We start from the raw sequence: 575,522 nt of genomic DNA, 5'->3' as shown, positions 1-575,522 counted from the left end.
GAGCACCCATTAGCTTTATGCTGTCAAATTGCAGCAGACGATGTTTTACACACGGGTGCGTTGGGATGTGCTGCATACGCTGCCCTGGACCCCTGTTACAGAAAGAGCTGGGGGACAAAAAAAACCTCAGAGACAATTTCTCAATTAATAAATAGAACAGATGCCTGGTGACTGGAAACATATAGCAAGAGAGAGGCTGTTGTGGCAGAAAGCAGATGTTGGGTATTTAGGGAAATTTTTGCAATTTGTAATCCAACGAGGTATTAATTTATATAGGCATTTTGTGGCCCCAGCCTCAGCTGCCCTGGGGGATAAATCAAAGGGACGTCACCGCGCGTTTATCTTGGCTGCACAAATGTTTCGGAGTAACTTTGGGGGTTTTATTTTAATTTCTGATACCGAAGAGCCACAGCAAGGGAAGGCAAAGAGGCTCCGGGGCTCCCTGGCGGCTGCAGAGCAGGGGACAGCAGCGCTGGGGGTCACTATAAAAACATCTAAAATGTCACCTCTGGCTTCGGCGTGACTCACTTGCTCATCTGCTGCATCGGGCTGGGAGTATTTTTGGCTCTGACGAAGATGATAAGCAAAAGATTGGGCACTCGCGGTGCAAATAGCGCAGCCCTGACCCGTGGATCCAGGCCCGCTTCTCTCCACAGTCGGCACTGATTTTTGCACAGCCTTTTCCTGAAGCTCTGTGGTATTTAAAGCTGCTTTTTTCTCCACCTTTGCCTCGCTCTAACTCCTCCATCTATTTTAAATTTCACCCATAATAGTATCGTCCCTCTGCTTCCTCCATGTGCTACCAGATGCCTTTCTCTCAGCACTTTTTCTTTTTTTTTTTTAGTTTAACACTCCAACTTTTATTTCTGTATGTGTTTTGGATAGACATGAAGTGAAGCTTATGTCCAAGACTAAAACGTGCTGTAGAATGAAATATGTAAATATGTAAATAGGACACCTTGCAATAGATATAGATATAGATACAACATTTTCTCATTGCAGTTGACCAAGAAACTGCTAAAAATTAGCTGAGGAAGTGTCTTCAGCAAGTGGGCTGCTTTTGTGGATGCCTCAGATGGCCAAAAAATGGCTATGGGGAGAATATTCTGTGAAACTTCCTCTGGACTTCTATTAATTCCATTTGTTTTCCAGGGTGTAGAGCTCAAACGGGCTATGCGGTTAAAATAAATAATAAAAAAAAAAAGAAAAAAAAAAAAGAGAAAACCCAAAGGCCAGATGATAAAATGGTGTTTCCGGAGCGTGTCCAAGGAGCACGGGGCAGGGGAAGCGCTACACGAGAAGCATCTTCCTCTCGGTGTTGCAATCCAGGAACCGCCCCACATGCAGCAAAAATAGGAGCCGTGTCCCGCGGCCAGGACAAGGTTCTGACCTTAACTCACTTTTTTTCTTCCCTTTTTTTTTTAATAGGAAGTCGTTGTGAGGATCCGAGCGCGGCGCAGCTGGAGCGCGGCTTGGCAAGGCTCCGAAATGCAGATGTTGGCGCCGCCACGAGCTGCTGCTCGGGCCGGGTGGGAATTCCCAGGGGCTGCGGAGCAGAGCCCGGCTCTTGGGGGAGGCTTCAGGGATTTTCATTTCTGTTTTTCCGCTGTGAGTGAACTTTTAACCAGCTGGCTTTGGCCCCGTGTGTTGGAGACAAGAAACTTAATGTGGGAAAGGGAGAAGCAGGAGAGCCAGATGCTCAGGAGAGCATCCAAGCAGCCGTATTGGGTTGGTGTGGGGGGTCTGCATGCTCCAGCCTCTGTCCCCAATGACAACCAGGCCAAAATAAGTGTGGGAAAATACCAGAAATGTCATTTCAGGAGCTGGGGACCTCCTCCAGCAACAGTGGTACCTGTGACCTTATCTTCTCAACCTTAGCAATAGAAAATACAAGCCAGTGTGGAGCAGAGGAATCAAGACTGCAAATTGCTAAATGTGAATTTATTATAGGTATGTCTATTACAACTGCAGAATCAGAAAAAAAAAAAAACGGTGTAGAATATACTGCCTTTCAGTCCCATTTTACAGTCTGAAAGGACAGAACATAGCCTTGAGGATGGCTGATAGCTCTTCCAAATGGATAAGCTTGGGCAGAAGTCCAGGGGTTGGGAAGAACAAATGTCTCTGGACAAGGAAGCACTAAAAGGAACGATTTTTGGAAACCTGGGCAGCAAACGGAGCAGATTTAGGGGCCGAGGGGCTCGGATGCTCCTGTGTTGAGTGCAGGGCTATGGTTTGTCCCCGGGCAAGGAGGACAAGTGCTGGGTGGCCACAGAGGCTGCAGTTTCAGCCAGCGCCAAGGTGACCTCGGAGGAGAGGCATGAGGAAGCAGATCTGGGCCATGCACATCCTCGAGGATAAGCTGGATAACGGGCAGGATTCCTTGGAGACCCCTCTGCGCCGTGCCCGCAAAACGCGGGGTATTAATAGCTCCGGGGCAGCGCGGACGGGGCCGGTGTTTCTCCGGAGAGGAGCAGGATGCAGCGGCTGCTCCCGGCGCACCGAGGAGCCCTGTCCTTGCGTCACCGCTGCCACGGCCGGCATCGCAACGGGCACCGCGGGGAGGCGTCCGCGCATCCCGGCACGGGAAAGCGCGCTGGCCACGGGAGCGCCGTGGGGTGCAAGGGGAGAAAAGCATCGCCCCGCACCTCCCCGCTCCTCTGGGGCTGTGGTTTTGGAGGCCAGACGTTGCAAGTCCCATGCAAACCCTTTGTAAGCCCTTTGCAAGCTCCATGCAAGCCCCACGCAAGCCCTTTGCACCCCCATGCAAGCCCTTTGCACCCCCATGCAAGCCCTTTGCAAGCCCCATGCAAGCCCTTTGCAAGCCCTTTGCAAGCCCTTTGCAAGCCCCATGCAAGCCCTATGCAAGCCCTTTGCAAGCCCTTTGCAAGCCCCATGCAAGCCCTATGCAAGCTCCACGCAAGCCCCAAGCAAGCCTCATGCAAGCCCTTTGCAAGCTCCATGCAAGCCCCAAGCAAGCCCTTTGCAAGCCCTTTGCAAGCTCCATGCAAGCCCTTTGCAAGCCCCATGCAAGCCCCACGCAAGCCCTTTGCAAGCCCCATTCCAGCCCTTTGCACATCCCTTACAAACAGCCTGTCCATGTCAGGAACCTCTTCCCTTGCTGCTCGGCTCTCTGCATCTGTCTCCTTTTAATGGCAACTTGGTTTTCTCAAGCCCGGCCACTTCTTAGTAATTATTCCAATTCTAATTATACAGGTGGGAACAGGGGTCCCGGCTCAGCGTTGCAGGCATCTGAGGCAGTGCCTGCCTCTCTGTGCATTGCCCAAAAGCTCCATCACAGCCCTAAAAGTGCCATAGGGGGATTAGGGACGGTGAGCAAGGACAGTGTGACCGGAGCAAGTGCCTCCCTCGCAGGCACCTGCAGAGCAGCCCTCTCTCCTGATACTTGTGCTATTTCATTGAGCCTATAATAAGGATTTAATTAAGGTGCATTTAATGCACCCCCTGCTCCGTGCATGGTGCTTCCCAGGGCTCTGCCCCAGCTGCTTCTCCCAGCCCCAGCACCCATTAGAGCAGCAAAGGTGCAGCCAGGGGGTTTCCGCAAGTATTTTTATTTAAAGCAGATGCCAAACCATAACCCCCGTCAGTCTCGTGGCTGAAGGGAGTGAGCAGGGAAAATGTGCTGCCTTTAAAGAACATTTCCAGCACAGCTAAAAATAACGTTTATATAACCACATCGTCCGAGCGTGCGCGGCAGTGCAGCCAGGAGCTCCTTGCTCAGCTCGCTCAGAACATGCAAACACAACAGGAATTCAGCACATCTGGCTTCCTGGAAAAAGCAGCACTCAACGCTGGGATGCAGCAGCGCAGCCTGAGCTGTTCCCTCGTCCCATTGAAACAGTCACTGGTTCCACAAGTGCCACGGGACGTCCCCATGGCGCACGCGCGGCTCTGCCGGCGGGCGACGCTCCTGCACGAGAGCAGCCTGAGAAACCCACCAAAAATAAAATAAACACAGGGAAAATTCAGTTTCAGACACCAAAACACAATGTTTTTGCAGCACTGAACCCCATTCCCACTTGATTTGTGAATCCACCTTAGCCTACACTCCTATATCGTTAAGTGCACGTGCCTTAATTAGATAAGCAGTGGCCTTTGCAGCAATGTTTCATCACGGGAATCCAAATATCTTGATCTGACCTCACTCAACTCCTCCTTTCTTCTTCTCCTTCTTCTTGTCAAAATAGTTACCAGAGCCAGCACCTTTTTACATGGTATGTAGAGTCTGCAAATACTTCTACAACCTATCTGCATTTTTATGGAAAACTCTTCCCCCTCTTTTTTTCTTTCTTTCTTTCCCAACAGCACCAAGACTCGAAAAGCCCCGGGCTTGTGGCAGTGCCACAGAGCATCGTGTTTGCCCAGCTCCGGGTCCCGCCGCCCCTGGCCACGCGCTGCTTTTGGGGCCAAGAAAAGCCCTTTCTGGGGGTGTCTCTCAGCTTTTCTGCCAGTTCCCACCGTGCCCGTTTCCACCATCCAGCACCACGTGGGCTTTGCTGGGGTGTTCAGGCTTCCTCCAGGCTTACACATACCTGGAGGGCAATGGCGAGTTAGTATAAAGTGGCAAGAAACCATGCAATTCTATATAGTTATTTATTTATGTATTGCTGCCATTGTTCCTTCTTTCCCAAAAGAAATTTCCCAGCCCTTATTGCGAGGGCGCATGGAAAGTCACAGCACAGCACGTGCAAGATTCCTGAGCAACGTCTGCACACCTGCATGCAGCTCAGCAGAGACCGAGCTTCCCAAAAGCATGCCCAGATCCATTTTATTATTTTATTTTATTTTATTTTATTTTATTTTATTTTATTTTATTTTATTTTATTTTATTTTATTTTATTTTATTTCTTTCCAGAATAGCGCTGCCCTACAGAGAGCAGAACAAATCATGCACTGCTGAAGTCTGGAAGTTCAGTTTCTAGTGCAGAAATTCCCTCGAGCTGGAGCTGCAATGTGACTTTTCTCCTAGCTCCACTATATTAAAATGTTGTAAATCATGGCTTATAATAGCGAGAATAGAGTTTCTGAAAGAAACGGTAACATAAATCATAGATTTGCAGGTCTTAAAGGCCATCGAGAGGTTGACTAGACCCTGTGCAGAATTAGGGATACAAATGGGTATTAGATACGAAGGGCACGTACGAGTAGGTATTAGGCAAATGTTTTTCAGCATTTCTGGCATCCTGTTAATGCACATGGGACACACGGATGGAGACCCTCAGTGTCTTCCATCTCATGTCCTTCTCCATCACAGGCTAATGTGAATGCTTTGAGCATCCCAGTTTGGAATCCTTAAACCCAAATGGTTTTCGGGGCCGGCAGCACGGCGGAGCCGAGCGCCGAGCACGCACACATGCCTCTCCAGCAGGAAATCCTCGGAGAAGCTCTCGTGTGCTTTGTCATTAGAGTTAATTAACACATTTGCAAATTGGTCTTTATTTAAGACCAGCTGCAGAGGAAAAAAAAAGAAATCTATAAGCCCATAAAGTATTAATTAGCACGAGGCTGATAGCAGCCGCTTCTGTGCACATCCTGGGCTCTCTAATATCCGTGTCTTGGCACGCCAGCCGGAGCTGTGCATCCCGCTGTGCCATCACCGAGCAGAGCGTGTCCCCTTGTGCAGGCTCAAAAAGCTCCAGAAAAGCCAAAAAGACTCCAAGAAGGTGCAAGGAGGCTTCAGGTCAAGCCTCGAGCACTGTCTCATTTGGTTCATATATTGGCAGGAGCTCTGGGCTCTTTGCACGTCTGGCCCCACATGAAGAGTTTGGGCTTCTGCGGGGGCAGCACCAACTGCCACAAAAGCCACCACGCATCTGCTCGGAAACCACTGTTTTAAGACACCAAATAATTCAAATAATTGTGTGCATGAGGTTTGTTTGTGCTTTTCCCCCATTCTCAGCCTTGCAATGTGGCTAATGGCGCTCGGGAGGATGCGCCTCAGAGGATGTGTCGGCTGCGGAAACGAGAAGCAGATGTGACTCACAGAGGGCAAAGGAGGACCCGGACGCGGGTCCTGCTCCAGGTTTGACATCCAGCTCCCCCCGGCTTCCCCCCTACGGCTGGAGCTGCAGATGGGCTGGGATTGAGGCGCCTGGGGACGCTGTCCAAGAAGGCACTGGCGTGATGGAGGTGAAGCCTTCATGCACGTCATCCTCCTCCTTGCCAGATCCACACCAGCCTCGGTGCTGCAGCATCTCAGAGATGTGTGTCTGACATTCCTCCGGGTGGAAATGTGCCATAGCAGTGACACACATTCCCCGAATTCCTGCCCAGGAATCGTCTTTCCTTCCAATCCCTGAAAATCTGCCTGGGCAGGGAATGGATGTCACTGTCCCAAGGCAGCGAAGGGTTAACACAACGAGTAACCAATGGAAGATATATTTAATGATCTCTGAAATTGCTTCTGTGAAACATCCACATAAATGCCACAACTCAATTTACTACAGATCCTGCAAATAACAAATGTAATTACTCGGGAATCAGAATAATGTTAGGTCAGACTGACTGATAGCCCCCTGCTCGCGAGGAACTGGGTAGAAACCGGAGCCAGGGGCTCGTGGGAGCACATGGAGGAAGACGCCCGGCTCCGGCCACCACTCCCAGGGCTGCGCTGAAACCTGCCTAGTCAGGCAAAACGCAGGCTGAAATTGCTCAGAAGAGGATTAAAATCAAAGACTCGATTCCGGTACCACCTTCCTGATACCGACCTCAGCACGAGGAGTCTCCTCTCCCTCTTCCCTCTCCCTGCAGTTTTGCCGTTCTTCCTTCGGCAGCTCCGAATGGCTCGAGCTGCACATTAGGATCCTCCTGCATCCCCGGCAGGGCTTAGCTGGGATCCCTGCAGCTGGAGGCACTTTGCACAATAATCCCGGCACCGTATGTCAAAAAAGGAGTTATCAGTGAAATTTGGCTTCGCTTGTTTTCTTCTCATCCTTATCATCAGATTACAGCCGGTGAGACCCAAAAAGATTAGAGGCGACCGAAAGCTCATAGAGCAACAGCAGATTAGGTCAGGAGGGCAGCGGGGTGGCATTTCCTTGTCACGCGGGACGGGGGACACTGCGTTTTGCAGGAGGCAGCGGCATCATGATGGAAAATGCATGGAGCTGTCGGAATGGAGATCCCGTCTTCAATCACCCCACGTCCCGTGGGCCTGCACGTTTAATACTGCATCGAGGCATTTCCTGAACAGCGGGAAAAAATACGGAAAGGAAGAAATAAAAAGCAAAAAGCACCTTCCCCCCGGCCAAGGTGAGGGAGGACCGGTGGGAAGGTGAGTGCCACCAAGGACTGCAAGCCCTTCTTGGCTAATACAATATTTGTACTTGCTTGAAAAGCCCATGCTTATGGTATCAGGGTTTAATGAGAGTCGGAGCCACACGGATTAGAGAATAATGTCACAGAAGAAGCTGGTGACATTGAAAAGATCTATCAGATTAATTACCAGGCTTAAAGGAGCTTGTCCGTTTATGAGAAACAAAAGCCTTGGGCCACAAGGTATGGAAATAACGATATCTTCCCTCCTCTGATGTGAGGCCAGCCGGGATTGTCGGAGTCCCAGCCTGCCCGTTATCATCAGGATTCATCTTTGCCCTTTGTAGCACACATGGATTTTATTGAAGTATCGTAAAGCAGTCCCGGCTGCTTTCGGGTCCTCGGAGGGACCTGCTTGTGCACATACGATTTGAAACACTGCATCAATATTTATCATAGCTGCTGAAAGTAAGGAATATTTTAATCTTAAAACACCTGCCGCAGTGGGGCAAGATTAAATAAATGCATAAATAAAAGATCTAGGCAGCAGAACTTATAATCCTGGAAGGCTGCGGATGCAGGCAGGTAAAGCAGGGACGGAGGCAGCACTCCCAGCGCAATAGTACTCCAGCGCAAGGAGCATCGCGCTCAAGATTGAGTCCATGAAACCTCCCTGGGCTGCTCCTTCTCGTGGCAGCTTTTGGCCACCGCTGTTTGGAGCCCTGGCCAGGGGTCTTCACGTCGTTATTTTCCCCCCATGCAGTAAAGGAAGCGGGTTCCCTGCTCCTAGGATAACACACACCGCGTACAAAGCCACGCTTGTAATTAGCAGGTGAAATAAAGGGTCTGGCGATACGTCTAGTTCAGCTATATAGGGTATATATGTATAGGTGATATATAGGAGACCATGCCAGAGAGGCTCCCAGTGACCAGGAGGCCCCTCAAAGCAAACTGGATAAACTGGCCTGAAATGGGCTCCTGAGATGAAGAGTACGGTGCCTTCTGCGGGCTCCGTGTTATTTGGAGGGGGGAATCCCACAGCGGGGACTGAGTGTTTGCACACACATATCACAAGGTATCATTGTCATAGCTTCAGGTGCTGGCTGGAGACAGGAACATTTGCTAGCACTTTGGGAAAGATCAGGATGAAAAGCTTGGAGCGTGTTCCTTGACGAGGCGGAGGTGTTCTGGATTTAATTATCTTCCTGTACTAATGCCTGTCACACCAAAACCACGCGGAAACAGTCAAAGCAAAGGAGGTGCTGACATCCGAGTCAGCAGTTAACTTGCACCTCGAGAGTCCAGGACAGCAGAGCCCGGCAGAAAAACGCTGGGGCTGGAGGAGCTCCGAGTTCACAGCCACGTTTTGGGAAAAGTCTGCTTTAAAGAAATGCTCACGAGCTATAGGAGAAAGGACATCTCACCTCCCCAGCAGCCGTGGGCAGCATGCGGCAGGGCAGGATACCTGGATTTGATGAGCTGGATGATAAGTGCTGGTTCCCTTAGGTCTGAGAGCAGAAACCAGGGATTTGGGCACACCTTGGCTTAGTCCGTGCAATGGCTTTGGCCTTGGTCAGTGAATGCTTGGAGACCCTCAACAGCTTTGGCCTTGTCCAATGAAGCCTTGGAGACCCTCAACGGCTTTGGCCTTGTCCAGTGAAGCCTTGGAGACCCTCAATGGCTTTGACCTTGGTCAGTGGATCCTTGGAGACCTTCAGTGGCTTTGGCTTTGCCCAGTGAAGCCCTGGAAGCCTCTTCAGAACAAGAGTGATGTCATCAGTGATTCCCTGCAGCTTTTCCTGAAATCGATGCCTTTTCGGTTTTGCAGCCACTTTAAGGCAACAACAGGATTAGGGATCTTGGAGCTGTGCTGTAAACAAGGGCACAACTCCTGGTACTTCTGCTCTCGGCCACCAACGAGCTCCATGGAGAAGCCTGGGCAAAAGTGGACGGCAACTGCCTGATGTCTGTCTGGGTCTGTCTGGGCTTCGAGATCTCCTGAACACTGAGAATCTCCTCACTGTTTTTTTTTTTTTTTTTTTTTTGCAAGTTTTTGACAATCAGTGAAATGCTCACGATAGCTTTTCTGATTTACTGATTTATTTGTTTTGTGCCATATGTTACGAACCTGTTTCCACAGACGTTTTAGACTTTTTTCCTACCATCACCACAAAACATTTCTGACCATTCGGGAAGACAATTTTAATACAAGTTTGTTTTCTCATACAGTCTGAATTGCATCCCCAAGAAACATGACATAAAGCTTATTAGCATCAGATGGAGACAGCTTACAGTTCTGTTCATAGAAATGAATCAAAAGGTTAATATGTAAAATTTATTCAGCACAATATCGTTTTATACTTAGCAATATGATGAAGGCATTCCAGATAACCATTTTCTATATATTCCCCAATATAAAAATATTGGTTTCAGCATAAAAAATGGAGCTAGTAAATCAGACAATTAATCATTTCAGTCTAGCGAAGGTCCAGTAAATCACCCCAGTTTTATGTCTCTGCATTTTGAACTTATGCCCAAGAGCCCGGAGATTGAGTACATGTGCTATTAATTTGAAAATAGGCAGTTCGCATATTTGTTTAATGACCTCAGCAGCAATCCCAGACCCGCAGCCCCAGGTGCGCCGTGTAAAGCACCGAGGACGCGGCTGCACGAGGAGATGATGTGTCAAAACAAATGTCGAGATGGGGGATTAACTTCGCCGGGGCCGAGAAATGCCCGGGTTTGATTTACGCTCGGCCCAGGGCGTGCGGCCGCGGGGACTTCACCCGGCCGAGGCTGAAGCCGCCGCTCCATCATCTTCGACTAGATGCTCCCTTGCTTAATAGCGGAGTTTATTTGTTGTTATCGAGCGTATTTACAAAACAGTAAAGCCAACCACATGTTTCAGGCCCGCGTTGGGTGGCCGATGGCGCAGGCCACCCTCTTCTCCGCACTGCTCGGATGCTCAGCACACACAGCTGAGCTGCAGAGCTGCAGAAGAAGGGGGTGATGAACAGAATCGGGAGGTTTGGGTTTTATTTCCAGCAGCATCACGACAAGTTTAATGCTCTTCCAGTCCTCGGTTCGGTAATTTTAAGCTGGCAAGCTTGCCTTGCCTTTGAATGATCTGTTCACACAGAGAGCCTGCTAAAGTGAGGCTTCGGCTGAGATATCTGGTTCCCATAGGATGCGCTTCCCACCGCCTCCTGGTCTGACGCTCTTGGGAAATCCTGTGGGCACAAAAGCGAAAGGGCTGCCGTGTAAAACCCACGTTATTTTGGCTTCGCTTGGAATCTTGAAATGACTTCACTTGAAATGACTTTTTCCCCACAGTTTCCTCCCCCATAAAGAAAATACTAGTGTTGACCCAAACACAGTTATAAAAATGCAGTCAGACAGCGCTTAAGAGACAACGTTTAGGGCACTTTGGCTCTGTTTCGAATAGCAAAATTTATTCCATATTAAAGCATCTTTTTCACTGTATCTTGCCCTTGAAGAAAAAAATGCAAATGACTAGTGAAGGACTTTGGCTTCCACGTTATAAAAATAACTTTTGCTGGCATCGTAGGGAGGACGCGTGGGGCTCCGCGCCGGTGCCAGGCGAGGAGCGGCGTTTCTGCTGCACGGCCGCGGACGGATCAGACGCGCCGAGGCCTCCGGAGATGTCACGCAGATTCCTGCTTGAAAATTGGATTTGGCAGCGGAGCTAAAATTGGAGCAGCTGCAGACGCTGCGAACACCTAGATCTTCTGAGCGAGCAGCGCCGTTCCCGCGAGAAGCGGAGCACGGATGGGGATTTGGGGATCCACTAGCACTTAAATTATTTCTGTCGCAGCTTCGTCGGTGTCGGGTCGGGATTAAAGGGGCTAATGACACGAGAGAGAGCAGCGTTTAGCAAGCCTGGAAGACTTTGTTGGTCTGTGGCTGGTCAGTGTCTGCCAGAACCTCAAGAGTAGGGAGGATTGGCCCAGTGGGTGATTAGACATCGCTGGGGCAGGAGATCCTAATGAGGGATCCTGGTCACATTGGGCAGCAGAGGGAGTAAGCAGAGACCCAACATCAGTGGGATCTGGAGCTCTACAGTACGTCAAGGGTCTCCATGGGGTTTCGGGAAGGCCTCTCCAAGAGGAGAAGGTTCTTGGTTTCGCTCACTTTCTTTCCCAGCATGGACGAACCAGCCACCTCTGCACTTTTGGTGGCCACTTGGGCAGGTGTTCTCACCCTGGAGCCCAAAAAGCGTTTTTGCACTTCATACCTCTTCATCTGTGGGAGTTCCTTCAGTTGGGTCTCCAGAACTGGATACCAAGGAGGACTGAGTAAAATAACTAGCATTATTAAGAGATTAATTTAGGAAAATACCTTGCTAAAATATTTTCTCATAATTCAAAGCCAAACACATCTTGCAAGATCATTATGTAATATTCACTACTATATATTTTCATGACGTGCTTTCCATTGAGCACTCCTGACCAATTTCCAGTGGATTTGCATGGCATGTCAAAGCCGGGATACCTTCCCAACTATCTTCTGAGCTACAATTTATAGGGAAAGATGCACCCAAACTTTCAAAAAATGGGAAACGGCTTTTTTCCTGAGAAACCTTCTAACAAAGCCAAATGCCAGCTGCACACTGCAGCCCTAGGCCCCATAGCCCTTTTCTGGGACACATCCTGCTTTCCCCATGCAAGTCCAGGCCTTGTCTGCTCCCGAAAGGCCACATTTACACACCCTGACACACTGGCGTTTTCTTGCTGCAAAGGAAGGAAGTTACTTTAAGCTTTAAAAAAAAAAAGCAAAAAACAGAGCCATCTGGCAGTGCACAGCTGTGGAAATATTATACGTCTAATTATTTATAGAGGTACCTGCACGAGGGGTTCAACTCCTCAGCGGTCCATAACTACAGCAGGAAATAAAAGAGAAAAGCTTTTTTTCATATATAAGCCCAACTCTGCAGTTCTTCCCACCACTGGACACAGTAGGTTTCTGGGGGAAGGGGCTCGCTTTGCTTTGGCATATGTAACTTTAAGGAAGCAGCTGCCACCTTGGTCCCCACAGGTGCTCCTTGCATTGGGCACAAGCTTCTAGCAAACCCTCCGGCCTCTGAAACCCCAAAATTGTACGGACACGGCAGCAAGAGCCGACGGCAGCGACAAAACGGAGGTAGATGAGAATCAGCCCGCTCCGACTCCTTGAATCAATAGCAAGGACATCACGGGGACAAAGGGCCCCAATGTCCCCAAAGGGCCTGATTGGGAAAGGCAGCCGTGCTCCAGAGCGGATCTCCAGTGTCCGGGGGGTTATTAGATCCCTGTGCTTGCTTCTTGGGGGCTGTTTTCACTTCAATCCACAGAAAAGGCCTTTAACCCACGGGTATGTTGCTGGTCACAGCTCGGAAATGTCTGAATTTCTCCAACCACCTCATCCCTGCTGTGTGCACGGGCCTCTGTGGCATGGGAAACACTTCATTCAGCTCAGATTTCCCCTCGAAACTGATTTTTTTGTGGGATTTTGTTCTATCATCACTAAAAACTGCCCCCAAAGACCAGTTAACCCCAGCAGCACCATTAACCCCACGTGTGCACGTGCTGGGGAAGGAGGCGCTCCCTTCCCTGGCACACACAGGTAGAGGAGCTCAATTTCTATCAGCAAGAGCAAAGCTCTGATTATATCAGAAGGAGAAAAGCTCTGTTTCTATGAGGAAGAGCAAGCGCCGGCCGCGGCGGTGCCCGAGGCCGGGCAGGCGGCGCCGGCGCGTGCCGCAGATGGGGCTCCCTGTCACCCGTCCAACAGTTTAAAGGCATTAACTGCTCCATCTGCTCCCGCAGCTTGCAGCGAGCCGCTGCTCGACGCACCAGCGAGCCCCTTTATTTATTTATTTTTCTAATAAATGAATGGAAAGTTGCTTCGCAAATCCGCGGCCAGTGCTGATTCATAATCTCTGCTGACAAATTCCTGTCAATATTTAGTGGCATATCCAGACATCTGCAATGCTCCTAATATTGGTTTTTATGAGAAAGCTGTTTTCAAAAAGTGCCTGGAAGAGCAGAACACACTTTCTCACGTTCTCTCGTTCATTCCTGCTTTATCCCAATAATAAATATATATATTATAAATGTGGAACATACTCGCTAGCGCCATGGGAAGGGAGCATTGGGGGAAGCTTTCCTGCTACAAAACGCATCTTTTTTCATGCAATGTCAAGAAAAACAAAGTCAAGTTTCACTTCCAAGGGCTTGGGCACATCCCATGGCCCTGAGCACGCGGCTTTTCAGCTCTGTCCACGTGGGCTGTGAGCGCGCGAGGTTTCCTCAGATTTATTGCCATCAAATACGCCGGAATTTAGCATACATTAACAACGCAGGCTTTAAATCGAAGCAGCATTTCTTAATGCATTATTTATAATGAATCAATTATTAATGGCGATCACTTTTTTCTCCCCTTCTAAATTATTATCAATTCTGCTATAACATGTGCTAGCAGTATGTACTATATAAATAAGTCGCATCGTTGGACCTGCTTTGCCCCATCTGCCTTGCGCCTCCCGGGCGATGCAGCACATAGCAAGGCATGGTTGAACAACATGATTTCTAAGGAGAACACACAAAAATCCACATTCCTGGGGCTGGGAGAAAGGAAGCTGCAAGGTTTTGGTGGGAAACGGGTGTTTTGTGGCTGGTTGCTGCTGGGTGAACCCCAGCCCAGTGCAGCTCCTGCGAGGATGCAGGATTTACCCTCTCAAGCGTCCTCATTAATTATCCTGTGTAAATAAAAAGGCCCCATCTTGATTTGGCCCAATTCCACACAGCCCGAATGTGCCGGGGAGCTGCACCAAAGGCTTGGAAGTCCCCCGGGTTTCTCTGTGTCAGCAGCAATTACCACTGGGAGAAAAGAAGCGCCATCAAAATGCAGCCGGGATCATAACATCAAAGCCAAGTCGAAAGGCTTCATTTCAATTCTAATGCAGCTCGTCCTTTATTTTTAGTCACTTTTGTTTCTAAATAATCCCATCTGCATTTTAAATCACGAGCGACTTTACTGCTTTCAGGTTTCCTCTAGCGTGAACCGCAGTAATTGCGGGGCCGGTGCTCCTACAATATATACATTATCCGCCTCCTTAGAGCCCGCAATTACAGAGTCTCTATGACAACAGCGTGAGCTTGGCCAGCACTGGGCTTCCCTACCCGCTCCCATCGGAATAATCCTCCTCCAGGACTGCTGCAAGGCGGGAAGCTGTCGAGGACCCAGGCGCTCTGGGAGCATCCACCCATGGCTCTTTTGCAGGCCGGGAATTTCAAGCTGAAATCAAAGAAAAAACAATTTTGAAGCTGTCTTGGCTGTCTTATTGGCCTTGCTCTTGCAATTGCATTTATCCCAAGGAACTGCAAGTGGCGGGGCCACTGGGGACACCTGGGTATGGGTAGGACTGCAAGACTCCGGGAACCTTGAACTCCTGGGTTTCTACGTGACCGTCTTCTTTTTTCCTTCTCAGTCTTGTTTTTAACAAAACTGAGTATCTTTCGGAGAGCTCTAAACCCTTCTTCCCTGGGTTTATTTTGCAAGCCTGCTAATGCTCCCTGGAAAGCTGCCATTTTCCTAAATCCTCCCAAAGCCGCAGCCTGGAGCCCTGCAGCCCCGCTCCAAGGGAGAGCGGCGTGAGCTGAGCGCGGCAGTCGCAGGGAGCTGCTGGGTCTCCACGAGGCCGCCCCGTTGCTCCCTAGGATACACCCGGACCCCGCAGCGCGCTCCCGCTTTCGCTCAGTCCCTGGCTCGCTGCGGTCCCATCGCCTCTGCGCTGGCCGGTACCCAACACCACAATCATAGAATCATAGAATCACAGAATGCTGAAGGTTGGCAGGGACCTCTAGAGATCACCTAGTCCAACCCCTGCACACGCAGGGTCACCTAGAGCACGTGGCACAGGGCTGCGTCCAAGAGGGTTTGAAGATCTCCAGAGAAGGAGACTCCACAACCTCTCTGGGCAGCCTGTTCCAGTGCTCCGTCACCCTCACTGGTAAGAAATTTTTCCTTAAGTTCCTGTGGATCTTTTGGTGCTTCAGTTTCTGGCCTTTTCCTCTAGTTCTGTCAGTGGCCACCAGGGAAGAGAGGCCGGCCCCATCCTCCTCACGGCCTCCCTTGAGGTACTTCTAGACACTGCTCAGGTCACCTCTCATCCTTCTCTTCTCCAGGCTGAACAGGCCCAGCTCCCTCAGCCTCTCCTCGTAGGGCAGATGTTCCAGGCCCCTGATCATCCTTGTGGCCCTGCGGTGGCCTCTCTCCAGCAGCTCCACATCCCTCTTGTACTGTAGAGCCCAGAACTGAGGTCAGGGAAACGGGGAGATTTGTGCAGATCTTCCCAGAACATCCCTGGTGTCCCCTGCCACCCATGGGAAGCACCCTGTCCCCCCCATCACCCATAGAAACACACTTGTGCAAAACAGCTATTTCCTTAGGTCAGGGACCGGTTTCCTACTCAGCCTTGCAATAAAACTTGCCTGGATGACGGTGTTTAAACAACAGTATTTGACCCCAAATCTTCATGTGTTTACACAGGGAAGAAAAAAATCTCTCCACTCCAGAACGACAGGAAGATGTAGTTTGTGTTAATGGCAGATGTCCAAGAGTTGGGTGCCCATGTCATGCTTTGAGGTGGGAAGGGTTAAATTGGGTTGTCTTGGGGAAGATCCCTGGGGACAACGGGAGGGACCTCGCGGGGAAAGACACAGGGACCTCGACTTGCTCTCCTTAACCACACGGACCGTTCAGGCCCCAGGAACGCGGCAGATGAAAGGGGACGCAGCCGGCGCCTGCACAAGGCCAGTGCTGATTTAAGGATGGAGCCCGTTTATAGCGGTGCAGGTTGTTAACCCCCGAAACAACCACTGAGAAACCTCCAGCCCCTTGATCTGAAGACAGTTTTATACTTTAAACTTCTCAACCCAAAGCTTTAGTTCAAACAGAGCAGATGTGCTGTGCACAGAAGTTCAGACGGGATCATCCTGGTGGCTTTTTCCAACCTTACAATGCACGAATGTGCTGAGGTTCCTGTGCTCAGGTTTCCATCAGAAATGTGACTCTGGCTACACAGATGAACAGGGAATTCTAGCTTAACTGATAGATATAACATGCAAATCATAACATTCAGCTATTTCTCAGACTACTAGATTTCACTTTTCGCTAGGCACCTTCTTTTGTCATTTTTGCTTCCTAGTTCACCTCATTCTCTCTTGTGCATGAAAAAAAAGAGATCTGAGATTTGCTTTGCCAGTTTTCAGCCTCTTAATAACATTTACAATACCACCTGTTACCAGAATATGTAAAATCCAACCAGCCCAATACATGTCATAAACCCATTCCTACATAATTGTATATATATTAATTGCATATATGTATTAATTGCATACATATACAACTGCATATATGCATAATTGCATATATATATAATTGCCTATTTATGTGCATATTTGTTTTTCCTGTGATGCAACAGGGGGAGGCAATGACAGGGAAGTGCAGCACCTTGGTACAAGCCACTTGCATGAGATTTTCACCACCAAAGGACTGAGGAATTTTTCTACTTTGGGAAGAACTGCACAGAAACAACACTTTGAGCAGAGACCCCATGCCATAAAAGCCACCACTTACTTCTATGCATAGCACTGGGGCTAGGAGCAGCCTCCCCAAAGCTCCTCCACCCGCTGCCCTGGGGCATCCTCTGGGGCAAAGCAAGACAAAAGGCTGCAGAGCCGGTGAGATTCCCGATTCCCGTGCTCTGGCCCAGGCACCGGCAACGCTGGGAAGGAGGAGCAGCCTGGACCACCAGGCTGCTTCTCCTGCTCCACTTTCCCCTACCCACAACTCAGTTTTTTCCTTTCTACAGTTCTACTCATTTTCTTTTCATTAATTTTCTGCACACTTCTTGTGCCTTTTATGTACATTTAATTACCGCTTTCATCAAAGAACTCAAAGGAAGTTCCTATGCAAATGAAATTCCAAATTTGGGATTTGGGGAAAATGTAAAGACTACTCATTCTATTTATATTGAAATACACTAATGCCTTTTCAATAGCTTGGCCTTGACAAAATGCATTTTCATTCAAGCAAATAATATATTGAACAAATATTACTTCCCCAGACTTACTTATTGTCAAGTAATTGACTTTTTTGCCCAAAATCTCTCCTGTGCTGTAGATCACATTATAGAAATTGCAGCAGGGACTTGTCGCCAAGGGAAGGGCCGGTTCCTTCCACGAGAAGCATCCTTGGCTCTGCTCTCACAGCACAGCAGATACGTAGGCAGGACACATTGCACACGTTTTCCTGGGCAAAATTTCCATGCTATTCAAGGATAGATGCTGCTGTGCACCAATGGGACAACCTGGGAGCCCTGATTCACCAAAAATGTTCTGCATTGCCCAGGCAGAGCCTTGCAGGTTAAGCACTTAGAGAGTAGATATTTCTAATAAGAAGCAACAGGATATGCTGAGAGCTGCCTATTTTTAACCCAAGGCAAGGATAGCATCTTTGCCGGGTCATTTTCTTCACCTCTTCATGCTCTTGTTTTTGGTTTTCCGCTTACATTTAGTCACCAAAACGGATGGGAACCTGCGTGAAGGCTCTCGGCACATCCCGGGCTGTTCCTCTGCTCTTACCTCCCTGGGCAATTTCCTCGCTAAGCCGTTTAAAAATCCTCCTTCATATTGTGTTTTCTAACTTCCTGCGCGTTTTCTCTGTGGACAAAAGTGGAGAGCGCTGCCAAAACCAAATGCTCAAGGAACTCTATCGCACATAAAGTCAACGGTTACCATGTGACATCTGCAAACATCTGGAATTCATCTCTCCCTGCGAGGGGCTCCCTGCACGAGGGACCCCGGCGCACTCAAATATCAGCCCGGGGGAGAGGTTACGCGGCTCTTGCAAAGCTGACACAACTCCTGCAGGAAAGGTCTTGCAGATAATTGAAATTTCAATTTCCTACAGTTCGGAAAAAAAACTGCAAAAAAATTAACGTTGTCAAAACTGACGGGGAACAGGCAGATTTTAAAAATATTTAATGATATGCCTTTTAACCTAAGGAATGCATTTTGCTTCCAAGATTTACGAGAGCTTTTTTCTCCTCTGCTCCTCAAAGTCAGATGTGAGATGTTTTTCGTCTGGTGCTTCGACGAAAATGCTTGAACCAAAACGCTCTTCCCTGCCGCGCTATGAATTAGCCCGTGCTCCAGACGGCTCCCCTGGGCCGGGCACGGCCAAGCAGGAAACTCGCTGCTCCGGGCGTCTGGTGTCCTTGTCCCCACGCAGCGGAGCTTGTCCCTGGAATGCCGTGGACCCCCACATCTCCATCCCTTCCTAGAGACCCCCGGGAAGCTCCGCATGCCGGACCTGCCCGCAGTGCCGCTGTTTCCCGGCCTTTCCAAAACTGCCTTCCGCTCTGGCTGACCAAATTCCTGTTTTTTTCCACTCAGTTATAATCTTTCCAATCCATTTCCGGCCATTTTACTGCTTGCGTTTCTTGTGGTTTCTGGGAAGTGATGTTCAGTGATGGCAACCGCTGGGCAAGCAATGGTGGATTTACTACACCACGCAAGAAGCACTCCTGATACGGTGTTTTCTTTCCTCTTAAAAGGTACTTTTCAAAGTCATAATATTTCAAAGTGCATTTATAATATGTTTCCAATATGGGTAAAAAGATTACATTAGTCTCCTGGAAAATGTAATTTCCCAGTAATTGGTGTTCTCCTACAATATCTCATGTACATGCATTAATCCCACTCCTCCAGCCTTGCACATATTCCTTATCCTACGTTATATTAATAGGCTGCTAAATTTCCTTACCGGCTCTGATTTGAAACTCTGATTTTTTAGGAGTTAACCAGTAGCTCCTTGTAAAATGGGATTTGCACGGGGCAGTTTCCGATTATCGATCCCACGCTTGGATGTTCAACCCTGCGCTTGCAGCCCAGTTCATGGGTTTCCTGCTCTTCCCAAATCTGCAAGTTGCTCAAGAGCATCACATCTTCTGCAAACCATCTCTTGCTTTTCCAAAAGGTTTCAGGAATAACATTCCTGGAGTTACTAGTACATATTCTTAGACTGTCATACTCTTCAAAGGGAAAAAAAATCTATTGTAATCACTGTATATCTCTTGTTGATAAGAATAACATTTTAAGAGCTGATAGGGCTTTGCTTGTACTACTGGCTTGGACATTAGTGACTAATGCATCTCAGCCACCAGCAGAGCAAGGAGGAGACCTTTTTGCACCTCTCAGGCCAGTAGATCAGCCCGTGGCTTTTGCTTGATTCTACATCCAAACTTCAGTCCTTTTTCTCCCGCTTCTACCTGTTCCAGGTCTGTGGCAGGAAATGGCAAGTATCTGCCGAGAATTTAATCAGGTCCTCAAAACCTTTTGGATGTTCTATTAATAGTTAATTCAACATGAATCAACATAATTCACCATAATCACGTTTCATGGAATAATAAAATCCAGAGACAGCAAAATCTATTAATACATCTGCATCCTCCTGCTGTTTGTGCAGGATTGCTCTGCACAGGGTACATTTTTCTCCACTGTAATGTTTAATACTCACTTCCAAGGTTATGGCTGATTACTACCCCTTTTAACCGCTACTTTTTCACAAATGGGCAGCTTAATTTCTCTTGCATAATTCAGTCTTGGAGCTCTTACATTGTCATATCAGTTCATTCACCAGTAGTCAAAAGCTTAATGCAAGGAGGCCTGGGAGATCATAGAAACCTTCAGTTCATGTTTCTCTTACAATTAAACTACTTGTGCTGTCTTCCCTTTGCTGGAATATTTTGAAATCTGGCTGTAAGTCCAAATGCTGCCTGTAAATCAAAACAGCATTGGCAAATCTAGATGCCCTAAAGATGAGAGGTGAGATCACTGTTCCACCATTAATATGCTCAGGCTGTTTATTAAACTGAATTTATTCTTTTCTGAGCACCCTCACCCATCAGGGTACCCAGAAGTGAGAGAACCTTTACATGTGAGTCTGGGTTGCAAGGAACTTGAGGGAAAAGAAGGACAAAAGAAACATGGAACTAGAGAGCTTCTGCATTCTATTAGGGTGGAAAATTGCATCTGAAAATGTTCCAGAATGAGGGGTGCTCCCATGTATCAGCTGTCCATCCATCGAGATATTTTAATTTCATACATCAGCAGTTCCTAAGTGAACAAACAGCAGGGCTTCCTGGAGCCCATGCAGCCGGGTATACGCTCTGCCCACCCCGCTCTGACATCTCTGCAACGCACAGCCACGAGGAAAGGCTTTTTGTTTAAAAACCAAACGTTTGAGCACTCTCGATCCGCGTGCTGAATCAGATGACCCTGCAGGTCGTGGCTCGGGGTGCGCGGTCGGGGCCGCAGCCGCCCCAGGCAAACCCCGAGCATCTCTTATCACTTGGGTGCCAGCACCTTCCTTATGGATCCGCCCGGCCGCCGCTCGGAAGCAGAGCTTCCCCAGGCAATTACCTCCTTATCATTCCTTTCGCCATCCAGCGGCCTCCGTTCAAAGGTCAGCCTGCAATAAATGAGATTTCTGGCCCCGTTGCCTAATCGCTGTTAATCTCGTTGGTGCGATCCTCCGCTCCATCTGCTCTCCGGGATCGCTGCTTAGCGCTTCCCTCCTTCCTTCCTCCGCGCTTTCTCCCTCGTTTCCCAGGACTTCTCTAAGCACCCCCCTTATTTTGGCATGGCCAAAACATTGCAGCGTCTTCCTCTGAATTGTGTTGACATATCTTGTCATCTTAGCACTTCCCCGTGAGCACTCATTGATTTATTCTTTTTTTCCTTTGCTATATTTGGAATTCTCCACATTCTTTATTCCAAAGCTGCATTTCAAACGCTTCCAGACTCTGAATCTCGCTTATTTGAAGTCCAACAAAATTGTCTTGAAAATTCTATGTGTTTTCAAGCTTAATTTTCCATACTTTTTAAGTCTTTGCTCAATTATCAAGATCTGTTTTTCATTATCAAGAGCTAGTTTTCCTGTGTTCTTTGCAAAACTGAATTTTTATCTTAACTGTGACTGAGCCCAGATTCAGAAGCCCTCACAAGATCCTTCGGTTCTTTACTTTTCCATTAGACTTCTCAAGACTCATCCAGCTTTTGTTTTGTTGAGCATTTTCATCTGAGATATATTAGCCAAGAGCTCTCTTTTTCACCTGATTTTAGGCTGGTTTGTGATCTTCTCCTGATTAAAAATAGCAAACTGTCTGCCTGAAGAAAGGAAGCATAATTATGCTCTGTATGATCTTAATATTTCAATACTTTCGAGTCAATCGGTAATCTAGTGGGATTTTCTTAATTGCAGGAGAAAGAGATACTTAAAAGTTAAAAAGAAAAGATTTTTTAAAGCATTTTGTAGAACAGAACTGGAAGTTATGAATCTTCAAATATGTCATTTTGTGTCAATTTAACAAATCCCAAGAATTATCCATGTGACAGTGTATTCGCCTACGTTCCTATATTTAGCAGTGCAGAGGTAAATGCAGTACCTGGCTTGCCTTCACCATCAATAGGCCATGCAGCAGGCAAACACACGGCACAAGGTTCTGCTTCTACACACCTAACCTCTATTGCAATATTTCACTCGCTTTAAAGGAGCAAAGAAATCATATCACAGGTCTTAATTCACTTCTTAGTCTGCTTTTCCTACAAATGTTTGAATTAGGAATATTAGCGTTTCCTGATGGCAGCTCCAGGCCTATTCTGTAGGAGGGAGGCGGGAGAAACAGCCTTAGCCACCCTGCAACCACGTATAAAATATTAACAGCTAGCAATATCTTTCTAGCACAAAGACACTGGTACCCGGTTCCTTTATTATTACATCAATTCAGAAGGATTGCTGGTGAGATCAAAACTGAAATCCCTGTAATATCTTTTTGCCCTCCCCCAGCTTTTCATCCCAGCAGCGGTAGCAGCCTTGGTCTCAGCATGACTTTCTCCCCATGTCAGGTGCTTCCGAGCTGCTCTTCCATTACCTCTTCCATTATTCAGGAAGGACACTTGATTGGATATGTGGCGTAATAAACCATAATCTTGAAGAAATTTATTTTTCTTCCCATTTTTTTTCTTGCTTGAATACTTATTTTTCTCATATCCTTGCACTTTGATATGGCATTTGTTCCGTCTTAGCCTCCTTACATAGCTATTTTCCTTGGAAAAAAAATTGAGTGAATAAGAAGCAAAGCCTAAATTGAACCCCCCTGAGATGCACTTACCTGACCTCTCGGCAAAGATAAAATGCCCTATTTCTGCATTGCTTCAGTTCTCACCCAGCCTTTTCCTACACGGTGCAATAATTACACGTGACACTGCGCAGGCCGGGCTCAGGGAACGGTGAGGTGACAAAAAGCCCCGGGGAGATGCTAAGGCTGCTGCAGACATCAGCCCTGCCTGCGTCCAAGCCATTCCAGCACCAGGGCAAAGCACGCGGGGACAGTAGAAATCTCTGCTCTTCCTCCCTCTTCCATCCTCTTTCCCCTCTCACAGTCCTTGGTAGGAAGAGACAGAGAAGCAGAAAAGCTGCTACCATCCTTGTTAGCAAAATAACGTTATGTATTCAAGATATATCACCCTGCATTACACAGATGTGCTGGCTGGCTGGTTGCTCTTATTAGGAAGAGCATTGGCACATCATTAATACCCTCTGGGTGCCTCAGAACTGGGAAGGCCCAGATTTCACCAGAAACGTTCTGTATGTTGAAGCCGAACAGATTTTCAGAGGTATTCACTAACTTGCAGTATAAATTCCATTGCATTAACCAGGAAGTGGAACAAAGCCTAAATTAGGATATCGAATTTCAGGAAAATGCAGTAAAGGCCACTCAGCTTTGAGGTTTGGATCTCTCTATATCCAAATGCTAACTGCTAAAAGCAAATAGGCTCAAGCATTCTGGATGACATACACAAAAGGTTATAACCAGCATGGTATTTACAAGATGAAAAGTGATTACGGGACAGTCCTTGGGCAATCACTTCTATACCAGTAGACGCCTTCCTTTTCTGCAGTACTTCTATTATTTTACTATGCTTTTCAGGTCAGACAGTCTACAAGTCTTTCTTACTGAAAAAAAAAAATCTTTTCAGCTCTGATTCTTTAAAGTTGTTATTCTTGGTTCACAGCCATTTCAAGAAAAGCCAGCTTTATCTCCTCGTGACAGACAAATAAATGTGGAATGAAGAAATCACCAGCAAGTTCCACTTCTTTAACTGCACAGCTCACATAGTCTGCAGCTTTCTTGAGAAAATGCAAGACTTTTGAATACAGAAAAACACTTGGTTCATCAAAAAGATACAAGAAATACTGGCCAGTGGCTAACTGATCTCCAAACTCCATTTTTTGATGTTGGAGGACAGCGGTTTTCACTGGCATGAGGTGTGTCATTTAGTTCATCTAAATGAAAAGAAATTCCCTGGGAATCCAGCAAAGCTGTAGATGTTTCCATCATGAGAAAACACCATGAGGACTTGCACAAGGATCCTCCTTCTCCCAAGGATTTTTGGCAGCTGTGGAGCAGCCTGTCCCATGACTTGGTCTGCTCCAAGCACACGAGCTTTCTCTCTGCAGGCTCCATTCCCATTTCACAGCCCACAGAAGGGGTGAATGATGTGACAGGGTGGCGTGTTCTTCCTCCTGATCTTGTTTTTCCTTTGCTCGTACAGTTTGTTTCAGAAACTGTGTGTTTTCCCCTTAGGCACATGCAATCGTTTAGCGAGGTCGAGCAGGGCTCAGAGCTCCAGCCTCCACCACTGAGTCATTCTGTGGGCTTCTCTCCAAAGACCCTGAAGTCAATGAAGGTTCCTCTATTTTGGATCCGATCCATGGCCCAACCTCCAACAACTTTTCTTATCTTTATGATGAGATTGTAATGTATTTACTATATTAACAGAGTGGTAGGAATTTATTTTGGGATCCTAATTAGCAATTTTGGTCAGAGTTTTGAAGACATACGCATGTCTTCACACGTAGACACGTGGTATTGCAATGTATTTCATCCCCATTTTAGCCAGTTCATCTAACTCTTGCATGACTTGGATCCCACTCCAGAGAGCTCTGACTCCAACACTCGCATCCTTTTGCCTCCCGTTCATTCTTCTCTATCTCTGCCATGTCCCCCATGTCCCTCTCAGCTCATCCTCCTACTGTATTGCACACAGTAAACCTAATGAGGTCTCTCCTGTGTTGTATAAATTGCTGTAGTTTCAGCAGATATCCTCTAATCCCCAAAGACATTTCAAGACATAATCCATCTTTTTCTTTTCTTTCCTTTTCTTTTTTTTGGTACTGCTAGTCAGATATCTGCAGACTGCTTAAGGATGTTGTTAAACAAGCACCACTTGCACAGTTCTCTTCTGATTTGTGTTCTTTGCTACAGCTCTAGCCATTGGCACATTCTATTCCCAGTGGCGCTCATGCCTTACATTTCATGTATTGACTTTTCTAAAGTAAACCCACAAGGGATATTGCAAAGGTTGATGAGCAGTTACTGGGTATTGTTATCAAAACGAGACTTGTGCGATGCTGAGAGCTGGCTACTCCTTTTAAATAGATCAAACACGAGCTGAAGTGCAGCTAGTTACAGCTAGGTTACAGTCTCGGTCTTCTGCAATTTCTGTTTTCTGGCTGTGTGCGAGAGCTAGAAGTCGAAAGCAATAAAGAAGAGAAGACAAATGTCATGGAAGAATTACCTTCATTATATAAGTGAGGTAGCTAGGTAATAAAATTATGTGGAGAGCCAGGGAAATGCTGACCTTAGGCTATGCAGCATGCCGAGCCGGGATACGCGTCTGAAGGAGTCTTCCTTATGAAAGTCCAAGGGAAGAGCTTGCCCTCGGCACAGTGACATCCATACAATTTTTCTGTCTCCTGCAAATGTTATTTTTGCAGGTGTGATTTATAAACCAGATTTAACAAAACCTTATCAAATGCCCCTCTGCTCTCCATCAAGTTAACACCAAGCATAACTCCGTGGGTATTAAAGTCTAGAAGGTTCTCAAGCCAGAGATGGACCATTTCTTTTCTACCTCGAAGGGGGCAAAGACATTGCTTTTCTTTCCCAGGACGCTCTTAGGAGGAGAGGGCAGCACGGCAGGCATCAAAGGAGGTTTCGCCCTCCATGGAGTCCACCCCATATCACACCCAGCAGGAGGTTTTCAGGGCCCATCCTCTAAGCAACCTGGTCTAACCCCACACGTGTCCCTACCTGGGCAGAAGGCTGGACCTCCAGGAGCCCCTTCCCCCTGAATCAGCCTTGACCCTACCAGTGATGTTCAAGAAGTTTGGGGCAGACTCTGCTCCAGGAAAAAGGTAAATTTCCGCTACCGAGTTCCTCTTCTGAACTTTTCCTCTGGGCATGCTTCTAGCTGCTCCAAAATGTCTCACACCAACAAAACTGAGTGTTATGGTCATTAACTTCCCACTGTACTTTGGCTGTTTGGGAATAAAGCTTTCCCTTCACAGTCTAGGAAAGGTATTTCAATTCTTATCTGAAAAGAAAACATTTTCTGCAGCCACTCATATTCCACTAATATTGCCAGCTGGAGAGAGCATTTGATGGTTGCTTTCATGAGCAAGGGCACTGTGTCCTGGTCTGGATTGAGACCATTAACCATTAACTCACTTCTCCCAGGGCACATTAGAGCCTTCGCAGCACTGATCAGGTCTTGCAGCTCTGTTTCGGGTGGTCCCCAAAGCCACCCTGCTGTCCCTGTTCAGAGAGCTCCAAACTTCTTGGCCTTTGCTGTCACTTCCTGGGGTTGAACTACAACAGATCCATCCTGCACGGGGACATGTGTCCCAGCACAAGCACACAGCAGGTCCAGGACAATGCCATAAATTGGGCTTCATCACTCCCTTCCTTGACAGGATGTATTTACAAGCAGCAGAGTCTCTCATGTTGCTTCTATCAGCCTTAGTGTTTCGTGGGACATTTAACATGTTCACGTTGTCACTGAGGCCTGTGCAGAGGGAAACACTGGTCAAAGTCCTGGAGAGAACAGGACACGGAGCAGCCCTTCCCCTTTCCTTGGCAGCTCCAATGGAGCCTGGTGCTGCGGGAAGGGGCTGGGGGCTGCTGCAAGCTGAAGGAGAGCACTCACCAAAGCTGAAACCAGGCTCCTAGACCCGCTTTCTGCTAGAAATCCAAGGAAAACCTGCATGCAAGGCCATGTGGGTACTTGTGCACTTGGAATTGGAAGCACACTGGAGCCCTCAGATGGCAGGAAACCAGGATAACCGGGATCAGGCAGCAAAGCCCAGCTAGCACACCTGGATGCACTTATGCATGTCTTGCATTAAGCCATAATGGACCATACTGTTTACTATGATTAATTTTTTCTTCCTCTTTCCCCTCTCCCCCTAAACTGTAGGTCAGGGCATACGCAGCTTTTTACTTTCTTGCTCCCAATGGTGCACAAACATTGCATTTTGAATAGATTTTTGCATTACCTTTTCTGTTGAGGGGTCTCATAAAGGAAATAACATGCAGCTCTGGGGCACGAGCTCTCTTACAGTGTGCAGAAAGGCATGGGCTTGTGCATTTTTGTCTCGCTTTCAATATGCATTCTGTGAATGTTTACAATTATTTAGAGAGAAATATCTACTCATATGAGTAGATACGAGCTAGACATTTGTCTAAGAGCTCAATATGGGCTTGTAATGATGAAATAAAAAGCAGAATGATTTCATCCTGGCTATTGGCGATGGGCTCAGACAGCCTGTAAAAAGGTCCCTGCAGCGCACACGGGTCTTGTTCAGCTACAAGCACATAATGTGTCTGCTCTACTAGTAGACACTACAGTTAAGGAGTCTGCAAAGAGAAATTAATCCTTTATATGAGGAATAGATGCACACACTTTTGGAGCTGAGAACCTCTCCTGACATCCCCGCTCAGGTCAAGGATTTAAAACCTGGTGTGTCCAGCCCTGGGGAGGAAATCCAGGCCTGGTGGGAGGAGCAGTGAATGACTTCACTTGTGCACGGCTGAAAAAAGGCAGTTCTCATCCCTGCCAGCGCGGAGCAGGGAGGAGGGAAAATGAGATACAATCTGATGAAAGACATGGTCACAGAGATTGCCGAGTTCCTCGACAAATTGAGAAAACCACATGGCCTGATTATCGTTTGGAAAAAAAAAAAAAGAAGAAGAAAAAGAAAAGAAGAAAAGGACGAACGTGAGGATCAGCGCTTAGGAAGGGATATGCAGACATGTGGATGAAGCACCATGGCTGGCTGTGCACAGAGACACGATCCTCTTCCTTACCCTCCTCCTCGGCTTCCAGTTGTGCTGTGCTTGGAGAGGCAGGAGCCTCGGAGAGGCAGCTCCAGGCTACCTACGGGCTGGGGGTTCGAGCCCCCCGAGGAGCCCCAGAGGGTGCCAGCTCTTTCCTGCACACCCCATCCCGCTCCTGTCTCACCGCTCCTTTGGGATCCCCAGTCCTGCTTTCCTTGAGGAAGGCTCTACCCTGCTGCAAGCAGAAAAGCAAATTCGCTGCAGTCAAAACTACAGGGGGTGGGAAAGAAGTTTAATCTAATTCCTTCCTCAGAACAATGGAAAAATATCTGAAATTGTTGAAACAGCTATTGCTGTTTTCTAAATAAAGCAGTTCCAGTTTGGGGAACCAAAGGGCTCTTGCATAGTCTGCAAAACTCAACAGTGGATTTAGAAAGACCACAGCTTCTCAAAAGCTATTCAAAAGAAAGGCTTTTCTGAGGCCATAACGGCAGCTGAAGAGCTCTCAGATTGGTCTTACTATTTAGTTTAAAAGTCAATCCTGCTAAGGTGCCAATCCAGCAAATACTTAAGCATGCACTTAGCGTTAAGCATCTGTTTTGGTAGCGCTGAGCGAACATCCCGGGTTCAGCTGCAGCCTCATTAGCATGGAAATGAGTAACTCGCTTTTCAGTTATTTCAAACTGAGCACTAATAACTTTTTTTCCCTCCATCTGACTTTGCAAGCCACAAGAACAGAGGGCTGGAAGTGCTGAAACGCGAATTTTTCTTTGTGTCTGAGGTGCAAAGGGGCTCAGGCCATGCTGATGCTCCAGGGTAGGGTTAGATGTCCCTGCATGTGACTGCTCTGTGCTGGAAGCAGCTATTGCCAGGGCTCCAAGGTGCCTCCCTGGACATCAGCCCTAGCGCTGACACAGTGACCGCCTTCAGCATCCCAAGAAATACCTTTCTGCTCAGCAAAATGTCACGCTTCACCTCTCCCCCATAACACCTGCACGCAAAGAAATTACATCAGAAATGACTTCCCCTCCATCTCGGTAAAAGCACATTAGGAAAAACTTCCATTTCTAGGAACAGACTTGACAGCTGTGTTGAAATTACCACTGGTAATTTTAACTGAGTGGAAGCTTTTATATTCGATTGCACCAAAAATGTAAAGCATGCCACTTATTAAGCTTTTATATCTGACATTCAGTCTGGTACCTGACGACATCCTCCTAGCAATCTGGAGATCACGCAGCTAATGCACTTGAAAATGGTAGAATTAGATATGGTAGAAAGTCATTAAACTTAAAATTAAACAGGCTTTCTTGGTTCTTGAAGGAAATGTTAAAAAAAAAAAAAAGAAGAAGAAGAAAAAAAGCAGAAGTCAGAAAACAGCTCCCAGATTAGCTGTCTGAGCTTCCCTCCTCCTTTAATAGTGAGGATTAGTTAACCATGGCACCAGCTTTGCAAGCAGGGAGCGATTTGCATTAGGATGAAGGGTGGGAAGCTGCAGGGTCCCGCTGAAATGAAGCCTCATCCTGGTCCATTTTACTATTGGCACCAGCCAGGGTCCCTGTCTTAGTCCAAGTGGTTTTAGCCTGATTTCAAAGACTAAACGCCATGCAAGTACTCTGAAGCTCTGGCACATCATAAGCTATTTTCTACCCAAGGTTTTTAGTAAGAAAATGAAGTCTAGAGGTGCGTCACAGGGCTTCGTTTGGGGATGGCGCAGAGAGAGACAAAAACTTACTTCTATGCAGTAAAGTCTCTATAAAAACAAGTATACAAAAATAGCTGCATGAACAATGCCTATAAAATGTCTAGGCCAAATTAAATGGGCTACAAATACTTAAAACACGGTGTTGCCATGGAATCGTGCACCAGCAAGATGCTGCACAAGCAAAGCACTCACTGAGTCAGAACCAGCCGCAACGCAGGGAAAGGAGCTGCTGCCATTTGGCTCCGGTGACAACGGCGGTGACGAGTGTCTGCACCCCACACGGGGAGGCAGCCCGTGCAGCATCTGCATCAGCTCAGCGGGGCTTTCCCGCTGTTTGCATCCAGGCAACTGATCCGGGTCAAAAAAGAGCCAATTTTGCACCACGTGCAGCAAGGACCCAGGCAGGGAGATGGGCACAGATGGGCACAAGCCAGGCTGGTGTCTACACCCCGTGTTGTCCTGTGTAACATCCCTCCATGCACAGCTAAAATCACTTGGATTATTTCATTTGTCAAGTATTCTGAGTCATATTCGGCACAGGCAATCAGAGCCAATGATTTGCAGAGCTCCCTGGAAAACTGTGGTTTTAACCTTATAACTGTACCGCGACCTTGCTTACCTACATGTATGGACTCCCTGATTCATTAAAGTGGCAAAAATCTCTGGACAGGCATTAATGGTCTTTGTGGGGGTATAAAACGGCACATCATTGCCAAATAATCCGGCTGCACTTAACAGCTTCAGCTCTAAAGGTAAGCACACAGAGGAAAATATAAATGCACTGTTAAAAAAGAAAAAAAAAACTCTCAAAGTAAACATAAAGAACAGTAAAAACAAAACAGCTACAATATAAACACACCCTTCTGCGCCTCTGTTGCCCACAACACCTTATACTGTGCACATATTGTAGAACATATGGTGTATAAGATCACCCACGGACCGCTGCTGCCCGCATAGGCGAAAGGTAATTTGAGACAGAGTAGAACAAAACATGCTTGATTTTACTGCTGTTACCAGGGGACATTTCTGAGATTTTTGTGCCCGTTCCCACTGGGTGCTGGCCAGGTACCTCGCTGCTGCCTGAGATGCCACTTGGATGCAAAACAGGCTTTGAACTTTTGTGCTTCATTATCTGCTCTGCCTATATCTTCATGCATGCCTGTGGCTACAGGGGCAATGTAAATGCTATATGTCTGAAGCGTAGTTCACATCAAGTATCAGAAGGTAGTAAAATACTTCTAATTATTCCCATGTCCCTAGGTTTTCGCACCTCCATTACTCACACTGAAATTCCCTATTTCCTATTTTACAATGTTGATACTCTTAAAAAAAAAAAAAAAAAAGAAGTAACAAGAGCACAAATATGGTTTGTTGCACACAATAAACTGCCATGCTTCATGGTGCAAGCTATGGGAATGACACACGCTGCACACAGCATAAAAACATATTTCACATGGGAACATGTCAGACCTAGCAATTTCTTTCTCTAAACAAAAACAAGTTTTATCTGCTATGGCAGGTTTCTGTCTTTGGCCAAGCAGCATTTTCCTAAATTCTTAATTTCTGCTCAGTTTATATAACTTCTGCAAAGCATTTTGCAGTTCCTTGAACTGCCCAAAGCACAGGCAGTGCTGACCGCAGCAGGAATGCTGAGGAATGCTAAAGCTGGGGACAGCCTGCGTTCAAGCACGCAGTTTTAGTGCTTGGTGAGTTTGTCACCAAATATCCTTTCTAAATCAGCTAAGCTTTTGAAGGAGACACACCACAGAATGATTTCTTAGGAATTTCCACATCGTCTGAAGGTGTAATGTCTGTAGGAATAACTTACACATCATCTCCATGGGTCTGCAGGCAACAGCCTCATCCAAGGCAAGGAGGTGGCTGCAAACTGGTGGCCAGGGTCTTCTCTCAACACGGGTGCAATTGTCACCAGGCTGGTTTGAGCCTCAGCTCTAATCCTGCAAGGAGAAATTCTGTCCTCGTTTTTACATTTAGTGCCCGTCATTCCTAAATGACTCCCTGCTGTCCTATGAGATGGAGGGATTTCCAGCCTCTGCAGCATGATTTAAGCTGGGGAGGTGGCCGGGTCCTACGCGCAGGAACATCTACGGAGCTAGAATATTTAAAACTTAATTTAATTAAAACTTAATAAGCTTAAATACTGGTGTATAATACGGATTTGCAGCTCTCAGAGTGTTATCACTAGCCACAATATATCCCGTTTACATCCTGTTTATATCCCCTTTTTTTTTTCCTTAAGATACCAGCTTAGATTCCTGCAAACACAAGACATTTTCAGCCATCATTATTTTTAATGCTACTCTCATTTTTAGCCTTTTAATCTGCTTTTCAGTTAAAGGGTTGAAAATGCGCACCTGCAAAATTCAAAGGCAAAGCACTCTACATGATGGTTTTTAATACCATGATCTTAGCAATATACACATGACATGGGGTCTCACGTCCTGTGCTTTCTGAACACTTTAAGTTGACAAAGTGTTAATATTTCAGTGGTCTGAGTGGATTATTGCTGGTTTTTATTCTGTTATTGAACCAGTGTGTAGCCTCGGGCAAGCATTTGCCCTCTTTGCCTCATTTTTTTCAATCTATAAAATAATAAAAAAAATTACAGTGCTTTGACAGTTACAAAAACAAATGACATTTACACTCACTTTACACAATGCTTTGTTTTCAAAAAATGGGTGCATTACCTTAAATTTCATGTTAATGTGCTGAATTATCATGGAAAACATCTCCAGCAGCAAACAGAAGTTCACGACAGGTGGGACCAAAACTCCACAGCATGAGGCTCTAACATAATCCATGCATCTAAGGAAGAGCAAATCTGATCATAAGAGGAGTCCCAATGAACTGAAGAATGCTATTGCCTCATCTATTCAAAATTTCCCAAGCCTAGCGTGCCACAAATACATTTACATGAGTGATTTTAGACTAGATAGATGTCTTAATATTTAAAATGTCAGATGAAGTAATATGCAAGTAATTACGTTTTGCCTTTCATTCAGTCTTTGTCAGTGGTGCAGACTGATGGCCCTGGAGATTGAAGGCTTCTGTCTAGATAGGGAAAATACTAATTTTTAACGTGAGTGCGAGCTTTCCCTGCCGCGCTCTTCAGAAGGCACCAGGAGCAAGACTGAACTATCGAGCTGTGGGTGAGTCATAATCACGTTATCTAGTCACTTCTAGCTGTTGCCAGCCTCGTACAGCTGTGAAGAACCTGCAGAGACTATTTAGCATCAATATTTGACAATTCTGCTTTATTTTGGCCAGCCTTCCAATTAGACAACACCGACTACTTGCAATGTAATTTCTCTGTGAAAGCATGGAGGTGCCACACGGAGGGAACACGACCATTCCTCACTAGGTCACACACCTGCTCCAGACCCGCGCAAGCTAATTCAGCCTCTGAAAATAGGTATTTCCGTAAACTAGATGATATAAAGCATTTTTCTTTCAGAAACTGAGAAACCCACCGGCCGGTGCTTCCCTCTTCCATTTTGCCTGGTTTGCCCCGATTTGTCCTCTCCTGCCAGAGCACTTGCATGTGTCACTGTTACCTAATGGGATTATAGTGACTGCCCACAGTAAATGTTTTAAAAGGAAAAATTTCACAGCACAATGGGCAGATTTTTGCAAGCTGACACAGGGACAGTAGGAGGAACAAAAACCTCGACATAACACTCGTAAGAGTTGTCAAAGAGCCTTTGCCTCTCCTGGGCCAGATCTGTACCTACCACGGCAAGCGCTCGGTGCGTTTTGCTGATCTTGAGCCTCATTAGTGGAAACACAGCTGTTTTCTCCAGGAAATTATCCGCCTCTTGATGTAATACTCGGTTGGTGGGGATGACTGTTTTAATTACTGCATGGAAATAGATAGCAAGTGTTTACAAGCTGCAATAGGCTCACCCCTGGGGGACAACACAGAGGTTTCTTAACACTTTAGTGCTATGACCTAGGTATTTATTTACTTATCCTTGTCTGAGTACACAGCCTGGTAGTGGCAGGGGATCTGCTTTAGGACTGGCTGATACAGAAGAAGCAAAAATGTCAGTTGACATGAACGTAAAAATGCAAAATTTGATCAGCTCAGATGAAGTGTCGAGCAAACACAGCGCGTTGCAAAGCCCATGGCATGCTCGGGTTTAATGTCTTAGGACAGCAGCGCTCTCGGCAGGCAGGATATTCCTCCCGGAGCACAAGAGGATGTCGGGATGGACCTGGAAGGGTCCTTCTCGGGCAGGAGGGCAATCCCAGGCCCCGGGCCCCTGCGAGGCTGAGGACACTAAGCCACGTTCCGGCTGTGGCTGTACCACCGAGGTGCATCCAAGAGCTGGAGCTGATCCGCAGGAATGCCGAGCACGAGCTAGAGGATTTTGTTTCACCTCTCTGTGTACCAGGAGACTGTGTTTCCAATGGCAGAACCAAAACAGGCAAAGAAGAAGTAGAGGCAAAATGCTCAGCTCATAATAAGTAGCAAGAATTCCGAACTATCTCACATTTCTCATCTGTGCTGGTCATCCAAATGTCCTCTACAGCAAAGAAGATGTAGACGGTGTCTGCAGAGAGCAATCCACATCACCAGGTCAAAGATGGCATCGATTATCCTTCAGAGGAGTCTGTCCATCCCCATCAACCATGAAAGAGGTTGAGGTGACTGATTTAAACTAGACATCAAAACTTTGTAAGACAAGCATCACTCCTAGGGCTCTTCTAGATTTCATTAGGCATTCAATATGCAATTCTTATGGTTGTACTAAGAGTCTGCTGGCTCTTCAAGGTTACCCACATTAAAAAAATGAGAACACAACCTAAAAAACTGAAAACATAACACAAGCCTGAGCTTGCAGGAGTTCACTGCTGAAATACCTTTTAGGGTTCCTGAGGCTGATGACCTTATGTGCTAAGCTCACCACTGCGCCTCCCTCCTATCCAAACAACTACAACCCACAAACAGGCACTGCAGTGTGAAAGCTAACCTTATTTATGCAGTATCACTACCATATGCTCCCTCTTAAAAAAAAAAAAAAAAAAAAAAAAAACGAAAAACCCGAAGCAAAGCTCTGCAGCCAGGCATGTGCTACAATATAAATGCAAAGTGGTCTGTGGGAAGGAGGGGAGGGAGCCAAGCAGCTGGCTTCAATTAATCATCAGTTCTGGAGGCTGCTGGGCTGACTCTGGGGCCTCTGTGAACCAGAGCCCATTCACGAGCAGGGAGGAGGAGGAGGGTGGGTAGTTTGGGGGAAGCTGCAGCGTGGTGTAAGCAACCACAAAATGTGTTGTAAGCAACCACAAAGCATGTTGGAGGGGTATCGGCAAGGAAGGTAGCTCTGCCAACAGCATCCAACCAGCAATATTAGCCATTATTTGACATTGTTTAAGTGAAACCGTTTATTTGGGTTTTAACTTCAGGAGGCTGACGCAGGGGAGTTTAAGCTGGGCATTTTAAAAAAAGTAATTCAGGTTATAGCAAAAATTGCTAACTTGTTTTTATTTAATTTTCGATCCGTTTATCTTCAAGCTCGCCCCTGTGTTTCTTCCCTTTGCCAGCAGCAGATGTGTGTGCAGGGGCACGGGCTACACTCCTGCACCCAGCAGCAACCCTGCATGCATGGGGACAGCGCCCAGATGCCACTAAGGCCAGGTATTCCAGCCTGGCTTTGGAAGCAGAGGTTAAGCTGTGTTTATGTAAGAGAATGCTCCTGTTTCCTGTCCCTTTTGCATCTAAATGAGGCTGCCCCCCTGAAGGGACATCTCTATGTAAATAATATTGCACTTCCCTAAAGGCCTGTCTCTGCTCTATGTAAATAAAATCACAGCCCCTCCAGGCCTGTCAATGCTATACGTTAATGAGACTGCAAAATTGTTTCTTCTTTCATTTGGTTTGGCAGTGCAGATGCTTAAGTCTCTCAATATGTTATTCAGAAAGTTTGGAAAATGTAAAGTATGCCTGAGAGAAATGCCAAATCCCTTAACTCATGGGGAAAACGTTCACATAACTTACAGGGAAAAAGCTCTCCGCAGTGTTTACTATGTTCATGAAAACTTCCCATTGTAAAGAATGGGATGCATCTGCACAAGAGCTATCTCCTAATAAACAGAAGCAACTGCATGGTGGTAAAAATGGCTAGTTGCTGAGGTATGCTGGGCTGTAAATCCCCTGTGCCTGCCAGGCCGGGCACTTCCATTTGCACTGCCAAGGAGATGGCTGCTTTTACTGTAGCACTAGGAAAGATTTGCCAAAATCCATGAAAAAGTGGAAGTGAAGGTTTTTTCGTTTGTTTGCTTTTTGCTTTTTCCCTAGATATGTCTTATCTCAAAGGCAGGCTCATGCCCGATGTGCACCAGCAATGCCCACCGACCTCGGTGCCAGTCGTGCCAACAGGAGATGGGGCTAAATGAGTTACAGCTTCCCACTGCTCCTCAGTTCCGATGGGCCAAAACCACCAGGAAAGATCATGCAGGAAGGCCACCTTATCCATTCCTAGCCTAAGTGAGTATCAGCGAGTGCCTGACTTGCTTCCTTTGCTTCCCCGTTTTTATATAATCTGGAGAGAATCTTTTCCAGGTGGGTATTTGATGCAAGAGCACTTCATGTGAGTTTGTAAAACTCCTCCCGAACATCTGTTCCAAACAAATACAATGTGAGCTCCGTTTACGGGGGCTGTGTAACCGAGGACAACTTTATTTCTCGCCGCTCTCCCTTCGGGCGCTGACGGCAGCTGCTCGAGCGCTGCCTGGGGAGGCTGCGGATGCAGCTGCGCAGCATCTGGCTCCCTCTTGCGCTCCCCAGATTTATGGCACTGCGGTTGAGCATTCCTGTCCTTGCTTCGCTGCTTCCCCTCCCAGCAGCCATGAGAAAAACTTGGTTTTGGACCAAATCCCACCAATACAACCTGCTGGGGGAGATGGCACCTGTGCCTGGGGGTGAATGCCCAGGAGGCAGGTAACACCAGTAGATTAGTCAAGACCTCACCTGACACAGCGCGTCTCCCCTTTCCACTCTTGAACTTGCCAGGAAATCTCAAGCTGTTTCTGGAGCACGTCTAAGGAATATGCAGCTCCATATGCACTATGTACATCCTGCTGCTTACGGCTCGACTAGGGGTGAGTTGTGACTGTCAGCTCCAGCTTTTACCTTGGAGAAGATGCCTGGTGGTTCCTCAAAGTGTTTCAGTCTAAGCGATCGCTTCGCCATCTGTACATACCGCTCTCGAGACGGGGTGCGTTTCCTACTCCGCAGTGCAAGGAATCACAGAGCATGAAATGCAAGTCGTTGCCTTCACACACTCCCTTCCTCACCCCTCAGTCTTATTTGCTGCAGCACATCTCAGAGAAAACGACTTTCTGGGCGTCAGTTCTTTTGGGTTTGAACCAAATCCTCCTGTCTTCTAAAACAAAACAAAACAGGATATCTGGGTATCTGACCTGTATAAAACATCAGAAATTTGCTTTTATTTTCCCCAGTATTTTATACTTTTTTTTTGTTTTTAGGTAATGTACTTAACATAGCTGATCCTGACCTGTCCTGCTGCTGCTACACGGGCAGTAGCAATAGGGAGGGGAGAATCCTCCTGGAAAAAAATGGCTTGGAAGAAATGTCCCAACAGCAGTGGGTTTCTGCCATTAGAGGTAGCATTTCATCTTAACTGCATTAATTTCAGATCTTTTATTTTAAAGCTCATTACCGGGTATCAGGAGACAAAGGAAAGCTGTGTTAAGCAGAAGAAGGGACTTGTTTTCTGGCAGGCATTCTGCAGTTCTTTGTAACTAAGGAAAAAATAAGTACAACCAGACTGGACTGTATCATTGTGCAGTTTGGACTTAATTTTTCTGTGCTTTTAATCAAGTTTTAATTACAAAAAAAAAGAAAAAAGGACCCTGCCAAGCTGTCTGGTTATCTTCATGCAGCCTGTCCCAGAAGTCAGGAAAGACTCTTGCCCCCTAAAGCTAAGTGAAAATGGTTTAAATATATATGCACACACACACACACAGTTGACTTCATTATTCATCTCTCAGTTTAAAAGAGGTGATGGAAAAGGTCGCTTCCTCTCACCAGTAAGCAATGAAGGGTTGAAGTCCCCTCAAATAAGGAGGAATTAGTTATTTTCAAGGAAACCGTGCCGTTCCCCTAAACGTTTTCCCGCACGCAGCTGAAGAGGCACCAGCGATAATTTGGAGAGAAGCCCCAGGCCCCACAAACACCCCGCGGCCTCCCCAAAGGCAGCCGGCACCACGGAAAGGCTCTGCCGTGCAGGAATCTCCCCGGTGCGAGCTCGGCCCTGCCGCACAGCTGCGCCTCTCCCTTGCACAACATGTCCAACACAACGGGAACGCGTGCGTTTGTTTATGGAAGCTTCCCGAGGCCTGGAGCGGAGCCAAGCGAAGGCGTCAGCCCCTCCGGATGCACAAACTGCTAAGCTCATCTCCTGCTCTCCTGGTGGGAGAGCTGCGTCAGCCCCAGCACGTCCTGAATCACTCGCCGTCCCCAGCTAACTCCCAGCTGATGAGTTTGGGGGTGTCCAGCCCGGGTTTTAGCCTTCAAAGTCTCCAGCGTGGCCAGATGGAGAGAGAAGCCTAGCAGTTGTCCTGCAGAATGAGTTATTTGGTAGTAGCGCTATTTATGTTTCCAAATCCTTAGGGTTTTTTTTTTTTAAATAAAACAGATGGTTTCCCAAAATAGTAAGATTCCCCTTTTTCCTGACGGAAACGGCATCCTGGCCGTGGAGCTTTCGGGAGGCCTGACAGGTCCTCGTAGGACGTGTTTGTTAACAAACGCACAGAGCGCTGCAGCGATGGGGTTGATGCCAGCAAACCTGCAGGAAGGGCCTTTTCCACACGTAGCGACCTCCTTCCCATAGGAACTGAACAAGCATTGGAATAAGCATAGGAACAACAAGCACTGTATGGTTAGATGCACAGGTATGACGGAGAATAAAGGAGGTTTTGGCCTCCCTTTGCCATGCTGGAACATGTGTCTTGTGTCACTGAACAAACCCAGTGCTGCCAGGAACTGAGACCATGAGCGTTGCTCGAATTTGTGACATTGAGGGGAAAAAAGGAAAAAAAAAAAGTTTTATCAATGGGAATTTTGCCTTAAGTCAAAATTAGACCTTCTTTTTTCACAGCACAAACTGTTACGTGTCCCCTTCTGGTGAAGGGCAGCAGATGTCAGCACAGCAATAAGGAGAAATATTTGGTTGAGGTCTCATAGGCAAATTTCCTATTCAAATTAAAAGCACAAACCTGGTGCTGAGAACATTGAGTCAGCCCCAATGGTTTAGATCTAGGAATAGAATCTAACATACCTTCCCAGGCATTTTTCAATATACGCCAGTATTAAATGCCTATGCCAAGTGGAGCTTTACAGATAACACAGTGCTTTGCTTGCCATAGAAAATAGCAATGAGGATGAGAGCTGGCGGGTGTTAGCAGACCTAATACCGATTCTTTTTGTTGCGTTTGTTTAAGTATTCACAATAAGGTTGAAATAGGGCTATCTTTTTTTGCTAAACATCTATAGCTTTCCATGGTATCTGCATCCTGAATGCAGGTTAAGAAATAGCAGCTGCACTCGCAATGCTATTTTTCTGCTGAAATGTGGTTAAGCATCCGACAGCAAACACGAGTCTATCCCAGTGGATCACAGCTGACATTTTCTTTCTGCTGCAGAAAGCAGTTTCCTCTGTGGGGTTAAGCCTCAAAGAGCAGCTCAGTCGGAGTCACAGGCTCATTACCCTGCCCTTGCACAGCTACAGCAGATCATCAAAGACGACAAGTGCGAGGCTTCCCCTTATGATGCTGCTGCAAATCTGAGATGAAAACGCACGCCCGCAAAGCCTGCAACACAACAGTAGATAATATTGACTAATGCAACGTGGACTAAGATCCCAATTTATGAGCCCCTCCATAAACACAAAGGAATAAGCAATGCTCTTTTTGTTCAAAGAAATCACACAAAATGAGACCAAAGATAGCAGATGGGAGAGCAACAGGAATCTATGAGACAACGCTGGTCAGTAGGATAAACACCCAACTGGAGCATCGAGCAGCCAAGGACACTGGGGCAACGGGGAGCATTAAAAGTGGCCATCAAGAGGAATTGTTACAAAGCACGGTTGTGACATTATTTAAGTATCTCTGTTTAAAGGAGATCTCGTGTAAGTGAAGCAGCACTTCAGCTTGGCACTTACCTGTAATTATTTAAATTCATTATTTTATTTAAGCGTGATCTTTTCAAGATTTCCAGGTCTGACCCAATACCCAGGGAGCGGGAACTGATGCCAGTGCAGCTCTGTTGTCCAGCTCGGTTCAAAAAGCACCGTAACTCACTGTCACTACTAACCTGTGTGTCACCACTCACGAGGACGGCAGCGCCACCCGCTCACCGCTCCAGCCTTAAACATTCACTGAAGTGAACAGCAAGTGCTGACACCGTCCATCAGAAAAATGTCGAGAACCTGGAAAAAGACCAATCTAGACACAAGAAAGGAGCACTAATTTCATTAGAGGATTATCCCTCATAGAGGATTTTCTCTTTACTAAGATTGAAAAACTTCCTGTCTTTAAGCTCTGGGGGGAGTATCCAGAAAAGCAAACTCTTGGAGAACTGTCCACACGGTCACAGGAGAGGTTTTCCAGGGCCTGATTCTGGGCTCCTGGGTTCAGCTGCTCCTGGTAGATCTACTGGAATAAACTACACCTTTAAAGACCTCCCCCCACACACATTCCCAATTCAGCAAATTCCTTAAGCTCATCATCTACCCACTCTGACAGCAAATTTTAATACATAGAATTGGCAGTAGTTTAACAACTTGATCTTCCACTGGCATAATTGCAATGGATGTTTAGCCATTGCAAGAAAATGCCTAAAAGCATAACGGGCTTGCAAACAAAAAACAGCAGTGAGTTTAAGGAAAAAAAAAAGGGAAAACACATACAGTATTTTGGATAGCTTGTTTCTTTAATGATTTAAAAATATAAAAGCTTTGCCTGTATATAAGAAAAAAGCCCAAGTGTTCTGTAGGTTTTGACAAAGTATCCTAAACATTCTTATGTCACACACACACACACACACACACACACAAAAGCAATTTAGAAATAAAGTTTTTAAAACAAAATTGGGAGGGAGGAAATAGTGGAACCTAATAAAACAGGCATTCAGGTTTAACAGTTATCATTTAACCCACGAAATGAAAGTCAAGACAGATACCATGCTGATAGCTCTGTTAAGTCAAAGTAACACATGTAATAATTATTTTTAAACTATATATATATATATATATACACACACAGACACACACACACACACATCCATACATAGAGACTATCTAATGATCTCTGTGTATTGCATAATACCTCACAAAAGGAAAATCAGGGCTCCAAGGCATTCAGCCTAAGAAGGAATCAGTGTTAACTAACTCCTCATTAGATTGTGAGGCTCTTATGAAGGCAGCAGGAACCCACTGCTTGGAACCTCTAACATTGGTCCCGAAAACACAACTGGAAAGTATTAGTAAGACATAAGGGAGTTTTTGTTCTCTATTAGTTATTATATTGACTGGCCAGCTGCACGCATTAAAAAAAAATGTTCCTCTACAGGGTATCTAAAACTGAAGATGACTTGGACTCTGTATTGGGCATAAGAATTGTATAAGTGAAACCCGATTTGGAAGTCTAAATGCCCCACGATTTTCACATCAAACTTTGGATATACCCCATGTCTAAATAACACGTTGCCAAGGGACACTGCTGGTGCTGCTTTGCTGCCAATGAAGAACACATACCACTCCTATGAAAACAACCTCGCTGGTTTTCTTGTGTCAAGAACTGGTGCCAATTCCTAAGGTCTCTCTCAGAATGCGAGAAACCTGTAAAATCCATGTGCTCCCTCTTCTCGAGTGCCAAAGCTCTGTCTTCTTCATGCATCTCAAAGGCCTTTCTCCTGCGGATGAAGAAGGCTACTGAAAAAGGCCACTGTTCCTGTCTAGAGCGGTCATCACCTTGCACAAAGATACCCTAACTTTGTATTATTTAGTATCAGATCAGCTTATCCAGCTTTGTAGGTCTAAGTATGCTAAAAACTCTGAAGATTCCTCCTTTCTCATCATGACACAAGAGACACAAAGATGATTTGCTTCCTGTTCTGAATCTAATTTGATATTTGGGGAAGATGAAATTTATATGGAATAAGAAACTGCCCAAGGCAATTATTTGGTGCAAACAAGCCTGGTATCTAGAGATCCAGGCAATACTGCCCTGCTGCCCTTCACTGCGGATCACACATGACTTGTTTCACTTGCGGCGGCCACACGAGTACGACCTTTCCAGCTTACTCTTTTGGACCCGAATCTTTCTCCTTACTTCCCTTGTGAATTCAAAAACCGAAGAAGAACTTCCTATAATATCAATGTGAGTATCATAAGGAATAATCAAAACAGCTGGGTAATCGGATTTTACAGTTTCACACGCCTGTTTATATTTCTGCTTTTCATCTCCCCTGTGCCCCTCAAACCAGATCCTTTCTTTGCGTAAACTGTTATGAAGTTTTACAGACTGATTTTCAATTTCCTCTTTGACTCTTAAAACCTGTCCAGCGCCAGACCTACTTCTGGCATTACTAAGATATACTGTAGTTATTTCACCATCAATAATGTCAGAAATTACAACATCATAATTTACTAGTAGTTTCTTGAAAAAGAAGTGTTTCATGTAGTGGTATATATCGGTGTCAAGAACCACCACCTGTTTTCCTCCATCTGCATCAGGAATTGAATTACTCGTCTCCATGGAAAGTCTTTGCTGCTGGAGCCTCCTCTTTGGTCTCTGCTGGGGTTTATTTTCTTTTCTTTTGTCCTTCTGTGAAAGGGATTTTGCTTTTAATAAGAGAAAGTCTTTTAGCAATTGGATTGCTGGAAATGGCCCTTCAACCAAAATATGCCCATTGGACTGCAAGGGACCAAAGCTCAAAGCTGTGATGTTCCTTTTAAGTTCCCGTATCAGATCTTCTAAATCAAACTGATCTTTGAACACAGACATGTTGAGGAGAGATGAGACAGAGCCGAAGACCTACAATATTCAAGTACAGAAGTTAAGTAGCAGTTAATGTAGCATTGCATGTAGGAATAGATAAATAATGAATGGGCTTACAAGCTCACAGCAGCGGGTGACTTTCAGAGGATAGCAGCTGGGCAGCCTCTTGTCTTTTAGTTGATGTTCAGCCTTTAGAACGTTCTCTACAACTACAGAGAAAGTCAGATTCACTTGCTCAGCAGTAAGATAATGTGCTATAGCTGGGCTAATGGCTGGAGCACTCCTTGGGTGTTTTTCTCCTGATGTTTTCCCTAACAATTTTCCACACATATACGCAGGCAATTTAATGCTCTTGCCTAATATTTCATGCATCAGTCAAAATTTTTCAGAGGAGAGAGGGAAGCCTGTCTTGTTATAATATTAATTGGCAGAGATTTATTCCCAAAGGCCTGACTAAAAAATTCATGTCTGTCTTGCGGGGTATAAATTTATTCCTAAAACCAACAAACACTTTGCACGAAGTCTGTTCAAAGTTATGACTATTAATGAATGGAAATAAAATCCTAAAATTTGTCTGACTAAAAAAGAGGGGTTAGTCTTCTACATATATAAAATCCTAGCATCAGCACACAATTTGAAGTGGTTTATCCTATGGTTAACATTCTACGGCTAATTCTTCAGGTGATGACTTCTACGGTTTATTAATTTAAATACCTTCCAGATCTTCAAAAGTTATATATGCGACTCCTTTTTCCGTGGTGGGATACACTACTTGCTCCACATCCCCACCGTTGTTCTTGGGCATCTGGAAATGGATCTGCAGTATGTCGGCCACCACATCTTCGCCCAGCAGGCCGGCCGGAACACCGGAGACGGCGACGGTCCGTGCGGATTTAGCAGCCCGTCCTGTTCCCTGTGCACACAGACATGTCACACTGCAAACACGGGCAGCACTAGGGTTTCGTTAGCCGAGTCTCTCCCTCCTATTCACCCAAATCCACCCTGACAGCTTTAGCACAGAAAACACCCGCAGTCAGCACATAAATTAGGACGATTGCTGAATCAGGATTTTATTCCAGAGAATGCCAGGCTTCCCTCAGGCTCCTTTACATTACTATGAAGAAAAAAATGTCCTGTATCTGTAAGTAATTTACACCCTTTCAGTATCTTCTTTTGTTACAGCAGTAAAAATTATAACTAAATTTAACAGCTTCCCAAATGAAGTGTTCAGCGTCACATTGTTAGGAGTCTTTTCTCCACTTTGTTTCTAATATTCAGAATTTTAAGAGAATTAAAATTGTTAATTGCATGTTCGTTTGAATAAGGGTTGTCATTTCGGACCGGCAGGGTCAGATTCAGAGATGCCTTCCTTGTTAGATTCATGAGAGCTGGGATCTAGCGTTGTGCTCTGACTCATCCCTTTCCACTTATTAAATGCATAACCTTGTTAAATTGGGAGAACATAATCCCAGCCATCTGAGATTTGCTGTGCATAAAATAACTAAATACACACATGATTTTCATCAGAACCAAACCTCCCAATGCTGCAAACATGAAACCCATCCTAAATGGGATTTTCATCTATGTCTTGTAAAGAAAAGCATATTTTCCTTCCACTCTTATAACACAGAAATAAACAGTAATATTTCACTGGGAATATCATGGCAAAAATACTGAACATTGAGTAAATTTTGTAACGGTTCATTGACTTTTTGGAAGAAAGTGAATAATTTAGTATGTCTGCATAGAAGCATTTGTGGGAACAAACTGTCAGTAACTTCTGAGTGACTGTACTTGAGGTTATTTTTCTTCTAAACTCTTTAGACTTCTCCCAGAGTTTCTTCTGGGCCCATGCTGCATAAAATATTAGCGCCAGCGCAGCAGTTAGAAAGCCTGCAAAATGTGCCATAGGAGACTAATTTTTAACTGACACGAATCCAAAGCCTTGCAAACCACCACTATAGTATTTCTGACCGGAGTGAGGAGACAGATTCAATGAGACACTGTAACCCGCACTGCTTTTAAATCAGAAAGACATGAAGTCTACTTTTAGCATCCTGAAATTTAAAGAGCTAAGAGCTAAAATCACAATAGATGCTTTTTCTTTCTTTCTTTCTTTTTTTCCTTAACGCTTATCTGAGCAGGAAGTTTCTGTCCCAAAGTAGCAGAAAGAAAAAAAACAAACTGGGTGATTCCAAGAAGACTTTTATGTAGCGTTTTCTGCAAAAAGGCCAAAAGCGCTGCTGGGGCACTGCAAAGCAAACCAGAGAGGGGGCATTTACACATATATGCAGGGCGCCAGCCTTGCGCAGTCTTGCCCAGCACTTTCCATCTTCCTGGCATACTGTTTCAATGGAAAAGTCTTTGGAAGGCAGCTTTTTGCATCTCCTCACCAGGTTAATGCAATGGTGGGAACTTGCAATTCCCTGTCCCGTGTCCGCTCGTGTCCCCAAGGGCCTGTGGGGCCCAAACCCATCGCACATCAGTGCAGGAGGCCACCCAAAGGTAATGTAAGAGCTTGGTATTTTCTTAAGTTGTCTAAAAATTAAAAAAAGAATTTCACTTTTTTCCAAAAAAGCTTCGGAGGGAACCGATTTTGACTTTTTTTTAGTCATTTCTTGTTGTTGCCAGGGTAGTGACATGCCACATGAATGCTGAAGGGGTGATTCACACCAGGAAGACACAGATGCCTTCACATGGCTACCAAAAAAAAAAAAAAAAAAAAAACTAAAACATCAGCACCAAAGGGGTGGCACAATCAGAGCTGCAATTAGCGCTAAAAAACCCGAAAGCCTGACAGAAAAGCTGCTATAAAGCACTACCGAGGTGGGGACTCGAGGGAGTGATGGCGCCGCTTCCGCCATGGCGGCGCCGCCGCCCTCCACGCGCCGGGGCGCCGCGACGGCCGCGCGGGAAGGAGGCGGCCGCGGCCTCCGCGCCTCGCCCCGCTCACCTGCGCCCCGGCAGCCGCCGCCGCGCCGCGCTCCGCGCCCCGGGCCGCGGCCGGCGGAGCCGCCATGGCCGCCGGCTCCTCCCGCGCTGGGCGGGCGCTTCGCTTCGCCTCGGGAGACGCCGCGGGGCGCCCGCCCGCGCCGCGGCCGCGCCTCAGGGCCCCGCTCCGCCCCCGCCGTCCCTCCCTTTTCCTCCACATCGGTATAACCGCGCGCTCGGCCTTGCGAAACACACCCGGAAAACACGCCTGGAGAGACCCAAACGCTTCACGGAGCTGGGTTTTATGGCCACAGCGGCATCCAAGCACCTCAGGTCCACAGGCCGCTTCAAGTGTTCCAGAAAACTCTTCTTCCAACTCCCAGGCAAAAAACTAAATTCACTTAAGGATGTCGAAAAAAGATAGTCCTGTTTATAGAAAACTGACAGCGCCCGAGGTGAGCGCTTGTTCTTCCCTCACAAAATGATTTCCTGCTGCCTTTTTATGCCGCTGCTACAGCTTTACAATGTAAGCAGAATAATCAATTCACAAGACAGAAAATTCAGATAATCAGCATTTGTGAAACTCTCCATTTGTTATCAAAAATCCCATCTTAATTTTAAGTACTTGAATGTTAAGTACTTAAGAACTTACATTTTTCCCCTCTGTCAGGCATTTGATCTTTACTACTTTGTTTTTTAAGACAAAACCCAAGAAAGCAGCAGGCACAAGTACATGCTCCCCGCGAGTATCCCACGACTTATCTCTACTTTTTTCTTCCATTTGCCAGATAATCACCCATGCTTTTGCATGCACTAAACAGTAAGAGGAGCTACAACCACGTATCATCTTCCAGTAACATCAAAATCAACTGCAGTAGTATTGGCCTTCTAGGTTTCTTCTAGGTTTCCATACTCAATTTTATTTATTAATTGAAAAAATACAACTTCTCTAGGTTAATATCATCTGAAGTATCTTTGTAGTGCTTTTCTTCACACTACAGTTAGAAGCATATTCCTTTTTTTTTGCATATCAAGATTTTAAATATTATGAATAATATGAATATTGTTTCAAATATTGTTGAAATATTTTCAATATTGTATCCATACTACTTCAAGGATTACTGTTGCCAAAAAGTTTCAGACCCCAAGGTAGCAAATAAAAAAGATTACAGCAGAAAGCCAGTCTCCATGCTTATACAAGCGCTTCTCTGAAAAAAAAAAAAAAAAAAAAAAGCAGAAAACAGTCTTCTATCCAGTTTCAAGTGCTGGTAAAGGCCTCTTCTATGACTTTCATGAGGAATTTCTGGAACCAAAAGGCACGATTTTCAACTACTTTATACGCTTAATTGAATAGAAAAGGCAAGCAGTTCCTCTTTTCAAATAACAGATTTCAGAACACTAAAGCATAGTTATACAACAACTATCTGCATAATTTCACATGTCTCTGAAGAAGCAAAGAACTCTCCAAGTTCAGAGTTTATCTATAACACTTCACATAATCATTAAGCATCCTCCTCAAAACAAGCCCATGTAACCCCTTTTGATACATATTTGATGTTCACTATTTCTCCACCACCGTTACTCGGCTTTTGAAAATGAATTTCAATCATGTCCTGTACACTATCCTCTTCGTCATCAGTCTTTTGAATTCCTTTCAACAGAATAGTCTTCTTAGAAATCCCAGAATAGATCTGTTGAGGAAAGAAAACAAACAAGATCTTGCATTACATATCAGTTGCCATATGTACATGTTAAGAAGCTGATAGTTATTGGAAATAAGCATATCCTTGAGAAGCTAAGGTTATGATTTTTGATTACATTTTAACACTTTGGACACCGTGGTGTATTTTAAATCACTGAAACTAATGCAAGCTCTGAACTTCGCAGGCTGCCGAGTCTGCCTGGTAATGCATCTGACCTCACACTTGTGTCTCCTACATTCCTTAATGCACACACTGGATTCCTGAATCTCTGATGATTCTAGTGGGTACCGCTCAATCATCATCAATGCCAACACGCTGATACACACCTGCAAAGGATGCTGTCAGACCTCACAAATGCACATCTTTAGCTAAAGGCCTGATTATATACAGTACACTATACTGACCTGATTACAATCTCTTTGTACAAAGTAAAAAAAGAATTTTAGTGAAACAGATGAGCAAGTAGAGCAGTTACTGAAAAAAGGCATTATTTTGGTTGAACAATTGAATGAAAAAAGTGATTGAGCAAGTATTTCCTAAAACAACAAGAGTCTCTGCTGACACAATCAGCCAGGCATCTGATTAGGGCTGATTGGGGTATGATTTTATCTTGTGATCTGAAAATATGTTGTTGTGTCTACTATTAAGCAACTTCACAAACAATTCAATATCTGGCTCCCACCTAGCAGAGACATTATGGTAAACAGCGATGCAATCTGATCAAGGAAAATCAGGCGCATCCTTTTAGAATGAATTACAGCTTTCACATTGCAAAGCATAAAATTATTAAGAGCACATTGCAGGCTCTCACTTGCTATGAAGTTTCACAGCCTGAGTGACAAAAAAGCTTCTGCATTCCTTAGAACAGAAAATTGTGTCCATATCTCTATTTATGTGGTAATGTGAGTTAGATTCTTTTACCTGAAGTTTTTCCAAGTGTTTTACCATGCTTGGTGACACACACACCAAATATGTTTTTCCATTTGCAAAGAAAGGACATTCCATCCGTCTCACTAAGCCACTAGCTGCTGTAATGAAGAATGAGAAAATGGGGAATAACATTAATACAATCTAAAATGTATTTTTATAATCACATCAAAAACAGACTAATCCCTTTTTAACACGGACTTAGAAATTAATATATGATAGCACATTTGTTGATTTCTTATATGTAATAGAAAAAAAATGAAAATTGGAATTGGCATATTCAACAAAGGAAAATAATTAAATATCCACAAAAGCTTCTGAGATAAATCTAAAGCAGCTGCCCTAAATGGATGTGGCTTCACTGATCTTGATAGAATTTCACACACGTAAACCAGAATGTCTCAAGTTAGGCAATCTGAATGCCTTTCTTAACTTCATTGTCTTGACTGAGTGCTAAAAATCAAACATATTTTCCTAATTTTCCTCTCTCCAGTATAAGTGTCCAGCAATGCAAAGGAAAATACATTTTTGACAAAATTAAAGAAGAAACAAAGCCCACAAGCTACATAAAGGCATCTTTCTGATCAGAAAGGAATGTAACGAAATACTATTTTATTTATGGATACACAAGTGAAACCACAGCTCTTCACATGGAAAGCAGAACAGGAATAACTTGCGATATCCAGCAGTGGAGTTTACATAGAAAGAAGGTGAGGAAATGGCCAATATGGCCTGTAACAAAATGGCTAAAAAAACCTTGCATGAAGTACCTTCAGGTCTGAGGAATGTAATAACAGCTCTTCTAGACGTCTTGTCATATTCTACATGCTCTATTTCTCCTCCTCCACGTTCAGGTTTGCAGAAATGTAGCTCTAATTTGTCTCTCACCCAGTCATCAGGAATTGATTGCTCCGGTATTTCAGAAACGTTGATCGTCTTTCCAGAAATGGTGACATGGAGCTAAAAGAAACATTTTTTGTGCATTTTGTGACTAAAAGCCACCCACACAAATGAGTCTAAGTACTTCAAGTTTGTATTTTTCTAGTTCTATATATTTCAGTGAATTACCTCAAATTTGATTCCCGTTCCAAGTGCAAAAGGCTCCACTCTCATATCTGTTGTTTGGCTGTCCAGGTTCACAGTATGCTTACGCATTTTTGTCAGTCTCTGGGCAACTGAGAGGAAAAATCACAAGTTATCAGATATTAAAAGCCTTGTGTAACCATTATGAAAATTAGACTATTCCCAAAGTTGTAAGCAAAATATATTTTGACAACAACAAAGAAGAAATAAGTAACAGGTATTAAAATATGCATCATACCTTCCTCTTCTTCAAAAGTAAGGAGAGCTTCATTTTTTTTCAGTTTGAATGGGATTTTTGTATTTACGTGAAAAACACAGTGAGTATCTGTATCTGGATAATCATCCTTCATTTCCTTCATCTCAGTGAACTTCATTTTCGTTTCTGGTACCTTTTTTTTAATCTAGTATTTTAGATTCAATACAGAAAAAAAATCTGTCATTTACTATATAATAGAAAAATGAAGAGAACAGTCTCACCTTGAAGTTTAACAATCAAGTAGATTGAAGTTACTGCTTGTAGAACAAGCCCAGCTCTTAACTATAGTTGTGCATGTCTAATTCTGAGATTTTGTCTATGAAAAAAAAAAAAAAGTCTCTCTCTCTTTTTTCTCTTTCAAAAGAAAACGCTTTTGGGGATAAGATAGCCCATGCGCTGAAAGCATTCCTGCCATCTCTGTCCAAAATTCAGCCTCCTAGGAGCCTGTTAATCTTCTGTTCGCTGTACTGCCAATGGGCAGACATTCTTCCTAAAGGTAATTCAGACTCAATCTCCCTCCAAAAGAGTCTTGCCCTGTCCAAAGGTGTTGAAAATTGACAACTCTTCAATTTAGAAATGTATTTTAGGAAGCTGCAGTTAGTACTCTAAAGCACTTCAAAATCTGAAGCAAGAGTCTATATAAAGACACTCATATGATCACAGTCTTCACTTTGTTGTAAATTCTCAAAATATTTAGTTGTATTCCAATTCAGAATGAAACCAGATTTAAAAGCTGAAATTTCCAAAGGGAAAGTTCTATCTCTGAGCAGCTCAGTGTCTGCAGAGGTATGACTAAAAACAGAGAATCCTTGGATTCTGAACATAAACTCATTTAGTATCAGCGATACTTAGGTAGCTGAAAACTTAGTTAATTATCATTTGATGTCATTTGATATCATTTAAACTGATCAAGTCAAATTCAATATAGGCTATAGTAAATGCTATATTTGTCTTATAATGGGCATATTCCCTTTCTTAAATCCTCTTAACTCGAGAAATAGTAAAGAAAAATACTTGAAAATTACTAATGTTATGCATATGTTTTATTCTAGTTTTCCATAATCGTTTTTTCTAATATTCTTCATGCTTCTCATGTCCCTTTTATCTCACACTTCTGTGTTTGCTTCCATATTCCTAGTTCTCTTCACATTATCTTGCCGGATAAAATAAGTAAAGAAAACTTAGAGCTACATTTTCTATTGAAATCAATAGAGGCCAAAATGCTGAGTAACTGGCCCAAGGAATCTAGAAGTGACAAAATAAAAATGTAGCCTCTTAAAAGACTAAATGTAAAGTATTTCAGACATTACCTGACCATCCCACAGACGCACTGAGTCACAATTTGAAAGATCTTCTTTGAGCTTTTCAATCTCTCTCTTCAGCTCAGCATTTTCTTTATTTATCAGAGAGAGTTCTGTCTACAAATGAAAACCATTAAATGCAAAACTGAATGTATAGAAGATAAAATTATTTCAGCAAAATTCCTACACATTATAAACTATATTTCTACTTTTAATAATTTTTCTAGATTAGTCACACACAAAATTTTTTGCACAGCTTCAACTTTACACAGAGTTAATTTACTCAGTAAGGAACAGTTTCATTTGAAGTTAGTTACAGAAAGAACATTTTCAGAAATGAGGCATTAGCGTTTTCACTATATACAATATACCATAAATTACACTCTGCTTTGCATAGTTGTGTTAATTCCTTCTAAATGCAAGATCAGAACCTATGTTAACACAGATATTTTATTTTCTACCATACATACATGACATCTGGAGGAAAAAAAGGCGAAAAAAAAGACCATGTTTTCTAGAACTCCAAAAAGGCCAAAGTTACATTACAGTCAGAAGACCAGCATGAGCACAAGGAATAAGCAGTGAAAGAGGCACTAAGAACAGATGAACCAGCAGCAGCAGAACCAAAGTTAGATAGAACTCTGTGTGTGAGGGCAAAAGGTTTGAATTTCATAGCTATGTTTTCCTCAGCTTGAGTTCATCCCCACAAATAGCTTCTGTATTCCTTTTTGTACCAGACCTATATTATAAAAGCTTGCAATATCAAAACTGCAACTTCTCACCAGTGGCTCACAGACCAGACTAAAAATCCCTGAGACACCTTCTTGACAGTCCATGAAAAGTTCTCTTATTACAGAATCAACAAGTGCACAATAACACATTGAGGCAATTACCGCTTAGTCCTAGAAAGAAAAGCCATCTGGCCCTGGCTCTTGCCAAATTAGCTCCAAGCTTTCCTAGCTCATAGTGACTTAAGAAATGCTAGTTCTCTTGCACATTGTAACCTTTAGTGAAACATGCTGGGATTTAGGGAAGCTGGGGAGCAAATGAGGTAACCAATTCAATATTATCTGTGTCACAGTAGTCAAACTTTTCTTTAGAGTGGATCATCTTGAAAGAGGACAAATAATTCTGTCAGTCATCACTTTCTACACAAGATGAGTCTAAGTTTTGCCTTTACAAACATTACTGCAAGTTTTGGGTTTTTAATTGTCGCAATTCTTAATTTGCCATAAAAAAAATGCATAAAACATTTTAGTTATACAGACTGCAAACTGACGAAGCTGTTTAAACTGAAAAGCAAATATTCCTCTCGTTTTGTCTAATAAATCCTTCTCTCACCATTCTGCAAATACTGACAGCCTTCTCCTTACCTCATAGCTTTCCCAAGTTATAGCCCTTTCCCTGTTCTGTTTCTCTCGCAAGTATGCTAGCTTTGTCATCATCTCATTCCGTGCCTTACCACGCTCTTCATCAGCATTACATTTACAAAGGAGAAGATCACCTTTTGCTTTCTCAAGTTGTTCAAGCCTTTCCTAGAAAAGAAAAGGAGTTTTAGATAGTAGGCCCTGCTTATTAAATTCCTCTAAGGGATAATATTTCACTGAGACATACAAGTATAGTTGACTGAGATCAACACAAACCAATGAAGAAGAAAAACTTCTCTGCTCCCTGCTGTAACAGGGGTAGAGTTGATTTTTTTTATAGAAATGGACTAGTGGGCTTGCAAGGCATAATTCAGCCCATTTCTATTATTCTATGCACTTCATACAACTTGCCTTCCATTTCTCCAATTCCTTTTTAAGACTTTCCAGCTCATCTGTTGATGGGCGAGAAGGATCAGTGGTTTCCATAATCTGGATAGGAGAGACACACAGAGTTTTTGATTGTTTGCTTGTAAATAGGAATTAAATGAGACACACCAGTGTTCAAGTTATTCTATAAAACTTAAAAAAAAAATAAGCATCAATTTAAGAAAATAAGAATAAAGATGAAAATAAGAATAAACAAGAAAATAAGAATAAACAAAACGTTGGATGAATTGTTTTGCCATGGTATCTTTCAATGTATCAGCATTACTAACAGTCCAGTGTATTTTGCCTGTGTGGCCATTTATGGTTTCTCTTCAACTCGTGCATGCAAGATACGTGGCAAGTTTAACATTTTGAGGGGCCTATCTAACATCATAATTACATCTTTCTCTTATCTCTTTTAACACATTCTGACAGGTAAATCAATTCATTCAACCATGCTTTATGGTTGAATGGGACAAAAAACTAAGAAACTCAGTACTAACCATAATTATAATTATTACCTGTTAATTATTCATCTGAAAATCTTCACAGACTAATATTTTAAGAAATCACTGAAGCAAATTATGCCTGAAGGGAACTCTACTTGAAGGGAATTAAGATACCAAGCCAGAAGGGTTTATCTGTACAAATCTAAGCAGAAAATTTTCCAATTTTTTTTACAAGCTCTTCCAGATTGGACAATAAAAGGTAACATCAAATGGGAGAAAGGTGATGAAAGTGGTATAACAGGATTAAATACGTATGGGTAGAAGTTCACAAACACAGGAAAACTACAACTGGATAGAGCCCAAGAAAAGGGAAAGTCTTCTCTGGACTGTTTTGTTTCTATGACTGCAATATTCTGCAGAATAAAAAAAAAAAAACCCAAAGAGACCTGCTGAAACCATCCCTCCCTTTTACGTAAGATTACGTAAAACTTGAACGTGAATCATGAAATTTAGGCATGGAAAGGGCCTGTAAGATAATCTAGTCAATTCTCTTGATAATGCTGTTTCTTTTTTTTTTTCTCCAAATAAATAAATAAATAAACAAAACAAAACTTTTCCACTACTTTGTCCAGTTTCAAATGCCTGTTAAGCAATGAGGAAATCCACATCTGCATACAACTTAAAAATGGAAAAAAATTCCCACACCCAAGGGACCAAAGTCAGGAAAATAGGCAGATGCATGAGCTACCACTGGAAGCTCCTTGTTACTTCAAAATAGTCTAGGGCAAGAGTTTTCAATCTGAAAAAAAAAAAAAAAAAAGGAAAACACAAGAAGTCCCAAGTCCCATCAACACTATTTGGCATGCTACAGGAATCAAAGGAAGGGAGGCATTGGGAAAGGGAATTTCCTTTATGAAATCCCTACAGCGATATCAGCAAGTGAGCTAGGGAAGGAGTGCTCCCCTAATATCTGTCATGGGACTCTCCCTACAGAAACAGAAGCCAGTTGCATGGGAAAAGATGCAGGAAAACCCTGCTAGAAACCAAGGTAAAAGATTTGGGCAACGAGTTTTATATTGGTAATGGCATCAGGAACTTAAAATGTGTTGGGACACAGCAGAGGGCAGAAATGGGAAATGTGCAACGTATTAAAGGGTGAAAGGAGATTACACAGTACAAAAAGTTTCAGAACCACCACCCTTGCTGCCCAAACATGCATTTTCATTGAGGGATCCTACTGTCCAATCCAGCTCCTTTCCAGTAGGAAATACTTCAGAAAATACTTACAGAAGCACTGTTTTGTATATAAGATCATAGACTTGTTAAATTCACCGAAGCCTGGAGGAACACGGAAAAAAAAACCAAACAAAAACAACAAAACATTTATTACTTTTTGTGTTTTCCTTCTATTTGTAGCACAACACTCCAGAATGAAATACCAGAAGCTTCATTTGTCTATTTTTTATTGTATCATTTTATAAACATATAAAAAGGTGTTCCCGAAACCTCCTTCTTTACAAAGTGTGAGAGACACGTGAAGAATCCTACATTTGTGCTGCTTTCATCTTTCTGGACCTGAAACTTGGGCACACACCTGCCTTTACGTGCTGTCACCAACACGCACCACCTCCCGCCTACTCTGTGCACACAGAAACCTCTTAAATCACCTTAAAACACACGAGTGAAAATGCTGCCTCCCACAGACGTGGACGCAATTACCTGCTTCGGATGGTTATCCTCCAAGCCCTTCCCGTTCTCGAGAAAGGCTGGAAGCCCTGTAGCCTGAGGCGACCCGGGAAGACAGAGGGGCTGCCGAGGAGCAGGACGACGCCTTCCTCCTCCACGCTGGCTGGAAAACCCTGGGGGCAAAAGGCAGGACGGTTTACAACGGGGAGAAAAACAAACATAAACAGCGGTCAAACGAGCGGAATGGCGCCGGGTTCGGCTTTCGGTTTCTCTTTCCCGCCGCCGGGAAGCCCGGGAGAGCTCACGGGGTCCCGGGGCGGATCCCCGCGGGCGGCAGCGCGGCCCTTCCTCGAAATCACGTGAGGGGAAGATGGAGCTCGTCTCCCTCGGCGCCTCCCTCGCGGCCCACCGGGGCGGACGGCGCCTTCCCGGCACCTGCGGCGCTTCCCGCTCCCCTCACACCCCGGGCCCCGCGGAAACGCGGCCGCCTCCCGATCAGTGACCCCGCGGGCAGCGCCTCTGAACGGCGCAGGAAAGCAGAGGCACCGGGGGTGGCTTGTGGGTGTTGAGCTGGCCCTCATTTCCTGCCGTATTTTTTTTAACCCCAGTTTTATCCTGGGTGGAAACTTGGGGTTTGGCCTCCAGAATTTTATAGGTAGTAAAACGACTAAAGCTGTGGCTCAATTTCCTTGGATTTGTTTGGCACCATGTTACATCTTCTCCGCATAAACGACTAGGTCACCGGACCGGGGCAAAGGGCAGATGCTCTGTGGCGGTACTACCTAGTGCTGATGCAGGAGCCATGTTCAAATTACCACTTCCAGAAAGCACAGACCTCTGAAGATGGGGCAGGCAGAGCAGCTGGAGGCCCACATATATTCCCTGCGGGTGGAGGTGCCCGCCACTAGTGGTCCTGCCATCTTGGAGGTGTCCGCCATTTTGGGGGCACCCGCCATCTTAGAGGTACCTGCTGTCCTGGGCCGTGAGGGTGAGCTGGGGCCCTGCGGCCGAGTGTTGGTGGCAATAGGGTGGGCGCAGCCCCATCCCTAAAGGAGTGTGGTGCCTTTTTGACCTTTCAGTATATAAATCATCCCATCTCATAAAAATATTGGTGGCAGATGTGCCTAGAATTGGACAACAGAGTCACAGACAGCCTATGGGCAATGGCAGCTTTGTTCTGCAGGGACTATTTAAGGCCGCAAACTCATAGCTGCCTCAAGTTTATCTGCTGTGCTCTGCTACATGGCCCTGCTGCACTTGGCAGACCACAGTGCTCATTTGGTGGTTGGATTATAGCACCAGTCGGACTGAAAACTACTTGCTGCCTCCCTCAAAAAAAATCATTCTTTGGCCAGATTGGTTCCCAGATCTGTGTCTGCCCAACAGCTAGAGCCAGTGCAGGGAAAGGGGGAGATGGGCAGCGTGGTGCTTTCAGCCTCAGCCTGCCTCCAAATCACATTAAAGCAGTCACGGAAGGTGGCCTGAGATGAGGTGACTTTGCAAACAAGGGACACTCCTTTTCTAAAAACATCTCAGGGAACAGCTTCTTAAAGGGAAAAAAAGAGGCTTACATTTCCATGGTGACTGGTTTGAGGAAGAGGAAGCGCTGGCTCCCCTTTAAAGAGGAGGGTGATGGCTTTGGATATCGAATGATTCTTCATGCAGGTAACCAGAGAGTTGCCCATGAAACCTGAGAAGAGGGTATGATGCACTTGTTTGTGCAGGTCCTGCCAAGAACTGGATATACTGGATGCCTTGCTGTGGGAGTCATCAAAAGGGAGATGCAGCATGAAGGAGCTCCAAGGTAGGTGAGCGTAAGAGTAGCACCACAAGCATCATCCAGGAAGAGCTGTTGGATTCAGGAGCGCACAATGCATCCAGGATTGTAGCCAGCCAGTCTGGCACAGCTCATTGAATCTGACACTAAATATCCATTTAGAGATGCACCCTAGATGTGTTGGAGTCATGAACAAATTCGAGCAATGTCTATATCCGTGAAAAAGTAAAGGCATACTGCTTGCAGAAATATATGAGCAGGTGTCCTTTAAATTTAATTTAAATACATTTAAATTGTTTAATCTTTTAGATGTTACTCTCAAAATTGTGCGCATGGACCATAGCATTTTTATACATAACAGGCAATCTGCACTGACAGTTAGAAAAAAAAATCCTCAGAAGTTTAAAATATGCCAAATGAGTTGATCAAAAAATAGAGCTGACTGTCACTTAGAGAACATGGATATCTGTTTTCAGGGAAAAGCAGAAAGAGCTAGGGATCAGTGTAACCTTGTAGCCTGGAATTGCTTGGACTCTGCACATATACCTGAGGAAATCTGCACAACAGCCAGGTCAGGATCCTCAGCACTTCTGCTTTCGTGGGCTCTACAAGGGAAATCTTGAACTATACCCTGCCTGGATACCCATCACCTTCTACAGCTGAATTCAGTGAGAGTTTTACTTGTGACATAAGTATTATTTGGATAGTTTTAGATTTCTTTCTGTTTTTGTTTTTAAGATAAGTGCATGAAAATATGACGCTGTATTCATGAGGTTTTCTAAAATTATTTTTCAGATTTCTTTTTTTCTGTCATGACAATGGATAACAATGTTTACTATTGCTTTGTAAACATAAAACTGGTTTCTAATGAGATGAGTAAAAGGGAGAGGTTTAGCTGGGGTAGCCAGGGAGGAGGAGGTGATTATGTTATGACCTAAGTACATCAGATTTCGGATTTAAATGTCAGAGTGGTATTGGCAGGCTGTTCTCCATGAACAGTGGACATGTTGGGAAGTCACTGCTGATCTGAAAGAGCTTTATTTTATTAAACTCCAGGGATTGCAGTAAAGTCAATCTGTTTACAAGGCCTTCTGCTCTGGGATTTAAGCAGAACAATGTGTTTGTGCTTGTTTTGGGAAGGATATTTACTGGAGATCCTAAACTGGACCAAGTCCCTTAGCTGTGGTGGAGTTGGCTTGGAGTTAATTTGTTAATTGATTTCTATGTGTTGTGAATTTATAGTGTTGACCACATATGAATCAGAGAAACTGGAGAAGTACTGTTTTCATAACTCTGAAAAGTCTAGCTAAAGGGGAAGATCGAGGAATAAAATTTAGCATAGAGTCCAGAAAGTTTTAAAACTCTTAGCATTTCCCTGAGCAGTTGGAATTGATACCCAACTTGTTCTTTAAGAAACAAGTTCTTAGTCTGAAATACTCTCAGTAAACCTAGGAATCAGAACTGGACACTTAAAAAAAAGTGTAAAAACTTCTTACAGGAGATAAAGACTTGTAGGATTAAGACTCATCTACACACAAAAGTACTCAAATTAAGAAGGAAGAAAGTTTTATAGCAAAACCAATCTGACCATACCTCGGTATCTGGACAGTTGTCCCTAAGAATCTTTTAGCATAATTTTCAGAGGTAGAGTGTTTTTTTTTTTTAATTTAATTCTATTTTTTTAGGTTAGATTAGATCCAAAGAGAGATGTAAGTGGAATTTAAGAGTCTGAATTGTAGTTGTGATCGTGAAGACCCTTTTCAGTGCCTATCTAATTCCTGCACTATCCCGACAACAGAGGAGCGTAGTTCTTCAGCCAGGACTCATAGCATATTAATGGTGGCAGCTTTGAGTGTCTTCACTTGATAACACAGAAGCCAAATTCAGTCATTAAAGTGTTCAAAGGGCACATAGAGCCCTTGGATAATTTGATAAAACAGTGTTTTACAGTTCTGATGGACCTTGTGTTTCTTTTAAAACCTGGCCAGCAAAGGCTTAGTGATGCCTTCCCTGCTTAAGCTCAAGTTTTACAATGTCTGGAAAAGGGCACAGTCTTTTATAGATCATTAGTCCTGGAAAGAGACAATCAAATCTCCTTCCTCCTTAAGGAACTGCTTGTGCATTCTGTGCACCTGCTACTTCACAAATACATTCCTTAATAAGCAGAGTACACAGTCATAATTTCAAAGCTTTATTTTTTTTTTTCTGGGCTCTTGGAAGAGTTTCCACAGCCCCTTGTACTTTTTCCAACAGCTGGGCTGTCTGATGGGAATGATGGTTCCTGTTCAGCTTCCTGCATGGTGATCCCTACTTAGTTTTAAAACAAAAGAACAAACCCTACAGAACCTGAGCAAACAGATGACTCATTTCCATCCTTGGTACAACACCAGACCGTGGAGAGCAGCAGATCTCAGATTTTTTTGTGGTTTTGACAGCTGCAGGTTTTACCTTACGCAGTGTGCTGACTTCTAAGTGGCATCAAAAATCACCATGCTGATTGTTCTGAGTCTCATTGCTGAGATAGCAACGTCTGTACTTCTTCAAACTTTGATATCAGAGACACCAAGGACACACAGGTGGTCGTGTCTGTAAAGAAACTGCCCCATCTACTTCTGCCATTCATTTCTCCTCTCTGTCATCCCGAGTATTTCTGCAGCTATTGTAACTGCTTCGGTTGGGAAATGAGCCAAGTGAAAATTAAGCAGGAAAAAAAAAATTATTTTTTAGCTGACTTATTTCTTCAAGATAGTTCATCTTGTGGTCAAAAAAGGGTATGCTGTCCCAGGAGGAAGGTGACATGGAGCAAGGTCAGTGGGCTTGCAGTGGGGTGTTGCACAACAGCTTATTTCAGTGGTGGTGCCAGCATAGCATGACTTAAAACACTCATCACAGCCTCATTCTCTGTAGTACAGTGTAAAAAGCTGCAGTGCCAGAAAGAAGGCTGCAGATTTAATTTCAATGGAGCTAAACATACAGCCCCCCTTTTTTTTCAGGTCTACCATGGCAACAGACAGAATTGTTCCTGAGAATAAAAATTCAGCACTTTTTGAGGTCAAGTATGTGCCTGTTGTAGAAGTACAAGTCCATTTCCAACACAGTTATGAAATAGTCTATACCAATCTACATTCTTCACAGGAAATATTCTGAAATGCATTTGAAAAGCTTTGGGAATGTTTCAGCTTTCCTAAAATGAGACAACATAAATGAGATCACAAGTCAGAGGAAAAGAAGAGTAGGAGGGGGCTAGCAGGGATGGTCCTCTCAGTACTATTAGTCCATGCCTTTTTTATTTTATTTTATTTTATTTTATTTTATTTTATTTTATTTTATTTTATTTTATTTTATTTTATTTTATTTTATTTTATTTTATTTTATTTTATTTTATTTTATTTTATTTTTTTGTGAATGAATTGAGATTGTTTGTTTATATTCCTTAGGAATAAAAAACACTCTTCGTGGAAATCCCAAGTGTGGCTTGGGGTGGATGTAGCGTAGAATCAACCGCAGGGTGCAATGTTTCACGGATGTGTTCTGTCCTGGGTGACAGATTCTGAAACTATCCATATGAAAAACAGATCTTTTTTGTTTCTTGCCAGACTTTGCAGTCAGCAGGATTTATTCATGCCTCCACTGAATATTTTACAAAGGTAATCTTTAGGGGGACGTTTAAATAAGCGTCTTAGTCTCTGAAAAGCTTTTTGGAAGAGTTTTTTTTTTTTTTTTTCCTTTTTAATTTCCAAAAAATATTTAATGCACACCACACTTCATTAAGAAACACTGAGTGTAAGGAAAACCATATCTTAAGTAGAAACCTATGGTGCAGCTGAGATAAATTAGAAAATCAATGTGTTTAAATTGAAGCATGACAACTGCTTATGTGGAGGATATCTCTGGGAAGTAAAGCAGTCTCAATATTATGCAGTTCTGGCCTTGAAAGATAACTGGAGAGAACGCAAAACTCTTAGTGAAGGAAGTTCACTTTACTTGAAAAACTATTCACAGGAATTTAATGTATTACTTCTTTGTTATTATTATGAAAAATAATAAGATAATTATATAATAATAATATAATTTATTAACATCTCTGTTTTGGTCAGTTCATTTCAATCCTCAGTTCAGACAAGCCCAAAGGTGCTTGGTCAACCACTGTTCCAAGTGTTGTCTTCTGTAAGTTTTAACCAACCTAACCAAATCAGGTCGATTATTAAGTTTGTAAAAATGAAAAGCGCAGATTTTTAGAGAATGCAACTTCTCTTTCCAACGTCTGCCTCCATCCTTAACTCTTTTGGCAGAGCCCAAGTTACTGAATGCTGACTAGACTGCCAGCAGCTATTTCCATGTATTTCATTTTCTTCTGCCATTTTATTGAAACCCCCAGTGTGAAGCCAAGGATCGAGTAATGCCCGTCTCAGATTATTTTATCCTCTTGGGGAAATTGCACTTACCTTCTCTGTAAAGATATCACCACAGGCAGGCCCTCCAGGGATTAGATGGGAGATTTCATGTGCTGTTTTTTCAAATTACCTAGGATTTAATTATTTTGGATGAATTTGGATTTCAATTTTTCCCTGTTTTATTATGCGCATATGGAGCTCTTTTGAAGATTCAGACAGGCACAACAGCTGCTAACCCAGCTCATTTCCAAAGTGTTACTAAGGCATCTCTGTCTAGTTTTTTTGGAGGGCTTTTTTTGGAACTATTATTTTGTATGTCTTCTGGCTAAAGATGTTTTGCTGTGTCCAGTTTTTAGATAGATGGCTCTTGTTTTCTCTTACATTGTTTCATATCTGCCAAATGATTATGATTACATGTTAAATCAACATTAAAATGTATAGTTCAGTGTAATTCACAGCTGAAGATAGAACTAGTATACAGTGTACATGTATACTTTTATTGTTATTTACATGCAGAAAATTGCAGTTTTATGGAGGAGAAAACTATCAATACATTTGGGTAAAAAGCTGTTGTGGCAAGTAAGAAAAATATATTGAAGGAATTGACATATTTTGTTTGATTACTTTCAAAATTAAGCCCTTTTTTTTTTTTTTTTTAATTTCAGACATTTTGGAAAATAGCCATATTTCATAATAAAAATGTTTGAAACATAAAATGAAAATTATTTAAATAAAAAAAATCGAGTAACTTTGGGTCAAAGTTACTTGGTTGTTTCACTAAAAAAAACCCATGTTTTACTTTGAAATAACAGATATCTTCTTTTTTTTTGTGCTTAGCCAGCAAATCGAAAATGCATCTGTTTCATTACTCTAGTGGGATATTTGAACAAATATGTCTCGATAATTACCTTTCCCAGCACCAGTGTGTAGGCAATATTTGTTTTGCATCAGCGGAGGTTATTCGACATACGGTAAAGTTCGGGTAAGTTTTATATCATCCCAGCTTTTTGGGAAAGATGATTCATTCAGCAGTATGGCTTCATCAGAGTGCTCTGAATTTGGCATATTGATTTTTGATTAAATGCAGCTGTTAATATTGAGCGAGGACAGAGCAGACAGTTTCTAGAAAGACAACCAGCCGTTGTCCTCCCACTTGCCTGCTTGTGAGCTTTTGAAAACTGCCACAATCACTCTGGGATTTGTATATGTGGAGCTGTTCTGCAAACAACTGAATATCAAGACCCAAACATATTGTTGGCAGAATAGGGTTTTGTCACTTGAATCGACAGTACAATTTGTGATAGTTCAAAGCTTTTTTTTTTAAGTGTATAGCCAGGTATATCCATCTTAAAAGTACAGAAATTAATGTAGCAGTAAAGCCCTTTCTTTAGCACTGTTTAAAGATCCCTTACACTGAGGGGAAAAAATCTTTATGACTTTTTTGTTAGATGTAAAAGAATTCACTTTTAACCTCTCCAAGTATCAAGAAGTTCTTATTTTCCATTTAGATTCACAGAATCACAGAATGGTTGAGGTTGGAAGGGACCTCCAGAGATCATCTAGTCCAACCCCCCTGCTCAAGCAGGGACACCTAATATTCCCATTTTGATATTTGCTGTGGTGGCTCACAGTGGTATTTAGTAATATTTATTGTTAGCCATTTTTTACTGGCTGAGATGAAAATTGAACAAATCGGTCAATTAATTGCAAATAACGGGCAGGCACAGCAGTAGCTGTAAGGCTGCTAAAGGTCCCAGAATGACTGAGAATATCTAAGAGCAATTAGATAGGTTTTATTTATCCATTTTTTACCCAGTGTCTATGATGCTGGTGTGCAAAGCTAGCTCCTAGATGTATATGTGTAATTGAACTAAGGAAGCCTTTGGAAGCCTACTGAAAGGGATTGCTTTGCCTATTTGAATTTGTTATTTAGGAGGAAAATACTCTGGCGGCCCAAAACTGAGAGCTGGCAAAGGAAGAGAACAGTCAGAGCATAAAAAAACAAGGAAAAATAAATACTGTAAAAATAGAATTTGATAAGACGCATTCTGCCAAATATATGAACGAAGCCAAAGAGCACTTTCATAAACATAGAAGGAGACTGAGACTGCAATTCTGTTAAAAAGGCTTTATGGAGAGATGTTACTATGATGTAAGATAGTCCATTTTTCTTTCATATGGGGAGAAAATATATGCTAAAAGCAAGATGTAGAGCAAGGAGAATACCAACTCCATAAAAACACACATTCATCAGAATAGCCTTGGAGGGATACAGTGGCCCATAGCCACAGGAAATAATGAAATAGATAAAGTGCAGAAAAATTAGAAGAGAAATATGGCACTGTCCACAGGAAATAACCTCTATACATGGGCTTGCAAAATCTGGGAATTGCAGTTTTGACGAGTGTGGAGTGCTAATAGGCCATTTGTTTGATGAAGATGCTGCTCTGCTTTTCAGTGGTGGTAGGAAAAAGTGTTGTAATTTCAGATGCAGTGGGATTAATCTGTGCCACTGTAATGCCATTTCAGTTGTGCAACTGGCATTCCCAGGGATGACAGGATTCCCACAATGACACAAATGTGTTTTTCCACCATAGTGAATGCTGTAGCCGTGGTATTGCACGCAGTCATCGAGGCCAGCTTGCTTCTCTTGAGCTCCTAGGTTGTAAATTGTACCCACACACATAAGCAAATCCATAACCCAGCTCTTTATAGAATAGAGAATAAAATGAGTGACCAAGATTGATCAACTACATGATACTAAATGGGTTAAAATCAGTCACAGAAAGAGCTGGTAAAAATATTGAGTCCCTGTGGCAATAGGAAAAGACGGAAATTCGATTTCCTCAGAAGCCAAAGCAGACAGCAGGAGGGAGGAGGAGCAAATGAATACGCAATGGGGTAGGAAATAAGTGTTGCAGACATGAAGAGACATCTTAAGCAATGACTGCTGAGACTAATTCACTGAGTATGTTATCACTGTTTTCATCTCTTTGGGTTTCAGGAAAGAATTCAGCATAATACTGCAAAGCAGATTATTGCCTAAGATTAGTATTTATGGGACTAGAGGTAGTGCCCTTGAACGAACAAGGCGACAAGAAGACCAGGGACAGATTCTGCCACAACCATGACAGCACCTCTGATGAGTAATTAATGTTTGGCTTATCCAAAGGACACTCCTTTGAAACATCCCTCTATTGAATTGCAGAATGTAACAGAAAGTGATGAGAACAAGATAAAAAGGAAAGGAAGAAAGGAAGAAATCAGAAGAGAAGGCAAATAATGGCTGGTAGCCATAGTTCGAACTGTTGGGTTTTCATAGGTGCTGGGCTTAAGGAGGAGATGCCACTGGCCAGTTCCACTGCTAAATTCCTGTTCAAATCTCTTAGGAATATCAAACACCAACAATGCATTAAGGACACAGAGCAGAAGACATGCGGATGAGAACCTATAAAGCCATTTTTTTCAAAGTGCTCAGCTGCCAGATAAGATTTTCAAAATCCTCTGTGCACAAGCTCATGGGGGTATTTTGCTTCTGAAAATTTGCTATGTGCATCCTTGGGCATGTAAATAACTTTTAAGATCTGATCGGTTTTTGAAGATGTTATGAGATGGACAAACCCAACTGGACTTAAAATTGCACAGGTAAAAAAATAGCAGTCAGATATCAATGTTCATGTGCTCTGAATGGAGGTTCATTGACTAGAAAAGCTCCTAATTTGTACGTTTTCATTAGATGCTTAGAGTCAGACAGTGTGGCTACCCATGCTGTGTTATATACCAGTGAAATAGCCATAAACAGAGAAGATTAAAACAAGCCATTATGAATGTTTAGTTACTACAGCTATAAAGGAAAAAAAAATCATTTAAATAGTAAGGATAACGATTTTGTAAGTAGACAATTTTGCAGTGAATTATGCAATATTTCACTGAAAATGTAATGAATTTTTAATGTGGTCTTTAATTTAGTTATTAGTGGCATTCTATTAATTTTCTGTGTTTCAACCCTTGGCAGGACAACATCATTTTTCTGCCACAGTGCCGTAAAAATGAACAGTCAGCTAATTAGTGGAGATATTTAAATTGTGAGGGATGGAAAATGTTTCTTCATTTCTGCAGAAGTGATTATTCACTACAGCTTATTAATTGTCCTTTCTGGGCATGAGTACTAATCTCTATCACGCCACGCATAAAAGAATTCTTAAAACTGCGTACTTTTTAAGTGCCTAAGTTGTAGTCAATCTTGCAAAACTGTTTGTTTCCCATAAGACTGTTGCAGGAATTGTCTCCATGTGGCTGAAAGGACACCAGTGATTAGGCTCTTGTTTTCACCAGTTTTCACTACATATTATCAATAGATATGTTTTTCTAATAATATAAACTGTTGTAAACATGTGTTTTATGTAAGTTTGCCAGACAGTAATACGTTTGTAAGAATGTTTGCTAAAAGCAGCGCACCATCTTTTAAACCTCCAGTTAATATGCCTTGTATGAATATATTACAGGCATATATATATATATTTATTTATGGCAATTTGAGAGAAATGTTAATTTGCAAGTTTTGAGAGGCCTTATTAAGTTGAGGTGACCTCCCTAATGCTGTTTTTGTTTAGGCCTTAGGAAAACCAACAGGAATCTGGAAAATACTTCCCAAGTGGTGGCCAGCGGCAGAACAAGGGGTAACGGGTGTAAGTTGGAACATGGGAAGTTTAATCTCCATGTGAGGAAGAGCTTCTTTGCTGTGAGGGTGCCAGAGCCCTGGCACAGGCTGCCCAGAGAGGCTGTGGAGGCTCCTCTGGAGATCTTCAACCTGCCTGGATGCCGCCCTGTGCCCCTGCTCTGGGTGTCCCTGCTGGAGCAGGGGTTGGACTAGGTGATCTCCAGCCAACCTGAACCACTCTGGGATTCTGGGATTCTGTGACTTGTGACACATGGAGGGCACGAGCCGTGCAATGCCCCACAGCCTGGAGAGCCGCACCAGGAGCCAGCACTGGCTCTTAAGATCATTTCATGGTACTCAGTAGCCGTTTCTAGTTATCACTGCTCTTTTGCAGGCATCTGCTGCTCAGCGTACCCTACACGTTCAGCTGATCTGGTGAAACCCATAGCATTTTACTGGGCAGGTTTTCATGTGAACGAAGCTCCTTGTTTTTGAAGTCTGAAGCGACTTCAGTGTTACCAGCTGAGGCAGCACGTTGCTCTATATCCATACCTGTGATTCCTGCCATGAACCCTCTCCAGGAGCTTTCTCTTAGAACGGCAGCAAGTTCAGTTTCTCCAAAGGCCGGAGAACTTTTCTCTAGTGGAATCACCGGATAACAGCTTGTGAAATGTAAGTTCACTCTTTTTGTCTGCTTGGGAATATTTGGCCCCACACTGCTTAGTCATGACGGACGTGTGCCCATCATTGCTCTGTAGATACTCGGGGTTACTCCCGGTTGGAGCTGCTCTGCTTTGCCTGGGAAACTTGCATCCAAGAGGAGAAGAAACATATTGCTTCCAGAGCACTGGAAGAACCAGACCAAGCTCATGGTTTTTACCACACTGGCTATCAATGCTTCCTTCATATTCACTGGAAAACTGGGAAGTGACGTAACAAGGTTGTAAAGGACTAAATTTCTTTCTCTATGATTCCTTGACTCTCTCTGTGCATTAACTTTGCAATTGAATATCAATATATTCACACACACACATTCAGTGTGTTGTAGTTACATTTGAATGGCTGGAGTTGTGAGTTATTTTTTCTTTGAGGACTTTTTTGGCAGTCTTTGGAGTCTGTTTATCTTGGAGTACCCCTACTGTGTTACTCATTCTTCAGCATTATATTGTAAAAAATGGATTAACAATGTTTTGGGATTTTTTTAAATATGTATTTATGTATCTTTAAAAATTAAAGGTAGAAGAACATCCATAAAACTCTTGTAAATTGTAGGTCTATTTTTTTTTAACTGTGATAGGCCCGAATTATTTTATTTGGAATTACTGTTAATATAGGACTTCAACTAACAAATATTTTAACTTGGCAAATGTTCAGATATTCTTAGTAAGTGAATCTATTATACTCTCCTAACATCTGCTCTTAATTATCACAAATGCTTTTGGTGCTTTCACATGAAGTTTTCCATTTGCTTTTCTTTTTTTTTTAAACTAAAGTACCATTATGCAGACTGATTCTTATCTCATTGAAATCACTGATAAAATGGGCATTGAGTTCAATAAGAATTAGGCTGGAAGACAAAAGAGAATAAGTTTAAAAAACAAAGTTATGAGACAAAATACTCTGTTAAAAATAAAATTAACGATGTGACAATAAATAGTAAAATAATTGGCCAAGTACATTCTCATTTTATAGAATTCTTCGAAATTGGTATCATGTGAAGCATATAGAGGGCAGAAAGAGTTAAGAGTTTTTGCTTAGAAATTGTTTTTTTCTGTCCCTCTAGTGCAATAAATGTGTGACAACTTAGGAAACCTGTTTTATAAATTCTTCAGGGAGTAAGTTCTTACTAGCCCAAAACATGGAGTCTCATCAGCTCTTTTTCAGAACACACATTTCTACAACTCTTGTCAGCTTGACCTAAAACCAGAAAATATATTTAAAAAAAGCAGACTGGAAAAGCAAGTTAATATATTCATGTAGGCCTATCGAATCTCATTGAGTTCTTTTATTTTGAATTCATTTTCATTTACATGCTTTAGGCATGTTGTTTGAAAAGGTAGTTTAGAGGAAATAGATACTCGAAAATATTGCTGGTTATTTTTTAAAGGCAATCTCATTAACAGCAAACAGCAAACTGGGATTTTGTGTAAAAAAAGATGTCATATGGAAAATATATGCTACAGTTCAGCACTATTTGATACTGCAAAAAGTGTTTTGTTAGAGTTCTGTGTTTGGTTTTGTTATGGCACTTCAAGAAGGATGCAGCCTAAATGGAAAGAATACAGGAGAAAGGAACAAAACTGATCAGGGGTCTAGAAAATATGACCTAGGGGAAGGATGGAAAAGGGCCTGTTTGTTTTTAGAATGTTCCTGCTACGAAGAGGTCCCTTAGTCTGCTGTAGCAGAGAGAAGCAGTGGGCTAAAACTGCCAGAGGGAAGATTTTGGCTAGTGGAAAATGTTTTGTTTTAGAAGATGTTTAAAATATCGGGAAGAGTTAAGCACCAAGAGGCTGTGGAATATCCATTACTAGAAGTTCTGAGGAATAGGCTAGATAAGTAACTATAAATAATGTTGATGTAATTATTCCTGCCATGTGGAAGAAGGTTGGGGTATGATAAATCTTAAGGTCTCCTTGCAGTTCCTTGAGTCTGGGATAATCCTTTGTCTTTTACCTTGACAAATCAGTTAATGAAAAATAGGAAGAATTATTAAATCAAATCAAATCAAATAAAATAATAAAGTATTTTTAAAAAGCTTAGGTTTTTTTCCCCCCACTTTTCACTGCACTTCTCTTTGTTATATTTTTCACCATGTAGTTTTTTTTTTTCCGCAAAGGGATTGTGGATTCTTGCTGGAAGATCTTTTAATGAAAGGCTTTTCTCTGCTTGCCTTTCCATTTAAATACACTACCATGATGTCACTCTCAAAACTATCAACAGTATAATTGTAATGTATTCTATACTACCTATAGTAAAATACATCTTAGTATGCAAAAGCTGTAGATACTTTCATTTTCATTTGCTAACAAAATAGAAGAGAGCTGAGAAAGTTTAGGTGCTTAGTATTTAAATCAACGTGGAAGAGCCTTGTCTCCCAGCACACACTACTGGTATCCTTTAAAATCCTTCATCCCCAGTAGTTCATCCACTAAGCCCCTGGATTGCTTTTCTTGGCTGTTGTTGTGATCAATTTCCAGAGTAGTTCTACTTTATTTTTTACACTGTTTTCCCCAATACTTCCCTGTTCTCCTGCCATTTTTTCCCCTCGAAGCAGTCATGGTTTCTGCCTGGAAGACTGACAGCTAACAAAATTCATAGACGTTGTAGCCCAGCAGGTAGCAGACCAGCAGTCCTCGTATTTTTCATATAATCACAGTCAAATTGATAGATTCTTTCTGGCTCTTCTCATCATTAAACCAGAGTGGAAAAGCCACTGTTTTCATTATGTAATAGTTGCCATGCGTCCCCATTGCTGTGGCATCAGGGATTGCCAGGGGGCTTCAGACCACCTCGAGAACTAATGAGTTAGGTATTGGCTTCACACACTAGGCAAGCAGGGTTGTTAGCATACCTAAGTGTGGAAAGAGTTAAGAAAAGGCCACTGAAAATCTGCATGTTTCATTTAAGATATGTCTGGGATATATTTAAATGTAGAAAACTTGGAAGAAAACTTAAGAAAATACTGTCAGATTAATGTCTCAGCGTGCCCACGTCCAGCTGTGGAATCTCTTCTCTTGGTGAGGTCTGCTACAATTTGCAGATGACAATTTTCCTTTCCAACTCACTTGGGAGCCAGATGTATAGACTGAATGTATCACTTTATTGACACTGAGAGCTACGCAGATTTATGTCTAGGTTGAGTCTGGGCAATATGCTTAATGCAAAACACTAGCAAATATTAGGTTTTTTCCTCAGATGTCAGCATATTCAGCATACCAAATTACTCTTCACTAAAAAACATATACTGAACCCTGTAAAACTGTTATTAACTTCTAATAAAGGATGAAATTCATTCATTTGAGGGGCTGTTCGGAGGATATTATGACAGACATCAGTATCCTAACCTCAAGACTGGATGACCTCCAGAGGTCCATTCTAACTTTAGATATTCTATAATTCCTAAGCCATTGTATTTATTTGGAAATAGTAACAGATAGCATAGATTCTCCGGAAAGAAATACATGAATACTAGGGAATGAATTATCTTTCCAGAGAGATACACTTTATTACATATAATTAATATTAGAATTTGCGTATACCAAAAGAGATACCATCAAATACAGTTATTATCAGAACTGTTTGTCATATGTCCCTTATTAAATGTTACTTTTCCAAACTGAGTCCTTTGACAGTAATAGTCAAAAAAACACCCCAGCTTTTTATTTGTTATTTGTTACTGCATGTGTGTCTGCCTCCAGCCTTTCACCGCTGTTGTCCATTACAAATCACCTCGGGAGGGGATGCACTCCTTGCTTTCATGAGTTAGTTGCTATTAACACATTTTTGTGGTGTTATGGGGTTGGCTCCTGCCCACCGGAACAGAACAACTCCCTGTGGTGTAGACATCTACTTCTGATATAAAATCACTGAGATACCAACTCATGTTCAAATTCAGAGGCATTTGAAAGGGTAGGGAGAAAAAGTGACCTGTGCAAAGGACATTCACAACACAATTCTCTTTTCTGAAAGAAAAAAAAAAAAATAGTGTCAGTCTATGTTAGTGTCAATCTAAGGAGATTCTATTCATCTGAAGAAGTTCTTTATCTTTTAGCTTATTGATACATGATATTACTGTCAGATTTTCATTTTCTCTTTCTATTCGTACTTTCATTCACCTTTATTATTTCTAGGTCCCTGGAACACACCATGAATATATACAGAGGAAAGCTCTCCGCACTGTCTTCTTCATTTGTCACCCCTCTAAAATGCTACTGCCACCTTCACAACTCATACCCCAGGTGAGCTCATATACCTGTCTTGGACACCAGCGTGTGGAAAGCAATGGATTTCTACCAGCTGTTTTGGCAGAATAATGTTGAGCTAAATCTTTTTCAAAAAATGGGACTCATCATATCTTAGCATTAAAATAACGCCAGTGCACGTGTCCACTGGGCCCCTCCATCCCGCTGCCAGGCCTGGGAATCCCAGGGCACGTCGGTGTCATCGGGAGCTGTGGGACGTACGGCTATCGTGCAGCTGCTGCTGCGCACCCGGGGTTCAAGCCTGTATGTGTGAAGCACTCACATGTCCCCCAGGAACGGACAGGTAGGTGAACCTCACCACAAGAACCGGCTTGCTGTCACCAGTGGGTACTGAAGAAGATAGGTCAAGATGCTGGCATTTTTGTGCAGGTTGCCTTCTTTTCTGTCTGATACAACAGAAGGGTTCTTGACTCCACTTCCTCACAGCTTTCCCTTCTCAGTTAGCGTCTGCCTGTAGTGGAGGTGAGAGGAATAAATGTGTGTGTGTGCTATAGGTTCATTACATTACATTAAACCTGGTGTGGGGAGGATTCTCTTCCTCCGTGACACACTAATGTTAATGTTTTGAGTCCTCCATCCTTCCCGTTCCATTTTTTGCTTTTCATTTATTTTAACTAGACTGTGCTCTTTATCATGCTCATGGTCATAAGGGTATCTTTCTCCAGAACTTGGAAATTACAGATGTTATCAGAACCGGGCAGCAGAGTCTTCCAATGATTGCTCAGGAATGTGGAGCAGCAGACAGTTTTCCATACTCTCATTCTTCCCCCTTTCTCTTTTCCCACTCATCCCACCCATACCAAGGAATAGCTGCAGGATTTACTTTCAGCCAGAAGGGAAGACAGGCAGACAGCTGTCATGCTATGAATCAGATCCTAAAGTGGGTTTGGAGGGAAAGATTTTAGCTTTAGTTCCCACTCACATAACAAAGAGCATCTGTTTTTGGCACTTGAAGTTTTATGCTGTTCTTGAAAAACTTAGGAGTTTCAACTTGCAATTACAGATTTTATGTGAGGAAATTGAATTCAAATACCCAAGGCAAAGCATTATCGTGACACTTTTTAACTGGTTGGGTCACTATGAAATTAAATTCAAATTACATATGAAAGAACAGAATGTTTAAATGAGACTGCAAAGTGGTATGCGTGATTCTCTTCATTTCTGTAAATCGTGCGAGTAGAAGCATCACATGCAGCTAGACTGGTTATTAGTCTTACTGTTCTGTGGAATTTGAAGACAGTGACTGCTGAAGAATGAACAGATTTGGCTCAAAAAGTTTTCGTGTGTGCTCCAGTAGTTAGGGATAGAATGATTCCTTGGACACACTGGGAATCAAGAAAGCCAAAAGTGAGTCACATGGACGAATCCAGACCTCACAGTTAATTGTGTAATACTACTAGAGCAAACACAATTGGAGCAGCCTCGCTGACCTCACAGCTGAAAGCGCTATTTAAGATCTGGCTACCAGATGTTCCAGCAGAATCTAGCCAGCTGCTAGCAGAGGTTACCCTGAGTGTTTTAACAGAGAATATTTACGGCTAATCAGAAGAGATGATTGCACTAATTTTCTTTTCTGTCCTGCTGTGGGACAAGGCTGAAGCATGGGGATTCAAGGACGGAGTGCTGCATAATTCTATTTGGTTAGGTAAGAAAGAATTTCATTGTGAATCTTTTTCTGCAAAAATCACTGTGTTTCTCTAACAATATAAAGATGAACCGCCAGTAATATAAAAGCATGCATTAAAAGAAGCAAAATCCTGCATTGAAATTGGTTTTCATTTATCTGATTTATGCCTGCAAGTTTTATCCTTACAATCTTACTGTTTTTTACTGTTAATCTGATGTGCAAGCAAACATAGTAATGGAGTATTTTGTCTAAGTGGATTTGCTGAAGCATGAAGTTAAGTGAAAGCAGCATTGAATATTAGTTCTTTCTAATGAAGGAAAGAAGGGTATGAAAGGAAACATTTGCCAAAGGAATGAATTAGTTTCTGCATGAACATGCTTCAGATGCCTGGAGTCCTACATATGAAACTAAATGATCTGGAAATAATAGCAGTAATATTTCCTAGGTTTCTAGGAAAATACGGAAATGTGTATGTTTTGCCCATTCATTTGTTCACATCATTAAATAGTGGAGAAAAAATCCAAAGGGACTATACAAATGCCGTGGCAATAGTTTCTTATACCCTAAGTGGGTTTAAATAGCTCCTAGAATTCTTTCAGAGTTCTTTATTATTATTATTAAATCCAACTAAAACAAAAAATCAAAACATTCCCATGCAATACGTCAAAATAAATATATGCAATGAGTGGTCTGTTTTGTGGACAAATATTTATAAGTTCCTTTATTGTTTTTGGAATATTGGACATTTCTCTGTGAATTTTAAGGAGTTGCCATAGCCATTACTGCAGTGCTCAGATGCCTCAGGAATCGAGACCATGCTCTATTAGCTGGTATAACAACCACGTGAATCCAGGCTCTCCTCAGAGGACTCTGTCAGCTGAAAGGAATGTGAATGAGAAGGAAACTGATCTGTAGTATTTTCCAGCTAATTGCACTTTTTTAATTACTTCCCTTTCCCTCTCAGCTTGGAGCACGCCTGCTGCGTCCTGCAGTTACTGAAGGTGTTGGATAGGAGAGGGCTCTGAGCGAGGGCAGCTTGGCACCGTCCTGCCCCGCCACGAGGAGGAAGTGCTCGCACAGGGATGGCAGAGGGTGACAAACACAGAGCCCCTGCTCTTGGCTGGAGGCACAGAAGATAAATAGGACTGAAGCTGTGTTAAGATAATAGGGACAGAGAAGCTGAATTTGGTAGTTTGTGACGGGTATTCTCAGACAGAAAGGATGTGGTCAGGGCAGTGGGGGAAGGGAGATGCCAGGCCTCCCGTTCCTCTCTGTTTGGTACAGGCTGTGTCTGCACAGCAAAGAGCGGTTTGCATCTCCACCAGCCAAGCAGAGCAGGGCCAGGGACCCTGGGGAAAGGGACCCGAGCCACTCACACACACGGCCAGGCCACGGGCACGGGGCATTTTATGGCAAACACTGGCATGTGCACGTAGCCACTCATGCCAGAGCTGCCCTGGCCGCTGCAGCATGAACGTGGTGTGATGATGAGGATACCAGCCACCAAAGCAGTTGCACTTTGCAGGAAGGACAAGGGTAAAAATTACACTTGCTGCAAATAAACAAATGCATGCAAAATTTGGAAGCGCAGTGTATAACTTAAAATAATCACTCTGCTTTCACAGCTCTAGGACTCCATTGGAACGCCTTTAAAAATGTACTCTCTATACAAAGTACCTCAATAAAACTACTGTAACAAAATGTTGCAGTTAATTAACGGAATTCAGTGCAGTTATGTATAAATGAAGAAAAAATGGCAAAATCACTGCCATCCATTTTATGCATCTCTGGATTAAAATTATATATATATATATAATTTGAACAATAAAAGGAGTAAACCCAATCTCAAAGTAACTATGCACAAGCAAGATCTCCCAGGATAAAGCCTAGGAATGCGCAGTGACATTTGAGCTTTCCTTATCTTCTCTTCTGCTGATAAAGCACTATCAAGACCAGCCTGCAAATGAAGGGAGTTTCCATTTTACCTTTTTTCCTCAACAACCATTCAAACAAATATCAAGTCTTCAATGAAGGTCAGGCTAGGAATGTCCATGCCATTAACCTTATTTCTGTGATACAAAACATCTTTTGTTTTCTCACAGAATACAAAATCCTGCTGCAGCTGAATAGATACTATTTCCCTTAATGTCTCTCTTGTTTGAATGGAATACTATTGGGGCTCATTTTTGAAACAAGCATGTGGTAACGCTCCTGGGTTCCCAAATCTGTGTCCATTCACACACCAAGTGCCAGGGAGGGGTAGGGACCCTGTGTGCGCGTTGGGCCACGTCCACACTGTTCAGTGAAGTACTCTGAGAGGGACCATGAGTTATCCAAAAACTGTACATGACAGTCCCTCACCTTGAAGTTAAGTACTTCTATTTGTCCTTTATTATATAACTGTGTGTCATGCATATTGATGGCACTTTATTAGGCCATATCTCATATTTTTTTGTCTTTGTGCAGAAGAGCTTGGCTCCGTTTTCATCTCACCTACTGCTGTGGGTGACTGGAGGGTCACTCTTGCAGAATCCTGCTGTCTCTGGACTTCAAGGAGAAATTTTAGGAAGTGGGAGCTGGGAGGAGCATGTCCTTTCAGGCCTGTAAGCCATGTTCTTTTGTGTAAGAACCAGAGGAAAAACTGGGGGGAGAAGTCCCTCTTAATTCAGTTACAGATACAGATGAGCGATTGCTCTCAGCAGGGTAACACCACCAGCAGAACACCCAGACTGCAGACTCAGTGGTGCTGCTACCAGTGTAAAAGCCTTCATAGAAACTACAACAGGCAAATCTGCCTAGCAAAACTTTGGAAAACGGAGCAGTGATGTCCTGACATTTTAGCATCAGTAAATAGGGATAGACACCTCTTGAGGGAGAAGACTTCAAAACACTATTACCAGAAGAAAAAGTCAATGAGAGACAACTGCAAATGCAAAGTTTTTACTGTGGGTTGCAAGTCCGAACTGTTGGTGATTCACCCTGAAGGTTGGGTGCTACATCCAGGTCTTGCTGCCTGAACTATAAGAGCTTTTATCAGCAACTATCACTTAGAATAATTTTCAAGACTGTTTTTACTTCAGCAGTTACTGATCGCCTCTGCCACTCAAGAAAGCTCGGAGTGAAGGGCCTTCTCCTGTGACTCAGTGTAGATGGGACAGTTTAGCTAATCCCAACAGAGCTGCAGATCAGTAATCTCATTTCCAGGTTCTTCCCTGAGTGTGCAGTGAGGCAAAATTGTGCGCTTTTTTAATATTTAGATCTTCAGTTCATGCATACTGAATTTAATGACATTTTACTGAAAGGAAAGTGACTGGATTTATTGGGCTAACAATGGTAGATCACTATGTGAGTGAACAATATACTTTCTACAAAAGAAATTTTGAATTTAAAAGATATATTTTGAACATACCATACAATTATTCTATAGCTGTTTGCTATTGTGACAGTTTTTTGCACTGGAACTACCTTGGCTTCTTAGAAAGATCTTTCCGCAGAATATATGTTATTCTTTGCCCATGCCAATGGCATTTTTGGCTGTGTTACAACAAGAACTCTCTGTCTTCTGAGACTACTGTCAACAATATTATTTACTTGATTGGGAGCAAGTCCAATGGCTGTGGGTCCAAAAACTACATTGGCAGACGTCATTCTGTATCTAATAAGGATCTCGTCGTAGTTAACCACAATTCAGTGGTTAACGTTTTTTAAAGTATCCTAACATGGCCAAAAGTACTGATTCTAAGTAGATTCAGTAGAATAAAGAGTCACTAGAAGAGACATTCTTTCTTTCCCATGGTGCAAATAAGTACTGTAAAAAAATGCTTCCTATTTTGCTTCTTTTTACAGTTATGTTGCTTAATGGTAGCTGCAGACAGACATTTTTCTCAGATTATACTGAATATATAAAAAAATCAGATTAGCTTTGCACATTGGTATTGAGACAGATTTCCGTGCATATGGCATCAGACAAGTGAAACATGGAAAAAAATACAAAACCTGTGATATTACTGACAGTTTCTAGTTTCTTCCTGTAAAGATGCTATATCTTGGACCTTAAACGGCAAAAAAAAAGATAAATGAAAAAAGTGTATTAAATTTCTGTGTAGCAAAAATGTCAGCCAACAATTGTTCTGGTCTTTGAGAGGCAAGAACAGATATTTTTATTTCACATTTTTATTCCCTTTAATTTCTGCTTCTCTTCTATCCAAGTAACTCTCATTTAACTTCTCTGGAGATTCAAAACAAAGCTCTGATTCATCTTACAAAAGCACTTTAAGTTATATCCAAAAGTATGCTGTAATAGCGATCCAAAAAGAGTTTCCCTGGAGTTTGATACGGTCCCACAGATGTAGAGATACTGAACCACTGGTGGTTCCCATAATTGCTCCTTTATGAGTATTCTTATGGGACTCCTTCCCTGTGGTTGCTGATTTTCTGTTTTTCAAAAGCGTGCCCCAAATCTCTGACCAGCTCTTGCTCAGAAACTTCTCCCAACCAGAAACACATCTTCGTCTTGCATATTTTCCTGACACTTCTGTGTAATTCAGCTACTAGGAGAACATCTTGTTTCTATTCTCACCTGGATGGTAGCCCAAGGTGAAGGTCTTGGGAAACTGCTGAAGCTGTGAGACTTGACATCCTGCAGGAAGGTAGGTCAGCTGGGATCCCATAGTTGCATTCCAGAAATAAAACGCTCCTGAGCTGATTTCTCCCTTTGCTCCCCAGAACGAGCAGCTGGAGTGTACCACAGGGAGTCCCGCACTGGGAAGTACCAGCTCACCTATGCAGAAGCAAAAGCCGTCTGCGAGTACGAAGGAGGACATCTAGCCACCTACCAGCAGCTGGAGGCAGCGAGAAAAATAGGTTTGAAAAAAACAGCCATTTGCATTTCACATTGCTCACTGTGTTACCAGTCAGTCATTTGCATGAACGTTATGAATCCTGTGAGACTTATAAACTCCCTGGATTTTTGCCTGAGCTGCACGCGGTGTCTCCCTGCAGTAACGGAGCATGTCTGTGCTACCGACAGAGCTGTCAGGGCTAACAGCGCTCAGCACGCCTGAGCTCTGCATGTGGCACTCCTGGAAAAGCAGGAATACGGAGCGGAGATCCATCTTCTGCAGCTGGGAAGGAGTGGGAGCTGCCCAGCGCTCCCCCTGCCCTGCGGCAGGGCAGGGCATTTGTCCCCAGGGAGCTTTCCTAGACAAGGAGAGTTGTTCTTTTCTCATCTAAGCAGCCAGGGTGTTTTCCTAAGGTTTGTTTGAGCCTGTTTGCTCCAAGGCTGGGTGGTTGGTGTGCTGGGAGAGGAAAGCCTGTCTCAGAGAGGACACTACTGTCCTTCTGTTCGATTCCCTTTGAAGAATGATTAACTCACTCAGAGCATTAGGAAAACAATGGAAAATATCCTCTGCTCTGGAAATATGCAGGCCTGAGTCACAAGCTGGCACTCAGCAGCAGCACACATGTAGAAAGGGTGCTTGTGTCTCCTCCGAGGAGCTCGCAGTCCTGGCACGCCACAACTATGCGCGAGTTTGTCTCGGTGAAACCATGGAGTCGGTCCCTACCAGACAGTGAATAACAGTGCATTCCTTGGATATTGTTTCCAAGTCCTCAGCCACACAATGCACTAACAGCATCTTTTTTTGTTTTGCAAGGAAGTGCATATTTCAGGCATTTACATTTAAACTGTAAGTATTTTAAGGAAGTATATAGTTTCCCTAGCTGTCCCCTGTATATAGCATTTTGCTCCTCCTCAGAACTTAATACAGCAGACTCTTAGACAAGATATGAATGAATGAACGTATATGACTTCAAAAGAGAAACAAACACAATTTATTCACTTATATAATTAATCCAATGTATAATTTGATCACAAACGTTGGTGAAGTACTTAAAATTCACTGCCCTAGAGGCTGTGTAGTCCATCTGCATCTGATTTTCCTTTTCAAATGACTACCCAATAATCATGCAGTGCAGAACATAATACCTCCTGTGTTTAAAATCATCCATTCAAAAAACTGTTTCTCTCTTGTAGTACAATTTCTATTAGACCAATTCCATCCAAGTCATTGATCAGTGAGCCATTATTTATTTGAATATAAAGCACAGTGTGTTGCTTAGGATTAATCTGTGGCATCCATACCTCATTTTCTCTCCATCTCAGGTTTCCACGTGTGTGCGGCTGGCTGGATGGCGAAGGGCAGAGTTGGTTATCCCATAGTAAAAGCTGGAGCCAACTGTGGCTTTGGGAGGACCGGTATTGTAGATTACGGGATCCGCCTCAACAGGAGCGAGAGATGGGATGCCTACTGCTACAACCCCAACGGTGCGTTTAAACAGAACCCCTGGCCTCTTAGTTGTGATGGCACCATGTCCGGGCTGTGCCAAGGCCCCCAGATTCGCAGTGATAACAACCCTTTTGCTGGCCTTTTTGTTTTTCTCATTTCGGAAACACAAAAAATACATATTTTTTGCAGTTCTCAGTCTTCTAGTTGCAAACGCTGCAGATAAAAACTAGGAAGGAAGAAACAAAAAGCTGTGTGAGTTCAGCAAATAATATCTAGAGTTCTCCAGATTGTTTTGCGTTTGATGAAGTTCTAAAAAAAATCTTTAAAAAAAATAGAATTTGCTCAAATTGGGTTTGGAGGATTTCCTTTTACTAGCCTGACATTAGCAGAGGAATGTTATCTATAATTAAATGCAGCCAAGGTAAGTAGGAGTGTTTTCACTTGCATGGAAAACCGTAAAGAGCTGGCAGATGTTGCAGGAACAGAATCACCTTGCTGGTGAAATGCCCCTAGGGGCGTCTATTGAAGTGAAAGCATCATCTGAGAATTTGGCATCAGAGGTTAGATGGGGCTCTCCAGATGATCCGTATGAGTTCTTGCCAAAAGAGAGAGGCTATAGGCAAATAAAGCATTATGACATGGGAGTTACTTTCCAGGTATTTTGCCTATAAAGACATTTAATGTTTACCCATCTTCCTACTCCTTCCTTCTTTCTTGTGTCTGTGGTAGAAAACTCTTGAAATTGAGCACTCTGGGACTGAAACAGGCACAGCTATAGCTCCCAGCAGTGCTCGTGAACAACGAGATGGAGAACAGCAGGTCTCTGAAGCAGATCCAGAGAAGTGATTCAGAAATGAGTGACTAGACCTCATGAACATGGGACATGTCCCTTCTCCTGGGAGGGTGAAACAGGTCACCTGGGTCCTGTGCAGCCACATTCGGGCTGTTGCTGCTGACTGAGCTAGTTGGTTAAGTCAAGCCGGAGAAGCCCCACACAAATATTAACGTGGCCATTGCTCAGTTTGTCTTGGGATCCTCCATGTGGATGCAGAAGTGGGCACCATCAAGAAGAAAGAAGCTTTGCCTTGTGCTCTGCCTGGCCCTCCTGCTCCGCTGGGTGTTTCACCCTGCACGGGAGAGCCAGGAGCTGGAGTTGTCCATGACGTCTGTACAGCTGTGCACAATTTGTTTGTGCTCACAGGGTCTGAGCTTGTTTATGTTAGCTGGGCAGTTGTTAACCAAATAGCTCTGTGGGGTGGGGGACTCTCACAGATGTTCAGCACACAAAGAAAACTGAGAGAGGCTACTGCGCTCATCACCACCGCTGCATGGCCCGCCTCAATTCCTCCTTTGTGAGCCCTGCTTCTGGCATGGAAGGTGATTACTTTGCAAATGGCTTGGCTAGAGGACAAAAGGAAAGCAGAACTGCCAGCACTCAGAAGGTGGCTTGAGCCTCTGCCACTATAGGGATATGTATTCCAGCTCCATGACAGCCTGCCTCCAAAGCTGGCAGAGCCTGAGTGCAGGTGGGAGGCTGTAGCCTGGGGAGGCAGAGTTGAATGGATTGAGTGGTTCTTGTGCCCTTAGGGATGCTCAAGGGTCCGACAAAGTGTGGAACTGCCTACAGGTTTGAAATCACAGCCATCCTCCGTGCGTCCTGGTGCTGAAAAATGCACGACTTGTACACAGTGTGCGAACGAAAAGGGTTATTCCCATTATCCAACTTAAGCCTCCTAACGAAAGTGCTTCAAATCTCCCTTGGGAAGTACCTTCTTTCCCATAAATTCCCATCCTGGATTTAGGGAACAATGGCAAGGTTGAAGTCAGACAGTGTGGGGCCCCCAAATGAATTGGTCCTGCCAACGAGGTAAGACTCAAATGGACACAGAGTCTGGCAGGGATGCATGCTGTTCTTCCCAAGGGAGACCTTGCCAAGGGGGAAGAGCTGCAGCAATAAAAGCAGTAAAGCAAAATAGATGTAGTCATTAACCTTTATTGGCTTTTTGGAGGGACACATTTTAAAGAGGTATTTGGAGGAACAACAAAAAAAAGGGTTAAAGTGAAGGTGAGGGTAATTTACAAGAACAGCTGTAAATTTACAGTGTAGCAGAGTTAGAAACACCAGATGTCTTAATATAAAACTCTTAGTTCTGGCCCAAAGTCCACTTAAGTCAATGGAAGTTTTCTCTCTTTTTTCCTCTGAGTTAGTGAGTTTTTTATGTGCCTCATTTCCAAAGCATCTGCTCCCACAAGTGAGGAATAATTGACATTTCTTCTGAATGCTGAGTGCTTAAATATATGAACAGTGATATTTCTGTGGGTATTCCTGTGTGATTTTCTACAAAGAGATCTACTGAGTCAAAGCGCACAAAGAATTGAATCACAGCCATATCCAGAATGAATACTTGAACTCTGATGTTTTTATTTTTCTCTTAGGAAAAGAGTGTGGTGGAGTCTTCACAGATTCAAAACATGTTTTTAAGTCACCAGGCTACCCAAATGAGTACGAAAATGATCAAATTTGCTACTGGCATATTAGAGTAAAGTATGGACAGCGGATTCATCTGCAGTTTCTGGAGTTTGATGTTGAAGATGACACTGCTTGTATGGCTGATTTTTTGGAAGTCTATGATAGCTATGACGATATCAATGGCTTTGTGGGCAGGTAAAGTAATTCCAGCTTAATAACAAAGCTTTAAAATCCAAAAAAAAAAATCAAAATTATTCTTTGCCCTTTTCTGTTTTGTCAAATTACATGAAAAAAAGACATGCGGGACTTTTTAGTTTTAAATAAGCCTGCTAATAATTTTCAGGAAGAACTATCAGTCTCAAATAACCTTCTGTATTTACTTTAAAGAAAGGAAGGAAGAAGAGGTGTTAAATTATTAGTAAAGTTGTAGTTATTATCAGCTACAGAAGTCAAATATTTTGTAAGAAAATAGAACAGAGCAAATGTTATGTTCTTCTAACATTTAAAGTAGTTTCCCTCTGCTTAATTCTTACCTTCTTCTCTTTAATATAATCTTTTTCATGTTTTTAGCAATCAGTTTTTAGTAGAAAGTATCTCCATTTTCTAGTACAACAAATAAACTAGAAAAAGAGATAAAAATGCTTCTCTATTCCTGCCACTTTTCATGTCCTCTCTACAAATCATGTGGAGCAAAACAAGGATATATTACATTTGTTTCTCCTTAGAGATCATTTTTAATATTTTTCGTGATGAAGTTCTTGCTTTCTCAGTTTTGGGCCATTGTTCCTTGCCTTAATGCTGTGTAAAATAGTTTTTTCTTTCTTTACAACATTGACTTCCTTCCTATATTGAAAAATGTGTTTCATGCAGCCTTCTCTCCCCTGAATTTTACTGTAATGAGAAAGATCTTTGAGTGAATTACTTTAACATGTAGAAAATCAGATAGACTGAACGCCTACAACCAATTTAACCTCATGACTCAGAGCTCTCTCAAAGGAGAGTACAGACTGAGAGTCACCATCATCACTAGAGGTCAGGGATGTGGCATGTTTGCTGTGTCACTCACTCATAACCATTTATATTTTTTTTCAGGTTCTGTGGAGATGAGTTGCCAGATGATATCATTAGCACAGGTAACATTATTTGCACTTTTTATGGCAAAAAGTCAGCCCAGATCATCTCTTCTCCCTGCTTTCTAAGTTGTAGCCAGCATATCATAAGCTGCTATTCAAAACTGCTGGTGTACTCTTTCATCAACACAGTTACTTTTAAATAAGTGGAGGAGGAATCACTGGCATCAGAAGAAATACTTCCTAGAATGAGGCATCATATAAATCATCTGGGAACTATGAGCATTTGCTTACAAATTCTGTTTTCAGTCTCTCTAGTGCCCAGTAATAAACCATCCTAAGTAATTCTAAAGAAGTGGAACTGACAATAAAGCCTTTTTCCATTCCTTAAATAGTTAAAAGAGACAAGGAAAATACATTACAATGGAGAGAGACCATTGATAAAAATCAACAGGAATGAGAATGGGAATGAAATCATGGTGAAAGAAACAGAATGCAAACAGAACAGCATGGTTTTTGTGAGGCCAGATTATGCCACTCTTTTCCATAATGGATTGTTGGAAATCAGTTGGATTAGTCCATGCAAATAAAGAAGGCAGAACCTGAAAAATAATTGTGGGGCTGTTAATACATGGAAAATGGGATTTTACTGAGCTCCAATGCAGTTTTTTGTTCATCTTCCAGTGAATTCTGAGCTGAAGCTAATCTGAACTTGAGCCTTTGCTTTGCTTGCTGTGCTCATAGCCCTCAGCTGTAAGAGAAGAGGAAAGGAGCCTTGTCCCATCCCTGCTCTCCCAGCCCATGCTGGCCTGGCAGGAGAACAGGGGACAGTCACCAGGAGCTGCCTGAGGCTCCAGGCCTGTTTCACATGTCCAGGTGTTCTCTCAAATTGGGTGACTGAGTTGAGCGGGTCCAAAACGGGCCTGGTTTTCTACAGGCCTGAAAGACTGTTCTCAGCCCAGAGCTAGCCCGAGCAGGTGGATTCCTCTGCAGACCTCAGTGTTTCACATTCTCCAGGATGCCCATCCATGCCACAGCATGGAGACTCCCTCCTGGAAACACAGTTGCCTCAGGAATGCAAGAGAGAAATTTAAGAATAACTGAAATACCATGTTTTTATGCCACCCAAAAATGTAATCCTTGCTTTTCTTTTTCTTGTCCTAGGAAATGTTATGACCTTGAAGTTTTTAACAGATGCCTCAGTGACAGCTGGTGGTTTTCAGATTAGATATGTTACTATGGACATGCCTTCAAAAGCAGGTGACGGAAAGAATACAACTTCCCAAGGAAAAACAAACTTCTTATCCGGAAAATTTGGTATTATGTGAGCAGATTAGCAAGGTATAATTATTAAGAAGTGTATTTTAGAACACAGTTCTAATACTTGTTTCTTCAAATAAGAGAGATACACTCATTTTCTTCATATCTTTCTGACTTCTTATTTTCTGCCCTATATAAGCTTTTTTTTTAATGAAGTAGATTAGGAAATAAATTATAAAAGTTACATAAATAATAGAAGACTATTTTTAGATTTCAAGGATTGTATAAAACGGAAGAATTCATTGTTACCAAAGATTTTTAAATTATTTTTCTATATGAACTACATGTACCTTTTCCTCGTTTCTTGCTCTACTTGAACAATTTTTTATTTTGTGTCACAAATGTTTCTTTTTGATTTTAATTTAATTTAGTCTTCTATCCTTATCTTTCTTGATTTCAACATATTTATTTTTGGATTCTTGCTTTATTTCTTTTTGTTCTCTATTTTTTTATAATAATAATTATTATTATTTTAATTAACTGATTTCCCTGAACCCGAAAGGCCATTTGAGTAAACTCCTTTTTAAGATACATAAATTCATCTTGCGAGTGGCCTAATAGCCACCTGTGTGGCTGAAGTCAGAAGATGTAAAGCAGCATGAAAAGCACCGAAACAATTATATTATCATCATTATTTTGTTGCGAGATAAATTAAAAACTACTCAGCCAATTTTGTCAGGGTTTCTTTATCCAGAGAAGAGGAGCTCAAACATTTAACTTATCTGATTTCACTTAGTAAACAATCAAATGAAAGACTCTGTAATACTAAGAATATTGGTGAGATGAAGCATCAGGAGAAGGTATTTACTGACTACCATCAGTTTCTAAGATACTGTCAAGATGCTATATGTTTACACAAGTTTTAAGACTGTATTATTTTGAACTGGTAAGCATAAATCATTCTCCGTATGTTTTTTACTTCAGTCTGAAGTGTCATTAAAGCTACCTCTGTTTTAACCTTGTCCGGAGTTTCCAGTGAATTCTCTTTTATTTTTGCAAGAATTTTCAGATGTTCAATCACTTTTCTTAATTTAAAAAAATAAATACATTTTGAGAGGCCTTTTTTTTTAATACTGACGGTTTTCCTGACCCCAAACCAGTGGGAATCTAATGCCCATTGAGCATCTTGCTGTGATTTTTTTTGGTCTGGCACTTTGTGATTTCCCCAGTGCGAGCTTTGAACAAGAGGAGATTCTTAACCTAATCAATCCTGCCTTTGCTTTGCGATATTCTCAGTCATAGCACTTTACATTGACTTCAGCTTTCAGCTTTTATTGTTTTAATTTCTCTTGGAATATGATTTTGTTTTCTGGTTCAAGCAGCAGCGTAGACAGCCCGTGGCAGGATCAGCATGAGCTCACACACCGTTTCTCTTGCATAGCTGCTGGTGACACTGCTCTTTCTTGGCTGCTAAGTGAGTGTATGCACGCAGTGAGGACACCTCACCACTGCAGAGAAGACAGGTTTCATTCTGTTAACGCGGCACCGTATTCTGTTGTAAATGTACTGCCTTTTTTTTTTTTTTTGGTTTAGCTTGATATTCTGCTAATAAGCCCATGGCATCTAATATCTTCTACTTTAACATCTCCCTCACGTTATACTTACTGAAGATTCCTGCTTATATTCCTTATATTGCTTCTATAATCTTGACACTTGCCTAATGCATCTGACATCTCTTCAAGACTTATGCAAAAAACTGAGCACACTTTGTCCCTTCCCTTAATATCCTCGTTACTTCCAGGAAATGTCCGTTGTTTCCTGCTCTTGCCGTGGCCAACCCTGCGTTTCTGTGCGAGGGCAGCCCTGAGGCTGGGCTCCAGACCAGCTTTCGCTGGGTAACCCAGGAGCACCGGAGCTGCCTGCTGGGATTCAGCCTGAAATTTGTGCTGGAGGCCTCTCTCAGCCGGGCTTTGAGCTCCCCAGGGCTCGCACAGCTCTACCTGCCCACAGGAAATTTGGGGTAAAAGTGCTGCCTTTCAGCAACGCCCTGCTTCCAAGCCAGGTTTCTGTATGAACACGGTTACATTGTTGCCAGTAAACGTCACTGTATTTTTTTCACAAACAAATAATATGTATTTTTAAATAAATGAAATATTTCTTCTGGTCTTTGGTATATAGTTGGAAAGGATGAATCCTGCCAAGAGACGTTGTTGACATTTTTCACAACTTTGTGACATATAAGGAGCAGTGGTAATGACAGGAAAATGGAGAACCACAGAAAATCTGACATCTGGAATTTCCTTAAAGTAGGTGCAATATTATTGGTAAAATGCTAAATGACTTAAAAGCTTCCCAGTTGTGTTGGAGAACAGTGTCACAGCTAGAACTGCAGCTACTTTCATATACTTTCATTTCATTTCGTATACTCCATTCATGCTTCATCTTAATGCCAGGAAGCAAAGTTCACATTTCAGTGTTTAATGAAATCAAGCTGCACCTAAAATGGACTGGTATTTCCTAGATTTTTTACTCCTGCCACCTGGTGGACTTAAATTTAAGTAAATTAATAAATAAAAGCTATTTACATGTTCCTGTGAATGTATCCCATTAAAGCCAGCACAAGTATTTAGCAACAAGAAGCAAAGAGCCTGGATTTTATTTATGGCCTAGGGTTCCTCTAGATGCAGAAGCAACAGGTCTTAAATTGTTGCGAAAACTATGCAGGAAACATTGTGTCTAGAAACCCTTGGCGTGACAGAGAGTTTAGTGGCATCCTTGAGGAGTTACTTTGCAGAACATGGACTGCAGATAAGAGTATCTAAAGCCACTACAAAGCCCCGCAGGTGAGGAAGGCAGAAAACCCAACAGTTGCTGTAACTGCCGGGGCCTATTTTTATCCCTGAGAAACCACGTTTCTCCGCCCATCAATTTGCTACTACTAGCATGAAGTAACTTGAGTTACTCCATGTTGCATCCACAAACACGCTTGACATAAATTATTTCACACCGTTATCGATAACTTGATGTTTTTCCACAAATTTACCATGATGTGGAATAAATAGTCCCTAGCAGGTGCTCCAGGGCTCTGCGGACTCCTGGCCCGCGCTGCCCGTCTCCTTTCCGTGAGGCCGGGGCTGCTTCTGAAGCTGCCCTGGCTCTAGTTGGTGCTAAAACCCAGGATTTGTGCAATTCATCACAGCGGAGGCAGTTCCAGAGACCGACGGAGCTCCAGGAGTCTCCACCACAGGGACCACAGGCGAAAAAGTGGCTTTGAGCCCCTTTCGTGCGACACTTCATTGCACGAGCCCTGCGGGGGAGCTCAACAGCCTCCGAGGAAACGCGCCGGGGCACTGCTGATTAAAGCGGCTCCCTTCTGCTTTCGAGACGCCCAGGCGCTGCCGCAGGGGGAGCTCGGCCTCTGCAATGGCGTCCCCAGCACCGCGGGGCCCACGCATGGCCCCGAGAGGCTCCGTTGAAAGCCGCAATCGCAGCGCGGAAGCGGCGGGACCTCGCGCGGAGCGCGGCGACCCACGCAACCCCCGCGCGCGCGGAGTCAGGGCAGCGCCGGGGCGGGGCCTCGCATGTCCCCGCCCCCCTGGGGGCGCTGGGACCAATGAGCGGAGGGGGCGTGGCCCGGCCAGGCGCGGGAAGCGATCCGTGGCTCCGCGCTCCGCTCGATGACCTCGTGGCTCGGCCGCGCGCGCCGCCCCCCGCTCGTCTCCCGCGCGCCGCCATCTTAGCCCGGGAGACGGCGCGGGGCGCGTGGTGGCGGCGGGGCGGCCCCGCCACCCCCGCGTCCCTCCGCCGCCATCATGAGCGCGCCCGCCGCCGCCGCCAGCCTCCTACCCCTGCTCGAGACCCTGGAGGAGCCGGCCGCGCCGCCGGGGGACTGCACCGACGCGCTCCTCACCGTCGCCAAGTGAGCGCGGGGGGGCGGGGGGGCGGCCGCCTGAGGCGGCGGCGGCAGCGCCGCGTGCGCCCGCGCCACCGCGTCCTGCTACAACGGAAAACTCCAGAGCTTTGCGATCGGAACGTTTTAATTTGTAATGTGCTTTCCGTGTGTTGTATCGCTGCGTAAAGTTTATTTGATATTTTTACGGCAGTCACGGGAAGTTTGCCCAAAACATTTGCCCGGTAGTGGTTTTTATCAAAGGTGACAGGTGAAAATCCTAGTGTGTTTTATGCTCCATACCCCAAACAGTGAAATTCTTAATGACCTTTCTGCTAATATATTAGGATGCACGTGCTTAAAAAAACAGGGTTTTACCGTTATGGTAGGTTAATTATGTGGTAATTAGTAACGTTGCTCTTTCCCTTATAGACATATTTTTAATGTTCTGAGGAAAACGGTTACTGTATAACCCCCAGATTTAGACAAACTCATGGGTTGTGTGTATGAAAAGCAGTGAGCCCCAGTGCCACATTTAACACTTGTGAATGTCGCTTGTCTTCTCTCTGCTCCTTCAAGTCGCTTGACTGGTGAAGAGGCCAAAGAATTCAGTGTGGAGGTCAAAAGACACTTCTCTCGACTGTGCAGAGTGCTGAAGGTATGTGTCGTCTTTCATTTCTTTTTTTTCCACAATTTATTTTAATGAAGAAACCCAAAGGGATGTTTAGGTACCCAAAGGGATACCCTGTTACCTGCTCAGACTAAGGCTTGGACTGAGCTCCAGCAATGCTGGCTTGAGCTAGTGACATGGTAGTAAGGGTTTGTTGGTAAATTTTCCTTCATGTTATAGAAATTACTGTGGAGAAATAAATTTGAGCCTTGGATGAGTTCATGCTGTGTTGTGCAGTCAAATCTAATATTCCTGAAAAGGTGCACTGTGTTCTGCCTATCCTTAGAAACACTTGGGAGAATTGGAATATGAAGCAAATCTCAAGGGATTTGGAATATGCAGGTTGCTGTTCTAGATGCCTTTTTAATATCCTGTTGTAGACATTTGATAACAGTTGGGAAGTTAGGTAGTAGTACATGCACAGAAAAGAATTAAAGAATTTCTGATATTTAGCACATTTTAGTAAAGCTGTTGAAATTGGTTCTAATGTTTTGAACCTCAAATTCTTTCAGTAATTTGGGTTATATACAAACAGAATGTCTTAACTGTTGGCATATTTTCTATCAAGTGTTCTGTTTTGATAGCTCTTTTCATTAAGCAGAAGTCTTGGAATTAAGGCAGTTAAAACTTCATAGCTGCTTCTGTGGCTTAAGACTTTAATAACTTATTTTTTTCAGGAGTACATTTTGAGTCAAAACTTGGAGCTGAGTAATGCAGCATTACAGGCCTTGGGATTTTGTGTTTTTAATTCCAAGATTACATCTGAATTATCTGGTAAGCAATCTAAAGCTTTCACTTATTTGATAATTTTTAAAAAGCATAGCAGGACTCTTTCTTTGTTACTAAATGCTTTAGTTTTGACTAAGTTACTGTTCCAAGTGGTATAGTAGTTTTGTCTCTAACACAAGCAGTGCGAGCAGTTCCCTACTGTCATTTTATGTAAGAAATTATAGTGTGTTTCCATACTAATTTCCAGTTTCAATAAACACTTCAATAGCATTCAGTCCTGTAATTTGTTTTTGTGGAATTGCTAATGAAAAAAGATGCCTACTTCCAAGTAGGAAGTAGTTGCATTTTCCTTCCTAGTTGCATCTGAGTGCATTGTTTATTTTGTTCTTTCTGTAATGTAAACACTTGCTGTTTGATCTTTACTTTTTTGTGCATTCTAATTATTTTGAAAGCTACAAAAATTGCTGAAGAGTAATGTTTAAGACATTAAATTGTGGCTTTGGGGAGCTTTAGCTACATGCATCTTCTTGCATTAGTGTTTACTAACTGAGCAAAATGACCTGAATGAAACTTGCTAAGATGTTGGTTTGATTGCACAAGCAGAATGTGAGTGCTCTGCTTTCTGCTTTCAGCAACAGAAGTAAAAGAGCTGCTTTCAGCAGTGAACAACCTCGCTGTAAAAACTTCAGACAAAAACACTCGCACTCGAGCACTTTGGGTGATCTCTAAGCAGACGTTTCCTTCTGAAATTGTTGGAAAGGAGGTAAGTTCCTTAGCTTTTTTTTCCTTTTTTTTCCTCTTTCTCTTCCACACATGATTGCCAAAGGAAATGGAGCTTCATGCAATTTTTGGTCACTTTTCACCTAGTAACTTTTGAGTTTGAAGGTGATTTTCTGTCAAAATTGACAGGTGGGTAAAGGGCCTATTTATATGAAGTTCTTGGAAGCTTTTTTTTAAACAGGGATACCTACAGAGAAGAAACAGTTCAAATAGATTTGGTGCATTTGAGGGAAAACCCGCAACGTGATCCTAGCAATTGCATTAGATCCCAGCGAAGCTGCATGGGAGAGAAACATTACGATGCTCGTTTTTTTCAGATTTCTGATCTTAACTGGACCCAGGGTAATCCAATGACTGGGCACACTCGGAGCAAACCAGATTTCAGAATTCCTGCTGCTTATAGAAATACTCATATTTGGTACGGTGCTTACTCTCCTATTTCTTCCTCAGGTGTCCAGCATCATTTCTACGCTGGAAGCGATCCTTACCAAAGGAGATGTACCTTCTATGATCGTTGAATATGAAGCACTGAATGTTGTGATACGGTATGTGCACTGCAGTATTTGGAATTTTTAGTCTTTTGAAAAACTATTGAAACAATATTAGTGAATTTAAATATTCTGGTAATATTTCGAATGATTTTTGAACTGTTACAAAGTATTGCAGAATATTGTATTTATTACCGTCAGTGCAATAGAGAAATTGTGTGAATTATTGTTCCAATTTCTGGCCTTTTCCAAGACTCCTGAATTGCTGCATCTGCAAAGTATTCCATTAGTGATAATATGACATAACTGATACTGACACAGAAAGTAATCAGTGTTCAGATGAACTTCAGTTGCTTTAATTTTTAAAGCCTTATTAGGAATGCTAAGTTATTGCCAGTGTCTCATTTACTCTTGTGTGAGTCAGAACACAACTCACCAGTCATGTTTTTTTTGTGTTCTGATTTTTCAAAGTGAAGCTGGTTGAGAAATTTTCGTTCTCATGTGGAAGGATTTGCATTTAAAACTCTTTTCTCATTGGTGCCTTACAGATTTAGCACTACTCCACATAGTGCTATTGATACACCATTTAATTCCAAAGTCAATGTTTTAGACTATTCCTGAAGGGTATTAGTGAAGAGATTTTTATTTTTATTTGGAATTCTTTTTTTTTTAATAGGAAATATTTTTAAGCTTAAATCCCAAATACAGCTATATTAAGTCTTCTTATGGTTTGTTATAGTTCTGTAAGGGGGAAATAAATTCTTCAATTGTGTGCATTCGTCTAGGAGAAACAATTACCAGTTACTGTGGTAATTTGCTTATTTTCTCCCCTTCATTTTAATGCATCAGATTTTTGTAGCAGAGAATTTGGGTATTACATTTTCTATTTACTTTGTATTTAGCAGCCTTTTGCATCTGAATAATTACACTATATACTTTTTTTGCATATCTGAGGTGCAATACAGAAATACTTTTGATACATTTTGCACTCTTTATTAATAGTTTTGTATTCTTCTATAGGATTACAAAAAGGATTCAGTTACTCTCCAAGGCAAGAGTTGTACTTGAAAATAAACTTTAAACGGGTACTGGCTCTCAAGTTCAGTGAAACCCGTATTAAGAGGATGCTGTGCTTCAAAAGTCCCTTAGGCTGATGGCAAATTTAATTGAATGGTCCTTCAGCCTTCACCTTAAAGACAGGAAACCTTCTCTTGAACAAAATTGTTGAGAGGCAGCAATTTTCCTTAACATGGTGAGACTTTTGTTAGCCATAATGATTTGATATGCCTGGGCCACACAGAATAACTGGGAAATTCTGTCTCTCCCAGAGAGACAACCTTCTTCCTACAGGCGAGTTTGAGTACACATCAGGTACTCCTGGCTCTGAAAGCCTCATCAGCTTCAGTGTGGGGTTGTGTAAACATAATTATTTTTGTCTTGCTGTGCTCAGGCAATGAAGCAGTAAGGATACATGACGAATCTAGTTGGGGTCTGTGCAAATCTATGCTGCTTCTAGGTTCAAGCTGTCTTTCAAAAACCAGTGTATATGGCTTTGTAGCCTGTTGGACCTGAGCTGGTCTGTGTGAAACCTCTAAGGAATGGTTCAATTTGCAAACTGTACTTGGTTATTAATGACAAAGAAGTGATTGTATGTTTCCTTCAGGCTTTCAATTATTGCGCTGAGAACGACAGTGGTAAATGTCAGTTTGTTGCCCTCTTGGAGAGGGACATCTGAATTACCTTTCAATTCTGTGTTTTGAATCCAGCTTAGTGGAGCAAGCACCAGCCCAGATGGGAGAGGAGGCCGTGCGGTGGGCAAAGCTCATCATCCCTCTGGTCGTGCATTCCGCTCACAAGGTGCAGCTCCGCGGTGCCACCGCGCTGGAGATGGGCATGCCCCTGCTGCTGCAGAAACAGCAGGAGGTGGCGGCCCTCACCGAGCACCTCATGACCACGGTGAGTGCAGATGGGAGGCCTTTCTCTGCTCTAAAGGCAATGCCTCCAGTTGTTTTATTTGTTTTTATATGTAATATAAAATCTAGATAGAGATTTTTCATGTAGCTCTTTGCTGTCACTGTGCTGATGGCAGCAGTTTTGACAGAAGTATGAAGGTAATGGCAGTGTAGTTACAGCACCACTGCAAAAAAAAAAAAAAATTCTGTTATGAATCATTGATCAGGATAATAACCTGTGGTTTTTAAATGACCTTTATCTGTTGATAGCCTTAACTCAGGGGTAGCATCATTAAACTTTATTGCCTCTTAAAATGATTTTATTTTACCAAACTATAATAATAGCATAATATAGAGTGGGAGTGACCCACATTATCTATCCCAGCTTCCTGCCCAAAGTAAGGATTGGGTTGCTCAGAGCCTTGTCCAGTTGGCTTTTTGACATCTGAAAGGATAGAAATCCTACGTCTTGTATCTGGGCAACCTGTTCAGTGCTAACCACTGCTGTTTAACAAAAAGAAGATGTATAGGTTTGGGTGGCAGCTTGTTGTTTTTTCCCCTTTTGCCCGAGTGGAATTTGCCTTGTTGAAACTTGTGACTATTTCCTCTAATCTCCTCGGATGCCTCTGAAAAGTGTCTCGTGTTTTCCTTACATCCCTGCTATAGGTAGCAGAGGAGTTTCCATTTGCCTTTGAGTTTCTGAGGTTCCTGCCAGCCTTTTTCTCAGGCCCGTTGAGGTCCCTCTGAGTGGCAGCCCTGCTTGCCAGTGCTCCAACCTGCCCAGCTTGGTGCCAATGACAAGCTCGCTGGGATGCCTTCCATCCCGCCCTGCAGGTCATTGCTAATGCTAAATCACGTTGAGCCCATGGCACCAAAGCTGGGGTGGTTAGCTTCTAACTCCCCACATCTTCCTCTTGCTCTCCTTTTTATTTATTTATTTATTTATTTTCTCCGGTGTTTCTGTGGTTTCCTAAGGGATCTTGTTGTTGCTAGCATACCTGTAGAAGCCCTTTGTGTTACCCTTAACATCACCACTAACTGCTAGCTTCATTCTATATAACAATAATCAAATGTTAGGAAATGTTTAACTGATCTACTGGTAAATGCGGCATGGTGCAGAATGGTATCTGTCTGATCCAGGTTTTCCAAGAATGATGAACAAAAGCACATGCTTTTTAGAATATATTCCTTGCCAAAATATTTCTTTTTTTTTTTTTCCAGAAGTTAATTTCAGAACTCCAGAAACTGTTCGCTACAAAAAATGAGACTTATGTCTTGAAATTATGGCCGCTGTTTGTGAAACTGCTGGGAAAGGTGAGTAGAAGAGTAGTAAGTTAGTTTCCCCAAGGATTAATGATTATAGATTTTTGACAGCATAAATATCTTAACTCTGTGAACATCTTTATCTTTAGACTCTGCATCGTAGTGGAAGTTTTATTAACTCATTGCTGCAACTGGAGGAACTTGGATTTCGTAGTGGCTCACCAGTGGTAAAGAAAATAGCCTTCATTGCATGGAAGAGTCTAATAGATAACTTTGCTCTAAATCCAGGTAGATTTAAAAACAAAAAGCTAACAGCTGAACCGTTCTATCTATCATCATTTTGCCTAAATGGAAGAGAATGGTGTTTTTTTTTTTTTTTTTTTTTTTTTTTTCCCCTTCAGTTTGGTAGTGATCAACTGTATATGCATAAATAAAAGTGAAATATGTTGGGTTTTTTGGTCGAGAACTAACTTTGTTTGGCCACTTCTATTTTAATTTTGTTATTAGGAGACATAGTAAAAATTAAGACTTTATAACAGTTTGAGCCAAACAATAATGAAATAGAGAGGAAAAATATTATTTTGTAGATTTTATTTTGCTTTGTATTGTCTACTTGAATAAGAGCAGTGGTTCAAATCTTCAGTAATTTAAGGTGTTGGCATTTGTGGTATGTGTACTAATCTGAATAACAAGCACTGCAAAAGCAGTATGAGCAGTTTCGTGTTAATTGCGAAGGAATGTGTTCTGCTGCTGCTGAGTTTACTGAAAGTTTCTGATCTTTGAGCATTTGGATAAAGTTGAGCAAACTTCTGTCCAGACTTGCTTTGCTATTCCTACATGCTAGGAAGAGTAATTTAAGTAATCTGTAAGTCATATAAATGCTTCAATGATAAATTATCATTTGTGGCTCCAGTATTCTTTTAAAGTCACTGTCTCATTCAGTAGCTAGTGCACATATGCACTATTATTAATTATTGATGCATATTATTGATTTTTTTCCTTTTCTTTTTTCTTTAAATTACTAAGGATGAGTGAATATAATTTTACCATGTTTATATTAGTATTCAGCAAACTTCATTTCAGTCCTAATATTCAAAATAAGTAACTGCTATTTCTGGAGTCATTCCTTAAAACTTTTTTAAAGGGCCAGAAAGATTGGTGTCTACATAATGTATTTTATTTTCACAAGTTATTACTCATTGTACTTAAGATAAACTACATTAGGAAGAGACATTTAGTTTGGAAAGTGTCTTTTTTTGCTATCCTTGTTCTGCAAATCATTTCTTAATTACTTTGCATAAAAATACTTTTTTTTTCTCCTTCCCTCTCCCCTCAAGATATATTGTGCAGTGCTAAGAGGCTGAAGTTGCTAATGCAGCCCCTGAGCTCCATCCACGTGAGAACGGAGGCTTTGGCACTGACGAAACTGGAGGTCTGGTGGTATTTACTTATGAGGCTGGGACCACAGTTGCCTGCAAACTTTGAACAGGTAAAAAACTGAAAACAGTCATGGCATAGTCATTCAGCCTGTGTTGAGTGTGTGAAGCTAAATCTCTCTCATAACACATTTTTTTATATCTGTTCCCTTCAGTATTAAAATGAAATTGTTATAAAGGACTACATTAGACTTACCCTTATGAATATCATATTTTAATATATCCTATGTAGGAGTACTTGGGGCAATGCTTGCAATCCGTTTAAAGTTCTGAAAGAGTTGAAAGCATATTTGCATGTCCTGTGAGCATCTGAATGAAAATCTGTGCTCAGGACACAGTTGTAAACCTAAGCGAATTGTGTAAGAACTGCTTTGTCTTTTCACTGGGGAAGTAATGTACTTTGCAAAGTCTGCAGTAGGAAAACATACTGAAAAGAGTGCAAAATATTTAGAAAGCGACATAGAGCAGTGACCCAGGTGTACTTTTCTGTACGATTTGCCATCAGTTGGGCATTGCTTTGCCCTTCCAAAGGAACATCCAGTGAACAAGAGGAAAAAGAAACTATTAGGATAGCCTGTTCGCAGAGATGCTGTGAAAACCTTCGACGTTTCTACATGGCAGCAGATATGTGGGATACTAAAAAGGGAGTCTATGTCTGTTTGAGCAGGTGTATTACAATTACTTAAGGAACCAGGAGGATTAACTTTTATATTTTTGTCTTCCTGAAACACTGTTTTTTGGCTTGTGCTGACTCGAAATAATATTCGGATAATCCTTTAGGATTCAAACAGGACAGGCCTGAGTGGAGGTTTCTGTTCACAATGGATTTTTGAAGACTTAGACTTTTAAGCAATGCTTAGGTAGTTGCCTTTAGTAGTAGTCCCACTTGTTCTGGAAATGTGTTTTGATAGAAAATGTGATAATGTTGTTAGTACTTGCATTATAGTTGGAATGAATAAAGTATTACTATTAGGTTTTTGAATTTCGTTAAATTAAATTTCACAAAGTTAGAGGAGGAGGAGTTCATTTACCTTTTTAATTAGGGTGCAATTAAATCACTTCTACAGTGAGCTTGGCTTAATCTAGCCTTTGAATCCAGCAAAGGGCTACTAAAGTGACTGAGGGATTAGAGCATCTCTTATGAGGAAAGGCTGAGAAGGCTGGGACTTATTCCTGTTTTCATTGAGGTTTGGTATCTTTGCAGGTTTGTGTACCGTTAATCCAGAGTACTCTAAGTCTAGATTCTTCTGCTGTGTTGCAAGGAACGCCTTCACGTGGCCCAGCCAGCCAGAGCGTGGCCTCAGCAAACCCTGCACAGAAATCAGGTATCAAAACACAAGCCCCTTTCCAACTATATTTCAGCAACTGATCTGTTACGTTACCTACTCTTGGATTGAGTATTTCAGGATTTAGAATATTGCATGCTTATCTGAGAACTTAGAGGTCGTGGCTTAGGTTAGTTAATAGAGACTGTGGAGTTGTAAGTTTACAAAATCTCACTAATCAAACAGCTGAAATCTGGCTTTTAACGTCCAGGGTTGTGTTGCCTTTGGTGAGGGAACTTTGAGACTCTGTTTCTCAGTATTTGTTGGTATAGGCACTATTTATGTGGCCATTTTCAGTTCTAGAGTGTTTACACATTTTGTTTCAGCAGGGTCACAATACGGCTGTAATATTGGTTCTTTGGTTCTTTAAATATTGGCTGTAATATTGGTTCTTTATGTTAAATACTGTCAAGTTGAGCTACGTATCAAAATGAGTTACAGAACTGCCTTTCTTCGCTGTCTAGAGCACCCAGGAATCTAGGCCTTAGGTAACTGTAATAACCTGGAGGTTATTACAGGCTGGAGTTGTTAGAAACTGCAAGGACATTCTGTGAGTCTCCTAGATATATAAATCTTCCTGTTATTCCTTTTAACAGGAAAATCAGTTAATTATAATTTTGTGACATCCTCTTTGAAATCCACCAGTGTTCTGTGCATCTGGGGCTCTCCCACTTTAGCATTTCTGCTAGAAACTTTTATACTCATAGAGCGATTAGTAGTTACTGTATAAAGGCAGCTTTCATGGGGACACTTCTTTCTAAAGAAGCTGAGAGCCTGAAACTGTTGGTAGGGGTCTTTGGAAGATAGGTGTGTTTTCAAAATACATGTTTATTACTGATTTTAATCTAACTTGGGATAGGAGTTTGTACTAGATGTCTGTCAGAAGTCCCTTTCAGCCACTGATAATTTTTTTTTCATGTTAACTTTGTTTTGGTCAGTGAACTTTCCTTTCACTTACTTCTAGATGAAATACTGGGTAATGCAATTTTTCAACCCCCCCACCTAGGTCCATACCCATTTGGAAGTCCAGCCACGCCAAGGATGAACTTAAGTTCTGGTACAGCAGGAACGGTGATGATTCCTTCCATTCAACTTTTGGGAATTGAGATGCTGCTTCACTTTTTGAGAGGCCCAGAAGTTTTGAATTTTGCCAAGCAAAATAAGCTCGTACTGAGTTTAGGTAAATGAGTTCTGTTTTTTCAAAGTACTTTTGTGTAATCTGAAAATTACTACTTTTATGAGATTTGAAGATGTCCATTAGTATCATGAAATTCTTGAAATATTTAAAAGTGTTAATTGCCATTTTTATATTGGAAGATGTTTTCTGTTGTATCACATGCTTAGGGTGTGTGTTCATACTTGTTTTTTTTTTTTTTTTTTGAGATTTACCTTAAAAATATGCCACAAAATAAAACACATTCTGTAAATCTGTTCTTGCAGAGCCTCTCCAGTACCCGCTAATCAGTAGCCCATCTTTCTTTTGTAAGCATGCCAGCACACTTATAAATGCTGTTCAGGATGGCTTCATTGCAGTTGGAAAAGAGGTGCCTGGTAAGAACTTAATGGTGAATTTTTATTTATTTATTTATTTTTCCTGTGGGGAATGGAGAGTTATTTATTTTATTTTTTTTTTTAAAGCCACTATTCAATAATATTCTTGTGCTAATATTGTTCAATGGAACTGACCTGGCTAGGTTTGAAGGATTGAGTTGTGACTTAAGTCAAAGTCTGTAGTTTAACACAACTTATACTTTAACTTCAGTGTCTGTTCAATGTTTTTATTATAAACTGAATAGAAATGTTATCTTGCAGATTCTATGCTGAATGTTATATGGCAGGACATTAATGGATATGTAAAAACAGCTATCGAATCAGGTAAAAAAAAAAAGTATATTTTTATTGGTTATTGCTGACTAATTTTTCATTGAGATTCTGAGAAATTTTGTTTCATTACCTGTAACTGCTGATTTTTCAGTGTCTTAATCGAGTTAGTATATTTTTTTTCTTGTGTGACTACAGCTACTTGAAAAGAAAATTTTGTCTCTTAGTAAACCTAATCTCTTCATAGTTGTAACAAAAAAGGCCATTGCTCAATGTAGGCCTTAAAAGTGCAGGATATTATTAATACCAAAGTTGTCTTGCACCGAACGGTCTAACTGAAAAGCATAGTAAGAACCCAGTACTGCACATATTACTTGGATGAAGTAATACTTGACAGCATTTTTGAACATATTAAAGTTAAGGGTGTACAGCAGTCCATGTTGAAGGTAGGAAGGTTTTTCAGCTTTAATAAAATTACATTTTATTTCTGTAAACTTTTTACACTGTTCTTTGGAGCAAAGACTTAGTATCTGATTCTGCAAAGTATCTGGCATATGTTTATAGCCAGATATGTTAATAGGATTTGTTTCAGCTTGAAGTATTATATTTAATGATGGTGAGTGTGGCCATTTGTTTGTTCTGCTGTAACTGTAAATGTACATTGTTTTAGGAAATAAGAAAGAAAAGCAAGGTTCCGAAGTACTGACCATGTTGCTCCAGGCCTTAAAAAACATTGTTAGATCAAATTCTCTTCCTATGCAAAAAATACTGGTAAGTCAGACGTGTGGTTTTTATCCCATATCTTTCCGTTTTTCTGAATTCTGCTTGGTGGCATTCTTGTGTTTTATGCATCAGGACTGGCTCTTTATAAGAGCCAACTTAGGTAACTGTAATCAGCTTACACAGTGCTGCTTACGGATTTCCTAAAATGTGGAGGTTTTTTCTCTTTATCAACAGTGTTTACTGTAATAGGTATGTGATTCCACTTGCAGAGCTTTTGCTTTAAAGAACTTTTATGATGGATTTCTTTTTTTGACCTTTTACTACGGAGGACTGTTACAGTTTTGCTAGTATTTTGTACTGCCAAAAATATATTTCCTAAGCTTCTAAATGTTTAAACGTTTCCTTCTTTTCTTGTCCTTAGTCTCTCATTGACATTACTATTAAGGAGTTGCCCCCAAAAGTCTTGGGATCACCAGCTTATCAGATTGCTGATATGGATCTCTTAAATGTAAGTGTGACTTTATTCCAAATCTCTGCCTTCATTAATGCCTGAAGGCATTAGGACGTTTGTGCGCACAAATGTACAGAGTACAAAGCACTATAACTCTTAACCTTTTAAAAAGAAACTTTTTTAGCTTCAGCTATAGAATAACTGGTGTTCTGCTAAAGAGCCAGGATTTTTCACTACAAGTTTTTATTTTGAACTCTCATGGCTGGCAGTTTCCTATGGTTTGCTTTTAGTGATTACAGGTTGCTACCATGTAGTCATGTTAAAGATCACAATCCCAGAATCACAGAAGTGTTAAGCTTGGAAGGGACCTCTAGAGATCACCTAGTCCAACCCCTGCTCCAGCAGGGACACCCAGAGCAGGGGCACAGGGTGGCATCCAGGCAGGTTTGAAGATCTCCAGAGAAGGAGCCTCTACAGCCTCTCTGGGCAGCCTGTGCCAGGGCTCTGGCACCCTCACAGCAAAGAAGTTCTTCTTCACATGGTGTTTTAATTTCTACCCATTACTCCTTGATCTGTCACTGGCCACCACGTAGAAGAGTTTGGCCCCATCCTCCCCTCAGGTATTTATACATATTGATCAAGCATTCTCTCAGCCTTCTCTTCTCCAGGCTAAACAGGCCCAGCTCGCTTAGTCTTTCCTCATACGAGAGGAATCCTGTCCCTTAAGATAGCCAATTCACTTAAACATGTAACTATTTCATTTGTTCAAAGTATAGACTCTTTTGACCTCTTAAATTTCTTTTAAAAGGGAACACCAGCTTTGTTCTTAATTCAGCTGCCTTTCCATAATGACCTCTTGGAGCAGTGTGTAACAGATGAGAGGTATGTGCATTGCAGTAAAGACTACTGTGGTTTTTGTTTCCTTTTTAAGCATGTTTCCCATGGTCTAAGACTTTATGGAAGCTTCTATCTGACTTCAGCTTAAAAAATAAAACAAAAAAAACCCTTACCTATGTAACTTTTCTCCTCTAGGTTCTTTGTAATCTTGGAAACCCTTGTGGGCTGTGTTTTATCTGGTCCTGCATCCCCACTGGCTTTCAGTGAATCGGTGTTCTCTATTATTAATCGGAGTGCAAAGCAGGTGGAGAACAAGGAGCATCTCTGGAGAATGTGGAGTATTGTGGTTAATCCGCTCACCGAATGGATTAATCGGGTACAGTGTTGGTGTTTTGTCCCCAGCCCTTGTTCCTCTGTCATCCCCAGCCTTCCCAAAGGAAAAACACAGGGAAAGATAAAAAGTTATTGTATTAAAGTTATTGTAGTCAGAAGAGTAATCATTATTCTGTACAGTGTGCATTGAGCATTGGGATTTTTTCCTTTTTAAAGATTTCAGATGTGCCTATGCATAAGATTTGAGCTTCCAGTGTAGGCTGGTTGTTGTGAAGGATGGCGACTAGCCCTTCAGGACCTCTTAACCTTTTAATAATAAGCTTGCTTGCTCTTTGCATGCTGAGTTGCAAGATTTAAGTTATTATTAGGACAGCCTTTTCTAGTAATGAAAACCCTAATAAAAGCCATGTAAACTGCAATATTCAACCAGTTTTACAGGCTGCTTGCAAGGAATATGCTGACTTTAATCTAGGAATTGTCAAGCTTATCACCATGTAGTCATTGGACCTAAAAAAAATCTTTGGAGATTTGAAAGATGTTATTTTTAGGTGCTTTAAATATATTGCTAGCATCACTTACTGTAACTGAACTAAGTAAAAAGTAATTCTAAATTCTAACTCCATTTTTTTCTTTGGGGTTAGGGAGCTGTTTTGGAATTAAAAAATCCTTCTCCCCTGTTTAATAATGGCTTCTACTAATGGCTAATCTGGAAACACCATAAGTTAAATAAAACTTATGCCAAGTTTATGTACAAAATAACTCATTTAGAACAGTCTTATCTAAGTTTTGCAGCTTGCTAATGCAGAGTAAACTTCTTATTGCAGACTAATGAAGTAAACCAGGGAGATGCACTGGAACACAACTTCAGTGCTGTCTATAGTGCGTTGTTGCTACCTGTATTCCATATCTTCCCAGTTCCAGAATTTCCACAGGTAAGAGAATTGCTGGCACTGATTGGAAACAATGGGCTTCATGGAAATAATGAAGTGCTATCTAATAATATCAGGGTAGAGTTTTGTTTATTCATAAGTGTGCGTGCATATCATATATATATTCATATATACACGCATGCACAGGATATATGTATATAGTTTTAAGGTTGGAATTCTGGAGTTGTATAGATTTTACAGAAGAAAACCTAAAAAAAATGTATATTTTTATGCACAGACATCGATATTTATAAACCTTTTCTTTCTGTTTTAAAGCCAACGATGAAGTCCTTGTTGCTCGCTTGGTCAGAGCTGTATCGAGCCTTTGCTCGCTGTGCTGCTTTAGTTGCAACAGCAGAAGAAAATGTGTGTTGTGAAGAACTCTGTGCAAAAATAATATCTGGGCTAGAAGGTGAAATTCCAGTAGTGAGTATAAACCAATGATACTGAATTATATAAACGTTTCAGCAAATATATTTTGAACTAGGTACCTGTACAAGAATGTATGGAAAGTTTTTATGTAGCTTTTTCTGTAACTTAAAAATTGGTGGTGGGAGAAACTGAAATAAAGCAGTAAGATAATTCTTTTAACTAGTCAGAATTAGTGAGTTGATCCAAAAACGGATTGACAGAAGCGAATAAAGGTAATTATAGTGCTTTATTATTAAAATAAGCCAAGCAGATCTTGTATTTGGCTTCTAAATATTTAAGTAATACTTGTTTAGTGAGTGCCGTTATCATAATAAATATAATTTGATCAGTTGAAGTGAATATGATGCAACTTAAGGTCAAATTAATCAATACAAAAAAAAGATGCCTCTATTAGGAAGGAGAGTGGGTTAGCATCGTAGCATTCAAAGAACAGTTTGCCCTGTTCCTTAAGGGGAGAAGGAGGGAGGGAAGAGGAAGCATACTGTAAAAAGAAAAATTAAGAAATAACCAAGAAAAGTGGAATCTGAAAACATACTATTTAGAGGATTACATCATTACAGCTGCTTTTAGATACTGCTGTATGCAGTATACTAATCGTGATGATAAAGTTCAATTTTCAGAAATAAATAATTATTCATTAAGGTAAACTAGAATTTAAGAGCTTCAGTATGCAAGTGACATTGAAACTAGACTTTTTTGGCCTTTCTTTTAAAAGCAAGCAAAAGTACTTGTTTAATATAAAAAAAAAAATCCTTGGCATTAGTCTCTTCATCTATACTAGAAACTGTAGCTCATAATGAAATCTTGCTGTTAATGCTAAGGCCATCAATGTTTTTTTTAAACAAAATTTTGGTTTTAGTAGATGAAATCAAACACTCACTGAAATTTGATGACGTGTTCTGCTAGACAGCTAGTACTTCTAACCTTTATATTTTTGATGCATCTTCTGAAATCTAATGTCTGCCTGTTACTCTTACCTCTTTAGAATGATGTATTTTTGCATCTAATTTGTCTAGAGAGGGAAGACTGAATCTTATCAAATGTGCTTATTTTAAATCATAAACATGATTATGCAGTCAAATTTCATCCATTTCCCTACATATGAAGTATGAAACATACGAAGTTTTTGCATTGCTGTTCTCAATGGCCAACACATCTTGGTGTTTTTTGTTTATTTTTGTTTTATATATATGTCTCTGTTTTTTCTTTCTTTTTGTCACTGTAACTGTTTTAAAGGTTTGCTAGTGACTTCTGTTTGTTACTCAGGTCTCTTTAGTGACGGAGGGTCTCACCCATGTTATGTCAGTTGTGGTGGACTGCATCAACTTTGCACCGTATGGCACTAAATATCAGCCAAAAATTAGATGTAAGAGGATATTTCAATATCGTGCTTTTGTCTTTTTTGTTTTATTTTATTTTATTAGGTTCGTTGAAAGTTGGAATTTTCGTGTGTTCAAAAGTGATGACAATAAAATATCAGCTGCCCATACAGTTGAAAAGCTACTGTTCATGAAGCTTCATGTAGGGGGGAAAAAAGTTCTAATGTATTTAGTTGTAATAGATGTAACTTAGAAATCTTAAAGCATGGAAAAGAGTGAAAAATAAACATTTAAAATGTCTTTTCCTTTAGCTCCACAGACACCTACGGACTGGTCGAAGAAGAAGAAGGAGCCTCTTGGAAAGCTTGCCCCTCTGTTCAAGATCCTGGTGATGCTGGCAAACTCTTTCCATGCGTTCAGTTCCAAAGAAACCTGTTCAGAAACGCTGGTCTCTGTTGGTCCTTCAATTATTGCTATTCTTCACAATATCATCAGCCACGTTTCGTTACCTTCAGTGATTGGGACTATGTTTGCAATGTTTTCAAAACCTCTGGCAATTTTTTATGAAAAAACAAAGTGAGTATTTTAGGACTGGAAAACTGAGTTCATTGTATTGCTGTTTAGTGATGTAATTTTGTGTGGTCTGTAGTACTAGAAACTTTCAGCTCCAGCTAGATTTCTTTTAGAGCACAGAGTATTTTGCTTAGTTTGAACCTAGCTGGGAGGCACCTTTCTTGTAGTGCACCCAAACACTGCAAACAGAGCATATCTGCCTGGGAGGGTCGCTGCTAACCTGCTGCTTTCTGTAATGGCCCTGTATAAACCAGGGTGCTGGGTTGTGTGCACAGTAGGACCCAAATTTGATATTTCAAATTGCCATCTCTTTGGAGTTAATAACATTAGCTCCACTTCATTATTTGTAAATTGAAAGTTTCAGTTGTGATATCTCATTTCATTAGAAATGGCCACTGGAAATAATAATTAAAAATTGCCCATAGGTAAATATAATCTGAAAATCGCTGTAAAAATCATCCAGCTTGAATAAATTCCCCTATCAAGGTAGAGTTTAACTACACCACTCTCTCCACCTCCCTCCTCTGCATCCGAGCAAAGTTTGTCTTGGAATTATTTGTTAAAAGGGCAATGTTTGTGCTGGGTGTATGTCTTTAAAGGGAGCAAATATGTAAGCAAATGTAAGTTTGGAAACATCTGTGCTCAGGATGGAAGTCACAGGTTTGAAAGAAATTACAAAACACATTTTTCAGGATTGTGTGTGTAGGACTGTGTTTGCATGAAATCAGCTTAGGTGCTGCTTCAGGTTTATGTGCAGATGTTTATGGGACCTGGGAAACCTGGCTGGAAAAGAGAAGTGAAGGTAGAAGTTACTTTATCAGAAATCTTTTTTTTTTTTTTTTTTTTTTTCTTTTATAAAGTTGAACTAAGTGCTCATTTTTGCCATTAAGTTGTTTAAAGGCATATTTAGGGCATGCGGGTGTCTGGTGCTAAAGGGATAGGCTCAGCTCAAAGTCTTTGAGCCAGGAGGTTTATAACCCTCCAGGGAAGAGGGTTGTTACCCAACATTTGTCAAGTTGTGTATTCAGTGTTGTGTGCAGTGTTTGAGTGTGTGTTTTTAATACCTGTGTGCGGATAGATGAGAAAGCAGAATATTTCATAGTTTCTTTTTGTTTTGACAGGCTTGCTGATGTCCCTAGAGCCTATAATAATCTTAACAACAAGGTAAATTTCTTGGAGAAACAGCTGGAGGGAGGGGGAATGTGGCAGTCCAGAGGGAATTTTTCTTGCCTTTCATCCTGTATTCTAAACAAAAATGTAGCAAAGGTAGAGAATTAATTTTTAAACTATATTTTCCTGAAAAGATGGCTAATATGATTAGCTTAGATATTAAAACACAGTTATATCCAGTTTATTTGAAGTGAGATTCTTTCTGTGACATGGTGTTCAGACTTGTTTATGCAAGCCATGATGTCCTATAGGGTAACAATTCTTTCTGTATTTAGAAAGCTTTTTTTTTTTTTTTTTTTTTTTTTTTTTTTTAAGTAGTAAACATGTGCAACATCAGAATGAAAGACTAAAAATACTGCTTCTCCCCTCCCTCAGCTTGAAAAATTGCTGGCCGAGATCATCCTGTGTTTACAGTCTCACTGCACTGGCTCTTTTGACAGTGAGCTGCTGAAGCAGCTTTCCCCATTGCTGTGCACACTGTTTCAGCACAGGAGCAAACAGATCCGCAGCCAGTGTGCCCACTTCTGGAACGCCACGTTTGCCAAGGCTGCATCGTTAACATACCCTGAAGAACTAAAGTAAGATTTCCTTTTTGTATGTTGTGTGTGGCTGGGGCTGTAAAAAATACAGTCAATGCAATTTAAAGCAGATTCTGATTGTAAGAACTAGACTTGGTCAAGTACATATGTCCAGAAGTACCTGGTGGTATATTTGAATTGTACAAGTATCTTCATTCCTGAAGTTGACTATGCAGTGACTTAAATATACAATTTTATCCTCAGATGTTTAGGAGAATGTCTTATAAATATTTAAAATATGCCTGGAAGTCCATGTACAGGGTTACCTGACTGTTAAAGCCATGAATTGTAGCACAAGCGAGGGAGATCTGAACTTACAGATGAGTGAATTGGCGTTATCCTGTTCGCCACGTGCATTCTTGTTACTGTGAGGGCTGCTGTGTCGTGTCTGCTGCTTCTGCTGTGTGATTCTCCCCCCTGAGTCTAAAATCTTGTGTCCTGCAGAGCTGTGCTGACTCAGGCCAAGCAGAAGACGCCGCTGCTGCTGCCCGGCTTTGAGAGCATTGAGCTAGCAGAGGAAAACAGCGGCCCCTTCTCTGATGCTGTGAGTATTTTATTGATCCCAGTGAGTGCTCCACTGTGTATAATAAGGGGAAATGTTCAGACGGTTTCCTGGGGTGCCAGGAATTCTGTTTTGGGGCGTTTGGGATTTTTTTTTTTTTCTCCCCACAATTGGCTTGCACCTGCTTTGTGTTTGAAGTGCAAAGCTGAGTGAACAAGCCCTGGCAAGAGGCTGAGCCGACTCTTAATAGTTTTTGCAGTTCAAACTTTGACTACTACCAGCTCGTTAATAATTAGAGAAAATAAGGGAGTGGGAAAGATGAACACATCTTGGGATGGGTTCATGAAACCAAATTCAGTTTCTTCATAGTAACACTTTTAGTGTGTTTTTATTTTAATAGACGGAAAATTCACAGTGGGATGCAAAGATAAGTGGAATGGAAGTAAAGTCAGCTCGAAAACGAGATTCTCTGTTGGCACAGACAAGTGAATTAAAAAATGAAGTAAAAGACAAGACCAGTAATGTTCAAGTAACATCTGCAAAGGTAAGGTATTTATGAATAACTACTCAGATCCATATTTTTTTCTGCAGTTGAATATTTAATACTGTTTTGAATTCTTAAAGTTATTGAATCATCTAATTACTTCAGTATTCAATCTTTTCTTTCAAATTTAAGCTCTCTAGAATGTTCATGTAAATTCAGTTCAAATTCTGTAATAACTTTGCAGATTGCTGAGGTTTGAGGGGCTGTGGAAGGCTGCAATGGGATGCACAGTTCATGACGAGCTCTAGTGCTGGGGTGGATCTTCAGTGGGGTGGAAGACCAGTGCCACATGCTCAGAGTTTGGTTTGAGTAACACTGCCGACTCTGCAACTCTGACACTAGTCAGAGAGAAGAAAGGCAGAGTTTCTTCTCTCTTGTTATCCATAAGATAACAAAACGTGGAATCTAAGTTTTTAGAAGCAGTTCAATTGAAAAAGGATTTTTTTCTGTCAGTTGTGATTGGCCTTGAGACTGTCAGCACCAGTTTAGCTTACAGTGCACTTGCCTGTCTTGATGCTGCTCCTGCTCTGCGTTGGTGTTGGAGCGGTGCATCCCCATCCTGCTTGTGCTGAGCCCTTCCTTCCAGGAGGGTCCCACATGGGCCCGTTAGGTCCTGGGGGTGGCCCTGGGGTCGGTGCTCCCTGCTCTTCACCCCCACGTGGTGCCACTGCAGAGGTGACCTTAGAGCCAGGCACTGCAGCCCTGTGCTGGGGCTGATCTGCTGCCTGCCCGTGCTCAGCCGCATGTCTGCTGTCAGGTGCAGGAAGCAGCAGGGATCGTGGTCCTCAAACAGCCACAGCTGCTGCGTTCCCTCCTAAATCTGGACCTCAGAGCCTTTGGAACAGATAAACCTGCCCAGGAACAGGAAACCTGAGAGATCTGTTGGGGGATATTAGCACTTTCTGTCCTTTGAGTGGGATGGAGACAGGTAAAGATGGTGACACTAAATACTAGTCATCCTGAGTACCAAGGTGACCTCACCTGTTAAAGGCTTTGCATTTCAAGAAACTGAAGGAAGTGCAGAAGCTTATCCCTTCACATGAGGGCAGAGAGGAAGGGTTGCAGAACCTCTCCCTCAGGTGGTGGGGGCAAGAAACAGGCGTAGGGTAAACCAGGGCCTAGAGGGGGATTGCTGCTGGCTAAAGCTGCAAGATTCTCAGTCGTTTATTTCAGAGCTCTTTAGGATGGATGCCCCTGAACTGGGGAAGCTCTGTTACCTGCACCTGAACCTGTCTCATTTCTAATCCAGCCTTTTTGCTTTCCACAGCTGAAACTAGAATTTTCACCTATGAAGGTTAGAAGCGAGATAGTTTTGGAAGAGGAGAAATCTGCTGATTTTGTATTTATTCCTCCAGAAACTAAAGCAAGAATATTGACAGAACATCAGAAAGAAGTGCTTAGGTCAAAGAGGTCTGTAATCTATTCTGTTTAAACTTACTATGGAATGCCCTTGTATCATGAGTATATCAAATGGACATAACTTTAATTCCTGTATCTCAAACTACTGTAAAAAACTGTGTTTCACTCTTAAAAACTTAATGCTAACAAAGTTCCCTATTTCACTACACTACAAGTAACCAAATTGGTGTCTCATCTGCCTGCCTTATTTTGATCACTTAGATATGATGTATGTGTGATCTGCCCTTAATTTGATACTGTAGGCTTTGCACTTTTATTCCATGACTCTTTTTTGGAAAATAAAATAGAAGCTGTCACTTTTCTTTTTTAAAATAACTGAAATAAAAGGGTGTTCTATTTTTTTCCCCCTCTCTTCAGATCTGATATTCCTGCAATGTACAACAATTTGGACGCTTCACAAGATACTACTTTATTTTCTCAGTATACTCAGAGTCAGGAAGAGTCTTTGTAAGTAAAGGTGGCCAATGTATGCATGAAAGTGTCCCTCCCCTCCTCTTTTTTTTTCTTTCTCTCTCTTTTTTTTTTTTTTTTTTTTTTCTCCCAGGACTTCTAATTTAATTAACTTTTATTTTAGAGAAAAGCCTTCTTTAAGAGACAACACAAAAGAAGATACGGAAAAGAAACCTCAGGTAATTTCTTACTGTCAAGTGTTAGAACATCAGAAGCATAACCACGAGTGATATTTTCCTCATATTAGCACTTCTGATAATGGGTAGGAAAACCCTTAACTGGCTGGGATAAGTCTGTGCTTTTTTAAATTGGATTGGTAGCTCTTCCAGCAAAAAATGTAGCACACAAATAGAGCAACTCACAGGAAGGTTTTTTCCTTCCTGTGGAGGAACCTGTGAGATGCTCTTTGCAGGTTCAGCACTAAGCAGTGTTATCCTGAAGTTTTGAGTTCATCTCCTTTCTCTTGCACCTCCCTTCTTTTTTCCATATCTAAATAGTATTGATATGGGCGACATCAGCCAAAGAAGCACTGTCTGTACTCGAGTGCCAAAAAAGTGGAGTAAAATATGGCAACTTTTTAATTAAAAGTATTTCAGTTGTAAGTTTGTTGAAACCTCTTGTACATGTTTTATTGAAGTATTTTGCAATTCTTCTTTTATATCACAATTACAGTTCTCTGCTGTCCTTCCTTTTGGACAGGAAGAAAATGCAAAGAGCGAGGGCTGCAGGGCTGACACAGATGAGATCGTGGAGGACTGTGAGGCCGATAACACCCCTGGCAGTGCTGCCTGTGTGGAAAACAGCTCCCTTCCCCACGCAGAGGAGAGCTCCGCTTCCAAAAGTGAGGGGGAGCTCAAGGACACAGCTGACACGGTTCTGATGGAGCCGTCGTCTGGAGAGGAACTGGAAAAAAGCGCCATAGAAGCAGCCTCAAATGAGGCCTTGGTGTCGGGAGGAGGAAACACCTCCAACATCAGTAGCAGTTCGACGTCGAGCGACGTGATCTCCGGGACGCCGCAGCCCGCGAGCCGGCGGCAGTCGTTCATCACGCTGGAGAAGTTTGATAGTTCAGAGCACAGACCCTTCAGCGTCTCGGCCTTGCACAGCTTGCTGGAAGCTCCTGGAAATGCTTCTGCGTCAGAGAAACAAGAAAATACAAAAAAATCCAAGGTTGATGCTAAAGTAGAAAAGCGTGGTGAAAAGAGTAAGAATGCTTCAAAACCTGAATCTGAAGAAATAGTTACTGCAATACGAAGGCTGACTCGCAGGCAGAGCAAAATTGAGCAACAAGGAAATAAGCAGCCCAAGGTTTCAACTAAAGCAGACAAAGAGAAGAGCACACAAGAGTCTCTTGTTCCCAGCAATACGGAAAATAATCCCATGGAAGAAACAGAGCGTGTTCTGCTCAATCAGTCTCAAGCTCTCCGTTCTACTGATGCAGAAATTAGAAAAACTGAAGACAGCCTAGCAGAAGTGGAAAAGATCAGGGCACTGGATGCAGACTCTAAAGAAAATAAACCCCCGGAGCCCACTGCACCATCTGACCAGCTCACAAGTGCTGATAATCAGGTTCCACATGTGTCTCCTAGCCCAAAGGCACTCAGACGGTCTTCGAGACGACGGTCAGAACCCGCAGAAAGTGCGACAGGGAGTCAAGATAAGGAAAACAGCCACCAAAAGAAAGACAAGCGTAAAGACGACGAGAAGTCTGCGCAAAGGAAGGTGCCACAGATTAAAGAGGATGCGTCCCAAAAGCAAAAAGCAGCGGAAACTGGAAATAGAACAGAAAACCACCCACCTGAGAGAGCTGCTGCAGAAGACTCTGGCTCTAGGGAGTCTCGTGCTCCAAGGGCCCCTGATGAGGAAGAGAACAGAAGTGCCAGGAGGCCAGAAGAGGGTTCGAAGGCTGATGCGGAGAGTCAGGACTCCAGTTCGGATGCAGCGGGTCAGAAGGTGAAGGAGCGGCCACGGTACCACACCAGGAGAGCTTCACAGGGGCTGCTCTCCAGCATAGAAAACTCCGAGTCTGAAGGCTCGGAGGCCAAGGAAGAAAACACCAGGAAGAAGAGATCAGGAAGAGTGAAAAATGACTCTCCTGAAGTTAGATTGAAAGAACAGGTGCCAGAAGGGCACAGCCATGAGGTGTCTTCTCAAGAAACTGAAACTAAGGATGTGCTGGAAGTGAAGGCGAGCGAGGGGAGCTGCGAAGCCAGCGCAGAGGCTGTGCCCCCGTGTGAGCCCGACCAGCCCAAAAATCAGGCAACTCCCCCGGGAGCTGCCAGCTCGGAGGGCTCCCCTGGTGCACAGAGCGCAGCGGGGGAACAGGACAAAACCGAGGTGCTCGCGGAGTCCGGCAGCAACCCGGGCCTGGCTGAGCAAACCTTGAAAGCAGAGGAGGAAAATAAATGTGGTGAAAAGCGAAAAAACACAGAAGACGCAAGCTCAAGTGTTCTGAGCGAACTTGTAGCAGGAGCAAATGCTTCAGGTAGTGGTTTCTCCTCTTCGCCAGTACTTGAGTGTCAGCACAAGAGAAGCAAGAGGACGAGAAGAGCAAAGAGCTGTGATTGCTGTGTAAAGGTAAAACGGCAACTGAAGTCATTAACTGAAATAAAAATGGAGACTGATCACAAGCTGAGCGAGCCCCAAACAACCCCTACTCGGGCAGCCGTAAACACGTCGGAGGTGTCTGAGGCTTCTAACCTGGAGGAGAGCTTGTCCATGGCGCCGTGTGCCATGAGCACCCCCCTGCTTCCCACTAAGGAGCCTGGCGCACTTGGCTCGCAAGGAGAGCCCGAATCCAGGGAGAGCCTGCAGGGAAATCGTGCCGTGGTGGAAGAGGATCTGGAGAAGGACGCAGCGCACGCGGCTGGTGGGAGCAGCGACTCGGTGGCGGGAGCAGAAGAGCCCGTTGATCAGAGGGACCCAACGGAGCCGTGTCCCCCGGCCGAGCCCACGCACAGCGCGGGGGCTGCAGAGGAGGAAGAGCAAGGGCCAAATGCACAACTGGAGGAGGCGCCTGCGGCGCTGGCTGCTGCCGGCCAAGCTGAGGAGACAGACACCAACGAGCAGGAAGCTGATCGGGATCATAAGGATGAAATTCTCCTGGGAGAGCCTTACAGTTTTCAGGATAGGGAGATGAAAGAGGAATTGATAGAAACTGAAATTGAAGTGCCTGAAAATGAAGCCTTAGATAAAGAAGGTGCAGAAGGAAGCAACAGCGTGGACTCACCTGAAAAGCCAAGAGATCTTGATGCTTTAGTTCTAATCAATGAAAGCCCTACCAGTGTGCAGGCACGCTGTGTGTGGTCGCCTTCAGCTTCTCCATCCACCAGTATTTTAAAGAGAGGTGTAAAAAGAAACCAAGATGACGACTCCTTGTCACCTGCTAATAAGGTATTGGAGTGTCTTTGAGTAGTAACTGGCATGTGTGATCTGGAATGTAACGTGTGTGCTGAATTACTGACCCTTTCATCTTCCATTTTAATTGATCTCACGCTAAAGGTGGAGCCCTGCACAATGCACAAGGCCTGGCAGGCTGGTACTACTGGAGAGGGAGGGAGGAGGGACGGACACGAGTGCTGGGTCCTGCCGCTGCCTTTGGGGCTCTTGCGAACGCGCCGCGGTTTCCTTCAGCACTAACCGAGTCCGAGCTGCCCTGGGGTGCAGTGTGTTCAGTGCCATTGGAGGACTTTGACTGCAGCAACTTCAAGCAGAGTTTTTGGATTCATTTCACCCGAGGACGATGGTTTGAGTTTGTGCTGTAACTTAACCTTAAAAATCACTTCTCTCTAAAAACAGATTCGTCGAGTTTCTTTTGCAAATCCAATTTATCAAGAAGGTCTGGCAGATGACATAGATCGGAGAAGTCCCGTCGTTAGATCCCATTCTTCAAATGGTTCCCCGTCTTCACGAAGTCTTAAAATTTTATCTAACATCCAGGCTAAGGTAAACTCTCTCAGTGTGTTCTGCGTGTCGCAGCTCCTCGGGTTCCCATTTATGATGGGTATAAAACGGTGTGTACCCCACTGCGTGTCTGTAGTAATAGAGAATAAGTTTAAGAAATACTGTTACAGGCTCTTTCTGTTGAGTGAGATATCTATGAAAAGAAAAATATTTTGAGATGAGGGTAGCTAGAATCTTACAATCAACTGAATTCCTACGATCCTGAGAGATTTCTTTTTTTCCTCTTTTTCTACCCAGCGTATTACCACTCCAACCAAAGGATTTCTGTCCCCAGGATCTCGTAACCCTAAATTTAAGAGCTCAAAGAAGTGTTTAGTAAGAAGTGCTTTGGTTCATGTATATGTTCTATTTTTTTCTGTATTTGGCTGTGTGATAGTTAATTTAATAATTTTTCTGTATTTTTCAAGATCACTGAAATGTCCAAAGAATTGCTACCTTGCTCGACTGATCGTGTGTATCCTGCCCTAGTTGGCTGTAAAGCACCAGTTGATATAATTTTACCTCAGATTACATCGAATATATGGTGAGTGGGTTATTGCTGCTGAAGATAGAATTTAATTTCTGTTAAAATATACTTATTGAAGCTACAAAAAGATTTTTTCTGATATAAGATGTGATGACTTACGGAGGTGTTTTTTTAAAAGAGGGGAATGGAGGGACTTAACTGTTGTTACTAGATGCTTCTTGTCAGGCTGAGCGGTGCGTTCCTGGGATCACAGGGAGCATCTCCCGGTAGGTAGGAGGGAGAGGCTGATCCTTAATGGTCTGTGGCGGTAGCGGTTGGAGTTCCTGGGTATTCCTGCTGACGGGAATACAGACACCGTCCCCCGGCGCTGCCGGGAGCTCTGCGCAGGAGGAGGGATGCTCAGGCAACGGCTCTTTCGGATTCACAAAGGGTTGTGTGAAGCTGTGCTGGGTACCGCTGAGCATCAACACGTGCCTGACCGTACACACGCTCGGGACGCACCTTCCCTGAGCATCCCGTTCCCTGCAGCACCCCCAGCACGAGCAGTTAACTGGTTTCTGCTAACAAATTTAGAATCCTGATAACGAATGCGGAGCCAAACTGCAGCTTTCCAGCGGGGCTGTTGGAGGTGGCGGCCTTGGCGCGTTCAGCTCTGTCTCATCAGCCGTGTCGGAGTTTCAGGGCACTGTCCTTGGGATGCAGGGCGAGCCTGTGCACAGAGAAGAACGTCATTGCTCTTGCGGCGTTCCCCTCATTTGTCTGTGTATTAATTGGTCTGTATGTTAATTCATGTAAGACCTCTTCTGGCCCCCTCATCTCTGGGAGAAGGGACATGGATTCTAGCACAATAAACAGGATAACTTTTGATAACATAATTTTTTTCCCCCTCTTCTGCAGTGCAAGAGGTTTGGGGCAGCTCATTCGAGCGAAGAATATTAAGACTGTGGGTGATCTGAGTACTCTGACGGCATCGGAAATCAAAACTCTTCCTATCCGCTCTCCTAAAGTTTCCAATGTTAGAAAAGCTCTAAAAGGATATCACGAGCAACAGGTAAAGTTCAGTGTTAGGCCTCAAAAAGCCAACGTGATGGCCTGGTAACTGCTGTATCTGTCAGCAGTAAAATATTTAACTTTTTGATCAATCTCATCTGTCAAAGTAACCTTGTAATTAAGTGATCTGTACCTTGAATGCCAGTATTACTAGTGGGACATAAGGACTGTATTAAGAGTTTAAACGTGACCCACCGTGCAATTTCAGTGTGGTTTGGGGGGATTTTTTTTTTGTCTGCTTAAAATGTCTCTCTTGCTCCCTGCCAAATAAACCTTCAGGTGAAGTCTCGAGGGTTTGAGGAAATAGCAGCACTTGAAGACACCGAAAAGCCAGTAAACAACGTGGAGGATAAATCATTTTCTGTGGATGAAGAAAAACTTGCAACAGGTAATTGTTGAGCAAGAAGCCTAAGCCGGGCTGACGGGTGGTGGTGCCGGTGTCTGAAGGGGATCCACCACTTTGTTGTCCTCGATCGTGGTCGTGCCGCAGGACCCAGCGCGGTGCAGGTCCCTCGTGGGGAAGGGGAGCCTCGGTGCGGAGGTGCCTGTGTCAGACGCGCCCTCGTGGTGCGTCCACAGCTCCAGCACGTGGTCGTGCATGGGAGAACCCTGTAACCTTCCAGCAGCGGCTCCCGTGGGAAGCCGCCCTGACCTGTTGCACTGTCCTCCTTGCTCTGCTTCCCAGATCTGATGGACCCGGTTGTGCTGAGCGCGAAGGGCCCCGGCGCAGCGGATCTCCCGCGGCAGGTGGAGGCGCTCGCGGCTCAGCTGGGCGCCGCCGATCTCCACAGCTACCCAGGAAGCCAACTCTTCGAGATGCACGAGAAGCTCGTGGCCATGACAAACTGTATCATGAAAAACCTGCAGGCTCGCTGGAAATCGCCACCCCATGAAAGTTTTGAGTAGCTGTTGATAATTTCTAGGCAAGGGGGACTTTGTTACACTGTTGATTTTTTTCCTGAAAACCTGCTTTTCATATTTGAATTGCTCCATGAGCTGTGCATTTGTACTATACAAATTTTTTTAAGAACTATATGAGCAAATGTATCATGTGTTTGTTGTTTTGTGGGATTACTTATTCCATCTTAGAGGTATTTGTATCTTATTGCTATGCATATTTCTTTCAGGTGGTGAAAGAAAACTTACGGGGTGCAATAGCAAAGACTGTGAAACCAAACCAACAGAGTAGTTAAATTATTTTTTTCAAATCCTAAGTGTTCTTACTGCTGCAGCCTCCGACCTCCGTGGTTAGATGGGAGCTGCAGCTCCCCTGCTCTCCCCCTGTCCTGCTGCTGCACGTCCCGTTTTTTATTGCGCTGAGCGGTGCTTCCTGCCTTACCATGGCAGCCCTTGGAGCACCTGGTATTTGACAGCTGGGCAGCATCTTTTTTGTGTGCATTTTATGAGTAAGAGTCACACTAAGAAGCTGATGGTAAAGGGGGGACCCTTACAGGCACAAAATTCCTCAGGCTCTTTCCCGTGTCCTAACAGTTTTGTTTGCAGCAGTGTTCTCCTCCTGGGGAGAAGACGTTTTTCCTATAGGGAAAATGGATTTGACATGAGCTCTTTGTATATTATGTACAGACTTACAATTGCAAATGTTGGTTAATAATTTATGACATTAAATTTTAATTGCATGGAATGCATTGCTGCTTCTCAGAGACCTTCAGAGAGAGATCTTGATTTTATTGGGGAAAACTAATTTGTATATATTGTACTGTAGCTATCAAAATGCACATTTATTGAAAGGAATTGCTGCAGCTGTTTTTAGAACTTATACATGTGCAAATAAAAGAGTAAATAGTTCCCTAAAAGAATAAAGAGCTCCCTAACTTGTTAATGTCAGTATTTCTTCCTTTCATTTAAGCTTTCAGGTACCTGCAGGTGTTGGGTGAGGGGGTTGTGCTGGATGTGCAGGAGGGGAAGGGACCTTGGGCCAGCAGGAGCTTCCCCTGTGTTTATTCAGAGCTCCTCAGCCTTTGACTTCTGCTGCTGGGGCTCTTGCCCCCTCCTCTCTACCATTTTGTGGCTTTTTCCCATTTTCAATTCAAAGTTTTCTGGACAAAGGCCCTGTGCAACTGTTTCCTGCGCTTGAACAGGAGTTAATACATTCAAGATGCTGCAGAAACATTAGCTTTATTTACTCACTAATTTACAAGAAGTAACAGCTTTTGACCTCAGAACACGTGGATAAAAAAACACATGCATGAGTACTCAGCAAGCAGAGGAGAGGCTCTGGCTGTGGACTCTTTTTATTTTACTTTTTTTTCCCCAGATAAATATTGTCTATTTTGAGATAATCAACTTAAATATTGCTTACATAGAAAAGAAAAAAATGCATTTAGCCATTTTAGAATAGCTCAGCAATGCACTATTTCTCTTCATGAGAAAGTAACAGTGGGTAATGTTAAATAGAAGTTTTATGATATTCACCTGGACTGCAATTCCAGCATAGCTGAACAAGAAGGTGGTAATTCAGGCCATAAATATTTTATATGCAAGTCCAGGTCCTGTGAAAATATTTCGGACAAGGAAAAAAGAATTACAATTCTCCCAGGAGTAAGAATGAGGAGCGTTTCTAGAGGCTGTTTTCAAAAATGTTTTAGAAAGACAGTTTTAAGAGTATGGGATTCTGCAGTTACTGTAGGATGTTGGGAAGGGTTCTTTTTATTCTGTCCTTCACCACCTCTCCCATGAGGATGGTTCATGAAGCACTGTCAGCATGGAAAAACACTGAGGCGCACGGAGCAGACCAGGTAGTAGTTATTTCTGCCAAAACCCGCTCTTGTGAGCGGTGCAAACCCGTTTTTGCCATGCAGACAGGCTGCGGGCAGCGCCGTTGGCTTCAGAGGGCTTCGACGTAGTTGGCGGGCAGCATTCCCGTCTTGCCCGTCCTCTGGACCGTCCCGTACATCCAGCCCTCGTCGATGGCCTGCACGTTCACGATGGTGTCGCCGTCCTTGAAGGAAACCTCATCCGCGTCGGCCGCCATGTAGTCGTACATGGCCCTGTAGGTCTTCTGCTCGTTTTGGGAGAAGAGCCGGGGAGAAAAAAAAAAAAAAAAACAGAGGCAGGTTTACCCCAAAGCTGTTGGTAGCAGGGACTGACAGAACCACAATGTAAGGAGCAGGAGTGGGGACAAGTTCTGTTTTGATTTAGTTTACTACTCTAGAAGTAGCACTGCTGCTATCTTTGGCAGCACTTCTAAGTAGCTTGGTAACAAAATTGCTTTTCACTGTGGCCTCAGTCATCACCTCCCGAAACGTTTGCAGGGCTTTTTTCTGTGAGGCTGCTGCCCTGTCTGACGCTCGGAGCAGGAGAGCGAGGCTTGACCCGATACCCAACTACCTGCAGCTGGGAAAGGCAGCCCTGGGGGCTGGACGGGCACCGGGTTCATGGGCACTGCTCGAGCCCCGTTACTTACACCAGCTGTGGAGGGGTGCGAAGGCACCGAGGAGACCGTTGTCTGCTGGGTGGCAACTGACGACGAGCGTTGCTGGGGCAGCTCTATAGTTTTAGCGTGTTTGTAGGCCACTGCAAAAGGAAAGAAATCCTTTCTGTAATTTCTACTGTGCACTTATTTACTTACTGCTTTTATATTTTGTGAAACTGTCAATAGAGTTAAGAGTCTGAGATGGGCTGAATAAAGATAGGAGGATAGAGGGTTATTTGCAACACATCTACCCCCTTCCAGTTTGCTTAGGTTGGTTATGTCCACATGTCAAGATTTTAGAGCTGTCCCTTTGTGCTTCTTTCATGGCTAAAACCAGGACCATGAGCAAGGACTGACAGAACGACACGCGCTGCTCTGCAGGCTGCATAGGTGCGTGGGGCTGTTTGTTAGTTTGCTTTTTGTCCCCTGTATCATATGTGAGCAAACACCCCCTACCTGTTGCAGTTGTAGTAAAGAAGCCCCCGTTGTTGCTGTAGTAGGAGAGATGTTGGTCCACCCCATCCGAGGGCTCGGATTTCTCCTCCCCACCGCTGAGGCTCAAGGCGCTGGCGGAGCGGGAATGTTCCCGGTTGCGGCGCTGGGCTTGGACTGCAAGGAGAGCGGATGGAGTCACTTTGCAAGTAACAGTATGAACAGGAGTGTCTGCTGTACAAAACCCTAAAGCCCTGTGCCACCAGTGCACGCCTACCTAATCCATAGAAGTCTATTTTTCTGGTTAGTCAACATTATTTTCCAATGATATTAAAAGCAGTCTAATGATGCCATAACGAAGTTCTAGTTTTAAAGACACAGTTGTGATGCCCTCATTGTTAATAGTTACATTTATGTTTTCTTTTTCTTACTTTTTTTTTGTTCCTGCCATTTCAGATTTTTTTTTTTATTAAAATTATTCTTTACTTCCCTTATCCAGAGCTGAGGCAAGTCTAACACAGGGTTCGCTATCATTTAGGATGGATTTCTTCTCAATTAGCAGGAAAGGAGTAAAAGAGGACACTGAGGAACAGTATTTGTGCCCTTAGTTTATAAAGGAAACATGTTTAATATTAGAGGCAAACAACTCTATCATGACATAAGCTATGGACTATATAAACAATCCAGGGTAGCCCTATGTCAAGGGCTAATTTGTATATTAGTTCAATCAGCTTTATGGTTTTTGAGAAATATCTATATTTATTAGATATCCAGCTATTTTTATGAAAAAAGATAACATAATTATGTTGGTGCGGAGGAGCTATCGACAATTTCTCCTCAACTCTCCATTAACTTTTCACAAGAGCTGGGTCCCCGTGCAACCTCTGCTGTGTGCATGTGAAGGCAGCGCCGAGGACTGCACCTGTGTCCAGGCCGGGTGGAGTGCTGAGCTGTGCCTCAGTGTCCCCAGCCTGTGAGCGTTACATATGTGTAACTCCTCTTTTCCATTAATGCTACAAACTGAGAAACAAACCCGAGATCATGTGTAAGCTTCTGGACTGGATGTTGTCTTCTGCTGGGTCATAGTCGAAGACGGAGCCAGGATTAGTGCGCCACACACGAAGATCTGCAAGAGAAAGAGGCGTTTCTGAGGGAAGCCTGGGGCACGAGCAGCTCTGCAGAGCTGGCTGCTGCTCGGCAACAGATGCAGCATTTAATTCAATTTATCTCCAGGTACTAAGTTTGAATTGATATTGAGTCAGAACTGAAAGTCTTTAAGACAAAGCATCAAGGTCAGCTTGTGTTTTGCGTAAGGGAACGACTCCAGTCCTTACAAGACCTGCCTGCTGCTTACCTGTGAGATTCTCGTGATCCTGGTCCACACGTTTCCGCTCCATTTCTACTACTCGTCTTTGAATGCCTCGATAGCTGATGTCACTGAAGTCCTGCATGTTCTTTTTCACACGTTCTGTAATGGGGTCAGTAACTACAGGCGTGAAACTACCTTTGTTTTTCTCAAAATCTTCATGGTATTTCACCTGAAAATTAAAATGAAATTTCTGTTCTACCCCTAGCTTAGATAAGTAGTTGTTTTTATTGCTTACCACAAGTGAATTTCTAGTAGAGATGTGAACTGCAGTTCTCAACTTCTGCTTCCTCTGACCCGAGGAACAATGAGAGGCAGAGAGTGCCTCATCCCAAACATGCCTTTCCTGCAAAGTCTCTTTTACCTTTTTCATTTGAAAAATTGGGTATCCAAACTTGCTGAACGTGCACCATCTCTGAGCTGGAATTCCTGGCACGTCTCAGGACTAAGGTTACATTTTTATGCAACATTTTTGTACGTTAAAAATACATGTATCTATTCTTACTGTGGAGATGTGTTTCTGGGTCTCTCGTACGCGCCGCATCTCGGGTGTATCCAGGACATAGGCAGCTTTGCCTTGTACTTGTTTTCGGAAACTATCAGAATAAAGAACCTGCCATGGAAGAAAGGTTAGTGAATAATGTTAGTGAATAATGTTAGAATGTAAAGCAGTATTTTTCATAATTACGACCCATGGACTGCATAAGACTTGATTCCAAACCTTCCTTTTTCTTAACTAAAAGAAGGATCTTTACTTTTTCAGCCTTGTAATAGCAGGGCGAAGTAATGCAGTAGGGGTAAAATTTTCATACATTTGACATGCAACTCACTGACTTCAGTGAAGTTATCAGTGTGAAACAAAAAGTTATCACAAACAAAACAAAACAAACAAAAATTATTACAATTTTTGCTGGTTTTGCAGGGCTTTTCTTCTCAATAGCATCTCTGGAATGCTACTGTAACCACTTGTTTGCAAATGCAGCCTGCATTAACCACGGGAGTCATGAACTATGTTATGGACATGAACATTGACAAGAAGGGGCACGACAGAACTTTTACATCTGGAGCAAAAGGTTAGCAAAGACTTGGTGTCAAAGGAGGAAGCTCCCAGGTTTGGCATTGTTTACATAAACTGAAGGATATTGTCAGCACCTAAAAGAAAATATACTGTTATTGAAGAATGCACATTTTACAACTCGCATAGTCCACTAATCACAGAAATTACTTTCAATTTGAAATTCATTTTTTACCATTAAAAAAAATAGAGCAACTAATTACACAGGAATAGCCAACTGCGATAGGATTTTAAAAAGCAACTGTTAAAGGAGTTTATACTTCAAACTAATATGTGGGACTAATGTCAATATTTGCACAGTTATTTCAAACCGAGTAAGGAAGATAATCCACATTTTAGCAGGACGTACCGAGCTAATGTTCTCTTGATTGCGTTTGGCCCTCTCCATCTCTGGAGTCATTGGTGTTGGAGTCCCTTTTGCCAGATGTTCTTTGTACAATACCTGGAGTGCACAAAAAGAGTCCACAGATGAAGGCTGGACCTGCTCAGAGCTCGCGCTGTCCATGGCGTTACTGTTACCCATCACTGCAAGGGATGGAAAAGATCTTGGAAACAAAGCAGTTAGTTAAAGAGAAGTTATTTGCTAGAGGAAAAGGTAAAAATCAAAAGGAAAAATAAGCAGAAATAAGGGAAACTGATAAAGTAAGGCTAAATTAGAAGGGTGTGTTTTTTCCAAGTGATTATTTTTTTTAATATAAGGTGGTTGTCTTTCCTCTTTCAGTACCGAGCTAATGTTCTCTTGATTGCGTTTGACTCTCTCCATCTCTGGAGTTGGAGTGACCGGAGTGGGGGTTGCGTTCCCTAGGCCTTCCTTGTACACAACCTACAGACCACAAAGTAACCCACAGTCACAAACAGGTACACTGACTGCTCGAGTGTTACTGGGTTTAGAGTAAACAGCATTCATTAGGAGAGAAAACAAAGAAAGAAAAAAAAACAGAGGAAAAACAGTATTAAAAAAGTTAATTATCAAAAAAGTTAATTATCAACAAAGTAAAAGATTCCTTTGAGTAGTAGAATTTTAAATAATGAATTTTTAAATTTCAGGGGAAAAAATAAAAGGGTTAAGAAAAAACAGGCAGATGTTCTTCAAAAAAAAAGAAAGAAAGAAAGAAGAAAAGAAGGAAAGAAAGAAAAAAAGCTCTATCATATCTCTATGAAATCCCATTTTATGTCCTCCAGACAATACCGAGCTAATGTGTTCTTGATTGCGTTTGACTCTCTCCATCTCTGGAGTGATAGGGGTGGGGGTTGCTCGCCCCAAGTTTTCTTTGTACAACACCTGTGGGATACAAAAGATGTATCCAGTTTCTTTAAAAATACATATATCAGAAGTATTTGAACATAAATTATTTCTTAGTTATCAAGTTCCAAAAAAAGACCATGAGGGATTACAGTATGCAGCACTGCACAAAAGGCAAGCGGCTAATGGTATAAGGAAGGGTAAGAAAAATAAACTGCAAAAGAAAAGCCTGTTAAAAGGATTTTTTTTTTTCAATTAACAAAGAAGGGCTCTATCCAGCTACAGGCTCCATAAAGCCCTGGGAAGTGGCCGGTGACCCTGGAGAGCTATTTCAGAAGTGCTTGTTTTGCCTTGCTGAGAAACTGCCCCCCCCCAGGTATAATTTGAAACAGGGCAGGAGGAGGCTGAGAAACTGCTGCTCAGCATCTGCATCCCAAGGGCAGGGCCAGGGACAGCCCCGGAGCTGCTGCTGTGAGAGGCCGGCACAGCTTATCGCACCCTCACGACACCATCCGCCCCCATCCACGTGGCCTCCTGCCTCTGCTTTGGTTTGGATGGGTTGTGTTTGAGGGCTTTTTTTTTTTTTTTTTTAAGCTATACCCTGTTTGCTGAAAAGCCAATGAAAACTGCAACTCTGCCCAGCGAGGTCCAGACCTGCGTTGTGGCCTGCAGGGAGCTTGGCTGTCCCAGCTGGATAGAGCCGTGCGCTGAAGGAAGGGGGCTGCAGAACAGGCTTTCATCTCCAGAGCAGGAGGTTAACACCTAAACTAGCTATATTTTAGAGGAGGAGATATTAATTTCCAAAAAAAAAAAAAAAAAAAAAGAAAGAACAGGTGTATCTATTTTAGAAATCATTTTTCAGTAATTTGTTAGAATGTTACTTCATTAAAACATAGGATTAAAGGTGAGGGGGAAAACAACTATTTTTAAGATACCGAGCTAATGATTTCTTGATTCCGTTTGACTCTCTCCATCTCTGGAGTGACTGGTGTTGGGGTCACTTTCCCCACATTTTCTTTGTACAAAACCTAAAGGATACAAAGGAGTATCCAAATATCATTAAAAAGGCATCACCACCAAAAAAAAACAAAAAGCAAAAAACAAGAACCAAAACCAAAAGCAAAACCAAAAACACACACACAAGAAAGGTTCTGAATTCTGCCATTTAGAAAAGGTTAGATTTGGGCCCAGTGCAGCAACAGGGGCACTGCCAGGGTTATACTAAGATGCAGAAATGGACTCAATACTACTGCAAAATAGTAGTGAGAAAGAGTTAAAAAAAAAAAGTGCAAAGAAAAGATGTCTACTGAAGAAAAAGATCAAAACCAGCTCTAAGAAAATAGTGTTAAAATACAAGATACTACAATTTCTGTGTAAGCACAAAAAAGTAGGGGGTTATGCTAGGTAGTCATTTTGTTTTCTGAAGTTAGAAAGCAAGAGATTATAAAAAACTGCTATGTTTTAAATGATTATTATGATTATTAGAACAGTTATGTTGAACACTTCAGCTTTGAAGACCTGGTTTTCTGTTCAATATACCGAGCTAATGATTTCTTGATTGCGTTTGACTCTTTCCATCTCGGGAGTGACAGGTGTTGGGGTTGCTTGCCCTATGTTTTCTTTGTATAACACCTAAGAACATAAGAAATGAGCCAAAGAGAGCAGGAATAAATTAAAAGGCAGTTGTAGACAAATCTGAAGCCTTAGACATTTTTTTCTTGTATTTAATTTCACAGGGCCTAAGTATTATATATATATATATACTTTTTTAAATACCTAGCAATATTTTACTAGTGATGTAAGGTTTAGCTGTCCTTTTAACTATAAGATCACTCTTTTAATAGTGTAAGTGCTACATACACAAAAACCACAAAAGAAAACGATATACAAGATTTGAGGATGCTATGAGTGTGAAGTCTATAATAATAAAAAGTCAGCATTTGAAAGAAAATTAAGGGTATTCATTAAAACTTTTTAGGATTAGAATAGAGCATTAGAAGAAGTTTCCAAAAAGACAGTTAAACTACAAAAAGTTAAAGAAATCGTGTAAAACATGGGTAAGAAAGAGTCATTTATTTAAGCTGCCTTAGACCTACAGTGGGCATTATTCTGGAAAAGTGTTAAAGCATTCATATATAAAAACTGTTAAAATATTCATTTAAAGAGTTAAAGGGAACTTTTTTCCTTGGTAAAGTACCGAACTACAGATTTCTTGATTGTGTTTGACCCTCTCCATCTCTGGAGTGACTGGAATGGGGGTGCCAGTCCCCACGTTCTCTTTGTACAACACCTGCATAGTAACAAGGAAGCATCAAGAGTAAAAGAAAATCAGAATTCAGTAATAATTACATCCAACATGAAGTCTCCTGGGTCTTACAGTACTGGGTCTCCTGCATCTCAGCCTGCTCTACTGTGTGCTAAAAGCAAAGCAGACGGGATGGCACCAATTGGGTTCTGAAGGCAAACAGGTCTATGGTTCTGTTTAGAAGGTCAGAATAAGGCAAACAAATATCTTATATTTTCATGCTGGATGGGAGACCACCATGGCAGCCTGCTGGAAACTCAGACCCACACTGTTCTATAACAGCATTAGAACAGAAAATAATAGGATTTAAAAAAAATACAGGAAAAGGGAGTCAGAACACAGAGCAAAATGGTTAAAGATATATAGGATTAAATAAATAATCATGAAGAAGAGGTAGGGGTATTTATGAAGAAGGGGAGTACGGTGAAGGAAAAAAGGATGTTTTTATAAGTTGATTACATGGAGTAAGGACCGGAGTAAGGTAAGGACCGGACCACTTTTTTTTTTTTAATAAAGGTTAAAAAAATTCAATTTAAGTGGAGTTAAACAGGATTTTGTTGTCCTCCACAAATACCGAGCTAATGTGTTCTTGATTGCGTTTGACTCTCTCAAGCTCAGGAGTGACAGGTATTGGGGTTCCTGTCCCCAGATCCTCTTTGTACAACACCTGCGGGGTAACACGGTGATGTTAGAGAAGGAACAAGCAAAGGAAAGTGCCCCTCGGCTTGCTGAGAAGCACAGAATGCGCCCTCTGCTCTGAACCAACCAACCGAGCAAGGAAAAATCAAATAAAGTTAACCTGGGACACTGCAACAACTTCTGGAAGAAATCTAGAATAGCTTCTCTACTTTACTAAATGCTTCTCAAGTTACACATAACACACTGTCTTTGTGCATCAATATATAGCTAAAGAACTCCTAAAGAAAGGAGTTATCAGATACAAAGCAAGAGGAAGAAACAATTAGGCTCTGTTTCTCCATTCCATAAATACCACAGCCGGTTACACTGGCGCATATTAGAGCACAGCATTTCCACAGATTGGTATCAGTCCATTTATAGTTTAGTTTTCTAACACACTAAAAATCAGAATAAGAAAAAAAAAAGAGGGCTGATTGTATTAACAACAGGAAAAAGCGGATATTATTTAAAAACTAAGAAAAAAATTATAAAGAGAGTCAAAAGAGGGTGAATCTAAAAGTTATTATTGTAAAGGTGACATAATCAAAACAGTGGAGCAAGAATGATGTAAGTAATAATTATGGAGAAAAAATGACAAAATAAAGGGAATAGGAATATTCCTTTGTGTGAGTTGATTATAAGAAAATGCAAGAGTAATTTCAGGGTGTTAAAATTATTTCCAAATAGATCAAAAGGGGAAATCGGTGTTTTTCAAGTAAAAACAATACCGAGCTAAAGTTTTCTTGATTGCGTTTGACTCTCTCAATCTCAGGAGTGACCGGTGTTGGGGTCCCTGTCCCCAGACCCTCCTTGTATAATACCTGTGGGGCAATGCAGCTATGTTAAAAATGATAAAGGAACCAGGAAACAGCAGTATCTCAGTTTGCTGAACTGAACAAACTGAACATAAGAGATTTTTTTCAGAGCTGCCCTGAACAGAAACAGCAGGGGAAAAATCCCTAGATCTATGAAGATAATATTAAACACTGACACTGCAATGACTTCCACCCAAACACTAGAACATCTTCTCTAATTAATAATTATGTGCTCCTGGAGATACACATTAAAAACTGCTTACTCCTATGATTAAAGTGTTACATAAAATACAACAAAGTATAGGATTATTTTTTCACCAATAGTGAAAAGTGGGGTGATCTTTTCTTGACACTACCTGAGTCCTACTGCTCCTTCCTGAAAGATTTTCTGTATATTCCTTCATTAAGAGAGTCACCCATTCCCTGAGTAAAATGTTGCTTATGGTTCAGACTTTAATATTACAGAATCCTACTTGTTTATTGCAGAAAGGACACGCAGATGAGCTCATAATAAAGGTGAATGTATGAAAATGACCAATTGACCTGACAAATTACAATTATTACTGTTCTTATACTTTCTGTAAAAGCTTCCTCTCATTGAGGAAAACACTGTTTTTGCTCAATTCAATGCCCTGTAAGCCTGGGCTCCCACTGAATCCAGACCAGTTCAGCCTAGCTAGGAATTTGGGACACCTTCTTTGTACAATAAAATATAGTTAAAGAATTCCTAAAGGAAGGAGGTATCAAATACATAACAAAAGCAACAAATAGACTCCATTTTTTTCATCTATTCCATAAGATTACACTGAAATATATTAAAGAATTATTATGCTGAAAGCATTTCCACAGATTGATATGAGGTCACTTACAGTTAAATTTCCATATGGACTAAAAGTAAGGGAAAAAAACAAAAAACAAGGAAAAAAAAAACAACAAAAAAGGAAACAAAACCAAGGACTGATGTGATTAGCACAAGGAAAAATAGATATTATTCAATAACAAAAAAAAAATTAAAAAGAGTCAAAAGGGAGGGAGATCTAGAAGTTATTATTATAAAGGTGATATAATCAAAACAATGGAGGAAGAATGATATAAGTAGCAATTATGGAGGAAAAATATCAAAACAAAAGGAATAGGAATATTTTTTGAGTTGATTATAAGGAAACACAGGAATACATTTTTTGCTGTTAAAATTATTTTCAAATAGATCAAAAAGGGAATTTGCACTTGTCAAATTAAAAGATACCGAGCTAAAGTGTTCTTGATTGCGTTTGACTCTTTCAATCTCAGGAGTGACCGGTGTTGGGGTCCCTGTCCCCAGACTCTCCTTGTATAATACCTGTGGGGCAATGCAGCTATGTTAAAAATGATAAAGGAACCAGGAAACAGCAGTATCTCAGTTTGCTGAACTGAACAAACTGAACATAAGAGATTTTTTTCAGAGCTGCCCTGAACAGAAACAGCAGGGGAAAAATCCCTAGATCTATGAAGATAATATTAAACACTGACACTGCAATGACTTCCACCCAAACACTAGAACATCTTCTCTAGTTAATAATTATGTGCTCCTGGAGATACACATTAAAAACTGCTTACTCCTATGATTAAAGTGTTACATAAAATACAACAAAGTATAGGATTATTTTTTCACCAATAGTGAAAAGTGGGGTGATCTTTTCTTGACACTACCTGAGTCCTACTGCTCCTTCCTGAAAGATTTTCTGTATATTCCTTCATTAAGAGAGTCACCCATTCCCTGAGTAAAATGCTGCTTATGGTTCAGACTTTAATATTACAGAATCCTACTTGTTTATTGCAGAATGGACACGCAGATGAGCTCATAATAAAGGTGAATGTATGAAAATGACCAATTGACCTGACAAATTACAATTATTACTGTTCTTATACTTTCTGTAAAAGCTTCCTCTCATTGAGGAAAACACTGTCTTTGCTCAATTCGATGCCCTGCAAGTCTGGGCTCCCAGTGAATCCGGACCAGTTCAGCCTAGCTAGGAATTTGGGACACCTTTTTGTGCAATAAAATATAGTTAAAGTATTCCTAAAGGAAGGAGGTATCAAATACATAACAAAGGCAACAAATAGACTCCATTTTTTTCATCTATTCCATAAGATTACACTGAAATATATTAAAGCATTGTTATGCTGAAAGCATTTCCACAGATTGGTATGAGGTCACTTACAGTTAAATTTCCATATGGACTAAAAGTAAGGGAAAAAAACAAAAAACAAGGAAAAAAAAAACAACAAAAAAGGAAACAAAACCAAGGACTGATGTGATTAACACAAGGAAAAATAGATATTATTGAATAACAAAAAAAATTAAAAAGAGTCAAAAGGGAGGGAGATCTAGAAGTTATTATTATAAAGGTGATATAATCAAAACAATGGAGGAAGAATGATATAAGTAGCAATTATGGAGGAAAAATGTCAAAACAAAGGGAATAGGAATATTTTTTGAGTTGATTATAAGGAAACACAGGAGTATATTTTTTGCTGTTAAAAATATTTTCAAATAGATCAAAAAGGGAATTTGCACTTGTCAAATTAAAAGATACCGAGCTAAAGTTCTCTTGATTGCGTTTGACTCTTTCAATCTCAGGAGTGACCGGTGTTGGGGTCCCTGTCCCCAGACCCTCCTTGTATAATACCTGTGGGGCAATGCAGCTATGTTAAAAATGACAAAGGAACCAGGAAACAGGAGTATCTCAGTTTGCTGAACTGAACAAACTGAACATAAGAGATTTTTTTCAGAGCTGCCCTGAACAGAAACAGCAGGGGAAAAGTCCCTAGATCTATGAAGATAATATTAAACACTGACACTGCAATGACTTCCACCCAAACACTAGAACATCTTCTCTAGTTAATAATTATGTGCTCCTGGAGATACACATTAAAAACTGCTTACTCCTATGATTAAAGTGTTACATAAAATACAACAAAGTATAGGATTATTTTTTCACCAATAGTGAAAAGTGGGGTGATCTTTTCTTGACACTACCTGAGTCCTACTGCTCCTTCCTGAAAGATTTTCTGTATATTCCTTCATTAAGAGAGTCACCCATTCCCTGAGTAAAATGTTGCTTATGGTTCAGACTTTAATATTACAGAATCCTACCTGTTTATTGCAGAAAGGACATGCAGATGAGCTCATAATAAAGGTGAATGTATGAAAATGGTACCTGACAAATTACAATTATTACTGTTCTTATACTTTCTGTAAAAGCTTCCTCTCACTGAGGAAAACACTGTCTTTGCTCAATTCGATTCCCTGCAAGCCTGGCCTCCCACTGAATCCAGACCAGTTCAGCCCAGCTAGGAATTTGGGACACTTTCTTTGTGCAATAAAATATAGTTAGAGAATTCCTAAAGGAAGGAGTTATCAAATACATAACAAAAGCAACAAATAGACTCCATTTTTGTCATCTATTCCATAAGATTACACTGAAATATATTAAAGCATTGTTATGCTGAAAGCATTTCCACAGATTGGTATGAGGTCACTTACAGTTAAATTTCCATATGGATTAAAACTAGGGGAAAAAAACCCAAAAAACAAGCAAATAGAAAAAAAACAACGAAAAAGGAAACAAAACCAAGGACTGATGTGATTAGCACAAGGAAAAATAGATATCATTCAATAATAAAAAAAAAATTAAAAAGAGTCAAAAGGGAGGGAGATCTAGAAGTTATTATAAAGATGATATAATCAAAACAATGGAGGAAGAATGATATAAGTAGCAATTATGGAGGAAAAATGTCAAAACAAAGGGAATAGGAATATTTTTTGAGTTGATTATAAGGAAACACAGGAGTACATTTTTTGCTGTTAAAATTATTTTCAAATAGATCAAAAAGGGAATTTGCACTTGTCAAATTAAAAAATACCGAGCTAAAGTGTTCTTGATTGCGTTTGACTCTTTCAATCTCAGGAGTGACAGGTGTTGGGGTCCCTGTCCCCACATCCTCTTTGTACAACACCTATGTAGCAAATGGGAGGGTTAAAATTAAGAAGGAAAAAAAAACATTTGAGAGAGGCAACTTGTATATAACTATAATGCCTATGAAATCCACTGGAAAGCAGGAAAAATTAGGAAATACAAAACAGTTAACAGTGGTCATTAATCCAGGGGAGGCCTTATGAGATGTTTATATACTATAACTCAATTATTAGATATGCCCCAATGGAATAACAAAGCACCAGAGGAGTGAAGTAAAGCAAATTTTAAGTGGTGTTAATTTGAAAATGTACAATAAGATTTAAGCTTTACAAAAGCGAAAGTAACTTTAGGAATTAGGGGATATGAAGTTTTAAGTGTTATGATTATGATAAAGACTTTAAAACGTAACCATATAACTAAAAAAATTACTGAAAAATCCAACAGTGGAAGAGGAATGCTTGTATGTTTGCAGGTTAATTAGAAAGCACAGAACATGTACAAATGTTAAAAAGCTCATCTGAAATGAAGTTACAGGGAACTTCTTTTCTTAGATTACAAAAATGTACCGAGCTAAAGTTTTCTTGATTGCGTTTGACTCTCTCCATCTCGGGGGTTACAGGTACGGGGGTGCCAATCCCCAGTCCCTCCTTGTATAACACCTGTGTGGCAGCAGGAGGTTTTAAAAAAAGAAAAAAAAAAGGAAAAAGAAAAAGGAAAAAGGAAAAAAAAAAGGAGGATGGGAGAGAAGGAAAGAGACAGAGGGAAAGTAACTTAATACTGTGAAACTTTCAAGTAGGAACAATACAATTCTGTCAGCCCTGTTCCAAGGCTCTTCAAAATAAAGACTCTGCTAACTGGTTTTATCATCTCATCTGGGTGCACACAAGTAACATCAACAAGAATTTTAGGAGTGTTTTCTCTGAAAGCATATTTTGAGTTACCTGGAAACTCTTTTGTATTTGTCCTTTCCCCGAAAGGAGTCCAAAAAAGCTCCTTGAATAAGCACCTTTCCCTCTAAGGTTTCTAAATAGTCTCACCAACGCTAGAGAGAGCTGTGATCCTCTTGTGAACAACTAACTATAGCAAACAGGGTAACAACAGTGCCTTTTCTGCACTGGAAGAACCTTAAATCAACCTTAAATCAAGATTGGATTTCACATCAGTTATGTCACTTGGTGAATCAAAACTGGTCCTAGGCTGCTCAATTAAACTAGAAATAAACAATTAAGTTATGTCTTAAAACACTTGAAACTGTGCATGGTAATTTAAATGGAAGGTGTCTGGAGCAGCAACAAGTCTGGAGAGAAACTCATTACTACAGGAATTTCCTTAACTATGAACTTTTCATGTTTGGTATTACAGAGATCTGGGGGCATTGCCCACATTTTCTTTACAAACACCTGTAGGATAGAAGCATCCAACACAACAAAAACAAGAAAAGAGACAGCACGCCAGTGGCATTAAATTGCTTTGCTCCAAGAAGTGTTAGGAGTTCACGATTATGTTTGCACTGCATCAGAGTGGCGAGTCTGAAGACTGTTAGAAGGACCAACTGTGTTACTGAGGAAGACAGTGAGATTCACTCGCAGTATTACTGGTTCAGTGGGGGAGAAAAAGGAACCACTTAACTGCTTTAAGTAAAAGAAGTTAAAATTTCACAGCTAGAGCAATTAAATTAGACTTAGGTGAAAAATTAAAATATAAGGATACTAACAAGCTTTTAGTGATTTGATTAAGAAAGGACTGCTTAAAGTTCAACAAATAATTAAAAAAATTATTATCAAAAAGTTAAACGGCAGTGATTTGAGGAGCTAATTTTTGTTTGATTTAGCAGTACCGAGCTAATGTTCTCTTGATTGCGTTTGACTCGCTCCATCTCTGGAGTGACCGGTGTGGGGGTGCCAGTCCCTAAGCCCTCTTTGTATAACACCTGTGAGGTACAAGAAATGTTCCAGAAAAAAAAAAATAAAAAGCTCAACACAGGCAAAATCATTAAATCTGACTGTTTTGTAAATTATGTTTAGTGTTAGGATCACTTTTTTTTTATTATTAATTTCACACTTGTTCTAGAACTGAATATTAAGGAAGTGGCTTGTGGTTGATTATTCTGTAAAAATAGGTAAGAGAGAATGGGTTAAGATAAACGAACATGGAACACCATGTTAATTTGATAGCTTACCTCCAGTTTGGGTTCTCAAAAGAAATGCACATAAAGTTGTAAATCACTCCAAAAAATTAAAGCACAAAAAGGCAAAATAAATGAGTTAAAAATACTGCCAGGGAGAAAAAAGGTGCAGTGTGAGATTCTAAACCACTGAAGAAAACCAGAAAATATGTTAGGATGTTACTATGCAAAAATAAGTTTGTTTGTTTGTTTGTAATACCGAGCTAATGTGTTCTTGATTGCGTTTGACTCTCTCTATTTCTGGAGTGACTGGTGTTGGGATACCTGTCCCTAGGTCCTCTTTGTACAATACCTGTAGAATACAAGCACCCAGAAAGGTGAGGTGATAATAATCCTTCCACAATAACTCAGTTACAGTACTTTTGGATAGGTCCTTCACCTGGTTTACAGGTAAATATAATCTTTAATATAATTTAATTTTTATATTTATTCATATTTAATATAATTTTTATATTTATTCATATTTAATATAATTTAATTATATTAAATATGTGCACTATGTATTTGACTCAGCATTTTTTAAGTGCAGTCATCAACTTATCAAATTCCTGATAGGTCTTTTTAACCTGCTCAATTCAATGGATCATTTCATTACAGCACGTCATAAACTTCAATATTATGCTGTGTGGAGTGAAAGTTTGTATCTTCTGCTCTTCGCTTTAGTTTAGAAAACTTAACTGTATTACTCCTCTGGTAGTTAACATTTCCAGGGCTTTGTTGTACTGTTAACAACCAAACCATTACGAAAACACCGTTCATTCATGTATTTGAACTACCTCCTGCTAAATCTAGATATTTAAGAGCTCTGTTCTCTGTTCACAGTAGCCATCAACACCAGCTGAGATTAAACCTTAAGTTCTGCAAGAATATTCTCTCTCTAAGTCCTGGATAAAAACGACAGCACTATTAAAAAAACATAAGGGATTTTCTAGAATGGAAGCAAGAAGATATAGCTGAGCAATTCAAACAGGTAAGTAAAAAAAGATATGCCACTACCGAGCTGATGTGCTTCTGGGTCTCCTTGACACGCTTCACTTCTGGGAGATCAGGAATTGGAGTTCCTTTTCCAATACTCTCCTTGTACTTAATCTACAAACGCAAAGATATTGGAAAAAATAAAAGGGTTAAATTAAAGCACAGTTGACAAATACATGGGTATCAAGTCACATGAATAAAGAAGCATAAGTCATTTACATGATACAAACTCATTGAAATCTGGGGTACTAAAGCAGGTCCTCTGATGGAAGGAAACCCATAAAGAAGCTACAAGAAGTATTGATATTATCACAGCACCTTTGGCTATCTTACAGTGTACTTGCTAGACATTTTTCCTACTGAATCTCATCCTCCAGCCTTTGGAAACTACCTCCTTCTAGCCCTGGACTCCCGAGATACCAGCTGGACAGTTAGCCAGGAATGTTCATCTAAAGCAGCAAGGAAGAGTTTCTTTGCTTTCTTGGTTTTAAAAAAGGAATATTACCCCATTTTTACAAAGCAATTTAACAATAACTGAGCTCAGAGTAAAAGAGCAGAGAATCTTGGTTGAGTCAGAATTTTTCAGCTGAAGCTCCAAATTTGGGTATCTAACCTCTCCCAGGATCATCACTTCAGCAAGCACAACTCCTGATCTCTAACAGCTGAGTTTCTTTGAGATATCTCACATTGTGATACCAACGATGAAAAATTATTCCTAAAAAACTTGGCCTAATGGCATAAAAAAGGCACCTTGATTCATATGTAGATACATAAAGATCATTATTGTCACTTCAAGGAGGCTGAAAAGATCTCACTAGCTTCAACACGAGCACACAGCTTCTATTAAAGTATTCCCATCATCTTTACAAGCAATCTGCTAATGAAACATGGTGTATATCACCATCCAACATAACAATAAAAACATTCAGTATCAGCACTATTTAAATTTCTACTTCTGCATAACACAAAAATAGCATTTCCCAAGAACATATTTAACAAACTGTGCATGAAACAACAATCTGAAATGTTAGTATCTTTTATGCTAAAATGATGTGAGCATTCAAAAAAAGCATGACAAAGATTTACAATTTTCAAACAAAAAATAATTCATACTTATCTCCTTATTCCAATTTTAGGGTATTAAAAGTTTCCTATAACATAAAGGTTTTACAAGAAATGTGCTAACTAAACTACATTTGGGATTAGAATTATGACAAAAACTTTAATGGTTTAGAAATGGATTAAGTAACAAATTCATTGTTAATCATTAGAAATAATATTTAATAATAATAATAATAGGAAAACTTAGAAAGTAACTCTTAGCTGGACAGATTATTGCCAAACCACAGTTAGCAACATGTGAGAAAAAAAAGAAAGAGGGGAAAGAGTACATTATTTTAAGTTGAATTAGCATTGGTAAGAGTATTAAAAACCAGTGGTTTTGTACCGAGCTAATTGCATCCTGGGTTCGTTTAACTCTCTGCATCTCTGGTGTCTTTTCAATAGTAGTTCCAGTTCCAATATCTTCTTTATATAAAATCTTAATATTTAGAATCAAGACAACAATGTTAAGCACAAAACAGCATTATGTCTTCTAGAAAGTGAATACAGGCTCAAGACAGTGACATGTGCACAGTGGTATATTCTGAAAGCCGGCAAAGGAGATCACCTCTACTCCCTGCTTAGTAAGGCCAGTCAAGCTTATTTTGCCTACCTGAAGATTATCCTGCTACATAAGTGTCATTTGTGCAAAAAAGGGACTGATTGTATATTCTAGTAATAACAATACATTTGCAGACTAATTTTAAGATCGAAAAAACTAGCATTTGCTGTAGTTTTACTTTGTTCTTTTTCTAATTTGTTTGATAATTTACAAAAATTTCTTGTACTTACTGTGCTGAAGACACTAGTTGCAAAACAAAATAGCAAAACAAACATGAAATGCGAAACAAATCAGGACAGACAGTTTACTTCTCACTGAAATACGACATTTGCAGCACAGCAAGACTGCACTACCTGCAAAGCCACATGACAAAAGAAAGGTGGATATCAGCAAAGCTCCTGTAAACACAGGACTGACTGTTTAACTGCCTCAAAGCTGTGTACATGTGAAAGAAGTCAATCTGGGCTCTCAGAGGGGGAGAAAAAAAGATAAAAAGATAAAAACAGGCAGGAAAAGTCAGGTATATCTCAATCTCCTTAGAATAAAATCAGCTTTGCTTGAAAAGTTCTTATACTCATTTAAGCAGGTGAAGAACCTAGTCACTAACAACATAAGAGCCTAAAATAATTATTTTATAAAACTTACTATTTTTTTTGAAATAAGCATTGAAAACAAAAAATAACAATACCGAGCTGAAATTCTTCTGATTTTCTTTCACACGCAGTATTTCCGGTGTGTCTTGGACCACTGTAACTTTTCCTTTACTGTTCTGCAGGTCCCACTGATACTGAAGCTGTTAAAAAAAAATAAAATACCAAATGTTGATTCTAGGCCATAAAATCTTACTCTTGGTGTTTTTTGTTTGTTTGTTTGAAGAAAAGCAAACAATTTACATATGTGAACAGATCATTTCAATATTTCTAATAGTGATGCAGCACAGTTGCAAGTATTCTCACTTAAACTAGCAATAGAAGATCCTTTATTAAATTCACTGAGAAATCCTGAAAGATGCCAGATGGTACCTAAAAGAATTAAGTGTCAGCACTGAAAGCTAAAGATCTCAAGGACTGTGGTGTAATTGTAATTGTTCATACTGACAATACGGTCTTGTAGGTAATCCCCCTGGCATCACTGGACAACCACTGTGAGTAGAATTTCTATTGTTAGCACAGGAATTGCCAAAGCACTGCAGCCAAAAAGAATGTTTTTTCAAAAACTCTCCTTATCTTTTTGTTTGCCTGTGTAACACATAATTAGGCTGCTGCATACATAGCAGATCTCTTGACTGAGAATCCCTGAGAATATAAAGCCTATCAAGTGTAATACTGGGATCTTATTAAATTAAAAAAAAAAGCTGCAGATTTTTGCTATTTAATAGTGTTTATTATATTTATACGTACTGTGCTAAAGTTCTTTTGATTCTCACGGACTCTCTGCATTTCTGGTGTGTCTACAACAGGCACATAGTATGGCATGGTCCTTTCTGCATCTTCCTTATACTTTTTCTGATACAAAAAAAAATCATTACATTAATAAAAACAGTAATAAGAAACCTGGCATTACTCCCATCTCTATAGAAATGTGAGACTTCTGTGTTTGATATGAACTCAGGTTATATATCTTAAGCAACTGTTTATTTTAAATAGTTAATGTTATTAAGAGATAGGAAAATTCAGCTATATCTACTTAGAGCTAAATCAGCTTCAGTACTGTAAAATCAATGGGAATTATTATGCCATTTTATGCATATTAGAATGAATTAATAACACATCAAAGTTAATGTAAGAGACGCCCCACCACCGCTATAGGAAATTTGGTTTGCCACTATATGTTGTGACAGGTAGTCATTCAGATTTATTGAAGAAAAAAATGTGCCAAACTATTATCTGCAAATTTGTTCCCATGTGACCAATGATTAACTCTCATCACTCAGGTTACCTGGCTTGAAAGGTTCTTGACCTGCTGGGCATGAATAATCTCTGGAGTATCAACAACACTGGTGTAATTGGCTTTCTCCATTTCTGCCAATTGTTTGTATTTGATCTGTTGGAGAAAGCTCACATTTAGCTGCCTTACCCACATATATGACAACAATTTTTGTTTACACAGAAAAAATGTTAATGAATTTTCTTAAAAATAAATTAAGACAACAGATACAACATAAGAGATATTTGCACGTACCTGGCTGGCAATGTCAGTGGCATTCTTTGCTCTCACAAAATCTGGTGTCTCTAAAGCCAGTTCTGTCAGACCTCTTCCTTTGATTTCCATTTCCAGTGCTTTTTTGTACTCTTTCTGCAAATGAAGAGAGCAAATAGATACTTTAAAAATATCAATAGAATGCAATCCCTTTGGCAACTTCAGATAGTCTCACAACACCATAAAACAGGAGTAATACTAATATAAACTCACAGTTAAGAACACATATAATGTCATTAAAGTGTCTATTTTAATACGGAATTTTTTTCCTCCTATATACTAAAGAGTATGAAATGCATATTAAAAAGTGTGTCCCTTAAGTCTCAAGAACAAACTGCACTCCTGTAGCAGTAAATGGAGACACTGCAGTAGTCTCTCTCCCAAAGGTGGGAATGATACCCACTAAGGTGTAAAAGACTTGTTTTGTATAAACTCGTGTAATTTATATCTCTCTAAGTAAGCTCTGCTGAACTAAGCTGAATATGTCTCCTTGTGGTAATAAAATTTCTGTGGTAATAAAAGCTCTTTGAATAATTCTAAAACACTCACAGCATTAGTAACTATAAAATGTTGTCAATCAGCATACTTCTCTTGAAGAGTATGTTGTTAACAGGCCATAATATCAGTAAGATTTAAAAAGTTATTTCAGTTTTTGGCTTGATGAAGTTTGGCAAAAATATGAGCTAAGCTTAATCTCCAAAAACAGTCACTATGAAATATTTACTACACCAGTCCACTACACAAATAAAGCCCCTGCCAGGCTGCTACAGCAGCTTGGCACTTGTCAGTCCTGGGAGGGGAAGGGCCGCAAGCACGGCTGTGTTTCTGGCACAGCCGTTTATGCTCAAAGCTCCTGAGAAGAGCTCGCTGCACCCAGCCTATCTCCCACTCGCTGAAGCAACCCGACTGGCTCCCTCATTCTGGTCTCTATCTGACCTCTCATTTCCTTCTTGTCTCCTCAACTTTGGTTACCAATTATTAGTAACTGCCATGACCTAGGACACTCAGCTTGCCAAACTGTCACCTTCAGTTCCTACCCTTAGCCTTGCTGCCGCGCTATCTTGATTTAGTTTATTCCTTGACTGATCTGGCTATTGATTACGGCACCTGATTTCTCTCTATATTCCTGACAGTGACATAAAATGTTACTGTACAGCCTGGAACTGTTCACTACAAGTTCAGGCTCCTTTTTTTAAGCTCAAGATTTTCTAGTGACCAGTTCATGTTAGTGTTATACTGTCATGTGCACTTATCGAGGGGAGGCTATTATATTCGTTCAGATATGTTTCAAGCAGCTTTTGATCTACCTCATTTAGGATTTGGGTTGCATTCTTTGCTCTCAGCATATCTGGAGTCTCTTCTAAAGCTGTGAGACCTTTGCCTTTGACACCTTCCTCCAGATCCTTCCTATATTCTTTCTGCAGAAGAACAAGGGGAAAAAAAATGCAAACCCACACTAGATAGATAGAGTACTGCACACCGCAATTAGCAATAAAGAGTATTATATGGGATTATACACAAACTACAGAAACAGAACACAAGATAGTAAGAATTGTACTATGTAAATTGAAAAGGCACACACACACACACACACACACACACCCCACAATGGAACAGTTAGACTCACGGATGTCAGGAAGGGATACAGTAAAGATGAGTACAGGTAACGAACAATGAAATAAATGTCCACAACAAATTAGATCACTAGACAAAAATGTGTCAACATGCTTGATGTGAATGGTTAGGGTAAAGAAAGTGTGAAGAAATGCTGCTGAGGATAATTAGTGAAATTATTTAATCTGACAGAGGAATTAAACACAGAGTAACTGCTACCTCGCTTGCTATTTTGGTTGCATATTTGACATGTAATAAGGATGGCGTAATCTCCAAGCCAGTAAGGTTTCTGCCCTTAATGGACTCTTCAAAGTCCCTCTTATATTCTTTCTAATGAGAGCAAGAAGAAGAAAAAAGCAAAATAGCAAATATTTATTACATTTTAACTTTTAGTTATGTGAAAAACTGTAGGGGGGATGAAAAAGAGAAGTAGTATTAATGTCGCAGTGACAATCTGCTACAGTCAGTGCTGCAGACAGCTGAAAGAATAAAGTCCATGAAACAGATCATTGGCTCCAGTGGAAATATGAGCCTGCATTTCTGTATTATTTTTGCTTCTTTATATACATAGAGAAAACATTCAATGGAATCACTCAAACATAATGACTAAGAGTCTTATACAAGTGTATACGTTGACACGTATAAGTCTTCATCTGTGACAGAACAAGATAAAACTTCAAACAAACAGAAGATAACTTCTTGAGGAAATAGAATTGACAGTTCAGTGAGAACACCATGACAGCAGAGACAAACAGGTAATAAATGGCTTTCTCAAAACTAGAGTTTCCCAATGAAAACAACAACCCAGGTACTTACACTGATATCTAAAAAAATTTTCCAGGGACTTTTCCATAATATATTCTGTTGCAAGAGCTTAAGTGAAATGCATTTCAAATCACATTTCTTCTAAAGACTCAAAATTTTGCTTTAGCTTCATTTACTTACAGCTTTTTCAGGAAAAATTACAGAATATACATACTTCAGGGTTGCACAGGAAAAATTCATGAATTTTAAAAGTAACATTGCATAACTAATGTAAGGAAATATATGATGTAACATAGCAGTATTTTTTTAAAGTCTACCATAGACTATACACAATAGTATAACTGCCTGTCTAAATCACTGTGAAAGTTTAAGCGTGATAAGTACCTTTCTAAAGTTTCTTCAGCCTAACAGTGGTTATTTTAATCTTACCTCACTCTGCATGAGCTGAGACTCTTTTGCAGTAAGGTATGTCGGAGTTTCAAAGTCCAACATAGGTTTTCCTTTTTCCTTCTCATACTTTTCTTTGTATTTTATCTGAGAAGAAAAGAAAAAGTTACCTCCCTGAATAATCAAAGAACAAATTCCTCAACTAGTATGAGCCTACTTGGGCTTACAGACCTCAAGTGGAAAATGAACTGCTTGTACCAGTTGTCTTTCCAAGATTCATATCAATTATTGTCAAGTGAAAAATCAAAGGACAGGCCTAATAAAATGTGTGTGGCCTCGATTCTACAAATTTATTTCCTTTTGCAAAGGATTAACATTGTCAAATCAAATTTCAAAAAATAAGTGATCACAAGAAGGAAGACATGTAACCATAAAAATCTACCTCAAAGGCCCTCAGGCTGCTCGTGAGCCTGCCTGACCTCAGCCAGGTACACACCAGTGGATCACTAGAGTCTTAGCAGCAGATTCTGAAAAGATGCTTTTCACAGATTGTTACCTAATTCTGCACATTCGTGTCCAGGACATAAAATATCCACCAAAATGAAGATATTCTTGGTTCAATTTAGAGAGTACTGCCTCCAGGGAATGCATTTTAGATTGCTACATGTGGTAACACATTTGGTCTTCAGCTGAGGAGATGCAGATCTCAAAGCAGAGCAACAAGTGATGTCTTACACTACATACAAACTGATTAATGACCTTTTTCTGATTTTCCTTTACTATGCAACCTTTAGCTCTTCTGTGTCATACAGCAAAACAATAACTAGGGCACTTTGTGATCTACCAACATTTCTTCTCTTGCTGTATGGTCAAAAAATATCTGGAATAAAGAGACCAGTAGAGACCAAATCAAAGGATTGGTTTCTCTGGAATGGATTTGCTGTAATCCAGAGGAGAAAAATATTAGTAGACACATCTAACAGTAGGTAATGTTTTGGATTATTAGAGCAGTTAGAGCAATTTGGATTGTCATGGTAGCAGAAGAAAAGCAGCAGCAATGTTCTTTCTATCACTTGAGAACAAGATGAGTAAAACAATTGGAAATAGTCAACCACACTCCCGCTTTTTTCAGTCTCCATTTTCTGTGATTATTTTTCCTTTTTTTCTACAGATGAAATCATCGTGATAAATGTATTATACAATGCAAAGACATATAGGTACAGCAAAAACAAATAACTTCACAACCTACTTCAGAGTGTGGAATCATACAGACTTTTTGTATGTGATCTTTAATAGCAAATAAGCAAATGTTTCTCCCTGATTTCTGTTCTCTCAGTTCTGCAGGCATGGAGATGGTTATATATAGGATAATTTGATAGGATGACTTCTGGGTTGGACACTTTGGTACTGAATAAGTGATGTTAGTGAGGAATGTGACCAACTTACTTGGCTCTGTAGTTCTGTTGCCTCCCTTAGATGAACCTGTTCAAGATTATCTGGCACCACATGGTAGTGACCCTTACTCTTCTCATATTGCTTCTTGTACTGGTACTGAAGGGAAGGTGTCAAAAATCATCTCAATAAAAAAAAAAGCTCAGAAAATCTGCTCCTTAGGTCCAATCAATGCAACACTTCAATGGATTATTAAAGAGAAATTAGAAATGAAAAAAATACCAAAAAAGCAAAAACAACAACAAAAACCAAACCAAAATAAGATTAACTCCCAAAATGAGAAATTCTTGAGAAACTCTTTCGAAATATATGAATGAAAACTTTTTTTCTGATCATTTCAAATGCAGCAAAGATTTTTCAAAACCAGAATTAAAAAAAATAGTAAAAAAGAAAACTCAGTAGAAACATGAAGAAGTTTGTCAAACAATAATGACATTTGTCTTTTCTCAATAAAATTACCAAACATTTTGTTAGGCATAATTCTGTACTATTATAACAAGGGGGATGTTAAACATTAAAAAAATAATAAAAACAAGAAAAAAAAGTTTTAAATCATAGTAAGCAGTAAAGAAAAAAGGAAAAAAATGTGAAAACCACTACTTGTTAGTGAGATGCAATCAGTTAAAAGATAACAAAGAATGACTCTATTAAAAATGATTAGAGGATTTAAAATATTAGCAGTGCTACAACTAATAAAGTTTTCACTGCCCAGAGGATAAATGTGACAAAGTTGCTAGTTGACTAGGAAGTACTCATTAGAAAGTAGAGGAAGAGATCACTACCAGGTGATGTCCCAGGAACAGTAAGAGAGGGAGTAGTTGTTACAGAAATAGTTAGCAGAGATCTGAATCAGTAAGAATGGAGAAAGCAAATGGATCTAGGGTTAGCTGAGGAGCTTACAGCACTGGCGAGCTGGCTTGTGTTCAGGACGTGGTTCATGATCAGCGACTCGGACATGTCCGTGACAGGCTTGTGAAGTTTCTTTAAATCTGCCTTATATTTCACCTGCAGGTTGGAAAGGGCAAACAATATTAGCAAAGATTTTTAATAAATCCTGGGATATATAACATAAAGAAAGCCTTCAGTAATAAAATCTGAAGTTTTTAACTTCCCCATGGGAAATGTATAAATAGACATACCTCACTAGCCATGTTGTGAGCATCTTTCATGGTCTTGTAGATTTTAGCCTCTTTTAAATCATACTTTGGCTTTTTACCCTTCTCTTTGGAGAAATTCTCCTTGTATTTAACCTAAATTCAAAAACGAATCAAGTATTACAATCAAGCATTACTCTTGAGCATTAACTTGTTTGCTTGCAGAAGGCAAAGAAACCTTGTTTGCTTGCAGAAGGCATGCTGACAGTAAGCAGAAGAACAAAGAAGCAGTAACTTGAGGGCATCCATTGGAATAAAACTGATTTTAAAGATCTCCTGACATGGAAGGAAAATCCACACCAGTATTTACAAAATACCACTTGCAATTTTTCATTCCGTGAACAGATAGCATCTCTTCGTTGCAAATATAGCAGCAGGCACAGTGAAGAGAATTATTTGGGCAAAATATTCCGACACTGAACCATGAAGATTTTTCGTTTGATGGGAATTGTGAATATATAAGAGGTTATTGTATTTTGCAAAGAGACGAACTGACACAAACATAAAGAGTATTGAAAAGAAAATCCTACACATCTCTTACACAAAACTAGCTTAAGACATATAAACCTTAAAGACAGCAAACACACCAAATGCTTTTATACATATTGCTGCACATATATTGTATTCTGTATAAAGCAGAAATAAAGATGGTAATGTTCACACAGAATAATGATACAATTAATTATTAGGAATTAGGTTACACAAGAGGCTCAGTAATGCTTCCGAACCACATCAGACTGACATCATCAAGATAAACCACAAACACAATTGTAAGTCAGGAAATTCAGGAGACATGGATTGGAGGCACAGAAACATTCACAGGAATGGGAGTTTTGCTAGTGACTGATAACTGACGTCCCTCATCCAACATGCCTAATCCCACCACCCTGCTCCAGTGTTAGGGTTGCAGCTAAAGGTTCAGCTACAGCTAAAGGTTAATTCCTCAATGCTTCTTATAAACCTGCAGAAAGGACTATTCCACCAGGAACTTTCTTAACATTTTTTGTTTGTTTTGCAAACAGAGATTTGTGCAATTGTTTCAGAAGAGTGCAGGAGAAAAACAAAGAATTAAAGAAGATTTGGTCCTTGAAACTGTAGCCTTAAATTCTGGCTTGTCCAAATTTCTAAATTGAGCCCACAGCTAGTATGTAAACTCATCCCCATTAGAATTAGAGGGGACTTTTCAGGATAAAAATTCTGAAAGTGTTTTTTGGGTGTTTTTTTTTTTTTTTTTTTCCACATCTTCCCTGTAGTAGTATTCCAACTGTTATGGAACGAGGTGAGGCAATAACATCTCTTTCCACTTCCCAATAAACATTTCCTTGGAGAGGCTTTACCTAACAAAACTGGCAGTCTTCACCCCTGGCCTAAAGAACAAGAACCCAACAACTGTCATCAGTCTTTCTAAGACTCTGGTCTTGTTCAGAATCAAAATAATATTTTTAAAAAGCAAGCAAACAATATAAGACTGTGGCTGAAAAGAAAAGAATATGAATAGTTCTTCAGTAAAAATTATTTTCCCACACCATATTTACATTAAAATTGAAACAAAACACACCAAAGAACTAATAATTAAGTTGAGGAACAACAGAACCATGCTACCATGCTACAGATTTTTAAATCATAATAAATTATAGGAACAGAAACATAAACAGAGAGTTTTTAGTTTTTTAAATAATGCTTGGATGCAGAGTTAAATCATTCCAAAGATCCTACACTTTGGAATCCATTGGCACACTCTTGCCCATATAGCACCATATCCCTGTTCAACACTATCCTTCTTTTGTTTTGCAAAATATGCCAAGATACAGATAAAATAAAACATGTACTGAAGCAGTCAAGTCTAGAAATTATGTAACTGCTTTGTAAACAATTAATATTAAACATTTTTGACATAAAGAGAATCAGTACTGATGCTAAGCTCACAAAAAATAAAATTAAACACGCAATTAAAATTAGCTAGTATCTGTAAAGTTATGTGAGTGTAAGATCAAGATCAGATCATCATGCCAGAAGAAATATTATTGAAAGATCTGTACAAAATTAAAAGCAAGCATTGCAGACAGACAAGACACAACCAAAAATAGGTAAACAAATGAGACATAACGTTGCATAAAGACAAAAGATGTTGCTAGCCTGAGAAGAAATGTCAAGAAGAAAGAAGTTAAAGATTATATCATATTGTCTAACAACTAATTTTCTATCAAGACCTTCATAATCTTACCCAAACATGTTTAGAGTACTAAGAGGAGAACTGGCTAGCACCAGAACAAGAGAAGGCAGAGCTCATTATCACTGAATGAGAATGAACATCATTTTCTTCTTTTCTTGTACTTTATTTCTCTGGATGAAGTGCCAGTTTAGAAGTCCCTGCTTTCACTGAAAAAATATTTATTGACAAATATAGTAGCCTGCATTCAAACATGCAACAGTTGCATGCAGAAGTTGTGACTAGACACAGAGAAACAATAAAGTCCTTTTTTCATTTGGAAATACACGTGCAAGACAGAAATGGCACAAATCTGTCTATTGCTGCTTCATAAACTGCTATGTAGCCATAATTTCTCTCATTTGCGTAGCTTTTGGGATGGGAAGGGATAAAATAAAACATTGCCCTTAAATCACTATTGGACACACTGATGCTCTGGGACCGATGTACTCATACACTGTGCTTCCACTATGCCACTCCAGCACGATGTGAACAGAATAGCTTCAAATTCTAGTATGAGTATCTGGCATAAGGTATGAACGGTCCCTGAAAATGACCTGCACCCTTGTTTAAGGATTATCATACCAAAGCATATATTTCTAAAAGTCAAGCTTATTGGGTTGCTTTTGGTATCTTCATATGAAAGATGTGAGTTTTAATGCTGCATAGGGAACTTGGAATCAGAAACACTGCAAGCTCCAAGGCCACACTGAAGGCCAAAATAAAGTTTCAAGTTTCCTGGGCTGTTTTTGGAACAGAGTCCCACCCACAGAATTCCCATGCACTGTCTTTCCATAGGAAAAAAAGGTCATATAAAAACAAGCAGTCTCACAAATTTTGCTACATTCAACATCTTTGACACAAAAAGATCCAGTGCAACTGCTGCATCATAAAATCTTTTACGACTTGTAGTTATAAAGATAATATGCAAGAAAGAGAAAGATGCATGAAAATGGCATTGCCAGTTGTGTCACTTAATATATTTATCTTACATGACTACTTAGCATATTAGCTTTCTTAAAGGTTCTCATCCATGGTGTATCATAAGATGCAGCTCCATGCCCTCTCATGTGTCGTTTGAGGTATTCTGCCTATAATGTGCAGCAAGAAAGCAAGGTCAGAAATACAAACAAGTACAGGATTAAAGCATGAAGTGGTGAGAAAGAACCAAGCAGAACTGAGATCCTGGTGGAAAAACATAATCACAGGAAATAGCAACCATGTGCATCACACTAACTGCAGATCAAGACTATTGTATAAAAGTAAACAAGATTATATTAATACAGCATGTTAATATTGAAACAGATGCTTCTTTTAAAGGCCAAGAGTAGAAAGTAAATGGCAAAAAGAAACTGAATGTCCACTGCATAAAGATGGATAGTAAGAGGTAGGCAAAATGCCGCTTCTTTGAAAGCCAATAGCCAGAAAGGGAAACAAAAGTGAACATAACTAACACCTCACCTTAGTATTTGAAAGATCTTGTCACAGTCTCATTTTAAGGAAATTCTGTACTTCCATTGCTGATATTTAATAAGCCAGTAGAAGAGCTATTAAACACTTCTAATATAAGAATATTTTATGCTTATATGTGTAAGTGCTGATTTTTATTTTACTTTTCTAAAAAATGCCATAGAAGTGAATAAGGAACAAATTTGTATCCATTTCACTACTGGAGACTATTCAAGTACATATACTTTCTACATATTAGCTCTTGCAACTCCCTAAAAATGCTCATAGTGGACATTGCAGAAGATTACAAATGACTTCTTAAGAAGATGAAAACAAAAGAAGATTTTAGAGGGAGCCTCACAACAGGATTTTTTTTCAGTGTGTTTCCATTTAAAATATTTCCATAACCCTTAATCTAGAAATAATTCCAATTATAATACTAATATCCTTCTATAGATTGATATAATGTCTCAGCCAATCTGAATTGATTACTTCCACTGTTTGCAAGCAATTTTATCTTATTACCTGGCTAGTTAGCTTTGACACCTCCTTTGCAAGTTCAATATCAGGACGTCCCAGCATGGTTACCCCTATGCCAGCTCCTCCACGCTTCTTATATTCAATCTAATACAGAGAAAACATTAAAAGAATATGGCTTAGTAGTGACCACATGCCTTTCTAAGTTCTTTTACTATTTGTAATACTAAAACTACTGCTAAGTAGTTATAGAAAAGATCAAAAAAAATCACTCACATCACTAATTAACTTGGCAGCATGCGTTGCTTTTTTAATATCTGGCCGATCTGCTATGGGTGTGTAGTGGAGCTTGGATTTGGCATCTTTCTTGTATTCAACCTAAACCATGATGACAGAGGAAAGCAGATTATTGACGTCATGAGGAATGTAACTAAATAAGGACCAAACCGTGCTCACGGAAAAGTGCAATTTTTGCAAGTCGTCTACAAATGAATAAGCACGTGTAATTCTCTGCATTTGGAAGGATCTGAAAGGAATTTAAAAAATTCTTAAATTTGATTTGCAATACATTACGTTAAATCTTATCATGTCATTAAATAGATATGATTTTCAAATAAATTCTTGTCTGTGCAATTTTACATCTGTAAACATTCACATCTGAACATAAAGGCTGTGAGAAAATCCCGGAGTAGGTAAGCTTGTGTTTGTTTCAGCTGATTTGATTTCAATTTGCTTGTACAAACTACTTAGTTAAAGCACAAGAAAAACTTACAGTACTCTGTTTCTTAGCCACTTCCATGGCATGTTTCACATCAGGAGGCTCCAGCATCACAGAATAGTCAGATCTGCCCTTCTCCTTCACAAACTTCTTTTTGTAATTTGTCTGTTGAGAGCAAAAAGAGCCATGTGTGATTTTGTTATTTCAAATCATTGTTATTGTTATTTCAATATTTCAATAGCTTCCCACAAAAATGGGATTAGGTCTTTAATAAAGTCTCCTGGCAGGGATTCATCTTTGCTGACTCCTTGGGCATTTTCATGATGAGACTATGACACGTACTGTAAAGCACACAACAGTCTAAACAGACAGAGGCATCAGCTAATAATGTCATCAAAAATTATCACACTAGCCACTTACCTCACTGACATTCTTGGTCACCTCTTTCACATGAGCAGTGTCTCGTGTCTCAGGCAGGGTTGTATAAGATCCACGTGGAAGCTGTTTCTTGCTATGTTCTTTGTATTTGTTCTGAAAGCACAGAAGGAAAATAGGTTAAAAAGAAATAATCCACACAAAATATTAAAAGGCTCTATGAAAATATGAAAAGGAGCGGGAGAGAGAGAGAGCGGGAGAGAGAGAAGATTAATGTCAAATGTTTTACCTCAGACACAAGAGAGCTGACATTCTTAGCCAGGAGGATCTGAGGTGTATCTGGAACAACGTGGTATGTTCCTCGAGCCTTGTTATGCTTCTCTTTGTATTTTATCTAGCAGAGAGAAAAGATATGTTAAGTAATAAGTATCTTGTCTTATGATAATCTAAAAAGAAATGACTAAGCTCTGACCGCTTGATAGCGCAAAAGTTAGCAGGAGATCCCACAGTTTGATGTTTGTCAAGATTATTTTTAGACTATGTATTCCTATAGCTATCAAGCATAATTGCATTATATAATGAATATATGGCTAATAACTGTTAAACTTACAGAGATAAGATACTTACATCACTTGCCAAGATGGCATTATTTAAAGCCAATACTGTGTTTTTGTCATCCGTGACAGACAGTTTGCATCCTTTTAGGAATTCACGGTCCAGTTTGTATTCGTACTGCAAGAAGATAAAATAGGTCACAACAAAAATGACACCAAACCTTCTACAACCTTTTTTTTTTTTTCTCTTCCCTATTGTAAAAAGGGGAGAGGTTTCAGTTTGTTCTAATTTTCTTACATCACTCTGTTGCAGAGAGGACTTGGCTGCTTGCACAAAGTCAGGTCTATCAGCAATCCAGTGCCAATGAGCCTTGGCTGCTTCATATTTCTTCTTATAATCTAGCTGTTGATAGGGAAACAAGAAAAAATAAACTTACTTGAGGTTGTGTAATTTAAACACTTAATTTACACAGATGCAAATTTTCTTTTGGTCAGCACCAAATAAAGAGAAAAGAGGTGAAAAGAAGGAAAAAAAGGAAAAAAAAATCTATCAGATTAGTGTTTTCCTTTGATTTATGACCAGTCCATTGGGAGTCTATTTGCTGTACATTTTTCCACTGGAATATGAGGAATGGAGAGGTCGTGGCTTTGTGAAAAGTGGGTGTTTTCAGTTCCATGCCTTATCATAGTGGACAAAAGACCATAGACAATAGAAGTGAGAGCTTCCTAAAAAAAATTTGCTCTGTCTATAAGAACATTATAAGGAGAATTATATATAAGGTGGCAATTATATCTCTTGTTACAGAAACAGAAAGGAGCTAGAAGAAGGGCAGATGTCTACATGACATACAGGAAACTTCTAGCAGTGTAAGGATTAGAAGGAATATACGTTCACTGAATTTCAGCAGAAATGAAAAATAATTTTGGTTGTTGTCTTTTGCTAGTACCAATCCAACAATGACAGCATTAATAAAACAAAACTCACATTGCTGTTTAGCTTGTAAGCATGCCTTGGAGTCTTAATATGAACTGAATCAGCTATGACATTGCAGTGAGATTTATTCCTCTCATACAGCTCCTTGTATTTCAGCTAAAGAAAAAAAAACATTAAAAAGTTTACAAAAATAATACATTAAAGTTACCACTGTAAAAAAGAAAAGCAGCAGATTATGAAAAAAACAGTATTAACTAATTTGCTCTTAATTGTCAAGATAGCATCTTAACAGCAGAAAAAGAAATTCTAGCAACATATCTTGGTATCAATCATCTGCCTGAGAAAGTGGTCCTTTGCAGTGGTCTCTACCTAGTGGTGAGGTGAATCTCACCATGAAGTATAGACTAAAATTTACTAACATCTCCAAATGTGCAGTGATTTTATCTATTTTGGGCACCCAATAAAAATAATTTAAAGATCTTATTTTCTGAGATCCACAGTCAATGCTTTTTGAAAATTCCTTTACAGATTCTCAAATCCCGCACTGAAATTTGGAACCAGAAAATGTACTTCAATTCACAGGTCATTTGGGAGGATCTTTGTCTCTTAGGACCCACATTAGCATCTGGACAATTTTGTTACTTTTTCTTCCTAGACTTATTCTTTATACAGATAATCAGTGCAGCATCTGAAGGGCTCACACTTCAAGGTGCTTACTCTCACAGTAATACTCTGATTTATTAAAGTGTCAATATCCTTATTTTATTTATGGAGCTCTTAAGAACAATAATATTAATGTTACACAGAAAGTATAACTTCAAAAAAGGATTTAAGTCAAGAACTCGTAAGTCCCACAGCATTACTCTGTCTACTTCATTTTCCCTTTTTTTCCTCTTCTTACTGTTCCCTATTCCAGATACTTAATTATTCTGGAACACAGCACTTACCTTACATTTTCACAATGCCCACAGAAAAACTGAATGAACAGTAATCAATAAATTGTCTAAACCATGGCTCCACAAAAGCAATTAGTCAAAATAGGAGAGAAAACTCAGAGGCAGACCCCTCCAAAATCCTTGCTTTCATTAGATACCAGTTCTAGCTCACGGCTTTTATTGCTAGCAAAGTCTGCTCTCTTCCAGCAAAAATGTTCCAAAAGAAACAGCAGAACTTTACATAATAAAACTTCCTAAATACTTCCAGATTCTTCTGCATTATTTAAAATGCATTAAATACATACGGAATTTTACATTAAAACACATTCCAGTAAGAATATAATTTATATTACAGCATTACATATGGATTAGAAATATCACACATCAAAGTAAAAAGTAAATCATGTGCCTTTTTGACATCATAGCTAAGGGTGGTTTACTTACATCACTTATTCTGTCCTTGACCTTGCGCACGTGCAATAACATAGGTGTATCGTGGATCGTAGTATAGCCTTTAGGTTTTGCTTTGTTATATTCCAACTTGTAAATAATCTGAAGATACAAAATTATTAGATCAAATTATTACTTGTTAGTGTTGGTGTAAATTGAAAAAATCAGGATGAGAAATATTTTATAATTGACTATGGAAATGTCCTATTGTAAAGTGCTGTACTTGAAAGGTGAGAATTCCCCGAATTCGCGAGGCGCTGACCACACTTACATCACTGATCTGTTTGTTCACTTTCGTAGTCCGTAAGTGCTCTGGAGTGTCCACAACTGTAGTATATTTGTCTTTCTTCTTTTCATATTCCTTTTTATATTCAATCTGGTAATAAGCAATTAGAGTAAGTTAACCACACCAACCAAGACAAAGAGACGTGCTTTTGAAACACGACTTCATGAGATGTTTCTAATAAGACATCAAGTTGCAAAATACTTCCACCAAAGTTTCCAATGAAACCTGAACATGCACAACAAGCCAGACTTTGTAAATCCCCTATTTGCCTTAGAGGCTACCTATCTATTTGTGTGACTAGTTTTAGTGTCAGCTTCATTGAATGTAAAAACTTCACTTCTATTCTAAATTGCCAAGATTGAGCTGAAAAAGCAATCCTGGCATATCAAAGGCTTTTAAAATTTGTAACTGGACAAGTTCTCATTTTAAAATACCCATCATGATGAAGAGATATGTAAAGTATCTTACAGAAAAGAAATTCACTGAATTACGCCAAGCTATTTTAAGCAATTGATAAAAGCACTGTACTTTAACTATCTGCTTTTTAAGATCACCTTGTGTTACCTAGGATTCCAACGCTGTTTTCACAGAATTCAGTGAGAACAAAAATACAAGAACATACAAAGAATAATAATTTAGGTAGATAGCCTCAAAGCAGGTATAGGAGGTCACAACATATTTCTAAGAAAAAACTTGCATGCTAAGAAAAGTGCATAAGGAAAAAAAAAAGGCATGCTTTTGAAACACAACTAGACAGACAAAATATAGAAAATCATACATAAATAACACAAATAAAAACACAAAGTCAACTCAGACAAACATAGAGAGTGCTATTCTTTTCTTCAAGCACACTCAGAAAGCTTACCTGCAAATATTTTTAATGAGAAAATAAATAAAAATCCATTGACAAATTGAATACTGTCTACTGAAGATCTCTGTTACATTACTGTAGAGGATATGATTAGCTGTGCTGACAGCACAGTCTCATTCTCGTACAGATGGGTACCACCATTAGGCAGAGTGTTAGGTAAACATTGTAATCTTCTCCTCAAATTAGATCATTATGTTCATACTGACTTAGGAATGTACAGAGAGTCAATATCAGAAAATGTTTCAGAATGAGTATTTGATTGGGAAAATGAGAGGAACAGCTAACACACTTTCTTAAAGGTTTGGGAAAGGTTTGCATTTGGCTCTACCTGAGTATATGAATTATTGTAAATAAGTATATATATTATTATTTGTAGTGAAAGGAGGAAATGGAGGGTCAGATCAATGTGAGCTGGGTCAAGTCTTAACCACAGTAAACACCGTCTCAGATATTCTGTTATCAAGACTATTTTACAACATCCAGCGCTAAGCACACGTACAAGACTTTGGAGTCTGGTTTCTGTGGAAATTTAGAGAACTCACAAGCGTTATGCGTTAAAAATCCAAGCAGCTAAACCATATATGTAAGGCCTCCTAAAGCAGCAGCTCTTCGTTTTACCTGGCTCCACATGTATGTGTTGTAGAGTGCTCTCAGCATATCAGGCCTCAGAATTTCATTACAGCCTTGTTTCAGCAACATCTTGGCAAAGGACTTATATTTTTTCTGTGCGTGCAAATGGCAACGAAGCACAAAAGAGACTTATGAAGAACATGAACAACAGCACAGCTCTAGATCCCAGTCACTTTTAGAGTGGAGAGATTTAGGCAAGATACTGTATGTTTTCATTCAGATGTGCATACAACTTACATCTGTATAATTAAGAACAGCAAGTTCTTAAAAGTCTCATTAAGGAAATAGTGGAAATATTTGGGGGGATATTGGAGTAAATTACAGATTAAAGTAAAGGCATTCAAAAGCAATATATGCCACTGTTGCTTTATCTAAAAATGAGTAAGAAAATAATCTTTGTAAAAGTTGCTAACAGAGAGGCAATAAAAAAATGCATGATAAAACATCCATTTTTTAAAACCTCTCCATTGATTTCAAATAGGCATTAGATGAGAACCTACTTGAAGACTATGTCAGTTGATGCACAATATATGAAAGCACATACGGTATCCATTAGCTCACTCAAAAAGTAGTAACACTTTTTGGGTGGCAAAACAGAGACTATCTGATCAACTGAACTAAAATATCACAATATCACAGGTGAGACCTATGATACTGCCATTATAGACATCTTAGGCAGGCAAAGATAGTAGCTGTGAGTGAACCAGGCACTTTCTGGCAGAACTGGCCAGCGTTCCCACAGTACCTGACTGCTCAGGGTGGTTCCCCACTTGGCCAGGAGGTTCCTAGGATCATCCACAATAACGCTGTACCTATCTTTGAGCTTCTCATAGGCAGCTTTATATAATTTCTGCTCAGAATAGCATAATATATTGTAACAATGTAAAAGAAGAAAGTGAAGACACAAAGAGATCCCGAGATCATAGTTCTAACCACTGAAATATCAGTAAAAGCAACATTTCAATGCTGGGATTAAAGTCCACATCCAAAAGACAGAAATATAGGGGGGAAAAAAAACAGGAAAAAAGGGAGAGAAAATATGTCAAATCAATATATACATTTGTAAATCACTTCTGAAAGGCCTATTTTACAATTTAAGGATGCCTATATCTTATTCCTGCTGGTCTTCAACACACCAAACTTTTTCAAAAGGCTTTGCCCTGTAAAAGTACAGCATTACAACTAGAAACTTTCTTGGTGATTTATACCCAGAGGCATTTGTTACCCTTTTGCTAATACGTTGTCCTTATTTTCTCTTTAATCTACAGAAGAGAACAAGTAAGTTAAGAGTGAGAGAATTCAAGGCAGACTATATATAATGGAACAAAGTTATGATAATTTGGATAAAATATTACCTTCCTAACACTGATGAAATTTTGTTTGGTATTTCCAGAAATGAAATGTAATTCTCTCTATACCTTTGCAATCAACAGTCAGTTTTTTCTCAACAGTTTCACTAAGCGAGTAGTGTCTTTTCAAGTAACATTTGTTTACTGGTCAGCAAAGAAATTTCTTTGCAATTTCACATTTTAAGTACTGTAAATCTGTTCTGAGCAACTACTCAGGTAGAAACCTCATTTTAGTCTGACCTTAAGACATTCATCCTTTAGCTCTCCTTGGGTCAAATAAAAAGCCTTTAACTCAGTGTTAACACTACTGAAGTCTTCTAATACTGACCTGATCCATCAACTTAGTGGCATATTTAAAATGTTGGTTAATTGGAGAGTCAGCTACATACTTAAAATGAGATTTAGTCTTCTCAAACATCTCCTTGTACTTGCACTAGAAGAAAAAAAAGAGAGAAAGAATGACAGAAAAAGAGAGAGAAGGAGAGAGAGAGAAGGAGAGAGAGAGAAGGAGAGAGAGAGAAGGAGAGAGAGAGGAGAGAGAGAGAAGGAGAGAGAGAGAAGGAGAGAGAGAGAAGGGGCGAGAGAGAGGGGGCGAGAGAGAGGGGGCGAGAGAGAGGGGGCGAGAGAGAGGGGGCGAGAGAGAGGGGGCGAGAGAGAGGGAGAGGGAGATGTTACCAAATGTAAGGCAATGGAAATAGAGAGTTTGTAAAAACCATCTGAAGCAAAACTATAGTAGAATTAGTGCATGTATGTCTTTAGTATATTTATAAGCAAAAAATATTTTAGGTCAAAACAGCTGCAGAGAGATATAACTATCTTATTATGGAAGCAATGGAAGCTTCAAAGCTTCTTAACTATGAAGGTCAACTATGGAAATATTTACCATATCTTGCCAATGAACAGGGGGATAAGCAGATGATCATTTTGTCTCACATTTACAGCGAGCCGACTATTTTCAGATGTTATGTTCTATGTACTACCATTAGATATTCATATTCATTTCTTGATCAAAATTTGACTGGCTTTCTCTAAAGATGCAACTACAACATAAGCAAACTTTGAAGAAACACTTAGCAAGAACGCACACTGTCTTACTTACCCCACTGTAGAGCACCTTATTCTTCTCTGCCAGAGCAAAATCTGGAGTATCCCATGCGTAACAGCCAATGCCCCTGAGCCATGATAAGTCTTCCTTGTATTTAAACTTTAGAAAAGAAGTAAAAGGTTTCAGCCTTAAATGGCATTGAATGGTATCTGATCAGTACTAAAAAAAACATTTCAGCATATTTTGCAGCAAACAGCTGCGAAGTTATTATTACTGCATTATAAAATAAATTGTGAATACTTGATTTTTCTGATAGACTGGCACATATCTAATCCAGCATTAGTTATTTGAGCTCCTTCCTGAATTAAAAAACATCTATTTCTATACAATTAAGGGGTGCTTTATATCTCTTTAAAAAAAATCAACAGAATTACACTGGTTTAAATACAACCAAGCAAGGTCATCCAGAGTAAAACTCTTAATCTATGGCAATCAGCACTCCCATGATTTTACATGCCTCCCAGTGCACAGCCAGCAGTCTACACAAAACCAGAAATCTCAGGAAGAAACCTGTTGTTGTGTTTTTTTTTTTCTTTTTCTCCCAATGCTGCTAAGAATTTTACATATAACCCAAGTTTGTATTACAGCAAATACTGCTATTGAAATTAATGGAGCAGACTTAACTGGACTGCAATTTTAGCCATTTGATTTGCTCTGCCATTTCCCAGATCTGCCAGGCAAAAGTGTACATCACTTTCTCATTTCCACTGATAATGCATTGATTTTCTTAAGATCAATGGACTTTTTTTTAATTTTGGAAAACTCCACTTAGGTTTCAGCATCTCAGATTCAGGAACTATTTGAACTCACATCACTAATAGCATCTGTGACTGCACGATGATGGAAATGATCTGGCCGGTCTGGAATAGATCTCCAGATTCCCAACTGACTCATGTAGTTTTCCTTATATTTCACCTACAAAAAAAGATGTAAAAAAATGAAGTAAAGCAATCTGAGAACAGAACACATCAACCATACAATTTTAAGACATCCCTTTTTCTGAAAGGCCATAACTAAAAATATGAGACTGTGTATTACCTGCATCTGTATCTTCTGAAGAAGGACAACATTTAATATTAATAGTACTAATTATGTATTTCTGATTGTTTGAAATAATTAAACAGAATAATAGTATAAATGGCATATTTTCGAATATTAATTGACAAAGAGAAATTAGGAAAAGAAATGTTGTATACATACACTGCTGATATCATCGGTGACTTTTCGATGATAAACAATATCCAAAGCATCTTTCACAGTGTGGTATTTCCCCTTTGTGTTCTCGAAGGTTTCTTTGTAGCGCAACTGGTAAGAAACATAACATATGAAAAAGAGATTATATTTACCTATCAGGAAATGTTTTAGTTAAACATCCTGTCTCTTAAGAATGACATCAAGGCGTATTGCCTAAAATCAATTTGACTTAGACTCACAGTGAAAATTGCCCATCAAAAGTAAAACCTATTTACTTTCAGACTGAAGAAAAACACCCATGCTACTTTCCAAAAGAATAAAAGCGCTGCATTACACACACACACACACACACGTACAAAAAATGTTCTTTCCTCTATATCCCAGTCTAGAAGAAAACAGGAAGATCACAGGCTTAGACAAATCTCTGAGGAGAAATCCAAATGTGCAAAAGAACTGGGACATTAATTTACAGAACTTAAAATCAGTCTTAAGACAGCAATTGGACAAATCCACAGGCCAAAAACAGTGGCCCAGGACATGTCCATTCAGGCTTTTCTGGAGCTCCTGAGTAATATACAATATGAAATATACAGCAAAAGTCTCTTTAATGAGTAGTCTACTTTTAGCCATTGCCTTCAAGCATAAATCACTATTCCACACTCACAGGAGAAATTAATTTTGTCCTCAAATCCTTACCCGCTGCAAGTCAGATAAACTTTTTTCTCTAATCTACTTCTAGGTGAAAAATGAGTGAGTTGCCCCTGAGATACAAGTTTATTTCTCACACTTAACTGAGATAAAGATGTCTGACATGTTCTGAGGTATTCTATTCTGGCTCCAGTATCAATCATTTCTCTCTGATCTGCTCTACTTGAGGATTTTATTTGTAAACAATTTGTTCTGAACCTATTTTTCCTTTGTCCTAAGTCCACACTTCCTTGCAAAAGAAAATTAAAAGAAATTATAAAGAAAGAAAGCATTACATTACAGTATCCTCAATCTAAAATTTACTAATCTCAGTAATATCTAATTGAAATACACCCATAAATGGAGTGACCCAAGTGCAGGACCCACTTGGACCAAGATATTCTGCTGTTTGCATGAATTCTACCTATTGTTCCTTTTTCTTCAAAAACAAACAAAAACCCCACAAAAACGAAGAAAAAGAAATAAAAAAGCAAGCAAAAGTGTTCATGGGCTACATACATCACTAGCATTCAGGTATGCTCTCTTGGCTCTGATCAAGACTGGAGTGTCAGGGACAGGTGTGTATTTGTCTTTCATCTTCTCATACTGGGTTTTATATTTTTTCTAAGGAGAGACAACAAGATAGAGAAGTTAGTTTAGCCTCAAAAGTATTTGTTAAACTGTAAGTATGGTAAGGTGCTACACTGAATGCACAAAGATGGCACTCCTGCAAAGTGCTTTTATCAAAACACTGGGATATAAGATCAGCTTTTCAGCTACTTCTTCTGAGTCTCACAGCCCATATCCCTTCGACTCTGCAAAAAGCTCTTAAAAAGTCTTATAAAATACTGAAACATGTAAAAATGTGTATTGGTTTAGCAAGTTAGCATAGGAAACGTGGAATTTAAGCACAAGAGGCACAAAACCAAAAAGCAAAGAAGATTTGAGCCTTGAATCTATCACTAGAAATAGAAATAAAATTTCTAAACAGCATAATGGTATCAAATAAAAGAGCAGAAATCTTACCTCACTAATCAGATCCTTTACATGCCTAGCATGGGTAAAAGCTGGAGTCTGACCACCAGCATGGTGATGGGGTCTCTCTTTCGTGGCAAGCTCCACATACAAATACTGCAGTGAGAAGAGAAGAACACATTTCAAGTAAATTTTACTTTATCCCTTGAAAACTGATTTTGACAATGCATCCATAATCACATAATTTACCCCAGGAGAAAGTTGATGTGACCTTTCTCCATCTACATTCTCTCTGTTTATCTTTCTCTATCAGTCCGCTTGATATTTTCTAAATGACAACAACACACTCAAAAATCAAAATGTCATATGCATGTGGCATTAGTGACCTCTCTGCCCTGCATCCAGACCTAACTTTAGATAAAACTGTGCATGGTACGTGTTTCTCTCTGGCAGGTAACGAACAAAATTTGTAGACGCAAATCAGCTAAAAAGTCTTACATAAACAAAGAAGTGATGATGAGTAGAAAAAAATATGAATAAAAGTGTTTATTTCTCTGAGAAAGTCAAAATCTCAGAGTATTTGAATAAAACTGTGACAGGGCTCAGTGTTCTATTTCAGATAGATAAAGCTGGACAAGTCCATTATAGAGATGTGACCATTTGGAAATAAAGAACAGCCATTTTTAAAAGTACTTTTAGGAATTATATATTGTTTTGAAATGGCCTGGAAATTTTTTACTATACTTTAACAAAATGTTAAGAGAGACACCCCCCGCTCTCCACACCAGGATGTTTTCTCTCAGTAAAAATTTGTCACCTGGCTCTGTATTTTTTGTCCTTGCTTGGCTCTTAAGTTATCAGGTGTATCAAGGATGGAAGTATACTTTGTCTTCAGCTCCTTGCCTGCAGCTCTGTAAACCAGCTGGAAAAAAACAAGTCTATTAATTCTTTCTGTTACAGATGTTCATTTAGCTAAACAATCACACCTTTGCATCCCATACTTTTGAAGAAAGCCAGTGAGAGGATCTGAGCATTTAATTGTAACTTACAAAGATGGACAAAAATAATACAGAACTTACATCACTCAAATGTGTTTTTAACTCTTGAACTGTCCTGTATTCAGGAGTATCCAGCACCACACTGTATTTATCCCGCATCTTCTTTGCATTCTCAGTGTATACATAATTTGACTGAAAAATAAAAGCAGTATCATTTAGGGATCTGTCATTACTCTTGGACATAAAAGAATTATATTCTTCTTCTAGTACTTTGAAGCAACTATTTAGTTGCATGGCAAGAAATGTTGCTACAGGTCTTTACTTATTTGTAGGGATTTAATTTCTCCTAAGTACTTATCATGCACTTCAGTAAATCAATAATGTATTATATATGTTTTTCAGAAGAAAAATCTCACCCAAAGTTTGCGCAGCTCACGAGAACGGACCATATCAGGAGTATCATACAGGAAGCAACCTAAGCCCTTCAACCACATCAGATCCTCTTTGTATTTATTCTATATGGAAGGTAAAAGAAGAGAAATCAGAAGTTAACTGTTGGGATCACTAATTCCAGGTGTTGGGAATGATCAAATATCAGTCCCCAAACACAGTTACAAAGTCTTTATTAAAGAACAGAATGCAAATAAAGAGTCATATTCAGCTCCCACTGGCATGTGAACATATATGAGCAGAAAAGAATTAGACCTGTTCCAATCAGGTACTGGTATCTAAACAGAAGCTGCTTACATCACTTGTGATGTCCCCAACATAGCGGCAGTGCAGCAGCTGAGGTGTGTATGGTAGGGAAATCAAGTGTCCCTGCATCCTGAAGAAATCTGACTTGTAGATTTGCTGAAAGAGAAAGAAAAAAATAACATTTCACACATTTGATCATGATGCATATTCTAAATCTCTTCAATTTTAAAATGTTATAAAGACATACATCACTGACAGCTTCCTGTGTAGCTTTGACTTGCCGGATTTCAGGTGTGTCAGGAGTGGTATGAATCTTGTCCTTGTACTTGTGGTATGTCGCCCGATACAATCTCTGTACCAAAGGAGACAGCATTCTACATGTTAAAACATGAACACTTAAAACAACGAGTGGGTTGGCAAAATGAAAGTACTTTTCTCTTTAGTACTTAGCACTTCGTTCTGCAGGGCATTTTTTACAGTGGTATATCCAATATATATGAAATCTGAAATTCTGTCCCACAAACATTTAAACGCACATGTATAACTTCCACCCTGCTGAAGTCAATGACCAAGCAAATGAGTACACATCTATAGTTTATAGACCTAAAAGTATACAGACCCACTGGCATAAAGATACAATAATTTGTATGTAACTTTGATCAAATAGCAGCAGAATGGTTAGTTATGTTACTATTAATTTTATATTACAGTAATAGTTTTATAAGGAGTATAAACTTTTGAGCTTTTAAGAAGCTCAAAAAGGCGTGCAGATCAACTCCAAGTTTGGATCAGGCATCCCTTGCCATTCTTTACATATATATTTACTGTACCTCATTAACAACTTGATTCACTTTCTTTACATTTTCAAAGTTGACATCTTTAGGTCCCAGAGTATAGCCCTTAGCTTTCATGTGTTCATAGGCTTCTTTGTATTTCAGCTATAAAGTGGAAAAAGGAATTTTTAGATAAAAGAAAAACATAAAAAAGTTAAATTTGCTTGTGATTTTATTTACATTGTAGTTCTGGAAGTAATTTATGCAGTATAAAGAACAAATTTTTAGAGACACTCAAGTGAGATTTAGCTGTATCAGAGTCTTTAAAATACTCAGGCATCATCATTATTTTTACCCTTATAATGTAGTCCAAGGTAAATATTTTGATTTTTTTCTGTATCTAATATTAGCAGCTTAGGAAAATTATATTTTGAAAATAATTTATTCAGGTAACTGTGGAGTAACATTTAAATTCTGTTAAGACAAACATAACCAAAGGCAGGGCCTGGAGTGCACTAACAGGCCAGGCCTTAATTGCCTTGCTCAGTCTAACCAGGGACCTCAGTCCTTGCCTGCTCTATGTTGCAAATGTATCTACACCGCAGCCCTGTCTCTGGCCTCATTTCCTGGATGGGTGTTGGACCTGCATTTTAGCTAGTTTGCCTCTAATCATGGTTCTAACACCGTCCATATCTTGGACCTTGCATCCTTATTTCCCATTTTATCTCTGGCCCTATTTCCTGCAGCTCTGGATCCCCCTGGATGGCTCCTGGACCTGGTTCCTCACCTACTTTGCCTAGGACTATTGATGCAACCTGTTATCAGCGCCCTGCTCTGCCCAGTATCTGCTGGATGCACCCTGGTTGGTGAGGATACTGCCTGTGCCTTGGGCACCCTCAGCTCATCCACCAACGTGGAACTATCCTGCTTGTATTTCTCTCTGACACTCAGTCTCATACCTGAGAAATAACCACCTCAAACAATTGTACTCAATACAAAATCTCCCTTGCAAATATTCCTTGCAATATTCTCTTGCAAATCATGTTGTAGAAGGACATTACTTACATCACTGCCAATGTACTGGACATGTTTAGCATGCTGAAAGCTTGGGGTGTCTTTAGGAAGACTGTATCCAGTAGGCAGAGCTTTCAAACCAGCCCAGCGATACAAATTCTGCAAGGAGAGAGGGTTTATGACAATCACGTGAAATATTTGAAACTACTCAATAGCTGTATGGGAAATATTTACAATTGGCAAAATATTTCCCAAATGTCTACATTATTGTATATCCAATATCCAAATTGGAGAGTGGATTAGATTAAATGAAGACATCTTCCCACTTCAATTTTAAAGCTTTTGGCTTCTTTATCTGAAAAGCTACAAAAAGACATTAATTTTTAAATAATTTGCTTCTTGAATACAAGAGAAGTCTTCGCAAGTGGACTTGCAAAAATGGAGAGATCCAGAAAAACTAGGAACTAGCATCAATCACATAGGAGAAAAATGTGACTACTGCTTTTGGTGTCCTGTTAGGAATAGAACTTTTATACTTACTTCACTCTGTATTTGGTGTGCATGCTTTGCCCGATCCAAATCTACCGTTTTATTGGTAGGAGTCATTTTGCCTCTGATATTTTGCAAATATTCACCACGATAGATAGTCTGAGAAAGGGAAAAAAAATATGGGAGAGTCATAATAGCTGTTGTTTCTCACAGTATACATTATTTACACACCTATGGGAATCTCTTTCAAAAAAAAAAAAAAAGACAATTTTTCTTATTTGGGCAATTTACTGACTGTATTGGTTGTGTTCTGTATCATAATAATGGCACAGGCAATGAGTTGTAGGTTTCAGCAAGAAATAATTAAAAATATTAAATGTTACTTTTCTGGAACTTCTAAGGTAATGGCATACATAATACTGCAGATGAGATGTGATACAAACACTTACTTCACTCAAATTCATGCCACTGAGGATATTCTGGACATAGACAGGAGTGTCCATGACCACAGTGTAGTGATTCTTCATTTTCTCTGCATTAGATTTGTACTTAATCTGCAGAAAGAAATTCAAAAGCTCCTATTAGTAGGACTAGACATTGTTAAGTACTTCAGTAGAGAAATATATATAACATTTTTGCAAATTGTATTTGCAGCAGATAAAACATTCAGTATTTTCACATTATTCATCATTTTAATACAATAGATAAAAAAATTAAGAAGCAGAACCAGTGCAACCAGCTGTGACTCACATCACTGCGAAGGTCGTATGCGTGCTTGGCATGGAGAATTTCAGGAGTGTCCCAGACAAAGCAGCCAATGCCTTTCAGCCAGTTGAGATCATCCTTATACACCACCTACAATATAAGAACAAAGAAACAATCAGGAGAGAGACTTCCAGTATGAACAAATCCCTTATAGCTAAGGTGAGTCTAAACACAAGCAAGGTTTCTAGTGTGTTGACTTTCTTTTGGTTTGAAAAAAATCACAGCAATTACTTTGAAGTGACTTACCTCAGTGTTTCTTTAATGTTTCAGTTTGACTAATGAATAAAAATACCTCAATGATTTTTAAAAAATTATTGGCATATCTTACAGGCAACTCTTTACTGATAGATCAACAAGCTACTCTTGGGTCAACCTATGCTGGGGTGAGCATGTGGAAGTCTTGCATCAGCAGAATTTTGTCTTTAACTTCCAGATTGTCCCTGCTTGAGCAGGGGCTTTGGACTAGATGATCTCTAGAGGTCTCTTCCAACCTCAACCCTTCTGTGATTCTGTGAGTTTCCACAGCTTATGAAATCAAATGATAATGGACAATGTACACACAGAGATGGGTGAACTGTGATGTTACAGACCACTGCCTGTATAGGTAACTTTGAAATTATGCAGGCTTAGCCATATCTCAGCTGAATATTTATTGCCAAGTATTACAACTCATGCTAAAGGTGCAGTTTTGTGGTAGTGTTTGAGTATAATTTAATACCTACATGGGCCAATCTCAAAACACACTGAGTTTTTTCAAATTCATTTTCTCTAACAGAGCATAAATAAAAAAAAATGGTTTTAAAAGTGAGCCATAAATATATTATTTGTGTACTTACATCACTAAGCTGATCAGTGACTTTTCGAACATGGGCATTGATTTGAAGGTCTGGTAGACAAATCCACTCGTGAAGGTGTGTGCGGTAATCAACTTCACTGATTTTCTTCTGTGCATCTTTGGCAGAAATTATGTCTACCATGTCTGGAATAATGTGGATTTTGGTTTTATTCTTTTCATAGACTTCCTTGTACAGGCGCTGCAGAGTATAAACAATACATTAATGATACTGGAAAATACTCAAAGCACTCACTATTTACAAATACATGCTGACAAATTTTGCTGAAGCAAAAAATGCCATTTTCACGGAATGGTTGTTGAAAAGCAATCACTATGACTAAAATTCAATATTTGCTTGCTTAAAAAAAATCTAAAAGCAATTTGAAGATAGGGAACTTCACAGCCTCTCATACTTACTAATGATTGCTAAAATAAGATTTGTCAATTTTTCATGGGACTCATGTAAACTAAACAGTATCCTGTTTTACACATACTCATGTTACATTAAACATCTGCTTAGTGTGCAGATGATTTAACAGCTGAGTCAGAAACTTGAAAAAATACACTCAGAAGTGTAATACAGAATTTAACAAACACTGCCAAATACATATTGAAATATGCTATCTGGGTGAATAAATGTGGTTCTTTGAATATTCTCTTCTAAGATAAGTACAACTTTCTGAGGAAAATATACATGAGAAAATACTTACATCAATGTTAAGCTTTCCAACTCTCAGGCACCTTGCTGTGTTGGGATCATCCTCAACACTTTTGGGTAATGTGTACAGTGCTTTAAACTTGTCATATTCTTCCCGGTATTTTACCTATGCACATGCAAAGAAGGTCAACAAAGTAACTTACTCCAAATGAAATAACTGCATTTTTGAAACCAAATTCATCAGTGAGCAGTAAAGCTCAAATTATCTGAGAAAGGCAAAGAAAGCTCTTCAGAGCATGATTTTAGTTTCCTATTTTACTTTAAACTGCAAAGAAAACATGCCATAACTATGCTATAAAAATTGTAATAGATGCCTGGAGATGTTTAAATAAAAAAGCGGAAATAAACTACTTATTTATTGTTCCAGCTCCTTCATTTAAAGATATCCATGAAGACAGTGATCTCTTACAAGCCTCTGTTTATTAAAGCATATGTTTCATTAATCTGTACTCAGAAAAGCATCATTTAAGGAAATACATAAAATTTAATGCTTTCTGTGACCTGGATATTTGCGAAACTTAGACCTTAAAAAACACAACCAGTAATTTTCAAGAAATGATTTCTGTTACTATAGAATGTGGATTTTTCCACCATGTAAAGAGGAAGCAAAGGACTACTGTTATCCAAACAATTATCACAGAAAATCCTCTATCCACAGATACACATGATACTTAAATACAGAAGATAACTTGAAGAAACTTTTGGATACCTATGGTATATTCAAGGCACGAAGGATTTCTTTGCCAGAAATGATGATCTGATTAAAAATACCAAAGTACTTAATTCACTTACTGTACTAGCATTATGCTTCAGTTCTTTTGCACGTGCTAAGGAGACTGCATCAGAGGGCAAAATATAGCCAGTAGCTTTCACTTTATCCCAGGCTTCCTTGTAGAGATTCTACGGAGAAATAAAGTCTTTGTGAGTTTGAAAAATTCTTCTGAATACAATAGAAATCAAAAGTCCTCCTATTTTTATTTAGACGCCAACAAGAGACTAATTTACTTGTTTAGGATAATCTCCTACCAGACTTACAAGAATACATGAAGGGTGACAAAAGGCCACTTACATATTTTTATTCAATCTCATGAAAGAAGCGGCCTTGTTTCTGGTACAATTTTCTTCGGGGAATACATTTATTAATGCACGCATTTTGGCAAGGCTTGAACTATAGATAGGGAATCTGCCCTTTCTACGAAATGCAATACCAGCACCTTCACCACACCGAAGCAAAGCAGAAGGCTATCACTGGCTTTAATAAGCTCTGTGTCTGGCAGCTTATCTTCAAGCAAAATGAACAAATAAAATAAAAGCCCCCTACACTTACACACTGAAGAGAAACAAAGAAAAAGAAAAATTCAAAACACTTACATTGCTAAAAAGATGTTTCAAATTTTGGACCCTTTCAGAATCCGCTGTTTCAGTCACAGTTGTGTACTTGTCCTTAGTTTTGTGGTAATCTGCTTTGTATATCACCTGCGGAGTGAAAGACAGATTTAGTGAACTTGCTTTTTCCCTTGCTCCTTCTAAGAATGGAAACATGAGGAAGAAAATGAGGAGACTCACATCACTAGCATTCATACCACTCTGCACTGCAGTCACATAAACAGGTGTATCAGTAACAACACCAAAATTCCGAAAATTCTCTTTTCCTGCAGCTGTGTATTTTATCTAGGGAAACAAACAAACAGACAAAACATTAATGATAAAAAAGACAAAGAAATTATCTGTCATCTTCCTTGAAAACCAACCAGTTCTGAAGAACTGAAGTACCAGGATTACAACCCAGTCAAGACCATTCTTGAAGGTGATAGGCAATGTAGAAATATTGAATATATAACAAGTTTGGCCTGAAGCATCCTGAAAAATTACATGATATCACTATATAGCATGTAGCAGGCTAGAAAAAATATTGAAAAAATATTGAAAATATTGAAAAAACATTTCTGATGTAATAGGAATTAGATCATTCTGCTCCAGACTAGGAGAAACATCAGTCCCAGAAAATAATAAATGGAAAACAAATCTTACAGGTATTTACTTATTTGAGGAAAATATGCTTACTTGGCTCTGGAGGTCATATGATTTTTTAGCATGCAGGATTTGTGGAGTATCCCAGACATAGCATCCAATTCCCTTCAGCCAGTTTAAGTCATCTTTATATATCACCTGCATGAGGGAAACAGATTTATCAGTTCAGAAGATAATTCCTCTGTTTAAAGAAAGTAGAGTATATTTCTTCTCTCCTTGTAGTATTCTCTGGTGCAAAGGCAAAGCAGAAGATTACTACTGAATCTGATCCAAGCTCATTCGGTGACTACAAACCATTTGGACATTTACACGCAGGCACAAGAACACTAATCTCACAGTTAACCTGAGTGATTGTTTTTCCTACAAAATTTACAAGTGAAACTAAACCAAATAAGCAGAGCATTAAAATGCTCCAAAGAAAACTGTAAAAAAACTAATTTTGCTACTATGTCTGCTGTACACTCTAGGAACATGGTTAATAATTTCAAATACTTTGAAAATACTTGAAAGTATTTCATGTTTAAATACCTTCAGAAAACAACATAAAACAGTAGTAAAATGTTAAATGAAATTTCATACATACATCACTCAGAATCTCCTGGGCCCTTCTGGCTTGAATAACATCGTGTTCTTCGGGTGAACAATTCCAGTGATGAAAGTAGGTTCGGTATTCTAGATCACTGAGAATATATTGGCATTTTTTAGCTAGCACATGATTCATCATGTCACTTGGAATATGGACATTTTTTTTGGTATCTTCATAATTCTTTCTGTATGCCAACTAAAAAAGAATAGATTGGGGAGAAAGCAAGAACAAATAATGTTTTTTTCTCACAGGAATGTTTTTCTCTAACAGGATACAGGTTAATAGTCTGAGGCATTCTTTATGGAATTAATGGATGGACTCTCATAGGCTTCAGTAGAAGGAAATGTTAACTTAGAGGACTTAGTAATTAACCACCATTTATTCTAATGGGATGCTACAATGACAAGAATGATCTTCTTCACTTGCAGACTAGATAGCTGATGTGAAAATTTCTCAGACTTCAATATAAAAGAAGTCAAAACGTGGTTTTAGTGTAGTGAAATCTGAGTGAATAAAGATATCTTCTGGGATCAGAATAACTTTATGCCCAGCACGACATGCTAAATGGGCAGCAATGCAGTGATGGTAACAGAGCATCCAATGTGCATTTACACTTCTAGTTCTTTAAATTCTCTTTAAATACAAAGCTGAAACAAAACTGACAATATTTTCTTATGAAGCAAAAGTATCCCAAGGCATATGGTACTTCTTACTGCTCAGATTCTTACAATCAAATAGATGAAAGTAGTTTTTTCCTATCTTAATATGTCTAACCACTGAATAATTTCCTTCTTCACGTCCTAAAGCATTTCAAGTTCCATTATGCAACCTAGGCACAAAATAAGCATACTACTATAATTCTTAAGTATGACATTATTTATGTTTAATATGAGTAACAGTAAAACACTGAAAAGAGAAAATACTAGAGGAAGAATAATTCTCTCCTTACCGCACTCCTCATTTTCTGGAATGCTAGTGAGTGAATGACACTGGGGAAGTCACCAATATCCTTTCCAGCCAGGTAATGGCCCTTCAGCTTCTCATATATTTCCTTATATTTAAGCTGCAAAATATTTATGTGGCAATGGTTAAGTTCATTCTGACAACACATAGCAAAAGAGAGAAAGAAAGGAAAATTCATACTAACCTCACTATTAATGTAATTTGCATGCTTAGCTCCAACAAGAGGAATGTATTTCTCATCCAAAGTATATCCAATGGGTTTACTGATTTCCCAAGCATTTTTATAAAGTTTCTAAGTGAACAAAACACATACAGGTTTTGAGAAAAAATCATTATAGTTTCCAACAAATGTATTAATATTACAATCTTATTCAAACTAACAAAATATTTAAAGTCTGAATCTGCCATTTTTACTTGCATGGAATATGACTACTTTTATAGAGTAGTCTCTTGCTCCAAGAATGGCCCCAATAAAGTAAATGTAGAAAGTTCAGACTGTTTAGTGTCAGTAAGGGAACCAGAACTAGTGTGCCAACTCAGGAAAGGAATTTACTGTGAATGCTCTCCAAATTTGCTCTCTTTAATGATACCCTTGAATTTGACATTGCTCATCCAGAGTTTAACAAAAATATTCAAAATATAAATGCAAATTCTTTGTTTGAACAAATATGTTAAAAATTGTGAAAAATTCCTAATTACTTTCACTACTGCTTACTCTAACAGCATTTTCTATGTCACCGATTTCCTCAAAAATAATCATATATGCTAAATACTAAATATATTTACATGTAAATTAAACTATAAAGCCCCTATTCACAGTCATTACATTTTCAAAAACAGAGATTTCATAGTAAAATTAGTGAGACTACTCACAAGTAACTGCTTAATACTGTAAATAATCTACAATTTTATCTTACCCAATATAAATGGAAATTTCACCAGTACTGTAGGGGGACATTATTAAATGGAATTATAAAGCATTTTTGTCACACAAATACTATTACTACTATAACTTCACAATGCCAAAGAGCGCTGCTATAAGATCAGGTCAGTAAAGAAAGAAACTCTCATTATCCCCATTATCCAAACTGGAAAAACTTGGAGAACAAAATCATTAAACGACTTTTCCACTCTCACCCAGTAGATCAGTGACAGAACTAGAACACAGCTTTCTGCAGGCCAGTCCTGCAGTTCTTTTGTTTTCAAAAAACAAGCAAGCACACATAAAACTTAATCCAGATATTTAACAAATCTTACATCACTATACAGTAAGGACATGTCTCTGGCATGGTTCAGTTCAGGAGTATCATCAGATCCAATGTACTGGCCTTTCTCCAGATTAAATGTTTCTTTGTACTTTAGCTAAAAAATAAAAAAAATAAAAAATAAAAAAATCAGATACTGTGTTAATTCCATGAAGAAGAGAAATAAAGTAGCCCAATCAGTCTATGAGAAGCAGACATTTATTTTTGGTTACACTGTCATATCTTCAGTTGTATCTTCCAACCGCTACAGTATGTAGGCAAATGCCATGAGCACATCATACCAGAAAGTCCACACAGTATTCCAGTGAAATTAAACATCCTGATGAGCACACATTAGTAGCACTGTCTTAAACTTAGCTATTGTTATTATTACATGTAAAATATACTGCAATTCATTATGAAAAAGGTTCAATTTTAAATGACTATAAGCACAATCTATGCAAATTCTAAATAAGGGATATCCTATATTCTTCTACAGAAAAAAATACAAAGTTATTTTGAATAGTAGTATTGTTATTTATTTTTATTACTTTTACTGTGAATCTTAATTACCCTAATAAGTCTATTATTAATGAAGCTTGCACATGCAAACATACATATATAACACTGCTTAATATATAATCTAGCAAAGGAATCAAGTCATTTACTAATTCTACTAATACAACAGTTTTCTATTAAAAAAATAAAAGTACATACATCACTCTGATTGATAGAGTTAATCTGTGCCAAAACAATCTCTGGAGTGTCAACCACACTTGTGTATTTGGAGAAGTTGTCAAGGGCTTCTTTTGTATATGCTCTCTGCAAAGAGGCGAAGTATTTCCTTAAATATTTTGCACGTGAAATAAGAGCTGATCACCAACTGCTATAATATTTTTTCTCACCTTGTTGATCAATTTTTGTGCATGCTTAACTTTCTTGTGTTCCACCGAATCCAGGGGAATCCAACCACAGCCTCGGAGCCATTCCAAATCAGATTTGTAAATATTCTGAACAGCAAAAAGAAATTGAAAGAAATTACTTAATCTAGGTGACACTTTTCAGTCTTATGATGATATTATGTCTCATACATATCTTATGTATGATGGACAGTATGTTTAGTCTAAATAAAGTGTGTAGCACATAGCATGTACATAAAATCACTTACATCACTCTGCAGATCATAGGCCTTCCTTGCCTGAATACAGTCATTCTGGTCAGGATGACACGTCCATTGATGCAGGTATTGGCGGTAATCGACATCGCTGACCAAGGTCTGACATTCTTTGGCTGCCGTAACTGACATCATGTCCGCAGGAATGTGGATTTTGGATTTAGTTTTGTGATAATTTGATTTGTACAATCTGTCATTCTGGATCTCGCCAGCATGCTCAAACCACACCAGTTTGGGGTCGTCTCTCATAGTGGGAACTCCAACATAGTGACCTCTTTGTTTCACATAGTCAGCTTTGTATTTAAGCTGATGGAAGAGAGGAGAAATATGTAAAAATCAACACAATTATGTCTACTTTTTTTAAAAAAACAGTGAAAAGCTATGTTTTTGTCAACAGAAAGGGCAGACTGAGATCTTGTTAGTGAGATAGGAACTTGCCAACTGCCATCTTAAGTTTTCAGTACATGACCAAATAAAAATGTTATGATACAAAGAGTAACGTTAAGCCGCAATCTTCAGCTTAAAAATACATTATTTTCTAGATTAACATGCTACCATTTTTAGTAAGCAGTTTTTTTTAACACAAGAGGAAAGCCTTGATAGAAAAAATACACTTAACACTAACATCTGCAGCAAATTTTTCTAACAGATTACTTGAGATTGTCTAAAGACTGGCAGTTCATTGAAAGTACTGAATTTGCAAGGCTTTTAACCTTCCAAGGCTTCCAAGCATTCCCTTCCTATTGGGAGGAGAAAAAATTATTACCTCGCTTTGGACATCATTTGAGTGCTTGGCATGACATATCTGCACAGTGTCAGGAGGTAAGAGATAACCAGTGGCTTTTTCTTTTTCCCAACTTTCCTTGTACAAATGCTGTGGAAAACAAAAGTGAGAAGAAATTCACAACTACTATAATCATGGTTATTGCTGTGTATATGTGACTTATATTAATGTATATGAAAAATGAACTCTTCCATTAGGCTGTTCTTAGCAAGGCAAGTTTTGTAAGCTATCCTATAGAGCCACTACTGTGACTATAGATTGTCAGACTATTAAGGAAAGAACACACACCTGATTGAGATGTCTGGCTGCCTCTCGGGCCATATCTAGCTGTGGTGTATCGGTCAAAGTGTAGTTGGACTTGACCTGATTCCACTCTTTGTGGTATTTAATCTAGAACACAGAAAAGAATGATTGCAACATCATCATGACACTTGCAAAATATAGTATCAAGACCTAATAATGCAGAAAAATGAATTTTCAAGGCAATTAGATATGACATATCCAATATGCATCCAAATGGATATATTCATAAAAAGAAGTTATGCAAGAAAAGAAATTATAAAACTCGTCAGAGAAATGCTGAAAGCTTGTTCCAGTATGGCTGGATGGACAGGGACGAATGCCCAGAAACCAAAATTATGCTGTTTGGTCTACTAAGATCTACAGCTGATAGCCCAGCTACAGCAAAAAGTGTTTGAAGCAGGACAGCAGATTTTGGGCATTTGAATCTCCTGGTTCTCTACTCAGCATGATATCTAAGTAAATGCAGCATTTTAGCACCTCCCAGCCACATACACATGCATGCGCGCGCACACACACACACACTTCATGTCATATTTCCAAACACAGGACCAATGTTTGTGGGTGGTTGCACGGCAGCCTGCACTGTCTGTGTCATGCTTTTACCAGGATGTTTGACTTAATGTAAGTGTTCAGCTCGCCCTGTTCTCCAGTGGGAAGCATACTGAAAATAGGAAGCTGAGGGCAACTCATGTCATCTCATGATCACAGGCCAGCTACTCACAGGATAGTTCTCAAAAAGATATTAAGAAGGGCAAGATAATTGCACACCAGCTTTTCTCATGTTTACATAAGACAACACAATAACAGAATACAGTAACACAATAGTAAGCTAAAAAGTGGGCAAATTCATATTGGTGTGAGTGAATGTTGGTTGCCAGAGTAGAAGCAGCTATATACACGCAGTCTTCCCTTGACAACAACACTAGTAGACACATTCACTAGCAAAACTGAAAGACAATCATACTGACATTACTAAAATTCACCACATTCTCAATCACCATCCGTGATATCAGCCAAGACTGAAAGAGGGCACTGATTGCAGAACTAGCAATGGCTTTTCACATGTCTAAGAACGATGCACTAGAATGTTATTCTATTTGAGTTTCTTGCCTAATAAGCCATGGAGCTAATACTGTCCCATTCATCTTAACCTCATACAGTCATAGAATTCCTGGAAACTGTTTCTAAACTCCTTTGTATTAAGCTTTTTTTTTTTTTCCTTCATAACAATAAAATCTTACAATGTAAACATGAAGATCAAGTTAACAGCCTGAAAATATGCCAGCAGACTTACATCACTAAGAATTTCACCACTATTCTTTGCTGTGATATAATCAACTCTGTCAGCCACGGGAGTAAAACGAAGAGTTTCAGCTTTTGTACGATACTTTTTCTGTGTAAGAGAAAAAAAAGAAGAAATTACGATCAGATTAGAGTACTTAATAGCTAACACCGCAATTCTGAATATGGAGAGAAAAAAAGTAACACAAAAAACTACATGGAAAGAAAATCTCTACACTAAGACGCTGAACAGTAGAAATATTGCAGTTGTATTTTTATAATAAAAATAAATGAAATATTGATGTATTTAAGCATTAAAAACACTTAAAATTAAGAATATCCTTGAAAAAATGTTACTATTTTTTTTACCTCATTCAAGAGGTCTCCAGCATGTTTGACATGGTTGAGCCCAACGGAGTCATTTGGCAACCATCCAATTCCACGCAGCCATTCTAAATCAGATTTGTAAATAGCCTGAGAAGACAAAATAGAGTCCATGTTGTCAGCCACATTCCCCTGTATGATCCAGCAATTCTCATAAATAATGACACTTATTTCCACTGCTTAAAAGGAAAGCAACACTTCCAATATCAGCACTACATCTAAATTCATCACACTTCAAACTTTCCAATAAATAACAGTGGTATACACTACATGTTCTTAATAAAACGCAAAGCCAGCTCTTAAGAAACTCAACAAAAGATTTCCACTGACGTCAGTTAGAACTGAAGCAGACCAATAAGAGACAAGCAAGGAGTAAGATAAACTAAGAATTTGTGCTAACTTACATCACTCTGAAGATCATAGGCCTTCCTAGCATGCATGACATCATTTTGATCTGGGAGACAGATCCACTGATGCAAGTAATGACGGTAATCGACATCGCTGACTAAAGCCTGGCCATGCTTGGCTGACAGGATGGATAGCATGTCAGGTGGCAGGTGGCACTGTGTCTTCCATTTGGCAAAGTGCTTCTTGTACTCCAGTTCACTCTGAACCTTGCCTATACCAAGAGCAAACTTTATTTTTGTATCTGCTTTGGCGTTCGGAACTCCAACATAATGTCCTTTCTGTTTCTCGTGATCCAGTTTGTATTTATACTGGGGTAAAGAACAAAGATCACCATTACTAATACTTATCATGAAACAGCTCTTGGGAAGCTTGTGAAGAGCTAAATGCCTCTTTTTGCACTTACATCACTAGCGATTTCTCTGGAAGCTTTGGCTGCCTTGATTGGGATTGCATCTGCTCTCAAATCGTAACTCATCTTCATTTCATCCCAAGCTTCTTTGTACAGTTTCTGGAAAGACAGAAAAATGCCATGCTAAATAAATGACATTTGTTATAAATAAAATGCTTAACAAAATGATATTTGCTATTAAAGGAACACATAGGTTACTGCCATTTACTTGATGTGTTACACATGATTTTGTTTTCCTCTTGCCCCCTGTCAAAAATACTGCTATAAATCTTACTCCCTTTCAAACATGTCTAGTACCTGTAACGCAGGTTCTGCAAGGGGGAGTGCACAGAGGGTGCCTGTATAAGCTTAGTAAATATTTATATGCCTTAGGTTTTCGTACAGTTCAACAAAATACTATGTTCATGATGCATTATATTAATCATTTTTAAATATCTGAATGCAAGAATTTGCTTTAAAATGTCTAAATACTGTAGAAAAGCTCAGCACCTGGATGGGAATGCTGCAAGCCCTGTATGAGGACTGACTTCAATGAGATCCGTATAAGTTTATCCATGAGTTCGTAAATAATTTCTTAGCAAGCTAAAATTCACAGAATATCATTTCATAAAAATGAAAGAAAACAGAATGATACACATACCTGGCTATAATGAAGAGCATTAGTCTTGGCTAGGTTGATTTCAGGGGTGTCTGCCATCATACGTATCATAGTCTTGTCCTTTTCCCAGGCTTCTTTATATTTTGTCTGTTAAAATAGTTCATTACATTATGAATATATAACTATATTCACTTGTCAGTAACATAAAAATCCATACATCTGTCTTGAATTATTATCTCTAAAAAATAAAATACCTAGACAAACCCTAAAATTGTCTTAAAATACAACTATTTGTTTGTGTATTTCAGCAGTGAGCTTTCTCCTTAATTCCTTATAGCCCTGAAAAAAAATAAAAAAATGTTGCTACGTACAATGCTGAGTTGTTCAGCATTAATTTTAGCTTGAACAACATCTGGAGAATCAACAACACTGGTGAATTTCACGCTGTCTATAGGTGTACGGTAGACTTTGTCGCTCAGGAGATCATGGGCATGCTTCACTCTCTTTAGAACAGGAGAATCATTTGGCAACCAACCAATTCCACGGAGCCATTCCAGATCTGACTTATAGATAGCCTGTATCGGAGATGATAATAAATAAATAAATAAAATTTTTAAAGATAAATCCTTCGTCATTTCCAAGCCATGGCTTCCTAGGGCATACATACAGTAACACAGTAGATAATATTATCAAAGTTTTTCAGAATTCAGAAAAAAAATCCATAATATCCAAAGGACACAAAGTCATATTAAGATAAATCCTTTGGAATCAAACAATGTAATGGAAAATAAAATACTTTAAAGAGTGAAAATAGTAGAGCAAGCAGTATTTCCCACATCTCTAAATATACGCACATCGCTCTGCAGGTCATAGGCCTTCCTTGCATGGATCACGTCATTCTGGTCAGGCAGACACGTCCACTGGTGGAGGTAATGCCGGTAGTCGACATCACTGACTAGTGCCTGCCCTTCCTTGGCTGCCTGCAAGGACATCATGTCCACTGGGATGTGCACATGGGACTTGGAATCGTTGTAGGCCTTGCGGTAGATTCGGTCGTTCTGCAGCTGCATCACGCGTGCAGCCCACGACAGCTTGGGGTCCTCCTTTGCAGTGCGGCACCCAATGTAGTGCCCCTTCTGCTTCTCATGCGTTTCCTTGTACTTGTACTGAGAAATGTAAAAGAAAAAAAATAGTCACACGCTTCTCATCGTAACATGCGTGACAGATCAGTGATTCTGCAAAAGCATGGCTGGCTTTGCTTACGGCATTGAAGCAGACACCTGCACACATTACACACGCACACCTCTGCACCAGCCACACCTCACAGCCTCACAAAGGGATAATTACAAAATCATGTGTAATTATTGCTGCTGTCTGACAGATAACACTTTGTTACTGAGCACTCCTAGTACCTTCACAAAGACTTCACATAGAGCACTTGCCAGGAGGCCACTTCTAGCCTCTTTTGCAAGAGAAAGACGGACATGCTGAGCTCAGTTTCAAAATAACACAGGGACACAAAACACTGGACTGCTTCTAGCTCAGCTGAACACCTCTCAGTTCTGCTCAGTTTGACACACACACAGACACACAGAACGGAACTTGCAGCAAGACTGTACCTCACTGGCGATGTCTCTGGAAGCCTTGCATGCTTGATGGAAATGGCGTCAGCTCTTAGGTCATAGCCTTTCGCCTTGGCCTCATCCCAGTCCTTCTGATAGTGTTTCTGGAATCAAAATCAACCACCCAGTTTACATCTAGTAGACACACTGGAATAGTGACACTGGAATAGACACACAGGCAGGCTAAGGGGACAGCTCTGCACCCAATGCTGCTGCACCTGGACTTCAGCAGGACCTTGTAACTGTGACAGCTTCTCATCTCACACACCTGGATGCATGGCCTGTCCTACTGATGTAAAACAATTGTTCTACCTGAGAAAGAGCATCCAAAATGCTCTGAGCTATGAAGCTTCCTGACAGCCACTAGACAGATCCTCTTTCTTCACTGCTCCTTTTCTATCAAGAAATGGAGGGGAGGCTGGGGGGCTCAGGCAGCCTGTGAGACTGAGAGAAAAGAGGAGCCTTTACGTGGCCAGAGACACCCAGTGCACCTCGCACTTCACACCCAAGGACATAGGGGCTAACTCTTCTGTGGCATTTGCTCTCAGAAGCAGCCTGGACAACCTGGATGGAAGTCATCGTTAATACGTTTGCACAAATAACAAATAACCTCAGCACCTCTGTGACTATGAAAGAGAACAGAAGGCTACCACCTTGCAGGCTGTAAGGAACCTAATTTAATAATGCTTCATGTGGATAAGGTTATTTTCTTACGTTGCTGATGTTCTGAGCGTTGACTCTGGACTGCAGCATGTCAGGTGTGTCGGAAGGCAAGCAAATCTGCGTCTTGTCTTTGTCCCAGGCCTCACGATACAGGCGCTAAAGAGGAAGGAAGCATAAGGACATTTCACTGCACACTGAGCACTCACCAAACGCAAACAGAGGAACTCTGTGGTAATGCCAATTTGCCCTTCTTTCAACTTGGGCAATTTCACAGTAAAGACTTTATTCTTTCCACAGCTTGCTTTGAACAGAACTGTTGGGTCTACCACAGACACAAGGAAAGTAAAAAGGCACTGCATAAAATGGAAGGCACAGGAAAAATGAGCTTACGTGGCTGAGCTGCAGAGCATTGATCTTGGCCTGGACAACATCTGGCGAGTCCGTAACGCTGGTGAACTTCAACGCGTCTGGCCGTGTGCGATACAACCTGTCGTTCAGGAGCTCCTGGGCTCTCTTGGCTTTGAGCACGTCCACAGATCCTTCCGTCAGCCAGCCAATGCCACGCAACCACTCCAGGTCGGACTTGTACACGTTCTGCAAACAAACCAGGGGGTCACAGCCATTGCAGCGAGAACAGCAGGCACACGGAGGGCCTGGACAACATCTTCCCCACACTGCTTGTCCCAGTATTTAGGCTGGCATATCAAGCTCTCTGCATGCTCACCTATACCCCATGCTTGCATAGCAAGGAAATCAATGGCCTTTTGAATATATATGCTATATGCAAATAAATGTCAGAATTCTACAAGATATATATTTTATGAAAACCAAAAATAACATTGGAAACATAGATTTCTCTTTTATGAGAAGGGCTCAAAATACTTCTGGCCCCATGCTGTAAACACTATTGCTTTGGAAGGGACCATCCACACGGATTAAATAAACAAGAGCTGCTTATGGGGATATGAAGAAATGATTGAGAGGCTACCTGCCCCCTCACTAACCAGCAGGCACTCACATCCCTGCCCTACACCTTCCGCACACAGACTCTCACTCACATCGCTCTGCAGGTCGTAGGCCTTCCTTGCATGGATCACGTCATTCTGGTCAGGCAGACATATCCACTGGTGGAGGTAATGCCGGTAGTCGACATCACTGACCAGTGCCTGCCCTTCCTTGGCTGCCTGCAAGGACATCATGTCCACTGGGATGTGCACGTGGGACTTGGAATCGTTGTAGGCCTTGCGGTAGATTCGGTCGTTCTGCAGCTGCATCACGCGCGCAGCCCACGACAGCTTGGGGTCCTCCTTTGCAGTGCGGCACCCAATGTAGTGCCCCTTCTGCTTCTCATGCGTTTCCTTGTACTTGTACTGAGAAATGTAAAAGAAAAAAAATAGTCACATGCTTCTCATCGTAACATGGGGGACAAACAAAGGGCTCTTTCATTCTACCTCTGCCAGTCTTTTGAAAAACTTTCCCAGAGCTAATTCACCCAACACAGGCAAACCTCAGACCCCGAAAAGGTACTTCCCAAATCATCAGTGATTCTGGAAAAGCACAGCTAGCTTTTCTTATGACTTGCAAACATTGAAGAACAGCATTGAAGCAGACACCTGTCACATCACACACGCACACTCCTGCATTCTGAGCACCAGCCACACCTCACACCCTTACGCAGACTTTCTTCTACCGTGGGTATTATGAGCATCGCAAGTCGTTCAGCAGCACCCACAATCATGACCCCACTAAAAGCACTTGTAATTATTGCTGCTGTCTGACAGATAACGTTTTGCTACTGAGCACTCCTAGCAACTTCACAAAGACTCCACACAGAGCACTTGCCAGGAGGCCACTTCTAGCCTCTTTTGCAAGAGAAAGACGGACATGCTGAGCTCAGTTTCAAAATAACACAGGGACACAAAACACTGGACTGTTTCTAGCTCAGCTGAACACCTCTCAGTTCTGCTCAGTTTGACACACACACAGACACACAGAACGGAACTTTTCAGTAAGACTGTACCTCACTGGCGATATCTCTGGAAGCCTTGGCATGCTTGATGGAAATGGCGTCAGCTCTTAGGTCATAGCCTTTCGCCTTGGCCTCGTCCCAGTCCCTCTGATAGTGTTTCTGGAATCAACATTAACCACACGGTTTACATCTAGTAGACACACTGGAATAGGGATTTGTTCTTTTTTTTCTTAAAGCCCATGGACTTCTGTCTCTACTGCTTGGGTGGCTTGTTTGCCCCCCATAACTAAGAGGGTTACAGAAAGGAGTCTCACCAGGCTCTACCAAAAATTCAAGGGTTAATTTTAACACAGGCTCAAAACTCAAAACACGAAAAGGGGGCTTAAGCCTTCCTGAAGAAGGGTCACAGCACCCTGCTAAGCAGACCATGGGCACCAATTCACCATTTGCACCTCAAATGGGCAGGCTAAGGGGACAGCTCTGCACCCAATGCTGCTGCACCTGGACTTCAGCAGGACCTTGAGACAGCCTTTCATCTCACACACCTGGATGCATGGCCTGACCTACTGATGTAAAACAATTGTTCTACCTGAGAAATAACACCCAAAATGCACTTAGCTATGAAGCCTCCTGACAGCCACTAGACAGATCCTCTTTCTTCACTGCTCCTTTTCTACCAAGAAATGGAGGGGAGGCTGAGAGGCCCACTCAGTCTGTGAGACCAAGAGAAAACAGAGGAGCCTTTACGTGGCCAGAGACACCCAGTGCACCTCGCACTTCACACCCAAGGACATAGGGGCTAACTCTTCTGTGGCATTTGCTCTCAGAAGCAGCCTGGACAACCTGGATGGAAGTCATCGTTAATATGTTTGCACAAATAACAAATAACCTCAGCACCTCTGTGACTATGAAAGAGAACAGAAGGCTACCACCTCGCAGGCTGTAAGGAACATAATTTAATAATGCTTCATGTGGATAAGGTTATTTTCTTACGTTGCTGATGTTCTGAGCGTTGACTCTGGACTGCAGCATGTCAGGTGTGTCGGAAGGCAAGCAAATCTGCGTCTTGTCTTTGTCCCAGGCCTCACGATACAGGCGCTAAAGAGGAAGGAAGCATAAGGACATTTCACTGCACACTGAGCACTCACCAAACGCAAACAGAGGAACTCTGTGGTAATGCCAATTTGCCCTTCTTTCAACTTGGGCAATTTCACAGTAAAGACTTTATTCTTTCCACAGCTTGCTTTGAACAGAACTGTTGGGTCTACCACAGACACAAGGAAAGTAAAAAGGCACTGCATAAAATGGAAGGCACAGGAAAAATGAGCTTACGTTGCTGAGCTGCAGAGCATTGATCTTGGCCTGGACAACATCTGGCGAGTCCGTAACGCTGGTGAACTTCAACGCGTCCGGCCGTGTGCGATACAACCTGTCGTTCAGGAGCTCCTGGGCTCTCTTGGCTTTGAGCACGTCCACAGATCCTTCCGTCAGCCAGCCAATGCCACGCAACCACTCCAGGTCGGACTTGTACACATTCTGCAAACAAACCAGGGGTCACAGCCATTGCAGCGAGAACAGCAGGCGCAGGGAGGGCCTGGGCAACACTTTCCCCACGCTGCTTGTCCCAGTACTTTTGCTGGCATATCGGGCCCTCTGCATGCTCACATATACCCCATGCTTGCATAGCAAGGAAATCAATGGCCTTTTGAATATATATGCTATATGCAAATAAATGTCAGAATTCTACAAGATATATATTTTATAAAAACCAAAAATAACATTGGAAACATAGATTTCTCTTTTATGAGAAGGGCTCAAAAGAAGGGCTCAAAATACTTCTGCACAGAGACTCTCACTCACATCGCTCTGCAGGTCGTAGGCCTTCCTTGCATGGATCACGTCATTCTGGTCAGGCAGACACGTCCACTGGTGGAGGTAATGCCGGTAGTCGACATCACTGACCAGTGCCTGCCCTTCCTTGGCTGCCTGCAAGGACATCATGTCCACTGGGATGTGCACGTGGGACTTGGAATCGTTGTAGGCCTTGCGGTAGATTCGGTCGTTCTGCAGCTGCATCACGCGTGCAGCCCACGACAGCTTGGGGTCCTCCTTTGCAGTGCGGCACCCAATGTAGTGCCCCTTCTGCTTCTCATGCGTTTCCTTGTACTTGTACTGAGAAATGTAAAACATGGTATTACAGAAAATAGTGGATCTGCAATGACTTTTTTATTATTTCACATTCTCCTGATCACTAATGGAGTGAAATATAACTATAATATAACTAAACTGAAATATAACTAAAGTTATATTTATTGAGAAATATTTAATATATTCTTGCTCTTTAGTACCGTTAGATTGTATAGAACAGTATTACTCTCTAAATCCAGACTAACGGCAGTGATTGCATTGCAATGTTAGCTCTGGAAATTGTGCTTTATCATGAACCTCATTCTACTTAAAACCTTCTAAGAGAAATTTGATTTTTCATAGATATTTACGTAATGTAGCTTGTTACTTTATTTCCATTCCACATACTGACTAAAAATGAATGCAGAAGTACATACATCACTTGCAATATCTCTTGATGCCTTTGCACTTCGGATCGGAATTGCATCAGCTCTCATATCATAACCCTTCTTTTTGGCTTCATCCCAGGCTTGTGTATAATGTTTCTACAAAAAAAATAGGGAAAACACCTGCTTAACATTCAGAAAGATGCAATTTAGTTATTTTTTTCTTACAAATGTCCTTAGAAGATATTTTAAAAGGAGATCTCTATGGTTAAGGAAATGCTTACTTTTCTCTGAATTTCAATTATTTTGCTATATATTTAAATGCTCTTACATGGCTAATATTAGCTGCATTGGCCCTTGCCAACAGAAATTCTGGTGTATCAGGCGTGATGTGAATTGAGGTTTTGTCAGCATCCCAGGCTTCCGTGTATAATCGCTAGAAAAGAAGAAAACACATCGCTTTAAAAAGTTTCTTTAAGTGTAATATGATAAAATCAAATAATATATTATATAATAGTATATACATACAAAAACAAAAGAAAATTAAAGACAAAACTTACCTTGTTTATTATCTCAGCATTATGCTTAGCTAAGACCATAGCCAAAGAATCTGTCACACTAGTAAATTTAATCTGGTCCGGTGGCTGACGATACTTCCTTTCACTCAGGATTTCTCCAGCTTTCTTGACTTTCTCGATGTCCACGGAACCGATAGGAACCCATCCAATTCCCCTTAGCCATTCAAGGTCTGATTTGTAAACAGCCTGAAATTTTTTGAAAGTTCATCAGCTATGTACAGATGTGATCAAATATTAAAACAATTGTGAATACGCACAGAATGGCTGGCATACAATTTGCTATCTCTCTATACATTATTTCATATATTTCTAGTACAGTATTAATTTGATATATTTTATATTTTTTGTGTATCTTTTAAAATTACTTTGTACAAGACAATAAATTTCCTGATGTATTACAAGTTTAACAATTCACTCACATCACTCTGTAGATCATAGGCCTTCTTAGCATGGATAACATCATTCTGGTCTGGCAGACAGATCCACTGATGCAGATAGTGGCGGTAATCCACATCGCTGACCAGCTCCTGGCATTTCTTTGCCAACACAATTCCCAGCATGTCCACTGGGCTGCTGAAGTGGGTCTTGGTCTTCTCAAAGGCCTTCTTGTACTCCCGGTCACTCTGGACCTTGGCTACGTGCATGGACCACATCATCTTCGGGTCGTCCTGTATGTTGCGCGCTCCAATATGGTGGCCAAGCTGCTTCCGGTAACCTTCCTTGTACTTGTACTGCAATAAAGCACATTTACATTCCCTTAGTACAATTTTCAATCAAAAATAGTACATACAGTTTAGCATAATCAGCAATATTTTGTTATAGATTTTTCTATAATTGTTTCATACATTCAATTAATTAAATATTTAATGTCACATACTTCCCATTCCAAATCCCTTCAAATATTAAGATTAAAATATAAAAGTTAACATTTTTAAACGTTTATCACAAAACACATTCACAAAGCTAACCTTTACTGATCACTGAACAATCCCCAGGAATGCTATCCTCTAACTCTCGATGATGTATGCTCAGTTTGAAGTAAAACCTGGCACAATCACTGTGTATTTTTACTTCTGTGTTCAGCCACCATTAATTTCAGTAAGACATTGCATCAAAACTATTTTTCTTTAGAAAAGAGAACAGTTTAGAATTTCTAACACTAATTTACTAATGTATTTATTTTAGGGAGAGATTTTTAAAGCATTTATTTCCTCTTTTGAATCAGAAGTGAACTTAATTAACCCCAACATAGAATCATATGCCTGACTGAGCATCCTATTGAGCATCCCAAGGGCATCAGTTAAAACACCTGAATAGGCACAGAATTGATTATCAGGCTCTTTTTCTTATTTATTACTGCAATACACTTCATATATTTTGCAGGTTCCTTCATATATACTTCATACATAAAAAATAAAGGCTGCTTGTTCTTTTTGTACACTAAAGGCACACAGTAGAGTCAGTAGATTATCATGTATTCTATATTTGAATACATTATCATGTATTCTATAAATGCGAGATGTTACATTAGAAACAATGGAACTAAAATTTTGATCATCTTGCATTACTAAAACCACACAGACATGATAAAAACACTGCTTACATCACTGGCAATCTCTCTGGATGCTTTGGCAGCTTGGATAGGAATAGCATCAAAACGCAAGTCATGACCCTTCTTCTTTGATTCCTCCAAAGCCAGTCTGTACATTTTCTGTTAAAAGAAAATAATATTTTTATTTTAAAAATCAGAAAATATGCCCACTTCAGTTAAGTACAATTAAGTTAAAAAAGTCCCTGAATGATATTGTTAATGCTCAGATACCTTAGAAGCTTGAACATGGCTCTACCTTCTCTAAAACATTATGAAATACAGATTCCAAAGATCTTGTTATTATATGGTAGATGCTTAGAAAGTGGAAATAATTTGGATAAGGGAAAGAAAGGAATATTCTAATGTTTAAATTATTTATTTCCATGTCTCGCTGTGGGAAAAACTTCTAGTCTACTATAATTTATTAATATACTTTAAAACCCAAATTAGATTCCTAGGAGTTAATGTACAGCAAAACAACAACCTTGATTTTTGCAGCAGATTTACCTACTTGTGAAGCTAAACAGTTTGACAACATTATAATAGTATTTGAAAAGCCAGATATGACAATATTGTACTTCTCAGAGATCATTTAATCCTTTCAGGTCTTGAGATTACTCACCTGACTGTAGTGTATTTGGTTTTGCTTAGACAGTAGGATTTCTGGTGTGTCAGGCATAACATGAATCACAGTCTTATCTTTATTCCACGCTTCAGTGTATAAACGCTAGAAAACATACAGGAAGAGATTAATGCTGCTTTCCAGTATATGTTGAGTATTTGTAAAACAGGTAGAACACAGAGGAAAAATTACAGGACACACAGCTGCAATTAATGCTTATATATTTATTCAGGTAGACGTAACATTATAATAAAATAGAATGTATCTCAGAAAAGACCCCAACATCTAAAAAATTGATGCTTTATCTTAGAAGGAATAAACTAAAGCATTATTAGCGCACTGGTAATCTTTATATTTCTAGTCCTCTTTCTAGTCTCTAAGGTATAGCTGGAGAGTGAGAATATGTTTTTTAACAAACTAAGACTCACCTTATTCATTGTCTCTGCATTATGTTTGGCTAAGACCATCTCCAGGGAATCAGTGACACTAGTGAACTTGATGGTGTCGGGAGGCTGACGGTATACTTTGTCACTCAAGATCTCTGCTGCTTTCTTGGCTTTTACAACATCCAAGGAACCAATGGGCACCCAGCCAATGCCTCGCAACCATTCAAGGTCTGACTTGTAATAATTCTATTACAAAAAAAAAGTTATTATATTAGTAATTATCATTTCTCTTAACAAATTAGTCAGTGCCTCTTTTCACAACTATATTAGTTATCTCAATATTACTTACATAATTCAAATTATATTATATAATATTCAATAAATCCCAGAGAAAATCTCAGAAAAAATGCTGCCTTTTCCCTGGATTCACAGTGAAGCCTTATTTCTAAGTTGCGCACAATGGCAAATGATAAATAGACCAAATTTAGGAATTAGGTAACTTCATTTATATATTAACCAGTTAATAAATCCTACGGGAGTTCTAAGTGGCAAGTACCACCAGAAAATAAAAATAAGCCTTGAAAGTTTGGTTCGACTACATTTGTATGTGATGGCATATTCCACCAATGTGATATATTAAACGTGTTTCTCCCCCAGAATAACATCAGAAGGCACTCACATCACTCTGTAGATCATAGGCCTTCTTAGCATGGATAACATCATTCTGGTCTGGCAGACAAGTCCACTGATGCAGATAGTGGCGGTAATCCACATCGCTGACCAGCTCCTGGCATTTCTTTGCCAACACAATTCCCAGCATGTCCACTGGGCTGCTGAAGTGGGTCTTGGTCTTCTCAAAGGCCTTCTTGTACTCCCGGTCACTCTGGACCTTGGCTACGTGCATGGACCACATCATCTTCGGGTCATCCTGTATGTTGCGCGCTCCAATATGGTGGCCAAGCTGCTTGCGATAACCTTCCTTGTACTTGTACTGAAATATAAATCAAAATATTATATTACTTTCACTATATACATCTCACCACAGCTTTCTATAATCTAGTCATCAAAAAATTAAAACAATTTTTGAGCTAAAAACATGGATTCTTGTATCATATTCCTGGGATTTTAATAAGAGCCCTAACAATAAATTCTGAAAAAAGTCACTTCTTTCTAGTTTTAGTGAGAAATCATTCCAATTTACAGACTGTAATCCAGATTGCATTTTTAATGATTTTTTGTTAAAAAACAGATTTGCATGCTAAAACATTTAATTAAAACATTTAATATGCACTGTAATGTCCAAATAACTTCAACTCATTTATTTTTTACATTCATATAGTCAAATATGTATAGCAACTCACTTTTCAATACAAATATCTACTGAAATGACTTTTATAGAATCCATCTAATAGGTTTCAGATATCAAGATCAGATACCAATATACAAAGAAACAGTTACTTACATCACTGGCAATTTCTCTTGATGCTTTGGCAGCTTGAATGGGGATGGCATCTCCTCGCAAGTCATGGCCTTTCTTTTTTGCTTCTTCCATGGCATGTTTATAAAATTTCTATGTGAGGAATTAAACAATGTGATTCTTGGAACTAAACTCCATATATTGCATACTCTGCAAAACTGATTGCTGGTCAGCACAGTAGCTAGAAAACTGTTGAGATTTATTCTAACCTAATTTTACCTGTCTTTCTCAATGCAAAGGCCCAGATCATTAGTGGACATGAATTTATACCAAATTAAGATCTTTGCCAAATATTCTTGCTAACAACTTCTCTTTTTCCTTTTAATTCTGTAACTAAAACAAAATATAATTTAACAATAAATTATTTCTCTGATATAAGTGGATTAAAACTTGTTCTTAAAAATCACTTTAATTCATGAGAATTTATTTGCCTAAACTAACACTGAACACCAGGATCACTAGTCTTCAGAACTGTTATGGAAATAGATTTTTTGTTATTTCCAATGCTGGAATAAATTTTGCACCAACAAAATGCAGAATAGCAAAAAGGACTCAAAAATTCCCTGGAGATATACAACATCTCAGAGTGTGCTCTAAACACTTTTCACCAGCGTATGCATAGACTGCTGTATCAAAATGCAAACAACATCTTTAAAGCTAGTATTCCGAGGATCATTATTAGGGGCTAAATTAAAAAAAACCTATATCAGGTTTATCAAAATACTGATGATCCAGGACTGGTAAAAACTGGATATATTTGGAGAGCAAATACACTCACCTCACTGTAGTTTAGCATGTTCTGTTTGGCCAGCGTGATTTCAGGTGTGTCAGGCATTATGTGGATCTGTGTCTTGTCTTTATCCCAGGCCTCAGTGTATAAACGCTGTGAGAGAAATGACATATGTTAAAAAAAGAAAAGGAAAAAAATGATTAGCTGTAATTTATCTCTAGATTAAGATTCTTCAGTGAAGAAGGGCTTCTCTTAAACAAAAAAAAGGGGAGGGGGGGATTAGAATAAGGTTTTCCATGGAATGCTAATCAGATACGTATAGATCTAAGATCTAGTGACAAGGCCTGATCCAAAGAGAAAATAGTTTTATCAACATAAATAGGATTGAGAATAGGCCATAGATTCCAAAAAGTTCTTAAATATAAGTGATATCTTCCACTATTTTAAAACACAGATATTTCAAAGATGGCTCCAAAACAATTAGAGTATTAGTTGCTAGATTACTGGATAAATTTGATATATAGTAGATTACATTAGAGAAACAGCTAAATTCCTATATAAATTATTAGACAAAAATGATTACTACATAAATATTGGAATATGTGCAAAGGTTCACATTAATCGATAATTACAAATTAACTTGGTACCCTAGAACTGGTTATTAAATTAGCACAGGCTAGAAATAAGGTACCTACTGATTATCAAAAGTTTAATTTACACTTGAAAAGCTTTGCAGTCCTAAAATTTCATGCAGAAAAGAGGCTCATTTCTACTGCTGTGTCTCTAAGGTTTAACTAGAGAGTGAAATATGTTATTTAACAAACCAAGACTCACCTTATTCATTGTCTCTGCATTATGCTTGGCTAAGACCATCCCCAGGGAATCAGTGACACTAGTGAACTTAATGGTGTCGGGAGGCTGACGGTATACTTTGTCACTCAAGATCTCTGCTGCTTTCTTGGCTTTTACAACATCCAAGGAACCAATGGGCACCCAGCCAATGCCCCGCAACCATTCAAGGTCTGACTTGTAATAATTCTGTTACAAAAACACAGAGGCAATTGTCTCATTAACATTTCAAAAGTCTCATCTAATACATATAAACGGTTACTTACTGTAAATCGCTTCGATCCTAGCTCAATATGTGGGACACTAATTGTTAGCAAACTAGATTCAAATCACAGTCCTTATATTCAACAGGTTCTATTAACAGAACAAAACACTGGGGAACGGTTGAAAAGTAATGGTGGGATTAAAGGCTAAAATCTTAAAATCAGCAGAACCTGACACAGGAAGCTTTATTCCCAGCAAATACACAGGGTCCACTACAAAATGCATGTCCTCACACCATTTTTCTTGGCAGGGAATGAAGGATTTCTGCCCACTACAATTATGCAATTAAAAACGAAGAACTGCCTTCTCTACTTAATATGCAGTTACTCCATACATAAAACTTCATAACAAGCAACCATTATACTTAACAGGTCCACTCATTTCTAACAGTCTTTTAAAACTGCCTTTAAACAGGCAAAGAAAAACAACACCGTGGAGAAAAAATAATCATAAGACAAAATCCAAGGAGCTTCTATAGTTTATATTCCAAGGAAATTATGTATTCTTAGAAGTCAACATTTATTGCTGAGTACTCACATCACTCTGTAGATCATAGGCCTTCTTAGCATGGATAACATCATTCTGGTCTGGCAGACAAGTCCACTGATGCAGATAGTGGCGGTAATCCACATCGCTGACCAGCTCCTGGCATTTCTTTGCCAACACAATTCCCAGCATGTCCACTGGGCTGCTGAAGTGGGTCTTGGTCTTCTCAAAGGCCTTCTTGTACTCCCGGTCACTCTGGACCTTGGCTACGTGCATGGACCACATCATCTTCGGGTCGTCCTGTATGTTGCGCGCTCCAATATGGTGGCCAAGCTGCTTCCGGTAACCCTCCTTGTACTTGTACTGTGGGTAAAAGATGTTCAGTGAGATTCACACGGGGTTTCATCATTCATCATGTCCATTTTTAAGAACAGACCCTGTTGCACAATCTGCAAAAGACTTAGGGTCTAAACTCACACAGAATTTAGGGTGAAAAAGCATTCAGCTGATGAACAGCAGTCTGCAGCTAAACAAGAACCATAGTATCCTCTGTCTAATACCACCCTCCTATTTAAAAAGGCATTCCCTGACCTACAAATTAGAATGTAATTCTAAATAAAAATAAGTATGCATGAGTACACAAATTTCCAAATTCCGACATCAACAGAAAAGAATTAACAGTTCTACTAACCTACCCTATTCTAAACCACATAGAATCAATTAGAAACTCCAAACACTACAGCCAAAAAAGATGATTTCCTTTCTCTACTAACAAAAAGCAAAACAAGAAGATCTTAGGGGCACTAGTACAGAACCAAATACAAATATTAAATAAGTAGAAGTTTTAACATCAATACCTGATTACCAAAGACACCGATTCAGTAAATAAACAAAAATAAATATAATTGACAGAATAACAATGTATACATTTATAATGAAAGTCCATTAAAAACTAGCATTTACAGACAAGATATACTTCATTCCCTTGAAAAAAAATAAAAGAAACTAAAGTTCCTGAACACTGTATATGAAAAGAACATACAAAATATCAGCCCAGACTGCAAAAGCGAGCCACTAAGACAGTCCAGGAGAAGAAGAGGGTGTCCCTGCACTTACATCACTTGCTATATCTCTGGAAGCTTTTGCAGCCTTGATAGGAATGGAATCTGCTCGCAGGTCATGACCCTTCTTCTTCTCTTCTTCCATGGCAAGCTTGTACAGTTTCTGAAAGAAAGCAGGAGCATTGCCCACGTGTTTCAAACAACACAGCCCCCTGGGCCACCAAAGGCCACCACTGGCCGTTTAGACCCTGCTGAACCACCTACCTCACTGAGGTTCATTTGGTTATGATACGCTAGCGCAATTTCAGGCGTGTCTGGCATTATGTGGATGCTCGTTTTATCTTTCTCCCAAGCTGACGTGTAGAGGCGCTGGAAAAGAATGAGATCACCACGTGAAGGAAGATCCACAAGCACACGGAAACGCACTCAGAGGTTGAGCGGGATGAGGGAGCTGCAGCAGAGGGGACCCCTCCTTTCACGGCCTCGTGCACCCAGGCCGCGCTTGTGCTCCGCAGGTGCAGGCAGCAGGAGGCAGCAGCCAAGGGGCTGCCCTCCACGGAAGCCCACGCATCTGCTCCATGTCACCCTTGGCACAGAGGGGACCCAACACCATGGGCACCTCCTGAGGGCCCTTTCTGAACAACTGCTGTCTGCAGTGCCCTGTTGCACCAGCCAAGTCAAGAGGGACAGAGAGAGGATGCTGCAAGCCATAACAAATACATCCCCTAGTCCCTGCTGCCATCTACATGATGGCATCTCTACAGGAACATACAACCCCTGTCGCTGCACAACCAGCCTATACAACCTACCACCCAAAGCCGGCTGTGAGCCTCCCGGCACACCTTTCCTTTCCAGAGCCTGACTAATGCTTAGCACCTTTCTGTTCAGCAGGGCTCTTTCAAACCAGAACATTCCCCAGAGAACACCGGCCCCTCAGGCAGTAGGGTAGAAGACCCACCAGCAAAGACCACTCCCTGGCAGGACAGAGAGCCTGTGTCCTGCTAAGGACTTCATTTCCTCCCAGCTCCAGAGGGAAGCACAACTCACGTGGTTCATAATCTCAGAGTTGTGCTTCGCCAGAGCCATTGGTATCGAGTCCAGAGGGCTCGTGAATTTGATGGTGCCCGGGTGCTGCCGATACTTCTTCTCGCTCAGGATGAGGCCGGCTCTCTTATTCTTCTCGTCGTCCAACGAACCGCTCGGCGTCCAGCCAATGCCCCTCAGCCAGTGCAGGTCCGACTTGTACACGTTCTGAGAGGAGACACAAGCACACCAGGCAGCTCAGCCATCTCCTCCACCCACACAGAGCTCCTGCCTGCCAAGGCCAGCAGCACCAAATCAAGGAGAGCCCCTGCCTTCAGCCTGGCAGACAGAGGGATGGAATCCCCTTACGCTCAGCACACCAACAGAAAGGTGTCTGATGCAAACTGTCACCATCATGTATGACCCACACAATCTTTGCCCTCACGGGGCTTACTCAGAAACACCCACAAAGCCAAGATGGTCACCTTGGGAACAAGCCCCCACAATAACATTACGCTTATGCTCCTCCCCTCTACCTCCTCCACCTATGCACAACAGTCACATCCCATGGGAACACATCCAGGAAAGAACAGCTTACATCACTCTGCAGGTCGTACACTCTCCTGGCCTGTACAATATCGTTTTGGTCTGGCAGACAGGTCCACCGATGCAGGGGATGCTTGTAATCCACATCGCTGACCAGCTCCTGGCATTTCTTTGCCAACACAATTCCCAGCATGTCCACTGGGCTGCTGAAGTGGGTCTTGGTCTTCTCAAAGGCCTTCTTGTACTCCCGGTCACTCTGGACCTTGGCTACGTGCATGGACCACATCATCTTCGGGTCATCCTGTATATTGCGTGCTCCAATATGGTGGCCAAGCTGCTTGCGATAACCTTCCTTGTACTTGTACTGTGGGGTCAAAGAAGAACATCACAAGCTTCACGTTAGCTGTTCCCTCTCCAGCTGTAACCCTACTCGGTGCAAACGTTGGCAGACAAACTCTTTGCTCTCCCCACGTTCCTGGAACACCCGGTGACAGGCCAATGACGTGCAGCACTTCCACCCCACTCCATGGCTACTCAGGGTCATGGGAGCTCAACCCAGCGCACCCACCAACTCCAAACAAGCCACCTGAGCATCCAGGAGCACTACAGAATTCGGCAGAGAGGGTCAACAGCTTTCCTGAGCACCTCTGCTGGAGGCCAAATATACAGCTTCATGCAAAATGTCTGGATGAGTCGCACTGTTTCAACAGCCATACTGGAAATCCCACTTCTATTGCCCCATCTCCATCACCTACAGGGCCAAAGTGTCTGCCACACTGCACTGCACCAGGGTCTCTTCTGCCATGCCACAGGGAACTACCCTGCTAGGCCTGGGCTGCAGCTTCAGCTGCAGACCTCCAGCTACTGACTTTGGCAAGTGACAAGTGACAGCACTTTTCCCTTCAGCCCTGCAATTTCTGAAAGGTCCACTAGATTTCATCAGACACTGAGCTCATCTACTTACACTAAGGGAACAGTCCCCAAATACACAGTAAAGTACAAATTCCTTCGCAACACAGCTTGCCTGGGGCATCACGCACAATCACATACAGGTGCTACAAAAACAAGACCCTCACTCACTGGCTGAGGTGCTCTTGGGCCTCCACTACTCTAGGGCTACAGAGCAGCCACTTTATTGACAAGTGCTCAGACAGCCCCACAAGAAGAGGGGCCACCAAGCGTGTCCCTGTACTTACATCACTTGCTATATCTCTGGAAGCTTTTGCAGCCTTGATAGGAATGGAATCTGCTCGCAGGTCGTGACCCTTCTTCTTCTCTTCTTCCATGGCAAGCTTGTACAGTTTCTGAAAGAAAGCAGGAGCATTGCCCAAGTGCCTCCAACAACACAGCCCCCTGGGCCACCAAAGGCCACCACTGGCCATTTAGACCCTGCTGAACCACCTACCTCACTGAGGTTCATTTGGTTATGATACGCTAGTGCAATTTCAGGTGTGTCTGGCATTATGTGGATGCTCGTTTTATCTTTCTCCCAAGCTGACGTGTAGAGGCGCTGGAAAAGAAAGAGATCACCACGTGAAGGAAGATCCACAAGCACACGGAAACACACTCAGAGGTTGAGTGGAATGAGGGAGCTGCAGCAGGAGGGACCCCTCCTTTGCACGGCCTCGTGCACCCAGGCAGCGCTTGTGCTCCGCAGGAGGAGGCAGCAGGAGGCAGCAGCCAAGGGGCTGCCCTCCACTGAAGCCCAGTGGGGCAGTGGGGTACAGGACCCACCAGCAAAGACCATGCCATGGTAGGACAGAGAGCCTGTGTCCTGCTAAGGATCCCATTTCCTCCCAGCTCCAGAGGGAAGCACAACTCACGTGGTTCATAATCTCAGAGTTGTGCTTCGCCAGAGCCATTGGTATCGAGTCCAGAGGGCTCGTGAATTTGATGGTGCCCGGGTGCTGCCGATACTTCTTCTCGCTCAGGATGAGGCCGGCTCTCTTATTCTTTTCGTCGTCCAACGAACCGCTCGGCGTCCAGCCAATGCCCCTCAGCCAGTGCAGGTCCGACTTGTACACGTTCTGAGAGGAGACACAAGCACACCAGGCAGCTCAGCCATCTCCTCCACACACACAGAGCTCCTGCCTGCCAAGGCCAGCAGCACCAAGCAAGGAGAGCCCCTGCCTTCAGCCTGGCAGACAGTGGGATGGAATCCCCTTACGCTCAGCACACCAACAGAATGGTGTCTGATGCAAACTGTCACCATCATGTATGACCCACACAATCTTTGCCCTCATGGGGCTCACTCAAAAACTCCCACAAAGCCAAGATGGTCATCTCGGGAACAAGCCCCCACAATAACATTACACTTATGCTCCTCCCCTCTACCTCCTCCACCAATGGACTTAGCACAACAGTCACATCCCATGGGAGCACATCCAGAAAAGAACAGCTTACATCACTCTGCAGGTCGTACACTCTCCTGGCCTGTACAATATCGTTTTGGTCTGGCAGACAGGTCCACCGATGCAGGGGATGCTTGTAATCCACATCGCTGACCAGCTCCTGGCATTTCTTTGCCAACACAATTCCCAGCATGTCCACCGGGGTACTGAAGTGGGTCTTGGTCTTCTCAAAGGCCTTCTTGTACTCCCGGTCACTCTGAATCTTGGCTACGTGCATGGACCACATCATCTTCGGGTCGTCCTCTATGTTGCGTGCTCCAATATGGTGGCCAAGCTGCTTGCGATAACCTTCCTTGTACTTGTACTGTGGGGTCAAAGAAGAACATCACAAGCTTCACGTTAGCTGTTCCCTCTTCCCCTGTGACACTACCCGGTGCTAAGGTCTGCAGGCAACTGCTTTGCTGTCTCTGCTTTGAGGACCACCAGGTGAACAATCACTCTAGGACACCTTAGGCCTACAAGGTGCAGCACTTCCATCCCTCTCGATGTCCACACAGGGACAGGGGAGGTCCACCTGAAACTCCCACCAAGCTAGCCCTGGAACTGTGAGCAGTACATGGAATCCAGCACAGAGGGTCATCACGCTTCCTGAGCACCTCTGCTGGGAGAAAACAGCTGGCACGTACCATGTGGTGAAACCCCAGCACTGATTCAACAGGGGAACTGGAATTCTGCCTGCCCTGCCCCTCCTGCACTCACCCCCATGGCTCTCAGTCGCTGACACACTGCATGGCACCAGACTATCATACCTAATGGTGAAGGACCTTAACATCTGAGGCCTGGGGCACAGCCCAGCTGCAGTCCTCCAAATACTGAGTTTGGGAAGAGATAAGTGACAGTACTTTTCCTTCCAACCCAGCACTTTCTGGAGAGTCCAGTAAATGTCATCAGACACTCAGCTCATGTACTTATACTGAGGGAACAACCCTCAACTACACAGTATTGCATAAGATAGAAAACTCAGCTGCTGCACAGATGCCTCCTGAAAAGTACTTGGTAGTAACGGTATGGACATGGTAATGATGGCCCTATGTCAACTGAATCAGCAAACAGGCCAGACGGCAGAAAAAAAATATACCACTGGTCCATTTTAAAATGAAACAAGCCTCTTCATGAAAAACTGCATAGGTTCAAAGTCACAGTGGTGCAATCTGCTAGCTCTGAAGCCAGCACAAAACTCAAAAGTTGTTTTGGATGCTCTGAGAGAATAAGTCAAGAGAAAAAATGTTTTGGACTATTTTTATGATCCAGATTCACCTGTCACGCTGTCCTCACCACCTACAAATTTTTAGCCAACACAGCTTGCCCATACCGCGTACACACCCTCACAAGCAATTGCTACACAAAGAAGACCCTCACAGAACAGCTAAGGACTCCTGAAATGGTCTGTGCCCTCAGTTCTTTTAAGGCAGACACCTTTATAGCAAGCATTCAGTCCCAGAAGAAGAGGTGCCACCAAGGGTGTCCCTGTACTTACATCACTTGCTATATCTCTGGAAGCTTTTGCAGCCTTGATAGGAATGGAATCTGCTCGCAGGTCATGACCCTTCTTCTTCTCTTCTTCCATGGCAAGCTTGTACAGTTTCTGAAAGAAAGCAGGAGCATTGCCCACGTGCCTCCATCAATACAGCCTCCTGGGCCACCAAAGGCCACCACTGGCCATTTAGACCCTGCTGAACCACCTACCTCACTGAGGTTCATTTGGTTATGATACGCTAGTGCAATTTCAGGTGTGTCTGGCATTATGTGGATGCTCGTTTTATCTTTCTCCCAAGCTGACGTGTAGAGGCGCTGGAAAAGAAAGAGATCACCACGTGAAGGAAGATCCACAAGCGCATGGAAACACACTCAGAGGTTGAGCGGGATGAGGGAGCTGCAGCAGGAGGGACCCCTCCTTTGCACGGCCTCGTGCACCCAGGCAGCGCTTGTGCTCCGCAGGAGCAGGCAGCAGGAGGCAGCAGCCAAGAGGTTGCCCTCCACGGAAGCCCACGCATCTGCTCCATGTCGCCCTGGGCATGGATGGGACCCAACACCATGGGCACCTCCTGAGCGCCCTCCTGAACGACGGTGCTGTTCTACTGCTGTCTGCAGTGCCCTGCTGCCCCAGCCAAGGCAAGACGGACAGTCAGAGGATGCTGCAAGCCATAGGAAACAGCACAACACCTACACCCAGCAAAGGCAACACACCCTTTACTTTCTGCAACAAAGCGCAATTGGGAGGATAATATAAGAATTCCAACCAAGCATGCCCGGCTCACTTGAAGAGGCAAACTCAAGCAGAACTGTCCTGCAGCTCTCATGAACATAACACCCACCTACATGATGGCATCTCTACAGGAACATAAAACCCCTGTCCCTGCACAACCAGCCTATACAACCTACCACCCAAAGCCGGCTGTGAGTCTCCCGGCACACTTTTTCCTTTCTAGAGCCTGACTAATGGTTAGCTCCTTTCTGTTCAGCAGGGCTCTTTCAAACCAGAACATTCCCCAGAGAACATCAGCCCCTCAGGCAGTAGGGTACAGGACCCACCAGCAAAGACCACCCCCTGGCAGGACAGAGAGCCTGTGTCCTGCTAAGGACCCCATTTCCTCCCAGCTCCAGAGGGAAGCACAACTCACGTGGTTCATAATCTCAGAGTTGTGCTTCGCCAGAGCCATTGGTATCGAGTCCAGAGGGCTCGTGAATTTGATGGTGCCCGGGTGCTGCCGATACTTCTTCTCGCTCAGGATGAGGCCGGCTCTCTTATTCTTCTCGTCGTCCAACGAACCGCTCGGCGTCCAGCCAATGCCCCTCAGCCAGTGCAGGTCCGACTTGTACACGTTCTGAGAGGAGACACAAGCACACCAGGCAGCTCAGCCATCTCCTCCACCCACACAGAGCTCCTGCCTGCCAAGGCCAGCAGCACCAAGCAAGGAGAGCCCCTGCCTTCAGCCTGGCAGACAGAGGGATGGAATCCCCTTACGCTCAGCACACCAACAGAATGGTGTCTGATGCAAACTGTCACCATCATGTATGACCCACACAATCTTTGCCCTCATGGGGCTCACTCAAAAACTCCCACAAAGCCAAGATGGTCACCTCGGGAACAAGCCCCCACAATAACATTACACTTATGCTCCTCCCTTCTACCTCCTCCACAAATGGACCTAGCACAACAGTCACATCCCATGGGAACACATCCAGGAAAGAACAGCTTACATCACTCTGCAGGTCATACACTCTCCTGGCCTGTACAATATCGTTTTGGTCTGGCAGACAGGTCCACCGATGCAGGGGATGCTTGTAATCCACATCGCTGACCAGTTCCTGGCATTTCTTTGCCAACACAATTCCCAGCATGTCCACCGGGGTACTGAAGTGGGTCTTGGTCTTCTCAAAGGCCTTCTTGTACTCCCGGTCACTCTGAATCTTGGCTACGTGCATGGACCACATCATCTTGGGGTCGTCCTCTATGTTGCGTGCTCCAATATGGTGGCCAAGCTGCTTGCGATAACCTTCCTTGTACTTGTACTGTGGGGTCAAAGAACATCACAAGCTTCACGTTAGCTGTTCCCTCTCCAGCTGTAACCCTACTCGGTGCAAACGTTGGCAGACAAACTCTTTGCTCTCCCCACGTTCCTGGAACACCCGGTGACAGGCCAATGACGTGCAGCACTTCCACCCCACTCCATGGCTACTCAGGGTCATGGGAGCTCAACCCAGCGCACCCACCAACTCCAAACAAGCCACCTGAGCATCCAGGAGCACTACAGAATTCGGCAGAGAGGGTCAACAGCTTTCCTGAGCACCTCTGCTGGAGGCCAAATATACAGCTTCATGCAAAATGTCTGGATGAGTCGCACTGTTTCAACAGCCATACTGGAAATCCCACCTCTATTGCCCCATCTCCATCACCTACAGGGCCAAAGTAGCTGTCACACTGCACTGCACCAGGGTCTCTTCTGCCATGCCACAGGGAACTACCTGCTAGGCCTGGGCTGCAGCTTCAGCTGCAGACCTCCAACTACTGAGTTTGGGAAGTGACAAGTGACAGTACTTTTCCCTCCAAACCCGCAATTTCTGAAAGGTCCACTAGATTTCATCAGACACTGAGCTCATCTACTTACACTAAGGGAACAGTCCCCAAATACACAGTAAAGTACAAATTCCTTCGCAACACAGCTTGCCTGGGGCATCACGCACAATCACATACAGGTGCTACAAAAACAAGACCCTCACTCACCAGCTGAGGTGCTCTTGGGCCTCCATTACTCTAGGGCTACAGAGCAGCCACTTTATCGACAAGTGCTCAGACAGCCCCACAAGAAGAGGGGCCACCAAGCGTGTCCCTGTACTTACATCACTTGCTATATCTCTGGAAGCTTTTGCAGCCTTGATAGGAATGGAATCTGCTCGCAGGTCGTGACCCTTCTTCTTCTCTTCTTCCATGGCAAGCTTGTACAGTTTCTGAAAGAAAGCAGGAGCATTGCCCACGTGCCTCCAACAACACAGCCCCCTGGGCCACCAAAGGCCACCACTGGCCGTTTAGACCCTGCTGAACCACCTACCTCACTGAGGTTCATTTGGTTATGATACGCTAGAGCAATTTCAGGTGTATCTGGCATTATGTGGATGCTCGTTTTATCTTTCTCCCAAGCTGACGTGTAGAGGCGCTGGAAAAGAATGAGATCACCACGTGAAGGAAGATCCACAAGCACACGGAAACGCACTCAGAGGTTGAGCGGGATGAGGGAGCTGCAGCAGGAGGGACCCCTCCTTTGCACGGCCTCGTGCACCCAGGCAGCGCTTGTGCTCCGCAGGAGCAGGCAGCAGGAGGCAGCAGCCAAGAGGCTGCCCTCCACGGAAGCCCACGCATCTGCTCCACGCCACCCTGGGCGTGGAGGGGACCCAACACCATGAGCACCTCCTGAGGGCCCTCCTGAACAACGGTGCTGTCGTACTGCTGTCTGCAGTGCCCTGCTGCCCCAGCCAAGTCAAGAGGGACAGATAGAGGATGCTGCAAGACATAACAAATACGTCCTCTAGTCCCTGCTGCCATCTACATGATAGCATCTCTACAGGAACATACAACCCCTGTCGCTGCACAACCAGCCTATACAACCTACCACCCAAAGCTGGCTGTGAGCCTCCCGCCACACCTTTCCTTTCCAGAGCCTGACTAATGCTTAGCTCCTTTCTGTTCAGCAGGGCAGCCCACCCGTGCTCCAGCTCTTTGAAATCAGAACATTCTCCAGAGAACACCAGCCCCTCAGGTAGTGGGGCACAGGACCCACCAGCAATGATCACCCCCTGGCAGGGCAGCGTGCCTCTTTTTTCCTAAGGATCCCATTTCCTCCCAGCTCCAGAGGGAAGCACAACTCACGTGGTTCATAATCTCAGAGTTGTGCTTCGCCAGAGCCATTGGTATCGAGTCCAGAGGGCTCGTGAATTTGATGGTGCCCGGGTGCTGCCGATACTTCTTCTCGCTCAGGATGAGGCCGGCTCTCTTATTCTTCTCATCGTCCAACGAACCGCTCGGCGTCCAGCCAATGCCCCTCAGCCAGTGCAGGTCCGACTTGTACACGTTCTGAGAGGAGACACAAGCACACCAGGCAGCTCAGCCATCTCCTCCACACACACAGAGCTCCTGCCTGCCAAGGCCAGCAGCACCAAATCAAGGAGAGCCCCTGCCTTCAGCCTGGCAGACAGAGGGATGGAATCCCCTTATGCTCAGCACACCAACAGAATGGTGTCTGATGCAAACTGTCACCATCATGTATGACCCACACAATCTTTGCCCTCACGGGGCTTACTCAGAAACACCCACAAAGCCAAGATGGTCACCTTGGGAACAAGCCCCCACAATAACATTACACTTATGCTCCTCCCCTCTACCTCCTCCACCAATGGACTTAGCACAACAGTCACATCCCATGGAACACATCCAGGAAAGAACAGCTTACATCACTCTGCAGGTCGTACACTCTCCTGGCCTGTACAATATCGTTTTGGTCTGGCAGACAGGTCCACCGATGCAGGGGATGCTTGTAATCCACATCGCTGACCAGCTCCTGGCATTTCTTTGCCAACACAATTCCCAGCATGTCCACCGGGGTACTGAAGTGGGTCTTGGACTTCTCAAAGGCCTTCTTGTACTCCCGGTCACTCTGGATTTTGGCTACATGCATGGACCACATCATCTTGGGGTCGTCCTCTATGTTGCGTGCTCCAACATGGTGGCCAAGCTGCTTCCGGTAAGCTGTTTTATATTGATACTGGTGGAATGAAATCAGAAACATTAATTTTTACTTTTTAATTTTTCTTTTTATCTGCAATCTAAATTCACTTTTCTCTAAGCATATGAATATGAACATAAATTTCCATGTAATATATTTTTTGGACTTGCCATGATGGGAAGTCATATATTTTTAATATTTAGGGTAGTCCTCAATCATATTTTTAGCGGTTTTATTTAACCCCCACCATACTTTAGCTTTTTAAATTTATTTTATTTGTATATGTTGAATCTTCTATTTCTTTTATATTTTTTTAACAGCCCTAAGAATAATGTATCCACTTGGAAAGTGAGCTACATAAGGTTTGAATGCCACACTTGTTTCCCCTTTAAAAAAAAAAAATCTTACTGCAGAGATTTTTATCAGCTTAATGTCATATTATTTCCTTTCTTTCCAGTCAGTGAAACTCTTACCTCACTAGCTATTTCTCTGGATGCCTTTGCTGCCTTCAGCGGTAGGGCATCAGGAGGAAGATCATAGCCTTTTTTCTTCAGTTCTTCATATCCTAACTTGTAATGTTTCTGTTCAATAGAGATTCAAAGTAATATTGACAAAAATGTGAAATTATTGAGCCTTTAAGATAGACCTTTACTCCCCTGCTATCTTATGAGATTTCAAATACATTTTCATTCATATAATGATTTCCAACAGTTTAATTTATATTTTGTAACTAATGGCAGAAGATATTTGAAAATATCTATCAGTAAGTTGTCCAATTAACTCATTTGTGATTGATGTTGCTTTTTACTTGACATACTGCATAATAAGGCTTCCTAGGGAGATAGATGATACAATCTATCGACTTTCTTACAGTTTCAATGACAATTATCTCTTCTCTTGAATAGAAATGCAAACATTTCTTTACCTTTTGCATATATTTTATATCTGTTCCATTATAACAAATAATTTGATGTAATAGTACGTAATTCTAAAAATATAGTTCAATATAATCAGAAATTTTAACAAAACAAGAGTTGATAGACACATATTCAATGATATTTAGACATATGCTGAAGGGCTTACAGGTGGACTAAATGATCGTGAAGGTCTCTTCCAACCATAGTGATTCTATATACAGGGATTCAGTTGATATTAACATGATCAGTAGGAATGAAAGACATGTATCTGAAAACACACTTGTGTTGAATATTTTCATTTTCTTTTCTTTTTTAATATTCTAGCAATTCCACTTCTAGTCTACATTGCAGAAATTTCAGTCATGCATCCCAATGCACAACACTATTCACAGAAAAAACTCATATGTTTGTTTAAAATGGGTAAAATTCCAGAATTTCTGTACTGCATTTTAAATGGAAGTCACAAAGGATAATTCCAGATTTCATAAATCACATATTGTAGAGAGCCACTTACATCACTTGTGTTGATTAAGTTTGATTTAGCCAGCAAGATTTCAGGAGTATCGGGCATGATGTGAACCTGAGTCTTGTCCTTGTCCCATGCTTCTCTATACAGTATCTGAAAAAAGAAAGAAACAAAAATACCCTGTTTGATAAAATGCTTACATAAATATCAATGAATTCAGCTTTCCTCTTCTCCTCAATAGCAACACAAAGATGTAATCTACAAGTATAAATGTTATCTACAATATAAACAATGCAAGACATTTGAATGAAATAATGTACCATCTTATACCATCTTTTTTCCTTCTTTACACCCATGAGGGTGTACACCATGATACATATAGTCTATATAGTAAGCATCTGATTTGCAGGTTATACTGAATAAATTATAGAACCCTAAAGACCTTGATAAATGAGTAATAAAGTATAGATTGCAAAAATCTGATATTTTGCATATTTTAATCCCATGTTCCTACATGGAGAACTCTAGTGTATACTAATGTATTCATTTACTTATCAATTTACATGTTCTGCCTTTAGAGAAAGGTAACTTACATCACTTCTATTTTTGGCATTAGATTTTGCTAAAACAATATTCATGGCATCTGGGACACTTGTGAACTTAATAGTATCTGGGTGCTGCCGGTACTTCTTCTCGCTCAGAATTTCAGCAGCTTTCTTGTTCTTTTCAGATTCCAAAGATCCCAAGGGACTCCATCCAACACCCTTGAGCCACTGTAGATCTGCTTTATACAGATTCTGTTAGGGAAAAAAATCAAATCGTAATAGGTTATTTCCATGTTGTTCTACTAAACCGTGTGAAAAGAGGAATTGACATTTTAAGCTTGGTAGCTTTCATCTGTTCCATATCAACATCCAAAGGGAGTTATTACTTTTCAAGAAGCAGTGAATACCTTATTTAAAAAGAGAGAGAGAAAAAAAGTCAAGGATTTAATTCCAGAGGAAACTTACGTCACTTTGTAGTTCGTAGACCTTCTTTGCTTGGATGACATCATTCTGGTCTGGTAGACAAGTCCAGCGGTGTAGAATATGTTTGTAGTCTGCATCACTCACAAGTTCCTGACATTTCTTAGCCAGAAGGAAGCCCAGCATATCCACAGGCATGTTAAACTTAGTCTTCCACTTTTCAAAATCTTTTTTGTATTCCCTCTCACTCTGCATCTTAGCTACTTGCATCGACCACATCATCTTTGGATCATCCTGTAAGCTGCGGAATCCAATGTGATGTCCCTGTTGCTTGCGGTATCCTTCTTTGTACTTGTACTAAAATTACAAAGGTTATATTACTGGAATTGCATTAAGAATAAGGCAGTGATAAAATATACAAGCAAAGCATCAATATATTCATTTAATGTTGCACATTACCAATAATAATGAACAACCTGTTATATCATCTAATGTAAACAGTTCAATAGCCCCTTGAGTCACGTGCATAACCCTGCTTAATGTCAGTGAACACCATTCCTGGGAAATAAACACAACCTCTTTAAAGGAAGAGTGCGTGGCTCCGAGAATGTCTCCTGTGCCACCTGATTTACAGTCATGCTCTTCTGACCTTCCAAAGGCTGACTTGTTGCAATGTTTTAATGAATAAAGTAACCAGCGTTGGAAAACACAGACACGTAACAAAAACACTTTCTAATTATCAGCAAAATCTCTTCTAGAAATGCAGTTGTGTTTAGATCAAGTTACAAAGACTAGGAATACATGTTTCAGCAAATCTATGCCAGAAACAGAAACAGTATTTCTCAGGACTGGCACTGGTCAAATTTTCTGTTGTTTTAAAAATGTAATATTCAAAAGAGCATGGAGGTCCTAACTTTGTATGACTAGCTATTTCATGGATGGGCTGCAATCTTTGGAAGTCCCAAGATGCAAGAACAATTCTCTCAAAATGCTTTCTTCACTGGCTACAGCATTTCAGGGAGAGTCTTTTTAGCAATTTTGTGTTTTATTTGAAGGCACACCTTAGCAGACAGACAGATCTGCATCTAGGGAGGCATCTAGGGAGCCTCAGTAGGGTATAGCAATTACATGAAGTGCACGGCAGACTGAATTAAGCATTGCTTACATCACTTGCAATGTCCCTTGAAGCTTTGGCAGCTTTCACTGAAATGGCTTCAGGTGTGAGGTCATAGCCTTTCTTTATCATTTCTTCCCAGTCGAGCTTGTACAGTTTCTAAAATTGAAAACAATCTCAATTGAAATTTTAATTGAAAAAGCCTTAGTAGTTTATTTGTCACTTTCTATTTCAATATACCTGTGATCCGTATTACCTGGACATCACACATGCTTCAGTTATAACAGAAGGGCTACTAGAAAGGGAGTGCAAAAGGGAAACTAACAGACAAGGGGCTCAAGTCTTCCAAGTCTTAGGCCAGCAATTAAATAGTTTTCCTTATGACAGCAGTTTCCTACTACAGCTTATTTTGGGGACTAGAAAAGTATGTGGAGAATTTAATTCTGTACATCCGGGATAACTAAAAAAATTTTGATTGCTTTAACAAAATTTTAGCTAATGATGCTGTCACATAGCTGTTAAGTAGTCAATTCAGCTTGTGTACAACTGATTTAAGTGCTTGCAAGTGAAAGACTCACCTGTGAGCAATAATGCAAAGCAAAAAATAAGAAATTTATGCTACATAATTGTCACTAGCAGTTGAAAGATGAAAGAAAAGTTAAAATCACTGCACATGCTTATTCTCCGTATTAAATTAAAAATATGCACAATGGACTTGTATTTTTATAGTAACTCATTGTAATGTGATCGATTCCTACGGCATGCATAAAGTATGGTTTAAGTACTTGCGGAGTTCAAAACAGGTTTCCACACCCATGTATTTTACCATAAATTAGGCTATTTGTGAAGACAGTAACCACTGCTACTCAGAGCAGCATCGAAATTCTTTCCTGCTTTAAAATGTCCCCCCACTTTCTTTTACTTAGACAAACTAACAATATTTAACTGTGAAATGGGAGGGCACCTTTACATTTGAAGAAAGCATACATCAATTTAAAATGTAATAGATCGTACTAAAAAACACTACCTGGCTGTAGTTTGCACTGTTCTGTTTAGCCTGTAGAATATCCGGTGTATCTGGCATCACATGGATCTGAGTTTTATCCTTCTCCCAAGCTTGAATATAATCATGCTATTGAAAAAAAAAAAGTGTCAGATGTGTTCATATAAATGAAAAGGAAAGCTTTTTAGGTTTTCATCTTTTTGTTTGTGCATTTTGATTATTGAAGGCAAAAGAAGACAATGTTGTCTCAGGTTTATTATACTATGCAATGACCTAATCCAGACTTAGACAAATGAGGATCTGGTCTTCTGAATTAGAAGATCCTTGCTTCTAGTGAGGACTACATATCAAGATTTTCAGGATCTATGGACCCAGAGAGTTCTAATGCTCTCTCAGCAGGCACGGTTTTAGGGTTCCCCCAGCAGGGTTTCAGGAGCTACAGTTCCCCTTCTGTATTCAAAGAGGCCTAAAACCTTTCAATTCAAGGCCATCCCACAGTATCCCTATCAGCCAGGTTAATTGTAATGCTTAATCACCGAAAAATCAAATGAAATTCTTTGACTTGACTTGAAATGCTAAAAATATTTAAAACTTGTAATTTGGTTTGTCAATGAATAAACATAACATGATAAAGTATATACTGCCTAAGTATTCCAACAGAACATCACTGGTTTGCAGGAAAAATTATCTGTTTCTTTTCCCGGAATTAAAAATAATTTTTACATAAGCATGAAATGAATAGAAGATAGATGGCTTTGACAAAAATAAGAACAGATTTATTTATTTATTTGTACTATTTAGCAGTACTTGAGCGATTCAGCTAAGAAAAAACTGAAACGAGAAGAATCTGTAAGTTGCTATTTCATTTTGGCTCTATTTGGTTTTACTGGGGAGACAATCCTACATACAGGTGTTGATATAGGCTCATGCAATGTTTATTAAAACAAACTATATTTGATAAGTAACTTTCCCCATAAATACTCACTTTATTCATTATCCCTGCATTGTGCTTTGCAAGCACCATGTCCATGGCTTCGTTCTCTTTTTTGAAGGGGAACATGCTGGGATGCTGGCGGTATTTCCTGTCACTTGCAATTTCTGTAGCTTTCTTAGATTTCTCCACATCAAGAGAGCCAGCAGGACTCCAGCCCACACCCTTATACCAGTCATTGTACTCCTGTTTGTACTCATTCTGCCAAACAGATCACGAAAGGCAAGTTTACACTCTACAGACAGTACATTCTAAGTAATTCTGTTGTTTCCAAAACAGTCATAACGATCAAAGAGGAAAAAAAGCCACGTATGTGAATGATAGTTAGAAAGAAAAAAGAATCTTACATTACTTTGTATCCGATTCATGTTTCTGGACAGCTCTAAACTCATGGCATCTGGTAGAAGCATATAGTTGTGAATGAGTCGCTTGTAGTTAGCGTTGGTTACACGATCCTGTGCCTCCTTAGCTGCCATGATACTGAGGGCATCAGAAGGTGTTTGGTAATGGGTCTTGCTTGTCTCGTAGGCTTTCTTGTACTCCCGATCAGACTGCATCTTCGCCACTTGCATGTAATGGACAAGCTTGGGATCATCCTGAAGACTGCGGAAGCCTACAAGTTTTCCCTTGTCTTGTTCATAACCTAATTTATACTTATACTGCAAAAAAAATACAGAGATGGGCCTTAATTTCACACCACATGTATAATGTCAAGAAATTAATGCTTTAAAACATCTGAAATGGGATACTTTCTCTTTTAAGAACTTACATCACTAGCAATGTCTCTGGAAGCTTTGGCAGCTTTAATAGGGATAGCATCAGCTCTGAGATCATACCCTTTCTTCCTAGCTTCTTCAAAGGAAAGTCTGTACATTTTCTGTGAAATGGAAGAAAAGAGATGTTCTTTAAAAAAACAAACCACCCAACACTTATAAAAAACTATTCATTATATACAGCAATGAATACAGTAACTTGAAACACAGACTATTTATATGTTTTAACACTCTCTCAAGAGCTGTCTAAAGCAATCAGGCACTTAAAAACCTCAGTATTCCTTCAAATTCCAGTCCTAGCTCTTATAAATCAATGCAGTTTAATGAAACTATAATGAGTAACATAATCTATAACAGTAGAGGAAGTAATTATGTTTGTTTCCCACATGCACAAATATTGGTTTAGCTGCACCTATTATCTTTCTATAAAATGTGAAAAATATGTCTATTTATGTGCACCATAAGAGTTGCATAATTACAAACAATTCTTTATTTAGCATACACAGATTTAACCACTAGCTACTGAAAAAAGTGGCTATAGTATTATTCGTTACACAAAAATAGATTTAATGTAAAAAAAAGAATTTTGAATCCACTACACTATTTTGTGCACTATAATAATAATAATAATAAACACAATAACGAACATGAATAACTCTATTATTTTGTTAATAACTATTATATTTTACTTATCTACATTTATATTTGATAATATGTCCATAAATACTATGCTACTTTTTCTTTACAACATTTTACATTTAATTTCAAAGAGGAAGAGGGCAAAATAAAAATAAATAGCTTTTTTAATGGAAACTAGCACAAGTTAGCAAAGCAAGAATTACAGACACCTTCCTATGATGTCACCACATTTATTCCTAACAAAAATAGCAGCAAATTATTAGTCTTACAGACAGTACTTACATCACTTATATTAAATGCATTGACTTTTGCTAAAGCAATCTGTGGAATATCTGGTGTGATATGAATTTTCTTTTTGTCTTCTTCCCATGCTTGTTTATATTGGTGCTGGAAGATAAAAGAAAGATGCCAACATAACAATCTCAATCAAAAACTAAATATAATTATTCCTATTAAAGTAATTTCCTGTTTTAAATGCAATTTTTCTTTTGAGATATGAACCTGAAGATGATGCTAGTCTGGTAGGAATATTTGTATTTTAATTTCATTACTTACAAACACTATGAATGAGAAATAGTTCATTAAGTTAATATGTAAGGCAGAAATAAAAACGGAAGAAATGCCAATCTTGCCACATTATTATCCTGCTTTTCTAACAGTGTTAGCAACAATCATTAGCATAAAAAAAACATGTTTCAAACCCAAGTCAGAGGTATATATAAAGATTGATAAAAGTAGGCTCTTTGGTCTGAAATGGAGGATTATTACTTGGAAAACAAATATCAATTAAAAGAGGTAGTAGAGTTTTTCTTGGAGGAAGTTGAGCTAAGAGATGTGCACCTAAAATTCTGGTTATCATTTAAGCACACATGAACACTAGAAACTTTTAGTGGACGCAAGTGGATAATGGCAGTTCAGCAGGAGAATCAGAAATTATCTCATTAAAATACATTCATATTATAGAGCAATTTCATATCAATGAAACAAGCATCAGACAAAAATACACCATACATTTAAAATTTTTAAACCTTTTTTTCAAAATGGACCACACTCACACTTCCAGCCCTTAAAGCTAAACTCTTAAAACTCTTAAATCTGCTAGGTTGGGCAAATTTTACAGAACATTATGTGATCCCCAGGTGTGTGTGTCTATGCATTTTTCAGAAACACTTCAGTCAAGGTCTGCTTTCAAGTATAGCAAACTCTATTAAGGTTAATATGATGACAATTAAGCATTTTATTAGGTGCCAAAACTGACACTTTCCGAAGTTGCTCACACAGTAAGATTAGATCAAGTATAATTTGTTTTTATTCCTGCCAACTTAAAAATACTTTCTTACCTCATCCATGATTTTCGCATTATTTATAGCTAAGGCTATGTTCATGGAATCCATAGGAATGGAGTATTTCAACTTGTCTGGGTGCTGACGGTATTTCTTTTCACTGAGAATTTCCATGGCTTTTTTGTTCTTCTCAGCTTCCAAAGATCCCAATGGCATCCATCCAACACCCTTCATATTTTCATCATATTCTGCTTTGTATTGATTCTGGAAGCAGAAAGAAAAGAAAATAATCAGATATATGAATAAGTCTACAATCATGATACCTCTTAAGTGTTTAACGAATATTAGATTTAGAATGCACTTATTCTGAAAGGAACTATACAGTACTAAGATGTATCTGGGACTTATTTATAAATAATATTTTTATTACAGTGGTTATCTTTTTTTATTATTATCCTGTCTTTCATACATTGTTCAGATCCTCCTGATGACAGATTGCTGGCATGAGATTACATAATTAGGCCCTCTGGAAGAAGAGGGTTCACCTAAACCATTATGCATAAACCTGAAGAACAAAATAAATAACAACCTATCTCCTCTAGAATTTTAACATCCCAAGAAGTCATTGAGCACAGCTGCCTAGCTGGTTTCCCCTTTTTCTGAAAGGGCATCTTTTTAGAAAGTACAAGTTAACACTGTTAGTGAAAAGTGAAGCCTTTTCTGCCTTGGCCTGCATTCAGAATTGTTCCTAAAGAGCCTGACTGGACATATGAGCAATAAACATACACGTAACTTATAAATAAAATGATGTATTTCTCAGGCCATATTCTTTTGCAACAGACGTAAATTAGTATTTCAGAGCAGTCTGAGAAATATACAATCACTATCATTGCTAGAAGCCTCATTTTATTTCCTACATATTCATACATAACTGAACAAATTTTGCTAAGAAAATTCTGCTATTTTACAGTATTCATTCATAAGCTAAACATGATTTCATTGGCAATGCAACAGTTGAAAAGTCACACTTACATTGCTCTGTATCTGCATCATGTTTTTGGCTAATTCAAGACTCATAGCATCAGGCAAAACGTTGTAAATATGGATCAAATTTCTGTAGTTTGCATTTGTAGCCACTTCCTGTGCCTTCTTAGCTGCCACAACACTGAGCATATCCACTGGAGTGTGGAAATTAGTTTTTGCCTTCTCATAATCTTTTTTGTATTCACGATCAGACTGCATCTTAGCCACATGCATGAAGTGAACCAGCTTCGGGTCGTCTTCAAGGCTGCGGAACCCAATATGCTTTCCTTTTGCTTTTTCATAGGCTAGTTTGTATTTATACTGACAGGAGGAAAGACAAAGAGCAGCAAAAACTTAAATCAAAAAATGCATTATGTCATTAGACTCTATTTTTCTCTAGAACTTAGAAAATATTACAAAATTGTTGTTTTTTTTTCTTAATCACAAGTTCTTTTTCATTGGTTTTCAGGCTTAAACTTGTTCAGTCTCACCAAAAAGCCCATTGAACAAAAGCATATGAAGCTCAGCAAAATGCACTGTTCAGTATTATTCTACAGGAGACAAAATACCTCTGAGAGAGAGAGTAAACGTCTACCACGGCAAGCATATAATTGAAACTTAGATGATTCAAAATGCTTGAAAAAACACAATTGTGCATAATACAGCATTTTGAAAAATATCTGATTGGGTTTACAGGTGAAATAATCAGCTTCTCTGAGTGTTACCAGGGAACAAAACTTACATCACTTGCAATGTCTCTCGAGGCTTTGGCTGCTTTTATTGGAATAGCATCTGGCTGCATATCATAACCTTTCTTCTTGTCTTCTTCCCATTCAGCTTTGTATAGTTTCTAATTTAAAATATAAAAGGAAACAGTTATTCTAATAAGATAGTGAAAGTATTTTCACAAGAGACAAAAAAATTATGCCAACTTTTTATTTGTGATTCGTAACAGACACTGAATGTTCACTTTGATTATGATAGCTTACATTACTCATGTTGATCTGGTTCACTCTAGACTGCAGAATTTCTGGAGTGTCTGGCATAACATGAATGCTGGTCTTCTCCTTGTTCCATTTATCAGTGTAGCTCCTCTGCAATTACAAAGTTGCATTTAGCATTGGAAAGGCTTCATATTAATAAAACAAGAGCTTGCTTTCATTTTGCTCATGTGTAATAAGTAATATTTTGCAGTACAAAGTCCATAAACACTATAAATAATCTTCACAAATATAACTGAAAGCTAGCTATATTATATTCTTTTTTTTTGTACTTCATCTGACAAATCTGCAGTGTGTTTTGATAACTAATCCATACTGAAAATGAAAAACTTCAGTCTGCATTTTTTTCCTGTTTTGTATCTTTAAATGCAAAGCATATTTCTTTCCTGTACCCTATTTTCACAGAAAACATGGATAAGGATCTTTGGTGTTCCAAATACTAGGGTTACATATCAAAGTATTCCCACTTCCAAAAAGTACTTATACAAAATTTATTTTTTTTTCAGCTGATTATTAGGTTTCATAAGTGCTATAGATCTGGAGAGGGCATCTCTAACCACATACGGAGGAGAAAGCTCTTAACTTTGTAACTAAAAAGTGAAACACTTGTAATTATGAGTCCAGCCTGGGGCTTCAATCTGTATAAACTGCACAGTCCTATCCAAGCAAATCACTATATTCATTTGGGATTCTAGTTACGTCAGTGGGAATGTATCCACAAGACAATTTTGCGTGTGAAAGACCTAACACTAGCTCAGTCATGACCATCTGAAAATAGTCTCACCTTATTCATGGTGTTGGCATTGTGTTTAGCAAGCACCTGTTCCATGGCATCCATCGTAATGGAGTATTTCAGCTTGTCTGGGTGCTGGCGATATTTCTTTTCACTAAGAATCTCTGTAGCTTTTTTGGCCTTTTCGACATCCAGTGATTGAATTGGCAGCCAACCAACTCCTCTTAGCCAGTTATTAAAATCTGCTTTGTAGACATTCTTTTAAAAATAAACAAGGAAAAACAGCAGGAGAGAAAGAAAATTAGTATGCCCAGACACATAAAAACAGATGAGGTCTCAAAACTTATCCTGGTCATTCATTTTTTGAAGGAAAATGTAGGCAATTATGCCAGAACAGTTAATGTCTCCAAATCCTCAGCAAAATACAGAAACTATTGATAAATTAAGGGCAAACAAATTCTGTTCACTAAACCAAATTGTAGAACTACCACTGGAAACCAAATGCACAGATCTTAGAACAAAGTTTGTGTGGTAAAAAATGAAAAACTGACAAAAATACCATCAGCATTTAAATGACAGTCTTGTTTGTCAGTAGGTTCAGTTTTCAGCAGAATTAATTCACTGAAAAATTTCTTCAGCAACTTTGGCTTAATCACCTGGTTCTGCACAATCTTGAATGGTCACCATTCCAATTTAATCATACTTTACAAAATGTTTTTTAAAACAAATAAAGATATGAAGATGCTATGAAAATAAAGCATATTTCTGAAGTACCGAGTTAAAAATAATGAGATCATCACATTTAAATCTGACAAAAAGACCAAATACTTTTATAGCATATGTATGCAGCACAGAATTCAACCCAAAGTATCACTTTCCTCTCCTTATAAAAATGTTGAGTTTGACAGCCAAGCAAACTCAGCCAACTCAGCAAGAACAAGTAAAAATACAATGGAGAAGCTAAAAAACCCCTAGAGGAACATTTCTGTATTCGGAAAGAATAAAAAGAATGACACATAAAAACAATAAAATTCAGATCCTATACTTGTCCCATTGTCCTTAGTCAAACTAAGTTCAGAATGTGAAGAACACTTTCAATCAGGCTGTTCAAGCCTTTTTTTAGAATTTCAAATTTGTTGGAGGACTTTTAAAAAGAATATTGTTATTTGTTAGGTAAGTTTCCTGGAATTTAACAACTACACATAATTATGATAAACTTTAGAAAACACAGGGATCTAAAACCGGCACTTCCCCATCCATTGTCAATCTACTACCATTCACTTTTCAGTCTTACTCGGTTAATACAAAAATACAGTAATTCTCAGAGTATAAAATGAAATGATTTATTTTTACTTACATCACTCTGAATCTGCATCATATTTTTTGATAGTTCCAAGTTCACAGCATCAGGCAAGAGTGTATAATGGTGGATTAGTTGTTTATAGCCTGTATTTGTGACTGCTTCCTGAGCTTTCTTGGCAGCTGTCACACTGAACATGTCCAAGGGAGTGTGGTATTTGGTCTTCGTGACTTCATAATCCTTCTTGTATTCGCGGTCTGATTGCATTTTCGCCACATTCATGTAGTGAACAAGTTTGGGATCATCCTGCAAGCTACGGTATCCAACCTGTTTGCCTTTCTCTTTCTCATAGGATTGCTTGTACTTGTACTAGAAATAAAGTAAAAGAAACCTTGATTCACTTCAGAAAGGAAAGACATATTTTTAGTAAGTTTAAAGCTTTTAAATTCAATATCGTGACAACTGCAAACCATTCTGTAAACTCATAAAATGTTTTTTTTCAGACCGTTTTGGATTATTTAGATGAAAAGGAAGAGTGTCACTAGATCGCTCAGCTTGTCCTAAACTCTAGTATAGATTTTGATCTAAATACATAATAAAAGCCTGCTTCTGCTACTGTCTCTGCCATATTATATTTTACTGCCAAAGCTCTCTGATTCTCAGGAATATTTGGGTTCTATTAAAACACTGGCACAAAACTATGTAATTGAAAAGTGTAAAAAACATCCAGATAGACAGACACTCAACATTCAGATTCTAGGGAGAGGCAGCTGAAATTGCGTTGGAAGTGATTTTTGGCCTTTTGCTAACAGTAGTGGATTTATTTCCGAGTTCCCAATCTCCTCTCCTAGCCTGCATCCGATGGAACACCGACCTTTCCTGTTGCCAGCTGACTGAGGTTGACTGATAATAATCACATTGCTGTACAGCTGATGAATGCCATGCAAATAGACCTGCAATTCTACAGCAGTTATAAGTTACAAAAAGGGAACTTTCAAATAAGTCAGTGCATACCTCAAGTATGTTTCCACATAACAAAGAGCTCCAGCTCACCAGCACTTAGCTACGTTATGACTCATTTCTGAAGAAACAGCTTTTTTTCCTGAAGTTCACAAGTTTCCAGTACTTTCCCAGTACCATAAAAAAATCAATTCTCAGAGATAAGCTTCTCTGTTTCATTATATGGATATAGAATGTGCTTTATTGCACAATATTCTGCAGAAGTGTTAATGAAACAGGTCTTTGTATTTCTGTCTATGCACATAATACTTACATCGCTAGCAATGTTTCGAGAAGCTTTAGCAGCAATAATAGGAATGGCATCAGGTTTCAGATCATATCCTTTAGCAATAGTTTTTTTCCAGTCTGCTTTGTAATTAGCCTTAGAGGGAAAAAAAAATGGTACAAGATAGTAGTGTTACAAGTAGTTACAGTAATTGTAACTAAGTTGTTGAAACTCGTTTTTATTATAGGTGACAGGATTCAGTTTAAGCTGTGCAATTGCAAGGAAAAGATCTCTACACAACTACTTTCATTTATATTATGAAAAACAAATTTATTAAAAAGATAAAAAAGCAATTCAAGACAATCACTTTAATTCATGTAGTTAACTGATAAACTTCTTAGGAATTTTTTGCAATGTTTATACAGAAAAATTGTTAGCAGTGCTTTTGCTTCCACTGAAGCGAAATTCTTTTTCATCTCCTCGAACCTTTAGAAATTCCTTTGTTTAGCTTCAAAATTAGGACCTCTGGTCTTAAGTGATGCAAAGTAGTCTGACTGGTTTTTTATTAGTGGGTAGCATCTGGACAGACTAGCAGTACTTGATAGCTTTTTACAGCATGGGATAAAGGGAACTTTTACCCAGTTCCTAGAGGTCTGATAATGCCACCAAAAAATTACTATTACCAAGGTAATAAAGGCAATATTATCAGTGCAGCTCTCTGCAGTGTTGGAGGGATGCAAAAAGTCATGGAAAGCAGGTAGACTAGTAACTGAATAACTAGTAACTAATAATCAAGTTACACGAGGTTTCTTCTTCACCATATCCAAGCATTTTGGAAAAAAGCACCAAAATATGTTTATTTTCATTAGTACTCAGAGAAGCACTTGAAAATTTTGCTTAGCAAAGATAAAACCCACTGACTTCTAGAAGCAAGAGTTCTGCTAACCTAAAACCTGCATTTGTATATTCAAACGTAGTAGCATAGATAAATAAAAGGCATATTTTTCTAGTAAGAGAGTGATAAATATAATATTGAACGAAATACTGGTTATATGCTCACATCGCTCAAATTGAAGGCATTGACCCTGGCTTGAATAAATTGTGGAACATCAGCATCCAGAGTGTATTTGTGTTTTACTTTTTCACCTTCTTGCTTATATGTTACCTGAAACAAAGAATAAATAACATATTTGTTAACAATACAAGGTAGGTAATATTATTGTTAACAAATAAGCAAAGTAATAATGCTTAATTCTTACTAATAAATGGCAATTTTAATACTAGTACAGTTTTTAGAATTTAAAAATTTGAAAGATGGAATATCCATTATTATATCATATGTACATTAAAAAAAGAAAATGACTATACTGCACAAATAATGAAGAATTCTTACATCACTCAGTTGCTTGGTATTGTGCTGAGCTAAAACCATTGGTATTGAATCTGGTATACTTGTAAATTTGATGGTGTCTGGGTGCTGACGGTATTTCTTTTCGTTTAGTGCATCTCCAGCCTTTTTAGCTTTTTCAACATCCAGAGAGCCCAGGGGACTCCATCCAATACCCTTGAACCAGTTGTTATAGTCTTGTTTGTATGCATTCTGAAGGAGAGAAAGCCAACATGAAACAAGATTTTCCCAAAGAATTTTTTTTCTGTTTAGAACTATAATCATATAGTCTAGGTCAATGTGTTCAACACTAGCAGGAAATATGAACTCTTAAAAGGAGTAGATTTTATTTTAAACTCCTCTGAGATTTTGCAAGGATGAAAATTAGCCACTTTTCCTTCATGATTCATTTCTTAGAAACAGTGACACCCTTTCAGTATTTACTAAGTTCACTTCCCCATGTAAAAATTTTCACTGTATGGTGTCCACATATCATGGCTGAATTCATTCTTTGCTGCAACACAGTCTAACAGGCTTGGCTTTATAGAGAGGTCTACAGGAAAGAGACTTTTCTAATTCTAGTGAGCCAATGGGGATGCATCAATGCCTTCCATTCAGAGAGGAAAATCTGCTTGGTAAGCATTCTAATCAGAAAGTGAAAATATTTTTAAAAGATAGGAATTAAAAGAATTGAGGGACCTCTCCTAAATCTCTCTGGTTCATGCCCGAGGTGACTCAACAAATTATTTTCAAGTGAGATTTTACTTACATCACTCTGAATCTCCATCATGTTTTTGGTCAACTCCAAGTTCATTGCATCTGGTAGATAAGTGTAGTGGTGGAGGAGGTTCTTGTAATTAGCATTGCTGGCAATCTCTTGAGCCTTCTTGGCAGCCACAACATTGACCATATCCAGTGGAGTGTTGTATTTAGTTTTTGTTTTCTCATAATCTTTCTTGTACTCTCGTTCAGACTGCAACTTGGCTACTTTCATATAATGAACTAGTTTTGGATCATCTTCGAGGCTCTGGAAGCCAATAAGTTTACCCTTGGCAAGTTCATAGCCTTTTTTATAGTTTACCTGTTAGAGCACAACAGAACAGGGAGTATCATCTTAAGTGCAGTAACTTAGCAAAAAGCAAATCAAAAGCAAACTATGCTTATGGGGTTTTGTCTGTTTGGCTTCTGTTTTTACATATAAATCAGTGACCCATATAACACAATCTTAAGAAAACCAGACATATATCTCTTTACAATTCACTGTTATACAAATATCAGTTAATCAAATTACACAGTATTGTTACTTCAATTATACTGATCAGAAGAGGGAAAGGAGTCTTAAAATAGTAAGAGACTTCCCTGAGGCCATCCCTAAGAAAGTATTATAACTGTGTTAATTAAAGTTGATCGATGTTTAGATAAAAAGTGCAATAACAGACTCCATTAAGGCAACAAGTAAAGCAACCTTCAGATATCATAAACCATGTTTGCGATTATGTTTAAGCAAACTGTTTTGAATAAAACACTCCCTTGAGGAAGGGCATACTTACATCACTGACAGCCTGTCTAGCAGCCTTGGCAGCTCTGATAGGAATAGCATCACTTCTTAGATCATATCCTTTTGATTTTAATTCTTCCAATCCACTTTTGTAGTAGTTCTAAAAGAAAAGGTGAATTTGGTATGAACAGTTTCTGTCTAACTGAATCTTAAAAATGTAAGCTGAATGAAGACCTCTGGATTCACGTATATACTTACATCACTAATATTATAGGCATTAACTCTAGCCTGGATAAAGTGGGGCACATCTGGAGGAAGGTGATACTTGTGAATAACTTCTTCACCTTTGGATTTATACAGTACCTGCAGAGAAAAGTAGAGAAAATTAAAGAAATAAATTTGGGCGGCCCAATGATTACAGACTTCATCAGGCTGAGATGCATAATTTCATTTTATCTCACTCATGAAGAAAGACAGAGATGGAATACTAGTCTCTGTCAAGTGAATGTCATAAATCACATGGACTTAACTGGTGTAAAGAACATATTAAGAATGATGACCACAAACACAATTACACACCTACATACTGAAACCAAATATGAAAAGTCACTTGAAAAAAATTAGGAAAAAAAAAAAAAGCAGATTCCCAGATGATCTTCCACTAAAGCAGAATTGCATATACACACAAAATATTTGCATGTGCATGCACACACATTCACATTTACAGTCATTTCAGAAGTTCTCTTAAAAACAGATGACTAAGTGAGGGTAGCAACAGTAAAGAAATGGATGGTCTCAGAGTATAGGAACACACAAGTCATGAAAAACAGAACCACTCGGACTGGAAGAGAAGGCAACCACCACTGAATATCAGGGCATGATTCCTTCTACAGAGGTTTCAGTTAGCAACTTCAGATAATAAATTTACCTATTTATATATATATATATTTATATATATATGTCTATATATATATATATCTATATATATATATATATGTCTATATATATATGTGTCTATATATATATATATATATATATATATACATACATATATATACATATACATGAATCAGAAATGGCAAAACTTACATCACTTCTTTGAGCCTGGTTGATTTTAGCCTGAACCATAACAGGCTCATCTTCAATCTGTGTAAACTTAATAGTGTCTGGATGCTGGCGATACTTTTTCTATTCGGAAAAAAAAAGTGTCATATTACATTCCCGCATGGATAAAAAGAGATATTATAACTCTAACACAAACATAAGCTAATACATTCATTTATCATGCTCTTTCCTTCCGCTAGATGTTCATCACATGTCAATAAAAGGACTTAGCAGTTGAGTATGAAGCTCTGTACCATCTAAAAATTAGGCACCTGGACGACAGGGGATATTCATAAGAGTGATGCAGGTGCCTAATTTCTCTATAAACTCAACAGAAAAAAAAAAGGTAGATTTTCTAATCATAATACTCATAACACTCAACACAGTAAACACCAGGATATCTAATTCAGACAAAAAAACTGTTGATAAACAGTGAATGAAATTCTGGATATTACTAGTATTTAGGCACCTGAGGTCTGTGATTAGGCATCCTTGTGAAATCAGATTCACAGCTTAAACCCATTGCTTTACTTATGTGCGTAAGTCTTATGTTTAGATACAAGTGACTAGATCTTTATTTTGATATAAAGAGCCCAAAGGACCAACAGGACATCTCAGCAGCAGTCAGTGGATTTTTTTGTGTTTTAAATCCAAAGATTTCTTATGTAAAATGCATAAAACGTAGTACCCGGAATGTATGCTTCCATAGCCACAATTTAATTACAAGTCAACAAAGACATGCTGATTTTCCAAAAGAAACAGCTGACAGCAGAATGAATCACCAAGTAAATTAAGTAGTTAAAGTCAAAGCGTTTTGGTTAATCTACAAATGAATATACTACTTTTTATAAGTTAGGACTGAGCCCATAAAGAATTCCCATTTAGTCAATGAAAGGCAAAGAGTTTCATATTAAAAGACAGTATGATAGATACAGCACCCACAGTCTCTCATTGCCTTTTCCCCCACAAAGTGCTCTCAGCAGAGTGAGAATTTGGTTACACTCGACTTCATTACCTCATTCAGAATGTCTGAAGCCCTCTTAGCCTTCTCCACTTCCAGAGATCCTAATGGTATCCAGCCGCAACCTTTCATGTCACTATTGTAATCTGACTTATACTCATTCTGGAAGAGAGAGAGAAAAACATGCAGTCCAGTGAAAAGAAGATTCCATCTATCTGAATTACCTATATAAAACTATTTCAGTGATACCAGTAAAAAAGCTTAAACTCTAAAGCTTAAATACCACATCAATAAATTTGATTTTATGAAAAAAGGAAAACCAAGGAAACATCTAACATTAAGGAAAAGATATCCAAAGGCTTCCAGAAGATAAAAACTCTGTTCTCCCTCACACAATGCCTGTGTTAAAATTAACAGACATAAGCACATGCACTGAAAAAAAGTCAGAATATTTAATCTGTATGCCTTTAAAAATATGAACTTCAGTGTTATATTCTGCCTTCCAATCTGGTTATTTCTCAATGATAAATTATTTGAATGACAAATTACATATGAAACTACTATGATTCATTAGAGCTATTTTTTTGCCAAATTAACAAATTACAGATGCTCTCAAAAAGAATTTTGAACCTGATTTGCACAAGTATTCTATTCTTACTCAACCCAGAGCAAAGAATGTGTTGTGTTCACAGCAAAATACAGCAAACTTTTAAAATGTAAACTTCTTCCATTTTTTAAATTGAATGTTCAGTCATCATTTGACTGATCAACTTGAAGGAATTCATCAAAAATTCAAAATTCTCTTGACAAATACTGCTGTAATACACAACTTCAGCTACATCTCACATGCATGAGAGGTTCATCAGCTCGGCACAGCTTTGCAAATACACTTGACTGTCTAAATGAACTAGTTTGGGTGTCGTTAACTAACACAATACTCTGCCATCATTTTTGCAGCCTGCTTGCACTCTACATGCAGTACTTAGATAGTATGCCACAGTTTTGCACTGTACAAACCTAGCTGATACATATTTCACTGCAATATTTCTGCACATGTTGCCCTGCAACATGTAGAGATGCCCATACAATTTTTCTACTATTGTTCATATTGTTCTCTGTTAGCTAAACCAGTATGACAGTGAGCCACTTAAATATCTGAACCAAAACATTTAGCTGGCCAGCACATAACATACAGTTGGTGCAGTCAGACATCACCAGTATTGCCTTGGTCTAAAACCTTCTGGAGTTAAAAAGGTTTCCAATCTACCTGCTGATTCTGGAAAGATGCTATGTTACTAGAAAAAAAGTATCTACTGAATTTCTCAGTTTCTTGAGATATGCTAATTAGCTTTGTAAATCCTCAAAGTTCTATGAAACTAAAAAAAATATTCAGAAATTCACTGAGACATCATACATTCTCAAGATTTAAAATTTTTGCAGTGAATATTCCAAAACTATCCACTAGCAGTAATAAATCTGTTATTTTTAATGAGAAAAACAAACACATTTGTTTCTTCTGAACCAAGTCACTTGTGACTTTAAAATAAACCCCCAAAAATTAGAATTTCAATAGGAAACAGAGTTCTTTTCAAAGTACTCTGTATTAAAAATAGTAAGTTCAATTACCCATAACTTTCCCTCAAAGTTACTTTGGGGTTAGAAAATGCCATCATCACTTTGAAATTCCTGTTATCAATAAAGAGAATAACTCAGTTCATTATACATATAGAGAGAGGGAATTCCACATAGACATTTTGAAGAAGTACACCTACAGAATAGATGATATTCCTGCTATGCTTCCCTTCACAAACTCCTGAAACACAAAGCTATGATCATTTGTTGAAAAGCAGTGATTAAATCCTGATACTCTATCTGCTAAAGAAGTTTCTCTTTAAATACTGCAGCAGTAAATATTGTTACAGTAACAACCTGGTCAGCGTTACCAAAACCACAAAAACACAAATTTCTTACGTCACTCTGAATAGTATAGGCTTTCTTTGCAAGCTCCACATTAATGCTGTCAGGTGGATAAAAGTAATTATGAGGGATGTTTTTGTAGTCCACATTGCTGGCAATTGCTTGAGATTTTTTGGCTTGAACAACTGGGATCATGTCTAATGGTGCCGTATAGTTGGTCTTCGATGTTTCATAAGCCGATTTGTACTCACGCTGAAAAAGAATTTGAGAAATACTTTTTGCTAGGAGATTAAGTCAAGGTCAGTTCTACACTCCTCTCAGAGGATGCTGCTTTCTGATATAACATTATGTGCTTGCCATTCTGTAATTCAAAATTCATATAATTTTATATAATTCTATATATTCACATAAGTCTACAACTCTAAATTCAAATAAACTAGCGATATTAGGATTGCAAACAGATCTAATTATTAAATGGAGGGTATAATTATGTTTCACAGATAGAAAATATGGATTATTTATTTTCATTAAACCGAATTTTTAAAATATTTTAATGAGTTATCTGCAAACATAGCACATGCTACATTAGTACCTAGTAATGTAGAAGCTGACTTACAAGTCCAATACTTGATTCTGTGCTACACTCATAGATGTGTTAATTCATGACATATAAGCTTAGGGACTAACTTCAGTAGGTGACAAAGCTGTTGGATTTTCATAGTTTTTGTGTGCTATCCACCAGAGAAGAAATAACACGTATTATTTTACGGGTGTATTACACCTCATAAATAGAAATAATGGACAGTAAATTGGAACTGAACACAGAAGGAACCTGGCAGCTGTTAGCAAGAAGACAGCAGAAATAACCAACTGTGCAAGGTTTCCAGAGCATACCACAACTTTGACTGCAAAACAAAAGCATTGCACAGTGTAAATAACAGGAAGAATGGTAACAGTGGATGATGGATGGGTCTATTCATAAATTAAAGCTCTCAATAACCTCGTCTAACCTCAAAGCTGGCCCTGCTTTTAAGTAGGACGTTGGACTAGATGACATAATGAGGACCCTTCCGACCTGAATTATCCTATGATCCTACGATTTATTTAATATAGTTTTTCCTTATAAGAGCAAGACTGTTCCTTTATTTCTGTGAAAGTCCTAGCCTGCAAGCCAGAAATGAATAAACAGCATGAATAAAAGAAAGTAGTTTAAGGATCTCACATCGCTCTGCTGTTTGGCCACCTTCATGGAATGTAGTATCTTGGGATCATCATGAACACTCAGGGCTCCAATCATTTTCCCTTTACTCTGTTCATATGCTTTCTTATATTGCACCTGCACAGCCAGAACAAAACAGTGAAACCAAATTCCATTTAAAACGTAACCTGAAAAGCTATTATAATCAAAAAACATACTTACATCACTTGCAATTTTACTGTGAGCTTTAGCTGCAAGAAGTGGAATTGCATCAACTTTGATTTCGAACGCCTTATCTTTAGCCTTTTCCCAATCATACTTGTAGCAACTCTGAAGAAAATAAACAAAAATGTCATAGGAATCTAATTAATTCAGATGTAACTAAATATTAAATAAAAATCCAGCATTTAAAACTACTGGCAACATTTCATATTACAAATTAACATTATGCTTATTTTGAGTATGACAAAAAGAGTAATACACAAAGAACAGCATAAATTTCTTAGCAATGAAGTACTTAACAATGGATATTTTGGATATCCATGGATATCCTATGGATAACTTAACTCCATTTCACGACCCCTTATTATTCCCAGAAAAATCACTTTAACAAGAATACCCTCTCTGCACTTTTTATATAAAACACTAATGTTTATTATATTAATAAATATATTAAGACTATATTAAGAAATACTGCATTTTATGCCAGTTGTGGGTGTTCAATGAATTTTATGTGTATGTGAACTCTTTTAGCTGCTTGGAATTTTTGTAGCAATCCTAATATTTATTACAATCAACAAAATCGATTACTTGTACTCCATACTCTTACACAAAGTTTTGCTTTGAACAAATCTTGCTATCTACATTACAGGGTAAAGTTAATACTTACATCACTAATGTTATAGGCATTAACACGGGACTGGATGAAAAACGGAGCATCTGGCGGTATAGAACATTTGAACTTCTCACTTTCATGTTTAGCTTTGTATCTCAGCTGAAAAACAGTCAGATAATCATTTAGAAAAGGCAGAAATCATTTTTTCTTGGGAGAACAGAAACGAACAAGGGGATAAAACTTAGTTTTTGTTAAAAATATCACTATACTTCATAATATTATGACTATTTTCTAACTGAATAAAAATACAATCTAATGCTGATGAAATCCCCAGACAATAAAACCTACTAAATAGCCTACTAGAATCAGCTGACTCCTATTCAACTTGTCCACTGGCGCTCCCAGGTCCCTCACGTAGAGCTGCTCTCCAGCTGGGCCTGTGGCAAGGGGCGTTACTCCTGCCTGGGGCAGGATTTGGTATTTGCCTTGGCTGAAATTTGGGAGGTTCCTGACAGCTCATTTCCCCTGCCAGTCAAAGTCCCTGTGAACAGCAATGCATTGCAGTGTGTCCCCACCCCTGCTTTTAGTAGTATCTACAAACACACCGAGTGCACACCATCCCACCATCCAACGCATGAAGCAGCATTAGAGCACCAGTATTAATCCCTAACTGGGGTGAATGGTAATGGCCATAGTAACTACTCAGCATTTGGTCTTTGTTTTACACAACATTACGAGACTAAAAAAAAAAAAAAGTTGATAAATAAATACATACGGACTAAATGCAGAATTATAGATTAAATATTTTTTTAGGAAGGCTTCAAATCTTCAAAAAGGTCAGAATGTGTGACTCCAATTTACTTCCACTTTTAATTACTATAACCTCTGAGTCCTGCACTGAACTTCTCGTAGTACAGATGTCATAGAGAAAGTCACAGAAGAGATACACTAGTATTTTCTACCAGATACATGGAAATTTAAGATACCCAAGTGTCTTCATTATGTAGTAAGTTTACTTACATCACTAAGCTGTTTGCTATTGATCTCTGCTTGCTTCTGCACTGGAGAGTCTGTCACTTGAGTAAATTTGATTTGATCAGGATGTTTTTTGTAGGTGTGCTAAAGGGAAATAATGAATATGTTTAAAGTACACATACATTAGCAAAACTTTTTACCTGGACAACTATATAGCATTGCTTGGGATAGCAAGCAGTTACAGCACAGGTGAAGACAGGCATTGTTCTATACATTTGTTCTCACATTACTTAATAAAAATAAGAAAACAAATAATTTTTAAAGCATTTACTGTAAACTTAAACACACAGATGTTTGAGGTTCATTCTGCATTCTGTTCCTCTGACTTCATGTTTTAACTTTAAGTAAGTTAAATAAAAAAGATTGTGCTGTATCTGTCTTGATCACTAGATGTCACAAAAGGCTTCTAAAATATAAATGAATGTGGCTTTTAAATTTACGCTAAAAAAGTGAAATTCAAAATCACAGAATTTAGCAGGAATCACTCGAGATTTCCACAGACCTTAGAAGTGGTCATTCTGTACTCAATTGACTACTTGGTAGCAACTACTTACATCTTTACACTGATCTAACTTCTTAATAGCTTCATATTCTTGAGTTATAGTCTGAGGGAAGTAGCATTTTGACTTATCCTCCTCATAATCTGCTTTGTAATTTTTCTAGGGATAGAAAAAACAATCAGTAAGAAAGCAAAAATTATTTTTCTTTGAAGTGAAAATATAAGTATGAGAACACAGCTAGTGCTGTACTTACATCACTCTTCATAGCTTCAACTTTCATATAGTGTGTATGGTGTGGGTCCTCATAGCTTCCTAAATAGTGTCCTAAAATATTCTTTTGATATGCATCTTTATATTTTACCTAGGAAGATAATTACAAATTGATTAGCAAAGGTAATCTAGAATATCAACACTGAAATACACAAACAAATGCAAAAATACATACATCACTAAAATTCTTTAGAACACTGTCAATCTGAAACTTTGGAGTGTCACAGTAATTCATGCTTGTTCCTTTTGATCGTTCATAGGCTTCTTTGTACAATTTCTGCAAAAGAAAATAATGACAGTGCAGAAGATTTTATCGAAACTCATTCACAATGCATTAGAAATGAAAACAGTAACATTGAAATGACATGAAGAACTGTGATTAGGCCATCTATAGAATAATACCAGGATATCACAAGAATAACCAAACTGAGTTCCAAAGCAGAGGTGTATATTCTGACATTTCCTTATGTTCAGGTCAATGTTATAAATTTCACTGCATTATAAATTAAAGAATATAATCAACATACAATAGTATATATAATATACAATAGAATGGTGCAAAAATATTCAATTAAATAATTCACTACTTATTTTTCATACTTGTTAAGAAAGCTCAAATGTGAAACATCAAATTGCTTGTGGTGGCACTTGCATTTCTGTGGACTGTATTTTTTATTAGAGATTTGAAAGCCAGATCACATGCACTAAGGCTCTACCAAGGATTCTTAAGATCAGAAGAGGGCGGACTGCTCAGATGCTCCTTCCATTGTCAGGGTGAGCCTCGTGCATAGATTGCAAAGAAAGGCTTTCCCATAGTATTGAAAAACAGATGGCACATTTCTTTCTCAATTAATTATTTTAACCTTTTTAGTGCCTCTTTGGATCATAAGGGAAGACAAGAAGGTCTGACTCAATTTTTGAACTTCTGACACTAAGAAATATGAAATCTTTTTCCATATAGATGAAAACAGCAAAAACAGATAAACCAAGAACGCCATTGCATTTTTGAAGTGACAAAAAGGAGCACAACATGCATGAATATGTGAAATTTCTAATTTTTTAATCACTGTTGGCATCATTTGAAGTTCATTGAAGCAGCAGGGGAAAAATTGTCATTTTCTGACCCTTTTTCACAGGGACCCAAATGCTCTATATAATATTTCTTGTAATACACCACAATTACTTTCATGCTCTGCTGTAAAGAATTGACTTCCTAGCTAGCAAAGAATTACTGTCCTGGTTGACTGTATCACATAATAAATAGATTTACAATACTAAAATACCAAGAGATACGATGGAAATGCCTGGTAAAGAAATTATGAGTCTTGGCTTATTGTACAAGACTGAATTTAAATGAACTGAATTTTGATAATACTTACATCACTCAGCACGTTTCCTGCAGTTTTTAACTGCCTCAGCAAAGGGTTCTCTGTAGCAGGAAGTACATTATAATCTGCAATAGCTTTGTTCTTTTCATAGTCTGCTCTGTATTTTATCTTTAAAAAATAAAAATAAAGAGAGTGAGGTTTTAAAAACCACTTATCCAGAGTTCTAAATTTCTATGGTGCCAGTTAGATAAAGAGTATGAACCCCACCATGCTCATTATGACCAGGAACGGGTAACATTCATCTAAGCTCCTGCTTTCCAATAAACGTTTCCAGGGAATAGGCCAAAGAAGCTTTCCTCCATTCAACAGACAATACTGAAAGCCAGACACCTGCTGAGTTATATCCTCTTTTTCTGGGTTTTTTAACTGGTGATTCATCATGGCAAAGAACCATGAAAGGCACTCAGAACAACAGACTACAGAGTTGATAAGGTTGGAAGCAGGGTCACAAGATAATTGTTTAAGCAGGTTTCCCCCAAGTCCCTCTTAAAACACATTCTGATGTTTCAGGTATTGCTCAACATCACAAAATAGTCATATTCTTAAAATTACTGATATAAGACTATCCTTGGCTTTGCTAATACACATACTATTACAGATAATGTAGAAGTCAAACAAAATATACACTTTGAACAAAAGATATGCCAGCATGACATTACTGAGATACACCGAGTAAAGATGAACAAATATGAAAATACTAAGCCAGAGTAATGGCTTTAAAATGGTCTTGGTTAATAGTATTGACTTGTTCCACCTAAAAATCAGGCATATAGCATGATGAGGCTGAACAATGATGAAAATTCTGCTCAAAGAAGTAAATTCTACTTTACAGTTACTGTTATGGAAGGCTAGAAGAATGGCTAGGAATCATTAGAGGCTTTGAAATATAATGCATAGAAAAACACACCTTTTGCAGACAGAACTACTTCAGTATAAACTGATCTGACTTCAGACTGAGACCCAAACTAAACTAACGGAGTACACTTAACATACCTTACTGACATTATTTCCAAGTCGCTTATTAGCTTCATACTCCGGAGTTTCAGTTTGCATAAAGTAGATTTGGTCTTTCATATTTTCAAAGTCTTCCTGATATTTTTTCTGTTAGGAAAAGGGGAAAATAGACAACAATGCATCAAATGCACTCACATAATAAATCAGGCATCCATGAAGTAGCTTAAATAGAAAAAGAGGAAAAAAAAAAACACAAATGGAGCAGGCAAAATGAGTAAGTCTTTTCTAAGTTAATAAAAATGGAAGATAAAGTTGCACATTTCAATATTTTCTAAGAAGTCACTTACCATACTTAAATTTTCTGAATTCATTTTGGCAATTGCAACATCATAGCATGGTGTTTGACTCCACTTGCCCTTGATCTTGTTTTTATAGTCTTCATGATAGTTAATCTATAATAAAATGAAATAATAAAAATTAATGTCTCAAATACAAACTATCACATCACTGTCTTTAGACACAGTTCAATTTTCACATGACAGATCCATTTTTAAAAGTCTTCCTTTTAATACTGTGTCACATTTTATATCTGCCTTATAGCCACGCTACCATCTACTGTCAAACACACCTTAAATATGATTTGACCTAATTATGCCTGTGTTCAGTTATCCCTCTTGGTACCTTCTCTGGCTAAATGGATAAATGGATGAAATAAGTCATCTGTTCTAAAAGACAGTAGTTACTAATATGAAATTTTCTCCATGGAATATCACTAATATATTCCTTTGAGTTATGTTTCCTCACTAGTCACATAACATGCTCCATTAGTTCAACTGGAATTTACCATTACTACTGATAAAACTTATTACAAAAGTACTCATGGACTGACCTTTTAATTCTTTTTAGTACAGAAGTGGTGATGTGATATCTATCAGACTATATTTAAGTTCAACGAACTCAAGAATCAACTTTTTCGACCAGCTTATTTCTGTGTAGTAAGAAACAAATGTTCGCCAAACACTTCCAGGAGTTTTTATCTGTGAATTTAAGAATGCTTGGCATGTGCAGGCGTACAATAATTTGACACTGAAATGAACATTAAGATGTGTTCTGTGCCACTGAAATAGGAATCTCCACAGATGAAGTGTCCAACCTTCCAGCAAAATGAGGTCATACCTTGTAAGCCGGTAACTGACTATTAAAACATCATATATATTCCTATTTTTTATTATTTGTATTTAAAATAATAACAAAATAAGAGAGGTGTCATTTACTATTCTCTCCTGTAGACATGTGAAGTGTAAAGGAGGAGAGGAAAAAAAGAGGGAAAATTGTAAATAATGTACGAACACGAAAGGGAAAGAGAATCAGAAAGATTTTGTGAAACCTAAGTTTACTGATATGAACAAAAGTTTTGCATTTCACCTGAGACTGGCCGGATTTTTCTCTGCTACATTTCAGAAAGAAAGAAGGAAAAGGTAAATACTGACTTTTGTCACTGAAATATCAAAGGAATTTTCATATGCCTTCTCTTCTGCTGTTCCTTTCATTAGGTAGCAATTTGCCTCTTCAAAATTTCACTTCAAATGTGAAATTCATACATAAAGAAGAGCACTGCATCCTACTTACATCACTGAGTTGCCTTGTCACTTTCTTGGCTTGTTCCACATCAGGTGGATCTGGCAGAGAAGTGTATTTAGATTTACGTTCATCGTGCCCTTTTTTGTAGACAATCTGAAAAAATGAAAGAAGTCAGCTTTTACACTGTCACTGTTTACACCAGCACTGATTTACTGAAAATCCTACTAATGCTACTACAAACAAAAGTAGTTATGTTCATAGCTGCTGCAGGGTAAACTCAATATATTCTGCAGAACTCCTGAGAACTCTCTCAGTAAGGTACACTGAAAAAGAGCCAGTTCTCTATGAAAAGTATATTAACATCATTGCTCCAACTTCATGAACAAATGAAGTTCTGGACTTCTTCAAAATTCATTGAAACGTTTAAGTAACACCTGAAACCTTCAGTTGAAGAGTGCTTTCGACTTTTTATTATTATAAGCAGAAATTACGCAGCCTCACAAATTCCTGAATTTCCTTGCTGCTTCTTTTAAAGTACAGGCTTACAGAACTACAACAGAGAACTAGGCTTACAGCCAAATATTTGAGTTTCTTCACATTTTCTGAGAGATACTAGAGGTCTTTTTACTGATTATCTCAGATGAGCATTAATATTTTTTTTCATTCATTCCTAACTCAATTTCAAAATAGCAGTGCTATAAATGCATATTTATGTACTTCTACTTCTGCTTCATTACAAAGATTTTTTGTCTAGTATAAGCATATATAGAAGCCTACCAAGTTACACTGCAATACTCATGTGATCCATGGCATCATCAGGCTTTGATACTTACATCACTCAGAGTCTTTTGCGCCTGGGCCACCCTCCTGAGTTCTGGACTGTCATTGTATGGATAGAATAATGTTTTGTCTCCTTCCCAATCTTCTGTGTAGAGTTTCTGGAGAACAGAAAAATGCCAGAATACTCATTATGTAATAAGGTCTGTCTTGAAATGCTTTTTGCACTTCAGCTCTCTAGACCTGTATTTTCCTTACCTTACTGAACATTGCAGTATTTTTTATTGCATTCACAAGTTCTGGAGCATCAGGGGGAAGTAGGTACTTGTCTTTATTCTCCTCCCAATTCTGTTTATATAACACCTGGCCAAAAAAACCCAGCATGTTGGTTATTCCATTGTTAGGAAAATACCTACATTTGCTAACAAACAGCCATCTCTAAAGCTTTTCTCTGAAATGCAAGTCTCAAACCAGTGCCATTTAAGATTACCAACAGGCAATATCAAAGATTATGAGATTTCTATTGCTTTGATTAACCTACTATCTCTTCCTGTCCTAAATTATTCTATAAACATTGTTTTAGCATACTGAGCTCAAGATCTTACTCATATTGTTAACTTAATAATCCATTAATGTTCAAAATCCTTCCAAAAGGTCACATCTCACCTTGCTCACTTGCTGTGAGACCTTCTTTGCATGTTCTATATCCTTGGCCTTTTCATCAACATGGCAAATAGTCCTAGCAACTTCACCAGCCATGCGGTATTTGACCTAGATCAATGCATATGAAGAAACAGATATTATTTTGCATCAAAAATTGACAGATGTTTTAAAAGTGGAACATTGTTATTTTGATGCCTAACATAGTAAACACACCAAACCTGACTTCAAAACATTTTAAGCCAGGAAAGAGGTAGAATTTAATACACACTCATCTCCTGAACACTGATTAGCTTAGGTGACTCCCCGCTCGGCTTCAGAGGTTCCCATTTTTAGGCACTTAGCTCTCTCCATTACACTGTATAAAGAATTAAAGAAGACAGTCTATGCGGATTTCAGTTTTCCAAACTGTGAGTATACTGTTGAAAGAGAAACTATAGATGCTTAAAAGAAAGAGGAGAGCGGAAGGGTCAGTTTCCAGAACTGTAGGCATGGCATCATTGTGGCAAATGCACCTGAGTTAGCTTAGGAAGGCAGACCATACATATCCCACAGGGATGGGATAGATGGTGAAAATATCCCATAATAAATAACCAGACGCACAGAATTTCATTTTGCAATGCTTAGGCAGTGTAGGCATCACTTTTGAAAGATCTCTTTAGGAATTTCAGTTGCCCTATGAAATAAAAGCCATGCGTAAATACATTTTTAGGGTAAAATTCTATGGTTATTAGTCCAGAGTTTAACTTAACTTCAACAAAAATTCCTCAGACAGATCATGCATCATGACTGCAAGCTGCAGTGCATGCTATATTCAAACACAATGGGATACAGACATCATCATCGTCTCTCATGCTCTTCTGTTTAACTTCTGATGAACATTTTTACACCTCTTTAGCCACAGGGAGATTGTATTAAAGTTCAGCTGGTCAAGAACCTTCCAGAGAAGTCCAATTCCAATCAAAATCCTAGACCTAAAATCCTAGACCTAAAATGAGGACCTGTACTCCTCATTTTTGCAATCTTGATAAAGTTTCTGCTAAACACCTAGATTGTCTTATGATAACATTATTTTTAAAAAAATCTTATTTAATATTTAAAATTATGATGTCTTGTTTCCTTATCACTCTATTTTGCCTTACAATAACATTATTAAAACAAAATCTTACTTAATATTTAAAAGTATGACAGCTTGCATCCTTATCACTCTATTTTTTTCTATCACAGCTGATACCTACTTCACTGAGCTGGTCTTGTACTTTCTTGATTCGACGAAGTTCTGGTGTATCAATTGTGGAAGCATATGGCTTTCCTTTTTCTTTTATAAATTTTTCTTTGTATTTATTCTGAAAGGAAATAAGAACAAATATAAAACTAAGACATATCCAAAAGTTCTGTCAGAGACTTATATAGCAATTATTTATTTACCTGATAGGTGTAGAAAATTTTGGCAAATTATTTAATAGTAAAACCTGGCATTACTCCACTGTAATTTGCAGAGCTATCCTTTTCAAACCAGCTGGCTTCCTTCTATTTGACACAATAGAGAAAAACTAAATCTTTATCCTGTTTTATGTAATCTCCAATTGATTTTATTCTCTCTGCAACTAAATAGATGCATTTCCGGGTGTTTCAGCAGCAGAAGATAAGGGGAGAACGAAGGTGAGGGTAGCAGTCCAAGGTCACACATAAGCATTTTAAACAAGAATACAGGTGCATAATAGACATTTAAATTCAGGAGAAGGGAGCTGACACCAACTGCATCTGTTCAGAGCAATCTTTTTCCTCTTTTCACAACGTAGTATGATATTGGTCTACTTTGGTCTCTGGAATCCTGTAACAGAATTTCATGTTGGTTCTTCCTCCCATATTGCATCCACAAATTTTTCTTGGATAGATATATAGATACAAAAATACTCTATTATAAAAACAATGAGGTTTGCTGTTCAATAAACTTAATTCCCTGTACCTTCCTTACCTTGCCTATCCAAATCAAATGCAGGAGTTCTGTTAACTGACAGCTCCAACAAGCTACTCCTCAAGCTATATTTGTGTCTTAACGATTATGTAAGCCACTTAAGATGAAAATGGACAAAAGATGGATTGAATCGAGGAAGGGAAGTTCCTATTCTGGGTAAATAGCACTAACACACATTATGAAATGAAGTACAGGGGAAAAAAAAACACAGTAGTAGGAAGGTTTGCAATGACACCTGTTAAAACTTTTGAAATTGGCGTTATGAAAGAATAAAAAATGAAGATGAGACAATTTACCTCACTGAATAGGTCCTTCATTTTGTTACTGTGTTGGAGGTAAGGTGTCAAAAACTTAGATGGATCCACTTTTGTCCGTATTATCTTCTTTCTGACTGGAGGTGCTCCATGCTCAACAGAGGATTTTTCATAATGAACAGAAGGCTCTTCATGCTCAACTGTATATACAGTAGTTTGGGGACCTGTGAATTCTGTGGTCTCAGTGATCACCTAGGAACAAGGAAGAATAATTATTTCCTTTATAAATCATCAATTTATTGTCAGAATTTCTGAACTTCTTTCTGAACTTCTAATTGGATTCTTACCTCTTATCCAGTAACTACCTACCATGAAGACAAACAGTGCCATTTTTCCTACTGGGATGTATAGTGGGCACACTATAGAAGCACAAAGAATTACCTGATTGTCTGACTTCAGTATCCAGCTCATGTAATTACTCTCCAGAGGCCCTGGGAGACAGCAGCTCCTGCCACCTCCATTCTGTATGTGCAACTACCACTGGAGGCACTGGCAGCTAAAACTTAGAAACCTCAGTGCTGAAGATATGGAAATCACACATGTCACACAGACAGGGCTCCTAATGATGTAAGGATGTCACTGAAAGCTGTGCAAACAGGCTAAGTATGAAAATAGTGCTTCAAAAAGAATATCCTCTCTTGCAAAAGGAAAGTACAAGATGTAAATACTAAGTCCTTGTGATCTTTTAATAAGTACATGCTACACTAGCAAACTAAACAAGTGTATAGAATGCACCTTTTCTATTAAGCTACATTTTTTCATGTGGATAATCAAAACAATCATGGCAGAGACATATTTGAGATACATATATAATCAATGGCTGAAATGCATCCACTGGAAAGAAGCTCTTAATTTAAATATTTTAAATACCTATTTATCAATATATTCATGCTGTAAGTAATAATTTTAATACTAAGAGTTTAATTAAATAATTTTAAAATAATTACTAAAACCAAAAAACACCAGAATTACCTGAGGAAGAAGCTATCAGTTTATTTCATATCAGTTAGCTTAAAAAAAGCAAAGGCCTTTAAAAGGGGAAGTGTGAAGCTCAGATTTCTGGTAGTTATTTGTATTAGTATGGCACAGACCAGAAAATACATCAAACACCAACTTGAGAAGGTGCATACAACACTTCAGTTCCCAAAGGTTTGTTTACTTTGGGGACATTAGTTGCAATTCAGTAATGCTATCCCATTATGTTATTAGTCACTTCACCACCACCACAAGTTAATGTCTTAATTTCACTTCAAATACACAAGTTTCCATTTAAGTTTTCGCATGAGTAGCACTGGAAAGTTTGAAACTTGTCTAGATGAACATTGTGAAAAGTACTATCCACTGTTTGCTTTATAAAAGAATGGTGAAGTTACATGTTCTAAGGAAAAGGTCTAATAAATTCCTAAACTTGGCTTCTTCAAAGAAAATGAACAAAAATGTGCCTTGATTCTACAAAAATATATCCATTTCTTTTCATATGAAAACTCTCAGGTTCACAGTTACAGTTGATGGGAAAAAGCCTAATCACATTAGCTAGATAGACATTCCTCATTCTACAACGTTACTTTCTAAAACTGATGGAAATCAGATATATAAATAATCATTCATCCTATTGCTCAAATACAGCCTGGCTATAGATTTTAAACACAAAATACCTGATGAACTCAGTGGTTGACTGTGTCTTAAAAATAAATACAACAACTTTTCTTGAAAGTGTAGTCCTAGATTACTTGCTCAAAGGGTATTCATCAATTTATATTTTAATACATAAAAAAATTAGGAATTGGGTCCAATCCCAACACAAAAATCCAGGAAAGAGACAGGACAGATATCCAGAACAAGCTACAAGTCCTCTAGATCATCCCACAACAAGACCTAGCATAGGCATTAAATTCTTTAAGAAGCAACTGTTCACTGATATTTTTGTGTTTAACACGAAAAATTAGTCCTCCGAATGAAAAAAAAAAAAAAAAGTTTAGCATTATTCATTAATTGCATGCACATATAAACCACTAGCAACTTCACAGATACCTTTACCTCATATGGTTCACCCTCCTCAATAACTGTCTCCTCAATGTAGTACTTAAAAAAAAATAAAGAAAGAAACAAAGAAAGAAAAAAAAAAGGGGAAAAAGAGGGAAATAAAATAACTGTTAGGCCAGATCATACAAGGACAGCAAAATGTAACATCTCCTCTTAGAAGTGTAAGTTTTTTAAGAACACATTTCTTAAGAACGAGGATTGTAGATCATAGATGCTTGTGCAGTCTCATTTGCCGCTTCAGTAATTTGAAGATCTGTTCATTTCTAAGATAATAATTTCACAATCTTCCTGACAAGCAAATAATAAAGCATCATTATCTATTTTTTCCCCTAGAATGAAGACTAAATGACAACTACATTTAAAAAAAAATCAGCCTTAAAAAAAAAAAAAAAAAAAAAGGATTTCCAAGTTTCTCATAATATGTTGGAGCAGGTTTCTCTCTCTAAGGCTGTCCTGCCCTAAATGATGTAAACCCTAAATGTGACCTAAATTAGGTCCGTCATAGCCAGGAGGTGATAGTGATTTGTTTTCAATTATATTTTTTATTAAGTAAACAGAAAGAAGGATTTAGTGTTTGTTTATATGTTTCCTTTTGGTGGAAACACTTCAAAGTATTTCCGATTTTTTCAGGATACACTATTTGATGTTACTGCGTATCTTTGAATGTTTAATAAGTAAATAGGTAATCACAAGAATCAAAGCTTATCTTTTTTTTTTTTCTGCATGCGAATTCTGTCTCTTATCTGAAGACCCAGTCTTATACTTTTGTCTACTAGTTAGAAATGACAAAAATGCAGCACTAAAATGATCGTCTAATTCAAATTTCTGCTCTGATACATTTTATTATGTATCTAGCCTATTCACCCTGAGATGAAATTGTCCAACTTTGTCTTAAAACCTTCTGATCAATTTGTTACTCTGTAAGAACCAGCTGAAGCACTGAACCATCTATATAAATGAGAATTTTATTAATGCCAAAGTGACATTTCAATATTACTATTACAATCTGACACAAATATTTTTTTCAGCCTAAACTGAAATCTTAAAATCTTTCCTCATAGGTTTTATTTTCTAATTCTATTATTGCTTACACTTTCTCCCATATTCTTCAAATAATTAATCTTTGGTCCTCAAAACTGGGCTTGATACACCTGATGAGAGCTCAACAATAGAGTATGTTGTTCCTGTGCCTTAATTATAGTACTCGTATATCTAAAAACAACATTTATCTGTTTCTGATTTTATCAAAACATTTACTTATGTTTCATTTTAGACCATTATATTGTGCCCACATTTGAACACACTCATGGTAAAAAAAAAAAAAAAATGTTTTTCTAACATCTAATTGAAGTAGCTAACCAGAATTGTAGCATCTGATTTACTCCATCTTCTCTCTGTGCTCTGATGAGGTAATTGCAGACAGCAATAAAATCTCCTCTTAGCCTTCCTTTCTTAAAGATGGGCAAAGCCAATCTTCACATATCATGAGGAGTCCTCTCCTCAGATGTCCTATTCCTTTCCATATATTCATTTTTTTTTACTGCCTGAGCTCAGTCAGGAGCTTCATCCACGCTGGCTTTCTGCTGTCGTGCATTGCTCACACATCAGGCTGGACCAACCGCTCTCTGGCTCTAGGATGTTGTCCTTGAAGACCACCTAACTCTCCAGGGCAATTTCTCAGGGAATCTTGTTAACTGGGTACCAAACAGACCAAAATCTGCTCCTCTGAAGCCCAAGATTGTAATTCTGACGTTTTATCTTGCTCTCTGTTCTCGGGATCTTCCACTCCATGATCTTTAGGTCACTGCAGCCAAGGAAGCCTTCTGCCTTCCACCAGCTCTCCCTTGTTTGTGAGCAGCAAGTCCAACAGAACATGATCTGCTCATCAACCACTGCATGAAATTGTCTTCAACAAACTCTGGAAATTGCAAGAGCAACGTTTTCTCCCGCTGCCGGAAAAATTGCCACTGTGGGCCCTGCAACTTCTCTGACGCCGCAGATCTGTAAGTGGAGCAGCAGCCTCCATCCTTTTCCATCACCAGCCTCGGAGACTCTTCTCCACCACTCTCTCCGTTGCCTTTGTGTGGTGCAGATTGCTCGTTTTCCCCCAAAGAGGAAATCTGACCATTTCTTCGTTTTCTCAGATGGGAAAAAGGTTCAGACCTTCCTCCAGCCCCGCCGCCTCAGCGCCTCGCCCAGAGCGCAGCAAATGGCGGCCGCGCGGGGGCGCCGACGCCCGCCATCTCGCGAAAGGCGCCACAAAGCCGCGCTGCCCGCGCAATAAATGGCGGTCGTGTGGAGGCGCCCGCGATGTGGTGGTCGCCCCAGCCGCCCCCCAAGAAGCCCGGTCTGGCCGGGCGCGGAGGCGCTCTTCAACGTGTCGAGCCATTCGGCAACCTGAAACGCAGCTAGAGGAACCCTTCGGCGCCGAGAGCGGCCGCGCCGCGTCTCAAGTCTCCCGCTGATCCTCCCAGCCATGCGGCCTCCCCTCACGGCGACGGCGTTTCCCGCCCGCGCTGAGGTAACGAGCTCGCGGCGGCGCCGCCTTCCCCGCGGCTTCGCAGCCCCGAGGCTTTCAGCTCTCCACAGGCTGAGGAACCCTTGAAGTTAACTTAGAAACGCAAAGCGGCTGTTGGAAAGCTTAAATTATCTGCACCGAGGTGGTTGGCACCTCTCCCTCCTGGCGCTGTGAAAGAAAAAGGAATGAAAACCGAAAGAAAAAAGGATGGAAAGCGGAAAGAAAAAATGATGGAAAGCTATCTTTCCCCCAGTTGGCCTCTCCAGAGTTTGTCTAGCGTGCTGGGGTGCTGCCTTGTCTATCCTGAAGCCAGAGAGGAAATTAAAAAGAGGACATTTTTAAAAGGTACCTAAGTTCCATTGGCTTCCAGAAAGGAGAAAAAATAAAACAGTTGGCTTTGACATTCTCCTCTGCAGTGATTTGCTGCGGGCGGTACATGAAAACTGTGTAAAACAAAAGCCCTCCAAATCAAGCCTTAATAGAATTGTAATTAAAACTCAGACTTTTCCTGTCTCCCATCAGAACTGTTCATCAGAGCTACATTCACAGGTGCAGATTATGCTTTTTGAAGAATCTAATTTTGACTATGTTCTGGGACAGTTTTTGCCCCATGGTCCATCCGGACTCCCTCTCCCAAAATCTCCAAAAATGAGAGATCTCCTGAGTCTGCAGGAAAACATTTATGTGAGTCATTCTACTTCTTGCACATCAAACAGCTGCAATATCAGTGCAGTCTTAATACCTCCAGAGAAAGAAAAATATAGCATCTTAAACAAAGCGGCATTTTTTCAGCCATTCAGTAAGTTTTCTGTTCTTTCTGAAAATGAATTTCTGACAAGTTAGTTATATATATAATTATTCAAAATATGCAGCTCATTTAAAAGTGGAGTTCTAGTTTAAACAACTCTGGAAAAGGCTAAGCCACTTTAAAATTGCACCAAAAGCTTTTGATCTTATTTTAAAGTTTCACTATGAATATCTAAAGAGGAACCACTATAGCAGAACCATCTCGGCCAGTCTTAGGAATCCAGTTACAGGAAAGTATGCAATCAAAATTAAAAAAAAAATGTGTAGACAAAAAAAAACGAATGTTATTCACGCATCAAATAAACATTGACAGCAAGTAAAAGAAATTATAATTAGATAAAACATAATTATGGAAGTTGGTCTGAATGTAATAATACATTTTGTTACACCATTAAGGCAAAAAATGTTCAGGAAGTGTAATGACAGTCACAAATAATATGTAATAGGAAACTTAATGAAGAACTAGTGCCCTTGTAGCTTGGTTGCATAATGCCTGTTAAAGTAGACTTTATGAACAGTAACATTTATTTCCCCAAACACATTTAACTAATTTCATATCAAGCCATTTGACTTTGCTTTCTTGGTTGGTTGAAATTCAGAGTCAATATGCACAGTCCAGTGCTGTAATACTGCCTAAAATCCATATTGCATTTAATTTATTATGGAGATAAGAGTTATAAGACAATGTCAACATTTGTACTCTCTTCTTTTTTGCTCAAACAAGTACCAAGCAATTCATTATAATTGTGTATGTATTTTGTAATGTATTATTTCAAAATAATCATAAGGTAACAAGACTATATTGCCTATTAACCCGGTATACTCCTTTAATAGCAAAGTTATTCTAATGGCACTTGCTCATAACAGTAACTTATATTTTCCCTAGTTCTTGAGGATTCATTTAATCAAATTGCAGAGACTACATAATTAGGCATAGAACTGTGAGCTTAAATGACCTGCAGTCAAACTAATCCCTGATGAAACACCATTGACATCTACAGGTTTAAATCCAGACCCATCTTTGCAATTTCTAAGGCTAAATACAGTATTGCTTGACTGTCCATTGGTGGCACAAAACTGCTATATTTCTGCATTGCAATGAGCACAGAGGGTAGCTTAAAAAGTGGCGTTCTAAGTCCTACTCTAGCATGGATTTGGTGACAGAGGTCAAGCCAAGAGGGAAAAGAGATGGCCACTTCATGGCTATAATTAAGCAGAGACGTAACCACAAAACCTTGCAGTGAGTTATGGAGTGGTAACCATCCTTATTTAAACAGAGAGACTATGACAGGAAGCAAAGAGGTTTTGCTGGTCTAATAGCAGATGTATATATATGTTTTTAGTATATGTTTTTAACTGATCAGACCAAATAATGAATACCTAAACATATCCTGAATTTCAGAGATCAAAGAGCAAGAAACCATGTCTGTTCATTCGCAACATCTCTTTAAAGTAATTAATATGTTCACAAGGCAGTAAGCAAATATTTCTAATCTCAGATTTTCTTCTTACCTCCACAACTTCCTCATATTCCTCTTCCTCCATTTTGGAGTATTCTGCCTCTCACCCGCTCACTGGTCATGTAACAGAGGAAAGTGTGAATACATAGTATTAGCCCAAGACTGAAGGTATAACCGAAAGCAACTAGTCAAGTTTAAGTGTGTTTGGGTCACAGTTAGTAATAGCAACATTGTTACATTATTTTATTGGCTAATCAGTAGCAAAACTTGAACACCTGAGATAACTACATGCAGGAAATTTAAAAAAAAAAATCAGAGGAAGTATGATTTGATTTAATTGTAACAAAGTTATTTGAAGAATTTTCCTTCCTCTGGCACTATTCTATACTACTTTATTACATGTTAAAACTCCTGTTAGAATGGGAATTTCAGCTGTATATTCTACTGTATCCACTCCCACATGAAAAACATAAGGTAGGGGAAAGAATGCTGTTTTTTTTCTTTTAAGTGACCTTAGGTTAATGAGGCAGTTCTTGTCTTCCCGGCATTAGCCTGTACAGGTGCTCTGGGGCTTTATTTTAGCTCTTGTGGCTTTTTTTATGTGTATTTCTTCAGATCTGGAAAATACGAAAGTCCATACACTTTGGCTGAACTACAAAGGACAGATTACTATCAAAACCTTTAAACAAATTATTTCAGCAATTTTGCTAGGAGGCAGAGTCATAATTTTCCACCAGAGAATACAGCCTGTTTCTAATGTTGGTAGGGGATGAGGTTTTGGAACAGCTGTTCCTGAGTCCAAAGATATTTGCCATGTAAGTTAATACTACCAAATGACTGGGTGGTTTTGTTTAGCTGGCTAAACTGCAATTCCTTCTGAGGCAAGTGAAGTCTACTAATGCAGGTTAAATATAGGAACAGAAAATACTGTCCCTTCTTAGTGCCAATGTGCTGAGAAAAATTACAAGAAACGGTTTTGTTAAACGAGAATTACTTGTTTACAAAAACTATCTTTATAGTTTTACAGAGACTGTAAGAATAAATAAATACTAACTCAATTAACAGTGAGTTTGGTGAAAAAGTAGGCCAGCATTTATGCACAAATCCCATAAGTAAGGACTTGCACATAAGGAACTTCTCTAATAGAATCTGTCATTATCAGAAACTGCAGTTGTACTTCCACAATACACTTCCAATCCTTTCCGTTTACTTACAAATAGTCAACTATCCAGTCAGAAGAACATCTGACCTCTGTAGACAAGGAGCAACTCATCTTTTTGAAAAACTACAGAATAAGGAAATAGCTCCAGATCCTATTCTGAAGAGAAAAAAAGAAAAAAAAAAGCCAAAAAAGCCAAATATAATGAAATAATCTTACCAGCAACATCTAGTAAATATCCTGAGGAGCAAAGCCTCTCCAGTCTGCCCTCCTGAGCAGTGCTGGGTGCGAGCGAGCCTGAAGCATCGGCTCCTGATTACGCAGGAGGCCAGCGCAGCCAATCTGGCTCCAGCACGCTCAGGTTTCAGCCCTAAATATACTTGGTGACCCTGGGGGATGCCACCTGTTCTGAGCACCATGAAGGAAAAAGGGAGCAGAGCACTTCTGGAGTCCTCAGGAAATCCAAAATATATGACAGCCTGACTAAATTTCATCAGATCTCTGCTGAACTGGATCCCTAAGCAAATACAAGGGAGGATTCAAATGAGGAAAAAAAAAAAAAGGCACTTTTTCAGAGCTGACCATAGTAATGAAATTGAATAGAGTCTATTTCATTCCTAAATTGGAATTCAAGAATTTCTGTATTTCAAAGAAAGGGGAGTATCTGTACTGAACTTTTGGTCTAAATCTGTCTTGAATCAGTGAAGTGAATGGAAATCTCTTCCGTTCACTTACACTGTCAATCTCATGTGTCAATATGTCAATAGTTTTATGATTTCTTTATTCACCTCAGATTTTGAAATGTTACATTATTGAACTTACTGACACATTAATATGTAAAAAAGGACTATTTGCAAGGAAAAACCAGAAACATACAGATGAATGCATAAATAAAAATGTAAATCACCACCACCAAGTCTGGTGGAGAAAGACTAAGGATACATAATAAACATTAAGTAACAGTGGAGCAATTCTAATATATGCAGCATTTTGGAATATCAAGAAAGAAATTATATGATATATGCAGCAGAATCACAGAGATAGATGGTAACAGAAGAGACCTCTTAGGTCATCTGTCTGCTCTCAATAGAAGATTGCTTTAGTTCTTCAATGAGACACATGTAAAAGCCAGTTAATTGTTAGAAGCCCTGGAGAGACACCTAACTTTCTTCAAAAGTGAATATTTATATTCAGTTGAAATATCATGCGTCATTCACTACTGCCAAGGTTTTTATCCTCTTCACAGAGCTGTAGATCCTTCCTTTCCCCTTTAGCCAGGCTGTATGCATTCATTTATTCAAGATTTTGCTTTACTAAGCAAGCCTTCTTCCTTTTAATCTTATTTCTGCTTATTTGAACTCCCTCACTTTCTTGATGCTTTTCAAAGATGTCCAGAAATGAATGGTGCGTGTTGATGGAAAGCAATGCCAGCTTAATCTTCTGCTCTCCAATCTAATTCCTCTCTGTGTACATTCTAAAAATAACTCGTGGGGTCATTATTCTCTGAAGTACTGCTTTTCCGTGGATTGGATGCATAATGTGAAATCTGGGTAAGTGATGACAAATCTTTTTGTGTAGTGAAGGGGCAATTTTTTACTAAATCTGTAATTCATTGTATTTAATTCCAAATCTCTGTTGATGCCAAAATTAGCGCCATGGCCAGTGACTCACCATTCCTCTGATTCCTTTCAGCAAGTTTGGGTTCATGGCCTTGTATTTACTTTGCTTTTACTGTAAATGTTGTAGCACTGACTATGGGGCAATAAGATTAGATATTATTGCCTCATTCCAATCACCTGATCTAAACAAAGTTTACCAGATCATCAGGAACTTGTATCACTCTATCCTACTTGTTATTTTGATGATATTAGCAGGTATTTTTAAACAGGATGTCATTTTCTGTACCTTTCTCTCTCAAGATTCTTCAAATTATCTCTTAGTAATATAGTCTGCTATTCCTAGGCTACTAGTACTTTCACCTTCAGTTTCTATTACTGTGCTATTTAACATAGCTTATTTAGGCAGATTACAAGGCCAAAATTGCATGCAAGCGGCAAGTAACACCTTTTCTGCCACTGACACGTGACTGTCTTAGTGTTCAGGAGCAGAAAATTCAGGACAGGAAAGAAAGCACAAAATATTCAATCAAAATTACAGAAATAATTTAAAGAATAAGAGTTATTATTAAAACTGAAAAGGGGACAAAACATAACATTTATGTTCTGACAGGCCTCTGAACATGAAGACAGCAAAAGAGTGCTCTCAAGTTACCTAGAGCTGTCAGCAAATCCTATCTTTTAATTCTTACATTTTGTCTCTTTATGCACTCAGTCCCAAATCTCAAGGAACAACTATACAAAACTACCACTGTTAGCTTTTTTTCTATTTATAACTGAGAAAAACACTGTATTTTTTTATGATTTCAACCCAAGTCCACAAAATTTTTTTGCTCAAAGTTTTTTTTGCTTAAGTGTTTTTTTTTAATCTACATGCAATAGACAAATAAGTGGATATTTACTCACAAGCATACATATTGATAAATTATTATATGTGTGTATATAAAACATATACAGGGGGACATATTTCTTTATAACAGTTTTCACTGTGAAAATTAGCTACTTTGCTGTAGCACATGTCATTCACTTCTTAGGACCATTAAGTGCCAGTGATACCTATTCATGCCAGAATATCAACAAGCAGTGCATGCTAAGGCAGAACATGCATGAGGTAAATGAGGAATAATAACAGTTAATATTCTGGGTTTTGTATTGTTCCAGTCATTGTGAAAATTTGTGTCTGTGACTAAGAATAGTATTTTTTTTTTCAAATCTCTCTTAGCTGAGAATACCAACCTGATTTTCCAGAAGACAAATGTTTCAAAGGCACTGGGAAAATTTTGCTGCTAGACCTGACTGGCAGTTCTTATACAGTTTAGCACACCAGACCAGAATGTTGTACCTACAGTACATAAATACGCATATGCTCAACAATTTTGAAGCAAAAAGATAGAATGGTACAAGATGACTATGTCAGAAAAAGATGTTTTGTACTAAGTGGCCCAAATTTTTAATATTTCCTTTACTCAACTTATTCTTAAATATTAAATTCAGTCGAGCCTACCTATCAAATACTAACCTTTGTGACATAGCAAGAAAGGAAGAACCATGGCACCAGCTGGATATTCCATAGGCTCATGTAATCATTTATCTGATAGGAAGACATCATAAAATGTTTTCTGACCACTGTATTTTGCTGTGACATCTAATAAGGAAAAGTTAGAGCTTTACCATGGGATTCCTTTTCTTGATTTATTTAGGGGGTGTACAATTCAAGAAGTATGAAACAAATCCCTGAATACGCTCACTCCTTGCTCCCTTTACTCACATACAAAAACTTTTTTTTTCAGAATCTCTTTTAGATCTTTTGCAAGTCCTGTTGGGGAGGCAGTCTTCTACCTATACAAAATCTGTAATCTAATCCTAGTTGCTGGCCAATATAAAGAACAAAATACAGAGTATTAATGTAGAAGGACAGAAAGGTAATTGAACTATAAACTGCACCTTCTCCCCTTTTTAGCCCTCAGGATGGAACTATAACAAATTCCAGTTTTCTGTACCCCTCCTCCACAACTAGTGACCTTTGCATGTTGTCTTGATTATTCATTTCTTTCTTTTATAGCACATAACTCTTTGGATTCTAATGTAGAGTTTGGCATTCTTTTAAGTCACAACAATCAGATCCCAGATCCCACATCATGAAACACAGGCAGTACATGTCATTGACATGCAAGCCCGCAATTTCTTCTTGGAGAGACAGTTAGGCTCTAGAGATGCTCTCTCTATCCTCACATCTGTTTGATGGAGAATTACACAGGAAATCTCTAGTGCCAGAGATTACACTGTGTTCTCTGACTCTTGCCGTTTGTCTGGATAGACTTACTGACTACTATTTTTAATTTTAACCTCCAGAGGAAATCAGTGGACAACCCAGACCTAACAAATACTGTATCACTGTACATAGTTCAGTACATTTTTAGTACATTTTTTATTCCTTTACCCTTTTTAAAAAAATTATCATTATTTTAATTTTCTTTCTTTTTCTTCCAACTAGATTTTGCACAGGAAAGTTGAAAAAAAAAAGTCTTCTTCTTTGACAGCAAGGTAGAAGCATCTCCTGTACCATTCAGGACTTTGTCAATTAAGCTAATTATTATATGTCCAAAATTTCCTTTAGAATTCAGTCTGTAATAAATGCACCGAAAACTACAAGAAGGATAAAATGTATATAGCTTATGATGTGCGCTCTGTATATCATAAGACTTTGTAGCATTCAACCTTTAAAATGTTCTAACAGTCAGAAAGTCTCAAATGTGAAAGCTATGTAGTCTGGGAAGAAAGCTGTTGCTGGAGAACACAACATAAGCACAGAGCCCTAAAAATAAAGTAATTCTTGTCAGATAATCTGACACCAGTCTCTAGAGGGAAGCCCACAAGCTATATTTTCATTTGCATTCCCAGGATGCAAACAATAGAGGAAACCAATGTAGAAAATGTGAGTCATAGAAACTCTGCTAATGATGAAAAGGGGAGTGGTCAAGCCTAGGGTAAAAAGTAAGGTAAAAGGAGAAAGTAAAACTTTAAACACAAAGTACATAGAGAACCTGAAAGGGGTATTCAGAGTAATATATCCTCAAATGAGCAAAGAGGTCTAATTTGTCATCAATTAAACTAAATTTTAGACTGGGGAGTGATCTGAGAGCTAGATGATACTGTATTCAGTGATTCCTCTGCTTTTGCAGCTTTGGAAGATTACCCAGAAAAAAAAAATACAGGTTATAAAATACTGAAGTAGCTAGGAAGGTACCTTACTAAGTACATACACGTTTTACTTTCTTTTTGTAAAGAAAGTTTGGGGTTTTTTTGTTTGTTTGTTTTTCCAACCTCCTCATTTCTAGAAGCCTGACCTTAAGCCTTCTTAAATAAACCTCTGTTTCGTTTTCCTGTTAAGCTCATCTTGTTTGCCTGAGTGAAGGTAACAAATACAGAGTACTCTCAAAGTTCAGAGGCTGTGAATCCAAAGCAAATATGCAGGCATCCCATGTGGGTGAGAGCCTAGGAGCTGCAGTACTTCCTGCCAATGCACCGTAAGTCAGTGCAGTGGAGGATACCACCTGGTCCCAATGACAGAAAAGGCATCTGCATTACCTGGGCATTAAATAGAATACCACAGGAAGAGCAAGTAGCTGAGGGTCATGGTAAGGCTCCAGGCAAACCCTGATGTGAACAGAATCTTCTTATCCTAAAGAAAAAGACTAAAATGTAGAGTATTTGAAACACTGTCTTTAACTATCACTGACTGCAAGCAGAAATGTCTCTGAAGCTATAACAACATGAGTAATCAGTAGACTAGTAAGTCAAGGTTATAATTTTATTTACAAATTATATCCCTAAACAAAAATATAATTCTCCAGATTTCAGTGTTCTTTGTACTTCACTGGTTACAGGCACTTAACTTTTAGCTTCTGGCTTAACATTTATAACTGGTGCTATAATTGTCTTGAAATGCACTACACGTGTTTTATTGCTTAGATATAAGCCACAACAAAATGCATTGCAGAGCAAGCCATTATGACTCAGAGGCTGTAAGCCAAAAATTCTAGAGTAAAGCAACAGAAAAAAAATGTAGTTTTTAATTTAAAAATATCTTGGAAGATTTCTTCTTGCCTTGCGTGATTTATTTATGTATTCTATCAGTAAATAGCCTCTATTTTCCAAAAAAAGCACATGGGCAAACAAACAAGCAAAGCCCATGAGTCAAGCTCCAAAAACATCCTGGAGCTGGTTAATATAGCAGCCCTGGGTCACAAAGCTTTTCTCCTTCAGTTCTTTGATACTGGCTCAGGCACATCTAAACTGCCTCTGGATGCCAGCACTCTGAGCAACCACGAAATCCACAAGAAACAAGTGCTGTTAAAATGAATCACAGAATCTCAGAACATTTCAGGTTCAAATAGATCTATAAAATTCATTCAGTCCAACTGAGCAGTCTCAAAGCAAGGCCATGTTCAAACTTAGATAAGGAAAATATGTGCCTCTTTCCACATATAATTCAGAATTTAAAGTATCTAACTCAAAACCTTTACTTCTGAACCAACCACTAGAGAGGAAAACCTCGTTTTCCACCATCATTTGAAATGTCGTCTGCTGTCAATGAGTTATTCCATCTATTCTATCCTCAAATGCATTTTATAAGAGAACACGTGTCTTTGAAAACCTATTGGTTACAAAGCTTGAAAGTGATGATTTGAATTACTTAAGGTATCAAAAGAAGTGAGAAGAAGAATCATCGATAAATCATTCTGGACTGATACTTCATTTAAATGACCAGAGCTGCTCAGCTGTAAAAATGAAAGCTGACTGAAAATCCTGAGCAATTTAATATTTATTTGTTGTTATTTATTCTTGATCTATGTGTGTCTGTTCTATTTCCAGTAGCATCACCCTCCTAAATCGTACGTCTTTCTTCATCGTACTGGTTGTGTGTGTCCTCATCTCGCATCTGTTTCTACATCTGCGAGTCCCTGAGCTTCATTAGAGTGTTGTGTGTGTATGGAGTTCCCCGGATGCTACACCTTCGAAGAACAGAGCCTTAGCATATAAACTTCACATAACATTTCTATACTCGTCTGCTGGAGAAGCAACTAGCTCTGGAAATTATGAATACTGAAAAAGTATTAATACATGTGTATAAGCTGTTCTTAGGGCTGCTTTGTTCTCTTTGAGAAAACCAGCAGATTTTCGGCCTTGGATCTATCTAAAGCTATGACCTATTTCTACAATAGCTGGCAGACTTGTTCTGTTTTCTTGGAAGACAGAATTGCTTTCATTAAAATGTACGTGCATTGCATCCTGTGGACCCTCCTGTAATGCATCAATAGGTCTGCAGAGCCACATCTGTTTCTGCAAAAGTTCTCAAAAATCTAGTTCTATTCACTTAACTAGAGTACCAATTTAGATCTGGCAGAGTGCAGCACTGTGATGTAAAACAATTTTTTCCTAGGACTTATTCCCTGGATCAGCCATTGCAATTTTCCTGACTTGGTCCTGATCTCTAACTCATTTTGCGCTTGGACTGAATTGACAGTCTTAAAATTCAGCTGTTTTGACTGAGACGTCAAAAGGGTGTTGCGCCCACTGAAACACTGCTCAGTGACAGAATTCAGTTTGCATCACTCTTCGTGAGAGTGTATCCACAGGATTTGGTCTGTTGGCTTCGATATGACAATCTCAGTTCTTCATAGTACAGAATTCACAAAGGTTCACATAAATCTATTTGTTTTAAATTATTTAAATAAATCTATATTTTAAATTATTAATAATTGTGGTAGGACTATAAGCACAGAAAAACTCAATTTATATATCACAGTCTAAATGCATGAATTTAATCATAAATCTGTCTCCTTAAACAAGGTCTTAAAATTTACTCAAATCCAGGGTAAAATTTACTCAATTCTAGAAACCACTAGAAAGTCATAGATGTTACTAACTTCTAGCAAATATACGAATATGTAGCAAATCTAAATACCAAATAAGGGGCACATCTGCAAAGAGTACAAATTATTACTGTAAAGGCAATGTGTATTTTGTTTCATTTTGCAAACTCTCTGTGGAATTAATGCGATTGCTAAGCTGAACATACAACACAGACTTTTATACTAAAATCAAACACAGGATAACAAGGTAAATCTATCTACACTGTAGAACTGCTAACAAAATTTAACTGATATTTACAAAGTGAGGTGGGTGGAAGAAGGGAGATGATTGCAAGAATTTCTATAAATTGTATCTATCTGGTAACTTTAAGGGAGCAATATAATATAATAGGTGGCAAGGTTCACTGTGCTTTGGCTGGGAGCAGAGTTGGGAGTCTCAGAACAGAGACAAGACAGGAGAATCTACTCTTCTACTCCCAGATAAGCACCATGTTGTTCCTCTTTCATTTTCTCCTTTCACACTACAAATTTTGCATTTGTTATCAATAATGACACTGCACTTTTCCTGCCTCTCTCTTCCTTTGCCATACTTCCCTTTTAAACAAAGAGCATATGATTCACTGGATAAAAAAGAAAAGCCATAAGAAAAAGGAGGGCTAGAAGGGACTGAACTCTCAAAATTTTATTTCCCAGTGAGTATTCCTGCAAGGGCTTATCGGTAGCAGTATTTACTGCAGCTTTGCAGGAGTTGGGAGGGAGTCCTCCTAGGTAGACGTGAAACGAATATGAGCTATGACAACCTCAGCAAGTGCCTGATCATGTGCACTACTGTACATGTGCTACCAGGCTAGCACAATTTAAAAATAGGCTGATGCCTGCATCAGCATTGTGATACACCATTATCTTTTATGTGTTCTCAGAGAACATTTAGTAGACTGAGACTATATACAGACTATACTAGGCATAATTTCTAGATCCTAAGTGGACTTAATGAATGAGTTAGGTGTTGGTCAATACCAAGGCCAAAATAGCTAAGGGAACATTCTCCATAATTAGGGAACCTCAATGGATTTGGGTTGTCTCCAGTATTAGAAGCATCTGAGCAAGGGCTTTCAGGGTCTCAGTACTGAATCTAAATGTCACTTAAGTTGGCAGCATAGTGTTGGTTGAGCAAATAAATAGCTGCACTTCAAATATATATCATATATATCTGCAGTTTCACATTCTAACATTCTCTCATAGCCAGTAACTAATACTGAAATTTAAGTATAAATTCAAACAAAGCCATGGTCTCTTAGGACTAAATATCATAATTTCCTCAGTATTTGCATTATTTTTCATCCTACTGTTTGTGAAGTGCCCAAAGTAATATGTGTCATTTTAGTTTGCAAAAGCCATATCACAAGAATTTAAGTTATATTCAAGGAATAAAGAGCTTACAGAGGTAAACTGAACTTGTGACTCTTTCATAGCTCAATAAAGCTCTCTCTTCATTAATTGCAGATGCAAAATTAATATGGTAATATGAAACATGGAGTATATAACAATATGTTTCCCTTTAAAAAAAAGATGCAATCTACTGCAGAGAAACATCTCTGTCTTGTAACTGTTGTGAAACTGCTAGGAAAATTTATGAGCATATGAAGCAGCGAGGCATGTGAGGAATGAGTGGATGTCTCAACTTTTACCACATGATAAATGCCTCCAAAAACAATAGCAATGCTAGGATTTTTATGTGTTTTTGACAAAGGTGGTTATGAGAAGAAAGGCTCTCCTAGCAGGACTTTATTTAGTACAGACCCGGCATCCACAATAGCAATCAGTCAGGTTGACCTTTTAGAACAGTTTATCCATGGGATTGCATAGCTGCAAGGATCCACTCTCCAGAAACTCTGCAGCAGAGCTAGAAAGATTTTAGTCTCATGTATAGAAAAATTGTGGCAGGTGGGGGAAAAAATTACCAAAAAAAAAAAAAGAGATGAACATCTTGGTAAGACAAACAGAAGTGGTTGTCTTAACATGACATACATTTCTGTGTGTTTCTCTGGAACCCCCTTTGCACTGTGACAGCTGGCAGCAGATTAAGTCAACATTTTTTACTTCTGCATTAAAATGGACCAGGTGCACATGCATTGTTACTGAGTCTTGGCTAAGGAATGAAAATTTCCATTTGACAGGGAATTTAACTGTTTAAGCTATGGATCGTCCTAGGAACTGACCAGACGTAAAGCACAACCTTTGCAGGATAGTCTTGCTGCTAGATAATGAACTGTTAGCACTGAGTCACTGCCCACAGGCTGTAAATCCATCTACAGCCACAATGACCAGACAGGCTTGAGCGACCTTGTCGGTGTCCCACTGTCTCAGGCTTTGAGGCATTTAAGAACCTGAACATGAAACTGTCATAAAATCACTGTTTTGTGGTGATTCCTGAATACAGGAGGAAGCAGCTAATATCTAATAATGTAATGATTAATGCTTCCCTAACTCATTAACTGCTGATTAGTTAACTCCTTGGAAAGTTCAAGAAAATGGACAGGGTGGGGAAAAAAACTTTTCTTGCTCCTGTTCACTGCAATCAGAATTTTTCATTGCCTATGAATTTGTAAAAATAATGTCATAAAAAATAAATATTCATGTTAGTTTATCCAACCAAACATGACATATATTTGCAAACATTGTTTTTTAAATAGAAGACCTGTACAAGTTTACAAGTTTTGTTTCTGGTGTTTTTTTTTCAGGAGAAGAGATGACAAGATGAAAAACAAGATGAACTACACTTCTACTCCTGTGCTGCTGATCATTTTTCTTAAGGTAATAATAGAAATATTAGATCATAACATAATATATACTTAGAAGCAATGCAATCAAAATGTAATGATTAAAGCATCTACAGTGCCTTATTTTCCTGTTTATTTTTGATACTGACAGGTTTATACATGACAAATAGCACCACAAGCTACTAGCTTTATGATACTTAAACTAACCACTTAGCATACTGCCATGAGTCAGAAAGACTTTGCCAGAAGACACGGGAGGAAAGGATAGTGGTATGAGACCAAAATGCATTGTATGCTTTCTATGTTTTTGCCAGAAAAGGAATTGTCATCTTACTGATGAAATTGCTTGGTTAGGAAATCTGTCTATATGTCAAGCTTCTGTTTAGCCTCCAAAATAACATATTAGTGAAACTGCAGTCTTTCTTTTTTTTTTTTCCCCAGACATGTCCAAGCCACAAATCAAAATCCAAATAAGAGTTACCTTAGGGCTTAGTGGTCTTTGGGTATATAACTTAAGTTTTTAGTAAAACAATATTAAGGAAAAAAAAATCAACAGAGTGGTTCACTTCCTTCATCTCACATCTAGGTAACACATAGTTGAGTAGCATTCAAAATCAGTAGCCTATACTTCTGGAGCTAAAATAAGTTCATTCAAAGTCATGGGAAAAGTCACATATGTATCAACATGTCATTTGCTTGCCGCAGATATATGTGCTAAAAAACATGAGTATTATTCTTACTTACATAGAATATTTGCTTTCTTTGCATCCATGTGAACCACTATCTCTGGTAGTCTCCAATAGGGATATTTCAAGCACTGAATCAAGAGCTGATTCAAAACTGAGAAGAATATGACCTGGTTGCCAAATATTTGTGAACTTTTTTTCAGAGAGGATTTCTGGAAGGAAAGAGAAATCATATGAATAAATGGATCTCAGCCTTGCTCAATAACTTGTAGAAACTTCAAAAATGAAGATAAAAGATGAATTAAGAAAACACAGAAGATATGACAGCGCAGTGCAAGAGATACCGTATATTGCTGTGAGCCATTTACTCACAATTAACAGTCAGCAGCAACTTTGTTTTGGTTTTTTTTTTTGAACTGAATCTGGTCGTTTGCCTCAGGAGTAGTTTTCCTCACTCATCATCATCTATCATAGTCTCCGCTGTTCTTTACTTAGATTCTTTGAGTCTCGAAAGAAAAGATTAATCAGAGAGATGATGTCAAACAGCCTGACTTATCCCTCCTGCTAATGTTCAGAAGACAGTGACAGGCATGGAAAAAGCTGCACTGAGGAAAGATTTCCTCAAAAATACAAAGCCAGCTTTGATTATATTGATTAGATTTCCCAACATGAGCTCTATAGGGTAAACTTATATTTTTAGAACAGAGGCACAAGTGTCTACTGTAAACGCCTGGGAAAAGCCATATGGCAAGTGGCATTCAGAATTTCAGGAGGTCTTATCCTGCCTCCAACACGTGTAGCTTCAGGCAAGCCTCTGTCTTTGTATTCCTATTTATGGAGTAAAGATAACAGAGATCTTTTATCTTTCAGCAATTTTTTTTGTCATTACCATTGTTGCAAATTCTTAGCTTCCAGCAGTCGCTGTAAGAACTGTACATGATATCTTGTAAGCATAGTAATATATATTTCAGAGCCACAGACACCCAGTAAACAGTTACAGAGGGAAAGTGTTGCAGTTGCAAACAACAGGTATGCTCTGAGTACAAGGGCAAAACCTCAGGCATAACATAGGAGTATTATCAGTAGGTTATTGCTATCCCCTTTTAAGCACTCATTATGAAAATAGTGGGATGAGTACTACACAAAATCACGCCTCCTTTTTGGTGTGTACTGCTTCTTGGAATGGATAATATGTCCTTCTTTTCTTCCACTCTCTGTAGTTGCTGGTGCTTTTGCTGCAGAAAGAAATATAATTTCTTCTTGTAGCTCCATCTCAGGCACACACAAAATTGCACCACCCGAGTAGTCATAAACAGTATGGTCAGGTTCCCTTGCAATCTGCCAGCTTTGCCTGGGCTTTTCAAACCGGTTAGTTTCCGTACACATGTATTCTCCCCCCACCAGCTTCTTGCTGAACTGAGCAAAGTCTTGCAATGAATTTAAACATGTGTTTGTTGTGATTCAAACAATTTCTCGAGAAAATACAAGACCCTCCAGATTCATTTATGTCCCAGTCCAGATTTAGTTCATTGATTAAAGCTTCAGATTAAGTCTACTGCTTGTAACAAAGCTTAGCAGCAGGAAAGTTTCATGTAGCTTTGAATAGCTTTGCCAACCTTTCACGTCACCCCAGCAGCAACAGGTAAATGCATGAATAAACACAGCAATATGAAAAAAATACATTTTTTGTCATTAATCATATGGGAGGAACAGACAGAGCTGAACACGTTTTGCCTCTGCAAAAAAATAAAAACAAATCAATGCCTCATGATTCTGAAATCTTCCCTGCTGCCTTTTTAGCATCAACAACAATCGTGTTGATATTATGGAAAGATATTCATGCCCTATGTAAGAACAAGGAGAACTAATCCATTCTGTAGTTCTTATGCTACAGTATCTTTTCTCACCAAGAACAAGTTTTCTTCCAAAAGGAGAACAAACCATGAAAAGAGAGCAATGATTTAGAGAACAGTCCTTTTAACTTTTTTTTTTTATTCTTAAGAAAAGTACTACTATCAGTCAGCCTTCCCTATGACAACTAGCCATTCCAAGGAATTTTGCAAGTCATGCAGGGTTCATTAATAAGGCTTCTAGCAGGTCAGACACTGCTACTTGATCATTTGTCTTCTTAGCTCATCTTTCCTGTACTGCAAACTAGTTCCCCCTAGTAATTAGAAAAGGCAGACATGCATTTTAGAAGCTTTGGTGTTACAGACTTTTGTTAACTCTTAAGTGGAGTCTTTGAGAGCAGTTTTGAGAATTTTCTTGCTTTAATCTTGCTCTTTAAATGAAAGACACATTTATAGAATGATACTAACATCTTCAACTATAAAATGAAGGAAAAAGATTGCTACATACTTTGTATTCCTAAATTACTTTGTTGAAATGATAGCTCATATCCTGAAGTGCAATCTGCAGTAGTCAATAAACTATTAGGACTACTAGTCAGTAGTGGTCAGTCGTATTTTGCAGAAGCAGTTCCCAGTAGCAGAACGCTCCATGAAAGGTGATGAACACAGCACCCGCCATGAGAAATTTTTCTCTGCACTGTTAATAAAAGCACTAGTCAACCATAAAAACAAACTGCTTCTTTTCATAATGGCACTAGACAATAAGATAATCACTTAATTGCTAAAAACCAATAAATCCACATTTCATTGCAGTAATAAACTATATTGTCATGAATACTATACTTTAACTCTTATGCCATTATGTCATACAGAATTAAGAGCAATATCTTCAAACGATATAATTTGCAGCAGTTCATAACCTAACATTAACTTTGGCAAACTTAAGTCCTTTCATTGATATTCTTGACATGATACCAAGTGGAATTTTAAGTTTTAAATAACTTACAATAAAGAATATAAATACACAAAAAATATAAAGGCACAACCAAAAGAAAAGTATAAATTGTAAAAACTAAAATTCAGTCCCTTGAAAATAATACATTTTCTTCACCCTTATTTTGCGCAGCATTTTCGTGTCACCAGCAGCAAAGCTGCACGCCCTTCTCTTGATTTTTCCTTTCAGGTAAGTCCCTGTACTTCTGCTCGCCTCTATGCCCGTAAGGTCACAGCTGCCCCCTCAGTGCCCCATGTCTCTCCCTGCTCACACACACACAGTCATATATTGTAGTCTCACTTGTTCAAAGTCACTTATATTGATCTTTTTGTGTTGTTTCATCTGTCTGTCAAAAATGACTCAGATTTGCTGACATTTTTCCTCTATAATAAGGGAGCAAGGGGGAGGGAAACTATTTGTTGAATAGTTCTCATTTCAATGAGTCTGGCAACCTCTCAGCTCATTTCCTTGAAAAACATTACATGGGAGGCTAAACTACCGATTACTTCATGGATCTTTTTATAAAACAACATTATGATAGCGGATGGACAGAAGCAGCTGCAGAATTACTCTGTCTATGGAAAAGATACCCTGGGCGCCGTGGCCTTCAGTAAAGCAGCCTCCACCGTGTCTGGCTGCCTGCTGCCTTGTAAACAACAGCAGTGAAATGCGTGGGTGCTTATTGTTGCAGGATACAGAAAGGTTAGTGCCCACACTCCATAGCAAACGCCTATTCTCAATAAAACAGCCCACCGAAGACCTGAAGTTCTCTTGTGATAGCTCGTTACACTTCAGCAGATTTACAATTTATAATCATTAGAGATGAGAATATATTGAGAGATCATACAATATAATGAAGTCACTCGCTTCGCAGTTTGAAAATTAAGTGTAATGGAACCTCAGGAATGAGATGACATCAAGCACAAACATATTTCACTGCAGTACATTATTTTTGGTTTTAGTTGTGCACATTTAAGCACTCATCTTTCTTCAGATTGCAAAGTGAATAAAAGCCTGAATTTTCAAGTCACTGAAAAATCAAGTAGCTATACCATAATAAATGCTATTAAATTAATTTCAGGGGAGATATGCCATAATCTGAAATCAAGTCTAAGAGCAAGTCTAGCAGGTAGGTTTTCCAAGGGCAAAGCTGAAAGCTTTGGTTCACCATGGGCCAGGGTAGAAGCATCCCAGGACAAAGCTGGGGTCTGCTCTCACTCTGGGGCGCTGCCGCTCAGGGCCAGGAGCTCCTGCATGCGGAGCAGAGCGGCGGCCTCCTGGCAGTGCCCCTGCCTCCTCTGCAGTGTCACTGCCCACCGTGCCTCAGCCTTGCGGCAGGGCTGCACCGGGACCTGCGCCACGTTGGGCCCCCGTGAGGTTGAGAAGCCTTAGAAATATACAGTAAATAGTGTCCTGCTAACACATACAGTATCTATTCAAAACCTGGCATGTTTTACTCAGCAGATCTCTGCACAGTAAAAATAGAACACCCAGGTATTTTTGCTTCTGCTTATTTTGTTCCATTTCTTAGTTTTGATGCTGAAAATTGAGTACATCATTTTCAGGTTTGAATGGAGTTGTTCCTACAATAGAAATACTTAAAACTATCAAAGAACAATGTGTTTAGAAACAGTTTATTTATTTCCTTCACCATTTAAGAATACAGGGAAAGGTATTGATTTCACGTTTGCTAAGGAACCAAAAAGAGAGATTAAAGCATAAAATTTTCACAGACTAAGTGTTTACATCCCACTTTCAAAAGCCACGTACATCTGTCAGTGGTGCTTACATTATTAATCCTAGTTTTAAAAGGCAGCTAAGTATCCGATTGCCAGTGAAATCCATTGGAGTTAAGCAGCTACTTATCTTTAGGGAGCTGGGACCTAAATTCCTAGCTCACATGTGACAACTTTTTTTAGAGTTATAATCTTTACCTCTCTGCTACGATACTGGTTTGAGATATTTCTATCCCTGGCTGCTTATTCTGGATACCAAACCACAGTTTGCCATTTCCTCAGTGTGCTAATGAAACTACAACCACGTGTGAGACCTGGTCACTGAAACAGCACAGGTGTAAAAATAATACAGACTTTGAGGGTTATTCACAAGCAACTGGGTCCACACAGGAGCAGCAGAGAAAGACAACTGCTGCACAGAGGAAAAACAACAGCTTGGCCGCAGAATTGTCTTAAACTGGCCCCAGTAACAAACACCATGTATGGGACCAGCACCTAAGCCAAAGCTTAGGATCAAGCCAGAGCGTTGGCTGAGACTGCAGCTGCCACCTTTTCGTGCTGGGTAAATTCACTAATTAATGCTCTAGTAAATGGCAAGAGGCAAAGGAGTTCCTAGCTGACAGCTAAAGGCAGGAGCAGCCTCACAGGCAGGGGAGGAGCAGGCAACTAGCGGTATCGCCCAGACAGAGCTGTGTGACTGTCTTTTATAAATCTACCCTGTGATACAGAAACCAACCTGAATGAGGAGTTACTGGGCTTCAAAACAGATCGTTAAATTAGCATTTATTTAGGCTAAGAGGAAGACAGAAGACAGAGCTTTCTGCAGCATATTCAGCTCGGAGGGAATATGATAGTCTACAAAAACACAGCATATGAGAGGCCAGATAGGACTGGTTTTTAATATAGAGCTACAAAGGCTAGGGAGAGAAGAGGTAGAACAAAATGAAAACATGAGGAACCCACCACAGAGCAAAGAGCTTAGACAGGAGGACTGGCTGTTCAAGGACACAGCGGATGGTGGGGGTGAACGGCATTTCAAAATAAATCCTGGCTAAGCACACAGAAGAGAGATTTTCAGAAGAATCATAAAGCGAAAAGGAACACAATCTGGAACTGGGAGCCGGGGGCACAATAGAAATGGATCACCTGGACCATGAGGGAAGTTGCTGAAGATGAACATGGGCTCTCCCAATGCTCCCACGAACTCCAACAGCAAAGGACAGGAGGCACAGGGAGGAAGCAGCAAGAGCAGGTCAGAGGGTCCACTGCAGCCATACACTTGAAAACCACTTAAGAATTACCTGGTAAACTGGGGAAGATCACTGTGGAGATGTCAAATAATTGCAAGAGGTGAAATAAACGTGTAAGATTAATGTGATGGGTAACATGCTTGTATGAACTGGTTGAGTATGGCAGACTTGCACAGAAGTACAAGTCGGCTTTCCTGGGAAAAATAAGAAGTGACATTTTACTCAACACTGCCTGAAATCTATTAAGGCTTAAGTTGTAGAGTGAAACCCTAAATCTTACAGAATCAATGGCAAAAAAATCTAACATGACGAGGATTTCCACCACAAATACGCATCCAAGTGCCACTCCAGTCCTGGGCTCCCCAGTAAAAGGAATTGGGGAACAGGAGCGAGTCCAGAGAAGGCGGCCAGGCCAGGCCATGCTGCAGGACACGCCACCGGGGCTGAAGGAGATGGGCTTGCTCAAGCCTAGGTAATAGAAGATGATTTTGAGCATGACAGGGGATTAAATTGTGAACTAAAACTGTTAATTTGATTCAAGAATGAGAACCAGTCTGACACCAGTTGCTACAGCAATGATCTAGATATATGAAATTATTGCATGACTTATAGTTAGCCAGACTTTTCAAATGCAGGTACTAAGTACATCTAGTTAATTAAAAAAAAAAAAAAAGAAACATTTTAAAAAATATTAAATCTTTGCTTCTTATTTGTTGCCTGGCCTGCGTTGCCTAGTGGGAATATTTGCAGGCAGTGTCCTGTAGCCCACGCCGCGGCTGTCTGTCACCACAGGCCTTCGCGTTGCTGCCAGCGCCGCGGCAGCAGCTGCGCTCGCCGTGACACAGCGCAGTTTTTACCTCGTGAGCTCATTTCACGTTGAACGGGGAACATGACCTCTGACTCCTGCTCCTGAGCTCTCAGCTCATACTGACGCTTTGCAGTAAAAAAGGATCCAGCGCTATGCAATAAAACCAGAAGTGACACTCATTCCATTCGCTTTTTAGCTTCTACTTTACTTAATTGCAATTTGCAACAGAGGAGGAGTTTACGAAAGCCTGTGCTGGGTTTGCAATCCAGCAAAGCAGGGGAACAGACCAGGCAATCCCGGAGTGATTGCCCTCACAGACCTCGTGCAAGGAAAACCTCCGGAGATTTCTCTTCCAAGCATCGCTGGCTTCCACCTGGGGAGAGCAGATGTTACTGACTTACTGCCAGCAAAACTGCGTTTGGCAAAACATGATGATATCGCTCACAACACACCACTGTCACTTGAGACATGTTCTGCTTTTCTCTTTGAAGTGCCTAGTTGCTAAGGAAACGGACAGCGTTTGCCCAGGCAAGGCTTAGTAACAGTTAAGTGCAGAGGAAAGTAACTTCGTGTGTGCCACGGTTTGGGAAATGAGGCAGTTTATGTGACACATCCTACCCACACAGATGGGATGACTCAAAATTGCATCTCTTTTAATCCGATCCGATTATTTTCCATTCTCTTCTGCTCAAGAGAGAATCTGTTCAGACAGGTTTACCTGTGAGGACAGCAGAGACACAACTCAGCACTTCGGGCATGCTGAGACGTTGGGGTGACACTTGCTCCAGACGTGCTGGGATGTTGGAGCATCCTCCCCCAAACGCTGCGCCGCTGCAGGAACCGCTCTCCCTGTACGGCTGCGCTGGGGAGCCTCCGCCTGCCCAAGTGTTCGGGGCCGTGCTCCGAACGCACCGTGGCTCTACACAAGACGGGAAATTCAGGAGCAATACATAATTGTGCTTCCTTTCCATGGTTTCATCTCTCCCTCATGCCACCCTCAAAGCCATCACATAAAACCTCACCCAACACTGAGGGCTTTGTCCCAAGACCCTACCGTCTATTCTAGCAAATTTACATTAGTAGATTAATAGTTTATTACACTCAGAAGTCATGAGACCTGAAACAGTTGCAGTTATTTTGGTAGGCAAAGGTTAGCCTACCTCACTCCTTCAGTTAACCACCCAAATTTGAAATGTCTCAGACTTGAACAGGATTTCCTTCCCTTCTGAACATGCTATGCAGCTGCAGGCTCTGGGTTCCCAACTAGCGGTTCTTCCTTAACACAAACAGACAGATATCTCTGCCACAGTTGGGGACAATCTAATATGCCAACAGTTTCCGCCTATTTTAACCGGGAGCTCCCTACCTTGGTGAAAGCCTCTGTGGCTGCTGAAGTTACACTGCATACAAAAGCTGGGATCCACTTTCCTAAAGGAAGGCTCAGGCGCTGCCAGCACTTCTGCAAAGCAGGTGACACGTGGCCCTCCCAGCATCTCCACATTGCCTCTTTCTGCTCGTGCCCCCTTCTCCCTGAGCACTGCTGTCCTCTGCCCTCTCCCTTCATTACTGGAAAAGCTGCTTGACCCAACACAGCGTGAACCATACTGAGAAGCTGAGCAAGTGGAAAGGTATTGAAAAAGTTACAAACAGAAGCAGTTTCATCACATTTCAGGTGCGTAGTCCAGACTGAGGCACCACCACAGGAGCATCTTTGGCACCGCAGGGACAGAGCAGCACGGAGAGAGGAGGAGGAGGGAAGGCATCGGCTCCCGGTAGCAGCACAGACTTAAACAGTTCAGTCGGTTAGGATGTCCTTCAGTTGCTTTAGGAAAAAAGTTCTTATCTTACAGTTGAAAAATTTGCCAATAAAAAGGAAGATTCTGCCCCCGTCTGGCCTCCCCAGAAGGAAGCTGCCCAAGTCCACAGACCTGCAAGGGCAGAAATCCCTCACCAGGGTTCAGGCGCTGGAGCACTGAGCGGGATACGAACGCCACGAGCACCCAGAGACGTGCCATAACTCGGGTTTGGGGTCAAGGTTGGACTGACAGAAAAACTGAGAGGATTAGAATTGTTCTGGAGCAGATCCAGTCAGGCCTTCCTTTGTGGGGTGCAGATGGGTCCAACCGTGCCGTGGGGATGGGACCAGCAAAACCTCACCACATGGTCCTGCTGCGGGAAGGGAACCAGAGTCTCCTTTGCTACTGTAGTAAATCTGTGCCCATCCCTGAAAAACACAATGAAAAAACAGTTAGTTTTAGGAGTTCATTTTCAAAAGTCAGCTCTGAAAGAACATGAGAATCTGAAGAATAGGCCTTGTTAAGATGGGCCTTACTTTTTGTGAACAAGAAAATCTGCTTTGAGGCTGCTAAAAATTTTAACTACTGGTGAAAAAGAAAAAAATCTCATGTAAGAAATAAGTACAACACCTTATCTCCGTTAAAAACTGACTTATGGAGGTGTATTTTTTTTACATTAGCTAAGGAGTGTCCTGAAGGTTCCCACATGGAGGGGAATTAAAAAAAAAAAAAAAAATCCATCAGGCCTCTCTTAACCAGAATGACAGCAAGAAAAGAGGTGGGGGGGATAAGGTGAGGGGTGTTTCTCTCCTCAGTAGCTCGAGGAGCAGTAGACAGGCCTTGCAAAGCGCGTTTATCTGCAGCAGTTTATCAGTGCCCGGGTTATTGCAGGGAGGGTTGTTTGCATGAGCGCTTGCTAAGGGCCAGCACAGCTCCATTCACCACCCGTGAGGAGCTTGGTTCGCTGCTGCCAAAACCTAAAAGCTCCAACCCTGCCTCTCAAATGCACATATCTGAACACACTTGGAAGCCACGTGGGAATAAAAAAGGAGTAACTTCAAAATCACACTTATTCAAAGACTTTGCATTTATAATATAAACTTTAAGGCTGCAACAGGCAGAACCCTTCACAGCTATTGCATAATGCACTTTGTGTAAAACCCACTGGGCTAAGTAGCCACGCGGTCCAATCGAGCAGATTCCTGCCTCACGCTGCGGTTTGGAGACGAGCAGGGAGCTCAAGTGCCCGACCTGCCCGATGGGAGGAGGGCGGCGCACGGACCCTGCAGCCCCGCAGCAGCAGCCAGCGGCAACGGGGCAGCAGCCGCCTCGCACAGACGCGGTGGCACGAGCCTGCCTCAAACACCACAGAAACACTCCACTTCATCCTGCGTCGGTAAGAGAGCAATTGCAGCTCAGAACTCGGAATTCTCATGAGCTAAATCAGCTACAGTAATTCTGATCAACTTACACACACACACACACACACACACTTTCGCCCTCTCCCTCTCACACACACATACACACCAGGATAGAGTTACCGAAGGGAAAACTCAAGATAAAAACTTACTGCACGTAGAATTTTGAGACGTGGATTAAACCAGAGTGAACAAGTTCTCCAAGCTGAGGAAGAAACGGCTCTTGTTCTGCTGAACAAATATTGCCTCAAGAGCTCCACTGCAATAAGAAGACTTCATGAGCTTTTATGAAGGACTGCATCAAAAAATAATAATAATAATAAAAAAGGGAAATTCGAAGACAAATCTACATATTTTATTCTATTCCCCAAGCCAGAAAATTCCCAATGAATGTAAAAGGAACAGGATGGGAACCTGGAAACAGGAAAACTTTTTTTGAGCAAAAACTCATCCCAAACACACACGGATGACCCTTCAGCACACAACTACTTCTGCCTCCCAAAACTGCTTGGTCGAGGAGAAAAAGCAGAAAAAAAAAAAAAAAGAGGAAGATTCCGGCAAGTTTTTTTTGCTCCAAGTGCAGTTATCATTGAGAAGGCTCTCTCTGTGCCTGCTAAATGCCTATTTCCAAATGGCTTCACTTACCAAAGACACCTGTTGGTAATTTCAGAGCTCATTAAAAGCAGTACATTGTTTGGACCTTTTGAACAAGTGAAAAAGGATTCTGGTAAGGATGCAATACCCTCCAGCTCCAGCGAGAGAATTTCTCCCAAATTACATATTTAATCTCGGTGCTGTTTTGTGTGGCTCCACTTCAAGCAAGTGAGAAGCGTGCAGAAATCCAGCCCCATGGGTGTCATGGCAGGGTCCTGCACGCCACCACCCAGCCATCGGGGACAGCTTATTGCTTCGACTATTTATGTGCATTGCATCGGCTTTCATCTCTCTCCTGGGTGGCTGTATACAGAAGCTGATCTGCAGAGAGACAAAACTGAAAGTCCATCTGTGGAAAGCAGCTTTCTCCTGCATCCGTAACACTAAAAATGCTCCTCAGGTTTGTGTTAAGGAAGAGGGGAGGAGGCAGGGAGATACGGATAAATTCATGCATCAGGTAAAATTCAAGGCTTCCCTTCATTTACCAGGCAGCCTATTCACTACAGCATACATTTTACAAAATTTTCAGCATCTTGGAACGAAAAGCCTCCACAGGGATCCCATTACCGACTGATATTTATACACTGCTGACAACAGCACCCCGCAAGCAAAACCACATGCACTCACCTGTTGTCCAATACATTATTTAAAGCCCTTCAAGAAAATAAATACTCAGCTGACAGAGCATTTAGACAATGAACCAGTTAGTGCCTGGTACATTAGGATCTTCCAAGAGCCCAGGGAAATCCACATTGTGAGGGCCCGGGAAGACTCGCTGCCGAGGTTGGCATCCCCCCACGGAGCAGCCCCCGGTTTGGCAGGATAAATCCCAACACGTGCCCAAGTCGGCACGAGCCCCTGGCCACCACGTGCGCACTGGGAGCCGCTGCAATGCGCACGGCCTTGAAAAACGGCCTCAGTCCCCTTCTGAAAACAGTAAGGTCAGTTTAAAATTAAGAGGTAAAGTGTTGTGCCAACTTAGTACAAATAATCATGTTTATTAGTTGTTCACACAGCTCAAATATGCAGCCATTAACTCCGGTTTTAAAGGCATACATACAGGTAGTACGGGATGCAAAACAGTACAAGGAACTCAGAAGCAACTCTTCAATAGTACCAGTATTTATACAACATCTTTATTTATGTACAAAGTATTTAGACAATTTTCTGGAGGAAAAAGGAGGCGGAGAACCCTTCCAGTTGTGAAGGAACATGGCAAAAATCAAGACAGACCAGAACAGTTAAGAACAGCTCTTAACCCTCCCGCTGTTAATGACTGTCTGGCATCTGAATCAGCATCCTACTCAAGAGCTCTGTGTTACATACAGAAAGAGAATAAGTAACACTGTATAACAAAACAATGGTGTGACTTGTACTTTTCAAAATATTATGTAAAAAGTATTATATTTCAATTAAAAAACAGAACAATTAAATAGGACACAGCAGTCTTTAGTTTTCATATGCTCAAGCAGAAAAAAAAAGGCAAAAAAGCAACACAGTATTTTCATTTTAAAAAGTCTATTTACAGTTTCACATAACAGATATTAACAACTAGCCCAAGGGTAACTTCAGCAAGTCCAGTCCCCACAGAACATTTACCTGTTGGATGCAGGAGGAAAGTGGTTGGGGTTTAGCAGCAGCAAACAATTTCTTGTGCGCAGATTGAAAGAGTAAAGGTATTAGCTTAAAATCACACTGGAATAAAAACTTTCAGAAATATTTTATATATATATATATATATATGTATGTATATATGTCTGTATTTTCAATGTCCTCAAACACAGAGGGGCTCTACAGACTATGATCAGACAGCACCATGCAAGGCAGCCACCTGAAACAGGGCCTGACGAACAAATATTTCCGAGAAATCTTGTATTAAACAGACAAAAAGCATCTGACAAACTTTCTTTTTTTTTTAATAAAATCAGCTGATGTGTAATTGGATTCAAATGCGGTGCCAGAATAAAGGGGCCCAGCGGCACTCACTGCGTTCCCCAAACCCCGCTCCCAAGAGCTGCTTGGTTTCCTGCGAGCTGCTGCTGCACAGGTCCCCGTGCAGAGCTGGCGCGGCTGGAAATGCAGCAGCGTGCAGGACACGTGGAGCAGGCCGCAGCCCTCCCTGCCCGCACACGCGGCTGCGCTTTCAAACCGCTTCAGGTCCCTTCCTTTTCCCTGATGGAAGTCACCTGCAGTCCCTCAGCTGTGAGGTTCCATTCACACAGTGCAACCATAGCAAGTGCTTGCATCTTGTTTTTCAGGAATTAGCACTTCTGAAGTTTCAAATAACTATGTGCACACAAGTGGATACAGCTCCCCCGCTTCCTCCTGATAACTCTGGATAAACTGGTGTTGGCTTCACCTCTTTGAACAGGAATTAGAAAAACTAGACTCAATGAAATTGTAAGTTCAGCTCTCTTTAAGGAGAACTTTTACTAAATGAAAAAGATATATTTAATAGAATCATAATTGAACTTTATTATGATAGTTTTATAAAGATTTAGCTACATTAATAAACATAATTAAAATCTAAGTCACAGAAGTGTCCAAGCCAGGACAAGCTAGCCCTCACAAGTCTTTGTATTGATTTTAAGCAAAATTTTGGAAGTTGTGGAAAGAAATTTTATTGCAGCATCAGTGTTAGCCATATTTTTTATCTATTTCTTTCAAGAAGACAACAAACTTTATAGAAAGTGATGTACAAAATACAAGAGATCAAAATAAAAACCACCCTGGTCATATGTTTAACACATACACAAAAGGACGTGACTTTGCATTTATAAAAAAAACAGCTGGATAATATATGATAACACAACTAACTCACTGTACTGATGTGGAGATCTTCACTTTATACTCCAAGAATCCCAGGGTGAGCGCTGTAGATTAGTATCATGATGCAGTATTTGGTAATGCCTAAGGACAGAGCTCGCCCGGACCCACTCGCTTCCCCCTCGGAGAACCACAACTGCAAACTCCGGTCACAGCAGTGAACACTCCTCCCATACAGACTGGTGACAGGCACGTTCACAGCTTTGAAAAGGCTGTGCTAGGAACAGCTGAGGACTGCTGAAGACATTCAAAATAAGCATTATCCAAACTGACAGCTTTAACAGGCTCGGTTGCCATTCCTCCATCACATAGTACCAGTCTTGAACTTATCAGCCATAAAAGGGCTCCTGCTTTCGAGCTTCAGGTTCTGCTTTTCATTCCTTGAATGCATTTGCAGGAGAAAAGGCCTTTCTTTGGCCTCTTCTGCTCTCCCCTTCACAGTGTTGGATACGAGAAGCATTCAGATGAGAATAACACTGTGCTCATATTTTACAGAAGATGATTTATAACCTAGGTAAAGCAGCATTTTAGGTTAATTCAGCATCAGCCAAGTCCTCTAAATTTACAAATAGGAAAAGCTTAAGAAAAGGTGTGCCTACTCATAAGAAAGATAACCCAAAGGGCCCGGCTGGCACGTGTGAACCCTCCTGCTGCCAGTAGCGGCCAGTGTCTGATGTGAAGAAAGTTTCCAAAAATCGTTTCTGTATAACAGCATTTATAAAAATTAACTGATAAACCTTAATAAGGCAAGAACGCAATTTCTGCTTGTGATTCTAGAGAACATTGTAAAAAAGTTACAATGGCAACCACCGATAATTTCTTACTTATGTATGTTTAATATATGCACTGCAACAATTATATTCAAGTCACATTTGTATTTATAACAAATACCACAATATGCAAAGACATTTTTTCTTCCTTAGTGCCATTCTTTGTAACATCACACCACTCTCATCCTATCATGCTCAATAACGCACCATTTAAAGGCTTAATATTACATTCATTTCAATCAGCTGAAATAAAAATATTTGCAGACAGAATTTGTCTGCGAGTAGCAAAGTTAATGCTTTGTTAGCCAATTGGAAAGTAACCGCTTACATGAGGCTGCTTACAAGGCCAAGTATTCCTGGACTGAGTGATTTAAATATAGCTTTCTGAAAAAATTTCTGGTTAACCCATCTGTTGTAAGGATAAATTGAGCATTTCCTTTCACAAAGGAAGCTAGCTATATAATGTTGGATAAATGGTAAAGTGCTTGGAATGTAGACACTAAAAAGCTTCAAGACTCGTAAAAAATAAATTTATCATAAACCATGTTAGATATCGTAGTAGTGAGGGGAAAGAATACTCATTTAAACACAACTAGATGCTTCTATACAAATATATCTTATTTTTAAAGAAAATGGAAGTTGTACTATACAAAGGGAAAACTGACTACTGGGTTAGTTTTAGGCACTTGGGCTGCATAGACTGTACTGGGTGCCTGCCAGGCACTCGCTCGGGGCGTTCTGCAGCTCCCGAGCCTCCCTGAAAACCAGAGCCATGCTGCTTACTACATCCCATTCACATTTCCAGAGCTCTATATCCCACCTCTCCTCACCATTTAAAAACCCACTTAATGCTCAGATCACAGGGGCAGCATACGTGGCAGCTGTTTTGTTAAAACTACTTGCTAACCCAAAACAAACATCTTAAAATACTGAGTTGTTGAAATACATGGTTTTCTGCTCTATTTTTGCCAGTAAGACGGCACTCTGCAGCATCAATCTCAGTTTTTAGGAAGCCATCCCTTTCCTGTGTAATATACTACGGGTGAATTATCTGAAGAGCAAAGCAATAAGAAATCTTCAGTTTTAGCTGAAAGCAGAGACATCTCCACACACACAGGATGAAAACACCAAAGCAATACGAATAAACAAACTCAAACTCAAGGGTCATTGTTAAGACAGTGGTATTTAAACTGTTAGTGAAGGAGTTGAAAATAGCACTGATATCAAGTGAAATTTCCTTTACAAGTCACAGAGTTAAGCAAGAGAGCGACTTGTCCTAAGCGGGAAAGAAAGGGCCGTAAACAAGAACAGCATAAACCAAGAGCTTGTGTGTTCAGAAGTTTCTCTACTCTTCCCCTGGTCTCCCAAGTGCCTAAGTCAAAAAAAATGAATAAAAATCAAGCTGACCAAAGGCAAGGTGTATAGAAAAAAGACCACTCAGCTACAACACGACCCGAGGCTGCAGATTCATAAAATTCTGCCAATGATCATCTCTTCAGTATTTGGAGTAAATACGCTTGTTTTCATGAAACATCTTTAGGCAGAGTTTTTGTAGAAAACTTTTGGAGCAAAATAAGGAGGCAAATACTTTGCTTTTAGTCTGTTTTGAGAGAATCTCTGCACATAACTTCAAGCAAAATCAGAGTCCTGAAAGGTGAGAATGTGGATTGTCACCTCTTTACCAAGGAGGGGACAAAGCATCACCACCCAGATACCACAGACAAAATCCATCATTCTCAGAAACAGCGGAATAGCACTTAAAAGATTAAAAATGATAATAAAAACCCTAAGAGATTTCTTCAGCTGATTCCTGCAGCCCAATCAGGAATACCACAGGCACATGATGCTTCACTCAGAACTGGCTGCACCAAACCCTAGCTATGGAACAGCAAATCTTCCCTCCAATCTCCTCGGTGCTGCAAACCTCAGCACTACAAGCGATACGACACTCGCCCATCCAGGGCTCTAACGTTTTCTGCTCAGCACTGCTATCTTCTAACTGCTTTTTGGATTATGAGCACTACAGGGCCTAAAAAACACTGCTTTAGCAGCAGCCTTCAATGTACACTGCTGCTCCCATTTCCCACTAGGGTCTTGCCACTTGTGAAACAAAAATTAAATAAGACTGTGTTAATTGTAGAGGTCACAGAAAGCCAAATAGTTGAAACACCGAGAGGAAAAAGCAGGTGAGAGTAGGCAGTGAACACCTTATTGCAACACAGCCATACCTGGGGAAAAAAAAAAAAAAAAAAAAAAAACATGACATTTTCATGATATGAACATACCAACTCCTAAAAATTTAATCAAAGAAGCAAGCAGCAAATTCCAGCAGAAAGCAGGTTTCAGAATACTGCTCCATGATTTTTGTTCCATTAACAACTTGTTTGCTTAACACATACGCACAAAACCCTCACGCACTCCGGCAAAATACAGAATTTAAAACTACTACAGTGAAGTATTTTAAAGGGATGGAAGACATAAGACTCGAAACCCAAACACTTATGTTAATAAGCCAATCTGATTTAAGACTATAAAACATACAATTTGGTTTTATATGCAAGTGTGCACAGAGCTTGTTTCTTGTAGATACCATCAGGCAGAGTGAAAAAGTCTTTGCATTAATTTCTTCAAACATACATTTTGCAACACACCAGTTAAACACCAACATCTATGTGCATGCTCGATAAACATATGCATGTACACATTGAAATGTTTTAGCAAAGACAGCAGTTCCCTTAACCCATTAACATAATAGATACCAAAAATCTATTAAGAAGTTGAATGCTTTACCTGCCTTTATTAAATACAGACTTTTAAAATTGTCTTCCCTCTTACCCCTCCACGAATTCACAACATGATCCCCAGAAAAGCAGGCAGGCAGGCGGACCGATGACACTACCACGTAATCAAAGACAAGCTGTCAGTAAGCACTTTAAAGTTCAAACTAAGCTCTTCTTTAAAATGTCTTTTCCGTCCTTATCAAATTCATGAGCTAAGAAAGGGAAGGACATTTTAAACAAAGTTTTATTTCATTTTACGATACTCCTCAAATACATCTCAAGCATAAAAGTCTGCAATTAAGGCTGCATACGCTTCCACAAAACTAGTAATTCAAACCATCCAACTCTCATCCTAACAAAAAGCCAGCAATGTTTAAAATGATAATTTTGAACTTATTCAGTATAGTCACCCATCCCACTAAATAATAAGGTGAGAAAAGATAACCACATAGTGTCCTGGCACTTTTTAATAACTCACCTGGGGATCATGCAAGGAGTTATTTCAAGAAGTATCACCAGGACCTTCTGTGGAACCATCACTTTCCCAGTAGTGTAATCTATGGTGCTCCCTGCCCATCCCAGCTCAATCCACAGCACACTATAAACACACACATTTTGGAATACCAGAGAGAATGTGCTTTTTCCTCTGAAAAAACACTTAGTACAGAGTAGTTTGGTAATATTCCAGTGGGACTTTTAAACATACTTTCATGTCTCTTCTTTGGCTAAGGGGAAAAAAAAAAAAAAAAAAAAAAAGGACATTTTTCCCTTATTGAAAGCTAAAAGAAATTCTACTAGGCTTCAATCATAAATGAGCACATACTGCAGAAAATAAAAAGCAATAGCACAGAACAGAATGAAAAGCACTTTTTAAATTCATCTAATCCAACGACAACTACAATAAAATGTTTTGTTTTAAACTGGCAAATTTTCCACTCTTGCTTGCCAATACGGTAGTATAGTATAGTTTAAAATTCAATCCATATGTCCCAATCCTTTATGGCATCTTCCCTAATGAGACAAAAATCATGGGAGAAACAAGCAATTGTCTTAAGACAGAATTTGCTTTATAAAGTTGTAGTGAGTCAACTGTCTGATGGACATTACAGCTATACAGATAACAAAGGAAAAGAAGTTGTGACATGTTGGAAATGTCAAATATTAGTACTATTGTCAACATACTGATTCAGTTTTACACACTTGTCTGAACAGATTGCAATTAACCTAAAACTGAGGTATAAATATACACAAATATGTACAGTACACATACAGGAAAATATTTTTGCGTTTGTAACATCAGTAACTTTAAAAATACTGAGAAGTTGATATCTATGCCATTGATTTGCTTGCTAATTTACTGGAATAATGAAGCCAACATCTTCAGCTAGAGAGGACTACAATGGAATAATAAAACTCAAAATTAAAAGCTCCTTCCTCTCACTTCGTCTTCACCATGCTCAGCATCAGACTGTTCCCAGTGGCTGTATCTTGAAAAGAAGATTGATCACAGCTCTTACATGCACCCCCAGAGAAGGAAAAAAAAAGGGAAACCAAACCGGAGCCATCAACTGCGTCCGTCTTTTTGCCAAATGGTCTTAATTTATATAAGTGTTTGTATCTATGTAGAAAATGAAGTTGAAATCAGTTCATTATAAATACATCTAACCCATTAATTCTGCCACCGTCAAGGTAATCATGGGTACAGCTTTTTTTTCTTTTAAAGCAACGTCCGTGCAAACAGGTCATTAAAAATCATCTGATCTTAAGTCTTGACATCATCCATTCGAGTCCTTGGCACAGTCTGTCAACAAAGAGAGATAAGTAAATTTAAGGAATACATACGCTCCTCGGGATAATTTTAAAGATCTTATATGAACAACTTATACAAACAAGAACAATAATTAAACTTTTCCCAAGATCTGTTAATTCTGGCTGGAGGAATCATTTCCAAAATCAATTGACTCCTAACACTGCTAGATCTCATTATGTGATCTGTAGGGAGAGCTTCAGGTGCCATTATTTCTCAAGAATGAAGCTATCTCCAGTTATGATCGGGTGATCCAGCAGACCGGGGAATCTCCCTCCAGCAGAAAATCCTTACCCCTCTCCAGTTAGAGCACAGCATGCCTGGATGTGCCATTGGTGATCTTTAATTGAAGTTAGTTTCAGGAACTGAGAGATTTCAGCTACTGTCATACACTCTTTAACGTCTTGCTTGTTAGCAAAGATCAGCAAACCTGCTTTCTTCAAGTCCTAGTGAGAAGGAGAAGGAAAAAAAGAAAAAGATAAAATCCCAAGGGACAGTTAAGCATATTTTTCAACAGAGCTCTAACTAGGCCAAAACCCTGGCTTGGGAGCGTTCGTGAACACTGCCATTCCCATGCTTAGATGGCCACTAACTTGAATATTGAGTTCATATTCTGACTTCGCAATCTGGAAGCTTCAAGGCCCACCCCTATTCATTTTCAAAATAAAACTACTCGCCTCCAACAGCATCTGCTTGTCCCAGTGCCTTGGGCATTTAATCTGGGATGCTCCCCATGGCCAGTTGTGACTCCTTAGGAGTTTTTAAACAGTATATCCACCATAAGCACCCTGTCTGTTGGGGAAGGACCAAAGAGCGCAAGACTGAGCCCAGGTCAGTGACCACTACAGCAGTACAAGGTAACCAAATCGAAGGGACAAGCAGGAGGGCTTATGGACCCATTGAGCTTCTAGAACTGGAGCAACTCCAAGCCATTCATCCATTTCTGGTAAGATCTCAATGCAAGGTGATGATCATGCAAAAAATCAGCAACTTGTAGGTAGTTGCAGGAGCCAAGACAATACTTCCCTGCCCTGACCCACCTCGTCTCTCCAATCAAGCCTGCTGCCTTTCTCACGCTTCAAAAGGCAACTGGTGGAGCCACTTGGTTCTCCAAGGTCCACTGCAGCTGCGTGGCTGTGAGCCAGCCCTCAGAGGTGAAGGACGTTAAAGCAAACTAGGCAATCCTTGGCCCTGGCACTATAAAAAAGGCCACATGCAGGAAGTATCTAACCTCAGAAAATCTTTTGATCCAGCAGACCAAAAGATGCACCACATGCATTATTTTGTTGCCTCCACGAGGAGCAGAGGAACCCCACAGCTCTGCAGGGAGCACAGTACCACACATCTACAGTAACTCCATACCTTGCTCAACAGCCAGGTCTCCCAGGTAACCCTCACCTGGCAGGCCATTCCCACCTTTGTATCCCAAGGAGCCAAGCTGCAGCATTTTGCCGTGTCTGGCTTTTATCAAGAACAGCTCACCACAAGACACAAAGGTCTTCACCAGACCGACCGCAGGACCCGGGTAGTTGGTTGCAGGGCAGTTCTCACCGCGCAGGACACCGCGAACACCGGGAACGCCTTGCCAAGCCCTCCTGCACTTCCTATGTGCAGCTGCAGCGAGGGAGACTCCACCAGGTAGGAAGCACCACGGCTTCCCCAGCAGAGCGGAAGGCAAGCCACAGCAACGACTTCTGTGCACCAGATTTTTTAAAAATCACCACAGTGATTTCAGAATCAAAACATGGGAGTTTTCTGTGAACAATCCCATTGCAAACAGAACTGTCTCTTTATGGATTAAGCAATACTTCAAACATCAGTACTAGCAGAATTCAGAGAATGGCAGTTGTAGGGGCAATATATTTTATCTCAAGCTGTTTGGAACTACACTAGTACGAATACATATTACTGGAAATCAGTCCCTCTTAAAGAAAAAAAGGCTTCCACTTCACTTCTATATAAATGCACTTATATAGAAGCAGTAGGCTTTTTTAGCAATAACAAAATTAATTCCCAGTGGTCCACAAAATAGTTGGAATTCACCTGAGCAATGAAATTTGGCCATAAAAAAGCAGAGTAATTTAACTGGTTAGCAGAAATAAAAGATTTTCAAAGATTTCATGGAAAAAGCTGTTTAAACCATATTCAGCTTTCACTTTCATTTTATGAAAGAGTACCAAAGTTATTTTCAAATGTCACTGCATCCATTAAGTTAGCAGAATGTGTTCAAAACATCCTGACTGAGGAGAACAAGCACAGTTACTCTTAGAGGGACGCTTCTTGGGCACTGAAATAACCTCCCACCACAAAGCAAGGACAATCACCCTGCCTGGAGTTCCAAACTCACCTAATTTAAAGGTAAGCCCATGAACACCATCTGCATTTCATTTTTACATGGTGAAAAAGAACATACAGATTTTGTTTAACACTTTCAACAGGCCAAGCAGTACAGCTTGGAAATCTGACGAATGACAGCAACAGGCTGTATGACAACAACCTGCTGATGCCAATTGTAATTCTCCATCACAACCAAGGAACCCAGACCTTACAGATCTAGGGCTTTTCCTCCCCTGTGCTTTCACAGCCACTTTTACACCAGCTCTCCTGCTCAGGTGGCTGCAGAGCCGTAGCACTAAGACAATGAAGGTCTTTAAACAAAGAAAAACAAGAACAAGACGACACAGCAGGAGCCTTCAGTAGCCCAGCTAACACAAAGCTGTGCAAGATAGCCACAAGAACACAGCACAAGACAGGCTGCCTGCCCTCCATATGCTTACCACATTCCCTGGGAACAGCCTATCTTAAATTGTGTTTACTTTATTGAAATTTATCCACTTATGCGCATCATGTGAAAATGCTAAGTAAAAAGGCTACAGGCTACCAAATTGCAGCAAAGTTTTAATGAGAAGATAAAGCTCAAAGGAAGTGCATGCAGAGCCTCTGCCCTTCCTACAGCCTTCTACTAAAGAATGGCTACAGCTTAAACACAGAGGTAATATTCTGGGATGTAACACCATGTATTTCATGCACACCTGTGTATTCTGACACTTTTAAGTGCCCTTGGTACCATCTTGTAAAAGGATCCAGTTCACGTTAACTTGTTTGTCTTGCAAGTCCCAATATTAGTCAAGCGTATGTAAACTTGTACTTGCAAGTTTATATAAACTTGCGCCTTGTTGAATAAATAAATAAATAAAATCAAGGCTCTAGTCCTGCTGCACTCACCACTTCATTACTAACAATAAGCTCCCCTGAAGGAGTCCAAGGTCATGCAATAGCTGCTCCCTGACTTACACGCTGAAGAAGTGCAGAAGTTACGAATCAGGATCAGAGCTAGCTCGATTTTAGGCCTGACACAGGGCTCAAATTTAAAGAGAGTCTTTACAAGCTTGCAGGTTATACTTTCATTTTGTCATTCCAAAACAATTCACGACTACTACTACTGAACTGTCTCATACAGTTTTAAGAATTTCTCTTTTGCCTTTTTCTTTTCTGCAATTACCACATATATTACTTGACTATTACTGAATAAGCGTGTTTGGCTTTCCAGGAAAATCTGCTCAGTTTTACTCCTACTGCTGCTGCTAGTAAATAGCTATGCATACAAGGAAAGGGCAGAGGGAGATTTGAAGCATATTTGGTGCTATCTTTCAAAAGCCCAAATGCCAACTCTTGTCAGCTGCTGTGACTTTAGTAGAACAGGATTCTTTTTTTCTAATATGTTGTTTGGAATTCAAAAGCATGACTACTTTCAAGCACGCTACATCCCCTGACACAGTGCGTGGCACTAGGGCTTGAACAATTCACTCTCGCCACAAGAACCTCTGTTCTGCAGATACAGGATGACCTAAGGTCTCAGGCATTATCAGGACCAAAACGGGTAGCCCTGTAACCTGTCTTTAACAACACAAGCTGAAGGATCGAAGACACAGAAGTCATTTCTAGGTCCTAACCCCTACTTCTCTGAAGCACTCAGAAGGTGAAAAGCTACTTTTGTAGGAGCTCACTTCAGTAACTCCATATTAATATACGAGTTTATTGGGAGCTTTACAAGAGACAGAGCCTCTGGCAGAGCTCTGATGCAGCCTACACCAGGGAATGCAACCAGTTACATTTGCCTTGGACTTCACTGGGAAGGCTTCCTTGCATTCTGCTCTGTCTTTACTTCCAGCTGGCAGGCCTAAGTCTGAACCTTTGCAAATAACGTCTCAATGCTTCCTTCAGTATGTATGTACAACCAAATCTTATACACAACAAATATATATATATACACACACAAAAAAAATGTATATATCTACTTACCTCATGTGCTAGCATTTTATACAGCTCTTCTTTAGTTACAGAAATTCTCTCTCTGTCTGTGCTGTCCACAACAACTATCACAAACTATAGAAAGTTAGAAGTTATTAGCGAGCATTTCAGAGAATAACATATTCCTTGTCACACATCCTTACACAAAGCAAAATATTAACCCCATCATGATATCTGGATAGTCAACCACAAAAACACAAGCTACATACTTCAAGTGCAGAAACATACATACAGATATAGGCATAGCATCTCATAGTGAAGCACAGGAAAATAAGGTTTAAAATGACCTTTTTTTGGAAAAAAAAAAATCACGGTTCATGTTGACTGAGAAGCTCTGACTTAATTTTAACCAAGTTCTGTACTTGTGCTATAGTGTTCTTGCTAACATCTATTCTCAAAACTCTTGGGGTGCTTACATAAATCGGTCGTGGGATCCTGCAGGGCAGAGCTCCCAGAATTCTGAAGAATTTCTGGGACCTTCTGTCTGTCCTGTGATGGGTTACTCGGGTTTCAGAGTATTTGTGCAGAGATACTGCACTCATGGTCCACAAGAGGGAACCTGTAAACATGGGGATGTGCAACACCAAAACTCACTGAGCATCTGCCCTAAGGCAGCAGAAGATACCAAGGCACAGAACCTCTACAAACAAGATGTTTTTAACTGCAATCCACATTATGCATCTTACACACACAATACACAGTCGTTCTGCACAACATCTTGCTATAAAGGAGACTTAGAAATCAAAATACGAGTATCTGGAATATCTGTGGAAGCTACAGTAATATTCAAGACATAGTTAACACGATCTTCTGGAACTGCGCCTGGGGCAAACCTCAGATATATTATATTTCCCCGACAGAAGAAAATGAATCTTACAAGAAGCATTTTTCTTACCTCAGTGTTTGTATAGTAGGTGTTCCACGAAGACCGGAGAGACTCCTGCCCTCCGATATCCCACATGAGGAAACACGTGTTATTAACCACGATCTCTTCCACGTTGCTGCCTATCGTGGGTGAGGTATGCACCACTTCGTTCATAGCGCTGCGAGAGGAAGAGACCCACTCCGTGAGACACCACCGAGGCAAGCTGCCAAGTTAGCTGCACTACCAGCTGTGTTAGAGCTCCACATTGACCTTTTCCTCTAACAACTCGGGCTCACAGCTATTTGGAGGTAGAAAGCTCACGCAGGGAATCCCACCAAACACATTTTATGCAGCAAATAGATACGAAGTGTATGTGTACATGCATGGAGGGGAAAAAACAATAGGAAGGGAACCGGTGAACAAAATTATATGCCTCAATATGCCCAGCCTGAGAGGGCATTTTTGAACAAAACTATATTAAAATTAAATTACAAAGCCGAGGGAGCATGTGCTTCAAAAGCTATTTAAGCAGTCACTTCTTATTTTTCCAAGCTGATATTGGCATGCAGTGCAGGATGGGAGAGTGCAGTTGTTTTTCTGTAAGAATGCAGTTTAAGCCACAGGATTTCCAAGGTTTCAGAAAAACAACTCATCATCCAACTCCTCCAAACATACTACGTATTTCTCCATTAGCATACTTTCTTCACCACTCAGAAGCCCTTCAGTTGTGCTATTTCCAAACTTTCTTTTCTCTTCCCTTCTATACAGTTCAATTATGCTGCTTTTCAGACATGAATGCAGACAATATGCTGTTTTAGAGAGGCTTGGGGCAACTTTGTCAGAGACAACCAGTTTCACATCAACAACAACAACCAAATGTGTCTTCTGGATACTCCTGAAGTTAAAGTTATTAAACTCTACTCTGCTAGACATACTAAACAGTGTTTTAGAAACACTAAAAGCAGCTTCAAGAAAAAAAAAAAGTCAATCATTTTCAAATAACTGGATTATTTTTTTTTCCAATAACCTTGGTACCGTTATCCTTTTATATGAAAATTTCTGGAGTTTTAGCAGAGCTTTTGGTTACAGTGACAGCAACTTGAGACTTGGAATAGTGCCAGAAAATTACCTGAAGAGGATGCAAAGGACCGAAGCCACGAAGAGATACAAGGACAGTCTAGTATTCTGAAAAGCAATCCTAGCTGCCCAGTGCCTCAAGAGCATACAAGATACCTTCTCACACGATGCATTTTAAGGAAGCAAAGATAAGGGAAAGTAGCATTAGAAGAAAGAACCACAAAGGGAAATAAGAGTAACAGTGATACAGCAAGATGCCCTTGGTGGACTTTATAATTAAAAAAAAATAATAATAATAATAAAAAACAGTTTTCAGCAGAGTTCTTTTGATGTCAGAAAAGGCAAATCATGAAACCCCTTTCCCTGGCTGAACTTGCAATCTTTCACACTCAAACTGTTGGCATCTCTCAGCTTGCAATATGACAGGGTTTTTTTCTCCTTCACTGAAACAAGATAAATGTGAAGCGCGATGGCATTTCTAGTCATCAGAGAGCAAAAACGCACAGCTACCAGGGAGGGACAAGATCTGAATATGAGAAGAGCAGGAAATGAAGCATCTGTAGAGCTGCCAGTGTCTGTTATAAGAATTATTGCTCCAGGATCTGCTGTAAGTGTCCACATCATGAAAGTAGTGGTCAGGACACTAACCAAATTATTCCTGCTTGTTATCTCTGCCCATCTCATACAGAAACAGTTAAACACACTCCTGCTTGCAACATATATCTTCCATGAAGAAACAGTAGAAAATAAGAGAGGGCTTTATGAGATCAGAGTAGGGCTTAAGGAAGAGCCTGCAGGAAGAACTGAGGAACAGAGCTGGGAAAAGGGAACTTGGGAAGACAGAATGGGCAAGTCGCTCAGGGCTAAAAAGCAAGTAAGGAAGAGAAGACAGACAGCCATGAGCTGCATAGAAGTGAAAAGAGAACGCTGAGATTGCAGAAATTGAAGACAAGGAGGATCATGAGACTTTCATAGAGGAAGTGGAAACCCAGGCAGCATTAAAATACACTGAGGATAACCCTCAGCAGCAGCACTTAGTAGTTTTAAAATGTGTTCTTTTCCTATTTATATTTTAATCTCTCCCTCCCAACCTGAACAATGATAGCCACCTTCACTTCTTCCACTCTTTTTGCACAGTGTGCTACAACATAAGTGGCCGGAAAATACTACATGAAGTTTGCATTTGAGAAAAGCAAAGGCAGATCATAATTTGATGAAAAGAACCTATAATTTAAGGTCAAACAAGAATGAGTTCTCTCTGCTACTGAACCAAAATACTTTATACAACCAGACTACTTAACGTGAGAAACTGCAAACCTGTTTCTTTTTTGAACAGACCTTGAGCTGCCTGTCCCAGCCAGATGTTTCTAAGTCTGTAGACAAATGTCTGCTGCTTTATCACAATGCAGTAGAGGACTCAGAGATATGAACTGCGTTCAAGTTTCACATAAATGAGTAGCAAGGTTCACACAGGATAAAATATGAGTCAACACCACTACTAAGGCCAGAAGCTGCACAACAAGGTGACAGCTACCAGGAACCTGGAGCCACTGGTGGTGCAAAATACATCCCGGGCCAAGCAGCACAGGCTGCTCAGCACCATCCTGTGCCCAGCTGCAGCTTTCCATCCTGCACCACAAACGGTATCAGGTAAGTCTTGTATGTAGGACACAAATCACAGGCAGAGGAAAGTCAGGCCTCACTGGTTCTCCAGCTAATGGGACAATTTGTTAATATTTACATGTTGTGGCAAGAAGCAGTTTAACGCTCTTGACCTGTGGCTAATCCTCAATACAATCATATTCTATATAGCTGGCAAACAGTTGACACTAATTGCACTTAGACAATAGCAGCAATGTAATCCGATAAATAAAAGCTCTCAATAAAATCTCATTCATATATACAGGCCAAGTGCAGACCTTTCCACGCTCTGCACACACACGCAGGGATCCATCAGCACCTATACTGTTCAGTCAACTTCAGCATAATGTTCTCCAAGCACAAAAGCAGGGAAAGCAGCTAAAACAAGTCACAGTCATATGCGTGAAATACACATTGAAATACATTAAACATCATCAGAAGTTTATACTTACAATTGATAAAGAATGGTTGTTTTTCCTGCATTATCCAGACCAACAATGATTACTTTGTGCTCTGAAATAAAAACATTACTTGTAAGTCACTAGTTAACATCGCTATGAAAGTAACAGATATGTTATGAAACAAGGTTAATGTTACATTTTTAGACTGGTTTCCTAAGCAAAAGCTGTCATATTTCAGGTGCCCTATCACACCTAAAATTGAGTTCATACCTGAGTAGATAAGTAACTGTCATCATCCCTGTCTGCACATCTACAGGAATAACTTTTACCAGACTGAGTTTTTTTTCCTTCTCTAAACTGCTAGAGCGATTTCCTAACGAAATTATTTCTGGAGCTTCTAAACATTTTTGAAACACCACTCAAACGTAGTAGATGTCATTCCCTAGTCCTGCCTGCAGTTAAGCTACTCCTCCAAACACACGCTCTTGCACACATTACACGTTCATGCCCAAGACCATACTTTCATTATGGCCAGTAACCTCAGAACCTCAATCCAAGTAGTTAAAAAAAAGAAGACTGGAGGAAGAGAAGAGCTGATTTGCACAGTAACTAGGGTGATCCACCTGTCTCCCACAGCATCCTCTACTCCCTGCATCAAGTTGGGACTGGAGGGCTCGTTTGCCCATTAACATTTTACAGCGCTCACTCAAGCTGTTGATAAACCAACAAGTGCTGCACAAAACCCCCCGATGCACACGGGAACAGATTTTGGAGCTTGATGCCAGGAATCAGTTACTGCTGCTCTTTCCCACCTTCACTCCTGCACCTCACAGGACGCAGCGCTCCGATTCCCACAGCCGGTGTTGTCAAGCACGTTTGGATCCACAGTTCCCGGGACGAGCGAGCGCTGCCTGCTCCCGGCTCCATTACACAACTTTTGCTTGCACAAATGCCTTCAATAGGGCTATTCATGCAGGCAAATGCTTTGTGAGAGGGGGTTTTCTCACACACCCCCAGTAGCCCATGAGGGTGACAAAAAGCCTTTATACCCAAGCTGGAGACCACCAGAGATCAATTCCTGCCCTAGCAAAGCAACTCGCATCGTTTTAGTACTGAGGAAAGACGGAAGGGGAGAGGGCTCAGACAAGTGGGGTCTCTTTGTATGCAATTTTACCAATATCATGTGTTTTTGCATGGCACCGTCAGCTACAAACTCAAGTGTAAAATAAAACTTCCCACAAGTGCATAGTATTGCAAAAGCACCTTCTACCCTGAACCCCTCATAATGAGGCAGTTTTCTTTCAGGCTGCATCTCAGAGGCTACAAAATCAGCTGGACCAGGAGGCCCAAAGCGGGGCTGGACGCTGTGAGACAAAACACGTACCAGCTTCATCCCCAAGCACCGGCCGCTGCTCACGACGGACAACGAGCAGAGAGAGTCGGCAAACTCTGACCGGGATGGGAGGTACCAGGGCTTAGGTGCAATTTTTTTTGGTGGGTGGGTTTTGAGGTTTAGGCTTTAATTTTTTTTTTCCCCTTTTTAACGGGGAGTCGAGCGGGTCCCTACCACCGCGCAGCCAGAAGCGCCGCTTCTCCCACAGGCGGCAGCGGCGCCGCCGGCCGTTGGGGCCGACCGTTGCGGGGGGGCGAGCGGGTAACGCGCGCGATGCCCAGAGCGGCGCCGAGGCGGCCCCCGCGCTCCCGCGCCCTCACCCTGGTGGTTGAACAGCCTCCAGATCCTGGTGAAGAGGATCCCCATCCTCGGCCGCCGGCTCCGCGCGCTGCTCCGCACCTGCTCCCGCGCCTGCTGGCTCAGGGCCCGGCCCGGCGCCCGGCCTGCCGGCGCTGAGGCGGGCTGGGGCCGCGCCGCCGGGCCTGCTCGCGCTGCGCACTGCGGCCCGGGCGCCCCCCGCGCACAGACATCGCCGCTCCGCACCGCTCCGCGCCCGCCGGCCTCGCGCCGCCTCTCCCCGCCGGGCCCGGCCGCGGAGACGGGAGGGAAGCAGCGCGCGCCGCCCTGCAGAGCCCGCCGGCCACCGTACGGCGCGGGGGCGGGCGCGGGCGCGCAGCCGGCCCCGCCCCCGCGTCACGTGTCCCCGTGACGCGAGGGGCGGCCGTTGGGGCGGCCGTTGGGGCGGCCGTTGGCGCCCGCCCCGCCCCGCCCCGCCGTGAGGTGAGCGCGAGGCGGCAGCTCCGGCGCGCGCCCGGGCGGGTTTTTTGAAACACTCGGAGCCCTCTACGGCCCCAGGCAGCGTTTCCGATCGCGCTCTCTAGGGCTGTGCCCTGAGGAGCGGGGATCAGGTGCGGGGGAGCGCCCCAAAACGCGAGATTTATTGGCAGCGCAAAGGGCAGGGCCAGCCCTGCCCGGTGACAGCGCCGGTCACCTTTTCTCCTTGGCACGGGCTAGCGAGGGGAGTGCGCTGCCGCACGCGGCCTTTGCGGCGTGAGAGCTCGCCCCTCGGAGAACATTTTCTCACAGAGCTTTGGGGAGATTCCGTAGCTTTTAGCTGTCGGCATCTGCGTTTAAACCGTGCTGGTCTGCATGGTAAACAAGGAGCAGACCTGCGCTGCTCTGGGAAAGCTGAACCTGCCGCTTCCCGGCAGAGTGACGTGGCATCACCATGCTGTTCAGATTGAGTTCCTTTAATTTTCAGATTTTGGTCAGATGCCACTTCAACCAAGGATGGAGACGTACTTTATCCCTGTTTATTTGGGACAGAGTGCTCTGGATAGCCTTCTTTTTATGATTTATGGTATTATGCAGTATATATATATAAGAAAAAAATGACACTTAAATGATGTGTTATTGGCCTTGATACCTCATTCCTTACTGCCCTCTCACCTGCACGATGGCCTGTTTTTTGCCTATCCACACACACTTATCTCCTGATCTGTTTTTGACCTGTTCCTTCGTGGCTTGGTGCAGCTCCTTGCTGAGTTCCTCCTCTACCTTGCTTTCTGGGATTCTTTCTTCTTTCCACCTGATGTCTCACTCCCTTCCCACATAACATACTTCTTTCAAAGAGTTTTTTTTTTTTTTTTTTTTTTTTTGCTTCTACAAGCCTTTATTACAACCATGGCTTTTTTATATATATATATTTTGTTATAAAAACCCACTTGGATGCAGTCCTGTGCCACGTGCTCTAGGTAGCCCTGCGTGTGCAGAGGGGTTGGACTAGATGACGTCTAGAGGTCTCTTCTAACCTCCAGCATTCTGTGATTCTATGGTTCTGTGTATTTTTTCCCTGTGCAATCCTGGCCCGCAGTTGGGGCAGCAATGCCAGTAGGAATCTCTGAATTCCTGCCAGCTCGTGCAAGCTTCTCTGCTTTCTGTTGCAGTGAAGGGGAATATGTGATTCTTAATAGTTAAGGAAAATAAAAATCTTGATGATAATAAACTGTGATGTTACAAGTATGCTCTGGCAGGATAAAAATAAATCATGCGCTGCACTAGTAACATATGTGCAGTAATTCAGGCCAACACCAGCCAGATATAATGTATTGGCCATGCGTTTTGTCAGATTTTATGCCCAAACATGACAAACGTTGTGCCTTTGGAAAAATAGAAATGTCTTTACATATGTAAATGCAATGCACAAATATATTTCCTAATGTTCGTTGTTTATATTACCCAAAATAATTTCTCCCCCTAATGACAAGCAGGGAAGGGTCACAGCTGGGTGGGTGCGATGGCTTCGCAGGAGGCCCTGGGGTCGTGCAAGAGGGAACTGAGCTTCCAGCAAGGGTGTCAATGCCTGTGCCAGGGCTCCTTGCACTGGGGCGGGACCTGAAAGGCAAAGGGAAGAAATCCCCCACTTTCCACAAGCTCAGCGTTCAGCCTGAAACAGAATTGCTCGGTAATTCTTTCCCTCTCCTTTTGCTGTACTTCTGCTGAAAATTTCAGCTGCTTATGATACATTTCTGTTCCCCATGCCTCTACTGTAAACAGAGAGTAATTTGCTGAAGTCTGTGGGTTCGTTGTGGGTTTACGTAGGCGTGAGAGATCTTGCCCAGTTAAGGAGAGGGTAGCAAACATTCAGTTAAACCATTTATTTCACATCTTTAAATAAAAGAGCATTGAGTCTTTTTTCCCCTGTACTTTTTCTCTCAGACGTGTGCCTTATCGAAGCAACTTAACAAGCTGCAGCCAGCACTCGTTGGAGCCAAATCAGACTGCTCAGGACCGCGTATCCTCTGTGGCCTCTGTGCATCCTGCCGCGCGCTAGCGAAGGTTTGCAGGTACACGACAGCTGCAGAAAGGGGTGTGCATTTACAAGATGAATACACGCTGCGTTTCGGGACTAGGAGGCCATTGTTTTCATCTATGGCTTCCTACTACCAGCTACATGATGGTTTGAAGGCATTTGTATTATAGCCTGATTTAACATTTACCGGGCTTTTTTAAATGCCATAGTATGGCCATTGCTGGTGTTTGCTAAGAAAATTGGCCAATCAGTGGAGTCTGTAGGAAATTCAGTGACAGGCTTCCTCATTTAAGGCCCCACATCCCAGTCACAAGTGCCTGTGAAGCAGCCTGAGGGCAGTTTCAGGTGTTGCTGGGCAGCCTGACTGCACAGTCCCCCGGCACAGGATGTCACCAATGAAGGGGACGTAACTGTATAGAAAACCGGAATATGTGCCAAGGATGGACAACAGGGGAGGCTTAATAAACTTTTAGCTTCTAGGAACTTAGGAAAACAGACAAAAGATTTTTTTTTTCCTCTATTTGGAAGGTCTTAAGGACTTTATTAACAGCTTAGATTAAAACTCACACGCTTTATATCTTGTTTGGAACGCCTAGCCAAGCTAGTTCAATGGGATGCACGGGTAGTTGCTGCTTGCCTGCAGGAGCGTCGCACAGAGCCAGGCAGTCCCGGGGCTGCAGGCGTGGGGGGCCCCATGTTCCTTGGGTGATCACAGGGTCTGCGCCAAAAGCCTCTGCGTCCCTGTGCCAAACCCCACACGGGAGCTTGCCCGGGGACTCCTAGCACTGCACTGTGGATCTGGCCCACGGTGATGCCCTTCAGCCCTTGCTTGTTTGCAAGAGCCTGTAGAAAGTGCTTGGTTTAACTGTTCCCTCCTTCCTTAGTACCACACATTATTTTTATGCTGCTTCTCTCTAGGAGCAGGTTTTAAATTAATGAAATCCAGCGGAGGATCAGAGCCAAAAGCCATTAACATCCATGAGAATCTTCCCATTGATTTCAGTTGGCTGAAAGTCTTTGCTTATTGATGGAATAGTGAGTTATAATATGTGTTTCTGTGTGTCTGATTTGCAACATTTTAGAGCAGATAGCTCTAAAAATAAATCATTCATTCCGCAGACCAGATGCATCTCTTTCTTCACAGTCTCATTAATTTTTATTAGAAAAATGTTAGCGCGTTAAGCTGCTGCCAAAAGCTATCTGCAAACAACAAACAGCTCTGCAACATTTTGTTTAATTGACTCTGCCGAGCATTTTTCTAGTCTTTTGAGTCCAGAATGCAAAAAGAGACTTAAAAAGACTTTTAAACACTGTTCGTATAGTTTTTGATTTATTGTAGAAAAGTTATTGTAATGCAGTTCATTTTTGTACATCTAAATTCCATAAAACAAACCCATAGAAATGAGGATACTACAAGCATGCAGTCTGCATTTTCTGTTTTTAAATGGTTCTGTTCACAAAAATAACGACACTTTTTTTTCTTTGAAAGGCATTAAAGCAGAGGGAGAGCAAAGCATGCAACACTGTATACATTTGCATAGTATAGTTTACCCAGCATGCCTTGTCGAATGCTACACATACAGTATCTATAGAAGTAAGAACAGAAAGGGGCAAATCAGCAAAGAAGAAAACAGGTTATTTTCCTTTCTTTTGGTAAAGGCCATGATGTCTTTACCATCATGAGTCTGAACTGGCTCCAAGTGGTGGCGCGTTCAGGCTATCACTGGGAACTAGTTTGGCTGAGAAACAGATTATCTGGAACGGAGAAGCCCAAGGTCCGTGGCTCAGAGCTTGAGTGACTGCCTTCCTCCTGTTACTTTACCACTTAGTGTATCTTGTGCATACATACAAGTGCATTTCGCTTGATTCTCTTCCTGTGCTGCTCTCGGACAGCTTCCCTGCCCGCAGGTGCAGGTTCTGGAGGAGAATCAGGCTGATTCCAACGCCAGCGCAGTCTGGGCGCGCGCACCCGGGCGGCCCGCGAGCTTGTTCCCTGCTGCTGCACATCTCTGCAGTGCCAGTGGATCTGGGGGGACTCCCACCGTCCGGGTGGCGGATGCAACGTCCTCCCTTCCCTGCTCCTTGCTGCACAACAGCAAGTAGCACTACCGCCTTCCAGACCCTGGGCTACGAACGCTGCCACTATTGTCAACGGGCACATGCAGAATCTCTGCATTGGCCAGAATTAGGAATCTGTTTGTATGCATGTTAATTTCAGCTTTGAGGCGGAAATCCCTACAGGTGAATGCAGGGATGCAGGGACTTCCTAATTGTAGTTTGGGGGGGTTGTTTTCCTGCTAACATGGAAGGAACACCGCTCATTGAAAAATCAAATCACATATGCAAAATGGAAGTATCAGGCAGCAATTTAAACTGATGGAAAATGCAGTAAATTCGTTGACACCAATTCAGAAAAATCTACCTATTTTTAAAAAATGCCAAATGTAATAGTGGAATTCTTGTAAATTTGTGCTATTATAAGGTGTGCTTTTTTCCCTTGCTTTGCTCATGTCATTGGCAAAAAAATATATCATTTTGTACTGTACAATATATTTTCTTACCATAGTGATTTTTCTACTGCTTATAGAGAGTAGAAGTAGTATCAAAGGGGAGTGTCAATCATTTTTCATTTTTCAGGAAATACGTGTAAGGTGTCTGACCAGCGCTGTGTGACATTTGCAGTCACACTTTGCACGGGCCAGAGCCCGTGTCCAGCTGCAGTCGCCTGTAGGCCCAGGTGCCAGGAGCTCGTCCCGAGACCCTGGGAGGGGAGGCAGGACTGGCGAGCGCCCCGGGACGGCGCCCGCGTCACTGCCGGCTTCGCCGCTGCCGAAGTGGCAGCTACGGAGCGCGACGAACGAGACCGGCTGCTTAACGCGCTAGTGTGACCGCCACTTTCTCCAGGACTTTCTGTAGAGGCAGTTAGAGCACTTCACTTGTGAAAAGGATTCCACAACTCGGGGAAAAGATTTCTTTTTCCAAACTAGCAAAAACTTGGATACTAAGGGGCATTTACAGCTCTTTTATCCAAGTCAGTTCCTTATATATATATTTTTTTCTACAACATTATTAAAATATATCTTATTTTTAAAGACATACTTTTTCAGTATAAACTGGACTTGAATAACAATATCCATAAAGGTTATACAAATGACTGTTCTTAAAATACTATATTCTCTTTTGGCATCATTTTAAAGATAGTGAGAATTTTATTTCTCAACCCAAAGTTTGAGTTGGCTGCATTACATTGTCTTAGAGTCCAGATACACCTTGTAGAACTACTATTTGAAGGAATAAGAGGTAGCTGCAGCAAAATCATAGCAGAACCCCATGTATCCAGACTTGCATTAACACCAATTGGGGCAACATAATGCAATTCTAAAATAAGGATTTTTTAGGAGAGAAGGCAGATTTGTCTAAGTAAGTGATGTTATACACAATATGCAGCTGACTGTTTCATAAATGCTCACTAATTATTTTTGCTTTAAGAAAATGAAAACTATGGAATGAAGGACAGAGTTCATTAACACTGAATTCAGAAACAAAATATAGTAGAGGACACATTTAATGAATTCTTAAAGAAAGTAATGGACTGGTGAAAGCCCTGATTCACTCCAGCCAATATGCTATAAAATAACCGTTAAGCGTTAGTGGTATTATTTGGGAATGGGAATGTCTGTACAGATGTGAGATTCTGGAAAGCCCAGAGGGGTCCATGGAGCTGTGGCCATGCTGAGCTCGGAAGGGCTGGAGGCCAAGTGCCTGCAGCTCCCGGCCTGTGAGCGACTCCCCTCCGGGCACGTCCCGCGCGGGGACCTGCCCCGAGCTGGCAACCACCCTCCTCCCGTCCGGAATCTGCCCTCCGAGGCACTCAGCAGCGCTGTCTAAGAAGCAGGGAGCGTGCAGAGATGCAACCCCCAGACACCCTCCGCAGGAGCGCTCCAACCCAGGCCAAAAGGAAACATTAAAAGGAAACACTCCCGTTCACTGCAGGAGCAGAGCTAGCTCCTGTGAGCGACCCCGGGGCACCTGCCGCAGGCACCGAGCCAGCGCCAGCCCAGGCGCCACAGAACCTGCCCTGGCTCATGCAGCACCGACCCTGGGCCAGGCCCGGGCGCCACAGAACCTGCCCTGGCTCATGCAGCACCGACCCTGGGCCAGGCCCGGGCGCCGCGCGGAGAGGATTCAAGACCACACGGAGCAAGGCCGCGTGGGGCCGCGGCACACGAGCAGCTCTCAGGAACCCATCGGCCAATCGAACCTGCTTCCAAGATCGTTATAGAATTTGTCCCATCGTTAAACTAAAATTTGTTAGGTTCCTTTAAGCCGTAATTCCTTAATATACTCAGGCAGAAAACATAATCACTTTTGAGTTGCATGTCCCATGGGATAAATATTCATTTATGTAATTAAAAGAACCTGTATATCTGCCAAATATGACTTGCCAAAAAAAAATTATAAATAGAAAGGTTGACAATGACTTGCCTTTCAAGCAGCTTCAAGATTTTTGAAATTGTTTGCTAATTCATTTACAAACATATGAATGCACTGAAGTATATTGTCTTCAGATATTAAGATTGTCATGTCACCTTTATTGACTAAATTAGCATTAATCCCAAAGTGTCCTAATGAAAAACTCTGGTAACAAAAGCTCATCGACATTTTATAAACATTTCTAAAAGTCTCTGTATAAGCCAGAGCTTAGGAACGGAACTCTGATCTTTCCTCTAGTAATATTATAACAACAAGAAGAAATGGCATGAGGAATAGAAAAGTAGTCTTATTTGTATTCATTCAGGAATACATGAACTTCACAATTTTATATAGCGCCATCGCATAAGAAATCACAATACAGCGGGCTAGCATTGCTGAAGTTCTAATACAAATACTATGAGTTTACATGTCTTGATCAACATTGCAACTTTTATTGATTACTGTGTTTCCTAAAAATAATTTATTTTTAAAATGAAAGAGTTCCAGTAGCTTGTATCTAGAATAAAATAATAATCTATTAGCACATTCGGTATATTTGTACTTAAAGATATAACTATCTTCAAAGAATAAAAAAACACCAAGCAAGGAGTTCTGCTGGATCTTTTGTAAGTCATTGCTTCTATTAAAATGCAATGGGTGTGGGGGAGAGGGGAGTAAACTAATTACGTACAATAGTAAACTGAAACCCACACAGTAAAGGAACTCGGCATGTTCTTTCAAGACAGGACATGACTGCCCTCGACGGCTTGTTTTTGTTCAACAGGGTCGTTTTGGCACTTCAGACGCGGCTCTGGATGCAATTTGTGCATATGTGTTGTGTGTAGGTCTTTCCCTTCGCTAGCATGACATGGAAGACTTCAAAACAAGGCTCCAAAAGGCTCTAGGAATAGATGACATTTTTTTGTCGAGGAAATGATAAAGCAGTAACCTTGTTTACTAGAAAATATACGCAGGTGCTTTGCAGCTACCTGCCATTAAAATGCAAATATCTTCAAGCAGTTAATGATCTGATCCCTAATGCTACTACAGAATAAAGATAAACAGCTGTCTAATCTAGGTTTATACATCTCAGTGCATCCTTTGCAATTAATACTTTAATGCACACAAACAAGAAACTTATTAAAGCTTATAGAAAAAAATGTTTTGCCTAATGCCTTCTTTTTCATGCAGGTATGTGTGCTGTACATGTAACAAATATTTGTAAAAATTACTGGAGAATGCTCCACTGTGCTATAGCAGAAAGTATTAGAGAAGACAGCTTAAGCTTCCATTCCCAGACCAGCTCCTGCAGGGCTTTCTCAAAGCAAATCAGCAAGAATTCAGCCTGAGAAAACCACACAGGATCAGGTCTTTCATAGCCACTCATAACTCTAGTACTGCGATGGATGCAGATATGTTACATTTTTGTTCCTGGTAACTGGCTCCTTTGAGTCACCTAGAGATGTTTAAGGCCTTCTTTTAGGCAGTAAAGTTGTTCAAAAAACTAATCGTGCATCCACTATCTTCTAATGCTGCTAGAGATGTACAGTATTTTTGGTTTTACCAGATATGAGATGAATTACTTTTCTAGTTGTTAACATCAAGAAGATAACCAGGCTCAATGGTGGTGGAAAATACCAGTGATCTTGCAAATGGGTCCAGAAAGTAGGAGACCTCTTAATACTCAGGAAATGCACTTACTGCTACATGCTTCTAGAGCCTGCTTGGGCAGGCTTTGGGAAGAAAATAAGCAAATATAAAAATTAACAATCCTCATTTCCAAAAAAATAGTTTTGACATGAACCTGCATAAAAGATGCGTGTTCGCCTATCGGGTCGGTTTTAGAAAACGCATGCAGGGCGGCATGTCAGGTGTCGCTGCTTCAGTACCTCAGCGGGTCGTACAAAATGGTCAGTTATGGTAATTATTTCAATCATACCGGATCTAAGGCTTCACTGATAATGTAAGACATAAGGTCTAATTACATAAATTTATCCATTTAAAAAACCCAAGACTCAGCAGGTGAGAAGTTTCTGTTAGGAAGTAAGGCAGCAGTGTTTCCAAAGAGTTATCATTGGAATTAAAAAGGTCAGCTCTGCAACGTTACTGCGAGCAGGGGTATTTTTTGATACTCTTATTTTTATTGCAAGCTAATTCTGACATGTTATTCTGAATTTTCATCATTTCCGAATGTTTAAGAACCGCTCCTAGATTTCACCCCTACAATGTGAACTGCTGTTCTGGAGAATTCTTGTGCGATGCTGGACTTTGCAGACATTCAGAGGTGGATTGGAGGGATGTAGCATACGGGTGCTCGCATGTACTGGAATGCAGGTACTCTGTACACTAGGTAAGGACAGTGTACTCTTTTCCATTTAAAAAGGCGCAATATTAAAAATGGGAGAAAAATATTACATATCTATACACGGATGTTCTATTTTGGGACTGCTAGCTGTATTCTGGTAAACAAGAGAAATAAATGACTATTCTCCAGCTTTACCCATACAAACTATTCTGGAGTTCGTTCATTCTCCTGTTTCTGCCTCCCCTTATCCTGTCATAGTTCATCACTGCTGACCACAACAGAAACGTCAGTTCTGTCTTGACTAAAAAAATCATCCTGCTGCAACATCCATGCCAGATTTAAAAATAATTTCAAACTGGAAAGTATTTTCCAACTGCTGCATCAATTTATGACGCTTGGCACTACAGTCAGTTTACATTTGGTTTGTCCAAAAGAGCCATTCTGGAAGTACATGGTTAGAAAAAAATGCTTGTATTCTAACTTTAAGTATAAATTTAGCTTCCAGCAAACAAATACTGTAGCTGATTTTCTCACGTTTAGTGGTCTATAGTTTTCTGATTTTTCATTTGCATTTTTTGAATTGATTGCAACATGCTCAAGTCGACTTTCCAGTCAATTCACCCAAATTCCAACAGGAATTGGTTTATAAATTGGTTCCAACCGGAACTGGTCATTTGGAATTTCCAGCACAGGAAATTATTTTTTAAGTGTCTTGATAAGTACCCTAAAATTACAAACCGATGAGTCTAACATCTAATGATGAGAAAAAGGTTCGGCTATAAATGCAAATGTACTAAAAACACAAACAAACAAAAAACAACCTATAGGGTTGGGCGTGAACATAAGGGCATGGAAACTTTTTTTGCTCCCTACGTAACATCCGATGAGGGCAGAGCGCAGCTTCGGGACGACCACGTTACGCCCGCCCGGTGAAGGTGATTCCCTTTTCCTGGCTCCGTTGTGGCAGGTCGTCCCGCGGTGACCGCGGCTCCCTCGCCAGGGTCTCAAAGCCGGTGCCGCGAGTCATGGCTGTACCCGCCGGGGGATCCTCGGGTCCGATGGGGTTTGTACGTGTCCTGGTATGAGTCAGAGTATTCTTCTTCCACTAGAGGATAGTGATCTCGGCTGTGCTGGGAACTGGAAGACAAGCGGTTCCTGCTCTTCCGAGCCCTTTCGTTGTGGTAGTTTTCATCTGAGGTCATTAGGCTTCGTCGTTCGATGGGAGAGTTCTCTGCAGAGTGGTTGCTGTGTCTCATACGCTGGCTCTACGGGTGTCAGAGAAGCCAGCATTAGTACAAGTCAGAACGAATCCCATTTACTTTAAGCTAGTTTGACACTTATTCTGAGGTCTTTCAGAATCCATCCACTTTTGTGTAATTCACTTTATATTAAAATTTGCTTGCTATGGGAATGGGTTATAAGAATAGTCTGGTTCCTAGAGCTGAAAGGAGACCAAACACAGTACTGTAGCGTGTATCTTACAGCATTCACCAGGTGAAATATTACAGGTCATTCTGCATGAAAAGTGAGCTGATATATTCAGCATTTATCACTCTTCTCTGATCATGAACATAACATTCATGTTTTTGTTCTGCTTAGAAAATTTTTATCATTGACTTAGGTGGGTTTAGACAACATCTGAAGAGGCTTTTTGATTGTTTTATTATTTATTTTCTTTTTTCAAGGTGCAGCTCCCTGAGCCCTCTTAAAAACCTTTACATGCCTAGGAGACCATGGGCAGCTAACCATGCAACTGAGGGATGGTTATAATTGTTGCATGTTAACCAAGTCTTGTTTCTAAAACATCGTATCACAAATAAATTGATCTTTACTAAGTTAATTTATTAAATAGAAGTAAAGATTCCCCAAGCCTTTGCTCTCCTCACATTCCCATAATGATCGTGCGTTACTTCAGTCACATGCACAAATTTAGACCCTCTTTTTGCCCGTGAATTGGTGCAAGGCAGCCCTGGGCCTGCGCAGGAAAACCAACTTTCTGACTGTTGTTACCCGGGCTAAACCCCGGCAGGGCAGAGGCCGCGTTCTCAGAGCCAGCGTAACCAGCTCTCCTGCGTCTCGGGCCGGTGCCGGTGCCGCTCTGACCCGGCAGCTGGGAACGGAGCTGCGGCGGCGGCTGCGCCGTGGGGCCTCCCGGTGCACGGACAGGGTCACCCGCTGCTCCGGCCCTGCAGCTGCCCCCGCGGCTCCGGCTGCTGCGGGTCCTTCCCAGGCAGCCACGTCCCTTGCGCAGGCCCCGGTTCCGCTGCACAACCTGCGAGCGGAGGCTCCTGCGCAGGGGAGGCTGCGCCGGGCGGAGGTTCCAGCGCAGCAGCCGCCACATCCGTCTCCGAACGGGGATCCTGCTCCCAGGCTGCGCAGGGGGAGCTGCCGGGGCCGACGCGCGGGCGCCCGCGCCAGGTTCCTGCGCGGCACCTTTAGCCCTCCAGCCCTGGGCTGCCACGGCTTAGCCCGGATTACACAGCAGTGTCCTTCCCTATTGAATTTTGGTCCACATGCAGCTCATTTAGCTTTCTGGGTGCACGCCCTCTATCCACCCTCTAATTTACCTCAACAAATGCAACCCGCTCCTTCCTAGAAGCCCTTCTGCACTGCCTCGATCCTGTAGCGCGGCTGCTCTCACTGCTCCCCTCCTGAAACGTGCACCCAGACCGGGCTGCTTTCATCTCGGGGTTAGGCACAAAACAGCCTCTGAGCTCGCAGCACAATCTGCGGGGCCAACAGCACTGCCCTTTCTGCAGGAGAAAATCCTCGGGGGCCTAAAACACACACCCCAGCGCTCCAATTGAAGAATTTCCTGGAATTAGCTGGAATCAGACTAAGCTCTGCGAGTTTAGGGCTAGCCAGGTGTCAGCCACAAGGGCTAGCCACTAGCCCCAAGGTGCTAGTGATAAAATTCATCCTCTGGAGGACTGGGAGACACCTTGTCCCTCCAGACAAGGTTGTGGCCACAGGCCAAACCTCTGCACAGCGGGACGGGACGCAGCTGGGACCTTGTCCGAGCCACTTTACTTCCCCCTCATGGCCATCGTGAAGCCCAAGGATTCAATTTAAACCATGTTTCAATTCTCAGCAAACAGAATTCCAAGCCACAATCAATTAAAAAATAAAATCCTCCCAGTCCTGACTGGGTCGCATGCAAATAGATCGTCCCAACAAATCTGCATCTTTTTCAGCCCTCAGTGTTTCAAGGATCTTGATATTCAATTCCCCAAGGACTGAACCAAATTCTTCCTCAAAGGTGAGGAAGAGTCATAGGGTCATAAGTAGCCTAAGTTCTTAACTGCATAAGCAGCACCTAAAACAGTTTAATTCTTAGGATTTGCATGAGTGCTTTAATCACCATATCAACATTACACTTAAATCCTTCCAAAGGCTTGAATTAGTATAAGCCCTTTAGGTGGCTAAGCTCTTCAGATGATGGAAGTCTTGGATGAGAGAGAACCACACAGAACACGGGAGCCCTTCCAGGGGCTCCGAGCGCCAATCCTGCAGCCTTTAGGTGGGCATCATTCACTCAGGGTGAAATTTACCCCTCTGCAGAGAACTAGCACCATTCAAGTCCCATCTAAGCCTTCACAAGTCGGGTGAAGCGGGGATTACGTGCCGCATACCTTCAGCCAGCCCACTGCACAGGGGTGATTTTCATCTTCAGTGTGAGTTTTCCCTAAGCAAATGGAGCAACATTTCACAGTCACTGCTGGTGTCCATTGATCAGAGATAAATAAATGCCTGAAAAAAATTCTGTGGATACACCCAGTTTTTACAATGAAACTGAAGAGGTGAAAGGTCTACGGATGGTATTTTATTGTCATGACGGGATGGAAAACTGAAATTTTAAAGGCAAGTGAAAATGGAAACAACATTTCACATGTGCATGTTATCAGTAACAGAACAGTGCTTGCGTGTTCAGCCAGTCAGGACACCATGACTTACTGATCCTAATAAAATCAAGCACATCATTAGAAATGTGAATATCAAGGATCACGCACCTCCCGTGAAGTGCAATTCACTCACAAAAGAATAGCTTCATATTAATTGAAAACATTGAAACATTTCCTCCAAGATTATTACCTGCTTCCAGGTTTTCTATAACCAGAACAGAGGTCAGATCTGTCAGGTGAATCATTCATTAAAAGCAATTTGCTCGACTGCTGGCGCACACATCAGCAGCGCGCACTCCTCCAAAGGCACCCACACATACAGACCTCCTGCTGCAACGTGCACACTTTATGTAAGTTCACTGCAATCCTGAGCTTTTCAATCATTCGTAACTGTAACTTCAAAAACATTTTCTGTTTTCAAACTTAGTAAAGCACGTACTTCTCATTAAGGGCTATTTACATGCCACGTTTGAAGTTTCAAAGTTCAGCCGTTTTTGAGCTATCCCTGTGAAAAAAAATGGTCAGAATTTTTTTCAATGGGTAAAAAATGTATTTCATTCACACTCAAAGAACTCAAAACGGAGAAGGCATTCACACTCAAAGAAGGCAAAACGGAGACAAAAGACAAACATTGAAGTTTTCACCCAAAAGTGAATGTTTTGTGGAGTTATGAGGGCAAAAATGGGATCATTACAGAAACTGTTCCACATCCTTAACTACAGTAACTGTTAGCTCAACTGCTGTGACATATTGCACATGCTTATTTTCAATCCGAAAGGCTTTAATTTCTAATGACACTATTTCCAGATTAAAAAACGTGCTGTTTTCTAGTATGGCCACAATACCCTTCGACAGAGCGCCATTTTTCTCCTCCTCCTCAGGAACTACCTCCTTTCTAGAGGAGTCCTGCCCGGGTTATTCCCCCCGAAGGGGAGCAGGGAGCGCGTCGCTCCGCTCGGCCCGTGCCCCGCGGTGACCGGCGCCGCCGGCGCGGGGCGAAGCCTCGTGCCGCTCTCCCCTGCGCGGGGCGGGCCGGGACGTGTCCTCGTACCTGCAGCCCGGAGATCGCGGCGGGATAGGGCGAGAGCGCGGAGGAGCCCAGGTTGCGGCCCAGGAGCGGGGTCATGGGGGTGCTGCTGGTGGTGTGGGTCGCGCGCCAATACGCCTCCAGGTACTCGGCCAGGTGCTCGCAGGCGTCCTCGAGCTGGTTCTCATCCAGGATCACGTCGAACATCTCCTGCGCAAACAGCAGCGGTTCGGTTCATGACAACGTTGCAGATCAGAGAGGTTTTACACAGGTCTCATCACGCAAATCCCTTGCAATGAAATAAATGATGATTAAGAGCGTGAGGACTGCAGAGAAACGACCTGACTGGGTCTCAAAGGGATGAAGAGCCGCAGCTCCCTGGAGCCCGGCAGGCCCTGCCCGCGGCCGCCACGCTCCGAGGCGCAGGACGCCAGCGATTCCTTGTTTGGCTTGAAGGCTACCGCGATGGAAGAGATGCTCCGAGTGGGACGGCCCAGGGACGCCTCGCTGGGGCCCTGTGTGCAGCCTCGCACGTGTCCTCCTGCCCCGACACGGACACGGGTCCGGACTGCGCACGCTGCTCCCCGGAGCGCGGAGCGGCTCTCCCGCTGCCGCGTGTCTCCGGGGGGAACGGGCCGGCGCCTCCGATGCCACCGTCCGCGCGGCTCCCCGAAAAAGGAATACACGCAAAAACGAAATGTTCCCCTGCTTTTTTTTCCAAATTAATTACTTTAAATTTGGTCCCACTGAGAAAAATAAAATGGTATTTTCAGCAGCGAAACTTTGCACCTCATCTTCAATTTTAGCTCTCATCTTAGTGGAGAAAACCTATTGTGAAAACATCACAGGAAATGAAAAGTGCAGGTGCTGCAGGTGCTCAGAGCAGCTGATGCAAAGCACACGCTGGTTTTCCCCCATGCATATTTATAGATGTACTCAGCATACACAGAACCGAGTCTCCAGGATAACAGGTCTCTAAGATGAGATACAAAACCACACAATGAATTTATCATAACCTTAATCATGCATCTACCCTCTTCCCCAAAGCCTGGCCCACCCTTTCCCTTCCTCTTCCCCCACCATCCTGGCACAGAATCGTCCCCCTCTCTGCACCCGGGCTCACATTTCCCTCCTTCGCCGCCAGCGCCACCAGGAACCCCCCAGCACCACAGCCCAGACCAGCTCTGACCTTCCCTCTACACCAGAGATCATTTTGCGTTGTAGTAATAAGAGTAATTCATAAGAGTAAAACTAAAACTACTTCTAGTCTGAAACTGTCTGAAACATCTGAAATTTGGAGACGTTCAAATTTGGACACATGGGACCCAAATTCTTCTCCACGTGGGTCTCACTTTGCCCCAGGCAACAAGGTGCAACAGCAGAGCAGGTACTAGAGTCCACCAGGTCCCGCTGATGTGATGGCACCGAGAGCTCCTTGGTGGCCACTGGGCACCTCGGCCACCGCCACCCGCCTCAGCCCAAGCCCTGGGCACAAACCTGGCTGGGATCAAGGGAAAACACTGCATGAAAGAGCATGTAAGGTGCTGGAATGTACGCTGGCTTCTTTATGTGGGTGAACAAATAAACACACCTCGGGAATATGGGGGATAGGAGGCAGGTTGCTCTCCAGGTTGGCTGGCAATGGCTGCGACGGGTAAATACCACTAGCCCGGTTCAAGGTGCGGGTGAGATTCCTTTTAACTCGGCTCATGCCCATTGCAAGCTAGAAAGGAATATGCCTTTACAGGAATTATTTCACACTAGAGAAACGTTCGATATCGTTTCAGTTAGCGGGACCTGAAGGGCCCACAGGAATTCTCCACTTCACTTTAAGAGATACAATTCAGTGGAAAAATACGTGCCAGTAACATAATACAGGCAGCTGGGGCAGAACTCGAGAGGGCCCAGGAACCTTTCGGGGCTGCTCCAAGGGCCGGGCCGGGATGTCTACGGTTACTGTAACCAGACGCTCCCAGAGAGCCGCTGCCCTCCCAGGCGAGGGGGGAACAACCTGCTCTGGGGTCAGGTACAACCTGAACTCAGGAGCTGCTCCAGGCGGCTTGGAACGTGTTTTAGAAAGCAGATCCATAATGGGGAATTGCCCCGCTCCATGGCAAAACCCAGGACGACGGCGCAGAGGGAGGCCCAGCCCAAAAGGTGCCCACGACCCAGGCAGAGCAGGGGACAAGGGGACCATTTAAACGAAGCAGGAGCAAAAGATGAAGCTTTTTCCAGGCCTCCCTTCCTGTGTTTTCCATAGGATGGAGCCCCAGCTCTGGGTGTCTCGGGGACCTCAGAGCGCTCCAGGAGATGCGGCTTAGCCTCAATTCCCACCAGGCAGAGCAGGTGGGAAGGGAAAACACCTACTGCTACACACAGCCCAGAAAGGCCTGCGGTGTAAGTTAGTGTCTTGGAAATAAATGCTTGTGGGTAGTTATTCCAGAACAGAAACTGTTAAAAACAAAAGTTACTGCAGAATAAAAAAAGAACTAAAGAGCTTTCATTTGAATTGAGGGTAAAAGCCACCTGAAACATCAGCATTATCTTTAAGGTCTTTATAATGGAAAACAAAGTCTGCTTCTAAGCATTATCTGACCGTTAAGGGTTGGGCATCTGTTTTGCTGATCTCACCTCAAACTTATTCCTGGATCCCTCCAAGACATTCCTTCTGACAGTGCTTTTTAATCAGACAGAATCAGCATGGGATCCTTCCCGGCGCCCGTCCTGAAAACCTGCAAGCTGATCTGCGCTTGGTTTCCAAAAATAAAAGCAATTTTGTGCTGCCTTCCCCAAACACCCGTGTGTTTTTCTACACAGCCCCTGATGGCTGAACCACCCGCCGGGACCTCTGCTCCTCCAGCAGCTGCTCAGACCGGGCGACGGCCACCGCGGAGAGCGGCTGCAGCGAGTGAGCGGCATCAAGGGCAGCGGGGGCGCTGGGGACACGCGGTGAGGCCGCGGCGGGGACAGCGAGCGGTGGGTGACACACAGTGACACTGAGCAGCGCACGGGGACAGCGAGCAGGGGGGTGACATGCAGTGACAGGGAGCGGCAAGTGGGGACGCTGAGCAGTGGGTAACACGCAGTGCCACTGAGCAGCGAGGCCGCGGCACGCGGGGACAGTGAGCGAGGGGGTGACACGCAGTGACAGTGAGCAGTGCATGGGGATACTGAGCAGTGGGTGACACGCAGTGACACTGAGCGAGGGGGTGACACGCAGTGACAGGGAGCGGCGAGGCCGTGGCGGGCGGCGTGTGGGGACACGGGGCAGTGGGTGATGTGCAGTGAGTGAGCAGTGGGTGACGCGCAGTGACAGGGAGCAGTGAGGCTGCAGCGGGTGGCACATGGGGACACAGAGCAGTGGGTGACACGCAGTGACAGGGAGCGGCGAGGCCGTGGCGGGCAGCGTGTGGGGACACGGGGCAGTGGGTGATGTGCAGTGACAGTGAGCAGTGGGTGACGCGCAGTGACAGGGAGCAGTGAGGCTGCAGCAGGTGGCACATGGGGACACAGAGCAGTGGGTGACACGCAGTGACACTGAGCGGCGAGGCCGCGGCGGGGACACAGAGCAGTGGGTGACACACAGTGACACTGAGCGGCGAGGCCGCGGCGGGCGGCGCGCGGGGACGGGCCGGCTCCGGCTCCGGGGCCGCCGCGCTGCTCCCGCCCGCGTGTCAGCGTTCCCGCTCCAGCCACGCTGGAGCTGACTTTCTGCTCAGCCAGTACATTATCAGCAAAAAGGTTTCCAACTTCTTTTGCTTTCTTAGCAATAAAAGCTGATCTCGGGTTGCAAGTGCAGGGCAGTGTGAATCACCACAGAGTGAAGTGATAACACGTGAACTCGGCTGTAATCAAGGACCAGCACCACAAGTATCTCTAACACTCCACGTGTTCCAGCTCTTTAGCCTTTCTTCTGTACTTACTGGTGGGCATTGTGCAAGTTTATCAGCTGCCACCAACTGCACGTTCAAGTGTTTACTTTGGGACTTTCCTCTAGATTTAATCAGTCGCTGCAAAACCTGAGAGAGGAAAAGAGGAAAATGTGAGTCTGAGGATCACACATCTCCAGAAAGTTTTCAGAGACTGACACGCTACTGAAGCCAAGCCTATTACATTTAAATGGATAAAATATTGTCCTTAAATATAAGCAAAAATGTATTTCTGGTAACCTCCCTGAAAGCTGTGCACATTTCTCTGCAACACATTCAAATGCAACACAGGTAGTGATTTTGCTTTACTTCACTTTAAGTAATAGGTTATTTTTGACAAATGTAACCTTCTAGAGGACCAGGAAAATTAGAGAATTACACTGTATTGACTGCAGCACAACAGTAACAGCACATTATGCTGTGTAGCAATAATGCAGTCACTCAGTCTGTTCACAGGCACATACGGAGCAGAAAAATCATTTTAACACACACAGTTCATATTACCTCAGTAATTTTTCTTCCACTGTGCTCATTACTGGAATTTAAGAGGTGTGAAAAAACAGGAATTCTGCATTATTTCTATGCAAACTCTCTAAGAAAATGAGAGGATGACAGAACAACGGAGCACTTTTAAGCTGCAGGGACCTCTAGAGGCCCAACTCTCCGGAGCTTCCCGGCTGTCCTGAGCAGACCCGAGGGGATCCCACTGAGCAACCCCTGGACAGGGCTGCTGTGGAATCCGGGGCTGCAGAGCAGTTACTTGTTTTGCCCTTGTCAGGATCTCAACCTCCAGCAGCTCCTGGTGCTGCGGCTGAGGCTGCCCCGGACCCCGCTCCAGCTCCTCCCTCTCCAGCAGCAGGTCCCGCCGCTCCATCTCTTCATCCATGGAAATGCAGGCTGCTTTTCCATGGTGAACTTGGATTAGATGCTATATATTCAATAAAGGCCCTTACAGGTGGAGATTCTTTGAACAAAATGCAAGCCAAATCTCTAGCAGCAGACAATGCCATGGGGCAATTCACAGTAATATTCGCTTTTGAGAATCTGGCCCTTTATTCCTGTTCTTTATTCTTAGGAAATAAGCAACTCCCTTTACTACTTGCCTTCCTGGAAACACAGTGAAAGATCTGAGGCAAATTATTATGTAAAAAAATGCATTCATAGCCATCATTATTAAAAAAAAAAGTTCACACTCACGCTCAAAAAAAGAAAGGATTTGCAATATAGCAAAGTTCTTTTCTCATATGAACTCTGTGGGAATTCCATGAAATCACTTTTCCAAACAGATACTGGTACACCCTTGCACCTTTGCCACCAGTGAACACTGTTAAGACTTCTTAGCCCTACTGGATTTCCTTTGGCTAGAAATAGAGTTGTAATTCATTAATGCAACCTCAGCTTTAAAAATATTTTAAGATGTATGTATGTATTATGTTAAAGATGAAACTTTTGATACAGAAAAGGCATGGTACATCCATGTATCATGGTGAAAAAGCAGCCATGCCCCAGGCCAGGTGAGATATTTCCTGCTGCCGTGTGTTTTTTGGCTGCTGCCCAGCCTGCAGGCGGAGCAGACAGTGACACTGGTAAAGCCACAGCCAGCGGGACCCCGCGCTGGGACCCGGCAGTGCTGGGAGGGAACCCCTCACCCTTGGGGAGCTGCATGAGTTTTTAGTTGCTTTTTACATGCTGCAATTCCGTTTGTGCTGGATCCTTCCCTGGGTAGGCCAGGATGACTGTCTTAAGGAAATAAAAACGACTTATTTGGTTTTCATTCTTTTGAGAAACGAGTTTTCTCCACTAAAGGACTGACAAGGCCTCTGAAACATTTGGTGCAGGGGGCAGTGGTGTGAACTAACCATGACGCCAAGGACTGAACTCCTCTTCCTTTTAAAGGGGTCTCTCCATATGAGAGCGAGCTCACAAAGAGGATAAAGTGAGGAAAATCAACACCTGTTTCAAGGAAAGACAGGGACTGCAGAGTGTTGATTAGCATCTTCCCTGCACGCTGGGCTTAATGCAGCACTAGTGAAAAACTCAAAAGCAGCTTTATGGAATAACAGTTACATGACCAACTCCTCCTCCTCTCCAAAGAAGGAAACTGGAGAAAAGAAATGAACTCCACATGACAGATCCTGCTCATTAGTACGTGCACTTCTGGAGACATAAAGCAGTAGTGACGAAGCTGTAGAAGGATCTGAGCTTCAAGCTTCTTGTAGTGCAGCTATTGCTGGAAAGGAAAAAGAACCTATTCTGCCTCTGGGATGCACATGTTTAGGGGTGAGATTACCTTTGGAGAAGACACTTTAACATGGACAATAATTGGTGCTAGAGATGTCTTGATAAGTTGTGCGGGGTGGTTGATCGTGTCTGCGTCCAGCACAACCAGCTGTAAGGACCTGGCCAGCTCAAAGATTCTTTCAATTTCGCTCTGTACTTCAGCTAGTAAGAGAGGAAAAAAAGTGTCCAAGTCATTCAAACTGAGCATTATTTACACAAAAATAAAGTCATCCATTTACGTTAACTGTGTATGTTCAGTTTAAGAACTCCATATGTGAATTACTGTAACTTCCACAAAATAATCTATTACTCAACGATATTTTTTTTTAAAAGAATTACTATCTTGGAGAACATTCTACTGCCTGAAAATATGCAATTACTATACTGACTTTTAAGATAAATGTCACCAAGCCATTTGGTACAATTAAATATATGTTTCAAGTAAAACAAAATACACCCAAGTATATTTTCCAAATCTTCTACATAACTTACAATAAAAACTGGTAGATTATTATTTGAAAAGACACTAATGGCTATGCTCACATCTAAACATTTTTATACAAAGAAAAGTAAGAAACTTACTCCCACGTAAGTGCCATTTCTGATATTCATTGTTCTGATCCTTCTTAATCATGCACATCGATGTGAGGAATTTTAAAAGGATAAAGTCAGCACAAATTAAAGCCTCTACGTTTTACCAACAACATTCAAGAAAGTTGTACGTCAACAGTTCAGATGCACTTAATTTGCCTGAGTGCTGTTCCAGAAAGTTCTGAAGTACACAGCTGCTTACTAAAATTTACCTTAAGTCTTTGGCTAAGACCTAACACCTTGGTGTTTTGAAGTACCCCCTAACATGTCCCTATAAGGATTACTTCTAAACTTAAGTTTGTCCTCTTGCTAGAACTAGTTATTTAACAGAAATAGTGCTTAGAATGAACTCTACCCCTATGTACATCTCCCATAGAGGTGCACATGCCCAAGGGACATGGTCTAGTAGACCCTGCTCTCACCTTGGCAGCACCTAATTTGGGGGTGGCTGGTTCCCATATTAGCAAGCCAGCTACGAGTGGCACATCCTCATGTAAAGAGGATGGGAATGCGGCATTCCCACAGGGCACGGAGGAGGGAACGTGCCTTCCAGCTGAGCAGGCTAGACCTCTCTCCTATTGTTTTCCTGAGGACAGGCACTTGGACAGGATTTGGGGTCCCTCCTGCAGGTAAACTGCTGGGCTCCTCCTAAAAGCTGAGCCGGGTCCACGTTTTCCACGGCCTAAAAAAGCACTCGACTTCCACAGCCCAAACACCCCCTCAGAACGTCAAGGACTGGGTTCAAGTGTCTTTCCCTCCTGAGGAGATCCAAACCCAACGCCTTTTATCTCCTGCGATGACGTCCCAGACACCACGCTACTGTTGTGCAAATACATGCACACAGATTTCCCCCTCAGTGGAAAATATAAAGCAAAACCTCATCAGGCCAGTGTAGCCCAGCAATCCTGACAGTGGGAAGACCAATACTCCAGTTTCTGCTCCCTCAGCTGGACTGGGAATCTAAGAAGCAGCTACTCAGTGTGAACTATAAAACCAGTCCCTGGGCCAGAAACAAAAACACGTTTCCTTCCCAGCTTGGCAGGGTGAGGGCTCCGCAGCAGCTGGTGGTGCAAAGTTCTGAGCACCACTCTGAGAATCAGCAGCTGTGAGACCACATCACACCCAGGAGAAAGCTTTGAACTCGCTATTTCCCTCTCCCGACTACATGCCCTAACTCACCTTTGCAGATAATAGCTACAAAACTGCTTGTTCTAGTCCTTGTAACTGCTTAGTGCGAGTGTGAGGCTAACAGACCATTCCACAGATAAATTTTGTCTCCCAACAGTGTACATGAAATTCAGCATTACACATAAAAATCCTGTAAGATGCATTTAGAATTGAAGAATTTATATAACATCTTTAAGGCTGCCACCCTGCTGCTCTCTCCCAGTATGGAGCTATATTCAGAATTATACCTGTGTCAATGTCTTACCTAAACTGGATCTTGTATTTGACCGTTCAATTATTGCCCTCTTGCTTGGATTATTTAGAACAGACCTCTTAGCAAGAGAAATGTCAGCTGTCACTCTAGTTATTGATATCCTATGAGCAAGAACACAGGACAGAACAAAACACAGCAGTCATTTCCATGGCACTGTGCATGACACAGAGCTACATTCCCCTCCGAGTGCAGACACGGCACCGCTGCTCGGGCATGCTCCAGGGCTCAGTTACAGCAGCATCACAGCACAACCAAGGAGAACGTTGTGGAACTGTGCACATTTGCCAGCACATCTCTATCGTCTGTGTTATTGCAGACACTTGCACAGTTACTGCCATCTCGGTTAATATCGTGAGTTAATTTTACCTGTCCCCAATAGGAATTTACACAATACCATAAATATCACAGGTTAAGGGGAGTCTCGGTGTAGAGAGAACAGGAGTCACAGGGGTATCACACCTCTTCTCCCAGCACACTGAGCCACATTGCTGACAGGCAAGGAAGGAGCATCCGGGTATCCGAGCAGCCCGTGTCTCATTTCTGAGCGCCCAGGAGCCACCGAACAGGGAGGTCAGTCCTCCAACAGCCACCCGTTTTACAGTCGCAGAGCTGTGTCTAAGGGCTAAATGACCGGCTCAGGGTCAGCTAGGGGAGAAGCAGGCTGAGCTACAACTATTTGTGCTCTTTAGCTCTTTTTGCTCTTTAGCTTAGGGCAGGCAATGTTTTCCAGTCTGTCAGGGAGCTGATGAGACCCATGGTAAGCACCTTCCTAGAGCTTGTACATAAGGATCAGGACTGGGAACAAAGCAATTCCAGGCCTCCATGCCTGAGTATTTCCCTTTAAATGGGATTATAAAACAAAGAGCGCACATTCACTTCACATGAAACCACTGAGGAGTGGCGATGGGATCCAAAGAGCTATGAATAATGAGAAGAAAGCAAGGACTGGCAGGCATTGCCCACAACACGAGCTTTTGGCAGCCCTCAATAAAATTATCACGTAGAGGGCTAAAAAGAGCAGAAGCATTTTTCCACATAACACATAAATAAGTTTTTGCAGAGGATACAATGGAGGCCAAACTATGATTGGGATAAAAAAGGAACAGGAGAAATTCATCTGTTATGGGTCTACAGGTGGCCAGAAAACCCCACGGTCTGAGCACATCTCTGGCTCCAGAAGCTCTAGATCTGGGCCCCTTGGGAGTCCAAGTACAAGAGAGGAAGGACAACAAATCCAACATGTGTCTCCTTATATTCTTCCCGCAGATGGGAAAGGAGGAGCGCACAGAGACCAAGCACGTTAAGAGATGGGAAGGGGTCCTGCCAGCTCAAGCCCTGCTGAGAAGTCTTTTGAGAAGCTCGTTGTCCCTGGACACTCATTTTTCTCTTTGGAAACGTGCATCCGTCACAAAATTGCAGCAGAGAGGGGAGAAAAATAAATAGAAAGAAAGGAAGAGGGGAAAAAAGAAGACTGCAACGCCATAGAAATTGGCAGGAAGATCAAGAAGCAGCTGAAGTTCCTAAAATGGAACTGAATTCATTTTTCTGAAGTCATTCAGATTTAAAAGCTATTGTATGAGCTTGCTCGTGGCGTTTAACTCCTCCGTGGTTAAAACGCACAGTTCTGCCCCATCCCGTTGTCGGGAGCTCAACAGAGCCCCCGGTCACCTCCGCAGGGGCTCGAGGGACGCGCTCCGCACGCGGCAGCGCCGAGCGGGGGATGCTGCTCCACACGTCCGCTCGGAGGGAGGCCGGAGCGGCGAGGCTGCCCGGGAGCAGGGGGAGATGCGCCCACGGGACGCACGAGCAGCGCGGAGAAACGGCGAGGTGAACCGCACGCACCACCGTCTGCCCGGGTGCGGATCAATCACTACTTTGTAGAACTGGCCAAAATCACCTCAACGGGGCAACTACAAATTGGGGAAGGGACAAGATGTTTTGCAAAGTTGCCCACCATTGGCTGTTTTGTTAGTTCATTCAGTATTTCATTGCACCCCAAAAGCTACTTTGCCTGCAAGTCCTACGCCAGTTCTCCCGAACAGCAATATTATTTTATTGGCCAAGTGCTAGTGTTTTAGATATATTCAAGCCTGATTTACTCTCATGCATCAGCAGCAGAAGCTTCTCTACATTCAGTTCCAACGCACTGACCAAACCAGGATGAAGAAGAGGCAGAACAACCCAAGGAGCAACTGATGCCTATAACTATCAACAGGTTCCCGTGGAAAGGAACGGAAGACGAGGACCAAGCGCATGTTCTTCATGAAGAAAACCAAACATTTATCCCTCCTCACAATTCCTCAGGACTTTTTTTTTTTGATCCAGCTTAACAAGTTGAATTCTCTTTACAGCTTCTTACGGTCTGACACATTTCCCCTACAATTTTAGCTTTTAGCATTTCCTTCTTCAAGTTGCCTTTTAAAATATTTTTGACTAGCAAGAATTTACGAATTAAAAGCTGATTTTCTTGCAAACTGCCCTGAAGCATCGTTTCTGCACAGTGCTGAAACCTGCTCTGCTTCTGATACTTATTTCAGGGCTGGGGTGTGATTAGCTTTATTTAGACAACAGCCTGTCGTGGCGGAGTCTGCAATTTGACAAAAGGTACTGGGGTGAAATAGGCCAATCGCAGCAGCTTGAGAATAAAATCAGAAGACATTTATATTTGGTATCTGTAGGCTTCAGCAGCTCGCCGGGCTAGCCCAGCCACACACAATTGAATGAATGCTTAAGAAGAGTTTTATATGCGCCGAGAACTGCAAATAAAGCTGCAGCTGCATTTGCAATTAGTCATGCTTTGCTTTTGTGATTGCTCCATGACGTTCCCAGAAGGAAGTGGGGAGCTCTTGAGAAGTTCTCCATTTGCTCAAGCTACCCGCTGTGCAGTCAGCTCCGGTGCACCGCAGAGACTCGGGAACCCTGGAGGCCCAGGCCAGGCCCGGGCCAGGCCCAGGCCCAGCAGGACACGAGCGCCGTGCCAAGAGGCAGCCGGCCCGCTCCGACCCTGCAGGGCAGCATCAGAAGCCCAGGCCTGGCAGTGCCATCTCTAAAGACAGGATGGCTCCTTCCTGCTGCCCTCACCACCTTTCATCTAGGTTACTTCTACAGTTTCAGTCTGAAAAAGATACTGAGGCAAAATTATTCAGACAAACCTAAAAATCCTTCTACAGACACAGCAGAAATAGATACACGTGCACTTTTAAATAAAATATATAAGTTGTGTTTCACCCCAGAATTGGCTGCATTTCAATGTTGATACAAAGCTGGTGAATCAGTTTTAAGCATGCATCAATCTTCTTGCATTAAAGAAGTCTCTAAAAATGTTATTAATACATGGGGGGAAAAGCATGAAAAGGACAGTATTTCTCACCTCCCATCAAACCTGTGCTTCAGGAAGTCAAAGAGAGCTTTCTGCATCATGTCTGTCACCTTTGCAGAGGTGAGGGAGATTGAACAGGAAGGATTGACAGGAAGAAAAAGAAGTCAAAAGTAAGAAAAGAGATAAAAAGATAAGGATTCTGCCAACAACCAATACCTTCTATAGGCAGCAATCATTCAGTTTCCATGATCTTGGCAGCATGCTTTTTAATAAATACTTGCAAGTTTCTGACTCATTCTCTAAAACACTGAATGGAGGATGTGAGGGTTGTCACTCCTGATACTCTTGCCTTCATTTGCACTGATATTAAACACTGCTCATGAACTTCCATCACAGCATCACATCCAACAGCTCGAGCACATGTCACAAACTTAGGGGAGTATTCGGGTAGAACAGATCATTTGTTTTTTCCCCCCAGTTACATTATTAGAATTGGCTTAGAACTTCAGATGCAAAATCTACCTTGTTTGATACTGTTTTAACAGCAGCAGAAACATTCTCACCGAGGCCCACAAGCAAAGAAAAAATGGATGTTATCCTATGCAAGGGGAAACACCTGAGGATGCTTGGCTCCAGTAGCTGTAATCTGCTTTACTGAGTGCCCTCTCTGTCCCTTTTGGTACAACTCAGAGTGACGTCTATTATCCGCCAGTCTAGACACGAACTCAGTCAGAGCCCTGAGGCCTCTTGGCTGCTTATTTCTCCTCTGTGTGTGTTCGTTTTTTTAAGTGCTTCTTACAGAATTTAGTCAGAAAAAATAATGTCAAAAAAATTTCCCATGTATGTTGCAAAGTAAGATCAGGTCTCTGTTACACAGACCACTATTTTAAATTAAAATTAATATCCCAACTCCATTACCATTTAAAAGGGTACTTTATGCGCTGTTGTATGTCCAAAATGGCATATTTAGTATATTTTATTATGCAAGAGGTATCTGTAGACGGGCATATATTAACAAAGAGCCCTTCTCCTCCCAAATTAGGAGGCCCCTAGGGTAACTTAATCGATGCTGCAGTACCATGAAAATCAATGGATGAAATTTGCTTCTTTTGAGAAACATCATCATAAAAGGCAGATAGTAGAAAATGAAATTCGCAATTCCTGCTTTGCTAAACTACACATTTAATCACTCTTAACAAAAAATCTGATGCAAGAACACTGCATTAGTCTAATAATAGTACTATTTTGCAATCTTCCTAGGACTCATTACCTTAAAAACCATTCCAACACATTTAACAATATCCTATAAAGAACGCATAAAATTAATTAAACTAAATGAACTGTGCCTTTGATTTTATGTTAATTTAGTTTTCATGTTAATTTAGATCCTAGTTCAGCAAAGCATTTAATAGATGGTTAAATGCAGGTATTCACCAAAATGTCCTGCACAAAGCCTAAGTTCACGTTTAGCAACTATTAAGTGTTCTTTGGACTATGGGCTTCCTTGTCTGTACATTCTAATACAGTAATACTATTAAAAAAAAAAAAAAAAGTCAAGAAAGTGCTGAAGTGATAATGATCAGTTCCAAAATTCTGGTATTGGAGAATAAAGGGACTATCCTGGTATTGTCTCAGTACTTCATCTGTCAACGCCAAGTTTTGCAGGAAAATGTAAAATTTTCATAAATGATATAATGAGAGAATGATGAGCTTAAGTCTTTTTTACATTCAAAGTATGAACTAGTTTAACTGCCATCGTACTTGTATACGGAAGTCTAGTTAATTTGACTCTTGTAGCTTTTTTTTTTTTTTTTTTCTTCTCCTTCTCTGTAGCGGACCTCAATTCTCTTTTGTTTCTGCTTAAATCAAGTAAGAAATGTACTGAAAATCATGGATGCACACTATGTTTAAAGAACTGCAACTGCAAAGAGAGTCCTGGTGTAATTACATTACCTACCTTTCAGCTTAGGCATCCCAAACAGGAGGCAGATTCTGTTCTGTTGCAGTGTAGAATAAAATTCATTGGTACCTCACCCAATAGGTGCAAAGTACTAGCTATGTTCTAGGCCTTATATATAATATTCTGGCTATTATATTAGCTCAGATCACTTAAAATTGCTGTACCTAATACCACAGATCAAATAAAGTATGACTAAACACGGATAAAAGATGTTAAATAACTGCAAATAACTGGAATACGTACCTCATATCCTTTCAGTGAGGGACCCACTAAGACAACAGGCCTCATTGATGGTACTACATCATATGGAGGAACATGTTCTGTCTAGAAGAAAATATCCCATTAATTAATTTTTCATCTCATCTAGGATGAAAACCCTAGAATCTATGTACTACAATTAATAAAAAAAATAATTGAAAACAAAAATACTTACCACTTTCTGTTTCTGTTTTGCTAAAAGACCAAATGAGAATTTGGTTACATACAGTATGCATAATACAAGTAATACTTGAAAATAATCCTTTGGTTATGAACGTTTGACTTCTCTCACTGCATCCCCCTTCTGATCAGCTCTATTTTAATTGGTCGCTTACTTGATTTTGGGGGAAGCTGCTATTTTTCTCAAGTTTTTTTCCCCGATCCCCTACTAGTTACTACGCATCTGGAAATAAATGTCTTTTTCTCCACTCCCACATGCAAACACTTTTCAATGGAATATTTTAATATACCGGGTGAAGCCCACATTTTTCATATGCAGATTTCAAAAAAAAGTGATTAGAAATAGCAAGAATTTCCTTAAATAAAAGGCTGTCTTACCAGTAGAAGTGGGGGTGGCTCGAAACGTGCCAGAAACCATTTCTCCGAGGCTCGAAGAAGAATTCCCGCTTGATTTCCTAGGGCACCACAAAGAGCCCCGTTAACTTGTGAGGTATCAGGCATGACCTACCCACCCATGAGGAATTAGAAGAGGAAAGGAGGGAGTCTTCACCCACATGTGTGCTGTGAGAGGGCTTTGCTGGAGTGAGAGATGAAGGGCGCTGGGCAGGGACAGAGGGACACCAGATTAGTGACCTCATCCAGATCGTTCCGCTGTAACATAGATGATGTTGCAAATAACTGCTAAGGGTAGTTTCCAAGTTCCAAGACTCAGGACTTTAACAGAAAATTTTCACTGCTTTAGTCAGACAAAGCTAGAATTCTTTGTGATCACAGATGGCTGGAATAATACAGCTACTAAAAGCTTTCAAAGAATTCTTAAGATACAGATCCTAAATGGTTTTATGTAACAAAAGTGCTCAAGAATAAACTATTCATTATTTATGTATTGCTTTCAGTGCTATCATACAGATGCAGGACTGTTAATATAAATTATGGAAAAAATTTAATATATTTTTCTATTACATTATTCCCCTCCTCTCGTTCCTACTTAATTTTATTCCCAATTTACTCCACAGGTGAGATGCAAAATGATAAATCTAGCCAGGATGGTGATTCAGCAGAGGTTCACGCAAGCAGAGAACGTGTCTGCTAACATGCCATACCTGAAACAGTACCATAAATACTCTCTAGTGTACATCTCAGTGAGATGCACTGACTTCCTCTGAAATCCTTTCAAAAACTGTAAAAGCAATTTAGATAAAGCAGCATTAACACTGTTCAATCATTCTAAGAACATCTCCCCAGATGGCTTATCCTTAAAACGATTCCTGACCTTGATTAAGTATATTAGTATGCCAATTCCCTGGCAGTACTATATAGGCTAACCTATGCTCCTCCTATTGCTACCCAGTAGGGCTAGACCCAATTGCTTTGCCCTTCCTCACTCTGTGGCAGCTGAAGGCTTTGCTCTCCTTGCTGTCTCTTTGAACACTTAGATTTCATTTTCAGCTAGTGGGGATAATATGCTAGTAGTAAAATGCATTGCATGTGCTCAGCCTATAAAAGAGAGGCTTCAAAATCCAAACTGAGATTAACAGAAATTCCATTTTGCTTTCTAGACTTGTGCCTGAGGTTATTTATCAAGGGACTTGCAATTTCCACCTCCAGCAGTGGGGTACAAAAAAAGACAAGTTGGGAGATGAAGAGTAAGAGAAGTAGAATCACTAAGCTTACCTCTGTGAAATCCAAAAGGTTTGGTTTTAGTCAAAATGGAAGAAAAAAAAAAAAAAAACCACACCCACAACCTTAAGAATACAAGAGTCAGGGAAAACATCTGGTAGATTTTGAGTATCAAGTTGACTAAACCCTGTAGGGACTTAAAACTCTCTAGACTGTCAGGAACTTCTGTTGTTACTACTTACACTGTGTAATTCATCTTTCCGAAAGCCAAGAGACATTTTTTTCTTGTTACTCATAGTCATTTGGTGTGTCTGTGCTCTGCAAATATGTTTTTTCATTTGGAATCCCAAACCAAACACTCAGCCAAATACAATGCAATAAAAAGGCAGCAAGTGACCTTTGAAAATATTGACCAGTGTCAGAAATGATTTAAAATTACTTTAAAAGGTTACAGCATTCTCACCCTCCATGGAAACGACCTCTCTTCTGCTCCTGCTGAATGCGGATGTTCTCCAGTCTAAGGGGGCTTGGAATAAAGCCGATCTCGCAGCCCTCTTTAACCAGCCTTCCTATCCACCAGTCATTATTGTATTTCTGGAATGCAGAAAGGTTACGGGCTTCAGTTCCAAATGCTCCCTTGTTTTATTATGCACGATTTTTACCTCCATGCTAGTTCATGAAATCAGACTCTCACTGAAGCCTGAGAACCCATCAATTTGTGTTAATTTAAATGAAATTAAAAGGTGTCAGCCAGTATTAGAAAGGTTGATGTCTCCTTCACATGCAGAGAACAGTTAAATGGGCCTGACCAACTGCTTAGCACAGTACTAGAACTAAATGGAGGGTTGTGCCACCTCTCTGCAGAGTCTATCACTAATGCTACTGTCCAGAAGCAGCTAAACGACTTGGATGCTCATTTTCAGTCTATGATTGCTGAAGAAAAATTTGCCTTGAGGCAGAAAATTTAATACATACCTCAAAGTATAAGATTTTGCTTTCATTTACCTTTAGTAACACGCATTCTTGCCCTCATTCTTGAAAATCTGTCCTAACTTTAATGATGAAAAGATAAAGAGTGATATCACACTGGCAAAGGATGTGTTGCATCTGGCTGCTGGCAGAGCTTTTGAAGAATAAATTCTTAAAAAAAACCCTTATACTCTGCTATACCTATCCTCTGCTATTCTTCATTTAGATTCCTCAGTGTCCAAAAGAAACATTTCTTTTCACAACAGATCTTCAAGTAATTAAGACCAGATGTGTGTCAATCCCATTTTCATGCTCTGAGGAAACAAGCTATCTGGAAACAAGCTTATTTAAATTTAAATAAGTGTAAAAACTGAGTTATATCACAATTACCAGTTATATTTTGTTTCTAAACGCAGGGCTTGAACACACAAATCCTCCTTCTATTAGCAGGTAATGGACACCTGATTTACACTTCTCTGCTTGAGCCCAGAGCCAGGGTTATGCTGAGACTATCTGCACAGCATAACGAGGGATGCAGTGAGAGGAACAGGAATATTTCCATTAGGTCATCACCTCCCCTATGTCATCCTTTGCATCCAGCGTGTGGGAGGACCACAGTTCATTCCTGCTGGTTGCCATGCCTCTGATGTCTCGTGCTTTGTCAGTAATTGTTGCCACTTCATCTTTTCAGTAAGTGCACTATGTATGGCCTAGCAGGAGACAGATGAGCTATACAGGACCCACTCTGACACAGAAACCCATCAGTCATTGCTGACATTTCATCTTGTCAGCGGGGTGACCTTACTGCCACCTGGGTTAGTGCTGCTCTAGAAAGGGGAACCACGTTTGCTCTAGTCCGCACAAGGCTGATGGATCACGGAAAAACAAACTCTGCAAAGCCCTTTCCCTGCCCACAGAGACTCCAGCATGGGGAACCATTCCTGAAATCACGCGGAGCTGGAGGCAGAGCTCCACGCGCCTGGCGGTCCCAGTGGTATCGGGGAAGCCACGCGGAGCCCTCAGCACGGTGGAGAACTGCTGGCAAGTCGCAGCGCTGGCACCAGGACGCGGTGCCACGAGCAACAGCAGTGCCCACGGGAGGGCCAGCAAAGGGCCAGCGTGGGCAGCGGGGCTACGAGGAGCACTACGAGGAGCGCGACCGAGCTGCGCGGCTGGGAAGAACAGAGAATGGTCCTGGGGAACCACGGGAGCAGAAAACCAGTTCCACACGCAACTAGAGACAGCTTCCAGCTCCATAGTGCTCCTCCTCCTCAGCACGGGTACAAGCACTGCTCCCACAGACACGAAAAATACTGAACGGTCACCTGCTTCCAGGAAAAAATAGTAATGGAATGAGGGAATCTACCGCCTCTCCTATGTCCTTCTGGGAGAGAAAGGATGTAAATCCAAACCTCCTGCTCTACCACCAGTCTCTGCCTCTAGTGATAAAGCAGGTGATTTCCTCTCAAGTATTTTCAACCTCAAGGAGACCAGTGCTTTGAAGTAATAGTGTAAAAATGGTCAAAGAAAAAAACAAATTAGTACTGAACACTCGAAAATCTACACATAGAATGCAGCGATGAAAAATGTTATTTTGCAATCTGTGAGCCTATATATAAACCTACGAAACAACAGGGGATTATGCAAATTTGGAGAGCTCATTTTAGACAGATTACAATTTTCTTCAATTACAATTGAAGTAAATATGCTTGACATGCAATAAAATGAATATTTCTCTATCAAACCTTAGCTTCACACTCAGGGCTCACATTCCTTTTTCCCTAATTTTGTATCTTTTTTGTCCTAGGGCCTCTTCAATATTTTCTTTTCTTCTTGCATTATTCTCAGCCTCATTTTCTCTCTTACAGGGCTATCTGGTGTTTTATGCAGACATGGTCTAAACTGGTGTTACGCCACATTCTGGTCAATCCCTTCCTCCTGTCTAGTCTCAGATCCATCACAAATATGATTTAATGAAAAAATTTGCATCTACCATGGTGAAGGGGATTTAAAATCTAGCAAGATGGAATTTCCTTCCACACAAATCCAACAATAAAGGGTAATATTCAATAACAAGATAAAAGGCCCAGGGTGCTGGCACGCTAACAAGGATGACGTACCACCACAGCATTACTAATCAGGCAGATGTGCTCTGCTCGGCTGCTTCCACTCAGCTCTTTTTTATCTGCTATTTCTCAGACTTGACTGCTCAAATTGTAGCTCCTGGCAAGGAAAAAAAGGAAAAACTACTTCCTGTTTTTACCTCCTTAATATGTAGAAAATCCTTGGCATCAAAAGAGATAGCAGTGCTTGGGACAGGAACATCTTCATCCAGTGCTCCGCAGTAACTCACATTGGTCTTAACAGCAAATGCTACTGGTTTGGACTATAAATATAAACAGACATCACAAACATGGCATCAAAGTGGTGTATTTTATTTTTCAGAATGAAGAAATAATTTGTTGCATTAAATTACTCAGGATCTAGGAGAGGACACTTGCCAAACATGCCAGTTGAGTTGTAACAATTTCATACAAGGAGCAGGGTTCAGCTTTTACTACAGATGACCTAAACTAAAGGGCAGCGCTTTGGACCAGTATTGGCACACCTGACACTGCGGGAACAAAACTGGAAACCTGCAGCCCAATTCTTCAGGGGGCTGAGTCAGCTCAGACATCCTGCTGAGACCAAAACAAAGCACCAAAGGCCCCATCTTTCACCAGAGGAGAAAGCATCAGCACAGATGACACATCCCTTTAGCACGCAGCAGCGCTGCAAACGCCACCCAGCCCCTTGCCTGCCCATTTGCAGAGCAAGCACCTTGAGGGAACCCGGATTCCGAGCAGTCTGGCAATACCACTGTAGTAGAAACCTCTTCTTTTCCACTCCCTGTCCCATGCAAGGGAACAGTTCTGCCCTCATTTATATAATGAGATCCTACTAGTTTCATCAGAGCTTCGATAACAGAATTTGTTTTAGATAGTGGCTCGTCTCTGGGCATATTTGCACTACCCTCAAAGATCTTGTTTGCAGAAAATTTCACCCGATTCCCAAACTGTTGCAAGAGATATTACCATCATTACAAACCAGAAGTGAATTTTAACACTATGCAAGTGTTAAATGCTATGTAAATTGTTTATTATTACAGCTGAAAAGCAGTACACACCTTTGCTCTTTCAAGCTGTATAGCTGCTTGCTGTTCTCTCTCTTGGCGGATTGCTTCCCTGTCTTCTTCCAAAGAGACATCAGAGTCCGAGGGCCTGCTTGTGTATGAATCTGCTGAGCCCTGAAAACAAATTCATGTCACTAAAAAACACAATATAACAAACAGAACATTCACCACCACCCTCGTCGGAGTCATTAAATATCTGCTCACTAATTTCTTTGAGTATGTTTTATAGTCTGTGTCTAGCAGAAAATTCTGCAGAATTTAGCAGAGAAATAATCTGACTTTACAGATTAGATACATTTATTCAAAGCCAAAGTCGCAAGAAAAAGAAGTCTCTCGCTACTTTCAAAGAGTCTCTTCAATTCCTCACTGGCACGGGCCTACAAAACTCAGCTGCAGGCACTGCACAGCAATCTCTTACAGTATTTAAATTGTGCCTGACAACCTTAGACCCAAGATCACGTCTTTGTCGCAGGCCAGGGCACATCACATTTGCTCAGGGTATTGCACAGCCTGCCCGGGAGACGCAGCGCGGTTGTGTAAGCACCTCCCGGCCTGCTGCAGACACAGCAGCCCCAGTCACGCCATGAAAAGCCACTCGAGAGGGCAACACAAAGGCCGTACGAGGAGATGCAATGGAAACAGCACGTTCGAGCGGAAGCCAAATGAAACAGGTGATCAGAGAGGAAATGAGATGTTGTCACAATGTGATCCCTTGTGCGGGTCCCTCCTAGGCCACCGGCAGCACCCGAGTTTTGCAGTGCCTCCTCTCCTCTCACAGAGCTCCCAATGTCTCCATCCTGCACGGCTGCTCCCAAATGAGTTCCAGTGGGAAGCCAAAGATTATTATATGGCATGGCCAGCTCCCATACTGTGAGACCAGATTAGAAATATATGATCCAAATAATACAATCTAGGCCTTTTGTTTGCCTTCCTTTTGAGTTTTCTCTCATTTCACAGCACACTGCCTCAGTCCAGCAGGCTGGCAGCTTCCTTCAGAGAAAGGAGAGCCAAGATTATTCCATCATTAGTGATTGAAGCAGGTGGATTAAAAAAAAAAAAAAAGAGTTAAACAACCACAGGTCTCGCAGCAGAACGAGGGGAAGCTGGTAGCGGCAGAGGCGAAACGTGAGGAACACGCTGAACACAGCAGCAGCCGTCCCCGCCGCGCGGCGCGCGTGCCGCCGCAACAGGCGCCCAGGACGCGTCCCCTCGGGCGCTCACTGCCTACCTGGTGTTTCTCTTCCCCACCTTAGTGCAATATTCAGCCTTCAGCTGCAAAACAGGGTGCTAACAGAGGCGCGAGAGCAGCATTTCTTCCCTCACCAAATGTGAGGAGCGCCCAAACTCAGCGCTCCAAGGTGAAGAATCGAGAGCAGACAAGAGATGTCCAGAAAAGGGAGATTTACCTTGTATGGTCAAATATTCTAGTCCTAAGATTAAATATTCTAGTCCTAAGGTTACAGCCCGTCCTCTGTTCCAGAGCATCCACTGCTCCAAGCAGAGTGGATAAAAGAAGGGGGCTACAAAGACAGCGCAAGTGCCAAGCAAGCAGTTATAGAACCTTTAAATACTTTGAAAAGCAAAAGGGAGCTGCTGATGGTCACTTCTATTACTGCAGTGGTTCAACTGCAGCAGAAAGCAGGGAGGAAAGAAGGAGTCAGAGTCTCCAAATAACAAATTAAAAAGCATGCTACTAAACACATGCAATATACAGCAGTAGGAACTGGCTTCTTCCAGGACACGCGGCGGGAGGAGCAAACCACAACCCGGCGTGCCCGGAGCCTGGGGCCGAGCGGCTCGCTGGCGCCCGAAGGAGCAGACGCTGCTCATCGCCATGTGCTCTCCCACCACGTGCTTTTCCTCTTAGTTTTCTACGCCCTGGAAGGTGTCTGAGAACAAAACGCAGAACCTATCACACCGGGGATGGACACCAACATCACACATGGAGGCTGACTGTGGAAGTCATGAGTGCGGGGTGAAATAGTGCAAAAAACCCCTAAGTGCACAGGCTCATACCCATATATACATATGTACATTTTCAAATCCTCTGGATCTGATTGCAGCTCCATAAGGCAGCTTCACAGAAACAGATACCCCTGCTGGCTGCAGGGCCCTGGCTTGCAGGGCTGCGTGTTTGAGCACTGACCTATTTGGTGCTGTCAGAGGAAGGCAGCCTCAGCCCAAGGAGCCGCGTGCGCAGGAGCACCCCAGGCTGCTCTCCGGTGCTATATGATACCATTCAGAACCGTGCTGATACGGACTGGTGCAGTCCTGCCCGCACGAGCTCTTCCCCGCACGTCACGGCACGGGACAAGGAGCCCGAGTGTCCCCGGCTGCTCAGAGCAGGGTTCAAGGCCAAGATCAAGGTTTCCTTTCCTTGACTCTGCCGCAACCTGCACTTAGTGTGGGGACGGACTTACGGGCAGGCACACGTCTACTCTTGCGAGAGATCCCATGGTCCCAATGTCATCTTGGCTCCTGGATCCTACGTTCAACAGTCCCGATGCGTTGGTGGCCATGCTGGACTCCTGGCAGTAGTGACCTTACTTAAAAAAATGGGACTCAAAAGTCCTTCTTCAGACTTCTGGGAACTGAAACTACGCAGATTTTTGCACCAAGATTAGGTTCACTGGGCACATACTATTCCAGGAGCAGTTATCATGCTAAATGCTAAACCATCTCAGCTCACAAGCATCCGGGAGACAGAGCGACTTGGCAAAGTGGGAATATAAGCCACGAGCTCCAAGTGCACATCTGATTTGGCCATTTGAAGGAAAAAGGCTTTGCTAGATATATTTCACAGCCATTCTACCTTGCATTGCTCTGAATTCATCTTTCAAGTCCTTTATCAATTTATTAAATATTCAACTTATTTCAAATGAAATTCTTTCAATTTACTTATGTCAACTCAATATTAACTATTCAATTCATTCCTCTCATCAGTCAGTATAGTGCAGCATTGATAAAAACCCTGAGGTTGCAGGCAATCATAATAATGGCAAGGAAAAATGTATTTCAGCTAAAGCAGAGACGGGTCTGTTCATTCAGCAGCTACAGCACAGAAGTTCCTCATCGCTGCCTCTTGCTCCCTGATGTGGTTTCACACGTGAGGCTGCTGCAAGGCAAGTGCTGAGCCTGTGCCGATGCCCGAGGTGCTTCTGTGCCCCGATGGGCACAGGGAGCTCCGCTCCTTGGGCGCACACACGCACACACAGAGGACAGTGGACAGGCTGGTTGTCCCGCTTGCTACAAGAAGGGGCAAAATAAAGTAACAGCCTCCAGCTGTGATGGTGTCAGAAGGGAAAAAAAAAAAATCAAAGACTTCAGTGAGGTTGCAAATAAAATCTTTTCCAGCTGCCATAAATACACAGATCCGAATCGCTCTCTGTGCGGCCATAACCTGCCACGCAGCTTGCAGGATTACAGCTCCAATCCATTAGGAGCTCCAATAAGGCGGATGACACGCAGGCTCTTTTCAAAAGATCTAAGGGGCTGCAGAGTCCCTCACAAGACAGAAGGCGCTTCCAAAGCCGGGCCCTGACCAGAGAGAAAGGTTCTGCCTTGTGCATTAGGCAAGACAACGGGGCAGCAGTGCCTGCCCGGCGGCATCCTGCTCCCGCAGACACAGCGGCCAAGCGCGTTCGCAGCGCATCTCTGCCCGGGAACACGCAGACGCCGAGCACACGCGGCGCTCGCCCTGCTTAATAACGCACACATGCCCCTGAACGGGGACGCCCGGGCGTCTGTGCTCGTACAAACACATTACTGCCAGCTCGGAGCCTGAAAATGTCTCCACAATAACAGGCAGCTCGGTTTGGAAATCCGAGTGCTCCGAAATGCCAAAGTGGCAGGAGTGGCAGCAGCCTCGAGGCAGCTCATTAGTGTGAATGGCTGGCTGGAGCCCGAGTAATACCGGAGCCGGGAATAGCAAGGGGCATTTCTGGGGAAAAAAAAAAAAAAAAATCAGTCTAGTCCCGTCGTGTCCTCACCCCTGCCTGCTGCTCTCCTGCTCTGCCTCCGAGCCCCTGCTTTGGATTTGCAGCCTTCTCTACAGGCTTTGGGCTTCCCAAGACAGTTTCACCTCCCGCAAGGCAAAGCAAAGGTCCCAAAGAGCACAGAGGTGCTGCCTTGATGCCGAACACAGCGCTAATGCAGCGCACCAAAAACCACCGCCAGAAGAGGAGGCCACAGCGTCGCTGCAGGGAACGAGCAAATAGCCCCAAGCCTGAAGCACTGCCCCTGCTCAGGGCACAAGGTGCCTCCTTATTTCCCTACACACCCCTATTCTGCTAGGTGAGAACGGAGACCGACTTCTGCTATCAATGAGAGGGCTCAAGTCATTTTTAAAAATACTTTTATAGCACTGCATTCCCTGTAACCAAAAATTATTAGCTCTTAGCTGTGTTCATACGTTAAAAAAATAGTCCTGCTCTCCCCTGTGTTTCCTATCTGCAGAGTGCAAGCAAATGCGACACACAGCAGCTCCTTCTGCTTGCCAGGCATTCCTCAGCCAGGAACATCCATCCTTTTTGATCTGAAAAAGCTGAGCAAAAGTTGGGTATTTGAGGAAATGAAATATTTCCAAACAAAAAAGCATATAGTTGAGTGTTAGAATAAAAAGTTTTCAAGTATCCTTAACAATATCCCTTCTCATTTGTTTTTAAAAATAAGAACAAAGGAATATACTCAGGTTGGTAGCACATCCACAGCAGTCCATGAGTTCATGAAAAAGGGGCATCATTTGTTGTCAAAAGAAAGATCAAGAGATACCTTCAAAAAGGAAAAGGCACACATCTAACGAACAAGAAAGAGTAGGGAAGAATCCAGCTGGCCAAGACAGGCTATTACCAAAGGAGACATGAAAGAAATCACATGAGATCCAAGAGCAAGGAAGAAGGAATGAGAGGCCTCCTTTCCTAGAAATATCAGTGCTATGGAGCATTAAAAGTGCTTCACAGAAGAAGAGACGGCGCACGGTGATGTCCTGCTTGGTGCAAGCTTCAAGACTGGCATCAAGCAGGGACAGTCAAGAAAACATTGCAATGGAGGTGAACGTTTTTTCCTGTTTTCTGATACTTAAGGGAAGGACTGTTGTGGAGTCTTCATGCTGCCTGAAAACGAAGGTTTAACTCGCACAGTAAGTAACGATTCGAGTATCACATAATGACAGGTATCACAGAATATAGGTTCTAACGTGTTTCTAGCTGAAAGCAGAAACTGGAACTCGTGGACCTTACGTGAAACATTTTAAATAAGAGTGGTCACTGCTGTTGGCATCGGTTGCTCACCTGGCTGCAGTGCTCAGCGCAGGCAGCTAAATTTAACCGTTGGGTAGATGATGTCACCAAGAGGCAAACACAAACCAGCAGGTACTGATGCATTTGGCCTGAAATCGCTGCAATCCAAAGCCAGGGCCAGGAGAAATCTCTCTCTGTCCTGGCAGGTTCTCCCAGGGAAACAGTGCAGAGTCCTCCCCCGAGCAACCGGCAGAGCCTCCTGCACGAAATGCCCAGGGCAGAGCTGGGGCTGGGAGCAGCAAGGGTGGATTTGGCAAGGCCTTGGTCGTCTTTACTCTTGTTCCCTCAGCACCATGGCATCTCACGTGCTCTGGACCCCACAACCCTTCGCACTGATCCAGAGGGATTATTCCCATGCGTTAAGGTTTTACAGAATGAGCCAGTGGTTACACAGGGGAAGCAGCCCCTGTTTTGTTCCTAGTATCCTCTAGGATCACAAAATCTGCTGCAGCCACCATAATGCTACATAACCAAGCACAACAGAGCTGCGGGGAGCATTCCAGTGGCACTTCTTCACAAACACGAGGCCAAGGGACAACGTGAACGTGCCACTGGAAGCGCAGGCAGGACAAGGGCCAGCTCCCCCCCAAGCCAACACGCACAGAAGCTGCACAACTGCTTCGCACGGAGTGCGGATCTCAGAATTAAATGCTCAGTAATTAGCTCCTTCCATGTGTCTGGTAATCTTATCTAAGGCAACTCATTAGGTGTCTCAGCAATTTGGAAATTACTAGGTAGTTAGTACGTGTTTTTTTTCTTTGTGAATACTAATTATTAGGAAATAGAGCATTTGCTCTAACATTTCTTTGCATGATTTCTTCCTCCCGCAACCTCCTCAAAGTTTAAAATCTCACAGCCGCATCCTCTTGTTCAAGCAGCCTTCAGTTCAGCACAGCCTGGCTTTTCATCTAAGAAATCTGGTTAAAAAATATTACGAATATATACATTTACTGCCAAAACAGTGCATTTTTTGCACTAATGATTTGCATGAACATGTAAACGCACAAGACTGTGTGTCATACGCGTTGTGGGTATATATATTCACTACTGTTGCACACAGAAAAGTTACAGGTTGAAGAGCTATGTAGACTAAAAAGAAAACCCAAGTAAGTAGTTACTTGATATGCTGGTTATTCTAACTTTTCTTTCACATTTTGACAAAATCATTTTAAGTAACTAAAAAAAAAAAAAATTAGTTTATATCTCAGACATGTCAGCTTCTCAAATGCTGGTCAAAACTAGACTTAGATTTTTTTTAGCAACAGAAAAGACAGCATAAACAGTTCGCTTAAAATATGAAGCTGGACAAAACTTTTTTGCTAGTTTGCCTAGCAGTGTTTGCACTGCCTTGACTGTAAAGATGCATTTACGCATTCATGTTAGTAATAAAAACTACTCCATCTCTGGGGGCAACAACTACACAGAGCGCACACATGTGCATGGACACACGGACACGGATACACACACACACACAAAGCTGTGTCAAACACCCTAACAGCCCTAAAAGGTTAGTGATGCTGGAGCAAACGTTGCCCAGTCCATCTCAGGGGAGATTTGAGCTCCCATTACCATTCGGGGCTGTCGTGCAGCACAGCCACCAAGCACACCCTCAGCACTGCACGTGCCCCAGTTCCTCTCGCAATTTCCATGCCAAGGGAATTTTCCAATTTCCCTGTAAGCACCTGCAGGAGGACTTGGCTCAAAGCATGAAAATCTGCTGATTCTTTTTCTATCCCTCTGTCAATTTAATTCTGGGGAGAGGCAGTGAGGGGTGTCAGGAAAGGGGATTAATTTACGATCACTGCAAACAGTGCCCCAATTCCCCGGAGATCCCTCTCCCCTTCCTCCCTAGTTGGCCATTCTCTCATAGTTCGAAGGCCACCAACTAATTTGCTGCAATAGCCACAATTTTATCCTTTCTTCCGTGAAGTTCCCAGCCCTTCAGTCACCTACTTCTTATTGGAAGGAATTTACTCTGTGCAGAGGGCGAGAACAAGCTCACCCAGCCCCTCAAACCACAGCCCTGCGGAATAAACCCTGCGCCACCACCTTGCCGAGGACAATCCTCATTCAGCCAGCGGTACAAATCAAGCCAGGAGTTTGGGATTTTCATCTAGGGCCTTGTTTCAGTGGACAAAGGGGAAAAAAAAGGTCCAGATTGCTTCTATTTTTGTTCCATGCAAGCAAGTCTGTCCAATACTCGTCGTGAAGCAGAGTCAGTAACTGCGCGTGGCGAAAGGCAGATTCGTTTTCTACCTTTGCTGCTACGTTTCCTGGGGTGGACAGACCCAGAGCGCTGGCGATGCAGCCAGCGGTGACGGAGCAGAAGCTGCTGCTTACACTGTCCTCTGCGCCAAGCACGAATTAGAAGGAAAAACTTTGATGCTTTGGAAAACAATTTTCAAAGTTATTTTCACTAAAGACTAGAAATACAGTATAGGAGTCTTAAGAATAGGTCACAGTTTGCGCAAAATAAATGTGAAAATTCAGGCAGACTGCACAGAATAAAGCCAAAGCCCCTAAAGATCATGTAATAAATCATTACTGTCTTAGCCAAGAGGATTACAAAGTAACCTCTGCATCCATGGAAACACAGGCAAACGCTGTAAGAACGAGTATCAGCTTCCCGAGGTATGTCATAGGGGGCTCATCCCATAAATCCATTGGTAACAGTGAGAGGGTTTGCTGGAACAGGACTGAATTAGGCTGGGAATTGTAACTCAGCTCCCTATCTGCTGTAGTCTGGTATTTCAAAATCTGCATAAAAAAGGTTAGGTGCATTGTAAACGCTTAATTTTTTTTATTAAATCCAGGAGGGGAGAGCTAAGAACCAAAGTAACCAGGAGATCTACCTCACCTCAACTCCTGCTCTCTCCTATTTCTGAAGATGCACCTTGCTCCCCAAATTCTGAGAGTTTTTGCAAAGCTGTGGATTTCCAAATGCTTTCCAGTAGTCACATCCAATACACTGAAATAAGAGCAGCATCCATTTACCAGCGCTACAGAGGGAAGACACCTCTGCCCATCCCCTCTAAGAGAGGAGAAAGCTAGAGGGCCCGGAAAAACCAAGCGCCTGGATTTTCCCGGAGGATGCTCGACACCCATTTCCAGCAGTGCCTGTCCCCCTATTCCACAAGAGGGGAGCTGGGCGAAGCCGCCTGCTGCTCTTTTCCCATTCCAACGGGGTTGCAGAGTCGCGAGGCCGGGTGGCTCCACACCCTCGTGCTCCCGGAGCATTAATGGAAAGCGCATGGAGGAGCCTCGCAGGATCCTCTCTGGCTTAATCCTTAAAATCCTCTTGTCATTGGCTTAAAACGACTTTTCTCGATTTTCCAAAAAAGCCTCTCCTCTTAGCTGGCAACAAGGCAAAAAAGACTCCAGCCCCCAAAGTAGAACTTGTTCAAAACATTACTGATTTGAGAAAAGAGGTAATTCTCTTCTAGACCTCACTGGCAAAAGGAACGGAGCCACCTGCCTGCTTTCAGTGAATGTTTCTCCTAATTTGAACAGTTAAATGAAAGAACATTTACCTTTTTAAGGACCTCGAAGACTTCAGTGTCCCAATTTTCTGCTGGTGCTGTGTCACCACTTCCCACACCATCAGGTTTTATACAACTAAAATAACCCAGAATATTTTTTTAAACATAAGTGGTTTAGAACATGCTGAACTTCCTCACAATGTGACAGAAAGCTGATTTAATCAGACCAAACACTCATCAACAGTGCCCAAACAGACGATTTGCTGACGTTGAAACTCACCCATTAGTTTGCAAGATACTCTTTGTGATCCTGCCTCCAAAAGGAGAGAGTTGTGTAGGGAAAGTATCTGCAATTTTGTACCATCCCTAGCATCCTCTCTCTGCTCCAGGCCCCCAGTTGAGGTTCCTGCTTTGCAACCCTTCCCCTCAAAACACTGTGGGCAGCCAAATTTCATTCATTACAAGAGACCGCAGCTCTCTACAGTGACAGATTGTATTTAGGTAGCAATGGCTTTGGACACCCTTCTGCGGTGGTTTTACCCCCCTCTTAGTGGTTTTGCTAAAGACCTCACCAGGGCACACAGAACGAACCAAAACAGACTCACATCTTCAATGCAATTACAGGAAAATCACATTGTTTAAAATATCCCCTGTGTTCAACGAAAGGGAAGGAATCGTGACACACCGTTACTGAATTGTTGACATGAATTTCATGCTGCTTAATTGAAGCCAAGCAACTGATAGAGTCTGGACTGAGGTTTAGCTTGTTGGGTTGTGCAGTGTTTTTAATCAGCTGCCTGCTTCCTTCCACAAGCTTCCAAAGTCAGAGGCTTAGAAACACCTTTAAAAACTTATATATGAAGCTTATGAACTGAGTACTCCTCTACACCCCTCCTTTCTTTTTCTTTTTTTTTTTTTTTTTTTTCCCCACATTTTCTTTTTCCCAGGAATCTTCTTTTAGCTGCTGTGATCTCCACTTACTCTTCTTCTTGCAGCACAGACCAAATTCTGAATTCAGGCATAACTGCAGAATTCCCAATAAACCATTACATATTACTAGAAATATCTTAGTCAGAAAATGCCCTAATTTTCCAAGTACCATGCACTTCATACATAGCAGTTCCTTTCCCCCCAAACTTGCATGCTAAAAACTGTACATGCTGAGAGCCAAATACAAGGGAAAGGGGACCCTGCATGTGCTGGGGGTTGGACTGGATGATCTCTAAAGGTCCCTTCCAACCTCAGTGTCCATCAGATAGATAAGCATCTCACAGAAGTCAAATGCAGTGCTGCTACTCACATTTAAATCACTACTCCAAAGAGTAAAGGATGAGGTGAGAGATGTAAAGCCAAGATCCGTCACCCCAGCTGCTCGGAGCCTCCCAGGGTTTCGGCTGGCCGGCAGTGAAAGCAGCAGCAGGAATCGCGCGGGGCTCCGCTCTCAGGTACAAAATGCTCTGCCTGGGCAGGCAGCCCTCAATTTACACCACAGCTGTTACTGTAAAATATTTATAAGCTAGGACAACATGATTTGGATCTAAACATGTACTTAAATACTCGTATTTAGATCCTAGAGCAGAAGAGATTTGAGGGTGAATTCAGGCATAGCTTATACCCGTATTCATGCAAAGATTAATAATTACTTCCCCTGAGACCTTAACAACTGCTGAATGTAACTAATCACATCAGCACTTACTCAACCCTTGTATTTCTTAAACCCAGTTTTTAGCAGCATCCCACTGAGCAAACACCTTGTCCAAAGCTCTCCCTAAACTGCTGAGACTCCATGGCAGGGATCACACTAGCCCTCCAGGCTCGCCCAGGAGAGAGGAAGATGCACCAAAGGGCAAAAGATAAGACAGAGTTTTAATTAAGTTTTGAGGGGATAAAAAATAACATGGGTTTGTACACAACAGCTTCCTCCTTGCTGCTCAGTGAACACATTCGGCCAAAGTCCTCCTGCTGTGTGTGTTTGCAGCCTGTACACGTCAGGCCCCACTGCAGCCGTCGAGGCCTCGCGCCTGCACACGTGGAGCTCGTGGGACACAGAGCAGCAAGCGACCTCCGTGCTCCAGCCTGACTCATCAAGAGTCCAAGTGCAGCACAGCACGCAAGAGAGGCTTGCATTAAACGTGTGTTTTCTTGAAGGCGTTCTGTCTTCAACTGAATGATTTATATTTCATTTTGATGCGCGTTTGCAGTGAGCATTGCAGGCCAGGAGCTCGCTGCCTGCCCTGAGGGTGCTCGCAGAGCGCCCTGGGCTTGAGCTCTCCCCTGGGACCAGCTCCGCGTTCAGCCGCAGTGGCTGCCGCGTGCATCTGACTTTCTGCAGCACAAAACCTGCAGGAAAATTCAATTACCCAAGTGTTCCCTCTCAGTGTGTTCTGTAAACCCCCCTGGGTGCCATTAGCTCTGGTAGGAGGACACAGCATCACGGTACCTCATTGCTGGAGCAGCGTTCCTCACGAGCCTGGCAGGGGCTGCGCTCCAGCCCCGCGCGAGCGGCGCGGCCATCGGCCTCCCCGGGACCGCAAAAAGGGGGCCCTCCTTTTCCTCTGGCCAGTGGCAAGCTCATGCTATGGGTCAGAACTGCTCCTCCTTTTCAGGATGCCGAGTTCCGGACTGCAGCCTCTCTGCCCTCCCTTGGGATGTTCATTCCACACACGTACACTTCCCAAGCACCCCGAGACCTCCCACTGCTCTGAGCTCCTGCTCTTGCTCCACGGATCTTCATGGATGCCAACAGGGACCATGATGGTTCAGCAGCCCCAAGTTGCTTCTTGCTGACACTTGTATCCACGTTGTTCTCAGGATTCAGTTCCCTCGCCTCAACACTGTCCCCTCCATGTCCCCCTGCGCTGCAGCTCCTAGGTACGTCCCAGGAAGCCAGAGAAGAGCCGTGCAAGCCACACCACTGAACTCTGAGTGCCCTCCTGAGCACCAAATCAATGAGAGAAAAAAGGCACCAAGCTACATGGAGGAGCAATTCCTCTCCCTCCTCCCATCACCCCCAAGAAGCCATCCCACGGGAGCTGCTAGAACAGCTTGGTCAGCTCCCTCCTCTTGCAGGAGGGCAAAGAGGACAGAGCTGCTCAGAAGACAAAAAACAGAGAACAGGACTCAATTTGTTCCCCCCGGCAGCCTTTGCTCATCCGGAGCTGAGCCTCTTGGTGTCAGGTTGTGGCAGCACCTCTGCAATTTGGAGCAACAGAGCAGCACATCAGGAGAGAGGGGCTTGGTCTACAAGAACGCCACAAAATAAAGTAAAAAAAAAAAAAAAAAAAGGAAGAAAAAGAAAGAAAAGGAAAAAAAGGCCTGTAGGATCCGTAGGGGCTGCAGTGTGCAGGCCGGCAGCCCCCAGGGAAACGGCTTTGTCGATCTCCTTCCTCAAACGGTTCAATGGGGGGACATTTGGTCCTGGAAAGCTGATTAATCTTCGTTCCCTTGCTGCAAACGAGCATTTTGTAATGCAGCAACTGCAGCCCGGCTAAGAGGCTCTGCCACCAAAGGCAGAAATTATTTAATGGCTGGAAGGAAGGAGCAGGAGTGGAGACTTCCCTGAAATACATTAGTGCAGCTCTGCTGAAACCGGAGCACTCAGCTCAGTTTTAGCTCTGAGTTGAGCTCTGGCCCCGACTTTCAGAGCTAAGGGGCATATGTGATTTCTATTGAGGTCAGAGAGACTTGGAAACCCTCAGCAGAAGCAGCACAAGAAGCACGCAGTAATGATTCAGGACATACCTTCCCACGCATCCGTTTTCTACAAAATAATACTGCAGCAGTTTAACTTATTTATTTCATTGTTGTTACTTGGAGGATATAGCCTAGGATCGCTCTTTTTTCCTTTTGTAAGATATCTGACTATCCAAAAGAAAGGCAGTCTAGCTCTACTGTTTTTTTTTTTTTGTTGGGAGAATGGAATGCAAAATATTCAGTTCTACTGCCAAATAGATTTCACATATCCTTTATAAATTAAATCCTTCTTTATGAGTGAGGCACAAGATACCTGGACAAATTTACATTCCTCTGAATGCAATTTCTTCCACTGAGCAGCAGTCCCTGGCATGCAGAGGAGATGACTACAAAAGCTTGTAAACAGAAGCTTCCTCTGCAGGCAACAGCAAGTGCTTTAAAGTATGATAAAGTCTGGGGTGTCATAACCAAGCATTCCAGAAGCAGATTTTAGAAATGAGCACATTAAGATTATTGCCCCAGACAGCCTGTAGGTATCATGGATTATAGGTAAACTATTGCTTTAAATGGGGTGAGCACCAGGACACACTTGGCCTGATGTAGTCTTCAGACCTGAGGTGCTCTGACCTTAAAATCTCTAAAGGCAGCGGTTATGGATCAACCTGAGTGTTTTGCCCTTGCACGTGTATGCACACGGAAACATTTGCTGTAGGAACCTTGTTCTGGACTGTTCTCAGCTAAAATCAACATGATCTGCCAAGTCCTCATCCTCCAAGTATTTTTTCAGTAGTATACAAATTCATTTCTTCTAACTTTCAAATTTATATAGTCCAGTTATGAGGACGTATAGCATCTTCTTCATGAAGCACAAGGCTTTACAGCGAATCAAACTGAAATATATACAACTCCAAAGATGTCAGCTGAATTCTCCACCCATGCTAGTGCAGTTAGCTTATCTGGAAGAGCACATCTAGCACTAGTCACTCTTGCCCTGTCTCAAAAGCAGTACTGGAAAACGAGAGGCTCAGAAAAAAAAACAACCATAGGCAAGCTCATCAAGAAAATGTACCAAAATAACAAGGAAGCAAGATTTCTCTGAAAATAGAGAGAGAGGGGAAAAAAAAATATATCATCACCAAGGACAAGAAAAAAAAAGTTTATGCAATTCAAAATACCTGTGCAAGTTCTTTCACAATACAAGCCTATAGAGTAAATGAATGAGCTTGGAAATTTAGCACCTGACACTGCTTTGTTTTAACATAATTTGAAAAGGTTTTTCAACAAAATGGAAATGCAGATTTGATTCAAAGACAACAAAAGGAAACACTCATATATCATCTAATCAGGACGTAGCACTTACTGCTACAGGAGTAGCTGAGCTAAAAATTTAACAAGGTTCTTAAACATTGCAGTAGATACTATCCCCAGCACAGTTACAAGCCATGGCGGCACCAAATCTGGAAGTGACACCTGATGGCACATTTCCAAGCTCATGTCAATTCCTTCCATCACTTCAGCAGAGCAAACTCCACATATCCCCCACCTCTCTATACACATATATATACTCACACACCAGAAGATACTCTAAATTATAACTCTTTCCCTCTTTCACTTCCACTCCTACTGTATGTTTACATACAGCAGACCTGTATGGTTATTTAATGTATTACAAAAATGATGCCATTCCAGGGTGTAACACAACAGCCATTGAGCAAAGCACTGCAACACTTCATACCTCTTGCTAAGACAGTCAGTGAAGAGTAACAGGCAAATTAAATCAGCATAGAAAAATGTACATAGGTAAAATACAGTTTATTTGTCTGATTATTTTTTTTATATCCCTCTCTATCCTACTCATTTTCTACTATGATCTCTATAAACAGTGTTAGCTTCTAATATTCCTGTTTTCTTGCACACAAAGAAGTGCTGTAAGTATTTTAACTGGACTAAACAGAGACTACACTGCCATAGAGCTACTTACAGATTTTGGAAAATTTCAAAAACCAATATATTTGGAAATAATTTTATTCACAGCTTTGTGTGTGTGTGTGTGTGTGTGTGTGTGCGTGCATGTGCCTTTTTTAAAACAAACGAACAAACAAAAAAAAAACCCACACCTCAGGAAGCATACCTTATTATGAATGCAAATAGGTAACTTTACTTCTATAAGAACACACCCTTGCCTTCTGAAAAGGCCCCCTCCTACTCCTCAAGAGACTTGAGACCACAAAAAAATGCTTACTTACAAAACAAAATCTCCCCTAAAAGAAGACTGTCCTCAGCCCAGAACCACCAGCAGGTTTAACCACCAAAATGACACTAGGTTCCTTTTCTAATCAACTGTTCTTGTGGGGCTTCACAAACGTTCCTGTCTCCTCATGCTCCCCTATGAGGGAATGAAGTCATGATGTTTGTTAATATACAGTGTGTGTACGTGTGTGTGTGTATATATATAGATAGATAGATATTTTAAGTTGATCAAGACACCCAGAGGGTAACAGCCTATCATGTCCTGACCTGACCTTCTTCAGTCTCATCCTGTCACCGATGTCACAGCAGCTAGTGCTTGCTTAATTTCTGCCAAGCCAGTCCTGTTTTAGTAGAGAAGGCCATTCCAGCTGGCCTGAGGGCTTGCAGGGGATGTCAGATATGGGTCACGTCCCGTCCGCAGGTCCTGGTGGTTTTGTCTGGAGATCCTGGAACACCGGATAACCAACCCATGATGGCTCCTGGGCCTCGAATGCTCCTTCATTCAGCAGCATAAAGGAGAGATCCTCAGTAGCACGGGAAGTTGTACTTCCTCCAGATTTGGCTCGTTCTTGCAGTCAGACATGAAAATAGTGATGCTGATGCCTTTTTCTGAGTGGCAGAAACTGATTTTTCTGCACGCATGAAGACAGTTCTGGAAACTCTCAATAGAGCAACACTAAAGTACCACAGGGAATGTCCCATTCCTCATGTACAGGGTCCCGGTGCCAGACCCACCAGAGCAGCTGACATCTCATACAGGTGAGGAAAGCCCTTGTACAGGCAGTAGCATCAGCTGCAGCTCTCTGCTCAACTGCAAGGAAAGGGCAAGTCAGGAGTGAGTTGGAAGCAACATAACCCCTTCTAGGTGCAGTGCCAGCCTTAGGGACACACTGTGCTGCAGCCCACGCTCACGCTGTAGGTCCTTCGTGTCCCCGCGCTAGACAAACCTTTCATTCAGCTAGCTCGAGCCAACAGCAAAGACCACCTTGGTGGCAGCAGGATGAGCACAGCAAGGGCTGCCTCGGACACGGCCATTGCTCTTCCTGTGTTGGAGTCCCTTGGTGACACATTTCCATGGAATCTGCCATTCTGAGAGCACACTGGGTTCATCCCAGAGCTTTCATCACGATGTTTAAAACAAGTCCTTTGGCACCAGAGCGAGCGGTACTTGGTGTCGGAGGCAGGGCCAGCTACGCCTGCCACTAGATTTTTCCTTGGTGAGGTTTTCTCTGCACTGGTAATTGAAACTTCTCTGCCTAACTATTCTGGAGCTTGTTTTGTCAGAATCTGATGAGATTTCCACAGACTATTCTGGAAAAAATGAAAAATTATCATTGTATTTCACAACATACATATTCTAGCAGAGAATAACTGATGATTTGTCAGAATACATCATTTTCCCAGGCAACGGAGAGATGTACGTTCTTCAGGGGATTCATTAATGACAGAAGGAGCGTGGCTTAAAAATACCCTCAAGGAATCCTGTACCGAAGAAGGAGTTTGTGAAGACAGAGAATAGGAGGGTAACCATTAGAAACGATTTCATTCACAGTATTCTTACAATAACAGACAAAAAGATGGAATGTTCTGAAGAAGCTTAATTTCAACTAATATGTCAGAGGCTTTCAGGTTGTGCCATCTCACGGGCAAGAGGAAAGTGGCTGAATATCTTGGTCATCTCGTTCTGTAGCTCTTCCTCTGGGAGCCAAGGGTGTAGAGGGCCCAAGCATGGCCATAGCAGATATGGCTATTCAAAAAACATCCTCCAGCCTCATACACACCAGGCCAAAGAGATCCAATAAAGAAAATTCAACCTTTTAGATAACATAACCACTAACACGATGCCATCATACTCAGGACAAATATCCCATAAAAAGCAGCAGAAAGTGCAAGTGTGCTAATCTGCAAGAGAGTCGATTTCCAGAGAAATGTCCTAGCATGGAAAAAAACAAGAGAGGATGCACAGAGGAAATATATTCAGTATAAGCAGAATTGTCTCAAAATAGAAAGGCTTGTGAAGTTTTATACGAAGTGTTAGCAGCTCTTTCAAACATGCATTTCACCACTTCAGTGCAGAGCCAGATGATAGGGAATATTTTTTCCCCATGAGTTCTGTGTTGCGGCAATAAATCAAATCACTGCCAGGCTGCATTTTCCGTAACGGTGAAACAGCACAACCAAATAGCTGCAGTTCGAACTTATATACATTATATAGTCTTTGTATTATTTGACTTAAAATGAAAAAACAAACAGACTTCATCAGCCCCTTGCCCCCTTCTCCCAAGCAACTTTCTTGCTCTCCAATGACCTTATGGAATATTTTTTAAAAAAGCTCGTAGTCCTGAGCACCAGAGTAGACCCTGTAGCCCATTATTACTCCTTCTGAAACCGTCATTTCCTCAAACACACCAGTTCTTTTGAAAAAAACAACAGTGTGTATAAATACCCGCACTAGGATTCTGTTCTTGTGGAGGCTGAACAATCCGATCTCTCTCAGCCTCTCCTAGCACAAGAGGTGCTCCAGGCCCTTCCTTCATCATCCTCATGGCCCTTTGCTGGGCTTGTTTCAGTACGTCCATGTTTCTCCCGTCTGGGGAAATCCAGCATCAGTGCTGAGCGCAGGGAAAATATCAGCTCCTTCAGCTTGCTGGCAACTCTCAGCCTAATCCAACCCAGGATGGGCTTCCACAAAAAGCTTCTTATACATTATTCATACAAACATATAATAGATATACTGCGGCAGATCCTTAAGCTCCCCAGAGGAAACAGACCCAAACCATCATGTGCACAAAGCGAGTGCGCTGGGAACTAAGCCAAGTTGAGAAAAGAAGGAAGTTTAGAGCTGGGGAAGGTGATATAAGATGCAAGAGCCTGAAGGAGAAGGCCTGAAAGCTACTTGGCACATCCTAACCTAGGCTGCCCCTCTGCACTTGGTGCAACAGAGACAATCCAATCTGATCCACTCAGCTCTCCAAATCTCCTTTTGTTTTTGGGGAATGGTTTTCTTACATCCTCTGTTCCCAGAGGAAAAATCCTTGCTGATGCCCCGCTATACAAGGAAAGATGGGCACAAATAGCTTCCTATTAAGTCACTTGGTGTGTTTTATTGGGGCAAGCGAGCTCACCCAGGCACATCCTTCTTCTCTGTAGTTTATGAAACACAAACAATGAAAAACTCCCTCTAACATAATCTTAATTATATATAGGTGATGTAACATCTGGAGTGACTTGCAAGAAGCTGAATTCATTTGACATACAGAGGCGCAGGATCTGAAGGATGGAAGTCAAAGACAGCCACCATACCCAATAGCTATGTACCATCCTTATCCAGGGGGAACCACCTCAAAGACAAACAGCTCGTCCAATGTTAGGTTGTTAATGTGTGCTGTACCACACCTGAGCATAAGGACGTGTTGAACACACGGACAGACAGACCAGACAGCGCAAAATAAAGCACTCAAGCCGAAAACAGGTGACTCTTGGCATGAAAACCAGCAGCGAAGCACTGTGGAAAAATACAAACTGGGATCTGATGAAAGTTCACAAGCAAGTCTCGACACCACCTGCGATCCCCGCAGAACTCAACGTTCAGCCAGCTAAGTGAGATTTTAAAATTAACTACTAGCTTCTAAATGACCATGAGGGGCTGCCAAGCTTGTCCTATTTGCAAAGTAATCTGCATTTGTATAAGATGCTGATTTTAAAAACCAGGCTGTATTACCTATGTAAATACATACTCAACAGGAAAACATCTAATAGCTCAATATCTTACAAGCAGAACATGTTTTAGGGAGAGAGAGGAGTAAATCACGGCACCAACAGACCTTAAGTTAAGCTTTTCCCCTTGCTGTTGTCTATTATTCCTGTGAGGTGCCCCTTCAGCACCCAGGGCCACATTCCACCCTCAAGTGCCCTTGAGTTCAGTAAAGGCTGTTTATGCTTTCTAGGGGCAGAAATTTTATAAGATCTGGGCTTTTTTTCAAAAAAAAAAAAAAATCCACAATCCATGATCAACGTATTTGTGAGAAGCCTTCTGTCCTTTCATTTGGACTTTGTGATGATTCAAGAGCTCCTCAAAGCAGGATTAAAGTCATACTTACTTACACAGCTTAGTCTCTCAAATGAATAAACAAGATATTTAAATATCTACAATTGTATAAACTACCCCAATCAGCTGAGTTCTTACATGCAATTTAAACTTAAAAATTAATAAAACATTAGTTATCCTCCATTATGTTTTTATTTATTTCCATAACTTTTTTTTTCCCCCACTTTAATCCATTTTTGCAATCCAAAAGGTACCTCAGTGGAAGCAACAGACAATAATTTATTTAAAAAAATTGTGATTTTTACTGAAAGCGTTGTTATGACTGCCATACTTACCAAATCGACAACTTTACAACAGCAAACAAGATCTGAATCAGACAGAAAACCATTTGAATATGAGCAAAACACTACACACTGCTAAAATAGCTCAAATTGCAACAGCACTAGGAGCTTAGAAATTTTAGTAGTAAATAATAAGCAAAAAATTCCAAGCAAACTCAAAAACAGAGTTTAACCTTCCAATCCCTGTCAGACAGCCCTATAAACATAAAAAAAAAAATGTTAGATTATGTTAGTCATGGGAATCTATTAGGAACTACTGGGAAAAGGAACAGGTTCAAAACTGTCAAGAAATGCAAAATGTTTCAGCTCCTTGCAATACAAATCTGAGAATGAAGAAGACTTAATGGATGAAAGATGGGTAACATCTGTTATTAACAGAAATTATCAGAGCAGTTCCCAGTGAAAACAGACTTTAGTGTGCACTTGAAGCAAGAAAAACCTCACATGAACAAACAGGAAGTGGATAACTTAGAGGAATTATTTATTCCAGGATCTTTGCCTATGTCTTGACATTGTTCAGCCTTTTTGGATTAGGCATTAGAAAACGTAACCAACTCAAATGAGGAAACATAGAGTTATGTAGGTTTGAAGAGAACCACAATGTCACCAGTGAACGAGTGGCCCTGCAAACCGGGCTGCCTCGGTTCACAAACACAGTGTCACACACGTACCTACCTCCTCTGCGAGAGATAGCAGAAAATTGAGGCATCTCATGCAGATAAAGAGCCCCACAACTCAGGGGCTTCCAAGATCACCCTAGACTCTGTGAAATGAGGCTCCTCAAGGCAGACTACATCAGGCTTCCTCTCATGCAGCCTTTCACATGACCCACCACAAACAGCTTTCAGCAACTCAGACTGTCTGTAAGGCTGGAAACTCGAGCATATTTTCCCTGTCCAGTCTAACACCATGATTAATTGTATCTACAAACTAATCCAAGGGTCTAGAGGCCTGAAGGCTCTTCTGTACACTGCAAAGACAATGTGTTCCACCAGGCTTTTCACTACCACAGAATCCTACTGGCAAACTACTGTAAAAAGAAAAATCTAATGACTCTCACCAGCAGCCTTCATCCCTTCCTGCAAAATCCATCAAAACGGTAGTCAGGCCTAGACTACCAACTTTCAACCTTCAGCTTGAAAGTTTCAGTAGAGGCCAGCAGAAACCATGCACCCAAATACCACTAAAGTCCTCTGACCCCTCTGAAAATGCATCATACAGACTTTTTCTGGCAGTTGTATGAAGCCTTCTGCTGAATCTCAGCTGGATGCTGTAAAAAGATGCTCTACAAAATTTGGCATAATAAACTCACTCCATTAACTGGTTCTCATATAGCAGAAAGATGACTTTATGGGCATAGAGAGCGAATTTCAGAAGACAGTGCAAGAGAACTATCTGATGTGGGCTGCAGTAATCTGCTCCTCAAACATCACTCCCCTGCCCAGGACCATCAATCCAGCATCTCTGCAGTGAGAGAGAAGAAACCAGGGCCCAACAGCTGCCAGCTCAGACATATTCACTGTGCAAGCACAGGACTGCTGTTTTACGCTGTAGCTTCTCCATGGATCTATACTTACTGCAAGCACTACTGTAGAATAGTTTATAAGTAAGCAGAATGCAAAGCATAAATCTTTAAAATTGCACTCAAAGAGTTTTGTAGTTTCATACTGAAGATACAGAATGAAGAATGTTTCCATGTGAACATTTTGTTTATTTTTACACTTTCCAGCTACTACAACTGAGAAAATGCAGGGTACAAGAAGATACAATCTTTCCTCTGCCTTTAGAGATCAGAGAGGTACCACTCAGAAACCTAGGCAGTATTTAAACACAAGCCCTCCTGCCAAGGTTTGTGGCTCTATAACGTTGCTTTTGCATTTAAGCATCGCCCAGGAAATCCTCCTGTCTTGCTTGCCATGAGAAAAATATTCACTGGCATCAGAAGAAATGACTAACTGGCAAAAGGAATAATGTCGCTGAACTGACGACAGGGAGTGAAACACTATCCTCAAAACACTGACTATTTATGTGAGGCTGTCAAATACAGGGAAAATAAACAGCATTTTCCTAATAATCCCGCCACCTCTTTTCCCAAGGTTTCTCAGCAACGTTTCTTGTTATAGATTATACACAGTAACAGGAGACAAAAACTACAGATAAGTGTGTTTTTTAAATGGATGTCACAACAATCTTATCTAGCAGAATGAATGCTCAGTGCTACTGCTCTGCATCACGGCAGTCTCCTTTCTGGCTCTTAGCAGACAGACAATGTCTGCCAGCTCTGCTAGTACCTTTTCTTTATCAAATTTGCAGGTAGTTTATAACGCAACGGAATGACACGAGCAGAGCTTTCTAACCTGATGCATGATGTAAAGCCAGCAACAGCGTGGACAAAATCCATAGCAATCAACACATACTGCTAGCATTAAAATGATATGACAGCCACAATTGCCCAGGTCCCTGCATGCCCAGAAGTGCCAGGGCTTTAAAAACTGCTGAAGTCCATGCAGGTTTCTGTACACAGACTCCTTTGCACTGTCCTTTTTATGGTTAACTTGGAAGGTTAGTAACTAAAAAGTTGCTAAATGCACCAAAACATTTTCAATATTTTGATGCGTTGTGGACATGAATTACACTGAACGTGTTTATCTAACTCTCTGCAGTACAGAGCTTGAAGCCACCTGGTACCTTTGCTATAAGCACATCACGAACTGGCTGACAAACCATCAAACAAAGGGTCCTGATTCTCTGCTGTACTGACAGCCCCTTCCAGCACCGGCAGTAGGAGGCTGCGGAAGTAGGGCTATGAAAACACTGGGGGAAACCAGAGAAAGATTGGATATGCGTCAAATTGCTAGTAAAAATCAAAAAAGAAGGTGCATACAAGAAGCAGAGAAGGAGACAATGTTGGCAAAAGAATGAATAGATAAAGGTGTGAAATGGTAAGACACAAGGCATATAAAGATACAAACAAATTTCATTCTAAGTAACTTGAGGAGGAAGAAAATGACCCGAAGGGGAACACTGGCATTATTAAGCAGAAAGGCATGTGGAGAGTCCTGTGGGCTGTCACCACCCCCAGCTGGGCCAAGATGCTGTGCAGCTCCCCACGTCATTCAGGTGACGATGACAGCTACGGAACTGCGGCTTCTCACCCAAGCTGGCACCCCAGCCCTGCGCCCGTGGCTCGCTGCCAACCCTGTGCCAGGCTTCCCTTTGCTCTCCAGTCCTCTCCTGTTTTAGTAAATGCATCTCTGTCCTTTACTCCTCCTTCCCCCCAACTATTTTCTCTTCTAACTGGGCTGCCGCACAAAAAAAAATCCCCTCTCCCACCTGCTGCAAAACGAAGCTGAACTTTTAGGCAGGACCTATGCAAAAGCAGCAATTTCCACCAGCCCCGACAGCTGACTCAAGCACACAAGATAAAGCTGCTTGCACGTTGACAACTGTTAATCTCACAGCTTGCACGAAGTGAGGAAAGTCATTTCGCATGCTCAGGTGTTGCTCTGAAATGAGTGCTCTGGTCATATACACATAAAGAGTCTGGTCTGAGGGCTCTACGGATGCTGGAAGGACTGACCCTGCTATTTACAGTGGATGTCATTTCCAGTCTTGCTTGAGCTGGGAAGGACTTGGTTTTAGAAGGCACTCTAAAGAGTTTTTCAGCGAAATACTGTTTCAACGGAAAAATAAAACTGTACAGAAAATGTAATTTCTTATGAGAAAGTTTTATTAATGCTTGTGTCTGAAAAACCAAGGAACACTGGCAAGTTCTAGACTACCACACCAAACAATATTCAGATTTTTTTTTCCCCCACTATAAATAGACCATGCCAGTTAGTTCGTAATTGTGAAAGTAAAACAATATGATTTTCTTACTCAGCAGACCTCATTGTCTAAAGCATCTATGCTACTGGGTTTTTACATCCTGTTCTCTCACTGTCAGAACACAAGACTTAGGGCTCCCTTGAAGGCAAACAAGCTTTCGCTCCAAAAAGGTTGACCATTTTTAGTACTACTCGAGGTACCAAAAAAAGAGCCCATAAAACCCCCCAAATCAGACAGGACAAACGTAGCAAAAACTGGCAAGCTGCCTTGGGTCAAACAGCACAAGCACCAACAAGGTTCTAACTCAACACACTGCACTCCACCCTAGTGCATAGCAAAAGGGCAGAAAACTGCCCTGGGGCTCCTTGAAATGGCAAATTGCCCCCCAAACCACCTGCCCCTGATACTTTCTGCCACCTTCTGTCTTTGTGCAAGACTTAAATCAAAATTTCTCATTCGTTAGAAAGACTTTTACCTCTTCAGTGGTGTTACAGAGACACGTGTACATGTGAGAGTCGCATGTTTCTATCTCTCTGCAGCTCTGTTCTTCAGCATGGCAACTGCTTTTTTTTTTTTTTGCCAATAATCACCGGTAGCTTTTTTTCAGCAACAACATCATAATTTTCCTCCCCCGAAAAGCTTCATACTAGCTAGTGCATCACCCACCTCGCATTAATCACCACAGCTGGCGATATATTCTAATACCCATGCACACACTCAACCCATTTTATATATACATACACACTATAAATGCTTTTTTTGTTGTTGTTGTTGTTAAAATGTATTTTAACAGTGAACTGGTAACTAGATAATAAAATGTCATCTTTGCTCCTGGTTTTAACAGGAGAATTTACTTTCACTTTTTGCATGCTTCTGCCAAAGCACTCTCCATCAGTTAACCTGTATGCTTCCCACCAGAAGCAGATAAGGACAAATTTAGTACAAAAATCAGCACTGTCTTTAAATGCTGTAATTTCATAGTAACTTTCCAAAAGAGAGCGTGCATACTCTGTTTAAGTGCCATAAACTCATCCTTCACCTTCTCCTCCAATGCAAATTAAAAACTGGAATGTAGATACAGAACTTCAAAATGAGTATAATTTCACTAGTGAGAAGCCTCATGATGGGTATCGGGGCTCACTGTGCCATTCAGCTGATCTCCAACTGTCACACTGCTAGGCCAAGCCTGAAGCACTTCCGAATTCGGAGGCAGTCAACAACATACATCAATTTCAGTCCAGTGAAAACCTAAAAAGATTAACCCCTGATCACAGCTGCATTGCCAGCTCTTCTCTCCAGCTTCTTTTCTAAAGCCTATTATGCATCGATAAGCTCATCTGCCCAAATCAGCTTTGAAGTAGATACGAGACCGTGGAGCTGTTTAGTCACTGAAAATCATTATCAGCCAGGTTTGTTAGGAGTCCTCCAGCCACAGAAAGCACTACTTTGTGGGGAAAAGAATCATAGGCTTCGGTGATGAGGAAGCAGCCCTGGGGAGGGGTAAAGAAAAATCTCGCGCTCTAAATTCTAGAAGGCTGGTTGCAGAGCATTGGAGAGGGCCTTGGAGGGCAGACATGCCACAGTGCAGTAAACACACTAGGCAAAGCCTGGAGGACCAGATCCGCTATAACGAGCCCCCTCTTAACCAGGCTCTTTATGTTCCACAAGCAGAGGAAGGCGAGCAGCGCTTCGTTTTGCTCCTTCCGTACAAGCCGTGCACAGCTTTGGCTCCTATGGCATCTACGGGAAGCCCTGCTCGGGAGAGGTCCCAAAGCAGCCTCGGCTGGGCTCATTCCTCATCAGCTGCCATTCGAGTTCTAGGTAGAAACAGACCTTCGGGGTGAAAAGTGCCAGTCCACCGGCTTGCCGCAGCTTTCTGCTGTGTAGGACATGCACCAGGGTCTCGTTATTTTCAATACTGAAAACTGGAGTGAGAAATACAATGTAATTTTCTTAGTTTGTATTTCCTATTATAAATATGAACTTTTGCTTTACTAGAAAAGCATAGACTGTTGACTTTCTTACACTGGACCACTACTACAGAAAACTGCATTATGAGTTTTTTAAGGGCAAATAGCTACTTTAAAAACATGTTAACTGTACCAGAGTGACTCATGGTGATATAATTTATGTTGTGCTAAAAACACTGCAAGCAGCAGAAGTACTTGATCACATCTCCCTTCACCTCAGGGAAGGGAACAGCAAATGCAGTATACAAGCTCATACTTCCCCAAGTCCACTAGCTGAACGGTGTTTGGGCTAAATCTTTAAAACCCTAAAATCCAGAACAATACACTGAGTTCTTTCCTTTAATCTTTGCACATTCATAGCACATTTTCTCTGAAAATAACTGCAGAGAAGCCAGTATTCTACCCTCAATTAATATTTTAGTATATTGACTCTATTACATTGTCCCTCTTTGGCTTGAAAGTAATGCTCACATGACCCATCCTGCTACCTGCTTGGCCAGAGTATTGCCACTGCAGGCATTCTCAGCTCATGAGTCAGAGTCCAAAATAATAAGAAGGTATAATGCAAGTGGTTTGGGAAAACAAAGCTAACAAGCCCTTGAAGAATTTTACCCGCCCTGTGCCTGAGACTTTGGGGTTCAGAGTCTCTAGCTTTTCCACAGAAAATCTAGATTGTTTATAGGTTTGGTTTTGTTTTTAATGAAAGCTGAGATTCTTACATGACTCTCACATATTCCCATGATTCCAGAAGTTGAGTCTATCAAAAACACTGCCAAGTGCTGAGAGACTGTAGAATTACCAAAGCTGTCAACACCATTAGCATGAACTAGTTAAAGGTGAGTTAAGACGCCTAGAAATGACTTCTTCACCCGAACCCCCAAAGCTGACAGTTAAAGCCCTACTTCCAATGTTTGCTACTACGACAACTCTCACAATGCAGATCATGGCATGGATGTTTGTACAGCAGGCAGGTCTCACCATAAACCCTGCTCTTCCAAAATAATGCTCTTGGAAGAAAGCAGTGGAGCCCTATTGAAATGAGGTGGCATTAAGCATATCAGAAGCACCCAAGAATCCCACTAGACATTTATCTGAGATCTTTAGTGACTTTTAGAACCTGGCTTTTTTAGATGAATCAGATCTTCTACAGCAACTACCATCAAGCAAGTTAGCCTCTTAGCCACACTACTGCGCCTTTTAAATCATCTTCTTACAGCATATCTGCACTCTGATAAAAGACATGATGCCATGACAGGACAGAGATCCAGCCACGGTAACAGTTCCCAGGAATTCACAGCTTGCCTTACAAAGCCCTGGTTTACAGAAACACCCGTTTGGATCCTAAAACACAGCTCTAAAGGAAGCAACAAACTTGCATGCATTTGGCATAACAGATTCTAAGTAGCAATGAGAAAAACCCACACAAAAAATAGCATACGCACACTGAAAAGGAACAAACTACAGAAATCAGATAGTTTTTAATGCAACCCAAAGGAGGACAGTTTTAAAGGACTCAAATACTCTAGGCTTCCCCCCCAGCACAGTGTACTGCATTATTTAATTTCAAACTCTGCCCAGATCTGATTCTTCTGAAACAAGCTGATGCTGAAACAAGTTGCTCGTACGCGAGGCAACACGCAGCCAGGTTACACTGTGCAGCCCTGGGCTGGTAAGACCCCGTGGCCAGGCAGTCAAAAAGCCTCATCTCAAGAGACACGCGGTCCTATCTGCTCTCCTGTGGGCACCACCTCATACGACACACACGCCTGCATTGACGCATACCCTATTTTATGTTATAGTCTGTGTATTTTATGAGCTGGCCACAAAACCTTATGTAACACACTCCTGCTTAATATGGAGCAGCATGCTCATCACCACAGCGATCCGGGCAGTTGGCTTTGCCCCGAGTGATTTTTCTCCGCGACGTTTTCTGCAGAGCCAACGCTAAAAAAGAATTGCCGCTTGGGGGGAAAACAAAAAAAAATAGGCAAACGTCATTAACGTTGCTTGTTTCAGGCTTAGCGCCACGGCCACGACACCACGGCGGGTCCAGAGCACCATTTTGTTTGGGTTGCCACAGGTTTCCTCGCAGGACCATGGTGGGGCACATGAATCCCCTCGCAACCCGCGCCAGGCTCCTGGGCTCCCTGCCGGATCGTAGCGACTCCCCCGGCCGCCGCGATGCTGCGGGATCCGGCACCGCCGCTTCCCCGGGGAGAGGGAAAGCCAAGCGCATCCCCGCGGCCGCCCGCCCGGGAAGCGCGTGAGGCGGCGCGGGACGCGGCTCGGGGTAGCGTGAGCCGTTACATAAGCGGCCGCTCGCTACACAAGCGGGGGCGCCGCGAACGCCTTCTGTGGGGACGAGCGTCGCCGAAGCCCCTCGGCGAGGCCTCTGGGCAGCGCGCGGGTTTATGTGAAGGCAGATGATGGCAGGGGGCTCAGCTCGGAGACAACGTCGCGCGCGTGTCTTGTGTGCCGCGCGTGCCGCCACTCACCGCCTCCGAGTCCTCGAAGCCGTGCAGGTACAAATTGTCGTACATGGAGCTCCGCGGGCGGCGGGCGCCTCTCTCGCTGCGGAACGCGCCGCGGCGGGGGCAGGCGGGCGGACGAGGCCTGTGCGGCGGGGCCGAGCGTGCCCTGTGAGCGCTGCGGACGCCCGAGCCGCGCGGCGCCGCCTCCCCGCGCCCACCGCCACCGCCGCAGGTGCCCCCGGCGGCGCCGCGCGCGCGCACCCGCCCGCCCGCCGCAGCCCGCGCCGCGCCCCCATTGGCCGCGCCGCGCCGCCGCCCGCCTCCTATTGGCCGCGCCGCGCCGCCGCCGCGCCCCCATTGGCCGCGCCGCTCCCACCGCCCGCCGCCTCACGGAGTCGCCTCAGGGGCTCGGGCTGAGGCGCAGCCGGGGGATGAGGCGGCCCCGGCGGCCCCCGAGCGACCCGCGCTCCCGCCCCAAAGCGGGCACCGCTCGCCCTTCCCCACCGCACTTATTATCGCGTGTTTTTTAAACAAGCAACGCGCTGTTTTTCTCTGGAGATGCCTCCAGTGAGCAGGTTTGCCCGAACTCGTCATCCTGCCCAGAAACACTGTGGGGCAGCGGCTCCACTGCACCCAGCCCCTGCTGTCCTCACGCTACCGCTTTGCCACTTCACCCTAAGAATTTGTTTTTTGAAGTTTTGGCCTTATCTATAGCAGTCACATGGCGAGGAGGTAGCAAAGCCTGTCCTGCACCCGGCAGGTCCCCTAATTCCCATCTCCTACTTCAGCAGACTGGTCTTCCTTCCCAGATCGTGTAGGAGTAAACTAAGGAAGAGCCTTACACGGTCAAAAAAATCCCAAACAAAACCGGGGAAATAATTTACTTATATTCTCACTAAAATGATCACTTTAAATCCCATCTGTGGTGCAATCTGACCAAACATGTCTGTGTTTATAAACACGTCCTGTCTTTCTTTCCCATTCCTTCATCTGTTATTCCCTTCCAAACAGTCATCAAGCTCTGAAAAGTTGTCACTAATCCCTCTGGTAACTATCCCATAGACTTTCAAAGCAGATCAGAGGGATTATTCTCCCTACACTTGTAGTCTCTTATAATTTGCTTCAGATTTCCCCCAAATTATGATAAATCTTATTCCCATTTTATGCTTACCCTGTGCTCCCAGTGAGATGGAGATGAGAACTATAAGAACTTCCAGAGAGTGGGAACTTCCCAGGTGAAGGAGGATTTTAAAAGACTCCCTTTAAAATGCTCATGGAGCACCCTACAAGGGCACTAACGGGTTTTAGAGTGTGTGCTATTTATCAATAAAAAGCAACATCAGGAGCATTTGTTAGCTCAAAATAAAAGCAGACGTGAAATCAGAAGAAAAAAAAAGGAAAAAAATACTCACTATCACGCATGTTTTCACATTGTCCTTTTTCAGATACTGAGGTTATTAAAAATACATATTTAATCACTTAACTTGAAATGCTTCTAAAAAGATGCTATAAAATGCCACCTAGCTCATTCAGCAGGGATCGTACTTGAAAGACTGAAACGCAAGGGGCACTTACACAGCCTGGGAGGCAGGCGAGACACAAACTGCCCCGTCCGCGACAGCGCAGGCTTCAGGCAGCCCCAGCACTCTGTAGAGCTGCACGCTGGAGCTGTTCGAGTTGGAAAACTCTTAGAAGAGACAAATTCCCCTGCCTTTCTGATGGAAGACTGACCCTGCTTCACTAAGACAGTCTACCTGATGTGCTGGCTTGATTCTCTTCCAGCCCAGTGAAACATCTGAATTCTGCAGAAAACTGAATTAATGTGCTATGTATATAGAAAGGAAGCCCTATATTCATGTTTTGTTTTGTTTTCCAGGCACAAGACTAAAATGTAAGAAGAAGAATACCTGCAATGCACAAGAACTCTACATCAAAGGTTTGATTTTGAATACTATGAGGTAATTCAGAAATAATTCTGGCCTCGAGGGTAAATTAAAGTCCTGCAGCTCTCGGAAAGCCGGCCTCGCCGCCTGATGCACAACAGCGAGCTGGATACCACGACTCGGACGCGAGAGCAGCTCCGTGCGACTGTTGTGTGACTGACACGAGCCTGAGCGCGGTGCATTTGTGGCACGGCTCGTGCTGGGCAAATCACTGCCCACAGCTCCAGGCGGGAACATCCTCTCTGGCAAACGCAGGAACCGCGGACACGCATCTGCTCAGGTGCAGCGGCACCATGGACCAGCACTGCCGAACCAGGCTCCTACGCGGTGGAGAGCATCTACCTCCTGCATGTGCTTTGTGCCTGCGAGTGTGTTTGTGACTTGTACTTGCGCCTGTGTTACGCGGGCGCCGCACGCCAAGGCAAGCCTGACTCTCTGGAAGCGGTCTGAAAAGTCAGTGAGGCCCTTAAAACTATTTCACTGATCTGCACGTGCAGGTGATTGTATACATTACTGCTAGAGTACAGGACATTAGCTCAATAAAAGCGTGTTATGTTTTTATAGTAAGTGACACTGTCACAGTGGATACACTTGTGGCCATCTCTGTCGGCTTCCAGAAAGACAAATCTCTTTGGTTTCAACATCACTGTGCCAAGCTACCCAGTAACACGCAACACATATAGAAGAGAAGACAGTTACAAGTTTAATCTTCCCTAGAAGACCTTCCCACAAGGCTGTTCAAAAAAACAAAAAAACACACACACAAAAGACTACTGTAAAAGGGTCATGCACTAACTACCAGTTTTCAGAGATCACAGTCATCTTTGGCTTGTTTCTGAAAGAGAACACAGATGATCCGAAAATATTAGTGGAAAATGCCATTGCCTCAGGCCATGGGGAAAGACTCTGGTACCTGTCACCTTCGGTCTGCACTTGGATAACACTAAAGGAACCAGCATCCAAGGAAACCGTAAGCGTGTTGTGTCCATATGTGCCTGTAAGAGACGTGATGAAAACATCTAATGGATAAATGAGCTGAACTGAGTCTATACAGTCTAACACTTTAAAACAATAACACGTTTTGTTAAATGGCATCAGCTGCTGCATTATTATTGTTCATTTTGTTGGCATCTTTTTTTTGTTTATAATATTAATCTGCAAAGACTGGTAAACAGGTATATTCACAAGCGTTCTTGTCTCTGTTTTTAATAGGATTTAACCATGCTGCAATCACTGCAGCTCAATCTGAGGATGCAGCCCTTCCTGGACGGGATCTGCAGGACTGTGGAGTAGGTTTCACCCATTTCTTGCAGCATGGTATGGAAGGAGTGTATGTCCCCTCTAATTGCAGCCCACAAGTCCACATGTTCCTATAGGCACAGGGGATTCAGAAGGAGATGCAAATGGCCACAAAACCATCAGTGCAGTTTCTATAGGATCAACCCGGTTTCTCCATCAAAAGCTAGACTGTGCCTTGGCCAAAGGTGCATAACCCGAGTCCATGGAGCTTCCTCCAAGTACACAGATTCCATTAGGGATTATTCATATTATTTGTTTCTGATGAGGACAATTTTTTTGTACTTTTTGAAGTACAAATGATAAAAATATAATTCCTCTTTGAATATCAAGTATTCAGTCACTTCTGAGCTATGTGAAAATGGGAATAGCACTTTTTCCCAGAGCATGAATTTTGTTCGGAACCCTATGAAATTTTATTTGAAGCCCTAGGCAACAACTACCCAACCCAATGCCTGCACCCGCACGCGTCCTTCGGCGGACGGAGCAGCCCAGCTGCTTGTCTAAACGCATCGAAGGGTTATTCCAGTAGAGCCGAGGTAACCAGACTCCCCAGCCAAGCGTCCGCCTCAGCACTGCAGTGCGCAAAGCCACGAGGTAAGTCAGCAAGTTTGCCCTTTTTCTTACTTTAACACATTTCCCTTTCCCTGGGGCTTCGCTGCTACTAACTCACTGTGACTAGTGCGGCAGGATTGCAGCCCTGCTCTGCCTCCTCCTCCTGCTCCTCGGGATTGGCAGGAATACTAACCCTCAGGCCACAAAAATAACCGTGTTCGCCAGCGCCGGTGAGGCAGGGCAGAAGTTCTTCCCACCCTCTTCCTTCTCTAACAGGAGGATTCCGACCCTGGAATCATAACGTTATTTAGCAGTGGGGAGGCAGTATCCCATCCAGAGTCAGTGCGCACTAACAAAAAGCTTTAGCATTTACATTAACAGCATGTTTGGATAGGAGCCCACTCGTTCTGGCAGTTCTAGGCACACAGGGTACTCCCAAAACTACAGTATTCATCAGCATATTTTGTATGAAACATAAGGGTTTGTTTGGATCTTCAGTAGCCTGGATTTGGGGACTGCTTGGGAAAAAATTCACTCCCCCATAGAAAGTTGCTTTTGTTGAAATCAGCAAAAGAGCGCAAGTGTTGTGTCACGGGCACAAAGGAAAAGGCCCGTCAGCACTCTCTGCAAGCCATCTAAGGCACAAGCTGCTTCCACAGTTGGAGGGAGACCAATTTTTCACTCTTCTAAGTGTTTGGCATAGCCCCATTTCTGCCCTTTCTCTGTTAAAAGTTTTTTTTCCCCCCTTTTTCTGTTGTATAATACAGATTAGATAAGCATCTGGTTTAGTGACAACAGCTCCTGCCTTGGGCAGAGGTATGAGTAAGACAACCTCCTGAGATCCCCACTAACCCTATTTTCTTGCATCTTATGAGCAATGAGAATTAGATGACATTTGTTGTGTTTGGCAGACCCTAGCAGCAGTCCGGTAAATAACTCCATATTTATATTTCAAAAGCAAAGTATCGTGTTTGGGATGTGCCTTGGCACAGAGGATTCTGTGCATTTAAAGGTTTCACTCAGAGTACCGGGCGGCATGTCTAATTCTTTCAATTTCAAGTAATAAATTAGGCTGGTAGCATCTAATTTGACAGTTCCTCTGGAGGAAGCGAGGTGCCACCTATCCTGGAACACATTTATCTGACACAGTTACATAAAGGCTGCTATAATTAAAGAGAGTGTGAAGACTTCATTGTCACTTCCTCTTGCTTTAGAGCACCTACAACAGGGGAGGTAACTGGGCTGCATTTGTAGGTATCCTCTGTATTTAAACCCTCTGTGTGAGGTTTCTTTCCCTGTTAGCGCCGCTCAGGTTTGCGGGAGGCCAGGGCCGGAGCTGCATCCTCGCAGGTGCTTTGCTGGGAGCAGGGGCTGCCCTCTCCTCCTGGGCTCCGCTGGGCTCTGCCCGTTTGGCCACCCAAGCCAGTCCTGCTCCAGGTGCGGCATCCCCTGGAGCCCAGCAACCAGCAAGTTCCAAAATACAGACTCACACAAGCAGCATCAGCTCCAAAAAGCAGCTTTTTTTGCTCAAATTGCGTCTCATGTCTTTGTTGGAAGGAAGACAGAGGAGTTTTGCTTTTAGAGAGAGTATACATTTTTAGCTCCTATGCCAAATCCCATACGGGCTAGAGGATTAAGTGTTTCTTACTTTAAAAAGTTAAAGTGTCCTATGAGTGCTAACCAAGTTTCTGACTGCTCGAAGCGCCGACGCGGAGCACTGCAGTATAGCACTTCAGAGTGCGACCAGGAAACTGCCTCTAAAAGCCAATTCCCAACTTTATGGGAAGCTGGTGCTGTTTCACGGCAGCAGTTAAAGCACCGCCGCAGCCTGGAAAGCCCCAGCAGTAGCAAACACACGAAAATACCTGAAAACTATCACCCGGATGGCCAGGCAGGGCAGCTCCCGGCCACGGCTGCCCGCTAACGCTGCGTGCTCCGCGCGCGGGTCGCCTCCAAATCCTCAGCGCCATCCCACATCCATTACAGAAAAACACCGTATTAGCTGGCAGCAGTGAGAAGCTGTTATCCTAAGGGAATTCGTCCCAATCTGTGAGATGGAGGGTGTCACAGAGGCTACAGAGCAGTTCACAGAAAGATTGTCAGATCTCATAAAAGACGCATTTGACAGAAAGTTCCTGGTCACCGTTCATTTCTCAAAGCAACAACTAAATATTTGCAATTTTGCTAGAAATCATTCATGGGCTGTTATTTAAAATACACTTTTGATACACTACAAATATCAAGTATGAGTTCATTAGAGAAAACAAAATCTAGATTGAACAACTGGGGCTTGGCAAAGATGATGCTGCTAGCTGGAATGGTGAGCCAGCTTCCTTAGAAAACATCATCTCGTGGAAAATGGCTCTTAGGAAAACTTCAAAACCAGGTATCAGTCATTGCCACAGAGCCCCTGGGATAACTATGCACTCCATTCCATAGACAGAAAACTAAAGCACACAGCTTAAAAGCAAAAAACCACCCAAACAAACAAACAAAAAAGAATTTCAAATCCAAGTGATGAACTAGCTGCCTCAAATAAACATCACGCCTCAAAATTCTCAAACTTAAACCAAGTATGAACACTAAAGTAGTACTGTTCACTCTTATCAAAATCAGAGCACACTGTCCTGCTGATTAAATACAGATTTTAAAATAAAACTTAACACTGCAGCCCTAAAACACCTGGTTTAGGGCTTCAGGCTTGAATCAGAGCAATTCTAGATACTGGATCCAGCCCTAACTCGAGCCTTTGGCCTCTACCACCACACACAGCCTCCAGCTTCTCTCTTCCAGGGCACCGGAGCACTGCTCCAGTCGGACCTGTTCCCAGCCACATCTTGGAGCAGTGTCCCCTCATCCTCACCCTGTCTGCTGCACCCGCTACCGTCACCTGCAGTCTTCTCAAGACCAGTTTTGTCCTCTCTTGGTTTTCTTCCTCCAGCTTTTTTATTATTTCAGCATTCCCTTCAGAGGATTCACTGCAGCCTCTCCTTCTGCTTTGGGGATTCTTCACGATCCCTCCTTTCTCCGCCGCCCCAGCCTGCCTGGGAGATCTCAGTCAGGAAATACAGCACCACACGATACGTTTCCTTCTCACGTTGGAGCCGCAGGTTCCAAAGTGACCACCGGGCACTTCTGTTCCCCCCTTTCTCAGGAGCTGCCCGGTTCACATCTCCCACAGTTACTCTCACAGTCAACTAAAGCTTAGGAGAAAACCTAATATTGTGACAGCTCATTCCACATGTGTCTACAGGGCACTGTAGACATCTCCTTCGGAAGCACCTGGCACCAGCTACTGCATTGGACTGGCCCAGGCTGGACCCATTCAGCCCCTTCCAGCAGGGAGCAGCAGGGAGGCAGCCAGGGAGACCAAGTGCTGGATTCCAGCTCAGAGCAGAAAGGAAATTGTGCCTGGGGCCCTCCTCACTGCTACCTCACATCATGGCACAGCCGCACATACGCGCTCTAAGTAATGAATACTGCTGCCACCTCTTGGTTCAGCAGAATAGAAACAGGAAGGGAAGATGAGCATCGTGTCTTGCTCATGGAGGTGCTGTGTGTATGCACAAATATAGGAGATATATAAATATACACACACGACCAAACTTAATCCGCTGGTGTGCGTATGTATAATTTTTTTTTGTTTATTTATATTTGTATGACTAGGTTTCCTTAACCTCCAACATAACTGGTACAGTCAGAAGTTTGGCTCTGGGGAATCCATGCATTTAGAATCGCTTTCCAAAATTATGTACCAGTGTGATGATGCGGGTGCCTCTGAAGACACTTCTATTAACTATTCTATGAACTTTGGCTGAAGCAGAATTAGGTGCACGTGGAACAAATCGGACAAAGCAATAGAGGACCCACAGGCACTCTGGTGCCAGGGTTTTGTCATCCAAGTCCTCCTTGGAGCAACTCAACAAAGCAGCTCCTCCACGTTCGGGGCACGAGCCTGGGGACAAAGTGCCCTGGCGAACCCTCTCCATGGGCTGCTCTATGGCCACCCTCTTCTTTGGGAAGAGGCGTCTCCATTCCTTTTAGAGCACCTCGAGGAATGACTGCTAGAGATAATTATTCCTTTAATATAAAATACACAATTTACTAAGAAAAATACCATTGAAACTTGCTCTGTCTTTCTAACTATTTGAATAAAGGGATAAGACTTGGCTCATTAAAATCACACGTTAATGAGGAAGCACTGCTTTAACAGGAGACCTACATTTCTGAGAAACACCGTGCACGTTTTATGCTCATCTTTGGAGAGACGACTTCTGGCCTTGTCTTTTGCTAACTGTACATCTATCAATCTTCTCAAAGCCTGCTTACACTCACTCCACTCACAGCCTCTATTTCTGCAAGCCGATTAGTATTTTATTTTGTGTCCCCCTCCCTAAGCTGCCAACACCCCTTGCGGGCAGCTCCCGGGGGCGGCAGGCTGGCCGAAGGGCAGATTTCCCGTCCCGAACGAGCCGCTTCCACCCAGCAGAGGCGACGCCAGGGCCGCTCCAAGGGGCTGCAGGGCCGCGCGGCACCTCCGGCCCTCATCGCGCACAGATGTACAGGAAGCAATTGCTACAGGAGGTTAAAAATACACCACAACTAAACCGCTGTGCAGTCATATTTCACAGCGGCAACAGAGCCGAACGCTGCGGAGAGCCCGAAACAGGCAACGATGCTTCAAACAGGTGCGGAAGTGCAGCAGCATCTCATCGCGGAGGAAATGATCCCCAGTGCAGCTGCCTCACAGACCTAGTCACAGGAGAGAAAAAAAAAAAAAGACTTTTTCTTAAGTCTTAATCATTTTCATGGGAGCAGGAAGGGAGCATCAAAGGTTTAACGGGGTCTTTTGTCCGTGGGCTCGTTCCTTCCTGCTCTGCCCTAGACATGGAAGCCTCGAATCCTCCTTGGGCGGCGAGCGGAGCCTCTTGCAGGCAGACAGACACGCAAACACCCTGTCCCGCACGCGCAGCGACGCAGGGACGATGAAACCTCCTCCCTGTCTGCAGCCAGCTGTGCTCTCCGCTCCGACAAGGCGCCCACACCTTGCACGTGGCCACCACACAGACTAAACTGGCAATTTTCAGTAGCGCTACACACGGAAGCTGTTTGCCAAAGGAGTGCTTGTTGTGGCAAAAGGCACAGGCACGGTGACAGTAAACACGGATAACCCCTTCAAGGCACCCCTGTGGGTCATATTTATGGAAAAAATGTGTTAGGAACACGAGTGGCATGGATATATGTCATGCACACTGCGCTACCTTCTCCTTCCAGAAAAATTAAAGAAATTTAGTCTTTGGGCCAAGACTTGAGGCCTGACCCCGAAGCACATGCCAGCCAGCGCCGCACGGCTGCAGCCCGGACACGGAGACACAGATGGGAGGCCCTGGCCTCACACAGCCCCCTCTCCCCGCGTGCCCCGCAGCCCCTTTCCCGCAGATCCGCTCCACGAAGCGGCCAGGACCCCGTCCCTGGGCAGCCTTCCCTCCCACCACCCCGGGAAGGGCTCCTGGAGGACAGCTCAGATTCCCACCCCGATGAGGAGCAAGTCACCAGCAGGGTTTGCAGGGTGGGAGGGTCTTTTGCTTTTACTGCAAGTGTTTCCACACCTAATGCTTTCCTTAACACCCATGTTTATGGAAAGAGAACAACATACCAAAAAAACAAAATCCCAACATTCAAATTTAAAGCTTCTGGCCCACAAGATGAGAGGAAAAAACAAAGCCTTAAAACCTCAAACGCAAGCCATTTTAAAACAAAAATGCACCATACACACACACACATAGTGAACCCAAGTTATCGGGCTGGATGATAACCCAGTGGAACTCCTTTTCTGGAGCCAACGTTTGAGCGCTGAGTCCTCGGAGGTGCCCGACGCCCAGGGCCTGCGTCTGCGCGAGGCCCGTTCAGCCCCACGAGCGCAGGGGCAGAAGCGGGGCCGGCAGGGCGCAGAGCCCGCGCGCCGCTCCGGACAACGCGCCCCGCTCCGGACAACGCGTCCCGCTCCGGACAACGCGCCCCGCTCCGGGCAACGCGCCCGAGGCAGCCGGTTGCAGTGGTTGGAAGAGCCCATAGAGGCGACGCGGCTGCGCCGCGCGCGGAGACACCGCAGCCGTGGCCTCCTCCCGGGAAGGCTCGCGGCCTTGCAGCGCGCCCGCAATTAAAACGGGAAGCGCCTCCATTTCAACGATTGCAGTACCCGAATCTATAGCGTGCATCAGTTAATAAGGGATGAAACTCTGTTTTTCTTATGCTAAGTGGCCTTTCATCCTGCTATTTTGCATGCGGGTTACCATGGCAATCGGCAGAATCTGGAATTAATTTGTTTTGTCATAATTGCTGCATAATTTTGTGCAAACAGCTAAATACTATCTTACTATCCCTACCAGACATGTGCAGTAGCTGGGGCTCTCATGAAACTCATGATTTAGTGAACAGGTTATCATAAAATAAGGCAAATTAAAGCAATTATAATTACTTAGAACAACTGAGTGAGCTTTGCCAGCGTGTAGGTGCATTTATTTGTGATTCACAACCCGAAACGATTCCATCTTCAAAGCACCTTCAAGCTTCTCTCTGCACTACACAGACTCCAGTGGGGAAGGAGACACATTTGCCTACCAGCACATCGTGTTTGGGGCTTCAAAGGCACCAAAGCAAAGGCCTCACTGAACTCCAGGCTACGGAGCCACATTTCCCAATGGGAAAGCCCAGGTGGCCGGGGAGGAAGGAGCACCCGGACGGTTACGGAATTCTGGAATCCAAGCCACTGGGAGCCTTCAAAGCCACGGCGTGACGCGGGGCTGCGAGGGCACAGATTTTGCGGATTAATTAGAAATCTGTAAAGTCATCAGGCAGCCAAGCTGCCTAGGTGCAGCTTGGATGCAGCAAAACTCACCGGGAATGCGAGCTCTCCTGCCCTCGCTTCCAAGGTCAGACTATCCAGAGAGGCCCTAGCTTCTCCCTGCAAAACTTTCAAGTACAGCACGGTAAAAATGACCTTTTTTTCCCTCGAAAGGGCTTTTCGCCCGGTGCCCAGCGGAGGGCCCGCGGCTCCGCACCAGCCCAGCCGCTCGGCCGGGGTGAGCGCCCGTCCGGAGCCGATGCCGCCGCGTTTGCCAGGGCCGCATTGCCAAAGCGGCAGAAACGGCCCGTCTGCAGCAGCAAACCAGGCGCCCTGGTACCATTCCTTTTCACAACTCGGTCTGGAAGAAGAGCCAAGGGCTCCAAGTTGGCTTTAATTCACGTAACGGCGAATCCCAGCAATCGCACAGCCCGTTACAGATCTGCGCTGCCCTGCGGATATTGAGGTTCCTGAGCACACCAGCGTGTCGGACTAAGCAAACTAGGCAAGGGGAGCTTTGCACTGGAGTCCCCTGCTGTCATGAAAGCCAAATTCCAGTGCTCAATAGTAAACTACACCTGCATTAGTGATGTAGCATGTAATTTCCCTCTTCTAGAAGCACATTCTGCAATTCTGCTCTGCCTCCCCCAGGACGAGGGTGTCTCTGCACAAAGCACTGAACCCGCTCCGTCTCCCCAGCTGTCTGCAGTGGCTTGTGTTTAGGTTAGCGGTGAGGAACCCGTACACGCTGCTGTAAACACTGCAGAAAACATTCCCAAACGTCAGCGCTGCTAAAGGGCAATTAACTGTTCTTTTTAGTCACTTCCATGTGTTTACTGACAGCTGATATGGAAGCAAGAGTCTTTTAATGAATCCTCCCTTTAATATCTGTAGGTGAGGGTGGGAGCGTGCGCCCTTCGCAGCCAGTTTGTGCCAAGCAGAAAGCCGAGCGCGGGCAGCAGCCCCCGTGCAGTGCAAACAACCACGGAGAGCTGATTCTTTTCCATTCCCATGGGAAGCTCTAGCCTTACCGCTGCAGCCGGCACCATGAGGAAAGCGGCAGCAGGTACGTTAGTGAGCGAGGAAACAGCCAAGAGCATCTTGATCTCACTCCTCCTGAGCACGGAAAAATCACGCTACTGCTTACCACGATGGCTGATAAAAACATCCCTAGTGGCTGCATTCCCATTCACCCACCCAAAATTGGAGTCAACAAGAATTTGCTGGATTAATCATGTCTGTAGCACTAAAGAAGATTTCTAGCCCAGAGACTTGCAGCAAGCAGAGCAGTTCCTGACTTTCTGTGTAAACCAATAGAGGGCTCTGAGATCTAAGTATCTTCTTTGAAACTCTGCTCCTATTTTTGCAGAACATTTATACTTTACTCAAGAAGTTCAATCTTGTTCATCTTTCCAAAGGAGCCATTCTGAGCCAGCTCTGCCTCGGGGCCCTTAGAAGCTGCTTAGATATAGAAGATCTCATAAAATAGTGCAAAAAGTGGTCAGCTGGGGAGTAATAAATAAACATCAGAGCTTGGCCCAACACTTTCTGCAAGAAAGCAGAGCTTGGCCCTGGTTCTCTGAGGAATGGGGAGCTATTTCAGCTCTAAGTGACATCCAAAACAACCTCCAGGGTGAGGACACGCACCCAGCTTCAGCCCAGCATCCAGGCCTGAGAGACACAAGCGAAAAGTCAACCACAGAAAAGGATTTCCAAAGCCCTGGAGCAGAAGCTGCTGGTTTAGACAGTTTTCCCAGCTGTTTGCGCTCGATCGCTGCATTAGGCACCAAAAATCCTGAGGGGATAGCCCAAACAGTCCTTGTCCTCCGTACAGAGATACAGGGTTTATTTCTGTCAAAACATCAACTTTTGGAAGATTGTTATTATTGGTGTTATTGGCCCAAAGAGCAAGGCCAGAGATCGGTCTGCCTGCAAACAGCAACGCACAGGCAAACACGGGAGACGCAATGAACGGGGCTGCCTGGGGAGCGGATACCGGGGGGTTAGGAAACACCTGGACCTCTGGGGCCTCTGGTTTTGTGGCTCTATTAAACTGCATTGCATCAAGTAAGAAGTATTCTAATAATAATAAAAAAGGAAAATAAAAATAAGGCTTGAGGATGCTGAGTACAGTGATGCTACCCATCCCTAAAAGACATACTTAGGTGAACTTAAAAATATATATATATATGTATATATATAAATTATTAGAAGTTAATACAATGTCTGTAATTTTCATCACTTGTAAGCAGTTAGATTAGGATGTTTTCAGGGTCTGAACTCAAGTTCTTAAATATATGGCAATAAAGATTACCCTGGACGTGGAACTAAAACAGTTAGGATGGCAAGCGTGCGAGTGACCCACTTTAATTTGCTCTGCTAAAGCAGAATCGTGTGCACTGTATCATAGCACTATATGTGCAGTGCTCAGAACAGCCTAGTTCAAAGCTGAGATTATAAAAGAGGGTAAAACAGAGTCACATAAACACGTGAACATGGAAAGCGTGGCTACCTGGAAGTGAAGGATGTCTCAGTGCACAGTCGGGCCAAAACTGCCATCCTCGGGGTGGAAAAGCAGCTCCATCCCGGGCGGCACGGGAGTAAAGCAGCAATTCAAAGCAGAGCAGGTTAGAAACTGGGAAACCACCAGCCACAAAGAGAAGAAATCCCTGCCTAACTACAGCCTGCAAGGAAGTCTGAAGATACCCAGGAGCCAACCTATGGCTATAGGTTTAAGAACAATTTAAATATACACTGATAATAAATTTAAACGCATTGTTATCAGCTTCCCGTGTAGCTTCAATGAAGGGAGCAGTGCTAAGGATGATGTGATGAAACCGAGAGCCATGATGCAGAAGAGCATCAGCTCTAGCTTTAGAGATACAGCTCTTTAATAAATGCTAATATCTTGTATTTAGAGATAAGTCTTATGGTATATTGATACCACAGAAATAAAGTCTTCCCCACCTCTGCATAACTACGAGGGGAGTGAAAAAACAACTATTAATTTTTTAGGTCATCATACAAGATAATTGTCACCCAAAGATGTCAGTAAAAATGGCCAAAGGGCTTTATTTATTAAAGGTTGACTTTTTACCCCCGCCTCTATTCTTAAAGAATGTTTGAAATTCTGCAGAAGTTCCAAATGACTAGGAGTAAGGTAGTATCATGTACATATCATGTATATGTATCATGTACAGGGAAATCTCCAAAAAATATCATGGGAAGGCTGAGCTAAACCAGTCACTGAAGAGCCAAAGAGAATGAGTAAAACAGCGTAAATCACGCAAAATAGCGTAGGTCAGTGCAGTTTTACAGGAAATGGTTTTCCACTGGAAATCACAAAGACTTTTCCTTCACATATACTGGTTTTTGGTTGAGATCTGCAAGACATTCCTGATAAAAAGCCTGCACTATCCAAATACTGATTGATTTTATATAAAAGGGATTAGAAAACGCTTAATCAATCCAAGATCTCAATAAAGTAGCTGTTACAAATTACCCAAATGTTTATGACGTGTGCAGAGACCCAGTCTTGGCCAAATGCAACCACAGCTTTAATAATGATCTGAAAGAAATAGGCAGCCATCGCGTGAAGTTGGCAGATGACAAAAACTGTCATAATAACTGCCAGGAAATCATGAAGAAAGGTCATTTGTACAGATTGCTCTGGGCTGCTGAGTAAGCTGAACATGGTTAAACATTTTGTACGTCCATAAGCAAAACCGCCCATTTACAAACAGGAACACGAGCCAGACCATTGCTCCCACAAACGTGTGCTCTTTAAGCGAACACCGAGGCAAACCAGCCCAGCTCAGGCAGATTAGCCACTGAAATGACAAATATTCAGCCCCAAAGCAGGGCTGAGCAGCTGCGGCCTCGGGATGGAGCACGTGCCTCTTCAGAGCGCGTTCCCCTCCCTGGTCACAGACTCTGGGCATTTTCCTTTCGTCATGAGTAAATGCCACAGGTTAGGAAAGCGACAGCCCCCGGCGTATCCTCACTCTTCTAAAGCCTTCTTCATCAACCACGCCACACATCTTGCCTTTCTTTAAAACCTGCATTTAATGCAAGCATTATAATATCCCATTACATGCAAACTTTCATAAAAAAAGTGGAGCAGATCTTCACATGGATATCGGGCATGGGGGAAGCAACATTGCTTAGCAAGGTAAGTGAGGTCCTTGGAGGTCCCAAGCAAACACAGAGAAACAGCGGGACAAGCGGCATCGCGCAGCTCCTCGGGGAGCCTTTCGGAGATCATTCCTGCCCCGTGCTTCATTCCGTTACCCACAGCAGGATAAGGACATCTGAAATAATTCAGAAATGAGCTACCAAAGCAGTAAAGGCTCTAAAACGCACGCCTGGACAAGAGAGGTGTGGAACACTGCTTACCGAGCTCGTCAAGAAGGGTCTTCCTGCAATGGAGGAGAAAGGCTGTCTTCTAACCAGTAAAGCAGTGCATGACCATCCACGTGGAGTCCCCAGATCAACCTGCAAGACCTTTTCCAACTGTACCTTTTCCAACTGTAACATTTATGAAATATGAATAGGTCTTTAGTGGTTGACTGATATTATACATCATTCAGCAAGGCCAATGATAATTCCTTTTTCTGTTCTCTACCAAAGTGGTTTTGGTGTCATTCCCACAAAAGGTTTTTCCTCATTTGTCAAAATGCAGACGTGGAGGGACAGCAAACTGCAACACGGCAAAAAAATCCACGGTTGTTATTAGGTCCTGCACACTGAAGAAATGGAAGAGCAGCAGGATCAAGGCAAGAGAGGTTTAGCCCCAAATATGCAACCTCTCTTTGCCTAAACACAAAGGAAAAGAAGGAACTACGCTTAAAGATAACAAAGTAGAGGGGAAAAATATAGGAAATATAGGGAAAAAAAATCAGGGAAGCATACAGGAGATACACCACATATACCCTAGGAAAGTTCCTAATACCCGACAAGAAAATATATTAAGTATCATTCTTGAGCATCTTGCGATTCCCTTCTTTTCCACATCCATGCTGACATTAGAACCACCCTCCACGACCATCACGGCCTCCCTCCATAGCTAAGGCACTTGGTTCCTCACATTTTTGCTGCTCTCCTGCAGCCCGAGCTGCAGCTCAGCACTCTCAGGAATGCCCACACTGGTCTACCCACGTCGTCATTACAATAAAAATGACACTTTTCTTGCTTGTTCTTTCCATAACCTAACATATCCTTCTAGCAAGCTGATTTTAGGTCCCAAGCTGTTTCATCTTCTCATGTTCCAGAGAACCACCCCTCACCTCTTGTGTCTCTCCTAAACACAGTTCTTCAGAAAGGCCCTTGTCGTTGGCTCTTGCTCTTACAGCTGCTGCCTCATAGAGGGAGCTCCTGTTTTGCCAGTCGCTTCTTTAGTGAAAGAAGAAATTGAGACCACGGCCCTGCTGCTGCCCCCAGGTTATTACTCACAGCTAAGTGCGAGGCTGTGAGTAATTCAGCGTTCCTCTAGTCATCCTCAGATGTCGTGGACGGTGATACCAAGCCAGGATTACGGTGCAGACAAGATCATACTTCGCTTTCACGCATATTGTTGCGATTTCTTTATTTCTACACTCAGAATTAAAGGTTTCGCATTCCCCACGACCCAGGCGCGAAGGCTGCAGCTCTAAAAAAGTCTACAGGCCTGGTCTGTGGGGAGGTAACGATAAACAAGGCTATGCTGCATCTTTCTAAGCACATGTTTATTCATGGGTATTCCTACTACAACAGCCCAGGGATCTCTTCAGAGATCTGCACAGCACAAGATGCAAACTCACGTGGGAGTGTTTTGGGAGAAGTAGTAAATTTAGAAGCCCCTTATTCAAAGCAGGGTCTTCACCGAACAGGTCTATTAAAAGGAAAACAAAGAAACATCTAGAACTGCATGTTCAGCAAAAGTTCATAGATAATCCAAAAATAACGGTGGGGCAAAAGTGAGACATTTGAGTCAATGTATGTACTGTAGGAATTTAGGGCATGATTCATTAGCCAAAAAAATCTGAACACCCTCTGTAGCTATTTTCAAGGCGATGCATGCATAATTTATGTGGAACAGGAGTGGGCTGCAATTTCCCCCACACTGCTTCTGCATAAATTACACTGGCTTGTAATTCATCACACTCCTGTTTTTGCTCCATGTAAGTGGTAACCTCTCATTTATGGATCACGAAACACAATCATCTGCAAAAAGGAAGATGAAGTATTTACACGTAAAACAGTTGCGGGTCTCACGCTGTGGTCCGAGACAGCTGGAAAGGGCAATATTTTCCTGGCAAGGGGCTCACTATTTGGTGGACTTTTCTTTTTTTTTTCTTTTTTTCCATTTTTAATGACCGCGGTTAGAAGTCTTCCTGCATCTCCAGCACTAACCTCAGAGAGGACCCAAAGCACAAGACTATACACAAGTTTTAAAGGCCAGGAGATTTGTCGCGGAGAGATGCAAGCTGCTCAATTACTTGCTAACAGCCTAAAGGAGAAAAAAAATATAAAGGGCATTAAGTGAATAAATAAAACACCTTTGCTTTTAATAAGCAAAATAAATAATAAAACCGACACGAATCTGACACCTGGAGTAAGAACTCCACAATGAGCAATTACTCAGTTTGGAGCACAATGTGCAGCTACTTTGCTGAGTGTGGGTCCTTGCCCAGGTAAAGCAGCCCAGGGGCCTCAGAGGCCAAACCCAGGTGATGGAGAAGGCAGCAACATTTCCACCAGCAGAAACCTCTAAGCGAAGAGGAAAATCAGTTGTACAGCAAGAAACTAAGCAAGGAAAAAAAAAAAAAAAAAAAAAAAAGCAAAGCACTAACACGAAGAATAAAGCTTGCACAAAGATAGGCAGCGGGGACATCAGCAGTAACTCGGATGCGGCGCGTCCCAGCCGAGCCGGTCGGGAGCAGGGGACACGTCGCGCGCGGCTGCTCGCAGTGTTCCTGGGAGGACAGAGCCAGCCTACGCGACAGCTCCCGCAGCACTGAACGCCAGAAGCAAGTTCATTATTATAGAAATCATACGAAGGAGGGCCTGCGTATTCAAACAGATGGGTGTGCTCTGCTCAGCAATGCACATATTGTTTTGTGTTTTTTAATGCACTCAGGCTCTGAAAATCCTCCATTTGACAGCGAACAGAGTCTACCTCCCATCTACGGAACATGGCTAAGAATAAGGCATCTTCTTCTAATTTATCTCCTCTCCTGAATCAGAGGCTTGAGACCAGCTTTAGGGGCTCAACACCAAGATGCACAATTCAGGCTTTCACTTAAAGAAGGCGGAAAAAGCAGATTTTTCTGTTTTCATTTTGCTGTTGCAATGTATCCTTACAGGGTGGATACCAGCACAGGCTCAGCTCAGTGGTGCTCTGCCTGGGGAACAATTCCCACCATTCCTCAGTGCTGGAACAGCAACAGCACCCAACCTTTCGGGGTGCTGCTCCCCGAGACAATTGCTGCTCTTGGCTGTAGCTCCAACAAGAGCCACATGGCAATGAAAAGAGCCCGAAATAAAATGAAACCACCTTCATTGGAGGAGAGAGGAGACTCGCGCTCCGACCAGCAGCTGAACGGCTGGAACTGGCAGGGGACAGACCATATATAGGGGTGTGAGGGATTTTAGTCAAATTGTAAAAGCCTTGTGTGAAGTTTGGATGAGCGCCTGGCAAGCTAGACATGCAACAAAGGGATGTATTGCTTGGAAGAGGGTTTTTGGTAAGGCTTTTGGGCTAAGTATCCTCTGCTTCCTGAGGGTTTGGTCAGGGTAACCTTGTCCTTACCACCGAGGAGACGGTGCCGCACATGCAGGACCACAGTCCAGACCACTGGGGACAATAACAGCAGCAGTGACAACAGGGCGCTGCGAAAGCCTCACAGACCAGATCCTAGGCCAGGGAAACACCCTGGGAAGAGAAAGGCAGAGCCTGGACACCCTTAGGACAACCGCCATACACCAGGGTAGCAGCAGATCCTCTGGCCCTCCTGCTGACTCTTTTTTGCTAATATTTCTACCAAGCCTCTCCCCAGCTCCACAGGGAGCAAGATTAGGACAGATCCAATTGCAAACAGTCCTCAAAAGGGAAATACAAAGCAAATTCCATTCCAGGATCCTACAAGCAAGGGTGAAAAAAACTCATGGTCACAGAACACCATGATGGTGTAAAAGTTGCCTATTCTGGCAAGCCTCTATTAACCTTCTTAGTTCATGTAGGTTTCATCATGCAAGCATTTTTACATTCAATTCAGGACACATTCTGCCTCTTCTTTCCCAATCTCTCCTTTTCCTCCCCATTTCTTGTCTCCCTTTTCTCTGCTCCTGTTGTTTTTCTTCCCTTTCTCCCTTCTCATCGCGCTGCTTGGCTGGTGCTGGCACCCCACGTAGCAGGCAGCTCTCGCTAGCTAGCAAGTGTCACAACATGCCAAGTCCTCTGTCAGTTTTAAGAGAGAAACACGAGATTTGACATACAGAATGCAAGAGGGAGACATTGAAAACACCGTGTCTGTGGTCAAATTCAAGTAGTTATTTTAATCCAAACTTGTGATTTTCTCTTTTCCTCTGTCCGGTATAACTGTGCAATCCCAGTTCCACATTGGCAAATGCAGACGGTTTGTTAGGAGGCCGGATAGCTGCGGTGCTGGAGCAGCTGCCCTGGCCCTGTGCTTTCCCAGCGGGAGCTCCCGTCTCCACGCAAGGCGCCGGGCACGAGGGAATGGGACAGACCAATCTGGGCGACACGAAGGGTGCTGAATTCAGAGGGGAGGGATGAGGGGCACATGGGAAGAGGATGCAAACCGGGAAACCAAGGCCAGGGACAGGAGGGAGGTTTTGGAAGCAGAGCAGCTGGAGGCAGGCGGCGCACAGGGACGTGCTCGACACCCCCCATCCCATGCCCCGAGCTCTAGCCGCGGCCCCTTCTCCTGCTCTCCCATCTCCTTCCAGCTCCCTCATCCTCCTGCAGCTTTTTTAACCCGTCCCATCCTTCCTTTTGCCGTCTCCAGCTTGACCTTTTTCTCTGCTAGAAATAGGTTGGTGCAGAAGCCCCAGATTCCCCGGCTCAGGGCGCGCAGACGCGGGCCTCGCTACGCCGGCACCGTGGCCCGGTCGACACCGCGGCCCCGTCCGCGCTCCTGGGAAAGCTGCCGCCGGCACCAGCGCGTGCGTTACCTCCCCACGGCTGGCGGCGTCTCCTCCCCGTGATCCAGGGACACGAGGAAGGGGGTGGCGCTACTGCTAATGGCCCGGGATGATAGAATACATATACATATATACTTATATACGAACAGAACATTTAAGCCATAACTGCCACAGGACACTCCGAAGACTAATGACTAGCTGGAAGTTTAATATAACTCGGGCCATTAACCCCAACTGGTCATTAATCCCTATGAAGTGCGCCTTGAGCCAAGGTCATTTTCATCATTTTAAGATGAATAAAAGAAGAAAGAAGCCCCAGCCTTATCGGATGTCTCTTAGGGGCAGAATCGGCTTCAGCTGCTGAGAGCAGATCACTCGCAGAGCGAACGTCCCTCAACGCCCAACAGAACAAGCCACCCCACAAGAACCAAGGTTTAGATTCGGTTCCCTTTGCATCCTCTACAGCTTTCGTATCTAAACCTGCCTGGACAACTGCTTTGCAAGAGCTGGCGGCACCCAGGCTGTTGGAGCACTGCGCAGAACTGGCGGAGGCAAGGGACGGGAATCGCTGTTTCTCAGTAAAATCACTTTTTTTGCCTCCAACTGCGTACAGACACATGCTTCCCTTTTAAGCACGATCACAAACCAACACCATTTCCAGCGAGCTCCTCCATGCCAAAGACGTCCTTGCCACACAAAGCTCCAGGGCACTCACAAGACTTGGGGTATCACACGCACGATGTCCCCGAAGGCACGGGGCGCACCGAGGCGGGCAGAGCTCGCAGATTCAGCAAACTGCGGAAAATTTTTTAAAATTCTGACTTACGGGATGTATTTACATTATTTGAATCATACATCAAGTTTTGCAAGGGACATCAGAACATGTTAAGCGCAGTAGCCTAAAGAAATATTTAGACGTAGGAGAGGCCCTGCTGTCAGTGTGTATAAATGAAATAACGATGCGTTACGCAAGCTGGGAGAAAAGAGTTGAGAGTTAAGCACCAAAACCATCACCCCAGCGAACAGCAGTCATAAAAATACAGAGTACAGAGATAACACAAGTAGGACACAGGGAAAAATCAGCCACAGATTATAGCAGAATAGTGCTTACACTGTGCAACAAAACATGGCATAACCTGGACTCCTCCCAAGCAGCTGAAGTCTTAATACAGCTGACAAGAAGATACAGTGGTGTTCAGGCACTAGGAATGGTTTTGATACCTTTTCTCAATTATCAAATTACCCTGTATCTATCATCAGCGTCATCCTCTGAGAGCTTCTGGCTCGCAGCAAGTGCAATAAGACCCTTGCTGCATCTGAAGCTGCTGAAGAAGTTCCAGTTGGAATGCAGCATGCCAAGGCAGAGCTCCAGCAAAATAAAATTATGGTTTGTTTAAAAGCCAAGTTTTGAAGATAACACACTGCAGGCTTTCCCGTACAGCCCCGCAACAAAGGAAGCAGGGAGCTATTTTTTTTACCCTGCAGGCCAACCAAGGCCCAAGACTTTCAGGAAAAAAAGCTATTTTTGTCTCTACCACATTCTTTTCAAAGCAACAGAACATATTTTAACAAATACAGGTTTGGAGTCCCATGTAATCATCTCTGCTTCCTCTATATTCAGCATAGACAATCACATCAAGATTGCGCTTGACACAAACTATTGGTGTCCATAGAAACTGCATGGCAGCAAGCGCAGGCAAAGCCTTTTCAGGGCTTTCATTCCCCCGATCTGTGAGCATGGCTCCAGTTCTTGCTGCTACACTATAATCATACAACTGGAGCTGTGCACATTCTGTTACCGTACTTCTTTTGCTGTATTTTTGGTGTATCAGCAAGAGCACCACGTGGTTACCGGGCCGGGACAGCGCTGCAGAAGGCGGTCCAGGCGCGTGGGGTTTCTCAGGTCACAGGGCACTTCTGCCTCGAGCTTCCCCGGTACCGAGACGGGGATAACAGCAGCAACTGCATGCGCTCCATGTCGTAAAGACCTTTTTAAATGATTGCACATTAAATACTGTGTGTTTTGTATTATGCTAGTGTTCTAAGTGTTGTTGTAAGCGTGCAAATATTCCATTGTAATAACACTGTATGAATAAAGGGAAGTAATTTTATAGGTCACACTAGAAAAATACACTTAAACAAACACCCACGCTATGGGTGTTTGAGACAGACAACTCCAAAAAGAAGAAATTTTGGATGAGGAATAGCCAAATCCTGCTGCTTCATTCGTACCTACGCTGGTTCTGCTATTAATATCCGACTTCTCTTTTGTGACTTTCGGCTATTTTAAAAACGAAACCTTGTTGCCATGGAGACAATAAGCCGGTCAGCACATCTGCTGAGGAACGGGATATAAATTTTTTAAGCGAGAATTTTAAGGGCTTAGACTCCGATGAGTCTGCGCCAAGGAGTCCATCGAACGCGGTACGGGGTAGCGCTAACGTGGCTAGCTGTCATGGACACGATTTGTGACAATCTCCCTAGCAGCGATTTTGCAGCGGGAGCTACGAGGCGAGCGCACGGCACGCGCGCGCTCCTGCTCCGCGTCCACGTGCTGCGCCGGCCACGCTCACCGAGTAGCAGGGACAAGAGTTGTTACCGATGTAACGGAGTGAACCTCCTGGAGAGGCCCTAAAGAACTGCTCAACTTGGCCTCCCCTGTTACTTGTCATTTGTGAAGCTTGCCCCTCTCTTCCCCACCCAACCGTGGGAGGAAAAACGCCGTGAAGGCACAATTTGGGAATGCCTGGGACTGATGGCAGCACTGCAGTGGGAAGGGGACGGCAGCGTGTGCCCAACACAGCCCCTGTATCTGGTGCAGCTGGCAAAGAGAGGCCACCAGCCTCCTGAGCCAAGTGGCAGCTCTAGAAGAGACTCCCGCTGTCAGTATCCAGCAGGAAGGAAGAGAGGGGAGAAGCCACCTACAAGTCATCAGCTCCGGTGAGCATGATGCCTCAGCGCTGTTGAGATACGACACGCTCAGCCACTTGCATACGCAGAGCACTGGCAAAGCACAATGTCATTTGACAGCCTCTGTCACCTCAGTCATCTCCCAGTGACGGTTTTCATCGCGTGCCTCACCAAAGGCCACTGCAGATCTTCTCTTCCAAACCTAACTGCTTGCAGAAGGTTATGAAGGTTATTTTAACCCGCGGTGCTGGTGTCACCCAGCAGCAGGATGCTGTCGCTCCGGCTGGCAGGAGGCACCAGCTCCCCAACCCGGCCGTGGCCGCGCTGCTCAGCAGCATCCAGGGTCCTGCAGCTCCGCAGCAGCCGGGCTGTCCCAGGAAACATCTCCACATCTGCAAGGAGACTCCAGGAACATCAGCAGGAAAATCCAACCCGCTCCTCCCAAAGCCCATAGCTACCTTGGCCAACTTGCTGTATGCTGCCGTGCAAAAGAAAATGTCACTGCTATAAAACATCACCACATTGAAATGAACATTGGTAAGCTAGGAACAATTGCTCCATTTTTTTTTGTTTGGGTTTTTTTTTTTTGATAAGTCTATGGATCTAGGTTAAATCAACATAAACTGGTCTTAAACCTATGGTTTAACTTAAAAGATTTAGCTGTTGTATTAGTTAAGCTCCACTGTTCAGTAGTTAGGGATAAAAGTGAGCTAAAACAATGTCACTCTGCCACGTAGACAAGGCTTACATTCTCTGGAGAAAGGACTGAATCTTTTATTCACCTGTCAAATGCTTTAACAGCTTCTAAATGCTGTATAGAGAGGAATAATGATCCAGCCCTGTGTCTGAGGAACAGGCAAATTCTATGACAGTGAGTTATATTTTAGAAATTAATGACTCACAGCAGAGTTGAGCTCACCCTGGTAAGTTACTGAAGATCTAGTGTGCTCTTTTGCAGATATGTACATGGCTAATCTCATGGCATTTGATTTTGAGCAATGTCCTGCTCTCCAGGCATCGAGGTCGGGATGGACCACAGTCCTCACTCCCCATCTCTTTCCTCCTGCATTTCAGAAACCCACATTACAGGAGACCAGAAGTTTCACCCTTAGGAAAATCATTTTGAGACAAAAATTGCAGGATCAAAGGAAGAAATCAAACACCTGTAAGAAGTTTGATAGGAATTGGTCACTAAACTTGCCTACATGCACCACTGATGAGCCAAGGCTGATGTTTGATTCCTCTCTGGAACCTGTATTTTCTGCTAGCTTGGCAACAGAATCCAGTATGACCAGCCTTTCCCTAAATAAAATCATGACTTTACAGTATAGACTGCAAATACTACAACGAACTACCAGGAAAAATACCAAAGTGTAATTCAGGACACGCAATCTTTAATTCTTTAATGGAATATAATGTTATTTTCAGCCTTTTTCAGAGCAGGTGAGTGAGCCAGGGTACATCACCTCTGAGAAGACACACCTGAGAGAGAAAACTTGGGACACAGCAGCCCAAGGGCCAGGTGAAAGGGTTTTAGATTTACTAACAACAAGAAACAAAACTCTAACCCCTTTAAAATTTCCCCAAACCAACATCCAAACTTATTTTTCTCAGCTACAGAAGATGATATTTGAACTTGCAGTAAGGCCCTGCAGGAAGGACCACACGATCCCATGTCCACATGCTCAACGGAGCTGATCCCCAAAACAACAAAACCCTTTTAAAATACTACTACTTTGCTTTTTTTTTTTTTTTTTTTTTTTTGGGCAGAATGTCATTACTCTTAAGTTAAACACGTTTTTCTTTCGCTCTTACATTCGAAGGAAGCACATGCGCTGCGAGACCCAACACCACACTGCTCTATTTTAAACAGAAACCAACCTCACTTGAGCTATCTTTAACTAAAGTAGATAAAAAAAAATCCAGAAATAAACTGCATGTTTAAATATAGTTTTATGTAAAGTCAAGATGTACCCAAATGAACAGGTACACTCAGTACCTCCACTTGACGTTTCTGATGCGAGCTTAGAAGCGTTTCCACCAACTCCTATGAGTTCTTCAGGAAGAACTTCCCACAGACCCTGCTCCTAGCGAAGGGTCCTCCACGCGCAGCACGCGGCCGATCGCGGCACTCGCGTGGCAACGCGCTGGGCACGCGAGCGACAGGTCACAGCTCTGCAGAACGGGGACCAACGCACAGGCCCAGCTGTGACTTCGACCCCGGTTACTTGTTCGGAAATAGAACTATCCTAATGCAATGTTTTTTTAAACAAAGAGCTAGCCATTCTCTGCCTCGTGAAATTTAATGCAACTTGTCAAAGAAAAGGACACCCTGCACAGAGACCTTGAATGAGGAAGACAGATGTGGTGTGGAGGGACAGGACTGGTAACTCTACGGGCTGCGCTTCGAGGAGGCGAGGGAAGCAGCGCTGGGGGTTGAGGTTTCAGCTTCGCAGCTGCAGACCCATTCTAATACATTTTTCAACCTATCCCCATGTATGAAAGTCTCTTTTTCAGGTGCGAACTTTTCCCCAGGGAGTCGTAATCCAGGTTTTGCAGCTAGAGCCATTCAGCGTATTTTAGGAGAACTTCCACTCAAGGTTCTCTACGGGTTTTACCCCCAGAATCACGCTCGGGTGCCGCAAGAGATTTTAACAAACCCTGCAAAACACCTTAGAAGAAATAGGGTAGCACCCCGGCACAGCTCGCACCACGGAGCTCACGTGCAATAAAGTAGACATCGTGTCTCACTTTCCTTCAACAAAACACAGTGCTGTCGTGTGACCTTTGGGGGACTTTTGCTGGAACTTTTCAAGGAAAAATTCTATTAAAAATAATCGTTAGAATTATGATATCAGAAGGAGAGAGAGCCACATATCCTTACAAGTCCAACAGTGTTCGAGAAGTAGAAGCATAAAATCAGACAGAAAAAAAACACAATGAATTACTATAACAGCACTTGCAAAATTATAAGCATATGTTTTCAGCTGACCCACTTACTCTCTTACGTCACCATGCCGATAATTGACTTCTGTCCCTTAAGGGGGTTCTTAAATATAACCGAGCAGCACCTGCCACACAAGAAGAACAATTTTACACACCAGTTCCTCGCCCAAAATATCCCACTTAACAGCTTCAGTGCCAGCTTTACCCGCGGCCTCGGCTGCGCCTCTGGACTATCCCAACTTGAAATTTGGAGGCTGTTTCCGCAGCCTTAGGGATCCGGATGCTCCGGCTCCAGGAGAGGAGGCGGCAAACAACCCGCTGCTAGAATGAAGAACAGCCGCAAACATTTTCGCAAATTAGCTCTTTAATTGATAGTTAGTTACTGACATTAGATGAAATAAACACTTATCCCTGTGGATCCTGAAGCAATTTAACCCTGAACTGCATCCAAATGGAATGAAGGAGAAAATACTGCTGCTTTCAATGGACTTATGAAAATTACATGAATTTAAGTGTTTTCCAAACTCCATGCATGGAACGTGTCGCTGCCCATAACGGGCCAGCAACCACTGAGGTATCAAACCCAAGAGCCCATTTAATGCACTACCACCTTCTGCAACAACACAGGGGAAAAAAAGAGCACAGAAACCCCTTTTCCACAGAAATTCACATCCAGCTCCAGGAACACGCACCCAGGGCACCAACCTCCTCTCCCCTTTTCCACAGAACAACAAGAAGCAGCCGCAGCTCTTTAGTGACTAACCCTGCACGGCCCACGCCAAGAAACTGCTCCGCACAGGGCGCTTCTTGCAACATCTGTAGGATCTTGTAGGCGACGTGTACGAGCCGCCCCTTCGTTCACACACTTAAAAGCTGTCAAACTGCTCCAGGCAGAAGCAGGGGCCGCGCATCTCGCTGCTCCTCCCTTTGGGCAAGTCATTTGCCCTCAGATGAGGTTGTGGCACAGGCTACACCAGGTCAGTCCAGGACAGGAATGATTTACTCACTGAGTAAGTCTTTTCCATACGAGTGCCTGATTTCAGCTTGTTCCCCTCGCACACCACTCGATCCGCTTCCTTCAGCGCAGCTTTTCAGAAGCAATTCTGGGCACGGGCTGCTTTCTGCACTCAGAACTACTGAAATTGGTACTTCTGCCATCTTATTGACACACATGCAAGACAACTCAAACTGCCTGCCTGCTTTTCCTTATCACCATGTGATGTTGATAAAGGTACAAATTTAAAAGTATTCTGTGACTAAAGTCTTCTCTTTAAATTCAGCAGTGAATTTAAACCAAAAATTAAATGCAATGTAATGAGAAGTGAATTTTGTGGGGTCTGGGTCTCCCCTTAATGAAAGGAAGGTAATAAAAAAAAAGGCTGTTATTATGTGGATTTAGTCAAGACACCAGACACTGTTTATAACAAGACCTACAATAGATTTAAACTCTGAGACTTCTATTGCAAACCTTAGTGATGTAATTCCAAATTAAAAAGCAAATACATATATACCACAACAATGTTACCTGAAGTTAAATTCTGTTATTAGGACAGCTTTTACTTACACTTCAAAAGCCTGCTTATCATTAGAGAAAATCTCTGAGCTGCCAGAGCCCAGCAATGCTCTGTGTCTGGAGCTGCTCTGCACCATCACCCCACAAGCTGAAAGTCCCTATTCCCATCCTCAAGGAAAAATTACTAGTAAAGATTGAGAACAAGGACTAAGGAGACAGCAGAAACATCATTGTGTAAAGGGGATGTTGCCGTGAGGAGCTGAGCTACCAGCTGGGCAGGAGCTTTGGACCAAACCCAGAGGCAGCGCTAAGGGGACCCTCTCCCAAACGCGCCGGGGGCACCTCGGCTGCCCCCTCTCCCGGGAAGGGGAGGTGGGGGGCAATCCAAGCTATTTCTGCTGCTCAGCTCACACGATTCAAGTGCAATCCTATCATCTCCCGCTGAAAAGCGCAATCCATCGCCCTGGGCTCCGGACGGGAAGCTGTTTTGGGGAGAAGAGGGGAACTGATAGACACAGAAAGATGCTACGAGAAAAAACAGACAGAAAACAGCAATAGGCATTTGGCCACCTGATTTTTCTAAAAGTGTTAATGAGGTCTGATGAGGTGTTTTGGCACAGAGCTGCTCTCAGCCTCGTTTCAATGTGCATTTTCACGTCGAGATCCCCCACGATGCATGCTTGCAAACGGCGCAATTCAAACACACGAGTTGGGAGCACAGTAGTAGGTGCCCCCCGTTCCCATGGGTGTTTGGGGTTGGGAAAGCAGCTCCTTGGAAAGCCACAGGGCCTTCTCAGTGAAGGACAATTAAATAATCCTCACACACTTCAATTGCCCTTTGAACTCAGTAATCGCCGGATGCAAGAACTGCAAACTGTTATTTTTAATTCAATTACATCAAAATAGATATTTGGCAGTGCCCCTTTAACGTATTAGAAATTTAGGCAATCTCAAGAAAAGCAGAGCTGAGTCTTTGAGAAAACAGGGGCCTAAATTTCTACTAAAGGCACTAAGTGCCTGGGCATAGGTCCACAGGAAATTTTTGGTATGTGAAAAGGAATAATCCTCTGAAACATTTAATCTCATTTACTTTTAGAGCAAACTAACAGAGTTTCTCTAGCAAGCATCATTCAAGAGAGAAAGCAAAGCCTCAGGGAGGCTACAGATGTTAAGCTTTTGCTTCTGAAGACTGGAAACAGAAAAAGCAAGGGTAACTTAGCAGGAGGTTTCACCTAAATTGCTACCGTTGCTCCTGTAATGCCAGGGGAAGCAGCACTACTGTGTCATTAGCACCAAGGAGCCTAAGTTTTTCCAAAGCCCTCAGCTCCTCTAAAATCTCAGCTTCCATTCTTCAAGAAAATTGCATTTCCAGCCCTGTGCCCTAGGGAATAACCAGAAAATCTGCCCCCAGTATAAACTGCAGCTCGGAACCTGCTAGGCAAATGCAATAAAGCCGTATTTTTTAAAGCAAGGGTAATTCAGGCAGGTTTGGGGGGCCTGTCTCACAAGCCTGGCACACTCCCGGTTTGCAGCTTTCCCTCTGCTCCGTGTCCAGGCTTTCCCAGGGCTCCAGGCTGCTCCGGGTCCGGCACGGAGGGATGCCTGAGCCACAACCGTGCGTGGACGGCGAGGTGCTGAAATCAGAGCTCAGCGCTGCAGCCCCGGCCCGTGCAGCAACACGTCACATCAAAACCCTCTAAACACAGTGCGAGAAAACCCCGCTCTGACCGCAGCAGAGGGAAAAGCAGGTCAAAATCCCCAAAACTTCTCTAACTTTGCTCCAGCATCACAACAGCTCGCACCGGCGCTTTACACTTGATGCCACACAGAAAGGCCACCAAACCATCCCTGCGGGCGCCTTGGACATGCCCGGCGCGCACCGGGCCGGGCGACACCGCGAGGGACCAACTTTCCGGAGAAGGGAGAGCAGCGGGAAGGAGAGCGGCAAGTGCCAACTCCGCGGCGCTTGATCCCGTCACGGCAGTGCGAGCCTGGGAAGCGGCAAGGCACAGCACTCCCGCAAACACGAGGTGGAAATATATATATATGCATATATATATATATATATATATATGATTTTGGCAGCCAGCGTGGCGCCCACTGGCCTGACACTGCCTCTGGAGAGAAGTTCGGATTTTGTGCATTTCGAGGGAAATGGTAAGAACCGGAGGGGCTGGGGGTGAGGGCAGGAGGGCGGCGGGGGTGGAGGGCGCGCGGCGGAGCCGGGCGCGGAGCCCGGGCGGGCGCCCCGCGGCCGCGCCCCGTGCTCACCTGCCGCAGGATGAAGCTGGTGGAGGTGGTGGAGCCGTCGGAGCGCTTCAGGCGGCTGCGGCGGGTCGCCGTGCCCCTCGTCACCTGCGCCGGGCGAGAGCGAGGGCGTCAAGGCCGCGCCGCGATCCCCTCCCGCCCCGGCTCCCCGCCGCCGCCCCCGGCTCCCCCGCGCCGCAGCACCCACCGCGGCCATGACGGCGAGGACGGGCGCGGAGCTGCGCGCGGCCGGGCTGCCTGCCGCGCCGCCGGCAGCGAGTGCGCGGAGGGGCAGGGCGAGCGGCGGGGCGGAGGCAGCGCAGCAGCTACCTGGGAGACGGGGCGGCTCCTGCGGCCGCCGCGCCGCCCCGCCGCGGGCTGCGAGCCGGGGAGGCGGCCCCGGGGCGGGAGCCCCGTGAGGCGGCGGCCCCTGAGGCGGGAGCGCGTGAGGCGGCGGCGCGCGCGGCCCCTGAGGCGGGAGCGCGTGAGGCGGCGGCGCGTGGCCCCTGAGGCGGCGGCTCCGCGGCGGGAGCAGCGCCCTGGAAGCGCCCCTGTAACTCCCCTCCACGCCGTTATTCGGGACAAGTGTCGCTAAATTTTAAGAGTTCTCTTTTTTTTTTTTTTTTTTTTGAGACTTTTATGGGCTGTTTTTGCCTTGCAGGGGAGCTGTGAGGGGCTCCCTGGACAAGGGGATGCGCTGAGGAGCCGTCTCCCCGGCAGAACCAAACCAGGTTGCACCCCTTCCTTGTGGACAGGAGTTGAATAGAAATAATAAAGTTGAGTAAATACTGGCTCATGGTGAGTGGAGCTAAAGAAAGAGCTGTTTAAGTGAAACCTTTAGGTTCATTCCAGTTTGTATCAGGCATTACACTCAGTTTTGCCTCTCCCCATTGAGCAGCTCCCCTGGGCCCATTCCAGGCCCTAGAAGCTGTCGAGCAGCACATCTGCCTCGAGCCAGGTACCTAATTTCCAGGAGCGAGTTGACAGTACTTGGCTCTCAGACAAATCTGTGCTATTACGCACGGAAACAATCATAAACTGATGCTAATCGCTCGAGCCATCGCCGTGGCGTTCGGCTTTCTGCGCGCATGGCGCGTGTCCCTGTGCTGAGGCTGCCGCCCACGTCCCCACGCAAGATCTTGGCAGGATGGAGCTGCCAGTGCAGAAGCCACAAGCGAGTACTGGGCTACGAGCCCGATTTAACCTATTCTGCCCGAATTTGCTCTGAAACCACCCAAAACGGTGCACTTGGGGCCTGCCCTGCGGTGCCAGCCAGCACCCCGAGCATCGCTCCTGTGTTCATTTGCATTGATGGCCGCTCAACAAGAGCACCATCATTTCCACAAAAATAAACTGAGAGATTAAGTGATAAATTTGAAGTTTTAACAGGAGAGCTGGGGAAGAGCTGGGAACAGGACCTGGATTTCCTGCTCCCACTCCTGTGCTTTAGCTACAAGTACATTACACCTCCCACTGAAATGAACCCAGCCCGCTGCTAAACCAGGCTTCGCGCAGCAGCGGCCCCTCACCAAAAATATGTTTCCTTCTTCCCCCCTCCAGCTAAGGAGGAAACCCACAAAGAAGGAAAGCTTATAGAGGTATCAAAGCATGCCTGTTTCTCTAATGCAAGGGGTAACAACATTTAGGTTACCCCTTTCCAGGTGCTTCCTGATGCCTTTAAGTGTTCAGCAAGACCAAGTGCAGGGAGGTGAAACTAAGGCCCATGTCCCAGTGAGGGGACCACGTCAGGCTCCAATGGGTCATCTCCACCAGCCTCACATGGAGCATTCGCCCCTCTGGTAAAGCCCCCAGCACAGGCTGAACACGTGTCTTTCTCATCTGCTATAGACACAAGCTGTGGATTTCTTTAATTCCTCGGATGAAATTAGTCAGCCTGGTTTATTTTATCCAAGAGGAATGTGGGTCATGAATGCTGTAGTCTAAATTAGATTATTTTTAAACTCCATTTAATCATTATAATGATACAGGGAAGGATACTTTTCTTTAAGCATTAATCTCAACATGACCGAGCACATGGCTGGCTTCCCAAATTAAAGCTCTGTACAGAAAATTAAGCATGTCCTCTTCTCACTTTAGCAAGACACAGCAAATCGAGGTGGGGATTGGAAGTGAAAAATAAGGTTCAAGTATTGCTTTGCCAATAACCTAATATGGGTTTGCTTTGGTAAAATGCAGATTTGCACTGGCATGGGACCTGAAATGAACCCACGGGGTCAATAACTGAGTAAGTGGTAGAATGCAGTAATTTACATCTCGGAAATTTACATATAGAATTTACCTAAATAAGCAACCCAAGTTGTTACCAAGTATATTAGGCTCCTTGCACACACTGTTCTGGAGCCCATGCACAGCTTTAGCAGAGGGCTTCTGTAAAGCACAGGGATTTATTCATACTTTGTGTGGGCTAGAAATACCGCTTTTGGATAAACTGTTTAGAGTCTCCTTGAAAACCCATAATCAACCAAGGCTCTTAGGATGCACAATACAATCAGATCTTAAAAGCGGTGTATTTGTTTTCTCTATAAACACATCATTAGTGGCAAAGCCTATCATGAGTGCCATTGAAGACCAGCCTTTCCCGCAGCCCACCCCCAGTCTGCAGCGGTATCGGCTCCGGCGTATTAAGCCCAGCTTAAAGGCAATTAAAGGCAGTAGTCCCCAGCCGCAGCAGCTCCCAAGCAGCGGGAGCGGAGCACGGCTACGGAGCAACGAGTCTCCTGTGGAGCCCCGGCTTTGCCGAGGCCCCGCGGGAAGAGGGAGAAGGCTGCGGCGGCAGCGCTTGCAACGCTGACTCGTGTCACTTCTGCCTCCTCTATCCGTCACGGATTTGACTCTGCCTCAAACAGAAAACTCTTCACCTGGGTTGTTAAACAAAAGTGTTTTATTCACACAAGGCAACGCACACACATTGTAGACAAGAGGCCAAATGGATATTGCAATAAAACAGATCCCTTATTCTTACGGCTGCAAACTCTTTAGGGTGATTTTCTGTAAGAAACACCTGCGACAGACCCATTAACCAGCACCTTTTCAACTCAAACACCAGACAAAATAGGAGCGGGACGTTAGTCTGAACTCAAAGTCAGGCACAGCGTACATCGGGGGCGACATCAGCCCCTGGCTGATGTTACAATTCCAGAGAGACGGACAGAGCTAGGAAAGCTCCCAAGTGCCCACAACTCAACTCACCCCACCTCTTCCTTCCTTCCCTTCACACCAGGCTCGGTTTGCTTCGGTAAAAGCTAAAGCAAAATTTACCGAATTTACCTGGCAAGTGCCACCAACTCTCAAAGGTTACCCACTCAACAGATACATCACAGTGCTCGGTTTAGGCAAGAGTAGTGCCTATTATTTCTTAGAAAAGACGAATATATAAAAACAAGAAAATAGTCTTCCTATCAGTAAATAGTGCCTGGAAGGGGCACAGCGGCAGCCCCGCGCGCTCGGCGCTGCTTCCCGCAGGGCAGCCCTCCGGAGCAGCGCACTGCGCACGAGCCAGCGTTTGGGAAGAAAAGCTAGAGCAACACGAACATATAACATTATTTAGGTTTACCTGTTACAGAACCCACTTTATTTTTTTTTAATATTGTAGTTTCTCTAACAAATTAAATAGACAATGCAAATGTCACACCGAGGCTATATGAAATATTAAGATTTCCCAAAACACATCTCCGCATGGTGATATTCAAGACAAATTAAACTGTTGCTTTCAGTTGACTATAACTTAGACATAATAGGTTGCAAACTCATACTAGAAGAAAATTTATCTAGTATTGATACTTTCAACATCCATGAAACAAATATATTACAATAAAGTTCTCATTATAAAGTTGCACAAATTTCTATGTTAAACAATAAGAGTTTATATGAAAAAGCAGAAGTTATCTACCATTGATTCCTGATACAAAACAGTAGGTATAAACCTAAGGTAGAAATCTGAAGTTAGATAAATCCTTTGGCAGCATGTTCAGTTACAATCAGGCCTTAAAAATAAATATGATAATGTATAGAAGTATGAAGAGAAAAAAAAGATTCTATTAACACCAAAACCCTCTAAATACACAATTTTAATAATAATTAAATTATTTTACACTATCTACAAGTTGCATATCACAGAATAAGGAATATAAGAGATGACAGAATGGCAATTCTTGCTTTTATAAAATTTCAGGCTTTAACAGTACGTTTTTATGTAGCTGTATAGCAAATCTCACACAAATGAGTATATACATTATTTATATTTCATAAAATAATTAACTACATGTAATGAAATCACATCTGCCTAGCTATCTCAATTTAAGGTACTGCTAAATATTTCTGCTGGATCAAATCTTTGAATCCAATAAAAATACCTACCTTTATCTCCTTTACTAACTAAATAGGGGCACTCTGCTTAAAAGACAACAAGATTTAGTGTGATTACATACCAATTTGGAACAAAGCAAACTCTTGCAAAAAAAATCCCAAACAATAAGAATTTTGAACAGCAGCATTGAAAATAATTCTTCTTCTAAAGAACACAAGAAATAAGTTATCAAAACACTTCACTATTGCAACATGTGTTATTTATACTAAACTACATCGGGGGAGGATAAAGACAAATTAAAGTCATGTCAAAAAGAAAGACAAAAGCTCCCTTCCAATTGCACCTTTTAACTAAAAATGATTCAATGAGCAGGTACCTTATGCATAAGCATAAAGCTGTAAATGAATAAGGTCATGATACTAAATAATTTAATAAAATGTGAAAGAAATGGAGGTGGTACTGAGTGAAGGGTAATTTTTATTACTCAGTCTACAATACAATTGTTCTCATCTGTTAGAAAAATTATACACCAAACGCTTTATTTAGAGAATTTTGGAGTTTCATGCATTTAATCAAGTTTCTTTTTAATATATATATAGCAGTGATTTTCTCCCATATTTTCCCAGTCTAAAGATTATTATTCATCATAACAGTTAAAATATGTATAAATAAGACTATGCTAAAGTGAGCAGGTAAATTGGAGGAGAATTAAGTGATTTTTCTAGAGGCTGAAAGAGCAAGAGAAATCCCACAGTCCTGAAAGACTTCAGCTCATCTACTCCTCTTTCCCCTCCGCCCAAAACAACAAGAATCCAGCAGAACAAACCAATCAGCCCTCCCCACCCCCCGATTAAAAAAGTGCATCAGGAACGAGTCTTTGATTTCTTTTCTTACCCACCAAAATGCTAGTTTCATTTCCAAGGCAATTCTCTTTTAAAAGACATATTTGTCATTTCCAGTCCGCGCCCATCCCCTATATCCAGTGAGGGACACCGTCCCACTGGTCAGCACTTGCTCTGTGTTTACACACTGCAAGTTACAGACGCTTTTTCCAAAGGCTTTGAGAGCTTTTCCTCCATGGGCAGCAGCGAGCCATGGAAATGGTGGTGAAGAAAGGAAATCCAAAAGAGGCAAGAAACCCCTGGTCCCGTAAATGTGATTTCTGCTCCGCTTTGCCCCCTGTTTGAAAGGGATCAAGGCAGATCGTCACAGTCTCAAGTTTCAAACATTCTCAAGCCCCTCCTTTCCCACAAGGAACTAGGATGCTCCTTCACTTCCACACACATCAAGAAAGGAAAAAGACCCTGTGTGGGAGACCCTGCACCCACGGGGCGCCCACAGAGCCGGCGGCCTCGACCCTGCCCGTTCGTGCAAAGGAAACTTGCTCTTGCGATCCCACCTCTGCCGGCCAAGGAAGGGCAGGCTTCGAGCTAGACTTCTCGTTTCTTTCAAGAGAAACACAACAGTTCTCTGTAGTTTCCCCCAAAATTTAATAGGCAGCAACATAAAAATCACTTTTCATCTTTCTGTAGGTACACGGTCCTCTCTGTCGCCCTATCAAATCCTTTCCTCCTGCAGCCCTCGCGCGCTCGCTCGTGCCGCTGCTCCGGTCCCGCAGCGCGTTCGTATCGTAACGCTCGCTACCGGAGGGGACGGGCAAGGGGGGAAGGGGTCTGAACCAGCACAGGTTCTCTAGAGCACGGGGAGTAATAAGATTATAGAGAGACATCACTCTCACTAGCGAGAGGAAGTGAGAGCAAGCGCTCTCCTATAGTGAGAGGAAGCAATGCTTAACTGAGCAGTGCGCAACCAGCATCCTCAAGTTTCCAGAAAGACATTTAAAAGGAAATTAATTGGGTTTTGGACAACCTTTTACTTAAATCTGGCTTTGCATGTGGTGTTTCATGAAACTGTGTGTGCTAGTTAACAGGCACCACTAAAACAAGGGGTTAAAGTCACCTGAAATTATTTTTAATCCATGAGCTAATCTAATTCAAGCTGTCTTTAGCAAACGCTTAACAACCAAATCTGATGTACATTTTTCCTCCGCAGCACCCTACTGCACTAGGTTATTTAAAAGGAGAATGCATTTTCCATCAGCAGCAGTTGTTCCTAGGAGCCACGCCATTCCGCAGCCCTGGGGCGCCGTTCTGGACGCGGGAGCTGGCTCCTCCTAAAGCAGGGGCTGCTGCGGGTAGCCGGCGGGCTGCGGCGGCGCGGCGGGGTACGCGGCGGCGGGCAGGCCCGGCGCGCCGCTCGGGTAGGCGCCCGCGTCGGCGCCCGCGGGGAAGGCGGCGGCGGCGGGCGGCACGAACGCCTGGCTCAGCACGGAGTCCGCGGCGGCGCTGCAACGAAACACACGGGCGCTGAAGGACTCCTACCTGTTCTTCTGGCACGCAGATTGGCAAATAAGATTTTGGCTTAGCCCAAAAGTGAGCTGTACGTTTTCAGAACGGTAAAGCAATGTATTAAATACAGTTATAAATATCCCAGGGATACTCCATCTATGGATAAAATAGTAATTACTAGCAGGAAGTAATCAGTTTGCTAAAGTCATACCTTAAATATGCAGCTTGGGCAGGCTGGGTTGCTCCAGAAGAATTCACGTTTTGAGGCAGAGACCTCAGCTGCCCCATCTGATCCGGTCCTAGGCTGTAGCCCTGGGAAACAGTGACTTGGTGCACACCTTGTATCATGTAGTTTCCACTAGGTGGCTGCACAGGATACGACTGTAAATAAGAAGCATCATCATCTACCTTTTATTGTCAACTAAATAACAGCGAGCATGGCACGGAATGCAATTACAATGTACCAGCAGGCATGGGTTCAAGGGCAGTGCTACTGTAGTCTGAGGCTATCACAAGTCCATTTTTCCAACGAGCTTCTAAAACCAAAATATGTAACTCCTCATAACACGTGTGTAGGTTTTAAACAAACACTCATTATTCCAACAAGTTGTCTTCCCCCCCACCAAAACTCACTGCTTAACAGTTGCACTTCTAAGCTGAAAGAACAGCCTTTTGTATCACATAAAAACAAAACAAATCTTAAATCCCCCTGGAAACCTTATTTCTTTTCCTCTCATTTGCCTTTCATTTAACATTTCCATCTTGCATATTTTGATGTGCAAACACAAGACCGTTGAGTGGGAAGATGTACATCCCTAGAGATTTGCAACTGAGTAACATTTTGAAAACCAGAATATGACAATATTCTAAGACTACAACAAAAGAAAAACAGCAAGAACTTTTGTTTCTCGCATTTCTGGGTAAGACAATATTTCTCCCAAGTCCTTTTCCACCCAAGACAGGAGAGGCTGGGCAAACTGCCTATAGAAGTCAACGCAAGCTCACGGTTCATGTTCTGCGACTTGGGACGGCGTCCGGACACAGCAGGACAAGGTAACGTCACACCAAGTAACCCTGCTGAGGTGATCAGCACCCCCTCGCGACGCTCAAGTGTGTGTCTTGGGAGAAATACCGAACTCCTGTTGTGTTTTGGCTTAAATTACCCTTTCACCCCCAAATATAATTAAATTCTCAAAACTACCAGAGTTAAGGGCACAGAATTACTACTGACTGACCTTTTCGGATCTAGCTGTTACTATGGCAACTGTTCTTTTATCACTGAACCATTAACATTAAGGTAAAACTCACGTAAAACGCTGACCCTGCATTTTCTCTAAAATGGGTCCTTAAAATCCCCTTTCTCTTCCAGTTTTGTTTTCTTAAAATACCAATATGACTTATTAGAGCTACTGTAAATCAGTGTTGAGCTCCTACGCCCACTAATACAACATGGTTATTTCTCAAGGAAAAAAGAGCTATTTCCAGAGCAAGGTTTCTATATATAGAAAAAGTGCACTGTGCTCATGATTAATGCACTAATATTAAAGTTCTGTCACATCCCTGCTATTAGATAATAAAGTAACATTTTGCTGGAAGATTGAGAACATGACTCATAGCAAGCAGATCCACCAAGCTGCTGAAACGCACGATTCTAACTTCAAAGAAAAGTTAACCATGGAAAGAATCTTCCAGACTTGTCAATTACTGTATCTTTGTATTAAATATACAGCAAAAATTAACAACTATCGTTTATTACTCAAGAACATAACTGCAAGTGAAAGTACTTTGGTCTACTGCGTAAACGATGTTTTATCCTAAAGGCTATAAAAAATCCCAAGGCGATGTCAGATTGTTCGTAGGCTAGCAAGAAAGCCCACACTTCATTTCTGCTGTCATCTTTTAAAATAGAAAACTATATTTGGAAAGTCGCTATTTCCAGAGAGGGGTACTGACCTGCACAGAAACACCAGCAGACGTAGGTGGATATTGTGCAGGATGGTGGAGTTTTGAGTAGGCTGAATATATCGGCGTTTCATTCATCAGTTTGTTATAGAGCTCCAGGGCTTCTAGAACTTTCACATTCAGTTCAGATAATTCTGAATGTTTTCTGTTACAAAACAAATATATACGGACACTGAGCTTCCTTTAACAGCTAGTGTGACTTTCAGGAACAACAACAAAAAGTAGTTTGTTAAACTATTTGAGAGTACAAAAAAGAGATTAAGAGGTAGATGGCCAACTTTTAGGCAATATCACAAAACTTCCAGAATCCATGCAGTTTCCTCATACCAATGGGACTGCCTCACTGTAATAACATTTTTAAAAATAAATAAATAAAAACGGTCACTTCACAGGTGTGGTAAATGTGGAGGTAAAAGTGAGAGTTGCCTTCTCACACTTTTAACATCAAATATCCCTGAGGGCCCAGAAGGAGAAGATTTAGTTGAATACATTTTCCTGTCACTGTGGACAGTCTGCAGCAGAGTGAAAATCCTAAGCATTAATACATAATGAGAAAATGGCTGAGATTAAGGCTCACCTATCTATCTCCTCTAGTTTTTCATCTATCATTGGACCCATCTGTTGACAAATATCTGTGGAGACAAAAGTAGTTCATGCATTGCACAGTTGGAATTTTAAATCTAATTCAGCACAAAAAATGCTCTATCCAATGACACTAAGATAGCATATAAAATCAGAGAGTGTATCATGCCTGTTCCATCAAAATCATTTCTAATTAATACTCATTTTTCCCCATGCAAAGTAAAGAGGAAAAATACACTGTTAATTCTGGTTTCTTGTCATCCTCTCTTTCCTTCTACCCTTTCAAACAAAAGGCCACTCATGAAGACACTTTTGCATTTTGGCTTGCACGCTGTGGGGTCTATATCTACAATTTTTCCCTCTTGCAGGAGCACCCAGACTCTCCAGAAATCCATCAAGAGCTTTTTTTATCCTCACTTTTTTCACTCTAGGAATACTTTTTTTTGATACACTCAGTTGTTCTTACACACCTCAAATTAACCAGCTCTTAAGCACCCTGAATTTCTAACAATCAATATTTTGGAGCAATTTTTGCTTCAAGTTACTTATTTCAGGCTGAGTATTGATAGCAGAACAGATCTTGCAGAGCTGGTGCTCTCATTAGACTAGCTGGTACTTTCATTACATGGCTAAACATGGAGTTGCCTTGATAACTATTAGAGAATTCAGTTAGAAACACAGCCCCACACTCCCACCAAGAAATAAACTCTTCTACAGCACAGTTAGTACAGACCCAGGTTTCTCTAAGGTTCAAACAAACACAAAAGAACTATCAACTGAACCCACAAAAAAATTGTGAAACGAAATGCAAGAACTAGCAAAGGTAGTGCTCAGAATACCTTCCGAGTCTAGGAGGTCTGGAGAATCCAGCTTTAAATCTGTAGGATCTATGCTCTGAAGCACCTGCAGCGTTTTATCCATCTTCTCCTGAAAGGTCAAGAGAAGATTAAGAACAGTTTTTTTCTGAAGTATGACAAAGACTGTTTTAATTTTCATATAAGAAGTCAATTATATAAAGGAGTTAGCATTTCGTCAGCTAGTACCAAAAGTATGTTTTCACCAGCATAAAATAACAGAATTCAATAGACTGAAAATGACTGCATACCTCATCTATATAAACTGGTTCAGGTTCTGCTTTCTTAATTTCTTCTGTAGTATCCACAGTTACGGAATTTTTATCCACAGTTGCTAAAAAAGCAAATATTATTTTCTGCAGTTGTATTACTAAACCAATTTAAAAAGCACTTTCTTTTATTGAACAATATTTAAACTTTAAACCAATTTCAGCTGAATTTTCTCAAATTCCGTTTTGCATCAAACTTTAAATGAGAGAGAAATGCAAGTAATCACTTGAAGAAACAAGCTCCTAACTGCTGGAGAAGGGAGAATGGATTTACCTAGAAAACCCCTTAACAAGTTTGTATTTTGGTCTGACAGACTGACCACAAATCCAGGCCCAGCAAGACAGAGGCTTTGGTAGCCCTACCAGCATCTAAGAACACCTCCAACAAATGTATGGTTAATTCTAATTAACCTCCTAGTGTTTGGATTTCTTTCAGAATCATGATCATGCATAAAGCTAAGAATGCAATTTTAACAAATTATTGATATAAGTTCAAATGTTATTCAATACTATATCCGATGTCAAAGTCTCCCTTTTAAAACATCCGAAAAGAAGGTAAATTATGAACTCAAACATAGATTACTCACAAAGAACTATGGTAAATTGAACTGAACTTCTGCATAAGACAAAGGGTCCCAATTCAGAATCAAGATATAGAAATTGTGCAAGTCAGCCACAGGAGTGGCATTTGCTTCTCTGTCCATTTTCAAAGCAATCAAGATCCTTCTCTTAATTCTTTCCTTACATCCACTTCAAGAAACAGCTTTACTGAAGGACTAATTCAGAGTTCCAACATAAGCTCACCTTCCTAAAATAATCTGCTAGTTTTTAGTAGTTAACCTACCTGTCTCAGGTTCCACACTTAAGTCAGAAGTCACAAAATTGGATGGAAAGAGTCCCACTCCTCTGTGATTTTCACCTTTCCACCAATTGGGGTCACTAGGGAAATAAAGCTGTTATTACAAAACTCCAAACAATTAACTTTTACTGTCAACTGCACATTTTGCACTTTTGACAGAAAACTGGTGATGTCTAATGTACTGTTTCTCTGTGTATCCAATAACAAAGGTGAAGGAGAACATTTATAGAGATTTGCAGGCTGGCAGCAAAGCCAAAACCAGGAGTCTGACACAGGCATTGGGGGAAATAAAAGCATTCAAGAGCAAGTGCTCAGTTGTACTCAGCTCTTAATTCTTTAGACTGATTACATGATCGTTCCAAAGTATGCAAGTAGGGACTAGCATTAAAAATTTAATTGACCTATCACAGCCTATTTAATTAGAACTGCACTAGTGAGGAGGAAGCGCTTTGTAATGATCATTAGGGCAATGGTGATGATGGCAGCAGTGCTTTTTCTTCAATTTTACTGCCAACAAATGAGAATACTTGATGGCCAGAGATTTAACAATTTTTGGAAGTAAAATTTTAAGGCATATACAGCTAGCGTTTCCCTATAAGCATCCTAACAACAAACTAATTGGACCTGGACCACAGAACGAAATATCCGCGGTGTCCCAGCAAGGGCCACCCTGCACCAGGGTCAAGGACGCAGCGCTGCCTGGGCGCGGGGTCACCTCGGTTGGCAGAGGCGCCCTCTCCTCGCCGCTGCATTTCACACACGGCAGCCAGCAGAGCACAACCAGGAGCCTGTGCACTGCAGCCACAGCCCTGCGCTCCTCCCGGGACCGCGCGGCTACGGCGAGAGCTGCTGAGGGGGAAGAGAGAAAGGCTCGTGCAGCATCGACAGCCTAGGAGGGAACTCTGCTTTAAGGGAACAGCTCATCAGGGAGGAAACGCGGGAACCGGGAAAGGAGGCCAGGGCTGTTTTGCAGGAAACTAGGAACCTTTCTGGAGGGGGAACAGCTTGGGGGACAGAAAAAAAAAAAAATAGTAAATGGATGTGGGAAAGACCAGAAAAATGCGGAGGAAAAAGTTGCTAACCTAACGACAGATATGTTCTGGAATAAAGGCACCTTCAGCTGAATATATTGTACCTGTCATCCAAAACAAAAATAATTTCTCCACTTTTAAAGGTGAGCTCATTGTCCTCGACTGCTTCAAAGTCATACAGAGCTCGCACCTTCCTCGCGTTCTGATTGTTTTGCTGAATTTCTGCAGATGGGTACAAGGATTTGGTTTCCGTTTGTTGCTGTTTCTGCTCTTGCAAAGACAATTCAATAGCTACAATTAGGAGAGGAAAAAAAAAGGTAAGTTTATATATTTCATCCCTATTTTATATTTATATACAAAAGCAACTGGCTTTCCTAATCAAAAAGAGAAAAAATGCGTTTACAGGTATATTATAGAAGTAGTCTGTATCTGTTCTTCTAACACTTGAAATTTAAAATCTTTGCTGCAAATTATTAGCTATATTTCACATTTCAACAGCTTTACTCTGCCTTGCAACAGGATTAAGAGGCAAGACAATCATGTGCAAGTTATGAAACATTTCAGGAAAAAAATGCTTTCTGTGGTACTGCCCACAACTTGAATCATCTCACATGCTACCGATGTCAGCAACATTGCCAGCATGATCAGAAATACTGGTAAACTCTTCACTGACATCTGATCAACTATATTCAAAGGAGAAAAGAATAAAATATATAACAAAACAAAATAACAAAACATTTAAATATTCAGATTTATAAAGCATCAAGATGAAGGCTACAACAAAACATGTAGGTGCAAAAGGGAAGAGTCCCAGCTCTCTGAAGAAAGCGCGGTCGCCACACAACGCTCAGCAAAACATATCTTACCCCACGGCCTCCTGCAAGGCCTCTTTCCAGTCAGAATGCTAATTCCCAACCCTGTGTGCCCTCATCTGAAGTTCTGCACAGCAGAAGCTCCTACCACTTCCTAGCACTGTGCATTTGAACAACACACGTCCTGGAGCTGGAGTCTATCCAAAAGCTGTGCTAAGGATATTTACCTTTCGCTATATCTTCATCTTCTTTGCTTTTACTTGACGATGCACCATTCTTAGCAGCATTTGTGGTAGCCTGCAAACATATGAGTAACAGAATAACTTCATGTTACACAGGAAAAAGTAAGCTGTAGAACTATGTTTAAAAAAATAGGAATAAATTGTTCTTGGTTAGAGTCAAAATGACCTTTTAGAAAAAGGAAGGAAGTCTCCAAAGAAAAGAAAAACAAAACAAACCCGCCACCTCCAGAATCTCGCCCTGGTTTTATTTGTTTCTCTCAGTAAAGAAAAACAGTGAAAGGAATAAAAATAGTAAATAAGCAGATACCATTGAAATTATTACTCTTCCCACTTCTGTCATCCCTTCGCCAAGGAAGGCCGGGTCTTTGGGAGCAATAACCTCCCAGGCTGTGCACACCCTGCTGCTGCCCCTCAGGAGCTCCCCGGGTCTCAAAGGCTCCTCTCGTAGTCCAGCAGCAGCGGGTTAAGCTCCCGTGCTAGACCTGCCTGGGCCAGCTGAAGCACAGCTCAGCATCTGCTCTGAACAGCTGCTCTCATCAGTAGTAATTTAGGCAGAGCAGCAGTTGTTTGCCAAGTCGCTGAGGCAGTCGGACTAGCAGAATAGAACAGAAGAATGGGAACGAAGAGCGGATTTACATAAAGTTGGAAATCATTGACTTGAGTAATACAAGTCTCTGCAACAGCGTGGCAAAATCATTCTGGGAATTTCCATTCAGCACGGAAGTCTTCCTCCACGCATCAGGAACGGAAGCTTCCCACACTAGCACTGCCTAGGTCTCAGCAGTGGTCCTAGAAGACAATGTTGTACATGTATAGCAGATCCCAAGAAATACCAGCTTTGCTTTTTTTGCAAGGAACTACATGAGGTAAAAACATCAAGACATCATTTTATAAGTATTTGCACAAAAGCAAGAATAATTTTCCAGCTTTCAGTACTCTAGATGTTCTATGTTTCTGCCATATGTTTTAATACATATCCTAGATCAAGGATATGTGTCAAAACACATGCTGATTAAATTTGTGGGAGAAGGAGAGACTACAAGAAACATAAAATGTCTCTATACATCTAAAATAGAGAAAAGTAACTTCACATAAGGAATATATAATAGAAACCCTAGGTCTAATTTTCAGTATTGATTTTAGCCAGATTCATTTGCCATTAAAATGTTTAATGAGCAAATCTTAGAAAATAATCCTATCATCATCATCTCTGCTTGCAATAAGACTAGGCAAAATACATCAGCAGAGGTAAAGCTCACAGGATAGGGCTGGCACTGGAAGCCCTCCTGGCACAGGAAACCACGCACAAGAAATGGGAACTTGGGAACAGAAAGCAGAGCCCAGATGATCTTCAGGAACATCTCAGCTTCAAACACTGCCCTTTGCTCCGGGAGGCTCTGCGGGGAAAAGCGTGTGCTCCATGGCAGCACCAAGAGTCATGAAACACCCAGTACGGCGCGTGGGTGGAGAAATGTGAACATTGAAGGTAGTGACAGCTCAAGGAAGTTCTAAAAACAATCTGGAGAAAAAAAGGATCTAAAAGGAAATAAAGGATTGTGAAATAGCCTTTAGTCTACGCTTCGTGCTTTTCTTACGAAGGCAAGGAAGTAAAAACAGTAACACGAGCAGAAATGATCTTCCTCAGTGTAGGGAACAGACCAAATTAGAAAAAGGATCCTACTCTCTTAATTGAAAGCAAACAAGATCTTGTTTGGACACCTTTCCATTTTCCGTCACTGCTTGAGGCCTCATGGGAGCAAAAAGTATTAGGTATACCAAATCTTAATTTAAAAAAATCATTTTTTACCTGTGATCCAGCTGCAGGAAAAGTTACACCTTCTTCTTTCAGAGATTTAACAGTTGCAGATATTAAGCTACATTGTGGGTCTTTCTGAAATTCTTCTGACCACTCCACCATTAGAGTTTTTAGCTTTTCACATACTTTTGGATGAGCCTAAAAGACAGAATTGCATACAGAAAGATGCTTGTGTATGTTTGCATATCCCTATACGCATAAGTATGTCTCCTCGATACCGATGCCCTCACAAAAAGGAACCAGGCATCATCCAGAGCGCCACCATATCACTTAGAGTGACTCCTCCTGTCTCCCACCCAGCGTGTCACCCTTTGGGTCTCGAGGCAGAGCGCGGGACCGCGCAGAGGCGCCGCGTGGGGCACCAAGGGTGCTGGCCGGGCTGCCCCAAGCGGCCTGGCATGAGCAGGGACGCAGCCACAGAGCTTCAGCAGCAGCACAGAGCTCTGTTACACTTGTCTGAACTAATTCCCTACTGCAGGAAAGGGAGAAGGTGTAAGTTTTCTTTGCCCTCTGAAGATTATTTTTTCAAGTGTGCTGGGGGAAAACACAAGCCCTTCTCAACAAAATAAACTGCAGCCCAGTAAACCATTCTTCAGTGGGATTAAAGGTTTTTTTTTCATCTGCAAACACTGTCAAACCATGAAGGTCAATGTTCTGTTTCAGAATGGCCCATGCTAATGGGAACAAAGGGGAGGGCTTAGAGGCCTATTTTTCCACAGAAAGTGAGAAACAGAAGAGCTGTGAACTCATTTTGCTTGCGCTTTATTAGTTTCCTTAATTGCTTTGCTCAACCTCTGACGATTCCAGGCCTCCCACCTCTTTGAAGACTATCTTCTTTCTACCCATTAGCCATTTTGGCCTTCAGCAGGAGCAGTTTGCTGCTTATTCAGTTCAGTGCATCCAGATTTAGCTCACAGCAACAGTTTGACCCTAACGTCTCCTTTTCTCAGTCATTACCACTTTATTCAGTGTTCTGAGAATCCCTAGAAACTGAGCATGCCGAGGACCCCCTCCTTTGCCCTGTTGACACATACATTTCTCAGTTTCCCCTTTCTACTTCAGCCTCTGAATTTCACTCCAGGCAAATAAACTCAAGAAAAGTTGCCTTCACCATTATCAAATTAATTGTGCTTAGGAAAAATCACAAATTAATTAACATTTCCCATGTCATTTTGTAAAGACTTCAACCAGGTAGAAAATATCAGCATATTGCCTACTTCATATACTTCATATACTATACTTCATTGCCTACTTTATTTTTGCCATGAAATACAATAAGTTTTAGTGTTAAGACACAGCACAGTACCTTCAATTTCATCAAAACAAAGGCGCATGTATTAATTATAACATTAGCATACAACTATAACATTAGCTTTGCCAAGTCTTTGCTCTGCTGACAGAGGACAGTTATCAAATAGTTCTCCCCCACTACTTAAGGTTATAAAAAGTTACCTTATTTATTATACTGCGAGCTTCATTAGCAAAATCACGAGAACATACTTCTAAGTGAAAGGTTTTTCCACAGTTTGATACACAGGCTCCTAAAAGCTGACAACAGAAATAAAATTACAAAAGTGTGACAACAGTGCAAACAGCCCAAATCAAAAGCACAAGTGAGCAGCTAAACGTGAGCCCTTGTTCCACACGAACACTTCTACCGCCGCCGCGGAAGATCCGGGAACACGTCCACTCAGCGCTGCACACTCCACACTGCACACACAAAGCCAGAGGAAGGCCTGGGAAACGGCCACAGCCTACTCACTGTAAGGGCTTGCAAAGCCACGTGGGGAACTTTATGATTTACTCTCTTCATAATGGCTTTAAGGCAATCTTTTGCTCTAGGAAAGAAATAGAGATAAACGTGACCAACATTATGATGTGCAAAATGTCTGCTATCTGCTACTCAAGCAGGCTAAGTGAACAAAACCAGGCCTATTAAAAACGGAATCTGAACTAAACTTCTCCCACACCAGAGCCGGGAAAAAAATATTGGAAAAAAATATGTAACAACATGCTTTTATAAATGTATGAGATTACAACGGACTCCATTTGTATGCATGTATTTTGCACCAGCTGCCATAAAGCTGCTGACAAGCCATAAAGGGAGAAGTGGCCATTGCTTAGGGAAATAGAGGTGAAAACCAATAGAAAAAGGCAACATAACCAAAACAGAAAATCAGCAGCAGTGGTTAAAAACTACATAAATCACCTACCAAAAAGACCCTATGGATTTAATTTAAAAATAGCATTCCCATATTGTGAGCTCTTGGATCTCATTTCCAAGACATTTAAGATGCCAAAACAAATGAAAAAATCTTTATGTAAAACACACCAAAAATCTTCATGTAAAGTACAAGTATAGAATAACAATTAGCGAGCTAAATATTAGCAAGCTAAACATTTCTCTATTAAGAGGCTCTGTATTTAAAATGAGCCGTAAAGGCAGCTAAGAGCTGAGGCTATTGTAAGGCTTCATTAGCACCACGACTTAATGAAATGAAGGCATTAAACACAGGAGAGCCTGCAGGAAGAGCTGCTGGAGCCCCTTTTCCCCCTGCCCTCCGCACGTGGGGATGCTGCAAGGCTGGAGCTGCCTGTCCCCGAGGCCACGGGCACCTGCTCCCCTCCCTGCAGCACCGTTCACATGGGCTCCGTTGCCATCAGGCTCCCTAAGGAGCTGCCATGGAAGAGGGTGGGGAAGCAGCTGACAACCTTCTGCAGCTCAAATTCTCCCTCTTGCCAATGGAGAATCATAGCAGAACTGCAGCTTAAAAAAAAAAAAGGCCTGTGCAAAAATTAAACTAAAACTGTTTCACTGTTAACACCAAAGAAGTTGGTTTTAAACCAGATTTCACCACATTACATCTACACTGAGAAAGATCTCATGCCAGTAAGTTAAGCTGCATCTACGTTCACATTTGGGTTTGGAGGAGTAGTCTAGTTTTGAAAAAATATTCTGCGATTGTTTCCACAAGTTGCACATGGACTCAGCTCACTGGTGGGTTTGGGGCAAGTCAACCAGGCCAGAAGCTCCTCTGTGCCCCAGACACGCTCCAACCTCCCCGGGAGCCGTCAGGGCACGGCCAACAACCGCTCCTGCGCGCGGTTTCAACCAAGGCCTGGGCGGTTATTCCATTCAGGAGGCGAGACGAAATCTGGACTGAAGAGGTAGAAATCTGAGCTGCAGAGTGGATGCAGGGGCCTCAGTATCAACTGCTGATTTCCTACTCCAGTCCTGTGGTGGTAGTTACTTGCTCACATGGACACAGCCAGAGGAGCACAGCTTTAGTCCCAACATTTAACATGTTGAGTCGTATTTAATGTGCAAAATATCCAGAAAGTCAACATACTTGCAACAGATTTTTATGTATGTATTTAAATTCAGGTGACATCATTTTCATAAAATCGTTCTTAGTAGGGACAGGCAGGGAAGAGACAACTATGCAAAATTAAAATAATATATGCTATCAGGAGTGACATTTTAAAACTCAGAATTTCAGGTTTAGTTATACGTTTTCCTTATACAATTATTAAAAAAAAAAAAACTCAAGAGTTTTTAAATTTGCCTTTCCCCTGCAACAAACCAATTTAAAACAGTCACATCATCTGGCATTAAAAGAAAGACAGGAGAGAGGGAAGGACTTCAGAAAAGAATCAAAGTACATTCCACACTTTTTTCTTAAAGACTAAAGATCCCCAGATTGAACAGATTTGCCATTCTTTCCTGTGGGAGGTAATTAACACAAAAAGAACTTTCTCAGTGCAATCTTAAACATTACGTATAACTGTTTAAAAAAAGCTTCCAAGACTCACTTAAGGATACTGTCTACTTACCAGTTCCAAGGACAGGCTGATCGCAAAATTCAGAACATTTCAGCACTCAAAACATTACCTTAAAATTCAGCAGTTACTTTTAGCCCTTATAGAATCACTGAATTAGCACTCGTTTTTGTATTACTGAGAAGGTTAAACTTCAAGCTGATTCAAGCTAATCTGGGTTTTCATCCCCTTTTTTTCCCTTGATGTCCTCTATCTGCCCCACTCTTTCTACAGAATAAGCACACAAAGGTTTTCATCATGAATGGCTATTTAAATAGAACATACGTAAAGAAACGAGTTACATTTTCTCCTACTGACACAGTTGCTTCTTGAAATGTATGCAAGATCATTAAATATGAATAAGTCAGCCTACTGCGCACAACTCCTTAAAAACTGGAATGCACCCAGCATACACCAATTGCTCCCCTGGAAATTTTGCTGGAACATCTTTTTCAGAGCGATTCAAAGCCAACTGCACATATTTGTATAGCTTACAGGAGTGTCACACTGGCAGCACTCCTGCATAGCTGCTGTGAGGAGCGTTTTGGGAAGCACTGCTTCTGAAACGGGTCTTTTCACATGAGCATTATCGACACGGTGTCGCGCTGAGAGGCGGCTTACCCGTTCGGAGTGCTTCCAACTCTGTCACATATATCCATAATAAGACCCCAGTCTTCACTGGTGTTATATTCATTGGTAGCTTTTTCTATAAAAAAAAAAAAAGCAAAAATTATTAAATATCTTATTAAGTTCAGACTGCAGTGACCAAATACTTTCTCATCCCTGCCAAAATGGACATTGCACATTCTCCAGAGAGGGGCAGTGGGGGTATCCTGTCCTGCCCCCCACCCCAGACTAATGCTAATTTTTGATCAAGTTTTGTATATGACATTCCTCATATGGAAAGAGCAGTACTGGACTAAGAGATGTAGTCAGGATTCAAAAGATAAAGTAGGTCTATAAAGCATCTCTAAAGCATCTCCTATTCAACATGCTTCTTAAAACATTATTACTTTCTCAGAAAATCCATGTATCACAATAGCATTTTTTTGAGGAAAAAAAAATTACATGGCAGAACAGAAGGCTACTTAAGATTTCCCATATTTCATTTAACTTATTAACTGCCAACACTTTAGTTTTTCTGTGCTCTTCCCTTCAAGTTTTTGGTAGTCACGTTATTTTGATCACATATAAATATTTCAGTTCCATTAAAATAACGGCAAAGCAGCAAATAAACTATTGTATACACTTTATTTTCTGCCTTAAGATATAAACTGCTTCCCACAGTTTAAATGCTTTGACTCAAAGATAAATGCTTTCAGATTTTTATGTTGTATATTATTCTATCAGAATGAACCTCATAAATGATTGTGGCACTATCATAATCATTAGTTTTACAGTATTCCAGCAAGAGAAGACACAAAATCCCTTTTGGTTCACGTATTTTAAAGACTACTTAGCAGATTAAAAGCAGAACAGAGCGGTCATTCACTATTAACATGATGGTGTTCTGTGATAGCAGCTGTTCCAAAATTCTGTTTGCTGACAGCAACACCACTGCAGGATAACCCCCTTTCTACGGGTGTAATTATGTGTGTCCTGATAATCAGCTTCGCCGCTTAGTTTTGCAGTCGGAAGTTGCAGCAGCCCTTGGGCCAGCTCAGCAGAACGGCTCCCAAAAGGGAAACACGGGAGCCAGCAGCGCCCCTGGAACCTCGCGGGGCAGCAACAGCAGAGCAGCAACAACGGATGGAAATGCACGAGTTGGACTGCAGGTCACCTTCACAACACAGGTTATCTATTTAAGAGAACTAAATGTTGTTGTGAAAACACGTTCCTATAGCACAGACCTTCTTAAAAAGACACCTGGAAAAAAACTCTATGAAAAAAAATTACATAAAAAAATTAGAATCACTGACTGCTCTTCAAGGTAAATGGAAGACTGCAATTTTAAGAACTTGAATATGCATTTTTCGTAAAAAAAAAAAAAAAAAAAAACTACACTCAGAAAACATTACTGGAATATAATGACGAAAGTGGAAATTAAGAATACCACAGTGCAACGTTGAATGCACAGGGCTTGGGCCTGGTGTTGTGCCAGCTAAAGCTGCTTTATGGAGGCCTCGCCCTGCACGCCTCCGTCCCCAGCAGCGTGACTCCTTCCCTCCAAACTCGTCAGCCACATCCAGCCACCTCACCGAGTGACAGCAGCCCTCAGTGACAAAGAGCACAACTCGAAGGGGCTGGGCACATTCCTTATTGCGGGCCCTGGTGTGATCCTGCTCCACAACCTGCCTGCCCTCTGCAAGGCCAAGCTGGAAGCGGGCACCCTGCGCCAGCAGACGCTGCCACCGCTGCCGGAAAGGCCAGGAGTGAGCAACGAGCAAAGAAAACACAACATGGAACAACTACTTAACTAAAGAGGCTTTTCTCCCCCCAGAATAGCAGAGAAACATAGGAAAATGGGAACATGACAGAAATAAAAAGCAGTAAGCAGAAAAAAAAATGGTGGTAGCTCAACAAAAGGGCAGGGAAGCCAGGAAAAATTGAGTTTGTTTCATACTCCAGTCTTCAGAGCAGTGAAGCCCCGCAGGAAGCAGAGGAGGACACCGCACTTGGTCTCAGCAACGGCCAGTGACTGCAGAAGAGGCGAGCTCAACCATGAGTGAGCACCGGGCCCAACCCGTGAAGCACGTCTGAAGACAGAAGCTGTCGAACATCTGAGCTTTGTTATCTTTTTCCTATGGTCCCAAACATCCCTCTTCCCACACAGTCGTCTCATCTCCTCCACTATTTTCATTTTAAAACAAGTAACAACTCTAGCAAGACCATTTTCTTTTGGTGAGGGTATTAAGAAACACAACATAATAGCATTTGTAAAACATATATACCGGCTCCCAGGCTTTGGTAGGACACATCCATTACACCTATCTGAGTTGCTAGTGAAAAAACAATTGCTTCTAAAATATCACAGCAAAGAAAGAGCTGAAACAGGTCCTTAAGCATAAAGGGACCTGGGAAATTCACCACAACATTGCCTGCTCCCAGGCAGTCACGTGTTCGCTCGTGCCCTGAACGTGCCATCCCGAGTTACACAAGCAGTGCCCGCCACGGGCGGCAGCGGAGGAGCAGAGCGGAACGCATCCGCGGGGCTCGCGTTACTCCAGGTAACACCAGCAGCTCTCCTCCTCTTACAGCGCTTGCTCTGCAGGCTAACGTGTCGCTTTTCTCCTCTGCAAAGGACTCGATCACTGTGCAGAAGTTACAGATGTTTGCTATCCCGGATTAGCTCTTTTCATGTCCATGGACACCAAGACATGACTGACAAATCTAACCCCCCACACTGTTCCCACCCAAAAGAACGACCCAGCTACCATAACGCAGCTCAGCCCACCCTCCTGGCAGCTCTCCCGCTCTGCCCAGGGCCACCTTCCCTGCCAGCACTACATATTTAACAGCATCTGCCTTTTTGCTTAGCACCAGCCGCAGCTTAAGAATCATCTTGAAGGGTAACTGCTTCACAGATGCTGAGACATGGACTTTGATCAGAAGAAACAGATGTGGGAGGATGCGTTTTCCAAGTTTTTCTGGGCTCTAAGAGAATAAAAACCTTAAGAAATTCTATTAATTATGCATACACTCTGTAGTCCTCCAACTAATGAAGGAACTTGAGCTTAGCTTTATAAAAATAACTCACATTAAAAGCAGAATATGCTTCTTTACTGCTGCTCAGTGTATGAAAAAAAAAATCATTTTTAACTGGATCAGTTCCCTGGTCGGATTTGCCACACAGCTGCACAAAAAGCGATGCCAAGAGAGGAGGTTGCACCGACGTGAGCAGCTGGGGAGGCAATGGGAACTGTTCACCAGCGCTCCCGCCAAAGGAGAAAAGTGTGTGAAGCTGCTGCCCCCAAAGCACTCCCCAGGTCCGTAAGAGCAGGGGATGGGATGCTGCTGCAGCCCAGCACATCACGAAGGGGAGGGTTCTCACAGTCCTGTCCCCACCACGCAACGCCCAAAGCGTGGCTGTACCTCAAGGGCAGATGAACTTTGGTCTTCCCAAACAAATCGCACTGGTTCTTTTCTCCTTTATTTCACAGAGAAGGGACAGGTAAAATCCAGAAATAGCAGACAGGAAACCATTACTATTGAGACTGCAGCCAAGCAACGTGTGGCAATCCTCCCAAGCATTTCTGTTTATGTATTTTAAAATATCAAGTCCTCTGTCTCTAAAGATCTTGGCATAATGTGAATTTGCCCCAGATCTACCCAAACGGGTGCCCTACAGGCCAAGAACACCAGCTCCGACCAGCTGCCTCCACACCTTGCAGTTTTCATGCAGTGTCCAGAGCTGGTCCTGCTCATTTCCACCAACGCATTACCGCCGCTGTGACCCTCAGCTTTGCAAACGCACACGTTGCACCCCTGCAACACAGCAGTGAGAACTCTGCGCGTGTGTCTAGGATCTATATTCACAACAGTAAGAAGCAAGGAAAACAGCACAAGGAGCTGGGAGAAATCTTAAAGCGCCTGCATGAACATAGGCAGGGAGGGAGGAAAGAAAGAAAGGAAAATGTGGGAACTTTACAGCTCCTCTAACTCCCTAAGCATCCCAAAAGCTCCGCAGGAGCCTCCAGCTCCACGCTTTGATTACTGCTAAGAGTATATCACCCTGTTACACAGCAAAATCCCCCACTGGCTGCTTTCCCTGGAAATCAATGGCCCTGTTTGCACACAGCATGTTACACGGACACAACGAAACCAGCAGCCCTGTCCTGTTGTGAGCTCTGCTTCGCGCATACAGCCTTCGAGCCTGCAAAATATTGTTATTTCAGCCATGGATACCCTCGAGTCAAGCCTGGCAATAACAACAAATAACATGTCCATTAAAAAAAAAAAAAGGAAAAGAAAATAGAGCGCAAAAATTCTTTTTCTCTTGTGTCCCAAAAGTTTACGCTAGAAGTAGAAATCAAATGAGCACTCGATCACTGACTCAGCACAAAGACCAACTCGATTTGATATGAACTTTGTTAAAGACTGACCACTATGTGAAATAAAATCTTGTAGACACACAAATATTTTAAACACAGCAAACATCTGTATTTCATAAGTATGCAAAAGCAAAAGTAATACATTTACATGTGAAAGCTTAAAATAAGAGGAAATTCCAGGCTACTGCTTTGTTGTTGTTTTGCTTTTATTTGTTAGAAGATAAAGCAGAAAAACACAGCCTAACATCCTACACATCTCTTTTTGTTTACTCTGCCTTTGTATACATAAGGCTAGAAAAATGACCTAAAAACATCCAGCTTTAATTTTCAATTATAAATAAGATCTCTCTAGTCATAATGGGACATTTTTCCAGTAACATTGCATGGGAAACTATGTCCTTCTGGAAAAGCCAGTCCTATCTGCAGCAATCCCAGTTAGCAACTGTACCCCACTCACGTCACTCTGAATATTTTTATATTTTATTTTAAAATTGGAGCAGCAAAGTGGAATATTAAGAAATATTTTTGGCAAAGATTTTTGGCAATTTTCGTGCACTGAGAAGGCTCTAAGATGCAATTTTAGCTTAAATGGCAAACCTGGTATTTTCCCTCATCCCACCACATGGGCAATAGGCTGGGAAGTAAGCAATACTGCAGTCAGACAATTTGAAAGCTACAAGAAAACAGCAAAATTACCAGGGAGCCAGTAACAAAGTTGCATTCTAGAGCCTGGAAGGCACCAAAATTATATGAAAGCTATCAGCATTCAGATATTAAATAGCAAAATCTCTTTCATAGCATAGTAACAAAAAGGAGTGCTGCTATGATGTGGCAAAGCCTGGGCTGGGGGAGGCAGGGGTAGTAGGCCTGGGAGCAGACTAGCCATAAGCCCAGGGATGAGAAGTAAAGGACAAATGTGGTGAACTGCAACACAGATCAGGTGTTTTTCTACATGAAGATATCTTAGCAAAGACTAACTGGTCTGTTCAGATTGCACAGCAAAATACTTTGTAGGATGTGAGGAAGAAGTAACTAGCTCCAGCTCTTAGATGACTCCACGGTATGAAGGAAGACGACCTTAACACAGAGCCTAACAGAAAGCACTATTGATGCCAGGGAGAGTTTACCTCCTGAATGCCTCCAAGTTGGTCTTGGAATCAATACTGCTAAAACCCTTGCTGACATGAGTAGCGAGAGGAAGGGTCTTGCAATAAAACTAGAGGAAAGCTGGAAGGTAACATCAACACAAAGATGTAAGCAGGCATGAAAACCCTTGAGGTGTGAATTAGGTGAAAAAGATAACATTTAGAGAAAATGTAAACTCACACCTACTGCAGGCCAATGGGAGATTCTCCTAGAAACTAAGTGCTCAACAGCTGGAAATAGAGAGTGTAAAACAGAGGTGCAGATTGACAAGCACACCATAATCTAACACAAGAGGACAGGGGTCACCAACACAAAGCAAGGTAAACACTTCACCAAAGTACAAGCAAGCATCAAATGCCTCACACAAGATACAACCTGTGGCACAATTCCAGATAACAACGTTCAAATTAGCACAGATGAAGTTTCCGACTCCCCTTGGTCACTCTGACATTCTTAGGAAAGATGACTAACAGAGGTGAAAGGGAAATGGTTGCTCTCTATCAAACAAACAAGTACATAAGAGATGGAGTTATTTAAGAGAAAGGACAACACCAACAAAACGCCAAGTGCACATGAAGCAACTACAAAGAGATTTAGATAGGAATTTTAAAAGCTTCTGACCCTTTAAGAAGTGAAGTTTTGGAGAATCCTCTCAGCAAGAAAAACAAATGAAAGAAATCTAGCTCCTCTAAAATGCTATTCCATAGGTTAATCCTGTGACACCACAACTGCTTACAAAGCGACGAGAGCAGATGCCGAGGAATTAATACTCTGTGCAGCTCTGCTGAAAAGCAAACATAAGGACTTGGAGTCGTGGAAGCAAAAACAGCTGTGACAAAGCAAAACTCTGTTTATCCGCATTTTTCTGAAGGCGCTCCAAGAAAGCGGCAGTATTAGAAGATGTGGAGTCCAAAGAGACAACTGAATCAACCTAATTGCTTGCTCCCTCCCCAATGAGTCCTGCCCTTCCAAGCACACTCTGTGCAGAAATCCTGCCCCTCCTTTCCCCTGCCATTTCTGCAGCTTCTGCTGAGCTGATTCAACTCACCAAACTCCCCAATTCATCATCCATTCACCTTCCTACATGCTCAGCTCAGCGGCCAGATACTTTGTTTAGACAAAATAGTTTTCTGCCGAGCTGGCGAGTTGAATTTGTTCAGTGAGGAATTCAAAAAATCCAGGCAAGGGGGCAACATGGAAAAAGCTCTCTCCTTTTCAGGGGCATAAACATCACCTGGGCTCAGCTGTATTGATGGTTTGTACCTAGGGCTTTTTATAATGAAAAATTAGAGGTAAACATAAATCCTGACAGAGGCATATTAAAATCATGAACAGCCACTTTCATAAAAACTACAAGCTGCAGTATGAATCATTCACTTGTGATAATTTGATATTCTGGATGTTCTGATTTACAGAAGAATAAAGAAAGGCCATTAATGGTAAAGACAGATCTTCCTTAGCAAGGGGCTATAAGATTTAGCCTTGCTAACTACAACATTCTTATTCTACAGCACCTGTTTAATCTCAATAAATGTGCAGATTCATCAAGTTTAAATAAGCGACTTTTAAGAAAATACAAGTGAAAAGACTGTCATTTTTTTAGGTATTATAAAGTCTGGAAGCACTAGCAACTTTCAGGCTGGCCAAAGAATTCTCCGCAAATATGAGATTTCTCAGTACAAAAAGCCTTTATTTTTGCAAATAAACTGCTTAGGTCTGTTTAAAAGATATCTGTGGCTAGCATGCCGATAGAGCTTCACGAGATACTTCAAATAACTGGAACACACACTGCCGGTTTCACAAGTTTCTACTTTCGTTTTAATCATAGGTCAACTTTAAAAATCCAATGACGGCTCATGAAAAGAGAAGGGGACAGCGAATGCTTTTATTGTGCGAACTTTGAAAGTGTGTCAAGAAAACGGACTGACATTCTACGCGCAAGAGAGGTGGTGTTAAAACAGGAGAGTGAACAGCAACGTTTTCTATAAATACATATTCCAACCTTGACAAAAATCCTAAGAACGTCACATTCTTCTGTTACCTAAAGCACTAGGGAATCAAGAACTGTAAACCTGACTCAGCTGTTTGTTTGTTTTTCTTTTTAGCTGTTTTTTGTCCTTCTGCAGACATATTACACTTCCAGAAGAGCCCCACGGAAGGAGCTCAGGAAGGAGCGAGGCCGAGCGGCGGCTCCAAGGAGGCCTCCTCCAGCCCTAGCAGAGCTGCCTCGGGGCTCTCCTGGGGCAGGACGCGCCAGCTCACGCTCAGCCCGGCGCCACCGAAGCGGGGGACGAGCCGGCGCTGCTGACATGAACCGGGCCGCTCTGCCGGGGGGCCCGCTCGAGCTCCGCACACGCAGGAGGCCCAGCGGGGCCGGGAGCGGCGCGGACCCCTGCAGAAAGCTGCTTTTTAAAGAGGAATTTCCTCCCCCAACGGCCCTCAGTAACTGCCGTTGGGGCCCGGCCGTTAACGGGGCGGGAGGGGGTGTTAACGGCCACGGCGAAGCGGCGGAAGGGGGCGGGACAAGCGCGGCGCCCGGGGCGAGAGGCCGCGGCGGGGGGCGGTGCGGGCGGTCCCCCCGGCCCGTCCCCGCTGTCTCACCCACGTCCTGCTCGAAGGCGTTGAGGCTGGCGGCGAAGAGCGGCATGGCGGACACGGCGGCGGCGCCCGCTCCGCGCCTCAGCGCTCCGCCCGCCGCCGCCGCCGCCGCCGAGGACCCGCGCGGCTGCCCGCGCCGCGCCTGCCTGCGCCTCACCGCGCCGCGCGCGCAGAGCAGCCCCCAGCGCGCAGGCGCGGCGCGGCCAGCCCGGCGCCGCGGGGACCTCGCCCACCAGAAGCCCCCCCCTCAGTGGGCGTGGCAAGACGGTGGGGCGTGGTCAAACCACTCCCTCGAGGGGGCGGGGCCGCGCTGGCCGTTGGCGGGCTGTGACGTCAGCGCGCGGGCGCCATCTTGAGGCGGTGGCCGTTGGTGCCTGAGGTGGCTGCGCGCGACGCGGCCGAGGGGAGCGAGGGCTGTTTGTTTGTTTGTTTGTTTGTTTGTTTGTTTATTTAGTTTCAGAGACACCCCCCCCTAGTTTTCCTCTAAGCTGTGAAAAACATGTCTTCAGCTTGAGGGTTTAATGGCTGGACTTATTGATTAAAAAATATTTTTAGCATGATTTATAAATAATGTTTAGGGATTTTATTAGATATTAATTTTTCATGGGACAATCCACTGATGTTTCTTCGCAGTGAAGGCAGAGTTTATACTTCCTGAACGCTTTATGCCTCAAAAACATTTATTTCAAATCACCTGCAGCCCGTGACGCTATAATGTTAACATGGGCCCGGTGTTTCTGTTGGTTTAATCTGCCCTGGAAGTCTGTGTTTGTTCCCCCCGGCTGTGTGTGCTGCCGTGTCCGGAGGAGCTGCCGTTTCGGTGGCTCTCCGGGCGGTTGGAGGCAGTCTGTAGGTGGCAGCGCTGCTTCATTTTCCTGGTAGTCCCAAATACCGCACCGAGGCCTGGAAATGAACTCCGACTGCCACGTTTTTAAGGCAAAATGGAGCTCCTTGCCCTAAGTCTTAAACTTACTAATTAAATTGAAACTTATAATTTCACTTAATGAATCAGACTGAATAAAAATGGCACTAATTTGTTTAATTGCCCTAAGGAGGAAGGATGAATCAATTTGTACAGAAACACAATAAACACTAACGTTGTCTGGGTGCAATAGTGAACTGTAATGAGTTGCATGTAATGCAAGACAATGAGTTTTCTCTTTTAATAACTTCAGCTTTCTCACCCTGCGCAGTGCTGCATGTTGTGCAATAATTGCAGCAGTTGTACATGTGAATAAATAGATAGCTGCTTTGATTCTTAATGTCCTGTAATGTTATTTTTGTCACCTTAATGCTGAATTGAACATCACAAGTTTACATGTATATTTTTTACCTAGTCTTCAAAACGTCTGAGTTTTGTGATGTCTTTTAGGAACGGAGGACTGAAGAGCCCTGGGGTTGAATCCAAGCCCCGTCTTCAGGCACTCCCATCCAGTTCAGAATTGTCCACTGAACCTCGACTGTAGGCAACACCACAACCAAACCACGGGACATTTCCCAACGTGTTTTAATAAACCTAAATCCCACGGTAAATAATAAAATCCATCACAATGATAAGACCCAGCAAGAGAAAAGAAAAAATTAGGGCATGGCCAATTAGCCTGAATCCCGCAGGAAGAAGCTATTCATTAAGGAGAACTCCTAGGAAGCGCCACAGAGCAACTATTACAGCAAAATGTTATTTCTAAGCCTGTTTTTCCAGACTCCAAATCTGGTAATCTGCTTATCCCCGAGCACTGAGCAGTGCGTGACCCTGTGTCTCCGATATCGGTGTGACCGGGCCCCCCGCAAATGCCCGTGGCCGTATCCGTGGCCGATCTCGGCGCTTTGGCCGTGGCTTCTTCCTCGCCAGTGACATCTTGCACATGAAGCTGGCCGGCTCCCGGCTTACTCTGCGACTTGTGTATTATTTATATCACAGCATATTTGTACACGAGTTGTGAGATTTAATTTCTAAGCTTAACTTCTGCAACATGTTTTAAAGAGTAAATTTATATTGTACAAAATGTCTCCTTTTTAAAAACTTTGGTAACTCTCAGGAAGATTTTCAGAATGTCTAAAAGCGTAACAACAATTTGGTGACACTTCTGGGTTTTTTAGATGAGTGTCTAGATGCCAGGTCCTCTACAGATGACCCCTAGTTTACTTGCCTTTTTTGTGTGGTTGATTACCGAAATGCCGCTTTTATAAGGGTTCCTCTGTGCTCTTGCTCCATTTGGGTGTCATACAGACATGTCTAAACAGGAATGCTGAAAACAATTCCCCATGAGGCATTTCCAAAGGTCCACGTGAGCATGATCTGCCCCCTAAAATTCTGATTTTACTGCTGGAGGGGGTGGATGTTTGTGATGAACAGAGAAGCCAAAGGGCGGCAGCGTTAGTGCTGCTTTGCTCTCACGTCAGGCTGTTGGTTGTGCCCTTCTTGCACAGAAGATACTGCATTAAACAAGGGCAGAAACACTTGAGCACGTGAGATTTTTAGCTTTATACAGACCTTCCTTACATGTACAGATATAATGTAAACAGAACACACTGTTACTATTTAAATAATTGGATTCATCGTTAGGTTTTCACTATGGCCCCGCATCCCAGGGTCACAGCCACAAACAGGCCGCAGTGCCGGTTCCTGACACTGCGTGCGGTTTTGGGACAGTCACGCTAACACAAAGCTGTGTTAGCAATAAATATTGCACCTTGAAGCACACAGTTAACAACACAATATAGAGGGTGCAAATGCATATTTTTAATTAGTTCCTAGTGTATACAGTCACCCATATGGATGTCCAAGTAGGAGAGAAAACAGCTACAGCTAATCAGCCATTGTATCAGGGTCATATACACAGCCGCGTATATTTAATATACTCAGCAATCAGCTGATCTGAAATTACAAAACAAATCTGGTTTGTGCTGTGAGTCTTGTTCCAGATCTTAAAAAAAAAAAAAAAAAAAAAAAGGAAAAGAAAAGCAGAAGGAGACCAAGACACTCAGTGATTGCAACAAATTAGCAAACTTTGACAATATTAACCTGATCTGTAACAAGCAGCACCCATTAAAGTTAAATGTATCAAGAAAGAAGTAATTCTGCCGGTGATGGGTTCTTTCAAGCATTCTGCGGAGGGAGAAGGAAGAAGACACCAGTGAAGCCACTGCCGTGTCACGTCCTTCGGACACGATTCCCTCGCTCCGGCCAGGACACCTGCTGAGCACGGAGCGGCAGGAGCCCGGCTCGCCGCGGGGCCGTTGGCCGCGTTGTGGCCCAGCCGGGGATGCCACCAGAACCGTGTCCCTTTTTCCATTTGGTGGTGCCTTTTCCTGCGTACACAGCGGCGTGTGGCTTTGTTGGCAATTTAGTGTCTTACCTAAGGCTTATGGGAGTTTTCAAACAGCTGTGGGATTTCCTGTCCTAAACTATTGCACCATCAACTCTTTATCTCTTTTAAAAGGCATCCACTACCTCTTTTCTTCCCTCCCCCGTAACAGGGTGACTGAAGTGGTGGCAGCTGGATGTTCTAGAGCCGCTGCTCAGCCCCAGCACCTGAACGTGCTCCAGCCTCGGCCGCAGCGGAGGACACAGAGCCCTGGTGCCGTGCGCCCTGTCCAGCACCATCCACGGGCTCCTCCGGCGTCGCGTCGCGGGGCTGCAAACGCCCACGGAGCAGGTTCGGTCTCATTCTACAGGCAAGACCTCCCTCCTGGCGTGTGACATCACACCTGGCCGCGCTGAAACACATTTCGCTTGGACAGGCTGAACTTGTCACACAGTCACAATTCCCAGGCTGAATCAATCCACAACCAGCTTCCACCTTTGGCACATTTCTTGCGCTGCAGCTTATGCACATTCTTATGCACATTCTACCCAGTAGCTTAAACAGCAACTACCCTTCTGCTGTTTTTATGTATGTAAGAGGAGTGATGGTGTTCCCTTACCTCTGTTGCGTGAGACAAGCGGTTTCCTGCAGCTCCCTTTGGAGAGGCTCGTTCTCATCGCCACGTCTCTGCGCCTGTTTCCCGCTTGCTGCTGCGTGGGACGCCGGCCGCTCACCGCGTGCCATGAGGCTCCACGCGGCGTTCCCGCTTTCCGACCTCCGCCTCCCTCAGCCTTTCCCCCGCCTCACGCCCTTACCTGGGAGCCAGCGCAGCCGGAATCCCACGGGGTGACTCATCCAGGGGCTCCGCGGCCTTTCCCGTTCCTCAGGTCGTGCCTGGTGCTTCGCTGGCCGAGGGCACCTCCTTCCTCCCCAAGATCTGCTCCATCAGGGAGGTCTTCTGCGCATGGAGCATTCCAACTGCTGGAGCTGCCATGGGCGGGAATCTTCACTCTTTCCTCTCTCTTCAGCATTTAAATCATCCTCGGTTTTGCCCTCTCGTGCAATCTGATCATCACTCGGCATAGTTTTTCGCTGTGAGCTCCACTCCCTGGTTATTATCTCTTCTTTTCCTCGGTCCTTGAGGGATTCCCATCTGCTCTTCAGCACTCCTCTTCCTCGGCAGTTCCTCCCGTCTGCAGTGCAGTGATCCCCGCTCCTTGGCCTCTCCTCCCCATGGGCTCTGCCTCTCGCTGTCCTCCCTGCCACCCCTCGGGCGGCTGCTGCCCTCATTGCTGATGGCCTCTGGGCACCCAACACGCTGCCTGTGCAGGAGTCAACACAGCCACGGGCACGGAGCGCCCCACGGGCACGGAGCGCCCCGCGGCCATCCCACCACGAGGCCTCTGCCCCAGGCTCTGCAGTGACAAAGACAGACCTCGCTAAAAGCCATGACCACGCCACAGGGAGGCAAACAAATGGGTATGTTGCAAAAGAACGGGCTTGCTCCTTCCTTGCTGAGGAGAAATCCCCATTTTTTGCTCTGTTTGCTGATCCAGATCTGGGCATTTACCAATGTTTATCCTTCGTCATTTAGCAACCTTGGACAGGAAAGCAGCTCATGGCTCCCATGTGCAGCCACAAAAGGCTCTTCTTGTGCCTCTATCTGTAAGGGTAAGAGTTTGCCCTGGTGCCTGAACGCGCTGCTGGGCTCCTGCTCGCGACTGCTGCTCTGCTTATACGGCTTGTAGCCAACACTGCGGCAGACTGCCTCCATTTCCCTTAAGACTCTTTAAAAAACAACTTTCCTTTGCTTTTCCTCTCCTCCCGTGTCTGTATCTATTTCAGATGTGCCACAGTGCGTCCTTGAGGATATTCTGCAGCCTGGGAGGGACTCGGCTTGTCCCTGCGCTCCGGCTCACAGAGCGGCTGGGTCCCTGGGATCCTTCCAGCGTGGATTCCTGCTGGTTTTCCGGGTTCCTGGTCCCAACCTGGGCAAGCTCTGCTTCTGTTTATGCGCTCGCTCAGCAGGTATGATAGGACAGGCCCCACACTGGTGCTTTGTGGCTTAATTGATGTTTGTGAACTGCTCTGAGAGCCTCAGATGAAACAGAAGCCATAAACACAAAGCAGAAAGTTGCCAAGCGGTCTCTCACCTCGCGCACGGATCGTTTCCAATTCAGGTGGACATCTGAGGGCACGATCTCGCCAGCGCTGCGTGAGCAATGCTTCAGCACCAGGAACGGGAGTTCAAAACACGGAATTCTTTCTGTTGTTGAAAGCCCAAATGGCATTTAATAATAAGCTGAAAAAAAGAATCCAAATTTATTCTGTAAGTTAACAAATGGAAAACTCATTTCTTTTTAGCTAGCCATGCTACTTCTTTGTTCACACTGTATTACTTGACTTTACAGTATTAATTAAGTATGGTAACAATTCACTGTTTTGAATTTGAATTTGACCTTGTGTCTTCTTTTTTCATACAAATTACAGCAAACACAGGAGTCTGCTACAGCAGGTTTGTCGCAGGAGCATTCACTGCAGCGGCTGATTTCAGCGATCTCTGCGTGATTGTAACTGAAAGCAGAAGGTGCCGGTGACCCTGCGCGTCCCCCCGTGCAGCGGCAGCAGAGCAGCGTCTCGGGCAGCATCTTGCAGACGAGCTGCACGCTGAGGACACCCGCCACCGTTATTTAGCAAAGGGTGACCATGTTCAAGCACTTTATGGGTTATTCATGGGCCATTCTGTGAACACAGTGGCCTGATCAATAATTAATCGCAGGCAGCAGTTCACGTTAGCACACGGAGGGCGCAGGCCTATGTCCTGGCTAAGCCCAGGCCTTCTTTTTTTTTATTTTTTTTTTTGCAATTTCTTGCAAATACGTTGTTGGAAGCTCAGAGCTCCCCTCTCCAAGACTGTTTTCCAGATTTTTTTTATGCACAGCTTTCATTAAAATGCTCTGATCTTTAACGCTCACGGAGGCTGCAGCACCAGAGCTCTTGTGTGGAAGGGGCTGTTTGTGCCCCACACACTTCACAGGGCTCTGAAACCCCTCTGCAAAGGGCAGAGCGTGTGAGGGGAACTCGCTCCCTGGCGCTTTCAGCCATCTGTTTTCTTGCCCCCATCCTGCTCCACTGTCAGGCAGGAATTGAAACAAAGAGGGAGAAAATGTTGTTTTCAAGCACCCTTCATGCTCCTCCTCGGGGGCAGCGGGGCCTCCCCAGCCCAGGGCAGAGCAGATTTGCTGCATTTTTCCCATTTCTGCTCTGCATGCCCGAAAGGGAGCAGCAGCCCTGTGGGATGCGCTGCAGTTGTGAGCCAATCATAGAATCATAGAATGCTCAAGGCTGGAATGGACCTCTCGAGGTCTTCTAGTCCAACCCCTGCACACGCAGGGTCACCTAGAGCACATGGGTTTTGAAGATCTCCACAGAACTCCTTCTGTGGAGATCCACAACCTCTCTGGGCAGCCTGTTCCAGTGCTCTGGCACCCTCACTGTTGAGAAATTTTTCCTTAAGTTCATGTGGAACTTTTGGTGCTTCAGTTTGTGGCCATTTCCTCCAGTTCTGTCGCTGTCGATCCCGAATGGGAACAGTCCTGCGGGAATGGTTAGCGCCACGGGAAGCGTTGCAGGCACCTTTTCTGTCCTCTTCTGTACCCTAAACATGCGGAAATCCCTCCCTGCTCGTTGCAGCTTTACGTTAGCACAGGCCGAGGGTGCCCCGCGCCAGCTGGAGACGCACGGGCCGGCTGTGCTCCGGGCACGGCGCTCCGGAGCGCCCCGCCAGCCGCGCGGCTCTTCCTCCGACGGGCTCTTCCCGCTGCACCGCTTCATATTGCAACAGGAGGCAACACAGCACGGCTTATCCTAGGTAATGAGTCATGATGAGAGCCACGGAGACAGGTTCCGTCCCATAACCTCACTGCGATTAGGGGCGAAAGGGGGCAACGGCACCGGTGGAAAGGCAGGACACGCAGCGGGGTGCGTGGGCTGGGGGTGACACTGCGACAGGAACAGGCCAAGGCACAAACCTGCAGATTCGGCTGCTGGGGACTTTCATTTTGCAGCAGAAAATGCTGCTGGCTTTAAAAAAAAAGAACAAGGAAAAAGAAAGGAACGAGGCCAAGGGTTCGGAGGACTGGTTTAAACTGCAGAACGGCCCCTGCTGCCCTTCTTGCTCACGTCGCTGGCAGAAGTTAAGGCTTTGCCCCTATCCCCCGGTGCCCGCAGCGTGGCCATGGCGCTGCCCGGCGCGGGCTCCGCCGGCTGCTCCCCTGTGTGGACGGAGGCTCCAACAACGTGGGCGCTCATCACCCTCTGCTTCCACCAGGGCTGCCGACCTCAGAGCTAGCTGACTTCAAAATTACATATATGGAGAAAGGAAAGGGGAAGAATCTTAAAATATCCCTTCCCCAAAGCATTTGATGTGGTACAGCCTCTTACTGTGTTCATAAAGCGCCACAGAAATTCAGCAAAGTCGTTGGAATTGGCTGGGTTTTTGTTGCACTTCATGACAACTTCAGGTGGACACGACCCTTAAAAGCGAACCAGGGAGCCTGGGAATGGGGATGGCGAGGCGCTGCCTCTGCCAGGGGTTTCTATGGAACGGCAATTTATCGCCGCCCTTTGGAGCACGTCTCCCTCCAGTTCTAACCCAGTAGCTCCAGGAATTCTGTTTTCCTTGTTTATGTGGAAGCCCCAAGTAGCCTCTCCTGCCGGCATCGGGGGAAACGAGCGCAGCCGGCTGAGGCAGCTCGTCACACACGGCCTCTCCGTGGCGGAATGGATGTCATTCCATCGCTGCTCCAAAAACAGATTTGCAAGGCTGTTATTCCACGTTTCATGTGGGCCACGGGCTGAGAGAAGAGCAGCCGTTGCCAGGCTGTAATTAAAGCGCAGTTCAGTAGCTCTGCAAACGGTGGACACGGCCTTGTCCAAAGGGCTGTGCATAAAACAGCTCCGTGGCTATAGGATGAGGGTCCTCTTGGCAGGTGCGGGGCTTGGCCCTGCTTTCTGCGCTCAGGGGGGTGGCCGGGGTATTTGACAGCTGCACTTAGTGTGAAAACGCCAAAGCCCGAGCTGGCCGCGTCAGCCCCGTGTCCAGGGACCCGTGCACCTTGGGGACTGAAGCGCCGCGAGAGAAACGAGGGTATCGGCAGCGCTTCGTGCAGCATCTGGGTATGCCGCTCTGAACGGAGAGTTGGTTTCGGTTTTTGTTACTACTGTTTTTGCAGTTATTGATGTCTGTGCATCACAGAAGGTTGCAGAACTTTGCTCTTACAGCAGGGCTTTCTAGTAGCTTAATTAGTGCTAGTGTTAATGCGTGGAAATGGTTCATATGGTGGACAGCTCAGACAATAAAACTCAACTTGTTTGGAAGCAGAACTTGGTGGTTTATGATGACGAAACCCAACAGTGTGATGGGGACTGGCCACAGTGATGGGGGTCCCGTCCCTTCTGCCCAGCCCAGCAGGGCTCCAGCGCTCAGGTCGCTACCGAAGGCCAAAACAGGTGAGAAAATGTGAACATTGGTGACAGGGGGCCAGGAAACTGAAATCTGGAAGGCCAAGGGAAGCAGCTTCGCCTGAGATGACACTGCTTAAGCAGATATGTATGAGTATTTACCCAGATTAAAGTTTAATTAAATTCCTGAAAGATTTTTGGGTCTTCATAAATTTCCTTTGAGCTTTCTGCCAACTAGGATATACTCTCCAGCTTCAGAATATAAAAGCAATTGTTGTTGTGTTTTGCAAATAAGTTTTATAATGCATGCAAGTGCCGACTACGCAAAAGTCTCACTGGTTTCCATGATTAACAAAATTACAACAGCACAGAGGGTAGCAGTTCTTCTTGTTTCTGACTATCCTTTAAAAACAAGGGACGGATCAAAGTGTCCTGTGATTAAGCTCATTAATCACACCCACACCGCGCAAAGCCAGTAGCGCTCCCGAGCCCGGCTCTCCCGGTGGCTCTCCTTGGTTCCCTCGTTTACTTACGTGCTCTTCCCGCACGAGAATGACTTCTTCACAAAGCTTCTTTGCTCCAAGAAGTTTTGGATCCCTCCTTGGGATTTTAGCGCGTCCCAAGGGTTGAAGCAAGCTGTGTGCGGAAGCCCTTTCTGTGGGTTTATCCTGGTGTTGTCGGTGCCCCCGGCCGGGCCCGTCGCTCAGCCCGGCCTCCCGCCGGCCGCAGCCCCGCAGGGTGTGCAGGAACTCGGTGCTCTGCAGCCTGGGGACACACAGGGCCAGCGGTGGCCCCGAGCAGCGGCCTCTCGGCAGACGGCAGCCCACGGTGGCCAGGAGGAAACGGGCAGCGCGGGACTGGGCTCTGCCCATAGCCAGGCGCTGAGCATGGCCTGCTTGCAGCCTGGATTCCCAGCCCTTGGCTTTTTGGCAGGAATTCAGCTCCTTTTTCCTTCGAGCATTGCTGGAGGAAGCAGCACATCTTCCCCAGAGCAGGGGAGTAAGTGACCCTGCTGGGATGCAGGATAAAGCCCCCGTCTCCCCCAGAGGGGACGAAGCTCTGTGCCTGGGAATGGTAGATTCCAGCCCGTTCCTGCAGCACATCCCCGGGATCTCCTCAGCTCGCGCCGACGCGTGAAGCCGCAGGCGCAGACGGCCACGCACGGCTTTGGGGGCTGCTGCCGCCCCCAGGAGAGACCCCTCATTCGCAAAACGCACAATAACCCTCTGCGCTGCCGCCGCTTCCCCAGAGCTCCGCGTCGGGCAAGGAGGTCGGTGCCGCACGGCGCGGAGGGGTCCTGGTGGAGGAGGGCACACACGGCCCCTTCTCCGCGTCCACGGAGCCGCGCGGCCGAGCACGGAGCGGCTGACAGCGGCGCCGGGAGCGCGGGGCCGACAGAGCGCGGGTCGGGACGCTTCCCGCTTCCGAACGAGCACCTTCCCCTTGTGCGTCTTAGCTCTTGGCTCAGCCACTGGTCACGCTCCATCCTCGTTTCACAGCACAGACACTAATTACCAGCACGGCCGGGTTTTGTGGCCGCTGATGCGGTTTGCAACACAAGCTCAGACCGCAGCCAAGAGGATGCAGCTGCTGCTCTCCATGAATATTTTCTCCAATATTTCCTCTGAAACCTTCTGCAGCTCTGACCTGCATCTGCAGACACGTGCCTTAAAAACATACACACACGTGTGTGCACACGCATATATCCGCACATCTCAGTTTAGTCCGAGTTTTGTACCGTATGAAGAGAAGACTCAATCCGTTACCCTGTCCCGTTTTCTAGGAAATAGGTTCCAGCGATTTTACTAATAATCAGAGATTACTTTTTTTAAACTAATTTTACTAATATATAGTAAAATAAACTAATAATTTACTAATATATAGTAAAATACAGATTTTACTAATAATAGCCCCCCTGCAGCAGGGACACAGGAGGCGGCACCAGCCTGGAACCTCCCGGCCACAGTCGCAGGCAGAGGACGCGCTTAGCAGCTCTCTAATTAGCTGCTCATTAGGGCCCTGGAACTCGCACCCTGCGCTGCTCCAGTTGTCGGGAGGGCAGGCGCGGCTGCAGGCGAAGCTTAAAATGCAGAAACGCCCTTAAATTAAACCCAGCAAACGGTGCTGCTGCCCTGTGCTCGCCCTGGCCTCCCGGTGCTGCCGGGGACTCCTGATGTGCCAGGAATGGAGGGCGAGAGGAGCTCGGCCGCCGCGCGGAGCCCACGGAGCCGGGGAGTCGGGCGCGAGACCTGGCGGGGACTCTGCAGGGAACGAGGCCTTCGCAGATCCTTCCCGCTCCCCAGCTCTGAGACAAATGTTATTAATCAGCCCTGAAAACTGCGGTCCACATTTTCCCTCCTGAGTTCTGAAACTCATTCAATGCCTCTAAATAGCTTCTACCAGCTGAAAATACTAACTTACGTGTATTTCTCCTGTATTTCTGCTGCCTAACAGTCCTTGGGAGGCCCTCGCCGGCGCCCTTGGCGGGCAGAGCCGCGGGAAGCTGTGCGGCGCCGACGGCCGAGCGAGCAAATGCGCTGAGCGCTTCTGCGCTTCTGAAAGGGGGAATCTCCTTGCAGTTAATAACAGGAACTGTTAGAAAATGTCCCATCTTAAAAACTGCTTCTCGTGCTTCTTTCATAATCAGGACTTTTATGGGGGCTTAAAGCTGATGGATGGGGCTGTAGGTGCACAGCCAGCCTCGCTTCGCGCTCAACCCCCATTCAGCAAACGTAGCTCTGTGCGCAGCCGTCAGCTTTATTAAATATTGACTCGTTCCCTCCTGTTACTTTCTGCTCCATTATCTCACTGTCATCAGCATTTACACCTTGGCCTCTCGGAGCATCCAGCAGCCGTGCGCGGTGCCGGCGTTCCTGGCACTAAGTCATGGACGAGCCCCCGCGCCGGAGAAGCCCCTCGTGCGCGGCCTGTTTGCGGGACGGGCACGGGGACGCGCTCCGCGCTCCGCAGCGCTCCCGCCTCGCTCCCGCCGGCCCTCCCGGGCTGCCCCGGCCACGCGGCGACCCCGCGCCAGGCGCTGCGGGAGCTGCATCCTCAGCACGAGCTTGGAGCCGCTTCTCCTCCCGCCGCTGTTGGCATCGCAGCTGGCTTGGGCCAGGTTAAGCCTGGTTTAGACAAACAGGCGCTGCACGGGACCAGGGTGCAGCTGCTGTGCGGGAGGCAGCTTCCAAGCTGATCCCGCCGTTTCTGACGGGCAGGGAAGGAAATCGCAGCGGGTCAGGGAGCCACCAGCCTTGCAGCACCAGTGCCGGCCTCGGTGCCCGTGCAGGAACAGCAACCGGCAGGGCGAAACCTCCTCGCCTCTGGGTGATGTGCATCAGCACGAAGACCATCACCTGTCAAGTCTTTTATTTCCTATCAGAAGGAAATCTTTGCAGAAGCCGATTGCCTTCAGAAGATCTCTTTTTTGTTGCTCATTTATTACAGAAAAAGTCTCCTGTAGTCTTCCAGCGAGGTTATCTGTTCATGTGCTGCAATCAATAATCTCTTAAGCGCTTGGCGCTCGCAATGCAGTCTGCAGTCTTGTGCTACATCTTTATTATGAGTGAGCGCTACCACTGCCGCTGCTGAGCTGGATTCCAGCTGTTTGCTAAAGCCTGGCACTCACCTCCCCACTCCTACAACATTAAATCAAATCCTCTGAACTTCACAGAAATGCCAGGTCGGGAGCTGGGAGAAATGAGGCTTCATAAAAAGATATGTTTTTCCTTCTGTGGATAGGGAGGTCGATATATAGACAGACAGACAGACATGGTTCACATTAATCTCAAAGACTCTTTTAATGTGCAGATCTTGGTGGCAAGCAGAGGTAGATCCACGGTGGCTGCATCCCAGGTGAACAGCTCGGATGCCTGGAATGACCTCTGGTACAAGTGGGTATTTATTTTAAATAAGTACATGTAAAAATGAAGGTCTTGCCTGTTCCTTCTTATCTCAGACTAATTTCCCTGATTTGAGGCAGCTCAATAGGTTTTTGACTCTGCAGTGCTGCCACAGTCATTTTCACACTGCAAACGCTGACATCTCAGTTACAGATTACAACAAATTATTCAAAAATCATGCCGCTCCCCCATAAGAATTCCTTTTCCTCTGTGCATGCTACATTTATACAAACGACATCGATATAACCAGTCGTCGTATTACAGCTAATTTCACTAAGGATTCTGCACGTTTGGAACTAACTGCCCGGTAGCGGGAGCTGGAGCTGTGCTGGCTGCAGGGCAGCCCGTGGCTCTGCGGCTCTGCGTGAGCCAAAGGGGCCGGTTCAACCCGCACTCGGCCTCTTGCAGACCCACCTGGCTAGCGGCGCTGCCGCTTCCGCAGCGCCGTCCTTCATCCAGAGGGTCTTAAAGGCGCTGTGGGGCTTTCCCCTGGGTTGAGGAAGCTGCCGCTCTGGGGCCCCCGTAGGGTGCGAGTTACTGACTTCTGCGTCTCTGGTTAGTTCTGGTCCTAGGTAACAAATCATATCCCTGTATGTTAAAAAAGCAAATTAATGCCAACCTAATCCAGCCTCAGAGCACCCAGTGGCAGATCTCCAACACCCAGCGCTGCAGGAGCTGCAGCCCCATTGCTGCTTGGCTCCGAGGGAGCTGGGGGGCCTGGAAATGCCTGGAAACGCCGTGTGCCAGTGTCCCCGTGGAAGAGCACAGAGCAGCTGGAGGAGGTGGCACGGCTCTTGGCTCCCATAAACGAGGCGCTTGTCGAGCAGTTACTGCCTGGAGCAGCTCGGCTGGTCGTGAGCCATAGTGGGTGCCGCGCGGAGCGGAGCCCTCGCTGGCAGCCGTGTCCTTGGGTCTGCAATGGCTGCCTCGCACGTTGCCCCCCGTCACCCAGACACTCTGCGGCGGGTGCCAGCCCGGACCAGCAGCCTGCACTGAGCTCCTTCCTCCTCCTCCTCGTCCTCCTCCTCGCACCGCGCTGCGGCGCGGGCAGCAGCGAGGCCTCAGAGTGGCCTCATCTACCGCCGCAAAAACGAGGTCTCCTTGGTCACCCCCGTCTCCCCTGGCCCTGCACCCTGACCCGCAGCCGCTACCCGCGATACTGGAGCGCTCCCTTATCCGGCAGGTGTGTCGCGAGCCTTAATTAGCCAATTAATCTTTCAAAGAATTTTGATAGCCCTTGATAAAAGATGTCAAGAAAAGTATCTATTACTGTTTCCTTAATTATTAACAATAACATTGTTATTAACTCCGAGGGACTGCCTATGGTGTTAAAGTTTATTTTATGAAGGCAACCAGAGGCATCTGTAGGCTTGTAACTAGAGAGTCTTTTGATCTGTCCCCTGCATAACATTTCTATCAGCGCCGCACTCCTAAGTCCCACTGCCTGACATGAGCAGAGTGTAAAATCACATATTTAATGTCAGTCACGATTCTGGGTCAAATTCTGCACAGATTTACACTCTGGGCAATGTAACCACTTGAGATGCGCGTTAGGATATAATGTGTCACTTGCTATCCCATTAGTGAACGTATCATTAAGTCTCTTGTAATTAGAACAAGCACATTTAATTAGCGGCGGTTTCAGAGAATATGCACGGAAACACTTACTTCCCTCTATTTCAGCTCTGAGCGGGAGATTATACGGATTGCAGTGTGGGACTTCCAATACGTCCTTTCTGCAGCAGCTTTTTAAGCTGAGCCTTTAGCAAAACCATTATCACAGATAAGATAAATTAAAAAATGCTCATTATCTAAGCAATAATGCCGATTTTATTGTTTTATTTTCAAATTAATCCTCATGCGGATAGCTACGCTCTCCCACTAGGCGAAGCCAAAAATGCTTCATCATTCCAGTAGCTATTTACCAATCTGGCAAAATCCCCCTGCTGACTGTGTTGGTACAAATGGGGACAAAATCCCATTTTTAAGGAATGTCTATAGTGGCTTTTGAAGAAACAAGTCTGACATTGCGGTTATTTCCTATTGACTACCAGGTAACGGCGCTAGCAGGAGTAGTTGGGTTTCTGAGACTGAATTTTCCTAAGTAGCTGGCAGTAAAATGCAGAACTCCACGGCAAATCACTGGAAGTGTTTGATGGTGCTTGGAAATTTGTATGTCATTCTGTGAGGGAGCCGTGTTGGGCACCATGGGGGAGTTTTGTGCCTGCCTCAATGGAGGCTGAATGGAGACAGAAACAGCAGTAAGAGTTTGGTCATGATGGTGAAAACTAAGCAAAAAAAAAAGCTTTTCTGTGGAAGGATAATTGGAAGAAGTGTGGAGAGGCAGGTGGGGTGCAGAGAAAAGTCTATGTCCCAAATTGGGTAATAAAATATATAAATCGCTAACATGGCATGGTCAGCGCACGGGTCAACCCCAACTTTAGATGGGTCGCAGCGTTTTCCTCAAAGCCCAAGAAGACATCGCGCGTGTGAGAGCCCAGGAGACAGGGGGGCGACCTCGGAGAAACTCCTCCGGCTGCAGGGTTAACGAACCCAAGTGTGACCCCCGCAACGCGGAGTTTGCAGGAATTTATTTAATAAAACAAGTGAGGGAATCGCCCCGGGGGGAGAACGGGACACGCTCGAGGGGAGGACGCCCCGTTCCAGGGCCGCGTCCCCCGCGCGCAAGATGGAGGCCGCGGGCGCGCGGGGCCGCCTCACGGCGCCGCTTCCCCCCCGGGCGGCCCCTTCCGCCGCGCGCGCAGCCCCCTCCCCGGCGGGCGGGCGGCCCCTTGGCGGCGGCCGCGCCGCGTGGCGCCCCCCGGCGGGGCGGCGGGACTACGAGTCCCAGGTGGCCGCGGGCCGGCGCGGCGCGGCGGGCGGAGCGGGGCTTTGTGCGCGGGGCGGCATGCGGGGGAGCGGCGGCGGCGGCGCTCGGCGGCGCGAGCCCGCCCCGGGGGGAGGGCGAGGGCGGCGAGCCGTGACGGGCGGCGGCGCCGCGGCGGCTCCGCGCCCTCGGTGCTAGAGGGCGGGCGCGCAGCGCGCCTCGCTCGGCGGAGCTCGGAGCCGCCGCCGCCGCCATGGGCAACGCGGGCAGCGTGGACGCGCAGCAGACGGAGCTGCGGGCGCACAGCGTGCCCCTCAAGCTGCCCATGCCCGAGCCCGGCGAGCTGGAGGAGCGCTTCGCCGTCGTGCTGGTGAGTGCGGCGCCCGGCTCCTTTGTGCGGCCGCCCCGAGGGGAGGGCTGGGCCGGGGGGCGCCCCGCGCGTCCCCGGCGAGGGCACCTGCGCGGCGGGGCTTTGTGTGGAGGCGGCGGCGGCGGGGCCCCCCCGGCTGCCCCGGGCCGCGGGGAGCAGCGAGCGGCGACGCGGAGGAGGCGGAGGACGAAGGGGGTCGCGGTGCCTCGTCGCGCTCCGCGGCCTGGGGCTTCTCCCCCGCGGCGCGGCGTGTGCGGAGCGCGGGCGCCCGGTTCTGCCCGCCCTCGGTACGTGTGTTTTAACTACACGTTCATACGTGTTGTCCCTTCACGCGAATAGCGCTGCGGGTTAGAAATGAAAGTTCCTCGGGGAGTTTTCAAGGGGAACGCGGGGCTTCTCCCGCTGCTCCTGTTCAGTTCAGACGCCTGGGGCGTGCGAGCGGGTTCCGTGTAGCCCTCTGTGTCATTCTTCCATTGGAACGGCATTCGGTGGAAAGGAAGAACTAAAAACCCCCAGAAGCTGGGCGGAATGACTAAAACACATGTGCGCGTCGCGCCCGGAGTTGGCCGTAGCGTCATGCGAGCCGCCGCGGGGCTCGCCGTTACGGCAGCGATTCCCATAGGAGAGCTGGAAGCGCCGCCGGTGCCGAGCGAGGCGGCTCCCGCTCAAATTGGTGCGAGTTGGGGATTATTTCTGGTTAGACCCAATTAGATTATCGTGTCTAAGAAAAGAATAAGCCTGCTCCGCCAGGAACCCCCAGTGGTGAACCAAATGGTAGGATGTCGCGATTGCCAGGCAGGGTGGAAAAGCCTGATTTATTTTGTCCCGCATTTGTCGGTGAAATCTGTAGGCGTTTTCCTGGCCGAGGAGGTGCCCCTCGGTGCGGTGCATCATCGGTCCGAGTCGAGTCCGTTCATCCTCACGCACCAAAAGGGTGTCTGATTTGTGTGCGCGGTCTGCAGAAGAAAAACAGTGCTTCTGAATTAGCAGAAAAAGGGAGTAAAAGGAAGAGATGCAATTTGGAAACCAGAACGCGTGAGATGACAACGAAGCAATAATGCAAGTGTGTGAGATAAATTACAGGCTTGTTCCTCTTAAAGTGCTCGAGAGGAGTAGATGGCAGCTGTTTTCAGCCTTAAATGAAGGGTCTAGGGATCCGTCCTGCAGCTCCCTGTGCTGCCGGGGCAGGTTCGTATCCGCACACACGGATAACTGGTGGGTGTCCAGGGAGCTGCGGCGTGGGGCTCCGGCACCGCCACTGCTTGTTGTCACTTCCAGGAAATATCCGGCCAGTTTCTGAAGGAATAAAGTGCCAGGCTGCTGTCACTGTATTTTCCCTGCAGGGAAAGCCGGCTGTGCTGCTGGTTATGCCATAGAATTGGGTAGGCCGTACTGTAGCAGAGATTAGTGGGAAAAGAATGCCCATCTTGGAAAAAAATAGACCAAGTATTTTCTGTTATCAGGAAGTGAGAATACGGAGGGGAAAAAAAGAAAAGGAAAAAGATGGTGTAGGAGTGAACCTCATCACCTTGGCGTGCTGTGGTAACGCAGGAGCAGCTGCCCGGCCCTCGGGGAGCAGAGCGCCCCGGGGAGGTCCTCGAGGCCCCCTGCCAGTAAAGCTTTTCCTACTGCTAATGAAATTCCCAAAGCTGCTTTGACATTGGTGAAATGCAGCTCAGTCAAGCTGCTGCCGCATGCAGGTATCCAGTCATTGCATTAAACAATTTGTCAGTGTGCGTATATGTAAATAAATATATATATGTAAACCGTGGGATCACGTGGGTAAGATTTCTTCCCTGTCGCCTCAAAGAGGCATTTTAAAAGTTTCATTTCTGTCTCCCTGTGGCTGCTGGTGCTGTTTCACACAGAGGAGCGCTCTAAGACACGCTCGTGGCACAGGGCGGTGCGTTTGCACCGCGAGCGCCGTGACGCTGACTGTCCTCGCGGTGCTGCCGCCCTTTGCACGTGCTCGGCCGGTCGGGCGGCACCTTGGTGGCCTCGCGGTGGCTTCCCAGCGGGGTCCCCGCGGGAGCCGCGCGCCACCTCGAGCGCCGCGGTGCCGCTGCCTGCGTGCTCCTGCCTCTGGACCTGTCTGCTCGGCTTCCCCGGCCCTTTTTAGGTCTTTCTGTGTCCTCGGCAGGCTCCTGCTGCAGTCATGTGTAAACAGTCAGAGCTGCTTATAAACTTACTCGTATGAGGAAGCTTTTTCTGCTTTTAGTGTAAGTTTAGTGTTTTCTTTTGCGACTGGAGAAGTAAATGTGCTCCTCGGTTCCCCGCCGCTCCGAGGTTTTTACTTGCCTCTCTGCTAGTGAGCACTAGGGCCCGTCTGGCCATGTGTTTCGAGAAGACATTTTACTCGATGGGAGGTACTTAGAAGAGAAAAGCGTGGGGATTAATTTGAGAGGCACTGAGGTTCCTTTGCTCTCTTTTGCATGCTCCCTCCAGCCAGTGCCATTCCCCTTCTAGCAGGGGCAGAACTGAAACCAGTTCCCTCAGTTTGAGCAAGAGTGAGAATTCCAGGAAAGCGGCGGCTCCATCCCGGCCGTCAGGCTCCCCGGCCGCGGAGGCGGGTGCCGGATGAGCCGGCCGCCGATCCCAGCCCATCCCAGCTCCCCGCTTGCCCGCACAGGCGCAGCCGCTGGGAGCTCCTCGCCTGCCGCGCTCGGTTCCTCTCCTCCGCTGCGTCGGGGTTTTCTTCTGCTTTTCCCTTACGGACACGTGGGGCAAATCTGCTTAAATTGCAAATTCTGGTATCCAGCCCTAACGTATGGAGCAGGGAAGCGCCGCTGACGGGAGCTGCGTGCGCGCAGACCCCGCGGCTCCGGCGCCGCTCCAGCGGGCCGGGCTCGGGGCTGCGGGGGCAGAACGGGCTCCCGGTTGGAGCGGGCGGCCCGTGCGGCCGGGTGGTCCCGCTCCGCGCCCGGAGCGGGGCCGCGCGTTCGCGGTGACACACGGTCCGGAGGAGGCTGCCAGGACGGGGCTGGCAGGGCGAATTGTTGCCTAATGAGCTGGGATTGACATAATGTGACTGCTGGATTACGTCTCTGCGGCGGGGTTACCCGGGAACACGCTCGTCCCCTGCGAGCGCGTTCCGCTCCACGGCGGGGCCCGCGGAGCCCCGGCCGCCCCCGCTCCGTGGAACGATGCTCCCTGGACGAGGAGGCTCCTCCCGAGTGATCCGGGGCATTCCCGCGGGCTCCCTGCGTGCAGGGCCTTTGGGGCCCTTGTTTTCCGCAGCAGTCGGGAGGGCTCTGTGCTGTCTGTTGCTAAAGAATCTGAAAGCGCCGTATGAAAACTCGAACGCTTCCCAGCTGTTTCCCATTCTTTCTCCTAATCCTCCAGCAAATATATTATGCATTGTTTTATAATATATAGAGCTTTAGGTCTGCAAATCGTTAAGGCGTGACAGTGTCACAAGAGATATCTGCAAGGCAGTATTTAGTTCTTGTCGTCTCGCTAGAATTGGTGGGCCAGGGAATTCCACGTAGAATTCCTAAATTTCACAGAATGCTCTTGAGATGAGTTTCAGTTGTGATCTGGTAGTCTCGCATCAGGAATCCCTGCCTTTCCTGCTGCTGTTTGAAAACAATGCTGCAGAAGTCGGGAGATGCCAGTTTGGATGGGGGAGCAGCACTGGGGAAAAGGAGGTTTCTAATCTTCAGATCCAGGGAAGACCTGTTGTGTTTTCCTGTTCAGGCTGTAGCTGTCTGACTTTTGCCTCTGGGCTCTTTCCTCAGAATCTCATTTAAATAATTCAAGCAAAGACACTTCTTTTCCTTGAAGAAATGTCTAATAAATCACACCGGTAGAAAATATATTTCTGGTGGGTTAAATTCACAGAGTGAACTAGAACTCCATGGTGACACCACTCTCAAGGTGGCTTGTGAATCAGTAAGCAGCATTTGTAAGTTTTTCTGCCTATATATCACAGTAGAATAATTTTATAAGATTGTAAGGTACTTTGTGTGTGTCTGAATCCACCACTGCATATTTAGCTACTAGCAAGTTGTCATATTCCTAAAAGTAATTTCAGTTCCTGAAAGACTGTAAAAACGGGTAAGCTGATGTGCACGCATACATTTTTCCCTGTGTACTATATTTCTGTATGAAATAATCTCCTTCATTTATTGGGTTTTAATGATGAAGGTATGAACCCATTCTGTCAAACTGCATGTGTCACTTGTTCATGCCTATAGTAAGCACAGAATAGCCTGAAAGGAAGTAATAGGCTTTTTTTTTTTTTTTTCTCTAAAAAGAGCCAGATGAAAAGGATTATTGTATGATGCCCACAGAAGAGTGCAGAATCTGTATCACATGTCATTCTCCCCGAGCATCCATTTTGACAGTGTTCTGGAGTGGGAAAGGGGTTTGGGCCCTGGAGCTGATGTGCACAGGGGTTTCTAATGGGCCTGCAAACCTTGAAGGCTGAATCTGCAAAGCGGGCGACGCTAACGATGGAAATCAGGGTTCGTGATCCTCTTTGTGCTGTGCCCTGTATAAACCCACGATGATGCCGTATTTCCTCCCGGATTGCCGCTGCTTTTGTCCAAGGTGCCAAACAACAGGTGAATCAACTTCTGAGGATGGAGAGAGGGGAGGGAAAAAAAAAAAGGGAGAAACACGGCAGCTGAGAAGCTCACAGGCCGCCAAGGGTGTTTTCCTGGGAAAGAAGCATCGGTAGCTGTGGGTTTTCTTTAAGCACACGCGGGTGCTTCCACAGAGCCCTGTGCGTGTGTGCAGGTGAGCAACGTTCTGCAGGAACTCTCCATCCTTGCACTCCCGTGGCCTAGCAGCTCTTTGCTGGAGTCCAACTCCCTTGTCTGCACTTACAGTTCAATATCTCCTTCCTGCTGCTTTGGATTCCTCCTGGGTAAGTCTGTGTGCGTCGCCCCATCGCAGCCGTTGACGAGCGCAGTCCGCAGCAGATCATCCTCCCTCCTGCACAAGCATCGCGGGAGCCCAGACTTTATCCCGGGTCTTCGTCAGCTCCTTTAGCTTTACCCACGGAGTCAAACTTGCATCGTTGCCTTGAGAGGCAAGGCAGTGCAGGACGTTGGAGCGGTCGCTTCGAAATACCCAATACAAGGGAGAGTGCTCGGGGAGGAATTTAAGAGGAGGGCACAAAATGATACCCGGATTTTTACCAGATGAGCTTAAATAAAGCGGTAGCTGTCAAATTGCTTCTTGCCTCACAGTTAAATAACCTGGCCTCACTGGACCCTGCCCTTCATCTTTCTAGAAAATAAAACCCCCCTTTTTCTTTTTGTGCTGTGTGAAAAGGTATTGAAGTTGACAGAATTTTTTTTTCCTGAGTGGCAAAACCCAACAAAAACACAAAAATCAATCAAAAACTCTATATCTCCCCCACCTGTCTCTTTAGAAGAACCCCAGATAATTCAAATTTCAGCCATACTTCTTATATTTATTATATTTTCGCTTTGTTTTCCAAAGTTTGTAAATTATTCAGGAAACTTTGTAATGAGTCCAAATCTTTTTCAAATAAAACAGCTGTCTGAAGGTGTGTGCACTAATTATCAACCTCTGTTTTTGCTTATACGGCTATTTAAAAGAAAAAGGGGAGTATTTTTTCCACAGTGTGGTTTGGATGCCGTGTGCCGGTTACAGCTCCAAGAGAGACAAATCTTCTGTGTTGTCTCTGATCGGCACCGGATCTGGATTTAAGTGTCCGGTGCTTTTTTGCTCTCATTTTGAGGCCTGCACCTGCTGGATAAAACAACGTTTTCATCGGCCTCCTCAGGAAGGAGGCTCAGATCGGTCGGTCGGTTCTTGCTCCCGGCTAATGACTGACCCGCAGGGAGTTGTTGATTATTTTTTTTCTTCCTTTTTTTTGTAGCTTTGAATATACCCTAAAGCGAAGCCAAGCTTTGACCTTCGCTTTCCGATCTCGTGCTGGGTATTGGGGCTTTATTAAAAGGAGAACCTCACCCTGTTCAGTGCAAACTCTTCCCGTTCCCCCAAGCTCCCCTGTAGAACGGAGGGGATGTCCCGTCCGTTTTTAGAAACACGAGATCCCCGTGGTTGGTGTGATGATAAAATAGCTCTGTCTTTCTGCCGTGGCCGCTGGTGCTGCAGCCTCGCGGGTGCCTGTGTGCGGCCGCGGGGCCGGTGCTGCGGGCACGGAGCGTCCCCGGGTCGCGCTGGCGCTGCCCGTAGCACGAGCAGGTTGACGGGCGAGGAGCGCGCGGAGGAAGGTCCTCACGCAAAACACCCTGATTTAACAACACTCTTCAGCACCCGCTAATTTTTAAGCATCGGGGCTGTCTCATAAGCTTGAATGAAGCACGTTGCGATCAGGGTCAAACACTTTCCAACGCAGGAAGCCGTAAGGAAAACTGCAAGAGGAGCGGTTGTTTTCCCTGTTTCCGTTCGGGTCCTGTGTTCTTGGGAGGCGCGTGCAGCAGTCAAAGGCACAGCTGTGCTGGGGAGGCTTTTCAGGATGACGTTTTGTTCTCTGGAGTGCAAACAGACCATGCCTCGTGGTGCAGGTGGGACAAGATTCTGGAGTGTTTCGGCACTGCCAGAAAAATAAATAAAATTTAGTTTTCTTGGGTACCTAGAAAATGAAAGCTTAAAATTAGCAGAGAAGCAAAACTCTATTCCCCTTTCTGAGAGCAGTTTTTACAGCTATCTTAAGACTTCTGCAGCAAACAACGTGTAGCCATGTTTTAGTCAAACTGAGTTGCATTGTTGTGTTTTCTCTGTTTGTTTGGAAAAGTCCATTTGGGAATTTGGTTGAAATAAGTGGCACCAACTAATTCAATTTGATTTACAACTCCAGTAAAAAATCATCCAGCCCAAGTCCTGACTGAACAACCTGCTAAAGGTAGTAAAGAGAAAGAAAAATACATAGATAAGAGTATTACACTGAGAGCTGCAGCATGATGGTAGGTAAAGGCCTGAGTGTGCTAGGTGGGTGATACAGCTTAAAAAGTAGTAGTTCCCATGTATCAAATCCTGCCCATTTCAAATGTGAAGGGTCAGCATGGGCAAATGAGCAGGTTTTTAGCTGCTGGGTTTCGTAGGGTTGCTACGTCGATGGAGACTGTGGGATTGAGATCTTAGGTCACGTAGGAATCTCGCTGGAAAACGCTTTGCTCCTACCAAGAGGCTTTTACTTTTGCATGGGATTCCTAAATCGGTAGGTGGTAGAAGCTATAGGATGTGTTGAACTATTTTAATTGAATACAGTTTTAATTGTAGTGATTATTTTGACCTTGATCATCTGCTTTGTCTTTTCAGTATAGAAGTTTATACAGATATATTTGAAAACATAAGAATTAATTTGTCCTGGGCCTTTTCTATTCCTAGAAGAGCACTCCTGGCTTTCTAAATTGTTTCTTTGTGTACAGATTCAGATCATGGCTAGCTTGCTTATATTCTAACTAGCACACTGGAGAAATTGGATATGTGTTGGCTTTCGGTTTACTGTGGGATCTCCAATAAAACGAGTGTTTGTCTTCCGTATATGTTCATGCTAAACATACATTTGGAGGGGGATATTCATACAGCAGCATAATGGCCATACTGTGCTGGAAATGAATGGTCCTCAGAGGGCCGCCGCGTGGAGCGCCGGGCTCTCGAGAGCCGCCGGCCGCGCCGGCCCGCGCCTGGAGCCGGGGCCGCAGGTGCCGGACAGGGCAGGGATGCTCCAGGCCGCATCCCGGAGGCTGCCGGGAGCACGTGGAAAAGCCTCAGTCTGCCTTTGCGTTTGGCCATTGTTGGAGACGTTATAAAATATAAACATCAGTGTTTTTGTTGCTTTTTTAAAAATGTATTTTGTCTGTCTATAAGGCGTTTTACTATAAAAGGACTTGGGAAGAGTATAGATTGTACATCTGTTAGTGGTTTGTCTGCGAAACGACTGTATAGTTCGGGCCAAAAGCAAAGAATAGAGGGTTGCACAAATTGGCAAAGTTTCTGAAGTCTTTCAGAAGCCAGTAATTAACATGAAGCAGCAAATTGTTAAATCCAGAATTTCTGGTTGTTCATCCATCTAATGTTCTGGCATGTCCCTATTCTGGCTCTTTTCTTCCTTTCGACCTGAGAAAAGCCAGTGAACAACACGCATGTCCCTCTGCTCGCGCTGAACCGAGCTGCTGTGGCAGAAGCAGGTGGCACCGTTACTGAGAAGATCTGTACCGCAACGGAGATGGTTTGGTGTAGTTTGTACAGCACTTTTCTGACAAATGTTTCCAATAATTTAGTGTGCTTGGGAGTGCTTCAAAGACTTCCCTGCCTGGCTCTGTGAACCTCGCAAATACAGAAGATCAAATAAATTAACTATCACAAATATTTAACTTAACGTGTGGCCGAATAGGAGCTTTGATGTTGCGTGGATATATGAGAGTCTCTGTGTCTGCACATCCTCACAGATATGCTAGATCAATGCTGTGTTTGTTTCTTCTCTCAGACATAATAAGCCTAATGGTGCAAATCTAAATAATTGTGTTCCACCTCTGTGGGCAGGCATGTTAACAAGAATTTGAGTGGAGCGAAGGGCAGGGTTTTCCTGCAGAACTGATGCTAAGGATGTCGTGTGGACCAAGGTGAGTGTTTCTGGGAGAAACTGACCTCCCACGGATCCCTCCAAGGCGCTCCCAGCTCTGCGGGCTCCGAGCGGGGTTGCCCTTCCGCTCCTACAAGAGCCGTTGCCTTGTGGATTGTCATTCCCTGCACTTACGTGAGGGGTGCTGGTTGGCCAAGGAAGTGCTTGGCAGTCATTTGAATCTTCCGGTGGCCATATCTAACCTGAAGATAACTCTGAATTTTTACGAATCTTGCTCTCTAAAAATTTCAGCTTCTTAAATTGCCTAGGAGTTGTCAAACGTTCTCAGTGATCCTCTAGCAGTGTGTGCTGCGGTGGAAATGGATCTGTCAAAATGCAGCTCTTCCTCAGAGCTGCAAATGCCTGTTCTTCTCTTGATCACTTAAATGGATATCTAAGTGCTGTAATTGTGGTAAATATAAAATATTCTTTTTGATAAATAGAAGGAAGATTTCTGTGCTTGCAGCTTTTTTCTCCTGGATGTCTTTCGCCAGCCTTGCAGCACGCGGGTGGGAAGACAAGGAGCGAGAGGCTCCTTATGTTTTGGAGAAGGAATTGCTACAAGGAGTGGGAGCGGACACGGGTGACGCGCCGGGGAGCCCGTCCTGCCTCTGCAGGGCTGGAACGTGGCAGCGCCGCTCGGCTCCGCGCAGCCACCTTTGCGCATCCGCGGCCTCTCATTTAAAGCCTCTCATTTGCGTAGCTCCGTTATACAGAAATTGAAAAGCAGTATTTTAGTTTATGTATTTCCTGGCATTTAAGGGCATCTTTTCTCTTGGGTGTATTTAAAACCTCATTTTATCTTCTCTTATGGTTTTGTTTGCTTCTTGTTTTCTGTTTTTAATTTTCGGTTGTGTTCTGGCGGCGAGGCGGGAGTGTTGTCCCTCTGCATGTATGTGTACGAGTTGAAACACAGGTTTTTGTGGCTCCAAGGCAAGTTCAAAGAAGCTGGGCCCGTGAGGCCAGGCGAGGCGGGAGGGATGATCTTCCTGTGCGGAACGTGGGGCTGCTTCCCTCGGGAAGGCAGCTGGCGCTGCCGGCCCTGCCGCGCGGCCGGCTCCAGTGCCAAACACAAGACCTCTCTTTTGGGGAAGCACAGGCAGCATCGCAGCTACAGTGCGTGTTGTTTCAGGGGAGAAAAAAAGGATGGTGAAAGGAGGCTGTGAGGGTCTACAGAAACATCTTGACTTGGAAATTAATTCTACGCTTTCTATTGATAGAAGAAAGACAAGTTTCTTTTAGTATAGAGATGTCCCAGCAGCTGAAAGATGTAGCACAAAATGCTGGGGCAAGTGCTTTCCACTTCAATTAAAAATAATCCTTTTATAGAAAGATCTGGACTATCTGGGGTAGATGCTCAGCAGTGTTTTCTTTGTGCATGTTTGCTGTGCAAAATTCATTAATGAAAAGTAAGAGGTTCAGCTGGCTCAGATCAAGTGGCGAACAAATGGGAGAGGAGGAATTTAGGAAGCTCAGCCTCCGACTTCGTATTAATCAAGATAAAATGACCTTTTAGATCAGCATGCATGAAGGTTTGCATAATGAGGTATGTGCTGAGGCCCTTTCCTCCGCATTGAGGCATCTGACTTTCATACAGGGAGTCTGCAAAAGCTTTGCACGGCTCGGAGCTGGTACCACGCAGAGTTATTGTGTTATAGAGCTGTCAAGCTTTCTGTGTTTGTTGGCCATTGCTTGGTGCATGAGTGACAGAAATGTAAACCAAAAGTAAAGCTACGCATACACCTCCAAATGCAGAGCGGCGAGTTCAGACCTCGGTGCAGGTGGGCTTGCTCGCTACTTGAGAAGGATTTTGGCAGAAGGTTAAGCAGTGCAGTTAAAATATAAAAGCAGTTCTGCAGGAGTGTAGGGGAGCCAAGGCTTTCGGGTTCAACGAGGAGGAGGCTCCTCCATCAGCAAGAGCGATGCAGACGAGCGCTGAGGCGGCACCGCATCCGCACGCGCCGAGGAGCCGTTCAGGAGCGCGAGGGCGTTCGGCCGAGATGAGGAATTGGGGTATCTGCAAACACGAGTACGGCAAAAATGGAGTAAGCATTAAGTTCTTCTCTAGAAGCACATACAGCTGAAAGGGGAAGGGAGTTTTATATAGATCAAAGCCTCTTTTTTAAAGTTCATGCTAACATTGTTTTACTTCTGATGAAAGTCTTTATTAAATGTAAATGATCCTTTTTATTTACCAAGCAAAAACTAACTATATACTGTATGTATCTCTGCATGCATTCATAAGGCATTCAATACATAGTCCGTTAAAGCCAGATTTCCTCTTGATGCTCCGAGGACGTGGTGATCTGGAGGTGCAGAAGCCCCCATAGAACAGGTATTCTTGCAGTTACCTGGGCAAAGCACATTTCCCTTGGTGAGGTATAAACCCTCCCAGGCAATGTGTATAAATAAACATCGAGATGCCTGCAGTTACAAATACAAAAAAGAATACCTGTTGTAATATTTTTAAGATTATTCTGCAAGCCTGTTGGAATGAAGTCTCCCAGCCGCTACCACCATGCCAAAATGTATTCAACAGAGGGACATGTAAGGAGAAAATCTTCTCCTCTTAAAGTCCCTATTTGGATTTATTCTGTTTTCAGAAATGGCCGATTTAGGAGTTAGTTGTTAAGAAGATATCCGTCGTGTAGCCGCTGCCGTTGGTGCTGCACACGCTGCCTCCGCGCCGAGCGGAGCGCTCCCCAGCAGGGCCCATGTCTCTCCCCAGAGCTCTGCTTTACAGCTGGGCTGGGTTGGAAGCACTCGCTGTTTACTGCTGCTAGAACTTTTCTCATAGAGATACTAGCGGAAAACGGGGGATTTTTTTGCTGAATTGTAAAGCCCGTGTAGCCAAAACACTGATTAAGGCCTTGAGTCTGAGCACTCTTATCCTGCTGAGCCGGCAGTGCGGCCGACCTTGTTTTTTGTCCTATCATCCATGGGCACCTCTGCCCTTTCCCGTTAGCAGTTGCCCACGCTCACTTGCCAGCATTCAGTAACCACCCAGTCCTTGGTGCCAGGAGCCCGACCCGGAGCTGCTGCCCAGTCCTGAGTCCTCATGAGAGATTTTTAGTTTTCCTCTTGCCCCCTGGATTAGTGATCTTTGGTGTGGAACTTTCCCCCTCCTCACAGGAGCGGGAAGGGGGCCTGGATGCTACTGCAGCGTCTCGGTGCTGTGATAGGATGTGCTTTAGGTGGTTGTTAGAATAAAGAATAAGAGGAGTAGGTGGCCAGGCTCTCCCATCGTAGCCCTTCTGCAGTGACCCCTCAGAAGTTGCGCGTGTCTGAGAGTGGGAGATTCCGTGTTCCCGCATGGAAAAGGTGGAGGAGCTGGCTGTGAGCTCCCTTGGGAGGCGAGGGCCACCCGGCTCCACGGTGAGCGGCTTTGCACAACAGGCCGCTGCACGCAGGCCAAACAACCAGTCCCCAGCTGCCCTCCCGGTGCGCGCGCTCCGGAGAGACCCGCTCGCTGCGTCTCCCACAGAGTTAAGTCGAGGCATTTCTCACTTTGTGGGAGGGAATGTGGCTCAAGAAATATTAATAGGCCGTGAGTGAGTACACTTAGGGAACGCAGCTTAATTTTTTTTGCATTAGTAGGAGGCTGAACTGTGCTGTTTGTGTCTCGTTTGTGTGTTTGGATGGTGGAAAAGCCGGAGGCGGGGATCTCGCACACTGTGTGTTTGTTCGGCAGCGAGCAATCTGACAGCGTTTAATAAAAGCCCGTCGTAATCAGAAGGCTCAAAAAGGGGGCGGATGGGGGTTTTGTGAGCGTCGCAGGGCGGAATGCGGGAGGAGGCGGCCTGGGGAGCCTGGGCACCGCGCTCTGGGCGCAGTGTCAACGTCCTCCTCGCACCCCGTTGTGCTGCCCGCCGGTACATGGTGGGATCCGTTACCCTGTGTTCTTACCACCTTAGGATTGCTTTTACGCCCTCTCCTCCTCCCTTCTCGCCAGCGCAGCTGCGGCTCCTGGGTTGGCAGCGTGCGGCCTGGTGACGATGTCGCTGGCGAGGACGGCGGGTGCGCGCGGCGTCGGAGCGGTTCTCAGCGCCGCGAGCGCCTTCCTGCCCGCAGCCCTCGGGGCCTTGTGGAGAGGTATCCGTGTGCCCGCAGGGCAGGCACAGGATGAGGAGCCCTGGGGCCCCTTCTCTCCTTGCAGGGCAGCAGCGCTGGGGTGAAAGATGGGGCTTTGCGAGGGTTTCCCGCTCATCGTCCCTTTTGCAGGAGGGGGATTTTGTCCCGAGCCTCTGCCCGAACGGCCGTATCGTTCCGCACAAAGCACAGGGAGCTCGGACGTCCTCCCCGGGCCTTGCTGGCTCCAGCTGGGGGTTCCTACCTGTGCTCCCCTCCTTGAAGGCTGTTTCTCCTCAACGCGACCACGTTTATAGCCAGGAGCGCGGAGCCCGGCAGCAGCGGGGTGGCCGCGGTGCCCGGTGCTGCGCCGAGCGCCTCGAGCCGTCACCGGGAGCTGGGGTGTGCGGGCAGCCCGGGCCTGGCGAGGAGGCCGCCCGAAGCACCCGCAGCGTGGCGGTGTGAAATGCACAGCTCCTCCGTAACAGCTGCTGGGTATTGCCTTAATCTGAGCGCCGGGATGCTCTTCGTTATTGTGGGGCCTGACGGCACTGCCGTTAAAGGCTCTTCCCCTCCCGGGGTGATGTGGAGGCGCTAGGGCGGATAAGAACAGGCCCATGGTTTGTTTAAAGTGAAGCGCTCTGGTTGTGCTGGGGGCTGGAGGCACCCGCAGCGGAGGAACCGACTTGTGGGAAGTCCTTGCATCCAGATTGCTGTGGGTAAGTGTGTCTGGAGATGCAAATCTGATCTCTTGTCCTAATATGACAGGTTTATGAGGAGCTGATGGACTTCAGAGGTGATCTCTGCTCCTCCTCCTTGGTCTCAACTCTACTCTCCGTAAATATGGTAATACGTTGAATTTCAGGATAAATTGTTTTTGTTCACCTGCCTGGGTGTATAAGAATGCCCACAGGTTTCCTAGTGAATTTTTACTGATGGGGCAGAACTCGGCATGTATTTTCTTCATTTTAATATCACACACTAACATCCTTATATTAGAAAACTTGTACTAGAAATAAATGCATTCAGCACCTTGTTGATTCTGGAGTTTTATCTTTCTGTGTGCATGGCACAGAGAAAGGCTACGTTGCTATTGCCAGGCTTGCCGTGTCTGCAGGTGACAAGGGGACGCGCAGAGCCACTCAAGTCCCCTGCCAGGCGGGAGCTGCAGCGCTCCGCGTTGGGTGCTGTTTGCGTGTGCGAAGCCCTGCTGACCGGGCCTGGCATAAACTGAAAACTCTATTAAATACTCAGCCCGAGACGGTCCTCACACAGAAACTGCTCTGAAATCCTCGGTGTGTGTCTTAGGTATAAGGGTCTGGAGACATTTCAATAGATGCAAATTAAGTCGTGGTGGTGTTAGGCTCGCGATAAAGGCATTCTTGTAATTGTAAATACAAATTTAAGTGAAAATTCAGAAGAAAAAATAGATCATTGCTTACAATATAAATTCATAGAAATTTCTATAAATAAGACCATCCGAGAGTGGATGTATTTGGATGGCCTTTTATGATCTGATTCTTTACTTTCTTCTTTCTGTTAAGTGCTGAAACCTTCAATTTACATGAAAATTAACAAAAAAAATCATTTTGATATGCAAAAATTTTCCGAAGTGCTGACTTCTGGTAGCACTATGTTATGTGGACATTATGTGAATAACCATTTTACCTTAATCTTAGTCATACACAATTTAGGGTCCATGAGGGGTTTCAGTGTTCTTTCAGATGTTGGTTAAATCCCATGGAAAACATACTTACGTTTTACATAGTGTATTTCTGGTGGTGAACCGGGAGAAGTCCAGATAAATTTTTGTCATGTGCGGCACTGACACTTGCAGTATTTTCCACTCAGAAATCACATCCCACTATAACAGTCTCTCTGGTCAGCGCTAGATACAGAAAAAAAAAAAAAACCCAATCTGTTAATTTTTCAAATCCAGTGCACAGGTTGCAGATGCTGAGAAGTTTTCTTTACCCTGTGAGCTTCCAGACTGCTCTGCCCGAACAGAGTGACTCTTAAGCTTCCTTTTTGAAGACTGCAGATTATAATAATCCAAAGAATAAACCCACAGCACAGGTTTCCTTTTTTTTTTTTTTTCCTAAAGAGATACTGCAGTTGAGAAGTGGTCACCAGCAGGTATCATTTGAGTGCCCCCGTCCATATTTTCGGCATGTTTCCAGCGGCCCCGTCCCTGCCTCTGTCTGGAAAATGGAGCCTTCTCCTTAGTATCCTGGCGATGAGTTCAGTGGATAGAGTATGGTGTAAATGGTGCTGTGAGCAGGACGGGCTGCCCTAGGCAGCTGCTGATGGACCAGCTACTGCCCAAACACGGGCCAAAAGGAGGCAGGCTGTTTAATAACTTAACAGTTTAATAATTGTTTGGGAGAAAAGAATCTAATGAGGAACCAAATACCCTCCCATTCAAATACAGCAGTAGAATAAAATTTTAAAAAATGCCAAAAACTCCTCCTACCTTGACAGTAATGCACAAGCCATTTGGGATGGCCAGAAAAAAAGCAGTGCCATGAATCAGTCATATCCCACCTGATCAAATGAGATTTTGTCTTTGAAAATCCATGATTTAAGGGCCAACTTCAAGGTCTTTAAGGAGGAGGTTATTTTTGTCTGGGATTAGAGCCGGAAGTCCCCCAAAGGTAGAGCCAATTGCACAGACTCGTTGGGGATGGATGCCTAGAAAAAACACTAGGTATTAAATGGAAAGGCTCTGTATTAAATGTCAGTATTTAGGAGAGAGTTCAACAATTCCCGTATTTCTGAGGCAATACAGGAGAAGGGGCAGAGTTTTGGGGGACGGGGCGAGTGGAACCAGGGTGTTTGATGCAGGAAGCCAACGGCAGACGCGGAAGCGGGAGTCTCTCCCGCAGAGCCTCCGCGCTGCAGGACGCGGGTGCTGGAGCGCTGGCTGGCGGTGTCCAAGCGTGAGTTCTTTGGCACTCATCCTGTTCCTCACCTGCAACTTCCTTGGTTCTGCTGAAGTGCGAGGAGAGGAGAGGGTTTGTGATTGCCCGTTGCTCTGGCTGCGTTTCTCGGCTCTGGGTCTCGCAGGTAGCTGCGTTTCCTCCGCGTTTCTCTGGGCCGGCGGCGTGTTGGAGCGCGGAGCGCTGGTGTCCCTGTCCCTGTCCCTGTCCCTGCCGTGGATCCCGGCGCGCCGCGCTCCGTCCTGCCTAATCTGCTCCCTGCCGGGCGCGCACAGACCCAGTTTCTCTTAACCTTTTAAAATGACAAGGACTCCTGAACTGTGAGTGATTTTGATGCCATCTGCCAGCTCTAGCTTTATGAAATCCGTAGCGATGGTAAAATAACCCGGTTTTACTATTGCGTGTGCAGCCTCTCCCCTTTGCCCATATTCAGCAAACCAGCGCTACAGACTTTATTTTTTCCCTCCCAAACCGCAGTGTGAAGGTCTGGAAGGCTGTCAGCTTTCAGTCCCGTCTAATGGAAGGTGGCTTCTGTTGCTGAAAAAGCCCCTTTCCCTTCCCATTTTAGCCTTTCGTTTGTCCCCCGGCCCTGCGCCTCGCGGGGACTCTCTCCTGTGCGCTCCGTGTCCCCAGGGCTGCCCCTCACCCTGCGCTCAGGCCGCACCACGTTGCTCTTCTGCGGGTTCTTGTGTCATGTCTGCTTCCTTTCATATGAACTGTGCTGCAGAAGCTGCTTCTACACATCTTAATCCTCTGCTGTCTAAATCAATCTTTTTTTTTTCTCCTGATAGATAGTATTATCTGCTGATTTTGTCTCTCTCGAATACAGTATAGGTTTAGTTGTGTGCTCTTTAATTAGCGTACACATGAAAACGAGGGTAATTTTCTCGTAATTTCCTGGGTTTCCCAGTTAAAACTCGTTGTTCCGGCAGTTGGGTTATGGGGGTTATTCCTAGCGTGACCAGCGGGACGCGGCGCGCGGACCCGTGCCCGGTTCCGTGCGCAGGCCGGCCGCAATGTGTTGGGAATCAGGAGCACAATGCCGCGAGGCTGGCGACGTTCCCGCCGCGTGGAGCGCTGCGCCGGCCCGGCCTTCTCCTTTTACCAGGAGACCTGCTTTGAAACCCGCCTAAACACAGCGTAAAGGAGCGTGGCTCTGGCCCACAGATGTTGAAAATGAATCATGCTGCTTGTCTTTATTTCTCAGCTGGGGTTAACTCCTGGACTATGGAAAATAAAAATAGTCTTTTTATTGCTGTGGAGGCTGCATTGTTGAGCTAATGCCATGGATGCTTGGAGATGAATGCTCCAGCACCAAACAGCTGTCTGCAGAGCAAGGCAATTGTGAGGCCGGGGCCGGTTTACCAGCGCGGGAGACGCTGGGGCTGAATCACAAACAGACAAACAGAGCTTTGTGTTTGCTCCGGGTGTTCCTGAGCCGGGCCCCCTTCCGCACAGGATCCCACATATCGGAGCTCGGCGGGGCGAGGGAGGAGCGGGTGAGCCGAGCAGCGCCCGACGTCCCCGCGCGCTTCCATGCAGGCGGTGACATTAATGACAGAAAACGACCGCTCCAAAGCAGCCGTGATGATCTTTTCCATTCCGGTCTTTCCTTTGGGACACCGGTTGGAAAAGTTTAGGAATTCTAAAACTAGGAGGTCCCTAGGCTCTGTTAGCCCCCCTCTTTGCCTCAGGGTAACTTCTTGGCCCACGGGTGTAACGATACCTGGACTTTCAGGTATTTAAGGTATATTTTGACAGGCCTTGAATGATGTAGGAGTATTTGTGCTGATATAAGCATACATAGCTACAAGCTGATGGACTGGTTTGTTCTTACAGCACTGGTCGGAGTACCAGTAGAGGTGGTGGCTCGGGGCGTATCGGCACGCAGGGACAGACGTTTCTGTGAGCACAGAGCTCCTGCTAATTTCTACAGGTTTTGTGTCAATGCAGTGATCAGCTACGTGGATCTGCTTACAAGGTTTGATTTCCGTGTTGTTGCAGGAAACCTGCTCACAGACCAGGGCAGCCTGTGTCAGAGCGTTGGGACGGGTTAGCTTGAGTGAAAGCTGAAGAGTTACTACAACTGCATGGACGGCCTTGTGCAACTCTCTTCAAATGGTTTTAAAACAGTGAAAATGTATTAACATGTACAAAATACACTCTAACTGTTCAGTTTCCTAAGCTTTCTCCATAACAAACATCAGTCTAGGCTCATCAGTGCAAAATCATCCTTACAGAGATCTGATTATCACTATAGAATATCTTGCTTCATTGTTTTTTTGGCAGTTGTTGCCTGGGCCTAGCTGTGCAGCACAGCGTAGCAGCACCGTCGTCTTTCTCAAGCAGTTGTTATGGAAGAGGGGACACGAGTAGCTAAAGACAACCTCAGAAAAGTTTAGGGGTGAAGACAGATGGAATACACAAGAAAAAAACATTATTTTAAGGACCGTCCATATTTTCATGAATATGAAGTGTATTTATTTTAACCTCTCTGTGGTAATTGCTCAGTAGATCTTAGGGAGTGAATCACTGCAAAAGAGATTTCACTGAAGGGTTCTTATTACTGAGCATGGAAGGTAATAATCTGGAAGTGTGGCATTCTCATCAAGTATCCTAATTAAATTTCTGCGTCAGATGCAGAAAATCTGAACTGAGATGTCACATGGAAAGGCTTCTCTCCATGGCGGGCAATGTGTTGATGACAGTCATCATGAGAGGACGCCAGGCCATAGAGTTCTTGTAGTCCGATGCGTTTTTGCTGTGCTTCAGCCCTTATCACTGTGGGATGAAGATCACGGCCCAGCGAGACCTTGTTTGGTGATGGGCATCGCAGCCTGCGAAGCTCCCGGCGCTCCAAACCCTCCTTCGGGCGCGCGCCGTTGCCGGCTGCTCCGGGCGCGCTCCGTTGTCCGTTGCCTCCACACAGCGCGGGGAGCCGAGGGCACTGAGCTGCCGCTGCCTCTGGTGTTCCCAGCCGGTGAGTAACTTGCCGAGGGTTTGGACAGACTTAATAAATGAGTCTGCGTGGGCAAGGGAAGGCCGCAGGGCCGCCCATGGCAGCGAGTTAACAAACAGGCCTCGTGGACAAAGGCCTTTTCTGAGGCGCAGACTGCCCGGCTCTGCGGCTCCCGCTTCCCCGTGTGAAATGCCAGGGCTCTTTTCTCTCTCTCTTGCTCCTTTGAAACTGCTGTTTTCTGTCCAATGTCTTCATTTGGCGCTCATGAGACTAGTGCTTTTAGGACGTCTACTGGGGCGGTTTTTAGCAGGCGGTGCCTACGCTGGAGATTAGTCCAGCTGGTCAGCTTTCCCTGGGCGCGGTGGGAAATCTCTTTGCTGTTATTGTTAAACAAAGAGAAACTAGAGACCCGGGAAGGTTTCCCGTTCTCCGTCTCTGTTTACGCAGCAGCCTCCCAGGCCGTGCCCGGTGTGGGTGCGTAGACTGAGCTTGCTGTCCCGGTGTCTGGAATATATTGCCTGAGAATCCCCTGCAGTGCCAGGTCACAGAAATTGCTCTAGCCAGCAGATTAGATGGGAATTACACCTGCAATCTTCCGGCCTGAGCGGTCTCAAGATATATTTAATAATAATACTTTTTTTTTTATCTGAAGCATTCTATTTGTCATTTGAATCCCTTGCAGATATTAATATTAACCCGTGGCTGTGCTGAGCCGGCCCCGGTGCTGCCCGAGCCGGCTCCCAGCCCTGCTCCTGCTCTCTGGGGTCTGCTCCACGCGTTCCCGCTGCCTTCAAGGGAATTCTCGCCGCTGGAAAAGCAGCTCTGAATTCGCAGCAATCTTTTCCTAGCAGCTTCCCAGTTTGGTTCATAGTCCTTGTAGGTACAGAAAAAGAACAAACAGACCAAATAATTGAGCATCAGAAAGACTGCAAGTCACCAGAGCAGTAGTAATAGCTGGTGCTACCTTCTCATGTAAAATAGAGCAGGGAGTGGAAATAGAGATCTGACAAATAAACAGAAATCTAAATAAGATTGTCTGCCTTTTGACACTGCGTTGAGGCACGTTTCTGTGCGGTGATGTTTGATTTACACACTCCTTGTTCAGCCGAGGCAGGTGCATGCTGGAAAGGGCCATTCCCATGTCCAAACAGAGCATCCTCCCTTCTCTCCGCATGGAGCCTCATTCCTTGGGATGCTCCCGACCTGTCTGGTGCAGCGGGCAGCGCTCCCGCGTACCCGCCGTGCAGCGTCGGCTGCTGCTGCTTCTCACCACGGGGAATGCAGGAACGGTTCAGGAAACCCATTTCACGCACCCGCTCTTCTCCCATCGTGAGCACCGTGTCCCGCCGCGTCCCCTCTCCTCTCCTCGCGCTGCATCTGTACGTTGTGACACCACACGCTCTTGCAGCAATTCAAGGAGACCCTCCAGCTCCGTGGTCAGGCTTGGGCAGCCGCCTGCTCTCGCCTCGCAGCCAGTTTTGTGGTTATCAGCATCTCTGCAGCAATTCCAGGGGCTTCCCTGGCTCAGGGAAGCGGTGTCCCGGGCACGGTGCCGCGGTGCCGTGTGCGTGGCCTGGGCAAGGCTCCTGGGAATCGCAGGAGGATCAGTTAGGCCGGTTTCCAGGGAGAGTCGTGGGTCTTGGGTCAGCAGTTAATAAGAACACTCACTGTAGGTGTGTTTCTGGAAACACGTTAGTAAGAGTAATTTAGGCTATATAAATTTTTTCTTTTTGATGGCACTCCATAAGACAGTGAGTGGAGCACTTGCTGGTTCTATAAAATAAATGTGGGCCTGGTTGTAGGGATGCTTTAAGTAGAGATGTTTCCACGGGGGCTGCGGCAGGTGAGCAGCGTTTGCATCAGTTGATCAGGGTTTTGATCGGGGTTTTTTGATTATGGTTTGGATCAGTTTTGCTGCAGTTTGTTTGTGACTTTAACACATAGATTATCCCTGCTCAGGTGACTCGTGAGCAGTGACATTTTGGTCTGTGATAGTGATAGTCCTGGTTTAGCCTCTCTTTGAGGCTTTTGTAACCTGCCAGCCCATTCTGTGGGCAGTGCTAGATCATGGCAGAGCATAGGGCTGTTTTCATAATACCATGATGTGTTTACAACCAGAGCTATATAACAAGAGGTTTAGGGGTACGTATTAAAGGTGTTTCTCTCTCTGGCCGTTGCATACAGGTGTGATTTGTATTTTTCGTGCTTTGCTCTCGGGAAGGATGGGGGCTCTGTCCCTGGGTCGCTTCTCCCGAGTTACCAGTCGCATCCTTCCCGTTCCCCGGGCTTCCTTTTTAGCAGAATGCAGGAGGCTGCAGTGTATGTTTAGCTCCCCTCCGGCGCTGTGTTTGCTCCCGGCCGAGCCCTGGCTCTCGCTGGCGTGCGCAGGGCCGTCGCGCAGCGCCGTCTCACCAGGATTCGGGGCGCTCGTTCCTTCATTCTGGCTCGCGGACGCAGAGCCCTCGTGTCTGCCGTTACACGGAGCAGATGCCCCTCATTTCAGACCCAAATTCCTTCCTGTCCCGCGCAGTTCTGGTTAGTGTCCTTGTCCTGCTCTAGTTACACACTGCACAGATGCACTCGAGCTTGTGACATCAAGAGCAGTCGTGGGGATCCGTGCGGAGGTTTGGCAGCTTCTCACGTTGTTCCTCCCCTGCCTCGTCTGGGGTTCGTACAGCCGGGCCACAACTGAAGGGTGGTCCCACGTGGTGTCCAATGTGCAGTGACGATGTTTGTGTGTGCCAGGCCACTCTTGTGCTTTTAAAATGAGGGAGTTTGGCCAAATTCCGTTTGTGCCTAGGACGGATCTATGGACCTGGAGCCCGCGCGGATCCGTGGAGCCGAAACGCTTCCCTGGAATGGGGAACGTGTTAAACACGGCGCGGGGGCTTCCCGCTGCTTCATTCCGCCCCACACATGCGTGTTTGGGAAGGGATCCCCAGGAACGAGGATGCACGCTGGAAAAAAGCAGAAATTGGCTCTATCTCCTTCCCTTCTTCTCTTTGTTCCTAGAGATAATTTATAGACGCCGGTACAAAAGCTCCCTGTTGAAGCCTCATTGAGCTTAATGAAGTGAGTTTGCTGGGCCTGGAAAAGGCATAAAACCCCCAACAAGTCGGTAACCTCGAAATGGAATAAGAGGATGATTAGAATGGTTCATCTGGAGTCGTCTGAGCTGGTTACCAGCTGCATTAATGACAGATAGATCCCAGACTAAAATTTAAGGATCAGGAAAAAACGTGCCTTTACAAAATGACAGTGATGCCAGGGGAATAACAGTTTTCCAGACTCTCAGCATAGACACGTGTGTGCTTCCAAGTCCCAGATCGCCCGCCTGAACATGCATTTCTGCAGTTCTGGGCCTGGATAATCCCAAATCCTGACGGCTTGCGCAGGGAGGCGTTTTCCAGGAGCTCCAGCCCTAGGCCTGCCTGACCATCCCTGTGTCCCCAGCGCTGTGTCCTGCCCCGCGCTCCAGGGTGTTGCGGCCCGAGGCCATGCGGAGCTGGGAATGGAGCGGGGCCGCGGCAGCGTGTTCCTGGGATGCTGTGTATGGAGCTGGGAATGGAGCGGGGCCGCGGCAGCGTGTTCCTGGGATGCCATGTATGGAGCTGGGAATGGAGCGGGGCCGCGGCGGCGTGTTCCCGGGATGCTCTGTATGGAGCTGGGAATGGAGCGGGGCCGCGGCAGCATGTTCCTGGGATGCCATGTATGGAGCTGGGAATGGAGCGGGGCCGTGGCGGCGTGTTCCCGGGATGCTCTGTATGGAGCTGGGAATGGAGCGGGGCCGCGGCAGCGTGTTCCTGGGATGCTCTGTATGGAGCTGGGAATGGAGCGGGGCCGCGGCAGCGTGTTCCTGGGATGCTGTGTATGGAGCTGGGAATGGAGCGGGTCTGTGGCGGCGTGTTCCTGGGATGCCATGTGTGGAGCCGGGGCTGCGGCAGCGCGTTCCCAGGATGCTGTGTACGGAGCTGGGAATGGAGCGAGGCCGCGGCGGCGTGTTCCCGGGATGCAGTGTGTGGACCCGGGGCCGGGTGTTCCCGGGATGCCGCGTGCGGAACCGGGCCGCGCGTTCCTGGGATGCCGCGTGCGGAGCGGGGCCGCGCGTTCCCGGGATGCCGCGCGCCTGCCCACCCGTCGCCGTGCAGCCGCAGCAGTGGAGGGGCGGCTGGTGCCCGGCTGCGGATCCCGGCCCCGCGCGGGCAGACGGCTCCCGGGTTTAGCGGCTCGCGGCCGCCCCGGGTGCTGCTGCGGTCACTGCCCGCAGCGAGGACGAGCCCGGGCTCCGCCGGGCGCCAGCGGCTGGAAAGGCCGGGCTGGGGGTGTCCCACGAGGGCTCCCGGCATGGCCGGGTGTCGCGGCCGCGCGCGGCTCCTGCCTCCCAGGGCGCTGCGGGACCCTCTGGGAATCTGGCTCGTGTCCGAGCATCCGCTGCGGAACGCCGGCTCGCTCCTGCTGGAGGCCGTTAGGAAATCTGGCCTTCAGCCCATTAATAAATCCTCGTTAAATCCTAAAGATAGGAGGAGGGCAGCCTTCCTTGGCCATCGTGGCGCAGAGATCCGTCTGGATGGAGTGTCCAGGGGCTCAGGATGAGAAGCGAAACAGGAATGCGGAGCGTTGCTGCCATAGAGCAGGTGTAGTCCTTTGAAAACCTGTGTTTTGTGTAACCATCGGCATGGAACTCGGGAATACTGTATTGATTTATATTTGATCATTATAAGTTATTACTGGAAATAATACCCACCGTGTTGCTGTACATGGAAACACGGTGACAGAAGAGCAGCAGTTCTGTCCTCGGTCCTGCTGGGCCCCACGTGGGTGCTGTAGGAGATGCTGCTTCGGCTCCGAGCGCCGCGGGATCCATCCGTCATCTCCCGGTCCAAAACAAGGAGCAGGATTTGCAGCGGTGGGCTGGGAATCGCAAAGCGAAGGAAAACTGCAGGCCTGTCTTTTCCACGGACAAAACTCCCCTCTTTAATCAAAGAAGAAAAGTCTTTTGTGGCACAGAAACTGCGGAGGGAGCAGACAGGGATCTCTTGTGCTTCGTGTGCCTCCTTCGCCGTGGGGGAAAGTGTTTGTGCGCATTCACCTTGGAAAGAGCGTACACCAGCCTCATATTTTCCCTCATTTTCTTTGCTAAATTACTCAAGGCATTGGAGTCGAAGAAAAGATTATTTTTCCTTGCCCGGCCTCTCTTCCCGCTTGGCAGTGGGGAGAGGGGAAGGCAGCTTTCCCGGCCCGGCTGTGCCGTGTCCTGGCTCCCGGTGCGGATCCGGGGCAGAGCAGCGTTTCCTCCCTCCGTGCAGACTCCGGCCGTGCTTCTTTGCACAGTTTCCCCTCGGTTTCTCCGTGCTCTGCAGCGCATCTTCCCTGGCTTCTGCTGCAGGGAAGAGCCGGGACTGTCCCCAGCCCATCGCGCTCCGGGGCTCCACGTACGACGGAAAGAAAGTGGCAAAGAAAGGTGGTAGCTTGGAGAAAAAGCAGACAAATCCTTGTGGATTTTCAGTGTTGGCTACATTTCTCGCTAGCCGTCGGACTCTCTCTCCAGCTCCCACTCATGAGGTTCCCTGTCCCGCGGGTCCCGCATGCGGAGCGCTTGCTCCGTGTCCTTGCGGCCGTGTCCTCGGGAGGCCGTGCTGCGGGACGGGGACTTTACTGGCCGGGAAAGTCACTTTTGGGGTATGAATCTTTTGTTTAGAAGTCACTGCAGTGAGAAATCCCCTCTTTGCTGCCTGGCTTATCAATTACTTGCTGACTAAATGACCTTGTTGCAGGTTTCATTAAGCTCTTCAGTGCTATCGTTACCCGTATATTTACAGCTCGCGGAAGACCGGGTTCCTGCAGGAGGGTGCTCTAGTGACTATGGACAGTATTTGGCATGCGAGAGGGAACCTTCTCCCAGTGTTTCCGTGGGAATCCCGCACGCGCCTGCGCTCCGGAGCCGGGGTCTGCCGGGACGATGCGGTGCCGAGCGCCGGGCATCACCTGCGGAGCAGCCGGGGTTTTCTTGCTGCTTCAGAGGTGGTGTTAAGCACCGCTTAAATGAGGAGCTTGCATTTTCTTACACCCACACGTGTGTTTACTTCCTTGTCAAACCTCGCCGAGTTGAAAGGGCTCTTTCATTAGGAGAAATTCCCCTGCAAACAGAGACTTGTGCTGCGGTTTCGGAGGGCGACGGAGCAGCGTTCCCAGTGGAATGGGGGTCCCTGGCTCCTGTGAGCAGCGGCCGTGGCCGTGCGGTGGCTCCTACGGCAGCGGGAGCAGGCGGGATGGGGCCGGGATCTCGTGGCTCTGCTCCCCTTTTGCCCGGATCGTCACCAGCGTTGGTGACGGAGCCGCTGCTGCGCCGCCGTCCTCTTCCTCCTCCCCGCACGGCTGGATTCTGACCACGTACAAACACCCTGCAATAATCCCCACGTAAACGGCACCGTTCTCTCGTATCCCTTTGCAAACACACGTGTGAGGACGCTCCTCTCCGGGCGCGCTCTACGTCTTCCTCCTCCTTTTGGCACTCGGTGCCAAAGGAGAGGACGGTGCCGGCGCCAGGAGGAGAGTGCGGTGCCCTTGCACCCAGCCGCGCTTTGCCGGGCCTGGTGCCACGCGCCCGGGGCGCCCTCTCTCCCTGCTGGCAGCGGCCTGGAAGCACCGCGGGGCCGTGGTGCCGCGAGGACAAACCAGGCAGGGACCCTTGTGCCATCGAGTGCTCCTGCAAGAACACAGGCTTGGGATCTGTTCACGAGACCTGGGGTCTGTTCATGAGGCCTGGGGTCTGTTCAGGAAGCGTTGGGCCCTCGAGGGTGTAACGGGAATCAGGGGGTTCGTTGGAGCCGAAGCCTCTCGTCCGTCTGCGGGCTCCCGGCCATGCAGCCGGAGCCTTGGGGACAAAGCGGGAAGCGGTCGGAGGGCAAGCGGAAAAGGAAGAGCTCTGCTGAAGGGCCAAGGGGGAGGCTGGGACGGAGGTCGGGCGCGCGCGGCCTGGCCTCGAGGAGCTGTTTTGTGCAGCTGGACTGTGCCCAGAGCCTGTTTGAAGTCCACATCTGGTGAGCACATGGGAGGCAGAGCTCTGCGCTGCTCGCGGAGCAGAGTCTTTGCTCACGTTCTAAAACTACGGCCTGAAGAGCTCCCTTTGGGTGAAAAAGTTTACAGTCCGAACGGCGTGGGTGCGATCTGAGGAAGGAGACATGGCCCCTGCAAGAAGGATCGACGCCTGCTTCTTCCCTTGCCCTGCCATGGGCTGATTGCCCTGGGCTGCTCCGGGCTTGTGTCGGAGCAGGATCGGCCCCGGTGTTCCTCTTCCCAGGGATAAATCTGGAAAAATGCTGCTCAGGGCTGCAGAGCAGCAGAGCAGCATTCACAGGCAGGAAGCGAGTCTGGTTTCTCCCCACCCTTTGGCAGGGAGCTGTGGGTCTCTCTCGGATGCGGTCCCTGCTTGGCAGCGTTGCGGCGCGGCTCGTCCCGCCGCGCACGCCGCTCCGCAGCGCTCGTCACATGTGAAATGCCAGGGGTTTGTCACGTCACTCAGCTTGCTCCGCTGGGACGCGTGTCAGGAATGAAGTCAGCCCCAGGGCTCACAAAGGGGGCATTGATGGTGGCTCCGCACACGCGTCTGCAGGGAGGGATTCACGGCGGGCCCGGGGCTGCCGGGCCGCCCGCTCCTGCCCCTCGGCTCCCCTGCCTGGGGCCAGGGAATCAGGGCACGTTTGGCGTGGGGACCTGTGCCCGAGGCACCCGCGCCGTGTGCCCGGCTGGGAACCGGAGCGTGCACGGTGTGTGTGTGCAGTGTGTGCATGGTGTGTGTGCACGGCGTGTGCATGGTGTGTGCGCAGCGTGTGTGCACAGTGTGTGTGCGCAGTGTGCGCATGGCACGTGTGCACGGCGTGTGTGCAGTGTGTGCATGGTGTGTGCGCAGCGTGTGTGCACAGTGTGTGTGCACGGTGTGTGTGCGCAGTGTGTGCGCAGTGTGTGCACGGTGTGTGTGCACGGTGTGTGTGTACAATGTGTGCATGGCGCGTGTGCACGGCGTGTGTGCAGTGTGTGTGCAGTGTGTGTACAGTGTGTGCACAGTGTGTGTGCACAGTGTGTGTGCACGGTGTGTGTGCGCAGTGTGTGCATGGTGTGTGTGTATAGTGTGTGCATGGCACGTGTGCACAGTGTGTGCACAGTGTGTGTGCACGGTGTGTGTGTATAGTGTGTGCACGGTGCGTGTGCACGGCGTGTGTGCAGCGTGTGTACAGTGTGTGCACGGTGTGTGTGCAGTGTGTGCATGGTGCATGTGCATGGTGTGTGTGCAGTGTATGTACAGTGTGTGCACAGTGTGTGTGCACGGTGTGTGTGTACAGTGTGTGCACGGCATGTGTGCATGGCGTGTGTGCAGTGTGTGTGCAGCATGTGTACAGTGTGTGCACGGCGTGTGTGCACAGTGTGTGTACAGTGTGTGCATGGTGTGCGTGCATGGTGCGTGTGTATAGTGTGTGCACGGCACGTGTGCACAGTGTGTGCATGGTGTATGTGCACGGCATGTGTGCACAGTGTGTGCGCGGCGTGTGCATGGCGTGTGTGCACGGTGCGTGTGTACAGTGTGTGCGCGGCGCATGTATACAGTGTGTCCATGGCGCATGTGCACAGTGTGTGTGCAGCGTGTGCCACGTGTGTGCACAGCACGTGTGCAACGTGTGTGCAGCGTGTGTGCATGGCATGTGTGTACAATGTGTGCACAGCGCGTTTGTACAGTGCATGTGTACAGTGCACGTGCACAGTGTGTGCACAGTGCGTGTGCACGGCGCATGTCCCCGTCGCGTGCGCACCGCGCGTCCCCTTGCTGGGTGAATCCTCGCCGTCGCTGACAGACCCTCTAAACTCCGCGGCCATCTGTGTTTTTCCCAGCAAATCCCAGGGGAATGAGCCGGGGCAGTCCTGGCCCTGCAGCGCCTGGCGCTGCAGCTCCCGCTGCTCCGAGCCCTGCGCCGGGTGAGTTCCTCTGTGGGGAGGTACGGTGAACTGTGTGTCGTTTAAGTGTATGTATGTGACGTGTGTCATACGGACATGCCAAGGAGCTGGGAGATCCACGGGTTTCTTCAGCCCTTCCTGTAGGGCTCCGTGTACGCTCTCCCCATATGGGAATGGCCACAGTCAGCACAGAGATTGCTCCTTGGAGGCTCTGCATGGTCCCAGGAAAGCACCCGTGTCTGTAGTCTGCGAATTCTAGGTAAAAATGGAGTCTGAAAGAATCAATACAAACATCAAATTGGTTTAATGAGTTATTTGAAAACAGCAGCCATACTCCTCTAAGCATTCTGCAGTCCACGTGTTTTGCTCTGTCATGTTTTGCTCTGTCTTGCACCCAAGTTGGGATGGGCTGTGAGTCGCTTTGCTGCTGCGGCCGCTCGCGGTACCTGCGGAAAGGAGGATCCGGGGGCGCTGGACGGAGGCTGCGGCAGAGCCCCCCGCGCAGCGGTGCGCTCCGGAGAGCGCTCCGGGCTGCTGTGCCGAGCGCCAGGACGCTCCAAACGGGCTCCCGGTGGCACGAGGCCCAGGCGCGGCCGAGGGCCGGGGCAGCAGCGCGCCCAGCTCCCTGCGGAAAGCCCCGCTGCGGTTATCTGCTTTCCCAGCAAACACGCGCAGGGAACGAACGGGCTGTGGAGCGCGGGGCTGGCCCAGGCATGTGACGTCCTTGGCAGACCCCCAACAGCCAGCCCGGGCAGCGGGCGAGCCGAGAACGCTCACTTATTTAGCTTATTTATACCTATTCATTGATTTATACCCACTTATTTATTTGTTTGTTTGTCTGGTTTGTATCTTTCTTACTTGTGCAGCCCGGCTCAAAGGAAGCGGCTGCAGCAGCGGCCCTTGAGCGTCAGCTCTGCTCTGGTTTTAGTTGAGGTTCGGGCGGCATCGCGTGATGGCGGCAGCGTCCCCAGCGCAAGCGGCGTCCCCCGCCGCCACCCCGTGCCGCTCTCCTTGCGGAGAGATGCAGGAACGTGCGGGGATTTGCGCTTCGGATGCCTCGGGAGGCCGGGGCTGCGGCGGGACCGTCCCGTGCTGTCCGTGCGGTGACTCCTCCTGCTTTGGGGCGCGATGCCGGCTGAGGTCCTGCAGCGCGGGCACGGGGAGGCCACGCGCGCAGCCTTCCCGGGAAGGGAAGCGTCGCTCCCGGAGCCGTGGTGGACGAGTTTAATATATTAAATTCCTTCTAATTAAAGGTGGGGAAACCAAACCGTGGGAAGATGAAGGGGCGGTTTAGTGAAGCAGCGCAGCGGCGGGGCTGGGTTGCAGAGCAGCTCGGCTGCTGCTGGGGCAGGACACGGCCGTGCAGCGCCCGTCTGCAGGGGCTCCTGCAGCACCGCAGCTGTGCAGCGCCCGTCTGCAGGGGTTCACGGCAGCCCTGCCTTCAGAATGCGAAATTAAACCACGTGCCTGCAAACCGCAGCGTCGCATTGACAGAGCATTGCGCTGCGGACACCGCAGTCCGGTTGGGGCCTCTGTGGGGCTGGCGCTGGGGATGCTCCTGCTTTTCCTGCAGGCCATTGGACTCTGTGCCATGCAGAGGGACAGCCTGTAGACACCAGGCCAGACTATGGCCTTTAAAGGTACCCAGTCTGAAGATTAGAGCACAACCTGACCCCTCAGGAAAGCTCTCCTTCTGCAGTAATTCCGTGGTTTGGAGCGGAGACCCCCATGCAGCAGAATGTCCCGAAGCGGCAGTCGCTCGGAAGGAAGGATGGGAGGCAGGAAGGATGTGGGGCGCGTTGTCTCGTCGTATTCCAGAAAATAACGCGTAGCCATTTGAAGAATATGTGTTTTCCTCTCCAGATGCTTGAAACGGTTTGAGAGTGTTGCAGGGTGTGCACGGAGGGCTGTTCCAGGAAGCTCAGTGTCTAGGAATGATAAATAAGGGGAGCTTTGCTGTTGTGCTCAGGGAACCTACACCCTTACGCTGCCTTTTCCGCGAGCGCCGGGGGAACGTGGCCGTTCGCGGCGGTCCCTGGGGTGGAGGCCCCGCGGGGATCGTGCTCCGTGCGGGATCCGGCCGTTCCTGCCCTGGCGATGCGGGAAGCTGCCTCGCTTGCCCTAGGAAACACCTAACTCCTTTCTCTGTCATTTTAAGGTAGATGATGATCCAAGCAAATCTTCCAAAAAGGGAAGGGGGCAAAGAACAGAGGAAACAGAAATGAAGTTAAGAGCAAGTTACTGCAGCCTTGTCAGAAGCGGCTCCGGAAGGAAAGCCTTTTCCATACATTTTTTTTTGCTTCTTCAGCTCACGGATGCCAGCTTTTTGTTTTAAGTGGGTGCATAATCAGCAGGAGCCAAGTGTGGAGGATTAGGAGAGATCGGAACTCCTGGAAAATGGAAAACACCAAGGGGAAGGTGTTTCCCTTCGTGTTTAGCTTTAGAGAGCCGCGTTTTCAGCAGGGCAGATCCCAGGCTGCCCGCAGGCCGAGCGGATCCAGTGGAGAGAAGCCAAAGGGATCCGGCCCACGGCAGGGGAGGAAAAGCGAGGGCAGGACAGACCCGCGGGTCCGTCCGCCTCCCTCGGGTGCTGCGTCTGGAAACGCGCCTAGGGATTCTTGGAAAGATGGAAGCGAGAGGAGTGGTAGAGGCAAGGCACGAGGGACTCATTTGTCTTATACCTCGTCCCGCATAGATCCGTGGTTAGATTTGGTTCAGTTCACACGTGCAGTCGTTGAGCATGTGCTTCCCACTGCGGATGCCGTTGCATAATTGATGCCTTTGGCCGTTTTGCTGGACAGCCTTCCCGTGTCGCAGCGAAGAGAACTCGAGCGCTGCAGAGCGAGGCCGTAGGAACGTGGGGACGGAGCAGGAGTTCCTGCAGCCAGGAGGGTTCCGGGGTGGATGGCTGCGCAGCCCCACGCTTGTTGCAGGGGTAATTCCAGCGTGGGGGACTTGGCCGCTCCGAAACGTGGGCTGGGGCGTGAGGTCCTTGCAGCAGGGAGGGCGGCTGGGAAGGCCTGTGGAATACGGCTGGGAAAGGCTGGAAGCGCCCTTGGCTGCAGCGTGTCCCTGTCTTCCGTGAGCGTTGGGAAGGCAACGCGCTCGCGCTGCGGCGAGCAGCGGCTCCCCGGCCGCGCAGGAGCCGCGCGGGGCGTTCCGCAGCATCCCAGAAGGGTTGAGGCTGGAAGTGGCCTCTAGAGATTTGCAGGAAGAGCAGTGGCTGAGGACAGCCACAACACAACACTGCCTTCTCCTGCAGGAGGTTGTTTTGCATCTCATAAGCAAAACAAGTGTTAGATTCATAGGGTAAAATCATAGCCTAATTTAAGCTAGTAGTGATTTCTGCTGTTTCCTGCTCAATGGCCAGGGGTTCACTTCTCTCCTTGGATTTTTCCTTAAAATTTCCAAGACTGGTCGTATTTCAAGGGGCCCCTGTTGCAGCTTCCCAGGGAGGATCCCCAGTGACAGCAAAAGGCGGTGCACGGGGAATAGGGAACGCAGGAGCAAACCCTGGAGATTATCATCCTCATGGAAATCCCTTCGATGAGCCCCGGAAACCCCTCGGAGCCGCAGGGGCTTTGGCGCAGCGCGGTGAGCGGCGGGGGAGCCCCGAGGGCCGAGCTCCAGCCTGGGTTGTGCAGGGCTGCCGCCGTGGGGGCTCTGCGGTGGCCTGAGCTGGCCCGGGAGCCGCGGTTTGGCGTTGGGGATGCGTTGGGACGGGCTGCTCGCGCGCAGTGACCGGGGAGCGCTCCGTTTCCGCCGTAGTTTTTTCACCGTAGATTTGCGTTTTTGCCCCATGAATGAGGGATTAGCTGAATAAAATAAAGCCCCAAACCTTGAAGCTGTTACTCCAGTTTCTGTCCGGAGAATAAGTGTTTGCTTTCCCCCGTGCACACATGGCACCGGTGGCTGGGGACACCAGCTGGGACCAGGTCCTGCTTTCGCTGAACTCAGGGTAATTCCAGGGTACCTCCTTTGCCTCCTATTGCCGCTTACCCGGGATTCCCACCAAGTGAAAACTCTGAATTCAGGAGTGTGTGTCTGTGCGTGAGAAAAATATCATGGCTTATTAAATTTGAAGGCCACAAAATGTGTGTGATAAATACTTATGCAAATAGGATAAGGGCTAGGGCCTAGCTATGGAAAAGCAGTCATCAGAAGAGGAATATTCCTCTCTGAGGGGTTTGAGGGCACGCGGCGCCCCGCGGAGCCCGGTGCAGCCTCACACCCCGGAGCTCCGATTGATCCCCGCGCGTTTCGCAACCGGCGGAAGCGGCGTTCGGAGAGAGCTGCCAACTTTAACAAGCACCAAAACACGCCCAGCCAAGTCTGCTTGATTGTTCTTGGGAAACGCACAAAAAAATTGTTTGTACAATAACATATTTCGGCGGGTTTGGCTGACTCCAGCCTTTCCTGCCTCCTCCTTTGTTTTCCGGATGCATCAGCAGATGTCCATGAAAGTGCTAAATCTGCACCCTGCCTGACCTTTGCTATTGAAGAAGGTAAATCACTTCTGGCAGGAGCCTTCCCAGAATATCTTCGGAAAGATACCCCTGCTATTGTAAACAAATCTAATTAAAGATGATCCTAAGTGTTCCTTGTGCTAATGTTCTAATTAGCAACCTACAGCAGCGCAGTGCCTGGCTGGGCTTCCACTTCGGGGCTGTCTTGAGAGATGAACAATTTGCTAAAGAGTTAAATTTAAGGGTTTTTGTTCCTTCTCTTGAGATGTTTTTGGGGCAGAGACTAAATTAGAGGTTTGGCCAGCAAGCTGAGAAAGAAATAATATTTGGAATGTGACTCAGAGCAGGGTGGCTTGAAGTCTGCGTGTTGCGCGTGTAGTTTTGATGGACCTCGAGGGCCCTCGCAGGCTGCTCCTCGGGGACGAGAGGAACTTTACCTGAAGGAACATAAGGAGGGAGTTGCCAAATCTAGAACCTCACAACAGTGGGTGTTGGATTTCTGCCTTGGTGAATCTTGATAGATGGATCTTCTGATATTGCCATGTTTCCGGGGTCGTCCTTCTTTTATCTTTCGTGGTAGCGGTTTGGCTAATATGTCACCCACGGTTAAAAACCTGCTGAGATCGAAAGGTAAAGGTATTTAATCACTTAAATACGCATACTGCTTTCCAAAGGGAATGTCTTCAGGTTCTTAAACACAGACCCGGCCAACAAGCAGCTTTGCAAACTGGCTGCAGAAGGCCCCGCAACCGGAGGCAGGAGGACAGCGTGAGAAGACGGGGTTTTTTCTGGAGCTGGTCTCCAAAAGGCTTTGTCTTGAGGATCTTACAAGCCAGATATTTCAGCGTATGTGACTGTATGTCGCAGAATGAGCTACACCAGAGCGGATTCACACGTGGGGATTGGGAGCGTGTCTGTCTTGAGCGCTCGTAGACAACATCCCAGGCAGGAGAAGGCTTCCTGTTGACTTTCATGGACTGTTTTGGCACAGACTGTTTGCAAGATCAGCTCTTGGCCATCAGAAATGTAATATGATTATTTCATTAATTAAAAGAAAAAATCGAAGCACTATCTAAATAGTGGCACATGCATACGAGCAAAGCAAACATCGTCAGACATATCAGGCTTTGTACTTGTCTTAAAACAACTCAGACAGGAAACTAATACCAACGCCCATTTCAACAGATGCCGCGTGCCAGGAAATCAATAGGACACACTTCCAAATAAAAGCCACATTCTGCATAAGAACTGAGTAATAAAGTCATGACTTAACACAGAGCCCTTGGAAACGCTGCTCGTCCGGGGCAGGGGCTGCCTGCGGGGCTGAGCCCGTGGCGCGTTGCAGGCTCTGGTGACGGGCAGAGCTTTCCAAAACGGAGGACTTCAGGTTTATTGCCCTCTTTGCTGCCCCAGGGTTGCTTAACTGCCTCCTCAAATGACCCTAGCCTTAGTGCTACCCTGCACTCACCGCTACGGTTTCCTTCCCTGCGGGGCGCTCCAGGGCCGCCCCACAGCAGTGACGCCTTGTCTGGGATCTGTCTCCTGCTTGTGGGAGCTGGGATAATTTGGAGAGGGGCTGGGTGGCCCCGGCATAACGCGCGCACAACAGCGCGGAGGGCGGCGTCGGATGCATCCCGGCGCGCGCCTGCTCCTTGGGAGCGCAGAGCCGGCCGCGGCGCTGGAGCGCGGGGCTGCGCGGAGCGTCCTTCCCCTGCGCCCGGAGCCGCTCGCGCTCCGTGGGGACAAGCGGGTGCTGGGGGGTCTCACGTGGACGCGCTGCCGAGCGAGGCCCCGGCTGGGAGTTTTCCTGGGCTGCTTTCAGGGAGGAGGGGGCAGGGGAAGCACTTCCCAGACGGAGCGGGGCGTCTGCTCGGGCTTGGCTCCGGAGCCCTGTTACGGAGCGGCCTAGACAGAGCTGAGATAAAATCAAGATCCTGCTTTTTTTTAATTAGTGAGACTGGCCAAGTTTATTAGGATAAATATAAATACGATTTACATAACTGGCAAAAGGAGGTTGTTCCCTGGATCCTGAGGGAAACGGCGGGTCCTTTTGTGAGCGGTGCATCAGGACAGCTGAACGTGAACGCGCATGCACACGTGTGCGCATGCGTACATGCACATACACACACAGGAGTGCCTGCACTCGGTGGGTCTGCGCAGCAATTAGCACAGTTAATTAACGCGGTCCTGCAGGCCCTGCTGTGTCGGGTGTTTGGGGGTGCCGCAAGGTCTTCACGGGCACTACCCGATGTCCGAGGCCCGCGCGCTGCTGCGGGGCCTGGCTGCCCTTGGGGCGCTCAGGGCCTGCTTGGCTGTGGCGGCGGCGCCTTGGGCAGCGCGCGGGGCCCTGCACGAGCACCCGGGCGGGCTGGGGTCGCCCCTCCGTGCACGGCGCTTTGAGAGGGGCCCTGGGGACGGCCCTGCCCCGCGGCCGCCCTTGGCTGCGCACGCTGGCTCCTGGCGGGCTGGGAGGGACGAGCGCTTGCTCTGTGCCATTCTTGAAGCAGCTGAGCGATGTTCAGTTTTGGGTGGTTCTGTTTTCCTTCTGACAAATGTTTTTGGAAGAAGATGCCTGTTGCTCAGGGTGGCCGGAGAGCTGGATTGCACAAGCTGATGAATCTCGGCAAGAGCAAGGACGGCAGGAGCAAAACAGCGGCCTGCGCCGCGGGCCGGGGCCGCGGGTCACACAGTCCCCGGCCCTGCCCAAGGGCCGTCCCGCGCTATCTTATCGGGGCCGTCTGGAGGCTCCCCGGCTTCTATCAGTAGTAAGAATTCCCCTTATCTGGAAACTCAGAGACTCGCTACATATTTATTGCAGAAACACTGAGGTGGACGTTATTAGGGCCCGGTTGTAGACAGGGGCACAGAGGGATCATCCCAGCTCTGCTCTTCCGACGCCCTCGTGCCGCTCTTGTCGCGCTTCTCTTCCTGTCTGATTTTAAACCAGCGACGCCACATTTTAGCTAGTATTGTGTGACTGAGCGGTAACATTACCCACTTTAATGGTACAAATTGCAGTTATTGGGGAGTGCTGGGGCTTTGCACTGGGCATGAGCGTGCCTGAGGGGAGGACAAGCCTAACCCGTGCCGTTCCCTTGCGAAGTGCCTTGGAGGATGCTCCGACCTGTATAATATGTGTCAGAAGGTGATTTTTTTAATGCTTTCTGTCACACACTAAAAGCCCAGGCCCTCCTGCTTGCGGGGAGGTCCAGTGGGGCCGCGCGTGGGCTGGGAATGCCGAGGGCGCCCGCGCTGCTCCCAGATAACGCGGCCGGCGCGAGGCAGACGGTCAAGGTCTGGGATGTTTCCAAGCACTCTCCGGCCCACCGCGTTGCTCCCGGCTTCCCAGCGCAGCGGAGCGTCGCGTGGCCGCCCCGCCGTGATGTTAGTGCCTTTTATCAGGGAAAAGGGAAGTACGGAAGCGTTGCGCTAAGGAGCACGGAGGAAGCACTTGTTCTGAACACCAGGTTTGTCTGAGTTGTTGAGGAAAAAGGCAGCATGTGGTCTTGAATGCGCTATAATCTCAACGGCAAAAACAGGAGAGATCTGCAAAATGGAAATGGAATGAACTGGATTGAGCACGGGGGAGAGGCAGCGCCCTGGGACGCTGGTGCTGCCCTTCGTTCCGCTCGGTGCCCGCTGTCCCCAGCACGGGGCGCGGGCACACGGGTGTCCTGCACGCGCATGGCATTTGTATGGGCAGCCGTGCTCAGGGCAGACCCCGTCCTCCTTCCAGAGGAGTTCTGCCCACCTCCCGGCTCGCTGCCGCGCGCGGGGAGCTCCTGCTCTGCTTTCCTTCCTCCGGGCAGCCTGATTGCGGCCGGGTTGTTTATCAGGAGCGAAGCCCCATCTCGAGGCCCCGTTTCCTGGCTGGGGCAGGTCTGCTCACTCTTCTTCTTCCTCTCAACATCCTTAATTAGCCGATACCTTTTGTATCAAGTGAACAGGAGTTTGTATCCGTCACAGTTCTACCTTTGGGGCTGCATAATAACTTGCTGCTTGAGACGCTGCCGTAGTTGTGGCGGAGGTGCTTGTGCTGCTGCTTTGCTGGCGCGTGCTGCGCTGCACCGGCAGCACTAGTGCAGTCGGGGAGTGTGAGAGGACACTACAGCAGAACTACGTTTTGTTACAGTGACTTCCCAAGGGCCCCAAACCCCACTGCTCCCTCTTCCTTCTACACAGGCCATCCAGGCATGTGTTTTTGCGTGTTTCTCCCAAGATCACACGTATGTAGCCCGTCAGGATGAGCAGCGGTGCGGTGGGCAGCTCGGGCAGACGGCAGCGCGCGACGCGCGGTGTCGGGCTGCGAAGCAGCAGCCTCCCTCCCCACAGAACCGCCGTCCTTCTGCGGAGCCGGAGAGGTCCCTTCCACCAACCCGGGGCGTTTTTATGGAGGTGTGTTGTGCAAATCACCGGGATTGGTGTTCCCCTTGGAGCGCGCGCTCCAGCTCGGTGCCGCTCCAGCAGCTCGGCGGGTGCTGCTCCAGGGCAGCGCTGGCCCGCGCCGCGCTCGCTGCCCCGGGGCCCGTTCCAAGGACTCCTGCGACGGCTCACGTGTGCAGGTTGCTCCTGTTTGTGTTTCCCGGTGAATTGTTGCTTTAAGGAAGAAGAAAAATCCTTAAAATAGATGTAACGAGATCCCTTGAATTTCTATAATAAATACCAGATGTGCTTGCGTGAAGAACTCAGTTTTTCCTGCTTGGTCACTGGTGCCCTTTTTCACTTGATGCAAGGCGCTGTGGAGGACTTTGTTTGGCAAGGAAAGCCAGGGAAAGGCGCAGCTGCCTTTAACCGGATCCCTCCCTTGCGTTGCTGCCTGACCGCAGGGCACGGCCAGGGGGCATTAAAGAAAGACAAACGAGTGGCTGCCGCGGGCGCTCCCCTTGGGTGCACGTGCCATGTGGAGGGTGGCAGGCTGTGTGGATCATAAATAAATGTGCCTCCAGGTCTGCTGAGTTACGCAGCATGCACTGAACACGCGTGATGGTGTGTTAGGGTCAGCAAAGGGCCTCCTCCTGCACGCCTGCGTTCCCTTTCTTTCATCATGCATTATGTTTGAGCTCAAGCTCGCCGGGCTCCTGGTTTTTATCCCTGCTCCGAGCGGCCAGGTGGCTGCACCAAGGCAGTTCCTCCTCCATAACCAACCCCCTCGCTGCAGCCGTTGAAGAGCCCGGTTGTGTTCAGCGGTTGGCGCAGGGCAGGGAGCGCTCCTGGCAGTGGCAGTTCCCTTTGGGAAGCAGCGTGTCCCGCTAGGGAGGAGCCGGACAGTGCCCGCTGTCCGGAGAGGAATGGAGCTAAGGATGGGAATGAGCTCGAGGAAAGGAGCTGCCGTGGCAGCGGGAATGCCGTGGGGAGAAGCACCTCTATGGGGGGCAGTGCACAGACGCAACCTGCGCAGGGCCCGGCCCGGTCAAACACGACGTCCTTCTGCATGCAGCATGTGGAGAACTGAGCCCGCGCGGCTGCGCCAAGGTGTTCCTGTGGGCCATGGGTGGGAACTTTCCAGAAGTTCTTTATTATCCTTCTCACAGAGGCTAAAAATACTCTCCGCGATTGCCTGTAATTTCCCAGCATACTCATTTTGAGCATATAACTTCAATACTCCTGTCTCTTCATTAAAAAAAAAGTATTCGCTTCATGTCTGAATGAAGCATTAGGTAACGTATGTCAGAGATGACTCAGGAACTTACTGGGAAAGTTCATTAGGACTGAATTAAAAGCAGGGCAGCTTTCTCGGCTGTGGGGAGGCGCAGTCTGTGAGCAGGGGCTGCTGCGGCGTGTGCTGGCAGCCCGGCGCGCCGCTCGCGAGCGGAGGCCCCGAGCTGTGGTTAGGGGTTTATTTGGAAAATGTAACCTAGCAGGGACTTTTATAGGAAAGCTCCAACGCTTATTGGTCTGACATCTATCTTTAGGACCGGGCTTTGGATGGCTGCGGTAGAAGTGGGTAAAGAATAACAAAATTACAGAGCTGCTAAGTTGACTTGTATTTCCCTACGCGGGACTTTTTTGAAGAGAGGGTTTTATTCCCTGGCTGTAAGCTGGAGAAAGTTTCCATTTTCCCGTGTCGCTTTCGCTGTGCCGAACAGAGATGTTTCCAGATTGCAGGAAGGAAGGCAAGTGAGGTCCCCTGTGCACGGGCAGCGACGTGCCGCGGCGGCACCGTCGGCACCGCTGGCGTTTGGGAGGGCAGCGTGAGGCTGAGGTTGGCACCCACGTGGGACGAGCAGGGAAGGGGGACGCTTTGTGCAGGCCCTTTGCTTCAGCGAGGAGCCGCTGCCTTTCCTGTGTCTCTTGTGTCCTAGCGCAGGCGCTGCCACGTGCCTCCCTTTATATGGGTGTTCGTGTCCTGCCTTTCCTGCACGCAGACCAAATAGAAGGTAGGAAGAGCCTGGGGGTCAGTGACAGCAGCACAAGAGGCAGAGCCGTCCCCTGAACGAAGGGTTTCTGCCTGTGGTCCCATCTGTGGCCTGCTTTGGCTCCCCGCACACCTCTCCTCTTGGTCGCAGCAGTGGTTAGACCTGTAAATATTTCCAGGGTTTGCAGCTTGCCCGTGTAACCTCACCTAGGTGGAAGCGTGGCGCGCGGGACCTGCTCTCGTTCCGCCTCTCTGCGGATAGCCCGTTCCGCAGTGAGCGCGCCGGGTGCTCGAGTGCACAGAGGGGAGGTGAATCACACATTTTTGCATTTTGACTAATAATTAAGAGTGAGCTACGGTTGCAATGTGTGATGAGTATCAACGTGTCACTTATTCAGTACGTGTTTGCATTTCATTAACTGCTTTTGCAACGTGAGGCTGACTCAAAGGCGAATCCCGTCTTCAAATCATTATCAAAAAGGTGTTTTAGCAACTTGTCTCCAGACTCTCGCTGACACGTCGAGTGCAATTAGGGATGACTTTTCTTTAAATAATTAGTTGGTAGGAACAATCTCCTGCATGCACACCAGTTTATTCCAAGGTTAAGAGATGTGCAGTGAGGCAAGTGCTGTGTCCTGCGTCTCCGAGCTGGGTCAGCATGGTGCTCTGAGGACTTCTGGGATGGTTCTTATTTGTGTTGTATTTATTTTGCGCTGGATTCTGTGACTAAAAATCCTGTATGGTTGAGTTTCATGAATAATTTCCAAGTATTACAGTATGCATAGCTCACCTCGTGCCTTTCGGGCTAGGAATGTGACACAGTTTGCTGCATCCTTTCTGCTTTTTGCTCATTTGAAATACAGTATTAGAAGACTTGAAAGGGCAGAGCTGTGACACGGTTTGGACTCAGCAGGGTTTGTCACATGAATGTCAGCTCTTGTGAGAGCCACGTGGAGGGTTTGTCAGCTCCGTGATGGAAATTCAGGCTGTAGATACTGCCCTTGTGTTAGACCACACTCGCAGTAAAAGATTTTCTTGTGTTCGTGTGGAATTTGTCCCCCTGTGTTTCTGGGGGCCATCAAGTGTGTGCTTGGGTCTTGTTGCTGTCTGGATTTTGTCTGGTGCTTTGGGGTGGGGAGTTAAATGCAATGAATTGTGTTCAGCTCTCGGTGTGCACTGGCATAACGAACCCTGGGTAAGTGACACGTGCCCATACATGCATGTGTGTATAGGGGATCGCACGGGCATATTCATACGTGTCTGTCAGCGACGATTCAAGCGTGGTTTGGGTTCAGTGTTTCAGAGAACATTTCTGTGCTCCTATATAAAATATTGCAATTACATAGTTATATTTGTATCATCTATATTCTTAAGCAGGTAGATTGAGCAAGGGGAAGCTCGTTTTTGTATTCTGCATGGACTAGTGCAAAGAGCCTTCCCCTGCGCTGCGGGGGCGTTTGCAGGGGTGGCTGGTAGAAGACGGCTCCTGTTCTTGGTGTTCGGAAGAGTTAAGTACAAGGCACGAGGGGAGAACGGGGATGCACGGGATAACATAAACCCCACGGTTTGCAGTTTCCCTTATTCCAAAGTACTTTTTCCCCCACGTTCTTGCATGGAAGAGGCTTCAGACCCGCGGGCTGTGCTGCTCTGGAACGCTCTTTCCCAGGCGGCCGCTGCCACGTCCTTAATTTCGGCTTGCCGGCGACGCGCGTGTTTGGGCAATGGGAGCTGCGGGTTTCCTTGCCGTGATGCCGCGGGCGGGCGCCTCGGCAGCGCAGCCCAAAGGAGGGTGAGCTCTGAAGCCAAAACGTGCCGGATATTTCCAAAGCGTGCCGGATATTTCCAAAGCGTGCCGGATATTTCCAAAACGTGCCGGATATTTCTCCGGAAAAGCTCCGGCGAGCAGCTGAGGGGCCGGCCGGGCCCGGGAGACGTTTGCTGGCCGCTCCGAGTGCGCCAAGAGCAAGAGGAGCTTCCCGGGAGCAGCGGGCGCTGCTGCCGCGGCCTCGCGCCGCCATCAAAGACCGGCTGCAAAAAAGAAGAAGGGGGAAGGCGGGTTAGAACAATGAGGACGTTTAATTTTAGCCTCGCCTGGGTTTTGCATAAAGTCAACAGACTTTGCAGTTGCTGCGCTTGCCTCCAGCTTTTCTAAATAAACACACCGCAGCAGGGCTGAAAAGTTAAGTAGTGCGGAAAATTGCAAAAAGTTAAATTTTAAAAGAATTTCAAGGCTTATTTTAGTGGCCAGGTGCTGGGATTAACTTTTAATGCTGTGCCAAAATATGCAGGGTGTTTGGGCAGGCGGCTCTGGGAGTTACGATAGACTTTTCCGTGTCTCTCCCTTAGCAGGAATGGCCAAGGAGAAGATCCCGGAGCGGATGCAGGGGGAGCCCCGGGTCCGTATTGATCTCCTCGGGTTTTGGCCCCGGGCACACGGAGCCCCGTGCAGAACTGCCGCCCGCGGCACCGCAAACCGGGACCTTTTCACAGCGGCTAAATCCGGAGGACGCCAGGGAACGTTCCCGAACGCGGAAAGCGCTGCGTATCTCACAACAAAGAGTGACGGGGTGGCTGCGTCTATGAATATACATGAGCAGATCTGAGACGCTTGTTATGCTGCTTTCCATTCCCTCTTTATTATTTTTGGAATTTGGTTGCTCTCTGATACAAGTTTCTGGGGAGACACAGGCACCTTGCAATGCCAAAAAATAAACCTGGATCCACTAAAGAGTCTGTATTTTGTTCTCAGGCTTTCTCTAGCCAGGAAAGAGGCCTGTTACTTTTCAGTTTTACAAAGTTGGGAGGTATGGATTTGACTTATGAACCAATTTCGCAGTTACTTTGTTAGAACTCTCTAGATATTAATAACGATTTAAAATAATCAAGACTGCGCCTTAAAAATATCCCAACTGTAACTCAGAAGAAAAGTAAGAATTTTGCACGTTGTTGTGGAAACACTGGGGATGAAAATGGGGATGTGGAGGTAACGCTCGGTGGATTTGACTGCTAAGAAGCCCCTTCACCAAGGAGGTGAAGTGATGGGCTGGGAATGAGCCCGGAGCAGGGAATCGCGGGTGAGGACAGGGCGTCCTCGGGGTCTGCAGTTGCTGGAGGGATGAACGGGACCGCGACGTCCGTGTGGGAACCCCCTTCTGATTTACCAGGGCCAGGAATATTTGTTTTAAGTGTATGAAAACCCCGATGTTTTCCAGCAGAATTAACGTGAAGCCAAAAGCTACAAAGGTTCCTTCCTCTCCCCGCACAGATCAGGAATGAGCCTGGACGGAGGAGGTGCAGGAGGAGAAGGCGCCAGGGAGCCAGGTCCTGGGAATACAGACCGCTCCGCGTCACGGACACACATCAGATGTCCACGGCATGAGGACACTCTAATTTAATTTTAGTTTAATAAATAACACCCTTTCCCGTGCGGGGTTACCCGGGGTCTCCCATCCTCCTCGGTCTGGGCTTCCGAACGGTCCAGGCTGCCGTGTCTGGTCCCAGGGCCGCCCCTTTGAGCAAGGTCTGTGTGCTGGTGTCCCCGTAAGAGGCACTGGACGCTTTTCCTGCATCGCATGTTCCTGCTGTCTCCCAAAGGAATTCCTGCTCCCGTATCCAGAGGAGGTGCCGGGCTTGGGGGTGCAGTTCCTCTTGGGACGGCGCGCAGCGGTGCCCGGGGACATGGGAATTGGGCTGCCCCTTGCTCCCCTCGGTGCCAGGGAATATCCCAGATTCCAGGTGTTGTAATGCAGGTGGCACCCGCGGCTCCCGTGGGTGAGCCCTGGTGAATCCCTCGGCCGCCAGCTCCATGCTCCGCGCCTGGGAATGTCACCCTTAGTGACGCCGCCGGAGCAGCGCGCCAGGGCAGAGCAGTGGGGCCTTCTCCCTTCCTGGGAATCTGCCTCCCGCCTTTCTATAAAACGCAGGTCTGCAGCTTGCCAAGGAACCTGGTGCTCCTTTGTGTGCTGGATTAGCGAGGCAGAGCTTGGCACGGCTCGTCCCTGTGGAAAAGGCGCGTTGTCCGTAAGCCGCGGGTGCCTTCAGGTCGCCTCAAGGGCACGGCAGTTAAAAATGTGTCATAACGTGTTGTCACCATGCACCTATGTAGTGTACGTGTTCATCAGGAAATGGCAGCGATTTTTAGGTGTGTTTCAGGATTTAGCACTTTGCTGAAACTTTTTAAAAATCGTTTTGTGTTTCTCCGTATCTGAGGTAGCACTGCCATGAGTTAGTGTCAAAGGTGTTTGAGGAGGGTAAGCACACACAGAGTGAGGGCTTTTCCCTTCTTTTTACACCAAATATTGAAGTGACCCGAGAGAGTTTCCGTGTACGAACAACGCTGATGTTAAAGGTGGGAACCAGGGCCAGGCATCTCTGGTGACAAGTGGGTGGCCTTGCCTGGCCGGATGCGGAGGAAACAGCTCAACGGCTCTAGGCCCAGAACGGAGATGGAGACGATGCTGGTCTCATCAGAAATTCATGTATTTTGTCCTTCAAAATTGGGATTGGAGAGACTGATTTTCTATGGAGATGTGAGGTGTGAAAGGTGAGAAAGAAGCTCAACCTGCACAGGGAAGCGCTCCCGGGGCCGGAGTCCTGGAAACAGAGAGCGGCTCCGACCGTCACGGAGAGCGACAGGGGAGCGCGGAGGCCGAGGAGAGCGGCGAGGCCGAGGAGAGCGGCGAGGCCGCGCGGGAAGGGCAGCGGGAAGGGCAGCGGGAAGGGCAGCGGGAAGGGCAGCATCCCGGCCCGCTTCGCAGCGCGCTTCCCAAGGGCCCGGCCCGCGGCTCGGAGCCGCCGCGCACGGTGCCAGTTGGGATGTAACTCGGTTTAATAGGTTAAAAATATATATTTCCTTGATGCACTTTTCGTTTTATTTTTAACTCTTAAGCAATTTATAAGTCTGCTAGTATTTCCCCCAGTTTTCCATCTGCTACTGTGATTAATATAAATTCTAGCTTTTGAATGGCAATCCAGAGCAGAAGAAGTGGAAACGTTACCTATATTATTTGGCACATAGCAGTAGACATGAATAACTTTGGAATTTGCAGGGAGAAAGAGAAGTTATGTGTTTTGGGAGCCAAAATATGACTGGAAACCGGCCCTAGCAGACAGTGCTGTGCGGTGAGGGCTCTTGCCGCGGTTCGAGGGTCTGTGGGTGTTTCGGAGGCATCAAAACCCTGCTCAGAGCTCCCCAAACCCTGAACGAGGTTGGTTCCCTAGTGCCTTCTCAGCCTTGAGGTAGGATCCTGTGTCGGAGGCTTCGTTTCTTTTCCTTCTCCATTCTGGAAGCGCTGTGGTGTAGCGGGGAGGTAAAAGGGGCACGAAGAGAGGGGCAGAGCGCGGCCCGTGTCGCTGTGGGGCCGGGGAGCAGGAGCTCGCGCTGTCGGGCTTGTCCGAGCAGCACAGGACGGGGAAGCAGAGCTGAAAGACGCTGGTCTTTCCCCGCGGCACCCGTGGCCATTCGAGCTGGACGCGCCTAGGAGACATTTGTGACTCCTTTCGTTGATCCGCGGGCAGCAGAAACGTACAGGCTCCCATGCACGTTTTAGGCAAGCCAGAGCTGCCTTCAGGCCAGTTCCCGTGTAGAGGGTACAAGCCGATGCCAGGCTGCGCCTCTGCTCCCGGCGCGATCCCTCCTGCCGCGCGAGGGCCGGGATGCGGCGCCGCAGGAACGGGAAGGCTCCCGCTCGCAGGTGCCTCCAGGAGGCAGCGGGAGCTCCGAGCAAGGGGCTCTCTGCCTGGCTCACCGGCCACCTCGGAGATAAGGAGCGGTGCTTGGAAAAGCCCCGGGGAAAATACCCCGAAGTCCGTTCAAGTGGTATGCGGAATGACGAGCCGATAAGGGAAACGGGGAGCGACTGCGAGAGGAGTCGAGGGCAGATACGATCGCAGCCTGTAAATGCTGTCAACATGAGAGCACAGCTGAGCCAAAAGAAGAGCGTCTGTTATCTGATGGGGAAGGAGCTTCCAGGAAGAGAGGCAATCCCAGCGGGAGCGGGAGCGGAGGTGCTCGAGGGACAGCATCTGCGGGATGCGGCAGATGCATTTCCAAAGGGGGAAGGTGGGTCAGGTAGAGGCGGCCTTCCCCTGCGGCGGAGCAGTCCGAGATGCAGGTTTCCAGGGAAGGAGCTCCGGGCGTGGGTCGCATCTCCGTATGTGCTCTGCGGTGCGGTGGGGTGGGCTGGGGCTGCCGCTCCGGGCTGTCCGACGGGGCAGCAACATCTGCTCGGGCTGCTGGAGCAAACCGGGAGAGGCCGAAATCTGAAGCTGTGGCCATTTGGGAGGCAGGATTAGCTCCAGGGCTGTGTGAGCGTCCGCAGGGAGTGTGAGCTCCTTGCTGCTCCTGCGTCAGGCTCCGCGTTGCGGCCGCGCGGCCTCGGCCCGGGCTGTGTGAGGACGGGCACCGCTCCTGGCCCCGACAAGCGCCCGATCCGGACGAGCTTGCGTGTGGGGCTGATTATATAAAATGAAATGACATTTCAAGGTCTTGTTTTAAGGAAACTAGGCCTCTGAAATGGCCCTGGTGCAGCTGAATCCTGCGGCGCAGCGTGGCAGGCCTCATCCTTCCCCCCGAGGAGAAACAGTGTCACCTCCTCCTCCTTCTCCTCCTCCTCCTCCTCGCGCGGCTCCGCACCGGGGGACGCAAGGCCGAGCCCTGCCCATCGCTGCTGTGTGATTCACTGGGTCCGCCGGGGCCAGGGACGGCGTTTGGAGGGAATTTTTCGGAATTGCTCTGTCAACAGGAATTCACATAAAACAATTAGCACGACCGCAGCCATGTTGTCTTGGTTTGCTCGTGTCTGGCTGCCTCTGAACTGGAGCCCTCTGCGGTCCCTCATGTTTGTTTTCCCTCTCTCCGCAGAATGCGATGAACTTGCCGCCCGACAAGGCCAGGTTGCTGCGGCAGTACGACAACGAGAAGAAGTGGGAGCTCATCTGCGACCAGGTAAGGGCCCTTCGTGTACCTCTTGCCAGAGCTGGTCCTGAGGCTGGGGCAGCACCGGCGCTCCGTTGGCTTCAGGCATCCATTTCTTCAGCCTCCTGCTCCGTTATCCTCATGGAACCTGGAACTGTGCCGCCTGTTTCCTCCACAGGGTGATATTTCCTTCCCACCTGATTTCCTTGTCGCCCCTGTTTTCCCTAAGTGATGAACATGGCTTATTTTTTGTGGCATAGACCTGGGCAGAGTGACCTTAACCACCGCTGGGCAAGTGTCCGCGTTTGGTCTGTCCTGCTCAGCTTTGGCTTTCCATGTCACAAGCCGTTATCCCAGCTGGCACTAGCTGGGATCCCCTTCGGTGCTGCATGAATAGTCACGGAGCCCGAGCTGCTGCTTCATCTCCAGAGGCTGAACAAGGACCTTAAGCAGCACCATGGGCTGAGGCAGCTTCTGTGCGTGAGCTGTGCTGTGGAACACAGGCCTGGCAGAGCACAGAGCAACAGGCAGCCTGTGCCGAGGCACCCGGGCAGGCACCGCAGCGTTTGGAGGCAGCAAAGCGTGCACAAGCGTGCTAGTGAGCCAGCACCAGCACCAGGTCCTAGCATAAACTGCAAGAGTAATTGCTAAGGAAAAGAACTGCTCCAGGACTGGAAGGGGAGGATGTTCCTTTGAAATGTAAACACAGAGGGACCAGGCTGAGAGTTTGGCAGAAGGTGCAGTCGTGCTATGAGGTCAGGAACATCATAATAAATAGGTTTGTGGGACTTTTCCTGTTTATCCATTACAGGAGTTGAGCCTGTGATGAAATCCAATTACCTTAAAGTAAACTTGAATACAGAATTACCTGCTTCTTTCCAGGAATTTCCTGTGCAGAAATCTTGAAGCCTTGCACTATTTCAAGTTTCAGAAGCGATGCTGAGCAGATCGCTTCATCCAGCGCGAGTGTTTTGTTTCTTGGGGGATGCTAGCGGAGAACACGCACACTGGAGCGCGAGGGGTGTGAGTGTGATGAGTGCGCCTGCCCTCAGCGCGGCAGCTCAGCCCGACGGGCTCCCTCACGCCCGGGAGCTCATCCAGCCCCTGGTTCACCTCAGCCCTCCGTGGAAAGCACATGGAAACACGCAGCAAGGAAGCCGTGCAGCGGCGGTAACTGCGTCCCCGTGCCGGCGTCCTCTGTGCGCTCCTGCAGCCGCTGCAATGGGAGCAGCGTGGAGCAGGTGTCTGTGAAAGCACCGTGAGGCAGCATATGGCGTGTGAAATATTTATATCTGTCCGCATAATTATGGCACGCGGCTAAAAATACTTCCAGGAATAAATTTTGTACAGAATGGATATTTTAATGTGGAAGCAGAATTTGAATGGCTATTTTGTGTTGGAATCACCCGTAACACCATTTTTCATCCTTTTTTTTTTTGCTTGTTGAAGGACAGAGGATGTAAATTAATGAAATATCTTGAAGAAATTAACCCTTACGCTGCATAGGCCTGTGCTCAGTTGCAGCTTCTGTCTGAAAAAGAAAAGGGTCCAAGTAAAGAAATTGCTTTTATATGATATTTTCAAAATTGCTTGTGAAACAGGCCCTGGTTGTTTGTCTGAAATAATTGGAGAATTTGTTACTGGGGCATTAGCATTTTGGTGGTAGGGGCATGAATTAGGGTGTCAGAGGGCTGCTGCCCTCAGCCCTGCTCCCCGTTTGGGGACGTGCTGGGCTCTGGCTCTGCTCCTGCAGGACTGATGGAGAGGAGAGCCCCAAGGAGCCTCCTTGGAGAGCCCCGGCCCTTCCCCTCAGCCCGGAGAGCGCCGGGATGGGGTTCTTTGGAGAAACGCTCATCCCATGGGAGATGGCAGCCGCGTGGCGGGTCAGCCGGGCAGCTGAGCGCAGGGAATGAGCCCAGCTGAGGAGATGGCAGCGTTCCCAACATGACCAGGGGACGGAGGAGATGGCAGCGTTCCCAACAGGACCAGTCCCCTTTGAGGAAGGTTCCCTGCCTCCCTGGGGAGTTGCGTGTGGTGGGTCTGGGGCCTCCCCGGAGGTGGAGGGCGATGGTGGGACCCTCCGAGGAGGTTCTTCCATGCCCTCTAATGGCAAGCGGTGGCAGGGCGCAGCGTGGGGGACGCAGACCCTCTCGGGGACGGTGGACGTGTGTGGGGAGCAACAAGCTGAGAGGCCTAAGGGGAAGGGGAGGGTTGCCGGGAAGCCGTGTGGTTTACGCCCCGATGCCGGGTCTTGGGTCCGTGCCGTGCCCCGGGTCATGCCAAGCACCGGCTGCGCTCCAGCGAGGCCGCGCGCGGGCCATGGGCAGAGCTCCCTGCCTTGCTCCAGGGTTTTGGCTCGGACTAGGAGGGCAGGTGTGTGAGTGCAGCTCCTTTCCGAGGCCGCATCCGCAGGTGAGAGGTTGTGCTCTCGGGTGAGCTCCGGCTATGCTGAGGGCGAATGGGGTTCCCCAGGACTTCGGTGCGTAAAATGGCCTCAGGGCAGTGGGGTTTATCTTGGAGTGCCTTCTCGGTGGGACATCACAGTGAAGGGAGGCTCCAAGCGCAGAAATCTGCTGTTTTGAGATTATGCTGTCGAAAATAAACAGCATTCAGAATAGCCTAGGAAAGGATAACATCTGAAACCACAGAGGGACCCCGCAGAGCTGTGTTCACGTATACTTGAAAATAAGAAAGGACCTTTTCTTCTCGGAAATTAAGTTAATCTACTCGCTAGGTAGCTGGCAAAGAGGAAGATCATGTCCAGCCCGTGCTTTTCCCATCTCAGGTTTGTAGACAGTGTCAGTGCTCGTGTGAGTCACACAGACCGTGCGGATAAGGGAGATTCCATTGGGATTTGTTAACTTTGTCATGTCTTAACAGCGCAGCTCGGGGCCTGCAGGAAGAGGAGCTGATAGTGTGTGAGTTAGGATGATGCCAGCCGGATGCGTCTCCTGCTCAGCAAAACCTGGGTAGTCGAATGTGAATGTCAAAGTGTGTGGTGAAAATCCCCACCTCCCAGATGCAATGGTACTAAAGCCCGTGCCGAATACACTTACATTTTGACAGCAGGTTTTGCCTGGTGAACAATTATGAATCGCCAGAAGTGAAGAGGGGGAGAAAACAGGAAAAAGCCATGATGTTTAACCTGTTATTTACAGCAGCAAAGCGAGCTGCATGGAAATAGCTGCCTCGTGGTGGCCCCAGGGCTGTGATCCTGCAGCTTTAGCACCTGCCGGCAGGTTCAGGCTGCGGGGAGCAGGGAGCTGCGTTTCCGTGCGGGACGTGGCTGCTCGGGGTCCTGCGGCTTTGCTGGAGCTGCGGGAGACCTGCCCCCTGGCCTGGGGAATGGCAAGGGCATCCCCGCGTTTCCTGCGGGAAAAGGGGAAACCCTTTGGCACTGATTTCCCCCTTGGTGGGCAGCTGAGACGGAGCAAGTTGGTGGGCACGTGGGCATTGCTTGGAGATCCGAAGTGAGACCGGAGTATCATAATCTTGACAAAACAGCCCAAAATAATACTGCTCAGCTGCATGGGCACTGCTTAAAGTAATAGCAGTGTTAGGCAGTGTTTTTTTTTTTTTTTAATAAGCTACCTGCAGAGATTATGATGCAATGCATAACTCCAGCCAGTTTTTGAGAAAGCAAATGAAAACGTGTAATATCTGCATCGTGGACTGCTAGATCTGCTGACTACCTTTGAGCATTTCATTTTGAAGGCTGCAGATATGAAAACTGGCAGTTAGGAAAAGCTCATGTCATTCTAACCGATGATGCCTGATTATGAAGTAAGAGAAATATATCCCAAAGAATAGAGTAACTTCTCTAGAGGATTAGACTAAACACAGCAGAGCTCCAGCAGCATTAGAGAACTCCCAAGAAAACGACTAAATATTAAAGCTAAAGTGGGATTTTGTCAAGCGCCAGGCTTGGTGCTGTCAGAACTGCTGATCCATCTGTCGGGCTGTACAGCTGCCTCTTGCTTTCCTTGCAAAACTGACTGTTTTTGTACCCAGGTACTTTGCAGATGTAAATGGCAATATTTGGACATGGTTACACGATTGCACAGTGCAAACACTTGTACCTTAAGTAGTTTTCAGGGAAAGAGGTCGGTGTTCAAATGTTGTAATATCCCTAGAGCTCATACCAAGCCCTTGTGGTGGGGGAAGGTGGTTGTGGTCTCTGGGGCTTGCATACCTCCAGCAAACGCTTTCCTGGCCTGCAGTGCCCCAGATTCTTATTTACAGAAGAGCTTTCTTTTTTTTTGTCCCTCTGGCAGTGTAAAGAACTTCTACAACAGGTTAATGGATGTAAAGTGTCCTTTTTTTCCTGCCCACTGCAAGGCTGAGTCTGCAGCTCCTCAGGGGGCTGTAAGTCTGAACAGGACCTGGATGTTGGAAGCAGCGCAGCTCCCCAGCCTGCAGGCCGGGCAGCACCTCCGGATTTCAGTGGGTTTTTTCGGTTTGCCTTCTTTTCCTTTCCTCTCCTTTTTCTTTCCAAAGGTCCCTGCTGGCACCTGTGGTGCCCCTGCTCTGTTGCCCCTTTGCTGGACTGGTGCCGGGCGCCGCGTGTGTCCCCAGAGCTGCCGGGAATGCCGTGCCCGGAGCTGCCGGGAACGCCGTGGGAGCGCCGGGAATGCTGCGCGGCCGCCTCTCACTTCCCTCTTTCCCAACGCGCTGGCAGCACCTCCCACCGGCGGCAGCTTCCCTGCAATTAGGCAGTTCTGTGGGCAGCTGCAGGCAGGAAGGCAGAGGCGCCCGGTGAAGGGACGTTTTCCACAAACCCCGAGTTCCAGCCCTCGATTCCCTCCCTGCGGCCGTGCCGGGGAAGGGGCTGCTCAGCCCAGCCCCGCGCTGGCCCTTCGCCCCATCGAGCGCCTCTGGGTTGTGTTCGTGGGTGAGGAGGTGCAGGCAGAGCCCCTGCCTCTCCCTCCTCAAACCCTGTTGATTTTCTGAGCACTTTGACCTGCTGCATTAGCACGAGGAAGCGACAGTCCTGCTTGGGCAATGAGTCACGGAAAACTGAAGTCCAGCGCACGACTCAGGCCAGCGCTTGCCCTCTGTCTGCCCTGTCCTTGGGTCATCGCCGTCACGGCTTCATGTCCACCACATCCGACCCATCACTAGTGCCCTGCGCGCGTATTTCTTGCACTTACATTGTGCCCAGTGTCTTCTGTCCCCTGTCCCAGAGGATCCTGAGGCTCCAAGGAGTCAGTGGGAGCAGCGGTGCGGAGGGACCCGCTGGGTGTCCGTGCCCGCCTGCGCTCCGAGAGCAGCGGCGGCTGCAGAGGCGGCTGCCTGAACCCAGGTGTGCAGTGTCCATGCGGAATCACGGAATCACAGAATGCTGAAGGTTGGAAGGGACCTCTCGAGCTCATCCAGTCCAACCCCCTGCACACGCAGGGTCACCTAGAACACGTGGCACAGGGCTGCGTCCAAGCGGGTTTGAAGATCTCCAGAGAAGGAAACTTGTGCCAAGAGCGTGGGCATGTGCAGAAATTGGTGTTTCCTTAACTTCAGCAGGTGGAAGGAAAACACCAAATTCCGGAGCTCTCGGTTTGGCCCTGGCACCTACGTGAAGCTGCGCGAGAAAGAAATCCCGTTGTAAAAGAACAAAGAAATGTCTATTACCTGTCTTGAAAAACTTTGGCCTGGGGTGGGGGACCCCAGGGTAGATGTTTCCTTCTGGGGGGCCACAGGGTAGATTTTTAGTTCATTTTTTTTCTTTCCTCCCACGATGAATTAGTTTTTTTGCAGAGAGCAGCAAGACAGTAACAGGAAGAGCCTTTGGTGTTTAGGCAGTACATTCTGGTAACTGGGCAGTAATCTACTCTTCGTTATGGAATAACTTTTAGATAATGTAGTCAAAATTGCATCCTGGACTAATAAATGGAGGTTTCAAATATCACCTGTAAAATACAATGCTGTAACATCAGGAGATAATTGCCATGAGATGTTTCCCTGAGGGAAGGGGCAGGATAGCTTAAAATTCCTCCAAGATGCAAATAGTAACAGGACTTTTGCTAATGCTCTTAACAGGTCTGAACACAGCATATTCCTCTCAGAATAATTGGTGTTTTGCAGCATTTTTACAGAAGGCGTTTCAGACTGGCTGTGCGACTGGTGAAAGAGCAAGCAGAAGCCGATCAGCTCTGCAGTGCAGACCCCCCAGACTCTGTGTTTATCGCTGGCTTCCCTTGCTAGATCCCGAGCGTGGCTGATCCTGAGCCCGGGATTAGAGATTTGCTAAGTGTCCCTCTGGAAGCCGCAGTCTCCCGGTGACTGTGGATTAGGCACTGGAAAACCTGCAGTGGGGCCCGACGCTCAAGCTGAGAGGAGAATTTCTTCGCACTAGGCCAGGTCCATAGGTGAGGAGATAGGGAAGCTTCTAGTCAAGGTGGAAGAAATATTAGAACAAGCCAAAGGAGCTGGTTTCAGGTGCTTAGGAAACACTGTACGTTACCACCCTTCCCCAAGTACAACCGCATCTGTGAGGACTCTCCGGAGCAGCCTGTACCCATGGGCCTTGGCCAGCTGCTCCAGCAGCTGCTGTAGCTGGCACCATGCTGGCAGAGCAGGGAAACGAGGCACGGCGACGTGCTCGCAGGGAACGAGATCCCCTGCACAGGTAAAGGCCAGCGCGGGGAAACGTCTTCCTCCGCGCCGAGACTTGCAGCGGGGAAAAGGAGCCGGCACCCCGGCGCTGGCCCCTGCTTCCAAACCTGCTGTCTGGGAATTAGAGGGGAGCCCCCGGCTGCAGACGGAGGGCGAGCGGTGGTGGCGCGAGGCCGGCTCCTCGTCCTCCTCCTCGCGGGGTTTGACAGCAGGGTGGTGGAACACAAGTGGGCTCCTGGCGTCCTTCCTAGCAAGGAACACGCGGCGGTTTCTTGCATCGGAGAGCCCTTGTGCTCGGGGAAGGCTCACACGCTCGTTTGTACCAGCCATTCGGTCCTGCCATCCCATTTAGTATCGTAGGGTTAAAATACTGCTTACAGGCTCCGTCATTCATGTTTTGAAAGCTGAAGAGTAAAATAATGTAGCTTCTTCCATAGGGGAGACACTCCTTTCAGCATATTCAGTGTTTTTAGGCTTGTCCCAAATGATAAAAAGGTGTCTTGGCTTTTGTAGTGTTATCTTTCAATCACAGACACACATTCTCTCTCATAACGTGTGTCTCTTCTCTCAGTGCTCATAACTAACAGGAACCCTGTTTCAGGTTTTATATGTGCAACTAAGCTTTAGAATTTTAAATGAATATGTAAAATACATCTTTGTGCATCCTATATAAATATGCAGCATTGCATAAAATTAAAAGATACATAGATATATTTCATTTGCGTGTATAATACATATTTACAGATTATATATGTGTAAGTATATGCATATTAATCTATATTATTTTTGTATACTATGTAAATGTGTGTGTGTGTATACATACATAAGCACATATAATAATGCAGAAAGTGTTTTAAAATAGCTGATATTTGTTCTTATGTTCTTTGCAGGAGAGATTCCAAGTGAAGAACCCGCCACATACCTACATCCAAAAACTCAAGGGCTATCTGGACCCCGCGGTGACCAGGAAGGTGAGCAGTGCCCTGCCGCCCCGCGCGCGTCTCCGCTCCGCGCGCCGGCTCCTGCGCCCGCAGCCTGCGAAAGGCTCTGGGGAGGCTCTCCGAGAGGCAGCAATCGCAACGGGAAGCAGGGAGAGGTCGGAAAGACCTTGCAGCTCAGTGAGCAAGAACAGATGCGGCAAAGAAAAGGAGCATCTGACAAATGGAACAAATGGTTTTAATAACTTCAGGTTCAATAACTAGTCTAACAAACTCGCGCCGAGGTCTGCTCTAGGCCTTGCACTGGCACTAATCCACCCGCTCACTCAGACTCTATGAGGGTTTGTGAGGCGCAGCCTGGAGCTGGGCTGCCTCGCTGGGCCTCGCTGGTGCTGCTCACCACGGCTTGGTCTGCAGTTCCCTGCCGGTCACGCTGCAGCGCCCGGGCACATGTGGCTTGTCCTTGCCCGGCGCCCCTTCCCCTCGAGGTGGCACGGGGAGGCGCTGCCGTGGCTGCCGTCCCTGCCCTGTGGGTGCTTTGGTGGCACCAAGGTGCCCAGCGAGCGCTCCGAAGGCGGCCCGGCCCGGAGCGGGTGCGTGGGGCCGGGCACGGCGTCCTGCCCCTCTCATCCTTCTCTTCTCCAGCTGAACAGGCCCAGCTCCCTCAGCCTCTCCTCACAGGGCAGATGTTCCAGGCCCCTGATCATCCCTGTGGCCCTGCGCTGGACTCTCTCCAGCAATTCCACATCCCTCTTGTCCTGTGGAGCCCAGAACTGGACACAATACTCCAGATGTGGCCTCACCAGGGCTGAGCAGAGGGGCAGGATCCCCTCCCTCGACCTGCTGGAGACGCTCTTCTTAATGCACCCCAGGATCCCACTGGCCTTCTTGGCCACGAGGGCATCCTGACACGCGCCCGGGAGGCGCTGGCCTCGTCCCGGGAGGCACGGGGCATCCGTGGCTTTCGCCCGCGCTCCGTTAGCTCGTGTCTCGGAGGCACCGGGAATGGCTCTGACAGGGCTCCTCTTGTTGGGAGCTGTGAGGCGCAGGAGGAACCATTCTGCAAATTTGCCTGTAGCTGCTTATGGTTTTAAAAAGTGCTGAACAGGGGTCTTTGTGCTTTCCTCCCGGAGGATCCCTGAAACGCGCTCCGGGTTTGGCTTTGCTCCGTGCTCAGTCCATGGGCACACATTGAAGCCTTTCTTATCCACGCACTGCCGCAAGGCACCCATGACAAATGGCAAAACTAAAGGAGCCTAAAAATAATTCTACTGAGTTCCTCTCTTTTGTTGCATCCTGCATCACCGGCATCCTTTCCTCAGTCTGTGCCGCGGGTCGGAAAGATCCACAAATGGCTCCTGGATGCGGCTTGGCCTTGCGGGGAGGCCTCCCCTTACAGAAGGGTCACGGTGCCTGCGGCCGTGCCAGCGTTCCCGATGAGGATCCCTGAGATGGCCGGGAGAAGGTCGCTCCAAACGGGCCGTGCAATGTGCGGCCAGGATTGTCTTTGGGATCCGAAGGGCTCTTCCCCGGGAAACAGTGACTTTCCATCCAAGCTGAATTTTTGAACAGGAAAACTAAAGTGTTCAAACTGTGTATTTTTAAAGAATTTGCAGTTTGGTGGCTCCTACAGTGCAGGCAGTCACAGAGCTGCCTTGCTGCTTTCTGCATGGGCTGCAAAGAGCTGGCTGGGGATCCCAGCCGTGCCCGGGGGCTCCGGGAACCCGTCACCGGCTCCTGTCACGCCTCCTGCCTGTGCCTCGTGCTGCAGCAGTGTTTTACCTGCACGTCTAAAGAGTTTGCTCTTGCTTGGAGCTGCGCTGTGCAAACACTCCGGGGAGTGACGCGTTGTGTTTCCGTACTCCGAGCGAACGAACTGAGATCCAGCGGAAATGCGTGTCTGACCTCAGCTAAGCCAGCTGCTTCGGAGTAGAAACGAACAGTGCCTCGTGCCCGGTGGGTTTTTACGATGCGATATCTGTTTTAGGCTGCAAACAGCTTTCTGAGCTGAGGTTGCAGCCTTACCTCGAGGAGGGCAGTAAGCCAGAGCTCCCAAAGAGCGTGACAAAATCCTTGCGGAAACAGGACAAGTGGTGACTTGCATGAGGTGGGAAATCCCACGCTTGCTTATCATCTGGAACTCAATAAATCCGCTGAATTAATGCAAATAATGGAGCTATAAAATACCCCAATTCCGAGAAGAATTCCACCAAGGTGGTGTCTATCCACCGCCGCTCTCATTGCGCTTGTCCACAAACGACAATTTACCAAAGGAGCTGCTCTGGAATATCGTATCCAAATGGATTAGGCTGAATCGGAGAGAGCCCTTGTGCTCCGGAATGGGGCTGCCCTGGTCCATTTCCAAGTGCAGAGGGCATTCAATAGGAGGGAGAAGCTGGTGTTTCTCCAGCCGGGAGGAGTCGCTGGCTCCGGGGTCCGGCTGCGACGCGGAGCGCGTTGCGGGTTTCTGCCATCCAGGGCCTTCCCGTGCAGTGACGTGGGGCTCTCTCACCGTTTCCTAGTAGTGTTTTGCCCCGTAGCTCCTTCTCCTCCTGTACGGTGGCAACAGGAAACACCGTCTGTCCTGCAGATCTTTCCCATACCGTGTTGCAACCCAGTGTTTTACTTCTTTCATCCTGCATGGCCTCCTCTTAGCTTCCAGATTTGCAGAGATGATTTAGCACTTACAAGTCATTAAAGCATGCCCATGGTAGCACGTGGTTATTGCGTTATTGACTTGCAGCCACAAGGTTGGTCATGATACATAAATTCTGGAAAATCTTTTGTTGCGAGTGTGAAGTCACAAAAGCAGAATTGCAGGACATAGCTGGGAGTCTGCCCTCAGCACTGTAATTCTCTACAAAGGGTTTGATGCTAAAGCTTGTATTGTGAAGAGGTGTATGTTTATATACAGGCTTTTAATTTTCTTAATCCTGGAAACTCAAAATGTGTCTTGGAACAGAGGTTGTTTTTCTGAGTGTGCTTTTGTTGACTGTCTGACTATTGCTGTTGCATTCCTCAGGATTTAGAGTGGCTCTCAATTTACCTTAACGTTTTATTTACTCAGCCTGCACTGTGTGAGATTTTGACATTTTCAATAGCATCACATGAGTCTTAACGTTATTTTTGTCTGCTTGCTGAATTATAGAAATTCAGAAGACGAGTCCAAGAATCTACTCAAGTGCTCCGAGAACTGGAAATTTCCTTAAGAACAAATCACATCGGGTAAGGACTTTTGATGACCTCTGGTCTTAGATCTTTACATCTGCTGCTGGATTGCTTTGAGAAATGTTCCCTTTGTATGATAAATAGTGACCCAACTTGATTGATCATTAAGGCCTGCAGGGTTTGGTTGGGCTTTAGCGGGCAGCTCTAGAGAACCCAGCTCTCATCCTTCCATGTTAGGGCAGCCCATGTCTCCTGCAGGAAATTTCAGCCTCCTTTAGGGAAGGCAGAAGAGGAGGGAGAATCTCTGGGTCTAGAAAGGTAATAGTATTGCTGCTATAAATACATATGTATAAAAACATGTTGTGCTAGTGCTTTACCATGGTGCAGCCTGGCTATAAATAATGTTACCTGTGTTTTACTGTCATGAACTAGAAAACAACCTCTCAAATAGCAGGAGAAAAAGAGGCTCCGGAGATGATGGTTCAGGGTTAGCCTGTCAGCTGCAAAGGTTTCTTTAACGCTTTCTCTCGTGATCTTAGCGTGTGTCCAGCTAAATTGCATCAATTTCACAGGCAGCAGTTCTTATTTTGAGGAAACAGAGCCATTTTAGAGGGTGAATACAGCAGCAGTGCTGTTCCTGGCCGCCAGCATGTGCCTTGCTGGTGCTTAGGAAATCTCCGCGTGCTCGTGGGCAGCTCCGTGGGTCCCGAGGAAGCTGGCCCTGTGCGGGGACCAGCTCCGTGTCCCCACACCATGCTCAGCACTGGCTTCTCAGGTGCCCCCTGCAAGTTACCACCTGGCAAGCAGTGGATAATAGTGGGTATTAATCATCCCAAGCACTCACGGCGAGGCTGGAAGAGATCAGGAAGACCCTCATGCACCACCTGGGTTTTTGTGCCCGTGTTCCTGGCCCGCGCTTCCTCAAGAAGCAGTTTCGGGAAGAACAGTTTCCGTGCGCAGGCTGCAGGACTGGATCCAAGTGTGGAGGGCCGGAGCCTCTCGGTGCCGCCGGAGCCATCATGCGGAGCGGGGAGCTGAGCCGGCCCGTCCGGCGCCTGGTGAGAGGTGACGGCGGCGCTGGCCCCGCTGCACAAACCCGCCGCGGCGCTGCCTCCGCGCTTCCCGAGACGGATGCGTCGCCGGCACCGCTTCGGAACGCTCGAGCCGGGATGGGGCAGGAGGCTCCCACTGCCCGGCCCCGCTCCCGCGCTGGCTTCCCGCTTGCCCAGCACGCAGCGTTCCCGCTGGAGACGCGGCGCTCCGCGGGATGCTCCGCAGGCTCACGACGGCCGCGGGCACGCGCAGGGAGCTGCTGGGGCGCACCGGCTAAATAAGAGTGTCTCACAAGGCCCGTGTTTGTTTGTTTTGCTCACTTGGATGAGAGGCATGTTTCAAAATAAATGCTATAAAAATGCCAAGTCGTTTATTTTAGTAGGCAAATAGCAAAAGATTTAAAGCCTGGAGGCTGGAATAACCCACGGGTGATACATTTGCACTCTGCTGAGAGTAAAAGATGTATGACTGCAAGGCAGGGAAGGCCGAGCGGGAGCCCTGGAGCTGCAGCTCCCTGCCCGACTCCCTGCTCGTCCCAGGGACATCCCTGCTCTCCGCACAGCTTGCACTGGTGCTCAGCTCTAACGGGGTATTTTGAGTTTTCAAAACCTTTGGATGGCCATAGGCTTTTCTGGATGGCAGGTTATTTTGCATTTTACCAAGGGAAGGGTCTCCAGGCTCCTGGCAGAGTCCCAGCAGCAGCGCAAACCCCGTAGTGCTCCCATGGCTCACGGTTTTTCTCTGGTGTCTTGTGTTTTTTCCAACAGATGGGTCAGGGAGTTCTTGAACGAAGAAAACAAGGGCCTGGATGTTCTGGTGGAATATCTGTCGTTTGCACAGTATGCGGTCACGTAAGTGCGCTGGGGCTCGCGCTCCGCGGGCCGGCAAGGCAAACAAAACTCCTCCTGTCTATCCAGCCTGGGGGCAAGAGACAAGGTGGGAGGCTCTGCTTTCCTTGCACAGGAGTTGCCATGCCAGAAGCTGGGTACGCTGTCCTGCGTATCCCTTAGAGGAGAGCCAGAGAAGAGGGTAAATTTAGTCCAAAACTACTGGGTCACAACGTAAAACTGTATGAAAAGAAGTGGTGGGTTAAAGACACTGTTGTAGTTGGAAACTCGAGCTGAGTAGAGCTGGTATTTTATTTTTAGGAAAGATGCAATCACATGTATATATACCATTGCATAGAAACAAGACAACAAGATTTTTGGCGAGGTTGTAATAAAATTAATGAATGAAAATTATATGTTTAAGAAATGTTGCTAACACTGGAAAAAACTGTGCATGGCAGAAAGATGTGTTTGTATGAAGACTTTGTTCCTAAAATTGTTTGAGCGTATGCAAGTTAGCTTGCTGGGGTTTTTTGTCTCTAACATGGTAAACATGAGTAATAACCTCAAAAACTGTAAGCGGAACAGCAATTTTTGCTTGAAATAGCAGTACAAAAAGTCAGAAATCAAAGAAAATCTTTAACAATTAAGGTAATATTTTACATATGCTTGGAGAGTAGCTCAGGCCAGCAAGCCAGTATAAATGCTCAGTCCCGTATTGACGGAGGCAGCTGAATTAGTACTTGCACCATGTGTTGATTTATTAAAATACAAGGGAGTCAGCTTTAAGCATTCTCCTCCTCCCTTCAAGGTAGCGACTTGGCCACTGGGTTTATTTTATACAGAAGTGGGGTAATATGTAGATAGCTGGTTGAATCTCCTGAAAGTCCCTGCTTTAGTGCTGAGTTTCTGCCTCTGTGAAGCCCCACGCTGAGCCGCAGCCGGAGGGACGGGAGCGTGCGCTGCTCCCTGCCTTTCTTCCTGCCGTCTTTTGGGAGCCGGCAAACCTGCAGACGTTGAACGGGAAGGGAAGTGCCAGGAACCCCTTTCTGTGTAACCCTGCTGTGGAACTTCTGCTTCCTTTCAGTTTTGACTTCGAGAGTTTGGAGAACAATGTGGAAAACTCGATGGACAAGTCCAAACCGTGGAGCCGGTCCATCGAGGACCTGCACAGAGGAAGCAATTTGCCCTCGCCAGTTGGCAACAGCATCTCCCGCTCCGGCCGACACTCCACCTTGCGGTAAGGCCTTTCCCTGGGGCAGCAGCTCTCTGACAAGCAGCGAGGATGAGGAGAAGCAGGATGGGTTTCCAGCTGTGGTTTATTCACCTTCCCTCTTTGCACAGTCTGGTCTTTACACATATGGAAACCATGTCATGGTACTGACAACTTCGAGGGGGAAAGGAGTGCAAAGTTAGTAACAGAGAGCAACGTTACGCAGTGGTTGAGGGCGTTAAAAGGATAATATCACCTCTCTCTCCAACGGCAAGGGGATTTAAGGGTGCACAGCACATTTCCTGCCGCTAGAACGCGGCTCGTGCAGGAGGAGCAGCCGCTCTGCTCCAAGGAGTGTCTCACGGTTTCCATGAAGGCAGCCAGGCCGGAGCTCCGGCCTCGTGTTCCATCCAGAGCTCTGCTAGCAGCACTTTCCTTCCACGGCGCTAGGAGCAGGAGCTGTTTTTTAAAAAAACCCACCTCATTCTTCAAACCTGCTGTCGGTTATAGCCTCAGCCCAGGCTTTACTGTGAACTCTCTCTTTCCAAATGCTGGATTTTTTATTCTTTTTTTAGTTTGTGAAACGGGCAGGATCACTTCCCAAGATTGAATGGGGTCAACTCTTCCCTAGGCCTTCACATTCCTGGGATACTTCCTCATGATTCTAAAGCATACTAAGCACCATCTTTAGACTACCAATAAGCAACTTGAAACTACACCTTCTTATGGAGGTTGAGTTTTGGTTTGTCAGTCAATGCTAGTGCTGGCTTTTAGTTCATGAGCAAGGAACATCAATAAACAGATGCAATCCATCTACAGCCTGATGTCATTGTAATGGATCTGGTATCTAGATGATTTAACTCAAGGACATCAGGGAAAAAGTGGACAGGAGGAGGCAGACATGCAGATCTGGCAAAGAGAAGTGGTGGCAGAGTGCAGCAAAATCGGCTGAGCATTTTATTTTTTTTAATATTGCAAAGACTTGGTGGCTTTGGCTTTTGGTTTTCTTTGATCTTCAATTATTATGACTTGCGGTAGAGTCTGGTGGTCACAGGAGGATGTCTGGTCCTGTTCTTTGTCTTTGGGAGGCAGGACTGTGTTTGCTCATGTCAGGAATGCACAAGTCATGTATACATTACGTGTCTCTTACATTTTTTCTCTTCCTTCCATCCTTCCTCCTTTTTCATGTCTCCTCTTTCTTCCTTACCTGTTGTTCCTCCCGTTTCAATGTGCATCCTCCTTTCCCACACTCTTCTCCTCTCGCATCCTTCCCTCCCTGCTTCCATCGCCCTTCCCGTGCCACCAGGCCGGTTTCTCTGCCCGACCGCCTCCAGGCCAAGCGCCGCCAGAGCTGCTTTTCCCCCGGCTGCCTCTGGAGCGGCTTCCCCTTGCGCTCTGCCGACGAGGCCTCGAGCCGGAGGATCCCGTAAGTGCCGGTGGAGGCCGCGCAGGCGGGAGCGGGCGCATGGGCCCGGCGCTCCCCATGCGTTATAATGGCGTGAGCGCGCGCAGACCGGTGCTCATCGCATTATAACTCCAAAGTGCAGTTTGCTTCCGCAGGGCGGGATTGGCGAAAAGAAAACAAATGAATGTGCTTGAAACAAGGTACTATTTTGCTTTATCGTATTAGAAGCAGCGTTTCTAGGTTTATAGCTAAGCCGCAGAGCCTTAATCAGTGTCTGTGCTGTAGTTTATTGTATTGAGCTTTGGTCCAGAAAACTCCTCGGTTTGTTCTTAGGCTTGTGGGGAGTTCAATGCCCGTGAAGACCTCTGGGTTGGGTTACAGTTATTTAATGTGCGTGCGGAGTTAGTGCAGAAATGTGCCGTGGTGCGAGGCTTGTGCTCCCAGCTCCCCTCCTGAGCCCTGCCCCTTGGCCGCGGAGCTGCCTTTGTATCGGCGGCTTTGGCCAACGATTGTCCCTCCGTTGCAGGGAAGGGAAAATGCAGGGAAATTAGCTGAAGCCTCCTTGTTTTGTGTCTCATCAAACAAAAAGCTTTCTGTTTTGAAATATGCGTACTTTTTTTCCGTGGATGAGGAATATGTCAAGTAAAAAAAAAAAAAAAGTGAAAGCAGATCAGAAGTTTTTAGGAGGTGGGTATTTATTTAATCAGTCATGAAGGAGTGAAACGGGAGCCTTTCCTGCGAACAAGCTTAACCCCCATCACGTCAGCGCGTTCCTGTCCCCGCTGCGGGACTGGGCGGACCGTGTGTCTGGGACCCACCGAGCTCCTCCCTACGGACGTTCCTCTTCTTTCGCTGCTAAAAGGACCTTTATAATGGAGAGAAAGAAACAAGGAAAAGAGTCTGGCATTTTTAGCAGGGTAATTTAAAGCCGAGGAGCTGGACCCATCCCTCCTGTGCCGGAACATCTGGAAAGTGTGAGCGGGTTTGGCCTCGCTCCCTTTCTGGTGGAGAACAGAAGGGCCTGGGGGGATTGCCGTGCCTGAAGGGCGAGTGCTCCGTTATTGCTCTAGTAGTAGCTCTAATCTCTGCTCATCCATAAGAACCCGGAGCCGCCCGGGGCAGAGCAGGGCCGGAGCGGTGTCCAGGTGGGAGAGGAGGGGAGGCTCTTGGTGTCCTCTCAATGTGAAGTGCGCACGAGCCGTGCTGTTCCTTTCAGAAACGGGGAGGCCGCTTCCCGCAGCTGCGGTTTGTCCCTGTTTCCCCGCGGTGCTTCGGAGTCCTGCGCTCCGTTCAGGGCAGCATTGGTACATCCTAACGTCCCGCTCCATGAAGAACTCCCTTTCCTCTGAGTCGAGTGCTTTGGTTTTCATGTGCATGGAGCTCAGTTAAAAACCTGCGGAGTCGATAACGAGAGCGCAGTCCTGGCTATGGAGCCGGGATCCCTAAGCGGACACGGAGCGAAGGCCTCGGTGCTTCCACGTGGCAGATCCCGCCGCCTGCATCCGCGTCCCCAGCGCGGGAGGAGACGGGCCCGGCTCCTCGCTTCCCTCTTCCCCCTTTCCCAGCAGCAAAGCAAGCGCCTCCGCTTCACGGATTGGAAATTCAGCTGCAAAGCAGCTACCCACGTGTGGCAGCCCCCAGCCCAGCACCAGCCTCTGACAGTAGGAAAATATTGTAAGCTGCAGGAACTTGCACGTGGTCAGGTTTTCTGTTTCTTCTTCTTCTTTTTTTTCAAAACTAAGGATTTATAGTTCTTCTTTAAAGGAGGGGCAAAGGACATAAAAGAGGAACCATCTGACTTTAATTACTAGAATAAATATACTCTCAGTGACATAATCTTTGACCTGCAGCAGAGAGGAAATCAAAACCAACAATTCATCCAGATGCTGAGCTCAGGCTAATGTTTAGTAACAAGAAATGAAATAAAAGCAAAGGAAGATCATCCACCCTGGTTTGGCTCATGACTTATAAGGGGAGGCGTTAGAGCTACTGCCAGTCTGTCCTGCCTTTAGGAAGGAAATAAGTAACATCAGGAGTTGCTGCAGTTGCCACCAGTATAGAAGCAGCACCATGATCTTAGTTCCAGTCTGCAGAATCCCTGTAGAACAGTACAAACCGCATCATCGAGCTGCAGCATCCACGTCTGTGGGCAGACATTCGCATTCGTTGCAGGGCTCCTGTTGCACCCAGGGCAGAATCCCGCGCGTGCTGGTGTCCTTGTCCCCGCGCGGGGCTCTCCGGTGCGTTTCCCGTGCTGGTTTCTCGGCGCTGGCTCCGTTGAGGAGGGCGCCGGCAGCGCCGTGTCCGTGCGCAGCCGTCCCCACGGCGGTCTCCAAGGCTGGGGTTCGGCTGGGTTCTGCAAAGCCCTACCAGTAATTAGGGATGGATGGGAGCATTGCTCGGCCCTCGGAGACTGCTTTCCAGGTAGGCTGTGGAGGGCTGCCAGGCTCACATAATTTCCAGGAAGACGGAGCCCAGCGCACTCCAGGGTCCTGCTGGTTTGCAGAATATGCTTGATCCTGGTTTCTCATTGCCCTAGCTCCCCAGGCAGAAGCAAGTGCCAAGTTTTGCTTTTGTTTGTGTTCAGCTGTTAATTAGTTTTAAGAGTCTTGCTGCCATTTGTTACAGCTGACAAAAGTCTATAGATGTTTAAAGGCATTCTGAAATTTAGCAAGTTGATATATTAGACACCAGAGAAGCTCTTTCTTCCACCCGTGGCATGACAGAGATGAAGCGAGTCTGATATTAATCATTCACGTGCTTATCATTAATCTTTCTTCTTATTAATAATAATTAGTGCTAATCACTGTGGTTTTAAAAGCTGTGCTTTTTGAGAACCAAACGAGTAGCACCAACTGGACACGTAACTGCACAGTGACATCAGCAATGACGGGGCGCTCCCCTGCGTGCGATACCGAGCAAATACCCACGACAGAAGTGGAGGCAAACGGCCACCCTGCAGCCCTCTGGATGTGGCCTAACAGGCAAAGTGGAATCTGTGTATGTTATTTAGAAACAAATACGCTGAGCTGTCACAATTGCTTCTTGTAGAGCCCTACAAATAAGATTTCGGAAAGAAAAAAACTGCCTTTGGGCAGGATCAGACATTTGCAAGCTACCAAATTACGCAGTTAAAGAAACATTCCTAGTTCATCGTGACACAAAGTAGGGCAGTTTAGCTTAAACTGGGGAGGATGTGCTTCGTTTGGTTGGAAAAGAGGCAATGATACACGGCTTCTATTGAATTGGCCATATGGTTCTTCTTTGTGCTATTTAATAGCTATAATATAAAAATAATACGTCTATAAGACAGGCCATTCTTGGTGCGAGCGGGGCCTGTGAGCCGCTCGCGCAGGCGGCCGGAGCTCGTGGCCAGCAGCCCCGATGGACTTTCCCTCCTGCAGGAGCCTGTGGAGCCGGTGCCGCCGTTTGGCACCGCGGCATTCCCAGCGCCGAGCTCGGCTCCGTGGGGCTCCCTGAGCAGGGCCGTTGGAACGGCCGGCTTTGCTTGGGCCTCCCGGCCCATGGCTGTGTCTGGATCGCGGTGTCTGGATCGCTGTGTCTGGATCACGGTGTCTGGATCACAGTGTCTGGATCACGGTGTCTGGATCGTGGTGTCTGGATCGTTGTGTCTGGATCGCGGTGTCTGGATCTCTGTGTCTGGATCGCTGTGTCTGGATCTCTGTGTCTGGATTGCGGTGTCTGGATCACGGTGTCTGGATCGCTGAGTGTGGATCATGGTGTCTGGATCACGGTGTCTGGATCGCTCTGTCTGGATCGCTGTGTCTGGATCGCTGTGTCTGGATCTCCGTGTCTGGATCGTGGTGTCTGGATCACGGTGTCTGGATCTCTGTGTCTGGATCGTGGTGTCTGGATCTCTGTGTCTGGATCACGGTGCCTGGATCGCTGAGTGTGGATCACGGTGTCTGGATCGTGGTGTCTGGATCGCTGTGTCTGGATCTCTGTGTCTGGATCGCTGTGTCTGGATCTCTGTGTCTGGATCACGGTGCCTGGATCGCTGAGTGTGGATCGTGGTGTCTGGATCGTGGTGTCTGGATCGTGGTGTCTGGATCACGGTGTCTGGATCGTGGTGTCTGGATCGCTGTGTCTGGATCGCGGTGTCTGGATCGCTGTGTCTGGATCGCTGTGTCTGGATCTCTGTGTCTGGATCGTGGTGTCTGGATCACGGTGTCTGGATCGCTGTGTCTGGATCTCTGTGTCTGGATCGCTGTGTCTGGATCTCTGTGTCTGGATCGCGGTGTCCGGATCGCTGTGTCTGGATCGTGGGCAGGAACGGCAGCTCGTTCCCGCTCCGTCCCGCCGTGCCGCTCGTGTCCGTGCCCCTTGCCGCGCCGGTTCTCTTTCCTTGGCGTTTCACAGGCTGCAGAGTCGCAGCCACCTTCTCTTCCTGCAGGCCAGCCTGTTCCTCGGCCCTGCTCTCCTCCCTGCTTGGGAATATGCTCACAGTGGGACTGAGGCGTCGCTGGCTGCCAGTGCTGGTAGATGTTAAACTGTGGCTAGGAACAGTGACTGCAGCCCTGGTGCCATGATCCAGAACCTCTTCCCCTGCAGTGGTTTCCCGTATGAGCTGAGGGAAGCGGAGCTGCCCCCGCTTGCTGCGCAGGTGACAGTGGCACCGGGAGGTGCGGTGCTGCTGTGGCAGACCTGTGTTTGCTGTGCTGCTCTGCGGGTCGGCTCTCCTCTGTGAACTCCCCGTTCCTCCCGCCACGGAGCTGCTCCTCGGGCAGGCTGGGACATCCTGAAGCTCTTATTGGCACGTGCACCGTGCTGCTTCGCCTCCTTTCTTTCTGAGAGCGTTTTTGCACTTTCCTCCTGCTTTTTTGAGGTCAGAATATGGGAGTGTGAAGAAAAGCAGATGTCCCGGGTGGGGGTCTCAGCGCGGGGAGGGACCGGCGCGATGCTGGTTGCTCATCCCCCTGCTTGTTCCATAAATGAGGATCATCCTTGAGGCTGGCTCCACCGAAACGCAGCCTCCACTTAACTTGCCAAGGAAATGGCAGATTTAAAGATTTCTCTATATTTGTTCCGTGCAATTATTTAATTAATTTTACGTGGATTCACCAGTTAGGGGTTTTAATTATAATAACTAATGCCGCCATTCTGAGGAAGTTCCCAAAGGGTGAATTTTCCTGAAATAATTCGGAGGGCTTTCAGGAAGCTCAGCCCTGGAGGAGGAGAGAGGCCTCCTTCTTCGATGCTGCTGTATGTGCTGCCACAGGACGGAATGCATTTGCTGGTGGGTTCGTTTCACTAAAAGCCTGCGCCGTTGCTCGTGCAGAATAGTGCAAACTGGTGTAGTTTACCAGGAAAACCTCCCCCGTGGGGCCTGGGTGGATCCCTGTGGGGCTGCCCCGCTGTGGTGCGTGCGGGGACGGGTTCCCCCCTCTGCAGAGCTGCGAGTGCTGTGGGCTCCCACCAAACACACAAATATTCCCATTGCCTTATCCTTGCCGCCGAACAGGGGTCCTGTGATTGATGAGACTTGTTTTTTGTTTGCAGGTATAATACCTTGCCAAGCCGAAGAACGCTAAAAAACTCCAGATTAGTGAGTAAAAAAGACGACGTTCATGTCTGCATCATGTGTTTACGTGCCATAATGAATTACCAGGTACTTCCACTTTAGTTCTTTGGGACCAATAACTATTTAACTGCTTGCGGCGGGGGGCAAAGCTTAGCTGTGAATTGCAGCACCGGTGTGGAGGTTTAAATCCTTATTCGCCCTTGGAGAGCATCCCTGGGAAGCCACATAACACAGCCCTGAACCACAGAGGATGCAGCTCACCTTGCACACATGGGAAGCGCCATAGAAATCCCAGCAGCGCCTGCACACAGGGCCACGGGCTGTTTGCAGTGACGGGCGCAGTTTGCCCTCGCTCATTGGAAATGCACCTACGCAACAGAAACTATCGTTTGTCTCACAATTTAGCACTAACATGTGGGAAATACAGTGGGAATATTGGATGGAAAATACAAGATTTTGCTGTGTGATAAGTTTATTGCAAGGTAGTTATAGTAACTGCAAGTCAGAGAAAAAATGAAACCAAAGTTAATCTTATTTTAATGAGCTGCTTTCATCTTCAGTGGGATGCCGTAATTATACAGCATGCCCAGGTAGCTTCAGATTCTTTGGATTTTCTTATAAACCAGTAACTGCTAAGAGTTATGTGCTTCAAAGCAGGTCTATGACGAACACCTTGATTATTGGCCTGGGAGGTGTCCCTACACCCCCGCACATGTGCACCCTGCTCCTGGTGCTACCAGCTCCCGGGAGCCTTTGGATTTCTTATCGTTAATGAAGGGTGCAAACAATGATCTCATGGTAATAGCCCATATGCTATTTTCCAAAGCAGTTTTTTTTCATGTTTAGAGAACAAACCCAAGCCTTTTTGCAGTTGCTGCGTGCAGCAGTCATTCCGCAGGAGCGTGCACATTAGGAAACAGGAGATTTTTGGCAGCTGAATCGCAAATTCCTCTTTAGAGAGCAAATGACACACTTGGTTGTCGGAGCGAAAGCCGGGGGAAGGCGGGCAGGGAGGTCGGTCCTGGAGCAGCTTCCAGGGCTCCTGGGGGGCTCTTGGGACTCCCAGGGGCAGCTGAGGCCTCCGGGCCCCACGCAGGTGCCTGTTCTGCCCCACATTAAATGCAGATGTGCTGATGGGCTCTGTAAACCTGGCAGCGTTGTGCTTGGCTTGCAGCAGGCGGGAGACTGCCAGGTCTGGTCAGAGATACGTCATTTGTTGGATTTAAAAATAATATTTTCAGTTTCAAAGCTGAAACAATATTTTCCTCTTCACTTTTCAGTATGGATTCAATATGGTCATGTCACATCCACATGCCGTTAACGAAATTGCACTAAGTTTGAACAACAAGAATCCCAGGTAGGATATACTTGCTCTTAAAGTGAAGAATGTAGTGGCATTGATTTTCACAGGTATATTTATGCACAGACCCATAGCAAAAATTTGGGCTCTTTTCTGAATCAACTTGTATCTGTAGCATGGTGCAAACAGACAAGTGCTGGCAGTCTAGTTCCCCTGCTTGCAGAAGCTGCTGGCCCTTTCAATAACAGTGTGCCACTTAAGCACTGCAGCTCTATTGCCACGCAAGAGGAGACCCTGCTGATAACCAGCAGTTCAGCACGTGATTTAGCACGTATTTCCAGGCATGGGACATTTGGTGTCCCATGCCTGGAAATAGGGCATGGAAAAATCAGGTGACTAAGAGAGAGCCTAAGCTCTCATCATTTAAATACATTTTTCTATCTTTTTCTGGATGTGGAAAATGCTTTGAGAAGTGGCTAAAATAATCTAAAGGCAAAGATTAATGTTGCTGCTGTTCAGATCCTCTTTGTTTTAGTCCCATCATGATTTTTGGGAGCTTAGGGTCGGCTGGGCTCTGTGGACAGGGAAGCATCAGCCCAGGGAGATGCCACCGTGCTGGGCAAAGCACCAGGGCACCTTGGGGACACTGGGGCACAACCCAAAGCTCTGTCCCTTGTGCTTGTGCTCGAGTGGTGCCACCGACCCGGCAGTGCCGGTCCTGTCCCCGGCCTGGCCGCAGGATGTGGCGCACAGCCCATGGCAAAAACTCCTTGAGCTCATCTGAAAGAGTGTGGATTTTCTTCTTATGGCAGGAAAAAAAAAAGTGACGAGTAAGAACTCAATGTGACCCTTTAAAAATTTCCTGGGAAAGTGAGCATTTTACTTGGTTTCCAAAGGTAACATTGGTACTGGGAGAGCCCGAAGGTACCTCTTTCTCTGTAACATCTGGTTTGAGCAAGCCCTTGAGCATGGGACTAATTGTGTGTGTGTGTGTGCATGATCTTGGTGCCTGCTGGTGGTTCCTCAGGCCGAGTAGCCCTGGTGGTGCCGTGGGGGCAGCCTGGTCCCTATTTCTGTTCATGTGCCCGGCACCGAGCTGCCCGCCCGGCAAGCTGCTGTCTTCTCATCCTCGTTAATGCGCCTGTGCTGGCGCTGCTGGCAACCACTCTGCCCACATTTCTTGCTCAGGAGGGGAAAGACGTGCAAAAACATCCTATATTCGCTTCAGAGAATCGCTTCTTATTTTTTTGTGGCTGTGAATAATGTGAATTATCATAGGAAATTATTCAGATGCCTATCAGGAAAAGTGCAGACCTGTATTAAAAGCACGTTCATTAAAGAGGGGACTCGGAAATGGGCTGCTTGCGGTGAGAAGGGCTGACTAATGGTTGGTGTGTGGTGAGGGGGCTTTGTATCGCCCCCCTTTTCCAGTTTGCACAAGGGAATTGTGCTGGCGTGCGACCTGCAGGAACCTGGCACGGTCTGTGCCTGCCACCTTTACGTAACCGACGCCAGTCTGCCTGCGTTTCCATGTGTGCGTTTTGTAACTGAGATTTTTGCATGGTTTGATGCATTAAAATGGTTCAAAGTTGCCCAGACAAGAGCATGGTCCTGGGAGAGCCCAAACGCCCCGGGTCCGGAGGCGCTCGGTGTCACCCGTCCCATGCGGGAGGCGAGGAAGACCCCGGCTGCGAAGAGCGCCCCGCTCCCGCCCGTCCCCGTGCTGATGCTCCCCTGTTCTTCCCCGCAGGACCAAAGCCCTCGTGCTGGAGCTGCTGGCCGCCGTGTGCCTGGTCCGAGGAGGGCACGAGATCATCCTCTCGGCGTTCGATAACTTCAAGGAGGTTCGTTGCTTTGCGTCGTTGGAGTTTGAGGTGCCTTTCTGCTCTTCTCTAAAGCGTGGCTGGCTGCAGCTTTCTCATCCAGCTGAATTTTGTGAGACCTGCAGGATTTCCATAAACTACTTGCAGCTGCAAGGAAGCAGATGGTCCTTTCAGGGTCTGATTAAAGGGTAATTTATCTGGGGATGAGCCTTGAGAAGGTGTCCTCTCCTGCTAATGCTGTGGTCAGTGTGATAATTATTTTCCAGAGCTAAGAGGGGAGAAGCAGGCTTGGATGCTGGGATCAGGTTTGGGGGAGCTCGGCAGCTCTTATGCTGCCCCTCTGTGCAGGGATGGGTCCTGACCGGGTGGCTCCAGGCTGTAAATGATCCCCTTTTTGGCTGGGTTGGTTGTGCAGTCTCTCTTGAGTGGAAAATAGAGATTTTGGGGGCTCTCAATGGCTCCTCTGTCTCTAGATGCTTTTCTCTATTCTCAGGGGAAGAAACAGGAGTTCTGGGTTGGATCTGCCACTTTTCAGAGCACAAGCTCTTGGGGTGCAGAACTCCCTTTTGTTACTGGATGTGGATATTTGTCAGCAGATTACAGAATCAGGCCTCTGTGATGGAACATGGACTAAGCTGAAGTTAACACGAGCTTCCACGGGGGCTCAAGCGGGTCAGAACTGTGTCCTGTGCTCCAGGTGTTGCCTGCTTTGGTTAACAGGCTCTGCGGCCCTCGTGTGAGTGTTTAGAAACACTAGTGTGGGAATGGAGTCCTGGAAAGCTGCTCTTCTGGTTTGTTTTGAACATGGCAGGGGTGTGTGGCTGCACCATCAAAGAGCATCTGGTCTTGCCAGGTCTCGAACCGTTCAGCTTGCTGCGTCCCAGTGGGATGGCACAAACACGTAGCTTGTTTTCCTCAATGCCACATGGGGTAAGTGGGTTAATGCAGATGGCTGGCAAGCCGAGTCGTTAACTTTTCTGCCTTTTGTGCTTTGGGAATTCTCTGTGATGAAGAGATATGGATCTCCCTGATTTACATGCACTGTAAATATCCGCATGCAGCTCCCGACGCCCCAGCCGAGCTCCATGTGGGATCGGGCTGAGCTCGGGGGGGACAGGACCTGCAGCCCTGCAGTGCAGAGCTGGATGAGACCCTTCCCATTCCTCCTCTCCTTCTTTCCTTAGCAGCAGTGGGAAGGTTCCCCATGTCCTGTCCCTGTCAAGAGAGGGGAGAGCGGACGTGCTTGGAAAAGGGTTTGTTTGGAAGAGCCACCAGTAGCGTTTGAGTTCTTTAAATGGGGAAAAAACATCCATGTTCATGCTAAGTGCAATATTATTGCTCCAGTTTTAAGTTCTCCGTGGCTTGTTACTAAATTATAATAGAAAAAATGTGGCTTATTAGGGAGGACACTATTAGGGATGAGTTTGGCAGGCGACTGCGACAGCAATGCCGCTCGCAGCAGTCCGTAAAGGCTGCTGGATAAAACCGTGCACGGCCCGGGAAGCGCTGAGTCCTGTTTGCCCCTTTTCCTGCCTAACCTCCCTGGGAAGGGCTTTGCTCCTTCCTTGCCTTTCAAGTGCTCTCCTTCCTCTTGTGCCAACATTTAAAGTACGCACATGGCACAGTGGCCTTGCCCCCCGTTACGGGTTATGTTTTCGCTGCTGGTCTCTAGTTTTTGCAGCGCCTTCCCCTGTGCGCGCGGGGCTCGGGCCGGCGGCGCTCGCGGCTCCGTCGCTCCGCTCGCGCGCTCCGGGTGCGTCTGGCTTGTCGGAGCACATCCCTGCTGCTCTGTCTGCTTGCCAGGAAATGGCTTCAAAGGAAACCCCAAGTGCAGGCTAACGCTCACGCTGTAATAAAGTCAGGAGGGAAAACAAGGTATTTCAGACCAAATTCTGCTTGCATTTATATCAGCATGAACACGAAGTATTTGATGAGGCTTTGAGCTTTATGCTTATGCAAACGAGGACGGAATTTGGTTCTCAGGCTTTGACTGCGCGGGAGAGTCACGGCGGATCTGCATCTGCTCGGGAATTCTGATCAAAAATGACTTTTTGCTTGAAAAGGATTTTAAAGCAATTCTGCTCTGGGTCAGGGCGTTCAAATGGAGGATGTTCTTGTTCTTAAGCTCTCTGTCCAAAGTCATTCTTGTCCCCTTGTTTCCTGTGAGGTGCCCGGCTCACGCGTGGGCACAAGGGGGGCACTTCTTGGCCAGTAGCTCTGTACTCGGGTGCCTGGGGGACACGGTGGGCTGAAGCTCTACCACCCTCTGCTCCACCAAGGAGACCAGGAATATGTATTTCTTTTTCTTTTCAAGCAATTCTTTCCTCACCTTTCTGAAGATGACATGAAAATGACAGTTTTTGAGTGTATTTCAAAGCACTCAACCAACAGGTTCATAGGCAACACCAGAAATCCACACTGAGCTCTTAGATAATCTTGGGTTAAATCCAGGAGAATTTGATAATGGCTAAAAATCTCAGAGGAAGGACCTGAAGATTTCACTGGGCTCAGATTTGGGTTCAGTGTGGGTAAGAGGACGATTAACATAGATGCAAACTGGGATCTGCCGTGGGCCAAAACGCCAGCCAGGAAAGGTCCTCTTCCCATGGAGCGTCTCATCCAGCGCGGCCGTGAAGTTGCTTGTTGTATAAACACACGCCAAGCGAGGAGCTCGGTCCGTGCCGGTGTGTTTCACTGGGAATTAAAATTGATGTTTAGAAATAAAAACAGAAATAAGCTGCTTTTTCTGCGATGAATCACGTCTTTCAGGAGAGCACCTCATCTTGCTCCAAGGCAAGGAGAGACCAGGAGGAAGAGCAGAAGCTGCCCGGGAAGTGGTTTTTCACAGAGCTTAACTCGGAGTCGCTCCTCGCTCTGTTGCTAGCGAGGGGCAGCGCCGAGAACAGCGTTTCGGAGCCGCTCGCATCCTCTTGGATAACTCTGTGCTGGAAACAACTGCTTGCAAGTGCTAGAAAATAGCACCAGATTTGCTGCCTTTTCTACTAGAGCAGTAATTTGAGAGTGCCCTAACCCTGCTGGTGGAGAAGGGAAAGGTATTTTAACCTAGCAAACATGACATAACTGCTGATCTAAGCAGGGGCTGTGGGGAACGTTGCTCCCTTGTCCCTCCGCACGGCGCGGAGGGCACGGGGACAGAGTGGCCCTGTGGAGCGGCATGTGCTGCCGCCGCAGGAGGAGGAAGCGCCTTAAAATAACCCCGGGCACCTCGTGGTCCCATGATCATTATAACAGTTGCACCGACAGAAAATTTCCTGTTTGCAAAGCCGTTGCTAACTTTTACATATTTTAGATTTGGTTGTTAAAATAATTATTTTTCCTGACTCGAGCTCCCTGCCTTTGCCGTCTCAGTCAGTGCATACCTCCAGGGTAAGTGCAGCCAAAACGATTGCAGCCGTTTTCTGTATGGGCTTGGAGACCATCAGCCTTTAGCTGCTTCAAGGCCCAAGATGCGTTTTGCAGGTTGGCGAGCTTATGTCTCTTGATGCCTTTTCTTTGAACACATGTTTCTAGCTCAAGGCCGTCACCCTCTTTCCCCTCCTTTGCTCGAATGAAGAGGCTGTAGAGCTGGTTGCAGTGGCCGTGTGCCCGGGGCGCCCTCGTGGCTGCGGTGCCCTGGCCGCTGTGTCCTGCAGAGCTGGGACCGTGGGCCAGCAAACCCTGGCTCCAGAGCCTGCGATACGGCAACGCTCCACGTGCGCCGCGTCACCGCATCTCCTTGTGCCCATGGAGTTTGGAGCTCCATTCTCCAGCAGACCTAGGTCCTGTGCCCTTCCCTAAGAGAACAGCCTGAGGTAGGTAGGGGATAAGCCTCTCCGAGCAGGGATTTTCCCTTGGAGTCTGACACTGCATGTGAAAACTTTTTTTTTTTTTTTTTTTTTTTTTTTTAATATTCCTTTTGTCTGGTTCCGTGGCCTTTCTGGAACATCTTCTGCAGCCGTGTCCCAAGAACAGGAACAACCCCAGGGTTGTCTCATTTGAACTTTGCTCCTGGGTGGTCCAGATGTGAACCACGCGGCCTGCAAGCATTGCTAGGTGGATATGCACATAACTACTGCCAAATTTCTCATAACAGATCTCCTGCTCCCTTATGGGGTTGTATGGTACCTCTGTCATGTATCTCCGAAGGGCTTGCCTTGTTAGCATCCAAAGTCTTTCGAAAGAAAAGGCCTTAAGGGTGGTTTTCCATAAAGCCACTTTGTTCTTCTGGAATGACATGGGCTTAAAGCAAGCTTAAAAAAAAAATTCACAACCTGAGCGGAGACAGAGTTTGTTATAGCTGTTGTAACCCATTCAGTCTTTCTTCATACATTGAATAATGCTAATAAAAGAAATATCAGTCTTTCTTAGTAGCAACCAGCCTTTCAATGTAAATCACAGACCTTAGAAATGTATTGAAATTAAAATGGCAACATATGGTTTTATGTGGTGGGATTTGGTTTCAGCATTTGGCTTGGATTTTGGCCAATCTTCAGGCTTTGTCTATAGTTTCACTCTCTTTAATCTTCCAGGGTAAATCGTATCACTTTATGGGAGTCAGCTCAGGGTCTCCTGGCCGCACATGCTCCAGCCCCGGCTCCTCCGAGGACAGGCTGAGGTAGACACAGGTCACCGCTCCTGCCACCGTCCCCTGCTCCGTTCCACCACCATGGCTGTTCCCCTGCCTTGGCAATGGGCTGCTGGGGTTGTAGCTCTTAGGGTTGCTCCCTAATTTAATTAGTCAGCCATAATTAAATTAGTCTGCCATAAATAGCTCACAGTTGTTTATGTCAGCTTTTTCCATCCATGTGGAACCATTTACATTAAATTTTCCCAGAAATCGGTCCTTCCGACTGCTGTTGAGTGATCGTATGCACCATGGGGATGTTTATTTCCGTAATACGTGGTCTTGCCCAGCTCCAGTTTTTCTGAAGTGGGAGCAGGAGAGCCATGGTGTCCTGGAGTTCAGGTGAACCTGTTTTAATTTTGTTGTCTTGACTTTGGCCGCTTTGCGCAGAGGGGAGAGCATGGGGACCGTAGGAACACACCTGGTGGAGCGGGAGCATCGTCCCAGTTATTGTAGAGGAAGGACGAGGCCCAGAGCGGGACCACATGGAGTGGACTGTGGTGCAAGGCAAAGGGAAGGCTGTTTTGGTTTGAGCAGGAGCTGGGTCAGGCCCAGCGTAAGCCTCCGAAATCAAATTATCTTGGCTGGCAGCTGCTGTCTTTAATTCTTACGGTGCAAGGGAGTTCCTGAATTTCTGCCAGAGTCTGGTATTCTCCTTGGCTCTTCCTGACAGGAGACGACTTCTTTACAGCCGTGCGTTTCTCTGCCTCCTGAACTGCATGTTGTTCCTGGATGGAGACGTGCGCATCCCGGAGGGGACGGGTGCCTGGAACGTGGCACATGGCCACTCTTGAGAGGCTATCTGTAAGAGGGGTGCCGGGGCGCTCAGGGTGAGAGCGCAGAGCCGCTCAGGTGGGCGCACGGGCCCCGAGCTTTAGCTCTGCACAGCGGAACCGGTCCTGATCCACGCGCAGGACGCGGGAGAGCGGGGCAGGTCTGTACGGAGACGCTCCGCGCCGCTCACAGTGCGCGCGTTCCATGCCCTGCTCTTAAACATGCTTGTGAAACCACGCTAGTTAGGCCAAAATGCTCATGATGCATTTTTCCAGGTGCACTTTTGAGCATTTGGGGTTTGCCTGTGGCGCTTGGTGCCTTTGGAGAGCTGCTGTATCAAGGAGGTGGGTTCTTGTGCCACGCTGCGAAGCACAGGGTGCTGCCGGGCCGGAGCCGCAACTCGCTCCGTGGCTCCCGGCTTGCTTGGAAGCATCAAGGAGCTGCTTTAAGCACCAGCTTGGCGTGCACAGCACTTGTGCTTCGTGCAAAGGCTTTTTGGAGGTTACTCCTAAAGAAAACACTGAGATTAGGCTGAAGATCTGGAACGTGAAGCTGAGGGGCTGGTGTCTCTGCAAACACCCCGGTCCTTTCTGTGGCCCAGGGACTCCTCCTCTGCTAGGAAATGAGCCCAGGTGTATTTATTGTCATCTGTGCATGCGTTAGGCTTAGCTGGGAGCGTTCTGCACATTTAAAGCCCTTTTAAGGGGGTGCTGTGTGTGACTGGCTGTGCTTGGCTGCCCGGGGTGCTGCAGTGGCTCCGCAGAGCCCAGGAGCATCCTCATGGCAGGGATACCAAGCAGCCCAGCATAGCCATGTCAGTGACCTCGCGCAGAGATCCAGTGGCAGAATTCCCATTGTCATCCACAAATAGGTGGATAATAACTCAGCAGTGGCAGTCTTGCATGGCAGTGGTAAATGTATCACACACCACACCAGGCTCTGTTCAGTGCTAACGAGAGGCAGCAGAACGCCCAGCTTGCCCAGCTGTGAACTGGTCCCGAGAAACACTATGGAAAACCTCCTGCAGACCTCAGGCTCAGAGCCTTAGTCTTGGCGTGGTACTGTAAGATAGATGCAGTTAAGAATGGAAAGCTGGTTTGAACACAGCGGTAAACTTTCCTTGGCTTTTGAGGAGTATCTGGAAACCTGAACTGAGGTCTCACGGTGGGAAACAGTGTAAAAACATATACGAAGGGCAGAAGCCTGTCCTGAAGAGTCTGCTCTCCGCATCAGGAGTGCCCCCTGCTCCCGCCAGTCCGTAGCCGTGTCCTGGGCTGGTTCCCACGTGCGCGGTGCCGCCAGGCCGGCTCCGGAGGGAAGCAGCAGCGCGTGCCCTGGCCAGGCTGCAGACCCTGCACGCAGGACGTGGCCGTGCGGGTCCTTCTGTCCCTGGTCCAAGGCCCCCGTGCGTCGCATGATGTTCCTGAGGCCCCTCAGCCTTAGCTGGTACAGGAGCTGGAAACGGGAGCAGCGCGGCGGGCCGGGAAGGGCTCAATGAGGAGAGGGGCTGCCGAGGAGCCGGACGTGGCAGTCCTGCGATGGGGATATAATCCCCTGGGATTTAATGCCCCGGGGCCGGCAGGTTTCCCTGCTCCGCAGCGTGTGGCCGCACTTCCCGCTCGCTCCACGTTTGCACTCGCTTTCCAGCTTATTTGATGTTCTGGTGGGAATTGCTCTAGGTCATTCGTATGCTGAGAAACTGGGACTGAAATGGAATGGTGGGAAGTCCGGAGGTTTCCCCACCGCGCTGCCCTGCCCGGGGCTCTGCTTGCTGCCTCGGGCGCTCGCTCTTCCCGCCAGCAGCCCGGGATTTCCCTTGAACACCTTCTAGCGACGGTCACGCTGACTTGTCCTGAGGTAGCCCGTGATAATTCCTCCCCTCTGCTGTAATTTCCTCTTTTTCCTAATTATACTGCAGTTGGAAACTTGTGTTGGCTGTAGCAGATGCTGCGTTGTCCCATGGCAAAGCCTGGTGTAACCCCATGGTGTGTTTGCGCTGTCAGTGGCACGGGGTTCGGTTTTCCAAGGCACAAAAGAGCAGGAAGATTCAGCGTGTAACTGCCCGTGACCCGGCGGGACGCGCGTCGCTCTGCGCTGCCTCGGCCCAGGGCTCCAGAGTGTTCCTGATGGGCGAGGAAGCCCTGAGCAGATAAGGTGCTGTCTGGGTGCTGCATTTGAACAAACACATGGTGGTTCCTTTGCAGGTCTGTGGGGAGAAGCAGCGCTTCGAGAAGCTGATGGAGCACTTCCGAAATGAGGACAACAACATCGACTTTATGGTGAGTGCCGGCTTCAGCAGCAGACTTTGTGCCACTGGCTCTGCCCCTGCTGCCCTGCACAGCATGAGCTGCATTTACCTCCCAGCCCTTGGTCTACAGTTACCACAATGCAGTTTTTATATTCCGAACTATATAATATACCCTCCATTTTTAGTGTCAGTTATTTCCAAGGAGTGTTATGTGCTGTGGTGAAGGTAATTGGAAAATGCCTTTCTGGTCGTGTGTTTCTCTGGGGCAGAAGAGCAGTACCTGCAGTATCTAGATGTATATGCAATATTCTGTACGTGTGCCAACATCCTCAAAATCACAGACAAGGAAGTGTGGGGAAGACTCATTGCAGCTGTTGTCTGTCCTTATCTGCAGACAAATATAACAGTTTTCAACACTTTGAGTTCCTCAATATGCTTATGCATCATTATTCACCAAATCCACTTCCCCTGAAGCACAAGCGAAAATAGCAGCAGAGGAAGAGCCTCAGCAGCGCCCACGGCCGCAGAGGGCAGCCTGCACGCTGGCAGCGTGTGCAACGCGGGGGCTCGTGGCACTGAGGATGAGCCCCCCGGTTACGTACGCGGGCTCGGATGCCCTTCTGCATCCGTTTCTCCCAAGGGCATGGCAAGCGAGTGGCAGGGCCACTTAGAAAGCTGAGAAACTCAAGTCCTGCGTTTACTTGTGACTGGTAAAACACATGGGTACGGTCCCTGCAGCCTCCCCTGCTGCCGGTGCCTCAAACTCAGCCTTTTCTGTTAAGGCCTCTTTGTGCTAGAGACATCTTTTTGACAGGAATTAAGAGTTCAGGCAGCAAGGTACGTATTTTCCTATGGCCTTGGGGCACTCTGCTTAAAGAAAAGCATTATCTTTATTTAAGGTACTGAATGCTGCACTGTGAGGGCAGGGAGTCCGTGTGAGTGCCCAGGGCCAGGCAGCCACGAGGCCTGTGCTCAGCATCAGTGTGCATGGCCTGTTTCACCCCAAAGCGTTTGCAGGCTGTAGGTCGAAAGCAGCGGTGAAATTGGCTTGAAAACAAACATTTTCCAGGGCTTGCCCAAATGCTAATAAAAATCTGCATCCTTGGGTTGCTTCCACCTACTAAGGGCTTGAATCTGTGACAAGCCCAAAGCTCGGCGAGACAGCGAGTTCATGACACATGATCTGGCAGATCTGCTCCTTCTGTCACCATCTGGCCCTAACTCGATCCGCCCGCTGTTACAAGCAGCGTACGGCGGGCGCCGCGGGACGGGGCGCCACGGGACGCGCTCGCGGGACGTGCTCGCGGACGCTGCTCTCGGGGGTCCCGCGCCGATGCAGCGAGGGGGTCTGCATCTCTCAGCAGGGCAGCATTAAGAAGCGAAAATCATTCATTTCTCCAGGATGGGATAAAGCAGGTCCCAGAGGCAAGGCCCCGGCGTGTGAAGTTAAAGCTGGAGTAACTCAAGTGGCTGTAGTGACTGAGCACAAGCGCAGACTGTCCTGCAGCCCTCGCTTCCCCTCTGCCCTAACTGGAGAGGAAATTCCAGGGTTCAAAGACTCGGAACCCAGAGCCAGTTCTCAGTCTGTGCAGACAGGGTTGTTGCAAGACATGGGTTCAACCTAAGAGGAGATGAGATATCACTCCTCCTTGGGCCCCTAGGTGAACCCTTAGAGCCCGAGGGAACAGGCTGGGGCACCTGCTCCAAGCCCGTGGTCCCAGGCAGGTATCGCAGTGACCTTGACGTGGTTCATGCTGCCTTGTGTGTAGCAGAGCTCCGGTACACTGAAAACCCTGCAAACATTGCCCTGGCACAAGGTGTTCTAGCTTGGAAAGTGCAAAACCCTCTCGAAGCAGCCCAGAGGGGCAAACGCAGGCGCGCATCGATCCCTTTGCACTGCGAGAGCGCTGGGCCTCTCTGTGCAGAGCCGTGTTTGGCCCTGCCTCGTGCTAACGAAAGAGCTGGTGCCTGGCAGCCCCAGCACCGCTTTCCACGGAGCCTTTCTCTTTCCTACCCCGTGCTTGGATTTGGTTGGGTTCCTATGACCTGGCCCCTTGTTCAGTTACCAAACCACGCACTTGGAAGCACATTTCCTGCAAGCAACAAAGCGTCCTTTGTGAGAGCCCTGTGTTCAGCGTCAAGGCTTCCAGTTGCAAAACCGATCTCCGTTTTTGAGGCCCTCGCGAAGCCAGCGCAGTTTCCCGCGTGCGCGGCGTCTCGCGGCGCAGGCTGGCGCGTGTCAGCGAGCAGCGCGCGGGCACCCGCAGACGTTACTAAGCTCTTGGAACCGCGCTCCCCTTCGGTGTAAGCTGGAACCCAGCACAAACATTGAAAGAAAAGATGCAGAATAGCAACTCACAGTTTCCATGTAGAGTAAACATAATAAAATGCAGTCGCTAACAGCGTGTGCTGACATCAGGTCTGCCCCAGCGGGGCCTGCTGGAGGGTGCCAGCTCCGGCCCCGCGTCTCCCGCTGTCCCGGAGCCTTCCCCCAGGCCGCCGGTGCCCCCAGCCCTCCTCGGGGCGCTCACCTTGCGCTGCTCCTTCCCGCAGGTGGCCTGCATGCAGTTCATCAACATCGTTGTCCACTCCGTGGAAGACATGAACTTCAGAGTCCACCTGCAGTACGAGTTTACAAAGCTGGGCCTGGATGAGTACCTGGACGTGAGTACGAGCGGGTTTTCTGTCCCGTGTGCCGGGGGCTGCAGGGTCCCAGCTGGGTAAGCTGGCCCAGAGCAGGGGTCTCCTGTTCCGCGCTAAAAACGCGATGTCCTTGGGTGCTGGATGCCCTGTGCAGCAAGGGAAGAAGGGCCCCTGCTCAGTGGAGCTGGGCACTGGGAGCGCTGCTGGCAGAGCTGTCCTGGGCAGCGGAGAACGGCCCGGCCCGACGGCCGTGCCCAGGGCCCCGCGCTGCGTCGGGCCGGCTCGGAGCGCTGCCCACGTCCCTGCTCCTGCAGCAGGGAACGCTGCAGGGCCGGCCCGCCTCCCGCCTGGAAAACTCCCCTTGGATTTTGCTTAGAGTCTTTTCTCCTGACAGCTAGAATCTCCCGGCCTCCTGTGGGAAAGACTCGTTGAAAAGAAAGCTCTTCTCTTTAAAAAGAAACTTTTCATTTTCGCTCTCTGTGTTTTTCTCTCCCCTTCTCCTGCCGCCGGGAGCGTTTGCGCGCAGGCAGCGCTGGTGCGGATGAGGGATGGGGCTGTCTCTGCCGCCTCTGCTCGGTTTGCTGTCTGCACGCAGGGCAAAGGGAGCCCTGCTGCCCTTTGGGTGGCACAATTAATTGTATTTCAAAGCTCGGCACTTTATAGAAGTCTGTCATTTATGATCGCTGCTAATGTTAAAACACTAAGTGTTTTTCTAAATGATGGAAATGGCCTGAGCTCCCACCGCGTTTATCGCATGCGATTCTGCTGCTTCTGCCTCTGCTGAGTGACTCTCTTCTCTTCTTGGGTTTGCAGAAACTGAAGCACACCGAGAGCGACAAGCTGCAGGTGCAAATTCAGGCCTACCTGGATAATGTTTTTGATGTGGGAGCTTTGCTGGAGGATGCTGAAACCAAGAACGCTGCCTTGGAAAGAGTTGAAGAACTGGAAGAAAATATTTCTCATGTTAGTACAAACCCGAGGTCACTTTGCCTTTGAAGTCGTTCGGAGGCTGCTGTTTCAGCTTGCACATTAATGCTTTGGGATTGCCAGTTTCTTCTGGGTGAGGAAAGTAGGGGCTTGGCCAGGGATAGAGCTTCTGGGGTGAGAGGAGTATTTGCCTAAAAGAAGCCTCTGGACGACTGTGCTGCTCTTAATGGGGAATAATGAGGTACTTGCCCAGGAAGACCTTCTGGATCTCGGGCAGGTGAACGTGCTGAGCTCTCTCTCTGTGGACCTGTGTGCCGCTGTTTCCTCAGCTGGGAAATTACACTGTGGGCTTTTAGTTTTGAAAAATTGCACTTCTGCTTTTCTTTTTATTTTTTTAATTGTAGACATGCTTTTAAATTAACAGCAGTGGGCATGACTGGACACTTCTCTTTTATATGGATTAACATCATTCATGTTGGGAGCAGAATGATGTCAGGTCTCAGTTTCAGTGTGGCTCTTTGCTGGGACTGTGCTTTTATTAGCATACAGAAACTCGTAAAGTCACAGTGCGAGCTATATTTTTGAACTTCATATTCGCATAGTTAATGGACACACTGCTTGCTGCAATGTTTTGCTCTTAAAAAAATGAGTTTGTTGGGACTCAGTAGGACTTTCTGTGTATGTCGAAGAGCATTTTGGTCCGTGCTGCCTGCCGAAGGGCTTGCATGGCACACGAGTAGCACACGAGTACCTTGATAGCATCACGGAATCATTGTGGTTGCAAAAGACCTTCAAGGTCAGAGAGTCCAACCGTAAGCGCCTCAGCACCATGTCCCCAAGTGCCTCATCTACACGTTTCTACACTGCCAGGGATGGTGGCTCTACCTCTTCCCTGGGCAGCCTGTTCCAAGGCTTCACCGCTCCTTCCGTGCAGAATTTTTTCCTAATATCTAACCTGAGCCTCCCTTGATGCAACATGAGGCCATTTGCTTTTGTCCTATGGGTAATGCTTTTGGAGAAGAGGCCACCCCACTCCTCACTGCAACCTCCTTTCAGGCAGCTGGGTAACTTCAGCTGGGTTGCGGTTCCACATGGGATTGCTTTGCGCCCTGCGCCTCTCTAAAGAGTTATCTTAAGCCTGGAAAAGCTAATTTACATATAAATTGCAAATTCCTGAGCAATACGGTGCAATCAGGAGCGCTGATAAATGCTCTGCGCTGTAAATACAGCCCCGTGTATGCAGCTCCCGGCACTGGGGAAAGCAGGAGGAGGCTGTGGAGGCAGGAGCTGCTGCACGTGGCCCCGCTGCCGTTCCCAAGCCGAAGGAGGGTGGGCACAGGATGGATAACCTGCTCCGTGGGCTTAAATCCCACCACGAGGGGCCAAGGGAAGGGCTCGGCACCCCGGGCTGCAGCGGCGCGCTGGTCGCGGAGGCGCTGCGGCCTTGTGCTCGTGCAGACACTGCTGCCTTGCAGCTTTCCCTGTCCTGCGTTCCTGCTGCAATTGCTTTCATCCAGAAAACCTGGTTTGGCTGCCTAAAATGAAAATATTTTCCATTGTTAGAAAATCATAAAAGGATCATTCTGTTCCCATTTCTATATGACTAACATAGTATAATATAAGGGATATATTTCTATATCCCTTAGAATAAGTAGTCATAAAGGAAGTCACTATGCCATATATGGCCCTATGAGGTGCCCTTCTGATAAGAAAAATGATATAGCAAATATGGCAGTTTGCTTAGCATGTCTGCAGCTTTAGGTGGGTAGAAAGTTCGTGTGCTTCTGTGGCAAATTTTTAACTCCTCCGATCTCCTGTTACGCAGACTAGACTCGTCCCTGCAGTATTGACAGACTCTTCTGCCGTGTGTTTTGGGGGCTTTTGAATCGGACTTGGTGTCTGGGGAATAACTGTGTTTTGAGTGCTCCAAGGGGGAGAGCTGCTCTTTCTGCGGAGCTGCCGGCCCGTCGTGCCGAGGGCTCACGTTCCCCGCGAGCCGCCCTCCCGCACGGCTCCTCGCGGCCGGCACCGCGTCCCGACGTCTTTGCTCTTCCCACAGACACTTCTGGATTTGGTGGAACAGCAATAATTTGTCACATATCATCGTTCCAATAAGTGGTACCGCCATTCTGGTTAAGAAAACTATTATTAGCCATTATATAATTTATTTCTCTTTCGAATGACAGTTATCTGAAAAACTCCAAGATACGGAGAATGAAGCAATGGCAAAGATTGTGGAACTGGAAAAACAACTCATGCAGAGAAACAAAGAACTGGATGTGATTCGGGTAAGTGCGATGGTAAGGTTGTGGCCAGGTGCCACATTTCTGCAGAGGGATCTGCAGTGCAGTTTGTGTTTAGTGGAGAGTGAACGTTTTAAATGCGCTGAGCTGTTTCTGCTGGCTTTGCAGCATAGACTGCAGATAGATTTTTGTGTGCGCATGCAGAAAAATCGACAGTTAACTCTTCGCATGCGTGAGCAAATCAGTGAACTAGATGGCCCTGTCCTGTCACCGAGCACTGTGGTTATTCCCGTTGGGAGTTTTTCATGTGCCGTTGGCTCTGGAGGAGAGTTAGAGGTGGGATGGAGCCTTTTACAGTCAGGGATCAAGTGCTTGTGTTGATACAGTCACACTCAGACTGCTTCCCATACACAAGCCAGATCCCTTGCTTCTTCATGTACCGTTTTACTAACACAAATTATTAATATAATATTGGCTAACTTTTTAGCCCAAGTGTTGTCCCAAAGTGTGGCTGCTTCCGGGCTTCCTTCCTCTGAATGTCTGCCCAAGATACTTGCAGGAACAACCTCTCTCCTAGGTTAGGAGCTCCGATCCTGCTCCTCTTTATGGAGCAACAACTGCCCACAAGCAAAGCAGACAGCAAGACATCAGGTAGCCTGTGCTAAAAGTGAAAATCTAGGTAGCATACCTACACTATATAGTTAAGATTAGCATAATGAGAGCATAAAAAAGTGATGATAAAAAATCTCTATTCCCTGGAGTGGGTGACCACAGATGAGATTTCCCAAAGGACTCATTGCTGCTCCAGCCTTACTGCTAGCATGGGAAAACACAAACTGAATTCTTCCTTGCAAATGAGGATTTATGGTTTGCATCAGGACTTGTTGCTGGATAATGACTGGGCGCAGCGTGCAATCCCTTATGAAGCTGTTCTTCTGTTTCTGGTATTGGTATTCTGGGTTTGGCAATATAACTAAAAAAATAACCTGTTTCTGTGGCATTCTTAGGAAATCTACAAAGACGCAAACACCCAGGTTCATACACTGAGAAAAATGGTCAAAGAAAAAGAGGAAGCCATCCAGCGGCAGTCAACGCTGGAGAAGAAGATCCACGAGCTGGAGAAGCAGGGGACCATTAAAATCCAGAAGAAGGGTGACGGGGACATCTCCATTCTCCCTGTGGCTCTGGCCTCCGGCGCGTTGCCGACAGGGTCGGAAGCCGTGGCTGGCGCCGGTGCTGGAGCCGGCGCTGGAGCTGCTCTGTCGGTGCCGTTGCCGCCACCTCCACCGCCTCTGCCGGTGTCAGCAGCAGCGCCCGAGGCAGGTGAGGAGCGTTCTGGTGGCACGTGAGCCCGCGGGGGCTGGCAGCAGTGCCCGTGGTGCCCGCGGTCTGCGGCGCTGCCCTGGAGCTGAGAAAGCCCCATGGATGGTCCGTGGCAGCGCTGCAGATCGGCAGAAGGAGCCTCCAGGCCTCAGCCAGGGGCGCTGCACACGCGTGGGATGAGGCTGGGGTGGGTCTTGGGCCTGGTTTCACCTCACGGGTGGGTTGTGAATGTGGATGCGGGAAGCGGAGCAGTTTCTGTGGACGCCGATGGACGGATCGGTGCCCTGTTCTCAGGGCAGTCATCCCATTCCAGCACAGGCCACCCGGGCATCCCGTCACCTGCCCCGACCCGTTCCGCGGCTGCTGTGCGGTTCTCAGGGATGTTCCCTGCTAAAAACTCTTCTCCCTCCATTTCACAGTGCAAAACGGTCCCGTGTCGGCGCCGATGCCGCCTCCTCCGCCGCCACCACCGCCGCCGCCGCCGCCTCTGCCGGGCCCGGCCCTGGAGGCAGCTCCCGCGGCGCCGCCGCTGCCGCCGTCGGCTCCCCCCTTGCCAGGAACCTCCCCCACGGTGGTTTTCAACTCAGGACTTGCAGGTAAAACGGCCCGTGCGTCCCCCCCAGCACAGGGCACGTTGGCCATGCAAGGAGCAAGGACAAGGGGAGGATGTGGCATGTGCCTGGAGGCCACAGCACCCGAGATGGGGCTCTGCTTCACATATAGCTGCCTAATCAACGGCCGTTATCTCATACACACAGGGAGTTAAAAAATGAAAGTGCATTTATCAAATAACTGGTTTAGGTTTGGTCTTGGGAGAGACGGCTTCCTCAGTGAAACTGAAGCCTTTTCCAGAAATATTTTTATAACGTGATCATTTATGGCTTTAAACAAAAGAAGAAAATGGCTTTGAAAACCCCCCAAAGTTTCATGGGTTTGAATTCTTTTGAGAATACGATGAAGAAATATCTGGGCAAGGAATGGCAAACTTCTTGTTCTAATTTTTTTGGAAGGAAGAAAAATTTCCTGACAAGCTTTAATCATATTTCAGTGCACTCTTTATCATGGCCTGAGTAACTCGGGCAGTGAGTGAGTGTTAATTGGCATCACATCCCTCATCCGGAGCTCAGGAGAGCCCAAGGAGCTCTGATTAGCAGTGCTGCTGAAAAGCAGTTAAGTATTCCCGCCTGTAGATGGTTCTCTGATAGAGAAACCACCATGGAAGCAATGGTGAAAGGGGTGTATTAAAAAAAAAAAGGACAAAAGTGCAGGGAGAGTTGAGGCTCATGGTTATTGTTAAAAACAGCCCCCTGGCTGCGTGGTCCCCAGCTGCGGTGCTCGTCTGGGGATACGGCTGTGCAGGCGGCGCCCTGTCCGGGCAGCGGGACGAGGCTGGAGTCGTGAACGATGCTGCTCTAACCTTCACTAACGTTTTCTTCCCTTGTTCTTCCTGCTCCCCGGGAAGATGGGCCCATCAAGCTCTTCTGTAGGTTCCTCCCTGCTAAGTATCTAGCTCCGCGCCGCGTTCCCCGCGTGCCTGCGCTGGGCGCTCCGGTGTGCGCGGGGGGCACAGGGGTGGGTGGGCAGCAGCAAGGGGCAGCAAAGCAGTTCAGCAAGTAACTCGCGGGTGCCCTTTCCCTTGAGCCTTCTTAGCTGGGCTCTTTAAAGTGCTCAAAAACGGGTCATTTCTGCGCAGCCGGAGGTGCCCTCCGTGCTGCCGCGCGGTCACCCCGTCCCCAGGACAGGGAAGGGGATTTTTGCAATATCTGGATTAGCTGCGGCAGGAGCTGGGCATGTGTGCACTTACCTCCCTTTCCTCTCCTTAAATAATGCAGGAGCAGTTACTAAGCAGCTCCAATGTATGCAGTAGCTGAAAATGTTTTTTCATGGGTGTTTGCACCTTGGAAAAAAAATATTTCTTTTTGTATGTTAAGAATTATTTTGGAGTAACCACCTTACCAACACAGAGTGAAGCTGTGGTTAGTTTGGCTTCACAGAAACTGGTCCCTTGTGTGTGTCCCAGCCGGACAGCAAATGCTCAAACGCACAGCCTGCAGTTTCACTGTGTTCCCTGGTATGCACTTACAGCTCCTTGTTGCAATCAAGTGCTCTTGCCAGTAATTTATTCTTTAGAAGGTCCCTGCAAAATGAGCACAAGCCCGAAAGGCACAAGAACACGTGAGAGAATTCTTGGTTTGAAAACTGAATGAGGAAGTGAGAGAAATGTGCTCAGCATTTTCCCACTCCCGTGCGCAAGCAGAGAGTGTTCCCTGAAATGATGCTCTCTGCCCTGCAAAAGCAGTGCACAAAATCACCAGGGAAGGTAAAGTGAGTATTTGCTCAAGTGCTTTGCAGGGGGGAGACTGGCCTGAACTTAGGGCATCTGTTCAGCATCTGCACTGAATGCCAAATAATGAGCAAGATGCCTCCCGCTGCAGGCGGGGTGGGCAGGATTCAGGAGCTTTGTCGTGGAGCAAGCAGTAACTGCAATGAGTTGGACACAAACCATCCTTGGCTGCGGGCAGAGGTACCCCGCAGTGCTGGGAGCGGGGGCCCAGGCGTCCGGGGGGTCTCAGGGTGCTCCCCCCGGCACGGTTTGCAAGCGGCATTCGCTTCCAGCATTGGAGGAGAAAACCCAGGGTTTGTTTCTGTGTCCTGCTTGCGGCCTCTAAAGAAATAGTTATTTTTAAAGCGATTCTGGAGTAACCCGTTTGTTGATCGCATCAATGAACGTACCAGTTTTGTAGCAGCTGAATTTGTTTGCGTGCAGTGAGAGCTGTCGTACAGAAATGACACCCATAGCTCCCAGCTCAGTGAGAAACGGGAAGGGGGAGATGTCCTTTCCTTGCTCCGGCCTCAGCCGCTGCTCGGTTCCCTGGGCAGTGCCAATAGTCAGTCCTCGGCCTCGCAGAGCCTCCCTGCTCCGTGCCCGTCCGTCCTGGGCAGCCAGGTCTCTGCAGAGCCGCAGTCCAGCTCTGGCTGTTCTTCCTCCAGTGCTGAATGTCCCCTGGAAAGCTGCGTCCGGGCGCTCGGGGGCTTTTCGGGTATCGGGGCGCTCGTCACGTCCTTCCCTCTCCTTCTTTAGCTGTGAAAATCAAGAAGCCCATCAAGACCAAGTTCCGCATGCCCGTCTTCAACTGGGTCGCGCTCAAGCCCAACCAGATCAACGGGACGGTCTTCAACGAGATCGATGACGAGAGGATCCTGGAGGTAGGAGGGCTGCGTGTCCGCGGCACGGCCCGGCGGGCTCGGCGGCGGCTCCGGGCCCGGGCGGTCGGTGCGACTCCTCTTGCAGCGAGTGCATCGTCTCCTTCTCTTCCTAGGACCTAAATGTGGATGAATTTGAAGAAATATTCAAAACAAAAGCCCAAGGGCCGGCCATTGATCTTACTTCAAGCAAGCAAAAGATAACGCAGAAAGGGTCGAACAAAGTCACGTTACTGGATGCCAACCGGGCCAAAAATCTTGCCATTACGTTAAGGAAAGCTGGAAAGACAGCAGATGAAATATGCAAAGCTATTCACGTGTAAGTAAAACACTTGTCAGCAAAGGAATTATATTTAAGATTTACCCTGCTTTTTGGTAAATGGAATGATTTTGAATTGGCAGTTGATGTAAATGTTTTTGCAGTTGGAAAAAACCCAAGTATAAGGATGGAACTGCTCTGAGCGCCCACAAATCAGATTCCCTGGTACTAAAATGTGTTGACTTGCAGTTTTGTGTCACTGTATCACTATAGGGGCCAAACAAATTAGCACTTCTTTTATTAGAGCAGCTAATTCATGTTTATCCGCAGTGTGAGATGGCGTATGGCAGCTCTGATTATGTTTACACAGTGTTTTCTGTTATAACAAACACATAAAAGTCAGGAATGGGCAACTATTACAGTTTGCTCCATGAAGTACAGGTTTAATCCAAGCGCAGCGGAGGGGTTTTGCATGGGATTAGATCTGTGCAAAGACTCGCAGTGCCAGACACAAACGTGGTGCAGGTGGACGCGCGGTGCAGGGCCAGGGCGCCGTTCTGCCACTCCGCATCCCGCTGGCCGGGTTTAGCTGCTTTGATCTTTGGGACCTGGTGACACAGCTCTTCACTCACCTGCTCTAGCGGCTCCTGGGACAGAGCACGGATGTTCCCGCTCGTTAGAGCTCTGCCTAAATGAATCCAGAAGCAGTTAGTACCTGTGGCCATGGCCAACATCTGTTACTTCTCAGCAGCATATCTCCAAAAATGTGGATTTTAGCACAGCGATTATGTTTAGCCTGGTGAGGAGGGTGACGCCAAGGTGCTGCTGGATTGCTGCAGGTCCAGCTGCTGGGGTTGCAGGAGTCTGGCCCAGGTAAATAAGAGCCTGTCCCTGGCTCAGCAAGGTGGGGACGAGCTGCCCTGGCCGCGCTCTGCAGGCTGCAGCTCCGTCCGTGGCATCACTAGGCAGCGGTGGCTTCTGCTTGGTCCTTTACTGCTTCTGGTCATAGCACCGCTCTTTCTGGTCTGCTCTCCCTCAGGTTTGACCTGAAAACGCTGCCGGTGGATTTTGTGGAGTGCCTGATGCGGTTCCTGCCCACCGAGAACGAGGTGAAGGTGCTGCGGCTCTACGAGCGGGAGCGGAAGCCCATCGAGAACCTGTCCGACGAGGACCGCTTCATGATGCAGTTCAGCAAGATCGAGAGGCTCATGCAGAAGATGACCATCATGGCCTTCATAGGCAACTTTGCCGAAAGCATCCAGATGCTGACGCCCGTGAGTGAGACGCACGCGCGCGACGCGCCAGGCGCGGTGGCGTCGGGACTCCCCGGGTGCTTGGCTCCTTGTCAGGGCTGCAGTCTGCACTGGGCAGCCTGTGTGGGGCAGAGCCTCGCAGGACACCCCAGTGGTGTCGTCCAGGCAATGACGTTCTTACAGAGACAGACTGAGAAACAACTATGCCAAAGGAAAGAAGCTTTCCTAGCTGCTTTTCCTCGTGCGTGCTTGGGCCGCACTGAGTGCGCTAAATCACTCTAGAGGCCTGGGGATGTATGACAAAGATGTTGTGACAAGTTATTACAAACAATCCTGCTGCTCTCTGTCACTTGAGGGGTTTGCGGTTGGCTTCTCTGCGAGTTAAGTGGCTGTTTTCCAAAGCTGCCGTATCCCGCGCTGTGCCTGCTGCACGTGTGTCCCGGGGGACCCAGGCATCACACGTGGGGCCCATAGGGCAGCCTGTACCTCAGAGCTCCCTCTTGTCCTGCTTCTTTAGCCTTGTAGAAGTTTAAAACTGGTTCAAATGAAAATCTAATTGTTTGTGGCATCAGGGAAAATGGCTCTCAGTGCTGTTCTCTGGGCCTTTGAAGTGTGTTTGGTTCAGTCTGATCCATCTTTCACAGTCACAAGGGTTGAAATGTAAATACAGTTTTGCTCAACGACTTCTGAGCGTGGTAAATCTGCACTGCAAATGAATTATTTGGAATCCTGGTGTGTTAGGACAGGATAACATTGCTGCCAGGGCCAGCTGTGTAGATCAGAAGGCAGGGCTCTTTGCAGAATATCAGCATTCAGAATTTGATTTTACACTTGAGCTTGATGTGCGTTAACCAGATCTCTTTCTGTGTTTACCTGTAGCAACTTCACGCAATAATAGCTGCGTCTGTCTCAATAAAGTCATCCCAAAAGCTTAAGAAAATCCTGGAGGTAGGTCTGACTTTAGTTACATTGAGTAGCTTGAAAAAAAAATCACCAGCTCATCCCCTTTCATGTGCTGAAACTGTAGCTGGACGCTTACGGGGAAACTCTGCTGCGGGGTGTGGAAAGCTCACGCCGATGATTAACGCCCCGCTCCGTTTTGTGCCGGCAGATAATCCTGGCCCTGGGTAACTACATGAACAGCAGTAAGCGAGGAGCTGTCTATGGGTTCAAGCTGCAGAGCCTGGACCTGGTGAGTGCGGGGCCGCGGGCTGCGCTCGCCCCTCGTGGCGCGGGGACCAGGACGCCCCGCGAGCTCCCTGCCTTTGTGCCCGCAGCTCCTGGAGACTAAGTCAACAGACCGCAAGCAGACGCTGCTGCACTACATTTCTAACGTCGTCAAGGAGAAGTACCAGCACGTGTCCCTCTTCTACAACGAGCTCCATTACGTGGAGAAGGCAGCCGCAGGTACCGTGCGCCGCGTCGCCGTTACGGCCCCGGCACAGCGCGTGCGTCCTGGGTGCCTTGTCCCTCAATCTGGCCAGAAAGAGAGACCCAGTGGTTTAAGTAGGGGTAGCAACTAGGCCTGCAGTGAAGCCAGGTTGGGAAAAGGGACAGGGCCAGCAGTAATGCCAGGCTGGGGGTCACTCCTGCAGCAGGCTGCTGCAGAGCAGTGTCAACGGTGCCGGGGGTGCAGCGCGAGGGACTCCGATGTGCACGAGGGCACGGAGCTGTCCTCGCGCAGCAGGACCCGTGCAGCGCTCCCCTTTGTCTCCCAGTGTCCCTGGAAAACGTCCTGCTGGACGTGAAGGAGCTGCAGAGAGGCCTGGACCTGACGAAGCGGGAGTACACCATGCACGACCACAACACGATGCTGAAGGAGTTCATTCAGAACAACGAGGGAAAGCTAAAGAAACTGCAGGACGATGCAAAAATAGCCCAGGTGTGTGTTGGTTCTCCGTGTTGGTAAGGGGATTTCAACAACCGAGAGCAGCAGCTCTGTGCCAGAGGCAGCTTTGTGCCAGAGCCGACGCAGGCCGCAGCAGCCGTGCGTTGGACGAGGGCACGGCGAATCCTCAGGGATGAAATATTGCAATGCTTGCAATATTGCTTGCATTCCGCCGCCGGAGCGGGCTGCAGGGCCCCGCGGCTGTGTGCGCACATCGAGACCCCGGCACCCACTTCTGCGGGGACGGCGGGGACTTTGTCTTGAAATAACAGCCCCTGTGTGCTTCTTGCAGGATGCCTTCGACGATGCTGTGAAATACTTCGGGGAGAATCCCAAGACGACCCCCCCCTCGGTGTTTTTCCCGGTGTTTGTCCGGTTTGTGAAAGCCTACAAGGTAAGTGCAGACGCCTCGGGCAGGGCCGGGCACCCGAGTGTCCCCTGCCCTGGGTTCTGCAGTGTGACACCCCATGGCCGGGCCCTGCCAGCCCCGGCAGCACGAGTGCCTGCATGGAGATTGTCCTGGGGGCTCAAAGACCCTGCGGAAAGACCCTGGGAGGCTGCGGCATCCGCAGAGCTCCGACCTGCAGGAGGGTTTATCCAGCATGTGCTTTGGGGGTTGGGAGAGCGTGGGTTATAGGGCTTGGGATGTCTCTCCCAGCCCTGCTTTTCCACAGTCTGTTTGGAGGGAGCTTGTGTTGCTCAACTCCAGACTTGCTTCCTTGGAAAGCCTGGCAGTAGCAAGAGATAGCAATACTTATTTGTAATGTTCACAAACCCTGTGTCCAAAGATTTGAAGATGTAACCCCCATTTTTTTTGTGATAAACAGCAAGCGGAAGAAGAGAATGAGTTGAGAAAAAAGCAAGAACAGGCCTTAATGGAAAAACTTATGGAACAGGAAGCACTGATGGAGCAACAGGACCAAAAGGTACAAAAGTGTTTCGGCATGAGCCCTCACATTGAACCCTGACTCTGTCCTGATTATCAGAAATACCCAGCTCGGTATAAGAACTTGAGCACTTAGTGTGCGCTCAGCGTTCCCAAACCCGCATCGAAGCCCCCTCCCCAGAGCTCGCCTTGGCAACGCGGGACAGGCGCTAAGCCCCAATTACTGTTGTGCAGGAATCCTCCTAGCGTGTTGCTTTCTGAGCTGATGCTTTAGATTTGCTAGAAAAAAATTTCCCATGGCTTCCCATGCAGCTCCTGCTGTTAGCGGGGATCTTTAATCCCAGCTTGCTTTTGCTCTGGGAAGGGAAAGCATGTTCTTGTAGCTTGGGAAAGCTTTTCAGAGGCCAAAGCTTGGAGTCTCAGTCCTCAGCGATGAGAAGTAAAGTCTAGGAAGCAAATTACAGATGTAAGAAAAGGAAAACAGCCGGGCAGCCAGGATAGCTCGTGACTTTGGCCTTCCTCTCCATGCGGTGTGAGCTGTCGCGTGCTGGTGTTTTCCTCAGCTGCTGTTTCAAAAGCTGGGGATGGAAAAGCTGGTGACTGGAGGCCAGGCCTCACCAATGCCCTTTGTGTTGGCTTCCAGTCTCCCTCGCACAAGACGAAGAGGCAACAGCAGGAGCTGATCGCGGAGCTCAGGCGGCGGCAGGTCAAGGACAACAGACACGTGTACGAGGGGAAGGACGGGGCCATCGAAGACATCATCACAGGTAACCGCGGCTGGGCCGCCCTTCGCAGCCTGTTTCACACACGATAGGGATGTGTGTCCGCACTGTAGCTCTCGTAAGTGCCTCACACCCTGCCTAAAAAGCATCATTCAGGTCGAGCTCAGGGAATCACTCATGTGCTCGAGCACAGGACCCTTTGCTGGGGTGCGCAGCGCGCGGCCCGGGCGCAAGGGGCGGCCCAGCCGGGAGCGGCGCCGCGCGCGGCCCTGCCTGGGACCAGCCCGCTCTCCCAGGGACGCACCCAATGACGGGCGGTTAACATTATTCAGAGCCTACGTTTGCATTAAACTGTACTAACAGCAATCGCACCACATTACTGCACAGTTGCAGCAAATCATTTAGTCAAACCTGAATGATTTACGGCCCTGAATTGCTTCTGGTTTTACGGCTTGTCGGGAGACGAGGTGTGCGCGGCTGCGCGGGCAGCGCGCAGGGCCGGGCCGTGGCCGTGGGCACCCGCGGCCGCCCCTGTCCAGCCCGGCTGCTCTGGGGGCCCTTCCCGCGGCCGCGGCCGCTCTGATCCTGCTGCTTCTCTGCTAGAGCATTTTCTGTACCCGTGGTGTGAAAGGAACGAGATTTTAGCACTTTTTCATGGCTCTAGGGTCATTTATTTTCATTTTACAGAGCTCTGAAAAGGGCTTTGGGCAGGATTTCCTTGGCTAAGCTTCTCCAGAATGTTTTTCACACCACTTTTTCCTGTGGGAGGGGAGAACTGTTTTACCACTCAGTGAAGAAAGCCAGGGAATTTTTTGCCCCGCTGGATGAAGGATTGAAATGCTTTTGCTGAAGCTTTCACAGCCTTGATTAATAGCTTCCGAGGCTAATGCTCTTTATTCAAGGGACAGAGTTACTACGATACCTAATGTGCTACAGCTTCTGCAACTCCTTCACATTCCTGGCAGCTTGTATAATTCTGTAAATTGTCTTTCCCTATTCAAAAGGAGAGAGAAACCTATGTGTGAGAGAAGACAACCCCGATGCAAACAGCAGGCCAGTGCAGGAAGTGCCAGACTGAAATAACCTAAACATTTCCTCTGCTGTGTGTCTGGGATTTCCTATTATGGGGGTGTCTCCGAGGCCAGATAAAAAGAAGAGTTAGGCGCAGAGTCAGGTATAGACTAGGTCGCTTAACTACGGCCCATAAGGTCTGTATCACTGGTAGGGAAAAACCCCATCAAAATGTTACTTTAAAATTGAGGGAGCCTCTTCAGAGGCACAGGAAAGCTCTGCAGATGCTGAACAGGCCATGGTCTGGCAGCACACGCTGTTCTGGAGTAGGTCTAGCCTTTCAAAACCATTGGGCACTATGCAGTATAAAAAACAACTATTCCGAGAGTTAAAACTGTCTTGTCCCCCAAAGCTGAGGAGCTGCAGTGTGGTTGGCCAGCAGATCGGAGCGTGTAGGAGCCCCCGGATGTCCTTCAGCAAGCACTAACAATGTACTAATGCTGCTGATCTCTGCTTCTTACTGTGCTCTGTTTGTCTTGTTTGGCTGTTATTTTCCATGCAGTGCTGAAGACTGTGCCCTTTACCGCTCGAACCGCCAAGCGGGGCTCTCGGTTTTTCTGCGAACCTGTTCTCACTGAGGAATTCCATTATTAAACTATTCCTCTTTCACACCTGATGCTCTTAGACACAAACAAGGTTGCTGTAGATTTTTGACACTCCCCGTTTGTACGGGTCTCAGCCAGGATCATGCGAATGTTGAATGTATAGTAATGTCTGGTGTCCACTTGAAGTTGTATTTCATGTCGCCTCTGTTGCATGCTCTCGTGTTTCAGTAACTTTTTATTCCATTCCATCAACTGTGTGCTTGATGCTTTTGGCCATCCTTGCGTTCCCAAGGCATCTCTCATCCATCCCCATGACCAGTGCCATAGAACAGCAAGTGGTCACTGCCGGCGTCACGCGGCTCACAGGACGTGGCAGACCGAGGCCCCAAACAGTGACAGTTCACTTGGCTTTTCTATGTCGTGTCTTCTGGTCCGCAGAGTTTGCTGTGTGTGTGAGTCCGCCCTCGTAACACGCATGCGATGGTAGCGGTGTGCCAAAGGAAAGCCCGGGGTGCATGAACGCAGCGGGGCTCTGCGGGGTGTCTGTGCGCGGGGTGGCCCCGCGGGAGCGGGGCTCTGCTTGGGTTCTTCTAACCAACCAGCACGTGCATGCGGAACGCCCCATCCGCCTCCTTCCCACACCGCGTTCGGCCCCGCCGGGTCCACGCCAGCGTCATCTTGCTGCGAGCAGCGCTGCCGCCGAGCACCGTCCAAGTGCTCGAGGGGGCCGGGGCGCCGGGCGGCAGCCGCAACGGGCCGGTTCCCACCCGATTGGCCTTGGTGGGAAGGGCAGCGCGGAGCAGCTCGATGCGGCCCCGGCGTGGAGCGTGCGCGGGGGTGCCTAACACAGCATGTCCTCAACACCGTTGTCTTGCATTAAGGACTCAGTAGCTTAAGAAGACAACAGTGTTTCACTTCCGCAATGTGTATTTTTTTAAAAGCTTCTAATAAAATTGCAAACTGTAATCAGCTCAACAGTTATTTGCTCTTTCCAGTTAATTGCTGTGTTATCTCCCTGGAGCCAATCTTCAAAGCAGCTTGGACTTTGGTTAGCAAGAGGCTAGGGGGGCCACCCCGTCCTTTCCTCTCTGTTTCTAACCTCCTCCGTAGCCTTGGCCTTCCCTCCTCCTCCTGCTCTCTTGGCTAACACGCCTGGGATTTTTGAACGCTCAGTTGACTTGCTCTTCTTTTTCCATCCCGTTTTTTTTACTTAACCATCATTTTGTGTTTTTTTTTTTCTTCTGTTTAGCCCTAAAGAAGAATAATATCACTAAATTTCCAAATGTTCACTCGAGGGTAAGGATTTCTTCTAGCACACCGGTGGTGGAGGATGCACAGAGCTGGCAAGCATCACTTTTTACTTAGCTTCCTCCTCTCTCTGTACGCCAGGCAGGCTGCGGGTAGATGTAGCTAAGGGTAATACTGGTGAGAGGCCACGGGGACGCCCTGTGCCCGAGCGGAGCGCAGGGCCGCGGGCAGGGAGGCTCTGGACACGTTTCCCCCCAGTCGCAGGAGCCGGCCCCGGAGGCCCTGCCTCGCGCAGGGGGTCTCGGGCGGGCGCTGCTGCCCCACGGGTGAGGACACCCGCGCACAAGGGCCCCGCGGGCCCCGCGGGCCTCAGCGCTGGCAGCAGGACACGGCCCGGCCTTGGCGCCTCTCCCAGTCGCTCTGTTTTTCCTTAGCACCTGGCTCTGTCAAGCCACTAAAATACCCTTTTCCGTGCCCAGCGTGTGAGGCGGCCGCGCGGCCTGCGCCCGTGTGGCAGAGCCGGGGGCAGCGCCCGGCACCGGCGCCTCGTGCCGGAGCCGCGGCGCCGCGCGGGCAGCCCAGGCCAGAGCCCGCGGCTGCTGCTTTTTCTCACCGTGCTGCCATTAAGTGCACGGCTGCGCCCAGGGCAGCGCCCTGCTCGTCCTGCCGACCGCTCCAGCGCTGTGATACGCGCGGTCGCTGCAGGGGCGCTTGGCGGCGGCGGCAGAAAGGCCACGTCGCGCTGAGCGCGGTCGCCCGCGCCTCCCTCCCGCCCGCCTTGGCCCCGCTCGTCACCAGTATTACCGGGCGCCTGGCGAGCCGGGCACGTCCGTGCCCGCTGCCGCCCCGTGGGGTCCAGCTCCCGCCTCCTCTTCCCACACAAGCTGCTTTGATTGGCTTCCAGCAGGATCTCGCCTTGTCTAGCGGTGCGAGTGCGCGTGCATGTGCGAGCGGGAGCGCCCGCGCCCGCGCGCCGCCCTCACCGCCGCTCTCCTCTCCGCAGATCTTCGAAACCAGCCGTACCGCCGGGCCGACGCGGTGAGGAGGAGCGTGCGACGGCGCTTCGACGACCAGAGCCTGCGCGCTGCCAACGGCACGGAAATCACCATGTGAGGCGCAGCCGCGCGCGACGCCGCGGGGCCGGCCCTGCCGCCCGCCGCGGCCCGGAGCCGCCCCCGAGACGCACAGGAGCGCCGGCGCCCGCCGCTCCGCCGCAGCTAACAAGTGCCTAGAATTGAAGTACCCGCTCAGATTAATCAAAGCAATAGGACTTGGTTTGACTGGGTAGTTCTGTACATCAATACGTTATTCAGTATTTTTTAACCAAAATGTAAAATAGGGGTTGCCTGGGGGTTCTGGTGAGTTTAGGGACGGGTCAGCCGGTGACCTGCACACAGGAGAGGGACTCTTGGCCGCGCTGCGTTGCCCACGCACCCACCTCGGCTTGAGCTGCACTTACTGGCTCCTCTTTTTTTTGTTGTTGTTGTTTTTTTGGTTAAAAAAAAATTATATATATATATATATTAAAAAAAAGGGCTTTCCATATGACCTAGGGCAATGATGACAAGACTGGCCTGCACCGTTTCCCCCACACACACACAGAGGCTCCTGATGCCGCAGCCAGCCCCTGAGCCGCAGCGTATTTATTAACGCCACTAAGGCATTAACAGCGGGTGAGCAGCGCCGCATGCGGCCTCCCCTCCGCTCCCGAGGGGCTGACGGCAACGCGCAGCCCAGCCTCGAGGTTCCACGTTGCGTTTCCAGAGCTTAAAATGGGAATGAGACTTAGTGCAGCGGCCTCCCACCCCCGGCTCCGGCCCCTGCGCGGGACGAGCGGCGGGAACGCGGCGGGCGCCGTCCTCGCCCCAGGACCGGGACCGCCGCTCGCGTGGTGCTGCCCAGGCACGAGTGTGCGCTTACAGCTGACCCCCCCGCTGGGCTCATTGCATCAGTATGTTAATTGTAAAGTTTATTGTATATTATTTAACCACTGAATCTCTTTCTTTTATGTTGTGCTTATGTGAACCACTGGTGAAGGTCCCATTTTTCCTTGGATAATGTGTAGTTATATGATAATCTGTTTTTAAATGTACAGATATTTTGCTACAAAATTGGTGCAGTTTTTTTTTTTTTTTTTTAATGGTTTTTTTACACTTCTCTTTTATTCCCACTTTAGCCTCTGGGTAATAATGTAAATATTGTTTAAAAAAAATGCATCAACCTGTGCTATACAATCTGAATGTTATTTTAACTTATAGTTTTTGTTTTTATATTTAACTGAATGGACAGTTTGGGGCTCAAAGTAACCACGTTGACCTCTGCTTACCTATTTACAGGCCATTATGTCCTTTAAAACCCGCCACGCTGGCGCCCTCGCAGCACCGCTACCCGACCTGCTAAAGAGAACATGCCCCATTGCCGCTCGTCACTGACAGGCCAGCATTTTAATCTGTGTTAAAAATTGGCAGTTAATTTAATTAATTGTTAGCCAGATGGTTGAACATACGCCCTCTCACATCCTTAAGATCAAAGGGTTTTTTTTTTTTTTTTTTTTTTTTTTTTTTTAAATTTAAGTCACAACTTACCAGGCAGATAGGCCGTAACACTGGCATGTTCTCTTTAATATTTTTCTAGTAATAGACCTGCTTCTTTAGCAATATTAGGAGTGTTTTATAAAAGCAGTTCGTGTTACTTTCCTGGTCTGTTCCTGCCATAAGATCCAATAAACTATTTACACCACTACGCAGGGCGCCGGGTGTGTGTGGGGAGCCCCCGGGGGCAGTGGCACCCGCGGGGCCGTCCCTGCGTCCGTCCCTGCGCTCCAGGGCGTGCGGGTGTGAGCGGAGCAGCCCGGGGGCTGTTGGCCAAAACGCAAAAGCACCCCCGGCTCCTGCCCCTTCCCTCCGTCCCCTTGGGCTCCAGAGGGGGTGTCCGAGGTGGCTGCACCGAATCCCAGCCCGGCACCAGCTCCCGGCCCGGCTGCCTCGCTTGGCCCCGGCGCCGCCAGGGCCGGCCCGGCTCGAGCTCCCAGTCCCCGCGGCCCGGCTGGGCCCCGGGCAGGAGCAGCCGCTGCCCTCGCGGCGCCCGCGCGCACGGTGCCCACCCGCACCCTTATCCAAAGTTCAGATTTCGTTTCCAAAAGGGTTTAACGAAATCAATCCGCGAAAAGCTGGGTGAGAACAGAGCGGGCCCCGCTGCCACCTAGGGGCTGCTGCCGGGTCTCCTGCGTGGGACAAACAGCAGCTTAAAGACGTTTTCACACTTAGAAACGCTGCCGTTCCTCTCCCGGCGAGGCAGGGCCACAGCGCGAGCCCGTGGCGAGACCGGTGCAGGACGGAGGCCTGAGGCTGCCGCGGAGGGAGGAGGAAACCTCCATTTCCCCCTTACACCGTGCCAGGAACGGCCCTAAGTTTAAGCTCTGATTAAAAAGATTAAGAAAAAAAATGCATCATTGTACATCTACAGTTTATTTTTAATGGAAAAATAAAGGCAAACCTTTAAAACATCTTTCCTTAGAAACACGTTTCTCCTGCAAGTTCTGCAAGGCAGTAGCGAAGCGTTGCGGGGACGTCTGACGCGTTCGAAGCCGCTCAGGCCTGTCCAAGTCTCCATCTGTCCTTCCCACGGTGGAGCCGACGTTGAGCCATGATTAACAGTTACCTTCGTGTTGCACAGCCCCGCGGCTCGGGAACCGCTACCTGTTTAACATCTGCACGTTCCCCCCTCAACATTCAGATCCAAGGAATTGACAAGGTTAGGGAAACACGTGTATGAAATCCAGGCCCGCTGCAACAGTCCTGGGAACAGCGACTTCCGCTCGTCCTTCCGCACCTGGGAGAGCTGCTCACACGGCCGGAGAAACCCGGAGAAAAGCCAGAGCCGGCGCTTGAATCTGCCTGCGACAGCCTCGATCTTGAGCTTAAACACAGCGCCGAGAACTCTCCCACGTTAGCCCGAAATGCCGTTTCTGGAGTTTCTGAGGTAACTTTGCCTTGCTGGGAAGCACCAGCGCAGCCCTGCGGCCACCGAAGCCCCGGGGCGGAGCGGTGGCCTCCTGCGCCCGCAGCGCAGCCGCTGCTTCCCGCGTCCGCCGTTCCGAGCCCAAGCGGCCGCTGGAGTCTGGATCACGGAACCACCCCCGCGCTGACACAGGGCCCACGAGCGCCAGGGGCTTTACCGCACCGGAGCTTTGGGGAAAAATTAGGCACTAGTAAACTGCCATAGTAGAAAAAATGCACTGAAAAGGAACCTGAACTCTAAAGCAAGGCTTCCATTTTTTTTTTTTTTTGCATAAACAGGCATTGCTTAAAATACTGCTCCCTTCCGAGTGCTGCATTTATCGGAACTGTACAGCGTATTTAAAACTAGAAATAAATACTAGTACACACTAGGAGACAAGGTTTAATAATTGATAAAAATGTACAAAAATATTCAAATTGGAGCGTCTCAGACATTGTACCCAGGGCGCTGGCTGGGCGCAGAGGTGCCAGCGGGCGGCACGGAGGGGCTGGGCCCGGGGGGTCAAGCGGCTCTCGGGTTAACGCGGTGACGCTGCAGCTGCTACGGGGACAGGGGCACATTCTTCAGCAGGCTCTTAAGGCAACGTTGAAGTCCTTTACCAAGGGATTTTCCTCTTACTTGCTCAGGTGAAGGTAACTGCTGAACGGGAGCCCGGGGAGAGGTGGCAGCGGAGCAGGACGGGGCCTGGGGCAGCCCCTGGAGCGGCCCCGCACGCGGCCGCTCCGCGGTGAAGCTGCCGCAGGAACCAGCCCCGACAGCCTCTCGCACAGGAACAGGCAGCAGGGGCTGGGCAGGAATTCAGGTCACAAAAAAGCAATTCCCGTTTTTAACATTTAAAGGGATTCAGTTCTCCCCCCGCCTTTCTCTTTCCTAAGGATAAGCAAATCCATAAAGCAAATTAAACCACAAGGAACGCTATGAGGAAACTCTTTCTAAAGGACACTGCCTGCCGCTGCCTGGGTAGACAGCACAACCGCCTCGCTCAGAAGGACCGTGCACAGGACACGGAGCGAGGAAGGTGCCGACGCCGTCCTGGGCCTGCGCCCAGGACCCGGCCCAGCGGCCTCCCCGCTGCGGCTCCCTCCCCGGGCTGCACGGCGGGACAGGCAGCTTGAAATTCTGAGTTCAGTTGCTTTTCTAGATTTGATTCCAGGCCCGTAACAATAGTACTTGAACATATGCACGTGGTAAAATTAAAACCCGCTGTTATTTCAACAGTGGAACTTGGGATATGGAAACCCACGTCCCCAAAGCGACATTGGTTTCTTTTATTATGCCACAATGTAAACATATTTGGTATAAATAACGTTCTCATTGATCTTCATCCAGTTGCTCCAAAAGCGTCCTCCGCTGCTTCTCCAGCTCCCCCTCGCTCAGCTCGCTGCCAGAAGTATCCCAGTTGCCCTGCAGGGAGAAGGAGGGTTCCTGGTGAGGAGGGTTTGTTTTCCAGGCCCGTGTCCCACCCCACGTCCCCGCGCGGCCTCCAGGGAAGCTGCAGAGCGGGGACGGGGGCGGCCGCGCGCGGAGGCCGGGCTGGGGCTGCTCGGTCACACGGAGCGCGCGCCCCACGCGCGGGCACGGCCCCCGGTCTGGCTAAGGTGCCTGCAGGCTGCAGCCGAGTGTTTCATGGGACAGTGCGAGGAACAGACGTGTGCGCGGCGCGGGGGGAGCGCACGGGGATGGATGTCACCCGGAGGGACGCGTCACCCGCACACGGCACCGAACCGAGCGATGCAGACAACCCCCCTGCCCCAAAGAGATGCCTAAAGGTACTGAGCACCAAATAACGCAATTCCCATTCAAATGCTTCCGTACTTCTTGGAAAATGCTGCTCAAGCTCCTCTGCAAGCGAGCTGCGCACCGAGCAACGATGAAGTGCCGAGCCTACAGCCCCGAGCACGTTCCCACCAGCCCCAAGAGCCCAAGAACAGGGGAATTTGTTCCTAAACCTTCCTCCCAGTGTTAGGGCCAGAGCAGCACTGCAGCCTCTGAAGCAAGGACAAATCTGCTGGTTTCACAGCACGGGTGCCGGGCGCACGGGTTCAGCGCCGGCTGCTCCACGCTCGGGAGCCCCTCGCCCTCCAGGGCTCCCTAGAGAACCACGTGCCCCTTCACCCTTCCACAGCAGCCAGCAAGAAATGGCATTTACCCAAACTGTGATTTAACACATCAAAAATACATTAAATGAGGGCACAGAATCTGTATGATTTAAAGTTTTTTTCCTGGAACATCTGTTCCACTTTATATAAAATGGAATGGAACATAAAGCCTTACTCTTTACATTAGTAAGCCCTTCTTGAATCTATAAAGAAACTGTACTATATTACAGCATCCCACTGATATATACATACAAAATGGAAACAAGAAAGCTTACTGAATCTTTTCCAGGTCTTTTTTTAGTAGGAGATTTATGTTTTGATTCAGATCTTTGTCTAGCTCTATCCTTTTCACTCTCTCTATCTTTTTTGTCTTTTTCTCGTTCAATATCTGATTCTGGTGAATCCTGTATAAATAAAGGGAAAAATATTAAAGCTTCTGCATTCCCACTTTATTAACATACTGAATAATTTATATATCCAATACCCACAACTCAGCAGGGGGAAAAACACTTTTAATATAGGCTGTATTGGAAAGTAACTGCTCAAAGCAGTTACTAATTAAACACATGCTATTAACCATAGCAGATATAAATAAAGTAAAATCATTACTAAAGTGATTTTAAAACAGAAGCAGAGGGTTTGTTAAACAGGCAGCTTTTTCCCTCTCATTGCATGTGAAGATGGGGCATGCTGGATAGCACATGGTAAATCTCAGTGTATACAAATGCCCTTTATTTAAGGCCACCTCTTACTGGCATATTCACTGCACACTAAAGAGATCAGGTGCCATGACTGGGTTCTTATTCCAGGTTTTATCTCAGTGTGGCTACTTTACCTAGCCCTGCTCTTGTTACAACATTTGCTAGCAATTACTTACTCAAATGCCTAACAATTAGCACCTTTCCCGAGTTTTGCAGCTACATGAGAATTTGGGAGATTCAACTTCCTTACCCACGACCAAAAATATTCCTTGGCCTCAGCTAACATGCGGAGTGAAAGCTTGCTTTCACCTCTTTGGGTTCTTTTGATGCTCCATTCACCTTACTATCAAGGCTTCTAAGGCAAAACCCTGATACCCACGCAGGCTTAAAGGGAGTGATGCTCAGCATGAGACAAAAGGAAGACAGCTGTGATCCCTTCCAGCACTCCGTAACAACGGTGAACTCCAAGGACTGCAATGGCAATAAACAGAACATGCCAGGCTACCAGTACCATAGTCAAGTTTGCATGAATGGTCGCAGTTAAAAGCCCCAAATTTAAGTCTTGAATGATTTCATTTTATATAGAACTGAAGGTGCCAGGCTACTAGTACCTCTCCAAGTCTGGTCTCACATAGTCCCTACTATAAAGGCAGCTGGATGGCTAGAAACACCTACAAAGGAGCACCAGAAGCATGAGGTGTTGAGTTCACTGGCCAAGTCAAAAAGAGCTACTTACTGACTTATGTCTTCTTTTCTTGCTCTTCTTCTTGTGTTTTTTTGACTTCTTGTAACTTCTCTCTGCAAAAACAGGGAAAAATACATTGGTAAAAAAAAAAAAAAATATTAAGACCAAGCAACAAAACAGTAACAGTCATTTAAAAGCAAAAGAAAAAACTGCATACCAGATTCTGCGCTGGAAGAACGTTCAGAAACTGATCTGGATTCTGAGCGCTGCCTTTTCTTCTTCGAATGGCTATCGTCATCCTCAGACTCTGTGCCCTTGAGACACAAAGCAATGTATTTAGCAGGAAGACAGCGTTACAAATAAGTTATACAGAAATAGACCTTAACACCTGATAAAATGACTTACTGAGCGAGAGCGAGATCGCTTCCTGTGGTGTTTTTTAGACTTTTTAGAATGTTTCTTATTCTTTGAATGATGATGCTGACATTCATGCTAGAAGATGAAGAGATTCCAAGTGTTATAATTGGACTATAGGACACAGCAGGAAACTAATGATGTTTTTCATCATCCAAAAAGCACCTATTGCTAGCAGTTTAAAAATATAAAAGCCATCAGTAGAGTGATGTTAAAGTTTTAGTAACAAGCATTTGGGAGCAAGGGAACACACAGCACACAGATCCTACTATGTACACTTGGGACACTGCTTCAATGCTTGTAATTTAAAGTGCTTGCTCAAAGCTGGCCAGAAGCAAGATGCATTATCTTGCTCTGACAAATCTGAAATTATGACAGATTAAAATCTCTTAAAAACTCCAGAAAAATAAACAAAAAACACCAAGGAGTACACATGTTAAAATCAAAACTCACATTAACTAGGAAGAAAGGATTTAATATCCCTACTTTTAAATAATGCAGTTCAGTAGAATTCTGTTAAATCCTCTCAATTTTGCATGGCTTATGAGCCAATCAGCCAATACTTCTTTATTTTTTTTTCCTGATATTAGAATATTTAAAAAAAAAAAAAACTACCTCTAACACATGCATGAAGTCTTTAAATATTCTTTTTCTTTCAGATTCTAGAGTGATGTCTTCAAATGCTGGTTCCTTCACAAATCTATCCCTGATCTGTAATGAGAGCAAAAATGAAATATTAATGTGAACACAGCCATTCAAAAATTAAAACAAAACACCCTACAAACATAAGCATGACTTCACCTACTGAAGGAAACTGTAAAATTACAAGTTAAACTTCTTTTTTTTAACTGCCAATTTCATATTTAACAATGACCCAACCAAAACAGATGTTTTTCTCTGCATAATCCATTTAAGCTATGCAAGTCTAGCAAAACATGTAATTTTAGACACAATAGACTTTGAGGGGGAGGATTTTTAAATATTAAGAACAAAGTTTGAAGTTTTTAACCAAGTAGAATGCTCTCAGTTTAATGTTAATTTTTGATTTTTTTCAAGTGTTTTTTTTTTTTTTTTTTTAGGTACATTCAAATTTAAGTATCAGAATTATCAATAAAGTTATTACATGAAATGTCTGCTGACAGAAAATAGCACCATTCTGATGGGTCTAAATTTATATAAATGGCAAAATACTAAATTCTCCCTTTTACTTATTATGTTTTAATTATAAGAACACAAGCATGCAATGGCCTTTTGTATATAATAAAAACATGCCAACTAAGTGACAACACGTACATCTTCCCAGACGGCATCCAGTTCAATGGGAGGTGTTGCTTGTTTCAACATACTCTTGAACGCGGACTCTTTCCGCTTCATCTTGCGAGCTTCTTCTTTCTCTCTCTCCCTCTCACGGGCTTCTGCCTTTTCCAGCAGCTACATCAAATAAAAGGTGTGAGAGTATTTGAAAGACATCAAAAGAAAACACTAATAGCTCAGTTTCATGCATTTTTTTGCAAAGCCCACTGATGAAAGCTCTAAAGCTGAACTACATGGCATAAGGGCAAAGTAGCGACACATTTTTAAAGCATGCAACAGCTGTTTCTCTAAGAGAATTTTAAAGTCAACTAGTATTTCATACAAATGGAAGAAATAAAGAAAAAAATCCCTCCTAAGAAAAATGTCACATGAGTACAAAGACACTATCAATTGCTACCACAAGATTTCATTTCGAGATATCAAGAGTATTTATATTTTGAATAAAAATCTACCTCTACCATTCAGGAACCGATATCAAGACAAGCACCCTGAAGGCACTACACCTCTCAAACACCATCAAAGTTGTCATAAAAAAAAGATGCAGTGAAATAATTGCAGCTTCTTGTTTTATAAGGTATTACGTATCAGAATTTTTAAATTATTTCTATATATTAATACTTACACTATTGAAAGCCAGTTTGATATTTCCTGCATCTAAAGTAGTAGCTCTTTTAGTTGAGCTGATGACTGTAACAAAGTCTTCAAAAGAAGTATTCACTTCAACCACAAATCCTTTATCCTGGAAGAAAAATGACTCCTTGTGAGAGTTCCTGACTTAATTGGTTAATTGGCATTAGCTCTAGCACGAGCCAAGAGCTCAATTACTGGTTTCACAAATTGAATATAGTGGTATTAAAAAATACACGTCAGTAGAGGCATTTTCTTCCCTACCTTTAATATATCTTTTATTATCTTCTTTTCATCATGGTAACGTGCTTTCAAGTCTTCAACATAGAACTTGAAAAGATCAAGTGCTGTTGATCCTGATGAAAAAACTAGATAAGTCAAAAGCTAGCTCTAGCAAAAGAGCTGCATTTTTTTAAAAGATTTAGAAAATATACAACTAACCCAGCTCTACTCTGCCCCAAGTCTTTATACTACTCTTTATGGGTTGGAAGAGAAAGTATTCTTACCAGGCTGACCAAGCATATTTGTGAATCTGATGTCAGAGCTTATGGTTGGGTACAACTCCATCCAAGAGGACATTGAATGCAACTGCCCATGTTCATGCAATTCATCTAAAAATATCTATCAAACACAAAAGAAATGGAAAGTTGTGGTTATGTATCACTTTGTTAACAGGTGCACAAATTCTTTGTTAACAGGTGCACAAATTGGGCACAAACACTCCCGATTACTAAAATTTCACTTTCGTTTAAAATCGATTCAAAAATTAGCTCGTATATTATCACTTCTTCCTGAGCTCCTCCACAACGTTCTGACTGACTTTCCTTACCACTCAGGTCTATCTGCTCTTACTATCCCCCCCTATTCTTAACAGTTATCCAGCAGACTTACTAACTACACTGCATACAAAATGATTCCATTCTTTCCCCTCAAATCACCAAAACTGGTGAGAATGCTGCTCAAAGACATGTTTCTGTAATATTTATAACAAAAGGGCCTAAGTCTAGTCAGTATGAAGACAAAAAAGACTAATATAATGCAACAATGCACAGCAAAGAAAAATTTATTTTTCTTTTGAAAAGTGATTTTGGAACTTTTTTAAAGAATGTATTATGTCCAACCAGTTTTACAATCACATATTGCACCTGACAATTTGAGATTATATTTTCACAGATCAATAGGTGATTTAAAAGAAAGCAGCAGCCACAAAGCTAGCTTTGCCATGCATAGTTTTATTTATTCACATGTATGCAACTGTCAAACTGTCTGTCAAACATACTCAGAATGTAATAATTAAATAAAACAACTGGTGTCCTAACTAGACTAGTACTCTTCATATCCCAATTACTGATTCATTATACACACCCATTAACCTATCTTAAGGCATCATAAAGCATATAGAATAACTGAAGATATGACAGGTCTAAGTCAGAAAAAGATTCACAAACCTGAAAAGATTCTCTATTTTTACGCTGTCTTCTTCTTTCTCTAAGCAAACTTTTCTGCTTTTCTTCTTCCTCCTCTTTTTCTAGCGCCCTGATATGTTCCTCAAAACAGATCAGTGCATCTTCCTTATCCATATCTAGTTACAGAGAGAGGAGTAAGATTATAAATTAGTCATTTCTTCTTACTAAACTGTAGAAAGTTTCATATTAAGAGGCAACTGTTACCATATGTTACTGTTAATATAAGGGAAAATACATTGAACACTGAAGAATGAAACCTGTGCAGCAGAAAACAAAATGAACAGATGAAGTATCACTGACAGCATGGAACAAAGAAGTCTTTATGAGAAAAGTATTGTGCATGAGTAACTGTGCATCCTCCTTCATTTCCAGCAAATACTTGAACATTTAGATAAAGTCATGAGCTGCTCTTAAAGGCAAGAAAAAAACCCTGTCTTCCTACTTTTATTTTATTTTATTCCATCAGAATTTAGAAACTTAGATGAGGATTACACTCATTCTAGAAAAACAATGATAAACAAAACAGGGCTTCACTTGATGAGAAGGCAGCCTAAGAGGAGGCTGGCTATTTTTGTCAAATACTTCCTCATATTTCGGAGACCAGCTACTATCGAGATAATCCAGACCTCACGACAAGATACCCCTTGCTTTACCATGAGATTAATCAGTAACCTGGTTCCTGAAGCTGGTATCTGTTTTATAGGAGGCAAAAATGGCATGTTCCTTTACAAAGGCTGCTCAGCAGCTATCCCAGCTGCTGCTGACTGGGCAAGTCATATCCAGGAGACTGGAGTCCTCACTGCTAAAACAGATCCATTCCCTCTCCCAGAAGAGATTCAGAGACTTTGAACTTACTCTGAAGTTCCTCATCTTCTGCAAAGGTGGGATTGTCCATCAGATACTGCTGAGCTTCCGACCAAGTGGTACAGTAAGTGACATTAGCCATGTTATCTAGTATGTTCTTCAAAGCTTCCCAATTTCTCTTTCGTAACTGCTTAGCTTGTTCCTAAGAAAAAATAAATTTGTTTTCAACTTGTATAGACAAAAAATACATGACTCTCAGCATGTTCTCAAAGGAAACAAGATTAACCTTTTGTTCACATATAAAGCAGTATGACACATTTTGGACCTATCTACTGTCTTTTTACATATTACCATGACTGCCATCCCTGCATATGTCATTTTAATACTATAATCTCTGGCTACTCCAAAGAGATGACAAATGTCCATAGAAAACAGCTCATCTTTGGAATACTGCTAGTAAACTACCAGCAGAGCTATTCAACTATTCAGCAAAAAGTCAGCACTGTTAGGAAGCCCTATGGACCACTGTAGTGGACCAATCTAAAAGAGGTGCTAAGCACAGACCTTAAGCAGTGCTGTGTGGGTGCTGCCCCTTTTTTGTTTGTTTGTTGCTTGGGGCAGACCTTAACACTAGTCAGGTTTTCTGAAATAGTCTTGCTACACCCTTGATTTTTAGTCACCTATTTGTTTCCTGTCTGCCTAGGGAGGCTGGTAAGTGCTAGCATGATAGTAAAGCAGCTGCTAAATATCAGTGGGGAAAAACTGACTGGATATAATAAGGACCAAATCATCAATTCAAGTCAGTACTCTACCACTTCTCTGTAGGCACAGCTTCACTATGTGATTCAGGGCAGTTTAGAATAAAAGCTACCACATAACTTATTAAAACAATATTAAAAAATATATCAGAGAATTTGCCACAACTTACCTCAGTAAGAACAAGCAACAGGACCTTTCAAAAAAACTGCTATTATAATTGCTATAGTGGGTCAAATCAGAGGTTTGTCTTGTTTATCTACCAGCAGACCAACACTCAAGTAGCCAAAGATTGAGAACAAAAAAAGTGATCTACCCTTTGCACGCCTGCCCAGTTTCAGACAGTTAGCTGCTCAGGAAAATTTGATTTCCAGAATATTACTCTGCAGCAATGCAGTGCAAAACTTCATTTACAGACTGCTTGGAAACAGAACTTCCATCGTTTATTAAGATAACATCAGTTAAGTTCATCATATTCCACCTGCTAACTCTATTTGGATGCCCCTTGCATTTTATACAGTAAGAAATAAAAAACTGTCTCCAAATTCACCTCTCCGAAACTAGTCAGTTTTGAAGAGTTTCATCACTAGTACTTCCCTTTTTCCCTTTCCCATCACATCTTCCTGAACAGAAGAGCACTCCCTACCATGTCTCATACCTGATCAACCCTGTCTGCCTTTGTTACCTTTCCTAGCTCTCTCCCTTTGGAGAGGGATAACCTGACCTGTTCACTGCAACCAGCACGTGGTTCACAGGAATACAACACTGCTCCCACTTTGGTCTCAGTAGCTTACTGACACTCCTTCCCTTCTGCTTTCATTTTGACTGTCCCTGAAAAATGTGTTCAATAACTTTTTTAAGCAATCTACACTGCTTGCAAGACCTTTTTTTCCCCCCTGAGTAGCATAAACGAATTAACACATAACAAGTGAAAAACATGTTTGAAGTTACCTTCTCTTTCTTAGACAGGAAAAATAAGACATCTTCATAAATTTCAAGGCGATCGCGCTCAGAAATGGCATTCCAGACTTCCATCTCCCCAAACATTTGTTCAGCTTTTCTACATAAAATAAGGAGGAAAACATACAATAATTTATTGCAAATGCTAATTTAAAGCACCCCACTGGCTTACAATAACACAGATCAACTGCATTATAAGCAGCAATGCTTTTGTACAGCAGCTCCCTAATTTTCTATCTTGATATTTACCCTAGGCTTAAGACTGACAGAGTCCTCCCCTCCTGATGGCACCCATCTCTCTTACTATGTGCACACAGTAGGTTTAAACAACTTTTCAAGCCCAGAAATTCAATCTCTGCTCAGAGTAATTAGCTGCACCTCCAAAGAGATTCTTTGCACTGGATACACAAGTATCATGTTAGACTTCCAAGAACAAGCTATCCCGTGTATTTTCTCCTACTGGCAGATGTGACACAGAATCCCTCTCACAATGTCTTGTTTCATTCTAGTTATTTGAAGCTCAAGCCATCAGCAACTTCAGCATCTATCAGCACACCACGTATCTGAGTTGCTTTCTATAGACATGAGAGCACTTCTGCTCCTATATTTCAGCTGTTTTCAAGGGCTGAGCATTAAACAACGATTAGCATTCACCAAGAATAAGACAGGAAAAATTAAGAATAAACTTCACATGTTAGGCAAGGACCAGAACTTAATTCGAGGTTGATCTTACTTGTATCTTGTTGTGGAGGTCATCTTTTCATGATTTTCAAGAAAACGCTGGAAAGATTCTTTAGCTTCTTTATATTTTGATCTTGCTTCTTCCTTTTCTTCTTTTTCTGTTTGAACTTTGTAAGCATTAAAGGCTTGCTTTTTTTCACTTAACTTTGCCAAAGCACTTGAAAACAGGGGGAGGAAAAGAGCAATTTAAAAAAAGGGGACTTTATATAGAAAAGAAGAGCCAAAATAATACAAGACGCAGACAAACAATGCAGACTTATGAGACAAAATTAAGCATAACAAATAACATCGCTCCATATATCTTGAATTAATGAAAATGCATTTTAAGAAAAAAAACAAACAAAAATACTAAAGAAATGAGTTTAAAAATAAAGGTTTAACAATAAAACATAACACAAAAATCAGAGCTTCAGGCTGCGTTTACACATTTCACAGAATACTGTATTACCAGGCGTATCAGCCACTTGCCTGCCAATGTGAACAGCAGCACCAAATTCAAGTAGCAACCTAAGAAGTCTACAGCACCCGACTATAAAAACGCGTTTCTATTTCCCAGGAAATCTTAAAAATCACAAAATATAACTAAACCTAAGAATTTCAACTCTAATGAACACCATGCCTTGGCTTATAGCACACATTCGAAAACATACACATATTTATCAAAGCAAAAGTCACGCCAGTGAAGTCAAAGTATTTAAGATGGTATCTGTGTACAAACGTAACAAGAAAAGAATCAAGCAGTACCTGTATCTAGGATCATTAATGATCATTTTCATAGCTTGCTCCCATGAAGCATTGGATGGTACCCGCTGGGAAGATATTAAATGATTATTAATCAGACTTGGCACATCCAAAAACCAATCTCTTAAAAAAGTCACAGCAGATCTTTAACACTCAGCAAGGAAAACAGACCATTGTATTTCAAGGATTATTGCCATTTTAACAATTAAATCTTTCAGAATTTTTTCTCTACAACTGCTACCAAAAGGAACACAAGAAGATTCTGTCTACACACGGGGAAAAACAAAGCAGATCTCATTTTACTCCCCACTGACTTCCATCCTTAGGACAAAAATGACAAATTCACTGACCAGGTATCGGGCAACACTTCAATTACCAAAATTTTTATCCAATGGAGAACTACACTTAAAACTTTATAGTTTCAAAATTATGGCATTTTAAAGAAAAAAATCTGTCTTTAAAAATACTAGAAAATACAACACCCCCTCCCCAAGAGAGTTTCTGAAAAAAGCTTGAACTACATATAATTTTCACTGAAATACTCCTTTTCCTTGTTTTTATCTGGTACACAAGTCATCTTCTACAACATTGAGACACTCTTTTTAAAAAGAGGCAGCCTAATAATTTCTGGCAAATGCCATTTTGTAATTCTATAAAGCATTAAGAAGCATTTCCTGAAATACCTTTTCCTTTAACAGTTCTTTAAATGCTTGTTTTGCTTCTTCCTTTGTATTCCATGTATAGGTTTTTTTAACTGGTTGGGCATCTTCATCCTCTTTCTTTGAAGCAGCACTATAAATAAAAATTACTAGATTTTATTATTTAGGCAGGTTTTCTTCCTAAGTTATAGGCATTAAAAAGACATAAAACATCATAATCAGATACATATTTTTGAGGCTTGGGGTATTTTTATTAACTCCATAAAAGATGCAACGAAGACTGATTAGTATGGCACTTTTCAGTGCTCAAGTTACCTATAAATGATCAACAGATAAACATCCCTGAAACTTAGGAGTGCAAATAACATGCACATAAGTGTAACGGGGATGGAAGTGCCTAAAAACACCCTCTTAGCTCTCACACACCTACAGAAGAGGACGCATACGGGTCAGCGGATGCTGCTCCAGAACAGCATACGCTGTCGTGTGGTGCTTGAGCTACAAGCAGTTTTCTTCAGGGTTTAAAAGCTTTGCGGTGGGAGGTAGCATTTTTTATAGTTTGATACTCCTTTTTCTTATTTATTCTTCCCTTCTACCAGAGTAATACTCCCATTTCACAGAAATGACCATCTCAAAGAGGCCTGGTCAGCTACTACTGAAGGCAAACCAGACGCTAGAAGAAATACAAAACCTGCAGTAAAGCCAAGCACTTCAGTTTTCCTTACTCTCCTGAGGCCTCCTGCTTGGAAGAGTCCTCTGTAGCTGCAGCTTCTCCGCTCTGCTCCTGCCCAGCGGCCGCCGTCGCTTGCTGGCCCTGATCCTCAGATGTGGCTGCACTTTCACCTTCTGCCACAGAAGAAGCTGCAGTAGCTTCTGCATCAGAGGCTGCTGCTGCTGCAGGAGTAGCTGCGGTGGAAGCAGCACCTGCAGCAGCTTCAGCAGTTGTGGCTGCAGCGGTTGCATTTGTTGCTTCTGCTGCAGCTGCTGTTGCTGGAGCGGAGTCTTCAGGCTTGATGCTGTAGATATGAAACAACAGGAACAGTCAGGCCAAGCACAGGACAAGTTAACGGCAAACACACCATTTCTGTACCTCAGATTCTGAGGCAACGGCCTCAGATTGTGCCATGGGATGGTCAGGTTAGATATTAGGAAGAATTTCTACACAGAAAGAGCAGAGAAGCACTGGAACAGGCTGCCCAGGGGAGTGCTGGAGCCAGCGTCCCTGGCAGTGCTCAGGAAACATGTAAGGTTAACCATTAAGTTGAATGGGGTGGTGCTGAGGGGGTTATGGTTGGATCTTGAAGGTGTTTTCCAACCATAATGATTTCTATGATTGCATCTCAGAAAGAGAGCACAAAATTTTGGACAGCTCCTAGACATGAGCTGCTTTATTGAAACTGTGCTTCTAAAGAAACATAAGTCCAGGATTTTCGTTAAAAGGAAGGAGTATATACAAGTTTGATATTGATTCAAGTTTGATATTGAATCACTCTTTGGAGCTGCAAAAAGCATGTTTTAAGACACAAGAATTACTGTGCTCAAGGAACAAGCCAGTCTAAAATAGGATATTAAATAAATACCTGTTTTCTTCAGCTTTTATCATTGCTAAAGAAGAAAGGAAAAAAACACAAAATATAGCATCAAAAGAAGTCTTTATATAGAAAGAAAAAAGTTATCATTAACATTTATTAACATGACTAAACATAAGTATAGCTTTAAATATTTGTTACTATTTTAATATTTGTTCTGTTATCTATTTTGACTAGAACAAAATTCAGAAATATTACTAAATGCTAAAGATTAAAAAAAGAATTGTCAGTCTAAAATTATTTCTGCTTTCAAACACAGTCACTGGATGCTTCTTTTATTTTTGTAGTGTCTTTTAAGCATCTATTTCTTACCTCAGTTATTTTTATTTTTTTTAATCAAAGCCTAATTCTCCTTACAACGCCAAGGAATGCTATGCCAGAGGTTAAAACACGAGCACATCTATGCAGCGTGCTCTAGGTGCCCCTGCTTGAGCAGCGGGGTTGGACTAGATGATTTCTAAAGGTCCCTTTCAATCTCAACCACTCGGGGATTCTGTGATCATCACATGCCAATTGTACAAAAGGGAGAACTGGCTTTATAAGATATAAAGACATTACAATTTTACTAATATTCTGCTAAAACAGTTTCACAAAATATATTTTGTCAAAATTATTACCTAAGCAAAGCCCTGTATGTGATTTTGGCTTTCAGCAGACAACTGACACTACTGACTGTAAGATATATTACTGTTTTCAAAATAAACCATGCACACAAAATCCTCCACCTTCCCAACACGAGTTCTTTAATGTTACCTTCAAGATCCTCAAGTTCTTTGGGCTTCGCCCAGCGCGATTCCTTTGTTTGGGAATTATAATAGTAGGGCTTTCCAGAATCAGATTTGTACTCTTTCCAGGGACACTTGGACAACAATTGCTGATGGAAAGTAAACAAAAACATAAAAGCAGGTATACAATGGTATTTTAAAACAAAAACAAGCACTAAGGCAGGAACTAACTTAAGGATCAATGAATACAAGGGATATGCTTCCCAATGAAGATATCCCCTAGCGACACAAACACCTCACTTATCCAGGTAGTAAAGAATGCCATCTTTTTCATAAGGAAAAATCTGTTTAAATTTGATAAAAACTGTTTAGGGTTTTTGCCCACCTTGCAGCTTCAAGTTTCACCAGTGTAAAGAATTCAATAGGTGCCTCAAAATAAGGAATGTTGCAAAAATTTATAAGAGCTTGCACCCAGGGGAAGAAAATCTATCTGCAGAGCTCTCCTGCTGCAGGAAAGTTACACCAGTAAACTCTTGCCTGCACACACACACACACACACACACACACACAGAGCACAGTAATCTCCATCTGAACTTGCTTTACCTCAGCAGGTGTTTTGAGATCATCTGGCTTCTCCCACGTGGACTGTTTTGTTTCAGTATTGTAGTAGTATGTTCTTCCATCAGGTGATTTGTGCTCTGTCCACGTAGATTTCTAAGAACATAAAATATGCCATTAATGCGGAGTAGTAACTGGGAGCCAAATGCTATGAAAAGCCATTATAAAATTTAAGTGCAAGAGGAAAGCAGATAAACCTGTTTAGAGTGTTCCTCACTAACAGAACTGTTGGTCGTGGTGGTTTGCTGGGCTGCACAAACTACAGGATGCGTTGTCTGAGGGTGAAACAAAACAGAGGTCTGAAAAGACATTCCAGTTACAATTTGTCTTCTATTTGCATGTGTATTCAAGTATAATGATAATAATAAAAGAGTACTGAAGGCAGCAAAATAAAATCTAAACAAATTTAACTCTTCAAATCTGAATCTGCAAGTTCCAACCCCCTTGTTCCATTACACAGAACACAAGTTTAATGGCAATAAAAGGGCAACTGATATCAAAGAATTCATTTAAACAAGCTAGGTACAAGGTTTCCAAATTTGGAAGTGACAACCAAAACCTTCAATGTGGTATCCTCAAAATAGCATGACTGGGACATTCCCATCATTAGCTGTTTAAGCAAATTACTTTCTTGTCGGTCTTAGAAAATAAGGGGAAATGTTTAAACAGATAACTGAATACTTGCATAATTTTAAGTGCAAGTCTGATGGTGAAAGTTGTTCGTGGTCACTGACTGTGTCAAGTAAGGTAAATTTTCAGATTTACTTCCAAATGACACCTGTTTACCTACCTAGAGAGTCACACTGGTTTGTGATCCAAAAATTTCACTAGTGCCTTGTGCTACGGTGCCAGGGCTATTTCCACCAGCTGCTTCTCTCATTGATGGAAGAGTGACATATAGCTTAAATCACCTAACAAAGCAATCCTGCCTACAGATCACCACACACTGCTTGCAATAAATGTTAAATCTTTTCCACCCAATCCAATGTTTGTTCCCCTTTACCCAATGAATTCAGAATTAGTTCCTACTTAAGCTACTGAACTATATTATGTTCCCAAAACATAAACAAAATATTTCAAATAGTGTCAAGACAGAGAGAAATAAAAAGAATGAGCTGAATTACCAATTAGCAGCAAAATGTATTGAGAGAGTGCTAAGTAGCAACTCTTCTTCTCAGGTTAGTACTTAAAACTCCCCAAGAATCAGTGATGTTCTCAAAACAAGTGCTAGCAACTATTCGGGCTATTGTCTTTTTATTGTTGCAATATTTGGTTACAAAAGTCTCAGTAAACTGGCATTCCTAATGAAGGGCCCAATAAAGCACAGGGGACTGAGTGGTGCCAGCAGCCAAGCCTGGCTTCTCCTGCTAAACACGGCTGTGCCAGGGAACAGCAAAGAAGATTTACCCACTGCCTGAGTTCTGCTACACACATCAGAACTGGCGCGGCAAAAATAGTTATTGAAATATGCAGCACAGAGTTACCAAGTGTAAGTAAATGTTAGAATCACTGTGAAGCTGCAGGAAAACAAACAAAAACCAACATCAAAAAACACCACAGTCTTTACTCTTTGTCAGTGCAAAGAAAACCAACTGTACCTTGAATAACTATCTAGCCTGACACTTGCAAAGATTCAAACCTGAAGTAACATAGGCATCTAGGCTTTCAGTTTCTTGCTATTAAAAAAAAAGACACAAGACAGACAGCAGTCTCCAATTTCAAACATTAACAGAAACACACCAGAAAGCAGAAGTACTTTAGTTCAAGCTAAATTCCATTCAACGACAAAATACTGCTTTGCCACAAACAACAGATCCTGAAAACCGTATATATCCAAAGCAGAACAAAAGTATTCAGATATTAATTTTAACTAATTACAGACTGGTGGTCTAAAATCTCCAGAATTAAATAAATACAAAAATTACACATAAAGAAAGGAGAAGTTGAGCTTTTTTTTAAACCTGTAAGTCCAGTATACCCCACAATTCTATTAAAAACTTCCAGAATTTTGGTTTTAACTTACTTGAGTTCCAGGTGGTGTTACACCTTAAAAAAAAATAAAATAAATAAGATTGAGTTTTAACTTAAAAAAAAAAAAAAAACTCAAAGTATACAGTGCCTGAGATAAAAATGTTCTTTGGAACAAAGTATCCAAAACATCTCTTTCTGGTTCAGGTAAGAACAAAATAAGCAAGCCTGGCCTCCACTCTCCAGCACAATTTGTTTCTACGTATACAGCCATTACTCAGGCAAGCAAGCTTTTGATTAACTTATAATAAGATATAAGCACAAGCTGGAATGTGTCCCTAAATAAAAACTGTTGGAATCTTTACATTCTGAGAAGATGACAGAAGGTAACTGGAGTACAGATCCACACCTACAAACCACACGTACAGCCTACAAATCTTTTAATTAGTTGTAAATATCCACCAAAATCCAAAAACGTTAAAAAAGTCTGCTTCCCATGCTGCCATGAATATTCAAAATAAGCTTGCACACAAAAATATAGTTTTAAAAGTATGTTTAAGTATTTCACCAAAATTAGGTTAAGCACATTAAAATTACAACAGTTTTATACTCACCTACTTGTGCATCCATACTGGTCACTCCTGGCTGTAGAAGCAATCAACAAATGCTTAATTACAATTGCACTGAAGCCTTAAGGTATTAATAAAAAAAAAGCACATATCCAACAAGTTCTTTCCGCAGCAAAATTCCCGGTGATCTTAAATATGTATTCTTAGCCACCCATTACCCACTTAATTATTACTGCTTCTTCAAGAAATGATTAGGGAGATCGAATTAATTTTCAGAAAGGCAACACATGCAATAGTCTACACCAAAGAGGCTCTTGATGTCATTCCAGTACATCTTTATGTCCAAAATGAGCAGTTCTGAGGGAGTGGGGCGAGGGGGGGAAGGAGATTCTCGATTCCTGCCACAGTAGCTTAGTATAATTCCACTGTAATTGCATTGCCAAAAGCAAACACCTTTGAATGCACAGATGTGTTGGATTGGCTGCATTCCTACAGCTGCTTGAGAGCAACCAAAGGTCTTAGGGACACTGCTGACAGAACCTCAAACTAAGAAAAAGACCATCATAACTCAAATAAAGTTTTCCAAAATTCATTTTTTCTTCAGACAAAAATACAGCTTACAGGTTTATCATCCATTAGGGTTTATCTCTCAATTCTCTTCTGAACTTTATTAACAAAAATCCTCATGTAAAAACAAACTAAAAATGTGGTGAAAAGAAACTGTATTACCTCAAATCAAAAAAAGTATCAAGCAGAATAAATAATTCCACAATTTAAAGAGTCTAAATCTTATTCTGTGTATTAAAAAATCCAACTACTCTGTGCATGTGTGTCTATGCTCAAGTAATCCTTTGATTTCTCTTCTTGTAATTCCTCAAAATGATGAAAATAAAAATAGACACATTAGTTCTACTCAGTTTCTGGAAGTAAGCACTGTTACACAGCTCTGAACAGAAGATGACTCTTACAAAAGCCCTCTGAACGATCAACATACTGCCACGAAACACAGTCAGGACCAAAAAGCACTGACATCAATATAAATAATCCAACTGGCCTCAATGAGCTCGACATTATGTTTTACACCTGGAAAGGAGAGTGTATTGCTCATCAGCTATCCATGAAAACGATCTGATAGCTAGAAACCTGATGAAATTTGTTTTTATTCACCTACAGATTGTTTTACACTAGGAAAAGCAAAAACTTCCTTTCATTTCACAAAGTCTTTCTAGGCTGTGGTACACCTCCCATAGCAGGGAGGTAAGGGAATTCTGCCACGACAGGTACCTTCTGACACCACGCACACACACAAGATCTCCAGAGATCCCTGCCAAGGGCTCAAGAGTGAAAGGAAAAGGTTAAATTCTTTGCTGTGGTATTTTGCCTCCTAATTACCACATATCCACATATCTGATTCAATCAAAATTTATTCCTAAGACAGATCTGGAAGCAGAAGGATGTGCCTTCTCTCTGAAATACTGAAAATACACAGTAGATACTCAAAGTTAGTTAACACTATTGCTCTGCCCCTAATCACATTTGGACACAGCATTTTGAAGATTTTTCTCCCAGAGACTGAAATTCTTTCAAAATTTCCCATGAGCACCACCTGCCAGAAATTCATGCTAATTTCAGAAGGGCAGAGAGGGTAAATCACTTGAATTTGCCTTTATTTAAATTGCACTAAGGTTGTAACATACACTTGTGTCCCATTAGACAACAGAGAACAGCAGCAAAAACCAAACTTTTAACTATCAGACAGATTCTCTGGTATCTGCCCAAACATTAAAGATGATTCCCCACTCCTAAGATAATGAATATCCTCTCTTTAACATGAGTTCTCCATTATTTAGCACATGTCACAGTGACAGTATACCCTTTTCCTTAAGGCATTCCTCTCATTCATCTTGGAAAGCTCAGTATGCTTGGAATCTCCCTCACTACCATGGCCAACGGGCTTAACAACGCAGGGTGAGGACTGGCGGGTGGATGGATTCATACAGTATGTCTGCTTATACATAATTCAAAAAAAAAAAGGTATACCTTTGTATACCTGCATGAAGTAATGAAAGCAACTGAAATGAAAAATAAATAAAACTAAAACAGAGAAGTAAACTCACCGGAACCGTAGGCTGCATAGCAGCTTGGGACATGTGAGACATCATCATTCCAGGCATTACTGACTGCATCATCCCAGGCATCTTTAAGTAAATAGTATTTCAAATACACTTTATGATACTCCTAATATCAAATATATATATATATATGTGTGTGTGTATATACATATGCATATTAAATTAATCACACAGTACCGGTTTCTAACCCAAACAAACCTATAAGCACTTGGCAACACAGTTAAAGAAGTTACTCTGCTTCCTTTCATTACACTCTTACAGAATGAACATTCGGAAAAACAAGTATATAATATAATCCAGAACAGTAATTATGAGTAAAGACAACCATTTAAGTTACAAGAACATTAACAAAAGAGTGATCTATTCAAATACTCTTATCGACATCCAAAATTACAAGAGAAAAATAGTGCTGTGACAGATATTTCTGTAAAATTTCAGGAAGCTATTAAAGGAAACAAGGAAACAACAAAAAGGTGAACTTGGAGTCTATGATTAATTCTGTTTGTTAACTTTTGACAGTACTCAATTTCTTAAGAGTCTCCCACTCCTCTTACCTCTTTAAAGAGAAGAAAGATTTTACAGTGATACTAAAAGAATAAATTTTGGCAAACATTTTCAAGATGAAGAGAGCTGCCATATTTAAATATCAAAGCTCTAAATTGCTTCTGAACTGTTCTTTACAATGTATGGATCTTGGCTTTTAAGAAATGGTGAACCATTAAAAAAAAAAAAAGCACGATTTCTTGGCTTTCTTGGGAGGATGACCAAGGAAGGAGCCTGGAAAGCAGCCCCTCCTATTCCTTTGCATCCCATGGAAGCAGGAGAAGGTGGCACTCTTGCCCTAATGCTACTTGCAACTAAGGGGGCTCTGGCTTCTTTTCCTGAGACTCTCCTCTGAATTATGTTGACAGCAGGACCTTACTTTTGCTTAAGATCACGCCCTACAGCAGTTACTTGTCTGTGGGGGTTCACTTCAGCAAGGGGGTAAACAAGCTACTGAAACATCCCATCCAGGGTAAGCGTCACAAATAAATCTCCGGTACCTGATGCAAGAAAAACCTTAGCATTCAAGGAAGCAAGGCAACATCAGCCGACCCGCTTGCACTAAAGCTACTGAAAAACAAAAAAAACCCCTAAAACTACAGGAGGCCACTGTATATCAGCCTGCTGTCCCCTCCTCACAGCCATGGGTCACTGAGCCTAATCTGCTCTTGCCATGCCACATATCCAGCTTTTCATTCTGTATCTACCAAAATGAGGAAGTTCTCTGCTTATACCGTTTACTAAAATACTAAAATATTAATTACATGAGAATAAGATCAACAAAACAGAGACTGAAAAAAAGGCTAAGCAGAGGAATAAACCAGAATTGTTAGACATTTTTCATACACAAAAGTTCATATGACTAGCTATCATGCTAATGGCTGAGTCCTCCTTATCTTTTAAAATTGCATTATTCCAAGAGCAGCAGGTTGACCAGGGTGCCGAGCCCTGCAGGAGCCTGCCAAGCCTGTACCCACTGGCTGTAGCTACACGTGCTCTCTCCAGGGTGCTGCAAAGGAAGCAAACGCGTTGCCAGCAGCACTCGTGGGCTCCTCCAGGGCTGCCTCTTCATGCCGTCCTCCGACTAGTCTGCTCTGATCTCTGCCTGCGTGGAGTGTCACTCCATCTCTACCTGAGCAGCAGCATTGGAGGATCTGTTCTAGCAAGGAAGAGAATTTGCTTCTTTCAGAAGCACAAAGCTTCATGCGAAACTACATGGAAAAAGACCTTCCATGAGTCTGGCCACTCTATCTGTCAACTCACTTTCAAATGCGCTAATCTGAATATTTGCTTTTAAAGCTACATATAACACACTAGCACCATCAGCGTACGATACAGAACTGTTCAGAGTTCTGGGATAATACACTAAATAATAATAATAATAATAATAATTTTATTTCTTCCCTGCAACTCCCTACAACTGCTGTCCATGTTTGGACCTAAGAGCTGGCCAAGAACTAAAGAGACAAAAAGTTCTCTACCGTTCCTATAACAATATACTTTATGTTTTTAGTGGGACCTTATTTCTTCAAAATCTACGGAAAACTATCAAAAAGGTTTATTAAAAGACAAACTATGGATTCACATCTATGATTATTTGAAGTTCCAAAACTGTGAAAACACTTTCATTACCTGTTAAAATGAGAAGACTTTTCACATGGATAGGAGTGATTGCATAAGTCATCCTGATTTATTCCCACTGCTGTTTGCAAGCTACTACATGAGACCTATCTCAGAAATTATCTGACCTCATTAGAGGAGGGGAAAAAAAGAAAAATCAATGAGTAAGAGTGCCTTACCTGCCCCATTGGGGGTCCTCCCATGGGAGGCATCATCTGAGGCATCATCCCATGTGGGACGGGTGGCATATTAGGCGGTCTTTGACCCATAGGGTGCATGCCCATGGGCGGGTAGTGCGGCATGCCCGGGTGCCCCATCTAAAAGCCACGAACAAACAAAGAATTAGCACAAAGGCAGAACCCCCTAAAGCACAAAAGCCTAAAGATTAGCACTATGCTGGAAACAATATAGCCAATTTTAGCTTAAGACAGACAAGCACAAAATTCTAACAAAATGCATCAATTTTAGGGCTAACCATATTCCAGCAGGGCACTCTTCTAGGATGTGCACAGCAGGAGGTAATCAGTATTAACAAGCACACTTAAAACTTCACAACCAACCACCAAATGAAAACAAAAATCCATCTTTCATGCTATAGGAATGAAACATATACAGAACAGATACTGAATACGTGTGGACAACTACTTCTGCACACTCGGTCAGATTAATGCCCCCGGGCAAGTCAGGGCAGTCACTCAGAGGACCAACACGTCTTCTGCTTCTTATGTCTAAGCCTGAGGCAGCCCCTCCCTTGACTATGATCCCTATCTGTATTTCCCTAAAAATCTGAACTTTGTGGCTGTTCTCATACTTGGAACAGTCACAGAAACAGGACAAAAAAAAAAGCTGGCATACGGAAAGAAACTGTTCTGTAAACACAAAGAAACACAGAGGAGCTTCCTTCCATAGTCAGAAACTGTTTAACTACCGGAACGCACTAACACCCTTCTATTCTACTCAGCAATATTAGTTTTAAGCTTGCCTTAGGATAAAGGCTCAGAAGCACTTTATTTTGCAAGACAAAAATCCATCTCTGCCCCTTACTCGAGCATTTCACCTCCGTTAGCTTACTAACAAGAACAGCATTGCTAAACAGAACATTTTTCGAGAAGCAACCCTAGCAAAAACATAAAGACCTCAGCGAGGTCATCGGCAACACCTCCTTTCCACGCTTGTGATTGCAATTGTTCCACGAAGGTTTTTAGGAGGTGCCCGAAGACACGGACGCCTTTGCGGCGTCGGAGGCAGACGCGTATCTGCGCACACGGCCGGGCCGCACGGACAACACGGGGCGGCCGGGGCGGCGCGGAGCCCGAGCGGGGCCCCCCGGGCCGCCCCCCGTCACTCACCATGAGGGAGCCGCGGTCGACGCCGCCGGGCCGCATGGAGGGGCTGAGCAGGCTGCCCCCGCCGCACCTGCCAAGAAGGCGCCCCCTGAGTGGCTGCCGCGCCGCGGGGCCGAAGGGCATGAGCGGCTCGGGCTCGCCGCGGGGCGGGAGCAGCGGCGCCAGGAGGCTGACGGGCTTCCCGGCCGGCCAATCGGGGCGGCCCGCCAGGCGGCTGCTCTTGGGCGATTGGTCCGCGGCGGCGGCGGCCACGGGCCGCACGGCGTCCCCCGGCGTCAGCTGCATGAGCGGCGGCGGCTTCGGCAGCGAGAAGGGCAGCGGCTGCGGGGAGGCCGCGGCCGCCGCCGCCGCCGAGTCCCCGCCTGACATGGCGGCCTCCGCGCGGCCCCTCCCGGCGGCGGCGCGGCTAGCAGAAGGCCCCGCGCCCGCGGGGGAGCCGGGGCGGCGGCGGACGGAGCGGGCGGGCGCGGCGGAGCCTCCGCGCGGCCGCGGGGACGGGGCGGAAGGCGGGGGGGGCCGCGGAAGCGGCGCGGGCCGGAGCGGGCGCGGGGGGGACGGCGCTGCGGCGCGGGGCACGCCGGGAGCGCCTCACGTGGCGCGGGGGCGGGGCGGCCGGCACCACCTCGGCGAAGGCGGAGGGGAGACGCCGCTCTGCTCGCCTCCTCCTTGGCCAGGCGGGAAGGCGCCGGCTGCTGCCCACCCCCGCGCGCCGCGGCGGATGGTACGCGCCGCCCGCCGGGCTCGGCCTCGCTGTGTGTCACCCTCCGCGCGTGGTGTGGGATGTGCCGTGTGCGCGCATGCGCGGTGTCCCCGCGCCAGGCTCGGCCTCGCCGCGCACCCCCCGCTGCTGTGGTGTGGTATGTGCCGTGCGCGCGCATGCGCAGTGCCCCCCTCCCGCGCGCGCTCCCGCGCCCGCCGCCATGTCGCGCTGTGTGGAGGGGCGGGCGGCTGTGCCGGCCGCGCGCTCAGTGGCTGTTCTTTACCAATAACAGCTTTTCTGAAACGCTGCCGACCTGGACAGGCGTCGAAAGGCTTTCGGAATAGCTTAGTGGAAAAAAAAAAAAGCTTTTTTCTTTTTATCCAGATTCTACAAGGTGGGTTTCACCAAACTTGATCCCAACCAAATGCCCATTTTGCCGTCCTCACTCTGCACTTCATCCCTCTTCCACCCAGACTCGTTCCAGCCCAGCAGATATTGTCTGCTGCAGCCCCACAGCAATCACTGTCCGCTACCCGCCCCCATCGTTCTGCTTTCTTAGTGATTTCTGGGCAAATTCCATGCTAGAAATGACGAGACGAGGAAAGGGAAAGCCGGGAGGACAACAGGAATTGATCCTTTCTTAAAACTCACTATAAATTTAACCAAAATTAAATGCAAATTGTATCCACTTGCCAAAGTTTAGTAAACCCAATAATCCAAAGTTTAATAAAACTTTAAATACAAGTGGATTTTGCATACAATAACTTTTTTTTTTTTCTGAAAGCATCTGTGTCTACTGAGACCCCTGCGGTGGAGGAAGGAGTTGTTGCCCTTAGAGAGCAATTGCATAGTGTGTGTGAACACTGTATTTACAAGTGTTTACAAGTGTCACCAACTTAATGTGCAGGTTCCCAGTAACTGTAATGTGTAAGTGTGGGCAAACACAGCTTACCTCTGTATTTTGGTTTTATTCTGCTTTTGTTTTTTAAAGGTTTTTGAAATAAATCCCAGTTGCGATGCTTTAGGTATGACGTGGTGCTTTGTGGCTTGGTTTCGAGTTCTGCCCCTGGTTTTCTTGTGCGCTCGCAGCTCTGCGGGTGACGCGATCCGGGGTCCCGGCTCTCGGGGCAGAAGATTCCGGTGCCATTCACCCATGTGTTCAGTATAATTCAGGTGAATAAAAGGATAAAAGGCAACCCGCTTTATGGGGAAGGCATTGAAAGTCATGCTTAATTATTTGTAGCTAGTTTTCTCTGTGCAAACGTGCTCAGAGCAGCTCTCAAGATGTAAATGCCCACACTTGGCTGAGGGTGCTGATACGGCTGCCCCCACGGAGCGGCTGCTGCCGTTGCGGACCCCAAAGGCAGGAAGCTGCCTTGGCGTCCAGCACCAGGGACATTAATGTCCCGGTGACGGCGCTCGGGGCGTCCGTGACATCCCGCCGGCTAAGCCGGGGGTCTCCCGAACGGCCCCGGGCGCGTGGGCTGCTGGCGGTGGCAGCCGGCGTGGTGCTGCGCGCGCCGGAGCGAGGCGCTGCCTGCAGGGCCTGCCTGGAAATGGCAAGAACTCGTTACAGAAAAGGCACTGCTTTGTTACACGGCGCGTTTAGGTGTGCATGCGGCATGCTAGAAATGCTGGCAGTGATGGAGTGTTTTATAAAAGTGGAGAACTTCTCTATTGTCTCGTGTTTAAAATACCTTGCAAGGACTCGAGTTTGGACAGCGCCGTCTTCGTCGCAGCCGTTCCCAGCAACCCCACGCGCCTCTGAAGCGCGTGGGCAGCATCCTCCTCTGCTATTACACTGTGTGGCTTGGCCAGGAGGCCGCGCAGAGGGCTCGGGAGGAACCAGCCCTGTTGTTCTGAGTTGTCCCCGCGGGCCGCCAGGGCAGCTGAAGGCTCTTGGCAAAGACACTAACCCCCGTGGGGGTTCCTTTGGTTTTGGTCCGTCCGGGGCGGGCTGTGCTGGCTGGAGATGCGGGACGCGAAGGCTGGAGGGAAGGCAGCTGCGTTTGCTGCCAGGTCGTTCCTGGTGCTGGCCAGGCAGAGCGGGCAACCAGGGCTGCTGCCTCCTTATGGCAAAACGCCCCGTTCCTGCTGCCTTGCGGAGCCGTGCTATACAGCAAAGCCTTGGGATTGGTATTAAAACGCAGACGTCAAACTCTCTGTACATCTTCCAAGAGATTTTGGGGTGTGCTGCTCACTGCAGCCTTGTTGGCAGAAGTTATATGAGATCCAATTTGGTGTATTTTCTAATGTTGACTGCTGAATCCGGTGCTATTCTTCAATAGTGGAGAATCTATTTTATCCCGTTTGAACATTAGAATAGTCATCTCAACATAACGTTTATGTTGCTTCTCAAATACTCAAGATTTGCTGCAAACCATATAAAATAGAGCAAAATTCTATAGCAGTATTAAATCGGACAGCTACTGCTTTTACTGTTTCTAAGCCCATATGTACATTGTAGTTAAAGTTAATACTATAAGCCGTAATCCTTGCAATTCTGGCAGTGCCCAAATCAAGAGTTTATTAGTACATAAACTTTAAGAGACCTTTACTTAAGGCTTTTTTTTTTTTTTTTTACCGTGTTGAAATAAAATCTTGAAATCTCACATTTGCTCTCTAGGATTAGTGGTGCTTCTAAAGGATTCAGTTTAATCTGAAGTGTTATCTTCTCCCTACCCGAACAAGAACAACGAAACTCTCTCAAGAATAGGAGGAGGCTCCTTCCAGGCTTGAGAGCAGATGATTTGTGTTTTGATACCTACATCTAATGTCAGGCTTCCCTATCTCACTTCGTTTAGGCTCGGGAATTGCCAGGCGGTTGGATGCGGGACGCACGGATCAGTCTCTGATCTCTGAGGCCCGCCTTGCCGAACAAGGACACCAAGCAGAGGTGTCCCCCGTCCCCGCTCGCACCTGCCCTTCGTGCTCATCCCGCACATTTCTGCCTCTCCGGACTGCCACCCTATCCCTCTGTCCGCTGCGCACTGTCAGCCAGGGACGTGTCCCTCTTTCCTGCCTCTCAGATATGGACTTGAACATTAATGGTATGAAAAGCACCATTTACCGTGGGAAGTCCTGACCTGTTGCAAAATACGAGTTGTCACGAGCATGCAAAGATATTTTTGACCTTGCAGTTCCATATAGGAAGTTCGAATCTGCCTGAATGCTTTTGATTTTGTGCATAGTGAGGCCAGCTTTCAAAGAGGATTTTAAGATATTTTGGTTGCTCCTAAGTGCAAGTTTGCTATCTAGAGTCTTTGTTGTTGTTGCCGTAGGGCTTGTTATTTTAGGCAACGATCAAATGAATGATTCCAATCTGGACTTAAAATGTTAAAGGTTGTTGATTAGAGTCAACTGGCCCCATTCCAAAGCTCCGTGAATCTTAAGCACATGTGAAAATAAAACCTAAAGGCTGTTTTCAATTTTCTAGGTTTGAGGCGGGAGTGCTAATTCCTGGGCAATGCTGTTCCAAAGAAATCAGGTCTTTTGCAGTTCGACCGGCAGGGTGAGTGCTTGTACGCGGAATACGGCGCGCGCGGGAGCTGCGGGAGCTGCGGGAACGGGGCCGGCAGCGCCCAGCGCACAGCCTTTATCTGGGCTTTCAGCAGCAAGACTAGGAGCAGCCACCTGAGGAAAAAAAATCTTATTTATTAATTTATTTTAGAGTGGCATTTAGATTTTTGTCCTGTTTTATATGCGCTGGTGAAATATTTTCAAATACTGTCATGCTAAGCAAAGAGCAAGCTGATCTAAAAGACAGTGTTGCCTTAGCAACTATGCCCTTAGTTGCAGGGTAGACTAAAGCTATTGGATTCTAATACATTGAGTTTTAAATGTCCCCCTGGACGCCGCAAGAAATGGAGGAAATCAAATGTTACATGAAGCTAGTTATTACATTTTTGTTTTGCAGCTGTGTCTGAATGATTGCTACAAAAAAGCTGCACTTTAGGTTACACTGCCCCTTTTTTCCAACAGGACTTACTGAATTATTCAAGAATTGAATGGCTTTTGTTTATTTGAAAAGTACAGTTAACAGTCTCCAAAAGCTTGACGTTGTGCAAAACTGCTCCTTGCAAGTAGCGCCAGGGATCTCAGATGTATTCAGCACTTAACCTGTTTGGCAAGAAAGGAAGGGGAGCTATTTTTCCCTGTTCCAAAATTATTCTCTGCAGCTGAATTCTTCCTCTGAACATTGCCTCTATTTCACTCTTTATTCTATGAAAAATGTATTGAAATGTGCCAGGAATGTATTTTTACACTGAGTGGGATTCAGGCAAAGTGAGTAAATGTGAGCCTGAGTGGGTAAATATGGGATTTTTAACATTTTGTTTCTTAGAAGAATCTTTGTGTAAATTTGATCCAAGTAACTAATTACTGATTTTGATAAAGCTAATTAGTCATTTTATGCTGAATAACTGTCCATCCCACTTCTTTATTTCTATATGCTTCGTTTGTTACATAAAAATCAGACCAGGACAAGCAAGTAATGGTTGTTACCTGATCCTGTTGCTCTATATCTGATTATTGATTTTATTGATTTTAAGACTATGCTATGGGCTATTGGTTCAAAACCATATCTTGAAGTCAAGAGGATTAATGTTTTAAAAAATCTCTCAAGAGTGAGATGTTAAAAAGCAAAGAGAATAATGACATTTGCTTAATAGCATTCACCCCCTCAACCAGCAGTTAAGAACCTTTGATGTCTTTAGCTATGAGAAATAAAAGGAGAAAGAAAAAGCAGTATGTGTGAGAAAAATCAGAATAAAATAACAGTCTAGGTTGTTTGAAAATTCTGTTTTCTATACGTCAAAGCTTTGGAGCTTGTCTGAAATGTGTTTTTAAAATATATTAACGAAGCTGAAGATAAAAGCATAAGAATAAGACTCAAAAGGGCAGTAGATCTTCAATTAATTCCCAAATGATTTTGGCAGTAGGAAGAGAAAACTCTTGTGTGGATGCTTTCTCTATTCTGAATATTCTTTCACTTCAGGAATCTATCAACCTGTTTTTTTCTTTTTTTGAGAGAGAAAAAATGTGAAGTCTCAGTAAGTTGCTGTCAAGTGTGATAGAAAAGTCAGAACAAAAATCGAGGAGCTATATTTGGAAATAATTGTAAAAATTCAGCTCAGTACATAAGTACGGTCTATCTTTCAGGAAGACAAATTAATCATTTCATAATCTTCTTTTATAATCTTGTTTTTGCATGTCTACAAAGTCTTATATACCTTATTTCACTTCTTGAGTTCATTTTTCAGGGAAACTTTTAAATGCATCGATAAATGGATCTGCTCGTTGTTATCCAGGAGGTGGTTTCTCCAGCTAATTGCTTTCTGGGAGTTTAAGCTTGAAAATCCCAGTAAATTGAGCTTCAGCGTGGAGCATATTGTTCCTTGGGCTTCTAATGAAAATGTATTTCCCTGTTCCCGGTGGCGACGTTTTGAACTTCTGTGGTCAAACAGGGAGTCGGTGTAATGGCTTAAGAGCATCAATGACAAGAGTAGTTAGTCTGGCCTATTAAGAGGTCACAGAAAGTAGGCTCCAGCATCTGTAGTAGTGTTGCATAAAAACAAGCTTAACCTTGTTTTTAATTAATTCCTAGCATGGTGCTTTACCATGACAGTAAAGGTGAAAGACATGGGCTGTTGCAGAGACTTTTAGGGAAGTTGAGACTGAATCCATTACAGGTGTGAAATCAGTGCATGGATTTTTCATATGCTTGATATCCCGGAGCAGTAGGGTTGGTTTGAATCACTTGGGCCAAAGCCTCTGCTCTTCCTTTGCAGAGAGCCCTGTTGCGGTCTCGTTACAAGGAAAGGTCCAGGCCCAGCTCGGGGAACAAAAATCACTGAGCTCGCAATGAAAATGTTCAGCTTCATACTTTAAAGTAAATAGTATTACAGATGATGAACTGTTTAAAAGAAGCCAAGAAGTCATGCTGTTTAATGGTGGGCATTTTTCAATCTATTATGTAGTACTAAAAATAATATAGGAGGAACTAAAGAATCAAAATCAATATATAAACTCATATTAAAGAGAAGAACTAACCTGATAATAAACAACGAGTATAGGCATCCAGGGAAAAGAGGCTCCTTTTTAATGCTGCCCCTTACTTGAAAAGGGCACTGGAAAGAGCACTGCCTTAACGTTGCTAGAAACGCTGTCTCTAAAGTGTGATGCTCTCCATAGTTGCTTAGAAAAGCTTTTAATTACAGCAGCCTGTGCCCACGGCAGGAAATAACGGGTAAATTGAAAGTGTGTTTTTTTCAGTAATCAGTTTGAAGCAAGTAGGCACTTTCCAATTGGTCATTCTGCCAAGTTTTGACTCAACTTCAGTGTTCTGGCTTCTCAAATGACTTTTTTTCAGTGTTTCATTTGGCTTTGACTTAAAAACAGCTTCATAGCTATTAAACAGTTATAAAGATTGCATTGCTGGGAGGTGTTTTTGCTTATCTTTGCCTCCTAATCAGGTGCCACGCGGCGTGACAGGGAAAATGAAACCAGCCTGACAGCACCCAGTGTTGCGGTGCCCCGCTTGCCTTTGGCACTGCTCCGCGGCGCGGCTGTTCCTCTGGCGCCATGGAAAAGCCTGCAGGGGCAGGGTTTTGAATGGTGCCCGCCATTAAAAATGTATCCAGATTTGCACACTGATGTGTTCTCTGAAAACACTTTCCCGTTTCTTTCTGAGTCATCAGCAGAGGTAGGGAGCTTGTTCCGTTCCCCGGAGGAAAGCGCGGCAGTGCCCTGCGGCGTCGCTGCCCTCTGAAAGGCAAGTGCTCGTTTAGGCCAGCCCTGCCTGGCGTCCCTGGGCTCTGCTGGTGGCTGCGGCCCCGCGGCCAAGGGTGGTGGCCTCGCGGTCCTGCTCATAGCCTGTGTCCAGCAAGGGCGAGCAAAAAGGGCTCCAGCTTCTGGTGCCCTCAGCTTTTTTATTACCAGTCAGCAGAAACCGTGCTAGGGAGGTCTCCTAGTCCTGTAGAGCATAAAACAGCTGGGCTTGGTCAGAGCAAAGTTGGCAGCAGCCACAGCAGTGACCTGGTGCTGATTTGTGGGCTCCAGACCTCATAGAGTCAAATGAGCTTTTTTTCACTCTTCCTTTTATTTGCTTGTATATTTGCTTTCCTGCGTTTTGCTGGTGTCCAGTGTTTAAATGCAAAAAGTTTTACTGACAGTTTTAATGGCTGGTGAAACCCGCAGTGAAGACTTCATAGTTCAAATGTGTTTTATGCAAAGTTTCCTTCTAAATTACTGTCATCACTTTACATTGTCATCAGTGTCTAGACTGGGGCAAACAGATCCGAGTGCCTGTCACAGCCGTCATCCCTGTTGAGTCAGAGTCGGAGTCTTGACAATAATATGTAATAAGTAAAAGTCCAGAATTTGTCTGAAGTTGCAGGTATATGATTTTATGCAGCACTGGATTCTGACCATATTCTTTAAAGATTTCTACTAACCATTTTTGGCAACACAGTCTCTAAATTAGAAAGCCGAGATGACTGCCAACTGCTTGTTTCAAAATCCATCACACAGCTGTCTGCAGGATGACGGGAGGAGAGTTTAATTAGTATTTATTCTTTTCTCTTCTTGCCTCTTCCCTTGTGATTTTTTTTCTAACTCAAATCTTGTTTTAAATTTGTTTGCTGGGCTAAACAGTAGCTCCAGTGGAAACACAAGCGCCGCAAGCGAGATGCTTAAATTTAGGGCATGTTGTGGAACTTGCCATGTTTTTCTATTTGGATAAAAATATTTTCTGTGTTTCCCTCTCCCGCAGCTGCTACAGGACTCTCTCAAACAGTAATGCAGTGTTTGCTTTTTTAAATGGCACCGTGCTGCTTGGGGCCGCATCGATCCGCGTGCCGAGGCTGCCCCGGGCACCGCGCGCTGCGGCCAGTCCCTCGCGCCGGGCTGCAGGAATCCAGCTGGTTTCAGCACTCCTCATCCCTCAGACCCCTCCAGTGATGGTTATTCTGGCCTCACTTCCCCACAAAGCAAGGCTGGTTAAAAGGATGGGATTTTCTGTCTCTTTGTTCTGTTCCCAGTCACCACCCAGAAAAACGCCGACTTTCGGGGCTGCCGGGCAGCTCGGTGCCGGCGGAGACCAGGTGGTGGGGCAGGGATGAGCAGGATTTCCCCGTTTGAGGGGAAAGCTGTGGGGTGAGCTCTGCTCTTCCGAGACGAGAGGAAACTCCCTCAGGAGCCGTGCGAGCCCAGCGCCTGGAGCAGCTCCCGCCCGCGCGCGCCGGGGTCGGCTGCCTGCGCCGAGGGCACCGGAGCCGTTCCTGTGTCCATGTCTCTGCCTGCTGGGGTAGGGCTGCCTGCTGGAGAGCCCAGGCATGAATCCCCTGCGGGGGAGGCCTCCAAGTGAGGTGGTTTTCATGAGCTTTGCTGTCTTTATTGGCCTTCCAGCTTTGCCCCAGGGGCTAGCGCAGTCCTAGGGGACTGGCAGGGCATTCTTCCCATCTTGGCCATACTGTGGCAATGCTGAATGGGACTGTGAGAGCTGGCTGCACTCTGGGGTATGTTTCTGTATAAAAGTACGGGATTAGCACGTGTACATGGATTTTCATTTTTGTAAACACGTAGCTGTCATGAAATGCTGTGTTTGCCCTTTCATTTCACACTGAACAAAAAGGATATAAATACCTTCTTAATAAACCCTTCTTCTTTGAGCTGTACGATTGCAGAGTAGTGCTGGTCCGTTTGCAAATGCTTTTTCAGGTGGGACTGTTCAGGATTCCTGATCTGCATGCCTTAACCTCAAGCTCACTAGGTATCCAGCTGCTCAACCCTCTAACTCATGTGTTTTCTGCATAGAGCAGAATTCAAGGCTACCTGCACGCCGTGAGTCTAATTGCACTAGTTGTTCTTGGTTATGGGAACTGGAAAGTAATTCTCTTCAGCTGATGCTCTTAAAACAGCCTCCTTCAAATGTGTTAAGCCCCTAAGTAAGTCTCTTAATTGGAACAGTTTCTCTGTCTGCAGCATGCATGTGGTAGGCGGGTGTGTTTGGAATATTTAGGTTTGTTTTCCTAGTTTCTTTTTCATGCCAAAATGAAAAAAATGCCCCTCCAGTGACTTGTTGGTGACACGGATAGAGGGCCCGAGGCAGGAGGACCGGAGCTGCCACCCGCCGAAGTGCGGGGCAGGCAAACGGCAGCGAATCCGCCGCAGGCTGCGCGCCTCCTTGCGTGCTCCGCAGCGAATCCGCCGCAGGCTGCGCGCCTCCTCGCGTGCTCCTCAGCGAATCCGCCGCAGGCTGCGCGCCTCCTCGCGTGCTCCGCAGCGAATCCGCCGCAGGCTGTGCGCCTCCTCGCGTGCTCCTCAGCGAATCCGCCGCAGGCTGCGCGCCTCCTCGCGTGCTCCTCAGTGAATCCGCCGCAGGCTGCGCGCCTCCTCGCGTGCTCCTCAGTGAATCCGCCGCAGGCTGCGCTCCTCCTCGCGTGCTCCGCAGCGAATCCACCGCAGGCTGCGCGCCTCCTCGCGTGCTCCTCAGTGAATCCGCCGCAGGCTGCGCGCCTCCTCGCGTGCTCCGCAGCGAATCCGCCGCAGAATGCGCGCCTCCTCGCGTGCTCCGCAGCGAATCCGCCGCAGGCTGCGCGCCTCCTCGCGTGCTCCTCACCCTCCGTGCCCAGGGACGTGGGGCAGCGGCACCTGGAGGCAGTCGTGGCTGGCTGCTCCTTGTAGGAACTGATCATCCCTGTTCTTAAAATGCCCTGAAAGTAAGCGCAGAGCTTTTCAGAGATACCGCTTAGTGATCTCCACTTTGTGGTTGTCTCTTGTTTCACAGCAAACCCAATGGAAGCATTTTTTTCCTAGCATAACCATTACAGTGATTTAGGATGGAATATGGAGAACCTATATATATATGTGTATACGCACACACACACACATATATATACACACACACACACTTTCTTCGTATTATTCCATCCACAGCCTTGTTCCGACGCCGCGTGGGCGAGATGGGATCCCTCACTCTGCTCCCAGGGCCTTTTTGGCTTTCCAGCGTGTCTGCAGGAGTCACTGTTGCAGGAGGTGCAAGGTCTGCCAAGATCTGTGTTTCTGAAGCTTTGGTCAGCAGGGCTGCTTGAGCAGAAGGTGCCTGGTTCTCCTTTAGACCAGCCCCTAAACACTCGCCCTTCCTTCCTTCCACGCTGCTCTGTTGTGGCTCACGAAAGCAAAAGTGCTTTGATAAAATGTACTTTGGTGAGTGGAACCGCGTAAGGAGGTTGTTCATCTGCAAAAGGATCCTGGTTTAAGCAGCAGTGCTATGGCAGGACAAATTGTCACGGTAGCACAAAGAGCGTGCTGAGTTCTCCTGCTTTTACCAAGACGGGTCGTGGCTCATAGCTCTAGTGAGTGAAGTGAGAAGCCTTTGAAGGCGGCTGGCCCTCGGGACGCTCTTACCCTTCCCTTGCAGCAGACACCAACGACAAAGGCGCCGCGAGCGCCGGTGCGTGAGCCCCACCACGTCCTGCGCACGCGCCGCGTTGTCCTGAGCCCGGCAGCCGGCCCCGGCCCCCTGCGCTTCGCAGAACAACCGTGAAACGTGTCCATCGGAGAGCCTTTCCTGAGAGATGTGAACAAAAGGCTCCATAATCACAGCAGGTATTTTATGACTGGCAGCTCAAATTGAAAATGGATAAAAATACATTTTTATTCATGCATGCCAAGTTGGTGAAGCCTAGCCCAAGCTTTTGTACCTGTTATGCAAAGCGCAGTCAAAGAAGGTCTCTCCTGCTCTTCCTCCAGCTGCTGGTGTCGCTGGTGGGAAAACAAACCTGCCCGTTTCAGGTCTCTCTCTAGCTGCTGCTAATTTTCAGTATTCAAAGTAAACAAAGCAATCTCTGCAAAATCATGTTGGCTTTAAAATGATTTTATTTTAGTGGGTTTTTTTTCAAGTAAAACACATTTTGAAACTTAGGATGACGTTAGCTAAATCCGAGTTCTTGGAAATGGAGGGAGGGAGTGATTTCCAGCAATTGCCTCTGCAGTTCCTTGCTGAAAGCTCCTGGCCGTCCTGCTTGCAGGAGAGAGGAGCTGCGGGCGAAAGCCGCGGCGGTCTCAGCCGCTGCGCAGAGGGAGGAAGCGGCTGTCGCGCGGGACGGAGCCGAACCGCTTCCAGGTACGAGCCGGGCTCCTCGGCGCGCGTCGCTGCAGGTAGCAGCACTGCAGGGGATTTCGCGGAGTCACAGAGCATTTGTCATCTGCTCGGGGTGGTTCAGAGAGGGCTGAATGCACCCGCACTCGCTGCAGCTCGGCTGGGCGTTACTCTGCTGCCTGCTTCCTGAGCAGAGGCAGGTCTTCAGCAGGGCCACGGGATTCCTTGCCACGTCTGGCTTGCAGGAAGCACGCAGTGAAGACATGCAGTAGAGTCCAATTCCATCTCACTGCGAGCGTGGCAGAGAGGCAGCAGTGCCCATAAGGCATTATTATTATTATTAATCATTGCTGGATTGAAATAAACATTATCCTTAAGCCCCAGTCATTTTATGCAGCCTCTTGCACATGCATAAAATCACTGTGGAAGTACTGTAGATGATTCAATTGTTTTATTATACAGTGTGTGAAATTACTCAATTGTATCGTGTGGTATCCCCCTGTAACATTCACTGGCAATTTTTAAATTATATTTTTATATACTTTAATGCTTATAATAACGTTTCCAAATTATTCGCAGATTTGGATTAGATGTTACTCTATGTAGCAGTTTAAATCAGTTGGTGCGCTAAGTGTCTGTCAATGAAAACCATAGTGTACAGAAGCTGTTGCAATAGCCAGTATCCTAAATACTGAATTATTCACATACTTCAGCATACTGTAAATGCAATATTGCCTTTGCAAGTGTAAACTGAGCTTCTGATCACACCATCCTGTAGATTCTAGCACTTAGGCTGCACTGCAGCTTCCCTCAGAAAAATGGTTCAAAATGGCATGGAGACCAAATAAAATTACATGAAGCAAACTAAAGAAAGAGCAGAAAAGAGAGAGGAGAGAGAAAAAATGACTGTAATAAATGTGTGCAGCTCAAGTATATTTCATAAGGCTTCTCTGCTTGCTGCCTTGCATTATAATGGATGTGCACATGCTTTTTTTGACAAGGTAAGAGAATAGGCCACCAAAAAGCAATTGATACAGCAACTTTTATTTAGACAAGTTTCAAGCCACTGCTGTCATGAATCCGTGTAACAGAACCAAGCTTTAATCCTGAGGCCCAGTTCTTTACCAGTGCAATATTAATGTATGTTGCCATAGTCTGAGAATTTGTATAGCTCTGCATCTCAGAGCGGGTGAACTGCTAGCACTGTGAGGCAGAATTGAGATTAGTACTGATATTGGATTTATATGAGAAAAATAATGGCACATTGATATTTCATAGCTCTGTTGTCTCCTGAAGGTTTATTTATATATCTCATAGAGGAGATATGATAGAGAAATACTTACTCTAGTGTATTTAAACAGGCTTCACCTCGAAGGCACAAATGGCACTTGTTTAAAACGTGACCACTGGGGAAGCACAGGTGATTATGTTACCTGTAAAAAATGAGCACAAGTTGAAGAGGTGATGGGCAATACTTGGTACTGATGGGGCAGGAAAAGGCTGTGGAGAAAAATGGGGGGAAATGTAGAAAGGGAGGAAGGAGGTAGAGGGAGCTGATTGCAGAATCGGCTTTGTGCAACCCTGTGAGCTGAGGAGGCTCCACTAAAATGTTTCCTACTCATCTTTTTAATGACAGCTAAGATGGAATTTATTATTAATCAGAAATGATATAAAAACTAACTCAGCAGTTAAGCTGCATTTTGTTGAGTCTTTAATGCTTTTGGTTTAAACAAACAGAAACTTCTGTTGTTCTGGGCTTTTATCTAAATATATTACCATTTTTAACATGAAAATAGGATTCACTTGTGCCATTAGCATTTAATAATCTTTAGTACTGGTGCTGGTACGATAACATGAAGCAGTGCATTGTGCTGAAATGACATGTAGGTATTAAGTGGTTTCCTGCAGGCCGCGCTCCACATCATGGCATCTCCCAGCGTCCCTGCAGCCCTGCCGTGCTCAGTGATGGCAGCGGCGCCCGCGCTGCAGCGGGGCCCGGCGGGCGCAGGCGGCCCCGTCGCCCCGCGCGCTCCCGCCGCCCGGCCCGCGGGAGCTGGGTGCGTTTCGCGCTGGCAACCTCCCTCCGTGCTCTCACGCCGCACGGAGAGCGAGCCAGGCCTCCCTCGCCGTGCCAGCACAGCTGCGTTCCCTTCTTTGGGAATCCCTGCCGGAGCAACGGGAGGAAGTGGCTGGAAAGGGGTCCTTAGCTCTGAGCAGGCTGCTGCACGTCTTGACATCATCAGTTGTCAGAGATGAAGCAAACTTTGCTACCTTCCTCTCCCCAAGCGGCAATAAAAACGGGCTGTGCAAGCGGGCTGAGGGAGGCAACGCGGCACCCACGCTCACCCGGCGCTGCCGCTCGGGGAGGTGACAGGGCTGGGCTTGCTGCCACCACCGCCACCGTCCCCCGGAGCCCTGCCGCCCGCGCTGCCATCCACACACCCAGCTGGGCACGCAGCTCCATCTCCAGCACAGGATTTGTGCTCTAACGGGTTGGGTAGTCAAGGAAGGTTATGTGGGGAAGCTGCTCTTCCCAGCGATTCCGCTCTCCGAGTCCAGATCACACTGTAGGGCATGGGGAGGATTACTAGGTGCTTAAAGGACTTAATACTTAAGTACATAAGTTCTTAAAAAGTAAAGTTAATGTTTGTTCTATAGAAAAGGAGCAGGACTTTTCATGGGAAATGGAGAGCATGCATCTGATCTCTGTGTTGTGGGAGTTAAATACTGAGATGTGACATTAGCCCCCAGGCAATGAGGACCTGAGTCTAAGCTGCCATTGCAGTAGGTTACATTGGAAACATCCATGGTTTGCACGTTGTTGTTGATCTGCACCACCCAGCTGGAAGCTCTTCCCATCTCACATCCCAAAGGCTGTTTTCGGAAGCTCTTGAGCTGTGCAGAGGGTCAGTGATGGGGAAGGGCCTCGGGATGGCACGGTAGCGGGGTGGGCTGTCCCGGGGATCTGTGCTGCCTTCGTCCTTGGAGCCTGGAGAAGGCCTGAGCGCTGCGCCGGCCCCAGCGTGGCCCTGCTTGGAGCCGGGGCTGCAGTAGAGGCCCCCGCCAGCCTGAGTCGTCCTCTGGTCGTGAGGACACGGATGGGGCCAGGGATGGCACCAGGGCTCGACAGCTACAGCCTGACAGGCACCGGGGCCGTGGGACACAGCCGTGCGGAGAGCAGCGCAGCGGCACAGGCTGAGAGCGCTCGCTCGAGTGAGCCTCGGGGCTACAGCCGAACTCCTCCTGCTGTTGTGTCCCGCTGTGTGTTGTGTCCCGCTGTGCGTTGTGTCCCGCCAGACATCCCTGAGCGCCCACACGGGCGCGGGGCCGTCCCCGTGCGGGAGCCGCCGCGCGAGCTCCACAAACGCCCCGGCCCCCTGCTCGCAGCAGCGCTGGCTGATTGAGCAGCTCAAGTGTTACAAAAGGGTTTGCAAGGGAGATAAAATGATTGTGTTCCGCTTTTGTACATTTGCAAAGTGACTGAATCTCATCTGTCATCTCAGCGGCGCATTTTTATTTGAAATGCGTTCGCACTTCCAGTCATATTGTATGAAGACCCATTGAAATAGATTTTAAAAAATAGAAAGTAGCAATCTGCATACCTTAGTGGCATCCATGGTAACAATCTTCTAGCTGCAATTAGTGAGACTCATGAGAGAACAAGACTGTTTATCATGCTAAAGGAGATAAATAAACACTAATAGCCACCTTTTTCATAATGCTTACCCCCTAAGTCTTCCATTTGTGCTGGATTAATATTCATGATTTATGTTTAGTCATATTCTATCATGTAGAGTTGCACTTTTTATTCATCTTCTATATTTTTGGCATCTGGTGATTGTCATTTGCTAAGCAGAGTTTCATAATATATCTACCCAAATGCAATTTGTCTACTTGAATGATAAAGCACTAGTCTATTTTCAAAAAGTATAAGCAGCATATGAAGTACATTGAGTCAACAGCATAGTCCAATATTAATGGTCATTTCTATGTGTAATTTCGAAGAAGACTATGTCTTATCTGCTGAGCTCAACAGACCTGATTCTCACAAGTGCTCTACCTATGTGTCGTAGAAGCGCTGAAAAGGATCCCAGTAGTTTAGCAGTGAAGGTTACCATGAAAACCAGACCCTCGGTGCCAGCAACCTGCAGCCCCCTCTGTGACCCACAGCCACTCCTCTCCCAGGGGCTGGTCACATTTCAGGGGAGAGCTTGGGCATTTGGGGCACATTCTGCCTGCTCGTTTTATTTCTTTCACTGAGTCATTCCTCTCTGCATTTTTCAAAGCAAGCACCTCTAAAAACCAAAAATTGCAGGAATGGAAGAAGAAGCAAAGAAGAGAAGAACCGTGACACTTTTCTTGAGTGCAAAGTTGAAAATAAAACATGTAGATGTAATTGCCAAGATTCAGAAATGGCACTTAGGCAAATCAGGGATCATTTTTTTTTTTTTTTTTTTCATTAGCACTGTGCATGTTGCAGCACATAGGAATTAAGGATTGTAGATTTTAAGTAGTATCACTCTCATAGTTTACAGTTCACCTTTTTCACTAAAACATTTCATATTGCAGCATAAAAGTTTTATTTATTTTTGGTTAGGCTACAGTTTGTGAATTTTTTCTTATTACTATAAATGTGGCCCCAAATAACAGGTACTTGAATGTCACATTTTTTTTCAGTGTCACCCTGTCGATGAAAGATACCTCCAAGGAGGCTCTTCATTGATGACTCCCAGTTTCTAGATGACTGGTTTGTATTTTACTCCCCTTCTCACAGGGTCTTCAGCGATTCCATCCAAGTGCTGGACAGAGATTACTCACCAAACGTACCTGCAAACTATAAAAACTATATAGACTGAAAACTATGAATCAGTACTGACATCTTTAAAAACTTACAAACTCTAGCAGTTTTCTTCCTTTGATCTTAATGTTGTCATTGGTTCCAGATTTGGACTAGTCATAAAGAAATTAATAGGAAGTAGCAGTCTCTATTAACAGTGAGGTTAGTTTCATTAAGTCATCTTGCCATAAACATTGCAGAAACTTTGTGATATTGTTTGGCAGAGAACTATTTATAACAGACAACTGACGCTGCAGTTCCTGCAAACTGTGATGCTTGATTAAAAAGACTCAATGTCATCAAAACGCTGGAAATAAATGTTCCCAGAGTTCTTGAGTCCTACAGAGAACAATCAAAAAGTTGAGTTTTGATTCCTCAATTAGCTGCAGGGTTAAATTCTGATGAAAATGAGGCATCCAAACATGCATCAAACTGTGTCTGACAAGACTTCCTAAAATGAGTGGCTCGGTGCTTTCATGTCTAGCAGTCTCCTTTGGTCAGCAAGCCATGGGGATGGTATAGGGACACTGGCTGCTTTAAGAGACCATAGGTGATATATTTCTTGCTTGCATTTTTGATCACAAGGAATATAATGTATCGTCAGTCAATATCAAATATTCATTGCAGAGCTAATTAACAATTAACATTTATGTCAAACCTTTGGCGAGAGAGCTGAAGACAGATGGCAAGTAGGGCCGGGCCGCTTGTTTTGTGGAGCTCCATTGTGAGCGGCTTTTGTTCTGCTCTGACAAGGGGCACAGCTGGCATCTCCTCCTGCAGAAGGGAGAAGGTGCCATCCACGTGGAGCTGAGGGCAGCATGACGAGGGGTAAGGATGAACAGCAGACACAATCAAGGCAGACGGAGGGAGGCAGAGGTGGGAGGAAGCAGCTGCGGCAAGGGGAGCTGCTCAAGGACACACGGCTGATGCTTTCAGGACTTTCATACTCTCCTAAATGCCATTTTTTGGTGTTTGCATAATCTGTTTCGCCCATTTTAGTCTATAGTGTCACAGCTCTAGCATCATAGCATGGCTGATATGCACTGTGCAGAAAGCATCTCCCCAGTATGGTGTAGAAATGCGTCTAAACTACCTAGCTGGCACTGCCGAGAGGCACACGATGACAGCAGGGAGATCCTGCTAATTATGGTACATCTTAATAAACTTGCTTGTATGAGGTAACTCATTAATATGGAGCTTGGATGCCTATGGACAACACAGCAGTGCAAATGCACCCTGAGGACTGACTGAGCACTCCCGAGCTCTGACAACCTCGCTGTGCTTTAAAAGTGGATAATAAAAATTTTCAAAAGTGCTTTAGTCACTTGCCTCACAAACCGAAGTACATGAAGTAACGAGATAATAAGCAGGTTTTCTCACTTATTCCTCTTCCTGGAAATACCAGGGACTGGGGACCTTTATAGCCAGGCTTCGCTACGAGCCTGGGCAAAAAGAAACCCACGTCTGTATCTTCTAATTTTGCCTCAGTTGAAAAGGCCCAATAATTTAGTACTTTTTATAAAATTTAACACTGACCTTAATGGAATTCATCAAGAAAATCTAAACAAAAATGCATTGAAAGGGCCTGATAAACACCACCAGTATACACAATTATATAGTAGAACAAAGAAAACCGAAGGCTGAAAATGAAAGAAGGGAAAAGACTCATGATGAAGTTTGATTATTCCCCCATCACCGTGGACAATTTTTACACATCTCATATGGTCTAATTTACTAATCTAATATTAAAATAGTGCCTTAAACATTGCAGAAAGTAGAGGAGAAAGCCTCTTTTAATTAGACATCAGGAGCAGACTTCGTCAGACTTTTGGATACAAAATGCAAGGACTTTTTTGGAGCAAATGCTGAGGACTTGTTAGCTCTGTCATCGCACCTAGCTAGGACTGAGCTACCTGCTGGGCTTCAGTGGTCCTACAGCTTAGTTTATGAGCAGAATTTGTAGTGGTGAAGAACAGCTTTTAAGCTGGAATGATTTTAGAGTCATGTGAATGATTTTGAAGTTCTTCTTAGACTCATTTTCTCACACAAATGCAGCAAGTTGGACAATTACTGAGACATGTGCTTGATGAGTTTACAAAGTTTACGGAGTGCCTTCCTGTGCACCCCAGGCCCCGATTCCTTGAGGACCTCTGCAGAGCTTTGGAGCAAACGGAGGCCTTACGTTTTATTTCCTGGAGTAAACCACATAACAGTGTGAGGTGACGAGAGCTGGAGGAAGCTCACGCAGCAGGAGGAAGGTTTTGGGCTCTTCCCCCGCCTCGGCTCGCCCTGGCAGGGACTCTGCTCCGTGGTCCTGTGGCTCCACCGTCCCGGACCCCGCAGGGCTGCTCGGCGCCTCGCCTGACGTCATTTCTCACGGCAAGATTGATCTCCCTCTCGTGCCCTGCCTGTTTCTCCTTTCCATCTTCCTGGCGGCTGTCAGCGCGCCGGGACGCTCGGCGGCCGCCAGATGAACGGCCTCCTGCCAGCCGCGCTGCCGGAGCCGACGGCGCCTCGTCTGCCTCGCCGGCCTGCGCGGACAACCTCAGCTACGTCCTGCACAGCACTTCACACTTCGGGTCTTCAGGGACAACTCTGCCTTGGGGATGAGTTTCTCACCACGAGTATTTAGGGTGGCCATGGTGGGGACTACGTAGTCCACGATGCAGCGGTTGCCTCACATTGCTGTGCGCTGGGTGCTTGCTCGCGTGTTCCCCTTAACCACCCGTGCCGGGCGCGCGTGGCTCACCAGCACTCAGCCTGTGCTCGCACTCCCGCTGCGAAGGATCGTTGCGAGATAAAAGGTACCGTGTCTGGAGAGCTTATTGATGGAGAGCTTTAATGTCACCCTCTATTCCGACGGCAAGAAAGCAGCAGCATGGCGCTGCCGTGACCTTTCCGAGCATCGACGGCTCTTCGCTCCGAGCTCAGCTCTGCACGTGTGTGAGAGGCACCAAGCGCCCGCCTGGCTCCTCGGCCCTCTGTGCTCCCACGGGCACGCGCGGCCTGAACCCCTGCAGCCTGACGGCCACTCCAGGGCCACGACCCGCACTGCGTGTTAGCCGCCCTCCCTCGCGCTCATTAGCTGCCTTGTTTGTCCTGGAGTGGGCATGGAGAAAAGCACTCCAAGGTGAGGGCCTTAAATATTTAATTTGCTCCTGACACTCACTTTCAGAGTGGCTATGCTGTGATTCCAGCCTTCCTAAACCAGCTGATTTCTGTGCTCCGTGATCGCACACGAGGCTGATGTGAGCCAGCCCTGCCGACTGGCTGCGCACGCTCCTGAGCCCCGCTCTGCAAGGCTGCTAATTCCCAAATTCCAGTGAAACTGTGGCTATTCCAGCGAAACCGTGGATATTCCAGCAAAACCACAGCCATTCCAGCCGCAAGCCCCGCTGTGCCAGCCCCACAGCCTGCTGCTGCTCCTGGGCTTTCTTCCCGTGCAGGGTTACCGCATGGGGACGGAGGTGCCCGCAGCGAGCGGGGCTGAGCTCTGCCCCTGCGGCAGGCTCCCTCGCCCACGTCTCAGCTCATGGCAGTTCTCCCAGCTGGCACAGGCACAGCCAGGGCTTGCCACGGGGGCCAGGGCCTTCCTTCCCTGCCACCTTCCGCAGCACCCACCAATGGGTTGCGACAAGGATGATGCTTGCTGCAGGAGTACCACACGCTGCAAGCACGCTGCAAGCTGCAAGCATGATGCTCACTGCAAGCATGCTGCAAGCACGCCATGTGCTGCAAGCACACTGCAAGCACGATGCTTGCAAAGCCCACACGGAGCAGTGCTTTGGGAAGCGGTGCCACAACCCGGGGCCTTGCAGCCCGCACGGAGTGGTGCTTTGGGAAGCGGTGCCACAACCCGGGGCCTTGCAGCCTGCACGGAGCGGTGCTTTGGGAAGCAGTGCCACAACCCGGGGCCTTGCAGCCTGCATGGAGCGGTGCTTTGGGAAGCGGTGCCACAACCCGGGGCCTTGCAGCCCGCACGGAGCGGTGCTTTGGGAAGCGGTGCCACAACCCGGGGCCTTGCAGCCCGCACGGAGCGGTGCTTTGGGAAGCAGTGCCACAACCTGGGGCCTTGCAGCCCGCACGGAGCGGTGCTTTGGGAAGCAGTGCCACAACCCGGGGCCTTGCAGCCCGCACGGAGCAGTGCTTTGGGAAGCGGTGCCACAACCCGGGGCCTTGCAGCCCGCACGGAGCGGTGCTTTGGGAAGCGGTGCCACAACCCGGGGCCTTGCAGCCCGCACGGAGCGGTGCTTTGGGAAGCAGTGCCACAACCCGGGGCCTTGCAGCCTGCACGGAGCGGTGCTTTGGGAAGCGGTGCCACAACCCGGGGCCTTGCAGCCTGCTGGAGCAGAGCATCAGGCCGTTCCGCCCGCGCTGATTGATTCAATTAGTGTTGGCTGTGAAAGCGCCTCACTGCAGGCAGGCTATTTTTCTGACGTGAAATTATCTCGGCGCTTGCCATGCTTTTACTACCATTTCCATTTACAGCAGCATTATCATTATGTTTTATTATCTGTGGGACTAATGTGTTCCACGGTGCCTTTTTGCAGACCATTTCGTGCTTACATTGCTGGCTAGCTTCACGGCAAAAACAAGTTCTGCAGTTAATTTTAGGCGTGTGCTTGTAGTCTTAAAAACGTCTAACTTTGTAATGGATGATGTAATGGATAGTTGCATGAATTTACATTTACATAGGAGGAAATGCCGCAGGAAATGCAGGCAGCGTGTGTGAAGCCGTTTGCTGAGCAGCGACGGCCCAAACTGGTTGAGAGCATCCACGTTCCTGAAAAGCAGACGCGTCTGGCTCGGATTCCGCCCGCTTGCTTTCTGCACTTGTTCTTAATGAGCTGGTTGGGTCATGTTTCATTTTGACTTCATTCACCCCTAATTGGAAGGCTTTTGATATGGTTATATCACAGGGGGGAAGAAAACTGTTATTTTAAATCAGTTATTAAAGGTGTCAGTATCTGACACTGCCTTGTAGGTCAGACTGCCTGCACGTTTGTGCATGGTCTCTGCCAGGTTTGCCCTATCACATACAAATACCAGCTTTGATCCGAGTCCAAACCACTTCTTAATGAATTATTGATTCTTGAAAAAGCCGTGTGCCTTTACAGGCACACCGAAATGTTCTGCTGTATTCCTCTTTCCTTGCTTTCCTTCCAGTTGGGATAGCTGGCATGTGTGACTCTCGCTGCTCCTGTTTCCGTGCGGTTTCGCTGCCTGTTTGCACCGCAGCGGTGCAGCCCCCACGGCAGCGCAGGGGCAGGCAGCGAGGTGCTCGTGCAGCCCCGGACCCGGCAGGACACAACGTGTTACCCGAGGAGTGAGCGCTTAAAAGTGAATTGTGGAGTGCTTGAAATGTAAGGCAAAGTGCACCAAAAGGACATGCAGCTGCTTAAAAAATGGATATTCTGAATATTCTGAATCCTCGTCTTTATAGCTGAGGGTCTGGCCTTGGATTATTGATATAATTTTTCTCTTTCTTGCATCTCATACTAAATTGAAAGGAGCAGATCCGGGTAGATACCTTGGCATCCAACAGAGATGTGGTTGCTGGAGAAGCAGTCTGGATAATGTGGTACTGCTTTCCCGACTGACCCCCTTGACGTGAGCCCCCGGTCCCCGGCGCACCGGAGCGGCCCGTAGGAATCGCCGTGCTGGAGGGCGGAGTGGGAGCTGGGCCGGCTCCGTGCGGGCCCCGCGCGCCGCTCGCCCTCGCTGCCGCCTTGCCCTCCTTGCCCTCGTGCCGCCGCGGGCGATGCTGCTGCCCGGGGGTCTCCGTGGGGCGCTGGAGACCCTCGCACGGGCACTGTGCGTGTCGGTGTGAACCTCCCCGTACCCAGCGCTCCTGCCTGGACGTCTCCTGTGCAGGGCAGTGTTTGCTAACGTTGGACTCTGCTGAGAAGGGAGGGTCACAGCATTCGCGGTTCCTGCTGGGAGAGTTGCTTTTTCATAGCACAGAGGGCAGCGGAGACGAAGGCTTGAGCTTGCAGCCACGCTGCGCGCAAGGATCCTGCCTCAGGCAGGGTTCGTTTTACGAGATTTACTGCATTTTACTAACTAGCCTTCCTTTTAGAGGTTATATTTTACTATCACGCTGGAATCATCTTTGCTTTGTTTATTAATGTCATGTGCCTTAATTTCAGTACTCTTCAAGTCTATATATAGACTTGTGTCCTTACAGTCTCTTGGTGACAGTCAGCTTTTACAGTTAACTTATTCACATCTCCCTCTTGTAAATGTCTCCACATATAAATAAATCTAATAAAGTAAATAATAAATATAATCTAGGACCTCAACCCTGGGCCTGAACACCATATGTGGATCTGAGCACTGCAGAGCGGCGCAGCCTGTGTAAACTCTTGCACTGCAGCAGTTTGTGCAAGGATGGGCCTCGGCAGCAGCCAAGGACGTGCACTGGCGAAAGGAGCTCTGGGGCACATTTGAGGGTATTTTATTTTATTTTATTTTATTTTATTTTATTTTATTTTATTTTATTTTATTTTATTTTATTTTATTTTATTTTATTTCTAAGACTTCCAAATCGGAGGTAGACTCCATCAGTGGCTGTGTCTAAGCCGCTACAGGTAGCGTGGAGCCGCGGGCCCTGGTTTGGCCCTGCTCCAAGTGCTTTGGCACCGCTCGGGATGAGCTGGCCCGTTTCGCCTGCCAGGCCAGCTCCCCGGTTATGGCCTGTAGGCACCAAAGAGAGTATCAGCTCTTGGCAATGGGAAGCAGCCTGCACCAGCTCCGTAAGCATAAAGAAGACAAAACACGGCAGGTTTTCCCTCTTGAGCTTAGGTTTCTTAAGCTTAATTTCTTAGGTTCTCTTCTGAGAGAGGTTCTCTTCTTAATTTCTTAGGTTCTCTTCCCTAACTGGCTTCCGTTGTACCAGCTCGAGCAATCTGCTCTGCTTCAGTCATCTTGGACACCCTTTAAAAAAACAGTTGCCCTTTAAAAATAGAGAAAGTTTTTTGAGTTCTTGGGTGTTTTCTTTTTTTTGTTTTGTTTTTCATCAGCCTGTGTGATGGAGTTTGGTTAGCAGCAGGTTCCTGACAGAGACGCAGTTACTGCGTGAATTCCTCTCCCTGGTCAGAGGCGCCCCGTGCTGGGTCCCCTGGGCCTTTCGTGGCTTCTTCCCCTGCAGGTGACACTGTCCTGACACCGTCACGCGCAGCTGCAGCCGTCGGAGCTCCCAGCAGGATTCAGCCGGGTTGGCCTCGGCGCCGCGTGTCTCCCTGCCTCCCGCCTTAGCGTTCCCGGCGACCTGCACACCCGGGCGTTTGGTACGAGGACAGGGAATGCGAAACGGAGCCTTCTGAGGATGGAGATGGGCAAGCCACTTCTAGGGAGCGATTTCAACAACCTTTCTGTTCTTTTCTGTCACTTTTTCCCAGTAGGTAATGCAGTAGGAGGTAGTTTCTAGTAGGCAGTGTTTTCTTACTTATTTTCTAGTAGGCTTATCCTAACTTTTAGCTCCTGGCTCTACTAAAAATATCTAATATTCTTAATTTTTAGTATGACATCAGTATTTTAAAACAATAGCAGACAACCAGTTTGTTCATTCTGGCCCTCTTTTTTGAAACTCTGCTAAGCCCTGGGAGTTTGGAGGTTGCCAAGAACTTAAAAACACAGTTTCTTATGAGAAATGATTTATAAAGCACTGTGGGTGTGGAGGATTTCCTAAAAACAGGTCATGCCTTGCCTTAAAAAGTGGACAGCCTGAAGGTCTAACTTTATGAGTTCTTCACACATGTAAATAACTCCTTAGTAAATTGTACAATTGAAGTCAATGTGACCTCCACTTAAATATAATCAGATTGTACCTTGTATAACTGTCCCCAGGAAGACAAATTGCAATTCTTTATACATTTTGGCAAGCGTACGCTCTCAAGGCTAAACAAGTATACCCATGCACTTAGTGTCAATAATGTGTTTGTTCAGTAATGCACCCAGACTTGCTCTTCGCTCCCACTTCAAGTGATGGTTATTCTGAGCTTAACGAGGCCTTGCTCATTACGAGCAGGCGTGGAGAGCACTTCTGGCAGGCTGGTGTGCCTTGGTGCCCGCAGTATCCTACAAGTGCGTGGCCTTCTCCTGCAGCACCTGGTCCCTCTGCCCAAACTGGCAGGTCTGCGTTCCCAGATGCCGATTCCCTGGCTGTGGAAGTGGCGCCTTCGCTCCATGGCATTCCCTGGAGACCAGCCGCAGTGTCAAGGGCAGCGGTGCTTTTTGTGCCCCTGATAGACGTGCCTTTCTGCAGCACGTAGCCAACCCGCGGTAGCAATTCAACTTTCTCCTTGCTATACCTGCCTTTAAAGGTCGTATTTACATTTTGCATTTGTACAAACAGGAATATTACAGCCCTGCTAGAAAGAGGAGATTTACCGCATGTCGAATCCTTAGTGCCAGGGCATCTGCAACAGCTGGGCGGGCTGCAGTTGGATTTGCAGGGATACACACCAGAGGGAATATGCCCAAATAGAGACGAACGGCAAGGCACAAACAGAGCTGAACAGCTGCATTTAGAGATGTTCAAAATATTTAACAACTTAATGCCTGCAGATTTTGATGTTTATGGCCTCAGGAAAACAGAGCAGCTCTCAGGAGGGGAGAGCCCCATCCCCACACGTGTAATGGTCTCACTGAGGCCCTCTCCAGCCTTCTTGGTTGCACAGACAATCTCTCTTCCCACCAGCATTATCCCTGCCTGCTGCTATCCCATTTCTGCATCTCTCCATGTTAGTAGGTACCGAAGTGTTGTGCCGGAGCAATGCCAGGACAGAGGAATTCTGTAGTCATGTTGGTCCTTAATGCTGTGAGAGCTAATGAGAGCGGCGAGGAGGACACCAGCTCCATGGGGGATGCGTCTCCTGCTCCGGGATCTCCCGCCTCCTCCCGGGCAAGGCTCCGAGCAGACAGACCCTGGGCTTGCTCATCCCACTGGCCTTCCCGCTGCCTGCCTGGCTGCCGTAACTGGGGGAATCCGTTTGATTGTGGGCTGTCAGGGCAAGACGGGGAACGAATCCCTGCCCCGTCCGCGTGCATTTAATCCTAACTCCTTCCAGGAGCTGGAGGAAAAGATCTAGGCAGGCATTTCTGCCACTGTTCCACGTCTGCTTGTCCTGACATTGTACGGATGCGATCAGAGCAGCCAGAGGTAGGGACCGCGGCTCCTGGGTGGTCTCACATCGTCCCTGGGGGTCTGACCAGGCTTCTTCCCTCCATGCGAGAACCAAATGTTACTGTTTGGACTGAAAACACGAAGCTGTGTGTGCGTGCCAGGGCAGTAACAGGAAACCCCTCCTTCAGCCTCGTGTCCAGCGTTGTTCTGGCAAGGGTGTAATAATGGGGAGAGTCTTGGTCTTCTAGTGAAGCACCAACATTTGATTTTTAATTGACTTGGGTCTTGCTCTTCGCAGCGGTTCATTTTGAATTCTGGGAGGTACTCACTGCTTTCCTAAAGGTTAATATAAATCTGTAATGAACGATACAGATTAAACACTGGTGACATTCTGTTTTCTCATCTTGTATAGATAAAATATTTACACTTTAACAGAGATCAATTTAGAAAGCAGGTGCAGCTTTGATGTTTACATCTTTTAATCAGCAAGCTTAATTAACAAGTTGTTTGCTAATGATTAATCACTTGCACAAATACCATGTGGGTTTGTCACTTCTGAAGTTACAGGCAACTTAGATGGTGGATTTTGTTTTTTACCCCAAAATGAAAAATGACATGAGAAGATGATCTTGTCCCTCTGGCTGCTTGAGGCGGAGGGCACAGGCTACCAACAGTTTTTCCAAGTGCTGAAGCAGGACAGCCGGGCTCAGTGTGTGTGTGCAGGGCATCCCTTGCTGTAACACAGAGGTTGTCTGTGAGGCTTTTCTCAGAACCCCAGAAGGGATGAGGCTGATAGGGACCTCCAGAGACCATCCAGTCCAACCCCCTGCTCCAGCAGGGACACCCAGAGCAGGGGCACAGGGTCCATCCAGGCGGGTTTGAAGATCTCCAGAGAAGGAGCCTTCATAGCCTCTCTGGGCAGCCTGTGCCAGGGCTCGGGCACCCTCACGGTAAAGAAGTTCTTCCTCACATGGACATGGAACTGCCTGGGGTTCAGCTTGGCCCTGTTACCCCATGTCCTGGCACTGGCCACCACCAAGAAGAGTTTGGCCCCATCCTCCCTACATGCTCCCCTCAGGTACTTGAACATGTTGATCAGATCCCTCTCAGCCTTCTCTTCCCTGGGCCAACCAGGCCCAGCTTGCTCAGTCTTTCCTCATTCGATAGATGCCCCGACATCTCTCTCTAACTCTAATTTCAGATGGGCCCTGACCTTCCTCATTGCATCCCTGCATTCTCTGACAATGTTCCTATATTCTTCCCGTGTGTCCTGGCCCTTCTTCCACATTCCGTACATGCTCTTCTTCTCGTTAAGTTTACCCAAGGGCTCCCTGCCCATCCGCACAGGTCTCCTGCCCCTCTTGCTCGACGTCTTTCTTGTAGGAATGCCCCGATGCGGAGCTTGGAGGAAGCGGTGTTTGAACAGTAGCCACCTCTCCTGGACCCCCTTTCCTTCTAGGACCCTGGCCCAGGGGATTCCTCCAAGGAGCTCCCTGAAGAGGTCAATTTTTTTAATGCTTTCAGGGCTCCTTCCCAGGAGCAGCTTTGCAGGGAGGAGCTGGGTGACGATTGCTGGCACCCGGGGGTGGTTTCTTTGCAGGGGCAGTTCAGGTCTGCTGAGTCGAGGGCACCTCACAGGGCAACAGGAGGTTGGCTCAGATGATGCTTCTGCTTTTGGCACCAGGGATGTCAAGGAAGCGGTGTTGTTTCGCCCGTGTGTTTGAGGGGAGAGTGGCCATGTCTGGAATTAAAACAGTATCAGGTTAGGACCTGGTCTGGATTAGGGAGTCGTAGATCCTAGAGCTCGCCTCATGAGTGACAGGGAAGTGTGGGGATAATCTGTGCTTATTCTGCTGTTTTATATTATGGTGCCTCGTGTGAAGTGAATGACAATGTTCTTTAGGAAATAAAGTTTAAGGGAGGTTTTGTGCAATAGGTGCAATATTTCAGACAACACAACTAGGAAATATTTAGAAGAAAAAGACACCTTAATAACTGGCTCCAGTCGAAGCAAGAGTGTGTGAGTGCCCTTGAAGGCCAGGAGTTGATCACTGTGCCACGAGCTACTGCGCGGCAGCCGGGGGCTGCGGAGCCCGGCCTGGCAGGAGCCAAACGGGAAGTATCCCGATGCCTCATCCCTGCTCCATGCAGGCCCTTCCTGCCAAGGACGAACGCCGGCGCTGGGAGGAGCGAGCAGAGCTCTAATCCTGCTGTCAAAGACTCTGTCCTAGGCGCCGATAGCCCGGCCTGGGCGCCGTGGCACTGCTGGCCTGCGGGAGCAGGGGTTGCTCGGGCAGCGTCTCCCAGCGGGATCGGAGCCCCGGAGAGCTTCGCACGGAGACAGGCAGGTGCTCGGGGGGATAAAGGCCTCCCCGCAGCCTGCCCTTCCTAACGCCCGTGGGATTTGGTCTCTTTTAAGAGGCCACACATAAATATTAATTTCCTTTAGTGGAGAGACAGCAGGGAACACACGTAGCTGTTACCATATGCACCTTCGTTACCAGGTGCCATTACCATTTTTTTCCCATTTGCAGTAATTTAAAGGTTGATGCATCACAAGTAAATGTAGTTTACAAGGGGACAAGATTTCGTAACTGCATACCTAAGTTTTCAAAGTAAGTGCATTTACAGAAAGATCTTTTAATGCAGTTTCTTTTTATTATTTCTGGCAATGACGTATCACTTTGTTTCTCTGTTGCTGATTTTCTTAGCAAGCTGTTACACCTCTGGAATACACTGAGTCTACAAAACAAGATCTGATGTTCCAAAAGATAAAAGTACAGACTAATTCAGTACACATTTCTCCGAAATGGAGTATTCCCATGCAGGAGATTTCAGTCTGGAGTATTAAATAATTTGTAGAGAATGCACAAAGACATCATGAAAAATACAAGTCTCATGTCTGAGTATTCTGCCAATTTACATTTACAGAAATACCATTTCAATAAGAGTACATCAAAATAAGAAGGTTTTTTTTAGCATATTTTATTAGGTACAAATTTAACTGTAAAGGGTAGATGTGTTTCTGTCTGGCAAAAAAAAAAAAAAAAGTTTTTCCTGTTCTATGAGGCTTGTCAAAACATTTGTGCCTTTTCCTCTTTCATATTTGGAAGAGATCAAGGTCTTTCAAAGATTCCTATCCCAGAATAGTAAATTGATTGAAAAATGCAGCTGTACCAAATAGTTTGGTGGTGGTGGGAGCATTTGTTTCAATTCCCAAACTCACAGTCAGGACAAGCCCTTACGTTCTTCCCTCTGCAGGCTCCAACTCTCCCATGTCCTTCTCAGGCATCTGGTGCTTGGAAATGAGTTACACAGAATTCCAGTGCTTGCAGCCGGCTCGTTTGCGATGCGTTTCCAGTCAGTATGTGTCACCCTGCAAGGACTTTCCCGGATATTCCTGTCCTTGGAAGGAGCCCGTAAGTAGCCCCTTTCCCTGCAGCTCTTCATTATGGGGCGCAGCCCGGCTGGCCACGTCCCTGTGCCCCAGGCTGCCTCCTGTGCCGGGACACCGCGAGGGACCGCGTGTGCCCAGCACCGACCATGGGGGCTTCTGCTCCCAGGGGAGGGGATGTGGAGGTGGCCTTGGCAGGAGCGGACGTGTCCTGCGGGTGCTGTGCCCCGTCCCGTGGGCGCTTTGCCCTGTCCTGCAGGCGCTTTGCAGTTTCCTGTATGTGCTTTGCCCTGTCCCGTGCGCACTGTGCCATGTCCCGTGAGTGCTGTGCTGTGTCCCATGGGTGCTTTGCCCCATCCCTGCGCGCTTCCCCATGTCTCATGGGTGCTTCCCCATGTCCCATGGGCGCTTCCCCGTGTCCCGTGGGCACTATCCTGTGTCCCGTGGGTGCTTCCCCATGTCCCATGGACACTTCCCTGTGTCCCGTGGGCGCTTCCCCGTGTCCCGTGGGCACTTCCGCATGTCCCGTGGGCACTTTCCCGTGTCCCATGGGTGCTGTGCCGCGGCTGCACTGACACCCCAGTGCAGCAGACCCGGAGCTGCAGCATCCAAACCTTCTCGCTTGTCTCGGACATTTGGACACTGCACTGAGTCATCCTGGGCAGATTAGCAACATCCCGTGAAATCCCCTCCACAAACGGAGCATCTGAACTTGCTCCATTTCAGCCCAAGAGTTGTTCTTCCTGCATCTTACAGTAACATTCACGTGATGATATTTTAATGATTTCTACCTGGGGAAGTAGGTTTGGGCTTTGTCTGAGCAGTGCTTTTTAAAAAAACTTGAAAATCCCAACATTTAATTATTTTCCAACATTACTTACACAAAGAGGAAAGACCAGACTTGCCTGTCCCCCAGGGTAACTGCTGCACTGTGGCTGTGGCATCGCCAGCGACTGTGACTTCCAGGGGAGAAGAACCAAAGAGCAGGACAACCGCTGCAGAAAACCTGGAGGAAGGACCTCCTTGTGCCTCTGATGGAATCCCTGACATGGAGGTGTCATGGCAGATCCACGGGCTAAAGGAAGGTGGGAAATGCATGCACTTCTCTGGAGCTTTATTGTTTGTTTTAGTGTCTAAAAGAGCAATAAGTCAAGTACTTGGGAGCATTAAGCCTTCTAACACCTTAATGAGGAAAGCAGTAACGAAAGAAGCAGCCACCTCCTGAATTAATGGATTTTTCTCATTTCAAGTGCACCTTGGCAATTATTCCCTTGCCAAAAGCATACGGAGGAGAGCCGTCATCTTCCACTAGCTATTTATTTCTCACAGAAGTGTAGGGGTTTCTGATTTTTACCGTGTGGGAGAGCACGAGCAGCTGAATGCGGTGCGTCCGTGTGTGGATGCAGTCTGCGTGCGATGGGGGAAGCACGCTGCGCACACGTGAGCCAGGAGGAATATTCAGTGCCGGGTACAACAGCCTGGCTGGGATTTCAGCACCTTTGGAAGCGGATTCGCTCTTTCCTTGCACCTCTGGAAGTACCTGCTGTTCTTGGTAGGTGCATCCAGAAACGATGTTCCTCCCTTCTCCTGCCGGTGGGTGTCTGCCGGCCCCAGGCTGCCTCCAGCCAATACAGATTCTCATTTTTTTCAGCGAAAATGCAAAAACTGATTTGCAGAATGAGGGTGAAGAGTTGCTGGGAAGCCTCCTTGTTCCCTTGTGGCTCCCGGGAGCTCTGCTCCTCCAGGCCGAGCACAGGCAGCTGGGCCCTGCAGGGACAAGCAGGAATGTGGAAATCTGAAGGAAAAGAGGAACATCTGATCTTGATCCAAGTGCTTGATAAACTTGAGGAAAAAAAATAAAAAAGGAAAGAAAATATGAGATGATCAGCACATTCATGTGCTGGACAAATTTCAATGATCTCTTCAGTCTGCAGGGAAAGAGGGAAGGGAGAGAAGAAAAATCATTTTAATAAAGTCAAAATATGGCAGATCCTCCTTACCACAGAGTTAAGTATAGGCAATCTTGGGTTGAAAATCCCGCTAATGCCCCAGCAACCTGGGGATGCTGTGGCAGAAATAGACCCTTGGCTATTTCCTAGATAACATCTTGAGTGTGGCAAGGTATGACAGTTACAATACCCAGAGAAGCAGCCTGGAGCTTTGTTTCTCATTTATTGCTCAGGGAGACGCGGAGGCAGAGCCTGGCCGCAGTGGCCTTCGTGTGGCCCTGGTTTTGTTTTGGTTTTGTTTCTTCCCTCCAGACAGGATCTGACACGGATCTCATTAAACTCGATCACCTCCCTGGCTTTCTTCACTCACTATAAAAGGTCAAAGCTCTTTGCTCCTATTTATTGCCATTTGATACAGCCTTTGGTCTGCTCGATACAGTCTTAGCCCTGTTCCTGTGGCATCCACGGGGCACATACACCCTATAGCTGCAACAATGAGAGCACGCGGTGGCACAGACTAGCTGTGTGCCATTTGGCATGGATATATTTGCTAAATTGTTGGCTTTTAAGTGATGAGACTGGGCCACATCCTCTCCTTCCATGCTTTTGCTGTTTTTTGATGTTCTTGGCATGGTTTTGCCCGTCCCATGCTGCCTCAGAATCAGGCGAACGGCCCCTGTGCATGGGGAGCGGCTGCCAGCAGCAACCGCTCAACCGGTGTGCGGGACTGGGGGGAAAACTGCATCCTGCGGGCAGTGAGCTGTCACGGCGAGGCATGAGATGTGATTAAGCATATTTTAGCCTGCATAAATACACACTCCATTATTGGCAGTAAAATTAGCTTGTGCCACCCGACTACCCAGCTGCCACCCTGCAGGGCAGCGGGTGTCACTTGGGGCTGTGCTGGTGTCCCTGCTCCCAGGCTGGGGCGGTTTGGGGCTGTCCCATGGGCTGTGCTGGTGTCCCTGCTCCTGGCCTGGGGTGGTTTGGGGCTGTCCCATGGGCTGTGCTGGTGTCCTTGCTCCGGGCCTGGGGCGGTTTGGGGCTGTCCCATGGGCTGTGCTGGTGTCCTTGCTCCGGGCCTGGGGTGGTTTGGGGCTGTCCCATGGGCTGTGCTGGTGTCCTTGCTCCCAGCCTGGGGTGGTTTAGGGCTGTCCCATGGGCTGTGCTGGTGTCCCTGCTCCCGGCCTGGGGCAGTTTGGGGCTGTCCCGTTTGGAGAGCGCAGGCATAGCCGGGCCAGAGCGGCCCTGAGGAGCTCTTCACCCTCGGGGCTTTCCTTGGTGGAGGTGATACGGATGTGTTAGCTGGCAGCTAAAGAAATAAAACGGCTGGATTTGCGGATCTCCTTCCTGCTGAGGAACACAAGGACAAGGGTTCAGAGCTGCTGAAAAGAGACTCAACAGGAGAGGAGGCCTCTGCCGGTCTTGGTGGAAATGGTTTCCAAGTTCTAAGGCTCTAAAAGGCAGAGAGCGTCACGCTTCCTTCGCTGCCGAATCCCCTTGTGACTGCGGCGCGCAGGTGACGGGCTCAGGGACACGAGGCCGTGCGCGATGTCCCCCCGCGGCCGTGCACAGCGTGTCCCGCATTCCCGCAGCGCCCGTCGGCCGCCTGCCCGCGCCGGCACGGCGCCTGGATCCGCGGCGGGGCCCTGCGGCCGGCGCTGCTCGTCCTCACGGGCGGCGGAGGAACCCGCGTCCCGGCCGGGCAGGCGGGGACGGGCGCCGGAGCGCTCTGCTCGTGTTCTGCCCCGCGCGGGTCACCAGCTTGGTTATTTCTGCTTCATCCTATTTATTTTTGTACTTTATGTCCAGGGAAATGTTGGTATTTGACATATGGTCTGTGTCACCAGAGCCATTTATATCGATGCTCTACTTCGTGCTATGTAAAATACCCTCTTTTTAAGACCTGCTGATCGTTGCTGGGGAGTTGGCTATCCCTGTTTCAATCTAGGGAAAACCGAGACAAAGTGAGACTGAGTTATTTGGGCAGAGCTGCAAATCAAGGTGTGTGATGGAAAATTTCCCAGCTCTGTGTTTTAGCTGTTGAATTACATTTTTCTCTATGAATTCCTGAAAATGCCATTGCCCGGTTCCAGCAACGCCGGAGTCACGCTCCTCAAGGTTATTGCTCAGACTCTCCTGCGGAAAATGAGCTCAGCTCCCAGCGTCTCTTTGCTGCACTTGTAATATAAAGCAAGGATATTTCTAAAGCAGGAAATGTGAGAAGGGAAAGCGTGGTGAAAGGCAGGCGACGGCAGCCCTTGGTGTGTGTGAAATGTTCTGTAATGGTTTATGTCCAGAAAACGGTGAAACGTGGGTCTGGCTAAAAGGGCAATGATGCAGTTTCATGGCAACTACCTGGGTTTTAGAACTTGCTTTTATATCCTGTAAGAAGGAAGAACTTCTAAATACTGTTAAAAGAAATAAATGTCAAAATTGACATTCTTGGTCCAAAAAATCAGGTTTATTACTACTTGGGACAGGAGCTGCTAAGAAAATCTACCCTAGGCTTCCCATGAAAACTGATAGGTCTCTGCAGAGGAGCAGGGAAGCGTTTTGCAGGACCACCCCGCGCAGAGGAATCGCGCTTTTGCTGGTGCCTCGGTTACTGCTCGTTTCTGCGTTCACCTGTGTGTTACCCAGGGTGTTTTGGTTAGCCTGAAGATGCCTTTGCATTTTTCTGGTGCTTTCCTGGCCGGCGGCTCAGGGGCCCCCCGCTGTCCCCGCGGAGCCAGCGCGGTGCCAGGCAGAGCCCGGCGCGGGCACGGAGCCCTGCGCGCCGAGCGGAGCGGGGCTGGCGCGGCGGGACTGCACAGGCACCACAGGACTGACCTCTGAACGCTCACCACAGCGCTTGGAAAAGCAAAGGGGAAAAGGACACTCTGCATTCAGTTAGCTGACCCAAGGCCACAGTAGAGGACAGCAGGGATGACTGATCTGTGCAAAACAGAAAGCCCCTGTTCTAGCCAAAAAGAGCGATCAGCTAGAAATGTTGCTTTATTTTTTATTTTTCTTCTGTTTGGGACAACCGATTACAGAGGTTGCTGCTTGGCTACAAACAGAAGGAGGCATGAGCTGTGTTAGGGCTCCTCCAGAACAGCCGCCTTCTGGAAAGCCTCTTTTCTTGCGGGAACACACCCCAGGCACGCCGAGTCCCCGCCATCCTCATGTGCCGCTGCACTTTGTAGGAGGAGCTGGAGGTTCCGGGTAAGTTGTCCTTTCCTTGTCACCGAGATGCACCGCCAACGGAGATGGTTTTTCTCCCCCTCCCTTCACCTGCGTTTGGTTTCACGCAGTGGTGTCACCACCATGAGCCAAATGGCTTTTAGGCGCTTTTGTAACCAAGGCAAACTCCCCAGCCAGGATCGCTGGCAGTTGCAGCTCCCGGGAAGAGGCAGCAGCTCGGGATCCTGAGGAGCACCCCGGCATCGGCCGTTAGTCAGTGAAGCCTCGGCGTTTATTGCCCAGAGCGGAGCTGGCTGCAGCAAGGGGCACGAGGCAGCGTTTCTAGCAAGGCAGCCCCAGCCCACAGGCTCTTGTCTTTACAGGATTATCGCTCATGCAGGTCTGGGTCTCTTGCAAGTCTAGTATTTGCTTGGAAAAACTAATTGGGTTTCTCCTGTGAAGACGGATGCGTCGTTCCGGGGAAGCGTGTCTGCGTCCCAGGGTCGTTAGCAGCTGCTGCAATAATTCTTCCCAGGTTATGGAGCAAGCGACAGGCTTCCTGGCGTCCCCATTGGGAGGAATCCAGAGAAGAGGAAAATTGGGCTTCAGGCATCAGATTCATCACAGAGGCAGCAAACGGAGGGAGGCAGGGAAGTGAGCCCGGCCTCCGGCGCCGCTCCGCCGCCAGCATTCCCGGGAAGGGGCACCCGGAGCCGTCGGCTCCGTGTCCCACGCAGGTGGCCGGGAGGCTCCCGCCTTGCAGCGATGCTGCTGAAAGCCCAGGGCTCCTCGCTGCTGTCCTGCACGCTCCACGCGCGCAGCCTTCCCGCTCCTCCCGACAGCAGGGAGCAGAGGGCCCCGTTTCGGGAAGCAACGGCACGTGGGAATGGCAACAAGCTCCTCGAAAGGGTTCCCGGGGTGCTCGTATGCCTGAGGGCCCTCGAGCTGGATTAACACTGCTGTTCTGCACGTTACACAGCTGCCCATCGCTGCAGAACAAAACTTCCACTGCCCTCATGTACCGAATAAAATAATTATTTTATTATTTCTCCCTTGAAATAGGCTAATGGGAAGGGTTGGAACATAAAATATTGCACAGCAGGTGGCAATGGCAAAATGCTGCGAAGGAAACAGCAAATAGCTGTCTGTCTGCTTGCGATTTTCCCAGGAGGAGGAAGATGATTCACAAAGTGATTTGCGATAGATGCTTCGGGCCTTAGCAGTGTCAATTTTCCGTGACTGAGAGGACTTAATGCTTAATCCGTCTCCTCGGTCAACGCAGGCAGCAAGCATCTTTCATTTTTATATTTTAATGAGCACATGTAATTCATATCAGGCTTCCAGAAAAGCCTAAATCACGAGCACATTTCCAGCCTTCCTTCCTCCCCCAGGCTGTTTGCTCAGAACTGGAGGAGGAAAACAGTAAAGCAGACAAATAGCTTTATTATTATTGTTATTATTTAATGGCAAAGTCAGTTCTGTGCTTGGGACTGCCCGAGCTGCGTGTCTGTGCATTAGTGGGATAGGAGTGACCCTGTTGATATTTTATTACTTGATATCAAGGGAATTCTGTAGCAGCTCGTGTCCGCAGTGACTCGTCTTCTCGGTGTGGTTTCAGGCCGAAACCTTGTCCAGGTCTCTGATTCCGGTAGTCTCACCCGGAGCTTCTTTCAGATCCCTGGGCACTAACGGCACGAGAGATGTGTCTGGATGAGCCGGACTGCTGCTCTTTGCTCCCCCGCTCCCCTGCGATGGCCAAGGCTGTGTGTGACGTGTGTCAAGAGCTAGCCGGAGCGGTGGCGGACGGGTCGTAGCGGGAGCGGCCGCTCGGGAATCGCGTCACACCTCTCACGAGCAATAAAACCAAACTGAGCCAAGGGAAAAAGTAAGTGAGGACAAGGACAGCCTGGTGTTTTGACTCCAGACCAGAGCCAGCCGCAAGGACTCAGCCCGGAGCAGGTTTTTGTAGACTTTGGCCAGTTAACACAGAGGCTGTGGGATTTTGAAGCCCTTGTTGGAAGGAGTGGGATTTCAGTGGAGGCGAGCCCAGCTGGGGAGCTCCTGGGACCCTACGGATTTGTGTCTCCTCTAGTAACAAACAGCTCCCCAAATCGGAAAACGGCCGGAAACAAGATTTTGACAGGTCTCCTTTGCACCACATGTGTGAGCATTAGCACAACTGCTTAATAACACAGTGTATCCTCCATGCACTCAAGAGAAGGTTCTTGATGGCCATAGGGCTGTGTGTGCATTTGTTATTTGAGCCTTTCATCAGTTTTGTGTTCAATGGCCTCTCCTGCCAGGGCGCTCCGCGGGCTCATCTAACACTTAAGCAGTTCCTTGTTTGCTTGTCTCTCCTGGGGGAAAAAATCTTCTGGTCTCACCCAGCCCCCTGAGGATGCAAAATCCTGCTATGTGTTTGAGGCTGTTGGGGACTGTTTTATGACAAAGCAGAAGGTGTTTGCAGACGAAAAATGAGTGCCGTTAACCTGGATAACGAAGGTTACGCAGGAACACCTGGAATTACTCACAAATGAGTAATATCCGTGTGCACTTCCATGCGGTGAATTTTTATTCTGTCCTCATCTGTTCCCAGGCACGATTATTGTTTTTGTCGCCTTTCCTCTGCTTCTCATGAGCTAATGCTTCCTTTGACCACGGATTTTCAGAGTAGCAGAACAGCCTGTAGCTCACCGTAGATTTTCCTTATTGCATTTTTCTTCCTTTGCCCTCTTGCTGGAGCTGGCCATTTTACAAATTGCTCTTCCTCAGCAGTAACATGTCCCTCCAGGATGGAAGAGCTTTTCCCTTTAGTGGTTCCCAGAAAGCGGCCAAAACACCTGCAGCTGCTGATGGGTTTTAACACAGAAAAATCCAATGTTGCCTCGGGCTGTTCAATTAACTCTTCCTGCAGGGAATTATTAGACCTGGGGCTGTGCTGCTGGGAGGGATCATTTCACAGCATCGATGCTAAGTGCATTAGGACTTTGGTGGCAGCAGCGGGAAACTTGCCAGAACACAAGTGGCAGCAGCAAGGCCTTAAAAACAAGCAAATAGGTTTGCATTTTAGACAAAGTTGCTTTTGAAGCACCATGAAGACTTTTCACTGAGAGAAATTAAACACGCAGTTCAACAAGAACATCTGAAAACGTAGAAGCTTTGCTTTTTGTTAAATGCAACACCATTGTTATGAGAACATTATTGCAAGGTGAAGTTATTAACGCTGGCTCTTTCTCCCCTCAGACCTACCACTTCTTTGGCCTGGCGCCGTGCTCCGCTCCGCAGCCTCGGGCAGGGCTGGTGCTCCCTCCTCGCCGGCTCCGCTTGGGTTTTCCCAGTGTTTCAGGGGCTCCATGGGCCGTGGGTTGACACCGCAGAGCATGGAGCCAAACGGCCCGTTGGTAGCCGGGGTCTTCAGCTCGCGCTCCGGCTCGGTCCAGCAGCCAGACCGTGGAACCGTTTCGGACAGAAAATGCTTAGGGAAAATATAAAATTTTCAATGGGTTTTATTTTAAAAGTGGATTATATTATTAAAAAGGGATTATGTTTTACACTATTAATATTTTCTGTGTAGTTAGCTCTTTTTTTGGAAGCATTAGTGTGGACTTAACCCCAGACTCTACTCTCAGGAAACCAGTAAACATGCTGCCAAACTTTTACGCATTATTTTGTATTTAAATCCTTGGCAAAGCCGTGGCTATGTGAACATGATCATGTTTTTAACAACAGAGGGTGCTTGCCTGATTGGCAAACCGTGCCCGTCGTTCGCTGAGGAGGGAAGAGCCCGTGTGCAGGAGCAGTCGCTGTCAGCCTCGGCGTCATCCCACCTCCGCAGACGGGGCACAGGCGCCTTTATCAGCTCTTTTGGCTCCCGCATGGGTTTCACAGGCATTTATGGGCACGGTTTGGCAATCTGGAGATTGCACATTAGCTGCATAAAGTACACTGTGTAAAAGCTACAAACCTGCGGGATGGGTCTGACCTGTCCTCTTGGGTCTAACCCTCTGGGACAAAGTGACAAGACAGAGGTTAGGGTTGGGTTTTTTTGTAGGATCGCAAAACAGAGCTTCACGATGGCGAGTAGGGTATCCACCCTTGTTAAACAGATCCCAACCAAGACGCAGCTGCGATGCCTTTCTGCGGTGGGAGAGGTTTGGGAACCTGCTCTAGGGCCTGCTGCAGGTAGGTGGCACGTGGTTTCCCTGCCTCCTTCCTCCCGGGGCTCCCAGCGCACGTTGCCTTTGCGCCGTGCACCCGAGCGGCGGCTCACGCGGACACGTTGGCTCTTGGCTCGCCCCGCCGCCCTTCTGCCGGTAAAAACATGTCAGCTTCCTTATAAATCACCAGCAGGCTAACTCTGCGTATCCTCTGTGTTTTAATTCCTGGAAAAAACCCTGCAATCGCAAGATGGCATCACATGGTTTATGGCTCGGCTCTAGCTGGGATTCGGATGCCTTACTCGGTCAAAATTTGCTCTGAAATCCAGCAGGATTTGCCCGGATAAGGCGCAGCGGATGCGGTTTATCAGCGGCGCGTGCTGCGGTAATTGCACTAACTGCACTATCTCGACCGCGTCCCACCCGGCAAAGCAAACAGACCCGGAGGGATGGCGGGCCGGAGCACGCGGCCAGATAAGCCCTCGCTCTCGGAATTAACCAGCAGTAAAGCGCGGTGTTCCGCGTTAAACGTCCTCGAGACGGAGCCCAGTGAGGTATTTGTCCTGTCTCAAGGAAGCAGCGGCTATAAATAACGCGCGCTCCGGGCTGGATCTGCTCCGTTCGGCATCTTGTAACGCGAGCAGCGCTACGGGGTTTATGGGGAAAGACGCTCCCTGCGGCTTCTTCAGGATAAGGAACCCCTAGGACAGAACTGGGCCACGGGGGCGGCAGGGCTCACTCAGCCCCAGCAAAACGCGCGCTCCTTGGGTGCTAGCCATAAATACGAACACATTGACCAGGTGCTGCCGAGTGAGCTGTTGCCCGTAGCATGCTAGCTGCATTTGTTTATTTATTTATGTAAATCGTCCCATCTGGGGGGATTTTAAAGCTTCTGGGTAGCTACCACTGAGCTGGAGGAGCAGGGGAAGGGCAGGACAGCGTCGTGGCCTTGCCGGGTAGCACAGAGGTTAGTGCTCGTCTTTGGTTCTTACACCCCGCTGGAAGCACGGAGTGCGGGAGAGGAGGCAGTGTTAACACACCTGGTGGTGAGCAACGCGGGCGAGGGCTGGACGATAACAGATGGAAGGGTGACGCGCTGGGCGCCGCAGCCCGGGTGCCGCTGCTGTTTGCTGCCTCCCTCCCGGCCCTCGGCGCAGTTTTCCTGGGAGGGCGGCGGGTTTCCTTGCGTTCCCTGCACGGCCCACGTGGGCCTGGCTCCAGCGGCGCGGGGCGGCCCCCGGCACGGCACAGCAACGCCAGGAACGTTTCCGCGGGCTGCTTCCCTCGCGGATCACCCTGCACGCGGCTCCGCGCGGCTCCGCGCGCCCTGGAGCTGCTGCTGGGGCCGCGGTGACGCCCGGGACGCCGCGGCGTGGGGAAGGCAGCAGGGCGATGGCTCTGCAGGTTCAGCCAAAACACAGTGCTTCTGCGGGGGGGGTTCATGAGGGAGCTGCCCTGAACAGCCCCAGTGACGTTGGGGCCACTGCCCGTCCCTGCAGGGCTCTGCTCCTGCTGAGCAGTGGGTGCAGGGCTGTCTTCCCGCAGGGTCCTCGTCTTTCCTGCTCTTGGGGAGGGCTGGGAAGGACGGATGCGTTGCTCTCCCACAAGTTTTACTCTGGGTTACTTAGGGTTCACTCTGTGAAACCCTTACATCCCTTTTGATTTCCACTCCTGGCAGGCTCCAGAGTCAGTAACTTTATGTAAGGTGGCACCATGGCCACGGCCCGAGCTCCTGGCTGCAGGTGCCCGTGCTGGGAGGTGAGGCTGGCCGGGGGCCGAGGTGCCGCGTTCCCACCGCGCCTGCTCCGTGGCCGTGCTCCTTCGCTCCCCTCCGAGAGCAGCTTCCAGTTAATTCCGCGCTTTCCTTGCTGGTGCCGGGAGCCCTCCGGCCGCCTTGGAGAGGCGGGTGCCCACGGCTGCTCCGGGAGCGCTGCCGTCCTCCTCGGGATCCGCGTGGCCGGGATCGGCCCTCACGGCTCCGTGAGCCAGGGCCAGGCTCGCCGTGAGCCTCCGAGGGGTTGGATCTGGCTGCCGTAATCAAACCTCCGGGCTCTAAATTCACTCCGAAAACTTCCAAGTCAATAAGGTAGAGAAAAATACAGCTGCCATTTACTTAAGCCTTAAAAGTTCAGTGTTTAAAAGTCCCATGTCTAATATTCACGGCATTTTTCTTCTTCTGTTGTCAAGACTATAAAAGATGTGAGGAAAAGAACCAGCTCTGATCTCCACACTTTAAAACCAGACTATTGCACCAGTACCTCTGCCCTGTACCCAGGTTTAATTAGCAGGCTGGAAAGGGACCGTGCTGATAAGATCAGTCTCGCGTGTGTGTGTGTTTTTCTCCTAAGCCTTCCTAATTTTATTACTTAGAGAAGCGACTTGTTGGTTTTGAGTCCTTCATCTTTCAGCTCTTGGTTCCCCAGTGGTTCCTGAGGGTCTCTGGAGGCCTCGGGCAAAGAGGACCCGTCTGGAAGGCAGCACCACCCCAGCTGCGATAAGAAAATTCATGATCTGCCCACTCGAGCCTATATGAAAGGGGGTTTCTGTACTTCCACAGAGCAAAATACCGAGGGATACGCTGCTACAGATTTGGTTAATCATTTATATTGATTCTCTCTAGGTCTCAGCTAACTTTTAGGGAATAACATCCTTAAACTGAGCAAGTGGAAGGGAAACGTTGTCCTGCGGAGACGTTCCCAGGTGGTCGGGAGAGCTGGAAACACGGCCGAGGCTCCAGCCTGTGCAGGGCAGGATCCTCCGGCCCCGAGCTGCAAAGGCTGCTTCATGGACTCAGATGAGGATTTCAGTGTAAGAGACCTCACAATGAATACATTTTCAGGACATGAGTTGCCATTTGCTTCCTGAAATAAAAATGCATGGAAGTGGTAAGTGGTTCCAGATGCTCTCAGTGAGATGGCAGGCTGTGTGGGCAGGCTTGTGGGTCCTCACTTGTATGAGCAAAACGCCCGTTTGACTGAAATAGCTGTAATTTATCAAATTAATATGGTGCAGCGTGCAATCATAGCAGAATGCAGCGGTTCCTGCTGTGTGTTGGGGCGGTTGCAGCCCTCGAGCGCGCAGCGGCGCGGCAGGACGGGGTGCCCGGCAGTGGGGCCGCAGCGCCGCTGCGATCGCGCGCGCTGAGGACGGCGTCCCCAGCGCTCCCCCGAGCTGCTGCTGCACAAGCCTCGTGCGCAGCCCCGCGCCCGGTGTCCCCCGGCGTCACCACTTAGCCCCAGGGCACACTGTGCTCCATGGGGACACCTGCGATGGTCTCCGGCCGCAACACGGCGCCGGTGGTGCCACTTTCCGTGGAAATGCCACCTGGAAAAACCACCTGGAAATACCACCATTGTGGTATTTCCCTGTCCACAGCAGTATATTCAGTTCTTCTATGATGCACATAAGTTTGCTCTTCCTTCACTGCTCCTGTGCCACGTGCTCTAGGTGACCCTGCGTGTGCAGGGGTTGGACTAGATGATCCCTAGAGGTCCCTTCCAACCTTCAGCATTCTGTGATTCTGTGATTCTATGATTCCAAATGCTCAGTGCAGGCAGAATTTGCTTTCACAAAGCCAGTTCCCTTCCTGTCCAACCCTAAAAAACTGTTTTTTAGCTTCTTATGACTGCCAGTTCCCAACATCTTTCTCCTCCGGTCTTGGTGGATGATATCGATTTTGTGTCATCTGCTCATCTTGTTTCTAACCATTTCTTCCAAGCGCAGAGACACAGGGGAGCTGGGAAGGGGAGCGGGACCAGACGCGACAGCTGTGACCTGGCACCGCGCTGCAGCTGCCGGGCGCCGCGGGGCGCCAGGAGCCGCCTTCGTTCTTTTCATTCTTTTCGATATTTCTGCTTTTCCTGCAGGCTGCCTTTGCAAGGCGTGCTGTGGGAGCTGCGCCTGCTGCCTTTTTCTCCCCGTTCTTGCTCGCCTGCTCTTGCTGCTTTGCCCGGTGCCTTGCTGTGTCTCTCCCAGTGCTCCCAGTTTTGGGGCGCCCTTAGCAAGAGGAG

General features: G+C 44.8%; 10 protein-coding genes across 18 annotated transcripts; 3 read left to right on the top strand and 7 right to left on the bottom strand.

Moving 5' to 3' along the window:
- Nucleotides 1-41,511: 41,511 nt before the first annotated feature.
- RBM43 (RNA binding motif protein 43) lies at nucleotides 41,512-45,139 on the bottom strand. Its single transcript, XM_088529168.1, has 4 exons — nucleotides 45,098-45,139; nucleotides 42,990-43,188; nucleotides 42,393-42,484; nucleotides 41,512-42,311 (listed from the first exon to the last, which is right to left on the bottom strand). Exons 1-4 carry the CDS (start codon nucleotides 45,137-45,139, stop codon nucleotides 41,538-41,540), a joined length of 1,107 nt encoding a protein of 368 aa, XP_088385294.1. The 3' UTR covers nucleotides 41,512-41,537.
- A 1,568-nt stretch (nucleotides 45,140-46,707) lies between these two features.
- NMI (N-myc and STAT interactor) lies at nucleotides 46,708-55,360 on the bottom strand. The gene is made up of 10 exons (XM_088529166.1): nucleotides 55,240-55,360; nucleotides 54,438-54,577; nucleotides 52,255-52,332; nucleotides 51,850-52,011; nucleotides 50,486-50,593; nucleotides 49,158-49,320; nucleotides 48,905-49,011; nucleotides 48,607-48,796; nucleotides 47,831-47,937; nucleotides 46,708-46,897 (listed from the first exon to the last, which is right to left on the bottom strand). The coding sequence occupies exons 1-10, from the start codon at nucleotides 55,358-55,360 to the stop codon at nucleotides 46,709-46,711; spliced, it is 1,365 nt and encodes a 454-aa protein (XP_088385292.1). The 3' UTR covers nucleotide 46,708.
- Nucleotides 55,361-71,765: 16,405 nt separating this feature from the next.
- TNFAIP6 (TNF alpha induced protein 6) lies at nucleotides 71,766-83,020 on the top strand. The gene is made up of 6 exons (XM_010222337.2): nucleotides 71,766-71,862; nucleotides 76,570-76,707; nucleotides 78,008-78,169; nucleotides 80,568-80,796; nucleotides 81,694-81,734; nucleotides 82,836-83,020. Exons 1-6 carry the CDS (start codon nucleotides 71,769-71,771, stop codon nucleotides 82,997-82,999), a joined length of 828 nt encoding a protein of 275 aa, XP_010220639.1. The 5' UTR covers nucleotides 71,766-71,768; the 3' UTR covers nucleotides 83,000-83,020.
- Nucleotides 83,021-86,666: 3,646 nt separating this feature from the next.
- On the top strand, nucleotides 86,667-114,050 carry RIF1 (replication timing regulatory factor 1). The gene is made up of 35 exons (XM_088529151.1): nucleotides 86,667-86,850; nucleotides 87,400-87,478; nucleotides 88,168-88,264; nucleotides 88,852-88,982; nucleotides 89,450-89,544; nucleotides 91,254-91,443; nucleotides 92,661-92,753; nucleotides 92,852-92,990; nucleotides 94,040-94,191; nucleotides 95,343-95,463; nucleotides 96,470-96,643; nucleotides 96,904-97,014; nucleotides 97,276-97,338; nucleotides 97,955-98,055; nucleotides 98,429-98,515; nucleotides 99,267-99,340; nucleotides 99,491-99,671; nucleotides 100,453-100,560; nucleotides 100,834-100,983; nucleotides 102,256-102,355; nucleotides 102,620-102,884; nucleotides 104,003-104,045; nucleotides 104,427-104,629; nucleotides 105,074-105,173; nucleotides 105,532-105,675; nucleotides 106,943-107,085; nucleotides 107,452-107,541; nucleotides 107,669-107,723; nucleotides 108,244-110,937; nucleotides 111,343-111,489; nucleotides 111,745-111,822; nucleotides 111,915-112,030; nucleotides 112,871-113,024; nucleotides 113,303-113,411; nucleotides 113,709-114,050. Exons 1-35 carry the CDS (start codon nucleotides 86,744-86,746, stop codon nucleotides 113,927-113,929), a joined length of 6,915 nt encoding a protein of 2,304 aa, XP_088385277.1. The 5' UTR covers nucleotides 86,667-86,743; the 3' UTR covers nucleotides 113,930-114,050.
- A 1,818-nt stretch (nucleotides 114,051-115,868) lies between these two features.
- On the bottom strand, nucleotides 115,869-236,086 carry NEB (nebulin). Its single transcript, XM_088529148.1, is given in 157 exon segments — nucleotides 115,869-116,042; nucleotides 116,448-116,557; nucleotides 116,913-117,065; nucleotides 117,922-118,014; nucleotides 118,243-118,426; nucleotides 118,760-118,867; nucleotides 119,679-119,771; nucleotides 120,054-120,152; nucleotides 120,519-120,611; nucleotides 121,508-121,600; nucleotides 122,112-122,204; nucleotides 122,770-122,862; nucleotides 123,452-123,544; nucleotides 130,167-130,259; nucleotides 130,714-130,806; nucleotides 131,511-131,603; nucleotides 132,937-133,029; nucleotides 133,841-133,945; nucleotides 134,553-134,657; nucleotides 135,091-135,195; nucleotides 135,334-135,447; nucleotides 136,659-136,769; nucleotides 137,185-137,295; nucleotides 138,160-138,264; nucleotides 139,564-139,668; nucleotides 140,470-140,574; nucleotides 140,709-140,819; nucleotides 143,925-144,023; nucleotides 144,907-145,005; nucleotides 145,135-145,236; nucleotides 145,631-145,741; nucleotides 145,997-146,107; nucleotides 146,241-146,345; nucleotides 146,579-146,683; nucleotides 146,804-146,908; nucleotides 147,491-147,595; nucleotides 148,819-148,926; nucleotides 149,096-149,200; nucleotides 151,357-151,461; nucleotides 152,289-152,393; nucleotides 153,060-153,164; nucleotides 153,876-153,980; nucleotides 154,266-154,370; nucleotides 155,466-155,570; nucleotides 155,973-156,077; nucleotides 156,739-156,843; nucleotides 157,001-157,111; nucleotides 157,336-157,434; nucleotides 157,667-157,771; nucleotides 157,863-157,967; nucleotides 158,446-158,553; nucleotides 159,454-159,561; nucleotides 159,943-160,050; nucleotides 160,341-160,445; nucleotides 160,642-160,746; nucleotides 161,493-161,690; nucleotides 162,202-162,315; nucleotides 163,002-163,109; nucleotides 163,581-163,685; nucleotides 163,776-163,880; nucleotides 164,274-164,378; nucleotides 164,824-165,021; nucleotides 165,776-165,889; nucleotides 165,974-166,081; nucleotides 167,047-167,151; nucleotides 167,751-167,855; nucleotides 167,939-168,043; nucleotides 168,202-168,513; nucleotides 168,974-169,081; nucleotides 169,280-169,381; nucleotides 170,589-170,687; nucleotides 170,945-171,049; nucleotides 171,364-171,675; nucleotides 171,771-171,875; nucleotides 172,417-172,521; nucleotides 172,746-172,949; nucleotides 173,229-173,540; nucleotides 173,994-174,022; nucleotides 174,025-174,100; nucleotides 174,711-174,815; nucleotides 175,050-175,253; nucleotides 175,718-176,029; nucleotides 176,680-176,787; nucleotides 177,622-177,726; nucleotides 177,961-178,164; nucleotides 178,489-178,800; nucleotides 179,193-179,300; nucleotides 179,473-179,577; nucleotides 179,702-179,905; nucleotides 180,139-180,450; nucleotides 181,323-181,430; nucleotides 181,933-182,037; nucleotides 182,361-182,564; nucleotides 182,998-183,309; nucleotides 183,781-183,888; nucleotides 184,574-184,678; nucleotides 185,360-185,563; nucleotides 186,176-186,487; nucleotides 187,241-187,348; nucleotides 187,450-187,554; nucleotides 188,233-188,436; nucleotides 188,807-189,118; nucleotides 189,951-190,058; nucleotides 190,160-190,264; nucleotides 190,578-190,781; nucleotides 191,158-191,469; nucleotides 192,643-192,750; nucleotides 192,852-192,956; nucleotides 193,787-193,990; nucleotides 194,367-194,678; nucleotides 195,507-195,614; nucleotides 195,716-195,820; nucleotides 196,531-196,734; nucleotides 197,111-197,422; nucleotides 197,857-197,964; nucleotides 198,815-198,919; nucleotides 199,360-199,563; nucleotides 199,777-200,088; nucleotides 200,897-201,004; nucleotides 201,873-201,977; nucleotides 202,834-203,040; nucleotides 203,187-203,498; nucleotides 203,609-203,716; nucleotides 204,534-204,638; nucleotides 205,592-205,798; nucleotides 206,567-206,878; nucleotides 207,300-207,407; nucleotides 207,547-207,651; nucleotides 208,343-208,549; nucleotides 209,649-209,960; nucleotides 210,865-210,972; nucleotides 211,877-211,981; nucleotides 212,210-212,416; nucleotides 212,973-213,284; nucleotides 213,754-213,861; nucleotides 213,960-214,064; nucleotides 214,791-214,889; nucleotides 215,821-215,928; nucleotides 217,738-217,935; nucleotides 218,906-219,019; nucleotides 219,104-219,211; nucleotides 219,771-219,875; nucleotides 220,737-220,835; nucleotides 221,306-221,410; nucleotides 221,505-221,612; nucleotides 221,697-221,798; nucleotides 222,901-223,017; nucleotides 223,903-224,010; nucleotides 224,211-224,315; nucleotides 225,493-225,597; nucleotides 226,278-226,382; nucleotides 226,480-226,584; nucleotides 226,888-226,992; nucleotides 228,120-228,227; nucleotides 229,156-229,365; nucleotides 231,211-231,255; nucleotides 236,054-236,086. Coding segments are annotated over 157 exon segments (21,831 nt in total).
- A 29,876-nt stretch (nucleotides 236,087-265,962) lies between these two features.
- Nucleotides 265,963-276,977, bottom strand: ARL5A (ARF like GTPase 5A). The gene is made up of 6 exons (XM_088529147.1): nucleotides 276,816-276,977; nucleotides 275,154-275,214; nucleotides 272,014-272,161; nucleotides 271,110-271,193; nucleotides 267,102-267,253; nucleotides 265,963-266,801 (listed from the first exon to the last, which is right to left on the bottom strand). Exons 1-6 carry the CDS (start codon nucleotides 276,859-276,861, stop codon nucleotides 266,753-266,755), a joined length of 540 nt encoding a protein of 179 aa, XP_088385273.1. The 5' UTR covers nucleotides 276,862-276,977; the 3' UTR covers nucleotides 265,963-266,752.
- A 10,097-nt stretch (nucleotides 276,978-287,074) lies between these two features.
- On the bottom strand, nucleotides 287,075-367,739 carry CACNB4 (calcium voltage-gated channel auxiliary subunit beta 4). Its single transcript, XM_088529146.1, has 14 exons — nucleotides 367,717-367,739; nucleotides 367,533-367,616; nucleotides 310,728-310,847; nucleotides 309,825-309,947; nucleotides 307,056-307,186; nucleotides 305,351-305,427; nucleotides 304,968-304,987; nucleotides 304,778-304,858; nucleotides 302,626-302,684; nucleotides 299,247-299,356; nucleotides 297,234-297,385; nucleotides 294,938-295,033; nucleotides 291,039-291,224; nucleotides 287,075-287,350 (listed from the first exon to the last, which is right to left on the bottom strand). Exons 1-14 carry the CDS (start codon nucleotides 367,723-367,725, stop codon nucleotides 287,090-287,092), a joined length of 1,509 nt encoding a protein of 502 aa, XP_088385272.1. The 5' UTR covers nucleotides 367,726-367,739; the 3' UTR covers nucleotides 287,075-287,089.
- A 6,269-nt stretch (nucleotides 367,740-374,008) lies between these two features.
- Nucleotides 374,009-395,234, bottom strand: STAM2 (signal transducing adaptor molecule 2). Its single transcript, XM_088529162.1, has 14 exons — nucleotides 395,168-395,234; nucleotides 387,051-387,135; nucleotides 384,373-384,448; nucleotides 384,063-384,158; nucleotides 382,602-382,748; nucleotides 380,780-380,849; nucleotides 379,845-380,031; nucleotides 378,695-378,789; nucleotides 377,833-377,915; nucleotides 377,567-377,654; nucleotides 376,723-376,777; nucleotides 376,137-376,290; nucleotides 374,395-374,564; nucleotides 374,009-374,180 (listed from the first exon to the last, which is right to left on the bottom strand). The coding sequence occupies exons 1-14, from the start codon at nucleotides 395,211-395,213 to the stop codon at nucleotides 374,009-374,011; spliced, it is 1,524 nt and encodes a 507-aa protein (XP_088385288.1). The 5' UTR covers nucleotides 395,214-395,234.
- A 15,667-nt stretch (nucleotides 395,235-410,901) lies between these two features.
- FMNL2 (formin like 2) lies at nucleotides 410,902-507,098 on the top strand. 5 transcript variants are annotated; one of them, XM_088529142.1, is made up of 27 exons: nucleotides 410,902-411,034; nucleotides 456,196-456,279; nucleotides 463,749-463,829; nucleotides 466,945-467,021; nucleotides 468,785-468,868; nucleotides 469,932-470,084; nucleotides 476,983-477,091; nucleotides 478,285-478,361; nucleotides 480,055-480,148; nucleotides 487,730-487,804; nucleotides 490,327-490,437; nucleotides 491,230-491,379; nucleotides 493,530-493,631; nucleotides 494,594-494,909; nucleotides 495,329-495,505; nucleotides 496,372-496,392; nucleotides 497,992-498,116; nucleotides 498,230-498,432; nucleotides 499,412-499,646; nucleotides 500,505-500,573; nucleotides 500,737-500,817; nucleotides 500,903-501,032; nucleotides 501,344-501,507; nucleotides 501,806-501,907; nucleotides 502,341-502,439; nucleotides 503,043-503,166; nucleotides 506,989-507,098. In XM_088529142.1, exons 1-27 carry the CDS (start codon nucleotides 410,918-410,920, stop codon nucleotides 507,096-507,098), a joined length of 3,270 nt encoding a protein of 1,089 aa, XP_088385268.1. In that variant the 5' UTR covers nucleotides 410,902-410,917. The 5 variants fall into 5 exon arrangements, with proteins under 5 accessions (XP_088385268.1, XP_088385267.1, XP_088385269.1 ...); XM_088529141.1 differs by lacking the exon at nucleotides 506,989-507,098 and adding an exon at nucleotides 505,987-506,110; XM_088529143.1 differs by lacking the exon at nucleotides 496,372-496,392.
- Nucleotides 507,099-511,257: 4,159 nt separating this feature from the next.
- On the bottom strand, nucleotides 511,258-533,466 carry PRPF40A (pre-mRNA processing factor 40A). Of its 5 annotated transcripts, none has more exons than XM_088529135.1 (26): nucleotides 533,086-533,466; nucleotides 531,916-532,053; nucleotides 529,559-529,639; nucleotides 527,487-527,517; nucleotides 526,928-526,950; nucleotides 525,102-525,203; nucleotides 524,890-525,000; nucleotides 524,315-524,435; nucleotides 523,553-523,577; nucleotides 522,698-522,988; nucleotides 521,997-522,105; nucleotides 521,317-521,381; nucleotides 520,565-520,729; nucleotides 519,823-519,931; nucleotides 518,167-518,317; nucleotides 517,294-517,427; nucleotides 516,352-516,466; nucleotides 516,110-516,213; nucleotides 515,841-515,957; nucleotides 515,198-515,335; nucleotides 514,520-514,615; nucleotides 513,896-513,982; nucleotides 513,708-513,804; nucleotides 513,542-513,603; nucleotides 512,380-512,508; nucleotides 511,258-511,409 (listed from the first exon to the last, which is right to left on the bottom strand). In XM_088529135.1, exons 1-26 carry the CDS (start codon nucleotides 533,449-533,451, stop codon nucleotides 511,317-511,319), a joined length of 3,060 nt encoding a protein of 1,019 aa, XP_088385261.1. In that variant the 5' UTR covers nucleotides 533,452-533,466; the 3' UTR covers nucleotides 511,258-511,316. The 5 variants fall into 5 exon arrangements, with proteins under 5 accessions (XP_088385261.1, XP_088385263.1, XP_088385264.1 ...); XM_088529137.1 differs by having other exon boundaries at nucleotides 516,110-516,201; XM_088529138.1 differs by having other exon boundaries at nucleotides 516,110-516,201; nucleotides 525,102-525,179.
- Between the last annotated feature and the right edge of the window lie 42,056 nt (nucleotides 533,467-575,522).

The sequence above is a fragment of the Tinamus guttatus genome, unplaced genomic scaffold (genome assembly GCF_059628265.1).
Source record: "Tinamus guttatus ecotype Peru unplaced genomic scaffold, ASM5962826v1 Tinamus_guttatus_pri_ptg000325l, whole genome shotgun sequence".
NCBI lineage: Eukaryota > Metazoa > Chordata > Aves > Tinamiformes > Tinamidae > Tinamus > Tinamus guttatus.
Note: the sequence above shows the minus strand (reverse complement) of the source record. Positions and strands in the feature narration are given on the sequence as shown.

Coding starts and splice junctions, on each gene's coding strand:
- RBM43 (XM_088529168.1), bottom strand. CDS start 45,139: ATGGCGGAAGCGGCGCCATCACTCCCTCGAGTCCCCACCTCG. Junction 42,485..42,989: donor AACTTTTGAAGATCTGGAAG/GTATTTAAATTA, acceptor CTTTCTCTGTAG/TTGTAGAGAACGTTCTAAAG. Junction 42,312..42,392: donor TCACCCGCTGCTGTGAGCTT/GTAAGCCCATTC, acceptor TGAATATTGTAG/GTCTTCGGCTCTGTCTCATC.
- NMI (XM_088529166.1), bottom strand. CDS start 55,360: ATGGCGGGTGCCCCCAAAATGGCGGACACCTCCAAGATGGCAGGACCA. Junction 49,012..49,157: donor TACTTTTGAAGAAGAGGAAG/GTATGATGCATA, acceptor TTTTCCTCTCAG/TTGCCCAGAGACTGACAAAA. Junction 48,797..48,904: donor GAACGGGAATCAAATTTGAG/GTAATTCACTGA, acceptor TGTTTCTTTTAG/CTCCATGTCACCATTTCTGG.
- TNFAIP6 (XM_010222337.2), top strand. CDS start 71,769: ATGATTGCACTAATTTTCTTTTCTGTCCTGCTGTGGGACAAGGCTGAA. Junction 78,170..80,567: donor CTACTGCTACAACCCCAACG/GTGCGTTTAAAC, acceptor TTTTTCTCTTAG/GAAAAGAGTGTGGTGGAGTC. Junction 81,735..82,835: donor AGATGATATCATTAGCACAG/GTAACATTATTT, acceptor TTCTTGTCCTAG/GAAATGTTATGACCTTGAAG.
- RIF1 (XM_088529151.1), top strand. CDS start 86,744: ATGAGCGCGCCCGCCGCCGCCGCCAGCCTCCTACCCCTGCTCGAGACC. Junction 94,192..95,342: donor TGCCTGCAAACTTTGAACAG/GTAAAAAACTGA, acceptor GTATCTTTGCAG/GTTTGTGTACCGTTAATCCA. Junction 100,561..100,833: donor CAGTTCCAGAATTTCCACAG/GTAAGAGAATTG, acceptor TCTGTTTTAAAG/CCAACGATGAAGTCCTTGTT.
- ARL5A (XM_088529147.1), bottom strand. CDS start 276,861: ATGGGGATCCTCTTCACCAGGATCTGGAGGCTGTTCAACCACCAGG. Junction 275,215..276,815: donor GAGGCTGTTCAACCACCAGG/GTGAGGGCGCGG, acceptor TTTTTATTTCAG/AGCACAAAGTAATCATTGTT. Junction 266,802..267,101: donor TGTGCTCTAACTGGAGAGGG/GTAAGGATTTTC, acceptor CTTTGTTGACAG/ACTGTGCCAAGGACTCGAAT.
- CACNB4 (XM_088529146.1), bottom strand. Junction 309,948..310,727: donor TACAGCTTGAAAGAGCAAAG/GTGTGTACTGCT, acceptor TTATATTTATAG/TCCAAACCAGTAGCATTTGC. Junction 304,859..304,967: donor CAAAACAGAAACAGAAAGTG/GTAAGTATTTTT, acceptor ATTTTCTTCTAG/ACAGAACATGTTCCTCCATA.
- STAM2 (XM_088529162.1), bottom strand. CDS start 395,213: ATGCCGCTCTTCGCCGCCAGCCTCAACGCCTTCGAGCAGGACGTGG. Junction 380,032..380,779: donor AGATGAAGATATAGCGAAAG/GTAAATATCCTT, acceptor TCCTAATTGTAG/CTATTGAATTGTCTTTGCAA. Junction 374,565..376,136: donor CTGCTGGTGTTTCTGTGCAG/GTCAGTACCCCT, acceptor TCTTATTTACAG/TCGTATCCTGTGCAGCCACC.
- FMNL2 (XM_088529141.1), top strand. CDS start 410,918: ATGGGCAACGCGGGCAGCGTGGACGCGCAGCAGACGGAGCTGCGGGCG. Junction 500,574..500,736: donor AGCTTAAGAAAATCCTGGAG/GTAGGTCTGACT, acceptor TTGTGCCGGCAG/ATAATCCTGGCCCTGGGTAA. Junction 501,033..501,343: donor CGTGGAGAAGGCAGCCGCAG/GTACCGTGCGCC, acceptor TTTGTCTCCCAG/TGTCCCTGGAAAACGTCCTG.
- PRPF40A (XM_088529135.1), bottom strand. CDS start 533,451: ATGTCAGGCGGGGACTCGGCGGCGGCGGCGGCCGCGGCCTCCCCGCAG. Junction 512,509..513,541: donor AGAAAAGAAGACATAAGTCA/GTAAGTAGCTCT, acceptor TTATTTATACAG/GATTCACCAGAATCAGATAT. Junction 511,410..512,379: donor AAAGACCTGGAAAAGATTCA/GTAAGCTTTCTT, acceptor TTCTCCCTGCAG/GGCAACTGGGATACTTCTGG.